This window comes from Pituophis catenifer, unplaced genomic scaffold (genome assembly GCF_029215685.1).
Source record: "Pituophis catenifer annectens isolate HBS135680 unplaced genomic scaffold, rPitCat1.0.hap2 SCAF_4, whole genome shotgun sequence".
In the NCBI taxonomy this organism is placed as follows: Eukaryota; Metazoa; Chordata; class Lepidosauria; order Squamata; family Colubridae; genus Pituophis; species Pituophis catenifer.
The window spans coordinates 36661965-37226953 of record NW_027256884.1 but is presented as its reverse complement, the minus strand read 5'-3'; the positions used below and the strand labels follow the sequence as shown (position 1 = coordinate 37226953).

The 564989-nt window shown below is 37.5% G+C and overlaps 10 protein-coding genes across 14 annotated transcripts; 3 read left to right on the top strand and 7 right to left on the bottom strand.

Annotated features, from left to right (window-relative positions):
• Positions 1–23242: 23242 nt before the first annotated feature.
• TSGA10 (testis specific 10) lies at positions 23243–69401 on the bottom strand. 2 transcript variants are annotated; one of them, XM_070943269.1, is made up of 19 exons: positions 69345–69401; positions 66003–66122; positions 63632–63847; positions 62545–62610; positions 60363–60536; positions 57640–57795; positions 54988–55161; positions 54782–54859; positions 52560–52711; positions 51984–52099; positions 47813–47967; positions 44137–44192; positions 43607–43775; positions 39636–39734; positions 35563–35748; positions 32554–32763; positions 29977–30179; positions 29438–29542; positions 23243–23381 (listed from the first exon to the last, which is right to left on the bottom strand). In XM_070943269.1, the coding sequence occupies exons 1-19, from the start codon at positions 69399–69401 to the stop codon at positions 23243–23245; spliced, it is 2631 nt and encodes an 876-aa protein (XP_070799370.1). The 2 variants fall into 2 exon arrangements, with proteins under 2 accessions (XP_070799370.1, XP_070799371.1); XM_070943270.1 differs by lacking the exons at positions 44137–44192; positions 47813–47967; positions 51984–52099; ... (3 more) ...; positions 66003–66122; positions 69345–69401 and having other exon boundaries at positions 57640–57735.
• Positions 69402–80965: 11564 nt separating this feature from the next.
• Positions 80966–84188, top strand: LIPT1 (lipoyltransferase 1). Its single transcript, XM_070943149.1, has 2 exons — positions 80966–81189; positions 82326–84188. The coding sequence occupies exon 2, from the start codon at positions 82549–82551 to the stop codon at positions 83665–83667; it is 1119 nt and encodes a 372-aa protein (XP_070799250.1). The 5' UTR covers positions 80966–81189; positions 82326–82548; the 3' UTR covers positions 83668–84188.
• Positions 84189–85627: 1439 nt separating this feature from the next.
• On the bottom strand, positions 85628–91213 carry MITD1 (microtubule interacting and trafficking domain containing 1). Its single transcript, XM_070943363.1, has 7 exons — positions 90831–91213; positions 88293–88394; positions 88076–88212; positions 87909–87995; positions 86814–86929; positions 85899–85959; positions 85628–85820 (listed from the first exon to the last, which is right to left on the bottom strand). Exons 1-7 carry the CDS (start codon positions 91078–91080, stop codon positions 85725–85727), a joined length of 849 nt encoding a protein of 282 aa, XP_070799464.1. The 5' UTR covers positions 91081–91213; the 3' UTR covers positions 85628–85724.
• On the top strand, positions 91190–95640 carry MRPL30 (mitochondrial ribosomal protein L30). Its single transcript, XM_070943364.1, has 5 exons — positions 91190–91307; positions 91781–91858; positions 92506–92652; positions 94802–94875; positions 94964–95640. The coding sequence occupies exons 1-5, from the start codon at positions 91272–91274 to the stop codon at positions 95100–95102; spliced, it is 474 nt and encodes a 157-aa protein (XP_070799465.1). The 5' UTR covers positions 91190–91271; the 3' UTR covers positions 95103–95640.
• Positions 95641–97343: 1703 nt separating this feature from the next.
• LYG2 (lysozyme g2) lies at positions 97344–106931 on the bottom strand. Its single transcript, XM_070943267.1, has 5 exons — positions 106793–106931; positions 101970–102056; positions 100318–100514; positions 99851–99989; positions 97344–97569 (listed from the first exon to the last, which is right to left on the bottom strand). The coding sequence occupies exons 1-5, from the start codon at positions 106929–106931 to the stop codon at positions 97436–97438; spliced, it is 696 nt and encodes a 231-aa protein (XP_070799368.1). The 3' UTR covers positions 97344–97435.
• Positions 106932–111903: 4972 nt separating this feature from the next.
• Positions 111904–121496, bottom strand: TXNDC9 (thioredoxin domain containing 9). The gene is made up of 5 exons (XM_070943400.1): positions 121075–121496; positions 119489–119710; positions 117833–117951; positions 116401–116655; positions 111904–114284 (listed from the first exon to the last, which is right to left on the bottom strand). The coding sequence occupies exons 2-5, from the start codon at positions 119675–119677 to the stop codon at positions 114167–114169; spliced, it is 681 nt and encodes a 226-aa protein (XP_070799501.1). The 5' UTR covers positions 119678–119710; positions 121075–121496; the 3' UTR covers positions 111904–114166.
• A 388-nt stretch (positions 121497–121884) lies between these two features.
• Positions 121885–156174, top strand: EIF5B (eukaryotic translation initiation factor 5B). 2 transcript variants are annotated; one of them, XM_070943362.1, is made up of 24 exons: positions 121885–122062; positions 127213–127338; positions 128128–128212; positions 137483–138128; positions 138766–138992; positions 139321–139471; positions 141345–141440; positions 142448–142534; positions 142761–142838; positions 143413–143702; positions 144011–144118; positions 144240–144350; positions 144888–144955; positions 145202–145343; positions 146840–146971; positions 148395–148577; positions 148672–148833; positions 149718–149849; positions 150840–150971; positions 151078–151154; positions 151239–151403; positions 152805–152943; positions 153507–153668; positions 154116–156174. In XM_070943362.1, the coding sequence occupies exons 1-24, from the start codon at positions 122028–122030 to the stop codon at positions 154221–154223; spliced, it is 3642 nt and encodes a 1213-aa protein (XP_070799463.1). In that variant the 5' UTR covers positions 121885–122027; the 3' UTR covers positions 154224–156174. The 2 variants fall into 2 exon arrangements, with proteins under 2 accessions (XP_070799463.1, XP_070799462.1); XM_070943361.1 differs by having other exon boundaries at positions 142755–142838; positions 154116–156171.
• On the bottom strand, positions 156160–203651 carry REV1 (REV1 DNA directed polymerase). Of its 3 annotated transcripts, none has more exons than XM_070943358.1 (23): positions 203520–203651; positions 196612–196678; positions 195940–196072; positions 194075–194243; positions 191664–191813; positions 185901–186586; positions 185447–185554; positions 184354–184470; positions 174008–174128; positions 173534–173662; positions 172649–172803; positions 171349–171468; positions 169719–169939; positions 167066–167238; positions 165163–165265; positions 162201–162372; positions 161805–161995; positions 160643–160876; positions 160329–160443; positions 159987–160186; positions 159676–159829; positions 158539–158641; positions 156160–156590 (listed from the first exon to the last, which is right to left on the bottom strand). In XM_070943358.1, exons 2-23 carry the CDS (start codon positions 196666–196668, stop codon positions 156479–156481), a joined length of 3723 nt encoding a protein of 1240 aa, XP_070799459.1. In that variant the 5' UTR covers positions 196669–196678; positions 203520–203651; the 3' UTR covers positions 156160–156478. The 3 variants fall into 3 exon arrangements, with proteins under 3 accessions (XP_070799459.1, XP_070799460.1, XP_070799461.1); XM_070943359.1 differs by lacking the exon at positions 203520–203651 and adding an exon at positions 198679–198763; XM_070943360.1 differs by lacking the exon at positions 191664–191813.
• Positions 203652–212336: 8685 nt separating this feature from the next.
• On the bottom strand, positions 212337–452457 carry AFF3 (ALF transcription elongation factor 3). The gene is made up of 22 exons (XM_070944314.1): positions 452398–452457; positions 412202–412322; positions 408672–409457; positions 357395–357439; positions 335560–335646; positions 322798–322834; positions 311696–311747; positions 282463–282514; positions 272735–272775; positions 254240–254408; positions 251425–252429; positions 244912–245036; positions 240702–240900; positions 239520–239647; positions 236753–236816; positions 234678–234814; positions 230193–230264; positions 221992–222085; positions 221523–221572; positions 220263–220468; positions 219400–219499; positions 212337–212361 (listed from the first exon to the last, which is right to left on the bottom strand). The coding sequence occupies exons 1-22, from the start codon at positions 452448–452450 to the stop codon at positions 212337–212339; spliced, it is 3648 nt and encodes a 1215-aa protein (XP_070800415.1). The 5' UTR covers positions 452451–452457.
• A 56079-nt stretch (positions 452458–508536) lies between these two features.
• LONRF2 (LON peptidase N-terminal domain and ring finger 2) lies at positions 508537–551616 on the bottom strand. The gene is made up of 12 exons (XM_070943352.1): positions 550802–551616; positions 525226–525344; positions 524600–524722; positions 523756–523917; positions 522789–523008; positions 521803–521902; positions 520748–520862; positions 519511–519632; positions 517515–517673; positions 516766–516928; positions 514722–514871; positions 508537–512115 (listed from the first exon to the last, which is right to left on the bottom strand). The coding sequence occupies exons 1-12, from the start codon at positions 551574–551576 to the stop codon at positions 511957–511959; spliced, it is 2367 nt and encodes a 788-aa protein (XP_070799453.1). The 5' UTR covers positions 551577–551616; the 3' UTR covers positions 508537–511956.
• Positions 551617–564989: the final 13373 nt, after the last annotated feature.

Below are 564989 nucleotides of genomic sequence, written 5' to 3'. Positions count from 1 at the left end.
CTCAGCCTAATTCATTTCACAGAGTTATTGTCAGGAAAATAGGAGGAGGAAGGTGAGTTATTTGTAAAAATAATAAAGACAGGAAACAAAACAAACAAACAAACAAAGCAAACTTGGGTTTCACCTTTTTATCTCTCTGCTAGGTATCTATTTCTAATTTTATGCCAGATTCTGGGGACCTATATATTGAGCAATACATTTCAAATGTCTAACTTGTAATTTATCTTGACAGTGCTATTAATGGGCCTTCACTTTAGCCATCCTAGCAACATGTTACATGGCCATGCCAAGAAGGAAGAAAGGAATAAAACTCTGAACTGACTTTCAAAAAAGATACACAATGTTCAGCATTCTCAGCAGACTTTAAAGATCTACAAAAAGAACCCTATCCTGCATTTATTTAGCAAGTAGAGGCTTTGGTAGAACAGCAAGAAAATAATGATTTCTTCCCGAGCTGCTGCCACAGACTTTTTGCAAATATAAGCTTTTTAATGATGCATGACAAAAAAAGATTAAACTTTCCCTTAAACTTCTGGCGGGTGATTTTTCTTGCTTCTTTCTCTTTTATTGAATATTTTTATTGTTTATTTTTCAAGGTTTTTATTATTCTTACTATTTATTACTTTAACCGAAAGTTTTTTTATTTCTTTTTCTTTTTTTTTCCTTAACGTTTTTCAGCAAAGTTGTTTTTTGAAAAAAATATTGCACATTATTTTTTATTCTTCATCTATGGAAATATTGGGGTGTGCATTGGTGTTTTTCACATTTAGGTTATCATTAATTGCCAATTGTAATTGGAATATAAGATATCCTTTGAAGAGAAGATACATTTTGACTAAATGGGGGTACTATAGCAGGCAAAATCTCCCTGTCCTCTGACTTTCAACAGCAAACATTATTAACTTCCCTGGGAGACACTATCTACGAAATGAAAACAATCTCAACTTGCTGTAATAATTCTAGGCAGCAGCCAAGCTTATTTGACTTTAACAATAACCACTATGTGATAAACACATTTCCTCATCTGACGTAATCCCCAAGGATCTAACACAAAGCTGAACAAGCTGGAGCTTATTAACATGGAACATAATGCTAAAATATTCATATAGCATTCTTATGGTGCCATAGAGCTCTCTTCTCTAACTGGAACTGCTTGAAATCCTATTCTAGATGGCATTCTATTTCCTCTGTTGTTAATCTGTAAAGCAAACTTGGCTTTATTAAGTAGGAAATTACAGTATATATATTTAAATCAAAACCACCTGGAAATTTCAACTGGCCCAGAATGCAGCACCCTGCATGGTAATGAAGTCTCCTAGGTTTGCCCATGTAACATCTTTGTTGTGCAAGCTGCACTGGCTTACTCTTTCTGGGTGCAATTCAAGGTAATGCTTCTTACCTTTAAAGCCCAATATGACATAGAGCTACATTATTTCTGGGGCCCTCTTTCCCTAAGAACACCTACCCATCCTACTAGGGCATGCCTATCATAACCATAACCCTAACCCTAATCCTAACCCTTTCCCTAAACATTGCCATAAGAAGGGGGCTAGGAAATGTGCCATTTCTGTGGCAGCCCCTGCCCTACGGAACACTCTGCCCCATGAATGTCCCAAAGGTGCTTTTCAAAAGGCAACTGAATTTCTTGGGTTTTTTTCCCTTGAAAATGTTTTGTTTCTCATCTAAGAAGCTTCTTCAGTTCTTGAAAAAGTGAGTATTGAAGAAGCTTCTTGGATGAGAAGTGAAATATTTTCAAGGAAAAAATACCCAAGCAAGTCCAGCTGCCTTTTGAAAAGCATCTTTGACCTGGATGATTGTGAATATTCTGCCCCATGAAGTTCAGGAGGTCCTAGCCTTCATAAAGCATTGAAGATCTGGCTTTTTCTCCAGGCCCTCAGCTAAGGTTAGATAGCTGTACATCTGAAGTTTGACTTAGCACCAGGTTTTTGTTGTTTTTCAGTATTTTAATATAGCTAGTTTTATAATTTTAATATGGTTTTGTATGTTGTTCTAACTATCTAATTGGTAGCTGTCCAAAGTTGGTTATAAGATGAGCAGTTTATTAGTTTAAAACTTTTAAACTAATAAATACCAATTAAATGTGATTTTTTTAAAAAAAATTCTCAGTTTTCAATTTTAAAAAATTAAAAATAATGCACAGGAAATATAGTTACTTATACCTATTGATTATTGTTAGTTTAATTCTTCAGAAAAATATTATATAATCATCTAAGATGAAAAGTGCCTTTTTTGATAAACTCTTAAAAGATACCATAGTCCATTTTGTATGAAATTTGAAAACACAGACATCTTTATTTTAAACTTACTAGTGATATTAATTTTTTTGTTCAAAAACTGATGTACTTTTAAAATTTTAGAAATACTTGCTTATTCATTGTGAATTTGAATTTTATGACATGTTAGGTTCCTTGTTTATTTATTTATTTATTTAATTTATGTATCAAATTTTAAAATGTTATTCACACCTATTTGCATTCTGCCCTTTCATTCTTTTTTCATGTCATTTATTTTTCTTGTTTACATTCATTCTGTAAAATATTTAATTAAATATTGTCTATGAAAGATATTAAATATCTGTCTATGAAAGAATAATTTAGAGAAAATTCAGGCACATCTAAGTCCATTGAATTTTCCACACATTGGGTGCCAATGAGATTTAGGATTACTTTTATTTCAAAGAGATTACAATATATCTAACTGCCTGATACTAATAAAAGTTAACCAACAAAAAGCACCATTTCAGAAAACCGAAGCAAATTACTATCAATGCATTTTTGAGTTTTATAATCAATGCTTCATAACAGACTTTATTTCCAGAGATACAGGATTGGTAGATGAGAGACAAGCATGAATAGAGCTAGCAATATTTCTTCTGTCTATGGAAGATCAATGTAACACACTAATATCTTCAAGAACTAACATACTGTCATCTGGAATCTTAGTGCCCTTTTCCAACAATCCCAAATGCTCATTCCAAATTCCAAACAATCAATTCCTCCCTTGGTGAATGGAGACAACAAAAATTAGCCTTCTACCAAGGCTATGTCACCAGATAGGTGATACTTGAATTCCACTTGGGCTTCCTGTCCATTAACAAGCATCTGACATTTTAATAGCCAAGCAAGATAAGAGATTATATGGACACACTATCAGCTGCCTCTCCATACTTTCTTGGGCTTTGCTGATATGTGGTGACAGGCTCCTGTTAACTATGGAGAAGGAAGATGAAGGGGAGGGGGATGCTTGGGAAATTGAAACTAGGTGCAGTGTCTTCTTGAGAAGCTGCTTCAAGGTCCCCAGCTGGAAGAAGGAGGTAGCGGCATATCAGAGCACACTGAACTGACCATTAGGAAAACATCTTGCAAGATTTTAATTGGTTACCTTGTGGTGGGAAATGAAAGACAGTTGAGGAGGGGAAAAGAGGGGAAAGTATAACAGGGATTTTGGCATGTGGATCTCAGTTCTGGCTGTGCATTACTGCAATACACTTGAGTTCTAATAAAAATATAGCTTTCTCAGCAAATGGAGGAAAAGGATTGTTTTCTACTTAGAGGTTTAAGTCTCTGGCAGGTCTGATACACACGTGCCATTTTTATCTTTACTTATGAGAATACAGTATGCTATTGTCCAAGTTTTATTATTTTAATAATTTACCAATATCCAACTTAAAAAATATTATCATTTTCCCCACCAGAAACTAAATACAATGCAATGGATTTCAAAAATATTATCATCAAGTTGCAATTGCCATGACAAATTACAAGGAAAAGACAATGATGCAGAGTTGTATTACAAATATATTACAGAGGACAGGGAGAATACACCAGTTGCTTTGTTTAGTGCAGTTTAAGAGAAATTGTGTGATAAAATGTGATATAGTATAAACTTTGAACTCATAAAAATTGCTTAGGGTTTGTAATCTTGTTATTTTGAGGGAATATCACGATAGAAAATTTTGCTTTGACACTAATTATTTTAATAAATTTGTTTATTACAAGTAAATAAAAAATTAATAAGCACCAATCAATTCAAATAGCATATTGAAAATGATATAACTATCACTATAATATCTTGACTGCAAAAATAGTTACTTTGGAATTTAATTGCCACCCCACTCCAGATGATGGCAGGGCTATTCATAGTATAATCAAAAGACTAAAATACAATACAATTCAGAAAAAAAACCCAGCCAGAAACAAATAAGAAAACAGGTAAAAAGTGGCAAATCAGGCCATCAACAACAGAAAAAAGAGGCTCTGAGGCAATTTAGAATGCAATCAGGGTGAAAGCTATATACTTACTGTTGTAAGTTGAGGACTACTTGTATATATAACATTTTCAAAATATTCAAATTCGTACACATGATTTATCAGTTGAATTATATAAAATATCTAATATTTTCAATATTTTTTTCACCAAGAGAACATATTATCTCAGTGCTGGCAGGTTGTGCTGTTAGAATTCTCTGAGTGAATGTTTTGGGTTGCAAACTTGTCATAATCATAGTAGATAACATCTTCAGTGCAGGAGATACTAAGAAGCAAAGCTTATTATCTGGCAACATTTTTATATCTTTATTTATAACACCTTTACTCATGAGAATTACATGCATTTCAAGGATTACTTGTAATCACAAAAACCTTAGAATTTAATTTATTTTTTATTGCATCATGATGCTGAAACAATGATAATCATTGAATTAATTTTATAAGCAAACACATGTCAGTAGAGACAGCCTAATTTCTTTCTCTTGATGCTTCCCCACTCATGCAAGTAAAACCTCTGTCTCATGGAAGCATTTACTGAAAGCAATTTGAGTTCCCACTAACACTTTTTCTCAAAATGTCAGACCTGCCTCACCTTAGGCTTCTAAGTAAAAACGATCCTTAACATTATCAGTTTGAAAAAGGTATGATTTACTAGAAGCCAAGTGAGATACAATAGTGCAAAGCCAGAACTGAAATTTGCATGCCAAAACCCCAAGTGAAACTTTTTTCCCACTTAAGCACTTCCCCTTGCCGGTTCCCCACTGTCCAATTAATTTCAAAGAAGATGTTTTGGAAACGGCCACTCTGATTGTAGGATGGCCTGCAGCTGCATTCTTCTCATCGCAGAGTGACCTTGAAATGCCCTCTTGGCAGACACCTTCACTTTCTTAACTTTCACTCTCCCCCCAAGTGCTCCTCCTCCCTCCCACCCTTCTCCCAGGGTTTATGGTAAACTGATATGGAAACAATTGTAGAATGCAGGCATGAGGTGGCAGGTCTCAAACAATAGATTGGGACCACACCACTACTTGCTTCACAGTCTTGTTCTGAAGGTTCAAAAAGGCACTGAAGTAGTCAGCTGCTCCAGAAAACCATGTCTATCTCTGTGCCTCAGTCTCAGAAACTCTGGGAATAAAGGGTGAGGACCATGTACAACTGACAGAGTCCGGTTTTTTTTCTGGAGCAGTGAGACCCAAATGCTTTTCTGAGAAGAGTCCTCAGTCTAACATTTGAGCAAGGAGATTGTGAAGAGTATGGATGCTGTTTTTGCACAGATGGCTTCTTGCCTATTTTTCCTCCAATGTCTCCACTTGAAGACCACCCATCCAAAGATAGGCATTTGCTAAAGTAGATATCCCACCCAAGTTCTTTCTAGGATATTTTTGGCTTTTCTTGTTGGAACTAGCTCATTAAATGACCTGAAATTCATACTGATCCTCTAAGCAGAAAAATATGGAACCTTTTCAGCTTTAGATTTCTAGTTATAAATCTCTGATAAATCTAATACAGAATGAGGGAGAGAATCTGGTAGGTCATAGTTAATTCATGATTAGAAATTTAGTTATTTTAGGAGAAATTATCAATAATTTTTAATTAACTAAATAGTAATGTGTGTTCTAATAACTAAATCCATTTTTATAGGAATCTACCGTGTTGTAAACTGGGTAAACATAATATCTTGTCTCATTTTATTGGCACTGGCCATATAATTGTTGAAAAGGAAAGCAAGAGAGACAGCATAGTGACTTCATACTCAAGTAATTAAGACTGCTACAACTCTGTTAATTTAGAAATATTGTGATTATTATTATTGGGAGGGATAATTTACACCGGATTCAATAGAAGTGGTAAAGATATGGCAATTATCAATCATCCATATTGGCTTATCAGAATTAAGAGAACAGAAAAAGCAATTGCCTAAACATCATACTAATATTGCAAGTAGTAGTACAAGATGATATTACTTACCTTGAGTGAACTAGCACAGTTTCTGCAGTATTATGCTATGTTTTTAGTCTTGTAAAATTCAGTATGTGAAGATTATTTATTTGTGATCAAGGAACCACACTGAATTTAAGGTCCATGAAAGCAATCCACAAGGAAAGGGAGAAGTCATGGTCATCTATTCTGTGGTATCTTTGAATTTCCTGTTGATAAGCAAATATAAAAAACTGTTTTCTCTTTGTTTGCAACAAACGTTATATTGCCTAAAGCCCTAAACGCTTTTAGGAGTAGAGGATTCTCCAATTTTCATACCAAACCTATCCCCTTATATTAATTTAAAACGCTAGCAAGATGCTATCCATTCAACAAACCCAACACCTATTCTATTTTCAGGATTCAGAATTATTATTATTTTTGTATTCTACAATAAAAATATACAAGCTTCAATCTTCCCATAGTAGCAATGATAAACGTTCTAATTTGACACAGCATATCAAAAATGCTGTGATACAATTTAACAATTCTCAGAACTATGTTGCAAAAGATTTTTTTCCCTCAGAAATTGCTTGTGAAGGCTAAAACATAGGCTGTTTTCATACAGCATGTCTATTATTTATTCAAATTCAGATTCAAATTCAAATCTTTATTGTCAGTGCACAACATATGTGCAATGAGATTGGTTGAGCTCCCTCAGTGCACCCCCCCCAACACAATACAACTCACAGTGAAGACAGAAAATCCCGAACCCAATAAATCATATTAACAAAACTCCCAGTCCTATTGCACCAGTGTGAACATGTTACACATTGCGCCAGCCCTGCAGTCCATCATACTACATAGTTATGATGTTATTTATCATTCAGGAGTCTGACAGCCTACGGTTAAAAACTGTTCTTCAGCCTATTTGTACGGCTGGCTGTACTTCTATATCTCCTTCCAGATGGTAGGAGGGTAAAGAAGCGATGACCAGGGTCAGAGTCATCCCTGAGAATTTTCCTCACTCTTCTAAGGCATCGAGCCCTAGTGATCTCATCTAGTGGTTTTAATTTTAATTATATTTTGAACAAATCATTATAGAATGGGGCTACCCAATTTGGGAAGCTAAAATCAAGACAATAGTATACATAAAACAACAGCCAGTATTTTCAACAGAAGATAAATCAATTATATAAATGATTAACAACAACTCAATTACAAGGCTATGAGCAGTTTTCAAAGAGTGGCAGGAAGAAAAAGCAATAAAGGTCAACTGACTCCTTTATGACTTCATTCTAATGTGCAATAAAGTTTTTTATTTAGCCATGTGTTTCATATCTCAAACTCTATCTAATATCCTGGAATTTCTGCTTACCTTTTTCCAGGAAATCATCAAGTTAAACCATCATCTGTAACATGCAAGCAATAAGACCTGTTTTCAATATCATGCTAAGCCAAAACTAAACAAACAAAATTACAGTATAATGTGATCTGGGCATCTAGCCAAAGTATAATTTGATTTTATTATCTGAATAAGCACTCGTTTATTTAAAGAAATTAAACAAAGATTCCAATACTTAATTCAAAAATGTTGATTATAAACGAAAGTAGTGAACACAAAGAAATTTTAGAAATTTAAATTGAAAATTCATAATCTGTTTTGTGTAATTATAAATAAAATAAGCAAAATAACATTGAAAAGCTGCAATTCTAGAGAACTCACATATTAAAACATTAAAAATTTATGCAGATCCTTTACAGATTATTTACAACATTACCATAGTCAACAATGCATAAATTTTCTTGGAGGGCACATGCATATATTATATTATCACTCCAACAAAGTATTTTTTTAATTACATCAATCCTGATTAATCACAAAAAAGTAAAGGCTGTTTCCTACACTATACAAATGGAAACAATAAGCAACATTTGGCAGTATTACTAATTAAATACAATAGAAAAAAGCTTGCCCCATTCTATTTTGTTTGCATTAGTAACCAAGAAATCTTTGGAAATCTTTGCTTCAGTTAGATCAACAGGACGTGGAAATCTTTACCTGAATACAGTTTTGATTTACCAAATTCAGTAACTAGGAAAGTACATGGTTTGAAGATAAATGCCTCACCTTGACAACCAACAATGAAGTAATAAAAGCCGAATCCTAATCCTATTCTTCACGTTAAAGGAGGCTGAAGTAATGTTGGTTCAATCTGATTCAAAAGGCAGAGCCCTCTTCTTATAAACAGGCAGGAATGTGTTATGTTACAGAGCTTCTTCCCAAGTGTATGCAAAATATTGCCTTAGGCCGTGCAAATGATCCTGGTCTCTGTTGCTGAATGATTTCATTCAAACAGAAAAAGCCCCACTATCCTAAGTTGCTAGGAAACAAGGAAGGAGTCCCTGACCTGAATTCTTAGTAGAATTTGATGTTGCCCAGGAAGCTTATGGTCTTCACAGTTCCTTGGAATTAGATATATAACTTTACATAATACATAGAAATCTCAAAAGCGAAATTGCTAAAATAGCTGGTGAAAAAAGATAAGGTTATTATTCAATTATTCAACCCCTAGAGAAAATACATTGTTTTCAAAGTCTTAGAGTGCCATTTTGATTTATGATTGTGCTTCTGATGGAAGCAAAGTACTTTCCCCACCTAAATCTGCGAAGCATGTGCATGATGCGAACCAGTGGTAACACCGGTTGAAACCCACCACTGATCTACTCAACTTTGAAATGGCATCCATGAGATATTTATCTTCTGATGCAGCACCCCCACCTTTCCATGTGCACTCTCCAGAAAATGGAGAATGATAAACTAAACTTTTGCTGCTTATTTGATAGTTTCCCTGCATTTACCAGTTTCAGCTACAAATACTAGTTAGTTTCAGCTATTCTGCTCTAAAGCACCTGTCTAACTGCACAAGTGAATTTTAGCCATCTTTTATCTGAATGGCCAACTTCCTATTATTTCTACCTGTGATTTTTGATTCACCGCAGGGTTTATTTTAAATTGTGGTACTGTATTTTTAAGACTTACTGTGGGTGTTTTAGCTTCTACACTGTGTCATGTAAATTGCTAAGAGCAGCTTGGATTGCAGCAGGATATAAATAGAACAAATAAATGAAATAAATAAATAAATGATTACTGTACATTTGCCCTTTGTATTGCTTCTGGATTGCTGACTACAAAAGGCTGAATTGGCACAGGGAGTGTTTCCTGCTTGTTCCACATCCTGTGCAACACCTTACGATGAAGCCAAGCCTATTCAGTTAGAAGCAGGCTCCATAGAAACCCGCAGAATGCATTTCCACATTAAAGAAGTACACTAGTTGTAGATGTTGCATTAGTGCTAGTCAGCTTCTAGGTAAAAAAGCAAGGTTCAGGTTATCACTTACATAGCTTGGATTTATTTATTATGTGCCATCAAGTCAGTATTGACTCTTAGTGACCATATACATTGATTTTCTTCATGACAATCTGTCTCTAACCTGGTCTTCCAATGGTGCACTCCAGTAGTGGGTTCCTCTCAGTTCGGCCTGGTTCTCCCGAGCCAGTAGCGGTGACGATATGACGTCACCGAACCGGTTCTGCCCACCCCGCCTGCCCTCCGTCCCCCTGCACCCCCAGTTATTCTTATCTTTTATTTGGCCCCACCCCCAATCTATTGCTGCCTCCTGAGTCCCAGCTGATGGCTAGAGGCAAAAAAACTGTTTAAACTCTTGCCACGGGGCTTCAAAGGGCCGCCCTACAGCTGATCAGTGTTAAAAGAAAATAAATGGGTAGACCAGTGCCTGCAAAAATACATGAGTAGATCAGTGCCTGCAAAAATACATGAGTAGACCAATGCCTGCAAAAAATAAATGGTAGATCGGTACAGCTCTGCAAGCAGTTAAAAGCCTGGTAGACCAGTACCTCTGCTAAATCCTAAAAAATTGTTACATGACCATCAAGCCATGCCCACAAAATAAGCCATGCCCACAGAACCGGTAGTAAAAAAATTTAGAACCCACCCCTGGTGCACTCCCTGCTATCATAATGCTGATCATCCATCTTGCTGCTGGTCATCTTCTTCTCTTTCTTTTCATCTTTCACCAGCATTAGAGCCTTCCCTTGAGATGTCACGCCTCCACATAATGTGTACAATAATAGTGGGTTCCACTTACCTTCGCTACCGGTTTGGTTTACTTGCTTCACTCGCACGTGGTGCTTCTGCGCATGTGCAGAACCTTCTGCGCATGCGCAGAGCATCAATGATGACATCTGGGCAAGTGGACGGAGCCTACCACTACCACCACTATCAGTTCACCCGAGCCGGGGTCAACTGGTAGAAACCCACCACTGGTGTACAAAGTAGGATAATTTAGGTTTTTAAATTATTTGACCTTTAGACTCAAGGTCATTTGAGCCTTGAGTGAGAATTCTGGGTTGTTACCTATATAAATGAGTGACTGGATATTGTCCAGACCATCTTTTCTAAGTTGAAACTGCCTCTCTTGCTCAGAGTTACAAATCTGAAGGAATGTCATCTGCAGGGACCCTTGCTTGAGCCTTCTAAATGATGGTTTCCCAATCTCTAGGACCACTCTCTCTCACACAGAGACTATTATATTATCAAAGAACTGCAAACAAGTCACTATACAAAAAGGCATTGGGACTTACAGTAAAGAGCTTTCTTGCTGCTACTGATTTTTATGTTTTAATTTTATGTTGTTATGTAAACTGCTAGAGTATTCAGAAATGGAGTGGCACATGAGCCAAATAAATAAATTCTAGCCCCATTATTACAGAGATAAAAACTGAGAGACATGAAAAATTTGTTTCTGAAATTTTTATCTACAATATTTGGAATAGTATTCTAGAAAATGGTAAATCTTTAGCATAGATTTTGAATCTTTAGCATAATGCTTTAGCAAGCATTTAGACCAGGGATGTCAAACTCCCGACATCATATTGTCATCACATGACATATCTCAACTTTTTCCCCCTTTGCTAAACTGGGGTGGGTGTGGCCAGCATGTGACACATCTGGCCCATGGGCCACAAGTTTGACACCCTTGATTTAGACTGACCTTGTTAAATGTATTTGCATCAGTTACATAAATTCAAACATTTTAAAATGAAAATTGTGTTGTTATGTAAAATATGTTCCACAAACTGCCAAAGTAATAAATTAGTCCTGAGTCTTCTGTAGAAACATGGGTCATTAGAAACTCCTTTAACATAAAATATGTTAAAAATTCATACTGAACCCATATAGATATTTACATTTTTATTTAAAAAGTAGTCATTTCAATTATTAATATGAATTAATATAAAGATTAATCAGTTATTAAGATGAATACTTGTATGATAACTAAAGTGTGACAAATATCATTTCCACCTGAGCATATATCACTAATAAATTATTAAGAAATCCCTTTGGAATCTAATGCAGACTGAGCCTTGTGAAGCATTAATTCCCAAGTGATAAAATGTAACCAGGCAACACTACCAATTTTACTCTACTCCATTGTGCTTAGAAAGAGTCTCTCCATTGCCATAGAAGAGCACTGAAAACTGACAGAGAAAAGCAGGTAAAAGTGAAATGTAACATAATGTGTTTGTCCTGCTAAAATTATAGTTATATAATCCAGTGGTGAAATCCAAATTTTTTTACTACTGGTTCTGTGGGCGTGGCTTGGTGGGCATGGTGTGGCTTGGTGGTCGTGGCAGGGGAAGAATACTGCAAAATCCCCATTCCCTCTCCACTCCTGGAGGAAGGATATTCCAAAATCTCCATTCCCACCCCACTCTGGAGCCAGCCAGAGGTGGTATTTGCTGGTTCTCTGAACTACTCAAAATTTCTGCTACCAATTCTCCAGAACCTGTCAGAACCTGCTGGATTTCACCCCTGATACAATCTATTATAGCCATAGATCTGTTTTTCCATCTTACTATTCTTTAGAGCAGGGGTGGGGAACTATGGCCCCTTTATGAGCTATGGATTTTAACTCCCAGAATTCCTGAGTGCTGGCTCAGGAATTCTGGGAGTTGAAGTTACAGTTCATAAAGCGGCCATAGACATCTACTTTAGAGAGAAAGGAACCATATTTTTTTAACACAATGAGCTCAGAACAATAAATTATTAATTGGGACACTGAGAAGAAACAGTACTTCTTGATAGCCTGAAGGCCATTGATACAAATCTCCCACAAATCCACAAGCCATATTTTACCAATCCAACTATATTACAGCTTAACATGTCATATGAACCTGCTCTGACTCCAGTTATTGAAAAAAACCCATGATTAAAACAAAACTTTGCTCAGTGAATCATGTCCAATTAAGAGAATAGGGAATGAATAAAACTACCCCTAATGTATAATCAAAAATAAGTAAGAGGAGTTTCACTTAGGCTCATTAAACCTCTTTAGGTTGACTGGGATCAATAAATTCTGATATGTGACCAGTATTGGAGTAATATAGTGCTCAGTAACAGGAACTGGGGAGCAGGCTGTAGGGAGACCCTTGGAACAGATATTGATGGAGCTGCTAGAACTTACTGAACTCACACAGCTCACTTATGTCATTAGTTTGTGGATTAATTTGTCACATAAACTTGGAGTTAACTGAATAAACTATGATTCAGTTAACTATGGATTAGTGTGCTGTACAACCACAATTATCCAAGACCAAATGACACACATTCTGAAATGGCACATGAAGCATGGTACATGAGGAAGAAAATCTGTACTTAGGTTACATTTATTAGACCAACCAACCTGAGAGAAAAGCTTTTGAATCCCCTACTACAGGTAGCCCTCAAGATGTGACCACAGTTGAGCCTAAAATTTTTGTTGCTAAGCAAGGCAATTGTTAAGTGAGATTTGCCCTATATTACAACCTTTCTTGCTACAATTGTTAAGTGAATCACTGCAATTGTTAATTAAGTTAGTAACATGATTGTTAAGTGAATCTGCTTTCGCATTGACTTTGCTTGTCAGAAGGTTGCAAAAGATGATCATATGACCTGGGACATTGCAACCGTGATAAATATGAGTCACTTGCCAAGCATCCAAATTTTGCAATGTGATGATGCAACAGGCATAGATGTGAAAAATGGTCATAAGTCACCTTTTTCAATACTGTTGTAACTTCGAACGCCCACTAAACGAATTGTTGTAAGTCAAGGACTTGTATTTCTCATCAGGAAGAGAGAGAGAACAAAAGCAACAAATGGAAATGGTAGGAAAACCCAGTAATTAAGTTACATATTATAAGATCATTAGTTTAATGTTTGTCACCTATTGATATCCAGAAAAGACTACTAATATTCTGAATAAAGAATCAATTGCTAACCATTCTGTTCTGAAAATGTAAATACTAGATCCATTTATCTACAACAACATTCTTCTCTTATCTCAATCCAATATTTATGATGCCTAACTAAGAAGCTGTAATACTGGTACATATAAAAATAATTAAAAATTATTTTAACCTTTGTAAGATGGATGTGGGTGTTTATTTTGTACTACTATTAAACTGTGGCTTTGTTGGTAACTTTTCAAGATTGCTACCTTTTAAAATAAAAAATAAAAATGCCTACTTGTTATCTTAAAAAGCTTGCAATAACTTATAACTTGTTTTCTACAAAAAGAGGGAAATGTTATTGTTAAAAGTCTTTCTAAAATATTTTCACTTATGAGTAACACATACAAGTAATCCTTACCACCACAATTGGGACTGGAATCCTGGTCATTGAGTGAAGCGGTCATTAAGCGAGACACTCACATGACTGCTTCACTCAGTGAAAGCAATCCTGACTGCCCCAGTTGCAATTGTTAGGCATAGATGGAGGCATAGACTGCATAGATGGAGCAAAAGAGCTCCCTGCCAAAAGAGGACAGGCAGCTTCCTTCTGTGCATAAAGTAGTTGGCTGCAGAAATGAAGTTTGGAACGTTGTGATCCAATGTTCTGTCTTACATATTAGCAATTACACACTCTGTCTTACACATTGGCAACAAAAACCCGAACACCAAATACAAGGTGGGAGGATACGACCTTGTAGACAACCCTCACTCTGTCAAGGACCTAGGAATACTCATTTCAAGTACTCTAAGCCCTAGAGCTCACTGTAACAACAACATTGCCAAAAAGGCTTTAAGAGTTGTTAACCTAATTTTGCAAAACTTCTTCTGCGGGAACATTGTACTACAAACCAGGGCAGACAAAACCTTTGCCAGACCAATTCTCGAATACAGGTTGTCTGCCTGGAATCCACACTGTATAATGGACATTAATACAATTGAACGAATCCAGAGGTATTTCACGAGAAGAGTACGCCACTCCTCTTCTCGCAATAGAATACTCTATGCCACCAGACTTGAAATTTTGGGCCTGGACAACCTAGAACTACGCTGCCCATGATCTGGCCTATGCTTAATACACAAAATTGTCTGCTACAATGTCCTACCTGTGAATGACTACTTCAGCTTCAACCACAATAATACACAGGCAAACAATAGATACAAACTCATAGTAAACTGCTCCAAACTCAATTGCAGAAAATATGACTTCAGCAACAGAGTGGCCAATGCCTGGAATGCACTACCTGACTCTGTTGTTACATCCTCAAACCCCCATAACTTTAACCTTAAACTTATCTACTGTGGACCTCACCCCATTCCTAAGAGGGAATGTAAGGGGACATGCATAAGCGCACCAACGTGCCTACCATCCCTGTCCTACTGTTTCCATTTATTCGTACTCATTTCTTATGTTTATACTTATACCTGTTTATACTTCTATGTTTATATGTTATGTTTATACTTATACTTATTTTCTCATACATGCTTGACAAATAAATAAAAATACAAAAAAATACAAATACAACCTTGGTTTCTGCAGACCTTTGGAAGAGTTCCCCCCAACCTCCATACACGGAAGAGAACTTGTGCAGTGGGCTGGAAAAAAGCTTGGATCTTCAGGATCCCCACATTGTTTCTCCAATCTAGAGCAGGGGCTCCTCTCCCTTCCATGCACAGAAGAGAATTTTTCACAATCCTTACTATGTTTCTCCGGGCAGCGCACTTGTTTTCTTCCACATACAGAGGGGAGGGGAACTCCTATACCGGGCTGCAGAAAGGAAGATCCAAGCTTTATTTCTGCAGCCACCTATATGTGGAAGGGAGGGGAAATCCTTTGATAGCAGTTTGCAACTTCCATGCTGGCTTCCCCACTGACTTTTTAGGGAAGCCAGAAGAGAAGATCACAAATGGTGATCACATAATTATGAGCTGCTTGAAGTTGTAACAGTTGCTAAGCACCGGGATCACAATGATGTAACTGGGGGTGGGCAATATGAACATGTTGTGATGGCTGAAAGTGCTTTATGGGCCATAAAACACCCTTTCCAAGCCATCATAACTTCAAACAGTTGTTAAACACCCAGTCATAAGTCAAGAACTATCTGTACTTTGAAATAAATAATTAAACCTGCTCCATTTCAATTTAATCTCTGAGTAAATAAATAGACTTCAATAATCAAGTATCCTACTTTGCACACATTAGGTAAAGACCTAGCTTCCTGGAGAAGGCTGTAATTCTGGGAAAAGTAGAAGGAAAGAGAAGACAACCAACAAAAGTTACAGTGCACTATTTACTTATTAATCAAATTTGTATAACTGCCCACCACACTGTTGAAAGACCAAATTAGGGATAGATCATCATTATGGAGAAAATCTACCTGTGCTAACTAAAAATCAATACTGACTCAATGGTACAAAATTATTCAAAAACTAAATCCTTTAAGGAGACTTCATTTTCTAGCTTAGGTTACTATCTTTCTTTGATCTGGTTTTGTACAGCATGCTGCAATCTGAAGTGAATAAGATCAAGGTTCATGTTAAAGAGTTTTTGTTGTTAAGGGTTGCAATTTTTAATGACCTGCTAGTCTCAAGACACTTATTTGTCCCTGGTCTCCAATGCCCAGGCTGCAGACAGATACCTGTTTGTGGCCACTTAGGAACCGGACCACACAAGTAGCAGATGAGCAAGCAAAGCTTCATCTGCGCATGCACAGCATCTAGGTTGCGCATGAACTATCCCCTCCCCCCCAGGTCCATGAAAGACAATTTTTTTTCCAAACCCTATCCCTGCTGCCACAAAAATTGGTGGTGCCTTATAGCTGTCAAAACTCCCATAAAATGCAAAACAAATACTATATACAAGTGATCCTCCACTTACAACCACAACTGGGTCCAGAATCTTGGTTGTTCAGCAAAGTAATTGTTAAACAAAATGTCACATGACTGCTTTGCAGCACAGGCCATGGATGACTTGGGTGTGTGTGGCAGTGCAGCACAGAGACTCGGTGCCCCTAGAAGCCTCAGCACGCCCAGCCTGGCTCAACAGCATGGTCGCATTCCAGGAAGCCTCAGTCACCCACCAAATCCAGGAGTGCTTATGACTTATGACCCATCCCTCAGTCTCTTCCCCCTCCAAATCTATGTCCTTTTGAATTATTTCATGGCAGCAGCAGGGCTGCTGGGGTAGAGGCCTGGGGTATTCAGCAATCTCAGATAGCTGACACTGCCCACAAGTTCAGCCCCAATGCTGCTGTTGTTGCCACCACTGATAAATGCTGCCTCAGACTCCACACTGCAGCCTGCAATACCACCAACTGCCCCTGCCACTCTGTGTTCCACTAGATCTGCTATGCCCCACTGACTTTCTCCATTTTCCTCCTGCTGCTGCCAGGCAGGCCCACAGCCTATGTGAGGCAGCTGATGGCCACACCAGGCCACTTTTCATCATTCTCCAAGCTGGCATCCCATTCACAGAATCCTTTGAAAGGTTCATCCCCCCAATCGCTCATGCCATTCCTAAAAGTTACATGATTCTGATCGCCTGACCATATGTAGCTGTAACTTCAGGCACAAATTTTAAGTTTTAAGTCTATTTTTTCAGCATCATCAAAATGTCTTTTTTTGGTGCCCTTGTAGAGAATTAAAAGACTGTTATTCCATTTGGCCCTCTTTATACCAGTTTGCATCCTAAAAATGCAACCAATCTGTATCATCTCTAGCTGACTATCAGTTAATTGATAATGTAACATGTCTTAAGAAAAATAGCTTCAAGATTTGGACTCATATTTAAATGAATGAAGACAGCCATTGTATGTCTGTAGATGTATAGCCCAAGTCACGGACTTGATTGGAAAATGGAAGGAAAACATCATGGAAAGCAGCAATGGCAAATACCTCCTATACTATAGCCGAGGAAATACACGGAACATGTCCAATAAATATTCAAGAAGTGAGGTGGATTTGAAGGAATGCAGCATTTACTTTTTATATCTCAATATGATACAGGTAGTATTCAATTTATGACTGTAATGGAGTCTGCCAATTATGGTAGTAAGTTGTGATAGTTGTAAAACAGACTGTCATGTGACCAACCTGATTTTATGACCTTTTTTTTTTTTGCAGCAATTGTCAAGCAAATGCTGCAATTGTAAATTGACCACTGCAGTCACTAAGCAAACCCATTGTTTGCTTTGAGCCATTTTTGCTGAAAACTGGTTTTCAACCAGTTTTTGGCAAAAACCTCATAAATCACAGTCATGTGACTATGGGATGCTGCAAATGATTGTACATGTGGGCCAGATGCTAATCATCCAAAATGTGACTACTACATTACTTGCAGGGGGGGGGCTGCCATCGGAACTTCAAAACTGGGCCTTAAATATTGGGGGTACATAACTTTGGGGGGGGTCTATTAGGTTACCTGTTGTAAGTCATGGACTGCCTGTTCCAGTTTCCATCACAATGGCTTTAAAATGGGTTATGACATAACGTTAAAAAGCAGAAAGTATTCTATATCAGGGGCTGCAAGAGATCTATTAGCCACTGCAAACTGGTGCAGCACACTCCTTACTGTCCTGTATGCCCATTCTGGCTCGGACAATAGAAAAATCTGGATCTTTCAAACTGGTTTCTCACTTATAAGATATCTAGGGCAATGCCTGGCCCAGAGATTTCATTTTGAAAGAAGGACCAGCCTAACTAGTGACATTCATAGGTGGTGGGGCAGTATAGCACAGTGGGATCTGCTGGTTTACTCCCTCCATTAAAACCTACCTCCTACTCAGCCCTAGTCCACCTTAAGAAAAGTAATGGGTGAATGTCTTCTCACTGGCTGGTGACATCTGGTAGAAGAGAGAGCAACAATGCCAACTTGACCCACCAATCCTTTCTCTTAGCAAATCTGCACACAATAAGAGGACTGGCTCCACATTACCCATGACAGGTTAGGGATCTGCAACAGGGGCAGTCCTCATTTTCTGCTTGTTTAAGGAGGAGCAGAGAACACTTTGAACTTTGAGGAAGGTTGGCTTCTAAAAACAAGAAAGTCTCAGTCTCAGTGCTACCACTTGACTAACTCCCACTTACACTCAGAAAACTTCCCCATCCAGTTTCCTGAAGACTGCCAGGAGCTCAAACAGTAAACCAAGTTTTCTTTTGTGTTGTGACTCTAGTCTGCTTGGTTAGGCTGAAACTTATGAATCCAAGCCTTAATCTTCTGGAAATTAAGCGGGTAAAGATGCGGGCGCTCTCAGGCAATTCATCCTTTGCTCCATGAACCAGCTTCCTGCTTATCGCTTCCAACAAGTGAGTCTGCCTGCCCCCACCAGCAGAAGCCTGGCTCTACCTCCTGGGACTTCCTTCAGGGCAAACAAGCAGCGGATTAGGCGGCGCACAAGGAAACCGAAGAGCTTTCAAGGCGCAGCCTGGTGGCGAGGCTGGCCTGCTGGCTGGGCGCGCGTTAACGGGAAGCTACATTCCCGCCAGGTGCACCCCAACCCTGAGGGCCGCTTCCACGACGCCACCCCTCACCCCGTCTCAACTTCAGCAGCCTTACCGCTCGACAGCCGGCGCGGCACTCACCTTTCCGTCGGCCTCAGGGGAGGCAAGAGATTGCCAACGCGGAGGAGAGCCCCACAAGGCACCTTGACCGAGAGCGAGAAGTAAGAGGCGGGGCGCAGCCCCGGGCGCTGCCAGGGGAGACGGGAGGAGGGAACGCAGGTCATTCACGAAGCAGCCCATTGGCATTCGCTCGGCGACTTCCCAGTTTGAGCCGAGAGGGAACTGGAGCTGGAGGCTCGCTCTAATCGACGCTCTCCTTCCTGGGACCGTTCGTGCCACCTTCCTGGCTGAAGCATTGGCAGGAAAGCGCCCGCCTGAAATTCCAATCCTGTATTGGCTTATCTAGGAAAACTCTGCTGAATTCCTCAGGGTTTGCCTCCGAAGAAACGAGGACTGGGTTGATTACGGAAAAGAATGGTAAAAATGCACCCCAGGTTTCGCTCCCTGCACCTAATGCAGGGAGTCTAATGTCGTCGGTCACAAAGCAGATTACTGTACGGCACAAGCCTTTGGATATAATAAACCACTCAAATTCAGTGGGGCTTAGTCGCAGTTAAGCCTTAAAGAATAGGATTTTTTGAAGGCTGGGAAAACCCTGGCCATAATTGACATGTTTGCAATGATATTGATGCAGGTAGAACGAGAGTGTATTCTAGATAAATGAGAACATTTAATAACAGTAGTGTTTTTAGAATCATTTTACTAACCCCTTAATCCATCTAAACTACAGGGTAAAATGGTCCAGAACACCATCTTCCCAGCTATGTTAACAAACTCAAAGGACCATTGCATTAATGCAATAAGGAACAAAATTTCCATGGAAACCCATTTCCAGAGGAAAAAGCTGCATTTCAAACCTCTCACTCCAGCTTCCCAATCAGCCAAAATAATCATATTCGACAGTCATACAAGATTGTTTTAGAAAATGGCCAGGAATGCCAATTGACAGTCAGCCAGTCCAATTGAAATCATCAGTCATATAAAACTAGAGGAAATTGGAATTGCAAACATGGGATTGTTTTATGAAAATCACACACCATTACTGATTCTAGGAAAACTGTTTTTTTTAAAAAGTAACTCCCAGGATGTCAACTTGCTAATCAGTTAAGCTAACCAAATTTCACCAGTTTTGTGAAACTAAAGACTAATGCTAGACATCTAATTTTTCCATGGCTATGAAGTTCTGCCACCCACTCCAAATAGGTTGAAAAACTGTTCTGATATCACTTCCCAAGTCAAAACAACAGAACTGACAAGAAATTGCATGAAATTTAGAGCTTTCTGATGGAGCAGGATATAAAATATTCAAAGGAGCCAAGTTCTCCTAGCCATTCTGGGCAAGGTAGATATAGATTAGGTAGGTAGGTAGGTAGAAAATGGAAAATGATTCCCATTGGTGTTTTGTGTCTTATTTTATCAAAACCTCAACAGTTTTTTTGTGACTGGTAATTAGTGTATGATTTGTCTGATTGAGAAAAATAAACACCAGGCAGTTATCCAAAGAGAAAAATCTTGTACCTTTTCTCCCAGAGGAGCATTTTCCATTGTTGAACAATGATGAGGAAATTCTTTTTGATACCCAACCATAATCTTGTAATTTAAAGTTTAAACATATTCTTTCTTGTTGTATCTCCTAGAACAGGGAACTCCAACCTGGCAACTTTAAGCCTGGTGGACTTCAACTCCCAGAATTCCCTAGCCAGAAAAGCTGGCTGAGGAATTCTGGGAGTTGAAGTCCTCCAGGCTTAAAATTGCCAAGGTTGGAGATCTCTGTCCTAGAACAAACCAGTCTTCTTCTATACGATAGCTCCCGAGATTCATAGCTGTCTTGTCTTCCCATGGATTTTTTCCCAGACTAAATATTTAATACCTCCAACCATTCTGCCTAAGTTTTATAACATTTTAGATGTGGTCTGACCAATACAGAATAAACAATTACTTTTCTTTACCTTGACATTATAATTTTGTTGATGCAGTTTAGGGCATTTTTGTAGCTCTATCATACAATGGATTCATGTTTAAGTTGTGATTTATTAAGAAAGTTCTTATTTTTTACTGATTTCAGTAAGTCGAAGTGTGAGTAAGGTAGAGCTCCCCAATGTAAATGAAACTGAAGTTTTTTATGGAATCTTGGAAAGTCTATTGCTAATGACATGAAAATGATGGCATAGTTAAGAAACACATAGTGGATAAGGCATCAGGCTAGAAAGCAGGAGATTCTGAAAAGCGGGGTATCTTTGGGCAAGCCACTCTCTCTCAGTCCAAAGTTGTTGCTGTGGGGAAAATAGGAGGAGGAAGGTATACTGGAAATGCTTTACACAAAATATATCTATGTGTTTTGCCAACTCTCTCATCCATCACTGCCTATCAAACTCTATTCCCTTGGATATCCTAAACTCCAGGAGTAGTTGAGTAAGTGTGGGTATTCTGAAATCAGCACACTCATTGTGCTTTGTTCATTCTCAGGAGGAGAAAATGGGGTAGAAACCACTAACTTTGTCATCAGCTAAAAAAAATAATAATTCAAGAATTGAATGGTTGTGTAAAACTGATTTTGTCTATCAATTTTTCAAAATATTAAATAATTTAGCAAGTGTGCAAGCAAGATACAACAAATAAATGAAGAAAAAGAAGCTGTGTAAATTTTTCATTTAATATATTTCTTTGATGGTGTGCAGTTCAATTTTCATTTCAAAACATCTTTTTGATAATAAAAATTATTTTATAAAACAATAATTGCTTTTATTGAAATGCCCCAAATAAAATATTTGTGTATGCAGGCTTCTTCAGTTAATAAGCACTCTGAACATTATGCTTTACCAATTGGATTAAAGCAACTGTTTTAATAAACCTTGAGTTTGGTTTGGCATGTATTGGTATTTTTATAATGGAAGTTAATTTTTTCCATATCTTCTTCAATTAGAAGTCCTTTGAAATAGAATCCCTGTGAAAGAAGAAAGAAATTTTATATTTTATCCAGTGGTGATTGTCCATTCCTTTCAACACACAAACACACATAACACAAATCTCTTTTTTTCATTCTTGAATTATAAAGATAAATTCTTTTTTGGATAATACTTATGGTCTCTGTGGAAAAACATGCCCCATTTTATTGATGATCTCAAAAGCATGTTTAATCCATACAGTTGTATAATCCATAGTCCCTCTCAAACCATGAAAATGAACTGTTACAAAAACAATCAATAATTTTGTGGTAAGGAAAACGGGAAGGAAGCAAAAGATCAAGAATGACATGAGGGGATCTAAATATCATTGAATGAGTTCATATGAATAGCATCTTCAGAAGCCTTTTGCTTGTAACAGAATAATGAAATCAGTATTGCAACAATAATATGTGACATCATGATGAACATACAAAAAGGTGGAGGCTTGATGCAAAACAGTGCTTTCTTTAGTCTGACACATACATCCTGCCCCAGCTTTTCCATGGATCGCAGAGGTGGTATTCAGCTGGTTCTGATTGGTTCTGGAGAACTAGTAGTGGAAATTTTGAGTAGTTCGAAGAACCGGCAAATACCACCTCTGACTGGCCCCACCCGAATCTATTCGCTGCCTCCCGAGTCCCAACTGATCAGCTGGGTCTATTTTGATTGCCCTGCACATGGAGCTGGAAAGCAGATTAGTGGGGTAGGGTGGAAATGGAGATTTTACAGCATCCTTCCCCTGCCACACCCACCAAGCCACACCACGCCCACAGAACCGGTAGTAAAACGTTTTGAATCCCACAACTGCATAGATGCCACTGATATGGTTTGCTTGGCATGAACCTCATGGCTGGTTAGGGTTTATGGCTTAGCTTAAAGAGAATCCAGCCAACTGTGGTTTATTAACTGATGATTAAGCAAACCATGATACAGAATCAATCACTGTCCTGAAACAGTTCAGAACACAAGAAAAAAAATTAAAATTAGAATTCTCTTAGCAGTTTTTAACACTTGAGATTTTATGAGCCATCTTGGGCACACTTTTGCAGAACAACAACAAAGAAATAAAATGATGGACTTCATTTCTAATTTAAGGATGTCTTTGCACCATGATAAAGAGAAGATCTATACCTGAATAATAGTGAGAGAAAGGAGAGATATTTTTAACAGACATTTTCTTACCCATCCAAAGATCTATCCAGAGACCTCTCAGGAGACCAGTGCCGGCAACGTTCAGGTGATGTTGATCTTATTGTAGAAGTTAAATGGTATGAAGCTGTACGACTCTGTCGACGAAGTTCTTGGACTGCACGTTCCCTAAAAAGTTTTCAAAAAGTGTATTTAAATAAGAGTACTTAATGCACATACTTTCCTAAATCCAGCAGCTACTGTCTCTTAAAAATCTCAGAGGAATGTTTTTAACTTTTTATTTTTAAAAGGGAGATAAATCATTTTTTTCTAATTTTGGACAGTAAGTGCCTAGATGTTGAAGTAAGGACAGACATAAAGGTCAGAGAGTAACTGATTCAATAAAAAAATGTTTTGAACAAAATACAGAAGATCAGACATTTGCATGGAATTCAGAGAGAATTGGACTGAATGGAATTCTATCAGTGCCTATTTCAAATGTTGGCCAAAGTTCCAGCTTTCCATGGAATTTCCACTAGAATTATTCTTTAAATTGTTACCTTCTATTTAATATAGTGTTAGTCTTACTGGCTACACACAAAGGTCAGGAGAAAGTAATACTATATTTTTGCCAGTCCCACAGCAGCACGTTTGTTTTTTTAAAAAAGAAAATGTAGAGGCTGCCAAAAATCTGCTTTTCTTTTTTACAACTATTGTCTCCTCAGGACTCTGGCCCATTTATTTGGTGAACACTGCCTATTTCCAAAATATCCTTTCCTCCACATTGGTCTTACCACATTGGTCTCACTTTTGACAATAATTTTAGCTCCTTTTATTTCAGCCTACTCAACATAAGGATAAATACATGAAATGGTGGGAGAAGCTAATGGGAAAAGAAGCTCAAGAGAGCTTAAGGAAGATTACATTAAAAATACAATTAGAAACAAGACTATGTTAAAAGAAAATATGGATGCAGTTTCAATAAAGAGATAAAAGATAAGAAAGAAAAAGAAGTCAATGTGACTAATCAAAAAGTTTAGCAAAGAATTGAAATTAAAAAATACATGCAAGAAATGAAAACAGAACTAGATCATAAAGGAAAGCTACAGAGTGGTAGTCCAGAAATACAAAACTGACGTCAGGAAAGTAAAAGGTCATATTTGATTGATTGATTGATTGATTGATTGATTAAATTTATATGGTTACCCATCGTAGAGGCCTGACTCTGAGCAACCCTCAATATTAAAAATAAGAACATATACAAAAATATATAAAAACCATAACATCTAGAAAAAAATTACAAAGCCACAATCCAATACAACATAACCAAGCAAGGAGCTAAAAGCTCCCAAATCCCATAGCCATGCAATCTTGCTAGGGTTATTCCGAAACCTGTTGATCCTGTCCAGGCACCCAAAGCTCCAGGAACTATAATTCCACCACATGACTCAGATGATCTCAAGGGGATATGCAACGCTGGATATTAGCAGCATACTAATAGTACCTCATCCAAAACTGCTGACCTTCCCCAATGGCTTTATGAAGATGCTAAACTGGAAATGAAAAAGCATCAAGCTCTGAACAGTGAGGCCTAGCAATAGCTTCTTGAGGATGGGGTGAATTTAGGAAACTAAAATACAAAGGGAAAAGAACGGGATAGGGAATGTCTGGTTTGCTTATAGCAATCACACAGATAGTCCTGGAATAATTCAGTTACCAACCACAAATGGGACTAACAACTCCAATGCTATACAACATGTTGTAAAATATCATATGGCCACACCAAATTATGATATCAGTTCTGCCTGCAGTCATTAAGCAAATAATTATGAATTGTTAATTTCAATGTCTTAAGATCATAGCTTGCAATTTCCTACTGGCTTCCCCAATGATTTTTCTTGTCAGAACCCACCTGTGGAAGGTTGCATATGGTAATCACTGACCGTGGGACACTGTGACCATTGTAAATGTGAGCTAGTTGCCAAATGCCTAAACTGTGACTATGTGAACATTGGGATACTGGAACAGCTGCAACTTTGCAGACCTGTCGTAAGTCTCCTTTTTCAGCACTATCATACCTTTGAAGAGTTGTTGAATGAGTATTTGGTAAGTGGGGATTATGTGTTTAATTGCAAATGAATGAAGTAACAGTAAGTTAACTGCAAAGACAGCACATGGAATTCTAGGCTTCATCAACAGATATATAATTTCCAAATTTATAGATAGTAATTGCTGTACCTGTTGTGCTCTCGTAGGTCATTACCTAAAGTATTGTATCTATCTATCTATCTATCTATCTATCTATCTATCTATGTAAAAAGTTAAAATCTCGGGTGTTTTCCCGCGTCATTATAAGTTTGTTATCTATCTATCTATCTATCTATCTATCTATCTATCTATCTATCTATCTATCTATCTTAACTATCTATTTGTTGCCCATCTCACCACAAGATGATTTCTGAACACTACATTAAAAAAAAATTTCAGAAAAATTGGATTGGGTTAGAAGGACAACAATGATCAGAGGACTAGAAACTTGGTAATACAAAAAAATATTGAAGGACTTGGGTATTTTTTGCCTTGAAAAAAGATGACTGTGTAATATGACCACATTCTTCAAATACTTGAAAGGATGTCACACAGGAGGTGAAAACGTGATCTCTCTTGTTCCAGCACAGAACGATGGGGTGGAAGAGGAATTTAATTTGGGTTTTATTCACAGCCAGAGTGAATACATTGGAAAATCTGAGTCTGAGATTTAAAATACAGGAAACTTTTATTTTAAGTCAATTATCTAGCCTAAAGTTACCTGTTCTGGAGTCAGTCAGTGATAACTTTTTTCTTCATCATTCTGTGTTTAAACCCAAGCCCAGCATTGAAATACACCTGTGTCATATAGCTATGTTTTTCTTTAACTTCTGATTTGTTTCCTATGTTGGGTAACATTCACCCCTCTGCACCATTGGAATTGTATTTAGGTGATTCTACACCTCTTTAACCACATCTAGAAATACACTTTTTTTGAGAGAGAGGGGGGCAAAATAAGGCGGTATTTAATGCTGGCTTGCAAAGTAAAAAAACTGCCATTCTCTCACTGCTAAATTTAATGCAGTAAACAGCTTCATATGCTTATTCAATATTAGCTAGGGGTGAGTAACCCATGTTCTACAGTTCATATGCAGCCCTCAGCAAAGCATCTGTTCCAACAACATGAGACTATGCCGTTCAATTCAGTGACAAAATGATCAACTCTTGACAACATAGATTTTAAAGGGTGTTCTCTTCCAACCTGAAGCAAAGAAGGAACTGCCCTATGGAATTTTTTCCTCATAAACCCTCCTCAACCTGAAATCATATCACCAGCATTCAGTTATTTATCACTGAATGTTGGCAGCATGATTTTGAATTTGGTTTGAACTATAAACATTTGAAATAGGGTCTGTTTTCCTTCCAGTGGCTTCCTGCATTACTTTCTATTCTTAAAACTCTCCAAAGTATTAAACAAATTAAATCGTGGGACTTTTACATGGGAGAAAGTGCATTTAAGGACAATTAAGTTTCATTCAAGGAAAACCTGCCTGTAAAACTTCATGATAAATCCCAATAAATTACCTAGTCCCATAAATAAATAAATTGGAAGATACTTTGTATATATCCAAACAGTGAAACTATAGGTTTCACTTAATTTACCCCTACAATTAGAGCCAGAATTTTGGTCACTGAGCAAAGTGATCATTAAACAAGATGCCCACATGGCTGTTTCACTCAAAAACTGTAATCCTAGTTCTCCCTATTGTGGCAGTTAAGTAGTTGTGAGAGTCATTAACTGGAGCGCATGGTGCCTTGGGGGGTGGAAGAGGCCCTGTACCCACTAGTGTGCAGAAATTTGCCTGGAACCTGCAGGTCCAAGCTTTCTCCCCATACCATATCCAGGAGGCCCAAATCCTTTCTCTATTGCACTATACCTAGGAACACTTAACTCTGCAGCTGCTGACAGATGTGTCCAACCAATACGAGGTCTGGCCTTCCTACTGAGGCCAACTCACGCCATCCCGCAAATAGGCCCTATTTTTGCAATGATTCATGAAGCAAACATAATTAGCCTTCAGAACAAGAAAGTTATCAAGTGTGACTAGCCTTCAGAAGGATGTTTGCTAGCTTTCTAGCCAGAAAGCTAGCAAATGTGGCTAGCCATCAGAAAGATTATGTTAGGAAGGTTAGAAAGCTAGTGAATGCAATCATTCTTCTGTAATCACATTATTCATGTGATTTGGAGAAAGCTTTCCAAAACCATCACAAAAAGGAAGCCTGCTTACAGGATGGCAGTGAGACAGCCTCATCCGCAGGATGTACCTATCAGCAGCTGCAGAATAATGCAAAGGTAAATGGACACTGGCATGGTGGGGTGGAAAGAAGTGGCCAGGTAATAGGCCAAGACCTCCAAAGCCAAGGCAGTTTTGTGCATGCTGATGGGCCAGGTTAGGGGCTGAGATGGGGGGAGACACAGGCAAGTAGGGCAATTGCAATGCCCCTGTGGTCAGTTGTAAGGGCAAGCAGATTGCCAAGTCTAACAGTCATTGAATAATGGCTGTAAGTCAAGGATTACCTGTAGGATAAAATTGTGTAATTGTGTAATTTTAATAATTAAGCATAAATTACATATACAGTATATCTATTAAAACAGCAAAACAAAACAGTAATATAACACAGCTATTTAAATTTAGAATATGTAAAATCAATAACAAGTTGATTTTGATAACTGATATCTGTAATAGATTGTAATGTCTTTTTTAAAAAACAACAACAAGATGCACATACACACACATTGTATGTACAGTCAAATAGGTCTGAGCTTTTAGTCTGCCTAAAAATGGATCTAGAGATAGAATGTGCCTGTGAAGAGATAGGGCGATGGACTCCAGTAAAGCACAGGTTCCCAGAAAGGAGGTAGCATATTCCGTGTGTGTGTGTGAGTGTGTGTGTGTGTGTTGTGTGTGTGTGTGTGTGACAGAGAGAGAGAGGGGGGGGGGAAGAGATCGTGCAATCCAGAGCTGGGTTGTGGAAAGAGATTTAGGATAGCCATTCCCAGGATACATCCATATCCATTAGATTAAGATAGATAGATTTAGTCTGGCAAGATTCTGTCTATATAGTGTTAACAACTAAAGAATTGAATTTTGACTGGATTGTTTTATGTCAGTCTTGAGCTAGTAGCAATCTGCTTAGTAGCAGTAGACATTTACTCAACTCATCCCCATACCAACAAATACAGAATAAATAATTTGTCTTCACAATTTATATGAGAAAGTGATTTGGCCAAATTATCCCTCTCTACCCTTTCTTTCAATACCTTATCCCATGTTTGTGGTTCATAATTCTGTTTTAGAAATTATACAATGGGTTAGGGAGTTAAACTATTTTAGATGATAGAGATTACATGAATAACAATAAATATACCTAAAGATGTGCCCACAGTTAGCACTTTTATACTTCCAGATCAACAATGTATGTTTGAGTTTGGACTTTTATTTGCATATACTATATTTACTTCTGAAAGTGTTTTTAGTAGATCAATTATTCAGAAATACTAATTTCCCTAAATCTGCAATTTTCAGAATATTTTCCTGGATGGTAAATTTTGAGGCAAGTTAAAGTGATCAATTTTATTGAATTTCCTTGGACTCTGGAAGTATTAGGGCAATAACTGAGGTTATAGTTAATTCTGGGCTATTCCTCTCAGCAGACTACTTATTGAAGGAAAATTAGGAATGATGCGTTTTAGTTACTTTTTTATAAATAATTGGATTTTGTAATGAAATATGAAACAGGCAATGAAATGATTCAACCATCATTCTTTGAATAAGTCTGCAAAATATATTTTTATGAAAAAATCATTAATCTACAAATCTTTTCTATTTTTCTATTAAAACAATCTATAAATACCGACAAAGGTTTAAATGTAGTACTTGCTAATTATAAAATAAAATCTGATTTAGATATGTGGAGTGCAATCAAGTGGAAGTTTATTCCCAATTAAATCATGAAAAAATAGAACTTGTAAATAATAGTACTTGTTCCCTAGCGAGCGAGCTCCAATGCTGAATTTTAGTCTTAGTTCTAGTGGATATAAATTAGTAGCATTATTTAATGACTTTAGCCCTGGGTTTTTCTAGATTAGTGCAAATGTATATTATTTAATTGGGAGAAACAGATGTAAATGATTAAAAATGTGGTCACACACTTGCCTTTCAAAGCGTTCTGTGCCCAACTGTCTTTTGGTGATATCTAACTCAGATTCCAGTTGAGTAATTGTGTTTTTGATCTGTGAAAAATCTCGACTCTGGATAGCACTATAAAGGACAAAGTTGTCACTTAAACTGAAAGGATGTAACTAGTCAAATATAATAAAATAAAGAATAGGATTAGTTTTTCAAGAACAGCTTCCAATATATTTGATATAAAAATAGTTGGATAAGCATCCAGAAAGAAAACAGAAACAATTATATATTTGTGCTGTGTCAAAAGGCATTAAATACCTGTGTTAAAATTTTCTAACTTTACTGAACAAAAACATTTTCATAGTAAGGTACAAATTGTTTTTAAAATTCTAATATATATTTTATTCCCATGAGATAGATACTGTTTTGCCTTTTAGTTTTCCTAGTTTCAAGTAACTTTTAAATAAACTATCTTCTACTTTAATAAAGGGCCTCCTAAAGAAGGTAAAAATTGGAAGCAATTTTTAATTTGTGATAATCAAGTGTTATTTGCACTGGTTACTCACATTTTGTTTTCCGCCAGAGTAAGTTGCTCTTTAAGAAGATGTATTTCAGAATCCTTCTCTTGACTTATCATCTGAGAGTGATACTCTTTTTCTCGATTGGATGTTAACAAAGTTTCCAAGTTTTTAATTGAGATTCTTTCATTGTTCAGTTGCTTTCTCAGAAGTTCTATTTCTGAGTGAGATGATTCCCATTCATTCTGAAGCTGAAAGCCAAAATAATGAACGTTCTCGTTTTCTTTAATATGCAGTATATTACATATAGTAATATATATATATATATATATATATATATATATATATATATATATATATATGTGTGTGTGTGTGTGTGTGTGTGTGTGTGTGTGTGTGTGTATGTAATATATTAGTATAGTAATTGATAGATTACACTGTAAATTGAAAATGAAATGCTCTCCCCACAACAGATATAATCTTTTCAGCTTTTCTTCCTTACTGTAAAAAACTGTAGCCCTCTCTCTGCTAAGAACTTATAGTGGTTTTCTCTAAAGACAGTAATCTTTCTTAATGTGTAAAAATAAATGGGTTTTACTTATGATGTTATCCAAAACTATTCTTGGTATTTGGTATTTGGGTTCTTGATATTCTTTGAGCTTGGCCGTTTTCCTGCAGACATCTCATCACAAAATGTAATATTGTAACATCACTGACACATGAAAGTGGAGTTTGCTGGTGGCTCATAGATAAGTAATTTGCCTTGTCAGTTTAGAAGTGCTTTCCTTTCCAACCATTGTAAACAAATGACACTGAACACTAATTATCACAAATCATGATATGGAGATATATGGTTTAAAAGTTAAGTCTTTTAAAGTTTTGATTTAAGCCTTTTCCCAAATTGATACTATTGTAAGATGTACTCTGAAGCTCCACAGAGTTCCAGTTTACATACACACTAAGTTATGCAAGCAGAATCTAATCTATAATTTCCTTTTTATATGCTGGACAATACTTTAGTCCTTAGTGAGGAAATTTATACTGTGGGACATTCTATCCCATAAAAAATTTATCAGAACCCTCTGAATAAATTTAGAGTATTTAAACCAAGGTTGATTACCTATGAACCACATGGAGCTCCGACATCCATTTTAATAGCCCCCGGATTTCAATATCAACTACTAAAGTGGATGTCAAACTCAAAAGACTGGTAATACTTTCTCAGACTAACATGAACTACGACTCACTTTGTCAGATGCACAAAGTGACAGACAGGCCAAACTTCACACAAAAGATTTAATGGTGACAGATTTGGCTTCAAGATTGCATCATTATTATGCTTGAAGTGCGCAGAGCTTCCCCTAAACCCTTTTAAAATTAATGAAAACAATTGTCTGCCTTGGCTTAATCTAAAGTTCATTTGCAGATATTTTTCTTTTTGAAATGAACCAGTCATAATTTTTATTCAGATGAAGTATTTTATAAAATCTAATATCAGGAGTTTTGAAAAAAATATGAAAAATATTAGCACAACAAACAGAAAAGATTGATAGTTTTTAAAAAATTCTCATTCATCCCCCAAATTTTGTCATCCATCTTCCCCATAGCCCAAAAGAATGAGTGATGGATTTGTATACACTAAATCTATTATGAATGACAATATTTGATTATTTTAAAGAAAAAAGACAAGTTTAAATTAAGTACCTCTCAAGAATCAGTGTAGAATGAGATAGCGTTAACAAGGTTCTAGAGTTGGGACGTCAATCATACAGTCACACATGCCTTTTTGACTTTTTTAACTATATCTGCAGAGATTTCTGTCTACAGATATGCTAAATCCATATCCAGGATTCAGTTTCTCAGATAAGCACAGATTGTATTTACCTTTTCTTAGCACCTTATATTCAGACTATATAGTATACAATGTATTCTTTGCTACACAACAATCATGGCAACAGAGTTCATGAAAAACAGTAATATTTGGCAATGTTTTCTTCTGCTATCTTTGATGTTTAAAATTCAAACAAGCTCGCAAATAGAGGCATATTAGAACAGAAGACTACATTTGTCAAGTAGATGTGTTTAGTAAGCTCACAAGCATTGACAGGAGAGCAACAGCTGTTGTTGTTTTCTAGCACTTGAAAAGTTATGCTTCCTATGATTAGGAAATAACAAATAAGACTGCAAAGTTCAGATTTAAAGACTAAAAGGTGCTTCAGAATATGCAAGAGTGGGAATGGAATACATGTGAACAAATGCATAATATCATTGTAAATTTTCCTGGAATCCTATGGCTGTGCTATACTGAATCCTTGGACCACAGAGGAAAATTGACACACACACTCACACACACACACACACACCCCTCATTTGAAGGTATGGTATTTTATAAAATTCTTGTATTACCACTTTAACTTTCTTAACAGATCCTATGAATCAAGGGATATGAGAATATACTTCCTGTGATGGACAATTTCTAGTCCAGGTGACTCTAAGAAAAATCTGACATGTAAAGAATTTTCCATGAAGAGCAAGAATATAATTCAAGCATTAGGAAAATATGTATGAGTTTTCAGCTTTAATGTTCGTTCTCTATAAATCAAGCCGAAATTATTTTATACCTACTCTTTCTACTTCCTTTGTTGTGTTCTTTAGTTGCCGGCTTAATAACTCATTGCTAGTGTCCAGTTTAATGCACAGTTCCCGAGCAGAAGTCAAATCTGAGAGTATAGAAACCTTTTCCAGGTGGACTTTCTCAAGTTTCTCCTCCATTTTCACCAGAGACTTACCTAAAGTAGAAATCTGTGACTTACAGGCTTTTTCAGATGCTAAATGCTGCCCCAAAAAAGAAAGGCCAATTAACATTTATATTATAAATAAACCAGTAAGAATATATTCAAGAAAAAAATAATTACTTAATAATAAGCATGTTTATCTAAATAAATAAGCTTCTGTTTTATGTTAGTTTTGAAATGTTCTACAGTCAATAAAAATAAAAGCAGACTCTAAAAACACATCAACAAAAACTAAACATACCAAAATTTGTTTTCATATGTCTTATATATATATATATAGAACAGAACAGAATAAAATTCTTTATTGGCCAAGTGTGATTGGACACAGAAGGAATTTGTCTTTGGTGTATATGCTCTCAGTGTACATAAGAAAAATAAAATACATTCATCAAGAATAAAAAGATACAACACTTAGTCCATTGGCATCCTTCAGTCTCAAGAGACTATGGCTGTGATGGTGAACTTGTGGCACGCGTAGCCATATCAGTGGGTAGGGTTGCCAGGTATGCTTCCAAAAAATAGCGGACAAGCGGGGGGGAGGGTGTTAAGTAGTAAAAAAATAAAAAAAAACATTTACAATTAAATTATATATTTTCTTACAAACATTTTAACACGTATTAAAATAATCACTTCAAAACTTTACTTAAAATTCAAAACATCAAATATATTATAATAATATGTAAAATATTAAATTACATTTTAATTTCATCATAAAGCTTTTGAATAAAAAAAATGTCCACTATTTTGTGAAAAAAAAAATAGTGAACATAATGTGAAAAAAGTGGACTGTCCGCTCAAATAGTGGACACCTGGCAACACTATCAGTGGGCACGCCAGCTGAGCTCTGGCGTGCATGTGCGTGCCAGCCAGCTGATTTTCGGGCCTTCTGGGCCCACCAGAAGTAGGGAAACAGGCTGTTTCCTGCCTCTGGAGGGGGGTAGTGGGGAAGGCCGTTTTTCTTTCTTACCTGGCTCCAGATCCTCTATGCATCTGCGGAGGGCGAAAACAGCCTTTCCCACTCCCTCGGAGGACCTCCAAAGGCCTGAAAGGGCCCATTTCCCAACTCCCGGTGGGACAGGAAGTGACATTTTTTGCTGTCCCCAGCCTCTAGAGACTCCTAGAGAGGCTGGGGACAGCAAAAAAGTCACTTCCTGTCCCACCGGGAGTTGGGAAATGGGCCCTTTCAGGCCTTTGGAGGGCCTCCAAGGGAGTGAGAAAGGCTGTTTTCGCCCTTCCCAGATAAATAGAGAGGATCTGGAACCAGGTAAGAAAGAAAAACGGGCCTACCAGGCCATCACGTGTCAGGAGCGGGTGGGGGAGAGGGGGGTTGCGCGCGCATGCGCAGGGCAGGGCACACAGACTTATCGGTGTGGGCAAAGGCGCGCGCAACCCTCCGCCACCCCCCCTCTCCTGGCACACGATGCCAAAAAGATTAGCCATCACTGGACTATGGTATGGTGCTCTGGAAAAAGGTCCTAAAACAGCATCTAGTGTGACTAAAAAGGCCAATTCAAGAGTGGCAATCCTACACTTAGTGATAGTCAAGGTTACTAAAAAGCTATCAAATCATACTAGGAAACAAATAAAAACAATATAAATTGAAAGATACAAGCAACATGTTTATAGTAATAAGTGGGAAGAGATATATATACTAGTAAGGAAGAGAAGAATAATAGTAATACAGTCTTAGTAAATTATTTGAGTGTGTTGTGGGAATTAGTTGTTAAGCAGAGTGATGGCATTCAGGAAAAAACTGTCCTGTTGTTCTGGTGTGCAGTGCTCTATAGCATTGTTTTGAGGGCAGAAGTTGAAACAGTTTATGTCCAGGATGTGAGGGGTCTCTAGATATTTTCACAGCCCTCTTTTTGACTCGTGCAGTATACAGATCCTCAAGGAAGACAGGTTGGTAGCAATTGTTTTTTCTGCAGTTCTAATTATCTGTTGATGTCTGTGTTTGTCTTGTTGGGTTGCAGAGCCAAACCAGACAATTATGTATATATATATATAACTATTAAGAGACTTTATAGCACTAGTAAACCAATCCAGAATTCCATGTGAAGTTCATTGCATACTGAAAGTGTCATGTGGTGTAAATTTCAGTGCAATTGTTTGTTACATCCACAAAGGGAAGTCTTGATAAAATAAGAGAACCGTGTGAATCCTGAAGAATTTGTGTCAGAATGTAGACACCAAATGGAAATGATATATGTTATTCAGAATACAGTAAAACTGTTTATTTTATAGAACACAAGAAGTTAAGAATTAATACAGAAGGAAATATTTTTAAAAATATTACTTTAGGAGTGCAAATTCTTTTTTAGAGTCAAAAGAAGATTATTCAGAGAACAAACACATGCATACTATTTCCAAAAAGCCAGACTAAGCATGGAAGGTATTTTACAATATTTCATATCTACTATCTAAAAAGATGAATTCAGGCTCAGTTGAAAGTCTATGGTTCATAATTACTAGAGACAAACACTAATGCCTTTCTACTCCTATAATCCAATCTTAAACGTTAAGAAAAACCAGAATGCTTTAAAGTCAAGTGCAGCAAATGGTCAATACCTTTCCCTTAAAATAAATATCAATTTTGAAAGTTCCTGCTGCAATCTGATCATAAATGCAGAGCATCACAAGACAAAACATTCCTTTAACTCTTTACTCATGCGGGAGGTGAAAAATAAGTGCTACAAACACCATTTTTAAAAATCTAAGAGCTGTGCTACTAACTAGCCATTGAAAGAAAATGAGGGAGGGAGGGAGGAAGGGGCAGGCAGGCAGGCAGGCAGACAGACAGAGTCTGGACAGATTATAAGAGAGAGCTTTTAAAACCTACTTGTCCAATTGCTATTTCATGTGATTCTGCTTGCTCTTTCAGTCTATGGTTCTCAGATTCTACACTGAGAAGTTCCATCTGGATGGAGTTATAATCTTTTTCCATTTGATGCAACTTTGATTCCCATCTGTCTGCCTGTTCACGGATCATATGGAAGTTTTCCATAAGGTCTTCATTATCTTTTTCCTAAAATACAAATTTTGATTTTATTTTTGAGACTTACTTAGTTTACCATTTGAAACTACTACAGGTAGTCCTTACAATAGTTTGTTTAGTGATTGTTCGAAGTTACAATGGCACTGAAAAAAAGTGACTTATGACTATTTTCATACTTATGTCCATTGTAAGCATCCCCATGGTAACACGATTTACATTTGGATGCTTGACAACTGGTTCATATTTATGATGGTTGCAGTGTCCTGGGGTCATGTGACCATCTTTTGCGACCTTCTGATTAGCAAAGTGAATGGGGAAGCCAAATTCACTTAACAACCATGTTATTAATTTAACCACTGCAGTGATTCACTTAACAAGTGTGGCAAGAAAAGTCATAAAATATAACAAAACTCACTTAAGAAATTTCTCACTTAGCAACATAAATTCTGGGCTTAATTGTGGTTGTAAGTCGAGGACTATCTGTATAACATTTAATGGTACATTTATAGGCTTGCTATTGTGTATAAAATCCTGATATCTTTTAAAACAAGGTGTCAAACTCAAGGCCCAGGGGCCGGTGCTTGGATCTGGCCCGGGGAGCCAGCCTAGAATCAGCAAAGGACCGGCCTGCGGTGCCTCTGCCAGTGGAAATGGAGTATGCAGCCCTCCTAGGCTCCGTTTTTGGCTGCAACAGCCTCCTACTGTCCTCTGCCAGTGAAAATGGAGCTCGGGGGGAGGCCACACATGCCCTCCCCAAGCTCTATTCTCACTGGCAGAGGGCAGCAGCAGACCATCACAGCTGAAAATGGAGCTCTGGAGATTGTTTTCACTGGCAGAGCGCTTGGACCACCACAGACGCCCTTGACAAGAGTGATGTCAAGCTAGCCACGCCCACCCTGGCCCCTGAGGTCAAACACAACCCTGATGCGGCCCTCAATGAAATCGAGTTTGACACCCCTGCTTTTAAAACCTCCTTTAGATTAAAGGTTCATGCAAACTAAGTGCATCACATATATAGTTACATGCTATTTACAATAAAAGTGACTGATTAAAAATGCTTTTATTTATCTTACTCCGTGGAGTTCAAGGTGGCATACAGCATTTTGTCCTCCAATTTTCTCCAGTACAAAGAAAAGAGACTAGGTTATTCTGAGAGAGTGAGTGGGCCCAAGTCACCAAGCAAGCTTCCATGGTTGGCAATAGACTTTAACCTGAATCTTCTCAGTGCTTGTTCAATACTTCGACTCTATACCATACTAGCACTCTCTTTTCCAAGGCAATTTTCCTGCACTACAGTTCACACTGCTCAGAAAGGAGGCAGGTAGGGAATCAGTCTTTGGATAAATAACATTCTCCTCACACAATACTGGATCCAATTTATCATATGCAAATGTTGATCACGAAAATATGTACTATAAATGTAAACATCTTAAGTAATCACACAATAACCAATTAGAATCAATTAAAGCATTCAGGTCAATATTTCAGAAGTGTCAAAGCTAATCCATTGTCTGAGCACAATCACAGAAATTCAATGGACAGTCTTTAAATATTTTTAAGAGCCTGACAGGATTGCTTTTTGCAGTCAGCTAGAACTTTTAATCATACAATAATAGCAATAGCACTTACTTATATACCACTTCACAGTGCTCCACAGCACTCTCTAAGCGGTGTATAAAGTCAGTATATTGTCCCCAATAATCTGGGTACCCATTTTACTGCTCTCTCAGAAGGATGGAAGGCTGAGTCAACCTTAAGCCAGTCAGGATTGAACCCCTGGCACTAATAAACACTGAATATCTAAAAAGCTATCATCTAAGTCATCATTAGGAAGCTACAAGAGTTAAGGCACTTTTTGTTGGCAAAATATAAATAATAGTTTTATATTAATTGCTAAAAAAATTATTCTAAATTAGCTGTTAATTAAGATTTTCTGAAATGGGTCAGACTCAAGTAACTGGCCTCTTTATTTTTTTATTTTATTTATTTATTTACTTTTTCTTTTGTTTTTCATTTGGCTATCTTAAATGTTGAGCCCTGCATCTACAGTATTTTGAATGGATACTATTGGTAAAATTAAATTTAATGTTAAAGGCAATATTATAGGTAATATCTCTTTGTAATGTGCATTATATTTATATTATTAATATTTTATACCATATTTTCAATTTATTTTTACAACTGGATTATATCTTTGAGACATCTCTCCCTGGTTTTTAATATAACAAATTTGATTTTATATTAAAACAAATCATTGTATTCTTTTGATATCTAAATACTGCAAATTGTATACATACATATGGTACATACATACATACATACATACATATACACATATGTATGTAAGTGTATCTTTGTTTTATGTCATAAAATAAAAGATTCTATGGGCCTTGAAAACTGCATTTAAAAATTACTGTATTGTAATCAGATCAAATCAAAATTTTTATTACAGCCCTACACAGCAAAGTAAAATTCATTGGCCTGTATTAATAAATCTTTAAAAATTGTAATAAAATTTCATAAAAAACACTATTATTGTAACTGCGGTACAAATAGCTATGACAGTCACCGACATTTGGGTCTATACTTCAAGTATAGGTAGGTCGGATACTAAAAATAATAGCAAAAATTGAGCACTTAGAAAAATATATCAGATAAAAGCAGTGACAAATAGATATTGTGCTCTCTACCAGTACTCTACCAGGGTAGATCTTTAAAATGGAATAAATATCTTCCTGTGATCAATTATTTATAAGATAAGACCTATACTTGATTATATCCATGTAAGTAACAATTTTGGAAATAATAATTTGCTTTAAAGACTTAGTGTAGACAACATTCTAAAATATTCAAAATACTATTTAGTTAATTGCACAGGTAAGTCCATAGTAGCATAGTCTGAAGTGGGAACAATTAAGCATGGTGAAGCAGAAGTTTAATTTTTTTCCCTTGGCCTCTTTAGGGTTTTTTAAAATTACTCTTCCCATTGCATATGGAGCTTTTAAGAAAAATTCCTCTTTAACAACTAAGTTTTGTTCTTTTTCAAGTTGTCCCTGCCTGGACTATTGTATATCTAGGAGGCGGTATTAGCTTTCCCTCTTTATGTGGACAGTGTTCTTAGTCCAGATTGGGCTGCTGTGTATTTACAATTAAGAAATTGGATCTGGACAACATGTAATTTGCATATCTAGTTTCCTAAAAAGAGAAAGATTTAGCCAAAGGGAGAAGGCAGTTATAACTGCCTCCTGCACTTAAGAGCTTTTCCTTTAAACTTTTTTCAGTAGCCATTTCCCAAGTAATATATTTCAAGGAAAAGTTAGAGAAAAATCACCTGCAAGTGAGAATGAAACTGAGGAAGAATAAAGCAGCTCCTTCTCATCTGACAAATCTCTCTTCAAAATTCTGTTCTCTATATTAGCATTTTAAGGGAAACATGGAAGTGGAAATCTCATATTTATCTTGTAGTATATAGTTTTGCTCGAAAGAAGGTATCTTGAAGTAACTGTGCTTTCTATAAGCAAGGGCTCTAAAGCAGAGGTGGACAACCTCTTGGTAAACAAAGACTGCACAGTGTGTAGGGCCATACAGTACATATCACATATGTGAGGAAGATCAGGTTTTTTTTGTAAAGTTTCCTTCCTTTTAATGTGCTATGGCAGTTGTTACAGGATGGCTTTCCTGTGTTCTTTCATCTCAAACTGATAGGAAATTCTTCACTCAATTATCAATAATCAGATAATTACCAGCAATTAAAGGAGTCTCTCTGAGTTTTAAAAAAGGGGATGGGGGTCAAATTGCCCATGCCCATTCTAAGCACCAACCATTCAAAGAGAGAGACATCTTGAAATTGCCTATTGTGGCAGGAAGCCTTGTACTAAGCCTTTTTATAGTGGTATCTTTTCAAAGTATATACTTACTTTAGAGTTCAGTAAAGACTTCAATCTTTGAAAATCTTCAGTTTTCAACTTCATATCTTCCAGATCATTCTGACATGTACTGAGTTTCTCAAATAAAAGCTGTCAAACAAATACAAAGCATTAATTCTTATGTTTAATTTATTCATATTTTTAATATGCCTTGATATTTAAACACATTAATAAGTTGTACTGGTACATGTAAAAAGAGAAGTAAGTTTAAAATTGGGAAAATGTATTTCAATAGTGTCATCCTTTGTTCAATAAAAGTTGAGCAGTTATAGTGGCCCTTTCCCTAGATGAGTGGGCCTGCGGAGGGCTCAATTAGCAGAAACTTTTCTAAGACATATACTGTACAAATGAACAGATAATCCAATGTGCATTTCACTACGACAATGTTGCTAAGACCTTTCTTGTCTGTCTAGAGTTCATAAACAATCACTCCGATTATTGATTTTGTTTCCTAAATGCACAAGTTTATTCTTGGCAAAATACAAAGTTCTTTGACACTATATGAAGTAATGGGTAACTCTCTAATGGTCTTATTGAAGCCAAAAGAAATACTGACAAAACAATGACCTTAATTAAAGTGAAAACTAGAAACAACCTTGGGTAGAAACGATATACCTGGGAATAATAAGCTATAATTAATGGATTAAGAGGAGACCTATTAGTTTACTTTCATGATAGACTATAGTAACTGCCAGCAAAAAGCTATTTTCAGTGTAGCTACTGCAAATTTGAGATAGCTAAAGGTTCAAATGGTCTGCTAATTATTGCTAACAGAACACTCAGATTCCATGAAGGAAGCATCACTAACCATGTAAACATAATTAAATCACTTAAAAAAATTGATGAGAAAAAAAGATAAAACACTGAATTTTGCTCAGTATGGAAATCAGAATTTCAAGGAAGAGGATAGTAAGCTTATGGAAGAAGAAGACAAAAATGTACAGAGTTCAAGGAACATGGTGATTGACAGCCTTGAAGCAAAATGAAAAACAAACCACTTTGTTATGACTCCTATATTACTGCCTTCCTAAATTTTGATAACTTTTAATTAACACAAATGGAATATGTAAAGCACACCAATGAAGTGACTTCTGAGGATCAGAAACCATAGTATTTAATCCAGCAAAAAAGTTGGTAAGCAAATGTAAGTCATGAAACTTTAATTCATGCATTCTTTTTGGTGTTCAAGAGAGATAAACCACAAGAATTTCCTCATTCTTTAGGATACATTTTTTCCACATATCCAAAATGAAAACGAAGTGAGTACAAGATTTAATTCCATCTTGCTTCAATTAAAAAGAGCATGCATAGAGTATAAATAATCCCTTGGAGAAGAAAGCTACTACTTCAGCCTACGATATTAAAGATGAATGATCTGATGAAGCAGAATTCTAAGGTTTAAGATGAACATATTATGGTAGAAACCCAATTATATATATTTATTTACAGCTTTTATTGTTTTAAATCCCACTTTTCTCCTGGAATTCAAAAACAGATACATATAGAGTATTATTAACTTCCAATTTTTCCTTACAACAAAAACCCTATGAATTTAAAAATGGCTTAAAGTCATCCATTGACCTTGTATGATTGATGATGGACTTGAATTTTGATCTTCCTTATCCTCATCTCGCACTTTAGCTATCAGAATTCATTGACCATTTTGGATAAATAAAACATTGGCAAATAATGGCTAAGGCTAGAAACCAGGAGGCTGTGAATTCTATTCCTTCTTTCTGCATGAAACTTGTGGGCCAATGCTGTATAATTCTCTTAATTGATTTTAAATTTTGTATTGGTATGTTTTTATCCTTGGCTGTGCACCGCCCTGAGTCCAACAGGAGAAGGGCGGGATATAAATTGAAATAATAATAATAATAATAATAATAATAATAATAATAATAATAATAGGGTAATTTTAGGGCAGCCATTCTCTCTCAACCCAACCCACCTCACAGAATTGCTGTTGTGGGGAAAATAGGAGGTGAGGAGCATAAATATGTATGCTGCCTTAACATAAAAAAGGCAGAATAAAATAAAAATAAAATCTTTCCATTTCTTAGTAGATGTCCAAGGCTAGTTTCATTTTCAAAAGAAGTTGAAAATGGGATTTCATCATACTTATATGGATAGCATGCAGTTTTTACCTTTATAATTATTAACTGCAATTTGAGGCAAACACAAGTGGTTGTTGCTTAACAACACAACTGGTAGCAGAATCTCAGTCATTGAATGAAATGATCAAATGAGGGACCATATGACTGTCCACTTGATTGCTGTGCTCAATGACCACAATCCTGGCATTCCCAGTTGCAGTTATTAAGCAATTGTGAAGTTAGTTAAGCAAATGAAGTCCCAGATAAGGAATGCAGAGTACATCAGTAGGGGTGGAGAAGACCCTGGGAGGCTCCACTCAAGAGCTGAAAATCCTCCCTGCTAATCCAAGCAGCATTTTCAGCCTCTGAAGGAGAGACACTTGTGTGCATCCTACACCAGGCCTCCCAGAGCCCTCTCTCGCCCTCCATATGCCTTACTGCACTGCCTTTCTGCTCAGAAGCTAAAAATCCTTTCTACAGAAATCCAAGCAGGATTTTCAGCCCTTGAGTGATGAGAACCTCACACATAGCCTCCATCAGGCCTCAGCTACCTGCTTAAGGCACCTCGGGGTCCTTGCCTTACTACTCTCTACTCTGGAGCTGAAAATCCTCTTGGATTTCTGTTCCCTCTCGGCTCTAGGGGCTGGCTGAAAGAAATAAGCAGGAGTTAAGGTCCGTCAGCTCTCCTCCATTCATGGAAAGGGAACCTTCATCAGCGTGCAGGAATAGGTCTCAGATCTTCAGATCTAAGCTCAGTTTTTCCATCTCATCAAAAGAGCTCAGTTCCTCTTAGCAGGCAGCCTCTTAAGCCAGTTCCAGAGATGGAAGGGAGTCCTTTCACTAGGCGGAAACAGCTTGCAAACTTCCCTGTGGGACTTACCACTGACGTTTTTCTGCAGGAGAAGATTGCAAATGATCAAATGATCATGAGATGTTTGACAATTGTCATAAGTGGGAACAGATTGCCAAGCATCCAGATTGGGATCACATGATTGCAGGAAGAGTTTAATACTTTACAACAACTCGAAGTACTTTACTTTCCTAGGCTGCTGTATCTTTGAATGGTCATTAAATGTATAAGAACCTAGATAGAATTCATTCACATAAATGTATATGTACAATTATGCATTTGTTTATACTTAAATAATTTAGACAGAGAAAAGAGTTTGCTAGAAAGTTCTTAATGTTCATATATCCAACTACTGATTTTCAAAACTGTAACTGTTACTTTGCTGAAAAAAATGACCCAATAAATTATAGATATCTTTGATAGAAATATCAAAGTTAAACAATTACACAAAGGTAAATGTTCAGAAATTTACTAAATAGGACTTGAATAGGGATTTAATGGAAGGATAGAGAGATGATGGCACAGAGAATATAATGGCAAACAGTAAGTATATGCTGTTACTATTTTATATAAAAGACTGAAATTTTTAAAAGCAAAATAGACTTATGGAAAGCTACAAAGAACAACACTGGATGGAACCAATGCTGGAGCTGGCACCTGGGTCTGATGAAAACTGGGAAGTATGGAAATCATTGAATAGACTGTGCATGGGTACAACAAGATCCAGAGATATTCTGAACAAATGGGGCTATCTGGTGGCCTTTGCCCTTTGCGATTGTGGTGACATGCAGACAACAACATATATGCATATCTTTCCTTTGGGTCCTGATCAGTGCTCACTTGAGGATCTCATGGCTGTGAAACAGAACACAATTAATGTTCCTAGTTTCTGGCCAAGATTTGGTTAACTTGAATATACTTTAATATTGTATTTTACATTTTACATTTTATATTGTATAATGTGCCTTATTTTCATTGTGATGCTTCTGACACAAATGAACAAACAGACCTTTTACCTGATTTTCCTGCTTAAAGGCACAAAGTTGTTCCTTTAGTTTTGAATGTTCCCTAGTTAATATATCTTTCTCTCTGCCAGTCTGATTAAGTTCACTATTAGCATCATCTAACATTTGGTGTAGTCTGCCAATATCTTGTTCATACTTGCATAATGCTTCAGTAGAATGCCTATGTAACAATTAAAAAAACACAATTTTTTCACATAAAATATTAGCAAAAAAGGAATGACATAAAATCTCTTCATAATACCAATTCTACATGGATAAGAATATAACAACTGTGAATACAATGTGACACTTCTTCCATAATAGAAAGACTAGAATTTAAAACAATTGTTTAAAACTGGCTTCTATTTACAATTTTTAAAACCATTAGACTTCAAATCCCTCTCTATACAGAGGAATCAAAAATTACTTACAGATGATAAATATAGAATAAATGAAGTTATTAAACAATATTTCTAGCATTATACATTGAGCTAATCTAAACATTTAAGTGGAAAATCTAAATTTAGAATTCTGAATCTTACTTTGATGAATGTTCCATGTCAGTAAGAATGCCTTTCAGATCTGAAATTGTCTTCTCCTTGAAAATAAATTAAAATTTCTCTTTAGTTAGTAAAAAGAGATGAATGGAACAAACAAACCCCCAGATGTTTCTTTTAATTAAAACATCTTTTCATAACATTTATAAGACTAAGAGTGCAATAACATGTACAGTCAGGTCCAGAAATATTGGGACATCGACACAATTCTAACATCTTTCGCTCTATACACCACCACAATGGAGTTGGAATGAAACAAACACAGTGTGCGTTAACTGCAGACTGTCAGCTTTAATTTGAGGGTATGTACATCCAACTCAGGTGAACGGTGTAGAATTTACAGTAGTTTGTATATGTGCCTCCCACTTGTTAAGGGACCAAAAGTAATGGGACAATTGGCTTCTTAGCTGTTCCATGGCCAGGTGTGTGATATTCCCTCATTACCCCAATTACAATGTGCAGATAAAAGGCCCAGAGTTCATTTCAAGTGTGCTATTTGCATTTGGAATCTGTTGCTGTCAACTCTCAAGATGAGATCCAAAGAGCTGTCACTATCAGTGAAGCAAGCCATCATTAGGCTGAAGAAACAAAACAAACCCATCAGAGAGATAGCAAGAACATTAGGCATGGCCAAAACAACTGTTTGAAACATTCTCAAAAAGAAGGAATGCACCGGTGAGCTCAGCAACACCAAAAGACTTGGGAGACCATGGAAAACAAGTGTGGTGGATGACCGAAGAATTCTTTCCCTGGTGAAGAAAACACCCTTCACAACAGTTGGCCAGATCAAGAACACTCTCCAGGAGGTAGGTGTATGTGTGTCAAAGTCAACAATCAAGAGAAGACTTCACCAGAGTGAATACAGAGGGTTCACCACAAGATGTAAACCATTGGTGAGCTTCAAAAACAGGAAGGCCAGATTAGAGTTTGCCAAATAACATCTAACAAAGCCTTCACAGTTCTGTAACAAGATCCTATGGACAGATGAGACCAAGATCAACTTGTACCAGAGTGATGGGAAGAGAAGAGTATGGAGAAGGAAAGGAATTGCTCATGATCCTAAGCATACCACCTCATCAGTGAAGATGGTGGTGGTAGTGTCATGGCGTGGGCATGTATGGCTGCCAATGGAACTGGTTCTCTTGTATTTATTGATGATGTGACTGTTGACAAAAGCAGCAGGATGAATTCTGAAGTGTTTTGGGCAATATTATCTGCTCACATTCAGCCAAATGCTGCAGAACTCATTGGATGGCACTTCACAGTGCAGATGGACAATGACCCAAAGCATACTGCAAAAGCAACCAAAGAGTTTTTGAAGGGACAGAAGTGGAATGTTATGCAATGGCCAAGTCAATCACCTGACCTGAATCCCATTCAGCGTGCATTTCACTTGCTGAAGACAAAACTGAAGGGAAAATGCCCCAAGAACAAGCAGGAACTGAAGACAGTTGCAGTAGAGGCCTGGCAGAGCATCACCAGGGATGAAACCCAGCGTCTGGCAATGTCTATGCGTTCCAGACTTCAGGCTGTGATTGACTGCAAAGGATTTGCAACCAAGTATTAAGAAGGGAAAGTTTGATTTATGATTATTATTCTGTCCCATTACTTTTGGTTCCTTAACAAGTGGGAGGCACATATGCAAACTGCTGTAAGTCCTACACCGTTCACCTGAGTTGGATGTACATACCCTCAAATTAAAGCTGACAGTCTGCAGTTAACGCACATTGTGTTTGTTTCATTCCAACTCCATTGTGGTGGTGTATAGAGCCAAAGATGTTAGAATTGTGTCGATGTCCCAATATTTCTGGACCTGACTGTAGATTTACACAGCACATATTTTTCCACAATTATGGACTTAATAAATTAGAATCATATGTAGCTGATTTGAAAAGAAAAGAAAAAAATTATTTCCAACAGAACCAGATTCAAGAAGTACTGTCATTTACAGCAAAACATGACATTTATCACAGTTAGCTGCCATATCCAGACTTTTAAAAAATAATGTAGAAAGGGGAAATCTGGATCAACATCTTATCACAGAGACGTTTTTAATCGTTCATCTTTTGATATGGTCCCAAACAAATCAAACCTTGGATCTCTTATTTGTCCCCCATTTATAAAAGTTCAAATTGAACAGAAAAAATCTTCAAATTCAATTCTTCTGTCCTCTAAAATTGTTTAGCATTACAGAAAGCCATCTGACATCATTCTAAGTTAGATTATTGCCAAAAAACATATTTGTTTAGCTCATGGAAAGGACTCATATAAGGACTCCCACAAGGAACAATATTTAATCTATCTAATTGGTTCAAAGAACAATTCCCAATAATTGTTGATGAGATATATGAGTATGTATTTCAAGTACCAACATTAAGATAATAAGGAAAGTTATTTGGGAGTCATTTATACAGAAACTATCAGTTATTATTTTGTAGAAATACAATATATACCAAAAATACTATTAAATAATACAAATTAATACATATTGTAAAACCTAAATGGTTTGGATATTGCTAGATTGATTTAACAGATATCAGCAATTTTAGTACTTTTTTTTAAGAAAAACACAAAGTTAGAAACAAAATCTGAAAAAGTGTTTTAGTGTCAGTCTCACATCCAGACAGAAAATACACCCACATGAACTAATTATACTTATTAGAACATTATATTAAAAGAATCTTGCAACTCTGAAAGCACATTTCTCTTCTGTCACCTTACAAACGCAAGAAATTAGGAAGGGAGCCTTCTAAGACATTTGCTGTGCCCATATTCCTTCTGCCAGCTAAGCTGCTTTTATCTGGCTATTCTCCTGGCTATAGATTTTCCCATTGTCTCCTAAAGTCATTCCATCATACCATTACACTTTGTCAATTTCATATAAGTAGGCAAACAAAAATTAAACAAAAAAAGTTTACAAAAAGGAACATTCCATAGAATGCTTCATGCCAAAAGTGAGACATATGTGTTTCAAGTTTTTTGACTCATATATAGAGTGAAATAGGGTTGCTATGTTTCAGATACAAACTGAAACACAGTTGTTCTGATAGAAGTGGTTTGGATGAATGTAAATTCAGGGGAGGCTTCCTTGTGACAACATATAAAAGTATCAGCTAACGGGATGCAGGCGATGAAGAAAAGGTTATGTATCGTGAATACTGAAGGGTCAAGTGGATCATTTACATTTACTGAGTACAAATAGTATTATACTATGTGTTGCATAAAAACTAGAAATTCCTGGCCGTAAGAATGGCTATTTTTAAAAAATGAGAAAAAAACTGTTTTAAGAAAAAGTATACCGTTTTAATACATCCTGAATAATAATGTTCTGGGATTTAAACATGTATATAATTTACATATAAACATATATTTTTTCAACAATCCTAAAAGTCAGCAATAATCAAAATGTGAATTAATAAACTTGCATCAACTCAGCAGTTTTTAAATATAATTGTTCCAATTTCTATTATCATTGTCTTAACACAATACTCATAATTTTAAAAAATGAGTTATATGTTTTATTTTGATTGATCTACTGATGATATATGCTTTGTAAAACAGTTTTTTAAAAATAAAGTCCTCTTGATAATTCACAAAACTATGAACATACAAAAAACAGTATTAATCAAAACCACAGAGGCATTCACATATTTAAACTTACTTTAATGGCCAAACTTTCTTCAAATGTAAGAATTTTTTCTCTTTTATCTTCTAGAAGATCTTGTAAAGAATCCTTTTCTGCTTCCAACTCATTTATTGTATCATTAAGAGTACAAATATGACCTTGTTGCTCCAGGCTTTCTTTTGAAAGTTGTTCTGAAAACAAAATAATAAACCAATTTATCTATCAAATTAATATACAGGCTGATCAAGCAAAGCTCAGAAGCATACATTTCACCTGGCCAGGGTGAAGTGGGGGACATCAAGATGGTTTCTGTGCACGTAATAAAAGAATTCAATCACATGGTTGCCATTTTGAATTTTTTGACATTTCCCATTCCCCTAGGAATGCTTCTGTATGAAACCAACATTTTTGTGTGGAAGCTATGGTTTGGTAGTACAGGCAGTCTCAAATTTATGACTATTCATTCAGCAACTGTTTGAAATTACAACTTGACTTATAACCTGTGCTCAAAGTTACAGGCAATACAGCACCCCCCCATCATCACACAATCAAAATTCAGGCACTTAGCAGTCCACCTGTATTTACCACTGCAAATACAAGTCCCCCTATCTATATCCTCTACCAATCTATGCATAACCCTATGCCATTTCAGCCAGCTGCCACTATCCCCAGACCTCTACTTCAGCCCTTGCAGCACCTTTGCCACTGAGAAGTGCTGCATCAAGACCCACACCCCTGGCCATTGCCACCTCACACTGTTCTCAAGCTGTGCATCCCATCAGCTGCATGTGCCATACCTTCCTTAAGATGGCTTCATGTTCTTTCTCCAAGCAATGTCACATTCCTTTTGCAAGCTGGCCTCCTGTTTCTTCTGCAAGATGGTATCCCATTCTCACAATTCTTTAGAAACCTTTTTGTTTTCCCCAGGTCTTGTAAGAATGACTTACAAGACCTGGGAATGACATTCTCAGCTTGAGAATGGCAGGAGACCCATTTTTGTGCATGATTTGGAGAATGAGGCTTCTGAAACATTGAGCTTTCCAAAACATCATTCAGTATGTTCTCTAAGCCCAATTCAAAATGCTGGTTATCATTTATATACTTCTGGTTCAGTCTTTCTAAGGAGCTGCCTACTGCTATATATTTCTGATTTTCATAAAAGTAAATTTGTTCTCAAAAGGCTTGTGAATTCTTTCCCACTAGCTAGCTTGCAGCAAATAAATATTTTGTTTACATGTTTAAATCCAGAAAGAACAACTGACAGAGAATCATCACTTCCCATTAGCATTTCATAGCATCATCTAGATTTATTTGACCATTCTTGTGCTAGATTATCTCCAATAAGTACAAACTTTGTAATATCACTGGATGATGCTATTAAGTCACTAATTGGCCATTGACTTGTTACTAAGTTAAAACAATTTGGTAGAATCATGTATCAAATATCCTTAATGCTTAAGAAGGTATAAAATACATATGATCCAGCATGGATCCCGCAGTGACCACACTTGTCTGCCAGTTTGGTGGAACCTTCTGGTAGGCCACACTAGATGAACTATACAGGCAGCAGAGCCACAGACACTGTTAGTCAGATGGGAAAACAAGATGATAAAAAGCATGCATTTTTTGCCATGGTAATGACAATACTTCCTTTTCTTCAGCAACGTAAAATATTGTTAATCTCTTCTTTACCAAAACCCACACCTTAATCAAACTACAGCTGTTTCAATCCCAGCAGTCCAAATAACAGGAGCTGGATTTTGGCAGGATCTGCTGGAAAATCTATAGGCAATTATTCATAAACTACCAGGCATCAATGAACTGATTGGAGGATTATTTCAGAGCTGTTTAATGAGAGAAGAACAGAAATCTAAACTTGAGAAAAGATGGCAATGGCTCAGAAGATTATTTAACTCTTTGCCGAAGAAAAATCAGATCAATCATGGAAACAATTAGGTTAGCAGTTTAGAACACTTGGAATATCCAACTTATAGGTGTAAATGCAAATTATTGATATTGCTATTACTGAATAGAAGGAACTATTAAAGAAATACCTTTTTATAAAAATTACATGAAAATTACTATTGAAATACACACACTTCTTAGAATCTACTGTGAGAATCATTCAGTCTAAACATACAATATATGACATCTCCAAAATCAAGAGTCAAAAGGTAAAATAACCTTCCTCAACTTGGATCCTTGAGTTGCAATAACATTACAATCCCAGAATTCCCAGCCAGCTTTCTCATGCTGAGACTTCTGACTAGGGTTTCTGTAACTGTGTTTTGAATACCATAAAACTAATCTAAATCAATTGAAATTTGCTTTTGTGATTGGAAATTTTATCATCATTAAATCAATCTGTCAGAATAGAACTGGAAGGGACATTGGAGGTCTTCTAGTTCAACCCCCTGCTCAAGCAGGACATCCTATACCATTTTAGATAGGTGGCTGTCCAGTCTTTTCTTAAAAAACTCCAGTGATGAAGCTCCTACAACTTCTGAAGGCAAGCTGTTCCACTAGTTAATTGTCCTCATTATTAGGAAGTTTCTCAATTCCAGGTTGCTTCTCTCCTTGATTAGTTTCCAACTATTGTTTCTTGTCTTGCCTTCTGGTGTTTTGGAAATAAGTTGACCCCTTCTTCTTTATGGCAGTCCTTCAAATACTGGAATAGTGCTATCATGTCACCCCCAGTCCTTCTTTTCTGTAGACTGGCCATACCCAATTCCTGCAACCATTCTTCATATGTTTTTGTTTCCAGGCCTTTTAATCATCTTAATTGCTCTTCTTTGCACTTTTTCCAAAGTCTCAACATCTTTTTTGTAATGTGGGGACCAAAATTGGCTACAGTATATATGCAGTATAAATATATCTGCATTCTACCTACCTCTTTTTCACTTTTCCTAGAAGTTCTTAAATGAATATCTAACTGTTAAGTGAAAAAAACTTATTTTATAAGGACATATTATAAATAAGTTGCTTTGGCAACCACTTTTGGCTAAAATGTGGGAACAGATAAATAAAAAAAATAATAAAAATCACAGCACTTTTACAGTAAAAAGTAGCTCTATTGAAAAGTGTCTCCTCTTACCATATGAAAATCATAAAAGAAATATGAAAAATGTATTTATTATTTAATAAAATTGTATTTATTTAGTTTTTACATCACTAATTTGGTTTTTTTAAGGAAAGTAATATGACATGAGATGACATGAGGAAAGGGCATCAGCACATGTTATTAGTTCAGTCTTCTGAATTGTATGTTTGTTAATAGCTGTTTTCATCAATAGAATCTAAGCAGCTAACAAAAATTAGTATATAACATCTGTAACAAAATAAAAAATCTCAACAAAATATATAAACATAATCCAACATTTAATAACAGTAATAACGACAACCATCATACAAGGTTGACTCAGCCTTTCATCCTTTCTAAGGTAGGTAAAATGAGGACCCAGTTTGTGGGGGCAATAAGCTGACTTTGTATAAATATACAAAAGTATGAAGGCTATTGCTTAACGCATTGTAAGCCGCCCTGAGTCTCCGGAGAAGGGTGGCATATAAATCAAATTAAAAAAAAAAAATCTCCAAGGAGAATTGGAGACTGCCTGGTAGTTGCCCAACACAGCTGAATCCAAGGCCAGCTTCTTGTGGATCTGGTACATCTACCTCCCATCAGTCTTTCACCATGGCCTGAAGCTAACTTTCTCCCTGGCCACCTACACTAGTCAGATGGGGCAAGAACCAAGCCTACCAATGACAGAGCTCACCTCACCGACGATTGTCAACTTCCTCAGGTTCAAATTTTTCCCAGGTGACAACGTAAGATAATGCCCCCATCAATTCTTTGGACTTTACCCAGATAGCTTCTTACGTCGCATGAGAATGATTAAGATGATCAACTAACATTTTTCAGTAGCAACTTAATAATTCTTTAACAATGTTTTAATAATATGCTGAATGCTTTATGATGATGATGATTAATTTACTGTGTTTAATTTGTTTGATGTCTTATTCTTTTTATTGTGAGGCATTTCTGCACCATTTTTTGGTATACAATCCATCCATACAATGAATCAATAAAAGAGTTATTTCAAGGAATTTAAAGCAAAATTCTTAGTAAAGGAATTTGCAATTCATATATAATAAAAGTGACATGTCTAAAGCTAAAAATGAGTTATTTAAAGATGTTATTTAAACATACCAATTTTTTCATCCAAACACATAATTTTCTCTTGAAAAAGTTGTAATTCATGTTTTTTCTTTGAAAGTTGTCGTTCTGCCTCTGTAAAGTTATGTTCTATCTTTTCATTCAGTATACTGAAAATTAACAATAAGGCATTTAAATTAATATTTGCACCCAAATGAGCAGTACCCATAAAAACAAATTAATGATAATAACTTCATCATTGCTTACAACAGAATAGTTTCAGAAATAAGATACTTTAGTGGTTTACAATATCATTTAGACATTGCTGTTGTAAAGTATTAGTAATAGATTCAGGATTTTTACCAGAATGGTGACTGGATGATGCTATAAATTGATAGTATATATTGCCACTAAATGTCTAAAAAAGGGAGTCATCCTTAATATTCAAGTCAAGCACCTATATATTTAGAACTACAGTATGAAATGAGCTCCTGCAATTAACATATTGTAAAATACATACATTATCACATTTTTAGATCAGAAAAAAATTTAAATGAAGAACTGCTTGCATCTAGGCCTAAATTAAATGAATAACATACATACATAATTGTTTCAATCTATTTTCTTTACCTTAGTGAAGTGTTAGTTGCTTTCTGTCTGTTAAGTTCACTTTCAGAATCTGCTGCCCTTCTTGCCAATATTTTCATCTCCCTTTCTATAGACTCAATAGCATCCTTCAACAGTGCTATTTTCGATAGTTGTTCTAATCGTTCATTATCAAGCTGATAAAGAATCATTAAGAATACAATTATTTCACTTTCAACTGATTACTTGAAATTTTGCATTCCCAATTTTCTATAGAAGGAAAAGTCATTTTCTAGAGTAACAAACTAATTTCTTTTAAAAGCAGTCTTCCCATCAAAATTGGAGTATGCTTTTATGATAAACATAGAGCACTAATATTTATTTTAGAAAAAGGCCCTCGCAATGAATTACTATAGGCCGATGATGGCTAACCTTTTTGCCATCGCGTGCCAAAACTGGGGGGAGCGCGGGGGAAGTTTTGCGTGCATGTTCCCATACCCATAATTCAATGTGCCCCGCCCCCCATACATGCATGCATGACCCCCCCGCACTCCCGCAGCTTTTGGCACATGATAGCATGGTGGGCCCAGTAGGCCCATTTTTCGCCCTCCCCAGGCTCCAGAGCCTTTCTAGGGGCCTTCCCCCTCCCCCCGGAGGCCGGAAACAGCCGGTTTTCCGACTTCCAGTCCCACCGGAGCTGAGCTAGGGCAACTCTCGCATCGATATGGCTCCATGTGCCACCTGTGGCACGCATGCAATAGGTTCGCCATCACGGCTATAGGCTACCATGGGTAGAATATTTGGCTAATTATTCTGCTGGCAGTTTCCACAACAGTGTAAGAATTGTTCTGGCATTTGTTCCACAGTTTCTCCATCAGTTGTAGATGATGATATCTAGAGAGGTGGAACTTCACATCCAAGAGTTGAAAAAGAGTATTCCAAAGATCTGTTGTGAATTGTGGATGTCTGTCAAAAATCAAATGATTATCCAAGCTATCATTCTGTAAAACTTGTTGAAATCACATACAGACAGACTCAGAAAACAAGCCATGACAAGGAATGAAATGGACTGATGGTATGCAGGCTTTTTATATATGGCAGATCACTGTAAAGTCCAAACTAACTATTCCAAGGCCCTTATGTGGAGGGAAGAGGCTTTGCATGGCAATATATAAGCCACTGAAAAGAGGATAAGGACTTTTGGGCTGGTCTCATGACAAGAGTTGCAACATTTCTTTCATCAATTGAGTCATTCCAGCATAGTTCTGTTGGCTGCCAGGAAAAGGTAATGGCAATAAATTTACTAAAATAATCTAGGCCTGCAAATAAGAATACTACTTTTGCTGAACACAGCTTCCAAAGTTTCACTAGAGTGGAGGCAAACTTTTCAGGACAGAATGGAAGCTGAGGGGGAAAAGTCCCAATTCTGAAAGGCTTCCTTGATGGTCAATAGCTCCTTGTTAAAAACACTAGTTTATCTCCAATAATAGTATCTGCTGATAAAGGATATGCAGGGAAGAAAACTATCCCAAACCTCTTGAACAGTTTTTTACAAACACAACTGCAAGGTGAAATCAAAGCTGCACACAGAAGAGAAGAGAAGTATGACAGAGAATAGAAGAAGTGCATGCCTCTTGGAAATGGAGAAAGGTTTGTTGAGCTTCAGAATTTCACTTAAAGGAATTGCCTTTCTGGTAGGATGCTCAATAGTGTAAGCTGCAGAATTAGGAATAAATATATAATCAATATACTGCCAAGACCAAGAGGTACTTTTCCAGTCTGAACTACATTATCCACAAATTCAACACACAACAATAATCAAAGGTAGCTAAATGTTTACACCTCTTTCATACAAAGTCATACAAGTTGTTGAATGTTTACATATCTGCTAAGTCTAGCCTGAGAATTGCTGTCTCTTATGTTGTTTTAATGTTAGTCTTGATTCCTGACAATTGCCTGGGTAAGTACATATATTTTCTTGGCAAAGTCTTTGGAAATCATTTGCCATTTCCAAATGTCTCAAGGCTGAAATTGAGTGGCCTAATCAGTTTCCATGTGTAAGGCAGGAGTAGAACTTGGACCCACCCTCACTCCTAGTCCAGTGCCTGAAACATTAAAACAAACTGGCTTAAAGCTCTTGGCTTTATAATTAATGAAGCTGTACAAAAAGGTATTTCAATATATCTTACCAAGTTGTTATATTCATACATTTTAGTTACTGATAAATGTCAACATTTATCAATATATTTCAAGAACATTTTTCTTACACTTTGAATATTTAATTCCAGTTCCTCAATTCTCTGTTCCAGGTGAGCCTTTTCATTCAATGCAGTGTCTTGAGCAATCTATATCAAACAAAAATCATTTTAAATTATTTTTCAGTGTCCTAAATTTTAATTTAGTAGATTAAATATTTGGGAATATGGTATAATATGCATATACTATTTAAATGAGCTTGGATAAAAAGTCAAACCTTTAACCTCTCTCTCAAGCTATCACGTTCAGCGGCCATCCTTCGAAAATCAGAAATGGCTGCATCCCTTTCTGTTTCCACACGTCTCAAGACAGCCTGAACAGTCACTGCAGTTGTAGAAGCTTTGGGGATTTTCATAAGTTCTTTTCTTTGTTGATTTACTTCTTCCTGTGCCTGGTGTTTAAAATTAATATTGAGATATGTATCAATTTGTGCTAAATATTTATTGAATATTTAACTTATTAACAAATCTGATCCTAGACATTTGGTGGTTGACATGAAAACTAAAACTCTTCTCCATAATTTGTACATAATTTGACTTAAAATTGGTTTTTTTCTTCAATTTATTTATTTATTTATTTATTTTGTCACATTTCTATGCCGCCCCACTCCCAAGGACTCTGGGTGGCTTACAACAGAGAATAAAACAATGCAACAATATACCATACAAAAGTTAAAAGAAGACATTAAAACATTAAAACGTTAAAACACATACACTCCAATTTGTGGCCAGGTCTTGCAAGATCACTATAATGAGATCAACGGCCCAGGCCTGCCGGAAGAGCCAGGTCTTCAGTGCTTTCCGGAAGGCCAATAGGGTGGGGGCGGTCCGGACTTCAGGAGATAATTGGTTCCAGAGAGCCGGGGCAGCCACAGAGAAGGCCCTCTCCCGCGGGCCCACCAGCTGACATTGTTTAGCTGACGGGACCCGGAGGAGACCGACTCTGTGGGATCTTACTGGTCGCTGGGAGCTATGTGGTAGAAGGCGGTCTCGAAGATAGCCTGGCCCTGAGCCATGTAGGGCTTTAAAGGTAATAACCAACACCTTGAATTGCGCCCAGAGACCAATAGGGAGCCAGTGCAGCTCCTGGAAAATTGGTGTAATGTGGGTGTATCTAGGTGCACCCACTATAACTCTCACGGCTGCATTCTGGACCAACTGTAGTCTCCGAACACTTTTCAAGGGTAGCCCCATGTAGAGTGCGTTGCAATAATCCAACCGTGAGGTGACAAGGGCATGAGTGACTGTGAGGAGAACCTCCTGATCCAAGTAGGGTCGCAATTGGTGCACCAGACGAACCTGTGCAAAGGTCCCCCTAGCTATAGCTGTCAGATGTTGTTCCAATCTCAACTGTGAGTCTAGAAGGACACCAAATTGCGAGCTCGTTCTGAGGGGGGCACTTTCTCTCCCCCCAGAACCAAGGATGGACACTTGAAATAGTCTTTAGGGGGCAATACCCAGAGCCATTCGGTCTTGTCTGGGTTAAGTTTGAGCCTGTTGATTCCCATCCAGATCCTCACAGTCTCCAGGCACCGGCACATCACATCTACCGCCTCACTGAACTGACGAGGGGTGAAGATATACAGCTGGGTATCATCAGCATATTGCTGATATCCCACCCCGTGTTGTTGGATGATTTCACCCAGTGGTTTCATGTAGATGTTAAATAGGATAACAGTAATAGCAGTAATAGAACAACTTCTGCCATTAACAAGGACTAGCACTAGGAGATGATACAGAGAGAGATGCACCAATAGCTCTGTTCTTCAGCATTATCTGTTCCTTTCTAGGATTTATAATCTAGGGCACCTATTGATTGTGTACAATATACATTAGGCAATTACATAAATTCAAAATATATGATCTGAATATTATCTATAATATAATAAAATGAGATAAAATGTAAGTTTAATACAAGATAACTAAATGAGCTAAAGACTGGGACTGCATGTTTTTTTGCTACAAGAAAGATATAAAATGGTTTCCCTAAAACCAGGGAAAGAAGCATTAGTCTTAACACATTTACCTATATGTACTTTAAGCTATCCCTTTATTTATTCCTCTTGGAATAGGAACTGCTTACAGCAATTTTTCTAACTGGTTTTATTCCTCATACTCAAAATCCAAAAGATAAAGGATGGTAATAACATAGGTCTATCAGTGACAATTACAATAAATAATGAAACCTGTATTCAAAGGCAGTCTACTATTGGTTGTTGATAGATACATACAAGTTGTTGTTGATAAATACAAAATCATGGAGATCTTCCCTTTCTTACTTATTAATAACAGTCTTCTCCAAAAAATAATCTAACTAGCTTCTGTGAAAAAAGTTGCTAAATAAAATAAACCCATTATCTTAAAAACATTTTATGTATTAAATTTTTATCTCATTAGGGTTTCTGCATAAGATCATAGGAAAAAGATAACTTCTATTTATTTATTATTATTCACTGTATCTTTTATTTTTCACATTTATGAATCATTTCCTTATCAGCAGTGCACAAAGTATTATACATCCTCATATAAGACAAATATGGAGGTAAAGGTCCAAAAGAAGCAATATAATTTACTTTTACTGTTTACTTTATACAAAAAAAACCCATAAAAAGATTAGAAGAGCAAAACAGTTTAACAAGTTGGTTAAAATATAAAGCTACAGAGATATCTTCAGACAGAGATTCCAAAATGTAGGGAAAGTTATTAACAATTCCAACTCATAATATTATCTATCTTAGGGAAGGCAATACCTATAAGGCTATTTGAGATTATCCTAAATACTTAGAAGACATTTTATAATATATGGGAATTTATATACCTTGTAATACATCAAAAATTGTTTTTACCAAAATGCTTTATCCAAAAATTACCTGATCATAAAGACAAACAGCTTTGTCTCTTTCTGCCATGAGGACTTTGATATTCCCCTGGAGTTCAGTTATATGACGTTGATATTTTTCCAGCATTGTCTTAAACTCATCACGTTCTACCAAAATTTGTAGATATTCTTTATCACAGTGATTTCCCTAAATGTTTAATGGAGATAAAATGCCCATTTTCAACTATATTAAATTTATTGCAAGATTCTATATTAACATTTTGAAATTATTTCTTTTTTGGAAGGGAGAATACATAAATTTAATTTGCAATATTCCAAATTTCAAACTATTTGAACATTTTTATTAGTTTCATAATGTTATTATTTGACCATAAAAAAGCATATGCTTTAAAGGGACGATTTGAAATATATATATATATATATATATATATATATATATATATATATATATATATATATATATATATATATCTTACGCATTTAAAATAAAGGAAAAATGAGCAAATGTCATGTATTTCTTCCAGTTCCCATTAACACAATAATTCTTTTGCTAAACCATCACAAATCAATCCATGCAATACAGGCAACTATGGTTAAAGAGAGTAGGTAAGTTCTTATTACTTAGGTAAGTAGGATAGCTAAACTTTGTATATATTGGGATGGAAACTGGAAACTAAGTCTGATCTGACTATGTCATCAGAGAATTCCAGTTATACAACAAATTGAAGAAGCAAATTTAAAAATTATGTCTCAGGAGGAAGCAAACCATATCAATAGTGTTGCCAAGAAAACTATATAGATATACAATATATCACAGAAGTGAGTACACCCCCTCACATTTTGTAAATATTTAAGTATATCTTTTCATGTGACAACACAGAAGAAATGACATTTGACTACAATGTAAAATAGTGAGTATACAGCTTGTATAACAGTGTAAATGTGCTGTCCCCTCAAAATAGCGCAACACAGAGCCATTAATATCTAAACTGCTGGCAACAAAACTGAGTACACCCATAAGTAATAATGTCCAAATTGGGCCCAAGTAGCTGTTTTCTCTCCCTAGTGTCATGTGACTTGTTAGTGGTACAAGGTCTCAGGTGTGAAGGGGGAGCAGGTGTGTTAAATTTGCTGTTATCCCTCTCTCTCATACTGGTCACTGGAATTTCAACATGGCACCTCACGGCAATGAAGTCTCTGAGGATTTGAAAAAAACTAATTGTTGCTCTACATAAAAATGGCATAGGCCAGTGGTGGGATTCAAGTAATTTAACAACCAGTTCTCTGCCCTAATGATTTCTTCCAACAACCAGTTTGCCAAACTGCTCAGAAAGTTAACAACCGGTTCTCCCGAAATGGTGCAAACTGGCTGAATCCCACCACTGGCCTAGGCTATAAGAAGATTGCCAAACCCATGAAACTAAGCTGCAGCACGGTGGCCAAGACCATACAGTGGTTTAATAGGACAGGTTCCACTCAGAACAGGCCTCACCATGGTTGACCAAAGAAGTTGAGTGCCCGTGCTCAGCATCATATCTAGAGGTTGATGTTGGGAAATAGATATATGAGTGCTGCGAGCATTGCTGCAGAAGTTGAATGGGTGGGGGATCAGCCTGTCAGTGCTCAGACCATATGCCGCACACTGCATCAAATTGGTCTGCAGGGCTGTCATCCCAGAAGGAAGCCTCTTCTAAAGATGATGCATAAGAAAGCCTGCAAAGAGCTTGCTGCAGACAAGCAGACTAAGGACATGGATTTCTGGAACCATGTTCTGTGGTCCGATGAGACCAAGATAAACTTATTTGGTTCAGATGGTGTCAAGTGTGTGTGGCGGCAACCAGGTGAGGAGTACAGAGACAAGTGTGTCTTGCCTACAGTCAAGCATGGTGGTGGGAATGTCATGGTCTGGGGCTGCATGAGTGCTGCAGGCACTGGGGAGTTACAATTCACTGAGGAAACTATGAATGCCAGCATGTACTGTGACACACTGAAGCAGAGCATGATCCCCTCCCTTCAGAGACTGGGTCGCAGGGCAGTATTCCAACATGATAACGACCCCAAAAACACCTCCAAAAGCACTGCCTTGCTAAAGAATCTGAGGGTAAAGATGATGGACTGACCAAGCATGTCTCCAGACATAAACCCTATTGAGCATCTGTGGGGCATCCTGAAACAGAAGGTGGAGGTACACAAGGTTTCTAACATCCACCAGCTCTGTGATGTCGTCATGGAGGAGTAGAAGAGGACTCCAGTGGCAACCTGTGGAGCTCTGGTGAACTCTATGCCCAAGAGGGTTAAGGCAGTGCTCGAAAATAATGATGGCCACACAAAATATTGACACTTTGGGCCCCATTTGGACATTATCACTTAGGGGTATACTCACTTTTGTTACCACCAATTTAGACATTAACGGCTGTGTGTTGTGTTATTTTGAGGGGACAGCACATTTACACTGTTATACAAGCTGTACACTCACTACTACTTTACATTGTAGCCAAGTGTCATTTCTTCAGTGTTGTCACATGAAAAGATATATTTAAATATTTACAAAATGTGAAGGGGGTATATCATTTCCGTGATATACTGTATCCTTCAGCTTATCAAAATTCAAGTCAGCTTAAAGACTTTATATTATTATATAAATTCATTGGCGAATAAGATCTGTTTAATTTTTAAATCTTATAACTTCAATATAATTAAGCAATAAAAATTAAATGCATACATTCTGTATTTTCAGAAAATGAAAATATATACCTGAATTGGGGAAGAAATTTTTGAAATAGAACAAGACGCGCTGCGCTTAGGACTTGTACTTCGATACATCTTCTTCAACTTTTCTGCTTCAGATTTATAATAATCTTTCTCTTCTTCTATTGTTTTTACAAAACTGTTGAGCTTTTCATCTGACTTTTCAACATCCAGGGCCGCCTTTTATGTGCATGTGAAAAAGCACGATTACTAAATCTCATGTTTAAAGTTTTATAGAAATTATCTGCATAAGAATCTAAGTATTTTATTTACTTTTAATTCAAAGTTGTCATATTATATTTTTTCTGAAAAAAAATTAGTTCTATGAATTTGTTAAATAAAGGTTGGCAAGAGAAAAAAATACCCCAAATTCCATTGAATGTTAATTAATGAATGTTATTATTTAATCTAAAAATTTAACAGAATCGATTAAATGTATCTTTTTTAATTGAAGAATGCATTTTATATGAAATTCAAATCTACTAACCCATGTACGGCTGTAGCATTTTTATTATCCTTCCTATCTTCTTTACTACTCCCTTATTGGTAGTATTATGATGATTATTACTCAATCCATGTTTGCATGTACATTGAGAGCTTCTGTACCAGAGCCAAATTCCTTGTGTGTCTAATCACATTTGGCCAAATAAAGTATTCTATTCTGTTCTGTTCTGTCATATGAATTTCCTAGGAAAATTTGCTAAAAAGCCGTGGTGGTCATAAAATAGAGAGTTTTGAAGTGACATTATTACTTGTATAAATTAGTTAAGATGTATATCATCCACTATTTTGCCCATGTTGTATTACTTTCATATTTCATTCTTTCATGTTCTTCCAGCAAGACCAGACTTGGAATCTGGAGTTCTTCTTGGACATCCAGCTCTTAAATGGATGTCTTCATTCAATTTGAGCTGATGTGTTAGCTGCAGTTTAATCTGGATGCACTGAAGCAAGTCATTTATGCCCTTCTCATTTCTCATTTGGAATACTGTATTACAATTCATTCTACACAAGGCTACCCTTAAATATCACCCAGAAACTTTAGTGATCCAGAATCAGAAATAATTTTAAATGCTTTTAACTTAATTAACATTTTGTCAAAAAAAAAAACTTGGCAATAAAATCCCTGATATACCAATGTCAAGTCTGGCATGATCCTAAACCAAAAAGATTGACTATCCTGATTTTAGGTCTTTGCCTCTATTTGTATTTTATTCAGTGCTCTAGTGTTTCTCTTGTATTTTACCTGGTCTTTTAGCATTTCTACTATTATATCATATTTATAGTTTTCATCCATAGCTCATGAGGTAATTTAATTCTCTTTAGTTGGACCATAAGAAAGGCTGAGTGCCAAAGAATTGAGGCCTTTGAACTATGGTGCTGGTGAAGACTCCATTGCAAGGCAATGCAAGGCATTGCAAGGCAATCAAACCAGTCAGTCCTAGAGGAAATCAACCCTGACTGCTCTTTAGAAGGGCAGATCCTGAAGATGAAACTCAAATTTCATGTGCTGAGCCTGGTGGCTCAGCAGACTAAAAAAAAAAGCATTGTGATTAACATCAGCTGTCTGCAATTACTGTAAGTTCAAATCTCACCAGGCTCAAGGTTGACTCAGCCTTCCATCCTTTCTAAGGTAGGTAAAATGAGGACCCAGTTTGTGGGGCAATAAGCTGACTTTGTATAAATATACAAAAGTATGAAGGCTATTGCTTAATGCATTGTAAGCCACCCTGAGTTTCCGGAGAAGGGCGGCATATAAATCAAATTTAAAAAAAAATACTTTGGCCACCTAATGAGAAGGAAAGACTCACTGGAGAAGAACCTAATACTGGGAAAGATTGAGTGCAAAAGAAGAAGGGGACGACAGAGAATGAGGTGGCTGGATGGAGTCACTGAAGTATAAGTGTGAGCTTAAATGGACTCCAGAGGATGGTAGAGGACAAGAAGTTCTGGAGGAACGTCGTCCATGGGGTTGCGATGGGTCGGACACAACTTTGCAACTAACAACAACAACAATTCTCTTTAATTAGTTATTGTGGAGATTGTGTTTATGAGTCTATTATATTCATAAGTGTACAGTATACTAACCTTTTTTTTGTGAAATAATTAAATGTCAAGTAAAATAAGTATCCATTTTAAAATACGTGAAATAATATATATTAGCAAAGGAAAAATATGAAAAACTTACAGATTTAAGAACGCTGACCGTATGTTCCAATTTTTTAATAGTATTTTGTTGGCATTTAATCTGAGACTATAAAGAAAAAAAAATTTAAGCATTTACATGACAAGATAATAATCTATTTCAATTATTCCAAAAGATAAACTGAAATAGCAATATGGGCTATGGTGAAAATGGGCTCACTTCTTTCATCCTGCAGAAATCACATATTTACATATCTTTCATTGAAAAGCAATCACTCCATGTAAATCTATGCATGCATATCTTAAATCATGGATACAATAATCTTACAATGTAATTAGAACAATACAGATACTCTCTGTTTATGAGAGCACTTAGGACCAGAATTGATATCTCTAAATGATGTGGTAATAATATACATCATGCAATCATATCACTTAGCAATGGCAATCCTAGTTGCTGTTGTAACCCAGGAAGAGGTGAGAATCAGGTAAGAGTATGGTGGGAGTAGGAGATACCACAGACATGCAATGCTGAATGGGAGTGGATTGGTGGGGTCTACAAGCAGGTTGGGGAGGAGGTTCAGGGTAGGTCAGCAGAGGTTGTGGGAGGGCCAGCAAGGAGTATAGGCAAATGTGGTGATGGCAATGAGCTGGTGAGGGGCACAGATAAGTGCCAGGGAATGCAGGCAGGGCAGTGGATAGGCAGTGATATAGAGTAAAAAATTTCTGGGATCTTGTATTCTATATAGAGCTCCTCAAGAGAAAATGTAGCAGGAACAACTTAATGGAGTGATTTGCAACCTTCCCTGCTGGCTTTCCATTGATTTTGCTTGTGGAAAGCTGGCAGGGAAGTCTGCAAATGGGGATTCTGTGATGTGGCTTGTTGCGACATTGTAATTGTGAACTGGGCAGCTGAATGCCTGGCTCGTGATCATGGGAACACAGGAGCACTTCTACAGCTAGAACCTTGAAAACCAATTATAGCATGATTTTTTCAGCACTGACATGAATGGTCACTGAATGAATGGATATAAATTGAAGATTACCTGAAATGTGTTTAAAACTAACAATGCAACATGTACTATAACTGCATTGCATATATAAAACATTTCATGTAATAAATCAAGTACCTTGGCTTCTGAAAGTTCCTGGCCAGCACTATCAAGTACAAACTCCTTTTCTTTTTCCAGTTGTTCAGCTATCTTATCTACATGAGCAAGTTCTTTACAAAGATATTCATTCTCACTGGTCAAACTGTCCACTTGGGTTGTTACTTTCTCTTTACTATTAAGTATTTTCCTAACATGCTTCTCCAAATCAAGATTTTTTGTTTTTAGATGTTCAATCTGGTGAGACAAACACATTTTTATAATTCTTTTATCACAGAAACAAATTTATTAATATATTGGATGAAGTAAGGCTTTGCATGCCATTATTTCCACTTACTAATATCTATAAAACATTTTGAGTCAGCCATTAACGATGGGATTATTTTGATTGCTTCTAAATACAAAACATTGAAAACAGGCAAGGAAAACCATGAATAAATCCATGTTCCCTCTAGCCAATCAACCACAGAGGATACAAAATACAATTCGGCTACTAACTTAACCTCTTGGTGAAACAAAACTCTCCCTAGCCCCTCCAAATACAAAGAAGAAAAAATATCTCACTATTTGGCAAACAACCAAGTTGCTGATATAAGAGAATGCTGCCTGGCCATCAACATATTATTTTTTTTCTTGCATGTACATTCTCAATTAAAGCTACACTGAGGGAATTACACTACAATTTTGCAACCCACCACTTTTTGCATCAGAAGATGGGGGAAGAACAAAGTACTTACTTAAACCAAAGCCTGGAAGATGATAAAGTAAGAAGAGTTCAGTTCATGCTGTATACATAGGCTAGAAAACCAACTCAGGCCATTTTCTACTTGTAGAAGCCTACTTGTGAAATAGCCTAGAGTAGACTAAATTCCATTCTCTAATTTTGTTTTCTGTAAAATTTACTAAGCAAGCTCTCAATGCAGGAAGTGGGAAGTGGGATGAGATAGGCTGAATAGGAAAACAGCCCATTTTCAAAATTTAGACTAAACTATCTCATATCCATAGCTTGCTCCCCACTTCGTTCTGAAAAGGATAGATGATATTATTTATAATATGAATATAATTTACATGTCTAGTGATAGAATGGTTTTAATCCTCTAGATTAAGGCCCAATATCATTGATTTTTTTCTATGGCTCTTGACTCATTCTGAACCTCTATTGGACACCTCAGAGGTCTCAGCAGTAGGCAGTTTTTATTTTGGGATAATGTGAATCATCTGTCATTTATGAAGCAGCAAAGACAGACTAAAAGTAGCAAAACTAGGTTTACTGCTAAAATTTGAATAATTTCTCTAAGTAATAAATTCTCGCCAATATTATACACTAAACTGTTTAGAAAACCTACTTTGGAGAGATACTGAAAGTTCAAGCTAGTGGATCCTGCACCTGTGGGAAAAACACTAGGATGATGATGAGTGTAGGTTTAAGCAATATTTGATCTCTATGATAAAAAGCAGGGTCATCTAAGTTAATTAGCACAAAGTAAAGGAACATGGAAATTTATCCTGAATAATGAGCAGGAAATATTTAAATTCTACCACATTTTCTCCCAGAAAACTATTTGATTTACACTGATTTTTCTCCAAGGACTTCAAAGCTGTGTTTTATTATCAGCAAGTTCAGTTACAGTATAAGATGCATAGTAACTCTAGTTATAAATGTGGAGTCTAAATGAGAATATAGTTTTTAAATTCTGTCCTACTAAATATACACCAAATTTGGTGTCTTCTTTCCAGAACTAAAACTAAAAGGGAGGAACATAGGCTACTACTCAGATGACATACTAAGCTGTCTAGTAACTTCAGGATATCTGAAAATTATCTATGGCCTTCTAGTGAGGAGAACACATTAGGAGAGTTAATTCTCTGCTACTAATACTATTAGGTTTAAGAACACTCAAAACACAATAAATGATATATCATCTAATAATAATAATAATATAAATTCCTGTTGTAGCTATTATCTATTTGCATATAGGCAATCATGTAATCAACAACCTACATCAAGTTTGACACTTACTTTCTTAGTGACAAGCACAATCTTTATCTTTTTCTAAATAAACCATTAACCTTGTTTTGCCATGAGGTCTGAATTCAGACTGACAAGAACTAAACAGTCTTGATACATCTAGGCGGTTAGCTTCTCTCTATAGTATCCATAAGTAAGTGAGCTTACTCTTCTGGAGACACACAGTAAGAGACCATTAGTATAAGAGGTACTAAGTCATAATGACAAAATGTCATCACTGATCCTAGGCCATGATCTTGTCCCTTCATCTCTATGGAGAATACATAACCATTTTCTCACATTACAGCAATCTAATTAAATTATATCAGTGGAAGTTTATTCCATATATGGTTGTTACAAAATAATAGAAATATAGGACAACACCTCTAAGAGCAGTTCCTGGATTATTTTGTCTTTGCTTTTAAAGCTGTCTTCAGATTTTGAAGTTCTGTCACTTTCAATAAATGGACCTCTTAATGCAAGCTCTTCTCTTGTTGTGATTCTCTATAAAACAATTAAAATTAACTTTATTTTAAATTTATGGGTTCAATAGAGACTATATTAAATGGATTCAGAAATTTTTGGAAAAATCATGCTTAGGTACCACTTATTCTGTACCATACTGAAGGAAGGATTCAAATGGGGAACTCTGTCAACATTTTTATTACCGGTAATAATTCAGTAACAGTGATTAGTTTTTTTCAACTTAGTTTTGTCTAAGGTAGTGGTGAATTATAGAATTGTATGAACATAGTTCAGAATATCTGGAAGGAACAATAATGTGGAAGACTGACATAGATCATGAGAAATCTTTAGGTTTGGGAACATATGTGGAATCTTGAGAAAATGTTACTGGTTTAAGCCAGACAAAATGCTACTGGTTTTCAGAAAGCATTACGTCAATGAGGCAAGTTACAAAATATGGTAATAAGAAAAAATTAATTTTGGAGAGAAGAACATTCCATAAGGTGAGCAGAGAAGGTATATCTTCTGGGACCCACCAAATATAAGTCTGAAGCTGATGGTACCCATAAGTATGTGTTTTCTGCCAGATCTAATGGGGCAGCTGATGTAAATGGAAAGAAGTGTGGTCTGGTCAGATAGTCTGGTCACATGCCATGAAGTGATTTAAAGGTTAAAACCAGCTCCTTGAATTGGACTAAAAAACAAAGTATGTTTATTTATTTAATATATATGCTGCCCATTTTTCAGAGTGAGATGGGAAGAATATAAATTTAATAAATAAGTACACTGGCAACCAATACAGCTCTAAGAACATAGCTATAACATGTGCTGTTTTAGGAGTGCACATAATGGCCCACACTGCTGCATTCTGTAACAGCTGAAGCCTCAGGATGCTTTCAAGTGCAGCCCCATGTAGAGTGCTTTGCAGTAGTCTGGAAGTAACTAGAGCATGAGTAACTGTAAGCAAGACCTGCCATTACAGGAATGGGCATAACATTTTACTGAAATAAAATAGAAAAATTTAAATAAAGATGGAGAATTTCTCAACAAATTTAAAGTTATAATAGGTATACAAATAATAATTAATTAAGAGCATGGAAACAAAGATAGTAATTATGCACTACTAAAGAATAAATCATCATACTTTTCAAGAAGTGTCAGCTAGTCAATTAACAGAAAAATGACTTGGATAATAGCCATAGGGCTGAGATCAATCAAACTAAGGCTTGGACAGTTTGTTGATATATACCCATCTGATACTTCACCAATGGATAAATAGGTGCCAATAGTCATACCCATAATGAGCAGTTGGCTATAAATTAGGTTTTGATGGGTTCAGAAAATTAGTCACTTCCACTGATCAGAGGAGCCAAGTGAAATTAGAAAAACAGTGAGTACCCAAAGTTATTCAGAATGGGTTTAGCATGAATGCAAATATGGTATATGAAAAATTTGTTTGACTGGTATTTATTCCAATACATGCACTTAATATTGTATAAGAGAACAATTATTCTGTGATACTTCTTTAAAAGCGGTCAAATAATGGAACTATTAAATGTGAATTAAAAATTCAAGACTAATATATTGGTCTAGTATAAAAAAAATAAAGTATAAACTATTCATTATCAATAATAGCAAATTTTACATTTAAAAAGAAATATCAGGATATTTGTGAGAGGGCAGGCTGCCTGAAAATTAGCTAGCAGCTGGGCTCATGGTGCCCTACCCCTTTAAAACCTGTCCCTAGCCAGTCCAGCTTCCCATCAATAAGGAGAAAAGCAGATGGGTGTTGTTGTGGTGGTGTAGTAGTTGGTGCATTGAAGTTGTTCTGGGAGTGAGTCGGGAGGTGGTTTCTGTTACTTTGTGGAAACAAAGCAACTGATAGCAGCCTATAGGGCTAATAGACAAAAATACTATTCTTTAGCAGGACTCACAAATTGTAGTAGGGTATACTAAAAGGCTATACTAGTAGTAAGAGTACTAGTAGACCTGGGGAAGTGTGTAAGAAGGAACTGTGAGTACTACCCAGTGTGTGCTTGTGTTTGTGTTGCCTAAAGGCCAAGGGTGCTTGTGTTAGTTTTGGGAGCCCACTGACTTTGGGTTTTAATAAAAAAAAAAAACAGTGTGACAGTATTTCAAATGCAACTCAAATCTTTGTGCTTATTTAAAATTAATTTCCATGGAATTAAATTATCAAACAGCAGAACAATCCAGTCAACTGCTAAAGACTAAGACACATGATATTTTGGTTATCCAGTTCCATGGGCTAACAATTCTGCCTCACAGCTCCCCTACTTTCTAAAATGTCAAATGAAACCAAGATATGGAAGTACCACAGTGACAGCGGCTTCAATGGATTGGGGACAGGTGAACTGGATACATGGGAAAACTTATCTTCCTAGGAAGTGTTTTTTTTTAACAATAATAGAAATGAACTACACAAGGAAATGTGGTTTAACTGCTTATGAGGACTCTCAGAAGAAATATTAACATACTTTTAAATGATGAATCTAACAGTGGCCCAAGTGGACTGGTCATGTATTCTACTTTTTGTTGTTGCTTGTGTTGTCAGCTGCTCAGAATCACCATAGTGAAATGAGTGACTGTATGTATCAAAAAGCTGAGATATTTTCCACATATGCCAAAGACTTTTTTAAAAAAAGATTTATCCTTTCCAAATTAATTGCAGTTTTAAAAGTGCATGTGTTCTTGGCTATATCACTAGGAATTGGAATCTATCATGGACTTATCAAACATGGAAGCAGGAAAAAGAATGATCATACCACAACAGGAGAAGTCTATACCTGAACTGTAACAATGGATTGTTGATAGCTTTTTTTTAAAAAAAACAAAAGAACAATGAAGAATTCAGGCAACATGGCCAAATTGAGAGAATTGTTTTGTTTGCAACATGAATTTCCAGCCTTTCATTTTTTTTCTTAAAAATATAACTAAGTTATGTAACATTCCCACTATGTGTTTGCATCTATACATTTTCTTCTGAGGACTAGCTTACACATACATAAACTTCTAAAGACAATAAATTTGTTTATTTGTAACTTTCCTCTTGGAAGGTTAACAGAAACTGGGAATGATGAGCACCTCTCCCATCAACCTTCATACAATTACCTGAAACCCCCATTTCAGAAGAGTTTTTCTCTCGACTCCCTCTCACCCTGTGCAATTAACCCCAAAGTTGCTAAATACCTCTGCCAGAAGGCTGCCTTCCTTATCCTTATACCTAGTACGGACTCTCTGTACCTTTGCGAGAAATTCTGGTTTTTTCCTCCTGCGCCCAGGGCATTTCCTAGAGGTCATGACGGCAGCTAAATTGTGAGCGCCAGGGAGCGTACTGCCTGCCTTTTCTCATTCCTTCTCTCCTTCCCGGGGTCCTCAACTCGCTTCTCGGTTTTACCCGCTACCTCGCCTCCTTTTCCCTCTCAAGCCAGACAGGCCAATGAGCAACCAGACCGATTCTCCGCGCCCACCCGCCCCGTAACTGTTTGGCAGGTGCAGCCAGCTGGGAGTTCCTCCTCCCCTCACCCCACCCTCCCACCCCCCACCAGACAGGCGGGCAGACAGGTAAAGCAGGCAGGCACTAAGTGCCCCGGCCCCGACGGGGCTTCTCCTACGGACGCCGCCTGCTTTCCCTGACGCGCTGCCCCCTACCGGTTTGCCACAATAATGTCTCCTCTCGGCTCCTCGGCGTCTCCTGGTAACCCCCCGCCCCTTGCGCTTCCGATACCTGTTACACTCAGCCGCCCAAGTAATGCTCCGCTTTTGACCTCACCCCGCCCTTTCATGGGCGCACGCGCGGCGCGCTTCCGCCGCTTCAACCGCCGCTCGTGCTTTAAACACCTCGCGACGTCGGGGGTGCGCGCGGGCGGGCGGTCCGAGCGGGAGATCCCCAAAATTCCATTGAGCGCCCAGTCGGATACGCATTCCTTGGTCAACTGTTAACAGCCTTGGATGGGTGGAAGGTCCTGGCGGCAGAGATCAGTTATTGTGATTGTGATTATTATCATATACATAACAATGTACAGCGCAGGTGCCAGTTCTTTAGCTAGGGTTGGCCTTCATGGGCATCGAGTTCTTCCCAAGAACCTAGGATTTATTAATTTATTTTTAACTTATGATTATTATTATTATTATGCTGAAATTATTAAGGACAGTGATGGTCATTTGAAAATATACGGAGTATTTGGCAAATAGAAAACTAAGAATGACTAATGGGAATGACTAGAATGTCATTAGAAGGCAGGCGAACCGAACCAATACTCCTATTTTTCCCACAACAACAACGTGAGGTAGGTTGATATGAGAAAGGAGGAGAGTGGCCCAAAGACAATTTGCAGAAGTTACACACAAAAAAGGTAAGGGCTAAAAATGTGAACACGCCTGCCTAAAAACCAATGGGTGTTGAAAGTACCCATTCTAGAGAAAGGAATGACTTGTTAATAATTGAGCAATTGTAACTGACATATCAACATTTGGGAATGTTCCAAATAAGACATTTACTTCCATTTGCTAAAAAATATGGAGTGCTTCTTTGAATTAGAGGACTCTCCATAGTTGGTTGAAGGAATGAATGGGAGGGAGTTAGGCTTACTTAAAAGTATGTTTTAACAGAGGGAATGTGTAACCAGGAGATTGCTTGGCAAATCACCAAGCAATAGAAATCTACCCAGAAGAAACAAGCTCATTGGGGACTGTGTTACTGGCATCAATCCCTTCAAAAATAAAATGGAAATGAAGGAGAGGCAGCATTTGCTAGCAGTTCCAGGATGCTTATCACAGGTTTGTAATGAGCACTACTTTAAGAATACTTATAGGTGAAAAGAGAAAAGCGATTAGATGCCATCTACAACAATCTGGGATTGTTTCCTCCCCACAGATATGCAAATTCAAAATAATATCCATTTAGCAATCGTAACACAGCTTCCAATCATGTTTTAATTGCAATTTCATTGCCTCAAACTGCGATATTCTGTTTATGTTTGTGTGGGTCGTTCATTAGACACTAACTTTCTATTTGTAACTTTTGCATCTATCCCTATTATATATTTCGTCTTTTAGTGTCATAGGAAATTCAAATTCAAATAATGCCTTTTGATGGTTACCAATGTGCCTTGATAAAAACACCCAGACTCTTTTAATTTGTATTCTATATTAAATAAATTATACATTGAATTTAAGTTAAAAGATTATTAAACATTTTATATTATAACTTTGTAATTATATGAAATTATACATTGTTTTACATGGTTAAATTCAGAGAGTGGAATCTCTTGAATAGCTTGCTATGTGCATTGATCAACATTTAGCAACTTCTGTTTATGTAATATAGATCATCAAATGTCTACTTTTATCCGTAATCAAGCCATGGTTTCTGAGATGATTTATACCTGTACATATGTTTAAACATAAAAGGCACCAGTAAATTTGTAATGTGTGCAAACTTATGCTTTTTCATGTTCTCCAAGTATAGATAACATGTCTAAAATGAAATTAGACATTTTAGTTTGTTGATAATGTATTAATTTATAGTTATTCTGAAGCAGAATCTTCCACTTTCTTTGTGGTTGTGCCAGGGAAGACAAGTATACAAACCCAAGACTTATTCTGATATTGGTAAACCATAATTTGGCTTGTTAGGAGAGGAACATTTTCTAGTTCACTAATCTCAGTAAACAAGTCGGAGAAAGAAGTATTGGTGTAGTGAGATCTGTTGGAAAGAAGAGAGTTTATATACCATAATGCATAAATGTTCTCAGAAAATAAATTATGCTGGGTAGAGCAGAATTAATGTAGTTTTATTTTAAAAGAAAAGAGTAATTTTTATTTTTTTTATTGCTAAAATATTAATTGGAATGAAATATTTTGGCATTCCTTTAATTATTCTGATATATACATTTTTTCCTGTATAGGATTTATATAACAGCCTTACTGAAGAACATCCTCATTGAATTTCAGGATAATTTGGATTAGTTTTAGCTGTTTCACTGTAATTACATAATGGGCAAGTGTTCCAGTAAAACTAACACTCCGGTATCTATAATAAAGAATGATGCAAGTACTGGAACTTCAAATGAACATTTATTTCAACACACAGTCAAGCTTGTGCCTATAACTGACTCTTTCCAAATTACAGGGAGAAAGCTATTAGATGGGATGCACAATAATGAAAGCATTAATTCAGAAGATTGTTGTAACAATGTTATGGGTTCTCAGACCATAGTTGAAAAAGTAATTGCTTGGCAGTAACTGATGTTTATTGATTTTTATTAAAATGGTTCTGCCAAAACATGAACTTTATAATAATCTAATTGTAAATTAGAAAAAAGCAAAATAAAGTTTAAGAGCTAATTCCAATGTAGCAATTCAATATTCATGTTATATTTAATGAGTTTGTTAAATAAATATCTTTGTTAAAATAAAATCTTTATATTTACCATTTATGAATAATTGAAACTACAGTAATGCCTTCTTCCATATGGGACAGGATTTATTCATGATGTTGCTTGGGCATATCGTTTGTGACAATATGTCACAAACACTAGAAATACTTGATTGAATATACTGTATGATTCTAGATGTGCCCATTATTTTGTAAAATTTCTCACCAATAACAGTAATTTAACAATATAATTTTCTTAATTGCTGTCTCCTCTCCTCCTTGGTGCTGAAGGGGAAGAAGTTAATAGGAATTGCAGAACTTAGATCAGATCTTGAGGGATTTTTCATATTCTATTTCTTAGCTATACCTATCTTATGCCCATTATTACGTTGAAATGAAGATTAATTGAAGATTCCTTAATCCATGCACTTACAGAATAATAGCATTGGAAGGAATCTTGGAGGTCTTCTAGTCCAATTCTAGTCCAATCACCTGCTCAAGCAAGAGATCCTACCATCTCAGACATGGCTGTCCAATCTCTTCTTAAAAACCTCCACTGATGGAGCTTCTGAGAGCAAGCCATTCCACTGGTTAATTGTTCTCACTGTCAGGAAATTACTTAATTGTAGTTTGGTTACGTCCTTAGTTTCCATCCATTGTCTTGGTTTCTGGTTCTTTGGCTTGCTGTCAGAAGCTGTGGGTGCTCCATCAGAGGAGGTTTTTAAGAAGAGACTGGACAGCCATTTGTCTGAAATGGTAGGGTCTCCTGCTTGAGCAGGCAGTTGGACTAGAAGATCTCCAATATAAATTGACTCCTCAAATATTGGAACACCGCTATCATATACCCAATTCCTGAAACTGTTCTTCATATATTTTAGTTCCCCCCCCCCAATCATAATTGTTGCTCTTTTATGCACTCATTCTAGAGTCTCAACATCTTTTTTATATTGTGGTGACCAAGGATTGTTTTGGCAGCAGCAGTAAACTGCCGGCTCATATTTAAGTAATTGACCAGGAAGACCCCAAGATCCCTCTCGCAATTACTATTATTGGGCCAGGTTTCACCTATTCTGTATCTGTATATTTGTTTTTTCTTGCCAAAGTATAAAAACTTTTTTCTCCATTGAATTTCATTTTGTGAGATAGGTCCCAATGTTCAAAACTGCAAGATCCTTCTACCCCATATCTTCTGGGGTACTGGCTATTCCTGCCACCTTGGTATCTGCAAATTTGATGAATGCCTGTTCTATTCCCCCATCTAAATCATTTATGAAGATATTGAAGAGTACTGGGCCTAAAACAGAACCTTGGAATACCCACTTCTTACTTCCCTCCATGTAGGTGTAATTCCATTAAGGACATATTGAGTGTGGTTTGTCAGGCAGTTACGAATCCATCTGAATTTTTCATATTGTTCTAACTTACCAAGAAATAGGTTGTTGTCAAATGCCTTACTGAAACCCTTACTACTTTGTCAAATGCCTTACTGAAACCCACTATACTATGCCCACAGCATTTCATTGGTCCACTAATTTAGTCACTTTTTCAAAGAATGAAATAAGATTTGTTTGGCATAATCTGTTTTGACAAACTCATATTGGCTTCTGGTTTGCTTGCTTCTAGCTGTTCGCAGATCTGTATCTTTTCCAGGATCTTCCCAAATATTGGTCTCAAGCTGATTGGTATGTAGTTTCCTGAATCTGTTTCCCCCCCTTTTTTAAAAAAAAAAAAAAGATGGGAATCACATCAGCTCTTTTCCAGTCTTTTTTTTTATTGAAAAGTTTTATAAGAAATACAATTTTCTCCCCCCCCCACCCTTTCCCCCTCCCCACATAATAGAAAGTGTACATTTTCTTATACATAATAAATGCATGTTTCCCTTAAAGAAATGCATTGTTTTCCCTTAAAATAGGACATTTTAATTACATTCGGGGTTGCTCTTCTTCTCTTTCTTCCCTCATTCCACAACAAACCTTCTTCTTCTCCTCCTTTCTTTCCCTTCCCTCCCTCCTCTTCTCTCCTACTTTCTCCTTCCTCCTCTCCTACCTCATCCTACTTCCTTTTCCTTTCCCCCACTTCTCTCTTCTTTTCCCCCTTCTCACCTTCACTCCTACTCCTGTCTCCTTCCTTTCCTCCTCTCCTTCTTCCATTCCTCTCCCTCCCTCTCCTCTTCCTAACGTCTCCTCCTTTCTTCTTTCTAACTTCTTTGCTGTGAAATATTCTCCTCCTTTAGTATCTGAGCAACTCCTGTATACTAATCGTAGATACTTTCTTCTGTTAAAACATTTCTCTATTCACCACTTTTTTTTCCCCATCCCAACCCTTATCCCACCCTCCCCACCCCACCCCTGACTTCCCAGAGCAAAAACAGGGTATAGCATCTAACAAACATATGCTAAAATAAACTAACTAATTATAAATTTCAAAACTCCCACACATTCTTTAACTCCCCTTGCTCCAATTCATCAACCTCCCTTTTATAAATCCTCAAGACCAATTACGTTAAATTCATTCATCCTAATTATAAAAAAACTTTTTCTTGATGTATAATCCAATACTTTAGCAATATTACAAACAGTAAAAGTCATAAGTAAATTTCATTTCCATACCCTCGAACATCATTCTTTTTGAACATTACTCCCTAATAAAATTCTGAATTTAACATAAATCCTCTTTCCTTCAAAAAATTGGGTATCTTGAAATCTTACACATTTTATCTCATATACCTATTAAAATAATATAATCTTATGTTAAACATTTTAAAAATCTCTTAATACCTTTAAAACACTTATTTACCAAATATAAATTTCAAAATCTACAAGAGGATATCTTTCAAGTTTTCAATTAATCTTTTTAATACCTCTAACTTTTTAGAAAGCAACTCCAAAACTAGTTATCATTTTGTAATAGAGTTCTGAATTTAACATTAGTCCTCTTTGCTTCAAAATGTTGAGCATCTTGAAAGCTTACACAATTTATCTCATATATCTTTTAAAATAATATAATCTTAATATAAACATTAAAACACATATTTGCCAAATGCAGATTTCAAAATCTACAGTAAGATATCTTTCAAATTTTCAATTCCTAAGATAGCCTTTATTACCAATGTAATTAAACTTTTCAATTTATTACTAGAATCTTCCTTCCCCAAAGAGAGAAAAAACAAAGCAAATACTTAATCTTCTATTCTTCTCTTCTTTCTATATTTTTTCCAGTCCTTTTTTTTATTAATTCTTTCAACATTCCCCCCAATTTTATTTTTGAAAATTTTAAAATGTTGATTTGAGGTTGATGTTTCTGAAATACTCGCTCTCTTCTTGAAATCACTTTTTCTAGTTTGAGATCTCCATTTCGATTCTTCTTGCTTGTATAATCCTTCAGTCCATTCCTTTGTCCATATAGCCAAAATTTGTTGCCATAAAGTTTGTCAGCTTGCAATAAAGAATCTATTTGTTGCTTTTCTATCAGTTGAATGGAAATGTGTACCCAGTTCTTTGTTTCAGCTGTGCCAGCCTGCCTTTCAGTCCTAACAGCCTCTTGATCTTCCAAGGGCAGACTCCTCTGAAAAATTTCCTGCTGCCCATCTAACAACTCCTTATAATTTTCCAAGTTGTTTTTTGAAAAAGCTCTTTCAATTATATCCAAAAACGCAGAATTAAAGGATTCTAAAAGTTCTTGAAAAGCTTTAACAGTTACAGCTTGAGAATTTGCTGATTCACCAGCCCTGCTGTCAGCCATATTTCAGCCACTTTGTATTTATCCAGCTATTAGGTCGACAATTCCAACTATTTTCCACATAGTATAAGAGCAAAATTTTAGTTAAAGTCAGTACCAAATTCTTTTCCTAGGCGCTTCCACTTTAAAACTTTCTCTTAAGGTGTAATCCAGTAGCTGTATCAATGTTGCAAACGTTAACAAGCATAACAAGCACTTTCCCTTGTAGCTTCCTCCTCCCGCCTCAGGGGCCATTTTCTGCATTTTAAAACGGAGTTAAAGTGTTACTTGCAATTTTTTTTTCTTTTTTCTCCTGGTTTGCTCTGTCTGCAATCAAAGTAAAGATGTTAAAAGTCCCCTCATTTTTTTTCCCCAGCAGATTTTGGTCGCGGCTTCTAGCTCCGCTTCTGTGGAGTCGTCCCTGGCCCGGAGCAGCTTGACAGGCTTCAATAGGGAGCCCACACCCTTCGCGCCCCAGGATTTCTCCTAGCGCACTTGGGGGGTCTACCTCCGCCTATCGGCTCTTCTCTCTCCCCTTTGCCCGGGGAGAGGGTTCCAAGCCTCCAGACAGCTGTTTTTCGGCTGTTCTGGGGCTTTTACGGAACCGGGGATCGGGCGCTCATAAAAGAGCGTCTTCAAAGCTCGCGGAGCCAAGCGGAAGTCAGCTCTTTTCCAGTCTTCTGGTAGTTCCCTGGTGGTCCAGGATCTTTGAAAGATATGGTTCAATGGCTTCGAGATCATGTCTGCCAACTCTTTCAAAACTCTAGAATGTAATCCATCTGGTCCTGGTGATTTGAATTTATCTAGAGTGGACAGGTGTTCTCTTACCATTTTCTTGCCTATTTTAATTTGTATATGCTGGTATTCTGCTTTAGTTATGTGTCCCTCTTTCCATTTTTTGTACTTATCCTTTTTGTCTTTCAGTTTATTAGAAAGTTCTTTGTGCTGTCGTGCTGTTTTCTTATTGGATTTCTTATTTTTCTTTTTTAGTCATATTGGGCTTTTATAATCATATTGTTCAGAGTTTCCCAAGCTTCTTGACTTGTTCTCCTTTTCATACATGGATTCCTTCCCAAACTCCAAGTTTATTATAAATCAGTCTAAATGTTACTATTTTTAAGTGCTGATAATCAAATTTAGTGGGTATTTATTCAGCCCTCCAACCTAACACAGATGTCATCAACTTGTTTCAGACTTCTGATGACTATATGATACTTTTAATATCTCAGAATTAATAACCATGTTGTCCATTTTTATTCATTCACAATACTCCACTCCTCTTACTCAAAATCATTGCTTTTGCCTTTCTGATCTTTGTTGTCATAGAAATATCCTTTTTATTCTGTCTTTTCTAAAATTTAAATTACTTATTTGTTTGAATTAATTTATTTTTTCAACATTCCATCCATCTGACTTATCAGACTTCTATTTTTTATTGATTCACTGCAATTTCTTTGATTGTCATGAGTTGCCCAGATTTGTTGGGAATCGAGCAGTATACAAATTTTATTTTATTGTTATTTTATTGAAATTATTTCTCTGACCAATAAAACTAAGCATTTTGATTATTACCATACCTTTGTCTCAATATTTTGCATTAATCCGAGTTTTACTTTCCATATAGCTTTGCTAATGAATTCTTCTATTTCCTTTACTTTCCATTAACAAAGTGGGGTCATTTCATATCTGCTAACAAAGTGGACTATCTCAAATAGTTTTGACTCCCTTTGTATTTATTACATTTATATCCTACTACAATCAAAGTACCAAGATATATAATTTTAAAGTTTATATTAAACATTTTTAATGTAAAAATAAAAGAATAGAAAATGCTCCAACACTGGAGGTCTTAAGAAGAGATTGGATAAGCATCTGCCTGAAATGGCAGAGGGTTTCCTGCTTAAGCAAGAGATTGAACTAGAAGACCTCCAAGATCCCTTCCAACTGTTATTGTGCATTTCCAAATCCTGTTGATGCCAATGGGACTGTAACTCTAAGCAGTTTTACCAGGAGTATGGAGAATGGAGCTTATATTCAAAATACATTTAGCCATACAGTAAAAGCATATATTAGAGAGAGCTAATTTAGTGTAGCAGTTAAATCATCAAGCTAGAAACTGGGAGACTGAAATCTAGTCCACCTTAGGCACAAACCTTAGGCTGGATATTTTCAGCCCTAGGAAAGAGGCAATGGGAAACCATTCCTGGGGAAAAAAACCTTGCCAAGAAAACTGCAAGGGCTTGTCTAGGCAGTCTCCGAGAATCGATTAAAGGAGGAGTGGGGCATAGTGAGGACCCAGTTTGTGGGGGCAATAAGCTGACTTTGTATAAATATACAAAAGTATGAAGGCTATTGCTTAACGCACTGTAAGCCGCCCTGAGTCTCCGGAGAAGGGCGGCATATAAATCAAATTAAAAAAAATATATATATATCTACATATTTAACTGAGTAAATCCTGCTACACAAGGTTGTATTTACTTATGAACGGTGTTAAGGAACAGTTGTAGTTGAGCTGGATATAGCTAAACTAACATCCTTTTTAGCTCTCTGTTGACTATCAGTATTCAGTTTCTTGCCTTTTACAGAATCTAGCTATATGACCTTTAGTCCCACAAGAGAAACACTTTCTAACAGTATAGGCCAGTGATGACTAACCTTTTTGCCATCGCATGCCAGGAGAGGGGGGGACCGGGGAGGGTCATGCGTGGGCAACCCCCTCCCCCCCGCTCCTGGCACATGATGGCCTGATAGGCCCGTTTTTCTTTCTTACCTGGTTCCAGATCCTCTCCCTCCAGCCTCCGTAGGGCCTCCAAGGGAGTGGGAAAGGCTGTTTTCGCCCTTCCCAGATACACAGAGAGGATCTGGAACCAGGTAAGAAAGAAAAACGGGCCTTCCCCATCCCGCCCCCAGAGGCAGGAAACAGCCTGTTTCCCTATTTCTGGTGGGCCCAGAAGGCCCGAAAATCAGAGCTGAGCTGGCGTGCCCACTAATATGGCTTCGCATGCCACCTGTGGCACGCGTGCCATAGGTTTGCCATCATGGGTATAGGCAGTTGAAGACAGTTTTTCTTCCTGTGATTGTCTCTTTCTCAGTTGGTCTTTATCTCGCCTTCTTCTAGACTCTTCTAACAATCTTCCGGTTATGCCAGTCAATGTCAGTTCATCTCTGGTCAGTGAAGATACATAATCATAACTTTCATCCAAAGAAGAAAGAATGATATAAACCTGATTCAGCTCTGAAAAAATCAGCTCCTTTTCATGTAGCTCTTGTAAAGTTCTTTTCATAAACTCCAAATGAGCTAACATATCTCCATTCTTCCGAAGACGAGCTCTAAACAGTTTACGTGTAAGGTATATGTGTGCACCCACACTATCACGAACATAAATCCTCTTCAGAGTGTCCCAACACTTGGCAGCAGACTCCTCACCACGAATATGGACTAGCTGCTGGTCACTCAATGTCAGTCTGATTATACAAAGAGCCCTTTCATTATCCCAGTTAAATTTGGCTATTTTCTTTGCATCTTCATCGTCTGCTGGATCCCAAGCAGTTACATCCGGTGAATCATGAATACAGCCCATAGTCCCTCCTTACGCAGAAGTAGACTGCATAGACCAGGAAACGTAGTTTGTTCCATCCAACCGGGTTATCAGAGATATGCTGGTTGACTGTTCTTGTGCCATTTTCACTTGAACAATAAACCACAAAAACAGCTGTTTGAATATGGTGCTGTGTATTCACACTAATTCTCAATATCCTGGGCCCATAACCAATCTTAAGGAATTCGCAGAGTAACCCTTGAATAGCAAGGGTGTGTACATGAAAGCGATTAAGAGTAAATACAAATAAACACAGTCAACACACAGATACACTGAGTTGTGTTTACTTTCAGGAAATAGTAAGGCACAGTCCAATAAACAGTCCAGGTCATACACATATAAAGCAGGAGATAGCAAAACTACAGTCCAGGGATAATCCAATAACAAAGTCTTCTTACCAGTCCTAGTCATTCACAATAAACAATTCTTCTGGATTTGCAAACAGTAGCATACAGAGATATCAGAGAGCAAGAACAGCAAAGAGAAACAAACCATGTTTCTAGCTCCCTCTTAAGGAGATTGGCTGCAGAGCTAACCAATCAGGACACAGTATGATGCAATACAGCAGTCTTAAAGCTATATTGATGGTTTATATATTGCCAACCCAACAAGGTAGGTAATACTCATTTCCTAACAAACGGTATCGTTTTATAAAACTAAAATGAGAATTTACTTTTAAACGTATACATTTTTCCCCAATTTGTGTTGCAATCAATTTAAAAACAGAAAGCAAGTTTCTGCAATTACAACCCCAGTTCAAACCACCTGAGCATAATACATGAGAGGGAGAAAAAGGAAACCAACGCACTTTCTAATTTTATCCCCAGGCGGAAGGGCTTTGATAAGAGTAACTCCAAGCACGGAAGTGCTTCTTAAAGCACACTATCTGAGAAAAATACAAGGAAGAGTAACACTACTCATCGACTTTCGAGTTCCTTTCAATATCCTGAAACAGCGGATTACCGATAGAAATGACAGAAATCTGCTATAGATTTTTGTAAAGTACTACGTAGCCCGTCAATATACACCCCCCCCCTTTTCGGTATGCAAAGTATAGGAATAATCGTACCCTCTTCAAGATTTGATCTTTAAAAATCTGTTTTGCTAGCTCTAAATCAGTTACTCTTCTCTCTCCGCAGAACAGCAATCCCTTTTCAGGGTTCGTTCTCCATTCCGCCGATCAAAATGGGGAGAGAGTCTTAAGCAAACGGGATGTTTCGAGTCCAAACAATGGGATGAGCGGCTCTCTATAACTTTGTCTCTACGTAAAAATGCGCGTCTCCTTTTCTGAGTTGAAGCCAGGCGTCTTTGACTCTGAATCTCGCGCGCGGTTCCAACGAGGGCAAAAAGTTCCAGCAATTGCAGTAGAGTAAAGACCCGTCTAGAGAAGCTGGTAAATATTTCGTTTGCCCTTCTGTTTTCAGAAAAACAATGGGGGTGTCTGGCGAACCTTGCAGCATGCAAGTATATCCTTTATAGCTTCATAGGTCTGCAGCCCCGCTTTCTCTGGTGCCTAAACTGCGCTCTGTCGTGCCCTGGCGCAGCAATCCTGTATATGGGGAAAAGGCGCTTTTAGATGTCTGTGTAAGATTGTTCGCCAAGAGTTTTCCGCTGAATACTGTTGCGATCAACTTATTCCTGCCTTTCGGCTTGTTTGAAGAAGCCTCCCCACCCCACCCCGTAGCTGTCCGTCAGACGTATTTGTACTAGTGCCCATTATCTTTGCTCAGTCTTTTCATACACTGTGGATTATGGGACTTTAAAAAAATGGAGCGGATTAGGGAAGCAACATTTTCTATTCGGCCTTCCCTTAAGAATGCATTAGGTTGCAGTGTATCTCAAACTATTTGTACCTACAGAATATCCTACACCTTGTTAGTACCTTTGTTTGGCAGGCATAGTTATGTCCAGATTTGAATGATGAACCGTAACTGTCAGGAAATAGGCTCATAGTTTGCTATATCATCTCCAAAGCAGTTGCATTAGTAACGTTAAATATATTAACGTGACAATATTAAGACTGCCTTTTCCAGCCTGTATGAGTCCGATATGCTAAAGAGAAACTTCTTGGGGTCTCACACTTTTGAAAGGTGAGAACTGAAGCTGGAAGGCACTGCTTCTTAGCAGTAATGTCATTGTTGGGGCATGATCTTCCTGTGTAAATCAGACTAGCCTCCTGGGTGAGTTTCAGAAAGTTCTTAAGGTTTATTGGAGGATAAATGAGGCATCAGATTCGTCTTTGTTGTTGAGCCTTTCAGATGCATGGCCATCAAAATATTATAAATAAAATAAAATAAAACCTGAGCTTTTTAGAATGTTTCAATGATGCTTACCTATTGTGTCATTTACTATTTTTTTATTGTTATACCAGATATTAGTCATTTGTGCTATGATTTAGTTTATTTTTGTTGTTCATCCTGTTGTAGATGTTTTAATATTTCAATCCTACCGAGGATGTGGGAAGATATTTGTGTATGTGCTGTTGAAAAGTGTCAGATATAACTTCAATAATTAATTTTTTTTCAATAGGTTATCAGCAATTGATTGAACAATTATCTTACAAATTCACTGATTTAAAGGTTGCAGCTACCTACCATAAAAGGATCAGTATTTTATTAAAATAATCTAAAACTGCTTTCAGTGCTTCTGAAAAGAAAAAAGCTCACCACATTGAACCGATGGTTTGAAAGATTCTGAATAGTGCCAAAACTTCCATTGCTTTTGATGCTTGATTATTTTATTTCCTTAAAACATGATAATCCAGTTCTCATGGAAGAAATGTTTCCCATTATATTGTATCCTCAAAGTTCCAGCTGCTGGCTTCAAAAGTACAAAGGAAAGAGGGCTTATCCTACAATCTGTGTCTCAGGATGTTTACCAGAATTTAGCATTAGAGGATTGGATCCATGATAACATGGATTTAGAGAAGAGACATGTTCTTCTCCTTTGGAGAAATTCTTCTGCTGTAGTGATTGGTCGGCATCAGAATCCCTGGCAGGAATGTAACCTTGGAGTCATGAGGCAGAAGGGTATAAAGCTTGCTCGAAGAAGAAGTGGAGGAGGTGCAGTTTACCATGACAAAGGCAACATTAATCTGACTTTCTTCACCGACAGAAAAAAATATGAAAGAATTGAAAATTTAAAACTGGTTGTTAAAGCTTTGAAATCCCTGCGACCCCAGCTAGATGTTCAGGCTACTGAGAGATATGATCTCTTGTTAAACAAAATCTTTAAAATTTCAGGAACTGCTGCAAAATTAGGAAGAACAGCTGCTTATCACCACTGCACTTTGTTGTGCAGTACTGATAAATTGGTTCTAACATCTGTGTTAAAGACTCCTAACAGTGGAATCCAAAGTAATGCCACACCAAGTGTGCCTGCATTAGTGAGAAATCTCTATGAAGAAGATCCCACATTAACTTGTGAAATGCTTATGGAAGCCATTGCTGGCGAATATGCTTCACATCATCACATTGAAAACCATATTCATGTCATAAATCCAGCCAATGAAACAGAATTCCCTGGAATTAACAAGAAAGCCATAGAACTAAAAACCTGGAATTGGCTATATGGAAAAACACCAAAGTTCAAAATCAGCACATCCTTTAACATAGGGCACGAGGAATCCAATGTTGAAATTTGGGTATGTATGGATATAAAGAATGGTAACATTGAAACTTGCCAAATAGATGTCCCTCAGAACTGGCTGCCACTGGATGTGTGTGTTGAACTCAGGAACAGCCTGATTGGCAACAAGTTTTGCCCAAATGAAAGCACTGCCGTGGCAACTGCTTTGCTGAGAACTTGGACAGATTCTACATTACACAGCAAATTGCATATCTTATGTGAGAAGATTATAACATTAATGTAATTTATGCGATGATCTGGATTCTTGGATATCAAATTAGTAGTTTGCTAATACAAGATTGTCATATATGATTTTAGAAGAGTTCAGTGAATGTAAATTTAATGTTACATAATAACTACTGAACAAAGTAACACTTGAATATAAAGTTTCTTTTTTAAGGGCAGTAGTTAATTGATATTCCGGTCCTTATCTATTTTCTCAAATGTGAACTCCACTGAGTTTAATGGAACTTGAAGTAACTTACTATAGAGTTGCAACCAAGAATGCAATTATAATAATAATTTACTTGGGTGAGCAAGAATGTGGAGGGAAAGCTATAACTAATAGCCATTTTCAAATTCAATATATTACTGTTCCAAACACCCAACTTATGCTGCATTTGAATTGACACTGAAACATTACTCCTGTTGTAATCAACAAAATGTAAAAGATATTTGGTCTCCCTGTCTTCTGTGCTGGATAAGAGTCAAGTCAAGATTACATAGGTGGCAAATAAATCTAATAAATAAATAACATGTTAGCAACCTTGTGAAAGATTATTTGGCTTCTTTTCCTTTAAATTACTTTTCACCAGTTCTTACTTCATCATTCTAGTAAGAACAGAAGATCTGTATTGGGGTGAAAAGTACATTTTTAAAAACAAGCCTTTATTCCAAAATTTTTATATTCTTACTTTTGATTAATCCACATTTGTTGACAAACTAAAAACTAAAAGGTATACATATTATAACTTTAATAATACAATATTATTAAAAAAACCTGTACCCAGTAACATTCAAAAGGACAAGATTTCAAGTAATGAAATTGTTTACAATTTCCATGACATACTGGATCAGATGTTTAGATTCAATCTTTTTATTTGATTCCAAAATATCAGTATCACTTAATAATTTTATTGGAGTAAAAACGGGGAGATTCTGACGAGAGACAAAAAACTAATTACGAGAATGGGCATGTTACAAAACAGGTTTTAGGAATGGCACATCAATACAAGAAAGGTACTTTAAAGAACCCATAGATGAAATATGATCTGTAAATTGCAAGCATGTACAATATTTTCAAAGTTCAGAAGATGTGGTTCACTATTAAGCTCTCAGCAAATACAAAGCTCAGCTGGCTGGCCATGGCATAATTTTCTTCCATGCTGACTGAACATATGTGTGTGGTAGTGGCATGGTTTTTGTAGGAATTTGCAAAAAAAAAAAGCAAGAAAAAAAGCAGACGGACTCCACTGTTCAAAATACATTAGCAGGCTATATGACCCAAGTGATAGCTATGTAACTGTCCAAAAATCCTCTCCATTCAGCACCCTCTAATGTTCAATGAATTTGGCAGGCAGCTTTTTTTCCTATATACAATAGCTTCATATAACTCGAAGAGATTGTAGGTAGCTCTATTTTTAGACTGCTAAATTGAAAAGTTCGTGGCTTATGACAGCAATTGACTTGAATTGCTATTGCTAAGTGATACAGTCATAAAGTGGGATGTCAGTTTTGCTGATTGCATTAAATGATCATTAAATAAGCAGCTCACATGACCACAACTTCCAGCCAGCTTTCCCACTGACTTTGTTTGTGGGAAGTTGGCAGGGAACATTGAAAATCACAATCACATGACCACAGTTCCAGAGACAACATAATCCCAAGCAGGGTATCAAGTAAGTACACAAATGGCAGTCATGACTTTGAGGACACTGCAACAGCTAAACTATGAGGAAACCATTTGTTCAGTGCTGTTGTCACTTTGAATGAACCTATATCTATACCTAGGTTTATTTCAGCTATTTGTTTGAAGTAGTGACTCCAGTCATTGCATTTTTAAAATATATTCAGTAGTTTGTTTTAATTTAATTATTCTTCCAATATTTTTATCCGATGTTAATTAAGGTAAGAATACTGATTTTCCTTTAAGCATAATTTAACTATTGAAGCCTCTTTTAAGGATATCTTGAGATAAACATATCTTTTTGCTTAAACAACAATTTATTTTATAAAACAGCACATTAAATATACATCTTGACAACGATTTTACCTAGAAAACAGGAGTGGTTTCAGAAGGAATCATGTCTTCTTTGTGTAGTTATTGTGAAAGATGTCCACAGTAGTTTCGTGACAAGGTCTTAAATCAAAATCACAATATCCAAGGCAAAAACGACCCTATAAAAAGTTTTTTTTCTTAGCAAAAAATTCAGGAACTCCGTTAAAAAAAAAGAAAACAAAAACAAAATCTCTTACCTGTGGTTTTTTAAAATAATCAAGGCCTCTTCCGATTTTAAACATCCATCCATTGTTGAATCTTTTAAATATAAGAATATAGAAACATAATATTCAAAAATATTAAAATGGCAAAAGTATGTTTGCAGATAATTCAGGAAAAATATGTTTATTTAAAAGATATCTTAATTGCTTTTAAAATTAATAAGACAGTAGATTTCAGTTTGGAAATCTGGCCTGTCCTAGGCACAGATATTTTTCACACAGGCACATAAATATATATTGAGAGTGAAAGGTATTTTTTCACATGAATATTGATTGCCAAATACTATTAAAGCAGCATCCTGATAACTGTCACTTTCAATCTCTTGTTTTGATAGATCGGAAAACCTTTAATAATCATGTATTAAACACACATCCACAACCACAAATTTGTTAATAAAGGGCAGACAAACATTTTAAATCTATAAACTTATTTGGAATTTTGTGAGCATGTCATGGGTACTCTCACAGAATTACTGCCCATGAAAAGCTTCTCCTACCTTTACAAAATAAATGGTTAGGGCCAACAGATGAGGACTGCAAAACTCTGCCCAGTCAGTAGATGGCAGCAAAAAGATACAGTACTCTATTTACAGTTCAAATCCTATTATGTACAGTTTTTTAACTGTCAATTCCCAGGATGCCCCAGTATTTCAAAATGGGTTGGGGTATTCTTGTAAGTAAAGCTGAAGTTAAGGATTCATGCTTTGTTTTTAAGCTCATTATGTTTTGTTTAGATTCTTTCAATTAACAATAAGAAATGGTGGAAATGTTTCTGAATAACCTGATACCTAGACATTTACTGTCTCTCCATATTTTAGAAAGCACAATATTAACCAAAATTTAGTACATTATATTTTTATTTACTATACAGTAATTTTACATATCACCAACCTAATCTCTCGATCATGTATTGAAGAAGAGTACGATATATCCAGTGTAATGCCGAAATCCCTTAGAGACTGTTGTATTTCTTCTAAGGAACCCATCTGTTGACTCTTTCCATGACCCTGTAAAGACATTTTATAATTTAAACTTGAATAGACAATTGAAACCTTGTCAATTAAGAGTTCTCTGAAAAACATTACTATTTTTAATTACATTAATGTGGGCCACCTTAACATTATGTTTTCAACCAAAACTTACAAATTACCGTATCTAATGAAGAGAAACCTGTAGCAATTATTTTTCTGGGTAAATGATAGATGACTTGTAAGAAAACCCTGATTCCATGACACAGAAGCCATACATAAAAACGTAGAAACTGTAGGCCTCAGGGGCTGGTGGAAAAGTCAGAGGAAGATTTCCCCTCTGTGATTCCTGACATCTCCTACAATATAATACAGATTTTCAGAATAAATTCGTAATTTGTAAAGCACTAATACAATAGAAAGGGTAGCAAAACCGTATCTCAGAGGTAGGGCATAAACTTGTATGCAAAAAGTACTTAGTAAAATTCTTGACATTTCCTCTAGATATTGGAAAGAAACTTTGAGGAACTGCTACAAGAAACATATAAAATACTGAGTCCAAAACAGTAATTTGATTCAATATCTTCCATTTTCTTCTAATTATCAATTTAAAATTGATACTATCTTACTGTAAAAAATACCTACATTTAGCTATTTTTTAAACTATTCTTCTCCCAAAGCAAAACTAACTCCATTAATACAAGAAGTATTTAATTATAATGCAAGTGATAGCAATCTTTTTCACAAAAATAGCAATCTTTTTCACTTTTTCACAAAATCACAAAATGATTTTTCGATCAATTACTTTTCTGACCCAAAATGTGATAGAAATAGATTATTCACAGAATAAAAATTCTTTTCTGTATTCTAATCATAGTGATTGCAATAATACTTCCATTCAGCAAATGTATTTACTCTTAAGAGGACATTCATGCAATCCTAAATAATTTAAGTAATTCTTATTAAATTTTGTAATATTTTGTAATTTTGTAATATGATTGCAGTCATAAATACTTACTTCTTCATGAGATGTAAGAAGGTGTATAGTTTTCATTCTGCATGGTCCTTTAACGAGCATTTCACAGAATCTTAAGAAGTTGTACAACTATAGAAAATTAAACAAGATTAATTTTACAGATGGAAAAGGGCAAAATGTCTTGATTAAATGTAGCACCGCTATCTCACCTGATGGGTTTGGCGAATGTAAGGATCCTCAACCCAAACCTCTGTAACAGTTTCATTTAGATACTCTTGGAACAATTTTTCATAGCTGAATCCTTTGCTATTCTCTTCGATTTTTATTTGTTTGTGGCATTTCCCATCTAAGCACAAGAACAAAGTTTCACTAAGCATCATTACAGTTATGGCTGAATTAAAAAGATCTTCCATTATAACTTCGTACCTTCTTTTTCCTTCATAACATATTTTTTAATTTCTTCCGCTCTGTTCATGTAACTTGATATTTTGTTTCTGTAGTAAGCCTTTTTCTTCTCATCTTTTGTAGCTGCAAACAGAAGATATGAAAGAAATGGAAAAAGGATACCTGTACTTTCAATTGCCCACCCATTTTTTCAGGGCAGTTGAAAGTACAGGTAGTCCTCGACTTACGACCACAATAGGGACCAAAATTTCCATTGTAAGTCATTGTAGTTGTAAGTTGAGTGGGATATGATTCTACAACAAATCTCAAGCAAATCTAGCTTCAATGCCTTTTGCCATTGGCAAAAAAAAGTTGCAAATTGCGATAACGTGACCAACAGGAAGCTGCAACTGCAAGCTGGTTGCCAAGTACCTGATTTGCAATATGATAGTCACCACAAGTGGAAGTACAGGTCGTAAGTCACTTTTTCTAAGGCCACTGAAACTTTACAGGGGTCGTCCACATATGACCATTCATTTAAAAGTTGTTAAATGAATGGTCATAAGTAAGAGATACAAATATGTGTTTTGAGATCTTATTAAGAAAATAATGTGATTAGTATATTTCCTAAAAATGTATAATAGAAGCTTTTTCCTTCAGTGGGATATATGTTCTCAGAAAAAATCCTTCTGACATTGAATTTTGGCTGCTCGGAGTTGTACCATACAGCCATCCACAAAGCAGCTTGCTTTGCTCCCCTAACCCAAACTCTGCAGTGTCCCACAGTGTTGTGGAACACTGCAGAGCTCATCTTAAGAAAGGACACCATCCCATTCCATTTCTGGGCTATGACGTATGACTGCAGAAGCAGTCTCTAATTTTCCAAGAGGCTGCATTAAATTGCAGCTACTCAGAAAATGGCAGCTGGTTCTGGAATTGCACCACACAGCCCAGTAATGGAACAGCTCGCTTTACTCCCCTAACTTGAGCTATGCACCTCTTTGAAAGGTAAGTACGGGATGGCTGACACTAAATGAGGAGGGTGTGGGCCCTAGTGGTATGGGAAGCAGGCTCAAGGCCTGCAGGGACTCTGAAGGTTAGAAAGTGGAGCATGGGATACCTCAGGGAGATGGGGAGGCTTTGGGAGACCCAGGGCAAGTCTTGCACTAGGCCACCCCTGTACCTCTGAAGCACCATATGCCTCATTTAACGACCACATTGGGAAGAGTAAGGATGAAAGATTCCATGGGAACGTAATGCAAATTTTCTAAGATTTTACATGAGAAGGGGGAAGGGAAATCGTAGATGAAGATAATAGCTGTAGTAGCCAAATAACACATGGCATTTTGAACGCAATACAGGTAGTCCTTTGCTTAATGTCCAATTCTTCAGCAACTGTTTGAAGTTACGATAGCATTGAATGAGGGGGATCTATGACAGGTCAATGGAATTGCAGTCATTGTAGCATCCCCATGGTCTTATGATCGCAATTCAGACACTTGGTAATCAGCTTACAATTACAATGTCACAGCATCCCACAGCCACATGATCAGCATTTGAGACCCTCACTGCTGGCTTCCAACAAGCAGTCAGTGAGGAAACAGGCATAGACTTGCAAATGGCAATTGCATGGCTTTAGGATGCTGAGACCATACGGGTTTGTCTAATGACATTAGGTGGAAGTGCTGGAATTTCTATCACAGATAAGCACAATTACATGATGGTGTTCTTTACAATGATGTTACCTAGCAACAGTTCCTGATCTCAATTACCATTGGTAGTTTTCTTCCAGGAAAGGATGCAATTGGTTTATCCTCCATGGTTGACAGAATTTTGTAGCTATTATCTCAGTCTGAGAAAACAGAAAATCAAAATCTAGAAATATAGAAAAGCTTTCCATCTCTGAAACTTGTTTCCTTAACATTCATTCAGTTTGAAACATTCCCCAATAGTTTCATGTAGTTATTAAAATTCATTGAAGCCAGAATGTGGACCTAAAGAACACCATACAGTAATTTCTGCTTAAAAATTACACCAACTGAATTTATTTGAATTAATGATTACGCTTCAGGCTATTTCCCATTATATTTTACAAAATTTACAACTATGGGAGCAGACATATCCAAGACTCGGGCATATCAAAATAACACAGAATATTTATGAAACCCAAATCAGGAAAGAGAACAATCCCAGCACAAGCATATTATAAATTTACAATCCAAATGACTTAAACAGGGTGCAGGAAGTGGACCATCTACCGAATTAAGAGGTTCTTAAACAAATACAGGGCAACAAATATTTTGATCAAGCCCAGTTCTATAGGTGGTGAAAGTACACTTTTTGCATTAAATCCTGCAAACTTTTAAATACTAAGCAAGGTGAACAGATCAAATGCAGGTCTTCTCCATTCAGTGATAAAGATCCCTTACAATTAGGATTTCCGCGTCCATATGCAATCCATCTCTGGCTATGCACAAGGCAAGCAAAATTCTTTTTTCCGATTTATTGAGATCGGCGAAATGTGGCACCGCACAAGCCAGTTCACCTCCTGGTTCAGGGGTGGGAAGACGAAACTCTCACCTTTCAGCACACTAAGGAGCAGATCGATCCCTTCCTGGTAGCAGATCAGCGACTCCTGAAAACGCGAAGCCGAATCCAGTTCCACCGCCCGCTTCAGCACGGCCACCGCCGAGTCCTCCATGTCAATTGACGCCCTGCACGAGTCGCGACACTTTCCTCTGCGGAGGGCCGGGATCTCCTCCGACGCCGTAGCCGCAAATGCAACGGCCCGTGCCCAACGCGGCAAATCTGCAAAAACAAAGGTGGCCATCCGTGCCGCCAAGCAAAATAGAAAAGGGGCGTCTTTTTCTGCTCACGTGATTTCAAAGAACCGGAAAGTGAAAGTTTAGGAAGACCCAAAGCTCAGTCGCCGGCCCTTCTGTGGCTCCGGTGGCTCCGGAGGAGGAGACTTTACACGTGATTGGTGTCTCTCATCGCGAGAAAGAGAATCGGCGGTGTAAAATGGCAGCCTGGAGGTGTTCCGTATCCGCTTGGCAGGTGAGAAGCCTGGAAGTGATTAAAATATTTCTGTAAACTTCAGATAGTTGTGTTATTAGGAAGAGAATTGCAGAAGTTGCAGAAATCCCTTTATGTTGCGGAACATCATTGCTGGAGCTGAATAAAGCATAGCCGTAGTCCTTAAATGTGTTTTTAATTAGAAACCCCGATTCTGGGGGAAATGGATGCCTTGGAGACTAGCAAGCGCTCGTGTACTTTTTACTTTGTAAACTATTTATGCTTTCCAATTTAGCTGATTTAAATGTAGGTGAATGTCTGGTTCCTTGTGAACCTCTGATGCTTTTGATTTTCCAGGAATATAAAATGATAGCTTCTTAGTACCGTAGAGTCAATATATGTGCACATGAATTTTGTCATTAATGATTTATTTGAAACATTGATATGTTTGACTGTGTTTATGTATTAAGCTCTGAAGTATTACATTGTTTTCTCCTTTGTTTCTTACGCTGCAGAAACTGACAAAAAGCGAACCAATCCTTTGGAGAATATGGATTAGGCAGAAATTTACAAGGTCTCGAATTCCAGAATCAGTAAGCGTTGGGTTAAAAAAATAAACATTACAGTTACAAATTAAAATGAAACTACATATGAAAATGGTCAAAATATGTTTTTTACCACATAAAATCTGTTGTGAAAATATGATTTCACCTTTGTGCTTTTAAAATTGAAGTATTTAGGTCTGAACTGGTCAGAGTTTAACTTGCCTTTGTTTCTGATGTACCTTCCTAGTTACAGAATCCATACTGGAGCCATTATTTTATTTCACCTAGTTTCTTGCTAATTAATACACCCTCTTTGTAGCTTTCTTGTCTGCAGGGGTAACTGGTAGAGTATTTTTTAAAAATGACTTGCTCTATCTTAATCCCAAATTTGATTCTTGTAGTCTCTTCAACCACATGTAACCCAATTTATTAGCCAGTAACCATGCCAGCAAATAATAAATTGTGATAGAAAAGGGGGAAAACTCCTAGTTTAAACATGGAAAGCTAAATACAACTTTAAAATGTGTCTTTGGTATCTGGGATAAAATGAGGGCAATAGCTAGAGGGTAAGTTGTTTAAAAATATTTATTTGGGCATCTTTGTGCCATGATTAATGTGAAGATGAACCCTGGAAATAATTAATAACTGATTTTACTTATTGGATTGGTTAATAATGAGAGTTTAACTTCTTTTAGGTATTTCAACCACGACCTGGTGATCATGAAAAATATGGTGGTAATCCAGAAGAGCCTCATAAACTACATCTTATCACCAGGATCAGAAGTGGAAGACGGCGTCCTTATTGGGAGAAAGAATTGCTTGAAGAGCTTGGATTAACAAAAGTATGTAACTAATATATAGCGTTCAGAGATTTTTTTTTCCACCTCTAATATTCATCCATAAATTTCAGTCATACGAATTTATTCAGAAGTTGTGCTTGTGGAGTTAATTTGGACAAAATGATTGTCTATGCCTAGATTTTGAGATATTTGCCCACATGCTAAAATAATTTGTAGCTAGAACAGCTCCACGTCACAAGTTATAATACTGACTTAAACATTGGAGTTCATTTTCATTGTAAGGCAGAAGGTTGGTATCAAAAGAAAAAGAGAATCTTGATTTGCAATTGCCTATTGATTCCAAATAGCCACAGTGTTTATTTGGCAATAGCATAGAAATAATCTGCTTCTAATTCTCCCCGCCCCCCCCCCCTTTTTTTTTCTTTCCAGTGTAGCCTTTAGTTCTGCTAACTTCTTGTAGCTTTGATAAAAGAGAATATTTGTAGCTCAGGAATGAACTGTGGGGTCCTTGATGTTTTCTGAGCTTGGTTGCTTTCCTGCAGATGCTTCATTACTAAACTAGGTAACATCATCAGTTCTATACAATCCTTATAGTTTCCCCTAAATCCAACCTTGCATAACTTCCAGGCCCTGATTATACATTAGCACCCACTGAACTCAACATTAGCTACTTGTAAATAAACTCTTATTTTGAGCTGTTTAAGGCAAGTTTTGTCATCAGGCTGGGTGATTTTCACCCCATGTAGCAGTTTGGAAAGAACAGTAAATTATACTAAAGTTAGATCCATCTGTAAATAGCTGGTTGGTTGGTTGGTTATTAGTTGGGGATAATTGCATCTTGCCAATCACAACATTTTGTCCTTACCAGATGGTTGCTGTGAGGTTTTCCTCCTATCTTAGGTTTTAAGATGTCCTTGCACAACCATTTCAGATCTTTACTTTTGCTTTCATGGAAGCATTTTGATGTCAGTGTTAGAATTGGCAATATCTTCAGGGTCTTACCATTTTAAAATGCAGTAATGGCGTCTCAGAAATGTATTTTTTTAAACTATGCTATGAAGGCAGTCTCCATGAGTTAAAAAGTTGCTGCTCTTATGTGTCTGCCTGGTTACTGAATTAAATGTAACATACAACTAAGTAGAATTGAAGTGCTTTTGTTCTTGAAGGATTATAACAAATGAGGAAGAGAGTGAACAAAATGTGTTCTATATAAGTGATTTCTGAAAAGAAGTTTTATATCTATGTCACAATGATTACAAATGACAGGCATAACACAGACTTTCATTCCTCCTTTATCTTTAGGAGACTGGTCACAACACAATTGAAGCAAAGAGTTGTGTGACATACAGATTTAATAATAAATAAGACCAAATCTGTGGTGGCATTCATTTTTTTGGCATTATTTTATATTAAAGAGAAGAAAAGAAAAAATTAAGTTCTTACTTACAGGCTTACTTTTCTCTTCATGGAATGTGTATTATAAATGAAAAATTCTCTAGCATATAAAATAGTTAAGGAATGGATTGTAAGAATCAGGACAGTATTTTGCTTCTGAGGACTACATGAGATTAGGAGCAGTCACCTAGGGGTTGCACAGCAGCAGACAGGTGATGAGACCTGACACAGCAGCTAATATCAGACCTCTTAACAATTCCCCTCTTTACATGTTGTTCTCCACTGCTGAATCAGTATAGAAATCAAGAATACTTAAGGAGTCTGCATCTTTAAGCAATTATATTTATGGTTAAGTCCATGAATGCTTTAACAAATGTTAGCTTTACAGGTAGTTCTTGTTTAATGACTGCCTTGTGTAATAATGATCATTCAAATTATGTTGCTGATAAAAAAGTAACTTTATAACCAGTATTTGCATTTACAACCATTGCAGGTCTGCAAAGCAAAGCTGAAGTAAGATCATAATCACAATCACAGTCTTGGTTAGCAACCACTTGCCTTAGTTGTTGATCCCAATTATGGCCTCTAAAGGAAAACTACTTTTAATAGCAAACTGTAACAAATCAATTTAAGGGATTATAAAAATTTGTTTTATTGTTACTGAATATATAGTGTCTGCAGTGATTTTATATTTATTAAAATCTAATCAAACTTTGTTACTATAGCTGTTCTCATAAATTCACTTCTGTGATGCATTGGAAACTGAATTGTCTGACCAGCTTTGTCTGACCTACAGAGATTTGATCCAGTGGTGCTTAAAAACATCCCTTCTGTGAATGCAAAACTGAAAGTCATTAAACACCTAATAAGGTTGGTAATTCTTCTCATCAGCAATATTTTGAAATTGCTTTTGTGTAAAAACACTAATAGGTTGGTTTTCCCCTCTCTTTTTGACTAGAATAAAACCATTAAAATTGCCTTATGGAATTCCAACTGAAGATGAAATACCTGATACCTATCTTAACAAGGTCACAGGTGAACTGATAGTTTGTCGCCATCTAAAAGAAGTGGAAAAGAACACATCTGATTCTTCATAATTATGTATTAATATTTTATATAATAAATGTATTATTAAGTTGAGAATTGTATTGAATTGTACAAATTGAATTTTGTAACTGACCTTCAGGAGGTAGCCTGCAACCAGATTTGCTCCTACTGGAATTTTTCAGACAGATGTATTTCTATATCTTGTTTCATTCAGCAATTGACTTGAAAGTATTTATATCTGTTTTTTCCCCCTTTCATTTGGGGAAGCTTTCCATTTTCAGACAGAAGTCTTGTGAATATGTATATGGATGATGTTCATGTACCCCGGCATGTACCAAATTTTACTTATCCCATTTTTGGTTGGTAAACATTTCAGCTGAACTGTTTTGTTTGGAAAATCTTATGTTTAAAGATATCTGATTCTTCTGACATTCATTTCACCTTTTTTATTAACTTAATTTTGTATATTTTGTTTTATGGGAAATATGAATGTGATTGCTTCCTGGACAATTTATATACTGTTTCTCTGCCAGGAAATCCATATTTAACAGCTTTTAAAGTATTAAAATTAAAGCATGATTGAAGGTCTGTTTAGAAGCTGATTGCACATATTTTCAGGTCTACACTTTCTTTTTTTTTTTACAGTACATACCCAGTGAAGTAGTCCAGAAATAGAATAGAATTCTTTTTTATTGGCCAAGTGTGATTGGACACACAAGGAATTTGTCTTTGGTGCATATGCTGTCAGTATACATAAGGAGAATAAAATACGTTAATCAAGAATAAAAAGATACAACACTTAATGATAGTCAAGGTTACTAATAAGCTATCAAATCGTACTAGTAAACAAATAAAACAATATAAATTGAAAGATACAAGGTTATAGTCATAAGTGGGAAGAGATAGATACTAGGAAGGAAGAGAAGAATAATAGTAATACAGTCTTAATAAATTGTCAGTGTTGTGGGAATTAGTTGTTAAGCAGAGTGATGGCATTCAGGAAAAAACTGTCTTTGTGTCTAGTTCTGGTGTGCAGTGCCCTATAGTGTCATTTTGAGGGCAGAGGTTGAAACAATTTATGTCCAGGATGTGAGGCATCTTTAAATATTTGTAGAAATAATGTAGCACATTTCTAATTCATTACTCAAATTTTAAGTCTCTTATCAGATCTAGTGTATTACATTGAATTAATTGTTTATCCCCTCATGCGTTAGTTCTATGAGTCAGTAATTATTGATTGATTGATTGATCACATCAGGGAAAATTGTTATGTGTTGAATATACATTTATCCAGTCTATGTAGATAATGGAAATTGCCCATTACTAAAACATTTACTTTGGATCTATGACCGATTCTTTTTTCCAACCCATGATGATCTGAGCAATTCTCTTCAACAGGCTAACAGTATGTTTGTGATGCTAACTTACTTTCAGGAACTTTCATTATATTTCCAGTGTAATGTTATGAGCTCACGGAATTCAGGCCAGTTTGTAGATGCAATTTATTTGGACTGCAAAATGGGGAGCAACATTAGATAAGTTGCAGCTAGCTTATAGCTGTCTGTGTTAAATTGATTTGAAATATTACAGATAGTGACTCCATGGAGAAGTCCATTTTGACTGTCTCCCAAAAGCAGTATTCCCCCCAGATTTCTGTTTGTTTGTTTGTTTGTTTGTTTGTTTATTTATTTATTTATTATATTTCTATACCGCCTTTCTCCCGTAGGACTCAAGGCGGTGTACAGTCAAGAAAAATATAGACACACAAACATCATAAAATTACTAATTAAAATTATTACTTAGTTTGGTCAATTGAATAAAACCCAGAATTAGATAACATTTAAAAAAAAATCATTCACATGTTAATGCCTGGACCTTTCAGATTTCCCAGTTTGGCTTGGAGCCTGTGGGAATATAAATTCCTATGCACAAGTAGGCCTCTATAGATGACATAAATGTTTTTCTTTGCAGCCTTGGCTTATTCCATTGATTGTCACATTCTTTTGCACATTCATTGTGCAGTTTTACCCTGTTCTAAGTCAGTGATTGAAAATACTTTCACATCTTTCCCCAGCTCACCACTAAGGATGACTCACATTAGATGCTGTAGTGTAGATAGCTCCTGTTGATTTTCTTCCACAGACTAAAGTTAAAAGGATATAATAGTGTGGTTGAACAAAGAGGGGGGAGAAAGGAAGTCCCATAATAGTAATACAAGCTTGCTTGCATGAAATGTGATTGTGACCATAAAATAGCAATATAGCTTTATTTTCTGCAGAAATTGGCAAAAGTTTATTTTTGTAGAATTCAGCAAATAGATCTTGCTAATGTTACATACAAAATTTGGGTAAGACTGAAATGACAGCATCTTTGTTCTAGACTTTTAATATCCATTTGTTTTGTAAAACTTGGCTCTTGCAACAACATCATTGGCATAGTCATTCTTTGTAGTGCCTATATCCATTCGCTCATAGCTTTGGACATTTTTAGGTCCTGCATTGTAGGCTGAAATTCCACCTATCATTTAAACAGTGAATGGACAAATAAAAGTTACATTAAGTACATAATGTAGCCATTCGTCAAATGCTAAAACAAATCATAAACTGAATCTAGATTGGATTAACCATGCTCCTGATACAAAATAAGTTAAATAGCTGATTAGAGGTAAAGCATGATATTCAGAACAAAATATTTTTTTTTCTTTCTTCTTAGTAGAAGTAAATAAAAGTTTTGGAATAATTTTGCCTGCAATAACCTACAAATGTGCCTTTGAAGGGTTTGTTTCAAATTATATATTCATAAAATTACCACTTTAACATTTTTTTAAATGATGCTTCTAGGAATGCATAATTTCTATTTGTATCAGAAAGTTGAGCAGAAGTTTTATTTAAATATACTACCGTAGAAGAGAAAATATATTTTGTAATTCATGTATCATGAAACATAACATTTCTAGCATTTTGCTTTTATACAGGTAGTCCTTGACTTACAACTATTCATTCAGGGACCATTCAGAATTAAGATGGTGCTAAACGAAAGAACATATAACCTGTACTTGAAGTTACAGTTGCTGTAGTGCTCCTATAGTCATGTGATGAAACTCCAGATGTTTGGCAATCCACCTGTCCTGACAACTGACTGCTGGGAAACTGCAACTGGCCCCACCTGCCTGTATTTCCCCCATCCCGCCCTGCTATATCCCTTGGACTTTCCTCCCGTTTGGATCACCATAGGCCTTGGAGTCACTTCCCACCTGGCTGAGTCCCACAGGCCTTGGTCCGCCCCACTGGGATCTCATAAGCCATGGCTTTGCTTCCTGCCCTGCTGGTTACCCCCAGACCTTGGGCTTGCTTCCCATCTTGCTGGGTCCACAGTCTTGGATCTCCTTCCCATCCTGACATGTCTTGCTCCAGTTACCTCTTCCAAATATCACTTTTCTGAAAGAGTGCTCAGTGATGTGGAGCTTTCCTAAATACGCCACCTTCCACCATTCTGGAATTAGGTGTCATTCTGGAAGCAGGCGCATTCTCATGATCTCTCAGAAGAGCAGGATTTGGAAAATCGTATCCTTCTGAGTGATTGTGCGAATGGCACTCACTTACCAAATGATGCAATATAGGTCCTCTATAGGAAGCTCTGAACCCATAAGCTGGGCACTCTTTTGGAAAGGTGATCTTCAGAATAGGTAAGTGATGCAAAATGTGAAGGAGTGGCAAGGAGGCCCAAGGATGTGGGACCCAGCAGGGCAGGAAGCGGATCCAAGTCTTGTGATACAGGTGGGCAGGAAGCAGGCCCGGGGCCTGGGCAGGAAGCCATGCAAGGTATACCTTGGGTGGGGAAGGTCTGGTGCAAACCCTGTATGAACTGGGAAGGTGCTGCAGTGCAGGCATGGGCTTGAGGCAGGCTTCTAAAGGTATCCCACCTCCTGAGACACCCAACACTCTGCTTAATGACCCATACAGTCATCTAAGGAGGAGCCAAGATTGCAGTGGTTGGGCAAGGCAATCAAACAGGCACTTTGCTTGACTGCAACAACTTACAACTAATACTGGGCTTAATTACGGTTGTAAATTGAGGATTATCTGTAACCTGGTTTCTAATCTGAATGATGTGGAAAAATATTCTTGTCTATCTTCAATATGACAACATCTGATCTGTAGTTATCTACTTTTCCAATAGACTTCCAATTACTAACTACAAATAGTCCCCAATTTACAACCATTCATTTAGTGACCGTTTGAAGTTACAGCAGCACTGAAAAAGTGAATGACCATTTTTCACACTTTTGACTGTTGAGTATTCACAATGATGTTTGGCAACTGGCATGTATTTATGACAGTTGCAGTGTCCCAGGATCTCCCTTTATGACCTGACAAGCAAAGTCAATGGGGAATCCAGATTTACTTAACAAAAATGTTTACTAACTTAACAATTGCAACGATTCATTTAACAACTGTGGCAAGAAAGGTCATAAATTGAGGCAAAACTCAATTGTCTTACTTAACAATGGAAATTTGGGCCTCAATTGTGGTTGTAGGTCAATGGCTACCTGTACTAGCTGAATAATAAAATAATAAAAAAGGATTGGTTGGCAACAAAAACTATCATAAATGAATGCTAGAGCATATATATTTCTTTTCTAAAGATCTCATCTTTGGTTCGGAATTTTCTATTTTCTTCTTCAAACCAGAGAACCATTATCACATGGTATAAATACTGAGTCACATGGAAAAATGATACGAAGGATCTGGACATAAAACAGATTCTATATAGATTTTAGTAGAATGATGTTTCATACCTTTGAGCTGCTGTTCGTTTGTCCATGATGGAAATTTTTTTTTAATCTCCTTTATCATGTTACAGAGAATGAGAGCCCCCTGAGTAATGTGTTCCTCACTATCCCAGGTGCCAACTATATTATGATATCTTTTATTCACCTGAAAAATGATGAAATGCCTTTATTATGTAATAATTATTGCTATGATTATGTTATGCTGGGATAGTTCAATTGCTTTTACAAGCTAATAATTAAAAAATACAGATCAGTTACCAAAAGAGATGTACAGTCAGAACATGGGAAAGATACTATAAAGAGGGGGCAGAGAGTGAATTTAGGGAGAAATGGGAAAACTTTCCATTATACAAGGTTGTATTTTGCTTGGGGACAATTATAATCACACCTTATAATTACTTCAGGATATCTTTGCTTTGAGTTGTTGAAGATTGGACATTGTGTGTTTCTTAATTTATAACAAAAGTTTTTACCTGCATTAATCCAAATCCATTTCCATGGTCACCCCAACCATCTTCTAGGATAGTTCCAGCATGTGATTCTCGAGATATTATACCAGCAATCACTGCTACATCAATATTTGTTTTTTCACTGACACGCTTAATCTTCATTTTATACTTCTCTAGATAGTTTAGATCTCTCCTTGCAATTATTTTTGAAGCCTCAACCCCTTGCAGAGGGAAAAAAACAAACATGAGAAATGTGCTTCTGATTTAAAATAACAGTTGGAATTAAACTAAACAGAACAGCTGTTCTTATGTTTACCCTGTTTCCCTGAAAATAAGACATCCCCTGATAATAAGCCCAATCGGGCTTTTGAGCACATACCCTAAAATAAGTCCCCCCTGAAAATAAGCTCTCCCTGAAAATGTTTAAACACATGTGCAGCCGGTCCCCACCATTTCCTCTGGTTTCCTCCATGCACCCCAAAATAAGACCTCCCCGAAAATAAGGCCAAGTGCTTATTTCAGGGTTCAAAAAAATATAAGACAGAGTCTTATTTTCTGGTAAACACGGGTAAGAATGTCATCAAATAGGAAGCTCATCTGCATAATAACGGTCAAGATGTCACTGATTGCTAATATTGATGGGTTTATCAGTAACTTTGTTAAAAATTCTAGTTTCTGGAAAACTAGAAAAGTACTTCATGAACATAGCCATTGCTTTCTTCAAAAATTTTTTTCAGTTTTTCAATCTAATCCACATTTCCAGCAATGTTCCATTCTAGCATCTGAATTAACTACAATGGAAGCTGTTCATTTTTGAAATTAAAGTAAATGCTGCCACCTAGATGAGCATCAAAGAGCCTAGAACTGATGATGTTACCTAATTGGGTAATGAAACAACCAAGCCTAGAGAGCATCAAGGACACCATGGCCAATTTAGTGTAATGGGTAAGTTAGAAACTGGAAGAGTTATAGTCCTGCCTTAATCATCAAGCCAGATGGGTGACCATGAATGAGTCACTCTTAACTTTAGAAAGAAAGCAATGGCAAACAACTTCCAAATTCTTGCCAAGAAAACTCCAGGTATTTGTGAGTTAAAAAACTTGACTTGAAGGCACACAAAAAGAGCAGCAAATATGTATTAAATTTATTGTGTAAGGTGGGGGGGGGCGGGAAACAGGAAGCAGGACATAGGAACCAAAATAATACATTTACACAAAGGACAACAGCCAACAAGTGAGTGGTTCTTATGGCAAAAGTAGGGGTGAGGGAAAAGATATTAGAGGAAAAAAGCAAACAGAAGTAATGTTCAGAAACCATAGCAAGGACTACAGAATGGACCACAATGAAGAAGTAAAATTAAATGCCAAAGAAAAGTTCTCTCAATTCTCATTCCTAAGAGGAGACAGAAACCCTTAGTTGTTTTAAGAATATGATCCTATTGCTGTAGGGATATAATTGTGCAATTGTATAGATTGTTATAAAGCAAATCTAATCGCTATGTTTAGGCTATTTGTATAGTTGCAATAAACATCTATTTTTTTTCCAAAGAAGAAAAGAAGAAACGATATTCTGTTAAGGAGCATATAGACTTAACACATTGAACAGAAAAGAGAAAGAACATTTACATTATATCAATATTAACAACAAAAATATATTCAGATATAGGTTAATCTTACCTCCAAACTCCAAGCCTTCTTGTTTTCCAGTTTCAAGAGAAGCTCCAGTGGTATCCACATCCATTATGTTACCGCAATGAGAATGAGCTGTTATAGAGGCATCAAATTACTGTTTGGTCACAAAATGTATTAGGCAATCTATTGTAAAGGAATTCTATTTTGCTTGTCCTGATCAATGTCCTGATCTAAATAAGAAGTATATATAACCATATATACTATTAAAACTCTTGTGTCTATAACCTTTAACTGGGTGAAATGAGGCAAGCTAGAACAAAACTTTTTGAATCAAGGTACCTCAATTTACAGGACTTATGACCTATGACTCCCATGGAATTGAAATTTGGCAAATTTTATAAAACATGACATAAAAGTTATAAAGTATTTTATCATATAATACAAAATGTCACAAAACATTTCCTGTGATCAATTGCTGATGTTTAACTATACAGTTCAACATGAACTATTTTCAAGGCAGAAACATCTCTGAATATCTCCCTGAATTTCTAAAAGCTTTTCAAGTACATTAGAAGCTCTGCCATTGTTGAAGGCATGAAGACATCTAGTAAAGAAATAACTGAAACAATGATCCAAAGTGTCACATGTTGCCTAAATTTCAACTCTAAGCATACACCAGTCATTTAGAAGAATGCTTCTGAAAAGATGTATTACTGTAATGCTATCTCCGTCACTAAGTTGAACAGCAAAATAGCCCACATTATACAAGTAAATAATTGTGCTTAACAATGTTTAGAAAGGAAAATTAAAATGGGCATATCTTCATTCTACTTGTTCTTCTACTATCTAGCCTAGTGGTTCCCAAACTTTTTCAATCCACTGCTCCTTTGATGCTACAAACTCATCCTCAGTGCCTCCTACCCCCTATAAATAGCATTGTTCTGAATAGCGGTTTGCACGACCCACTAAGGAAGATAGTAACAGTAAAATTCAAAACTGTAACAATTAATTGCACATTTATTCAAAATCCAATTTAAAAATCTTTCATTAATTCAACAAAATTGTTGAACATGATCCAGTGATGGCAGGTTTTCAAAGTCTGATAGTCATTTATCAAGAACCTTAGTAACTACTAACTTAGTAAACTCAGTAAAATTTAGTAACTACTTCACTGTTCAGTAAATTCTTAATGTGATGGATGGGCTTGATGAAATTATACCAGTTACCCAATGTCTGGTTTTAAGTCACTTAGCAGGAGTCTTAAATCACCACATTCAGTAATCTGGAGTCTTTCTTTGCTTGGAGAGAAGTTGGATGACCACACTGAAACCACGTTCCACCAAATATGATGTTGGAAATGCAACAAGGAGCTTCTTAACCACTGTCCATAGTGCAGGATAGCGATCAGAAATTTCCTTCTGTAACCAAAACTCTTTGTACGATTTCTTAAACTTTGGCTTCAGCTAAATGTCATTTTGCAGCTCTATTAGTTGTTCCTCCACTACCCCATCTTCCTCAGTATCTGAAAATGGATTTATCACCCAATCTGGAATTTCCATCAAAAGAAGATTCTGATATCGCTCAGATGTATCTTTATGCAGCATGTCCAAATGGTCACAAAAAACTTGCAGATCATCATCTTGTATCCCATCTTTCTCTTGTAGCTCGGACAAGCTGGGAAATTGGTATAGCTCGCGATGGCCTATATTGCCCTTGAATAGCTAACTTTGAAATAAACGTATAAATGACAGATTTGGCCTTAATAAGATTGACCTCATTTCCTTGCAACTGCAAATTCACTTCATTGAACTTTGCAAACAGTTCTGATAAATAAGCAATGTCATGCCTGATCTCTTTGAGTACATCACTAAAGTAATGACTGATGGCCACCTAATGTCTTCACCTCTGCAGGTTCTCAAAGATTTCTGAGTGTTGAATACTTAAATTTCAGTAGTCACCAATCCCAGTCTTAAAATGAGTTTAGAATCAGTGGGAGTCACTGATAACAATGAACTACTAGCTACTGATAATGAGTCCACTCCTGCCTTTCTTTTCCTTCTGTCCAAGTTTTCCAAGTACTTTTTCCAGGCATATGTTTTATTCCACAGTATACAAATCATTATTTTTACGGAAAAAGTTGCTCTTCCAAGCAATTTTAAAAGACACTGTCAGAATGACTCTGCTCTCAGCCCCCCTTGTGGCTCCTTGAAAAGCATCCTCCCCACATGCTCCAACACCTGAGGAGGCAGGGGTGGGCTGCAGTATCTAGAATTAAAAGGTGGTTCGAATCCCTAGTATAGTCCTTCTGCGTGAGAAGGGGGTTGCTAAATGACCTCCAAGGTCCCTTTCAACTCTTACTGATACTGGCCCTGGCTTTCCTGGTGGAATGGCAGTGGTGGCAACGGTGGCACCCGCCCCTCATGGCAGCCCACCTGGATCCTCAGCAGGTGGGGTGGCAGGCCTGGTTGGCTCATAGTAGCCACCCCGGGAAGGCCTCTGGTGACATTGGGGTCTGTGGCAAAGCTCCCATTTCTTTGAATGCCTTTTTCTGGGATGAGCTGCAGTCTGCAAGCTTCAAAAACTCTTGCCAATTTGGCTGCGTTTTTTCCCTTTCCAAACCAGCTCCAAGTAAGTGGTGCAGGCGGCGGCGCAAGAGCTGTTGAAGTTTGTGCACCATTTGCTTGGAGCCAGTGGTGGGATTCAATTTTTTTAACAATTTTTTTCTGTGGGCGTGGCTTATTTGGGTGGGCATGGCTTGGTGGTCATGTGACTGGGTGGGCATGGCTTGGTGGTCATGTGACTGGGTGGGTGTGGCTAGCTGATCATGTGACCGGGTATAGGGACTAATCAGAGGGCTGGAAAAAGTCATTTCTGACCGGTTCTCGCACTTTTGACTGGTCCTAACACATATGACTATCCTCACATTTATGCCCATTGCAGCATTCTTAACAACCGTATCACTCATTTCACAACTGCAGTGCTTCATGTGACTGGGTGGCCATGGCCAGGTGGTCATGTGGCATCGCTTCTTTGCCCTAATGACAGTTAGCTGCAATGGTCATAAGTGTGAAAAACGGTCATACGTCACTTTTTCCAGTGCCATTGTAACAGTTGTAAGTCAAGGATTACCTGTACAAAAATACAAAAAGCTTCTTTGCTTGCAAAAAGCTGCCCTAAATAACAATCATTAGATTAGAAATACCTGCAAACTGGAGTTACAAATCAGGGAGGGTGCCAGATACCTTGAGGAATTAAAATAGTTAAAATGCAATGATAACTATCAGCAGCCAATTCTTGCTCATAAAGTGAAACCCTTTAGCAGAGAGGTCATTTAAGCTCTCCAGAATGAAGCAAAGGAGCAAATAGAGTATCTGTTGCTTGTTAAACCAATGACCAGAACAAATACACACAGAACTAGTCAGATTTCCAAAGCTGCTTCTTTTCAGGAACAGAGATTAACATGTTTCCTTCCAAACAAAGCTGAATAGGGAAAATTATCTCATCACTAAACACAGGATTAAACATCACCAAGCACAGAATTAAACTTCATCAAAAACCAGTTTTAGACCAAAAGTCAGAAAGGGTATGTAAACTCACGTTTGAATGTCAATCTTTCTAGCTAGTCAATAAGTCTTACTGAATGTCACTCATCTTGGTTCCTTGTAATTAGAAGCTTCTGCTTCATTATTCAATTATTTCTTCAAAGTGCTGATCATTGCATCCTGGCTGGAAGAACTCCAACAGGGGAGTATTTCCTCCCCACAGTGGTGTAAAAAGCTTAAAACAACCCTTCCCCTTTAAGAAAGTCAAGCAAAAAAAAAAACCTCTGAGAATCTCCGGAATAGGAAGCGACAGTAAGTCTAGGCGTACTGCCAAGAATATAATAAGGGTTAACGGAGAGGCAGTTTCTGTAAGCAGGGTTAATAAAGATTAGGCTAGGAAACAACACCGAATGTTGTGATTCCTTACAGGATTAACCCTGTAAAGTGGCAAAAAGCAAAAGGAGATTTCTTTTAACAATTGGTTCTCCGAACTGCTTAACTACTTAACTACTTAACAACTGGTTCTACTGAACTGGTGAGAACCGGTAGAATCCCACCACTGCTTGGAGCTGATCTGGAAAGAAAAAAAACCGCAGCCTAATTAGGCGGGACAGGCCCCACCCAGATCCCTCCAAACAGGTCTTCCTTCGGTAGCCTCCCCGCTGAACTACGCGACCCAACAGTGATCGCCCACCCAAACAGAGCCCACTCTTCCAAGCGCCCACTCTTTCTTGCAGTGAATGAGCTGGGGGCACGAAAAGCACTTCCCACTTCTCTACCTGCATACTGTTACTCTGCACCCCCCGAAGACCAACAAGATACTCCCTGGGCCACTGGCCGCTACCTGGGTGCAGAGCCGGTAGCAGAATGCAGGCAGAGGAGAAGCAGGAAAGCTTTTCAGCAGGGAGGCTACCGTAGGGAGACCCGTTTGGAGGGATCTGGGTGGGGCGTGTCTCACCTAATTCGGCTGCTTTTTTTCCCTTTCCAAACCAGTTCCAAGCAAGCGATGCAGGTGGCAGCGCAACAGCTGCAGCCCGTCCCCTTACCATGGTAAGAAAGGGGCATTCAGCAAAATTGGACCCCGACCCCAATGTCACCAGAGGCCTTCCCGGGATGGCTAGTAAGCATCCAGCCAGCCAGCCAGGCCTGCTGCGCCCCACCCTTGCAGCAACCTACCTTGATCCTGAGCCCTCCCCAGGCCTCCCCACCAGCAGCCCTCCTTGATCCTGGGCAGCACAGCACTGCATCAGCAGCATCAGCCAGCCAGGCATGGCATGCCACCCCCCCCAAGCCCTCCCCCCCCACGGCAGCCCACCTGCAACTTACCCAAAGTTAGGAAGGCGACGGCAGTCAAGCAGGCAAGGAGCAGAGCAGCTGGGCCTGGGCCGGGTGGTTCGGGCAAGCAGCAACCAATAACAAGCAAGGAGAGCAATAAGAAAGCATCCAACAGTTCAGCCTCGTACATGTGGTAAGGGGAGCTGCCTAGTGGGCATGCGCGCACCGGGAAACAAACTTTCAGTTTCTGGTGCACACATGCGCACTGGCCAGCTAGTCTGATAATCTGAGCTTCGGGTTGCAAACCCGGAAGAGGAATGGCTGACGCCATGCAAGCCCACCTCCAGCACTTCTCTGCCACCCCCCTTGCCTCTTAGTGCCCCCTAAATCATCCCACTGCCCCCCAGGGGAGTGGTACTGCCCACTTTGGGAATCACTGCTATAGCCCATTAATTCAGTGGAATGGAAATTAATTATGCCAGCTCCATAGCCGGTATAGATTTTCTATTGAATTATCAGAAAACCTGGAGATAAGGTTAGATCCTGCAGATTGAACCTTGATAGGGTTCAGCATGACTCAATTTCACCCTCTTGACAGGGAGATCAGGATGTTGGAGTACTGAAAGCTTCAAAAAATATGCTTTTCCATAAATTTAACCATTTTCCAACCCAGTAAGGGAGATTTACTTTATGCTACTGCTCCCAGTTTGCTATGTTTGCTAGGAATCATAACACTGCACTCTAAATTAAGAAGAATGGTGGTGGAGTAGGACCTTTAAAGAAGGAAGCAAAAGTATTAATGCTCTACTAGGCTCAAAATTAGCCATTCATATACACAACTTTATAAATACTTTTGGCAAAATTAGACCACAACAGTTAGCACACAAATTACTAGTTCTTTTCTAACCCTCACTCTGACCACTTCCTACAACCCATTACATATTTTATAAGAAGTAAAATAAATACCTTCCATGATTCTCTGTTGTCTGCAGTCACTTTTAATACTATGTTGAACAAAGAAAAGGAGGTCACGTATTTTCACATTCAAAATTAATTTAGCTGACCAAACAGGATGTTGCAGCACTTTGGAAATAACATAATTATATTTCAGGAAAGTACCAAATCAAAGGGGATTGTCACGTACCTGATTGATTTTCTTGGGATAATAGCAATCCATGTTCATTATACATATTTTTAGTTGCACAGATTTTTTCTTAATAGGACTCATTAATATTTAATTATTTGGAAAATTACTCTGAAAATAGTATTCCATTGGAAAGTTTGTCTGGAAGTCAGACTTATGTATTTAAACCTATTATTATGTAATGATTGTTTTAAGGATTTCTCCAGACTTCAAACTGAATTTGATCTTCCAATACACAGTAGCAGAAATTTAAATTTAACTATGTTTTAATGTATGAGCCCTATGCTTTGGCCACTTCAAAGGCACATGAAATGCTCTCCTGTGGAATCTATGACAAAAGTAAAACTAATTTATATCTTTATATTTTGCAGACATCATTCTGGCAAGGCTGCCGCAGAGCATTCAAAAATATGGATCACCTTGCAGTATTTATAGTCTATGTGGAATTTTAATTGTTAGGTTGGTTGGTGACTGGAGGTTTGGGGGAACAGAACACAGATCAAATTTGAACCATGTATACGGTAACTGCACCATAGCACATTAAAACAGCTGCATAAAAACCTTCATTAATAGTATGAAAACATACCTCAGCTCATAAAAGCAAAATTCAAGTATCTGTACAACATATTTACTAAGAACAACTACCCCCATTCCTTTCATCAAAATGTATAATATATTCTGTTCTGAACCATATTGTCTCTGGTATGACATGTATGGAATATCCTGAACTTGGGTCATCATTCCAAGGTCGGGACTTAGATACAAACTAAAGAACTGAAAGAGACCGTGAGGGCCACCACAAGAACATTTGCATACATAAGAAATAGGTCAGAACTTGCCAGATTACTCCAGCCACTAGGCATGACTATAAAAGGTAAAGGAGTCCCTGCAGGTTTTACTCAGCTAGTCATAGCCAGCTTTTGGGGGGGGGCGGATCTATGACAAATCACCGTTAACAACTTGCCATGGCCGACTCACCACGGCCAACTCACGATGGAATAAAAGTTACACTAATATCAAAGGAATTGCAGAATAGAATCATTAAAAAAAGGATGCGAAAGGATGGACAGAATGAAATGTGAATGACAAAAATTAAATAATTTTTTATTTATTTTAAATAATTAAATTTAATTGTTTAATTGTCCCATGCAAGTTGACCATGGCGAGTTGGCCGTGGCAAATTGGTTGTGGCGAATTGTCCCATTCACTTCAGGTGATAGTGCCAGTTCAAAAGCAGTATCAAATCTGTTTTGTCACATCGGATAGTTCAGATTTTTTGCTCCTGTCTCAGGTACAGTTAATTGAAAGTGTGTAAAGCTGGGATTATTATTATATTTTAAGTGCTATGGCTCTGTTTCCTAATGGAAGGATATTTTTGTTTCACTCCCCAAACTCTTTAATTTTAGATACTTTTAAGAAAAAGACTAGCTTCAGATTTTGGGTTCAATAATCCAGGTCAGGGGTGTCAAACTTGATTTCATTGAGGGCCTCATCAGGGTTGTGTTTGCGGGCATGGTCATGGTGGGCATGGCTGTGGCGGCCATGGTCGTGGCGGGCGTTTGACACAGGCTCAAGATGCATTTTTTCCCCTTTTTTCTTTCCACAGTTCTTTACTATAACCATTTTCCTATCCTAGATATTACTGGCAACCATTTATTACTTATTTTTCATACACCACTAAACTTTTTATTTCTAAATTTATACCCCATTTATACCCCATTTAATTGTAAATTGCTTTTCCAGGCAGAAAAAGCTATTTATACTATTGTATTTTTGTTATTCAACTAATAATAAAAATACAATAGCTTAAATAACATGATAATACAAGATCTAACAGCAGAGGTAAATTTCCAGGATAGTAAATAAGAAATGTTTGTTAATTATAGAATGTTAATTGTAGATTAAATGGATCTACAGTATGTAAAATCTGGCCTTAAACTGTAGTATTAACATAGGATGTGGATTGTTTTCTATCCAAATCAGGCATTTACTTGAGGCCACATGATTGTAATCCAGTCCAATCCAGTCCTCTTGCAGCACTCTGCTGGCCAAAAATGAGCCACGTGGAGGTCGCACTGGGCCTCCATGAGGCCTGTTTTCGGCCTCCCCGGCTTCCAGCAGCACTCTGCAGCCTGTTTTGGCCAGCAGAGGTATTGCGGGCCGATCCTTTGATATTTCCAGTCCAGTCCCGTGAGCCAGATTTAAGCACCCTGGGGGCTGGACTCGGCCCGCGGGCCCTGAGTCTGACATCCCTGACCCAGGCCAAAAGGAAAAAAAAATCTGCACACAGCAGAAATAAATTTTTTTTTTTTATTGCAAAAGTTTTACAATTAGATTTTCACCCCTTTTTTCACCCCCCCCACCTCCCTCCCCAAACCCTCCCTAACCCTCCCCCCCCAGACTTCCCTATTATATACTCATAACTAATAACACTAGTAAACAAGCTTAAACCCATCCCTCCCCCTGTATAATTTTTCCTCTTTATCTCTTTACATTAAAATATTTCTAATACATTAAAATATTTCTAATACATTATTTTCAAATAAAAGCTATTTGATACTTTCTAGTTTGGTATTTGTTCTGAACATATTCTATCCACCTTTTCCATTCCCATTCATAAGTCTCTTGTGAACAGTCTTTTAAATATGCTGAAATCTTCGCCATCTCAGCAAAACTGGCCATCTTCAAAGTCCATTCCTCGATAGTGGGTAAAGCTTCATTCTTCCAATATTTACCTATCAACAATCTTGCTGCTGTTATCATATACAATATCAGTTTTATCTCACCCCGTGTAAAACCCTTAACTATACCCAATAAAAACAACTGTGGAGAAAATTGAATTTTTTTCCTCAAAACATTCTGCATGACCCACCAAATTTTTATCCAAAAAGCCTTAACTTTCCTACAGGTCCACCAAACATGATAATACGTAGCATCCAAACATTCGCATCTCCAACATTTTGGCTGAACATTAGGGTCAGAAATAAAATTGACAAAAATATTATATCAGTTCTAGAGGAGTCAAAATGCCAAGTTCTTGGCTTCAGTCGGCTTGTTTCCCTCCTTTTGCTTTTGTATGAAAAGTATGAGAGAACTTGTGTTTTCGCATCTTGAGGTGAACCAATCATTTTCACTCTTCCTCAGCATTTCTTAGAATTCTTCAGTTGTATTGAATATTTCCTTCCACTCGAGGCCCACTGCAGTGTCCATGCAATCTGGCAGACTGTCGAGTGCCCAAATTTTGTTCAAGTGGGGGACTGCAACATCTGTAACTTCAAAAGTGGGCTGTAAGGAGCTTTTGGGGAGGTCCACTGTAACTTTGGTGAAGGACTATCTGTATAGGATTTCACTCTTGCAACCCCAGCTTGAGCGAGGCCTGTTCCATAACAGCTTCTGCCCAAGTAGATATTGAAGTAAGATGGTTGTTTCAAGTAAGGGCTATGTCCATTAAGAAGTTTGTTGTTACCAGGAAACTACATAGACAGGCCTGGTCTAGCTTTTCTTCCTTTTCCTGGAAAGCTTGCATATAGGACTGGCAGCAAAATGACTGTAGTTTTTTTGTTTTTGAATGGGATGTTCTGATGAAATTTCTGGTATGCTTTGCACTGTTCTATTCTAGTAGTGTTATGCTGGTAGTTTTAATGCAAGACATTTAAAGACAGCAATTGGTGGATAATTCTGGCTTGTTTCCTCTACTAAAAATTACCAGCTGGCAATGAACACAAGTCATTCCTCAGCATCGGAAGGGCTGTTAACCTTTTGAGGAAGCATTAACAAAATCTTGTAAAACTAAAAGTATTTCTCCCCTTCTGAAATGTTTCCCATACCCTCCCTCTTTTGTGGACTGTGATATCTTTTATGTTGGTTGCCCAGTAAGCGGATCTCCTTCTTCTTTGCTGAAATAATATTGTTGGTTGAAATAATTATAGGGAAAAAGAACTGCACTTTATTATATAAAAAGTCTTATTTTTATTTAAACCCCTTTCAATGAATTATCAAGCAATTAAACACAAAGAAGTTGGAGGATGACAGTAAACAAAAAAAAAATGATTTTAATGTATATCATCAAAGACTTATTCATCTTAATGACTGTAAATTTTGAATTACAGACAAAATGTTTTAAATAAAAAATGGTTGCAATGACCCAGAAATTCTGTACAAAGGTTTGTAGTATATCTGAAGATAGCTCCTTCTAACTATCTCCTTGAAAATTCATTTGATTTGGTGATGAGTGGGCTTTTATGTGCACTCAGAAAATCAGAGTATCATATCAAAGAAAGATATATTTTTCTTGAACTGGTTTGGATAATCAATAATCAAAACAAATTTTAAAAAGCAGGGAAACACAGCTGCCTAAGATCCAGGAGCTTTCTTTTTAATTCTAGATAAATAAGCATGCAACGGTATCAGAAGTAGTGTACAGGGTACTTATAGAAGAAATCTAATTCTGCAAAGTTCTTGTCACAGTTGTTAAGTGAATCACTGCAGTTGTTACATTAGTAATACGGTTGTGAATCTGGCTTCCTCATTGATTTTGCTGGTCAGAAGGTTGCACAAGGGAATCACATGACCCCAGGACACCGCAACCGTCATTAATATTAATCAGTTGCCAAGTGTCTGAATTTTGATCACTGACCATGGCGATGTTGCATATCATGTCAGTCATAAGTGACTGACTGGTCATAAGTACCACTGTAACTTCAAAGTCACTAAACGAACTGTTGTAAATCAAGGACTACCTGTATTTAATCTACCAGTTTAATGTTCCATGCCATGCCTCTTTTACTCTTTTGCTGTAATATGCCTCAGCCATAACTATAAAAAGAATAAATTGAGAAAAATGAAGTAACCTCTAGGGAGATATAAAACATTTTAGGATTATAGTACTCAGAGTATTATTTTAATGTAATGTAATTGAACACTACAAAACCAAAATTATTAAAGATTAATAACTGTCTTTAAAGCCAGTTAACTATTCTGGAAACAATAGTTTATAAAATGAGGGTCAGATGCCCCGACTAAAAACTATGCCTATCCAGGTGACCCACACTTAAACCTGTCTTCCTAGTTGAAAGCCATGTTTCAATTATTTCTCTCCCATTGCCTTGTATCCCTGTCCTGTGGCTATAATCATTAACTTCTCTCATGCTTTCTTTTTGTGATTTGAGAAAGTACTGTCTCCATGGTTTCCATCCAACATTTGAAGAAAGCAAACAAAAGCTTAAATGTGATTCCAAAACTGTGGCACAATTTTACTTGTGGAATGTATATTACCTCCATTTACCCTTCAGCTATACAATGTTTATCTTTAATAGAAGAAAACATATAAAGAAATTTAAATCCCATTTTCTTTCCTCTTGGGGAAGATAGTTGCGGTAATCTCGTGCCCAGCAGCAATTGTTATTTGATTGGCTGCCAATAGAATAGAAAATTCCCGTATTTGCTTTAATCTGTGCTTTTAAGTTTCTGTGAGACTTAATTTTTCTCCTAAGACAAGATAAAATGTAACAATTTGCAGGTGGAGAACATTTAAATATGATATACTGTATAGGAAAATATTCTTTTACCTACCAGGCTGTCAAAGTTCTACAGAATTCTTAATATTTCAAAAAGCTGTGCCAGGAAATGTGTATATTAGTAAAGAACAACAGTGCAAGACATTGCATTAAACTGTATCCATATCAGTTTAAACATCTCAATTTTTCCTGTGATTTGTTTTAAAAAATATAAGTTGTCCTTTAAGCCTCAGAATTTTAGTTCAGTATAGTTGTCATGTAGTATTTATTGCTAAGTTCTAATATGCAGTGTACACAGCTGGCAGAGTTAAATTAAAGAAAAACTACAGGAATTTTATAATATTTTCTAATGAAGTTAGAGTATGCAAAGTCACAGTCATGGTATTATTAGAATGACTTTTATTAATGCACTACTTCAAGAATAGTTTAAATAACAATTCTTGCCAGAAGTCTTTCATTAATACCTTAATGGTAAATGATATAAATTTTAAGATGCAATTTAAGAGAGCTATTGTTAAATTAAGAAAATGTTGAAAGTCATATCTCATATTACACAGTTTAAAGAGAGTTCAAATTTCTTCATAGTAAAGAAATTATTTCCTAAGAGGAAGAAATATTTAAGATTTCCTTTCATGAGCTCTATAAAACTGTTAGAAAATGAGTGTCATGTGCAAATGTTCTGAAAGCAAACAGCTATATAAAACATTCCTAAAAATGTATCAAACATAAAAGAAAAATGGTTTACAAATATTTGTATCATGAATTCTAATCATCATCAGAATCTGAATCATATTTCTTTCCTCTGATTGTTTTCTTATCCAGTTTTGTGAAAGAGGTTCCAAACTTCTTTTGGTTTTGGAAAGGCGGCTCCATTAAGTTGCCACTAAAAAGGAAGAAATTAGTAATGATGTAAATATCCTTAAGGTAATAGCTGTCTGAAAAAGCAGATTAGACATAACTGGCAAAACACAAATTAGAAGTACAATTGTCTGAAGCCAACTCTCCCTGCCTCCATCCCATCATTACATAAAAAAGGGATACATTATTTTGCTTCATGAATCTCTTAGATATTATAGCAAACATTTTTAACAATTAACAGGTGTGATACAAACATAAGCAATGCCCTGCTGGATCGGATCCCTGGCCCATCTAGTTCACAATCAATTGGTCCATATCATTAATTGGCCAAACATCTTATTTTTCTTATAAAATGGCACCCAGAAACTAGTTAATTTTTGTTTGAGGACCTTTATTGCTTTTATCTTTTAGTAGATTAGGGAAGAATGTTGAAAATTTGTAGTAGTATTTAGAATGTTTGACAACTGAGACTGATTTGAAAATCAAAGTGGATGAGGAAAAGTTGAAGGTGGTTGGATTAATGGTTGAAAAGTGGAGACAGCAGGCAAAGAACAGGAGACTGAACAGAAAAAAATAAACCTGATGGGAAGTACACTGGAACTGAAAAAGGAACTTGATTGGTAGCTAACCCAGTGGCATTCAAACTCAAGATTGTTCCAAGAAAATGAACGAGAATAAGAAAGATAGCGGAAAATGTGAGTGCCTGGAAATTTATTTCAGGTTTCCATGTTTATGAGTCTGTGGTAAAAATTGATGGCCTTGGATACAGGCTGCTTGTGATAAATGTTAGTTTTCTTTTAAATAAAATATCATTCACACATCTTATGTTGATGGATAAATGGGCATGTATTACCGAAACCCTATTGGGCAGTGATGAAGCAATAGTTTTGTGAGAAATTTGCCCTCTTATATTTCAGGTTCATCAACAGCTGAAATGTTGTGGCTGGGATGATGATGGTAATGACTGTGCATGGAATGTTTGCTGTGACTAGATGTGTTGCTCTGCTGGTACTTGGACTAGAAAAGGATTATTTGAATGGGTCAGACCTATCTATGGAGCAGAAACAGTATTGATGGCTCTGGTGGTTTTGCATTGGGCTCTTGAAGGTGGGAGGGTGTCCCTCTTCATCTTAATGAAACTTACACAGCTTTTTATACCATTGCCCATGGTAGCATACTGAACTGCCTACAAGGACTTGGGGCTGGAGGAAGCATTTTATGGTGGTTCCACTCCTTTAGTAGGAAGGGATGGTCAAACATTTGACTGACTTATCCATGCTACTTTTGAATATCTACAGGAAGCCTGCAGAAGTCATCTGCTGGTCAAACGCGAAGTATATGTTTATAATAGCCAAATCTGTACTGCTATCTCAGGTTGAACTGGAGATGCAATGGAAATCCTAGACCAGTGTCTGAAAGCCTCAAGGATTTGGAAAAGGTTGATACTTAATCCAAGAAAGGTGGAGTTACTTTTTGTTCAGAACGATTCCAATTTGAGACAGTCCCAATATCTTCCTTAAAGGAGTTGGTCTGAAATTCTGGGTTATTTTAGCAGTTGCTAGTGGAATAACAGGCGGGAACATGACCTAGCCTTACCTAAAGGCTAGTGTAAAGGTTGTGACCCTACGTGGACTAGGATGCTTTGTCTAGAAACTGCTAGGCTGCCCTTGGAAACCATTTGAAAGCTACAGCCAGATTCTGAGTGGCTGTTATGAAAATATTACACATATTTTCCAGTTGTTGCATTGGTTACCAATAGACTACCAAATTCAGTTGGAATAATTGGTTTTGACTTATATATCTTGGCTCTAGGGTATCTTAGGGGCCATTTCCTCTAATGGAATCTATCTAGTACATCTATACATGCAGGGTCTTCTCCTTTGAAGTCTTTAGTGAATGTGGATCTAAATCTAGCATATCTTGTATTGGATATAGACATATGAATTAGAGATATACATAAAAATATATAAAAGGTATCAAAGTATTTGTAATACATTAGTAAAAATTGATAAATCAGGAAAGCCTAAAAATGATGATTTAATATAATATCAATTTCACTACTTTGCCAGGAAGATATTTTTTATGTTAAGAGTAGTATATAACAGTATATCAGCTACTATTGTAAGATTCATTTTATTTACCTGTACTTGATGATATCTGCGCAACCTAATCTCCATTCTAAGGTTTCTGTGGTGAATTCATCTGTGTTGCCAAGATCAGTAAATCCAACCACATAATCTTGAGTTTTTCCATCTTTTAATAGTGCTAATGTGGGAATTATCTTGATGTGAAGTCTCTCACAAAGAAATGGTGATTTTTCAGCGTTTAACTTGATAAACTTAGTCTCAATATGCTTTTTTGCAAGTATTGTTAAATGTTTGTCGAATATTACGCATCTGAGGAAAAATAAATACATTTAATACATTAAATAGTGAAATATGAAGTCAGCTCTTGCTTTCTAACTCAAGTAAAGCTGTGCAAAGCATCTGAAGTGTGCTTTCATGTTTCTGCATATATAGTTGCCTCACCAGCAGGAACAGCTGAAATATTTTCTCCACATGTATGCATATAAATGCAAAGATATCTGGAAAGCCTTTTGAATAAGCCAAGTGAATATGGTTATATTTCAATATTTTCAAGACGGGCACTTCAGGCAGGAAGGCCCCTTCAAATGCTTTACACCACCTAAAAACTGCTATTTGAAGTGTGCTTTCATGTTTTGCTATGCCAATGGTAATACTAGTCATAGAATCAAAATTAAAATGGACTTGTAAGTAATCCAATCCAACCTCCTTTTCAGTAAAGGACTCATAAACAATCCCTGAAAGTCTGTCATCTTGTCCATTTGAAAGAGTGAAACAAGGTCCATTATTGTTCTAGGCCCAATATTCGGCTATTTAAGACCTCTTACCTTCAGGAAAATATTCCTTATACAGATATCATTAAATATTAAAACCAGTGTGTGGATTAATTATCATGCATATACCCACAATTTATTTTTCAATTTCCCTTCATTTTGACTTTGGGAGTTGATACTGTGAAAAATGCAACAATTGAATCTGAAGTTATTTCAGATCATTGCCATCAGATTTTCCAATAAATCTTTCAGATAATTGTCCTCAGAGTCACTGAATTGTTTCCTATCTTCAGCAAACCAATATCAACTTCCTTGAATATGGTTTGGCATAATATGGAGATCCAATGTATTATAATTATTTAACAAACAATGGCTAAACAAATTACCATATTGTGAATGCAATTACAATAAAGGGCTCGTAAATTTAAAAATATGGCAATTTCTATGCATTAACTAGAAAGGAATTTCAACTTAATGATATTTATTTCTGAATAACCACTATAGTGTTAATCATATTTAACTGGAACAATAATAACAGAGTTGCAGTTCAGCAAACCCTAACTGATTTATGTTTTTATTGAGAAATAATGGCTCTTCCTGTGTCTAGGTTATAAGATGAACATTGATTCACTTTAAAAGGTTAAATTGCTAAACAAAATACACTGACTGTCACTATTAGGAAAATTTAGAAAAATAATGATTTTACTGAGGATTACCTGAGGGTTGAATCTCTATAAAAATGACAGACCACGTTTTTGCTCCCTTTCACTTCTTGAAAAAAATCTCGCTCACTGGGGATTTCTTGGTATTCTCCATGTCCTTTTGAAAGCCATTCCTATTAGTAAGAATACAAAGTTCTACATTTGATGCCATGAAAGAAATCATTTCAAATTCATTCCATAAGATTATAATTCTACCATTATTCTGTGAGGACAAGTTCTACTATGTCTAAGCTTCATCTGATGAATCCAAATCCTAACTTCAAAGTTATATTGGTGGTTAATTTTAGCATTTCTGATATGCTTTGAACTTGGTCAATATTATTTCCAAAATAAATCATATATTTAAATAAAAAGTACTTCAACATTTATTATAAATCATTTCCAAAACTAAAAGGACTAGAACAGAAAGTCTGCATTCCAAAAGAATAGTGACGTTTTAATGGTTAATACTCTAATATGAAGTAAATTCCCAGTAAATATGAAGTAAATTCCCAGTAAATTCCTATGCACATATTTATTCCAACCTGTCCACCAATTATGTTTAGGAATAACATAGGGCTGCAACAATTGTGTATTCCTCCAGTAATTTAATTAGTCAAAAATATCTGTATTCCAAATTTCACTTCCACACTGGAATTCTTTAAGCCATTTTAGTGATATAGGAACTGAATTTGAATTTGAGTTATACTGCAAATGTAAATTAAATCAAATTCACTTTTTTGCTTGATCTTTATTTTTGAAACTCCTGCATACTACTTAAGCTCAAGGGTAACCATTTGGCTCCCCAAAACTGTTCTTTAGCGGAAAAACCTCAATCCTGCCTTTCATAAAATGTATATTTTCCTCAGTTTTCTATATCACAATAGTTATTGATGTTGGTAATTGTAATGACTCTGGAAGTCCTGAGATATGTATAGATTGATGTATTTGGGCACAATAAGATAGTATTGTAGTAATACTAATGAAAATAGTAATTACTAATGAAGATAGTAATGAAAATTGTCCTTTCATTATTTTCCATATAGTGAATGTAAACATTCACTATATGGAAAATAATGAAAGGATAATTTTGGCTTTAGCAACACTTGAAGAATCTGTCAGCCAATGTTAAAAGAATTCAAGAAGCTGGAATATTATAGTAGCTAGTCATATGCCTGACTATATGGAATTAGATAGTCTAAGTCATACTAAGTCAACAGAGGTTTCTCCTGTAGTGGGTTTCAATTTAGTTTGCTACTGGTTCGCTCGTAATGCTTCTGCGCGGCAGGTGGATGGAGCCTCCCGATCCGGGGCGAACCAGTAGCAACCCACCACTGGGTTTCTCCCAATGTGCATAGGACTGTATCCTGAGGCAATTCATACTTGTGTATTTCACTGAAACTAGCTTAGATTAAATTTGCAAAGGTTGATTGTAAGGCTGTAATAATAAACATATGAATGACTAAAACACTCAGATTTTAATGGGATTTACTAATTCATTATTTAATTTCACTTCATCTCAAACTCCTGTGATGGGAAACAAACTAAAGTTTTGTTAATGTCACCTCTTTATATGTTAGTGGACTACAAGTGGCCTAGTTTGTAGAGATACTCCAAGATTATAAATGCAATACAGGAGAAGGGGTTTGGACCGTTATATTTGTCAGTTACCTGTTTTTGTTTCTGATCTTTCTTGAGTGCTTCAAGCCTTCTTCGTTTGAGAAGTTCCAGTTCATCTTCCTCCATCTGGTCCAATTTTTGTATTTCAGCATCAAGCTGTTCTTCTACCATCTTAGCTGTCTGAAGCATCGGAGCTTCCAGGGCTTTGGAAAATACGTTAACAGAAGTATTTGCATCCATTTTCTTTTCAAGTTAGCAGCAGACTCATTAAATCTGAAAAATGAAGTAGATTTTAAGTTAGAACCAGACAGAATAGAAAAGATATTTATTATAATATCAATTGTATACATGGTGTTGTAGAAATATCAATGGAATTTGAAAGCAGATTCAGCATAGTGATATGAATATTTAATTGAAAAGCTGACTGCGGTTGATTCTTTTGTTTTAGTTAAATAATGGTCACTTGACAGAAGGATTATTGACAGCATACATTTTGTTCTGATTATTTGGTTTAACTTTAAACCTTGTGGGTGGGGGAGAGGGGGAAGAGTTGTCATAGAGCAGGGGTGTCAAACTCAAGGCCTGGGGTCTGGATCTGGGCGGGGTGCTTAGATCTGGAGCCATCCTGGAAACAGTGAATGACCAGCCCGCGATGCCTCTGCCAGCAAAAACGAAGCTCAGGAGGGCTGTATGTAGCCCTTCTGAGCTTCGTTTTCGCTGGCAGAGGGTTGCAGGAGGCTGTTGCAGCTGAAAACAGAGCCTGCAAGGGCTGCACGCTGCCTTCCGCGTATTATTGATGCTAAATTAGGCAAAAGACTTAATCAAATTAATATGCACACAAAGATGTTTCATTTATTGCATTCAAAATATTCATAATTGAATTCAAGATAAAACTCATGTATACTACAAGAAAATAGCAATTCCTAAATGTTTCTTACTCTAGGAAAGAAATTCAGCAAAGCAACATATTATAAACCCTTTTTCAGAAATATAAGGTATTCAATCATACATTAAATTACAAATATCTCTCATAGTAGGCACAATCTTAGAAAAGGTATCTTATTCTTCATAACACAAATGTCTCTGTTGAATTGATACATTTTAGCTATAATTTTCATAACCCACTTTTAACAATGAAAAATTAGAGGGGAAAACTTTACTACATCCACCTATTTTGCTTTGCACTCAGTGTCCCATCTACAATTTAACAGCATAAGGATTTTGAGTGACTTAGTATTTTTTTTTTCAAATACGGATTTCCCCAAATAGTTGGGATGGCTGTTTTGTGAACCCTATTAAATTCTGTATTTTCATTAAGATCAACAAGCAACGAAGCAAGATCCAAAGTTAATTGATGATATCATAAGTCATATTCTGGAAATACGATTTCAATTAAGATGATCTGAAATATCGTATGTAGAAAAAGCAATTTCTGCTAGGGAGGGTAAGGAAAATATAGTTATCCATCCAGAGCTGACACCTAAATCTCAATCCAACAGAGATGCATCCAACTCACTCCTCGTCTACATCATCATCAGCAAGTCTTTCCAAAAGAAATACCAAGACATAAACACCGTTTATTTATATCGTTTCGAGACCCAGGCAACCAAACAGTAACGATTCGGCTCGATACTTACTAATTAGAAATCGAAAGGCCACAAAGCAGCGCTCCTCAGCGTAGAAGAGCCACAAAAATCTCTCTCCGAGCCTCTGTCGCCCGACCGGCCTCCCAAAGGAGCCCCCAAAGGACCCCCTACGCACCAGGAGATGGCTCAGCAAGTAAACCTGGTCACAAGTAAACCTGGTCACCTGGTCCCGCGCATGCGCCTCTATCCTCAGCGACGCATCCTGAAGACGTTTTATTGTTGACGCAGCAATTAGAGGCGGCGATCCTTTCTGCGCTTGCGTCGTGCTCATATCCTTTTCTGAATACACATGAGCGGGGTGGCTGTTCCACGGCTTTACGTTCACGTTAATTAACGACTTACGATTCAAAGTCCCGCTTGAGTGAGGGGGGTTCATAACAAAAAGCAATGCTTCCGGCAGCACATACCGTCCCGAGTCGCGCTAATTCCGTTAGCTTGTAATAAGCCACACAAAACCTTGCAAGACCCAACGCCCGGGTGCCCCCTCATCTCGGTAACGCCCGAATCCCACCTCGGGATGGCCCTCAGCGAAGGGTGGCGCATTAACGGGGCCTTTCTGCTGCTCCTGAGGAGCGAGGCGGCCAGCGCTCTCGGCCCCTCCGGTCGTTCAAGGGACGGACGCGCCCAGTCCTGCGTTCAAGTTCATCTTGAATACGGGCCCAGCTCACGCGCTTGGCTGCTGTTCATCCTCCGTCCAGAGGAGGCGGTCGCCGCAGCCGGAACCTCCTTGGATAGGCGACCTGCTTTTTCTGCGCGCTGATTGCCCGCCTGCCGCGTGCCGGGGGCCAGAGGTGAGGCGCCTGCGCGTATCGTCGGCCGCTGCCGAGTGGAGGGTTCGCGTTGGCCTCTCACCATATGTGCCCTCTCGCGTGTGGAAGCGGCTGGCTGGGCCCTGAGCAAGGAGAGCGAGCGAGAGAGCCAGCCTCGGAGAGGCGGTTGCAACCATGGGCAAAAAACAGAAAAACAAGAGCGAAGACAGGTACCCAGAGCCCTGGACGTGGCCTGGGTGGGCGGGGAGCGGGGATAGTCGGTGGCTGCCGGCCCAGAGCTAGCCCTGCGTTTCTTCTTCCTCCACGCTGAGGCAGCAGGGACGCCCCTTCCTCAGTGAGGGAAGGTGAGGCAGCTCCTCTCTCACTCGGAGGACGTGACAGTTCGGGCCAGAGGCTCGCGTGTCTCCTGTCCTCGCGTGTGAAAGACTGGGACGGGGGAGGGGGCAAGGGGCCCGTCCGAATTCGTATATCTCGACCTTTGTGGGACTTTCACGGCTGGACTGCTTACTTCTGAGGACTCGTCCGGTAGTTGTTTGCCTGTTCATTAACAGGCGCTGTTAGTCATGTTTCCTTCGCAATTATTTTAGGTGTGTGAGCTTTTCTGCTCGACTCCACCGTGGGACTTCTGGGTGCAGTCGCTTTTCCAGTTAGGAGAGCTACAGATATTTAAAGACCTTGTCAAATTCGGGGGAACCAAAGCTCTGTGCTTCCAGATATAGGCTTGGCCCTTTAGCTCAAAGCTGACGTGGGAAAGTTACTGATCAACAAGTTAAACGAGATCAAACAATTCCTCGTTAACACTACTTGTTGGAGATAATCACAATTTACTCTAGATGAAATTGTGTGAATTTTCTTATGTTGGCTATGTTAGGGAGACCTTTCTGGTCCAAATGGCCTTGGTTTCAAGTGGTATGTACAACTAAGGGGTTTTGCTGTTAGGGTTCTTGTGAAAGAGGAGGCTTTCTGCCTCACCTATCTGTACTATTGACCCCTGGCTTGCTGCATTTCTTATCAGAGTTTCCTACATGCCTAGTTTCTTGTAATTGTTGGAACCTCCAACATTTAGAGCACAGATAAATTCCGTATTTCTGCATGATCATTAGTGATAATTAACTACTAGCCTTGAATTTAACCAGGCTTGAAATTAAATAGTGAATCCTACTAGCTCCCTAAAATAACATGGTAAGAATCAGTTGGTTATTCTAAATGTGTAGAAAGTGATGTAAATGCTGATGAAATAGCCTACTGTGGTTACATATGCAAGCATTACACTTGAAACAGAAGAAGATAATACACAGGAAAATATAAGAAGAACATATAATAGGACAAAGTCCTGTGTTTTTCAAAAACTGTTGAGTAAAGTGATGATTTGTCTCAGTCATTTTAATCCTAAAAAGAAAGTAGGACAGACAGAGATGGCCACCCATACATTTAAAAAAAATCTTGGTATGTATTTAATTGTTACTGTCAGAATCAGAAATATGCAATTACTAGAGAGCTTTGGCCTTTATGGCATCAAAGAAAACTCAGCAACACTTTTGAGAAAGATGTGATATCATTCTCCTGAAGATCAGAGAAGATGTAAAGACTATTAATACTGTCAGTGTCAGTTTATATGGAAAATGTTATGCAGTTAACCATTCTAACTCTTAATTAATTTACTAAATGCTATTAAGATTTAACAGAGCAAAATAATGCCCCTGGAATCTGTTGTTAGATCATTTGACAAGAACTTCATGGAAGCCCTAATCAGATGGTTTCAGCTTTGCATGAAATGTATCAATTTGAGGGCTCATTACATTCCAGTTTATTATTTTTTTTGTTATAACTACTCAGCCTCAGTTTTCATCTAAGGAATGACTTTTTATAGAACACTTAAATTGCTCAGGTAAGACTGAGGTGAGAGCCAGTTTGGTGTAGTGGTTAAGGCACATGCTAGAAACTATGAGAACTATTCTGTCTGGAGCACCGGGGATTTTGGGTCAGTCTCAGTGACTTTAGGCCAGTCACTCTTTCAGCCTTGGAAGCAGGCAATGGCAAACCACTTTCAAAAACTTACCAAGAAAACTACAAGGACTCGTCCAGGAACTTGTCAGGAGTCAGCATTGACTTGAAGGCGCATGTATGCAGTAGACTGAGAAGATAAAGAGAATCATTATGGTTTTCTCAGATTATACCAAAGAGGTTCACCAGCACAGAGAAATACTAACTTGAACTTGAAATAGTGCTTGAGAAAAGAAATCTAAAATGATCAGATGACACTGAAAATCGTTTCATTACCATGGGGAGTCTAAAACACATCTCACCTCTAAATTCCTATTAAAAGTTGATTTTTTTGAAATTTATTGTGGATTATCTTTAATTTATATTTATTAAATTATTAAATTATATATTCATATTTATGTCCTTAACTACAGCAAAATATGGCAGCTTTTTAGCTACAGTCTTCCTTTTATTCCCTCTTCCCTCTTGTCCCTTTTTTTCCTCCTTTTTAATTTAAATCTGTCTTTATTAAGAATGGAGTTTACAGAATTTTTTTTTGAAATTTTTTTTTATTAAACAAAAACATAAGACAAAAATACTTACAAACATGTATACATAAAGACAATACAAAAAAGAGAAACTAACAACTAACATTGTTTCAGCCTATCGGCTGACTTCTAGAAAACTGTTGCATCGGTTATTATTTTCTATTTCACCTCTATTTCTCTTTTAGAGATCTATTTTATGTGCTTACTTATTTTTACTTTTTTACATATCCAAGACTTAACTTTATACTCTAGTTTTAAATTTTTCTCTTTATATAAGTGTCTATTACTTCTATACATCCTTCTAATAACCGTTCTAACTATTTATATATACAGTCATGTGGTCTACCTCCTATGTGATTGTGTTTCTTGGTTATGTTTTGTATAGGTATTATTTTATCAATCCTGTCTTTCCCTCTAGCCAGGAATACCATCTTTGCCAGACTGCATAATAATCAGATTTTATTTTTAATATCACTTTTAAAATATTTTTCTAGGCTTGAGTTTTTAATGAAGTCCATATGGGATATATCTTTTTCTTGCTCACATTTTAATATTGATAATAATCTCATTTGTAAGATACAGTGTTAAAGAACTGGGAGCTTCAATGAACTGTTGAAAAATATGAATATTGAAAGTGGTTTTATTTTTCTTAGGAGATAACATATTTTCCCTAAATATAAATCTTTTATAGGAAGATTGAGAGAAAGATATATGTAGTAATTTTTAATGCAAGAAGTGTGATTTTAATCAGATTTTCTAAACTACAGAAAGAAATGACATTTTTATTAAAGAAATATCAGGATATTTTACTGTTTATTTCAAGAAATTGTAACTATAATTGAATTTATGATGTTGGGAAAGATCTCTGGCTTTGATGAAGATGAAATTAGTACAAACACGTGTTGCTCTTTTATCTCCTGTCTTATTGGATGTATATGCTAAAGATTTTTCAGACAGACTCTTCCTAACTTTGATTTTGAAGCATTTAGGGTGGTTTTGGGGGAGTGGGGGAGGGAGAATATGTGTTGTATTTCAAAAATAGACAAGGATTTTCAGGTAGAATGGTTTATTATCTTAGAGCAAACTTCCCAGTTTATCTTCAGTCATTGTCTCATTTCACCCCATCTTACCCCCTTTTCTCTTACACTGTTGAACTTGCTTAAATATAAGGGCTTATATTAGAGTTATTCTGTGATAATTTTTAACCATGTTAGTGGAAAAAGAGTAGACGTGTAATGTGATTTTATACTTTGCAAAAACTAAAGACAATAACTAAGTGACTTTGGCTAATCTTGAGAAGCTAAGCAGTTTGGTCTTGTTAGTACTTGAAGGAAAGGTTACCTTTATTTTAACCTGCGGATATCCAATTTTACTAAGCTGAAAACTTCTTGGCTAGATTTTTCTTTGTTTGTATAAATATAAATGGTGCCCCAGAGGTAAAATTGTAATCCTGAAGTATATTGTACTAGATTTGGACCTCTTGAATAGAACTGCAACACTGAAATATAGTATATCGCAGAAGTGAGTACACCCCCTCACATTTTGTAAATATTTAAGTATATCTTTTCATGTGACAATATTGAAGAAATGACACTTGGCTACAATGCAAAGTAGGGAGTATACAGCTTGTATAACAGTGTAAATGTGCTGTGCCCTCAAAATAATGCAACACACAGCCATTAATGTCTAAATTGGTGGCAACAAAAGCGAGTACACCCCTAAGTGATAATGTCCAAATGGGGCCCAAGTAGCCGTTTTCCCTCCTGGTGTTATGTGACTCATTAGTGATACTCGTCAGGTGTGAAGAAGCAGGTGTGTTAAATTTGGTGTTATCGCTCTCATACTGGTCACTGGAAATTCAAAATGGCATTTCATGGCAATGAACTCTCAGAATCTGAAAAAATTAATTGTTGCTCTACATAAAGATGGCCTAGGCTATAAGAAGATTGTCAAGATCCTGAAACTGAGCTGCAGCACGGTGGCCAATACCATACAGCAGTTTAACAGGACAGATTCCACTCAGAATAGGCCTCGCCATGGTCGACCAAAGAAGTTGAGTGCCCATGCTCAGCGTCATATCCAGTGTCATATCCACCATATCTTGGTGGCGCAGCAGACTAAAGTGCTGTTAAGTAACACCAGCTGCCTCCAATTACTGCAAGTTCAAATCTCACCAGGCTCAAGGTTGACTCAGCCTTCCATCCTTTCGAGGTAGGTAAAATGAGGATCCGGTTTGTGGAGGCAATAAGCTGACTTTGTATAAAAAAGAACACCGCTTAGGGGGGCCAAAAGCCCTACTAAGCAGGTATATACAAAAGTATGAAGGCTATTGCTTAATGCATTGTAAGCCGCCCTGAATCTCCGGAGAAGGGCGGCATATATACATCGAACTAATAAATAAATAAATGGAGGAGTGGAAGAGGACTCCAGTGGCAACCTGTGAAGCTCTGGTGAACTATGCCCAAGAGGGTTAAGGCAGTGCTGGAAAATAATGATGGCCACACAAAATATTGACACTTTGGGCCCCATTTGGACATTATCACTTAGAGATGCACTCACTTTTGTTGCCACCAATTTTGGCTGAGTGTTGCGTTATTTTGAGGGCACAACACATTTACACTGTTATACAAGCTGTATACTCCCTACTTTGCATTGTAGCCAAGTGTCATTTCTTCAGTGTTGTCACATGAAAAGATATACTTAAATATTTACAAAATTTGGGGGGTGTACTCACTTCTGTGATATATTGTAATTATTAAAAACGTGTTTTAGACTCAAGCACAGTATCACATTTCATAAGATTTTTTTTTTTTGCGGTGCTGTTCTAGTGCCAAAGATGATATAGATCTTGATGCCCTTGCTGCTGAAATAGAGGGTGCAGGTGCTGCCAAGGAACAGGAGCCTCAAAAATCTAAAGGCAAGAAGAAAAAAGAAAAGAAAAAACAGGATTATGAGTAAGTTCAAAACGTGTCCTTCATAGTTCTGATACAAATTAGATTAGATACATGGAATCAGACTTTGTGAATATTCTTATAACATGCTTTGGAGAAGGGGGATAAAAAGCTTTATTTGGAGTCAAGGCTTATAAAAGTGCATTTAATGGTAACTGAAAGAGAATTGTGATATGGATGATAGAGTCTTTCATCCCTGTAGTGTTATTGGCGCTTTCAGCATTGGCAGCGTCTTTGCGGAAATGTTTCGGTAGCATCCTACTGAGTTGTTCAGCCAAGACAAAGTGCCTTGTCTTCTCTATTCATCTGTGTTTATTGGCTATCAAACTATCATTTTCTCTTTAGTTTCACTGCGCAACTATTATATGAGAAACAGAACTGGCGCACTACTCTAATTTTCTTCTTTAGTTTTCCAGATGAAGGAACATGAGAACCTCATAGATACATTAACTTGCTTTGTGTTTTATATGGTACATTCAAGTTTGGAAAATAAAGTATGGCAGAGTATATCCTGTAGAGTTCACCCGCTCCTATATCTCTCCTTCCCTTAAAATCTTTCGGGCAGTTTCAATAAGATGAAAGAGAAGGAATGTTATGATTTAGACTGCTGAACAGCACTACTTTAAACACCATTTGTCTGAAATGGTATAGGATCATCTGAGTAGAGGGTTGGACCAGAGGATTTCCAAGGTCCCTCTCAACTCTTTGATTCTGTTATCAGACTTACTCAATTATTGACTTCTGTTTTCTTAGTATATAAACAGATTCTAAGTAATATCATTCTCATTGCAGTGAAGATGATATCCTGAAAGAGTTGGAAGAGCTGTCTCTAGAAACACAAGGTGGGAGCGTTGAAAAAGAACCAGTTGTAGCAAAGGTAAAAATTGTGCAAAATTGGTGCTCAAAATTTTAAAACATTGTATATCTTTTGTGTCAGATTAATTCACCGGGAAACACTATAATAATTTAATACTGAAATTTAACCATCTGCCTGGAAAGTAGTGTGGAAAGTTATCTTGTGAATCAAACAGCTCCAAAGCATTTGACCAGATTGCTCAAAGGGCTTTTTTTTTGTAAAACAAAAACAAAAAATACTGTTGACAGTTCATGCATATCAGTATTCCATTATTCTAAGTTATTTGTAATTTGTCCCTTCAGTATTGCATAATTCTTTCTCACACATAATCCACATCTTGATTTTTTAAATATATTTCACATATCAGAAATATAGCAAAGTAGAATATATATATCCTTAACCAATAGCACTCAATCTAAAATAAAGCTGACAATTGCTTGGACTTAAAATGTGGCCATGGTAGTAAAAGTCAATAGCTTCATGTTCCCATGTCTAAATTGCATCATGAGAAGCCTGGTGATTGCATCCATCCTTTAAACTTTCTGTAACATATCCCATATACACAAAATGAATTTCTACATTGAATTACCACATTTTAAGTTGAGGAGAAAATCATATGATAATACAGGAAATTAAACCCAGTTTTCCCAAAAAGTAATGCAGTACACACAACGAAAATCTTAAGGTTGTATTTGTCAGAGAAAGTTAATACCTTATAGAAATGATGCAAGCAGTATGACTGAATAAGATGTTTTAAATATAAGTCCGAGATTAATTTACATTTTATTTCATTCCCATTAGTTTTAATGCTTAAGGAATGTCCATATATTTCATTTGTATCCAAACAAATTTTTAAATTCACCAGTGGGAAAGTTTGCTTGCAGTCCATATAACCAGACACAGAAAAGTATCAGAATATAACTTAAATCTCAATTCCCTTTACTTGTCAAAATCAATATTAGTGTAAACTGATATATTTATAGAGTAAACAAAGTTAGATTTTAATCTAACACTATTAGGAAAGGAAATATTCGACTATTGATCTTTGAAGCATAATGTATCATCTGCATTTACTTTGCTTCCTTGATTTCCAATGAATTAACGATGAAGGAAGTTGGATGAATTCATTTGAAGGTGCTAATGAAACTTTTTTTAGGATTACTGAATATGGCAATTATCTGTTTAGCATTAAATGGCATCCTTATTCCATTCTTTATCCCCTTTCTGCCTGCAAAATTGGAGCCTTGTCAGAATTTGGTACAGTGCCAGGTTGCCAGGGAGCACAGTAGTCCTGTATGAAGCTTTAGGTGTTCTGTTCCTGAGAAGTAGGTCTGGGTATCCATTGCCTGGCTAGTGCAAATATGGCACCCTGAAGGAGGAAGCTCAGCCGCAGCCCCTGTGTTGCAATTTAATTTTTTTCATGGTAGCTCTTGTCTATGTTCATGCTCAGCAATTGTACCTAATCTTGCCTCAGGAATGCAGGGCTTGGGGGAAAAAAAACCCTACCTAGATCCTCATCCATGACCTGCTGAGTCTCCTGAAAGACCCCCAGAGATGGGCTACAGCTGCTGAAAAGAGCAAAGAAATGCTCTGAGGAACAGGTTATTGGGTTGAGGGGCTTGAACCAGGGGAGGTGTGCCAAGCAAAAAAAAAAAAAAAAAAAAGGACCAGGAAGAAGGCTCCTGTCAAGAAAGGTGCACTAAGTTGACTGGGCAACTCTTTTCTGAGTGGGCTTGGAGCTGCACAGGTTGTGTGACTGAGAGGAGACAAGTGGGTGCTCTGCAGAGTTGTTCCCAAGGCTAGCAGTGGTGGCAGAACTCAATGCAATTAAGGTCACCTGTGAGAAGGGGAAGGGGGTGAAGCAGGAAGATGCCAAAGGATGATGTTGCAAAGCAGAGCTCTGTGCTGCCATTCACCTTATCAGGCAGCTGTTATTTCCTGCCAACCTTTGAAAGCCTATCCACATTATCACCAAGAGAAATCTGGCAGTCAGAGAAAAAGAAAGACAATGGTATAGCTGTTGGCCTATCCGGTCAGTTTGGTCCAAGTTCTTACAGCAGTCCAGCTTTGTTAGAAGACTTGCAAAAAGGGTTTTTACAAGCCTCAGGTGTCGGTGCTCTCTTCTATAATAGTTGCCTCAGACTATTGCTGACCAGCTGACCACCATCCTGTACAAAGTCTCCAGATACTATTTCCAGATCTTGCTGCTATTGGCCTAAAGGTCAGCATTGTCACGTTCTTCCCTATGTCTTTCCAGCCATGGAATCTGTGTAGCTCTCTGCTTCCCTCATAGGGCAACTATCTCAAGTGTCTTCCTGCCTTCCTTCCTGCTGTGTTCCATCCTGACTACAGGCCATCCGGCCTTCAACCCTGCTGCCATTGGCTTTAGACCCAATTCTGCAATTCTTCTACCTGCCTCTTTTCCAGAGCACTGCTCCTGCAGTCCATAGCTGGGTTCCTTCATCATCACTTCATTTTTGACTGGGTGATATTTCAAATTGATCTCTCTTCGTCCTGTGGCCACGCCTCCTACTCCCATAATGCACCAGTCTTTTCACTCAGTCACTGAAGACTGGTGTGGTTTTTCTCTCTTCGTGTCTTTAAATTAGAATATTTTTTAGAGATTTGCGCTTAGGCTTTTATTTTTCATTTGATTACCTCCTCGTTCGGTGAGAGCCTTTGGTGAAGCTGCTGGGAGTGAGCGACGGACCTGGGGCTCCAGGCCGCCCCTCCCCGGAGCGTCTGACGGCTGTCAGACAGCAGCGTGGGATCCCGACCCTTCAGGGCGGCTCCCTGTTTCCTTCTCAGCCGCCGGTGTGAGTGTGGGGTTTGCGAGCAGCCGTTTTTTCGCCCCCAACACACCCTGGATTCATTCCTTTGGCTCTCATAGGGGCGGCTCCGGAGCTTCTTGCAAGGTTCGCCCTGCAGGCTCTGAGGTTCGGGCAGCGTTGCTCCACCTTTTGGCTGACGATTCTTCCCGCCTGGATCGGCTGTCTGAGTTTCCCTTCATCGGCGGAATTGGTTTCAGCTGCTCTGCGATCTTCAGGTGGTGAGTGGTCTCGGCGTCCGTCCTTCGGGCGGCGCCTTTAATTCCCTGTGACTATTTGACTCCTGCCTTGCCGTCGGAGGTTTGCCGCCGCTGCTCATAATGCCTGGCCGGCTCTCGCAACTGTATTTGAACTTGCGGCCGCCATTTTGACAGCCCTTGGCGGCCGTTTGCCTTTCTGCTACTTCGGCGGCCATTTTGTGTATCGCTATCGGTGGCAGTTTATTTACTCCTTTGGCCCTAATCTGCTTCCCTTGCTGCCCAATTGGACTGGCCTGAGGTTTAGCCTGGCAACTTCGTGACTGGTCTTTGAGCCACATCACTGGGCAGAGTTGATCCACCTGCTACAGTTCATAGACTGCTACCTTGAATGTGGCCTGCTGTATATAGTTCTATTTACCGTTTTTTTCTACCAATAAAAAAAAAAAAGAAGAAAAAGAAAAACAACTAAAATAAAAATTATATATATATATATATATATATATATATATATATATATATATATATATATATATATATATATATATATATATATACATAAAAAAAATACTAATAATAATAATACTGTTCTTGGCAAGGGCCAGCGCCTTTTCCTGGTTATTTCTTCAAGATGGCGGACTCCTATTTGTCTTCCGACCCGGAGATGGAATCTAGTCCTCCTAGGGAGCAGACCAGGCATAAGGCGAGCTCAAAGAGACGCTCCACTTCTACCTCTGCTGATTCTCGCCAGCATAGGCCTTCTTTGGCAGCAGATAAGGACGCCCAGCGTCGCCATAGGGCCCTTGAACGGCAATATGACAAGGCCAGGCAAGCCAGATTGGCTTCTGTCTTCCCAACCGACAATCAGCTGGCGCCCAATGTTCATTCCTCATCGATTGCTGAGGCAGCACCCGCTCCGAGTGACCCTGCTTTGGACAGTGTCTCTGCCACCTCCAGGGCGCTTACTGGTACTCCTCGCGGCCTCTCCAGGGGGGCTTCCCTATCTTTACCGGATGTCTCTACAGCTGGTCTCAGCGAAAACCCTGCCCCGCAGCTGCATCGGGCGGAGGCGACCTTCACGCCGACTGCTGCTGGGCTTCGGGGACCTGATGGTCAGCTTTTGCCCGTTCAACCAGACCTCCAGGCTATGTTGTCCAATGCCCTGTCCTCCCTGCTGGCAGCAGGGATGCAACAGTCCTCTCTGCAGCAGACCCAGCCTCCTTCGTCTTTTGCTCCTCGTTCAACGGCTCACGTGCGCTCAAAATCACTGTCTCGGAGGGCCCCCGCTTCTTCGGATGAGTCCGACCATGAGGGAGAAATGATGGAGGACATGGAATTTTCGGAGGATGAGAACCTTCCACCGGACACTCCTGCCTTCTCCGGCTTATTCAGGCCCTCATTATTTAAATCATTGCTCCACAAGGCTCGCCAGACCACCAATATGGGGGTCCCATCTGCGGAGCCGTCCTCTCTGTCGACTACTCACGATGCTCTGTTCTCGTCATCGAAACCAGGAAGGGATTTTATTCCCTGTCCTCAACTTTTTTCAGATGTTCTACAGTCCCCCTGGTCTCAGCCGGGTTCCATGATGGGTCCCATTAGCCTGGACAAAAAACTATACTGTGGGGCCCCGGAGTTAGACGCCTTGCTGGCCCTGCCCTTGGTCGACCCTCCGATTGCGAATCTTTCCTCTTCTTCGCTTTTGTCCTTGGACTCCTTGGATGGTCTGAAATCTGAGGACAGGAAATCTGAGCTTTCCTTTCGTAAGGAACATCAGTCCCTTGCCTGGACTATTAAGACTGCAACGGCTACGTCATTCTTCAACAGGGCATTGTTGCTTTGGTTGCGGCAACTTCAGGAGCGGCTTCCCCCTGAAGATACGCGTCTTCACCAAGACATAAACAAAATAGTAGCCGCAACCGAATACTTGGCGAATGCCTTGTTGAACTCGGTAAAATTCGCTTCGCGGGCCTTAGCCTCTTCCGTGACTTCTCGCAGATTGTTTTGGCTCAGAAATTGGAGAGCCGACGCCAAAGCAAAATGGAAGTTGGCAGCGGCTCCATATACCGCCCCGAATCTTTTCGGTTCCGCCTTTGATCCTGTTCTCATTGAGGACAAGGACAAACGGAAGGTTATGCCGGCGTCCTCGTACCGCAGGCCAGAGCGGCGCTACACCCCCTATACCCAACGCCAGCCCTTTCGGACTTCGTCGGGGTCCGGGGGCCCCTATTCCCACCGTACCTTCTTCTCTGGAGCCGACCGTTCCTCGGATAGACAGCGTTTTCGGGACAGGTCCAAGTCCAACGGGGCCAAACATCCTTTCCGTGGTTCAGGATTCAGACAGTCCCGCAGGGGTAAATGATTGCGGGTTGCAGGATCCCATTGGCGGTCGCCTACAGCTCTTCAGCCGCCGATGGGAACAGTCAACCAAGGATGCTTGGATTCTTCGAATGGTGTCCTCCGGCCTGTTCATCGAGTTCCTAGGTCGTCCTCCATCCCGTTACATCCACTGTCCAACCCGTTTGTCCCCCAACAAGGAGCTGCTATTGCGGAAAGAGGTTCTCCACCTTCTCAACATCCATGCAATAGAACCAGTTCCACCGGATCAACGTGGCAAGGGGTTCTACTCCACCCTTTTCTTGGTCCCAAAACATTCGGGGGGTTGGAGGGCCATCCTAAATTTAAAGCAGTTGAATCTGTAGGTGCTCTACCGCAGATTCAAGATGCACTCCCTGGGATCCATCCTGGCTGGGATTCGACGTGGCGACTACCTTCAGTCGGTCGATCTCAGGGAGGCGTACTTGCGTGTTCCGGTGCTTCCCTCCAACCGTCAATATCTACGGTTCCAGATTGGAGAGGACCACTATCAGTACTGTGCGATGCCCTTCGGCTTGTCATCTGCTCCAAGGACTTTCACAAAACTGGTAGTGGTCGTGGCGGCTGCTGTCCGAATGATTCCTGTGAGAGTATTGTGCTATCTGGATGACATTCTGGTCCTGTCATCTTCCAGAAGTCAGGCATCTCGGGACCTGGCCCTTGTCATCGAGCTTTTTCAGGACCACGGGTTCTCGATCAACTTTCCAAAGAGTCACCTTCTCCCGTCCACTGCACTCCAACATTTGGGAGCGGTGATCGACTCTGTTCGGGGCCAGATCTTCCTCTCTCCGGACAGGGTCGAGAGCATCCGCAATCTGATTCGCATCATTCAATCCAGGCATTCAGTTCCCCTTCTCCAGCTGTCCCAACTGTTGGGGAAAATGGTCTCATGCTTTTCAATCGTACCGTGGGCACGCAGACACACGAGACCATTGCAGTGGTTCATGCTCCCCTTTCAACGCACGGGTCGCAGCGATTCTCTACACAAAGTATCTCTCCCCCCTCAAATCTGACGCTAAGCATCAATCTGTTGGAGTTGAGGGCGATTCGTCTTGCTCTCCATCATTTTCAGCCACTGTTGCAAGGCCGGCACATCCTCGTCCTCACGGACAATATTACCGCCAAGGCCCATATCAACAAGGAAGGGGGCACGAGATCGAGGGACCTGATGCTGGAGGCGGAGAGGTTGTTGACGTGGGCCGAGAGCCATGTTCTGTCCCTGAGGGCAGATCACATCTCGGGCGTGGACAACGTCCGAGCCGATTGGCTCAGCAGACAACTGATAGACCAGTCAGAATGGCAACTGGATCCCGATGTTTTTCGAGAAGCCGCCACCATCTTCGCCCCCCCCATTGTGGACTTGTTCGCCAGCCCGACGAATACCCAGCTCCCCAGATTTGTGATGCGTTATCCGCATCCGACAGAGGAGGCTCACAACGTGCTCCGCTGCCGTTGGCCCTCCAGTCTTTTGTATGCTTTTCCTCCGTTTCCCTTGATCCCTCAGGTGATTTGGAAGTTGTTGGAGGAACGGGCGGATCTTCTCCTTGTGGCTCCCAACTGGCCTCGTCGACCATGGTACGCAGACCTCATGGCTCTGTCTGTACTTCCTCCATGGCAGATTCCGCCGGACCGTCTCGTTCTGTGCCAAGGGGCAGTCGTCCACCCAGATCCCAGGTGGCTCCAATTGGCCGTATGGCGTTTGAGCGGGTCATCCTGCGAAGGGACCGACTACCCGACTGCGTCATAGCTACCATTCAGGCATCTCGAAGACCGTCTACTTCACGCATAAATGAGTCCTCTTGGCGGGCCTTCTGCACCTGGTGTGCTGACAACCTGGTGGACCCTACGTCAGCTCAGATCGTTGACATTCTTTGTTTCTTACAATCGGGCCTGGACAAGGGCCTGTCGCCATCCACTCTTCGTCGACAGACCGCTGCGTTGTCCACGGTCATTCGGTGCCCGCCTTACCCTTCTTTGTCTCAGCATCCGTTACTCAAGGAATTTTTGCATGGGGCTATGAACTTACGCCCACCCCCTGTTCATCGTTACCCGACCTGGGACCTTTCCCTTGTCCTTCAAGCGCTTATGCTTCCCCCCTTCGAGCCGTTGGGTTCTATTTCGCTTAAGTTCTTGTCCTTTAAGATGGCTTTCCTGTTGGCGATTACCTCCGCCAGGAGGATATCGGAACTTTCAGCTTTGTCAATAAGGAAGGACTTATGTATCTTCCACGCCAACACTGTCGTTCTTCGCCTGGATCCAGCTTTTTTGCCGAAAGTGAATTCCTATTTTCATCGTGCCCAGGAACTAATCCTGCCGGATTTTTGTCCGTCGCCCAAACACCAGCATGAAAAGGATTGGCACACCCTTGACGTATGGAGGGCTCTCCGTCGATACATTCGCAGGACTGAATCCTTCCGGAGAACAGAAGCCTAAGGTCTCTTTCCATCCGAGATCATTGGGCCAGAAAATATCTCCATCGACCGTGGGCAGGTGGATTAAGGCGTGCATCTCTACAGCTTATGAACGCCAGGCCAGGCAGGTTCCGTCTGGGATTTTGCCTCACTCTACTCGTAGTGCGGCGACGTCTGCTGCCTGGGCCACACAGGCTTCTGTTTCTGACATCTGCCGGGCCGCCACTTGGTCCTCGGTGACACCTTTTATCAGACACTACAGGGTGGATTCCTTTGCCTCCGCTGAGGCTTCCTTTGGCCGTCGAGTCCTGCAAAGCGTTCTTGTGGCGCAGGACTCCGGGGGTCTTTAGTCTCCCGCCCTTGTTTTTTTCTGAGCTTGGGTATATCCCAGCTATGGACTGCAGGAGCAGTGCTCTGGAAAACGAACATTGTCTTACCTGAATGTTCCTTTTCAGAGTACTGCGACTGCAGTCCATCCCCTCCCCTGTTTTTTCTCAAATTTGACTATTGGTGTCTGAGCCGGGACTGGACTTGTTATTGTTTTTCTCCTACTGTCGTTTCTTGGATTGATATTAGGTGGTCGCGCCTTCGTTCAAAGACTGGTGCATTATGGGAGTAGGAGGCGTGGCCACAGGACGAAGAGAGATCAATTTGAAATATCACCCAGTCAAAAATGAAGTGATGATGAAGGAACCCAGCTATGGACTGCAGTCGCAGTACTCTGAAAAGGAACATTCAGGTAAGACAATGTTCGTTTCCACCCCTACTTAACATGTTTTGCTGCTCTCTCCCACATCCTTCCTACAGATACCTTCCTTATACCAATCGTACATCCTTTTGTTGTTGTTATGATCTTGGGTCTGGCTCTACAAAGTATATGCCTGCTTGCCCTTTGGGGACCACTGCTAAGATTGTCCTGCCCCACCCCTCCTAATCTATTCCCTGGTTCTGCTGCTGATGGGTTTAATTTATCCCTCCTTCCTCCCCTCTCTCTGCAACTACGTTCCCTTCTCACAAATATGAACTTAATCAGGTGCGTTACTGAAACTGAATTTTTATCACATTGTACAAGACAACAGTACCAAGAAAAGGGAGAGCAGTCTAATAATCTTACTGATTTAAGATTTATCAAATTATATTCCAAAGAAATATCCTTTCAGGAGCAATTGAATACAGTCCAGGCAGAAAAAAAGTTCACATATGCAGTGCTGTGCTCGAAGGTTCCTTTGCCACATGAAAACAAAACTTACATATGCAAGATCTTCAGCAAAAAGCACTATACAACTTCGCTTAATGTACCATCTGAAGCATTTGTTCAGATTTCTTTTCCCATCGTTCCCAACCAAATAGAGGGAAATATATTTTTGAGAGGTGTTTTTGTTTGTTTATGATCAATAGTCAGAGAATGTAATGATCACAAATCATATGTACAGGTTTCTATTATTATTTTCAATTTATGACATTAATTTTTTTTATCAGGTAGAGAATGAAAATGAAGAATTTAGCATGTCAAAACATGATAAAAAGAAGAAAGGCAAGAATAAAAAGGCTAGCTTAGAGGAGGAAGATGGCAGTGAAGAAATGGAGGACAAAGAAAAAAAATCTAAAAAGTCCCTCAAACCCAAGAAAGAAGTACTCTCCGAGAGTGATGATGATGATTATTTTGATTTGAAAAAAAATTTGAAAGGAAAAGTTCAGAAATCAGGTAATAAACACGAATTTTCTGAAGAAGATGACGCTGGCATTGTGAAGAAGAACAAAGAGTGTGCACAACCTGTGTCCTCTGGTGGGAGTGAAGATGAATTGGATGAAGGCTCACAGGCAAAAAAAGGGCAGAAGAAAAATCAGAAGGCAAAACTAGTGGCTGAGACTGAAAGCGGTGATGACATGGATGACTCTTCATTTAAAATCAAAACTGTGGCTCAGAAAAAGGCAGAAAAAAAAGAACGAGAAAAGAAAAAACGGGAAGAGGAGAAGGCTAAATTAAGGAAACAGAAGGAAAAAGAAGACTTGGAAGCTAATAAAGAACAGTCAAAGCTGAAGAAGACTGACAAAGGGACTGCATCAGATCAGCTGTCAACATCTGCCACTGTGGAAAAGGGAGAGACTCCAGAAGCAGCAGAAGGTTAGTAACATTTGGGAAATACGTGAGAAGCAGATTAATATATATATATATATCTACTTGGTTTCTCAACAAAAGTAAGGAGTGAAAAATTGTCTCAGAGGAGACTAAGTGTTTTTCTGTTATCTTGTAATATGCCGAGAAATGTTTTATATGTACACTGAGAAATTGGGTTTGCTTGTGAAAGATGTATTTAGGAAGAAGAGGATTTATAATTAATTTTTCACTATTAAGGGTTTTGCAGGTTTCAGTATGTAATATAATGAATTGCACTGATGATAGTTTGGACCCATTCTTGACTCATCAGTGACCTTTTTTCTTTAAACCTATTCTGTGGTTAAAATTAATTGAATGCTGCCTAGTTATCATTCATGTTGCTGATTTCATAGTATATTCACGTAAAATGAGCTAAAAGCAAATGCTTTTTCTTTGCATCTAATAAAGTATCTAAGAAGGCTCTTTTCATAAAAAATGGCTCCCCTCAAGCTGCTTTTAATGCTCAACAGTTTTGAAAGCTATCATGAGTAATGTGGGAGAGAAAAAATACCAAGAGTTTAAGCGTGTCTGAATTTTGTTACTTTTTAAGTTCTTCTGATACATAATTATGTCTTGTGCTTCAATAATTAACTTTCCTTTTTAGTCAACGATAATGAAGGTGAGAAAAAGAAAAAGGATAAAGATAAAAAGAAAAAGAAAGGAGAGAAAGATGAAAAGGAAAAAGAGAAAAAAAAAGGTCCCAGTAAGGCCACAGTTAAAGCAATGCAAGAAGCCTTGGCTAAACTGAAAGAAGAGGAGGAAAGAGCAAAGAGAGAAGAGGAGGAGCGTATTAGACAACTTGAAGAGCTAGAAGCCAAACGCAAAGAAGAGGTATTACATCTTTTCCTAGATTGAGAAGACACTTTGTCTCTATATGTTTTTGGCTTTGAAAGGCAAAAATACTCAGAATCCCTTGCCATGTAATTTTTTCTTTCTGTATTGAAAATCATTAAGCTATGGGTATAACTAATTCTGATTTTTATTTGTTATTGAATTACATGTTAATATATTTGTAATAAATGCTATATACATTTAGAGGGAAATCTAAATGTGACTCCCAAATGAATGTGTGCAGCATTGCTACCTTATCATTCTTGCATGCCAAGTTCCAACCACGTGCACTGGAAGTCATAAAGTAGCTAAAAGTTGATTTTTGTAGGAACGCTTGGAACAAGAAAAAAAGGAAAGAAAAAAACAAAAAGAAAAAGAGAGAAAAGAACGTTTGAAGAAGGAAGGAAAACTTCTAACCAAATCTCAAAGGGAATCCAAAGCCAGGGCAGAGGTCACTCTTAAGTTGCTGCAAGCACAGGGTAAGGATTGCTCTTTATATTAATTTTCTAATTTTCATCCTGTTCAGGATAAAATATTTTTTTTTATATTAAAAAGTTTTTTATTTTAAACACATTAAAAACAACATTAAAATCAAACATGTACAAACAACAAGAAGTAACAACAAAAAATAAAATATCATTTTCTTTTCAGCTACATACAGCGGTCTATTCTTCCTATACATCAATATTTACAGATATTTAAGTATTAACTTATTTGACGTTCATTTTTACTTTATATCATTTCTTCTTTACTAACAAAAGATCATACACATTTTCCCCCTCCTTTCTTCATACATTTAACTTATTTCCTTACTTTTCAACCATTCATACCATCTACTCCAGACCTTATAATACTTTGATTCTTTTTTCCCCTTAATTTCTTTAGTTAATTTATCTAATTCTGCACATTCCAGGATTTTTTTAATTAAATCCTCTTCCGTTGGTACTGTTTCTTTCTTCCAATATTGCACATACACAATACGTGCTGCTGTCAATATATGCAATATAAGGTACTGTATTTCTTTGGTATAATTTTCTATCGAAATGCCTAACAGAAACTGTTCCGGTTTTCCCTCTATTGAATTCTGAATTATTTCTACTATCCAGATTTTAATTTTCTTCCAAAATTTTTTGCCATCGTGCAGGTCCACCATTGATGGTAATATGTTCCATAGCCAGTCTTGCATTTCCAACATTTCGGGGAGTTGGTAGGGAACATTTTCGCAATTCTGGCCGGTGGAAGGTGCCATCTATGAAACATTTTCATCTGATTTTCCTTGTATGCCGTCGCAATTGTCAGTTTCATGTTCGTTTTCCACATCTTCTCCCACTTCTCTAATTCTATCACATGGTTAATATTTTGTGCCCATTTGATCATCGTGTCTTTCACTGTTTCCTCTTCCATTTTATACCGTATTAGAAACTTGTATAATCTACTTATTAGTTTTCGTTCATTCCATAATATGATTTTATCTAATTCTGTTTCTTCTAGTCGAACCTGATCTTTTTTTATATCCTCTGTATATTTTGAACTTATCTGTAGATACGTCCACCATTGCACTTCTCTTCCTAAGTCCAGCTCCAATTAGTTTCTGGTTTTTAATATTCCTCTCTTGTTTATTATGTCTCTATATCTAATTAATTTTGTCCAGTCTACTAAATTTAAGATTACTACTAAAGTTGATACAGGATAAAATATTATACATGTTTTATTAGAGTATGTTTGTCAGGATAGCACAGGAACATTTTAATGGAAATGCTGTGGTTTTGCAATTCTTATTTACATTGTATAAAGTATTAACTGAAATACCACAATTCTATGTTCTTACTTCAGAATGGCCTCCAATGAATTAAGTGAATATTTATTACAGACAAAATCTGCTTAAGATCAAGTTGTACAATTGTAAACGAGTGTCTGCTGTCTTGTTTAAATAATCCTATTTTATTTTAGTAAGCCAAAGTATTATTGACTTACACTGCGCTTCTATGTGTAGCTCTTTGTTACCATTCAGGTCATCTTTTTTTTTTAGCTCTACTTCTCTTAGCATACAGATAGAAATTATTGTTATTAACTATAGTTTCCTGTATTTTTTCCACTGAATGTACGCTGTAAATATTAATAATATTTATTATTCAGTAATAGAAACAGCAGTATAAAATCAAATCACTAGCAGATTAACTGATCCATATTAAAAGTCATAAGTCTTAGTCTATATATACTATACTATATATACTAATATACTATATTTTAGTCAAGATGTTTTTCTCCAATTTTATCTTAGCTTGTTAATTTCAAATTTCAGTCACTTGTCATCAAATGTTGATATGAAGATTTATTTTGTTTAATGTGCAGGTGTGGAGGTGCCATCCAAAGATTCAATACCAAAAAAAAGACCCATATATGAAGACAAAAAGAAAAAAAAGCAACAGCAGCAAGAAAGCAAAGAAGGTGATAATTTTGTTTATGGATAACTGAAGACACAGAAACAGGTTAAAAAATCAATAAAAGATTAAATCATTTCAGTCACTACTTTCTGTGCTTCAAGTTATCTTCTTTGCTACATCTTTACAGAGCAAAGGATATTCTTTAGTGGGTTGTGCTGTCCAGTGAGAGGTCCATTGGGAGAACCTCTTTTGCCCAAAGTGTTTAAACAGAAGAGATGTTCTGATAATGAATTCCTGCACTAGGTGGGGGATTGAACTAAATAATCTCCAAGGTCTCTTCCATCCCACCCTTATCGTTCTATGATTCTATAAATTCTTGACTTGACTTTTAAAATATTAATGCAAGAATCTGAGATGTACCAAATAGATTTGTACAAAGTGATGATTCATTCCTTCGCTGCTTTCATATTAGATAAATTGAAAAGAAAATGATATGTCATGTTCAGTAAGAGTAAAACATTATTTACTATGTGCTTGTATCAGAATAAATTGGAATTTCACAGGATAATGAATGTAATTTAGCCATGCAGCAAAAGCATGGAAGAGTTCTATGCCTTTTAAAAAAGATTGATCAATTTTGTGTAGAATAATGTTTCTGATTTATAGCTTGAATTGACATAATGATTTATAATCTTAATAATTAGGATGTTATTTCTGTTATTTGGGTTATTAAAACTTTTATGAATCTGCAGATATTTATTTTCATTGTTGCATCCTGCACTGGCCATTAATGCATAAAGTAGTTGATCAAATGGATATATCATTACTGCAGAGACCATAGGAATTATAATTTACTGTGCCTATAGTGTAGGGAAATCTGCAGTAAATAGTAGGTTATCTGTCAAATGGATTTCCTTTAGAGACTGTGGTTATTGGGTCTCCTAGAAGTATGAATATTTTTTTAAGCGAATTGAAGTATGTAATGTAAGTATGGCTGTAGGAGCTTTTTTCTTGAACAATGACATCCATTTAAAATAGTTATAATTAATTATTTTAAATTGCACTTTTTAGAAATTACAGAATTGGCATCCCCAGTGGAAGAAGCTGTAGAAACAGTTGTACCTGAAAAAGAGGAGATTAATCTTCAAGCTGAACCAGGTCAGTTCTAAATTGGGCATTCACTCTTTCATTATCTATATCGTAATCAGCTCTTTGAGGAACCTTAATTTAATTTCCTTAAATTAATCTGTGTGTGAGGCTAATCTATGATCTTTGTGAAAAATGTTCAAATGTGTACATTCAGCCAGTAAGAAATTAGTTTAATGCCTGGTAAACTATGAAGTAAACTTTGTTGCATAGAAAATCTATTATTGTTTAGTTTTAGAAGAAAAAGAGGAAGAACCTGAAGAAGGAGGATTAGATGACTGGGAAGCTATGGCCAGTGATGAAGAAAGAGAAAAAGGTAAGTTCTTTTTGAAAAAGGAACAGAATATTACAAGGAACGTGAGACTTTTGTTTGTTTTCATTAAAGCCTTGGGTTTTTTTCTAGTAAGAGAAAGTAAAGCAAGCATGTAAAAAAGATTAAAAGGGTATTTCAAACTGAATATTTTAAACTGCAATGCACTTTGCTTCACTTTGTTTATGTGTTGCTTGTTTTTCTGTTAATATTTAGCTGTTTAATAATTTGTAAAAATTTTCTAGCTGTCCAACTGGGTGAGAAGGGCTAGTGATAACATTGAGAGAAGGGCCATATTTCTGTTCTCAACAAGATCTTCTATAGTGGGAATATAACAGAAAAGAGGATAAGCTGTCTCTTGACTTGTTGATGCACTGTTGCCCCTTTGCATATGTGGCAGGTCAGGCGAAATGAGTCTGCAGTGTATCTATTTATTACATACCGTATTTTATATGGTATGTAATATTTTGCAAACTTCAAAAGAATTTTCAGTGATGTGTTCCCTATAATACCTGGGCAGGGCAGAGTTGGGTGAACCAAATAAGAATCATATTAAGTAACGTTTGTATTTTTTCATCAGAAAGAAAAACTGTCCATATTGAAGTCAAAGAACAAAATGAAGATGATGAAGATGAGGATGAAGATGATGATGAGGATATGGAAGAGAGTGAAGAGTATGAAGAAGGAGAAAGTGAAGGAAGTGAAGAAGAGAAAACCTCAGATGAAAAGGAATCAGACCCACAAGCTACTGCAAAACAATCTGTAGAAAAAAAGCTAAACAAAGAAATAAGTTCAGATTCAGAGTCTGATTCGGATGATGATCGCACTAAAGAAGAACGTTCATATGACAAAGCTAAACGTCGAATTGGGGTATTTAGTTAAACATTTTCACAAACAGCATTTTTTGGCTTTCCCCCATGGATTGGAGAGGGCTCCGAATTTCAGCCAGAATTATTCCCCTTTGATACAGAATTCTAGTATGTAACTAAGTATAAATATTTGGTTATGATGTAAACTAGCCTATAAATCTTGAGGTTCATTTTAAAATGAAAGCTAATAAACATTGGGGATATTGCATTGGTCTTGAAAATATTTCAATTCTCAAATCTGACTTATTTGCATTTCACTTTGTTCTTTATTCTTAATGGGTGAGTAAAACTCTCTCTTTTTAATTTTAGAAACGTCGAATTGAAAATAATAAAAATGCAAATACTGAAAAATTACGAGCACCTGTAATCTGTGTGCTGGGGCATGTAGACACAGGAAAAACAAAAATCCTCGATAAGGTAAGCTCAGGTATAGCACTAGCTAGCAAACAAACCGTTGACTTTTACTTAAATTGAACATTTGTAGTAGTTGGGAACTGTTTCACACTATATCATAATAATTCTGGTATATTTCATATAGCTTCGTCATACTCATGTGCAAGACAGTGAGGCAGGTGGTATCACTCAGCAGATTGGGGCAACTAACGTTCCTCTTGAAGCCATTAATGAACAAGCAAAGATGGTGAAAACTGTAAGTAGGAGCCTTTCAGCCCTTTATGTGTGTTTCACATAATAGTATTAACTTGTCCTGTGATCATTATTAGTGTTGATGGTGAATACTTTTAGGTTTCTGTTTACTTGTTCCATGTTCAGAGGACTATTTCAGTTGACTGAAATATTATACATTTGCATGAATACAATAAAATATAGCTGCAATATTGGCCTTCCTGATACTTACATAGAATTGAATTACTTGCCTTATGGAGGTTTTTATGCCTATTGTGTTAATCATTTGTAATTTTGCAAATGTCAACAAAGATGGAGCTCACAATAATTTTGTTGCTGCACTTAGCAATAAAAGCACCTTAACCTATGATCTTAAAAACACTTGCATCTAATAATTGAAAGTTACTTAATTGATTGTTAACGTGTATTAATAGTTAAAATATTAATGTACTTTAAAACGGGATTGGGATTGGACATTTGCAGTAAATGTCATCAAGCATGAAACCGTTATAAAAATTTGGTTTGCCTAAATATCAAATTAATTAATAATTTGCAATGATAGTTCGACAGAGAGACAGTCAAGATTCCAGGAATGCTGATCATTGATACTCCAGGACACGAGTCTTTTAGGTAACAGCTGATTATATCATTTTGGTTACATTTTGTAATATATAATATTAAAAACAGTTGCAGAAGCAGAAATTAATTATGTATTTTAAGTGGTGTATTGTCTCGTACCTATTACATGTAGACTTAGCAATATTGTAATCTTTTTACTTAATAGAATTTGTGTTAAGAATAAGCATTATTTGTTCTTTGGTAAACTACAGATCATGCTTTTTTCTGTTATGTTGACAATATCCTTTTAATTTGCAGCAATCTTAGAAATCGTGGAAGCTCACTATGTGATATTGCAATTCTTGTAGTAGACATCATGCATGGTTTGGAACCTCAGACAATTGAATCTATAAACCTGCTGAAATCCAAAAAATGTCCCTTTATAGTTGCACTTAACAAGGTAAGGTCCCTTTTCATTGAATGGGTTTGTATTTTATGATGTATTCTATTTTGACTTTGTATGTTGCATGAACTAAGCTTTTTTGATCTGTAAAGAATTGATTATGGATGTGTGAACTCATTTATTGTGACCTTTTAATCACTGTTAAAGCATAATTTAGCACAGTGTAAGAAACCAGCTGTTTTCTTATGGATTTTTTTCTTAAGAAAAGCCCTTTTGTATTTAATATAGCTCAGTGTCTTTTTCCTATGCCAGCACAGCTTGATTTTCTTGAGAAGTCTGTAAGCAGAATATAGTAGCAATTATCTCCTTCATTGTGCTTCACACATTCATAATCAATGCTTTACATATCAAAATAGCTGCAGTGGTTGAAGTATTAGACTAGGAGGTGGACAATTTATGTTGTACTATTTCCTCATGCATAGAAGCTTAATCAAATCAAAGGTTTACTGTACTTATATTTATCTGAAAATAAAATAATTTTTAGTATTTAATAAATTAGGTGAACATAGCTATAAATATTTTGTCCTTTTTGGAAGAGTGGATGGAACTGAGTTCATACTGTAGCCTTCTGCACATGAAAGATTAATATTGGTTTGTACTAAAATGAATATCAGCTTAAGAATGCTTTTTGCAAAGGAATGGTTCGCTCTCTGTCTGAAATAGTATAGGATTTTCTGCCTAGGCAGGGGGTTGGAATAGAGGACCTCTGTGTCTGGAATAGCTCTGTGTGTTTGAGAATGAGAAGAATGGCAAATATTTATGTCGATGTAAGTGGATTTAATTCAGTGGAATTAAATCGGGGGTGTCAAACTCAAGACCTAGGGACCAGATGCGGTCCGCGGGGTACTTAGATCTGGCCCGTGGGGCCACCCTTGAAACAGTGAAGGACTGGCCCACGATGCTTCTGCCAGTGAAAACGTGTTCTCGAGCTCTGTTTTCGGCTGCCATGGTCTCCTGCAATAGAGGCCGTGGCAGCTGAAAACGGAGCTCGAGGGCCTGTTTTCGCTGGCAGAGCGCTTGGGTCACCACAGGCACCCCTGACAAGATTGATGTCGATCTGGCCAAGCCCACCCTAGCCACAAACATCCTGGCCCCCCTGAGGTCAAACACAACCCTGATACGGCTCTCAATGAAATCAACTTTGACACCTCTGCTTTAAATGATTGGTTCTTAAGGACATTTCACAAAGGGCCAATAGCTGTATTTGAAGCTCTGGCGTAGAAACAGTCTTCAAATTTCTCTCGCAAGAAGGACTTTAGCATTCAGTTGTTCCACATTAGTATTCAATTGTTTGGAAAAATCAGCTTATTTCAGTGAAGGAATAGAGGACTGTGATGTAAGAGAATATATTTAAATGAAGATTCAGAGTGTGAACATGTTGATTACCATATGGTTTATTTGCTTGTTTATTTCCATACATACAAAGAGTATTTACTACATAGATCTGCCTGAATAATGCAATATTAAATAGTGGTGAATTCTGTCTTCTTTAGATTGATAGATTGTATGACTGGAAAAAGAGTCCAGATACAGATGTAGCTGTCACTTTGAAGAAACAGAAAAAAAACACAAAGGATGAATTTGAGGAACGTGCTAAGGCCATCATAGTAGAATTTGCCCAGCAGGTGAGTATCAATTTGGTTTAAAAAAATGGTTAATCTTCGAGTATGCTTTGCACCCTGTAGTTCCTGTAGATAAAACTAGCTCAAGCGCATTAAACATCCGTGATCAAACAAGAGCCTTGATAGTACAGTGGTCTACGCACCCTGTTATTAACACAGCTGCCTGCAATTTACTGCTGGTTCGAATCTCTCCAAGGCTCAAGGTTGACTCAGCCTTCCATCCTTTCTAAGATAGGTGAAATGAGGACCCAGTTTGTGGGGGCAATAAGCTGACTTTGTATAAATATACAAAAGGATGAAGGCTATTGCTTAACGCATTGTAAGCCGCCCTGAGTCTCTGGAGAAGGGCGGCATATAAATCAAATTAAAAAAATAAAAAAATAAAAAAAAATTACAATCAAATGGTTGATAGAAAGAAGGAAAGTGAGAACAGATGATGTATACATAGGAATGGTTGGCTGAATCTAAGAAATCAGGCTTAGACAGGACAATTTACAATTATAGATTGGTACCTTCTAGTGATTTAACATATTTGATGCAGACAGTGGCACTGCTGCTCAATTATCAAGATCCGTTCCAATCCAACTTTCAGACCTGAATTTGATAGGGAGACATCCTTACTTGTCCAATGAATGATCTCTGCTGGGAAGAGACATGGTGAAGTAATACTGGATTTGTCAATACTTTTTTACTATTGACTATAGTATTTTTGAGGAGAACGAGAGAGGGAAATATTTTTGTACTGTGAGAATTATTGTTTTTATAAGGTATATATACATGTATTTCAGGTTTAAATTTAAGGCTCTAGTCTGTTATGTAATTGTATCAAGCTGTTGGGAAGAATCTTATCTAGATTTGATACTTATAGTAATCAGTACTCTGATTATAATTTTCCAGTACATTCATTAATATTGATGTCATATGCCTTGATAACTTGGACAACTACTCAAGGGGCAAACCTTGAAGATGATATAGAAATTAGAGCAGGTCTGGAATACAATATGACAGTATGAATGAATCACCCTAAGAAGCAGCACTAAGGTGTCAAATTACCTCTGTGTTGAAATATCTGTGCTGATTAATGGTAATTGTCTTAGCCAAAGTCAAGGTGCTACTTTTGCTGTGAAAGTCTTACAAGATTTAGGTTTAAATAATCTGCAAGATCATTTGGTCCTCTATAGTTTGTCCCGCTATGGGATCTTTTGCAGATCTTTTGAATCACAGAGTCATCAGTGACTATTTCAGTTACCTCTGAAATAGAAGACTGTTATTCTGATGAATGACTTGAATATGAGAGTAATAGATATTAGATAATGCATTCCATTTTTCCATCTTTAGTTTCTGTTTTGACTTGGCAGAATATAGCCATTCCTTCCCCTGCTCTCCCCACTCTTTCGCTTTAGTAATGCTCTGCTTCTTGTTTTAGGGCTTGAATGCTGCCTTGTACTATGAAAATAAGGATCCCCGCACATTTGTTTCTCTGGTTCCTACCTCTGCTCATACAGGAGATGGTATGGGAAGTTTAATTGCTCTTCTTGTTGAATTGACACAAACCATGTTAAATAAGAGACTGGCACACTGTGAAGAGCTGAGAGCACAGGTTATGGAGGTAATGTTTACCTAGAAAATCTTTTGATATGCTGCTTAGATAACAAACTGGATTGAGGCAGATCATTTAAGACATATATTCCTGTGTCTTTTAGGTCAAAGCACTTCCTGGAATGGGTACTACAATAGATGTCATTTTGATTAATGGAAGGCTGAAGGAAGGTGATACCATTATTGTCCCTGGAGTAGAAGGTCCCATAGTAACCCAAATAAGAGGCCTTTTGCTCCCACCTCCCATGAAAGAATTACGAGTGAAGGTAAGGAAGCAACATATGAAAAAATGTTTCTGAAATTAATTAATGGTGTGTAAATTGCTCAATGATGTTACTAGGTCATATATCCTTTCTTTCCCCCAGATAAATTATTTTTGCAGTAATAACACTTTGCAATAAATGTGCTATTTGTGAAAGCAGTGCTAGGGAAATATTTTTGTGTCCAATCATACTGGGTGAAAGTATTTAATTTTACCTATGCTCTTTGCCGTTGAATTTCTATTAGCAAAAAATAACAGATTCAGATTTTTAAAGGATAAAGTCTGAAAAAGGAGCTTCCAAGTAGTTTTTGTCATATTCTTTGATATTATGAAATGTTGAACCTGTTGTATGTCATTTTTATCATTTTTTCTTGATTCTGTTTTGCTATAATTTAAAAATTTGCTAGCAGGGATGTTCTAAAATTAATGTTTAATTGAACAATATTTATTGTCATAATATTTGATCAGTTTGGGAACTTTTTTGTGTAGGTGAACTAATGCTTCTATTACGTCCTGAAAGAACAACATTATACAGCTGGTGTGCAGTACAATCTAACCTAAGTGCCTTTATATTGTATTCTTTGAATTTAGATATAAGAATACTTGTGAAAATATTCAGTCTAAAAACTGGAACATTTAATGGTTATTTTTGTTCAAGAAGTACCTTCTAATTTCTGATAATGCCACTGAGCAGCTCTGTCATATTAATTCCTTCCACTTTCATTAATTGTAGGATACACATGAAATAAATGTAGTGTATCTGTCATCTCGTCAAATGAGCGAATAGAGTTAAATGACTGGAGTTCTTGATGGTTCTTAGTGTAATTAAAACAAAGATGATAAATTGGAGAACTAGAAAAATAACTATTCATCTTTCTGTTTGTGTAGAATCAATATGAAAAACACAAAGAAGTTATTGCTGCACAAGGAGTAAAGATTCTTGGCAAGGACCTGGAGAAAACATTGGCTGGGTTGCCCCTGCTTGTAGCCTATAAAGAAGATGAAATTCCAGTTCTTAAAGTAAGGCACAGATGATCCCCATCAGAATCTCAATGGAGTTTCAGCAGCCAGAAAATCCCAGTATGAACTGTGCTGAAGTAGAACAATCAGGAATAAGTTGTTTGAAATTACAAGGATGAATAAGTTTTCAGATTTTTAAAAATTGAAGCAAAGTAACAGTTCTCAATGGTTGATAGTTGACTTTTAAATTTTTAGATGTGAGATGTAATCAGAAGCAATTATTGTTCTCATATAGTTACCAAATCATTGGTAAATTAAAGTAAGGCCTTATAGATATATAGCTGTGTCATCTGGCTAATCTATTAGGTTTCAAATTACATGTTAGCTAAAAAAAAAAAGGACAATTCTGTAAAATTAGAATTGAATTAAAATAATTGCTAACGTTTTAGAATCTGGAACATTTAATGGGGAATTAAAGAAGCAGAAAAAAACTGATTACCACAGAATTGAACTTTTCATTGTGCCCTGGAGAAAGAAGAGATTTATTGAGCTTTATTATTATTTAAAAAGGTGGGATAAAATCTAATAATTTAAGTATTTGTGAATTAACTTTGTGTTTTGAGAAGATAGAAATAAACCACTAAAACGTAACATTCTTCATTTTTAAAAGCTATGGATTTGATTCTTACGCTGAAATAAAAAGTTTGGGAATTTTAACCTGTAAAATTAGCTCCTGGAAGACTTAAAACAGTTACTATTTTTTTCTTTAACATTCACTATCCTTCCACAAATGCATCACTATCATGGAATAATTTGGGGCTCCACTCTCAGGCTACAAATGGGACCTTGGTCACAAGCAATTTTTGCTCTTTTGGTAGTAGAGCTCTCTGTCAATCTAAACTGTAGTTTGAGCTTCCAGTGGCATGTTTGTAAATACGAAGCTATAACTCTGATATGTGCATTGTTCATAAGCGTGTAGTATATAATGCCACTTTCAGTGTTGGACAAGCAAAAGCAGGTTTTCTAAAATGCATCATTTTTTATTTTAAGGATGAATTGATACATGAACTGAAGCAGACACTCAATGCCATAAAGTTAGAAGAAAAAGGGGTTTATGTCCAGGCATCTACCCTGGGATCTTTAGAAGCATTACTTGAATTTCTGAAAACTTCAGAAGTGCCAGTAAGTACCCAAGATTCTGGTCATTTTCTTGGTCATTATTTTGTTAGATGTTACTTGCGGAGTTTATATTAACGGCAAGCTGTTTTTTTCCTTTGTCTCCTGACAGTATGCTGGAATTAATATAGGACCTGTGCATAAAAAGGATGTTATGAAGGCATCAGTCATGCTGGAGCATGATCCACAGTAAGTATTTCCTTCAAAATGTTTGTAGCATTTCTAAAGAGGCTTCATGTGCAGCTCCCTAATATTATCATTGTTATTTTCAAGGTACGCAGTGATCTTGGCTTTTGATGTGAGAATTGAACGAGATGCCCAGGAAATGGCTGATAGTTTAGGGGTTAGAATCTTTAGTGCAGAAATTATATATCATTTATTTGATGCCTTCACAAAATATAGGCAAGACTACAAAAAACAGAAACAAGAAGAATTCAAGTAAGTAGAATTTTCATACTGAGATATAGATGCAAATATTGTGTGTGCATGTGTATGAATTATAAAATTATTTTTTAAAACCAGTATTGTGTAATATCAGTTCTGTGTTTCATTCTCATTTCAACTGAAAAATGTCAGTGTAAAAACATACAGGACATCCTCACTTAACTACTACAATTTGGACCAGCATCTCAATCGTTGAATGAAACAGTTGTTAAAATATACATAATATACAAATAAAAACATAACAAGCGAGCATTTGAAAAACACTCATCGATAAAACCAAGAGAGAGACTCTCACCCATACTTGGGAGCCCAGGCCGCAAACTGAGATTTCAAGAGTTTTACAAAAATTCAGCATGGTCAGAGATAGTCTCTGAACGAAGTTATAAAGCAAGCCTGTCAAACTGCAACCCGAAGGCTGGATATATCATGTGCAGGCCATACGCACTCCCAGCTCTGCAAAGGCAAAAAACATTTTGATACGTCACGTGACATGGTCGAGTTTGACACCTGTGTTCTAAAGGATGGGCGCTATGGCAGAACTTTCTGCGCCCTTCCAATGGGGAAATCAGATTCACTTAAGTTAGTGTTAACAAGTGCAGTGATTCACTTAACTGTGGTGAGAAAAGGTTGTAAAATGGGACAAAACTCAACTGTCTTGGCAACAGAAATTTTGGGCTCAATTGTGGTTGAGGACTATCTGTATAGACATAGGTAGTAATCCGTTCCTCTCCAATGAATGTAAAAACAAACATTAATTCCCTTCTTATTACCGGTAGTTATCCCAACGTTGGCATCAATATTCCAAAGGGCAGGGAAATTGGAAAAAGGAAAACACATTTCCCATCCAGCGACTGCTTTGCTTAGTGATAGAGTTGGTAGTCCCAATTGTGGTTGCTAAATGAGGATTACCTGTACATAGAACCTTGCTTGTGTTTATAGATTGTTGGATTGAGGAAACTGCTAAACTAAATGTGACAAATAATGACTGTCACTACTTGTGACAGAATGATACTATAGTCGACAGTGTGATACATTGTATCATTTTTATGACTTAATATTCTTTACTACTTGATAAAAACAGGCAATTCATGACCAAACAGATTATAGTTAATAGACTTCTAGTCTCACATGAGTATAAGAGGAAAGTTTGCCATTACACGCACATTTAGCATTACAATCAGTTTATTTATTTTTATTAAATATTTACAATTCTAGGGGTTTTATGTGATTTAGGAATTGCTGAAGTAAATATGGCAGTATGGATTTAAATTATTTTCAGTCTAGGTTTATCAGTAGTAGTACTTGTGAATAAAAATAGATTTTTGTACATGTAGCTTTATTTTCAGACCACATTTAAACAGTTCTTTGCCATCTTTCTCTCCCCTCTCCACCCAGGCATATAGCAGTATTCCCTTGTAAGATGAAAATACTTCCTCAATTTATTTTTAATTCTCGTGATCCCATAGTGATGGGAGTCATTGTGGACGCAGGTCAGGTAAAGCAAGGAACTCCAATCTGTGTACCTAGTAAAAATGTGAGTATTTTGTATCTTTAAAGATATTCTATCTTTTTTAAAAGAAGGGTTATTTGGATAATAATTTTTTTAAAATAGTTTATTTTAATACATTTTGATAATAGGTGTTTTTATATATATAAAAAATCAACCATCTATGTTGCAGTTAGGTTGCATTGATTAGAAACTTGGATTTTTTGATGAAATGTCCTTTATCATGACTTCTGTGGAATATTGATTTATCTAGAATAGAATAGAGTAGAATTTTTTATATTTATGTATCTATTTTTCTAGTTTGAAATCTTAAATTTGACAAAACATCTTTTGAAATAAATAACAGCGTGCAAAGCTGCTTTCCCAAGGTTTTCTCAGATGTTTAGAGATAATTGGCCGCCTGTCCCAAATTTTCATTGTATACTCTATCACATATGTACAGTACCACCTAACAGTTTAACGAAAGACTCCCATACTCTTCTTCAGATTTTATATGGGGAAGTTATTAAAAAGTTATCTTTTGAATATTTATTTTGCTCATGCCCTTGTTCTGCAAATTTAATGTTAACAAAAAGTATGTTTTATTACAGTTCATTGATATTGGAATAATTACAAGTATTGAAATAAATCATAAACAAGTAGATGTTGCAAAAAAAGGTCAAGAAGTCTGTGTAAAAATAGAACCAATTCCTGGTGAAGCACCAAAAATGTATGGTCGACATTTTGAAGCAACTGATATACTTGTCAGCAAGGTAAACATTTTAAAATTCTGAATGTTATACTTGAATGTAAGGAAAAAAGGCCTTTTTTGAAATGGGATAGAATTTAGACTGCTATGGGGGCGGGTGGCGATGGTGGAGAGGCTGTTACAGAAATTTCTATACAAAATCATTTTTTGCTTCTATACATTAAAATTAAAAATGGTTGAGAACATCATTACAGTGCTTTGTTGTTGTTAGTTGCGAAGTTGCATGTCTGACCCATCGCAATCCCATGGACAATATTCCTCCAGGCCTTCCTGTCCTCTACCATCCTCTGGAATCCATTAACTTAAGCAGTTACAGTGCTTAAGGTGCAACTTTTCAAAAAATGTTATTTTGGTTTCTGAAATTTATGAAATGTAGATTTGTTTGCTATATATAACAAACAATCTTACAAGTAGGAGTGTCATGTTAAACATTTTGATTTTCTACTTACAGATTAGTCGACAGTCCATTGATGCCCTGAAAGACTGGTTTAGAGATGAAATGCAGAAGTCTGACTGGCAACTTATTGTGGAGCTCAAGAAAGTATTTGAAATCATCTAGGTTCTGTCAAACTTTGAGCAATGATTAGCAAAAGCCCACAGTTCCTATTATAAGAACAACAGCAGCTTATAATAAATATGCTGTTGGATTTAACAAACATCTGGGAAAAATGTGGATAAAATGTTTTCCATGAGAAACCAAATAACTTACACTGGTTTGACAGTGGTCAATTTATGTCCCTGTGGTTCCAATGTGCCTGTGCATCTTTCCCAATGCCCTTCACTTTGTACTGGCTACTTTTAAAGTTTGCCCTTTCCAGTTCACATCCCCAAATTAAAAGAAAATAATTTTTTTATTAAGTAACTCAGCTTTCACTTTTATACTAGTAAGATCAGTACCACAGTATTTGCCTAATCAAACTCTTACAGACTTTGTGATTTTTTGGACTTTTTCGATGTAAGAAATCTTTATTTATGCATACCCTCTTTTCCCCTGATTTTTTTCATCACTTCTGCTTTGTGCCTATAGAAATTTATTATAGAAAAATTAGGTAATTGGCTATCTGTATTTGGTTAGTGTGAAACAATGATGTAAAGCATAGTTGGCTGCCTTTTATTGCTTGTACAGTTTATGAAATTTGGCAAATTAATCAATGCTGAACTGCAAATAAAATAAACGAACATTACTCTGATAATTTAATTCCTAATAAAGGCAGTGCAGCATGCAAATATATCTGTCAAAATTTAGTTATGTGTGTCTGGTCTGAACGCTTCAATAGTCCTTGTGTAGGCTGTTGGTTAGAAAGATGGAATAAAATCTCTCTGCCAAATGGTTAGAAGAACAGAGTTGAGCAGTTTGATCTGGTCAGTATGGTTGAAGAATTATGTGTAGTAATCCTATTAATATGTAAATGTGGTATAATTGTACTGTATAATTGTACAAAACCATATCTGGGAAGGTGGGCTAAAATGAAATCATCTTTGGATGGTGATTTTATACACTGATAGCATCATGGTATCTACTGCTAAGGTTACATGGAAGGCAGATTATCAACAATCCTACTCTTAGTTTTTTACTTGATGTTTGCAGAATGGCCTTAACCAGTTGCAACCATAATTATCAGGATATAGCAGTAAAGTTAAAATTATAAATGAAATAAGAATACCGGTAGTTAAAATTCTACAGTTGAAAGAAGCTGATTAACTTAGATAATAAACAATCAGGTCTGCAGAAGCCTCACGATATGCTGTAACTTAAGTCTATTCTAAAGGTATAATTTTTACCAGATAAGATATAAATAAATATTCAATCCTCATTGTTTTCTATTTAATCTGATATTAAACTAATTTCATATAGCCTCATCAAGACTAGTATATTACAAATTCTGAAAAATGTTTCAATAAGAGAATTTTCTTAGGTTCTAATGAGACTTATGAATGTCAGTTGATATGTTGCTAGAATTATCAGGTGGATATGGAGATAAGAAGAAATCTCTTCACACTAGTAGTATGGGTGCAAAAAAGTCCATTTGCTACAGTGTAAGATCAGCCACTTTATCTAATCCAATAGACATTCTTCTTACCTCTTTAAATTTTTAAAGACTTTGGTAGATTGCTGTAACAGAACCTCTTTAAATAGAAGGAAAAGATTATTAATGAAAACTCAGTATTTTGTGAATAAGAAAATGTCTCTTACATGTGTTTGTCATGAAAGAAAAATGGTAGAAACAGACCAAGCTGCATTAATATTATCAGATTTAGCCAATTATGAGGCAGAGATGCAGTGCCAGGATTTTGTTATTCATGTTAGACAATTCCAAAAATAATGAATTTATTTTTTTAAAGTCCAAATGGGCACTTTTCAGAGAGCCTTCTGCCACTGTGAAATAACTGAGCTTGAAGATAAATGTTTAGCCAATAAAAATATGAAAACTAATATTGACTGTTCACATTTATAGCATTTAGGAAAGAAAATTAAAGGAGTGAAACAAAGTATGTACAAATTACATACAATTCTTTATTAAACAATTGTAAACACTTCACTGTAAAAATCCATAAAACTTTTATAAACAAACATTTTGTAAATAGATTCTATTCTACAATAAAAGAATTTAAACACAATTATTTACATGCAATACTGACAAATTTTGGCACTTTGCTGAAAGAAAATGTACAAAACACCTTCTCCTTTAAAAAAAATTCAACTTATAAAAACTTAGCTTAATGTCATGCACTTTGCAAATACCTCACAAGCACTTATGGTACAGCTACCAGAGAGCTCCAGGCTCTTACCATATCCTTTTCTACAAGATCAGTTCAGATAATTTTTAATGTGCTTCCATAAGTTTGTTGCAGAACAACCTGAACATTGTCAAGAATAAAATCAAATGCCATGTTCCATACTGATTCTATAGACTGCTGCATTAGCCTGTGGAGATAAAAGGTAATAGAATGGAAAGGAAAATTTATCATCATTTTCATAGATTGTAGACCAAGATTTAGAGCTGGAATAACCACAGCCAAATTTATAGAATATGCTTACTATATTAATTGTAGTTCGCTTTCTTGTGTGAAAATACTTAGAAACAAAAATTTGTTGGTGGAAAAATACATGCAAACATATACACATATACAGTTAGCTAAACTGTCTATGCAAGATCTTTTTAAAAATAAATGTAAGTGGCACAAGACAAACATATAAAATTATGCATTCTGTATTTAGGTATCAATCATGAGATTTAAACAATGAAATGTCAAAATATTTATCAGTTTGCAAATTTGGAAATTGAAGCAGAAGTTTTATGAAGAACAGAGTATAACTGGTATTTAGTGGGAGAGTTCAAAGTACAGGAAAACTCCAGAACTGCTTGTCTATAACTAAGATTATTCTGAGCATACACACTGATGGGTCTGCACATGTGTAGAGCATTTCAGAACAGGTTCTAGCTAACCGGTTGTCTGAAACCTTATCCAAATGTAAAGGTTTATACAGGCCTGCTAAATATCCCCTCAAAGGGACATGTGCAAGAAATAATGGCAGGTGGGTTATATGAAATCATAAAGTCATTCAACTAGTTACAGAAAAGCAAACAACTGTCTTGTTTGTAGTCTGCATTGTGCTGATTTTATATCATAAAATGTGACCCACAAAGTTACAGCTTTGTTACTATAAACAGATAAGCTACATTTCACTTGTAGCCACATAAGGAAGATTCCAAAAATCTAAAAAAACTGGAGTAGAAAAATAGCAGTAAAGTTGTCTAAGAAAGGTAGAATTTAAAGTTCTTTGGAATTAAGGTGATCATATTGAATGCAACTCCATCATTGTACTAAATCAGATAAACCAGGACTGATTCTTGATGGCTGAACACTTGTTTGACAGGCCAAAGCCACCATCATGAGGAAGATTAAAATAGATGCAAGAGGTGAATAAGTAGAAGCACCTAATACTTCCTACCAATGTTGCAATTCAATTTCCTTTCAAGCCATTTAATCCTACCATGGAGGTGGAAACACTGGTTATGGAAGAAGGGAATGGGACAGAAAAAACCTCAACAGGCATGAAAGGGAGAAAGGAGAAATAAATAAAGTTCCATAAAGATGGCAGAGAAACCTCTAATTGTTTAACAATTATTTAATTGTTTAAGTGAATGATTTCTTGAATGAGAGAGAGAAAAAAGCACTAGCAGGCTGAAGCTGAAGTGAGAAAACTTATTTGAAGCTTTTAAAAGCTTTCTCCCATAGGAAGATATGAAGACAAGAGAATTCATTCTGATTTTAATTTGGATAATGGATAGGAATTCACATAATATCCTCCTAAGCAGAAAGGTTTGTTAATGTTTGTGGATATGCAGCTGGAGCATATGTAAAATTTCAGACAAACAGTAGGCCTTGGTCATGTGGTAAAAGGACCGGGAACAAAAGGGGGGGGGGAAATTAATAGAACAAAATAGAAAAAAGGAAAACTCACCATATTCTTCATGTCTATATTCAGAGTACAGAATCACAGAGAACACTCCTAATAAAGTGGGTGATATAATATCCTAATAAATCTGGAATAATATTGCAATGCAAGAGATTTGGGGCAAATTAATGCAAAGCAGGCAGAAGAGAGGAAGGACTGCCATACAGGCTTTCTCTCAGAAACTTTGCAAGTGCAAACCCACCAGTATAATGCAGAGAAATCACATCCACAATAAATAATGGATGCAGTAGCACAAATGAACAAGTCCTAGATATTCAATTGTGTGGAAAATAATATTACAAATGCAAGATACGCAAGTATAATCACTACCTGAAATTCTTAAAAGTTTTATAACTTATTTTCAATGTCATTTGGATTTCTATAAATAAAAAATAAGTTAGCATCTAATTACCTTTTCATGTACTTTATGACTAGATCCAGCTTTTCTAAATCCTTTTCTTCTATCAGATCAGTACAATACTTCACAACTTGCAAAATATCTTCTTCCATGGGATCTACAAAATTATACATACTTTATAGAATGCCTCTTTGAAGTGGCAGAGATTAAGCAGCTTTAAATTAATGCATGTTTTGACTCATGTAAATTGATTTTACTCCTTTTAAAACAAAAAATCTTCCTCTTTCAAGTAAGTAAATTAAGCTTGTGTTTTATTATGTATACAAAATCCTGTGTATAGTCAGTATAGCTTAATGGATATCCCTATCTGTTGTCTCAATTTATAGAGCAATTTGAAAGGAGAACTTTAAAAACCTACACAGTATCTGCCACATCTTCCCATGAAATTCTGCATGGAATTCAACCTTTTTTGTTTATGCCATCATGAAGCTGCTCATTTTATTTATTAGGTTTATATGGTTGCCCACTCACTCACAGCAACTCTGGGCAGCTTATAAACAATAAAAAACCCAATCTAAAAGAATAAAAAACAATCACACTTCATGGGAGGGAGGTAAAGTACACATTCAGACCAATAGTCCTTTAAATATTCAGTAATTTTGATGGATCACGAGGAAAAAAAAAACTTCCATAGAAGAGGTAGATTAAGGTCTCCCTCCAGCTCCAGGCAAATACCATTTCATCAGCTGAAGGGTTTTTTTTTTTTTTTTTTTTTAGTTAAACTGTTACAACTGTTCTTGTGGCATCAACAGTCAGTTCTTAGAAATACAGAGAATTATAAAGCACTGCACAGAAATAGAATTCTCTTTTCTGGGATTTTGAATACTGTAATTTGAAATATGTGTACTGGAAGAGACACTTTTCTGGCATTTTAAAACAAATATCTTTGAATGCTACAGAATGCAGGCAATAGTGGAAAGCCACAGTCGCTCTTAGAGCACAGTAAATAACATTAAGAATCAATTAAAACTAGTTTCAAATATTGAATCTCTTCTGTTCAAAAATAATAGGGTTGTAGAATGCTATTATTTGATGACATCTAGTACAGACATGAAATGTAACCATGTTTCAATTAAGTTTACTTACAAGACATCAACTCTTTCATTAAAAAGTAATACACTTAGAATTTACCTGATATAGTTGTAATCCATTCCTTAAGCAAGGCCTTTACATCGTTAAACTCAATAGCTCCTGCTAGATTAGGTGCTTGAGGCCAAATTGTGGTAGATAATGGCTGTGAAATAGATGGACTGGAAGGATTTGTAAAAGCTTGTACTTCTTCCATCTATCCAGAAAGAATAAAAATCAAAAGTTCTCTATATTCTCAATAGGAAACATTTAAAAAACACAAGCACAAGAACCCCAGAAAAATAAGAAATTTATGATTTTAAATCACAATGAGTTTAAAAATACTGAAATGCTGCATTGGCTTATAAAGTTACCTGAGGATTGTCACTGACTGCTTTTTCCTGTTTCAAGAAGTTGTCTATTAATTTCTGAGGACTTCCAACAGAAACCACCATATTTTTTGCAGGGTTACCCAAACGCTTGTTTTTGAAAGGACTAAGGTTCGTTTTTACTGGGCTGACTTGGATTTTCTTTCTAGTTCTCTTCTTATTTTTTATAACTGGATTCTTTGATGCTGAGAAGAAAGAAATAAGTGAGAATTGCATTAGTATTTTATGATTAAAGAAATAACCATGACCCAGCCGTTGTAACACAAGTTTGCTGCAATAAAAAAGATTACACATAATTATTTGACAGGAATGCATTCAAAGACTTACCAGTGGCACTTGCTTGCTGTAAAATGTTCTCTACGTAATTTTGCCTTTGGTCATATGCTTGTCTAAGTTCCTCCTGCAATTCTGAAGGAAGGGCAGCAAAAACATCAGGATCCACCTACGCAATAAAGCATCCACTTGTGAGTGTATCACTGATATGAAATCACTGAAACATTACTATAATATTTAAACTTCTGAGTTTTTGGCTCTAGGGTAAGAAATACATTTATATTAATGGTGTTTCTAACTAGATATCTACAGAACGTCTCCTATAGAAATTGCTTACCACATTAAATCTACTACATATTATCATTTACCTGTGAAACTGCTGGGAGTGCTATTATATTAATCCCAGCATTACTGCTTGATTCTTTGAGATTTGGCATCTGTAATAGAACAGTTCCAGCAGGTTGGGATGGAAAGTTGGTGGTATATCCATTTATTGGTTCCTTCTTGCTATTATCATGTACATCTAATAGTTGAAGAGAATATGCATGTTCTATTTGTTCTCGAAGATCAGAAGGGAGTGCTTCCAAAACAGACTTATCAAGCTATTAAGAAAAAATGTTTTTCTTTAAGAAAGTGGAAATGAAAATCGGATGCAACTTAAACACAGAACTCTTCTCAGAAACACTATATTTTACTCTTTGCTTGGTAAGTAAACAAGAACAAAATGTATAGACTATAAAAGGAAGAAGTTGTTCTTTTCTGGTGTCTACATGTAATAGTAGCATCTAACATAAGTGAATGCATCCTAAATGCTTGGGTGTTCATATTAGCTAAATTCAGGACAAGTTAAACTAAATCCTTAAGTCTTTCATGAGTAATTGAAATATAAATAGAAATGGCTAAAACTGAAATAATTCAATCAAAAGACTAACAGAAGAGAGTGGCAATGCTCTTTCCCTATTGTTCAATATCAACTGTCCCATTTCGTCATCTTAACAACGAAAGACTCCTGGCCATTTGTTTTGCCAAGAGTATACTTTACTGAAGCTGAAATGGTTACAGGAGTAGCTGCAAGCTGAATTTGAGGGTTTCCCATGCAAACAACACAAAAGAAAGTTCCCTCTCCCCCAATGTCCAATCAGGTGCTTGTATATTGTTTAGGAAACAGGTGCTTGGTTCCCAGCTCGGCATATTGTTAATTGACCTTGGCTGGCTTTTCACAAGGCTCAGATGGGCTTCCATTCACCCCCTCCACTTCCTTACATTCCAATCTCTCTCTTTCCCTCTCCTCAAGCTGTTACCCCATGAAGCTTGTGTAGCTGAGATGTAGCCATGACATCCAGGGAGTTCAGACCAATTTCCCTTCCATTCAATTAATTATTTTTCAAACCAAACCCAGGAAAAACACATGGACTGGAGTAGTAAGAAGCATTAAGCATAAAAGCCCGTAAAATATTAATCTTACGCATTCTTTATTAAGAAACAGGCATAAAAATGATTTTATATTATCCACATAAAAGGAAATTTTACCTGGGAAGCTGATGGCACTTCAATACTTAAATTAAGCCTAGATTTTATACTGATTGGTGGATATAAGCCATTCAAACTGGTACTAGGCTCAGATTTGCTGATTACGTGATGGAGATTAGTTGCTTCTGATGGTAACTCTGTGCATGCTTTTGATGCAGAAGATATTTCAACATCCACAGCAGCCAAAAAAACTATCAATGAAAGAAAAAGACAATGTTTTCAAACAGTGCAGAACACCAAGCTAAAACTACAAATATACAGTAACTGCAAAAGGTAAAGCTAATAATGTAACATACTTTTTAAGAAACAACTCTGTTTTCTGAGAATAACAATTTATTTTAAAAGCTATCTAAAAAAAAAAACCCACACAAAGCAAAACGTTATTTATCTTCCAACCTTCCTTGCATTCTTCTTTATTCTTGGACTTCTTCACACCTTTTGGAACTTGCAAAAGTTCAATAATTGAATCAGCTCCACCAGGCAAGAACCCAGAAGGTAATGAAGTATTAGAGGAAGACATGGCAGTTGTTTTATTAATTGGAACTAGCTGATGCACTTGAATTCCAACCTAGAAAACAAGATACCAGAGTAAATTTGGGGGGATAGTTTCATTTATAGACTGTTGCAACAAAAACCATTGTCTTCTAAAAATATTTAACATTATAATTATTTCTAGGACTTCTGGTTTGGCGTCTCGGCGAGACAGTCAGGGAAATAGTGGGTTCTGATGAGTCCCGCAAAAACCCCGGCTGCTGAACTGCCGCCGATGGGTCTTCGGACCAGAACCATCCTGCAGGGACGGGGGAAAAGGAGGGGCACCTCAGATGACGAAGAGGAACAGGCAAGTTCCTCGGAGGTCAGAGGGAACCCTCTGTGAGTCGGTGGCGGGGGGAGGCAGCCATGGCGGCTGCCACGAATCTGTCACAACTGGGCTAAGAAAAGTGCTGGAGGAAAGCGGAGTGAAACAGAGCTCTTTGAAGCCAGGTGATTGACAACAAACCCAGGCTTGTAACAACGTGTGGAGCAATATTATTACTTAGAAGACCCCTAGCTTAAAATAGCGGCTGGGCAACAAAGGAGCTTAAGAAAGTTTTAAACTGCAACCTTAAAGAGACAAAGAGCTGAGAAACAACTAATTTTTGTTTAGAATAAAGGAATTAATTATTGAGATATGGTAAAAAGACTGGCTACTTTAAAATTTGAATTGGATTCTAAAAAAGAAGAAGAAGATTTGGTACTTTTAAAATTAAAAGAAGAATTGCACAAAATGGATGCTTGCATGACTAATGGAAAATGTGGATTGTAGAGAGACACCATCTGGTTTAAAAAGGAACTTTGTAACTTTTTTTTTTTGTTGTTATGGAAAATCCTGAGTTTTACAGATAAAAGCCGTGAGACTTTGTGGAGGAGTTTTTTTTCTCCTGTCTGCAGACAGCTGGATTTTGGTGAAAAGAAAAGGAACTATAATGGAACTCCTATAGTTGAAACAACAATAATTAAAAATTGGCGCAGGAACAAAAGAAGGAATAAGTGCAGGCCCAAGAGAAAGAGATTTGATACATTATATTCGAAATAAAAATAAGAAAAAGATTTAATATGATTTATGGAGGACAAAACTGAAAACTTTGAAAATGGAAGGAATATATGTTTGCAGGCGAGGAAATGAAGAAGTAAGATAAACACAACTGGAAAAAGAAAAAAAGAAGATTTAAACAATGTGATTTAAAATAAAATAATGTAAAGGTGGATTGTAATAATAAAAAGGAGGTTTTTATAGAAATTAAGAATGTTAAATGGAAATTTTTTGTAAAAGGAATTCATGAATATATTTAAAAATATGTTTGAAGCAAGAACCGTGTTTTAATGTTTAATTTTTATGAAGAAGAATAAGGATAAATATGATTAAAATGTTAAAAGGAATTTATAAATATATTTAAAGGTATGACTTAAGCAAGAACCATGTCTCAATGTTAAATTGTCATGGAAAAGGATAAATATGATTATCTGAAAATAAGTAATATATAGATGGATGGGAACAACAAAGAAAGGATTAAGAAGGGATCAATAGTTAAACCAACTATGATTATGCTGTGTTTAACAGCCAAAAAATAAAAATAGATATGCTGTGTAACAGCCAGAAAATAAAAAGTACTATGTTGTATTTAACAGCCAAACAAAAATGACAATGCTGTGTAACGGCCAAAAAATAAAAAAGAGTATGCTGTGTTTAACAGCCAAACAAAAATGGTTATGCTGTGTAACAGCCAAAACAAAAATGGATATGCTGTGTAATGGCCAAGAAACAAAAAGGAATATGCTGTGTTTAACAGCCAAAAACAAAATGGTTATGCTGTGTTTAACAGCCAAGAAATAAAAATGATTGGTTTAACAACAAAGATAAAGATGCTGGGTTGTATAGCAAAAATAAAATGCGGTGGGATAGCCAAAATAAGGAGTAGGTTGAGATTAATAGTTAAAATGAAATGAATAAGTTAGGTTTAATAATAGAAATAAAGATTATAAATGTTGAGCTCAATAGTAAGAATAAAATGATTATGTTGCAATTTAATATTTTATGAATGTTTATAATAATTGTATGATTTATACTTTAAAAATATATCCATCTAAGCAAATGAAAAAGAAAAAGGGAATGATAATTGGTTAAGATTTAAGAATTAAGTAACGGGTTTTTAGGGATAATGGCATAGTTAAATAATAGATTTGAGGGAAATAATTGAGTAAAATATTAAGTTGTATTAATTGAAAATTAAGATTTGTTAGTGATTTGTATGAATTTGTGACCGGATCAAGAGCTTTGTTTTGAAAAGATATGTTTTATGTTTATATTTTATTTTTAGAATAATTTTTCAAATCTATAGCTCACACACACACACACACACTCACAGAGAAAGTATGATCTTGAAAAAAAGCCCACTGTATGGGTATTTATGAGCACAATAAAAGGAGAGGTCATAGTGAAATTAAATGTATAAAATTCTTTCAGTAATACGACTCTATAGTTATTGGATGAAACATTATTGAACCAGTTAGCTGATTAATTAAGGGTGATTAAACATTTTACAATCTGTGTTTAATCCAAGAGTTTCCAAAGTTCCCTAACCCTAGCCAATGCTCCTTTTCTATTCTCAGATTGGTGTTTACCATTTTAAATAATGATTGGCCAGTTAGTCCAATGTAAAATCGCAATATTTCACATGTAATAGGGTATATCACATTGGAAGAAATAAATATTTATCACATATCCACACCAATTTAGAATAAAGCAATATCAGTAAATAATTTCGTAGAAGAAAAAACCAAGCATGAATGCTGAAGTTGCAGTGATTTAAAAACTTACCCCTCTCATATCAGAAATATTCAGTTTCATTGTGTGAAACATATTTAATATTTCTTTCCCAATCACTTTGGCATTATCTGTTGCATGGTTGAGAGTCACAGTCCTACAAATACATAATTTTTAAAATACATCAACAGTTTTACAATGGCTACTGATTAGATTGAGTACATGTCATCACCAGGATCAGAAGAAGAACATCTTTGAATACTCATTATTTCCCAAAGTGCCAAGGACAATTGCTCTCATATTTTGTTTCCATGTTTGCAGAACAAAACTGAGTGGCCACTATAGAAAAAAGAACTAGGTAGGTTCTTCTGATCTTAATTTTTATTGTTTTACAAATTTCAATCAGATTCTCTCTTTCCCTCCCTCCCTCCCTCCTTCTAGAAGTGTAGTACTATTTTGATCACTATATGGTATATTATTACATTACATTTCTCCACAACTTCAAATAAATTCTTAATTAATGATAAAGTTAAGTGATTCACTTAACAACCATGTTACTAATGTAACAAGTGCAGCAGGGGTGAAATGCTACCGGTTTGGGGCGGTTCTATCAAACCGGTAGTGAAAATGCTACTGGGTTCGCCTGAACCGGTAGTAAAAAAAAATGCTTTAAAAAGTAAAAAAAAAATTCCGACGATCATGCGGCACAGCTGGAGTGGGGGATCCGTTTTTGCTCCCAGGAGGCTTCCCTGAGGCCTGCTAGGCCAAAAATGGGGGGTGGGGGGTACTGAGAGAAGGAAGGAAGGAAGGAAGGAAGGAAGGAAGGAAGGAAGGAAGGAAGGAAGGAAGGAAGGAAGAAAGAAAGAAAGAAAGAAAGAAAGAAAGAAAGAAAGAAAGAAAGAAAGAAAGAAAGAAAGAAGAAAGAAAGAAAGAAAGAAAGAAAGAAAGAAAGAAAGAAAGAAAGAAAGAAAGAAAGAAAGAAAGAAAGAAAGGAGGGAAAAAGGAAAGGAAGGAAGGACCACAAACCTGGCACTAGATGCAGCTTCAGAGGATACCTTGAAAGAGCACAGCAGTCCAGGGCTGGAGGAACCTGGAAGTCATCTAGTCCAGCTCCCTGCTCCAGCAGGACATTGTTAAAGTGAGTTTCTGTCTTCTGACCCCTGTCACATGACTATATAGCCACCCCCACCTAGTCACATGACCCCCACCAACCCATGCCCACAGAACCGGTAGGAAAAAAAAATAGATTTCACCACTGAACTGCAGGGTTTCACTTAACCACTGTGGCAAAAAAGGTTGTAAAATGGATCAAAACTCACTTAATAGCTGTCTCACTTAGCAAAAAAAAACTTTGGGTTCAATTGTGGTCGTTAAGTCAAGGACTACATGTATTTTGAAAGTAATGTTTTATAGGGTTCTAATATACATGGTCATGTGAAAGAATTCGACAGACATGTTCTTATCGCTGGCATTGTTTGTAAAACAGGAACTTTTTAAAATGTATTTTCTATATCTTACAAAATGTTTGTACAATCTTATTTTAAAAACTTATGCCACCCTTGAAAACAGAGTTTTCCCATGATAGCTTATAATGCATTAAAACCACAATATAAAAATGCAATGTTACAAGGAGTTATTAAAGGACTTAAAAAGAAATCTTTTTTAAAAAATAAAGTCTAATGACTGAAATGAAGAGCCAGTGTGTAATGGTTAAAGGCACTAGGCTAGAACCTGGGAGTTCTAGTTATGCCTTAAATACCAAATGTACCGAATGATCTTAGGACAATCACTCTCTCTCTCAGCCTTAGGAAAAAGGCAGGGTCAAAAGTTAAAGCTGACTTAAAGGCAGAGAAAAAGAGAGATATTGCGTTTATTATTAGTGTGCAAATTTAAGCATATAAACAATGGCGAATTTAAGCATATAAACAATGGCAAATTTATGTACCAAACTATTTACCTGGCAACACTGTCACAAATTCCATGCCCTCCAAATTTTGCAGGTTCTACTGGGGCTCCAGCTTTCCTGATCATGACTTTGAGAGTTAATCGTCTTCCTTTCATACCGGCTGCTTCCAACCTTCGCTGGATCTCTTCTGAAAGACTCAGAAGGAAAGCTTCTGCTTCTTTTGCCTTGAAATAGGGAAAATGGATTCTACACAGGTTAAAAGATGTAATCAAATCAAAACTGATCTTTATTATTGTACTAAAAGATGCCAGCAAAAAACAAAACAAAACACCATTAAATACCATTTAACAACTGACAATGGGTATGAAAGACAATGCAAGTGTGAAATTTCACAGACAGTTCCCTAAATATGAAATCCCTTTTCTGAACTCAGAGCAAGCTCTTTTGTGCAATTTCAAAGCATTTCAATCTTGAAAACATGACTGCAATGCTACTTTGAGCTCAGAGTGGTTCCAAAATGTTCAAAACAACCCATTTTGTACTCAATACAGAGCTTTTAGTAGAGGGGAAATTTCATGTAATTTTTGTATTCAAAAAAGTTCTAATGAAATGAACTATTTATTTTGGAAATGAAACATTTTATAAACCCATTCTACAATTTTCTATAAATGTCCTACCTGAACTGAATAACCATAATAGCCATTAGCCATAGCTCATAAATATATTATTTAGCATTTATATTATTCTTTTTGTCAATGTACTTAGTATACATCACTTCAAGTATCTTTATATAAAATAAATGAACATAAACAGGATACAAGATATTTAGTTTTTTCAAACTAAAATGACAGACATACCATATTTTCTGGCGTATAAGACGACTTTTTAACACATGAAAATCTTCTCAAAAGTCGGGGGTCGTCTTATACGCTGGGTGTTGTTCTCCTGTAACCAGGCAGACCAGCCCGAAAGGCTCTGACGAGCCTTAAATGGCTCTGGCGATCCAAGCTCTGACGATCTGCTAATCAGGCAACTCAGCTGGGATCGCCAGAGCCATGGAGAAGGAAAAAAACTTTTTCCGCTCCAGCTTGCTTACCTTAGCTGCTAGTCGCAACGCTTGCCTTGCTTCGCTTGCCTGAATCCATTCCATCAGCAAGCAACTCCCTGCCTGCAATCAAGCAGGCAGGGAGTTGTGGACTTCAATTCCCAGAATTCTCAGCCAGCAAAACAAAGCTGGCTGAGGAATTCTGGGAGTTGAAGTCTACAAGTCTTAAAGTTGCCAAGGTTGGAGACCCCTGTTCTATTGGGTAAGTTTTTTTCCCTTTTGGGATCTTTAAAAAAAATAGTTAATTGGGGATTTTTTTAGTTATTCTTTTTTAGACCTAGCCATTTAAAGTTTAGGAAGTTTTAAATTTAGCTTTCATATAAAAATAAAAATAAAATAATATTTGTGCAGCTTTCTGAGATTTAGTGTGTTTTTGTAGTGTTTCACTCTAACTACACAAACACACAAAATCTTACAAAGCTGTATGTGGAATTTTGTGTGTGTAAAGTGTGAAAGTTGGGTTTTTGGGCTTTTTGTGGCTGTGTGAGGTTCATGCTTGTTGCAGGGGCCATTTTGGGTCTAGCACAGCTGCTTTTACATTGTGGGTGAGCCAGTTGTGTTGCGTTGTGTGTGTGTAAAGTGTGAAAATTGTTTTTTGGGGCTTTTTGTGGCTGTGTGACGTTCCTGCTTGTTTTAGGGGCCATTTTGGGTCTAGCACAGCTGCTTTTACATTGTGGGTGAGCCAGTTGATTTTTTTTAATTTTTATTTGGTGTGCATTGGAAGAGGGGTAGTCTTATACGGCGAGTATAGCCCAAACCCTATATTTTAACAGGAAAATTCGGGGGTCGTCTTATACGCCAAGTCGTCTTATACGCTGGAAAATATGGTACATTTTTGACTATGAGACCGATACAGGATTTATAGGATCTACATTGTTCTTATCACACATATCTAAGAAAATATCTAAGAAAACCTCACATCCTGGATATAAACTGTTTCAATTCCTACCGTTGGGATGCTGCTACAGGGAATTGCATGCCAAAACAACTAAATAATTTTTTGCTCCTCATGCCATCATTTTGCTGAACACCTAATTACCACAGCACTGTCTTATGTCTAAGGATATTTACCCATGTAGTAGGGCTGTATTACTATTATCCTTCTCATCTTTCCTATTTTTTTAATTATTGGTAATTTATGATTATATTATTTTGTTGTTTGTATGTACACTGAGAGTTTTATTGGCCAATCACACTTGGTCAATAAAGAATATTCCATTCCATTCAGGGGTGGGTTCTAAATTTTTTTACTACCGGTTCTGTGGGCTGAACAGGTTGCAGAAAAAAATGCTCTTAGAAGCCTCTGACGATCAGGCAAATCATCTGCGATTGCCAGAGGCTTTTAAAGGCATTTTTTTTCCTACAACCTCTTTGGCTGAAGAAAAAAAAATGCTTTTAAAAGCCTCTGACGATCCCAGCTGAGCAGCGCGATCATCAGAGGCTTTTTTTTTTTTTTACTTTTAAAAGCATTTTTTTGGCCGAAGAGGTTTAGTATTAATAAGGAATTAGAACAAAGAAATTACAGCCCAGTAACATGCAATCTTATAGACCATTTTGAAACGATTAATGTTTCACTTAAATTTGATTTAATTTTTTTACCTGAGAAAATCTTATGCCATAATTGATCTCAGCTGAAACAGATTTTCTTGTTTTTTCTCTCTGAATTGGCCTGTCATCCAAACCACGGCAAAATCTATATAGCATTTGTCCAGTTTTTGGTCCAAATTCTTTCTGAAGCTTTGACATTGTGATACATTGTAGATCTCCACAAGTTTTTATCCCCATAGATGACAGCTTAGATTCCATTGTTCTTCCAACTCCTAAATCCCAAAATAAAAAACGTATTTTTGTATTAGAACTCTACACCAGAGAAATTATTCATTTAACAATCATTGTTACACTATTTAAACTGAAATGTGTATTGTATAAATGCATAAAATGTTATAAAATAGCAGATGTGATGGTAATTTTATAACTCAAACACTGTTGCTTACAATTATACAAAAAAGTTACATTTCACGGAATAAACAATATTGACTAAATCATTTTTATAACTGGCCATAGGCCAGGCTCAAATTATCCAATTTTGGACATATAATGCAAAGAACCAACTCTCTGCAAAAATATCTAATGGTGAGAAAGGAGAAAGGAAAAAGAAGAGGACCACCTGCAGGAAGGTAGCCACGAATGCAACCTTGGGAAATTTAAAAGAAAAGGTTGGGGATAGATTGTCGGAGAAAAATCTATATATGTGGTTGCTAAGAGTCAAAAATGACTTGATGGCACATAATTAATCAATTAAATATGTATTTTTGTCTAGACTTCTTTTGGCTGAATACTATTATTTTGATGTTTTGAATATTTATTAAATATACAGAAGATTAACATAATCTCAGGATGCAAAAGATATGCCATGCAATTTATCAGATTGCTATTCAAAATTTGGATTGAAAACCCCTCCCCTTTTATGATGCTATAATCCCTTTATTCTGGTCAGGGCGACCGGATGAAGTTGAGGATTTACTGGTCAAATGCCCTTTCCTGATGTCATAGGGCAGGAATGTCAGACTGGCGGCCCAGATGTGTCTCACGCAGGCCAGCCCACCCCAGCTCTGCGAAGGGAAAAAACATTGCAATATGTTATGTGATGGCAACGTGACATGGCAAGTTTGACACCCGTGCCATAGGGAGTTTGCAGGAGATATTTTTTCTTTGTGCCCTAAGAGAGAAACATCTGTCGCTATTTGGATTGAACTCTCAACCTTTCATTTGAGAGGCGAATGATATTCAAAATTTGGATAATGCTATCTATATATGTTGCTTTATCTTCACTATAAAGAAAATAGCCACTTTGATTTGTTAATCACCCATTACTTTTGTAAAGTAGAGCTAAAGTAACTGTAGATAAAGATAAAGACTTCTTTTTTTTTAAATTTGATTTATATGCTGCCCTTCTCCGGAGACTCAGGGCGGCTTACAATGTGTTAAGCAATAGCCTTCATCCTTTTGTATATTTATACAAAGTCAGCTTATTGCCCCCACAAACTGGGTCCTCAATTTACCTACCTTAGAAAGGATGGAAGGCTGAGTCAACCTTGAGCCTGGCGGGATTCAATTTTACTTTAATTGCAGACAGCTGGTCTTAAATTACAGAGCTCTGTCTGTTGAGCTATCCAGGCTCCTAATTTTCTGAAGAAAATTAAGAAGGAATAAAGTAGAAAAAAGCTACCTGGAAGATGTATAATTAGCTGGCTCCTGATAAAGTCATCTACTTCTTCAGGCTTTAAATGATACTGTCCGTCAGGTTTTGCTCGGCGAGTTGCCAGTCTGGCCAGTAAAATATTTGAACCTATAAAAATTCAATATTGCTTTAAAGCCGTATTTCAACCAGTTTGAAGATTCAATATTTTTCCTACATTACACAAGAAGAAAGGCAGGATACTTTATAATGGAACTCCTAGCCATATGCCATAGGGAGCCTATGGAAGACCATTTTATTCATCAGCAAAAGTAGAATTATAGTTCAGGTCCACCATGATGATTATCATCTTAGGTAGAATTAGTTATTTCAGTTCCAATAATCATTCTTACTAATAATCATTCCAACAATCATTCCAACAATCTTACACTGATTAAAAACATTTTTATTACCTCTAAAAATATTTTAGCAGCATAGATTGAACTGTTTTCTCTTTCCTGAAATCTTCATATATACATAGGTAAAGTGATTTATCCACATCTCAGTATATTAATTAAATTTTGGCCATACTAAACCTAAACTGGTATTAATTTACAATTTGCATTAAACTGAATATCTTGTTATCGAACTCGCACTAATTGTGACCTACCTAACTGCTAGAATAATGGAACCATGACAAGTGGAACTTTCTCCTCAGATCAACAATTCAAATCTTTTGCAAGACAAATGTCCAGATAAATACACCCAGGAGTATTTATCTGAAAACATGGGAAATATTTTTGTTGCTAGTTGCCACAAGGCACTGACTGAATGACAACTTACTTATTGTTTGCTGGATTGAGCATTAATTTGCTCATGATATTCCTTGCCTATGGATAATTCTATGGATAATTCCATGGCTGATCGCAAAATGCTTTGCAAGGATTGGGAAATGGAGCAGTGCTGTTTGGAGTATGATGTGCTTAACTGAATGTGATTAAAGATCACATTTAACTGACCTTACCCATGGACATTAAGCTGAATATATGAGTGTCAGATGCAAAAAATATTACAAGTATTTCCACTGTGTCCCTTTATATGAGAAAAATACTAAAAAAGAAGGCAGTTGGTATTATATAAAAGCCTCTAAGGCAGTATGTATTTAGCTTCTATTTATTATCTTCTATAAATGAAGAAAGGAGGAAAATTTAACTAGACTAAGCACCAATTTCTAATATCTAATCATAAAATCATTTAATTCTGTGATTAATGCATATACTTTATGGAAATAAAATGTTGCTTTTACTTAATAATCTACTTATAAATAAACATTTCTAAACAATCTACTAACCAATTCCAATTGAAGCAGAACATTTGGTCTTGTTTTTTATTTCTGTACGAATAACATTTGCTAGCTCATCTGATGTCAACCCAGTCTCTGCGAGGATTTCAGTGGTATCTACCAGTGCTTCATCACAACTGACAGCTTCAATGTTATGAGTATAGCTATCAACAAAGTCAAGGAATTAAAAAGAAATAGTAGGAACAAAATTAAGTTACTCAAAATTAATCATATTTACAAATATACATTTTACAGGCAAAGCCCAATATATAGGAAATTTCCAATTTTTGAAAAAAATATTTTAAAATATAGATACCTATTTATTAAATTTATTTGCCACCCATCTCTCCATATGAGATGCTGTATTGTGAAGTGGCAGTAGCCATATTAGATACTTCATTTTAAAAATAAAATATAAAATCTGAAGCTGTTTCAACTATTTTTCACATATTTACATCTGATTGTTTAATCAGACATCAATAAAAACCAAGATTGGAAAGTAGAATAATGGAACTTGGCTTTAACTAAGCTTAAAATAAGTATGTTTATTTGATTTGTAATTAAAAGTAATATCTTTTGTAATAAAATTTCTATTTTGCTGAGATTAAAAGGTAATCTGATCTTGGAATAGCTGTTATTCAGAAATGCTTGGGTGGCTTTTGTGAGATGAGGCTATAGAAAAAAAAGTTAAATAATAGTAGAAAAATATGGGATATTTGTACATTGCTGAAGTGATTCTTAATAAATTCATAAGTACAATAATAAAATAAATAGCACATAATATTTTATCAAATTGCATTACAAAGCAATCAGCAGAATTCAATTATAAAAGCTTTTGGCAGTTATTTGTCTAAGATAAATATTTTAACAACTTATATAATATGAAACATTTACCTTGCCAATGCTTCATACATAGTTTGTGCAACTTCTTTGTATGCATGAAAGTCATAGGGAACAGCTTGAAGATTTGGACACAACTGTTTTGCTTGTCCAAAAAACATTCCATTCTTTATACCAGCTTGCCTAAGTAAAAAAAACAATTCCATAGGGGTTCAAAATCATAAATTAATGAAATTAAAATAATTATCTTACATGAAGCATATTAAGTAGTTAAGAAACTATTTCATTCTATTTTTTAAATTCAATTATTTATGTTACATAATATAGTGGCAAATATATACCTTAACTCACAAAGTATAATATTCCCACTGTAACTTGCACAGCTAAAGCTCAGGTCTTCCTACAAATGTGTCAGAATATTTAAAAAATGCTTTAATAAGCAACCAACTAAATAAATATGCTTTATCTATTTAAAGAGAAAGACTGTATTCTGCAACCTCCAACTGACAAGAAATAATTTTCTCTTACCTGGCTTCATAACTGCAAGATGCAATTTCTGCCATTGATGACACAGAAACACTAAAATCACTTTTACTCAATTCGGCAGAATCTTGATTATCATCATCTGTTAAGTCAGCATCATCAATATCTATTTGAAAATAATTTTATTAAGTCATTATTTACATTTTAAATTGAATTTGATTTTCAATAATTAAAAAGTTACCTAAGAAAAATATTTTGTATATGTAGAAATCTGCAACAGGGTATAATCTTAATGTACTTTAAAACTTGATAATTGATCCTTCCTTCCCTTCTTTCCTTCCTTCCCTTCATCTCCTTCCTTCCTTCCTCCCTCCCTCCCTCCGTCCATCCCCATTAACAAATCAAATAATTTACAGACTATATAACAAACCAATGCCCAATAAAATACACATTGCAGAATGCAGATCAATTTGATAGTTTTTGATATCAGTCTTCATATTTAATGTACTATATTTGTACAGATTAGTATGTCTCACTGTAGGAAATTCAGAAGATATGTTTGACAGCAAATGCCATTGCAAATACTATTAGACAAACCTACTTATTACTTATGAGAATTCCATGCATACGGAATCTTTTGCATGCTGCTGCTGGCTATATCCAAACAAAAATCTGTCAATTAACTCTGCAACCAGTAATAGCAATAGCAATAGCAATAGCAATAGCAATAGCAATAGCAATAGCACCTAGATCTATATACTGCTTCACAGTGTTTTACAGTCCTAAGTGGTTTACAAAGTCAGCATATTGCCTCCAACAATCTGGGTCCTCATTTTACCAACCTCAGAAGGATGGAAGGCTAAATCCACCTGGAGCCTGTGAGAATCGAACTACTGGCAGCAGAATTAGCGACAATACTGCATTCTAACCATGCAGCATTTTTAATTTCCCACAATTGTTTTTCTGTGGCAGGACTCAAATTGTTACTATCTTAGTTATTGTTAAGAAAGAAATGTTTATAAATTTACTCATTTTAAGCCTGGTTATATAAACTAATCTGCACCATTTTACAAATTAATTTGGTGTAAACTTTATAACATTTAACTAGATCTACTTCCAAACAGGCATGTAAAGGATTGTGACATTATAACAAATATTGTAGAGTTTGAAATAACAAACTTTCTTCTTGAAATGAGAAAAATTCTTTCCCCTTTTGAATGGGAAAAAAAACCCCATTCTTTAAAAAATGATATACATATTAATCCAAAGGACTTTTAAAAATCTTAATGAAAATGGAAATAAACCTAGTATGTGTTATTAAAATAGAATCACAAAAATATGCCAGTTTCATAGGTAATGCACATCCACTTAAGCATGCTAGTAAGTCAGAATGTTTCAATTATTTGCTTTGATAGTATGATTTATATCTTAGTCATTATTTCTCCCAAATATATTTTATAAAGCCCAATTTCTGCCCAAATTAGGCAGAATTATGGAGAACATTGGCTCTTGTAATGAACTGCATACCAAGTATGAATAAAAAGGAATAGTCCAGTACTATAACATGCAAAAACAAGGGAAGTTTCTATTCTTATATAGGTAAATATTGTGAGAAGCATGCACACTTATAATTACTTCTTGCTAGAAAAATGTAATAGATGCAAATATTCCTCCTCCATTTCCTGCCTCATGAAAAGTACAAAGGAAGTCCTACTCTAGCATTCTAATATTTTTTAGAAGAAAAAAATATGGTAATTTGGATTATTTTACACATAAACACACACCATGAAGAGTTGTGTTTTCTCCTCTTCAGTACTTCTGAAGGTTGCAAAAAAAATACAGAACGACTTGAATGTGAAATTTATGGTGCACTTATTTTCACAAATGGTATTCAAGATAAAGAATGTAGTGGATGAGAAAGGTGGGAGACAGAACATGGACAAGCTGCTATCTTTGATAGTTCATCACTATCATTCGGATGGCAGTGTCATTCAAGTTGTCCAACATATCTGCAAGTGCAAATTAGAGCAAATTATGCCCTGAACAACAAGAACAATGTCCTTAGTCCATCTGTTTCTCTGCCCTGGCATTAGATGATGTCATCATCTTGTCTATCTTCATGACTTCGATGGGCTCCTCCACAGTGCAGCACAGCAGATCCCCCCTTAAGTTGATGAAGTCACTTCATGTAATTCAGGGGCAATGGAAGACACATTTTTCTCACTGGAAGGCAAGGTAGAGAACCTCTCATCAAAAGTTGGGAAACTAGACAGACGCATGGTGAATGTGGAGCAACGGATGGAGAAATCAGAGGCCAGGACCAAGTCTGTGAAAAAGAAATCGCTGAGAATAAATCTGTATCTAAAGTGTGATAAAAAAAAATTGTTGCTCTCTAGAATGAGAATTGAAGATATTGGGCTTGAGAATATTGGCAGATGTGGATAAGACAATAACTCATTCTTTATGTACGTTTAATTCCTTCTGTCTTTGTGTCAGATTTTGTCAACACATTATAATTATTGTACCTGCCCTTAAAGATATACTCCAAGATAGAAGTAGAGAAGAATGCCATCAAATGTAGAATAATGCAATTGATGTATAAAAACTATTAAAGATTGAATCCTGGATCTCTTTATGAAAATCAATTTGTCCAAAAAGAGGCAATATAAGCAAGGACAATCCTCAGTGAATAAGCAGGTAGTAAAGATGGAGCTGATGTTGCAGATACCTGAATCAAGTTACACTAAGAAATTCACTGACCCTTAAAACAACTTTATCTAGTAGATTGTAGAGAAGATCACCAGAACAAAAGTATGGAGAATATGAGGTACTGATAAATGATATTTGTTCTCTATAAGAACATGATTAGTCATGTGTAATAAATTAAGGGTTAGATTTCATTCACACTTACACATGAATGAACTCTGTTGTATGTAGATGATTTATTAGAGTGGAATTCATCAGTACGCTAAACACATTTGAACATCTGCCCATCCAAAGCTTTTATTTTGTTTCAGTGCCTACCATCCTATATAACATATATTGCCAATCAAGTATTCCACAGTGCAATAAATTCTTGAATTTCTCACTTTTCTCTAACAGGTAGCAAGCTAAAATACCTGCAAGTAAATACACACTGCAAAAAAATGCAGGCATTGTGAAAAAATATGCAGTTAAAAAATTGAATTATCTACCTGCAAAAGATTAAAAAAAAACCACCACGATTCTATTTGCCTAGAAAAGAAAAAAACCTATGAGCCTAAATTATAAATAATCTTATTCTCCACTATATGAATGGGGAGAGATAATCTTAATTTTTTCTTTTCTTTCTTGGAAATGCAAACCTTATGTAAGTTTATAAAACAGCATGCATCACCATGGAAATCCTTTGGTATACAAGAATTTTTGAACAATACAGGACATTTTGTTCAATTTTATAACGTGGAGCCTGTTAACTCAGAAATGAACTATTTCTGACCCTACATTATTAAGATAAAACAAACTTTATGTCTTCTATGATAGAATTTATTCAATAAGATGAATAAAAATGGAAATCCAGGTAGAGTGGGGCTTTTGTGGCACTACAAAGATTATACTATATTAATTATGCCAGACACTAGCTCAAGGTGGTATTTGCCAAAATGAAAAGGAATCTATTCTAAGACAAGGTACAATAGAATCACAGAAATCTCTAAGGTTCAGAGAGACACAAACATATTTCACTGTTTGGTTAGTTTGCTCAAATATTAAAATTGACTCTTATCTATTTATTTATAATAGATATAGGGCTGTCCATCTTAAATAGAATAACTCTGGGCAGCTCACAGCATATAAAAGTGACAATTTTTTTTAAAAAAGCATCATGCACAAGCAAGTCACCATAACACTCCTACCCCAAATATACATGAACTGGATTCAGTTCCCATCCGAGCCCAATGCCTGGGTGAAGAGCCAGGTCTTAATGGTCTTCAGCCTTCCAGATGTCTAAGAGAATAAGGGACTTCTGGATCTCAGGGAGGCTTTTTTATAGGGCAGCATCTGCTACAGAGAAATCCAGCCTTCAAACTCCTGCCAGATGACATAACAGAGAGGGTGCTCACCCTATATTTGATCTTTGGGAGAGGAAAACACCCTCAGTGTGAGACAGTCCTGTAAGTAAACTGGATCCATGCTTTATAAGACTTCAAAGGTGGTAATATCTTGAATTGCACCTGGAAAGAAAATGTTTGGGCAGTTTGCCCATAATATGTAGTTGAAGTGCAGTAATTGAAGTGTTGCAGATCCACTATTACAGAGAGTCCATACAAGAACAGTCCATTCCAAGACTCTTAATGCATGTTCACTTCAGGCCATGACTAACGCCTCTAGAAAAGCATGTACTAGCGCTAAAGGAATATTGATGAGTTCCCCCTAAAACCCCACTGGGTCTATCAGTCTCCTGGGGTGAGATTATCAAATTAGCACTTCTTCCTTGCAATGGACAGGTTCAAGAACTTCAGGACCACAGGAAGTAATCTGTCCATGGCAAGAGACTGATGTAACATCCATCAACACCTAATCATATTCCAATGTCCCATAACAACAATAACAAAATCAAATGTGGTACTTTCTTAAGTCATTTTTGACTCTGGGAGAAGAATACAGAATGATGTCCCAAGGACTATCAATTTAGGGACATTTATTGCCATTTCAATCACAGAATCAAGAAGTTCAAGTAGGAATACTGTTACATAGAAGGGAGGGAGGGAGGCAAGCAGTCTTGGCTAACTCTTGAGACCCAAATTCACAAACAAGGCTTCATATGTCTGCTGTAGCATCTTTCAGGGCTAACAGAAACTCCCAATAACAACAGCGGTATCGCCATCCATCCTGGACTCATGGCTGATACTGCGAGACTGATACTGGTGCTAGCCTCAAGCTCACACAAGCAAATGTGAGCTTGAGGCTATGCGGGTTTGCTGTAGCAAGGTGTCAAGACTGACTCAAATTTTCAACTATATTCTGTTCTGCTTGCAGCTTGACAAAGAATATGGTGGTGGTGGATTGGAATGCAAGAGTGAGGAGAATGGCATCCAAGCATCATTGGTTCCCATGAGACATTACTCCCCCCCCCCAGGACACCCAGAGCAGATGTCACAGCATGGCTGGCTGGTTCTCACAACAAAATGAATAGAAGTGATTGGTGGACATAATGGACTATGGGTGACCTGTGGGGAAAGGGGGAATAATTATGCATGCTTTTGTGCAGGAAGCCAGAGCTGGTCTGCTTCTTCTGTGCCAATGTGGATTTATTCAGTAAAGTTTATACTCTTGGTAAAAATAATACCTCAGGAGTTTCTTTTTCTGGATTTCCCAACTGGACAGTTGACATTAAACCAGCTCTTATGGATAGCTGGCACTGCTGGTACTTGCCTCAGTGCTGGGGCTTGAGATATGCTGGCACTGCTGGGGCTTGAGGTAACCAGTGCTGCTGGGGTTTGAGGTCAGTACTGGGGTTGAAACTAGTTGGCATTGCTGAGGCTTGCTGCAGCACTGGGCTTGCTATAGCACTCTGGCTGGTGCTGGGCCTGAAATAGAGAGCTGAAGCAGTGGTAGCAGATTGAGACTGCTGAAGGCTACCACCACTGAGAAGTGCTGCCTCATGTCTTATGCTGAGGCAAGCCCAACAATTCCTAGTGCCCACCCACAGCACCTACCCCAGTTGACCCATAGATCTCACATGCTGCTCTGCTTGCCTGGAGGTTCTGCCTCTTCCCACATCATAGTCACAGAAGGTCTTAACTTAACGGTCCGCATAACAGCAACCGGGACTGCCCGAATTTCAGTCACTAAACAGTGAAGTCATTAGATATCATGCTTTAGGACTTAGTGATGGGATGGAAATCCTGGTCCCAATTGCCATTGTAACCCAAGGATTATCTGTATTTTCAATAGAATTGGCTGGAAAAAACTATGAAATGTTTATTTTATTGCTCAAAATAAAATCCTTAAAATATAAATTGTTACCAGCTTTACTAAAAGCAAAACATTTAGATCTAGTGAAGAACTATAAAAATATGAATATGACAGCTGAAATCTGGCTGCACAGTTTTCCATCATTTTCAATTTTGAACAAGGCACATTCAATGTAAATACTGTAAAACAAAGAATACCTCCAAAAGTTCCAAATGCAGAAAAAACAAAACAAAGCAAATACTGGAATATCTTTGACATGTGATGTGGCCCTGCCTGTATAATACTATCATCCCTTAACAGCCAAAAAACAAACAAACAAACAAACAAACAAAAAACAATTATTGCAGCTTTTGTTTACATAACACTTTCTACTCTTGCCTTGAAGATCTCAAGTACATATCTTGCAATAGATCATACAGTTTTGAGATTAGATAATATCAAATAAAATTGCTATCATATAATTTGTTATCATCTTGCTTCTATATTTACAACACTGAAAAAATGGAAAATTTCTGTCTTGGATGAAGCTTGACTTTGCTATTAGATATTTCTTATTTTAAAAAATATCTAAACTCACTAATTGTACAAAGAAAAAAGCTATAAGATTTATTGATAGAAAAACATAAAAAAGCAAGTGGCCATGCTAGATCATATCATCTAGCATTCAATTTTAACAAGGTTTCCAAAAAGTTAATTTGAAAATATGAAAACAGGCCTTCTGAAGTGTTTGTTCTTAACACCTGGCATTCAAAGATATATTGAATCTAGTTATGTAGGGTAATGGTAATTGATATACACATTCTGCAGAAAAGTAGTTTAATCCACAGTTGAATTCATTTAAATTAGTGCCATCTTCTGGCAGCTGTGTTCATAAATAAATCATTCTGTGATGTTGTGGTTTTATTGCCTTCTATAGCTTGGTACATGAGGGGAAAAAAGAGGCTGTGTGGATCTGGATGGGGAGGAACAGGCTCAAGCTCAACCCTTCCAAGACTGAGTGGCTGTGGCTCCCAGCATCCCGATATAGTCAGTTGACTCCATCACTGACTATTGGGGGCGAGTCTTTGGCCCCCACAGAAAGGGCTCACAATCTGGGAGTCCTCCTGGATATGCAGCTGTCCTTGGAGGAACATCTGACGGCTCTAACCTTTTATCAGGTTCGCCTGATCGCCAGTTGCGGCCCTTTCTTGATCGGAATTCCCTGTGCACAGTCACTCACGCCCTCGTCACCTCTCGCCTTGACTACTGCAACGCTCTCTACATGGGGCTCCCCTTGAAGGGCACCCGGAGGATCCAGCTGGTCCAGAACGCAGCAGCGCGGGTAGACGGGAGCAGCATGGCGCTCCCATGTAACACCGCTCCTGCGCGAGCTGTACTGGCTCCCGGTGGTGCGCTTCAAGGTGTTGGTTATCACCTTTAAAGCGCTCCATGGCATAGGGCCGTGATGGCGAACCTATGGCATGCGTGCCACAGGTGGCACGCGTAGCCATATTAGTGGGCATGCCAGCTCAGCTCTGGGGCGCCTGCGCGCGCCGGCCAGCTGATTTTAGGGCCTTCTGGGCCCACCAGAAGTAGGGAAACAGGCTGTTTCCTGCCTCTGGAGGGCCTGGGGGGGGGGGGGGGGAAGGCCCGTTTTGTTTTTCTTACCTAGCTCCAGATCATCTCTGTGTATCTGGGAATGGCAAAAACAGCCTTTCCCACTTCCTTGGAGGCCCTATGGAGGCTCAAAGGGCCCATTTCCCCACTCCCAGTGGGACAGGAAGTGATGTTTTTTCCTGTCCCCAGCCTCCAGAGACTCCTAGAGAGGCTCCTAGAGACTCCTAGAGAGGTTCTGGAGGCTGGGGACAGCAAAAAATGTCACTTCCTGTCCCACCGGGAGTTGGGAAATGGGCTTTTTCAGCCTCCGTAGGGCCTCCAAGGGAGTGGGAAAGGCTGTTTTCGCCGTTCCCAGATACACAGAAAGGATCTGGAACCAGGTAAGAAAGAAAAACGGGCCTACCAGGCCATCATGTGCCAGGAGCAGGGGGGGGAGGGGGTTGCGCACACATGCGCATGGGCATGTGCGCATGCGCCCCCCGCCCCCTCTCCTGGCACGTGATGGCAAAAAGGTTAGCCATCACTGGCATAGGGCATGGCTATCTTCGAGACCGCCTGCTGCTACCGACGACCTCCCATCGACCCATGCGCTCTCACAGAGAGGGCCTCCTCAGGGTACCATCAGCCAAACAATGTAGGCTGGTGATCCCCAGGGGGAGAGCCTTCTCTGTGGGGGCACCTACCCTCTGGAATCAGTTGCCCCCAGAGATAAGGAGAATCCAAGACCTCAGTGCCTTCCGCGGTACCCTTAAAACCCACTTTTTCCAGCAAGCCGGGCTGGCTTAAGAAGAAATTTTTAAATTTTTAAAATGTTTTAATTGGTTGTGATTTTTAAATTTTTGGGCCAAATTTATATATATTTTAATTGTTCTTAATATTTGTAGTTCATGTTCTTAATTCTGGCTGTGCACCGCCCTGAGTCCTTAGGGAGAAGGGCGGTATATAAATTGAATAAATAAATAAATAAATAAATAAATAAATAAATAGATAGATAGATAGATAGATAGATAGATAGATAGATAGATAGATAGATAGCCTTGAACCTTAATTTTTCTCTATACTATCCAAGGTTCAACAGATATTGTATAGGAAGAGGACTGATCCGCAAACCTGGATATTGTTTCTAGTTTCTACTAAAGAACAAATATGCAAATATGTTTTAAAGGCAGGTCACATTTTTCTTTTCATTTTTTTCTAGATATTTTGCTGATCTGAAAGTTCTTGGAAGCTTAAAAGCTTGTACACTATTTTGTACACTTTAGATTGATCTAATAAACATCATGATAGTAATTTATAATTTAATTTTCTTTTAACTGTCAATGTCCATTGATTTTATTATCTTCACAGAATGATCTTGTATGACCCGCTAATTTATGTCTAATTACAAATAATCAAAAAATAATAGAGATAACCACCTTTTTTGCATAGATGTAAGGTATAGATTGTACACCTGCATTCTTGCCTAATCCAATATACACAGGAACACTTATACATGTTCTAGCAATAGAATATCCCTAGTATGATGATGTTACTTCATTGAGATACTCCTCTAAGATCTGAGTGATGCTGTCATGATTTCATTCTAATGAATGGAGGCCAAGGGGGCAAGAATGGAGAAAAATGGGCTTTAGTCCTACCAAGATTGAGTGGCTATGAGTTTTGATCCTCTCTGATCCTGGATCAAAAGGTTTTCTAATATTATTTCTATAAAGAGTTACATCCCCCATTCAAAACCAGTGCATAATGTGGGGACTTTTCCTGAATTTACAGTTCTTGCTTGAGAAGCAGGTGGCGACTGGGGCCAGGAGAACCTTTGCACAATTCCAGTTTTGTGTTAATTGGGAGGCCTGGTCAGGATCTCTCATACCTTAGTTGTCTCTGGCCAGATTACTGCAATGTATTCACTGCAGATGAATGTATTCTGTATTCTGCATACTGCAATGTATTCCTTCATCCAGAAGCTGCACTGGATCAAAATGCAGTATAGGTAGTTATAAATGTGGAAACTCTTACTACTTTCAAGCTACACTATCTCCCTTAGGCAATTCAGGGTGCTAATAATCACCTATAAAGTCCTACAGGGTACATGTTTCGGTGGTTTGCAGAACCACCTATGATTATTTTCTGCCAATCCTGCATGTTTAACAAGATGGGCATACTCTAGGTCCCTTCCTTGAAGCAATGTCATCTGATGGAAGTTAGGAGTGCCTTTTCTGTTGCAGTGCTTGGTCTTTGGACAACTCCTCCAGCCATCTGAAATTCAATTGGCCCAACATTGTCAATCTTCAGGAAGGCTTTAAAACCTATTTTCTTTGGGAGATGGAATGTATACTAATGACTGTAACTGTGTGCCATTAGTATATCAATTTGTTTTGCTTTGTTTTCTTGATATTTTTGGTTTTAATTGTAATTTGTTTTTTTTTCTTTGATTTTATTGATGTACATAGTTCAGAGTCATGACATGCATGCTAAGCAGCCATATAAATGTTTTAAGCAAATAATATGGGTGACACAACAATCTATCAATCTGGAAACATCCATAGTTATCCTTCATGGACTGTGATATTTTGTCTAAAGCATGGCTATTGCTACTGGAAGTTCCCACTATGAATTTTCTTTCTTTCTAAGGGAAGCATTCTCATTGATAGTAGCATAATTGAAAATAGTTCTACACCTCTATTTTTTTCAAAATGGATGGTATATTTTCATACAGTTTTAAAAATACAACACATTTATTTAAAAGTATATTATAATATTATAGTAATTTGGGTAGTATAAATGACAAATCCACAAATTCAATAGTATTTATTTTTGCAATTTCAAAAACTACAGATTTGTACCTGTTCTGCCTTTCAACAATTTATTCTGATAATATTGCCTTTCCAGTTGTGGATTTGCACCAGGACGTAACAAAGCTTGTCCTGATCCTCGGTTACTTGTAACAGCCACTGGTTTTCCTGCAAATTACAATTAAAACGTAAGACATATCACACTTTATCCATTTTTACAAAACTGAAAATATTCCATTTGTTTCTATTTTATAGATCTCAATTATTCATTTTAGTATTATTTAGAAAATTTATATGGCTGCCAAACCTGTGAGAAATTCAAAAATTATTATAAAAACAGCAACATACACTGAAAAAAAGTAATAGGATACAAGATCCAATTCACAAGTTCCCCAAACGCATATGTCTACTAATTGTCTGTCCTTTTCCAGAGGGAAAAGTCAGATTTTCATAGCTTTCTAGAAAGCTGGCAGGTTCATAATCTCTTGGGGAGGCTGTTCAATATGGTAAGGGTAGAAGTAGAGAAGACACATCTGCTGGGTCCTGAAGGCAAATTATTTCATAGAAGAGACTGGAACATACTCACCATGTCAAATCTGGTTAAATGGATAGAAACTACAGTATTTGAAGCGAAGTGGTTCCATAAGTAATCTATTCTTGCACGTGTGTGGCTTTAAATGTGATAATTGAATTGCTACTGGAAGCTAGTGCAACTTATGCATAACGCTGTGCCATGGGTAAATCTAGATTCTCTCAGTATTGTGTGTGCCACTACACTCTGGACTAGTTAATGGTTCCATATACTTTTTAAGAGCAGCTCTATGTACAGGATGTTGTATTAATACAATCAGGAAATGTCTGTGGTTGACAGTGATCAAAATCTCCTGATCCAGCAACAAGAGTAACTGACTCACACAATGGAGAACCAAAGGTACAAGTACAGGTTAGGCAAAACCTGGCTCAAAAAACAATAACTGTGAGAAGGACCTTGGAGTCCTTAGTGGATGATCACTTAAACATGAACCAGCAGTGTGTGGCATAGATACCTATTAAGTATCTATGTAACAATAGACTTTGAACATTCATTTTTTAAAAAAATGAACATCTATTTAAATGAATATATGATTTAGATATTAATACGAACCTTTTAGGTCTGGTCTATCTCGGATACCAACTGATACAAAGAAGCAGTCCATATCCACATGCATTATGCAACATTGATGTTTGGCTGAATTCAAGAAGGATATACTATCTAGTAAAAGAATAGTAAACAGACAATTTAATTCTGGCTAAACAACTATCCATTGTTTTTAGTAAAATTAAAAATTTAACCTTAAAACTTATCTCTTGATTCTTCATTACCTTTTAGTAAAATATAAAAGAAACATCAAACTGCAGAAAACTTCAAATTGCCTAACATCTCCCACCTTATCTTCAGTTACCTTTTTATGCCATACACACCAATTCTGAAATATTTATATTTTGACCAAAACAACCATACCAAGGAGAAATATAGCTAACCAAAATATCAATTATTTCACTGAAAAACATGTGTGTGACAACTTTTTAAATATAATTTTTAATTTTTTTTTTTTTACCTAAGTCAGCTTTATTTATTGAAGATTGTCCTGCTTTCATTTTTTTCAATTTTTCTCTTCCTGGGAAGCTAGCATTATTTTGTTTCTGTAGTGTGTTGATAAACTCTGTAAATTCACATTTCCACGTAGATATATGATGCAATCTTGAACGAGAGTAAAAGTCTGAAATGAAATTGCCATTAGAAGGTTTGGACAAAGGTGAATTATCTTCCTTACTAGGAGCAGGTACTGAAGTAGTGCTTTTTGTGCTTGAAGGCCCCTTAACATTATAGTGATGAGCACCGTTTATTTTAATATTACTGTGCAAAGATGAAAAAGATGAATTATTCATAGTCCTGTGCACATTTCTTAAAAGTTCAGTATTTCTGTTGCTTTGTTGCAAATGTTGCGTAGAGCAGTCTCTAAAATCAGTGCTTTCTTTCAATTCTTCTTGCACAGGAGACAGTCTACTTATAACACTTTTGTCAAAGTGTAGCAAACCATCCTGCATCTTTAAGGCACTGTTGGAACTATGACTATGTCCATTAAAAATGGAAACGTCTTTCTGATGTATTCCATTCTGTTTGCTTCTGGAAAGAGCTTGCTCCAAGTCCAAGAATCTTGTAGTTTCAGCTTCTTTCTTTGATTTACTCACTCCATTTGTTTTCATTTCATTCTCTCCTTCATGCTTCTTTACTAGACTATTTCTAAAATCATGAACATGGATAAAACAAATACATAAGACAAAGGTTAAATGATTTCCTCTTTTTGTTGTAATCCTTTTATATGAAGTCTAATAACTGAACTCAGTAGAACTTGTGTAATATTTTCTACACTGAAGGATTTTCCAAATATTTTAATTTTCTTATACATTTGTCATGCTTTCAATATATTTATTTTATTTATTTTATTTTATTTTTATTAAATTTCTATATCACCCTTCTCCCGAAGGACTCAGGGCGGTATACAGCCAGAAATAAAACCATGACAGTATAAAAATTAAAAACAATTTAAAACAATTAAATCAATTGGCCAAAAATTCTAATAAAAAAACTCATTAAAATAGTAAAAATATTATTATTATTTAGGCCAGCCCTGCTTGTTGGAATAGTAATGTTTTTAGGGCGCGACGAAAGGTACGCAGGTCGGGAATCCTACGAATCTCTGGGGGCAGCTCATTCCAGAGGGTGGGAGCCCCCACAGAGAATGCTCTCCCCCTGGGGGGTCGTCAGCCGACATTGTCTAACTGACAGCACCTGGAAGAGCCCCTCTCTGTGGGAGGTACCGGTCGATGAGAGGCTATTGGTGGCAGAATGCAGTTTCGTAGATACACAGGGCATGTGTACATTATACTGTACACATTTTCTTTCATCACCTAGTCATAAATGGAATATTACATAAATATTAGCAGCACTGACATTAAAAATCTTACAAGCCTATATTTTATGATTCCAAGAATTCAGACTGACATACAAACTCACTGGTATAACTAGCTATTTGATACATTCAGATCTAAGTGTACCCATTCTATTGCTAAATAGGACATTTGACAGATACTGCTCTATTCCCTGAACTGTCATTTGCTATAGATTAAAGAAAGTAAGTCCAAGATTTAATTATTTGGTGCATTCTCTAAACCTCAATGTAAAATTAGAGATCTTTCCCAGTATTCTGGCATGAGTAAAGAAAATGTAAGGAAAAGCATTCAACAAAGGACGGGCTCAACTGAACATGGGTTAGAGTTACTACCGTATTAAGGTCTACATTGTGGCAGTAAGGGTAGCAAAGCAGCAATACTTCTCCATTCTTATTGCATCTGCAGATTGCTTCCCTACAGCTCTGTTTCAGGTATGGATCCTCGTAAGGGATTAACTCTAATCTTTTGCAGGTTGTGTGGAGGAATTTGCAAATTTGTGGATAAAGCTGCTCAAATTCACACCTAGTTGGACTCTGACCTTGTCACAGGTCTAGAAGAGATGTTTGAGAAAGAGTCATACCCAGTTATCTGGCAATGGTTTGAATCTGTTGGACCTGAGGAAGTGGACGGGTCCTTAGGATTGTGAGCTCAGTCTCCTTTAATTCCATGCACTTAGTTTAGAAGTGTGACATGAGAGCAAAAGAGAATTAGATGCAAAAATAATTTATCTCAATATCTATACCAATATTGTCAGGTCATGGTTTGTTGTAGCCGTAATAGGTGGATGATAATGATGATGATGATTGTCACCTCTGTTGTTTGTATTTTCAATGGCACCACTAACTAGCATTTTGAACAAGACAAACTGTGGCTATGAATTGGCTAAAAAAGGGACTGAAAATTTCCCATTTGCTCTACATGGATGATTTAAAATTGGAAAAAGAAAAGCTGAATTGAGCTCACTGCTGAAAAGCACTGAGGAGTTTAGCAGAGTCATTGAAATGCAGTTTGGCATTGACAAATGTGCAACAATTGCTGTTAAGGCAGGAAAAATTCTTGAAGAAGATGTATTTGAACGGAGAGCTGATAAAAGCAAAACACTAGAAGAAAGGTAAAAGTACTTAGGAGTTTTGGAAGCTTCTGACCTGTTGCACAACGAAGTCAAGAAAGCTACTTCAACAAAATACATAAAGACAGTCCTGAAAATCTTGAGATCAAAGGAAATATCTTGAGATCAGAGGAAATATCATAAAGGCAATTAACACATGGGCAATATGTAATACAATACTCAGCTGGAGTAATTGATTGGACTCAGCTAGAACTTGATTAGTTGGATTGAAAGACAAGAAAACTAATGACAGTGCACCATGCTCTGCACCCAAAAAGTGACATTGATTTATTGTACTTGCCTAGATCTCAGGGTGGCAGAGGACTCTTACAGGGGAAACAAACTGTGGAAGAGGAAAAACATGGCTTAAATGACTACATAAAAAAAGCAAAAGAGCCTCTGCTGAAGGAGGTGAACAAGGGAAATCTCTTGAAAATAATGAGATTGAAAGCAGAATAAGGAAACAATTGAACATCAAGTTTCTAACTGGTTAATAGAAGCATATGAACAGTCAATACATGAAGGACATTGAAGGAAGGGCAGATACAAAGCTAACACAGAGATGGTTGAGATCAGGGGAGCTGAAGAAAGAAACAGAAGGCTTCATTTTGGCTGCCCAAGAACAAGCCCTGCAGACCAATTCCATGAAAGCAAAAATTCAACATGTCAGTAACAATAGTAAATGTCGCTTATGCAACGAGAAAGATGAAACAGTTTATCACCTTATCAGTAAAGTCTCACAAACTGATTATCTACAATGGTATGATCGAGTTGTCAAAATCATATATTGGAAGCTTTGCCAGAAGTTTGGGTTCGAATGATGCAAAAATTACTGGGAAGAACAAATCGACAAAGTTCTTGAAAATGAACAGGTCAAGATCTTGTGGGACTTTTGAATTCAAACACAGACAGACAGACAGACGTCTGACATCATTTTTGTGGAAAAGAAAGGAGTCTGGTTCATTGATATTGCAATACCAGGTGATGCGCGAATCGAAGAGAAAAACTAGAAAAAATAACAAAACACAGCGATCTGCAAATTGAAGTTGAGCAATTGTGGAGGAAGAAATCAATGGTTGTACCAATAGTAATAGGAGTCCTTAGAGCAGTACCCAAAGGGTTGCCTGCATACATGAAAATTTTGAACTTATCAGATTTGACTATTCTGACTTTGCAAAAAACCACCTTGCCCGAAACTACCTATATACTCAGACGTTACCTTAACAGCTCTCAAGTCCTTGGTTTTGAATCAAATTGAAGATTAAATCTTAAATACTTCTTTATTTGTTTATTATAGTTGTTGTTGTTATTCTATCAGAATGGTTATGGCAAACCAAAATGCTGACATCTGCATGATGACATTGTAATGCATATCCTACTCCTGTGAATTTGTATCCTAACAATTGGTTTCATCATTATTCACTCATCCCTTGACTGCCTGATTCTATACAACAATAAGCCATAATGATAGCTTACAAACTAAAGTGTCTCAAATTATGCATTAAGCCCAAATCAAACATATTCTATTATGGTTTCGTGCAGCGGTCCCCTTTATGGCTTAGCAGCCTGGCTGGGGGGGGGGGGAGAGGGGAAGTGGGTCGTGTGAGTAATGGGCTGGCGCATGAGCATGTATTTCACTCACAGAAAAGTCTTTGGGATGCGGTTTCATGCTCCTTCAGGCTTCTCCACGCCAAAAATGTTTGCAAAAGAACGTAAGGCCTGAAGCAGCGCGAAATTGCTCCCCCAAAGCCTTTCATCTATTTACAAAAGCTTTTAATGCTGAGAAAAAAGCCTTTGGAGGTGTAGTCTCATGCTTCTTCAGACTCACTGGGGCTGCCCAACATCCCAAAAACAGGTTGGGTGTCCTGGGCAGGCAGCCTCGGTGAGTCAGCAAAGCTGAGCAGGGCATACTTGTCACGCTCAAGTTACTGGTATTGAATTATTCAGTAAAGCCCTTCATCATCTGATATCTGAACTTACAGAATTGCCTACTCTAATCAAAATTGAGCCAGTTCACATCTTATAGAAAGTTGCTAGTGGTCCCCCAGTTTTACTAGCTTAGGTTAGATAGCACTGTTTTTCTTTGGCAGCACCACTACTTTGGAATGGCCTTCCTTTGGAGATCAGTCTTGTTCCTTCTCTGTTGTCTTTCAGGGAGTTCCTGAAAACTGAATTATTTCTTTGTCTGTCTGTCTGTCTGTCCTTCCACCCATCCATCCACCCACCTACCGAGAGATAGATGATAGATGGACAGACAGACAGCTAGATGGCTCAAGGTTGATTCAGCATTCCATCCTTCTGAGGTCAATAAAATGAGGACCCAGATTGTTGGGGACAATAGACTGATTCTGTATGCTTAGAGAAGGCTGTTAAGTACTATGAAGCCTAAATGCTTTTGCTATCTATCTATCTTTCTTGCCATTTATGTGTTTTTATACTGGATGTTTTGTTACTGTACTGTATAACTTGGAAGTCTTTTGACTGAGATGGGGTTTAATAAATAATAAATAGCTTCTAAATAGCAGAGAAATTAGCAAGAGACATCATGACTGGGGCATGGATGACTGAACAGCTGTTGAATGGTTTGTAGAAATCAAGATATGAATAAAAAGATAAAGGTAAAGGTTTCCCAGGCAGAAATGAAGACACTAGGGGGCGGTGCTCATCTCCATTTGTTAGCCGAGGAAGCCAGCATTGTCCGAAGACATTTCTGTGGTCATATGGCCAGCATGTTTATACACTATACACCAAGATGCACTGCAACAAATCTATAATAGTGCAAAGAATCCACTTTATATATGTATCAAATTAGGTTTTTATGTATACTTATCTAAAAAAATCTTTAATATGACTGCATTTGAAAGTAGCTTAATTTAGAAAACAAAAAAGTAATTATTTTTGTCTTATTTATTAGATTGGTATCTGGCTTTTTAATCAGAGATGAAAGGAGCATATACAGCACTCCTTCCATTTCACCCCCACCAGAACAACCCTGGGATAGGAGTTGGCTGAAAAAGAATGACTCCCATGAACTTCCTCAGCTGAGGGTAGACTTGAATCTAGGTCTCTCTACTACAGGAACACTTTAACCATTACAACTGCACTGGGTTTCAGACTTAATTCCATTGTATTTCAAACTATAATGTGAGGTGCCTCTTTGAGATCTTCAAATAATTGAATATACAATATCAACATAAACTCATCAACATTTCTCAGTCTTAAACTTAATTTCAATTATTAAATCAAAATAATTACTTACACCCTGTTGAGTCCCACAGAGATATTGCTAGGACCTGGAATTGAATCTTCAGGCTTGCATATAGTATTAAACCAGAGGCCTTTCTGAATACTTGTCTGTTTTGTGTAAAGCTGATAAGGAATATATGAAAGGAGTCGTCCAGCCTTTATGCTGTAACAGAATGTCAGAATTTTAATTGCTCAAAAACTTCATGAAAAAATAGTTTTTATATACAGTAGAATATTTCCACTGAATACTAACAGGGAATATTTCCCTGTTCTGAAAGCCTTATTAACAAGTGTGCATAGGGAAAGAATATATTATAATCTAAATTCAATTCTTCTTACTTTCAAGAATATATTTAGACAGATTTTAAGTGACTAATTACTCACATTATTTCTTTCTTTCTTCAGAAATACCCAAGATTTAAGTACACTTCATCTGAATAGGAAGTATTCTCTTAACACACTTTATTGAAATAGCTTTTGAAAATATATCAAAATAGTTTCACGTGTGATTATGCTGTTGAGAAACAAAAACTTACATTCCTCTGGGTGCACATTGGAGATGCTAATTTAGCAATTTGTTTGGATTTATAAGAGTTAAAAGAAAAAAAGAGGCACCAACCTAACTAAAAATTCTTCAAGGAAACTATACAAATCAAATTGTTTCTGAGCAAAAAGATGTCTAAATTTGAATGCTGCAATTAAAAAAAATGGAAGAGGCAAGTAACCAGATTTAAGATTTCTGGCATTTAATTCTTTATATGGTGACAGCCAGATGAGGACAGAAGTGATAAGAGAACTGCTTACTTCTTCTGTTGTGTTCCTATCCCTTAGTCTTATGGTCTACCACAGGTTGAAGAGTGAGTGAAAGTGGAAACAGAGGTGCTCTACCACAGACTTTCTCTCCAACTGATGAAGGCACTGAGTCTCTTCTAACCAAGTATCTAAAAAGGTTTCAATTTATTTTTAAATAAGGGAAATAATAACACATAAGGTTTTTCTACATTGGCCTGTTATAATTTTTTCAATTTATTTACTTTTTGTGATTTATCTTGCAAGATCAACATGAAAATCATATAGAGAAGAAATATATTTCTTCTAATTGTATTTACTGTCATTATTTTAAATGTTTTGTTTATGTTGTTAATGTTTAGTGAATCAAGTACAAGTTATTACACAATTTGTATTTATAATCTCAGAATATTCTGAAGTGATAAAAACAGCAAACATTCTGTTATACAGAAAAAGAAAACAATCAGGTTGATCTAGGAAAATGAACTGGAATATTATAATAACAGTTACCCATAATTCTTTTAGATGTACTTTTCATTTAGCTTGCATTTACACTAACAAGAAATTTGGCAAAGACTCAAAAGCCAATCCACTTGCAATTAGGAAAACTACAGTAGGATCGCATTACCCAATTAAAAAAAAAAGAACTTGTTAGTGTTTGTGATTAGGTTTCTATGGGAATGGTGCAATCTTATCTGCTACATTGGGGATAGTCTCCAGTGCAGATTATTTTTTCAATAAGTACAATATACCACATTTTTTACTCCATAAGACTGGTAAACTGAGCGACAGCTGGATCCCGGCCTCCCACTGCCCCGCCAATCAGTGGGCTGGCCAACCAGAAATGGTGCTATTGCTGCCTCCTCTGGGTCTGCTGCCTCCATCGGGGAACACTGGAGTCTTTGCCAGCATTTGCCGGCTATCAGCAGTTGGATTGGCCTCTCAGAATACCGCCGATCAGCTGTTCCAGGTGGTGAGGATTGCTGCTACCGCCGCCGTGTGAATGGTAGCGGTAGCTGCCTAGAACAACTGATCAGCGGTATTCTGGGAGGCCAATCCAACCGCTGACAGGCAGCAGCGGGAATACGCCATTCACCGCTGCTGCCTGTCACCGACACTGCACCAACCCCCTCCCCCACCGCCACAGCCCAGTCTGTAATGCAATATTCACTCCATATGACGCACAGACATTTCCACCCACTTTTGGGGGACAAAAAAGTGTGTCTTATGGAGCAAAAAATACGGTAATTCAAGTTACTGCAGCAGAATTGCTTATTTTTAATTACTATATAATAATATAATAAAGTTTAATGCATATGAGTTAAAGCAAAAATAAGGAAATTATTTTTGTTTAAATACAATATGCATATTGTGTAATGCTTTCTATTTAATTGTCTGTACTTTTAATGTTTTGAAATTTCCACTGAATCTGATCAGTGCTATCACACAGCCACTAATGTTATCACAAATGAGAATAAAATCATTCAGTAATAAAAACATAAAACATTTAATATAATTTTTAAAAATAAGATCAGTTTTTTAGAATGTCTGTGAGATTTTTAAATGAAATTATGGAACTCATATTCAGAATATTCAAATGGATTATCAATCTGCTCACAATTCTCTAATATTTACCTATCTATTATCCAATCTGGTCGAACTACTTTTTCTCCCTTCAGTTCCTTTATTTTGGCATTTGGAAGATTTGTAGCAATAATGTGCGTTGTTTTGGACCTAGAATAGTATATATGATATTGTCCTCCATGCAACATCATTAGCCGCCTCAATTCATCAGCAGAAGGATCTGTAATAAAAATACAAGATTCATAGAAGTATTTTTTAAAAATCATAAACTGGAAAACCTAGCATTATGCTTTGGAATTAAGAGCAGTTATTCATCTAACAAAATATTCATAGATTTCACAATACTACTTCACTCAATAAAATACCAATTTTGAAAAGTTGCCACAACTGTTTTTCATTAGGTTGCTTTTAATGTTTGTTTTAATATTTCTTCTTCATTCCCTACTCAATAAAATAACTACACTAAAATGTTATAATGTGGCAGATTTCTGTTCAGAATTCCAATAGACTTGATAACCCTTTGTCCAGGATACCACATTTTCTTCTGTGTTCCTTGCAATTTTTTACTTGAAATTCAGATAATAATGCTGATTCCTTTCTTTCTTTCTTTCATTACTTCAGTAACATTCAGAGTAGCCATGCTCTGAAATGCTATTAGACATATTTGCTATTAGCATATACACTGAAGATTTAAAAGAGAATGCTGTATTGTATAACAATATACAATATTCTATTTTTTCTTTTTTATAATGTGACAGCTTGAAAGACATTTCTAGCCTCTCACAAAGCATTTTTGCTTTTGAAAAATTAACTAAAATATTTTTTATTGGGAGTCCCACAAGCAACAACAAACTATTACATTGGGGTTACATTTTAGACTAATTTTTCAAAGCATCTCTTTGGCCATTCCACAAGTGTAATGAGAATGTCTACTCAACTATCAAGACTACAGTGCACAAATAGGATGAAGGATGAAGGCTATTGTTGAGCACATTGTAAGCCGCCCTGAGTCTTCGGAGAAGGGCGGCATATAAATCAAATTAAAAAATAAATAAAAAAATAGCAAAAGAAGTATTTTTAAGAAGTATTTTTCGGAATATAAGACTCACCTTTCCCCCCCAAAAAAGAGGGTGAAAATCTGGGGGCGTCTTATACTCTGAATGTAACCCCGCCCAGCCTCTCAAACAGAGGTTTCAGAGGGTGAAAAAAGCCTCAAAAATGAAGCTTCAGAAAAAAAGCCTCCAAACAGAGCTTCAGAAAAAAAGCATCTGAAACAAAGTTTCAGAGGCTCTTTTTCTGAAGCTCTGTTTTGGAGGCTTTCAGAGGCAAAAAAAAAGTTTTTTCTGAAACAGCATTTCAGAAGTTTCAGAGGCTGAAAGAAAAGCAAGGCACAGAGCTCACAACCAACGAACCTGTTGCTAAAATTCACCTCTGGGAACAGCTGATTAGGGGTATTCCACCAATCAGCTTTTTTCTTATTTTCCTCCCAAAAACTAAGGTGCATCTTATACTTTGGTGCGTCTTATGCTCCGAAAAATATGGTAGATACCCATCAGACCTGCTCTTCATTTCATAATTCAGGTAAAAAGCAAAACAGGAATGTGTGAATCTGCAATTTACATTTTGGAATTATATGCAGTTTTTTGAAAAACTAAGTTAAACTGATCCAGATCAAAATGAAATAAGAATACAGTAAACACTGCTTTCTGGAACATTTCATTCAGGGAATTTAGGCAAGCAAAAATTGGCTCACTAATTCTTTCAGCAAACGAAGTTATAGAAGATTCTGGTTAGGAACAGAATAAATTTAAAGCTCTGCCTTTTACCCACATATTAATATCTTAATTAATTTTTTCTTACCCTTAACTATATTCCTAGAGGACATTTTGAACAGTTTATAAAAATAAAAGTATCACCTGTGAAGCCATTGACAAAGATGGCAACTCCACTGAAAATGCTGGATGAATTTTCATCTTTCTGATGTTGCAGAGCTGCCTCTGAATGAAACTGATTCTCCAATTTCTGGACTTTTGCAGACATATATCCTCCCTTGAATGGAAATAACATGGATCTTTAGAAATTGATTATCAACTTGATCGATTCTACAATTATATGAAAAACAATTTAATAAGGTGTGAAGTAGTCATCATGCTAATTCATAACTTATGCTTTAGAAAACATACAGTAGTAACAAAACAAACTAACAAAATCAACAGATCACATTATGACTTCTGAGTAATGAGATCCCAGCCCTCTGACATATATACATACCGGTAGCAACACTTTCATTTTTCGTATGGGAAATGTTGCATGTTTAATCTTTATATGTACTGTACATTTTATAAGTCACATGTATTCTACATTTTATAAGTCTCATGTGTCAACCTTAAGTTACTTCTGAATATCAGAAAGAACAATCTTCAGCCTCATCTGAAGTTTAAAGTATGACTTTACCACTACTTCTTTGGCACGGCAATGGTGAATATATTTTATTAATAAAATAATTACATTAAAGTAGTATAAAATATTTAATTCTGCCTCAAAATATGTTTTTTTATTTAGTTAAAAGCTTTATTGCACGTGCTTACCCATATCCCCCAGCCATCTCTGTCACTGGCTCGTTTTCTCCATCCACCTTGCTTCATAATGAACCTTCTATTTGTGGAGGGGAAAAAAAGCATTTATTTTTGGCATTGCTACTACAATGGTTGTTATTACACAGCCAGAAATAATTCATAGAAAATAAATTACAATTAAGTGTTCCAGAAGTCTTTGAATACATTGTTTCTACAAGATACTAATTTATAGTTTGCAAATTGTAAAAAACATTTGACTGAGTATTTCCTCATTTCATAATTAACTTAAGTTATATCTTAATGCTAAATTAGCAGCCAATATTGTGATATTTAGAGCTAAGTCACAATTGAACAACTAATGATATCAGGAGAAAAAAGGAGGTATAGGCAGAAATAGCACAGAATCCTATCCTTTTCAAAGTCTATATCATATCTATGTGAGCATTAACTTAAGATAGCAATGCTGTTACTTCAAATAAATATTATTTATTATTTTATTTATTTATTTTTATTTATTTATTTTTATATGCCGCCCTTCTCCGGAGACTCAGGGCGGCTTACAATGTGTTAAGCAATAGCCTTCATACTTTTGTATATTTTTATTCAAAGTCAGCTTATTGCCCCCACAAACTGGGTCCTCAATTTACCCACCTTAGAAAGGATGGAAGGCTGAGTCGACCTTGAGCCTGGTGAGAATTGAACTCGCAGTAATTGCAGGCAGCTGGATGTTAAATGCTGCCTTAGTAGGAGGCATTAGCCTTCTATGCCACTCAGACTCCTATTGAGCCTGAGTGGCATAGAATATTGCATGGATAAAAGTGAGGGACAGGCAAGGTGAATGCCTTCCCCAATATCTTCAAACTTCCATCTGCAGATGGGAGCTTGTGAACTATTGGGAGCTTGTGAACTACAGTCAGCAATTACATAACAATGGTCTGTTTCAATAAATTGTAAATATGCAGACCCAGACAAAACTATCACAAAATCTGTTCTTAAATCTGCATCTTAAAACTAATAAATATATTATTGCATAAGATTTCATGGGTTGTACTTCATCGATCTATATGCATCCTTATAAGGGAAAACAGCTCACATGTCAAGCTAAAAAGCATAATAATTTATTTTAGTGGAATACTTTGAACCCAAGTCTTCCATGTAACAAATTATATGGAAACTTTGTGTTTTTAAACTTTGGAATGTGCATGCATCGTATAGCCGTAAACAGCTAGAAAAAACGACAAAAATCAAAGGCAGGGGATTAAATATTTGCCCCTTTCTTTAGTGTCTAAACATCTTCCTAACTTTTCTGCTCTTATGAAATGGAATACAAGGCCAGATCAAGCTCAGGCTCTCTCCCAAATACTTAATATTTGGAACTCATCTCTTAGCTTTTAGGCTGATCAAACAGCCTCAGAAGGCCACTTGGATAGTCTCAGATTTTCTACACTCTGGAGATTAATAAAGAGATACAGTATTGTATTTATCTTCAAGACTGGTCAAAAAAGCCTGAGGCTATTACTATTGACTAACAGAAACAGAAGATTCACCTTAACAAAAATAAGGACAGACCTTTATTTCAGAATATATTATTGATTATATTCTCAAATGACTTAAAGAAATCCAACCACACAATCATATATATAATATGTACCAGCACTTTTGATTGCTGATAGAACACTGAAGACACAAACAAGGCAACATTCATTATAAATTAAAGTCCATGACTTTCAATACAAAGTTGGGAAATGGATCAATTATTATTGTCTCTGGGGGAATTGAAGAAGAAAATAATTATACAAGTCCTGCCAGAACTTGCCTGTTTTTAATCCCTTATGAAGTCGTACTGTACAGGTAGCATAAACATAAATTAAGAACATGGAAGAATTTCCCTCTCATTACTGTCATGTTGCTATCCTGAACTTTAAAATATCCAGAACAATTAAAGAGACTTATCAATATTTTTAAAATGTTTACAAATGAAAACCATTAATAATTTTACACCCAAAATATGCATAATTCTATAAGCTACTTGTTTAGGAGGTAGGAATGTGAAATTAGAACTTTTTCATTCTAGCCTACCTCAGATTTTCTTAATTTCTTGTGGAGAAAAAAAGTCAGGTATCTAAGATAATTAAGCAACAAATATTTTTAAGTTGGATTTATGATTTGTTTCCCATATAAACATCAACAATGTTTACCAAAATACAGACAACTTTTACTGCAAAAGAGAAGATTTTCTATACTTAAATAACTGTCCAAATACATTATGCTGTTGATTGCTGACAAGTACTGGAAGAGGTAATTGCATCCATCTGAAACTTTAAGTTCGCTTTTACTCTCACTGATGCTTCTGAAGTTTTTCTTGGGAAAGAGGGGAGGGGCGAGTCAGGCCAGGCAACAATTGGACAGGATAATTTCTAGTTTTGTTTTCAATTGGCTGGGAGGAAGTTCAGAGAGTAAGTTTCAGACAGCACTATTTATACAAATCTTAGTTGCCCAAAATAAATGTTCTCAAATTATCATATTCTTTGTTCCTTAAATCAAATTAATTTTATTAAAATAAAAATAGAAAAATTAAAAATTAAACTCATTAAATATGTTTTTAAAAATTTCTGATCTATTCTTTTATTAATTTGCTTATGCTCAATCGCAATGAACCATTAGCACAGGGGTCTGCATTCTCTGAAACACTTGCTAACCTAACTTTAACCCTTTTTAACTATGCATTAGATCTATGCAAATCCTTCAGAAGGGGTACTTCGGAATGTGGAAGAGTGCATATGAAGTGCCAATTTCTAAACAATTAAAGCAGTTTTGCCTTTTCCAGGCTCTGCATAAATACGTATGTGGAAGCAGCCAAGAGCAGCTTCTGAAGTACTATATAAACCTGGGAAATGATGCAGCTGCTTTAATCATTGCTGTGCATTCTAAAGGATTTCTTACAAAGGCTTTGCACAGCCCTACTGTATACTTTGCAAAACACCCTGAAAGTGTATATATGGTACCTTTAAGGATACAAAGCCTTATATTATATATAAATCAACACATATAGGGAGTTGCAATGATAAGCAAAACCCTCTAACAACATTTAATTTTAAAGAACTTGCCAATATCCAGTTTGGTCCAGTGGTTAAGGCACCAGACTACAAACCAGGAGCCTGTGAGTTTTAGTCCCAATTTAGGCCTGAAAATTAGCTGAGTGCCTCTGGGCCAGTCATCCTCTCTCAGCCCTAACCCTAACCCACCTCACAGCTTTGTTGTTGTGGGAAAAAAGGAGGAATATTAGATATGTTCACTATCTTGAATTATTTATAAAAATAAATATACTTTGATCAACATTAAAAATCTGTTTTCTCATTCCATAGTTTGAAATTACAAGAAATGTTTTTCTCACTTAAAATAATTAGTGAAAATTATGAAATTACTAACTTCACAAAGTCTATTATGTCAAAACTTTAAACATTACTTAAAACGTTTTTATGTAGTTTTGTTTCACCAAATTCAAAACAAAATATTGTTTCATTAAATACCTATTTTACATCTCCTTGAAGGCTCTTGGCATTGTTTATATGTTGTACATAATTTCATGTTTACAACATGGGAGATAAATTAAATCAACAGATAGTTCACATTCACAAATGAATTTGGTATGTGAATAAAGAATGCTAACCCAATAAAACTTTAAACTATTTAGTCTGTTATTTAGACTGGAATTTTCCTCACAAACAGTGGAAGAATTCACCATATTTTGAACTCAATAATTCAATAATAAAGAATATGAACTTAATTTTAGAAATTCAAGGTAAGTTTTTGGTGATATAGAGAGAAACCTTAAATGTTTTAAATATATTATTAGATCTGAAGTACATGGGATGTGGCCTAAAAGACAAGTTGTGCCCAATTCCCTCAGAGGTGCGCATGGCCTTTGCTCTGTTGAGATTTTAGAAACAAACCAAAGCAATTTGTTCCAGTAAACATTTACCACATAGTTTAATTTAAGGTTGCTTGTCGAGTTTACTTGCATCTTTTAATTATATTAAATTTGTTTTCTCACAGTTGTATTTTCACACAAACTACTAGGATTCAAACAGGTTATAAATATGGTAAAACAAATAAATAATGAACATAAATTACCACAAGCATTTACTATATATAGATAGCACTTCACAATACAATCCATTTCAAATATAGAACTCCTATTAAAAGTTATCATCTATCTCAAAACATTTAAAATAAAATTTTCTTCTTTTCACTACATCTCATGCCTATCTCATATAGATATGATATGCATCTATAAAGATGTTCATAATGCTTTTTATAAAGAAAGAACTGTTGTCCTATGCTTGAACACTTTTAAAGGTCTAGCTTTTGACTGGAACACTTCTATATTAGGGTTTTCTCTTAGCTTTTTTATGCATTCATTTTAATTGGGTAACTATGATATGGTTTTCAAATAAATACTCTTTTGTATTATTCCAATACTTTTTCACAGATTTTTTTCATTATTGCTTATTAGAAAAAAAAAGAAAAATGTAACACAATTAAGTAGATATTCTTTCATCAATATTCTTTCATTTTGATATCTGCACTGGGAAACTAAATTAATGAACATTAATTTTCAATGTGGAGCTATCCTCTTTGTCAATGGCAGTACAGTCTTTAAACTGGCCAAACTTGTGCACCTTTAACTAAAATGAGCAATATTTTTAACATTTTGATACATTATTTACTTGTTCTTTTAAAAATCATTAAAATGTTTTCCGCTAATTGGAAAACAATTAAATACTGGTTTAATAATCCTCAAGTGAAAAGTGTCTAGAGAAAAAGAGAAAAGCAATTACTCTCTTTATATGCATGTGCTAAATAACTTCTAAGAACCTTTTTTTAAACAAATTGAACAATAACTCCTACAAAAAATATGCTTATTTTCAAACTGATTTTAACAACATACACCAGTAAAGAACAAGAGTATAATCAAATAAATATACTTTCTAAAGTAAAGAAATTTAATTGCAATTTTTTAAAACAGGAAGATCAACAATTTGCATACAACAAGATTTCATTTTCAAATCTGAAAATATGCACACTGCTTGGAAATCAAAGCACAATTGAGTGAATTGAGTCTTCCTTCTTGAATTAGCACAGATTAATTTGATAATCCAAAGAATGTTACTATGAAGTTCTATATTGGCCTGCTGAATAAATGTATCCAGATTTCTCAGGAAATAATTATATGGAAAATAGAAAATATGTCCAATGTGCCTAGATAGGCTTACAAAACAAACATAAAGATACTAGGTAGTCCTCGACTTATAAGAGTTTGTTTGGTGACTGGCACTGAAAAAAGTGACATGACCATTTTTCACACTTATAACTGTTGCAGCATCTCCATGGTAACATGATTGCTTGACAACTGGTTCATATTTACATGATCAAAATTCAGATACTTCGCAACTGATTCATATTTATGATGGTTGCAATGTCCCGGGGTCATGTGACCATCTTTTGTGACAGGCAAAGTCAGTGAGCAAGTCAGATTCACTTAACAATCCTGTTACTAATTTAACAACCGCAGTGATTCACTTTAACCTTAACAAATATGGCAAGAAACGTCGTAAAATGGGACAAAACTCACTTAACAAATTTCTCACTTAGCAACATAAATTCTGGGCTCAATTGTGGTGATAAGTCAAAGACTACCCATATTTAAAAATCTTCTGCAATTATTTCAAATTGTTTAAAGTTTCCTTTAAGAAACTCTCTCAATGCTGACTTGCCCACACCAATAAAGTCACAAACTCTTCATTAAATTAGTAGAGATTACAGAATAAAGAAAAAGAACAGGAAATACGTCATGTAAATTCTCCAAAATACGATTCCTGTTCATTATCATGAGTTTCACAAAAATATTCCAAAGTCACAGAATAAAGAGATGTTCTGAGAAATTGGTTTAACCTTTCAATATTGTCATTGTCAATAATTATGTATGTCAAAGATAAAGATCTCTGACATACATAATTAGCAGGAACAAATTTTCCTTCAGTGATAGCATTAAGGTTTGGTATATTGCCAACTGGATGGATGGCTGTTATATACAAACGACATCCTGCCTGAAGAATCTGCTAATGCAACCTTTAAAGAATACACTTGATCTGGCTGACCATTTTTACAGTATTTTTTTTTTAAGCACTTAAATCCTGTGATTTAACTTACACCTTTTGGTCTAAAGTACTGTCAATTCTATCCAGTCTTTTTAATTTCTGAGCCTGGCGCTTGTTTTTGCGGCAGTCTCACAAAACCTCCCTTCTCTAAGCCAATACGAATTTCCCTCAGCCTCATTAAAAACCTAACAGCTTCACTTCCTTTCTTGGCGCCCGGCAACCAAACCGAAGTGCCCATCGCCGCTCAGCGCCTATAATTCATAATGAGGATGAATAGTAGCAGCGAAAGGCAGCCAGCTGCAGCCAGGGGAAAGCTACAGACAGCGCCGCGGGTTCCGGAACGGCTGTCTTTGCACGCACTGCCACCCGCCAAAGCTAACGACACCAGGGAGAGACACCTTCCCCCCACGGGTCCGCAGCGGCTTCTGCCGCGGCCGCCTCGAGCAACTGGGTTCATGTCCCACTGAGGGAGCGGTCGGTGTTGTGTCTGGAGCGGCCCGGGCGCAGTAGAGGCCCCCGTCATTGGCACCGAAACGATACAAAGCGCAGCGCAACCTGTGGCCGGCGGCCGCGCGAGCGACAACTGCTTGACCCGGGCTCAGTTGGTTATGTAAGCCGCTGCCCTGGCAAGAAACTGTGCGCCAGGCAGGAGAGCCGCTTCGGGCCGGGCCTCCCAGACACGAGGCGGAGAGCGACAGGCTGGAGTTACTCTGCTCGACCGCGGGAGGGAGTTGAAAGGAGTCGACGCCGCTCTCTCACCTCTCGCCGCGCTGCAGGCGGGACCGCCGTCTTGCCCTCCCCGGGCCTCGCAGGCTTTCACATCGCGTCTCCTCCGCGTCCGCCGCTCGCGCTTCTTTCTCCCGCCCGCACGCCCTTCGCTGTTCCTGATTCCTCTCTCCTTTCCCGCTCCCCCCTCCCCCCCTCCGCCCTTCCCTTTCCCTCAGAACGCCGCGTCACGCACGGCGCGCAGAAAGTGTCGCGCCGTCAACCGCTCCTGCTCGTCTCTCTCTCTCTCTCTCTCTCTCTCCCTCCTTTTTCTACGATCGACGATCGCTTGCTCGTTCGCGCCGCCAGGTTGTTCCTGCCCTCGGGCGGCGCCCCCTGGTGGCGAGAGCCACTGAGACTTCGCGGACGCAGTAGTCCTCTCCGCCGCGGGCCAGAGCTTCCGAAGGGAAAGAAAAAAAAAAAAAGCGGCCTCCGAATGTCACGTGACGTCTGGGGAAAAGGGAGAAATATTCCCGCCCCCTCCCTTTTCTTTCGGCTTTTCGCCCTCTTTCCCTGACACCCCCCCCCCCCACGTCCCCCACCTCTTTCTCTCGCGCTGCGGGCTGCGGACTCTCCATAGGCTGGAAGGGCCGAGTTTCAGCGCCCCCTAAAGGAGGAGAGCGGAAGTTTCTAAGCGGCGGCGGTGCTCTCCCAAGCTCACCAATAGAAAAGGAAGCGGGGGGGGGGGAGGGGAAAGAGAGGGATAGCCCAGCTATAGGACAGGGAGAGGAGTGCTATATATAGACGAGACGGATTCAGATACGCGCAGCCGTAGCGCGTCTCCGCCGAACTGCGGCTCAGAATAGGCCGCTGGCTCATTCATCTCCTGCCTTGGCTTCGGCCGGGGCGCTTGCGTGATTTTCTGCAGCAAAACGGAGGCGGCGTCTGCCGAGAGCTTCTTGCAATCACAAGCGAGCCTCGCCGGGTTTGTTTTCTTGCACGCGCGCCTGGCACCAAACTAGCGACTGCTGCTAATCCAACAAGTAACACGGATCAGCCTCGCGTATCTGTAGATCCGTCCATGCAATTAAATGCAAAGAAGCTGGGGGTTTCAGTCTATAACGCAGCAGACGTTAGTATGAATGCGTTCTTAAATATACTGCTCAAAAAAATAAAGGGAACACAAGCAGAAGACATCCGAGATCTGAATGAATGAAATACCCTTATTAAATACTTTGTTCTTTACGTACAGTAGTTTATACACTGCTCAAACAACTAAAGGGAACACAAAACTACTGTATATAACGAACAAAGTATTTAATTTTTTTGAGCAGTGTATATATCTCACACACATACATAATAATAACTTTACTGCCATTATAGGTGTATACACAGTATACCCATACAACGAAATTCACTTAACACCCAAAGACTAGGTCCAACACACATAACAATCCCCAAACATACCCCCGCCCACCACAAATTCCCCACCCCTAAACAAACCACCCAAACATCCATACAACACCAAGTAATGCTGTCCAACAGCTCACTGATGGTGGCCCTTTAGTTCATTGTTGAGTGCAATTATAGCTCTGGGATAAAAACTATTCAAAACATACATACATACATATATCACACCCACACTATCTATCTATCTATCTATCTATCTATCTATCTATCTATCTATCTATCTATCTATTTATAAATAAGATGGAAGACTGAGTCAAGCTGAAGCCGGTCAGGATTGAATATTGCAGGCTAACTGCCCACAGCCAGGAGTTTGATCCTGACCGGCTCAAGATTGATTCAGCCTTCCATCCTTCAGAGGTCTGTAAAATGAGGACCCAGAGTGTTGGGGGGCAATGTGCTGACATTTGTAAACCTGCTCAGAGTGCCATAAAACACTATGGGGTATATAAGTCTTAAGTTCTATTGCTGTGTTCGATTTCTATGCTTTCAGTTGATTGTTTTGTGTAAAAAAGAAACAAAAACCCCCAAAGTTTCATTTCCCACCAGACATACAGCTTTGCTTCTTATCTAGTTAGAAGTGTGTTTATTTCCATTTTTTTTTTACAGATAATTAAATTGGTTGCAAGAAACAGTGAAACAAATTTATGACGTTTCACTCATATCTGTTTTGATATAAAATTCATATTCTTTTACAACGCCCCCTCTTCCCCACTCATGCTAACTTTCACTGTCCCTTATCCTATGGCATTGTATTTTTCAGGCCATGAAGAAGTTAAGGAAATTACCAGTTGGTGAACGGAGGACATTGAATTTCAAAATGATTTACCAATCCATAAGAGATTTGCAGAGACATTCTCATTCATGCTTGTTTTAAACATCACTGGGCATTTTCCACAACCCAATTTAATGGCCTTCATTGGGTAATTTTGTCATCATCCAGAGACTATTGTAAATCTAGGCAGGTTGAACCAGCTGAATGTTTTATTCTGATTCTTGGTAAAGGTTAATTCAGCCTTTAATTTAAAAAAATCTGCCAGCCCATCTGTAATATATACAGTGGAAAAACGAGATTACTTTTTAGCAAAATACTATGTGCTTTTCTTCTGCCAACCTAGCAGTTCAAAAGCACGTAAAAAATGCAAGTAGAAAAATAGGGACCACCTTTGGGAAGTAACAGCATTCCGTGCACCTTTGGTATTTAGTCATGCTGGCCATATGACTACGGAGACATCTTCAGACAGCGCTGGCTCTTTGGCTTTGAAACGGAGATGAGCACCGCCCCCTAGAGTTGGGAACGACTAGCACATATGTGTGAGGGGAACCTTTACCTTTATGTGGTTTTAGTGAGATTGAAGTTGATATAAATTTGTGTTTAAGCATTATTTATGGTACTTTTATGGTTTATATTCCTGCCCTTATTCTGGTCTAAGACTATATTGAACGATTAACTGTTTAATTACCTTTTTCAGTGTTTTTTCTGAGTTGTTTCTCTTCCTTGTAATTTAATTTAAAGGTTTTTCAACAAATTCACATTTTAATGTTCATGTCAAATGCCACTGAGAACTTATATTATTATTTGAGTGCAATATTAAATGATGTAAGAAAATGCATGAGAAGTAATGTAGGAGAGTTTCCGCATACTTGGTTGCGTATATATATCTTCCTTACAGATCTTGTAAAAAAATCCTTCATCTCCCAATGATCTCTTTTGGACACATCAATGCAGATTTCTTGGCAGCAGTACAGAAGAAGTTTGTTTATACTGTCATGTGGATGGTTTGTAGACTTATGGGGCTATTTCCTACAGATTTGAATATAACCATCTGCTTTTATTTCACAGCTACTCAGATTTGACTATCAGTGTATGCTCAGATCATGTATTGTACCATATCTAAATCTTGTACTGTAATTAATGTTCTTGTATTCATTAGCATATTCCCAGGGATATAATCCAGCCTGTTTCATCCAAAGGTCTTGGACTTTTCCCTCAGGGATGTCGTGCTTGAATCTGGTGCTGAGTCTCCTTCCCCTCTCACCTTCCTTATTACTTGTAGCAGGATGCTTATGATGACAGGATAGTGTGCAGTGCAACTTGCAGTAACTATTCTTCATTAGATTGGAAGAGTTTTCAGCCCTCTTCCAATTTTGTGTGAGAGAATGGATGGCAAGACTGCAACAATTTCAGGAGAAGAATGGAATATTCTATGATTAGAATGCAGAATGTAATTCATCAATCATTAGAATCATAGAACGGAGATGTTGGAAAGAATCTTAGAGATCACCTCCAAGGATCTTCAGGATCATGAGGCGTCCTTGGTGCTCTCTGAGCTTGCTTCAGGGGTGAAATCCAGCAGGTTCTGACAGGTTCTGAAGAACCGGTAGTAGAAATTTTGAGAAGTTCGGAGAACTGGCAAATACCATCTCTGGCTGGCCCCAGAGTGGGGTGGGAATGGAGATTTTGCAATATTCTTCCCCCTAGGAGTGGAGAGAGAATGGGGATTTTACAGTTTCCTTTCCTTCCTCTGGAGTGGGGTGGGAATGGAGATTTTGCAGTATCCTTCCCCTGCCATGCCCACCAAGCCACACCACACCACGCCTACCAAGCCACGTCCACAGAACCGGTAGTAAAAAAAATTGGATTTCACCACTGGCTTGCTTGCTTTCTTGCAGATGTTTCATTACCCAAACTAGGTAACATCATCAGTGCTAGTCATGAAACTTCTGCAAGAAAACAAACCATCTCAGAAAGCACCAAGGACCCCTCATATCAACTCTGAACTACAAATGTTCTCCTTTATTAGTACTTTGAAAATCATCCCTACCATTCAGTTCAGGAATCCACCACTACAGCATCCCCAGGAGATGGCCATGTAATCTTTATGTAAACTGCAACACCTCCCCAAAGAATTCATTTCATTGTTAAATACTCTTACTACTAGGATACTTTTCCTGAGTCCAATCAAAATCTGTCTGAAATCTGTATGTCCTGATGTCCAGCAAAAATAATGTACAGCTATATATCATGCATGCCTCTTTATTGCATCTTTGTTTTCAGTGTTCATGTTGTAATTTTTAAAGAATATAACAACAAAGCGAGCCACATAAATTAGATCAAATGATGTTATCTAAACCCTATTATGTCCACTCTGAGAAGCAGTGGGTCTTCTGAGTGTCAGGCTTTCCCGTCCTTTGTTACTTGATATTTTTTTCCATTGGTATGCAAAACAAATGTACTCTCGTGCGCTATGCTGAAATGAACAAGATTAGATTGTCAAGGTACAAAAAGAATCTTACATGATGTTTTGATCTCTACAAGACAATTTAATGGATGAATTAAGACAGAATGTTTTGTGAGCCAGGATGTTTTGTGATCACACTTGTCCTTTGAATGGCTATTTAAGTGGGGTTGGACAGAATTTAATTTAATAGAATAGATATGATTACTTCTTATGTATTTCAAAATTCATAGTGCTATAACATCCAGGTATTCCTCCAGATTTGAACAGGTTTGGCTATTTTAAGAGAACCACTATAGCCGTGATGGCTAACCTTTTTGGTGCCGAGTGCCTAAAGCGTATGCACACGAATGCATGTGCACATGCCGAAACCCCCAAAATTCAATGTGAGCGCCCCCTACGCATGCGTCCTGTGCCCACATGCACCCCATCCCCCGCACATGTGCCCCACTCCACCTCACCTATTTTTGGCTTCCAGGTTGGTGCAGGAGGCCTTCCAGGCCCAAAACAGGGCACGTGCATGAACCCCCAAAATGTGCCATTCATGTGTGCATCACCCACATGCACCCCGTGCATGCTTGGAAAAGACCCGAAGATCAGCTGGCCGGCGGGAGGTGCACGCCAGGGGTGCAATGCTCCCGGTTTGGACCGGATCACATGATTCGGTAGCGATGGTGGCGGGTAGTTCAGAGAACCGGTAGCAAACATCCCTGCACCCCCCATGCCCAGCTGAGCCACGCAATCATCAGAGCCTTTTTTTTTAATTTTTAAAAGCATTTTTTCTACAAAATCTACCTCTTCGGCCGAAAATATGCTTTTAAAAGTTAAAAAAAAGCCTCTGATGATCGCGCGGCTCAGCTGGGATCGTCAGAGGCTTTTAAAAGCATTTTTTCTACCACCTCTTTGGCCAAAGAGGTGGTAGAAAAAATGCTTTTAAAAGCCTCTGACGATCCCAGCTGAGTTGCCTGATCGTCAGAGGCTTTTAAAAGCATTTTTTTAAAAAACCTCTTCGGCCGAAGAGGTTGTAGAAAAAATGTTTTTAAAAGGAAAAAAAAAGTTGGCCACACCCACCCAGTCACATTATCCCCCACCAAGCCATGCCCACAGAACCAGTAGTAACAAATTTTACATTTCACCACTGGTACACACAGGTGCGGTGGAGCTGGGCTGGGGCGACGGCCGGCGTGCCCGCAGAGAGGGCTCTGCGTGCCACCTGTGGCACATGTGCCACAGGTTCGCCATCACGGCACTATAGCATTCTAAGCTCTTGGTTGCAAAGCTTCAAACTTATTCATATGTAGAGTGGTCCCTGTCACCAGTATCTCTTTTGACACATTTAAAAAAATATATTATTTAATTAAAATGGGAAGCAGGCAAAGTAAATCCTGTCTTTCATATTGGTATAAACATTCTCTGCAAATCTAAATCCTAGATAAGAAACAAAGACTTATCCAAATCTTTGTTAATCTCTTTGAAGATGCTGAAAATGCTGCAGCAGAAATGTGATTTAAGCTGCTGTTAGGTGGGGCTTTTATTGTGTATCTGCGATACTTCATTTGTACAATACATAAAGACTGGGTGTGGTCCAGCTAGCATTGCTTTCACCTATTATTCTGTCATTTTTCTTTCTCTGCTGCTATTCTACTTCTAATTTCCATGCCTCCCATAATTAAAAAAAAAATCTGTTGGCAAAAGGAAAGCAGAAATTGTGCCGCATGCTTTTTGATTGATAGCACTGATGCCACTAAGAGCCATTCACATGAAAATACCTTCGTTCTGTGATTTATGAACTCATAAATTTTTTGGATCTCTTTGAAAATGAGCTTAACAACAGCAATAGCAGCCACAGCTTTGAGAAGTTTGAACTAAGGAACAGCATCTGGGAGACAATGTAAGACACATAAGCTTGTTGAAACCAGATTAACTCTGCTAGGACCACAATATAATTGGGAAAATATCAACTTATTCAAGCTGTATAATGCTAAAGCCAGTCAGCTCTTCTCTCTCATATAAGAAAGTGCTGCATTGCAGGAACATAGCCTCCTAGCCTGTTGCATCTTAGACTGCTTCCATATACTGCTATACAGTATTCCTTTATAAGTAACATTTCTTGCAGGTCATTTCTAGGCACTGTCTACTCCATAGACTCAATTGAGATGTGGGTAAATTTGGAGATTAAAATACAAGTATGAACTATATTTAACACTGTATTTATATATTTTATTTATTTGTCCAATTTATGTGATTAACCATCTCACCATTAATTAAAAATATTAAGACAATCTATAAAAACAGAACAAGAACAAAGAAATAGAAGATGAAGTGATGTTAATAATAAGGGAATAATAATTCCCTAGGGACCCCAGGCCTGTAGGCATAAACTAAAGGGACCTTCGGAAACTCAGAAGACAACAGGCCATCTTTATTCCCCCCCGGAGGTTGGGGTGGAGGAGAAGATTCTACAGTGCATGTGCCACAGCAGAAAAGACCTGTTGCCTAGGAACTGCCATAGCTTTCTAGCCAATGGTACCCATAACATGGCACTCTGCTAGACCTAATGGGACGCGAAGATGAAATCAAGGAGAGGCAGATAATCTGGTTCTATGCTATGAAAGACTTCAAAGGTCAACACCAGCTCCTTGAATTGGACCAGAAACAAACTGGTAAACCAATGCTCCTTGCAAACACCTCATGCAGTTTCATTTTGCACCAGCTAAAATTTCCAGATACTTTTTCAAGCATAGCCTCATCTAAAATGCATTTCAGTAGTCCAATCAGAAGGTAGCCAGGGTATGAGTGCCAGTGAGTAGACAAGAGTCCCTCAGTCTAGAAATGGGCACAACTGGCACACAATATAAACGTATGCAAAGGCTTCCTAGCCAGGACTGCCACCTGCTCTTCAAACAGGAGTCTTGAGTCCAGGAAAATCTCCAGATTGCACACAAGGTCTGTTTGGGGTAGTGCAACCCCATCTAACACCAAAGAAGGTATAATCCTAGAACTGGAGCACCCCAACATCCAAAATTACCTGATCTTGTCAGGATTCAGTTGAAGCCTGTTGTTCTCATCCAGGCCCTCACAGCACCAGATAAGATATTTACAGCATTGCTTAATTTACCAAGACTAGAGATATACAATTGGGTATCATTAGCATACTGATGATACTACATGGTGATGGACGAATTTGCTAGTGATCTAATGTAGATGGTTAAATAGAGAAGAGAGCACCAACCCCTGCAACATTCCACATAGTAGGGTCTTATAAAAGTCGTCTCTCCTTGCTTTCAACCCCTGCCCCTTCCAGACCCTGTTCTCTGTGGACTAAGCTAACAATTACATAGTTTATACCTCACACCCTAACCTTAACCATTAACATAATTTATAAATAAATAATGGCCAGGGTAGGCATCATGCCTAAGTATAAATGTAGAACGCAGCCATTTACACGTCCATCCAGTTCTGAGAATAAGTAGAAAGTAAGTCAATGCATATTAGGTGTGTAATGGGTATGGCATTAAATAACTCACATATTCCATGACCTCTGCTGATCTTGTTGCTAATGTGAAGATAATAATTCTGCTGTGTCGAATACTGCACAAAAGCACATTAACATAAAGCCTGTTAAATATTTCAAGACAGTTATGTAAACTTTATTACAAAAATGAAAGTTTAAGGCAGAATAACACAAAACTCAATATTAAAATACTTAATACTGTGTCAAGTCAAAGATTCGTGGAGCCTGATATAGCCTAGAAAGAGTTATAGCAATTTTATATTGCTAAAATGATGCCTTCTGCTACCAATGGGGAGAAGGAAGTAAAAAGACTGTCCAATTAAAATTTGACACATGGCTATTAAAAACAATAACATTTTCCATCTTTCTTCTATGTGCGATTTCTTCCTTTCACATAAATTTGACACATTCTTGAGCAAAGAGTCTCATATTCTAGAGTAGGAAGATAAGACACTGCCGTGGTAGCCTACAGCCCATCTACCTCAGCATCACCTAAAATCCTTGGTAGATGCTCTCGGAAGTTTCAGAATGGAGTTTTGCTCTGTTCTACCTGAGATGTGGAAGATAAGAAATTAAGCTGGGATCTTCAGCAGGCATTGAACTCTGTCCCTTTATTTGATCTTGGGTTAGCAAGCATTTTCTCGAGAGCATTCATGAAATATCTGGGGAGTAATATCTGCAAAGGAATGGGAAGAAATTTGACACTTGACCACTGTTTGGCACTCTCTTGACTCTAACATTGTTGACCAGTCACTTTTAACATTGTACAGATTAAGCATTAAGTGAAAGTTACACTGCATGCTTATTCAGGAACTGGTTGCCAGGAAACAACTTAGAATTTCTGGTAATTCTGGAACATGAATAGCCTTGCAGTGGCTCTCCTTCGTTAGATAGGATACAGATGCATCCCAGGCAGGGAGTGGGGAGTAATAAACATCTAGTTAGCAGGAAAAAAACTGCATGATTGAAGCCTCAACTCTTTGTAATGTGTGAATTCACTTTGTAATGTGAATGTAATGTAATGAAGCCTCAACTCTTTGTAATGTATGTGTGAAATGCTTTGAATGTAGGACTTTTTTAATGTGCTATTTTGACTTTTTTGACTTCTGCAGATGTGTTGTCTTGACAAATTAGTACCTTAAAGTTATAGCTTCTTTTTCAAAGCAAAACTGGGGTCCATACAGTAATTTTCAATCTGTGACTAAAATCTCCAAGAGTCCAGATCCCAGGGAACTGATAAAGTTCAAAACCATTTTTGATAAGAGTTGTCTAAACTATTCTGCAAGATGTTGTGTGAAGTGACTGAAGCACTCCTCCAAATCTGTTGGCTGAAGCATTGAGGCACCATTTCATCTCAAAGACTTGGCTCCTTCGTAGGTTCATTCACTCAGATGCAGGCCAGGAAAACAAAGCTCAGGTGTGTCATGGAACATGAAACAAGCCTATGTGCTGAATTTCAAAGGATGCTTTCAAAAAACAAAACAAAACAAAAAACCCAGAGGAAACAATATTGTCACATGTATTGAGTTAATGATTTATTTTCACATTAAAAAAGTAATCTTATTGATGAATTAATATTAACTTTTAAATATAAAAGTGCTTTTCCTTTTTTTAAAAAAAACATACACACACAAATCCTTAAGGCCCATACTGTTACATTACAGTAGGATTTTTTTCACCATTCCAGCAACTGTGCTACATGAATTTTGAATGAATGGCAGAAAAACCAAAAGTTACTAGCATCAAAACAATGTGTCAATAATTTCATCACTGCAATGTACATGAAAATTTAGCCATGGAACAGAATTTAAACATATCTTTCATATTGTTCTTGTAAAATAAGATCCAATACATTGTTTATAATAGTTCAGCAATGAAGCTAGTTTGATACAGAAAGCAGAAAAATACTGAAATGATGTGAACATTATATAATTTTCATCCAGTTTGGGGAGAACACCAAGTTCCAATATCTGTGTATAAACTATTTGCTCTGTCAGATACATGGTTGGCTCAGGCAGAACTTGAAGAAACTAGAACCTTTCCACACCAATGTAGTTCAAAGGAAATACTAGTACAAGTAATATGTGAAATGACCCATTAAGATAAAACATCTGGTTTCATTCAGATCAGTAAAGAAGCATTCGCTGATAGTGATGCAAATATTATTGCAGTCTTTGTTATATTGCTTGGGAGAACTGTAGACGTATCAGCTATGATCATAAAATACACTTAAGTTGGTCATTAAATAAACCCACTTCCTGGTTTATACAGCACATCGAGCCATAAACTAATCAACACAACTGAATTCACAAAATTTTCTAAACGATAAAAAATATACTGTGATTAACACAAACCTATTTGTTTGAATACAGTTCTAATGTACACATTTTTGACTGTGTTACATCAGTGAATTAGCATGGTTTTCTTTCATAATTGACAATGTAGTCTTTGGATGAATATTGACATTGCTACTCTAGGTATAAATAATTATTTATAAAATAATTAAAATGCTATATATATATACACATATACATACATATATACACACATATATACATACACACACATATATACACACATATACATATGTATATATGCATGTGTATGTGTGTATACATATACATTATATATATATATATATATATATATATATATATATATATATATATATATATATATATATATATATATATATATATGTTTTTCTTCTAGCCAGGTTTTCCCTACGTAGCCAAGGTTTTTTTTGTAGCTCCAGCTCAGTAGAATCTCATCTACTCGGTTCTGGGCTTTTTTCTTTTCTAACACCTAGCAAGCTCTCACTGCTAGGTGGGAGACCTAAATAGATCCATTTCTAGGTCTCCCATTTAGGTCTCCCACCTAGCAGTGAGAGCTTGCTAGGTGTTAGAAAAGAAAAAAGCCCAGAACCGAGTAGATGAGATTCTACTGAGCTGGAGCTACAAAAAAAACCTTGGCTACGTAGGGAAAACCTGGCTAGAAGAAAAACACACATAGACCCTACGAAGAAGTAAGAAAATTGATATATATATATATATATATATATATATATATATATATATATATATATATATATATATATATATATATATATATATATATATAAGGAAACTTGGAAAATAAAGCAAAAGAGTGGTCCACATCATACAAGAAATATTGCTGTTACTTTCTGGAGCACCTTTGCGGATTGGGAGGACAATGTTTTCAATGTACATACAGACACATATAGTTTACAGCATAAATTACTGTACAACATATTTTAGTTTATTACGTTGTTCAATGTAAACAATAAAAACATGCCACTGTAATGCCATACAGAAGGAATGTACTTTTAAGCTGCTTGGGTGTGAACAGAGTTGAGCAAAGCCTTAGAAGAAAACTGACATTCTGTTGCTTCTTCTGTTTTCCATAACCATGCTGTCACCAAAAGAACCATGACTGGTTTCTAATTAAGAGAAAGAGTGTGCTAAAAATGGACTAAGATCCAAAGGGTAACAATATAAAGTTATAACAGGAATTTTATCAAAGTTGTTGAGATAATGGATAGTCCTCAGAGGACTACAAATATAATTTACTAGCCTTGGCTCATACGAGGGCCTTCACATTGATAAGTCTGGATGTTCTGCCTTAGTGGTGGCTTCATCAGTATTCATTCAGTAGCATGTGTTTATCTACTCAGACTCTGCAATTGAAACAGTAGTGCAGATACTTCTGAACTGCTCTGTCTATAACCCTGGAGGCAGTGCCTTTCTCATTACAAACTATCCATTCTCATATGGCAATTGTGCATTACCTACTAAACAACCCAACTGGGAGTCTCTGGAATTGTAGCTAAGTTTTGTACTATCATAATGACAATCAGACATTTCTGGAGTTAATTGTTCTTCCAGATGTGCTTACTTGAGGCACAAATTGGCTTTCAGTGAATATCTGTGGGGGTTTTCTCTTTTTATAATTCTGTGTGTTTGGTCTATGACCATACTATTAAATAAACCAAACCAGTTGAATTTGATTTCTCTGAACAGGCTGTCCTAGGATTCTTTACTCATAATACCTTAATGGGGTATTAAGGTAACCCTTATGGGGGCTGAGGCCATAAACTATTGCTCCTCTATCATGGCACAAGGAACAGTCTCCCTCAAAAATTAGCTTAATCTCTTCTGTGACAATCTTCTGGAATTTTTTTAAAGATCAAACTATTTAGAAAGGCCTTCTGAAAATTATTGTTCATCAATTTTACTTAGATGTTACTTATCTGAGTTATTATATTGTTGGTTTCTTGTACATACTGAATTATTATAAAAATGATTGCATAGTCAACATATGCTTAGACTGAATTTGGCATTTTTATCCACCTATCAAGTTTTTCCCAAGTACCTGGGATAGGCAGATGTTATCTGATTACTATATGCATAGTAATCAGTGGTGGGATTCAGCCAGTTTGCACCACTTCGGGAGAACTGGTTGTTAATTTTCTGAGCAGTTTGGTGAACTGGTTGTTGGAAGAAATCATTAGGGCAGAGAAACAGTTGTTTAATTACCTGAATCCCACCACTGATAGTAATGTAATATCACAACTGCTAATTCTTTAGCTAGTGTTAGCCTTTATACACATTGAATTCATCCCAAGAATATAGAATGTTATAATTTATCAGCATAGTATCAGTGTGGGTCCAAGCAGTGTGCCCTTGTGCAACTGATAGAGGGAAATTCTGTCAATGCGAAAACTTGCTACGTGCCGTCCAAGATATTTTGGTATCACAGTGTGCCGATTACTACTTGGACCATCATAGTCAATTTATGCCATAATCTTTCAATTTTGATTTTCATATCTTGCTTTTGTGATCTTCTTCAGTTCTTTGTGTTCTAATCTACTATCCCCTGGTATGGCTACATCAATTATCCTCACTTTTCTTTTACCATCACAGTTAAACGTGCTGGCAATGTTTAATTGGAAGCTGGAACGTCATTGGCTTGGGATGCTATAATAATATACTCCTACATTGGACTAGATGACTTCTAAGGTCCTTTTCAATCCTTGTTATTAGTGATTCTATTGAGGAAGTAGCTCTATAAATTATTTTTTCTGTTTGCAGATCTACATCTTCCCTTCTATATGTTCTTACAGTAAATCAAGAACAGGTGAATAATGTGCAATCATTTTCTATAATTTTAAAACCTTATTTTATTTGCCTAATTATAGTCTTGAGTTTATCCTTTTTTGACATAACCTATCTATAAGATATATGATATTACACTAGTTATATAAATTAATGGCAATTCTTTCTATAGTTTCCAATAATGAGCACTTTATTTACTCAATTATTCCAGAACTTGGCCTTTTAGGAACCCAGCATAGAAATCTGCTATGAGCCTCTTTTAGCAGAGAATCCTGAAATATGTACCCTTGATCCCCTCAATCACCGAAGATGGCTTTATAATGCTAAGGTTGAAAGAAACATAAAACAGCAATAACAAAACAGTTCATAATGCTGCCTGATCATATGTCAGGGAAAATAACCAATTCTACAGGATTAAACAATCAGGAAAGACTATCAGTGAATTCTGAAAACCCGAATTTTCACAGATTACAGAAACCCAATAGGGTTCTAAGCCATTCAAACCTTAGTAGGAATGCCATTCTACTGGACTAGCACAGCTATACAGAAGTTGTATCTATGGAAAGATGACAAAATTGTACAGCTACATCATAGAGTGAGCTAACTTTGTAACATTTTACTGATTACTTAGTAGAAAACAAAAGGACAGTCCCAGAAATATGCTGAATGCCTTTCTTTCATTTAATAGAAAATTGTATAATCATTCTGCAAAAGACTGCTAAACTACATTCTGCAGATGCATTAAGTGCAGAAAAATAATTACATTTTGCCACCCTTAGTGCATGACCTAACTTCTAATATAGGCTTGTAAAAGTGTTTGATTGGACCTATTCTTTGTCTTTCTCCAGTGGGGCTCTAGGTGTCTCTTTTAATGCTTCATTTTTCAGAGCACCTCAGAAAACCAAGGAGCTCACCAGGGGTGGGTTCTACTTACCTTTACTACCGGTTCGCAACGGGGCCGTGCACATGTGCACTCTTCTGCGCAAGTGCAGAAGCATTTTGATGACATCAGGATCAGTGGGCGGAGTCTCCCGCCGGTTTTACTACCGGTTCTATAGAACCGGTGCGAACCAGGGGCAACCCACCACTGGAGCTCACCTAGATCAGTGTGTATCAAGTGGCTTTCAGGTGCAATCCTTATCTAAGGCAAGTGAAATACCCTCATTCCAGGAAAGGACCAAAGCCTTGAATGACCTGTCCACCAAAGATTCAGAGAATTCTCCCAGCACTTTCTGGAAACCAAGTGGATCCATCAGGTGCCTCAGATGAACCAGTCTAATGGAGCCTTTCTTGATGCGTCGAAGAGCATGATAGTAAAGCAGTTTTCTGCAAAAATAGAAGAACTGAATGTAATTGCTAGATACAGTAAAAGGGAAACATATTACAAGTAAGCTATTACTTTAAACTGTATATTGAAATGCTCCTTTGCTTTGAAATTGGGCAGAATCAGCTACAGCTGGCTTTGAAATGCTGTTCCACATAAAAAATAACACTTTCACAAAGTTTTGTTCTGGTGTATGTAATCACTCCACCCCTCTCTACTCTTTAAAAATACGTTTTTGCTTAATAAACTATTTGCAAAGTGTAAATCTGGCTTTATAAAAAACAAGATTTGAAGAACAAATACTGCACATTGCTGCTGTTTAGGAGCACAAAAAGGTCAGTCCTTTTCTGTGCATTTTGGATCCATCATGAGGAATTCACAAGGATGGACGGGGGGGGGGGGGACGGGCAACCGTCCAATGGTGCCACAGAATTTTAATTCAGAGGATTGATGCTTTACATACTGTTTCACTCACAATGATAATTGTTTCAAAGACAGACTTATCATTTCAATGTTGCATTTTTCTGATATCTTATGTCCAACAAATGTGTAAAAAATGCATATTTGAATACTAGAACTCCAAAACTGCTAATGCTCCCAATTTAAAGGCTGCTACTTAATAATGCAATAGGAAGAAGGTGAGCCAGTTTGCAAGCAAACTGGCATCCAAGTATTGCCTGGCAAATTCAATGGCCCAAGTTCCTTTTAAAATGTAATATGTATTTTACATTTTATTTTATTTTTACTCAGTAAAATGTATTTTACTCAGAATTTGTCACTGAAGCTGTACTTAATCATTCATTAAGTTTCTCTTTATAAAAGTGACATAGAGATCTATAAATACTGAGGAAAAATTGCTCTAAGAGATTACTAGCAACAGGTACTACATTTCATTTGAATAAATCAATCCATAAAATTAAGCTTTGGCTTTCTAAATATTGGAGGAATGTGTATCTTGTATGTGTGAGAGTTTTTCTAATGTAGCTATACTTAATTTTCTTGCTAAGGAAGTGATATTTGGAGATAATTAAAAGAACAATGGCCTGGAAAAGACAAATTTGCATAATATACCCAGACCTATTTTTGCTTTCTGAAACAATATTGTCCAATGTTAACAAAATATTCATATTGTGTTTGAAGCAATGCTGCAGTTGAGTATTTCTGTAGCACAGTGTCTAGAATAACTGAATTATCCGTATTGTGAGTTTAGTGTCCAGGCGAGGAGTACCATCATGGGGATAACTGAGCACTACACCTTATCCAGTCAAGGCCTTGCTGTGTATATTGAACCAGATGCTCCATAGAGCTGTGCAGTGTGATAGCTCCCATCAGTGCATCCAAATCATTAAAGAAATCTAGGAAAGAAAACAATAAAATAAATGAGACCCATTAATCCTTGCTGTGCAACAGGCATTTCATTGATTTGGAAATCCCAAACAGATAATATTTTATGAAAGTACTGTAAGCAAAGATTAACTGATATTCAAAGGTTTAATCAAGCACACACTGAACACTTTTACTGAGAAATAGCGAAGCTATTGTCATAATTTTGCTTAACTATAAAACAACAATAGGGAACATTTCTCTGCCCTCTTTCTTGCCCATCAATGTCCCTTTCTAGGTTTTGCTTCTATACACCAGCATGCCAAGCTCCAGCCAATATTAAGAGTGTAGAAAGGATGTGACCTAAGAGGCTGGCCAGTGCAAATGCTGGACTTTCTTTCTCAAGAACAGTGCAGCACCTTAGGACTTGTTTAGGCTTCTAGAAGCATACGAAAGAAGGACCACAAAAATTCTCTCACTGTATCTGAGATATAGAAGATGCCAGGCAATGTTTGTGTGCTGAAATCAAAATGTAACTCAGGGACTGCCCGCTTCTGCTGTAATCCTGGAAATTTTTAAGACTTGTGCTGCAAAGGGATTCCTTTCTTGTTTATGTTGCAATATTAGGGGTTAGCTCTGAAGCTTTGGGAGGACAGCCAAGGTAAGAAGCCATATCAGAATTAGGTGGGGGCCCAAGCTTGCTTTATCAGCAAAAGTGTGATTTTAGAGTGCTAGACTTAAATTTTGGTCAAAATGACATTTTAGGGTTTCAACCAACTGTTTCTTATCACACACCTTGATTTTCCTTGGCAAGATTATCAGCCATGTCCCAGTAGTCATAACTGTGTAAGATGCTGTTAGTGATACTAACATGGTTGGCTGCCATCTGGTGTATTCGCTGAGGAATGCTGATGATGGAGGAAGGGGAAGGAGCTCCGGTGCTCCCGACTGAGCTCAGCGGAGACAAACTGGGTGATATGGGAGAAGGAGTTTCTGTACACCTGGAACAGTCAATTCAACAACAGTCGATTCAACAATATTCAACAATTCATTCAACAATGAAGAGCTGTGGTGGCGCAATGGTTAGAATGCAGTACTGCAGGCTACTTCTGCTGATTCTGCTGCCTGCAATTTGGCAGATCGAATCTCACCAGGCTCAAGGTTGACTCAGCCTTCCATCCTTCTGAAGTGGGTAAACTGAGGTCCCAGTTTGTTAGGGGCAATATGCTGACTCTGTAAATCGCTTAGAGAGGGCTGTAAAGCACTGTGAAGTGGTATATAAGTCTAAGTGCTATTGCTATTGCTATTACTAGTATATACAATATCAGTAAAAAATAAATTATTTTAAGAACTCATCCAGTTTAGGATTTTACACATTTTTAGCCTATGTCCTGCTTTGAGATAAATTTGGCTCTTCCCCTGCACTTTTCAACATGTAGTTAATGTTGTTTCAGGATACAAAGCAGGACAGATGAATAGAGACTACCAGAAGACAGCTTTCAGGTTGCAGACATTAGTCTTTTAACATTTTATTTCGCTTGCGTGCATTTTTAGACAAGAGGTGAATTAAATTTGCACATTTAATTTATTACATATATAAAATATGACTATGGTAGATATTTTCAAAATTGGATCATGCCCTTTATACTTTCCAGCCTGTCGAATTAAGGATTGCCTGGCGATGATGGGAGTTGTAGTCCAACACAATTGGAGGGCTCCAGTCCAGATCGAGGAAGCCTTCTGTGGCAGATTCAGATTTCTTGCTTAGAAATGTGTAAATTAATCTTCACATTTCATTCAAGTTACCTTAGTTTAACATTTTTTTTAGCAAAATAAGCTGCAAAGTGCCTCTTTTTTTATTGTCAAGGAGTTACCATACACAAAGATTAACAGCAACAATGAAACATTATCTCAAAGTGCCCAGAGATGGAACTACTGTGAGCATTAATGGCTGAATGATTACTTAGTATTAGCTTCCCCAACAAAGTGCATCCATCTGAAATGTTTGGATCTGGAAGGCAAGGAGCATATTAGGGCAGAAAATAGTAAACTTACTTCACGCTGCTACTCCAGGTAGATGGTGCCTGAGTAACTTTAGATGAATTCTGGAGGCAGAAAAAAATACAAAAAAACTGAAATAAGCATCTATCGCAGAATACCATAGAGAGAAACAGAGCAAAAGCTTTAGAATCCATATGTAGAATGTACATCTCAAATTATGATATGGATAAAAATACTTATTTAGTATTCAGTGCTATTTCTAGTTACAATACCAAATAAAATTATAGAACAGAAAAATGAAAGAAAATGTAACAATAACATAATACATAGCAATTTGTTTATCTCTTATATTTACATCTTGCCTTTCCTCCAAGACTCAAGATGGCAGCATAGCATTCCTGTTTTCAATTTCCTCCACTACAAACGCAACTAAAGACAAGTAGGCTGGACTGAAAGAGAGGGACTGGTACAAAGTCAGTCTGTGAGCTTTCATGGCCTGGGGTTGGTCAGAGCAGACACATACCTTGAAATACTCAATGAGAGCTTTTGAATATTTTACAGCATGGTCTCTTTTGAGCCGAAACATTCTCCAGTACAAAAGTGCCAAACAGCGGTAACTAGAAGGAAAGAATAGAAAACACTTCTAAAAAAGTCTTCCATTTTAATAATCAAAATAAAATACAAATACTCTTCTGAGACTCTACTTAAATTTACATGTTAAAATTGGAAAGGAGATGAAAATACAGGAAGCATTGCTCTTAATGTATGCAGTTATTTTGTTTGTTATATTAATGTCTTTGTCCAGGACAGCTTCCCACCACTAAGAACCAAAAATGTGTAATTTTATAAAATTACAACTTTATAAAATTTAGGGAGATTATATACATAAAAATTGATACAGTCAAAGATACAGATTATATATTAATAACACTAACCCTCTTATGCCTTTACTAAGGCTTAACTGAAATGTATTTATTTACAGAGGGATCCTGGAATAACCAAGGCAAGTATTTTTTTCAGCATCATTGTTTGCAAATAAAAAGATTATTGCTCTGAAAAAAAGTTAACAAAAAGTAGGAACATTTCTTAGCTTAGAACAGTGGTTCTCAACCTTCCTAATGCTGCGACCCTTTAATACAGTTCCTCATGTTGTGGTGACCCCCAACCATAAAATTATTCCTAAAACCATTGAAAATATGTGTTTTCCGATGGTGTTAGGCAACCCCTGTGAAAGGGTCATTCGACCCCCAAAGGGGTCCCGACCCACAGGTTGAGAACCACTGGCTTAGAAGGAAGGAAGGGGTAAATCTGAGGTGGCATTTATTGCTATGTGGCTGAAATAAATGGAAACAACAAAGAAAGGTTAAAATTGTAAAATGTTTAGTAGCTATAGTATCTGTCACATTTTTAATCTTAGATAAATTGAATAATATAGTAGACTTGATTTTCCTTTTCATTCCAACAGAGGGTAGTCTCTGCTAGGAGATGAAAAAGGAACAAAACAATTTTCTAGTGATATACCTCCAAATGAGAATTATCCCCAATTTGCTTTGCATGGTACTATAATGGAATTAAAGATCTCAGGTCATAACTCACCCTATAACCTTCCCAGGTGTAGTGGATATGTAAATGAGAGCAACTTATCTGTTCTGCAGCAAGAAAGGTATTATGATAGCTAATCAGTGATGTTTAGAGGGAATCTAATGCCTTTGGATTAAATTCCACAAACTGGATGTGCTACCGCTAATTGTTACCATTATTGCCAGTTTTTCCTTCCCACAAAAGAGATGCTACAAAGCAAACAAAAGTTTTAGAACCATTTTTAAAAGTTCTACTGTGGCAGGGTAACTGAATATATAATGGTCACATTACATTACTCAAAATATTGATTTGAAAGCTTATTTTTAAAACATATATATAATTTGTGTTAACTATAAAGTAAACACACACACACACACACACACACATAGAGAGAGATTAATTTCTAGATCATTAAAATCTATGCTTCAAGGATAGTTTATAAAATTTCTGTGGCTTGATAAAGGTGATTTATTCATTGATTTTCTGTAACATATTCCTCCTAAAGAAAGACTCTGGATACTTATCTAGTTGTCTACAGTTGTTCATGCAGAAGAACTAAAAACATGTCAGGATGTATTATTAACAATAACACTATCCAGTGCAGTAAGGCAATATGAACATTGCCTTACAGTCATTAATACATAAGAAGATGGCTTTCTGTACTGCTTGCAATGCTTGTTTTTCTTGTTCACAGATCAGGAATATATGGGCATCCATATACAGGGAAGAGTGGAATGATGAAATGCGCACTACATTGTGGTACAAACCATGTGTCTTACATGTGTCTAATACAAAAGCTGTATTATCATTTTTGCCTTATAGAGTTTATTCAGAACACCTATGATTAATTTGTTCTTCAGTGATTTTAGCTTGGACTGTTCTCCAATGCTTTTGAATTTAATCAGTCACAAGGTAGAAAGCTAACTCTTTCCATTTTCTAAAGATTTGGAAAGGCATAGCTATTTGGCAGCATATAGCTGAAATTGACTGAGCTCACAAATTTAAACTGGATTAGTATTTGGATGACTGCTGTCTAGACAAGAAAAATTCCAGAACAAGACATTGGTAAACCACTGTCAAGTTTGGATGTATTCATGAGGTCACATTGAAGCTTGGTAAAGTTTAATTTTGAAAATAATATTGGAAAAACTGGTTCCTGAATAGTTAGGTGGCACTACAAGTAGTCCTTGATTTAAAATAATTTGAAATTATGATGGTGTTGAAAAAAGGGACTTATGACCAGTCTGATCACTTATGACCACTGTAGCATCCCTAGGGTCATGTGATCAAAATTTGGTTGCTTGGTAACTGGTACATATTTATGATGGTTGTAGCGTCCTGGGGTCACATGGTCCCCATTTCTGACCTTTCCAGGGGCTTCCACGAAGCAAAGTGAATGGATTTGCTTAATGACTGTGTCATTTTCTTAACCATCACAGCAAAAATGATCGTAAAGTTGGATGTGACTCACTTAACAATCGCATTGCTTAATGACAGAAGTTCTGGTTCCAATTGTGGTCATAAGTTGAGGACTATGCACGCAACTATTAGAAGGACAATGCATTGTGAAATGTAATACATACTTACTCAGATGTTTTTTTAATACTCACACATGCATGCTTAAACCTTGTTTTAAAATAGATATTGTATTTTAATCATACTTTTAATTATTGTTGTTTTTTCTGAATTTTTTATAGTAGAAAAATAAGGTGAAAAATCAAAATAAAATTCCACAATTTTCAGTAGGATTTATTCCCAGGTAAGTGTATTTAGAATTACAATTTTATATAGCTTATTAATTTGTTCTTGTTTGGAGGTTCTAGCAGCGGAGTGTAGCTATCATATACCATTGACCAAAGATCGGTACACTCCTATCTGAGATGGTTGTCCTCTTCTGCTGAGCACGCAGTTTCAGGAGGGATGCACATGGAGCAATGAGGGAGGAAGGGGACACCTGCCTAGCCAGCCAGAGCACTTGGATCAACCCTGGCGATCAGTCGGGTGACAATGTTGCAGACAGCTCCTGACAGGGACATGAAATGAGCCCCCAACTGGAGGTCCCCAAGGCAATGATGATGACACCTACCATCAGAAGTGCTTTGGTGCTTCTGATATGAGTGTGATGCAATTAATTTGATTTTAGATGTTATTTGTTTTCTGGTCGGGTGACTACTTGAAATGAAAGAAATAGAAGCCTGAATCAGGCATACAAGCTTGTTATTTGCTTGATATATAACTTTTCTTTCTTTTAAGGACTCATGATAGCAGATCTCCTCCCTGAATGTTTTCTCTCTATAATAAACCTATGGAATAGATTACACTGAGGAGGAAAGATTGACCCAAAGTTATGCAATGAATTTCCATGTCTTGGATGGGATTTAAGTCTGAGTCTCCCTCACTCTAGACCAATACATTAAGCCCTGTATAGCCCTGGCTTTCATAGCAGCTTTTTAAGGTGCCTTCTTAAAATCAGTACCAAACTGAAATGTATCACTGACAAATTTCTAGTTCCACTTGAACACAACCATTGAAGGGAAGCCCACCATAAACCTGGATAACTGGTTCCATGATTTGCTCTTAGGTTTAAAACCAAGGATTTTTTTTGGGGGGGGGGGTAAACTTTCTGCTGAATAGATATTTTTGGCAATGTAAACATATTATTCTATGTCCTGCATTCTGAAATGAAAGGAAACAGATGTTGATCACTTTCTATGTGAAATCCTTTCAGGAATTTAAATTTTGCTACCTTTGTGGGTTTATTCAGTATCTTGCGCCAATATGAAATCCAAAAGCTGGTGAACATTCTTTAATTTTCAATACAGCTATAAGCCCATTTACTTGTCAGATCATCCAGGCCACGCTGAAAAAGCTTGCTAACCAGCATTTCATGAGTTATGTTGTCAAATGCTTTACTGAAATCTAGAGACATTATGTCTATACCATTTCCACAATCCTCTAAGGAAGCTACCCTATCAAAATGAGATAAGATTAGTCTGGGAAGATCTGCTCTTGACAAATCCATGCTGGTTTTTGGTAATTACCACACTGTTCTTAAGGTGTTTTCCAATTTATCTTTTTATTATCTGCACCAGAATCATCTCACAAATTAGGAATGATTTGGGGAGTGACTGGGCTGTTGTTTCCTGGATCCTTTTCTTTCTCTTTTTTAAGAATAAAGGCCATATTTATCCTTCTCCAGTTGTCTAACAGTTCATCAATTCTCCAGGATTTATCAAAGGTAATGCAAAAAGAATTGCACAGCTGATCAGCTACTTCCCTGACTACCTAGAATGCAATTCATCTAATTCTGCAGACTTAAACTGATTCTATGTATCTGTGCATCCATTCAATTCATGTGTCTATCAAACTCAAGCATCAATCCTCCATTTACTTCTACTTATGACAATTTCTGGTCAGCAATTAAATGCACTGTTTCTTTTTATCTCCCCCTCCCCTCTTTTTGAACATTTTGAATATTTTGAACATATTGAATCTCCAACCCCTTTTTGCCAATCTCAGCTCATCCTAGGTTTTAATTCTCCTGACACCAGCAATATGGTCCAAGCTCCCAGTAATATTCTTCTGTTGTGATTTAGTCATTTGTGTATTTGTTTTCTGATTTTCCTTAAACACTTTGTGTACCTTTGCTAATTTCTTCTGCTGTTCTCAATTTTTTTTTTCCTTTTTGGAATTGTTCTCCAAGTACCCTGAACATCCTTTTATGGAACTTTTCTAGAAGAATCTTTTGCAATTAGCACTTTTTAAAAACTTACCTTTGCTCTAAATTTATTAAAATTACTTTTTTGAAGTTCAAGATTATTCTTTGACTATCTTCAACTTTAGTATTCCTTAAAATCCAGCCTTTCAACCTCGTACGTTTAGGGTACTTTCCCCCCAATATTCCTTCTATTTCTACTTCTTTAACTAAATTTCCTTATTATCAAGTCAAGTACTGTACAGCCAAGTCTCTGGCGCTGCCTTCTACTCTGAAAGAGAAAGGTGTCAGTAAGATAAGTTTGGAATTTCCTGGAATGTCTACACTGATCCAATTTTTTTCCCATGAGATGTTGGAGGAATTACTCAATGCTGCTCTGAAATATCTGCAACAAAGCTTTATCCACATCTTGTACAAATTGGTAGTAGATATGAACAAAAATACTGCTTCATTTTTCCTGTGTTTATTTTAATCCTGGAGCTTCCTATAGTATTGCCATGTTTATTCACTTAGATTTTCTGAGCGCATGTGGCTATAGTTACTTGTTTATGAAACTTCTACACTACTTAACTAATGATAGATTCTAAGTGGTATAGAGATGATGATAAAATACAGACTATGTTAAAATAATATAGTTAAAATAATACAATATAATAGATAAACTAATGCATGAGATGATGCCACAAATTACTCAGATATTAATCTTCTATCATATTCCTCTGGTTCCAGAACAACCAGTTTTTAACAAACTTCTGAAAAATTGTAATGGAAGATACTGCTTTGTTCCTGGAGGCAAATTGTTTCAAAGGAGGGGGATTTCTACAGATAATTCCTGCTTCCATGTCCTTCTACTGGACATCTTAGTAGGAAGGACTTTCAACAGACACTTTCCGCTTGCACACTATGGATGCACAGATTCTATCTGGAATCCCTTAAGAAGCTGCTCCAATTCTGAGAATTCTCCTTGACTGCTAGGGTGGTGTATCACATGCAGCTATTTCTGGAAGAGAATGTTCCAGAGACAATTATCCATGCCCTCATCACCTTAATTACACATTACAGTTGGGTTACTATATTGTTGTCTATTGGGACTGCCTCTGAATACTACTAAAAGCTGCAGTTGGTCTATACTTCAGCATCTCATCTGTTAATGGGTTGGTCCCAATGTAACATACTGTAGTTATATGATTCTATAAGAGCTGCCTAAGCCACCAGTAGTTTTCCAGGACAATTCAAAGAGCTTGTTATCACATATATATATATCTTTATGGCTGAATCTTTGATTTTTAAGGGACTACCTTCTCTAAATAGACTTTTCCCATTCTATGAGTCTGGGAAGGTAAGCTTCGGATTCTCTCTCCTAGTCTGGGGAACAGAAGTGCAGAGCCAGGCTTTTCCATTGGTGTCCTGGCTTTGTAGAATTCTCTTCCCCTAGAGTCAGAATGGAATCCTTCTTAATCTTACTCAAGTGAAGATAATCTTTTGTTTGGCCTTTGGAAGACACACTGAGAGGGATGACAAACATGGCCTTTTTAGTTGTGTTTTTTTGTGTGGTTATATGTGTCTTGCTAAAATATTTTCTATTATTTTAAGTTTATGATGCTTTTATGATGTGTTTTATTGTTATAAGCTACCCAGCAATGTGGTAGTAAAATAAATAAAATACAATTTTATGAGCCAATATTCTTTATGATATTTCACAGAGTGATTTCATTAAAATATTTCCATTTCTGCAGTGCACAAATTTTTGTCTTAGACTTTTACATACAGATTTTCATCTCCACTAAATTAAAATTAAAGCTCCCTTGATCGAATAATTCTTTAGCCAGGTAATTTAGATCCTGAAATAAAATATCTGATATCTTTTGCATAGTCAGCCGCCACATTTGCAGAATGTGGTGGGTTTTTTTAGTCTGCTTCAATGAATAGAAAAGATTTCATTCCGTACAGTGAGCCATCAAATATCTTCTCTTATTTTTATTTATTTACTTTAATTTTTATATCCCACCTTTATTATTTTTATAAACAATTCAAGTGAGGAACACACACAATACTCGTTCCTTCTCCTATTTCTCCCACAACAAGCATCCTGTGAGATGAGTTGGGCTAAGAGAAAGTGACTGGCCCAAAGTCATCCAGCCAACTTTCATGCCTAAGACTCAGTTTCCTGGCTTCTACCTGGTGTCTTAACCACTAGACCAAACCATTCATCATTCTTATTCTTCTTGTAGGGCCCAGCTGCATTCCTTCTATCCCTAGGATCTTTGTTCTATTGATTCCTTTTTTCCCTCTCCTGAAGTCTTATGGCTTGTTTCTTCTTTGAGGTACAGGCTGTCCCTGACATACAACAGTTTGTTTACAGATCATTCAAAATTACAACAGCAACAGTGACTTATGACCGTTTTTCACACTTACGACCATTACAGCACCCTCATGGCCATGTAATCAAATTTTAAATGCTTGGTAACTGACTCATATTTATGATAGTTGCCTGTCTCAGGGTCATGGGATCACCTTTTGCAACCTACTGACAAGCAAAGTCAATGGGGAAGCCAGATTCACTTAACAACCATGTCACTAACTTAACAACTGCAATGATTCACTTAACAACTGAGGCAAGAAAAGTCATAAAATGGGGCAAAACTCACTTAACAAATGTCTTGCTATAAATGTTTGTTATGTGTATGTTATTTTATGTTTTTTTTAATATTTATACTCTAATAAAAATTTATTTTAAAAAAAACAAGTGTCTTGCTTAGTAACAGAAATTTTGGACTCAATTTTGGTCATAAGTTGAGAACTAACTGTATTTAAAGGTGGTCTTTTTCTGTTGATCACTCTTGTCCACTGGCCTTACACTTTTGGTTTTTTTTTCCTTATTGAAAGTTGTGTTCTCTGTCAATACATGATGCGGCACCTCCTTCTTTTGATTTGTATGTCACATATATAATAAACTGAAAGACCCTTCTGTGCCAATAAAAGAGGCTATTGTAGCCTGTAATTTTTTTTTTAAAGGAAGACTACTGACTTGTTAAGGATGACAAATCAACTTTACTCCTAATTATAAAAAGCAACCTCAATTTTGCACTGAGATAAAACTTCTGTGTTAGACATGGGACTGTATATAAAAACACTCAGCTAGTCTAAAACATAACAGCCAATATATTAATACCAGCCAGACGGATTGCTAAAAACCATAGGTGTCTTAAATATGCTATAAAAATGCTAGATCGATGTTAATATTACAATTATCTGCATTAAATAGCAATCTGTTTCTGGAGTAAATGCAAAGGTGATGGTTGTGATCTTATATAACAATACCAGACAAAAGGCAGTGAGAAATCTGGTATTACTTGCTTAATTATTATAACATTCCATTTTGAGGATTTAATAATTGAATTTTTTGGAATACATTTTAATTTACTCACCATAATGCTGTTAGTTGTTTTTCTTCTGATGTCATACTGGGACCTGAGTGGGTTTTTAGTCTCACAGCATATCTGCAAAAGATGGAGAACCAAGTCAGGAAAGCAAACAAACAAACAAAAAATTATGAAAATTTTTATAGCTCAGTGGGACTTAAGTTTACCTAAGGGTATGTAGAATTGCAACCTTTACTTGTCACAGCTAATCAATTTCATTATCATCTCCCCCTCTTGTTCCTTTCACAGGGAACTCTTCAAAAATATTGCTCGGTCTGCCTGCCTGCCAGTTTTAACAAAGCATAGTAAAGTCTTTTCCCTCATGAAGCTTAAATGAATAACCTCTGGCACTGTTTATTCTTCTTTTCCTTGACTATGAAATTCTTAACTTCCTGCTTTTTTCCCATTAATGTCATCACATTTGATCATTTCTTTCAGTCAGCTCCAATTCTCAAAGTGACTTATCTCTGATTAATTAAAATGCTTTATAATTACCATCATTTATAGTATTTTGCATGACACTTCACTAGATTCATTCTTTCACTCACTTCAAAGATTTTCAAAGCTCATACTGTATGAGGTTCAAGTTTCCCTTCCCTATTTAACCTTTTTTACTACAGTGTTCCATCTCATTTATATCCCTTCTTGCTTTGCAAACATACTATAAATATGTATACCTGCGACTGTAGTCCAAATGTGAAATATTTTTCTGGTTAAAATTTTTGTGGCTTCTCCTTTTATATTTTTAAACACATAAACACAAATGGACAACACTTGTAAAGATCAATTTTTGCAGATTTTTGTTTTTGTTTTCATATTTTGTTAGATTTTCTATCAATTTCTATTGATTTATTTATTTAAACTATTTACATTGCCACAGGCTATCTCACAGCAGTGACTCAAGGTGAAGAACAGCGCTTTAAAATTTAAAACATAACAAAATTTATTAAACAAGTTCAAAACTATCAGCAGAATACAGACCTGAGGTCTAAAACCATTTCATCTTCACAATCAGTAATTAAATAACAATCAAATCAATTAAGAGGGATCCGGTATAAATTAGAAACCTCCACTCTTAAAATTGGATGCTTTGTTCTTGGCACCTTTGATTTTTTTTTCTTCAATAATATGGTCAGCCAGATATTCAGGCTGGATTTGGCATTTTTGTCCACCTATCGAGTCCTTCCTAAGGACTGAAGATAGATGGAAGATGTGGACCCTTGTTTTTTTTTTTTTTATTGAAAAGTTTTACAGAACCCCCCCCAATATTCCGCCCACCCTTTCCCTCCCCTCATCCCACCCTCCCCCCCAGACTTCCCAGAGCAAAATACAAGGTATTTCAGTTAACAATCATAAGCTAAATTAACCTATCTATCCTTAGACTACTAAATCCCCCCCTGAAACCTTAACTCCACTATAGATAACATAATACTTCTAATACTTAACATTCATTCATAAGCTATTTAATATTATCTTGTCTGATACTTATTTTGAATATAATCAATCCATCTTCTCCATTCTGATACGTATCTTTCTTGTGTATAGCCCTTCAAATACGCTGAGATTTTTGCCATTTGACCCTTGTTGATAAAGGTATTGTCATAGAATGTGAGCTGTTCGGAGCAAATCTGCCTTTTGCAATTGACTGATGCTGATTTTATCAATGCCAAAAGTGTTCAAGAGGTTCTCCAATTGTTTTAGAACTGCACTCAAGGAACCTACAATTATTGGCACTACCTTTGTTTTCTTTTACCCTAGTTACTCTATTTCTATTTGCAGGTCTTTGTATTTTGTTATCTTCTCCAGTTCTTTTTCTTCTGTTCTGCTGTCTCCAGGTACTGCCATGTCCACTAGCCAGACTTTTTTGTCTTTCATATTGACAAATATTAAGTCTGGGGTGTTATGGAATAGTCTGTTTGAATTCTGAAGTTCCAGAGCACTTCTTCACTTTCTATTACTTTCTCTATTTTATGGTCCCACCAGTACTTTTGCTCGCAGGCAAATGGTATTTCTTGCAGATCTTTCAATGCATTGTTGTTGCTATTTTGTCCTGCCATTGTTTGTAATCAGTGTATGGGATCTTCTTGCAGTAGCTAACCAGAGGGTCCACTGTATCTTTGCATAGGTTTCTTTGCTATCTGTTGTGGTCTTCTCGATTTTGGCTTTGTATGCATTTGTTCTTAAAGCTTGGTCTTGTGCAGTCAGAATTAGCCCTTCTGTCTGTTTCTTCAACTTTTCTGCTCTCAGCCATTGCCAGGTCTTGTTATTTGCTTTCACTGGTGCTTTTTAATGCACTGGCCATGAATTGCTTTGTATTCCCATGCTGCTTTTCTTTTCTTCATTTGCTCTTTATTGTAGACCAATTTGGTCTCTCGAGTACTCAGTAGGACTTCCTGGTATACTAGCTTCACTGCATCTTTTTCATTATCCTTCAGATATTCTTCCAATATCCTTTTTTCTTCTTCATCTGTCTGATGTACTTACAACATTCAGTAACCACCTATTTTCTTTGGCAAGTAGAGTCTGTCAACATCACTGCATAGATGAAGGGATGATACATTGTCTTTATTTTTCTGGTCTTCCTATCTAGGGCCTTTAGGTCTGTTTGAGTCCAGTCCATTATTCCAGCGTTGCATCTAATGACTGGAACTGCCCAGGTATTAATTGCCTTGATAGTATTTCTTCCATTGAGTCTGAACTTTAAGATCTTTTTCACTCACTTGATGTATTCATTTTTATCTTTTTTCTTGACTTCAGTATGGCTGATGTCATCTTGAAGGATGCCCAGGTATTTATAGTGATCACATTCATCCAGGCTCTTGATATTGCTAACATAGGGCATCTTGATTCCTTCAGTTTCCATATTATTATTATCTCTTTTATTCATTAAACATGAAACTCAGTCAACTGATCATTTAAAAATGTGTCAGAAACACCATTGACTGGTGCTAATGGTTGATATGGGTTGCTGCCAGCATCCTAGGTATCAACCAAGTATCTTCTTAAAATATATGATGTTCCGAGTAGCACAGTTTTTTGCAGTTCTGTTGGTGTTATTGCAGGAAGCTGCAATTTCTTGATGTGTTTTGTAAAATTCTTGGATATAGTACCAAGTGCCCTGCTGACAATTGGTATCACTGTTACATGTTTCATCCATAATCGCATAGTTTCGATGGCCAGGTCGCAATATTTTGTGATTTTTCCCAGTTCTTTTTCTTCGACTCTTGCATCTCCTGGTACAGCAATATCAATAAATTGTATGCTTCGGTTTTCGACAACCGTGATATCTGGTGTGTTGTGTTCTAAATGACAATCTGTCTGTATTTGAAAGTCCCACAAGATCTTCACCTTCTCATTTTCGACAACTTTTTCCACTTTATGTTCCCATGACTTTTTGGATACAGGTAAGTCGTATTTTTTACATAATGACCAGTGGATTAATTTAGCAACTCGGTCATGTCTAGCTTTGTAATCAGTTTGTGCGATTTTGCTGCACTCACATATTAAATGTGAAACTGTTTCAACCGTGTCATTGCAAAGTTGGCAGTTTGGATTGTTAGTGGATTTTTGTATCTTCGCTTTCATGGCATTAGTTTGTAGTGCTTCTTCTTGAGCAGCAAGCATTAAACTTTCCGTTTCTTTCTTGATGGTTCCAATCTTAAGTCATGCCCATGTCAAGTTGTTATCACATTTTCCTTCAATGTTTCTCAAGATGATTATTATTAGTATTATTCTGCTCAGAGTCCTGTTGGATTGGATGATACATACTGAGTAATAATATGCCATATAAGGCCCAGTAAATAAAAGTAAAATTTTGCTTTATTTCATATATTATTATGAAAATATGTTCCCAAAGTATTTTTGCCCAAAGAATACAGTACAGAAGGTTATTTTTCCTTCTGTCAATACAGACAGTATCCAATAATATCTCTGAATTATTTTATTTTTACTGTATTATGGCGATACTGGAGCAGAAGGATGGAGGTGAGTTTATCTCCCTTAATTCTGTCTACACTGTCTTTTTAAGATCACTAGTCTTCCTTCCCAGAAAAATGTAAAAGTAGATCAATGTTGAATAAACATTGTACAGTAATAAACAGGTAAGCTACAAGGTTTCTCATTATTCTCAATGAAGACGAATTTCCTCATCACGTTGCAGAAAAATTGTTAAGAAGAAATAGAGGAAGTCTCTAATTGGTTGTATTTTGGGGGATAAATGAATTCACCATGAGTGAATTCATTTGCTGAAATTTGTACAAATTACAGAATGCTGCAGATGACTGGAAAGGTGATCTGGTTGCCAAATGCTTAAAATACCACTGTGGGAGGGGGGTGCAGCCATTTAAACTTCAAAAATGGGTTCTAAGTAGCTTTTGGGTGTCTGTCATAACTTTGGATGGTTGTTAAGAAACTGGTCGTAAGTAGAGGACAACCTGTATACTGCATGAGCATGAGTGCCAGTCAATTGTTGGAATATTGTCAGAGACGCACCTGATAAGCTCCACAGTTTCTGCATACATTGTGTATGGGGACTTTGATTCCAGGGGTCCTTGCTCCATGGCATTTCCACACTCAATAAATGATAATGCAGCTTCAGCATAATTCAGTGCCTTGCCAAATTTTTCCACCTTCAAGACAAAACCAGCAGGAAAAACATGACAAAATAATGTATTTATATCTATTCTAGAGTAGTAATGAGTTCTTACTACCGTAGTGTCTTCTATACAAGAGGTAGAATATTTATATTAGCAAAAAAAAAAAGGATGTTTGGTTTAGTTTGGATTATTTTAAGATTTGTATAAGATTTTTGCCCTCAATTATCTACTTAATCTAATTTAATTTGAAGCAAGAAACTACTATTTCAGTTTCAGAACAGGATAATATTTTATGCTAACCTTCAATTATAATTTAAGATTCTGGATCTGTAGTTGGTAAATTTCTCAGTAGAGAAGATAGGAATATCTGGTGAATTACGAGTTCTGTAACATCAAGATCCAGGAGGTGGCAGCCCCTAACTAACTTTGGTGGCTAAGCAGTCAGCTGTGATAAGTACTTGGCTGTGAGACCATTTGGAAATTCTAGAGCTCTTGGATAGGCTGGGATGTCAAATGCCCTGGATGAAAGCATCAATTCTGTAATGCTGCCAAGAAAACTGCATGGATATTTGCAGGAGATGTGTTTCATTTGAGGGCATCTTTATCTTTAGCTCAGTAAGACACATCATGAAAAAAGGAAAACAAATTCAGGCCTTGATATGCTGAAATATGAAGTCTACACCAGTGCAGCCAAGCTCATCTGTAGTATTTACAAATGAAACGGGGAAATATAGATAGGAGTGGTTACAAGAAATAAATGCAAAGAGAAACAGGACTATAAAAATATGACCTTGTATTATATATGGTTTGGGCACAGAGTTCAGAGTAAATCTTTGAAGCCTAAACACCTCTAATTTAATCAGTAATCATTTTATTCTGTGTGTGTGTGTGTGTGTGTGTGTGTGAGAGAGAGAGAGAGAGGGGGGGGGGGAGAGTCAGTGTTTTGACTCCTAGCAACCATGTGGACAAATTCCTGCAGTTTTCTTGGCATGGTATTTTTCAAAAGTGGTTTGCCATTGCTTTCTTCCTAGAGCTGGAAGAAATTCTCTCACATACATTGTATAGAAGACATATATAGCATTATTAAATCAAGGCCCACTGATACCAGGAGAAGCTTGCAGATATATCCAGTGGTGATATCTAATGCTGTGGTTGCATTCACAAATGGCTAGGGAGTTTAGCAGAGGTTTTCATGAATGATGGATGATTATTGCAATTTCCCCTTCCTCTTGCAAGCTTTCCAAAAAGCAAAATATTTTTGCAACCTTTCAAGGGGAGAAGGCCAAATACACAATTGCTTAGGGCAAGATCCCCAACCCCCAGGCCATGGCCCACTAGTGGGCCTTGAGCCATTCAGAACTGGGCCACAGAAGTGGCGTGAGCAGCAGCTAAGTGCATACCTGCATACCCAATTTGCGTGAGCAGTGGGCACATGTGCCCATCATTCTTGCAAATGGACCTGTGCATGTGTGCTTGTTCACTGTTTGTGTGGAACCATCCCCTCTCCACCCTCCCCTGCCAGGATGTGAAGCTGGAAAGGTTGGGGAACTTTGGTTTATAGAACAAATTGACAGTCTACAAATAGTGTTCTATCTTCCTTTTGTTCAAAGAAATCAGTGTTGGATCAAACTGTTTTCTGAAAATCTTCGCCTGGGCCTGGCCTGTAGCATTTTAATTTACAAATGACCCTTTATGTATTTGATAATGGGGTCTGCTAAACCAATGCAGTGTTACACCCATACAATACTTTTTAAAAAAGAATTGACCTAGCTCAAATTTTAATTTACCCCATATGTATCTGATAATTGATCTTGGATAATTGTTTACATATCTGATTATATTTAAATCTGTGCTAATAAGAGAAATGCTCATGTTAGAAGGATTTAAAATTAGTATTAGTAAAGTTTTCCTAAGAAAGTTTTATTGTGTAGATAAATTGGAATAATGAATCAGAAATTCAAGCATTCTTACCATTGCATCTGCTTTATGCTTTTTTCTTTTAGCTTCCTGCATAAAATAATCTAAATTGTGCAGTCTGGAATGAAAGGCAATATAAGAAAAAATTGAGTTTGATATATTTTCCTTGTATGGTATAGCAAAACATTTTACTTAATGGTATCTCCAAAACAAATATGTGCTCAATATTTCATGGATTCCAAATAACATGAGAAAAATTAGGCAAAAATAAGGTATCAAACTATGCAGAAACACCATAGACAACATATACTTAAGATCAGAGGTGGGTTTCAGCAGGTTCTGACCAGTTCTGGAGAACTGGTAGCGGAAATTTTGAGTAGTTCGGAGAACTGGTAGTAAAAATTCTGACTGGCCCCGCTCCCATCTAATCTCTGCCTCCCAAGTCCCAGCAGATTGGGAGGAAATGGGGATTTTGTAGTAACCTTCCCCTGGATTGGGAGGGAATGGTGATTTTACAGTATCCTTCCCTGGAGTGGGGTGGGAATGGAGATTTTACAATAATCTTCCCCTGCCAAGCCCACCAAGCCTCACCCACCAAGTCATGTCACGCCCACCAAGCCACACCCACAGAACCGGTAGTAAAATTTTTTGAAACCCACCACTGATTAAGATGCAAAATATTGTCTCTTTTTCGTAAACGTTTTTTTAGAATTTAAATGAGAAATGTTCTCTAAAGTTTCTAAAAGTGAAGAGCCTAATTGATAGCATTGCTACACTGCAATTTAAGAAGTTAAATATCTGAAAATGTTTGCCTGGATTATTACAACATACTCTACACAGGGCTACGCATACCAAGAAATGGAAGTGGTGCACAATGCAGCAGCACGGTAGTTATGGTTGCATCTTGGTGTAACTATTGTAACTTTACTGGATGAATTGCCCCGGGTTTCCAGTAAGCATTCTGCATTCAACATATTGATTGCCGTCTACACAATGCATGTCTTCATAGAATAGGGTTGGGTTATCTGAGGGCTCTCTTGTTTAGAGTTATGCCTCAAGTTCCTTCATGTTATCTAATAGGAGCCAGAAAGCATGCTTCTTTGTCATTGCACCTGCCTTATGGAATAGTAAATCCACCGATGGCCCCCAGATGGCCCCAATTCTGCTAGCTGCTCTGGAAACCTCTTTTTTTCTCTTGAGCACTGGTCCAGGACATTAGGACAGTGAGCAAAGCAATTGCATTGTTTTGATAAAGAATGTTGGCAATCATTACAACCCACAGTTATTCAGAATAAAGGTAATTAACAAATTTTATGAATGAAATATAACATAAATGATCAATAAGGCATAAATATAATCAACATATAAGTCTGTTCTGCTCCAGCCACTCTGCTACGTGGAAAATTCTTACATTACTTACTAAAGCAGAGCAGTGATTATAACATCAACTTAAGTAAAAGGAGAAAGTAGACATCTTTAATAAGCTCCACATAACATCCTAAAGGATAAAAAAATAATTCAGTTGGAGATAAGCTCTGCTGGTGGGTTAGAATACCAATCAACTAAATTTAAAGAAATAATTAAGTTTACCCAAAATATATTTTAAAAAGATTATCTGTACAATGTCATAGATTTTCGTGATGTCCAAGACAACCTTTGCTGAATCATATTAGATTTGTGTATCAAGGATCTGCTAATAATTTAGTATCTGATGAATGATGTGCTTTGAAACCATCTTGAATGAACAAAGGTAGCTAAATTTGTTGTCCTTGAGCGAAAGCAGTTCACAAAATCTTAGCATTCATATTTTAAAAAGATACATTGTTCAAGATATTTACCTCGTTGTAAAATTATAGTTATAAAAAAATTACTAAGGGGAGAGGCAACAAAATTCTCTATAGACCATCTTTATAGACTTCTAACAGTGTGGGAGCAAAAAATAGAATGAAACAAAATATCCCATAGGAAACCAAGAGAGCTAAGAGCCTAATCTCAATAATTTAATTGTAGCAAAGATTTCTTATAAAGACAAAGATGCAGTTTGTAAATTGTTTGACCTGATTAATCCGTGGAAGTTTTATCAGCAAAATCACTGATACCATAAAATATGACATTGCTTAATAATAGAAACCCTATTATAAAATATAAAAACATTATGTCTATCAAATGAATTATAGGGATATCATTTCACTACTATTGTTTTAATCTGAAAAATCTAGTTTACCAGATTTCTTGTCTAACTCCCAATAGTCTTACTTAACATAATCTAAAAACTATTTAGTATCAACTGCAAAAAATGTTTAAGTGACATTTTAAAAAAATCTCCAATACTGTTTTTATAATAATTCTTTGCAATGATTGTAGTGATTCTAGAACTGATGCCATTAAAAACAATGTTAAATCTGTAAATAATGTACACACACACACACATACACACACACAGATACAGACGCAGGCACGTAGGTACAGACTCACACACACAAAGCATTAACAGTAACAGAGTTGGAAGGGACCTTGGAGGTCATCTAGTCCAAGCCCCTGCTCATGCAGGAGACCTGTACTAGGGATTCGAACCACCGAACTTTCTGATTGACAAGCTCAGTGTCTTAGCCACTGAGCTACCAAGTCAGGCATTTCTAAGAAGCATGGAAGAAAATTCTGTAAGTACATTTGAAGTCCACATATATCCACTTTTATAATGCACTGTCTTGAGCATTTTATTTTAGGCTGGAAGCAGAGAAAGAAGAAAGGAGAGGAGAGGAGAGGAGAGGAGAGGAGAGGTGGAGGGAGGGAGGAAGGACAGAAGAAACAACTTACTCACCCATCATTAACTATGAGTTTTGATTTCCTACAGGTTTTGGGCACAGTCAGTATAGATGACCATGGTTCTTTTTGGCACTGTGTCCTGTTGCAGAACAGAGTGTTTTCTGAACTGATATACATGGCTTTCTGAGTAAACAGTAAAATTAAGAATCAGGAACTAATCATGAATTCAGCCATCAACAATAATTCTAAACAAGTTTAGAAGTATTATTACATTTAGGGACTACTGCCCTGTGCAGTATTTTTTATGGATGCAAACAATTACAGTTCAGAACAAAAACAACAACCATTTCAGTATAGATATTTTTATTTATTTATAAACCTTCCAACTGTATGTTGAGAAAATAAATAACCAAATCTATTTGCAGAGATCTCTCCTGTATATATCTGTTTCTCGCTCAGAGAATTCTTTCAGTGGAATCCTATGCTACATACATCTATCAAAAAAGGATATCTGAATTCCGTAAAACTCTTTTCTAAATAATACATGCATAAGATGACAACCTGAGCATAATCTTATGAATTTTAGGATACAATTCTATGCAAGACTACAAAGAAGTTTAAGATTTATTGAACTCAGAGAAGAATAAGATTAATCATAGTGAAATATATACAGCTTTACAAAATGAGATTTCAATGTAAACATACCCGTTTGTATGTTTTCCACATTGGTTGGACTACCATTCTTCTATTTTCTAAGTTTCACTGTAGATGAAGGGAGCTGAGTTCTAGCAATTTGAGGGTACCAGTTTAGGAAGGGTTAATGGACATGCATCCATGAACAACCCTTGTAACCAAGTGACAAGGTCAGCCCTACCATTATTCAAAATAGGACAGGTTCAATATACTGTGTATTTTTCCATATTTAATCATATTTAATTATTTTCATATTTAATATTTAACATTGTCTCCGGCAAATTTTCACAAAATTAATTTTCAATGCACTCTTCTCCATTCCCCAAATAGTATACAATAATGCCAGCATACAAAATTGGGATGTCAGTAGAATCAAAGGGTTTCTCACCCAATACTCAAATTCTAAAGGGGGTGGGACCCTAAGAAAGACTTTTTCCAAACCATCTAAATCAGGAATGACCTGTGGACCACCCCTGATCTAAATGGAGATAAATAAACAAAATGGATATTTAAGTACTTTAAATACGTTGTGATCAGAACTTACACTGAAATCGCCAGGATGTAGGTATGATCTAATCTCATTCTTGTGCTTTCTACTTGAGGATGTGGAAGACGAAGGGTTGCTACCATTTGTTTTGCTAGAAGTTAAATCATCATTACAGAATTTATACTTTGATGCATCAGAGAAGGGAGAACTAGGTGACTGAAGCATTTTCTCATTTTTATTTATTGGTGTTGCCAAACTACAAATGGAAATTACAATAATTAACCGTCAAAACACTCAGAATGAGGAACACATATTTTTATACTATGATCATTATCAGCTTTCCCGTAACTTTATGCTGAACTTGGTTAATTATTCTTCTTTTCTGGAAACAGGTTTTAACATGAGTATCAAGAATTGTTGGACAAATTCGACCACATTTCTCTCTTTTCTTTTAGAGCAAGCTTCAAATTTATGGTTAACGTATACTAAAAATACTTATATAAAAATGCTTTAAAGGTTGGTTGGAAAATAAGATGTGACTTTTAAAAATAAATGTAAGCTGTGGAGCACTGTTTTATAGTTACAAGTGACTTTTTATAAAATCACATGGACTAAACAGAGAATATGTGTTTACAGGGAGCTGGAATTTCTTTGCATTTGGTAAACGTAGCACTTAAATAACTTAACAACTTGAGGAGTTGTGGTGGCACAGTGGTTAGAATGCAATATTGCAGGCTAATTCCGCTGACTGTCAGCAGTTCGATTCTTACTAGCTCAAAGTTAACTCAGGGTTCTATCCTTCTGAGGTCGGTAAAATGAGGACACAGATTATTGGGGACAATATGCTGACACTGTAAACCACTTAGAGAGGGCTGAAAAGCCCCATGAAGCAGTATATAAGTCTAAGAGCTATTGTTATTAATACAGAACCTAAGAAGACAGAAATGTATAATAACCTAGTTAACGAAGACAACAGAGAAAATAAACCAATCTTCTAATACAGGTCCGATTTGCAAAAAACTGGATGTCCATGACATAGAACCAGAGATCTTGGTGTATCTCTTTGCTAAATGTAGACTTTCTAGTCCAGATCTGATAGTCCTAGTCCTAAATATTACAAGCATCTCTGGGCAATCTGCAGCCCTTGAGCCCAAATAATCTTCTCAATACAATCCTGTTACAAATTATCTGCTTGTATCTTTTTTCTCCCCCTTAGAGGGCCTATTTCTGCAGACATCAAGCATTATAGACTCCTTTCATACATAGTCCAGAGGAACTGATGCTCTGGCTCTTGCACAAATGGTATCTTAAAGACAATATTATTATTACATTTAAAGAGCAAAATTCAATGTATAAAATAGTATATGGATAAAATGGAAAGAAGGGTGGGACTTATAAGGACACAAAAGTATAGAGAAGTCTAGGGAAGAAGATTGGTGTAAACTAAATTTAGTTGTCTTTTCTTTAGATTTGTGTCATTTATTTCTTTGCTACTTCTTAAACTTATTTTCTGTGCTTTGCTTAATGCTGTTTAGACTGAAAGGGAATATGCAAGATGGGTATGTGTAAAGTAATGACAAACACCAAGAAACATTATGGTTTATGTAAAAAGCAAATGCTAGTCTAAGATAGTGGCTAAATAGTTTGCTTTTATTTATTTTAAATGTTGGATATGGCTTTTTAATGATTTTTTCAAATTGTTTTAGACAATTTTTTCAGAGACCAAACTTCAAACTACATCACCTTCATCATTATAATATCCACTAAACATACATTATCTTTCACAAGAAAATATTTCTGCCACTATTCCATTTTATTTCTAAGCACTCAAATTACATTTTTTAACTGGGATCTCTTGCTAGTCCATCAATTGAGTTAGCTAGTGCAATTAGGACTGAGGCTATGCAGAAACACAGCTGAGCTAGCTATTCCCTGATGGCTATGATTTCACATGTAATACTAAACATAATTACTTTATCTCATGCCGATGTTATTTTGTGACCTCCCTTAATTTATACACACTGTTTAAGATGTAATACACACAGAGGCTCCTAGACACTGTCATGTGGTGTCATTATCAATAGGAGTGGGCCTTTGTTGGTCTCTGTTTGGACTGTAGTCCATGGGGAAAGATATATAAGGAAAGAGAGTGAAATCAGACACTCTGCAATGGATTCTGGTAAATCAACACCATCATTAAAATCTTAGCCTAAATTAACAGTAAAATGCATTTAAATCAAATCAGTTCATCACTCCAATCTGGACCCTCTAGCAGACACCAGCTCCTCTTACATATCATCTATTAATACTTTTAATTAATAAAGATAAGACATTCTTCATGCACTGAATTTAGTTTATTCTGATTCTTCTAAGGTTTTAGAATGAACTGTTTTCATAGAACTCCAATCTAATTAAAATTAGGAACTAACTTAATACTTAGTGAACTGAAAGAATCCACTATTCTACCCAGTCAGATAAGGTAGGTGAATTTTTGTCCCTTTCCTTAAATGTTATCATTTAATAGCACCCAAAAAGATTCTCTATAGCAGTTGCTCCCTCATGGAACGATGTTCTCTTTGTGATTTGGCAGGCGTCCTTGCTTCTAGCCTTTGAGAAGGTCTTAAAGAGCTGGATCAAGTATTGGAGTAGGGTGAGGTTGGGGTACAGTGGAATCAAATGTGGATGTATGGCAGTGTTTACATTTGGGGAGTTTTTGTTACAGTTTTATGGTTTTTATGTTTCTATTGTTTTCTGAGCTGCCCAGAATTATGGCATATAAGATGGGTGGCCCATATAAGTCATTTAAATAAACAAATAAACTGATAGGATGGAATGTTAGCAGGACCATAGCTCCTGAGGAAATCAAAAGGTAACTATCAACCTACTTCAGAAAGTGTCATTTTGAAATATAGGAAGTCCTTAAAAATACTTCAAAAGGGTGGTTTCTTTTTGCCACCTTCATTGGTGAAAATTTACTTCATTAAGAGCAAAAAGCCACTATTCTAGTTAAAAGATACCAGTACATTGGGAATGGAACAACTCGTCATAGCCAACTCACTGTGGTCAACTCGCTATAGCCAACTCACCACAGCCAACTCACTGCAACCAAATCGCCATGGGTCAACTCACTGCAGGACAATTTAAAAATTCTATTTAATTATTTAAAATAAATTAAAAAACTGTTTTAATTTTTGCATTCACATTTCATTCTGTTCCTCCTTTTGCATCCTTTCTTTAATGATTTTATTCCACCATTTCTTTTCTTTTCTTTTTTTTAAATTTGATTTATATGCCGCCCTTCTCCAGAGACTCAGGGCGGCTTACAATATGCTAAGCAATAGCCTTCATCCTTTTGTATATTTATACAAAGTCAGCTTATTGCCCCCACAACTGGGTCCTCAATTTACCTATCTTAGAAAGGATGGAAGGCTGAGTCAACCTTGAGCCTGGCGAGATTCGAACCTGCAGTAATTGCAGGCAGCTGATCTTAATAACAGGGTGCTTTAGACCACTGTACTACCAAGGCTCCTTTGATATTAGTGCAACATTTGTCCTGCAACAAGTTGTCCTGCAACAAGTTGTCCTGCAGCCAGTTGGCCTTTGCGAGTTGGCCATAATGAATTGACTGTAGCGAGTTGGTCATGGCAAATTGGTCATGGTGAACTGTCATACATTATAGTTTCATTTTAACAAATCAAAGATGATGAGAAATGAGATTATCTTGGAAATATAAGACATTTCATAAGATTATAACATTTTTAATATTTTTATTTATTAAATTTATTTTCCCCCATCAAGTTCTGACTATATTCTGTTCCATCCCAAAATTCATGTCAAAGTGGCAATTTTAATTAACCAATTTAACACAATTATTACTCAATTACATCAATATCATTATGCACAGTTATTCACAGTTTGAAAATGTTGACCAGATTGTGGTATTTCTAGCACAATGTCTCACGTAATCAATGATTCCAGGCATATTTTGGGGTACTTTACACATATACTAACTGGCAGATGAGCAAATAGATAAAATACATAAAAATGTTTTCTTAGGCCTCGATACCCATTATCTCATTGTTGACACTGTTTAGTTGGAACAAAACCATGGATAGCAAAAGTGATGAAAAATAAGTACAATCATCAAACTGAATTATTATAACTAAGTTAGCAGCAGTTGACCACGAAATTATTCTGACAGCTTTTTATTCTTTTGATATTAAGTAATGATTTTACATCAAATATTAGATAGCCAGATAATACATACCTTTTTTTAATGATTTTGTAATGATTTGGTGAAGAAATAACTTGGGCTGAAGGAAGTAAATTGGAGGAACATTCTTGCTCAGTGTGAATCTTCTTAGTCTCTCTGTTTTCTTCCTCATTTTCATACTAACAGAAAAAACACTTCATATGCATGGTATTTTGGTACAAAATTATAGAATCATTGTAGAACTTGTATTTTACAAGTTTGGTGGTTAACACTGAAATTAACTATTATTTTATGTTACTTGTGTTACCGTCTGTTAAGTTATTGATAATTTTCTGATGTATACCAAATCTTTTAGCTCAATAGTTTTAGTTTTAGCTCAACCGAGATCACAGGGTAGGGGCAGGGGGGGTGGCGGTTGTTATAAGAGAAGGTCTTGGTCCGATGGAGGCCACTGTCCCTCAGATTGCCGGATGTGAGTTCCTCCTGGTGAAGTGGGGTCATGGGGTACAGGTGGGCTTGCTGATCACGTACCTGGCTCCCTGCCACGTGGTAGCGGCCCTGTCTGAACTGCTCAACGTTATAGCCGGGGTGGCGGTTGATACCCCGAGGCTTATGGTCATGGGGGATTTTAACCTGCCATCCATCGGTGAAGCGTCTGAGGCAGCGCGGGAGTTCATGGCTTCCATGATGGATATGGACCTGACTCAGTTAGTGCATGGTCCTACTCACATGGGGGGAAACACTCTGCACTTGGTTTTTGTCTCTGGACAGTGGTTGAATGATCTCGATATTGGGGATATAGTGACTGAACCCTTGTCGTGGTCGGATCATTCCCTCCTTTGCTTTGACCTTCGAACCGCTACACCCCACCGCAGGGAGGCGGAACCGATGAGGTTGTTCCGCCCCAGGCACCTGATGGACCCGGATCGGTTCCAGACGAAGCTTGGGCCGTTTCCTGAGGCTCTGGCTCATGGCTCGACCGAAGACCTGGTGGCCGCCTGGGATAGGGCAGCCACTGGAGCTTTGGATCGGGTCGTGCCTTTGCGGCCTCTGACTTGGCGCTGATCTCGCTTTGCTCCTTGGTTTACCGAGGAGCTGAGGGAGATGAAGCTCCAAAAAGACGCCTGGAGAGCGGTTGGAGGGCCAGCCGGTCTGAATCTGACCGAACACTGGTAAGGTCTCATATTAAGACTTACCTAGTGGCGATAAAAGCGGCAAAATGTAACTATTTTTCCGCTCTTATTGCGTCATCAGATAATCGCCCGGCTGCCCTGTTTAGGGTGACCCGCTCCCTGCTCCTTCAGGAAGCATGGGAGGACCCCTTGTAGGGCAGAGCCGAGGATTTTGTACAGTATCTGTATGATAAAATCACTCAGATTCGGGAACACCTGGACTCCGACGGGGTAGATCCAGGGGGGAAGATGGAGGCAGGTCTTGAGAATATTATCTGGGAAGAGTTTGATTCTGTGACTCCTGAAGACATGGACAGGATACTGAGTAGACTGAATGCTACCACGTTTATTGGAGCTGTGTCCCTCCTGGTTGGTGCTGGCCTCTCGGGAGGTTACACGAGGCTGGCTCCAGGGGATTATACATGGTTCTTTGAGTGAGGGTGTCTTTCCCGCTGCCTTGAAAGAGGCGGTGGTGAGACCTCTCCTCAAGAAGCCTTCCCTGGACCCGGCAGTGTTGGCTAATTACCATCCAGTCTCCAACCTTTGCTTTGTTGTGAAGGTTGTTGAGAGTGTGGTGGCACGACAGCTCCCTCAGTACCTGGATGAATCGGCTTATCTGGATCCGTTCCAGTCTGGCTTCAGGCCTGGGTACAGCACGGAAACGGCATTGGTCGCATTGGTTGATGATCTCTAGAAGGCTCGGGACAGGGGTTGTTCCTCTGTCCTGGTCCTATTAGATCTCTCAGCGGCTTTTGATACCATCGACCATGGTATCATGCTGCACCGGCTGGAAGAGTTAGGGGTGGGGGGCACCGTGTTGCAGTGGTTCTCCTCCTTTCTCTCCGACCAGTCGCAGTCTGTGTTGGTGGGGGGGAAGAGGTCGACCCCGAGGCCCCTTGTATGTGGGGTGCCAGAAGGGTCGGTCCTCCCGCCCCTTCTGTTCAACATTTATGTGAAGCCACTGGGTGAGATCATCCGTGGTTTCGGGGTGAAGTACCACCAGTACGCTGATGACACCCAGCTGTACATCTCCACCCCGGACCACCCCAATGATGCCCTTGAAGTGATGTCCCAGTGCCTGGAGGCTGTACGGATCTGGATGGGGAGAAACAGACTCAGGCTCAACCCATCCAAGACCAAGTGGCTGTGGTTTCCGACATCCCGATATAGTCAGTTGGTGCCATCACTGACTATTGGGGGTGAGTCGTTGGCCCCCATGGAGAGGGCTCACAAATTGGGTGTCTACCTGGACTCACAGCTGTCTTTAAAAGGGCATCTGACGGCTGTGGCCAGGAGGGCATTTTATCAAGTTCGCCTGATTCGCCAGTTGCGTCGCTTTCTGGATCGGATTCGTTAAATACGGTCACTCATGCCGTCGTCACTTCCCGCCTGGACTACTGCAATGCTCTCTACATGGGCCTCCCCTTGAGGAGCACCCGGAGGCTGCAGCTGGTCCAGAATGTGGCCACATGGGTGGTTATGGGAGCGATGTGGCGCTCCCATGTGACCCCCCTCCTGTCGAGCTGCACTGGCTCCCGGTGGTCTTCCGGGTGCACTTCAAGGTTTTGGTTATCACCTTTAGAGCGCTCCATGGCCTAGGACCGGGGTATCTACGAGACTGCCTTCTGCCACCAGTAGCCTCTCACCGACCAGTACGATCCCACAGAGAGGGGCTTCTTAGGCTGCCGTCGGTCAAACAGTGTCGACTGGTGGCCCCCAGGGGGAGAGCCTTCTCTGTGGGAGCATCTGCCATCTGGAACGAACTCCCCCCAGAGATACGGAGGATCATTGATCTGCGCACTTTCCGCTGTGCCCTCAAAACATTCCTATTCCAGCAGGCTGGCCTGGCCTAACCTCTTTTTAAAACTGTTTTTTAAATTTTTAAATTTGTTGTAAAAAAAAAATTGGGGTTTTTAAATTCTGTTTTCTGGGCCAAATTATTTAATTGTATTTTAATGGTTTTTTAACATTTGTATTACATGTATTTTATCTTTTGGCTGTTCACCGCCCTGAGTCCTTCGGGAGTAGGGCGGTATATAAATTCAATAAACTAACTAAACTAATAGTTGAAGGTAGCAGGTGCCTCTGTAGAGGATGATTAAAAAGAGTCAAGATGGCAGTCCTATCTCTTATTAACATTCATTGCACATAAAAAAGCAGTAGAATTTCAATTGCAAAGTTGTGACTGCCCTCTTGACATTTTGATAACCCCTCTGCTCTACAGGCAAACAGTACATTGTTATGGATCTTTCAAGATACTGGTCCCAATCCAGATAATGAAGACAGCTACAAAGAAAAGGAGCTTGTAGGTTCCCTCTTCGTTTATCAAGCCATTTCTGATCTTTGCATCATGCCAAAAATTTATACTACAATGTAATGCAAATGTAGCATGTATTGCAAGATCTATTCCAGAGAAGTGATGCCTTAGTGGAAGTGGATTGTGAAAGGTTTTTTTTTTTTTACTCCATTAAGATTCTATATAAGGTCCATTCAAACTTTGTGGTCTTAGTGAGGTTTCATGTACACAAGCTTATAAACATATTATTGCAATTCTATCCCTGGCCCCACTTCCAGCAAGGAGAGACTTGCCTACATATCCCAGTGTATCACCTCACTTTTTCCTCCTGGGAACAAAGAAATAGCTGGTGTCATTATTCATATTAATATGCCCTACCATTAGCTGCTGTTGTCTGCAGCTGGGTGCAGAAAGCAAGGAGCAACAGCTGCTATCAAATGACACAGCCAGACGGCCATGCACTGGTCCTTAAGCCAGCAGCAAAGGATGCCAACATAAAAACTATTGCCAAGCTCTCTTCTGCTTTAGTATCAAGGCTGAGAAATGATGCTGTCCTTACAGTTTTAACATAGGACAAGTTAAGGATAGTGATGGATGGATTTCTTTGGCTTCATTTCTCCCGCTAGCAAGTGTCACCTGCTGGCAGGAAAAATTATCACCAATTGCTCTCCTGAACACAGGGAGCAGAAGGGGCTTGGAGAAGAAGTGACTTGTGACAGATGGCTAGATTTAGGGGCTTAACCATCTGTCAAAATCTGCTACTTTTCGTGGAGCACAGGAAAGCACTTTACTATGTTTGTCTGGCTATGCCTACAGTCATCAACATTTTTATTTTCAAGCTACTAATCATGCAGATGAAATTTTTATTTGCCTGAATGAAATTTAATCAGCAGAGCAAAACTGGGACCCCCACTTCACTAAGATATTTTCTCTTAAAGTACTGGGTCAATTTCACAAACTTTAGATGAGTCACTGTTGCTGCAAGCCTTAGCTCCTAGGATATTTTTTATTTTTATTTTATTTTATTTGTCAAGAACGTATTAGGTAATATATATAAGTATAAGCATGAATTGAATACATAAAATAGATATGAATAGAGGAAACATTAGGACAGGCATGGTACATTAGGACAGGGATGGTAGGCACGCTGGTACTCTTATTTACAACACTCTATGACTTTTATACTTTTATAGCAGTTCTCCTATGTTGGTGTTTTATAATGCTGTAGGCTCGACTTATGCCAATCTGAAATGTAACATTCATTTACTATCAATATTTCTTGTTCACTAGAATCAATAAATACTTTCATTTTATACAATCAATATTGTGCTCCCCTTTCATGATGGCTACTGCTTGGTAAGTGTTTCTTTTTTCTCTTACCAACGATCTGCTGATTTCACTGCTAAAGCTAGGTATTTGGCAGTGCTGCTCTCTGGTTTTGAATAAGATTACTTAAGAGTGACCCAAAATAACTTTTGGATTGATTGTGGATCCAGTGGGTAAGGGGGGTCTTGAAAATTCCAATTCCCTATGGAAGCAATCGAAAAGTCATTGGGCGTATCCATTTTCCTGTCAAGCTGTTTCATTTTCTAAGGATGCCAGAATTTTAACTTTCATTTTTTGACTTCATTGTTTTATTTTGCTTATTGTTTTAAAAGTTGATTAATGACTGGGTGCTGATTTATTTCAACTCGTTGCTGGACTCTTAATTGCTTTTTATCTTTTTTTGTTATATGTCATTCTGGATAACCTCTGTCTCTTCCATATGGAGAGTACGGTAACGTTCGAGGGAAGGTGGTGAGGAGTTCTCAGACTCTCATCACTGGATTCTATATTTTTTGAATTTGTAAAACACTTGAACTTTTCTTATAATCTTGGATTAAAATACAGAGGCATACATACTTTTCTTGTTCTTTGTTCCCTGGCTAAATTTCACAGATTAAGATGGCTGAACAGTTTCTGAAACCTAAGAAAAGAGGGTGGGGAGATGTGCAGCTCCTAGCTGGATTCCTCTCTTGAAAGCTTGATCAATCTTTAATGATTCTTTAAAAAATGTTAAAATCTGAATGTGGATGAAGACACACAAAAGGATTTGGTTCTTTAACCCAGGATGATTTGTTTATAACTTTTGGGATGACTTGGGATAGATAAGATGCTGTGGTAAATTTTCTACTAGTGCATTACAATAACAGTTTGTAATTTAACAGTCTCATTTAATCTCAAACTTTCTTTGAATGTTATAGATGAATAATTTATTTTATTTCCTTTACTTCTCTCACTTTTAATAAATGTGTTTTTATCTTATTTTAATTTATTGGTATATTCTTGTAGTTTAATATTTTTATGGTAAGCCATTCTGAAATGTGATATCATAGAACAAGGTATAGAAATTTATTACATAAATAAAAATACATGTTCAAAAACCAGTAATGCTAGGGTAAATAAAAATATAATCATGTTCCCAGTGATTACAATGAAGAAATGACTTATGTTTCTCAAACTGGTTGCATGCTATATTGTCAGCCCTTAAAAACCATTTATGAGACAAAAACTCTACCTCAAAGGAATAGGACAACAGCCATATTTTAAGCAGAAAAATACATATTTTATCTCAAGCATCACATCTTTTTATAAGATGTTCAAGCTTCTACTGTATAGTTGATCTTTTGGCTTTTAGGAAATGTAAACCTTAACCAATACAGATAGCTACCAGGACTGAAAAATGGATATTTAAGATTATGTAGATATAACCCAAATTTCAAACCATACCTGGTCTGGGCTCCATTCTCTTTAACTCTGGATTCAGTTGAAGTTGTGGCATCTGCAGAGGTGCCAAAAACTCAAGAAGGCAAGCATGGTGTCACAATCAAAGCCTTGTATATGCACTGTGTCATTTGCACATACATAACAAAAAAGGCAGGGCTTCAGTTGTGATGCTGCACTTCCATGTTGCAGATTTTGAACCCCTCCAAACCCCCATGAATTAAGATAATGCAAGAAAAAATTTGTATCTCTGCCCTGAAATATCTCAAGATACCCATGTATATCCATTAGATGTTATTATAAATTTCCTTTTCAAGACCAACATATAAAGCCTACCTTTCGTTTTCTTCTGGATTTCGGAACCACTTTTTCTGCTGGCAGGTCAGCAGCAAGGTTATATTGCATTTGAATGGCTTCTTTAACTCCTGTGTTCATGATCAGTGGCTCCTCAGGTAATTGCTGCGGGATTCTAGAAAGCAGAGTCAAATCAATTTTGACCCAAAGTGCTTTGACATCATCAGTATCTTTTAGAGGAGACAAAAGTTCATTCCTGCCAAAAGGAACCAGCGTGTAGAACTGTTCTTCCAGCTCTTTTGCTATATCGTTGCTAGTTCTGGTGTTGATGGAACCAAAGGCACCACAATTATTGGGTTTTTTGTAACCATTATTATTGCTTGAATTCTTTTGTTTCTGGTCACTTCCAGCTGATACTGAGGCTACGGTCTGCAGTTTGTGTGAAGGACATTCCTCTTGTTCAGACTGGGACTCTGTGTCGGATGAAGTTGAAGATGAAGATTCCGTCTCAATAAATTCCTTGGACTTGGGCGCTGTTTTCCCTGAGCCTCTTGTGCGTCTCTTTTCCACGGCAGTAACAAACTGTGGTTCTTTTTGTTGTTCAATGTTGCTGCTGCAAGGCCTAGTCTTGGGCTGATTACAAATGTTATTATTTGCCAAATGAATTTGGTTCAAATCAAGATTGTCAGCTGCATGGTTGTTTAAGTTATCATCAGCCAGGCTACTCTCTGTCCTCCTTGGCTGTTTTTTAGATACTGATTTTGAGGCAGCAGAAGGAAGTGGTTTTTGCTTTCCTCCCCTATGTCCTGGGGCTAAGTTAGCTGTCCTAGATCTCAGTTCCTCTTTACTAAGATTCTTAATATCTTTTTCCTGGAGACCGGCTTGTCCAACAGGAGGTACATTTTCATTGTCTTGCCTTTCTTCTTTTAGTTTGCTGTAATACTGAAAGACCTCCAATCCATTTTGGTTCAAAGCAGAAGCTTTATGAGGATTAACCTTATTTAACCATTTATCCAATTGCCACTTGTTAGGAGATGGCTGTTCAGGCTAGAAAATAAAGTTTAATACACAACATGTTATACTTTTCTTTGATGCCTTCAAATCAGTGTTTACTCCTGATGACTGTCTGTACAAGTCTCTGTAGTTTTCTTGGCAGAAGTGCTTTGTCATTGCCTTCTTTCTAGAACCCATTGTCATCCAGCTGGCTTTGTCTCTAAGGCAGGACTAGAACTCACAGTCTCCCTTCATGCCTTTACCACTACCACAAACAGGATCTCAATATATTATAAAACTTTACTCGTAAAAGTTTTAGGGAGCTCCTTATACTGTTAAGAACTGTAGTTTCAGTATATGGCTAGCATATTAAATTTGCCATTTTGAAAATTTGATTACTATCAGTTAAAGAATTTGTGCCTGACAAATTCACATACATTTATATAACACACACACACACACACACACACACACACACACACACAGTGTGTGTCTCTCTCTGTGTATATATACTCTCTCTCTCTCTCTCTCTCTGTGTGTGTGGGTATATATGTAAATGTATGTGAATCTGTCAGGCACTTTGAGCAGGTAAGCATTATTATGTGGCTAGCTGAAAGTTAACTGCATGCTGAATGATCATCAGCAACACAATACATACATACATACATACATACATACATACATACATACATACATACTGTACATACATACATACATAGCACTTAGCAACAGCACTTAGACTTATAAACTGCTTTACAGTGCTTTAAAGCCCTCTCTAAGCAGTTTACAGAGTCATCATATTACCCCCAACAATCTGGGTCCTCATTTTACCCACCTCGGAAGGATGAAAGGCTGAGTCAACCTTGAGCCTTATTAATTATACAATTAATAAACAGCACTTAGTTACTATGATTAATTATCCTGTCAGCTATATATCTCTATCTATTCTCTCTAAGCTATGTTATCTATGACTATTCTTCCTCAGAAGAAATATAATTATAAACCACCAGAACTGCTCTTCTAACAGACTTCCAAACTGCTCACAGTTGTCTAACGGAATATCCTAGAAGAGTTAAGACCTAAGACCTAAGACCAAATAGCTAAGACGAGTGAAGATCGAAGAGCAAAGAGTTTCTGACAAGAATCTCCTTTTATACTGCTAACTATGACAGTTAGGGTAGAACCCTGGAGATTCAAACATATTAGCTGCCCTCTGATTGGTTTATGTATCTGTCCATTCCAAAAGCCATTAATAGGCACAGCAATAGAGAAATAAATTTTCTCTAACAATACCCAACTAAGCTAGGTGAGAAGGTGCACGCGCGCGCACACACATGTGCCAAATAGCAGGCAGCTGGCAGTCAGCAGAAGTAGCCTGCAGTACTGCACTCTAACCACTGTGTCACCATGGCATGCCCCCCTCCACACAACTATGGTGCACGCACACACCATGGTGGCACGGTGGTTAGAGTGCAGTACTGCAGGCTACTTCTGCTGCCTGCAATTTGGCACACACACGTGTGTGTGTGTGTGTGTGTGTGCGTGCCTTCTCACCTAGCTTAATTGGGCGTCAATGTCAGAAATCTATCAATGTTTTAATGAACACAAAAAGTTCTCATTTACACCAAACTTTGCACAATAGCTTTTTGCTTTTTAAAAAAAAAGCTTTATGGGGGACTGGAAAGACTAATTTCAATATATATATATTTCTTGCATAAAATGTCATCCTGTACTGCGTCTAACAGTTTTTTCATATTAAAAAACAAAGTATTTCAACACAATACCATATTAAAGCTCTCTGGTCCCAGACTTATTATTGTTATAAAAGTTCCACTGGTTTAGAAATTAAATTTTAACTTATTACCTCTGGGCTGGAACAATGTGATTGCTTGTTGCAGTCGCTTTCTGTGGAACTGCTTTCAGTCTCTGAATCAGATTCAGAACTGCTCTCCGATTCACTTGAACTGCTGCTTGAACCCTTGTTAGAGACACCCAAAATTCTACAACTGGACTGCTGGTTAGCAGGGCTGCTGCTGAACCCATATTCAGAGAGAGGAGAGAGAGAGAACAGTACAAAATACAAATTAAATCATATTTTGTTTTTTTTAAATCCTTTTTTACTAACAAGCTCAAGTGCGGACTTTGGTTTGGGAGGAAAAATCTCAAATTTCATAGGAAAATAAATGGGAATTATAAGCATATTTATTTATGGAATGTACAGAGGTTCCCTTCCAATTAGACAATCTTCCCTCCATCCCAAACTTCAAAATAAACTCAGTGAAGCTGCTCAATATTCAAGGTATGTCAACTGGAAAACTGAAAGAGAAAACTTGTAATAGGTGGGAAGGGAAGGTTCTGCTTAAATAAAATGGTTGCCTGGATCTATGAACAGAAGCATTCCTAATGGAAAGATGGGCAAATACCTTGTAAAATATTGTTGCAAGCCCCAGTCCTTTTTATATAAATATTGCAACTATATATGTAAAAAGAAAAGGCACTTGAGAGAAAACATATAATTATTTACCGCAACATATACCATTGATTATTTTAACTTTATTATAATATTGTTTGCTTTAAATAGGGCTCAATTATTTTGAGTTCATAATATTTCTTGTACAAATTGTTCTATGATAGATGTTGGCAAATTATGCCAGGGACATAATTAATACTAAAGAGAAACTAGCTGCAGCACCCATGCTTAAATTAAAATGCTCACAAACTATGCAAATCCAGCAAAAGAAAAGTTCGATAGTTGGAGCAAACTCATGGCTTTGGTAGTAGCCTCCTGTCATGTGCTGGGTGAAATTATAAAAAGCCCTGATACCGATTAGATTGCATCTCATTCTCCAAATCCAGCAACTGATCAAAGTCAGAATATGAGACACAATAAACTGAAGGTTAAATAAAACACTACTCTCTGTCTTTCTGTCTGGTGTATAGTGTCCAGGAGGCCCTGTAATAATGCCTCCCCTTCAAAATACTAGGATCCAACTTAGAACTTCAGGAAAACTGACTTGGAAGGTACAGTTGCTAGTTGAATGGCCAGATTGTAAAACAAATAAAAGGGTTGAAATATTTGGGCATGGTCTTTCATAGTTCCACTCATTAAATGATGTCATTCAAAATATGTGCAAAATAGTGGATGCTACAGTATATTGTCCTTCCCCTTAACATATCCCAGTTGCATTAAAGTTTTATTGAGCAAACATGCTATGTAATTGTTTGATACTCAGCTGGGACTTTATGGTACTTTTACCCCACTGAAAAGGGCCCAATCCTGTGAAAAAATGAACTCCCAGCAACAATAAAGTGGTAAGTAAAATATCAGTATTTCCCAGAGTTGAAGTCCATCAATCTTAAAATTCACAAAGTTGAGGAATACTGATCCAGAATATTGGAAAGAATTAGCATAAATGGAAACTTTATAATCAGGTTGATTGACACAGGGATTGAAGAAACTTGGTGCACCATTGATCTAGGAGCAAATGCCCTCAATGATTTGTAAAATATTCTTGGTGCACTTATCACCAGATAGGATGGTTCTATTTCAAATGGCTTTTTGGTTTTGTTTTTTTAATGTAATGTAATGTAATGTAATGTAATGTAATGTAATGTAATGTAATGTAATGTAATGTAATGTAATGTAATGTAATGTAATGTAATGTAATATTAGGAAAGAGACAGGGTTGACTAACACTGAAACTGGTGCATGGATTTGTCTTATAGCATATTGTTCTCTTCAGAACACGGGTGTCAAACTTGCCATGTCTCGTTGCCATCATGTGACGTTTCCTGGCATTTTCCCTATTCCTGGAGCTGGGGTGGGCATGGCCTGCACATGACACATCCAGCCCAAAGGCTGCCAGTTTGATACCCGTTTCAGAAGGTCTGTGTTCTTTTCTCCCTGAAGACAATTATGAATCAATATGAACTCATAACTCAATTCGGCAAAAACTATAGTACTATTGTTTTCCTAGGAAGGCACTTTAACAATGTGTGTGATTGAGCACTCATTGTAACTGAGAATTAGAAGCCCAACTGGATCAATAGTCAGGAATGTTTTTCTGAACGTTCATGCCCACTTTCCTCAGGCTGGAAAGATAGCTACAAGACACGGAATATGATGGTTCTTGAGGGCAGAAACAAACCATTTCCATGAGAACAAAGGTTGTGTCCATGTCCTACTATACTGTGCAGGGACCTATTTTATCACTCACCAATTTATAAATAGTCAGATAGCACTGATTTATTCCATGTACTATTATTATTATCATCAGTCCAAGAAGAGTCTATTCCTATGAATGTAGCCACATTTTGTTACATTGACTACAAAGGTTAATTGCATTAAGGGAGAACTTAAGAAGTTTTCTATTTTGTTCCACCTGTGTTGATTGTTGTCTTCTGGTCAAGGACCATTACACACACACACACACACACACACACACACACACACACACACACACACAGAGTGTATTGTATGTACTGTATGTACAAAGGTATACTGAAGTGGAAATAAAAAAAACCCTATAGAACTAAATTAGATTTCAAATTTTCTCCAAATTCTAAATGGAGAGATTGATGGTATATGCTGGAATCGATCTGCATGTGCCATGGTTACTAAATTGTATGCTACTTTATTTTCTTTCAATTAGAAAGCTGATGCCAACAAGACCTATATGAAAATATTGAAAGACTAATAGTTTCTGTCCACCCCATTTTGTCCTTTTCCTAATGATCCCTAGTATGAATTATATGTGAAGTTTTCCCAATGTGCATCAGAATAACAGAGTTGAAAGGGATTTTGGCGGTCTTCTAGTTCAACTCCTGCTCAAGAAGGAGGCCCTATACTATTTCAGACAAATGGATATCCAATCTCTTCTTAAAAAGCTCCAGTGATCAAGCACCCACAACTTCTGGAGGCAAGCTATTCCACTGGCTAATTGTTCTGTCAGGAAAGTTCTCCTTAGTTCTAGACTGGTTCTCTCCTTGATTAGTTTTCAACCATTGCTTCTTGTCCTGCCTTCAGGTGCTTTGGAGGCTAGATTGACCCCCTCTTCTTTGTAGAGGTATCTGAGATATTGGAACACTGTTATCATGTTACCCCTAGTCCTTCTTTTCACTAGGTTAAACATATCCAATTCCTGCAACTATTTTTCATATGTTTTAGCCTTCAGTCCCCTAATCATCTTTGTTGCTCTTCTCTGTACTCTTCTAGAGTCCCAACATCTTTTTTTATTGTGGTGACCAAAATTGGATGTAATATTCCAGGTGTGATGTTACCAAGGCATTATAAAGTGGTACTAATATTTCATGGGGATTTGATTCTATGTCTCTGTTAGCCAAGGAATATCTTGGTTTTTTGGTGGTTGCAGGACAGTGCTGGCTCATATTTAAGTGATTGTCCACTAGGACTCCTACAGCCCTCTTGCAGTTAGTGCTATTGAGCCAAATATCACCTATTCTGTATCTGTAAATTTAGTTTTTCTTGCCTAAGTGTAACACCTTATTTTTCTCAGTATTGAATTTCATTTTGTTAGATAGGGTCCAGTGTTCAAGTCTGTCAAGATCCTTCTGGATCTTGAGCCTATGTTCTGGGCCAGGGGTCAGCAACTTGCGGCTCTGGAGCTGCATGTGGCTCTTTCACCCCTCTGCTGCAGCTCCCTGTCACTCAAAATATGCGTCACAACCACCAATGTGTGACACCCGCTGACACACGATTTATTGAGTTTTTCAACCCCTGGTAGGCCAACCATGGATAAATCCAAGAAAAGAAAAGTTTCAGAAGAAAACAGAACATTTGATTCAAATACATATGCTAGTTTTGTGGCCAATCAAGAAACAGTCAGGCACGGGAAGGGTTTTGTGGCTCCCGGTGTTTTCTTTTCTGTGGGAAACAGGTCCAAATGGCTCTTTGAATGTTTAAGGTTGCAGACCCCTGTTCTGGGCTAGTCAAGAGATTCACTTGACACTTATTTAAGCAAAGCCACATTTGCCACTTAGTTGACCATTCATCTAGTTTACAGTGATCTTTATGTAGCTCTTCGAAATCATTTTTTAAAATCTTACTACCAGGAGTAGTTTGGTATAATCTGAAACACAACCAATTCAGCTCTTACCTCCAAGACAAGACAATTATGAACAAGTTAAAAATCATCTCAAACCACAAGATGGGCAGCAACTGTTCTATAGGGAAAATTGGTCATTATTACTATTTTTTGCTTTATTTTTTATTCGGTCCTCTTAGATAGATTATTACGGGCTCTACCCAATCTAGAAATTTATCCTGCCAATTTTATATCAATATTTCTCTTGTTTTCATTTTCACACACATTTGTTATACTTGGATTCGGGAATTTAAAAATATTCAGTGTACATACAATACACCTTACAATAAACCTACAATCCTATGTTTTGTAATAATGGACAAAGTGACTATTTTCTATCAAATCTTTAATAATAGGATTTATGAGCTAAAGTAAAGCAGATTACTGTCCTAACAAATATGTTCTTGGTAAGACCAATGCTTCAGAGAATCAGCTATAAATTTATGAGTTAATTTCACCATGAAACAAATGTGCAAAGAGCCATGTTTCTTAATTGCAGAATTCTATATAAAAACACTTTCTTAGAAGAAAATACTCAGACTTCACTGTACATAAACAGCTATTTTGGGTTAGAGGTGTGAAAAGGGCTGGGGGTATTCTAGTAGGGAACAATGGAAAAATGAATGTAAAACTGCTTCAATCCTGCTTGGCTTTTCAAGCTCAGCCAAAGATAAATAAGAAATACTAGCTGGACACGCAGAAGAGAAAATCCACATGAAAGCTAAACATGAAATTATCCATCTTCAGTTCTTATACTAAATGAAGCTGCTTATTGGATCTGGATGGGGAGGAACAAACTCAGACTCAACCCATCCAAGACCGAGTGGCTGTGGTTTCCGTCGTCCCGATATAGTCAGTTGGCGCCATCTCTGACTATTGGGGGCGAGTCGTTGGCCCCCACAGATGGGGTTCGCAACTTGGGCATCCTCCTGGACTCACGGCTGTCTTTTGAAGAGCATATGACGGCCGTAGCCAGGAGGACTTTTTATCAGGTTCGCCTGATTCGCCAGTTGCATCCCTTTCTGGATCGGGACTCGTTACGCACGGTCACTCACGCCCTTGTCACCTCACGCCTGGATTATTGTAATGCTCTCTACATGGGGCTCCCCTTGAGGAGCACCTGAAGGCTCCAACTGGTCCAGAATGCGGCCACGCGGGTGGTAATGGGAGCAATGTGGCGCTCTCATGTAACCCCCCTCCTGCGCGAGCTGCACCTGCTCCCAGTGGTCTTCTGGGTGCGCTTCAAGGTTTTGGTTATTATCTTTAGAGCGCTCCATGGCTCAGGACCAGGGTACTTACGAGACCGCCTCCTGCCACCAATAGCCTCTCACCGACCAGTTCGCTCCCATAGAGAAGGACTCCTCAGGGTGCCGTCGGCCAAACAATGTCGACTGATGGCCCCCAGGGGGAGAGCCTTTTCTGTGGGGGCACCTACCATCTGGAACGGGCTTCCCCTGGAGTTACGAAACATCCAAGACTTACGCATATTCCGCCGTGCCCTGAAAACATTTCTATTCCAACAAGCTGGTCTGGCCTAACTCTCCCTTTTTAATTGGCTTTTAAACTGGCTTTTAAATTGGGTTTTAAACCTCTTTAGATAAATTTGGATGTTTTTAATCTTTGAGCCTAAATTACTTAATCTGTTTCTTAATAGTTTTTAACTTCTATATGTATTTGCATTTATTATGGCTGTTCACCGCCCTGAGTCCTTCGGGAGTAGGGCGGTATACAAATATGAAAAATAAATAAATAAATAAATAAAATTGTAGCACTTGGAATCTTTATTAAGAGTCATGAACTTACAAACATTTCCTCTCTCCCTTCCCCCCCCTCTCTATATATACCTTTTTCGTAGGTTTTATGTGTATGTCTCTTTAGCCAGGTACTACCTAGGTAAACCAAGATATTATGCAGCCCTAGTTCAGTGAAATCACAATTCAAAGAAAAAAAGCCCAGAAACTAGTGAATTGTGATTTCACTGAACTAGGGCTGCATAATATCTTGGTTTATGTAGGTAGAACCTGGCTAAAGAGACAAACACATAAAACCTACGAAAAAGAAAGAAAAACAAATATTGTACCTTTACAGGGAGGATACATGAGATGAGGGTGTGGCTAACTGATGAGGCCTTATAAGGCCGAAATAGATCTATCTTAGTCTCCCAATGGGCAGCAAAGGGTCTGCTGGCTGCCAGAAGGAGTAAAAAAAGCCCAGAAACTAGTGAATGATGATTTCACTGTACTAGGGCTGCATAATATCTTCGTTTACGTAGGTGGAACCTGGCTAGAGAGAAATACACATAAAACCTATGAAAAAGAAAGAAAAATAAATATTGTAACGGTAAATCAAGATGTTTATATAGCCATAGTTCAGTGAAATCCCAATTCACTATTTTCTATTGATTTACATAGGAAAAACCCTGGCTGAAACAATAATGCACATATAGACCTACAAAAAAAGAACAGAATAAGTATTTGACCGTTACAGGGAGGAGTCATAAGATGAGGGTGTGGCTAACTGATGAAGACAAATAAGTCAGAAATAGATCTATTTTAGTCTCCCTTAAGTCTTACAACAGACAGCAAAATGCTGGTTAATGTCTGATAAAGCCTAGAAAATAGTGAATTGGGATTTCACTGAACTATGGCTATATAAACATCTTGATTTACGTAGGAAAAACCCTGGCTGAAACAATAATGCATATATATATCAATTTTCTTACTTCTTCTATATATATATGGGTTTTCCCAGATGTGCCAGCTTACCTATTCTAGTAAATAGAACTTTGTAAAATGCTTGCTTCAGAGTTTTTACTTGGAGTTGGGGGCTTTTCTGGAACGCTGACAAGTAATCTATATAATTCCCATCCTAGTGGGATTCTAATCCAGTTGTTTTAATTGGTACTGCATTTTAGTACCAATTCAGATATATACATATACATAGTTTTAGAGAAAATCTATCTATATATTCACTAAGAATTGACGCTAACTTGAAAGTACATAATCAATCAATTTAACTAAACTTATATTTTATCTTTTCTCTAGATTCCAATGGCATTACCTGCACTGAAATAGAACTGAATGTCACCAGCATACTTTTATTTAAATCCCCCAATTACTTAAACAACCATTATGCATTTTATCTTGCTTCCTAATGGATATACAATTATTTTTTCCCACCAAACTGCATTTCAATATATTATTGTTTTATTTTTACATGTTTATATTTAACCATTACCTCCTGCCACAATTATTTTCAGGTTCATCTGAAGTATAAAATTTCTACTAGCCTTTCCTCTTGAAAAACAAAGGCTGTTATTAGATAGTAGTTGACCCCACTTCAATCCCTGAACACAGGAGTCCATTCCTGTTAATACATTATCTAAATAACAGGTTTCTCCAATTGGTTTTGTATCTATGCATCACTGTACTTTCTTACACTATGGTAGTGGTAAATTTGTTTTTTTTCTTTGTTTTATCTGCCAGAGATAAGATCAATCTCCACCAAGAGTATTTTATAAATTTAGGCTTAAACTCCAGTAAAATAAAAGGCAGCTGTAATTCTGTTCTTAAATTTATCCAGCAGCCAGCATTTTCTCAAGGCAGTAGATATACCAGTAGTAGCATCCTTCTTTTCTTCACAGAAAATGCCAAACCAAAAATGAATTGTCCCCTTATGGTAGATAAGTGTGATTCTAGCAGCAGTGCAGCTTAATTTAAGAACAACTGCCTTAATTTCCAGTTGCTTTCACTGAAAATCAGATTGTTGGAGTGCTATTTTGCTTGGAAGTACCCTGAACAATATAGCCTGTCAGGACCCTTTCAGATGAATGCTCTTGAATTTTAATAGCTAGAGGTTAAAGAGGCTGAAGCCATGGTTTCAGTAGAAAACTTTTCAATCGCACTGTAGTGTGAAAAGCTACCCATGTCAAAACTGTCATTAAAGGTAAGGAAATTCTCATCTTTATGGAACCTGGCAGTCCTATTCTAAATCTGAGAATTAAATAGTACTATCTCTTGTCAATTTTTCTGAGCAAATTCTTTTGAATTTGCAAAAAATTAAAGCAATCCTATTTTCTTTGATTGATGATACACTTCTACTGAAATCATGAAAATTCTGAAGACTGTTTTTTATACTAATTCATTAACTGTGAATTTATGTAATTCATACAATCCTGCCCTATGAAATGCCCCTGGTGAGTTGGCATATAAAAATGTAAAAAATAAAACATGAGGGATTTTCCAATGTGTAATGAAAATACTAAAAGTTAAAGATCAGTTAATGGCAGTCATTGGAGTAGCTACTAAGCAGAAGAAATGGGGAAAAGGATTCTGAACCTATGTTGTCACCAGAGAAAAGTCACAGGAAACAAGAAAGGCCATTTTAAGGATATATCAAGATTTTATGAGAAGAAGTTCTCCATTTTTGCTGAACCACAAAAAAGAAGCCCTATCTGCTAAGAATAAACTCATCTCTCTGGCCACACCTGTATCTTGACTTTGTTCTTGGGATGCTCAAGTCAGAGTTATGCTGACTGGATGCCATGTGCCATCCAGGAGTGCATTCCAAAGGAAAATCAACTGTTCTTTGTACAACCAGGTGTGTGCTATAGAGTGTGTGGTATTCAAAGGCAATATTATCTAAAACAATAAACAAAATCCCTAAACAAAGTGCTAAAAATGGGGGGGGGGGGGGAGGAACCTGTAACCCTCCCTTAATAATGAAATCAGAATGAATATTTTCCAGATCTCCCTTAGAGGAAATAACCTGAATTAGTCAAGGAAACTAATTCCCAGCAACAAACCACCACACTGTAAATATTACAGAAATGTTACAGAAAAAGAACTCATGCAAGTAGCCTGCTGCCAAAACTATAAAAAAAGTTATAATTAATTACTGCATTACCAAAACAAATAGCTCTCTCCAAGGACCGAGTGCCTGGGTATGTGAGATGAAAGAGTGTTAAAAAGCTAGAGTTGCATTAACTTCAGGAAAAAGTGATTAGTCAGCAGGCTGACAGCTGTGCTAGGAGACTGATGCCAGATTCCAGGGTATGCCTGTACTTGCTGCCAAGTGTTTGCTTGTCACACCAGATAAATGGAATATCAGCAGTGTTTTATTTGACCTACTCACAAGAAAAATAAAGTAACCCCCAGGTTCTCTGCGTGTTTGCCACTGACCTTGCATCAGCTGCGTTTGAGCAGTTAAGACTCCTGGTCCGTATGAGTTAACCCTTTTTTAGAATTAGCTTTGAACTCTATTTGCTTCCAAGTCTCCTTAAAATTGGATGTTCAAATATAATAAGAGACAGCTGGTTGCTGCTAAATTTAATCTGAAGGGGGTTTTAACTTTTAAAGGGTCAAACTACATGTTACACTACAATGCTTATTTCCTCATAAAGGGTATGAGAAGGAGGCAAGCAGTACTGTGACCATGAATCTTTGAATCTTTTATTTAATTGTTGGTGTATTTAAATCATTTCTTTTTGACTAATTGCCCAGTAATAAAAACCCACCTACAGCTTCTGTTTCCCCCTGCCAGGAAATCTGACACAGGTAAAAATGTTTCTAGTTTGTTCCTGCATGCCATGAGGTTTAGTGAGGGGCTGGAGCATAAGAGCAAGTTTATATGATGGCAGCAGCACTTAAGATTTCTTAGTCCCCCAAATTTCAAGCTTTCAGTGGAAACACCAACCCTTTGAACTGGGCTTAGAAACAAATTGCAGTTAATAAACCAGGAAGAACATTGCTCTTAACTAAGGATCTGTATATATCACAAAGGATGAAAAAAAAGATTAGACTTATAGCTGGATTTTACAAAAATGAGGGAACAATTTTTGTTATTGTGGCTTTATTCTAATACTACTGAAGTGCCTAATAAGGCCTAGTTTGCGAAAATTTTAATACAGGTATGACAATTGAGCCCAAAATGTCTGTTGCTGAGCAAGATTGTTGCTAAGTGAGTTGCACCCATTTAAACTTTTTTGCCGAAGTTGTTAAGTGAATCACTGCAGTTGTGTAAATCCTTAAATTCAGTCCTTAAACGAATCTGGCTTCCCCCATGACTTTGTTTCATCTGGGAAGGTTACAAAGGGTTATTTTACATGATCCCAGGACAGTGCAACTGTCATAAATACATGCCAGTTGTCAAGCTCCTGAATTTTAATCAGATGATCCTGCTGCATTGATCATAAGTGTGAAAAACGGTCATAAGTCACTTTATTCAGTGTTGTTGTAATTTCAAACAGTCACTAAATGAATGGCTGTAGGTTAAGGGCTGCTAGTACCAACTAAGGACATAATCTGCTAGAGACATAGGTCAAATAGCCACATGGTTTTCTGTTTTGTTTTGTTAAACTAATAGATTTAGATAATATGAGTGCTTATCACTGTTTCATAAATTGCTTTCACTGAAATTATCCTTTACATATTTGAGATAAAGAAGTTACTGTTTTATTATGCATATTTATTATTATTAAGATTGAGCATGGAAAGCATATGGCACAGGTTTCAATTGTGTTTTAGATCCAAAGGAGAAAAAAATGTTGCATTCATCCCATTTTTATTAAAGAACCTGTTTGCTATGCAATTAGCAGACTGTAAGGAACTTGTGATATAGAATTAATGGGTTTATTTGAAATTAATTCTGGATATTCGTTTTTAAGAATCTGATATAATTACTTGGCTTGGAAAATGTGGATTTACAGTACATGCATTCTTTGTGAGGTGCAATCCTTGTGGGGTCAAATGGGGTCAAAAAATTACGTAATCAATCCTTGACTGTCTCTAGGGAAACTAAAGACAGATGTTTAATTCATCTGAAATTATTTGCAGTCTCTTGAAGTCTCTTCTAAAAATGGTATTTTCTGAGTAAGCATAGTTTATTTTGGGGCCATATGCAAACACAATCACAGTATGACTTTTTCTTTTTTTTAAAGACTGAACTCTGTGTGATATTTCATCTGTATCTTGCACAGCACATAGTACCAAAAAAAATATTCCCAAAATCCACACAAAGCTAACAAATTGTGATCTTGCTGATAAAGCTTTAAATGGATTGCTTTGATTATTGAGATGTTCTAATAATGATTAATGTTGTGATAAGTTGGAATCAAAGCTACCAAAAACATGAATGTGCAGATTTTCTTTAAAAGAATAAATTATAGCCAAAGGGAATAATATAAAACATGTCATAAGACATATTTGTCCTTCTATTACAAGATATTGTTTAGAATTACAATCCACTCCTAGTCTAATATATTTAGTACTTCAGTTGCTTCATTTTTTACTTTAATCTTTACTTTTTTCATTTTTTTTTATTTTAAAGTGAATCATATCTGCTCTCTAATGTAAGAACTTCTATTATTATTTTGGGAAGATTACTAAATGTGACTTACATTACGCTTCAGAGAACATATTTACACAATTTCCTGTAAATGTGTTAAACACAAACTCATTTTAACTTCCATTTTTTTTAAAAAAAATTGATTTATATGCCGCCCTTCTCCGGAGACTCAGGGCGGCTTACAATGTGCTAAGCAATAGCCTTCATCCTTTTTGCATATTTTTATACAAAGTCAGCTTATTGCCCCCACAACTGGGTCCTCAATTTACCTACCTTAGAAAGGATGGAAGGCTGAGTCAACCTTGAGCCTGGCGAGATTCGAACCTGCAGTAATTGCAGGCAGCTGGTCTTAATAACAGGGTGCTTTAGATCACTGTACTACCAAGGCTCCTTATATACAGTACATGAGCTAGTAGGTTTGCTGCAGTTTTCAGTGTATGTTAATTTATTCAGAAAGCTCAGATTGCCCAAGGATCTGCTGATACAGTTCTATAGAGGAATTACTGAGTCTGTCATTTGTACCTCAATAACTGTCTGGTTTGACCAGCAACCAAACAGGTACAGACTTCAATGGATAGTTAGGACTGCAGAAAAAACAACTGCAATAAGCTTACCTTCCACTGACGATCTATATACTGCAGGAACTAGAAAGAGGGCTGAGAAAATATCTATAGATTGCTCACATCCTGGACATAAACTGTTTCAACTTCTCCCCCCAGGACGCCCCTTTAGGGCATTGCATGCCAAAACAACTAGACACAAAGGTAGTTTTTCCACCGTGCCATCACTCTGCTGAACACTTAATTCCCACAGCACTGTCTTGGGCCTAAAGATATCTTTTTCATATTCTCATCATTCTCATATTCTCATTTCTCATTTTTTCTCATTTTGTCATCTTTCCTACTACCTTCTCCTATCGGTATTTTATGATTATCACTTGCTGTTTGGATCTTATGATTAATGATTGTAACTGTGCTTTATGATCTATGACTTATCACTTTTGTTGTTTGTATGTACACTGAGAGCTTATGCACCAGAGACAAATTTCTTGTGTGTCCAATCACACTTGGCCAATAAAGAATAAAGCATTCAATTGTGAAGGTAAAGATTGTAAGCTTGGAGTTGGTAGTAAAGATTAACTAAAAGAAAATGAGGCTGATCTTGTCTAAATATTACCATTTCTTGTATTAGCTCAAATTGATATTTCTTAGATATTCTGGTTTATAACTTATTATATTTCTCTCTCTCCCTCCCTCCCTCCCTCCCTCCCTCCTCTGCTATTTATTATATTTATGTCCTAGCTTTTCCCCTCAGGTATTTGGATCCAAATGAGTGGAGACCCAAATTTGGTTCTTTAATTATTGCAGTTGACTGCCATTTTATATATTGTGTACTTTCTTTTTTTTTTTTTTTTAATTTGATTTATATGCCGCCCTTCTCCGGAGACTCAGGGCGGCTTACAGTGCGTTAAGCAATAGCCTTCATACTTTTGTATATTTATACAAAGTCAGCTTATTGCCCCCACAAACTGGGTCCTCATTTAACCTACCTTAGAAAGGATGGAAGGCTGAGTCAACCTTGAGCCTTGGAGAGATTCGAACCAGCAGTAAATTGCAGGCAGCTGTGTTAATAACAGGGTGCTTTAAACCACTGTAGTACCAAGGCTCTTTAATGTTATATAGTATTTTTTTTGTTGGCATTTGCTGCACAAAGTCACATTGTTTGAGTAAAGCAGTCCTTTAAATGGATCAAATAAATAAGTATTGTCTTTTATTCAGCAGCACGAAGGGGAGTACATAGAGATCTTTCTTCCTGTATTTTGCCATAAGAATGACCTTTTGTCAAAGGTTGGGCTACATGAGAGTGATTGGTTAAAAATCATTCAATAAATTTATGTGGTGAAGAATATGCTAGATGGATCTCTCCCAATTTTAGTGGAAGTGGATCCTATTAACTTCTATAATTCTGAACAAATATATGATATTCAGAATCCTTATAAATTCAGTCATACAACTAATTGTTGACTGATTAGAGATAAACAAAGATAGTTTTATTCCTGCTTGTAACAATTATCAAGAGGCATTAGAAGCCCACAGACACAAAAAATAACACTGGTTAATTATCCAGAATAATTTAAAATAATTCTGCACTACAGCAGCTATATCTCTAATGACAACAAGATATTACTGAAGTATACAATTCTTCTGATTAATTGGTTTGAATTAATAGTATAATGAAATACCATTGTTATAAGAGTGATTTTAAATGAATCATTCTTTAAATTTTTATTGACCTTTAAATCCATGTTTTAGAGAAAAGCTGAATTTCAACCAGTTTTTATTAATGCTGGATGCTGCCATGCTTTTAATCACTGGTAACTATAAAATCTTGTTGTTCATATAAAAACATTGGACATTAGAAAACATACTTTTCTTCTCTATCTTTCTTTTTATTTTTTTTTTAATTTGCTATGAAAACCATTGCCAGAAGCCATCTAACACAAGAACTGCCCTCATCACCAGATGGAGATAAGAGTACTTGGAGCTATTACGAAGGCTGGAAATAATTTGTACCTTATAGTTTTTCACTGCCCAAAGGCAATGCAATATTCAAGTGACAAAAAATAAACAATAAAACAGAAATATTTTTCTTCATTAACAAACCAGATGGCTTCTTATGCATGAGTTAGGCACTCACAGCAACCATTTAACAACCTTTTCCCAGTTTGATTGCAAGATATGTTGTGATGGATTAAAACTTGGAATGAGAATTTCAGCAACTATTGCACATACTACAATGTTCATTATAACAGGCATGCAGATCAATTCTCTCTCTTTCACACACACACTCACTCACTAAAATTCTCTTTCCTGCAACTTGAACTGAGTGAAACAGTCCATCAAAGAGCAACGATTTTCGAACCAAAGTACCACACACCTTACAAAATGTGTCCAAAAACTGGGACCCACAAATCCTGGGGAATTGAAATTTTGCACATTTTATAAAATATTTTATGACATAAAATTAGCATAAAACAGTTTGTGATGTAAAACAAAATGTCATAAAATTGTTCCTCTGCTAATATTTGACTGTGTTATATAGTTCACCATGGGCCATTTTCAAGGCAATATATTAGAAAGCAGTATATTCTACCATTGTTGAAGGCAATGAGGAATCTGGTAAGGAAATATCTCTGAAAGGATGACTCAACAGAAAGGCTAACTAAATATATTATTAACTGGATGTTAATATTTACAAAAAGCTGTTGTTACAATGATTATTGGAAAGGTAGAATATTTTACATTTCTAAGTATCACTGTCACACATCTGTTCTCCAGTTCTAAACTATTTTGTACAAGATTATTATATACACAGTTTATTTTATTACATAATCATTTAAATATTCTAGATTCCACAGTGAGATCACATTTTAGGAACTTACTTGTGTGGTACTTTATCCATATTTCAGATATATATTTCAAATTATCTTTTCATACCAAATCTGACCAGCTTTTAAAAAACTATATAGAGTTTTGACTTTTTAAAAAATTGTTAAAGATTTGTTGAATATTTTCTGATCAGTTGCACTACAACAATCCTACTAGGAAACTACTGTTTCTATCTTTTAAAAAAAGTGGGAGGACACTAGTTATGACATTGCATATTGAAAGAGTATCCATATAAACAATAGGCAAATGCATTTCTTACTTTGTGAAGACCATTAACATGGATTAAACACCTTTCTTTAGGGCAGAGGTTTCCAAACTTGGCCATTTTAAGACTTGTGGACTTCAACTCCCAGTATTCTCAACCAGCATAACTGGTCCCTGCTTTAAAGCATCAAAGCTGTCAGATTTCACCTCAACACACCTAAATTCATATCTCTCAACTGTTTCAGAATTGACTTATTTGGCTCTAAGGCATGCATTGGCTAAACTAGCTAAACATGTTACCAGAGACAAAGAAGCCCATTAGACAAAGATTGGCATGCTACAGAGTACAAAAATCAGATTATGTATGGACTCTTCCCCAAAAAGGCTGCTGAAGGTAAGGAGCTTTTTTCTTTCTTGCCAACAATCGGCTGTTTTTGCTGCCAAAGCTGATTTTCTGGCAGTGCTGTTCTCTGGATTTGTATGGGAGTACCTAGGAATGACCCAAGATGGCTTTTGGACTGCCATGGACCCACCTGGGAAAGGGAGTCTTGAAGATCCTAAGTCCCTCTGGGAGTGGTTGGAAACTCATTGGGCAAATCGATCTTCCTGTCAGCAGTTTTGTTTTCTAAGCAAGACTGGGTTTTAAGTTTAACTTTTTGAATTTGTTGTTTTACTTTGCTTATTGTCTTTAAAAGTTGACCAGCTGTTTGAATGCAGATTTATTTCAACCTTCTGCTGCACTCTAGCTATTTTGTTCTTTTTCTTTCCCTTCAATTTCTGTTGTTGATTTGAATAACCTTCATTCTCTCCATAAGAAAACATGGTGTGTTTCTGAATGGTTGCAGTCCTTCAATTTGATTTAGATTATTATTGGATTCTCACTATAGGATTTTTGTAATTATTTTGTATATGAAAAATATTTGGAATTTATTTCTTTTGAATTTTTCTTTTAATCTTGGATTGGAATATCCAGAAAATAATATTTTCTGTTTCCTTCTGCTTCAGTGTTCTTTGTTCCCTGATCAAATTTCAGAGTAGCAATCTATCAGATTACAGACAAGCAATTGTGGCTGAAATCTAAGAAAATACTTTTTGGTAGCATGCAACTTTTAGCTGAAAGGTTTTTTTAAAAAAGCTGATGAGATAATAATGGCCATAGAAAATATTCAGAGGCACATAGTTTTGGAAAAGTTAGATTCACAAAAGGACTCTGATATGAAAGTTGCAGACCAAAAAGATATGGACTCCACAGCTGGAGAACTAACTGAGCCAATGTTATGCATTTCTTTGAAGTTCAAGCCTGCATTTCTTTACAATACTAGAAGCCTGACTGAATGGGGAAGTGACAAATTTTTCTTTCCCATGAGGACTGAAGGAAATTAGAGAATCAATTTATTACACCTAACTGGAAATCACTTCTATATAGCCTTTGTTCGGAAGATAGACCCACTGTGGAGACAATTATATTTAATTGAACAACAATCCATAAGATATGGCATTAAGAAAAAAACATGGACATTTGATCCAGGACGAATTACTCTTAATTTTTGGGATGATCTGGGATAGATAAAATGCTCTGGCAAATTTTCTATGAGTGGATTATAATAACAGTTTGTTAACAGAGAGTTTTGAAACCTTAACCTTGTCTTTTTTATTATTATTGTTCTTCCTGTTAACTATTTTGTCATTAATGTACCATATAGAAGACAGATCAATAAATTGCAAATAGATTTACCAGTTTAGCAATATTCAGCAATTTCTGAAGGATTATAGGTTTCCCACTGTCCATTTAAATGTTGTTTGACAGTACATAGAGTAGGCAGCCAACTTTCTCCCAGATTAATTAAACCACTTCACAATCCCTGCTCATGCTGACTGGAATGATGAAATGTGTAGATCAGTGCATCTGACAAAGCATTGCAGCAGGCTATTCTAGACTGTAGGATCTGTTTTATGCTAGTAGATTGGACTGGAGTCCTGATGATAGAGGGAACCTTCTATGCATTCAAAACTGGAATATGGCGGCATATTTTCTTCCTGTCCTAGAAATCCCATATTTATCATATAAACTTGCAAACATCTGTTTCTCAGGACCAATCCTCCCCTTCAATACAATTCAAACCATTCAAATTTTGATCGATTTGCAAAAACAAATTTTTTTTATCCTTCCCCTTCCCATCAAGTAAACATGTCAGCAAACATTTCTCAGCAGGGATGGGATTGTTTTCATGATTTTAGGCTTAGTTCACAAAGAAATGTTATTTGTCCATGAATAATGTATAATTCATTCTAAGTGGCAACAAACTCTGTTTTGCTGCTTAGAAAGTGTACTATTTCTTATTTTCAGGGAAGCACATGAGTGTAGGCAGAAGAAATGATATTCCTGCCAAGAGGACAAAGGGAAATTTATTTTGATTCATGACACAGTGCCTTATTTCTGGATCAATATAAATCTAATAATTTTTTGTTGTTGCTCTTTTGAGTCTTTTTTCAGTAAAAGTGCAATCAAATATACTTCCACTAATAATGCCCCCCTATTTCCTAAATCTAAAACAGTATCAAAACTAAGTTACAAAAAGGACTTTTCTAAAATTCCAGCAGTTATGTAACTGAGAGTTACATAAAGTAAAGCTACTGTATCTATTGACAAACAACCATGTGTCTGAATGCCACATAGAGATAAATAATGCAGCATCTCAGACATACGAATAGAAATTTGACCTGAGAAAAAGACTGGCCAAAATTAGAAGAATCATTTAGCATCAACAATGACTGTTTTAAGAACAGTCTTAAAAAAATACAGAATAAGTCTCCAACCATATGGAAGAGAATATACCATTTTATGGACATAGAACAACACATGGATGATTTCAACCATTAAAAAAAATTCAAATAAAATGAAAACAGGAAACTCTGAAATAAATTGCATCCTTAATGCTATGAAATGAGCCCAGATATTCACCAAGCAACTGCTAGACTGATGCATTTACTACTTGATTCATGCACTTTCATCTCTTTCTAGTTTCATGCCACAACCAGGGTTTTTTTTTTTTTTGTATGAAATGCAGGAAGATTATGACTTACCTCTTTCTACAATAAATTCTATGTGTGCATGACAAATCCAAACATGCAAAATGTTTAATACCCCAGTTCAGAGATACTTCAGGGACAAAATCCAATTATGAGTTATATGCCACAATAAATAGGATTCAGCATTTTACAGAGCAATTTATAATTCATAAAAACAACAAAATGTACCTGTCAGATAGAACCCGGAGAGCAGATTTCTGTGCTGCCTGCTGGAAAGAAGGGCAGAGATGTTTATTTTATACAACTTTTAAAATATGAGCTCAATCAAAACATAAAAAATATGTCACCCACATTCTTGTCACGTATCCAAATTTTATAGGATTTATAAGTAATGCTATAACCATATGGCTATTTTCCAGCTATTGTACACCATGTAATAGCAGTTTGTTAGGTTAACGCCATTGAAATATTAAAGAACTTACACAGACATTTAAATATGAAAAATATATTTGGAAGTTTTTGTTTTTTTAAATGAGAAAAAAATTTCCTCCCTTTGCACCATTGCTTCAGCAATTATTCACTCAGCAAACTGTTCAAGGATGGCAACAAGGATCCTAAGGCACAGCTGTGATTAGTTGCCAATTTTAACTTGGCAAATTTTAACAGGGCTACCTGCAGATGAGTGAATGATCCATTGATAATTACCTTATGGCTATGTAGTACCTTATTGGCTAATGAAGGAAACACATTAGCACAGAAGTCTTTTGCAGGGGGTAAGAAACTTCCCAAAAAATAACAGAAGATTCAGATTTAATCAGATGATTAACTTTCCATTTCATTGCTGATCTTTTGTGGACCTACTTTCTAGCTTCACTTGTATGTCCTCCAAAGTACGCCAGATAGGAAATACGACCTGATGAGCTAATTCTATTTATTGTAAGGCTATGTTAACAGAATCTTAAAATTCTGAAAGTACAAATTTCTTTTTACAGCCTGATCAATTATGGTGGGTCCTTCTTAAGTTTCTTTCTCTAACTGTTAAGCAACTACAGGCTCCTCCCTCTCTTGTCTGATTATTTCCTAGGCAGCATCTCTTCACCTTGTCCCTCAAGATTATTCCAACATACTGTTATATCACTTTATTACCTGCAGATATCTATAAAGTAGGAGTTCTTAAACAATGGATCAGGATTCCAGGGAGGAAAACCAATTGGGTACCAGGTGTCACAATTTCTTATTAATCAGACATGCAAATTAAGTGGGACCAATATCAAAACTCACTGTTTTGATATGTTTCTTGTTTTGTCTGATTAAGCCTGCATCCGGCATAGCATACCAGAATTTCAGAATTCCCAATGATATGCATTTGAAAATGTAATTATGAAAATAAAGGACACTAACTGTAATGAAATCATTAATTTTATTAAGGAGGTGAGGATGGGTTTCATGCAAACTTATCATTTTAGGTGGTGACATTACCATAACATTTGAAACCCCCTGCCCTAGTGGCAATTTCCTTGGCTATAATACTGAGTCTGGTTTTGACTTCATCCATTCTGGAATGTATCATTTCAATTTATAATAAAGAGTTTTTATTAAAAAGTGTACTATCAAAAAGACATTAAGTGTCAGACTTCAAAAACCAAGAAAGACATGCTGAAGTTCTTCTAAGCAGTTTCCTTTATTGTTTCTCACCTATAGACAGAACACTTGCCAAACCAAAGCAGACTGTTTTCACCATTAAATATATATTCTGAGAACTCTTAGAAAGGAGCTGTCTTAACTCTCTTCCTTCCACACAAAGTCTCTACATTTCTCTGTCTTTTGCTCCTTTAGAATGCACTCTCTCCCTCATGGGAATCTGGATTACATTCTATCACATCATGTTACTGTACTTGACCTATTGTCAACACTTTGTAACGCATTGATTGATGTAGCTGATCTTTAATATTTTTGTTATATTTTATTGTATACAAGGAACTTGGAATGGTACATAAAGATAAAGGTTTCCCTGTCAGTCATGTCTAGGGCATGGTGCTCATCTCCATTTCTTGGCCAAGGGAGCCAACATTATCCAAAGACAATTTCCATGGTCATGTGGCCAGCAGGGTTATATGCCAAAGGTGCATAGTCCCATCTTATTTTATAGTGGCCTGTAGACTCTTTGAGAGTTTCAGAGATGAGCATCTTCATCTAACATTCACTTTTGTAACATAAATCATATACACAATGTAAATAGCTTGAGGATATAGGGTGCAGCCAGCTTCCTCAAATTCAGGTTGGATGGCAGAAATTCAAATTCTATGATTGAAGAAATTCAAGAAACTGATATATCTGAAAGAGAAGTATACTATAAGTATACCTCCTGTTAAGTAGCATTTATTTTTTCTGAGATTTAATTTCTATTCTGTTATTTTCTATCTTTCACCTGAAATAACAGACTCTCTCTAAAATATAGATAAGATATATTTTTGAAACATTCAATTCCAAAATTAGAGATAAGTCAGTCTATTTGTCTATGGAGATTTTCAAGTCATCCAGGTCATGGTTTCCATCTCTGACTGGATATGGGGAATGGAAGGATTTATATACCTTGAAGACAGCTATTCATTTGCATTCTTTTAAAGAGTCATTGAGACCATTTGGACATTTATCTGGGACCTCAGGGTCACTGGCACTACTTAGGTGACCCTGAGGACTCAAATAAACTTCCATTCCCCACCATCCAGTCAGAGCTGAAGGTGTTTCTTGGATGAGAAGTGAAATGTCTTCAAAGAATTACTGTTGTGGCCTGTTGGCCGTCGGCTTCTCCAGCAGCCAAATCAGAGGAGGAGGAGGTGGCATGGGAGTCAGGGTCAGCATCAAGGCAACCTGAGAGCTCCAAGGGTGAAGAGGGAAAGGAGCTGGCAGAGAGAGAGAGACAGAGGCAGAGCCTGGGCCGTCCGTCAGCCCTCAGATAGTCAACAGCTCCCAGGTCTGGAGGTGGCTGATGAGGTGCCTGACGTGTGGATGTCCAGAAGGCAGAGGAGAGGAGAGCAGTGGAAATCTGTGGGCAGATCCTTTGGAAGGAAGAGCCACTGATGCTAGCAAAGCCCCACCCTAGCTCTGGGGATAAAAGGCAGGGGGCAGAGATGAATAGAAGTGGCAGGCAACTATTTATCTTCCATCCGGATGGACTTGTTAGTCTGTAGTGAAAGAGAAACATTTTGCTGGGGGTGCTGGTGCTCCTAATAAAGGAATCCTTGAGTTAACTTCAGAGGGTTTGTTGTGTTTGGAGAGCTGGATCAGAATAATTACAAGAAATCCAGTTGCCTCCTGAAAAAGCACCTTTGGGATGGTCAGCCATTTTAGTTCCACATGCCTGCATAGATCTATTTTAGTTCCACAGACATTTATCTATTTTAAAAACACAAACATGAAATGCAAGTATGGAAGGCATTTAAATTTTAATTATAATGTTCACTTTTTATTTTAAACTGATGTGCACCTTTTTCAGAATGACAGTTGTGCTTGGCTTTTGAAGGGGAGGAAAGAAGAAGCACTCTAAAAATAGCACATGAAGTAAAAAAAAAACCTTTTATTTACAGATAGTCCTTGACTTATGACTACAATTGAGCCCAAAATTTCTATTGCTAAATGTGACATTTGTTAAGTGAATTTTGCCACATTTTATGACCTCTTTTTGCCAAAGATGTTAAGTGAATCACTGCAGTTGTTAAGTTAGTGACATGGTTGTTAAATTAATCTTATTTCCCATTGATTTTTCTTGTCGCAAGGTTGCAAAAAGTGATCTCATGACTCTGGGATACTGCAACAGTCATAAATATGAGTCAGTTGTCAAGCATCTAAATTCTGAAGGATAACATTACCACTGGAAAAGTGGATCAGGTTGTTTTGCTTAAAAAGGCAATTCAAACAAAGCCTCATTCATTTAAAATGAATTTTGCTATTTGCCATGCTGTTTTACCTCTTATCCTCCTGTTATAATTTTTTTTAATCCTGCTTTCTGAGAACTATTCAAAATTATATTAAGGTATAAAGTCTTTGATTTAGCTCAACTAGCATTACCTTGGAGGAAATCTTATGTTTATTTGAAAGATGATCACATATACTGTACATGATACAATGTCCATTTTATAATTGGTATCATTAATTATTCTTGACTGACACAAGAATTGATTGTCAACCTTGTTTTCTAAGCTCCTTTAAAAAGTGATCTCACTTAAGGAAAGAAAACATCCTTTCAAAAGGTGAAATAAAAGATAAGAAATATTGTTTCAGACATGACATCACAATTGCTGATAGATTATTATATGACATCATGGTAAAATTATCTGTAAATCAATGTATACCCAAGCATTACAAGTGTTAATTATTTCTTTCACAATACTAAATAATTTGACTATAATTTGTGCAATTAATTTGTATTTCCTATCATTCTGATAGCTTCACTGAAACAAATACCATATTTTTTGGAGTGTAAGACGTACTGGAGTATAAGACGCACTGGAGTATAAGACGCACTGGAATATAAGATGCACCTTAGTTTTTGGGGAGGAAAATTTTGCCTACCAGGTATTCATTTGGCTAGTCCTTAGCCTGGTCAGCTTCAGCACATTAGTTCACTCGCTGGTTTTGAGGTTGGGGCTGGTATGGGCTAAAAAACAGCTTCTAAAGCACAACTGATCGTTGGTTAGAGCAGCAATTAGAAAAGCAGGCAAAGGGGAAGATTGCTTAGCTGGCGTTGGGGCTGAAAAACAGCTTCAAAAGCACAGCTGATTGTCGGAGGGAGCTCCAGTGACTAAAGCAGGCAAAGCATGGAAGAGGTAAGAGAAGACAGCAGCTGTTCTGGGTAGCCATTTTGGGCTCTGCACGTCGTGTTTTCAGCCTCCAAATGCGTCGCATTTTTGGACTGCGATGTGCTTTGGTGATCCCCGCAGACTTGATTGGCTCTCAAACGGAGCGTTTGGAGGCTGAAAACGCGACGTGCGGAGCCCAAAAACACAAGCCACTGTCAGTGGCAATCTCTGCAGTCAGGAAGAGGATGCGCAAAGGCCGAAGGGTGGGGGCTGGTGGGTGGGTGGGATTACATTTGGAGTATAAGATGTACTCAAATTTTCAGCCTCTTTTAGGAGGGAAAAAGTGTGTCTTATACTCCGAAAAATATGGTATATTCAGTATCTGTTTTGCTTCTTTTCCTTGCTTTTCCGAGCAATGTCTCTACAGGGAGAGGCGGAATTAGAAGGAGAACATTCTGTGCAGATTGATTATCCAGTCATGGAAGAATAGGAGATCTTTCCTTGCACTGCTGTTTCTTTATTTTCTCTTTCCTACCTGCCACTTGCCTCAGGAGCCCAAACAGAATAAACTTACTAAACAAGAGCTGTTTATGTACCAGTATGGTACATAAAGAAATTCACAAGCTTGTGAAATTTACATGTTATCCTCTCCTCTTGTCTTTATATTGGCATCCCCTTCTCACTACATAAGTGCTTATTTGGCATAATTTATGATAAGCAGAGAATGCTCAATGTCATTACTGCAGAATATGCACTTGACCTTCTCTCAATTATGCACATTCAAATCAAGCCTCTTTGTGTTATACACACAGTGCTACAGAGCTTATATCTGCACTATTTCTTTGGGGCCATGCAATAGCCACAGAAGAAAGCTTTTAAAAGTAATGAGCATCTGCTGCAAAGGGCAGTGGCTGCTGAGATCATTAAATGTGATCATTAAACTTCGTCTTCTATTAAAATCTTGTTAACCAATTTTAGATGCGCTATAGCTAAGGCTCTGTTAATGAAAGCTGTCACAGCTAATCTGGCTTGCAATGTTGAGATTTTAAATGTTTCACCTTGGGAGTTTATCAGATAATTCGCCCTTAGGGTAGGCTAACCCACAGGTAAGGAGGTCACTTTTATGTGGCTTGCTAGATTTCTCCTCAACATCTATTCAAAGAGGGCATAATGATATTAGTTTAATACCCAGTGTTTCTGATGCATTTATAAAGCCTGGAAATGTTATGACTTAAAGTATGTTTAGAGTGTGATTTGACATTGAATTACTATGTTTTTATGTTATAAAAGCAGGGTGTCTGTGTATAATATGAACAGGATCAGAATGCTGGAACATGCAGAATAGGATTTAAACTATTTCCTCCAACAATTGCCTCCCCCCAAATAATTGGTTTGAAGCTGCCATATTGCAATAGCCACACTCATGTATCAAAATATTGGCATCAGGAGGAAATTTTATTTGGGCACATCATATAAAGGGAAACAAACCAGTTCCTTTACTAGAGTTATATTTCTTACCAGGAGTCCAAATCTACAGCTATTATTTAAGTTAAAAACAAAGAAGTAAATTGAAGATAATTCTGTGTATTATTTAGGCTATATTCTGAATATGTATTAAGGGAAACAGGTTTGGAAGAAGATACTTTTTAAAACTGGAGGAAGAAACATCAATTGCCCGCATTAAACTTATGATGCAAGTCTGACAGTCAAAAATGCAAAAGACCTGCAAGCTGTAGTCATAAAAGTCAAGGAGTCCAGTGAAAAAATAGAACTAAAATATAAAGAGACCAAACTAATGATAACAGGTACAAGAAGCCAGTTTAGAATGGGCAGTGAAGATACTAAAGACAGAAAGATATGGATGGATAGGTGAATGACAGTTTCCTTTTACTGATTCTAAATACCTCTTGATCAGAGTGAAGCAACTTGAACTTCTCCATGTTTTGGAACTCTCAACCTGTCTTTCATTTTGGAAAGAAACATGGATGACACAGGAATGGTCCAGATGTTCTGAAGGAAGATAACTTACCATTTACTGTATCTAAATACATTCTACTTTTACCCCAGCAATTTAATGTTATGCTTGTCCCCATCATTTTTTCCTGCTTCTACCTACAGTACTTTCTTCTTGCTTGACTGTCTGATTTCCATGTACTTTTCTATCATCGGTGTCTTCACATTGTCTTTTATGAGAACAACAGTTTATTGAAACTGTTGCTATTATCAGTTTTATGCCACATGAAATTATGCAGGAAAAGTGGTTTGTTTTATCTTGTAAATGACAGTGCAACATTAATTGCACTTAGGAATTGCATCTTTGGTAACAGCTGTGATTTACCATCTCTACTTCTTTTTAGATCTTGATATCGGTAAATGGGATAACATTTCATTTATAATGCATGCCTGATTAGTTATAGACATATATAGAGCTCTATCAGATGGCTGCCTAGTTCCTATCACAGTTACTAACCTGCTGTTTTCTGTGTATAGATGATTTGTCCTACATTTTTTTTAATGGTGAGATGAAAACAGATGAATATGTCAGGCATGAAAGACTAGGTCCACATAGGGAGGTTCAATTTCATTGATTTATTACTAAAAGCCTATGCACAAGAATCTTCTCACAGGTCAGCAAGTGGTTAATGTTAGATAAGGGTCAATGGCAGTCAAGTTCATTTGTGACTAGGTAATGATTCTAGGCTGATTATTCTTTTCATCACCACCACCCTTGGCTCTGCCAATTCTCTTACAGAATGCATAGAAAGCAAAGATTTAATTTTATTTTTTTTTAAAAAAATCCTCCAACTTATTTCTTTCCAAACACTGGCCTGTAATTCCTACCATCAACAAGTCAATATGCTGGTTGAGAAATTATGGAAGCTATATTTCATAGGCCAGGGGTATCAAACTGGCAGCCCACAGCCAGATGCGTATACATGTAAATCATGCCCATTCCAGCTCCGTGAAGAGAAAAAACGTCATGATATGTCGCGTGACAACAATGTGATAAGGTGAATTTGATACCCATGTCATAGGCATTTCAAACAAGCCACAATCATGTCAAAATAATGGCCTCTGCATCATGACTTGATAGCACAAATGACATCAAATGCAAGTACATAACTTGCATCATTTATAGTACATACTGTTTTCTTTAAATATTTTTTTTTTAAAAGACAGACAAACATTTAATACATCAATCCTCCCTTCCCTGTGATGCCTCAGTGTTATCTTCTAGGCTTCTTTTCCATCTTCCATAAGTTTCTTCTATCTTCATATTCATCCAAACCATTCTAACATTTCATTTCTAAATCAATATTATAATCATCATTTGTACACAATTATAGTATCAATCATTTATATCTCCTTTCCAACCAACTATAAAAATAATTCCATGTTTTAAAATATTCTGATTCCTCCGTATCTTTAATCATCAAAGTTAATCTATTCATTTCTGCACAGTCTAAATTTTTTTTTATTACTTCTTCTTCCAAAGGTATTTTCTCTGATTTCCAATTTTGAGCATACACAATTCTTGCAGCTGTTATTACATGTATTATCAAATATACATTTTCCTTACTATTTTTTTCTGGAAAGATACCCAGTAGGAACAACTCTGGTTTAAATTCAATACGTTGTTGTATCATTTTTTCCAGCCAGATTTTAATCTTGTACCAATAATTGTTTGCTTCGGGACAAGTCCACCACATATGGTAATAATAATGTCAAAATAATGTCTGCATCATGACTTGATAACACAAATGACATCTAACGCAAGTACATAACTTGCATCATTTATAGTACATACTGTTGTGATGATGCACATGCTCTTATTTGTTTCTTCTGCCCTTTCCCCCAATAATTGCTCATATATATTCTAATATACTGCATCGTCTTTTAAGATTTTGAATAGTTCAGCTGGAATACTGTCACTTCCACTAGCTTTGTTGTTGCTCAGACTTCCAAAGGCCCATTTGACTTCACACTCCAGGATGTCTGGCTCAAGGTCAGTGACTACCCCATCGTGGTTATCAGGGACATTAAGCTCATTCTTGTATAGTTCTTCTGTGTAATTTTGCCATCTCTTCTTAATCTCTTCTGCCTCTGTTAGGTTCCTGCCATTTTGGTCCTTTATCATTCTCATCTTTGCATGAAACATTCCCTTCATATCTCCAATTTTCTTCAAGAGATCTCTGGTCCTCCCTATTCTATTGTTTTCTTCTATTTCTTTGCATTCTTCATTTAAGAAGGCATTCTTATCTCTTCTAGCTATTCTCTGGAATTCTGCATTCAATTGGGTGTATCTTTCTCTTTCTCCCTTGCCTTTTGCTTCCCTTCTTTCCTCAGCTATTTGTAAAGCTTCCTCTAACAGCCATTTTACTTTCTTGCATTTCTTTTTCTTTTTAATTGCTACCTCTTATACAATGTTGTGAACCTCTGTCCATAGTTCTTCAGGCACTCTGTCTATCAGATCTAATTCCTTAAATCTATTTGTCCAGTGTATGTGGGATATGATTTAGTTCATACCTGAGTAGCCTAGTGCGTTTTCCTACTTTCTTCAATTTAAGCCTAAATTTTGCAACAAGAAGCTCATGATCTAAGCCCCAGTCAAGATGTTGGGGGATGTCTATGTTCAGTCTTGTCATCTCTTGTTTAACCATGTCCAGCTTGCCTTGATTCATGCATCTTACATTCCAGGTTCTTATGGAGTATAGGTCTTTATAGCATCGAACTTTACTTTCACTACCAGACACATCCACAGCTGAGTGTCCTTTCGGCTTTGACCCAGTCACTTCACTCTTTCTGGCGCTACTAGTACTAGCCCTCTGCTCTTCCCCAGTAACATATTGGACACCTTCTGACCTGAGGGGCTCATCTTCCAGTGTCATATCTTTTTGCCTTTTGGTACTGTCCATGGGGTTTTCATGGCAAAGATATTGGAGTGGGTTGCCATTTCCTTTTCCAGTGGACCACATTTTGTCAGAACTCTCTGTTATGACCTGCCCATCTTGGGTGGCCCTGCACGGCATAGCTCATAGCTTCATTGAGCTATGCAAGCTCCTTCACAATGACAAGGCAGTAATCCATGAAGGAGTGCAAACTTGTATGGTGGTATAATTAGAGGTTAAAAAATTGAACTAATTTCAAATTTCTTACCTGGTCACTCTCTTCTTCATCACTGCTCAACTTTAGGTCATCTTCTAGCATTCTAGAAAATAACAAATCCTCATTGTAATTCATTATAATTCTTTAGATGTCATTTAAACCATAGATATCTTTTCATTGTGAGTTCTAACTAAGCTTCAATTGGTTCAGGGCAAAACTTCAGCTGGTCCAAGACCCTATTTCCCATTAAGGCTGTGCATGTTTTATTTGGAAGAAGTGCTTTGGATTTCATGAGAGCACAGCACCCATATTTTACTCATTAAAGTAGCATGACTGCAAATTTGGAAAAAGATGTAATTGTTTTAAGCAATTTACAAATGCAACTTATAAGTAACATTTTAAAAAATTTTCATAGCAGCACTTTGAAGCCTGTCAATGTTGAATTAATTTAGCTAAGAGCATGAAGGCCATTTTTTTTTCTATCCTGATTTTACCATCTAATATTCAATGGTTTGCTCTAAATCTGAAATTTCCATATAGGCTTCATTACTCAAAATGGCTCTGAGAGGTGATAGTCTTGGCCAAAACCCAGTATCATGATGCAATTCTGCCACTGCAGGTAACTTACATTGTTTGCAAGCAATTAAGTGATAATTAATATCAATATCAATGGAATCTGAATTATTAACAGTAGTACATGACATTGTGAATTCTGCCTCTTAAAGAATATTAATTTCACTTAGACTAGCATGAACTAGATCTGAAATGCATGCTGGAAAAGTTCTTAATATGAACATAATAATTTACCTTTTAGTGAATATACTTATATGTCTTACATTATTTCATGCATGCTTCAAAATCTATTCTACAAAAAAAATATAGTTTTATTCTGTTTACACAATGGGATGCAGTCTCTTGTGAATATATATTATCCTGGATCTACAGAAAAAAAAAGGTAAATAAAAAATCTCTATGTGAGATCCCAAACTTGTTCATGATATTTAATCTTTTTTTGCATGTTATTTCAATTTTCACTTAAATCAGCTACCGTCAATACATATTCATAGGGAAATTTCCAGAGTTTTAATGTTGAAGTAATCATCTAATGGAAGCTCCAGAAAAAGAAAACCCTATACGCATCAAGATTGATCTTTTGAGACCATTAAAACCAAATTGCATTTTTTATCATATTAAGAGAATATATCTAAACTGTAAAACATAAATACTTCATGAATAATGGGTAGACACATGTTTCAGTCTGTGTTAATGAAGTTAAATTTATTGCTATTTTTCTTTCCCCATCATGTAACAGATGGTCAACTTTGCTTAATGAATATATATATTCAAAGCATGCATTTCATTTAGAAAAATCTGTCAACACTATATCAACAGAACTGTTATTTTAAACACGGTTATGATATCTCTATCACCAAAACAGTTTTATAGAGTAGAAAGTTGATGTGCTGAAATCACATTGCTTATTTTTATAAATTTTAAAAAATTAAGATTGCAAAAATTAAATAGGAAATCAAAAAACTAAGAAATGATCACTAAACAGGTATTGTTTCAGCAAAATAATATTAGGAAAGAAGAACCTACAACATTTTTAAAAATATGCAGGAATGCTATATTCAGCAATTCAACAATAAACCTTTTGTACCAGTCAATCCATCCCATTTCTCATACACATGAATTATTCTATATCATCTTTTCAATGTGAGATGATTTACAATTATATGCCGTAAAATCACTTAGGAACCACACATATTTTTCCCCATTACAATCTTTCCCTAACCTACCGGTAATTCTTCAGATCTTTCAATAGTTCATCCATTAACTACAACTACAACTGAATCCATCCATCTTGCTCCTGATTGTCCTCTTCTGATTACCTTCCATTGTTCTCAACATTAGAGACTTTTCCAGAGAGCAAGGCCCTCACATAATATGTGCTGGATAATATGTCCATATATAATAATATGAACCAAGTCAGTTTTGCCTTGAGTTAGAACTCTGTACAGACATATCCCACAAGGTCTTTGTGGCTGCTCCACCAAGTGCTCGTCTGCTGAGTATTTCTTGATTGCTGATTCCTTTATTGTTGATGGTTGATCCCTGAAAGTAGAAGTTATTTACCATCTCAATATCTTCACTATCAATTCTAAGCGTGGCTGTTGTTTCTGCTGTCATTAGGTTGATCTCTTTATATTTAATTTTAGACCCATTTTTTCCCAGTATTCCCTGATTTATTACTAATCTTTGCAGATCTTTTGTGTACAGTCATGTCAGCATCTCAGTAAGGGGTACTAAAGTTTCTTCCTACAATTTTAAAGCTATTCTCATCTTCTTCCAATTCAAAGAGTTAAAAATACAAAGACTAAAAAAGCAACACAGAAATTACAATAGGCATTGCCACAAAAGAACTGTTTTCATTCACCAGAAACTTATTTTTGACATCAATATAAATATTCTCTTCAGATTCATGCAAAACCTGTAATCACTTTGTCAGATGTAAATGCCTTATTCTATAATGTGTAAATAATATATGAACGGGGTATCAGGGGTTAACTTATTCTTCACTTCTTAATGTATTCATGATTCACCACTCCCACATCTAGCTCCACCCATTGTATATATAAGGAGCTGTTTGCCCCCATTTACTTGCTTCTACCTATGAATATTCAGTGAATATAGAATGCCTATTGTAAATAAAAGGAGATATATTTAAACCTTTAACTCTTACTAAATTTATTGAGTCTGATCCCGAAAAACATTGCAACAAGCTGGTAGCAGAGGATGGTTAATTGACTCAATAAAAATTAAAAATGTCTAAGAAAGATAGGCCCAACACCAGGGCATACAGCAAAGAAATAGAAACAGAACAAGAAATAATCAACGAATCCACAAATGCGATTTCGAGAGAATCTGAAGAATACACCACTGAAGACGGAGAAATAATAGATGAAAATGATGATGAGGAGGAAATCGAAATAGAGAATAACGAACTCAGGTCAGAAATATTAAAACTATTGAAAAGCCAGAAGAATGATGAAAGCCTCATCGCGAACCTCCAAGATATGCTGAAGAACAGCGGAGCAGCGAGAGAGAAGCACATCACTAATGAAAAATCAAAAGACACCAAAATAGTGAGTGATATGACTACAGAAAATATTGTTGTGAAGAAGAAAACCGGTGATCCCGCGCGAAATTTTGAATGGCAGCCATCTTGGTTTCAACAGACCTCCAGGGTGAGCGAAGCAGAGCCAATCAGAAAGCTCAATTCAAAATTTCTGGCGCGAAAAACATCAGACAACGAAAATGAAAAAGAAGACTCTAACACCTCTGAAGAATCAGAATCGGAAAGTGAAGAGGATTCAACAAACAATCAAATAAAATCAGCAATGAAAACGCTTTTTGCTGCCTTTGGACCAAAACTAAAAATAACAAAAAAACTAACGAAGAAGCGAGCGGGCAAGCCAATGCCTCAAGACCTGCCCGCTCCCATTCTGACTACGAGAGCGACGACGCCCGAACCCAGAGAGCCCTGCCGATACCGCCCCACGCCACAGACCGAAGCAAGCACCAACGCCGTCAAAGGAAGAAGAAGAGCAGCCGCCATCGTCAAGACTCCCAAAATCGAGCCAGAGACCAATTCGTCTGAGGAGGAGCAGAACGAGCGAGCCGCAACGAGGAGAACCTCTCACGACTCCGTAGAAGAAATGAACAAAGCGCATGCGCAAGACTACGCAGACGGTCCGGGAAGACATGAACTGGCGAGGAGACCGTGCAGACTCGTTGCGAGCATCCCCACGCCGTTTTGTAACTTTCTGCATTTGCGAGACCACGGACTACCTCAGGTTGTAAGTAATGGACCTAATAATGTCAGAAATTTACCCAGTGACTTCCCAAAGCTAAGGGTAGATGGCATTAATTTGCAAGAATGGTATCAGCAGCTCCAGGTTGTCTTTATGAAGGAAAACTTACTGTTTTTTATCACTAGTCCCCCAAAAAGACCTTGGACTCTAAAAATAGACTGCTTACACCATAGAGCATTTTTCTTATTAATATCTAGCGTGTCTCCTGCAATGTATCATAGCATTAAGCAAAATATGACTGTGTCAGAAATTATTCAATGCATGTTCAATTTGTTTTACAGTGACAGTGTAGCTACCACCACAAGGATGTCTAAAGATTTCTTTTCATCTAGGATAAAACCAGGGGTTTCCATAAGTGAGCATTTAATATCTTTAAACAAAATAAGAGCTGAGCTGCATTTAAGGGGGGAGGTGATTTCAGATCAAACAATGAAAAGTGTTATTATCAACTCACTTGATCCATCATGGGACAATTATATGTCACATTTAGACACAATCAATCTAGGATACTTATCCATAGAAAGTCTATCCAATAAATTAATAGCAGAAGACAATTCAAGAAGGAATCGTTCTAACAATCACATAGAACACAAAACATATAGGAAAGTAGCTTTCCAAGAAAAATATAATGAAACATTTAAATGTCATAACTGTGGATCCAGGGAACACAATAGAAGGGATTGCCCCAAAATTTCAAAAGAAAGACATAGGTCAGAATATAGAAACAAATACAATTATAGACAGTCTTCCATGGATAGACATAGATACAGAAGCCCACCAAATTACAAGGACAATAGAGGGGGCAGAGATAATTCAAAGGATAGAAAATCTGGTTCATTGAATGGATTAAATAAACAAGACAACACTAACACACAGCAGAATGAAAATAGTAATTGGCTTATTGATTCTGGAGCAACCAATCACACCACTAATAACAAAGATATATTGTCTTCATTTGTAGAAGATAAATTTGTAATAAAGGTAGCTAACCAAGAAAAGGTTCAAGTATTAGGCAGAGGGAATGTAATACTGCCAGGTCTAGGAAAAATAGAGGGGGTATTGCTAATACCTGAAATACCTCATAACATACTAAGTGCCATAAAACTAAGTAGAGATTCTGATATTAACATAGTTTTTTCTAAAGGAAAGGCGACTTTAGAGAAAAATAAAATAGATATAGGCACTGTAATAATTAAAGGAGGCCTACCTTATCTGATAACAAAGGAAAAATGGTTACACAACATTGATTCAAATATGGAAGATTGTATTGAAGTAGATGATGAAAACATTAACAACAGTGACAATGATGAATGTAAAATATCTCATGATCACAAAGATGTACACAATGAAAAAAACCAAAAATAGGTAAGCCAATTCATGATGAGTGTGCTCACATCTTACATAGGAAGTTAGGACATGCCAGTTTTCCTGTAGTACAAAAAATGACTGAACACGCAGAAGGTGTCAAAATAAAAAATTGTGAAAACTATTTGGAATGCTCAGTATGTAAATCTACAAAACTAAAGACTAGCCCCAGACCAAGAAAATCCACCAGATCAACCAACCAAATTTTTGATTTAGTACACATGGACTTAGTTGGTCCACTAACTCCATCAATCACTTATAGAAAACGTTACTTCTTAACCATAGTAGACAATTATAGCCGTTATGGATTTGTCTATACATTAAAACACAAAGACGAAACCTTCCAAAAATTTAAAGAATTTTATAAACGCATAGAAACACAACACAATATCAGAATAAAACAAATTATGACAGATAGGGGATGTGAATTCATGTCTAAAGAATTCTCCCAATGGTTAAAGGACAGAGGAATGCTACATTACACGTCTAGTCCATTTTCTGCGTTCCAGAACGGGATTGCAGAGAGGAAGAACTCAATATTACAAACCATGATTAGATGCACATTGGAAGATGCTGGCTTAAGCAAACAATTCTGGTCAGAAGCCTTACATTATTCCAATTACACACAGAATAGAACCTGGTCCAGCATTGTAAATAAGACACCATATGAAGTAATGTATAATAGAAAACCAAAATTGGCACACATGCACATATTTGGGGTCACTGCAGACGTACACATACCTAAGCAACTGAGAAGAAAGGGAGAAAACGTGTCCAGAAGACTCAGATTTATGGGATATGAGACAGGTACTAAAGGGTACAGATTCATTGATAGTAATAACAAATTTATAGTCTCCAGAACAGCTGTATTCCATGAACAGGCCAACTGGTCTAAAATACATCTTAATGAAATATTTCCAAGTGACAACAAAGATACAAAATCTCAAAAGAAAGGGACCATAGAAAAGCAAAACATCAACAAATATAAAACCAAAACCAAAACATGGACAAATAGCCAACACAAAATAAAGACAGACACACTAACTAAAAAGGAAGCAAGATATTTACATGATAACAATAGTAAACCTGAAAAAACAATTAGAAACACCAGAAATCAGATGCCAAATAAATATAAAGACTATATAATGCATATGGATGATGAGCCAAAGACACCTAATACATATGAGGAAGTGTTAAAACTCCCTCGTGAAGAAAAAGAAAAATGGGAATTAGCAATGGAAAAAGAAATGGAAAGCTTACAAGGACTAAATGTATTTACACCTGCAATCGCACCAAAGGATAAAACAATTATTGGTACCAGGTGGATATATAAAATTAAGAACTTAGAGGGAGGCAATACCCTATACAAAGCTAGACTAGTTGCACAAGGTTATGCACAGAAATATCCGGAGGATTACACTGACACGTATTCCCCCACAGTAAGAACCGAGAGTGTCAAAACAGCTCTAGTGGTAGCATCAGCACTTAATCTCGATGTATTCCAATATGACATACAGACAGCGTACCTACACGCAAAACTAGATAAGGAAATATATGTAAGAGCACCCCACAGTCAATACACAAACAGAAATGAGACTTGGTTGTTAAACAAGAGTTTATACGGGTTAAAACAATCTGGTAAACGATGGTATGATTGCTTAGTAAAAGTACTTAAAACCATGGACTTCAATGCCACCACTGCTGATAACTGTTTTTTCGTTAAAAAGGGTGATGATTACATGGAATTTGTATTGATCTATGTGGATGACATTTTATACATAGGAAAACATAAAGAGAGAAGAGAAACCTTTGTAACTAAGCTAAATGAACATTTCTCATTGAAATCTTTAGGCAAAGTAAACAAATATCTTGGTGTTCAAATTAATAAAACCAAAAGAGGATTCAAACTTACTCAGAAAGATAAGATCATAGAGCTTTTAAATAAATGCAATCTAAGTAATGCCAAACCTTGTGATACTCCTATGCAAACTGACTTTCTAAGAAATACTGATGAATCATCCCCTGAATTCAAAGATAACACATTTTATAGATCAGTCATAGGTTCACTTCTTTATATATCTAATTGGACAAGACCAGATATCGCTTTACCCCTCAATTTATTATCCAGACATGTCAGCAAGCCAACAATGTACCACTGGGAAGCTGTTAAAAGAATATTAAGATATCTGAAAAGTACACTAGACTTTTGTTTAATGTTGGAACCTAACGATAATAAAGAACCAAAGCTTACATGTTATGCAGATGCAGACTGGGCTGGAGACACATCATGTAGAAAAAGTACATCTGGTTATATATTCCTCTTAAATGACTGTCCAGTTTACTGGTACACTGGTAAACAAGAATTAGTGGCCACTTCAACGACAGAAGCAGAATATGTTTGTTTATCTAAAGCTGCAAATAACCTTGTATGGTTTAATGATTTGATTTCAGATGTTTGGAAAAAACCTGCTTTACCTTTTATTATGCATGAAGATAATAAAGCAGCTATTGAAATATCCAGATCTGACGCCATTGGACAAAGGTCCAGACACATAGATATAAAATTTAAACATGTGAGACAATTATCTCAGGATGGATTTATTAAAGCTGTGCATTGTGAAACTTCAGAACAATTAGCTGACATATTGACAAAGCCTTTACCTGCCAAGCAGCATAAATACTTAACTTCTAAATTGTATGTTTTGTACTGCCCTGAATCTGAATGTAATTGGTGTTGTGTAACGAATCGGCATTTAGAGGGGGATTTGTCAGATGTAAATGCCTTATTCTATAATGTGTAAATAATATATGAACGGGGTATCAGGGGTTAACTTATTCTTCACTTCTTAATGTATTCATGATTCACCACTCCCACATCTAGCTCCACCCATTGTATATATAAGGAGCTGTTTGCCCCCATTTACTTGCTTCTACCTATGAATATTCAGTGAATATAGAATGCCTATTGTAAATAAAAGGAGATATATTTAAACCTTTAACTCTTACTAAATTTATTGAGTCTGATCCCGAAAAATATTGCAACACACTTACCATTAGAGGAAACAGCCTTAAGCAATAAAGAGTTTTGTAGAATTATTTAATTCACCAGTTCTTATTTTACCCCCTTTAATTCCATTAATATAATTTCTTCTGGTAACAATGAACTGTTATTTTGCTAAACTTATCCATCTTTAATTTCACATGATTATTAGAATAGAATAACAGAGTTGGAAGGTACCTTGGAGGTCTTCTAGTCCAACCCCCTGCTTAGGCAGGAAATCCTACACTTCAGACAAATGGTTATCTAATCCCTTCTTTAAAAAGAGATTCTGATCATTTAAAATTATTAAATGAAAAACACTGGTAACTGATAACACTGATAACATATTGTTATCAGAATAGCTATGGGATCAGGTCTGGTAGTTGGATTAGAGAGTTTTTGATTTCTGAATCTGTGCCACTATAGTGTGTCCTGTTGCTGTTGGACAGTAACTGTTTAAAGTTGGTAGCTGACTGTATGCAATTGCAAGTCTAGCATTGAAAGGCCTATAAAAGAGAAATGCCATTTATTATTCAATTTAGACTATAGATTACTGTGACATGCTTTAATGCTTTTAATTTTGAGCTGTAGGTGACAACAAGAATGTTATGTATTTTTTTTCCTTTTGTGTCATATTGGATGATTTCAGGGAAGTAGAATAAGTGTGCTAACCTGCTTTTTAATTTAACTAGATGGATATACCAATTAAGGTGGTACTGATCTGGTCTAAACTCATGATGATGACAGGGGAGGAAAAGTTAAGATTCTAATGGACTTGCTTGATGCTGTTACTCATGAATCCAGCATTCTGTCAAAGAACAGATTTGGAGATCAAAATTTCTTATCATCCTACAGCTCTTGCCTCAGTTTATGAAAGAAGAAACGTTTGCATCACACCTAACTATTGGTCACTATCTATAAATGATTAATGTTTCCTCTTCTTTCCAATAACACATTGCTTTCCCCCTCTGTATTTATATGTGTGTACTATATATGTGCGTGCACACATACACATATGAACACAAATAGTGAGCTTGATGGCCTAGGTACACTCACAATTTTGACCTTGTCTTCATGTGAAACAGAGTTACTCTGAAAAATGCTATAGTCAAAACTTTAAAGTGTTATTACAGAGTCGTCAATTTTTATTACTCTGGTGATAATTATCCATGCTATTAAATATCAATAATGTAGATTAGGGATGAGGAACTCTTTTGGGCTGGGGAATGCATTTTAATTAAGTTTTGTTTTGGAAAACCCCTGAGGGATATATATATAGGAGTTACTGTATTTTTCGGAGTATAAGACACACTCCACCTCCCTTAAAACTGGGTGAAAATTTCAGTGCATCTTATAGACCGAATACAGGCCTGTTTTTGGCCTTCCGAACCGTCCGTGTGTCACATTTTCACCCTCCACGGCCCCCAGAAGCGCTCTGCATGTCCCATTTTCACCAAAAATGGGCCCATTTTTGCCAAAAACAGACCTGTTTTGGGGCTCCTGAACCCTCCGCAAATAGTGTTTTCACCCTCCCTAGCCCCCAGAAGCACTCTGCAGTGCTCTGCACATCCCGTTTTTGCCAAATCAGGCCCGTTTTTGGGCTCCTGAACCCTCCGCGCATAGTGTTTTCACCCTCCTCAGCCCCCAGAAGCACTCTGCAGTGTTCTGTATGTCCTGTTTTCACCCAAAACAGGCTCATTTTTGCCAAAAATGGGGCTGTTTTTGGGCTCCTGAACCCTCCGCACATCACGTTTTCACCTTCCCTGGTTCCCAAAAGCATCTGTAGGCCAAAAACAGGCCCGTTTTTGGTGAAAACGGGACATGTGGAGCACTACAAAGTGCTTCTGGAGGCCAGGGAGGATGAAAACGTGACGCGTGGAGGACAAAAACTATTTTTTGTTGTTGTTTTCCTCCTGTAAATATAGGTATGTCTTATAGTCCAGTGAGTCTTATAGTCGAAAAATATGGTAGTCTTTGCTATTGCTACATTTTCAGACTGTTTTGGAGATTTAGTTGGGAGCTGGCGTCTTCCCTCCCAAAAAGGGGAGCTGGGCTGCCATGCAGATTGCCAACATCAAGTATTTATTGTCTTATTTAATTATTTAAAAGGCTTCTTGCAAGTTTCTACAGAAGAGTTCCCATGAGATGGAAATAAACTCAACCCAAAACTTTTGGAAATCCTCAACTACTTTTAACTACAACCTTATATTTAATTTCCTGGTAGTAAGCCCTTTTTCTGAATAAACATCCAAAGGATGCACTGTTGGACTTCTTTAAGTAAACTTGCTGGTAAATTCTCTACCACAGGATCTTTTCCATCCAACTCTTGAGATAGTTTTGTAGCAGAAAAAACTAGAGATAGAAAACACATCCAAATACTGGAAAGCATATTTGGTTTTCTTTTGCTAACAACTCCTTTGAAAATGAAATGTTTCTAATCTTTTAACTATGGCTAAAAGGCTACCAGTATACAATTGTTTATCTTTCCTTATCATAATGCAGAATTTATCTTCCCCATTCACATTTGAACAGGGCATTTAATCAATTTCAAACTGTGTTGCAAATCCTGATTAAAATTTTAATCAAGTACACAAGTTTAATTTAATTTTATTAGACCATTCATTTATATGTGAGTTGGTCTTAGTGTCTGGTAACATATTTATATTGCTTTCTTTGCAAAAATGTGGAAGTGGATTGCTATTTTATTCTTTCTAGAATTTCTTTTAACCTCCCAGGCTGTCTAAAGTTTTGGCATTTGCTGATGATTTGCCATATTTTAAACCTGATCCAATACTGCTTGGCTTTTTCCAAAACAGCTACTTGGCTAGGTGCTACCATCTTGCTCAGTTCACTTAGGTACTGAATGCTAAAAAAAAAAATGTAATTGGACTTTTCCCATTATCAACTCTGAGGTCATTATGAACAAACTATTTAAGCCTCTTGCTTTTTTCTATAAACAAAAATTAATTACCTCATTTCAGAACTAATTTTATAGTTATTATGTAGAGACTGTAATGAACAAACTAATTAAATGACATTTAAGCAAGAAATAGATTCTGCAAAATACTCACATATATCGGTTGACTGTTCTACTGTAACATAATTGCCTATATTGAAAGGAGAAACTAAGATAGCAGTCTCTATGCTCATATTTGCATAAGTATATTTCCCCTCTTCTATAAATAGTTTCTTTGGAAAAGTGAGGTTCATTATAAATGTTATTAGCTGAAAAAAATATGATCAAACAAATTGCCAGTTTGCAAGTTTATTTGATTACATGTAAAAAAGTACAACATATTAACAGGAACAGTATTAACATTATCTATAGTTTGGGTGTAAATTAAAAAGGCAACAAAAAGTAAAGGAGGAAATAGCTAGCTCTTTACAACTCTAGATATGTAATTCCTAATACAGTAACAGAAAGAAGATTAAGGCAGAATGAGAGATGAACAGTCATGGATAAAAAAAGGAGAGTAGCATCTGAAGCATATTAATCAGAGTAATTGGTTGATTATGTGCCATCAAGTTGCTGTAAACTCTTAACAAACAGATAGATTTTTTTCCATGACAATTTGTCTCTAATCTGGTTTTCCAACAGTATATCCATTGCCACTGCAACTCATCCATCTGGCCACTGGTTGTCCTTCTCTTATCTTCTCACTCATTTCATCTTTCCCAGCATTAGAGCCTTTGCCAGAGAACTGTGTCTTCACATTATGTGTCCCAAGTATGATAATTTGAGCCTGGTCATTTGTGCCTTAGGTGAAAATTCTGGTTGATTTGTTTGATGATTCATTTGTGTGCTTTCTTGGCTGTCCATAATATTCTCAGTCCTCCAACATCATCAATATTCTTTCTACTCTACTTCTTCAAGTTCCATTCTCACTTCCTCAAAGCATCATAGAGAATACTGAACTATTCTGGTACCTGACATCTTTTCCAAGCCCTTCTAGCTTCTCTACCAAGTGCTAGTTTGCAGCATATTTCTTGGATCTTGATAGTTGATACTAAAAAGCATTAGTATTCACTATTTCAGTATCTTCCTTATCAGTTCCAAGGCTCCTTATTGTACCAACCTTAGTTTGGTCTTCTTTGTATTTTATTTTAGTCCTGGTTTTTTTCACTGTATTCCTTGGCTTTATTATCCTTATAAAGCATGAAGATCCTTTGCATTTTTGGCTACTAGGGTAACATCATTAGCATAATGTCATCTTCCAATTGAGCTTCCTTTAATATATTTTAATTATATATTTTAAATAATTGTTTTTTTTAAAGAAAGTTAACATAATTTAAGCACATGATTAGTAATGGGTTGTGTGAGTAAAGGAGTTTTAATTACCTTAAGACTTAACACCATCCTAAAGATGCTGATGTGTATTCTGATTATTCTATCTCTGTTCAATGACTGGTAAATGTCAATAAATGTTATACATACAAACAAAAGCTTTTGGGAGTACTACATAATGTTTAAAATTGGAAAGTGATACTGGAGAAAAGAGGAAATTTTTAGGCGTATCAGAGTTCAATATGTGTAACAAGAGCAATAGAAGGAAGGTAAGCATTCCTTGTCTTTAGTTTGAACACAGTAATTATAGCTCTTTTCAAAAGCCCCCTTCTTGGTTGATATATCCTCAACTTTGCAAGGTTTTTATTGTTGTTTTAAACCACATTTATGTCATATTTACAGTGAGGTTAGCTAATACCCTAAGCATTAGATAGTACTTGTGCTTAAAGATATGACAATTTTTATATACCAATGTTAATAATTAATAAATCATACAACTTTAAGGTGGAGTTACAAATAGATATACTTCTGAAATTTAACTCTCTAACTAGGTAAGAATTTTGTTCCTTCATTTTTCATTAAAAATATTTTTGTCAATAGTTACATTAACACATCTATCTATTCTTGTTTTTGGTTGTATTATAGCACAATGAAATGACAATTTCTTTGAGCAGTCCCATCTGAGACTGTTTTCAGTTCTATTCTGAAGATCTATCTGATGACCGTATGACTATACAGCAATGTTATTATTAATCAAGCTGACTAATGAAGAATTAATGTGCTAAAACATTTCAAATGACAAGGTAGCAATTAAAATGTAACAAATATAAAAGGAGTACTTCATTTAAGACAAATCTTTTTCTGTGTGAAATCTATAAAAGCCTGATCCTATGCATGTCTATTCAAAAAATTAATGGGGAAAGTCATTTGGGAATCCCTTACTGTGGATAAGATAGGGAATAAATAAAACCAACAATAAAAAGTATCTATTACAATATTTTGTTAATACACCATTGCCTGCATTTTAAACTAGTTAGCATAAAAATAAAAGATGTTTAGTTTGCAGTTCCATTATATATAGGTCTTGAAATATATTACCTTATCAATCCTTCAATTCTCTTCAATGTATGTCAGACCTGATATTTATTGCATAATTGATTTAATCTATCATGTAATTAATCTTTAACAGAAGAAACTGATGTCATATGAAAGTGCTCATAAAGTGGATTAAATCTCACAAATTAAATAGACATCAGAGCATATGAATTCTAACCTTCCTTCTATCTAGGCATTTCATAATAATAGAACACTATCTACACAGGTTATTTATAATTGCAATTGGAGATGTCAATGAGACGTCTACCATTATTAATAATAAAAGATTTGGTTTATGCACAATTAGTTTTTAATACATCCTTTTAAACATCTCTCCAGAATAATAGTTGAATGTTTAGATATTAATTATCTAAATATCTGGCCTGTTTACTCAGAAGATTACTAAAAAAAGAAAAAAGAAAAAGGATCATATAAGAAATGGTGAACATGATGTATTAAAATTAAGTACAATTAATTCCCAGTGATTTCAGTGAAAAAATTAACATATGCTTAGAATGCTTAGATAATATAAATTGACAAGCATAATGGCAAAATTAACCAACATCAACTAAAACCTCATGTTTAATACAAGACATACACTGTAAAAAAAAATGAAGATGTAATTATTGGAAAGATTCTTACCCTGAAGAAAAAAAACCTCTCCAGTCGTGTCCTATCAAATCAAGGCTACTATATTTGTTTCCAACTATATTTTAACTAATCTAAGTAATTGTGTTTTACCACAATAAAACAAACAGCTTTAAATTCAAGACACCCGTAATACATTATTACATATTATACATTGTGAATGTAATGTGTTGCTATAACCCACACTGTAAAATGTATTACTGCATCTTAAATGAAACATGTTTAAATATAAAAATTATTAACTGTTCATAACTGCATTTTTATAGTGGTAAAGAGATGAAAATCACTGCACTTCTGAGATATAAAAATAGAATTCTATAAAATTAATTAAATATGTTTATAAACTATCAAATATATTTATAAAAAATACATTTAAAGTCCCATGATCTGAATTATAGAAAACAACTTAAAAGTAGAGTTTACAAAAAAGAAGATCAACCAGAACAATAATTGTAAAAGGAGAAAACTTCAATATATCCTAAAATACTTTATGGCTAAACAAGCTTGAACGTAAACTGCTAATAAGATCTGCCCTAAACTAAACATATAACTGAAAAATCCTGGATCTTGTTCAATCTAAAGAGCCTGCGAAACAGATTTTTTTCTAAATTATGACTTCAGTCTTAATATTTGTTTGATTATTATCTTTTGCTTGCCATGTGCCATTTTATTTGAACTGGACAAATGCCAACCAATATTCATCTCCTTGTTATTTTGCCTTCTGTTTCATGCATTTTTATTCTTCCAAAGCTTTTAATTCATAACTGTCTCAAATTAAAGAACAGCAACAATGGCTATAGAAGGAGATGGATACTACAAAAAGTTTCTTGCTCTCAAATTCATCTTTCAAACTAATTTCATTTCAAGAATATTTGGAGATAGTCAGAAAGGCAGAACAATATGATTTTGTATTCAATTTTAATTAAAAATTACAACTGCAATCTTTTTTAATGTCATATTACAATATGGGCTAATTTCCCAAAGTGGAGAACAGTTTGAGGTATACCTTCCACAAATGTTTTTACAAATAACAGGTAGCATATAATACATGAAATAAAAATGAAAAAAAAATTCAGTTCTATCTTATGAAATATTATCAGTCATTGCTGAAATTCTAGTACAAAGAATTTAGTTTTTTAGCCCTATTCACAAATAAAAAAAACTGCTTCCATAAACATAAGCATAAACATAAGCATAAACAGGGATAGAATCAAGATCACGTGAAGTGTTAATTCTACTTTATAATGCCTTGGTAAGGCCACACTTGGAATACTGCATTCAGTTTTGGTCGCCACGATGTAAAAAAAGATGTTGAGACTCTAAAAAGAGTGCAGAGAAGAGCAACCAAGATGATTAGGGGACTGGAGGCTAAAACACACGAAGAATGGTTGCAGGAACTGGGTATATCTAGTTAAATGAAAAGAAGGACTAGGGGAGACATGATAGCAGTGTTCCAATATCTCAGGGTTGCCACAAGAAGAGGGAGTCAAATTATTCTCCAAAGCACCTGAGGGTAGGACAAGAAGCAATGGGTGGAAATTAATCAAGGAGAGAAGCAACTTAGAACTAAGGAGAAATTTCCTGACAGTTAGAACTATTAATCAATGGAACAACTTGCCTGCAGAAGTTGTGAATGCTCCAACACTGGAAATTTTTAAGAAGATGTTGGATAATCATTTGTCTGAAGTAGTGTAGGGTTTCCTGCCTAAGCAGGGGATTGGACTAGAAGACCTCCAAGGTCCCTTCCAATTCTATTCTAAAATAAATTTTGCCCTCATCCTATTTTCTATCAGATACAACAGTTACCACATTTTCATGTGGGTGTATGTGTGAAGACTTTTTTTAAGTAACAACTGCAATAATTTGGAATAATCTCCCTTTCAATATCAGGATGACCTTAAACGTAATAAACTTCAAGAAACTATTAAATGCTGAATTGTTTTAGACAGATTTGGATAGTTGATGTCATCTGGCTGGTGTTGGCTGATTTCTAATTAAGTGATTTTCTTTTATGCAATTATGTGTGCTGTACTAAGGATGTTGATTATAATTGAATTGCATTTTGATGTTATGGAGTTAGCGTTATTTATTCTTACCATGGACATTTCAATTTTGTCATGTAATTGTGGCTGATTTAGACATCGTGCATGTTTTATTATATATAGAGAGATATCCCCGTGTTATATTGAATATGATTTAATACAGTTGTAAGCTGTCATGAGTCCATAGAAATAAATATAATTTGATGAGGAATTTATAATTGTTTATTTTTAAAGTAAAATACAACTTTGTGCATAATTTTTTTAAAAAATAAAAGTCATTAATAAACTCATATCACAATTTTTTAACATTCTAGCTTTTTTAGAGCACCAAAAAGTGGAAACAATAACATTTGACAGAATTAGGTGTTTAACTTGTTTTACCTGTGTTTATATGAGTAAACATTACAATGAAGCTTGTACAGTCCAGTGCCGTATGTTTGGCTCAAGGATAAATACTTTAGACAACAAAATTTCAAGGCCCTTTTTGTCCTTCCTGTGCTGTTGATTTCCTGCCTGATCTACTTAGATGTAAGGGGTACTTCTGCCGATGAAAGAACCTACTTTCCATTAGAAGTCTACATACTTCCTGAATATTGGACCCAGAGATTTAGGGAGATAGTTTCTGAACATATGGAAAATGATTCAGGGGTTTTGGTGAAAAATCACATTTTTGTGGGGTACTTGGTGCTCTGTGAGCTTGGTTGTTTTCTGCAGACATTTTATTATCAAACTAGGTAACATAATCAATGCTACCAAGCTCAAAGAGCACCAAGAACCCACAGTTCAACCCTGAGCTACAAATATTTTCTCCCACCTGTATCACCCACTGATACCACTGACCAGAAGGTCCTGCATGAAATTCCATTATACGGCAGAGCCAGTTCTATGTATTAACTTGAACCTCTGCATTATATTTTGTAAATGTAATCTTCAATGGGTAAGCCACTTTTGTTAATGAGGTTTTGGCCATGGCAAAACTTGAACAAACATGGGTGTTGATACATAATGTACAAAAGTTAAAAGAAGGGATATAAGATATGCAGTTGGTTGTGTTTAAATAAATATTTGTAGTGTGATACCACTGGCTGTGTTCTTTTAGCACTGAAGACTAAAAGTGAGTCCAGAGACCCAGTGAACTTGGGATAAAGTTTGGCATGTAACAAATCAGCAGATGGTTCAGGACTTTAAGATTTTGTAACACTTTAGTATGGACTCTCTATTTCTTAATTTTGTTGTACAGCTTTGAGGGGAGCCTAGTTGAGTGCTTTCTTTGACCCTGAATGCAACCATGAGCCCAGACTGTAAAACTGAAAGTTCCCAGCAGACTGCAGGGATACATTATAATTCTTTGAATAAATGTTCTTCTGTTTGTTAAAAGACAATCAGAAACCAGAAACAATGAGTTTTAGTTCTCTTCTTTCCTTTTGTTTCTTTTTCCAATGTTTCCAAAGGGAACATTGGAGTAATTTGATAGGAAGAAGACGATTCCCTCGCTCTTTTCTTAAATGTAAATGTTCCACTCATGAATGGTTCCTTGCCTAATTCAGGAGCACAATAAACCTGTCCCTGAAAGTAATGTTTGAAAGAAGCAATAAAACCAGTGAAAGGATAAATTAAGTTCCACTGTTCCTGAATATAAACAAGTTGTGTGTGCAACTTGAGATATCCACAAATAATTTTAATTTGTCTCTTTGAATTTACATCAAGGACACAATTACTTCGCAGATTTTCTACATACATTTTATATACTATGGGGAGAAATAGAAATAATTGGCACCTTTTTTTTAAAAGAAGTCAGAAAATCTTTAATTTTTGTGTGGGTGGGTGTGAATGTGAAAGGAACAACTAGTTAAAAAAAAAACCTCATTTTCAGGAATGACATTAACTTTCATGTGACATGAATAAGTCCTGAACAATACTGGAAATCTGTTGTAATAGTGGAATCTTCATGTTATGTCCTTATAAGGACATCCGCCCTGATTGGCTGCCAGCCATCGGGCGGGAGATTTGAATCCCTGTCTAGGGGCGGTGCGGCTGCCGGGAGCGAATATAAGGAGAGCTCCGGCAGCGCGCCAGTAGTCTTCGTTTACTTGTTACTATGTAAATAAAGTTGTTACATGTATCGAGCTGGTCACGTCTTCTGTTCCTGCGCCTGATCTAACACTGGCGACGAAGGACTAGAGAAGAGAACCTGAGAAAGACTCACGGCACGATCGCCCAAAGAGCTGAAGTCACTTCACCACAGCGACTTCCAGAATGGCTACCCCGCAAGCCCCGATGACCGCGCTGAACCCGTTCGACCCATCCCGGGAGAAGTGGAGGTCATACATGGTCCGATTCCGGCAGTTCCTGCGAGGCAATGGATACCAGAACCTCGATGATGAGAGGAAAAGAGCCCTCTTCCTGGCTCATTGCGGATCGGACGTCCTAGAGATGGCGATGGACCTCGTGGCACCTAGGGACATCGAGGAGATGTCCTGGAACGACCTGCAGGACGTCTTACAGGAGCACTATGCACCTACAGGCACCCCCATCGCAAACAGGTTCACCTTCCAGCAAAGAAACCAGCGGGAAGGTGAATCCATCAAAGAATTCGTGGCAGCGCTCCGCCAACTCGCTGCCAACTGTGAGTTCGACAATGTGGACAACGCCATCCGGGACCGCATTGTTTTTGGAATGCGAGATGTGGGGCTGCAAAAGAAATTCCTCAGCAGGAAGAGGATTCCGCTTAAAGACGTCCTCGACGAGGCAACAGCGGCGGAGACGTCCGAACAAGCAGCCGCTGCAATGGTAAAAGCAAGAGGGATCCATAAGATCCACAAGTCGGGCCCAACCTCATCAGACGAAGCAACCACTCAATCCGAGTCTGATGAGGAAATGGCCGTCCACAAGGTGTCCCGCCCTCCCAGGCGGGAAACACCACAGCATGGCGACCGTGGAGAGCGATGCGGCAGCTGCAGAGGCGACCACCCCAGAGCCACCTGCAGATGGAGGGACGCGACCTGCCGCCGATGCCTGAAGAGGGGCCACATCGCCGAGGCCTGCAGAGCCACAGACCCAGCCCCGGAGCCGCCCAGACCGCGATTCCGGGAAAATCGCAAAGATAACCAGAGGACATCCAAACGGTCCTCAAACCAGTCCCGGCGCGGGGAGGAGGAATATCCCCGAAACAGAACGGTGCACCAGACCACCACCATTGCTCACACAAGCGACGAGGGGACCACCAAGTTCCACGTGACGCTGCTAGCAGAGGGGTCTCCGTGCAAGATGGAGGTAGACTCCGGATCCGCCTTCTCCATCATGGACTGGCAGCACCTACAACAGCTGAAACCGGCATACAAAAGAACCCAGCTGAAAGCCCCGAAAGACAAACTTGTGGACTTTAACGGAAACCCCATTGAAATCCTAGGCAGAGCAACCATCCATGTGAAGTACAACGACTTCGATGGAAAGCTACCCATCACCATTGTGCAGCACAGCCGACCGAACCTGTTGGGCGTGGAGTGGTTCAAGCCTCTAGGACTTTCACTTCAGGGCATCCACGAGATCCGCAGGGACGAACTCGACTCCATCATCGAAGAGTTCAAAGAAGTCTTCGATGGTAAGCTGGGGAAATTTGTGGGGAGGCCAATCTCCTTTAATCTGGACAAGGGAATCACCCCAATCAGGCTCAAGCCCCGCCGAGTTCCATTTGCCCTGCGGCCTAAAGTAGATGAGCAGCTGGATAAGCTGATCGCCCAGGGCGTACTGGAACCGATCGATCATGCCTCATGGGAGACCCCCATTGTGACCCCACTGAAGCATGATGGGTCTGTGCGCATCTGTGCTGACTACCGTTGTACCATCAACAAGGCGTTGGCACAGAGCGCATACCCAGTCCCAGTGGTGCAACACCTGCTGCATTCCCTGGGATCTGGATCAATTTTCGCGAAACTGGACCTGGCCCAGGCTTACCAGCAACTGCCAGTGGATGACAAAACGGCGGAGGCCCAAACGATTGTCACGCACAGAGGGGCATTTAAATGTAACCGCCTCCAATTTGGAGTCAGCGCTGCCCCTGGCATCTTCCAATCCATGATGGAACGCCTTCTCCAAGGCGTTCCAGGGGTGGTGCCTTACTTCGATGATGTGCTCATCTCCGGTGACTCGAGACCCCAACTCCTTGAAAGGCTCAGGCTTGTCCTGCAGCGGTTCAAGGACAAAGGTTTGAGGGTCAGGCGGGACAAGTGCATCATAGGAGTACAGGAAGTCGAGTTCCTGGGCTTCCTCATTGATAGCACAGGCATACACCCCACCAAATCAAAAGTGGAAGCAATCCATGAAGCTCCAAGCCCAAAAAACAAAACGGAGCTTCAGGCTTTCCTTGGGTTGCTCAACTTCTACGCCATTTTCTTAAAACAGAAAGCCACAGTTGCTGAGCCACTCCACCGCCTGCTGGGGAAATCGGCTTCCTGGAAGTGGGGCCAGGAAGAGGAAGCAGCATTCCGGGCCATCAAGGGACTATTGACGTCCAAAAGCGTCCTCATCCAATACAGCGAGACGCTCCCCATCAGACTGACCTGCGACGCGTCGCCCTACGGGGTGGGGGCAGTCCTCAGCCACGACCTGCCCAATGGCTCGGAAGCCCCAATCGCGTACTTCTCAAAGACAATGTCCGGCGCAGAACGGAACTATAGCCAGCTGGACAAAGAAGCCCTGGCCATCGTGGCTGGAGTGAAGCGCTTCCACGAATACCTCTACGGAAGACGTTTCACCATAGTCACAGACCACAAGCCTCTTCTGGGACTCCTCGCAGGTGACCAACCAACCCCGACCTTCATGTCCCCAAGAATGACGAGATGGGCCATCTTCCTAGCTGGCTACTCCTATCGGCTCGTGCACCAGCCAGGCACAGCCATAGGGAACGCTGATGCCCTCAGCAGATGCCCATCGAAGAAGCCGGTCGAAGACCCAGCCCCCACGCTCCACCTACTCCACATTGATGACGACGCCAGCTGCCCGGTGTCGTCCGCAGATGTGGCCGTCCACACCCAAAAGGACCCCACACTCCGCCAAGTGAAGTCCTGGATCCTCAGAGGGTGGCCAGCGGACAAGCCAGAGGAAAGGTTCAGCCCGTTCGCCAGGAAACAGGAGGAGCTGTCCACCATCAAAGGCTGTCTGCTATGGGGAGACAGGGTGCTGATTCCAAGCACTCTGCAACGGCGGACGCTAGAAACCTTACACAAGGGGCATCCGGGCATCGTCCGCATGAAGGCCCTGGCACGGAGTTATGTCTGGTGGCCCTCCATGGACAGAGACATTGAACAATGGGTCTCCAGATGTGACCCGTGCCAAGAAGTCCGCCCAGCGCCACCGCAATCCGAAGTCGCGAAGTGGGAGACCCCCAGCAACCCCTGGTCGAGGATCCACATTGACTTCGCGGGTCCGATGCAAGGGCGACACCTCCTCATCGTGGTAGATGCTTTCTCCAAATGGCTCGAGGTGGTGCCCATGGCATCTACCACAACAGACGCTACGATCCGAGCCCTGCGCCGCCTGTTTGCCACACATGGTCTACCGGATGTGCTGGTCTCAGACAACGGCCCCCAGCTCACATCCCTGGCCATGGAGTCCTTCCTGGCAGGACTGGGCATCCGCCACGCCCTGTCCGCCCCTTACAGGCCGGCCGGAAACGGACAAGCCGAACGCATGGTCCGACTGACCAAAGAGGCCCTCACCAAGATGGGCCCGGGGGACTGGCAAGAGCGCATAGACAATTTCCTCCTCACACAGCACATCACGCCACATGCCACCACCCACAAGAGCCCGGCCGAACTGTTGATGGGCAGAAGATTGAGGTCACCCTTGGACCGGCTGCACCCCCAATACAGCCCGGAAGTGACCGCAACCGCCAGCCGCCCGCTTCGCGCCTTCAGCAACGGAGATTCAATCTTCGCGCTAAATTTCAGCGGCTCTCCTAAATGGCTGAAAGGGAAGATTGCCAGCACAACCGGCCCCAAATCCTACATCGTCGAGTTGGAAGACGGACAGTTCACGAGACGCCACATCGACCAACTCCGAAAAAGGTGGGGGGGAGCACATGAAAACCAGCCTGACGAGGGAGGCCTACAACACCCCGACGAGGTAGGCCTCCAACACCCCGGCGAGGTAGACCTACCACACCCAGACCAGGTAGGCCTACAACACCCCAACGAGGTAGGCCTCCAACACCCCGGCGAGGTAGACCTACCACACCCAGACCAGGTAGGCCTACAACACCCCGACGAGGTAGGCCTACCACACCCCTGTGAGGCAGAGCAACACCACCCCGACAAGGTCGGCCCAGCCCACTACCAGATGCTGTCACGTCGACAGCCCAGCGAGGTAGACCGGGGCCAACCGCACGGGGGATGGCACCACCAACCCAGCCAGGTGGGCACCGGGCACAACAGGGCCAGGGACCACCAACCCAGCCCGCAAGTAGACCGGTACCTGCCCAGAGGAGGAGCGGCGCACCCCACCAGTGACAGCAGCCTACGCCAGCCCAGCCAAGGAGACCACGGTTCCAGGCGAGTAGACCGGGACCCATCCAAGACGGGCACCCCCCAACCCATGGGCAAGGGTGGCACACGACTCCCCGGCGAGAGGGACCCCCGCCCATCACAAGAGGCAGCCAGGAAACAACACCCCGACCCGGATGACCCCAGGCACCACCCGACGGTAGACCAGGGACTAGGGGGAAGGGAAAGCCGACAACAACCCGGCCAGGTAGACCTGCACCACCCCGGCAGGGGAGACCTCCGCCGCCCCGCAGAGGTAGTGCCGCAACAACAGCCCGACCAGGTCGACCACCACCGACCAGACGGGGTAGACCAACGCCAGCCCGACCTAGCAGGCCAACACCACCCCTGCGAGGTCGGACAACGCAACACAAGCCAGCACCAACCGCAGCCGGCGGGCCGGTCCAGAGGGCACCAAACAGAACCACCACCCACCCGGCACCAGGCCGAACCGCAACCGAACCGCAGCGCCCGGGAGACCAGGGAGGAGCAAACGATGGACTTACCGAGACTCAGACGCTCTTCCCGGGTCGGAACCGAGCCAACGAGACGAGGCGACAGATCCACAGGCCAGGAAGAAGACCACCAGAACCAGCCATCCAAGGTCTGCGGTCCGGCCGGAGGCGCTGGGGGTGACCCCGCTCACTCGACAGCCGAACCAAGCCCGGTTCCGGAGAAGGAGCCGGGAGACGACAGAGCCCCGTCCATCCAGGTCGGAGACGGAGAACAAGTGAGACTGCGCAGGTCAGCTAGGGTGCCGAGGCGTCCTACGTACCTGCGTGACTACGTGACTTTTGTGAACGAGATTTGACAGTTCAGACTAAGGGGGGAGGAGTGTTATGTCCTTATAAGGACATCCGCCCTGATTGGCTGCCAGCCATCGGGCGGGAGATTTGAATCCCTGTCTAGGGGCGGTGCGGCTGCCGGGAGCGAATATAAGGAGAGCTCCGGCAGCGCGCCAGTAGTCTTCGTTTACTTGTTACTATGTAAATAAAGTTGTTACATGTATCGAGCTGGTCACGTCTTCTGTTCCTGCGCCTGATCTAACACTTCAAGTATGTGTTTTTTGGTCCCACTAACTATATCATGCTCTCATGTATGTTTTCTTCCCTGTGTTCCCTGTGATTCTCCCCAAATATTAGATGGACAAGCCAAGATAGGTCCTCCCCACTTGCCAGTAATCATCAAAAAAAAACCAATCCCACAACATCTTTCCTCTGTCACATCCTCGCAACACTGGCTTCTTCTCATCCCTAGTCTATGGATTAGATTAAGCCATAATCAGGGGCCTGGTGGCTCTGCAGACTAAAAGCATTGTGATTAACACCAGCTGTCTGCAATTACTGTAAATTCTAATCTCACCAGGTTCAAGGTTGACTCAGCCTTCCATCCTTTCTAAGGTAGGTAAATTGAGGACCCAGTTTGTGGGGGCAATAAGCTGACTTTGTATAAAATATACAAAAGTATGAAGGCTATTGCTTAAGGCATTGTAAGCCGCCCTGAGTCTCTGGAGAAGGGCGGCATATAAATCAAATTTAAAAAAAAAATTAGCTGTATGTGTGCGTGTATGCCTTGGAGTCAATCCTGATCCCTACCAATTGCTTGGACTAGTCCCTGTAATTTTCTTGGCAACATTTGCAAAAATTATTTACCTGGGTCTCTTTCCTAGAGCTGAGAGAGAGTTACTGGCACAAGACACCCAGCTGGCTTTTGCCTAAGGTGGAACTAGAACTCGCAATCTCCATGTTTCTAGCTTGCATTCTTAATTACTACACCATTCTGGCTCTTCTCATCAATAGCTGCCCTGGTAAGTTGCCCAGGTTCCTCCTTATTTTAACACTATGCAACAGTAGCTGCTTCAAAATGTATACAATCTGCTATTTACCATCCTTTACACAGGACATGACATTGGTGTCCAATTGGGAATATATATACAGAGGTGTCAATTCAGCTGATCTGGCCACGTTCTGTCATCGTCATCCCTGAGCAGCCTTTTCTACTTCCGTTCTGTAGCAGTCTCTCTGTGAGCTGGAGAGAGTTTTAATATCATGAAATGATATTAAAAATACCTGGCGGGTGTTCTTGTTAGAACATGGCATAGGGGTGTCCAGAACATCGCAGGGAAGTGAATTTGAATTGCATCAAGCTGGTTTACTCTTAGAAATGAAGCAAAAGCAGTTTTGCTTTAAAAAAGAAAAAAAATCCTACCACACAAAAAAAGAAAGAACATTCTTCCTTCTTTTAAATTGTCAGCATTTGAAGGAGTTGGAAAGAACAATTTAAATCTCAAGGAGACAAGCTCTCCAGAAGCCCTTAAATAGTTTACATTTACTCTGACAGTTTAGGCATTAAGAAAAAGAGTTGTCATAGTTTTAAGTATCTGCAGGCTGCTATATTAATAATAGCTTTTGGCCACTGAAGTTCATGTAGTTTAAGAGAGCTTTACTATGGGCTGAGTTTTATCCAGGTCTTAGGCGTTTAGAATAGCTATGCCTGGGCACCTCTGTGTTATTTTCATTCCTCAATACAGCTTTTGGTGACAAATGTGACATTTATTGAGAGCTGAAAACTATCAGGAGGATGGTATGATATTCAAGTGCTCACTTTAATGAACAGTCAGAAATAATATTTAATTGGAAACCTGAGCAGAATCTGGCTATTATATTATTTATTTGACATATTGAAGAATTTAGTATTGCTTGCTTAGTGATGTTATAAACAGAGACACTTTTTAAATGAACCAAATAAAATAAATAGTCTTCAGTCAAATAAACTATACTTTTGATTGTCTGTGTGGCACAGACATTTGCTATCATAAGCTACTCACTGCTCCTGATTCACCAAGACATTTGATATTAAATTATTGTAAAATTATTGGAAGTATTTTCTTGTTTGCATCTGAGAAGGCATTGTTGTTTATATCACAGTATACGATGTTTCCCCAAAAATAAGACCCTGTCTTATATTTTTTTGAACCCTGAAATAAGCGCTTAGCTTTATTGCCATGCGCTCAAAAGCCCGATTGGGCATTTTATCAGGGGATGTCTTATTTTGGGGGAAACAGGGTAGTAATTCATCTCAATGCTGCAATTTAGGGAGATTCTTTTTAGAAACCATGTCCAACATACTCACAATAATATAAGTATGTTACATTATTTGATACTCCTTTGTAGCACTTGCTAGAATGATCGTGTGACCTAACAAATCTGCATAATCATTTAGGAAAAGCAAAGGTTCACCAAAGTAAGGTTTGGATAATAAAATAGGATTTTGAGAAGAACATTCAGTAATATTTACATCTGTGTATTCCATTTTTTTCTTCCACTTCTTGGTCTTCCTCCATGACCAATTTCAATTTTTTAAATGGTTGTGCTAAGCATCCATGGTTATTAAGCATGACATAATGTGACCAGAACTTGTAGTTTTACTGCCAGCGTCTCTATTGATTGCTTGTTGGAAGCTGGATGTGAAGCACACAAATTATGATCATGGGATGGTGCAATGCTCAAAAATATCTGCCAGATGAAAAGTGCTGTATCTTGATCACATGTTTTCAGAGACATTCTGATGGTTATAAGTGTAAGGACTATCATAACTTTGAATACTCACTAAATAGAGCATCTCTAAGTTAGGACTACCTGTACTATGTTTCCATAAATATTTTAATATAGTAATTGTACTATTTTCTTCCTTATTTTCTTCTGATTACATAAAGGCGCAGTAACTCAGTAGCTTTATGACACTGGAGATGCAGTGGTGGGTTGTCCCCAGTTCGCACCGGTTCTATAGAACCGGTAGTAAAACCGGTGGGAGGCTCCGCCCATCACCCACGATGTCATTAAAATGCTTCTGCGCTTGTGCAGAAGAGCACGCACAAGTGCGAGCGAAGTGAGCGCACCCGCATGGCCCGTTGCAAACCGATCGTAAAGGTAAGTAGAACCCACCCCTGTGGAGATGGTCTTTGCTCCAACGGTTCAAGCCCTAGCACTGCATGGCAGGGTGAGCTCCCATCATTTGCCTCAGCTTCTATCCAACTAGCAGTTTGAAAGCATGTTGTATGTGATGCAAACATGTATATAGGTATAACTTTGGTGGGTAGAGGAGTTGGTGCTCCATGCAGGCAGATTCCTGCCAGTTCTGAACCTTCCTGGTTGCGATGCTTGTTTGCAAGACAGATACAGGAGGGAGGGAGCCTTGGATGACTGCAGGAAGAGCTGCTTGTTTTTCTTTCTGGTGTGAAGCCAGCTTGCCCTCCTGTGGCTCACTGTAGGAAGCACGCAAGCGTGTTCAACAACAGAGCTGAAAAATTGGCAGCCAAACCATTACACTGCATTGGCAGTACTGGCTAATGTAACAACAACAACAACAACAATGTAATAGTAACAACAACAATAATAACAGCAGCAGCAGCAACAACAATAACAGATAGTAAGTGCTGCCTATGCAAAGAAGCTGAAGAAACAGTGGACCACCTGGTAAACTGCTGCAAGAAGATTGCACAGACTGACTACAAGCAGCGCCATGACAAAGTAGCAACAATGGTGCATGGAAGATCTGCAAGAAATATCATTTACCCGCAAGCAAGAACTGGTGGGACCATAAAATAGAGAAAGTCATAGAAAATGAAGAAGTTAAATTGCTTTGGGACTTTAGAATTCAAGCAGGATGGGAGCTCACCTCATGGGTCTCAAACATGGGCTTGCTAACCTTCAATCCAGCATCCTAACCACATGAGCCACCATGCTCTTCTAATAAATATACTAGATATATATATATTACTTCTCAACAAATTGCTGTTGTAACATAGATTCTCTCTCTTTCTCTTTTATGGAGATAAAATAGATATATACTAAATGTGTCCATGAAAGAAGAGAAAGAGAGTAAAATAGAGAGAGAGAGAGAATATCTATATTATGACAGTTCTCCAAGGCTACACACTTATGCCTAATGTCCTGTATAGATAAAATGACAAACTGATCTTGGCATATCTGATTTTTAGATTGGAACATAGTTCCTTAATGATTAAGAAGTATAATGTTCATTTTCAGCAACAATTAGTTCATATATCTATAGTTATAGCTATAGCTATATTACATTTTCTTTAATAATTTTTTAACTATTCCATATACTCCACAAATGAAATTGTAACTAACAATATATTTTTAACTTTTCTCTTATCTGACTTACATTTAAAGTTTTGAACTATGTTTCAAAGAAGCCAAGTTCAAAACCTAGTTTATGAAAATGATTTATTAGTGACTAACCCTTCCGCCTTTGAAATGGGTAGATTTGTTTCTTGTCATCCCTACCATATTTACTTTCCTTTTTTGTTTATCTTCTTTTTAATGTTTTTATTTGTAATCACTCAGAGCCAATGAACTTTAGTATATCAAGTTAATAGATAATAAATACATGTATTCAAATTTGATTTTACTAAAATGAATACAGTATAAAGCATTTTCTATTCCTAACAACAGCTGAAATAATTAAAGATCACTTTTAAAGAACAAAAATATTCTAAACCAAAGCACAATGTATTAGGGGGTGTGTGCACATACATATGTGTATAGATTAAAATATACATGACAATTATTAATCACCAATCTTTATCTATTTATTATTTCTTAATTATTAATTATTTTTGCTAATAATTTTGACAAGATTTATTTGAGAAATTATTTTATTCTAAATAGTTGTCAAGAACACCTAGTGCCAAATAAACATTATTGGACCTAACTGTTCCTGGTCATAATAAAAATGGTAGGCAGCACTTAAAAATTTTGTTTGACATGCAGACTACCACTAAAACCTACCACTGTTTCCTTAGAATCATATTTTGTGATTTATTGTGCTACTGAATTTATTAATTCGGAATCCTCAACAAATTGTGGAAATCATATTAATTCTTTCAGCTGGAGTTCAACAACTGAAAGATGAAAGTGTAATCTGTAGTCACTGAAAATTAAACAGTAAATCATAAGCAACATATGCCATATGTTTTAGTTAGAGAGAAAAACCCCTGTTGTCATATAAAATCTTTAAATTTTTTATAAAGTGCTGACTCAAAAATGCGTACATTGTTGTTTGCTACAGTCTCTTTAGAAATCAAGGGCTTTTGCTATACTAGCCAATTGCTATAACTTTCACTAAAACAGTTTTCCAAAGTATCAAAAGTAATACTTTAAATCCAAATGAGATTTGTTATGTTAAACAGAAGCGTCCTTGGACAGCAGGTCCAAAAAGCAAGATGGCAGTGGTGCATATAAATAAGGTGCAGGCAGGACTTTGATTACGCAGTTGCAGTCACCACCCTGACATTTTTGACAGACACACCTTCAGGGACCTCAAAGAAAATTACTACCATTTAACAATCTGTAAATATTAGGTTGACTTACGATGTATGCAAGGTACAGTCTTCTGGATTCTTTGGCTCAACATCATCTTTTCCTTGAAAAAAACAAAAGAATAGGAATGTTAACAAATGAGCCAAATTGTAAAGGTCATTATGTTGTGGTATAGTTGTGATAAGAAACACAGTTGAAAATGAATAGCTTTTTTTTAAAAAAATCTCCATATATTTAAGTCAGAATAAACATGAATTTTAATAAGCTAAGGATCATGAATTATGTAACACTGTGGCTCTAAGATTATAAAATACATTTCTCTACTTATATTGTACCCAAGAAGCTGCTTTATTGCATTTCTTTTAAAATATAGAACATGGAAGCAGTGTATTCTCCAAAGAACCAGTTGTTGGAGAATAGTTTTGTTTTACTAGATAGTTATCTCTCTGTCCCTTCAGTATTATAGTGAATGGATCAGTATGACTTCCTTCTAAATGCTCCTAAATTGTGAATTACATGAAACTCAAGTTACTAAAAAAGAAAACTGTCAAAGGACAATTCTGCCCTCAAAAGTATTGTTTTCAGGGGGAAATTATATAAGACAATAGAATATTGTGGCACCTTAACAACAAACTATTATTTTACACTAAGGTCAATCTTAAAATCTTTGAAGGATTAGACATGAAGTTTCCAGGCAAATGTCAAATATGATTTCTCAAAATATTTTTGCAAAAAAGTAGAGTAACAATAGGAAATATAGTTTCACTTGGCCTGATATGACAGTAGGATGTTCTTTAGGTCACTAAATGTGTGGCTTTCTATTATGTAGAACTAGAATAAATAAATCAGAATCATTGCTTTTTTTGCTTTCTTTCTTAAATTGCCTAAATACAATGCATTTTACTCTTTGGTTCATCACATAAAAGACCTCCTTAGCAAAATATTCTAAATACAATAAGTACAGTAATGTCAAAGTAACCATATTCAGAGAAATGCATGCAATGTGATTGATCAAATCAGGATTGTGCTGAAAGTTTGAAATGTTGTGTGAAGTCATGGATTTGCCCAATTCATATCATGTGAAGTCATTTCTCAAAGGTATCATTAAAAGGAATGTAGATGGTGATAAAGTCCAGAAAAGGTATATGTAATCAAAAGCTCCAATCTCTCTCAAATGATTTGCAGTTATCCAGGAGACTCATTAAAATAAATGGGATTTTTATCTAATGGATGTAGATAAAATTTCACTACCAGTATATAAGAATGGTGTGTTCAAATTTTTATCCTGTGTTTCCATTATGTGTATAACAGCCACATAGACCTCACCTATCCAATATAGACAGCATATAATTTAAAAAAATATTTTTTACAAAATATTTAGGCTTCTTCAGCTGAGGTGTATCCCTGAGAAAGTTGAAATCTGGTATGACTACAGGTTTTGAAATACCAAGGAAAATGATTATTTGAAACATTTTAATATAAGCTTGCAATTTTCTAAAAAAAAAATACAGGGTGCCTCACATGTACATTTCTCTGTAAATGTGTAAGTGCTTCTTACTATCTATTTGAAATTCAACAAATAAGCAGAAAAATGAAACAGCAAACCAGAGTCTTAAGTGGTTTTCTATAAAATGAACCATCTGTTAATGCAGAAAAAATTCCTGCTTGTCTATTCTTCCCCTAAAGAGGAACGATTATTTCCAGAGCTAGATCTATAGCATTCGTAACTGCAGAGGGTACAGAGAACAGAGTGAATGGTGTAATTTCAGGAGACAGGCAGTTAGGCTTAACCTACTGAAGAAATAATTCTTATATGAGATTTGACTCTTACATTTTTCATTTCTTATGAAATGCCCTGCATTATAAAATTACTGGCTCCTGAAATATTTACCTGGACCCAGTGCTAGCATTTCAGAAAAACCTGGAATCTCAATGCTTATTCTGGGAAATACATGGAGAATATGCATATTTACTACATCTACCCGATTCCTGCCAAAACAGGCAGAAGCAACAAAGTGTCTCTAGATACCTCCCTGGTGCAGACTGTCTACTTAAAAATATTTTTAAAAAAGAACTAAAAGGAAGCAAACCCCATTCTCATATCCATATATCTAGAATAAACAATGCCTTTGGGCACTACAAAGGTCCCAATGGAATGATAGATATCATCCTGGAGGGCTACTTTGCTCTTAGGTAAATTGATGTTTTGCAATTGCTCTGCCCACTGGGAAAAGCCACTTTGTGAATAGAAAGCAATTGTATAAGTGCATTCAACACAAGCCTGCAAAATGTTGTCTACCCATGTTCTGAACCACATTGCATTAAACATTATGAGATGCAGTTTGCATGCTCCCTTTTGTTCCTCTGGTGCCAAGTTCATAAGGAGGTGCTCACAAACAACAAAGTTAGATTGTCATTGTCTTACTAACTAGTATTATTGAAATGGAAAGATGGAATAGGTAGAAGGGAGAGTGAGAAGGCTGAATGACAGACATTTTGGCAACTAGATACATTTACTTTGGCATTCCATTTATCTCTAAGCTTTATTGGGGAAAAAGTTATTTGATCTTCTTGTTAATTGCCTGTTAATGGATAGGGAAATAAATAGCTAGCATCTTTCTAGTAAAGAATAGTATGCAAGTGTTCTAAATATTAGTACTGTACTGTGTTTTGAAAACCAGCATCTTTTTTCTGGGATTCTGTTACGTTAGGATGACTGAACCGAAATAAGAATCTCATTCCTTTAAACTAAACGTATTACATCTGAACCAAAAAGTTAGCTACAGATAGTGAAATAATAATGTATATTCTAGCTTCTTTGTATAATTAGTTGTTAAAACCGTAATTGTAATTTAAGGTTCAGATATTGTAACAAGTGTGGTCAAATGAAAACTGAAACAAATGTTTGCAATGTTTTTCACAAACAGTATCAGTTAGAACATGAGACTGTAGAAATCCAAAGGTAGCTCACTTTGCAAGGTTAAAATTAGAATTATGTTTAAATGTAGGTGTCAGGTTTCGGTGCTATCTTGAATAAACTTCATTCTCAAGCGCAGGCTGTCTAATGAAACATTTTATTTTTAAGCATAGCAGACTCCGACATTTCTGACTCAATTTGCAGCCAAACTGGCCCCTCCTTCCAACCCCCTCCTCTTCCGCTCTCCAGCCCCAACGTCCCATTGGCCATCATACAGATCCATCTCTACATCCCGGCACGTTCTTTTCACAGGAATGCCGCCCCCACCCTCGTCTCCCAGGAAACCCTATCTGTATATACAGAACTAGGTAAAAGTTCATCTCAGCAATAAATCAAGCTTCCGCTCTTTCTGCTTCAACTTGTTATGTCAGCGCTGGAAGAAAGCCTAATTTGGAACGCTGACATCCGGCCCCTCTCCCTTCACTTCTGCAACATCACCTATCCCATAGGGAAAACACAACAAGATTAGTTTCATCAGCCCCTCCCTGGCTGTGCACCCCCCCCTCCCGGCTTTCCCGGGTGGTCTGCATGGAATTTTGCTATAAGGCGATCAGCTTGGATGTTTGCGCTCTTCACCCAGGAAGCCTCTGACAATGGGTAACCCTTCCATTTAATTAAGTACTGAAGGCGCCCCCTGTGCCATCTTGAATCAAGAATCCGCTGCACTTCGTAGTGCGTTTGGCCCCCAACAACCAGGGGCCCAGGGGGTTCACGTGGCGTTGGCCTTAAAGTAGACCCCACTACAGGTTTTAGAAGGCTACTGTGAAAAACGGGGTGAATTTTCCCCAAAAGCCGTGGCAACTGCAATTGCACTGTAACGGGGTTGATTATTTTTATTATAGGAAATGGTCCTATAAATTTTGGGCCCAATTTCCTGCTCGGGAGTCTAAGTCTCAAGTACTTGGTGGAGAGGTAAACTTTCTCTCCTAGCTGAAATGGTCTTTGGGGAGTTCGGTGCTTGTCTGCTTGGTCCTTATAAGATTGAGCCGCCTTTGCCAGCGCCCTCTTAACATTTTCCCACGTTTGTCTCAACATTGCCATCCAGTCGGTCAAACTGACTGAGGAAGGGGGCTCCCTCGGGTATTCTGGCATGGGAACAAAATCCATGCCACTCACTATTTTGAACGGGGTTAGCCCCGTGCTGCTGTGGACAGCATTATTATATGCAACCTCCGCAAAAGATAGGAGGTCTGCCCAATTGGACTGCTGGTAGTCGACGTAGCATCTTAAATACTGTTCTATCATAGCGTTCAGTCTTTCTGCCCCCCCATTGGTGCTCGGGTGAAATGCTGAGCTGAGCCCTTGGGATGAACCTATGGACCGTAGAAACTCCCTCCAGAACTTTGCTGTGAACTGGACCCCTCTGTCGGAAATGATTCTCCTGGGGACTCCATGTAGGCGGTAAATGTGTTTCAGGAACAGTTTGGATAACTGACGGGCTGAAGGCAGTCCACTACAAGGAATGAAGTGTGCCTGTTTGGAGAATAAGTCTATTACAGTCCAGATCACTGTATTTCCACTGCTCCTTGGTAGGTCTACTATAAAGTCCATTGCAATCTCCTCCCATGGTCTTGTTGGCTCAGCTACTGGTTGCAACAATCCAGGCGGGCACCCTGGCCTTGTCTTCATCGTGGCACAAATGGTGCAGCTTTTTACATAACTGTCTACGTCCTTTCTCATATGTGGCCACCAGAACTGCCTCCGTACTAGGTGCAGAGTCTTTAGGAACCCGAAGTGTCCTGCTGGTTTAACATCGTGGCTCCTCTTGAGAATCAGGATGCGTAAACTCTGTGGGACATAGAGCTTTGTCCCCCTCCATGCTAGTTCATCTCTTTTTGTCAAGAGATGTTGATTGTCCCGATACCAGGGGTCTGTCAGCGTTTCATTTTTTAATTTTGCAGTTAAGTCACTTGCAAGTTGGCCTTGCTGGTCACGTCGTTGCCGTCTGGTGATCACTTGGGCCGCAGCTTGGGTGGAGGGGATGATGGCATTCACTACCTGCTCCCGCTCACTGTTGTATTGGGGCATCCGGGAGAGGGCATCAGCCAGGAAATTTCTCCCACCTGGGATGTGCTTAAGCTCGAAATTGAAACGATTGAAGTATTGTGCCCACCGCACTTGCCTGGGCGACAGTTTTCGTGGGGTTTTTAGGGCCTCTAGGTTTTTATGATCAGTCCAGACTTCAAATGGTTTCTGGCCTCCCTCTAGAAGGTGCCGCCAGGTCAACAAGGCCCACCTTACTGCAAACGCTTCCTTCTCCCACGCCGCCCATCGCCTCTCCGTATCGGTGAGTTTGCGGGAGGTGTAGGCGCAGGGTTGTAGATCCCCTTGGTTGTTCTTTTGGAGTAACACGGCTCCTACTGCCACATCACTTGCGTCTGCTTGGATGACAAAAGGCTGTTCTGGATCCGGGTGTTTTAAGACAGGTTCTTTCGCGAACAGTCCTTTTAGCGTCTCAAATGCCTGTTGGCAGGTCAGGTCCCACTGTAGGGGTTGTCCCGGGCGAGGTTTCATCGCTGGGCTTCCTGTCTTTAGGAGGTCTGTCAAAGGTTTGGCAATCTTCGCAAACGAGGGGATGAATTGTCTGTAGAAATTCGCAAAACCTAGAAAACTTTGCAGTTGTCTGCGGGTGCGAGGGGGCTGCCATTGTAGAACTGATTGGACCTTGGCTGGGTCCATCTCTATTCCGTCATTTGATACTCGGTAGCCCAGGTAGTCTAGCCGTGATTGGTGGAAATCGCATTTTGGCAGTTTGACATATAGGTTTGCCCGTAGCAGTTTTTCCAGTACTTGGCGGACGAGGGGTATATGTTCGTCTATGGTCTCCGTGTAGATAAGAATATCGTCCAGGTAGACGAGGACCCCTTTGTAAAGGTGTTCATGTAAGACTTCGTTTATTAACTGCATGAACACTGCCGGGGCTCCTTGCAATCCAAAAGGCATTACTTTAAACTGGAAACTACCCAGGGGGCAGTTGAATGCTGTTTTCCATTCATCTCCTGCCCTTATGCGTACTCGGTAATAAGCTTCTCGAAGGTCTAGTTTGGTGAAAACCTTCCCTTTAGCTAGGTGGGCTAACATGTCTTTCATGAGGGGGAGGGGGTACAAGTTGTGTACGCAAACAGCATTGATACTTCGAAAGTCGACCACCAGTCTCATGGAGCCGTCCTTTTTCTCTTTAAACATGACCGGCGCCGCTACCCTTGGTTTCACTGGCTCAATAAATCCCCTTTGTAAGTTTTTGTCTATGTAGTCCCGCATTTCCTGCATTTCTCGGGGCGTCATAGCATACATTTTTGGTTTGGGTAGTTTCGCTCCTGGGATAATCTCGATGGCACAATCGGTCTCGCGGTGGGGGGGCAGAATGTCACACTCGGCCTCGCTGAATACCCCTGCAAGGTCTTGGTACTCCCTTGGGATCTGGTTTGCGTTACAAGCAGTGGTGGGTGCGGCTGCCAATTGTTTTGCTGCACCTTCTGGGAGGGGCCCTTGTGTTGGTGGTGTTTTCTTCTGTAGTGGAGGGCTGCTTTGGGGTTTCAGCGTGGGAGGGAATTCTTCTGGTCGGGGCGGCAAGGGTTGGGGCCCCTTTGCTATTCTCAGCCTGCGGGTTCCCTCTTGCCACCAAATGATTGGGCCCCATTTGTCGAGCCATGAGAGTCCCAATATGACTGGTTCTGTCATCTTGGGGGCTATTATGAAGCGGATCGTCTCCCAGTGATCTGCGAGTTCTAGTCTCACGGGTTCAGTCAAATGTGTGGCATATGTTCCTCCCACTAAGGACCCATCAACTTGCTCGAAGCGAATTGGTTGTTTGAGCTGTTTAGCTCGGATTCCCAATTTTAGAACTGTGGGTAGGTTGATTAGGCACCGTGTGCTACCCGAGTCTATTAGGGCTTGGAAAGTCTCTTGGGCCCCTGTTTTGGGGGCGGTTAGGCGTATGGGGAAAAGAAAAGGGTGGACGGGTCCACTCACCATCGGGTCATCCTCGCCTTCGTCTTCCGTGTCATAGGGTTCGGGGAACTGATCTCTCTCATCTGGGATTCCTCTGGTTTCGGTCAGATGAGCGAAGAACTCAGGGATTTGGGGAGCTTCCTGCAGTACGTGGGTGACGCGCTTGGGCCCTCGTTCCGGCCGTGCTTTGGGTGGTGGATCGGGTCCCGGTCTAGGCGTTCCACATCTTGCTGCTATGTGGCCGCTTCCCCCACATCTGTAGCATTTCAGTGGGCTCCGTGGGGCAGTTGGTCTGTAGGAGGGCTGTGATGTTGGGGTTTCTCGTCTGTTGAGTGGCCCCTGGTCTGGTCGGCCTCTCTCCTTTCCCTCTGGTGGTTTTGACGTGTCACTCGCCCGCAGCCCTCTGTCGACTTTTATCGCTACCCGGAACCATTCAGCGAGTCGGTTTGGGATGTCACGATAGGCAGTCACTTGGGAAATTCTTTTATCTAGGCTTGTTCTAAAAAAATACACCAGCAATCGCTCTGGTAGGGGAGGCAGTGTCCCAATGACTCTCCTGAATTCACGGATATGCTCTCTGATAGGCTTCCCCCTCTGCATTAGGTTTCTGAGCTCGTCTTCCACATAGGGGTCCTCCTCCTCCTCCTCATAATGGGCTCTCAATAGTTGCAAGAACCCATCCGCATCTTGTAGCTGGGGGGCCCTGTATTTGTAGAGTGATGCTGACCACTTCTTTGCTTCTCCCTCCAGCCCTTCCCTGATAGCATTCACTAGGGCTCTGGGGAAAGGGTAGAGGTGTCCAAACCGCTCTATGTATATCTCAGCTGAATCGAGGAATTGGGCGAGGTTGTCTGGGTCACCATCGAACTTCCCTCTGAACTGGGGTGGTTCCTCCCTCTCTGCCCTCTCCTCTCTGTGCTGAGCTCTGGAGGGCCAGCCTTGGAGTTGGTAGTCCTTTGCCTCGTCTCTCATCCTGGGGTGGGGAGGTGCTGCCTTGTCTGGGCTTCGCTGCCATTCCCATCCCCAGCTCGCCCTTCCCAATTCACTTAGGGGTTTTTCTTTATCTTTTACCTTTGATTTTTCCAAGTTGGCTGGAATCACGACCGCTTCTGCTCCTCCCGTTTCTTGAAGCAGGCTTTCCTCCGAGGGCTTGGCTTCAGCCATAGTCCGTCCGACCAGATGTCTGGGAGGGAACGGGATGATTTAAACTCAGCCAGCCTGGATTTGGAGGAGAGTTTGGCTGTCTGTCAGGTTTCGGTGCTATCTTGAATAAACTTCATTCTCAAGCGCAGGCTGTCTAATGAAACATTTTATTTTTAAGCATAGCAGACTCCGACATTTCTGACTCAATTTGCAGCCAAACTGGCCCCTCCTTCCAACCCCCTCCTCTTCCGCTCTCCAGCCCCAACGTCCCATTGGCCATCATACAGATCCATCTCTACATCCCGGCACGTTCTTTTCACAGGAATGCCGCCCCCACCCTCGTCTCCCAGGAAACCCTATCTGTATATACAGAACTAGGTAAAAGTTCATCTCAGCAATAAATCAAGCTTCCGCTCTTTCTGCTTCAACTTGTTATGTCAGCGCTGGAAGAAAGCCTAATTTGGAACGCTGACAGTAGGCCATGTTGTGCTTTTATTTCTTCCCCTAATTTGTTCCAAACTAAAGGAAGTTTTTCTCTTTCTTTATATTATTTGTTTAGGTTTCATCAAAGAAAGCTCACATCCCAAAGTAATTCAGTTTGGAGGTTTTGCTCCGTTTCTAGCCAACGTATATATTGGTACCAGTACCCAACTCTCATGGCATACTGAAATTTTCCACCATGTTTATTTACGTGTGAAGAACTGAACAGCCACCTGATACTTGAAGTGCTGCATAAATGAAAGAAATTATCCCAAAATCAAGAATAGGTAATCCATGCTCAAGTTACTTGCTAGATAGCCTTGTGCATAACTTGCTGTGTCAGAAATACCTTTGCACTCATATACAAGGAGGACAATCATTTCAAAAATCATTTCATAAATTCTGGGATCTGAAGTTGATAAGTGAAGCAATTTGGAGATCAGAACCACAATTTAAAAATTGATAGAGGTTGTGAGCAATAATAGGTTGAGAAGAGAAGGGGGAAAAATACAAAATCTCTCTTGCCATTTCTCAGAATCATGTAGTTTTTTCTTGTTTTGCTTTATCATCACTGGAGATTATTAGCTAGGTAAAAATCTCTTTATATGTAAATCATTCATAAAAAGCACCATTTCCCTACTCAGAGTAACTATGCCCCCCCTTTTTTTGTAAGTTTGTGTTCTTCTTAATAATATCAAATGCTTACTGGCATTTGTACCGCACTGCATTTTCTCAAGTGTTTCTCTTTCCATGATCATTCTTCAGAAATATGCTAACCCACAGTAAAACAAATGGTTCTTAACATGTTTATTTATGCTTAGCTTGCTCAGCAGATAACCCAACCCGAATCACAAAAGAATTATTTGCAACAAAGAGCCCATATAGTTTTACAACATCTACATGGTCCTAAATTACTGCTGTTTGTCTATAAGAAAATAAGAAAGACAGAATTTATAAACCTTGTGCATTCATGTCAACACAATGAGTTAAGATTCCAATGTAAGTCAACCCCACAGAATGAAACGTATCTGTTACTTCCCCTCTTGTGCCTCCATAAAACTTCTATAAAAGTCAAAGTTATCCTAAACAATATGAAAAAAAAGCCATGACTTGGAGTATGAAGAATATACAAATTGGATCTTAGGATGGGATGGGATGGGATGGGATGGGATGGAATAGAATAGAATAGAATAGAATAGAATAGAATAGAATAGAATAGAATAGAATAGAATAGAATAGAATAGAATAGAATAGAATAGAATAGAATAGAATAGAATTTGGCCTTGGTGGCGCAGCAGACTAATGCACTGTTAAGTAATACCAGCTGCCTGCAATTACTGCAAGTTCAAATCTCACCAGGCTCAAGGTTGACTCAGCCTTCCATCCTTTCGAGGTAGGTATATTGAGGACCCAGTTTGTGGGGGCAATAAGCTGACTTTGTATAAAAAAGAACACCGCTTGGGGGGGGGCGAAAGCCCTACTAAGCAGGTATATACAAAAGTAAGAAGGCTATTGCTTAAAGCATTGTAAGCCGCCCTGAGTCTCCGGAAAAGGGCGGCATATAAATCGAACCAATAAATAAATAAATAAATAATAAATTCTTTATTGGCCAAGTGTGATTGGACACACAAGGATAGTTCAAATACAATAATCCTTCTATATTCCTATTCTCCAGAAGATCCATGATCATCTGGACAAACTGCATGTGGGACAGCATTAAGTACTTCAAGGGCAGAGAGGAAAGCTTCAGTAAACTTGCTCAAATTAATTTATCTTAGGATCCAGTTCTCTATGTTAAGAAGCAACATTGATTAAATTAAAAAAAATATAATATTATTAACATCTTTTATTACCATAATGGTGAATGTCAGCATAGCAAGGCAGATTAGACTAAGAAACTAATACCATAAGGGTCAGAATTATTTTTTAATGTAATTGCTATAGTAATAGAATTTTGCAAGTCTGAGTGTGTTTCCTCTCCTTATCTTCATATTCATGTAAACCAGGAAGGGGCTTGTTATTTTCTAAGCCTAGTGCAAGCCTCTCTTATCTGACTACTGCCTTAGTACCTGTTCTCCCTCTTGTCCTTCAAGGCCATTCCCTATGCCCCCTAGAGTGAAGCATAACAGAAATTTTGGAGATATCATTGCAGGAGAATAGAAGATATAGTGAATATAGAGAATGTGTTGTCATTGTTTCAGAAAATAATCTACAAATATCTCCTAAAAGCCAGAGTATTTATCTCAAGATGAAAGTACATTTATCTTAATTTAATTTTTGGAGACCAGAACCACAATTTAAAAGTTAGTACCATGTTTCCCCAAAAATAAGACCCTGTCTTTATTTTTTTGAACCCTGAAATAAGCGCTTGGCCTTATTGCCATGTGCTCAAAGCTCAATTGGGCTTATTATCAGGGGAATGTCTTATTTTGGGGGAAACAGGGTAGAAGTTGGATCCAAAGGATTTCCAGTTAAAAAACAGTAATGGACACGTTCAAAATATATCTAACACTATTTTTTTTCCTTGCCAATTTATCTTATGATATATTCAACCTATCATGATTGCCATCAAATGCAACTGTGAAGTGAAAATTATTCTTACTTTGATTGCTGTGTCCTGTAGAGACATGCTGGGGCTCCTAAAGAACAAAAACATGGAATTGATAATTAAACACATGGAATGGTACAGTGACAATAGTTTATCTTAACAATATTAAAGTTTGACACACATGATAGAAAGAGTAATTTTACTGTACAGAGTATTTGGACCACTCTTTTTAAACTCTAGCAACAAGAGACTATGTGCATCCCTTTCAATATTCTCAGGCAGAATGTCATCCATGCTAGAAACACATCAGGGTTTTCCTCCTCTGATTAATTGCTGAAGACAACTGGCATATGGGAAAGGTCTTCATCTAGGAAGAAAACTCCAAGAATCACTTCCAAAACAATCAAACACTCCAGCTGTCTCTTTATTGTTTCTGCAAATGATAATATGCAGAGTACCGTACATTGTATTTTCCCACAAATATGTAAGAGTGTACTAGGTCATACAAATAGTAATTACAACCATGGTGGGTTGTTATATGCCAGAGGAAATTGTTCTAACTGAGCACCATCTGTAGAAAAAACCCAGTTCTCTTATTTACGTGGCAGAATTATGGGAATGCTAAATTAGTCACAATTGTACAGGCAAGTGACTTCTGAATAGACAATAGCATTCAGCTTGGATCACAGTAGTTTTAGCTGAGAACCGAGCAACTCACATAAACTCTGCAGGCTGTTTTGTAACTTAATACATAAAGCTGTTAGTGAGTTCACATATTTTGGGAAATGTTTGGGGCACCATGAACCAAGAAAGTTTGGAAAGTCTTATGCTACTCTTTGCAAATTTATGCCTTTGTAAATGATCAATAGTCTGATGTACAATGTAATCTCCGCAATAGAAAACATTGAATTTATTCCTTCCTTATTCATTTCTTGGATTAACCTCTTAGGACGGTGATGGCTAAGCTTTTCCAGGCCGAATGCCCAAAGAGTGCGCGCGCAAATGTGCACTCAAACCAAACCCCCAAAATGCAATGTATGTGTGGTCCCTGTGCATGCACCTTGCCCCCGTGCATGCATGCATGCCCCCCTGCACGCCCCATTTCTCCTGCGCATGTGCGGCAGGGCCCCAAAGACCAGCTGGTCAGTGGGAGACGCATGCACATGTGTGGCGGAGCTGAGTTGGGGCGACGGCTTGCATGCCCACAGAGAGGGTGATCCGTGCCACCTCTGGAACGCGTGCCATCGGTTCACCATCATATTCCTAGGAGAACTTTTAAAACAAGTATGTCATTATCAATGGATACAGAAGCCACATTACTTAAAATGCATTAAATGACAGACCACACACATACACATGCAAAACTGAAATGCAGCAGTTATCAAAATTATACTAAATGAAATTAATATTTAAAATTATTATTTTAATTTCTTATAATTAAAATTAAACTAAAACTGATGACTAATAAAAGTAAAATATATTCCTAATGTAAATGTGTAATATTGTATCACCATAATTGCAGTCTCTCAGTTGTCATCTCACACCATACCACAGGCAACAATTTTGGGCACCCTCTTGGAACCAATTGTCATGGATAAATAGTAGTGTCAGCAATAGTAGTGTTAGTAGAGGAGCATTAATGTTCCTCTATATTCCTACATGGTGATCACATGTTAGTGCAGCACCTGTACATGAGACAAGGCAGGACGATGGCAAGGCAGAGAACAAAGGCTGACAGAACTATCCTAGCAGGATTTGGGGTCCAGCAGCATGGTTTTAGAGCCATTGCCAGTTGCATATCAGCACACCAGCAACAACGGCTCAAGTATACCATGTTTCCCCAAAAACACGACCTACTCAGAAAGTAAATCCTAGCTTGATTTTTACACATGCGCCCAATATAAGACCTATCCTCAAAATAAGCCCTAATTAAGACCCCGCCCACTCCAGGGTACACAGGTAAAAATTAAGCTAGGGTGGGAATGGGGGGGGGGTTGGAGCTGCCCTACTACTTAGCTTCAGACAGTTGCAGTCAGGCCTCGCACACCTTGGTCCATTTCTTCTGCAGCTGGCAAGGCTTTCCTGAAGGTCTCTGTAGCTGATAACAGATAGATCAGGAACCCTGTTATCAGCTGCAGAGGCCTTCAGGAAAGCCTTGCTGGACGAAGAAGTTCCTGAAGGCCTCTGATAGCGAAAAAGAGGCCGGGGGCAACACATGCAAATGAGGTGAGTCAGTCAGGATGACAACCCCCCCTGAAAATAAGACCTGATGCTTTTTTTGGCGGCAAAAAAAATAAGACAGGGTCTTATTTTCAGGGAAACACGGGTAGCACTGCCAGAATCTGTTCTATCCAGAGCAGGCATAGCATGCAAATCCTGATACTCTATGATGAGAAATTATGCCATATTGGATACTGTTTTGATGTTTTTATGAGACATCTTCATCATCTTGGCAGTCATTGTGCTAAGTCTTCAAAGTATGTCAGCTCAAATTTGTTTTGAATAATTCAATGCAATAATGGAACTTTTAAAGATGTACAAAGAAGCCTGTAATATTTTGTATTTGCAAATGCCTGTTCATTCTGAAAATGCATTATTGTATATTATTTATGGTTTCCTGATCTTCAGTGTCTGCCTTCAATATGTGGAAATGGCATTTTAGCTAAATATAAACACTATGAAATATCATTTTCAAAAGCCATTTTTTGTTCCACTGAAATAATTCAAACAAAGCAAACTTCAACAATAAAGCTAATTAACATAAATATGTGCAGTTTTAACAGTAAATAAGGATTAACAACTTTCTAAATGGCATATAACCAAAATTATGAGCAATTTCAAGTAAACCTGTCATTTTTGGTTGGCTGAGTAACAGAATGAAGGTGATAAATTAAAATCAACTTCCTCTTCCCTCCAAGCAAGATACATTTAACTTGTTTAGAGTTATGATCAGTGAATCTGAAAAAAGCAGTAAGAATTCTGTTTTGAATCTATCACAGTTAGTCATTGTTTACCCTAGTTTACATTTCACAGATAGGAAAATAAGGCTGAGGTATGGTGACTTACTGAGGCCACCTATTCAGTCTACATGCAAGGAGACATTTGAACCCCTTAAAAAAAAAAGTCAGTTTTCCAAAAATACACAATAGTTTGAGGGGTTTTCTTGCAAGTGAACACTGGATGTTATTGAGTTGGCAATCACTGAAACATTACTAGCTTTTTCAACTTCTGGTCATTTCAATATGGGTTAGCAGTAGCCCCATCTGTTTAGATGCTTTTCACAGACTGGCATCTAGTAAAACTCCAGCAATGTAATGTAATGCCTTACATGTAATTCTGTACTAAATTCTATGGCATTTAAACCAATTTAAGTGTTTCTATGGTTTTTTATTACCAATTATATTACTTTATGCTCAGTACAATTGTTAGGAGTCCTTTCCCATATATAGTAGTTAGTGCACTCTTGTACTCATTTTATGATTTCTGTTTTATCTGTATCAGTCTTAACTACAGATCTTTATCTAGATGTTTAAATACCTAGATCTCCCTCTAGAAGAACAGGGATTGAAATATGTTACAGGTATATATGGCTTTCAAATTTTCTCATCCAACAGAATTTACTAAGATGTATTACTTGCATGGGAGACAGTAAACTAGGTTCGTATTTAGTAATTCATTGTTCATTTCTTATATAAGAAATCATGCCCTTGACGTGATGTCCCGGTGCTTGGAGGCCGTACGGGTCTAGATGGGACGAACAGACTTAGACTCAACCCCGACAAGACCGAGTGACTGTGGTTACCGGCACCCCGTTTTGTCCACTATGTTCCATCGCTATCCCTGGGGGGGAGGTGTTGACCCCCTCAGAGAAGGTATGCAATTTGGGAGTCCTCCTAGACCCACGGCTTAGCTTGGAAGATCATTTGACTGCCGTAGCCAGGGGGACCTTTGTCCAGGTGCACCTGGTTCGCCAATTGCGCCCCTTTCTGGACCGAGATGCCTTACTCACAGTTGCTCATGCTCTCATCACCTCTTGTTTGGACTACTGCAATGCACTTTACATGGGGCTGCCCTTGAGGAGCACTCGGAGACTTCAACTGGTGCAGAATGCAGCCGCGCGGGTTGTCATGGGGGTACCTCGGTACTCCCATGTCACACCACTCCTTCGCAGTCTGCATTGACTCCCGGTTGTCTTCCGAGTGCAATTCAAGGTGCTGGTGATCACATTTAAAGCCTACATGGCCTAGGACCAGAGTACTTGCAAGACCACCTCCTGCCACCGGTAGCCTTCCATCGCCTGGTTTGCTCCAACAGATTTGGCCTCCTCAGGGTACGTTCGGCTACACAATGTCGACTGGTGACCCCTAGGGGAAGAGCCTTCTCTGTGGGAGTTCCTACCCTCTGGAATACGTTACCCCTGGAGCTCCGGATAATCCTCGACCTCCGAACCTTCCGCCGGGCCTTGAAGACCTGGCTCTTCCAATGGGCGGGCCTGGGTTAACTCTAAACTGATTTTGTAGCTTTTTAAATTCTTAAATCTTAAATTTGAATTTGTATTCCCACATTTAACCTTATTTATTGGATATTCTGCTTTAATTTGTCTTTTAACTTTTGTATTTTCTGTTTCTTATTGTTGTGAGCCGCCCTAAGTCCTTTGGGAGAAGGGTGGCATACAAATCCAATAAATAAATAAATATAAAAATAATTACATATCATTTTTAAAATGGCTTTATTTTAAGTAAAAAACAATCCGGGAAGTACTTATATTTAAAATTTCTAAGAGAAATTCAAAAAAATTAAGGAGCTATTTTTCCCAAAGATGGAATTTTTTTTCTCATTTCCTTCTAATCTCAGTTGTTCAAAATCACCTGCACAACTTCATCCACTTTATATTTTCCTGTTGCTCACTTCATTATTAAATGTAATTTCCAGCCACCACAAAAGTATCCATTCTTGCATAAAAGTGCATATTGTCTTCTGGCTGAGAATACATTCTGAAGATCAGGCAAGGAATTCCGGCTGGCAAGGTTGGGGTGAGAAGAGCCTTCTCTGCTTTGGCCCCGCCTCTTTGGAACATCTTATCCCCTGAGGTAAGATTGGGTCCCACCCTCCTGACTTTCCACAAGAGCCTGAAGGCCTGGCTCTGCCAGGTGGCTTTAGGCCCTAATGAGGGAGTTCCAAACTGGAGGTGGTTGATCAACTAACAACAGCTCCCACCTCCCTCCCAGTATATTTTTCCCCCATCTTTTATTATAGTTTTAGTTGTATTTTAATTTTATATATTGGCATGTGTTTTTGCAGGTTTGATGTTGTAGGCCATCCAGACTCACCTTAAGTGAGATGGGAAGCAAACAAATTAATTAATTAAATATACTTGAGAGAGAGAGAGGGAGAGAGGGAGGAAGGGAGAGAGAGAGAGATTTGCATTTCCTGAGATTTGTTTTTAAATACCTCTGAAAAAAGAAAGCAAAATAAAAAGCAAAATATTTGTTATCCTTTACAGTAAAGTATAAGGTAACAAATAGCTGGTAATTAAAATAGTGTGTGTGTGTGTGTGTGTGTGTTTATATGCCATCAATCTTACTGATAAGGCAATTCTGGGTGGCTTACAAACAATGAAAAGATAAATATAAAAACAATTAAAATTAAGAAGAGTTAATTACATAACTCTTATGTAACTCTAGTTACATAAGGTAAATGTTTTTCACAGTAAAAGTGACAATTTTAGGAACTCTTCTTTTCAATATTTTATTAAACAAGGTAATAGTAACAGAGTTGGAAGGGACCTTGGAGGTCATTTAGTCCAAACCCCTGCTCACGCAGGAAACCTCTACTAGGATTCGAACCGCCAACCTTTCTGATCGACAAGCTCTGTCTTAGCCACTGAGCACCACCTACTATTAGATAAAAGCTAATACAAACTAAAAGAAAAAGTGCAGGAAAAAAAGAATGTGAAGAAAAATAGAAAACAAAGAAAAATAACAATATAGTAAAGAAAAAAGAAAAAAACTATAAAGAATACCTCTCCTTCATCATAAATATAAACAATTATAGCAATTTATCAACTTCTATAATACCACAAATTATCTCTCCTTCCCATATCTCATCTCTCACCTATGGTTAAATGGAGATCACATGATTGTGGAACACTTGGCAACCCAACTGTAAGTGTGAATAGATTACCAAGCACCCAGATTGCAATCATGTGACTATAGTAGGAGAGTACAATGTTTTGTAATGGTTGGAATTACAGACTACCTGCAATCTCTTCAAATAATGTCCTAGAACTTGATTTCTTTTCCTTTGTTCTTTGTCTCTTCTCACAAAAGTTTACCAAGTCTTTTTTATAAATCCAATGTAGGAAAGTTATCCAACTTACTTTTCTGGTTTGTTATTTGGTGTCCCTTTTAATTATTAAGACATTAATTATTAGTATATAAAACAAGTTTCATTTGCACATCCAGTTTGTTATCTTTTTCCAGATGATTCCAAAAGCTTGTCATTTTTAAATCCATATTCAAATAAATTTCAGTTTTGTCTGATAGAACTTGTTCTTCTTCCATAATATTGTTTATACATAGTCTATCTCTTTAGAGTCCTGTGCTATCCACATACATTTTTTTAAATTGAGTTTTATTGAATTTTAATAATTTAACAATTCTTATTCAACTCTTGTGCATGGCTGTGACCATTTACATATCATCACACTAGAGTTCTCCTATACGCTATATAATTTTTCTAAATCTACTATCTGTTATTTTCCCTTTTTTCTATTTTCAGTCCAATTATACCATTTCTCCCATATTACGTAAAAATCTGAATCCATCAGTCCTTTCAATTCAGGTGTCATTTTGTCCATCTCAGCGCAATCCAATACTTTTCTAATTATTAAATCTTCAGAGGGTATATTTGAGCTTCTCCAACATTGCACAAATGCCAATCTTGCCGCCATTGTCATATGTAGAGTAATATATGTTTTTGTTTGAAGTAATGTCCTGGTGCCTGGAGGCCGTGCGGATCTGGATAGGAAGTAACAGGCTTCGACTCAACCCTTTCAAGACCGAGTGGCTGTGGCTTCCAGCGTCCTGATATAGGCAGCTGGTGCCATCGCTGGCGAGTTACTGGCCTCCACGGAGAGGGCTCGCAACTTGGACATCCTCCTGGATGCACGGCTGTCTTTAGAAGAGCATATGACGGCCGTGGCCAGGGGGGCTTTTCATCAGGTTCGCCTGATTCGCCAGTTGCGTCCCTTTCTGGATCGGGACTCCTTACACACAGTCACTCAGGCACTCGTCACTTCCTGCCTGGACTACTGCAATGCTCTCTACATGGGGCTCCCCTTAAGGAGCACCCGGAGGCTCCAACTGGTGCAGAATGCGGCCGCGTGGGGGATTATGGGAGCGAGGGGACGCTCCCATGTGATGCCCCTCCTGCATGAGCTGCATTGGCTTCCGGTGGTCTTCCGGGTGCGCTTCAAGGTGTTGGTTACCATCTTTAAAGCACTCCATGGCATAGGACCTGGGTATTTGCGGGACCGCCTTCTGCCGCCGATAGCCTCCCACTGGCCAGTACGCTCCCACAGAGAGGGACTACTCAGGATGCCATCAGCCAGGCAGTGTCAGCTGGCGACCTCCAGGGGGAGGGCCTTTTCTGTGGTAGCACCTGCCCTCTGGAACGATTTGCCCCCAGAGATACGCATGATACCAGATCTCCGGGCTTTTCGCCGTGCCTAAAAACTTTTCTTTTCCACCAAGCAGGGCTGGCGTAAACCCCCCCCCCTTTTGAGATGTTAGATTTTTAATTGTCTATGGGTTTTAGTTGGGCTGTTTTAAATTTTGAGCCAAGGTTGTGTAATTCTTTTAAAAAATTTAAATTTTGTATTGGAATGTTTTTTATTTTTGGCTGTGCACTGCCCTGAGTCCAGCGAGAAGGGTGGTATACAAATTTAATAAAAATAAATAAATAAATAAATAAATAAATAAATAAATAAATAAAAATTTCCTTTTCATTATTCCTAGAAGAAACAGTTCTGGTGTGTATTCTATCTGGAAGCCTGTTGCTTCCTGTATCAACTATTTTCATCCAATATTTTTTTGTTTCGGAGCATAACCCCCATGTATGAAAGAAGGTATCTTATTTTTGTCCACATTTCCAACAATTGGGGTTTAAATTTGGATATATTTTTGCCAATCTAGAAGGTACCAAATACCAATGGTAAAACATTTTATATTTATTTTCTTTGTACTTTTGCTGATCTGGCTAGTTTATAATTTTTGTTCCAAATTATTTCCCAATCCTCTAGTTCGATATTATGCCCAATATTTCTATCCCAGGCTATCATAGCTCCTTTTACTATGTCTTCAGCTCTGTCGAATTCTAATAAATAATTATAAATTTTGGTTATTAATTTTTCATCTGGGCCAATCAATATTTTATCTAATTGTATTGGTAGAATTTCATTGCCATATTCATCTTTATTTTTTATATATTGTAAGTAAGGCTCTATCTACATACATTTTTAAAGTAATTCAGCAGAACAACAAATGGAGACTGAACTAGGAGATGAAATCAGCAGTACAAATGACATATCCAGGAAACAATTAATTTGCTAGCTGGACTTTTGTTTTAAAGATATACAATATGATGAACATGAATTCTACATGTAGTTATTTAAATTTTATGTCCCTTCTTACTGTACATCAAATTAATTTGCTTACATATAGGAAAGGCTATAGTATTCTAATTGCCCACTAACATAATGTAAATTTTAAGCAGACACTGTAATAACTAAATAAAATACAGGTGCTTCAGCATGCTTGAAGGATAGATCAAGATACGTTTAAACACAAATTTAAAAAGCTAATTATCTAGATGTGATTAGTTCACATCACTAATGAACAGAGATAAATATGTTGAAATTTCTTATAAAGTGGAGCTGCCAAAGAATGAAAGCAGTATATGTGTGTGACTAGGTTGATTATAAATCTTATAGATAAGCATCTGCTTGAAAGAGCTGAGACTAGCAAGGCAGGCACCACTGTTTCTCTGCAGAGAGAATAATTTTGTAAATATATCTTATTTATCAAAGGCCATCAAGAGATCAGACATATTTTTGTCAATTCAGAAGAGCAAATACTGCCTATGTCTGGAATGGGCCAACTCGCCATGACCAACTCACTGCAGGATAACTCGCCATGGCCAGTTTCCATGGGACAACCCGCTGAGGGGCAATTTAACAATTCTATTTAATTATTTAAAATAAATAAAAAATATTTTAATTTTTGCCATTCACATTTCATTCTGTCCCTCCTTTTGCATCCTTTCTTCAATTATTCTATTCCATTATTTCTTTGATATTAGTATAACTTTGTCCTGCAGTGAGTTGTCCTGTGGCTAGTTGGCGAATTGTCCTGCAGAGAGTTGGCCGTGGCAAATTGTCATAGACCCGTCTATATTTCCCTATAGACCTACATAAAAACTCTTATCTTTGTGCTGCAGTAGATGATCAGCTGTTGTTTTTAAAACTTCATTCATGACAGTAATTTTTATCTAGATGAGTTCTATCTGAGAGCCTTCTATCAAAGAGGCCAAGTGTGGAGTAAGTATCTGAAGAGCTGTGATTTATTTCTAAACTCTAGTATGAAGTTGAGCAGTGACTGCTCTTTTTATGATCTCTCTCTCTCTCTCCCCTTCCCCCTCCCACTCCACCCCTTCTCTCCCTCTCTCCAATTCAGTAATATACCAATCAGACAAGTCCAGTGCAACAAGGATACCTCTACTTTGCTTTATGATTGCATGGTTAACAGGTATGATGGAGTAGAGCTGCATTTTTTGAACCCACAAACTAACCAAAATTTATTCAAATCTAACACTGGAGTAAAGAGAACTCCATAGAAATGTAGAATCATCAAGAAATCCCAGAGGTCGAAAAAACCGAGAATTAGATTAAAGTTATTACAAGATGCTAGAGAAAGTGGGGGGGGGTCGATTTGCCAGATTGGGGAAAATATTATCAGCAGCAGCTTTGGTATGGATAAGTGAATGGATGCATCTCAAAAATATAAGACTATTGGGGTTAGAAGGCCATGATTTACAGACAGGATGGCATGCTATTTTATGATAGGAAAAGCATAAGGTCCATCAGTACTTCCGGAGGCATTATATTAGGAGGGCTCTATTAGATATCTGTATTAAGACAAAAAGAAGTAATTATATGGAAATTCCCAACTGGGTGTCAACTTCGGAAATGTATACTCATCCAAATTTTACTAAATTAGGGAGGGTTGTCACCTATAAAGTTATTCTGAATGAGAGAAGAGAATTGAAAGTGAGAAACATTTTAAAGGAAGAAGGAATTGAATTGGAATTGTGGGCATACCTCCAAATACAATCTAAATTCAGCAAAGACAAAAAGGAATGGGGTATCAAAAATTATCACAATTAGATAAGATTTTATTAAGCAGGGATGGCAAGACCATAAGTAAATTATATTGCTATTTATTGGAACGAGATATGAACGTCCACATGAACGTTTATTGGAACTATTCTGTAAGGAAAATGTAGTATAATATACCTGAGCCTCCATGAGGGTTAGATAGTGAAATATGTTACATTGAGTATTTACTGTTATATGAGACAGATACAAAACCCAAGACTAAGAATTTAAGGTCACACTGATGTAAAATGCCTACTCTTTATATGCTGTGTACTCTAAATTCTCCATTGACTGCAATAGAATGGACCATCTCTTCAGATGACTCTGTTGGCATGGTTCATTACATTTGACAAGTGAAAAAAGGAAACATCTGCTCAAATTAAATCAATGTATAACAATAGTGGCTCAACAACATTGTTGAGAATTAAATGAACGTTGTATGACGTGTCATATATCAGACAATTCTTGAGTGAGCCAAAGCTGAAGTATTCATATTACGAGTCTAACTAAGGTTCTTTCAAATCAGATTCTGAATAAGTAGGCAGAACCTGTGGGGACAGATGACCCAGATCTTCCATTTACAGACTTTTCATTTCAAAGACCCTTCTTATTTTATCCATAAACACTGAATTCCCTTTATGGGAAATGGAAAAAGTACAGGAACTAATGCAGATATGACAAAATAGTCTTCTCTAAATTAACGTGATTTTATATTGACACACAGACAATAACTTAATCTGTACTTACATATATTTTTCTAATATGCAGTAATATTTTTCTAATATTAGTTTAACAAATATGTTTATGTACAGTGCCTCTTGCAGTTGCTTAACAGTTTCAGTTGATTCCTGATAGGATGACCCATCACCAGGTAAATTTTCAAAACATTAAGAAGGTTAAATGCTTTTCTCAAAAATGTACAGCTCTCTTAAGTGAAATAATTCAATGAACAAAAGCTAACCATAATTTGTAAAAAAAAAAATAAGAAACCATTAAATGTTCTTTTTAAACCACCTCAGTTAAAAATGATGAAGTATTTAAACTCAAAATTTAATGTTTATGTATTTAATGAATACTCTGTCGCTCTCTTTAGGGAACACAAAACAAGAGTTAAATCTTTCAGAAAGAATGAAGTCAGAATACCAAGAATACAAATAAGTAAGTCCATAGACTGTACGAGTGATGTGCAAGAGATGTCTGAACAGCAAGGAATCTCATTTGCTTTGAGTACTTCAAGATTTTTCTTAAACAGATAGAAAAATCCTTTCCTACTGAAGAACTTTAAAGAAATTGTTAAAATTTACAACTTACTAATATACACAGTTTCACAAACAATTTCTTCTAATATAAAAAGTTTTGACATACATTTCTTTTCTCTATTCTTTTATGCAGTTTCAATTATTTTTCTGAAGAGAATTATCTCCAATTTGTACTTTTTACATAAAAAACAGAGAGGTAAGATCTCTATTTTAAGAATACCTGTAATACTGTACATACTTTTAAAAAGAGAAGTATTCCTTATCTTTGTTCCTATTAATACCTTTATCTTCATCTATCTAAATATAAAAAATGCCTCATTGACCCAGCAGGTCTTGGAAGCTAAGACTGGAGAAGAAACATTAGAGATTTGAGAGCCGAGGTGGCGCAGTTGTTAGAGTGCAGTACTGCAGACTAGTTCGGCTGACTGCTAGCTGCAGTTCAGCAAATCGAATCTCACCGGCTCAAGGTTGACTCGGCCTTCCATTCTTCCAAGGTGGGTAAAATGAGGACCCAGATTGTTGGGGGCAATATGCTGACTCTGTAAACCGCTTAGAGAGGGCTGTAAAGCACTATGAAGCGGTATATAAGTCTAAGTGCTATTGCTATTGCTATTTCCAGAGCTGCCGGCTGGAAAGCAGTAACAAGCTGGTTCCAGGAAAATTTTATTAATATAATTGGGAGCAACCAAGTTCCTATTCACAATATGTAAGAATTTTCAGAAATGTGGAGTCCTTCTGGTATCTGAGCTTGGTTGCTTGCAGATGTTTCATGAGCAACATATATTCTCTTTTACTGGATTTTCAGAACTATCTATTCTTTGTGCTATAGATTTCTTATCTACAAACTCTGCAGAGTTTTACTAGAGAAAAATGGATCCTAGCAGAACTCTCACCAATGCTACCACACATATCATGGCAAAGTCCATAAAAAACTCTGATAATATATTTTATTTCCTTGATTTCACAAAGCATTTGTTTATATTCACAATAAAATGTAAAATATAGCCATTAAACAAGATGTTTTTATTTAAACACTTTTGACAAAACTGCCTGTCGAAAAATTATAGTAAAGCGCTCCTTGTCAAAATAGAGGAAAATGATGATTGGGCTAAAGCAATTTACCTTGTTTGTGAACAGAAACTTGTTTTGTTCCACTTTGCCAGGTGTGTGGATAGCAGAAAGTGGTGGAGGCCAAGTGTGGGTCATTTCCTTAGAAAAAAAAGAGAGAAATTTCAAAAATATAATATTATAAGGTATTAATATATTTTAAACTTGAAATTCTAAATTCTAAAACAAAGGATTTTGTGGCAGTTTTGTTGTCAACATATTCATTTTTTTAATAACAAAAATTCCAGCTGTACCAATATGTATGGAAAAATGATTCCACCCATTTTGCATTATCTCACCTTCTATTAGGCCTCTCCGGTAAACCAGATAAGAAACACAATTAGATGAAGTGATTTTACTTTATTGTAGCAGAATCTTGCAAGTCTCAAAGTACAAACTTCCTGGAGCCACTTTTAATTAGTTGATCCAATAGGGCAGGTCCTTCCTAAGATTCTTTCTCTCACCATTACGCCACTAGGGCAGGGGTGTCAAACTCACATCGTCACGACGGCATCATGTGACATACCAGGACTTTTCCCCCCTTCGCTAAACTGGGCGTCGGCATGGTCAGCACATGACACATCCAGCCCACAGGCTGGGAGTTTAACAGCCCTGCAGTAGGGGCTTCTGCTTCTCTTACCTATTTGCTTCCTTCTTCTTTTCCCTCTCGTTCCCTAAGATCATCCATGCATTCCATTACAACTTCCCCAAAAGCATGTTTCATAACTCCACAGCCACCAAAGCTTGCCTACTGCTAATTAATTGTGTATGTCAGTGTTTCTTAATCTTGGTAACTCTTAAGATATATGGACTTCAACTTCTAGAATTCCTCAGCCACCATGAAGTCCACACATCTTAGAGTAGCCACGATTGAAAAACAGTGATATATGTATTCAAAAGGAACATGATTCTAAATTTAATCCCTACAAAAAAGGATACAGAAATTTGGGTGTGCACATGCGTGCACATATGCATGTATGTACGCACACATACCAAAGTATGACAATGCCCAGTTTTCTTACCATATCAACCTAGAGTTCCTAGCTGTAATTGAAACCAATTTAGAAATCCATTCTTGTCTGATCCCCAATGTGTGCATATAGCAGAATGTATATACCATTCAGGGGTGAAATTCAGCAGGTTCTGACAGGTTCTGGAGAAATTTTGAGTAGTTTGGAGAACCGGCGAATACCACCTCTGGCTGGCCCCAGAGTGGGGTGGGAATGGAAATTTTGCAATATCCTTCCATCAGGAGTGGGGAGGGAATGGAGATTTTGCAGTATCCTTCCCCTGCCACGCCCACCAAGCCACACCATGCCCAACAAGCCACGCACACAGAACCGGTAGTAAAAAAAATTGAATTTCACCACTGATACAATCACTCTAAAATTGCAAAACCAAGACAAGAAAGGATCGAAATTAACTGTTCATAAAAGAAGCTGTCATGTTTAGAAAAATAACTGGTAGCTTCTTCTTGCATATACCAACCATATACCAGCCTCTCTCACACATGTAAGCATACAACCATATATACATTTTCCTGTAAGCTGTAAAAATAGAAACGGAACAGTTTGGATAGAGACGGACTAAAGGAACAGTAGCAGCACTAGAAACAGAAAGAAAGAAAAAAGGAATAATAAAACTGCATGAAAATTTCTTGGGGAAAAAAAGATAACATGGCAAGAAATTATAGAAAATATATAGATTTTCTGGATCCTTTTCAATTAACTTTTTGTCCAGAATATGATAGTGAGATTAGATTAGTTGCCTTGGTGATGCTTTATGTTGGAAAGTAGATGGGAGGAGCACTGCACTAAATCTCCTGGATCTCTCAGTGGTATTTGATACCAATGATCATTACACCCTTCTGAAATAATTGGAAGGACTGAATATGGGGGACATTGTTTTGCAGTGGCTCAGCCCAACCTGAAGGTGATGCTAAGAGATTACTCTTTGACACAAGGTTTGATTTCTTACACTCTTTAACCAGTGGTGGGATTCAAATAATTTAACAACCGGTTCTCTGCCCTAATGATTTTTTCCAACAACCAGTTCACCAAACTGCTCAGAAAGTTAACAACTGGTTCTCCCAAAGTGGTGTGAACTGGCTGAATCCTACCACTGCTTCTAACACAAACAACAGATCAGTGGGAGAGCTTTGGAGCTGGGTGATATCTGAATATATTTTGGCTCTCACTCTGCCAATATTTATAAGTTTAATGAAAGCACAAGTTTTCAGGCAACCTTTTAATTAACAATTGATCTGTTAATTGAATTGGTTTGATTCTTTAATTGTTAATTGAATTGCATTGATTTTTTGATTACTTTTGTATGTTTTTTGTATGTTCTTGTTCTGTCTTACAATTTGAACTGTTGTAAGCTATCCTGATTATCAAGTGATAGATAGGCTGGGTATAAATGTAATAAACAAATAAAGTGTCCTTTGCAGCAGCTAGTTATTTAAGCCATTGTCCATTTGTTTTTCACTAATTTCTTCTATTATTAGTGAATATAAGATAGCTGACTCAGTTCATAGGTAATGACAAAACAGTATGTTATATACCAGGTAGTCCTTGACTTACAGCAGTTCAGTCAGTGACCATTCAGAGTTACAATGGCACTGAAAAAAGTGACTTATGATCATTTTTCACACTTACAACCTTTGTAGCATCACCATGACCATATGGTCAAAATTTAGATGCTTGGCAACTGGTTCATATTTATGACTGTTGCTGTGCCCCAAGGTCATGTGATCCCCTTTTGCAACCTTTTGACAAGCAAAATCATTGGGGAAGCCAGATTCTCTTAACAACTGGGTTATTAACTCATCAACTGTGACAAGAATGGTCATAAAATGGGGCAAAACTCACTTAACAAATGTCTCACTTTACATCAGAAATTTTGGGCTCAAATGTGGTCATAAGTCAAGGACTACCTGTACATCACACTGAATCCTTCTTTCATAGTTTTATTTTCCACCAAAATGCAATCTTTTATTTTATTGGATGCTATAAAAATTACCGAATGCCTTCATAGATGATGCTTATAGAAACTGAACAATTTGCAATGAATATTAGATACAATGATGCAGTAAGGCGTATGGCTCCAAAAATTAATGCCTGAAAATCAAGGTAGTTGTATTTCATAGGGTTAATAGACAGAAAACTGCAAATTATGCATAAATGGGAAAATACCAGAGAAAGTAGACAATTTTTATATAGTGCTTTTTCCTTTAGGAACTCAAGACAGACAGAAAGTTACTGGCTCAGTTATCCAGGTTGCAGGCTCAGGTTAGATTTGAACCTGGGTCTTTCTGATCCTAATCCAATATGACAATGACATTTAGTGTATTTTTGCAGAATGTTTATTAAAGACAAGAAATTGAGACATTTTAAGACATGCAAATACTGATAGAAAGCTAGTGAGAGTATGTGATTTGGAAAGGAAAGAATCTTTGCCCCCCCCAAATATGCAAAAATAGCTGTGTATAAGAGTGTATTTCAGTTCTTTTGTTATATGGAAGTGAGAGTTGGGTATATCAGGAGATAAAAAGAAACATGATATTTAAATATTACAAGAAAAGATAGGATCAGTAATAAATGGATGCTGAATTTATGAATGAATAAATGAATGAGGATTGAGTCACAAAACAAATACATGATGGAAGAATGAATGGTGGAAAACCAAAAAAGTTATTCATGGATGGATGGAATTGATGAGAACCTCAGAAAAAGTGCAATGAGAAGTTTAAAGAACAAAAGCAATGTATGATGTAATTTATGGACATAGTGGAAGCAAGGATCATTCACAAGACCAGAAAGCCCCAGAAAGTATAGTAAATGGTGTTGCTGTAAATAGTTTTAACTATAGTTCTTTTAGTTTTCTGTTGTCATGCCTTTAATTTATTTGGCTTAGAATTTATTGCTCATTTTCTATGCTATGCATAATGTTCTTTACCCTGAAGGGAAATCATGTATGTATGTATCTAATAAAAAGAAGCTGGTATTGTGCCTCTAAATATTTTGTCAAATTGTTGAAGGTATTTGGCTAGTCATTTGTGAGATGACTAAGTTGCATCTCAGCATCAATTTAGGAGTTACAGCAGGTGCTTAAACAAAAGCAATGGACTGTGTAATAAAACAATTGTCTGAAAAGTGGCCTGGCACAGACAAGCTGAGATGATGTGATTACTGTATTCAGGGCGCAGTCTTAGTCTGCTTAACCTTCTTTTCCCCATGAATTGTAGATTCTAATTTCTGAATTGCCAATAAGATAAATGCAGTTTGTTTTAACTTGTCAGCTGACAAATACAAGAAGGAAATGAATATGAATGGCTGCCTCTTAGAATGGGATAATGTAAATAGAATATGAAAGGAAGAATTAAGATACATCAAGGTCAGGATCATTATAGTCTAAACACACAGCCTAGAGCCCGTCATGAGAAAGATGGGTGGCTTAGAAATATGACGTATAAATATAAATAACAACAGTAACTTCACCCACTGCATAGAACCGTGATGGTGAACCTATGGCATGTGTGCCAGAGGTGGCACGCAGCGCCCCCTCTGATGGCACATGAGCTATCACCCCAATTCAGCTCCGCTGTGCATGCGCGTGCATCTCCCACCGGCCAGCTGGTTTTCAAGTCTCTGCTGTGCATGCGCATGGGGCGGGGTGGGTGTGGGAGGACTGCGCATGGATGTGTGGGGCGGGGCGCTTGGGGGGGCACGCATACATGCATGAGGTGCAGGGACTTGCACACGCCTGCATGGGAGGCGGGGCACATGCAGTGGGCCACACGCACATTGCATTTTGGGGGCTCGGGCGTAATGCTTGGGGCACTCGGTCCAGAAAAGGTTAGCCATCACTGGCATAGAACATACATTTAGAAGTATTAGCACAATTGCATTATTTTTGCTACTTCTTACTAAAACAGTAGCCATAATCTGAGGATTATCTTGGTACAATTTCAAATTATGAAAATAATGGAGGATAATTAAAAAAAAATGAGTCCAGCTGATCACCACTATGTGACAGATGGCAGAATACAAGTAAGCAAAAGAAATACAGAAATAAATAAAAATCAGGGTTTTCAAATTAGCTAGCATTGCTAAGAAAATCTTTATGAATTGGCAGAGTGTTAAACATGCATAGTAATGGATAAATACCTAGCACAAGGGAGCATTTCATATGATACTGATTACATTTGTAGCACATATTTTGTTATAGAACAAGCTAGCAGTTATATTGATTAGCATTTGCTACTGATTCAACTCCTGCCAGCCTAGCAGTTTGAAAGCATGCAAATGCAAGTAGATAAATAGATACCACTTTGGTGGGAAGTTAACAGCTTTCCATGTGTCTCAGTGTATAGACATCACCACACAACCATCTTTGGACAACATTATCTCCCTTGGCTAGGAAACAGATGAATTAAACTTGGACATCATCAGACCGGGGAAATCTTTACCTTTTTTAAATTGATAATGAAGCCAAGACACAAGGTGTAATCTATGGGATGAATATAGAAAGAGCAGGGAAGAAAAACGTATAATTCAGTTGTGTGATTGGATAGTGCCTCATAAGTTATAGCATCTGCAATAGGATGGACTTACTTCTTTTATAAAATATGTCAAAGAGAGACTGAGGGGGAGGAGTCAAATGGAGAACTAACTGACACCCCCCCCTTTGAATGCTGTTGAACCTTATCTAGTCTGTTGAACCTTATCTAGTCTGATCCAGGTGCAAACCACTAGTTTGAGAAGATTCCTGTATTGTACGCTTGAGCAATAAATTAGCTAATTGAACTCTTCAGGTGTAGATCTGATTATTTGTACTTACAAATAAGACTTCTGGAAATGGCCCCAATAGTGGTAAACCCCCCCTCCAAAACAGAATAACATGATAGTATGAATATGAGAAGAGTTTTCAAAAACTGAAGCATTACACAATATATTAATTCACTAAAACCTCTAAAAACTAATAATGGTACTATAAATGATCAGACTGGATGGGAACTGAATATCATGAACATGTCTCGATGCTGAACACAGATCATGGGCATACTCTTTTTTTTAAAATAAAGTTTTTTTATTTTTTAAACACACAAACAAACATAAAATGCATCTTTTCTGAACAGAATATTGGCCCAATTTTAGATTTATACAAATTTTTGTTCATCTTTAACACAATTTTAACACAATTTTATATATACATTTTCTCATATCATTTATTCTTTCTAATTCTAAGAAACCAATATTACCCTTCATCTTAAGTTCTCATCCTAATATAGTTCATTTTTTCTTTTCCCTCCTTAAAATTTGAACCCTAAATTTAAATTCATATAACATAATACCATCCCCAATTATTACCTTATATTCTCTTTTTCCAATCACCAATGATTCTTTTATCAACTATTCCAAATAATAGATTTCAATAATTAAACATATTCAATAAAAAATCAATTAAGTATCAATCTTATTCCAATACCTCTAAATTTACATTCATGGAGCATAATACAATTCCCAATTATTTTCTTAAATTTATAATACCATTACCAATTATTTTCTTAAATTTCTTAGTTCCAATCTCAAATAGTTTTTTCTTTGTCAGCTGTTCCAACTAATAGGTTTCAACATTTTTATAACATTTTTATAATATTTTTATGTCATTTTTATAAAGACCAGTTAAATATATCTAATTAATTAATAATCCAATATTATTTCAGCCTTCTGTTTGAATGTATCCTAAATCAATTTTTTGGTCATCAAGTTTCAATTTTCCATGCAACATTGTAGTCATTTCCCTTATTTCTATTTTCAATATAGGTACATCGTTATCATCATTTCCTTCAGTTCCTGCGCCATTTTGTTCTTTCTAAAAAGTTCAGTGCTATAATGATTTTTTCCCCTCCTGAAGATGGCTCTCTACAATCCACATTTACAACTGGCGAGTTTAAAAGGCATCCATTTTGGTTGCAGTCCGTTTTAACAGTTTTTACTTACACCAAGTCAATTTAAAATTCAGTCCAGATTTATATAGTCCAAATTCTATGTTACATTCCAATTAGGTTCCAATTTAGAGTCATTAACCAGTCCTTTCTATTACAGGCTTTTCTTCATTTTTTTAAAAAAACTCCCTTTAAAGTTTCCAAATTGAAAAAGAATCTTTTCGGGTTCTTGGTTTTTTTTTTTGTTTTTTTTTAAAGTTTCCCAAGTATTTTAAATCCAAAACACCTAGCAGCAATATTCCGTTCAATTCTCCAAATTCCGTTCAATAAATCCAAAACACCTAGCAGCAATATTCCGTTCAATTCTCCGCTCCTGCACATCGGTTAATCCGGTTGCCCCAGTTTACTGGCGGTCATAATAGCCACCGACCACCGCTGCAGAATCAGACAGAATTTCCTCTGATCTCTGAGGAACTTGCCTGTTCCACTTGGTCTTCTGAGGTGCCTCACTTTCTTCTCTGTCCCTACAGGACAGATCTGGTCCAAAGACCCCTCTGCAGCGGTTCGTCAGCCCGGGATTTCACAGGGCTCATCAGAGCCCGCTAATCCCCGACTGTCTCGCCGCGATGCTTCTGGTCCAAACTCCAGGCATACTCTTGATATCCTATAAGTTTCAATCTCTTAAGTGAACGAATGTTTCCTAAAGATCAGAATTACTGAGCTGGAGGAATAGGCATACTAAATATGCATAATAAATTAACTAAGGAATATACATACTAAATTAACTAAATATAACTTTATGAAGTACTGGCATTAAATTAAATTAAGCAACAACAGCTCCCATGTTAGCTCTAAAGATATTGCAGAAATGAGGAACTTAGGACAGAATAATACAGCTCGATGGGTAAAAATTCCGCGCTGAGAAATTATATTATTAAAATATTGCCCAATGTGGATGTGACAGTAAGTAGGCTAATATGTGACAATACTAGATATCATCATAAAAAATGTAGGGCTTTTGTTAGTGCAGGCAGAGTTGACATTACAAAAAACAGTGGACAAACTAAATGAGAGGGATGTTGACATGGGGTATATTTCTTTTTCTTTATAAAATCTACCAATTTCAGATATGGGGCAGCAAGAAAGGGACAGAAGTCATATTCATCCATCCATCCATCCATTCACAATTCCTCCCCTGTAATTAAGGTTCAACGAAAAACAAAATACACTGTCTAAATTCATAAAACTTCATGTATTGCTGCTGCAATCTGCTGCACCCCTGCAGATTGAGGGATGTGGAGAGAGACTACCCTATGTGGTCTCATGAATGAGGGAATGTGGAGAGAGACTACCTTATGTGGTCTCATCAAGCAGGTACAAAGAGATTCTGATGAAGTCCTGAAAACTTTAAAGGTGACAGCTTCTTTAATAGCACCTGGAAGCCAGCCAGTAACCATGCCAGGAGTCATAACTGGCACACAGGTAGAGCTGTAAAAAGGCAAAAGCTGCCACCTGCTCTTTGAACAGGAATTGCAAGTTCAGAACTCTTAAATTACAATCCAGTTCAGTGAGGGACAGGTAGACCAGTCATCCTCTTTTGTTGAGATTAAGGTTCAAACTGTTCTTTCCCATCCAAACCTAAAAACCTACAAGCACCTCAAAAACACTTTGATGGCATCACCTTTTGATCTGTGTTGAGATTGAAAGTTGAGTATGAACAGCATACTGATGTCATCTAAACCTATGTCACTAAACAACTACCATACAATGTCTTCCTGATGAAAAGATTGAACTCTTATCTCCCATCACCAGTAAGGGAAAGGAAAAGCAGCAGTGCAAACTAGTACATTACTATATTAACAACTGCAATGACCATCTAAATTCCAGGCTTAATTGTGGTCATAAGTCAAGAACTATCTATATCCTTGAATATAACATCATTATTTGAGTAGGGCTTCTAAACCAATCATTTTCATTGTCGTTTAGGCAGTGCTCCACAATTTGTTTCCTTCTGTTTCTTTCTTCAGGAAATGATAATCAGGGATCTCCTAGCTCACACCCATGCATTTCTATTGAACTATAAAGCTTCAGGAGACTCCTTTAATATTACATAAACTTATTCATTTTCAGAAACCTAGCTAGCATGTGTTTGTCTATTCCAGTATTTTTAAACTGGTTTCAGTGAGGACTCGGATCTTCTCTTTTCCATCTAAACTTATTGCTCTCTCTTTAAAAGTAGATAGAACCATCACATTTTTCTAAACTAGAACTCACACTCAGTTCTATTTCCCATTTCATTTCCCTTTCCCACTAAGCTAACAAACATGTTGTGCCTGCAGCAAACATACTTTTGCAGCTCCTCTCCCAACCCTTATGTCAATGCATTCTCACACATCCAATCTCTTGCAAAATGTTTGCAAAAGAAACACATATGTATAGTCTGCAGTATTTAGGAAATTTCCTATGTGGAAAGTCTGTTATAATCAGGGATTATTTCAAATATGAATAAAACCAGGAGTGATATTCTATCTAAAAGAAAATCAGGGCATTAGCTGGGCTAATTCTCATGGACGCTATGATGCCACCATATAATGCCAATGTATAGTGATATGGACTAGCACAATATGCATCATCAAAAGAGCCTTCATTCTATTCCCATAAGAATATTATTCATTAGTGAGATGAAGCTTTTTGAAGATCAGTAATGTACGAAAGCAGTAACAACATGAAATTAACACAATTAGCATAATTTAAAAAAATAATGGAACTGCCAATACTGAAATCATACATTTCAGACGTATCGCATCTGGTTATAGGTGTTCTTTACTCATTACAGTAGTAAAACAGCTATGGTAGACTTTTAAATAAACAGTTCAAATGTATCCCTTACTCTTTGCTTTCAGCTTTATGTTGTGATAGCTTTGATACAGCTACATTTAAACTTCATAGAGATGTTACAATCTTTAGAGGGGGTTTTAATTTTTCCAGGGATTTAAAGTACTTACAGGGAAAACAGAATGTGTTTTGATGTATTAAGAGGTCAGCTGAACAGTTTATTGAAGCATCTGCAGAGAATTCCAAACGCTAACATGAAAAACCTAAAACTATTTTCTCCTGCTATTACAATAAAGTCCTTTGATCAATTTGGCCAGCATGAGATAAGGAAAAATATAGAGAGAATGGAATGTCAATGATGCATAAAGAAAAACAAAAACAGAATTAAAGTTCACAATCAAAAGTGGTTTCATGAATTTTTCTACTTCCCAGTGACTTGAAATTAACTATGTGAGATGACAAATTCATCCTGAGATATTAATGAGCAGAAAAACACTTTCATTCACATATTCTTTTTCAGGTTTTGCAAACAGTAACAAACTGTATTGTAGAAATTATGTGCATGCCATCTTTCTGTCAGGAAACTTAATGGCCCAATTATAAGTCACCAGGTCTTAAACTGATATTTAGAGAAATGGTTTCTGATCTTCTTTATAGAACTATTGCAGGTTTACCTCTTTCTTAAAGTCATATTGGAGCACTTAATCCTATCTAATCATCAAAAACATAGACCTTAAGTTCATTTTTTCTATTTTATGCAAGAACTCTATGAGAGGTAGATGTAAATAAATAAACAAAGATATTATTTTTTTCTTTAATCAAACAAGTCAGTTTGAGCACCTCAGCAACTACTATCATCTTTACCAACCATTAGTGTGGTTAATGTACTCATTCTAGTTCTTCAATTTTTTTTTGTATAAAATTTATCTCGCTTTCTGCCAGAATTTGTTCAAAACCTCTGCTGTTTGAAAGTAAAAATAACTTCTTCCAGTTTCTCCCATTAAAATGGATTTTGGTTGTTGTTAAAAATTATCAGATCCATTCAAAACATGGCTGCCACAATGAATGATGTGAATAAAGCACTTGCAAGGATTAAAGTAACAACCCAGACTTAACAATTGTTAAGAGGAAAGACAAATAAAGTTTGGATAGGAACACTTGGAGACAGCAGAATAGAAGAGAAAGACCTGGAGAAAATACAAAGAACAGCAAACAGAAGTACAGCAACTGTGGCAAAAGCAAGCAAAGATAGTACCAATTGTAATTGGATGCAATCCAATTGGATTGCATGCAATCCTAAAATATATGGAGCACCAGTTGAACACCATCAGCATTGAAAAAATCCCTATCAGTCAATTGCAAAAAGCAGCTTTACTTGGAACAGTTTACATCTTGCTAGTACCTTTAACACTAGTACCTTTAACAAAACTTCTACTTCTGCCTATCCCAGATTCTTGGGAAGGACTTGATAGGTGGATAAAAATGCCAAATCCAGTCTAAACTTCTGGCTGAAACCATGATGATAATGATGATGATGATGATGATGATGATGCAACCTTTTGTGATGATTACCAAATACCTTTTCTGAAATCTTATTTTAGTTAAAAAGTTAAAAAGATTAAATAATATCAAATTATGCATTTGGTCTTGGTTGTTGGTTGTTGGTTACCACCTTTAGAGCGCTCCATGGCTTAGGACCTGGGTACCTACGAGATCGCCTTCTGCCACCGATAGCCTCCCATCGACCAGTACGCTCCCACAGAGAGGCACTCCTCAGGGTGCCATCGGTCAAACAGTATCGACTGGCAACCCCCAGGGGGAGAGCCTTCTCTGTGGGGGCACCTGCCCTTTGGAACGAATTGCCCCCGGAGATACAGAGGATCCCAGACCTTCGCACCTTTCGCCAGGCCCTCAAGACGCTTTTATTCCAGCAAGCTGGGCTGGCCTAAAAAATTTGAATTTTAATTGGGAAATTTTAGTTTTTAATTATGTTCTCGACCAGATAATTTAATTTGTTTTAATTAATTTTAACTTTTATTTACTGTTGATTTTATCGTGGTTGTGCACCGCCCTGAGTCCTTCGGGAGAAGGGCGATATAAAAATTCAATAAATAAATAAATAATAATAATAATAATTGGTGGCAACCATGTGGCCTACAATATATATTCTCATTCTACCCTTCTACCCAAATATAAGAGCTATTAATGGAATTTTGCAACTTCAGTAATATTAATGCAAATCTCGAATCTTAATTGTATTTTAATAAAATTCCTTCTGGGTTAAGGTTACAGTAGTGTTTTTCTTCTCAAAAATGTTTTGAGGAACTTCCTGGTACATACATATGAGTGGTGGGTTTCAAAAATTTTTACTACTGGTTCTGTGGGTGTGGCTTGGTGGGAGTGGCATGGCTTGGTGGGCATAGCTTGGTGGGTGTGGCAGGGGAAAGATACTGCAAAATCCCTATTTCTTCCCAATCAGTTGGGACTTGGGAGGCAGATAATAGATGGGGGTGGGGCCAGTCAGAATTTTTACTACCAGTTCTCCGAACTACTCAAAATTTCCACTACCGGTTCTCCAGAACTGATCAGAACCTGCTGAAACCCACCTCTGACACACACACACACACACACACACACACACAGTATATTGTGTCTACTACACTCATATAATATATTTTTTAAAACTAGCACAGAACCTGATTTATCAATGAATGATATAACTGCACAAGAAAAATTTCCTGTGGTTCTACATACAATTTATTTGCCAATTCTTTTTAAATATCTTTACTAAATTAAAAAAAGGATAATATACAGCTCATATAATAGGAAATAAGGTTAGAGGATAAAAGGGTAAAGTTAAAAAGTGATGAAGAAATACACAAAACAAATAAATAAGAGATGATCTCCAACCTTTTCCAGTACAGAAAACAACAATACAATACAGCCTCTTTCTAGGTTTAGATGAATAATATTAATATATAACAATCTTTAAAATGCCAATAATCAACATAAAAAGTCATATATTCTTAGTTGAAGTTTAATCTAACATACCTATTAACTATTAAAAAATCATATCCATATGTTTAACAAATGTAATCCTCAAATCCCACAGTCAAAAGTTCACTTTTCTCCTTTTCCTATAGGAAATTTATCAGTAATCTCTAAACTACAAGACTTTCTGTCCTAGTGCTTGGAACCTGTGTGCATCTGGTTGGGGAACAGCAGATTTTAGTTGAACCCTAGCAAAAATGATTGGCTCCGAGGCACTCTAGATCTGGGATGTTACCATCTTCGGTATTGGATGAGATAGCACTACCCACGACAGACCTGGTGCACAATTTGGGGGTCCTTGATTGGTGTGCTTTAACTTAATTTGATTTGATTGGTTTTTTTATTTTGCTTTGTTTTTTCTGAATTGGTCCATCTGAACATCTACAATACTAGGATGTTTTGGTTTTGGTTTGGTTTGCTAATTGCACCTATGCTTCCAAAAAAAAAAAAAAAAACCTGTACACTGCAAAATAGGTTTATGCATTCAGATCTCCTCTCTGCTTAGTGACTCAGTTCTCTTAAGTTTATCCAAGATTATCAAGGTTATTCAGCTTTTCAAAGATTCTCTTTTCCTGTTGCATTTTTATCTCCCACCCTTACTTTTCTATAATTTCTGATTCATTTTAGTACTTCTTCAAATGTTCACAAAATAAAATGAATGGCTAATTTCTTCTACTCAAAGTCCCTGGGACCAAAGGCAATAGGAGCTTTGACATATTACATCATGAGATATAAAGATAAGCCTAACTTGTTATTCCAATTATCTTTATGATTGTGGACACAACTACCGTATTCAAATCCCTGTATAAAAACAACAGTGATTAACTGGCAAATAAGGAACTAACTTGAAAACACACAGGCTAAATTACAAATGCAAGATCAAATTCATAAAAATGCGATAGATCTCTTCTAAATTTAGTAGCTGAAATCTCAATCAATAAATACAAAAAGAGCCAGAAAAATATAAACAACAGCATTAATTTAACAGGATTAAAGAGCAACATGCACATTTCTAATGAGAAAGCAGACGCATTGTAATACCCACTCCATGATATGTTGCTAAGCAACAAGATATAAAAAGATGTACAATAGTGGTAATTTCTTCCACATATGAAAAGAGCACCTTACAAGGCATTTATAATGCATTCCTCCAAAACAAAAATCCGTAGAGACTACTTAAATTTCCATTTTCTATAATACAGATTGTTAAACAATTATGGGTTTTGTTTTTGTTTTAGCTAATGGAGTAAAACTCTGATCTTATTTAATCATTAAAAAAAGAATTCTGTAGAAATAGCAGCAGCAGCAGCAATAACAAATGTAGTGCCAACCACTTTTCCAATAAATCTTATAAAGAATCAAGCTTCCAAGTGAATATAACATGATTTACAAATAATTACTGGATTAATAAATCACACCAACCTAAAATTTTAAAAAACTATATTTTGGCTTAGTAACATTTATGAATCAGCTCAATATTAAAGAGTAAAATCCCATTAACTATCTCAATTTGGCTATCTTACCTGGAGATTTTTTTAAAGGTATTTTTTAAAATACTACCTGCAAATTCTTGCTTTATTAAAATATATTTGGAAAGCTTAATATTAATCTGTTTCTTTATTGTTCAGTAAATAAATACATTTTAATCAGTTTCTATACAGTTAAAACGTCAGTTTTATGTATACTATAATAATAATAATAATAATAATAATAATAATAATAATAATAATAATAATAATAATAATTTATTATTATTATTATTATTATTATTATTATTATTATTATTATTATTATTTATTTATTTATTTATTTATTTTGTATACCGCCATTCTCCTGAAGGACTCGGGCAGTGAACAGCCAGCAGATAAAATACAGAAAATACAAAAATTAAAACAATATTAAAAACCAATTAAATTAATTTGGCCCACAGTTAAAATACCCCCATATTAAAAAACCCATAATTTAGCAATTTAAAATTAAAACAACTTAAAAAATATGGTCATGCAAAAGTTCCAATGAAATGACTATTTTTTTCATCTAGAGTGTATTATTTATTTATTTATTTATTTATTTATTTATTTATTTATTTATTTATTTATTTATTAGATTTTTATACCGCCCCCTCTCCCGAAGGACTCGGGGCGGTGCACAGCCAAAGTTAAAAAACATACAATATAAACAATTAAAATACGTTTAAAACAGAATTAAATCTAAAAATGGCTCCCCAATTTAAAATGCCTTACCCATACCCCTATAAAAAGACGAATTTAAAATTTAAAAATTTAAAATTTCCACATTTAAAAAGGGGGAAGATTTAGGCCAGGCCAGCTTGATAAAATAGAAAAGTCTTAAGCGCGCGGCGGAAGGTGCGCAGATCCGGGATCCTACGTATCTCCGGGGGGAGCTCGTTCCAAATCGTAGGTGCCCCCACAGAGAAGGCTCTCCCCCTAGGGGCCGACAGCCGACATTGTTTGGCCGACGGCACCCGGAGGAGCCCCTCTCTATGGGAGCGTACTGGCCGGTGGGAGGCTATTGGTGGTAGCAGGCGGTCCCGTAAATAACCAGGTCCTAAGCCATGGAGCGCTTTAAAGGTGATAACCAGAACCTTGAAGCGCACTCGGAAGACCACCGGGAGCCAGTGCAGCTCGCGCAGGAAAGGTGTCACATGGGAACTCCATGTCGCTCCCATCACCACCCGCGCGGCCGCACTCTGCGCCAGTTGGAGCCTCCGAGTGCACCTCAAGGGGAGCCCCATGTAGAGAGCGTTGCAGTAATCCAGACGAGAAGTAACGAGGGCATGAGTGACTGTGTGTAGGGAGTCCCGATCTAGATAGGGACGCAACTGGCGGATCAGGCGAACCTGATGAAAAATCCTCCCGGACACGGCCGTCACATGCTCTTCTAACGACAGCCGTGAATCCAGGAGGACACCCAAGTTGCGAGCCCTATCCGTGGGGGCCAATGATTCGCCCCCAATAGTCAGCGATGGCATTAGCTGACTATATCGGGACGTCGGAAACCACAGCCACTCGGTCTTGGATGGGTTGAGCCTGAGCCTGTTCCTCCCCATCCAGATCCGTAGGGCCTCCAGGCACTGGGACATCACTTCAAGGGCATCGTTGGGGTGATCCGGGGTGGAGATGTACAGCTGGGTGTCGTCAGCGTACTGATGGTACTCCACCCCAAAACCACGGATGATCTCGCCCAGCGGCTTTACATAAATGTTGAACAAGAGGGGCGAGAGGACCGATCCCTGCGGCACCCCACATATGAGGGGCCTCGGGGTCGACCTCTGCCCCCCTGTCAACACAGACTGTGACCGGTCGGAGAGAAAGGAGGAGAACCACCTTAGTACGGTGCCTCCCACCCCCAACTCTTCCAACCAGTGCAGCATGATACCATGGTCGATGGTATCAAAAGCCGCTGAGAGATCTAACAGGACCAGGACAGAGGAGCAGCCCCTGTCCCGAGTCCTCCAGAGATCATCAACCAACGCGACCAATGCCGTTTCCGTGCTGTATCCAGGCCTGAAACCCGACTGGAACGGATCCAGATACGACGCTTCATCCAGGTACTGGGGAAGCTGTCCCGCAACCACACTCTCAACAACCTTCGCCACAAAACGAAGGTTGGAGACTGGACGATAATTAGCCAATATTGCCGGGTCCAGGGAAGGCTTCTTGAGGAGGGGCCTCACCACCGCCTCCTAAGGGCGGCGGGGAAGACACCCTCACCCAATGAAGCATTTATAATCCCCTGGAGCCAGCCTCGCGTCACCTCCCGGGAAGCCAGCACTAACCAGGAGGGACACGGGTCCAACAAACATGTGGTCGCGTTCAATCTACCCAGAATCCTGTCCACGTCATCTGGGGTCACAGGATCAAACTCATCCCAGATAACAGTCTCAAGACCTGCCTCCGTCACTCTCGCTGGATCTACCCAGTCAGAGTCCAGACCTTCCCGAATCTGAGTGATTTTGTCATACAGATACTGAACAAAGTCCTCGGCTCTTCCCTCCAAGGGGTCCTCCCGCGCTTCCTGGTGGAGCAGGGAGCGGGTCACCCTAAACAGGGCGGCCGGGCAATTATCTGATGACGCAATAAGAGCAGCAAAATGCGTACATTTTGCTGCTTTTATCGCCACTAGGTAAGTCCTAATATGGGATCTAACCAGTGTCCGGTCCGATCCACTTATTAAAGTGTATAATACATTCTTTAACTCAAGGTCATTGCAATATTTGTTTCTTATTCAAGAACATTACATACATACATACATACATACATACATACATACATACATGCAAAAAAGCACTAATATTGTTATTAACATTGTACTGACTTGTTAAATAATTTGCTAGAGAAACTGTGATTGGCTAAGTATGGCCAGTAACATAATATGACATATCCCATTATAAAATGTTTTTATGACCATGAAAAATATTAGGCTAATAGATAACAAAAGAACCCACAATGAACATTGCAAATGGTGACCACATGACTGTGGGATGCTGTGACATCATAACTGTGAGTCAAGCAAAAATACTACAACCTCTGTAGGAGTAGACCAGGCTGAGCCCAATGGCAGGGCCAAACACATTAACAGTAGTTGTTAAAGGAAGATCACTGTATTATTCTACAGAGGAATTATTGAGTCTGTCATCTGCACCTCTATAACTGTCTGGTTTGGTTCTGCAACCCAACAAGACAGACACAGACTTCAGAGGATAATTAGAAAAAACTATTACTACCAACCTGCCTTCCATTGAGGACCTGTATACTGCACGAGTCAAAAAGAGGGCTGTGAAAATATTTACAGACCCCTCACATCCTGGACCTAAATTGTTTCAATTCTACCCTCAAAATGACGCTATAGAACACTGCATACCAGAACAAGTAGACACAAGAACAGTTTTTGCCCAAACGCCATCACTCTGCTAAACAAATAATTTCCTCAACACTGTCAAACTATTCACTAAGTCTGCATTACTATTACTATTAATCTTCTCATCGTTCCTATCACCCATCTCCTCCCACTTATGACTGTATGACTGTAACTTGTTGCTGTATCCTTACGATTTATATTGATTGTTTCCTACTATGATTTGATTGCTTCTTTGTACCCAATGACTATCATTAAGTGTTGTACTTTATGATTCTTAACTAATGTATCTTTTCTTTTTATGTACACTGAGAGCATATGCACCAAAGACAAATTCCTTGTGTGTCCAATCACACTTGGCCAATAAAGAATTCTATTCTATTCTATTCTATTCTATTCTATTCTATTCTATTCTATTCTATTCTATTCTATTCTATTCTATTCTATTCTATTCTTCATTTCTTCATCAGTGAAAAAAAACAAAATATTTCCAAAAACCATGAAACAAAGTTCTTTTCATTCACGTTGTGATTTGTAATGGATTGTGGGAATGACCTTGGGGAAAGGAGGAAAGAGGTGCTGCCCAAGAAACAATCAGAAAAGAGAAGCAGGAGCCCCCAGTGGCTTAAAGATCAGAAAAAGAAACTTAGAAAGCATTTTTGAATGGAACAAGCAGTTAAAAGTGGCAATGGAAAGTTTTGCTTTTTCAGGATTGCAGGGTTTTGTTAATGTAGCTTTAAAATAAAATAGATTTAACTCATTTAGATGTGTTTTCTGTCTGGTTTATCCAGGAATCCTGACAGATTAACAGGTTAACAAATCTGTATATGATAGTAGAAATAACATGAAATAGGGACATTTTTAGTGTTACTACTTCTTAAAACAATTGTTTTAGATTGCCAGTATCTTATTTGTTAGACAGAATAATGAGATAACCTAGAGAGCTAGTTACACAAAGACAAATAGAAGATGAGAGACATTGTTATGTATTGAAAAATACAAAAATATGTAAATACATAAAGGCAAGTGAAATGTGATATAGCCTAATTGCTTAATTCAAATCCCAGTCTATGCATACATTTAATGTATAATAGGATTATAATTATAAAATTATAATGTATAATTTTAATAGGAATAAGAATAATAATCAGCTTACTGTCAGGTTCATATCTAAATATACTTTCTATATGATTTCATATTTTAGTTAATTAAAAAAGAACCTTTAATTACAGTGTGTATTGGTTTTCTTTCTTTTAAAAATATAAATAAATACCTGTATATTTTAACACAGTATTTAGCAAGTGAGAAAATCATATTGTTATTAATACATTCCTAGATGATTCTATATTTCAATTCTCTTACTTAGTCATTGCTAATTATGTCTTTTCACAATTAATTACTTCATTTCCGGCAGCATAGACATTTTATTCATTAAGTGTCAAAATGAAAGCCCTGGCCGCCAAAAAAGTAATAAGGGAACGAATGGTAGATATTAGATGCCTACATTTTTCTTAAGTGCTCAATATTCTATCAACCCATAACATCTTAGAAAATTAAAGTACTACTCAACATATAGCATATGTCAATTTCTATGTTTTCCATGAAAGATAAGATCAAGAGTGGTCAAGTTATTCATGCACAAAATCACAAAAGATCTGTATTGTAATCTATTCTGAAAATACTGATTTACCTAAAACAACAATAAAGCAGCTAAGAATTTTACATGCATGGCTCCATATCAGAATCCATTTTCATAGTAACATTGTTAGATTTAGATGTGTTTACTTTTGAGTTGAGATATAATTTATTATGTTTTAAAAATACTATTTACTTGCTCTAGGAGTAGGCACTTCCTAGACATTTCTTTTGAAAAGTCAGAGAACTTTTATTTGAATTTATTAATCATTTTAGACAATAGCAAGAAACTTCAGTTCATCTATATCTTCTTGTGTGGCATATATATAATTTTCTCAATCTTGTGATAGATTTCTTTATCTATATATATATAAAATGTCTACGCCTTCCACCTATGGAATTGCTTCCGAACTCAAGGCGGCAGGGGAAATATTCCCTTATGTGTTTCAATCATCGACCACCACTGAGCCAACCGATTGTGAACCGAATTTCTCCTGCATAGTGTCCCAGCCCCAACTCACTTCTTACACTGACCTCCTCAATTCAGGCGAATCTTTTCCTTCTACTTTAACACCAGTTAAAGGGAAAAGACTGTTTTTTTGCTGCCCGGAAGTACAACGGATGCTTCAAAATGACGTCTTTTGGAGAACCAGAGAGGTGAAGGAGGGAAATTTTATGCCAACATTCAAAGTGCAGGGGATGGTCTACCACAGGATAGGGAGTATCATGGCAGGGCCTCAGCAGCAGCCTTCATTTCTCCAGATATACTTTGTTGGTGATGATGACAATGAGAGTCTGTCAAGACCATGGGGATGCGACATTGGTCGTAAGTGTTAAAATTGGTCATAAGTAGTGAAGCATGGGTATCCAGTTAGTATTTTATAAGATTATAATTTTCTGAAATAAAAGTGACATATCCAAAATATTTGAATATTTATTCAATTGGAATTTTGGAAAGTAAAATAGAATAAAATAAAGGAAGCAAAATTGTATTGCTCCCTTTGAATTGTGTGAATTAAACTTTTCGAATTCTGATAAAGATTTTCAGTAGTTGTGATTAATTTATCGTTAATGAAGAACCGATCTGTCAAGTTCTATTTTTATGTTTTTCCTTTTGCTACTTTTTTTAACCATTCCATTTCTGAACTTATGTGACTTTTTAAAATATACAATGTTTTTATCTGTAGTTTTCTTCTTCACAGACTTTTTGTGTGTGTACATAAATTGTGCATTATATAAGTAGTCTTTTTTTAAGCTTAGGGATAAACTGCAGATGAATTCAGAGATAAACTGCATTAATTTTATTGAAAAATGCCTATTTAAGTACATAATGTTATCCATGTTCTGGTTCAACTGGCCACATATATCATAGTGAGAGGGAAATGTATTCATTCTAATTTGAATTTGAATATAATTTGAAAGTAGTAGACCTTCCCAAATTCTTAATGCTATAAAGCACTGTGAAGTGGTATATAAATTGAAGTTCTATTCAGTAGTGGGTTTCAAATCCCGTCACTACCGGCTTGCTTGTGGGCGTGCACAATGCTCATGGGTGCGCGCAATGCTTCTGCGCATGCACAGACACGTCCACATGGGTGGGCGGAGCTTCCCGCTGCTGCCGCTACAGGTTCACCCGATCCAGGGCAAACCAGTAGCAACCCACCACTGGTTCTACTCCTATTTAAATCAAACCTTTTTTTTAGGAACACAAAACCCCTTAGTCCATGCCCACTATTATGCTAATATTGCTAATGAAGTTGTAAACAACCCACCAGACAGGACATTAGGCAATAACTTTATTTATAGAACAAAAAAAAAATCTGCTCTGTTCAAGAGTCTACCACTTTGGATAAGTTTGAAGGTATGTAATAACAAGATTCATTATCTCTCCAATTTATAAGACATAAATTAGTATTGGAAAAGTTTTGGTAGTTCAAATGATCACTTCTTTATTTATAAATTGTATACAGTAAGTAAGATGGCTACTATGAATGAAAATTAATTATTAAATGTAACTAATTAAAGACTGAACAGGCATTAGAAATGGGTGTCTTAATTTTACATAGTTTTGCATATCTTTAATTCATTTCAAGGGCGGCATATAAATCGAACCAATAAATAAATAAATAAATAAATTTCATATTGTTTGTATATAAATTTCCAATTTTTATACAGGGCATAAAATAGTTATGCTTTATATTCACTTTGGAAACCTGATTTTTTTTTTTTTTTTTGTACAACAGATTCAGTAATTTCACTCATTGAATATTTCAGCTATACATCTGTGTATGAATTACTTGACTGGAGAACTTAATCACACAATACTACGAACAGAAAGATCTATTTTACTTCACATGTTAATTTTCAAACAGTAAATTAGGAAGAATTAGATTAAAATGCAATTTAGATTTATTTAACTAAACTAAAACATTTTTCTAAGTAGCATAAAAAAAACCCACATCCTAAACTGTGAAATAACTGAAGAATTCATTTTAGTCCTACCCGTAAAATTTCTTCAACACAGTCATCGTCACCTACTCCACTGTCCTGTAAACAAGGAGGAAATAGATATAAAGTTAGAATTAATGGCCACCATACATGAATATATGCCTTTTGGCAACATCTATGCAATGCTGGTGGATTGCTTCTGGAAATCATGCCATTTTTCTTAAATGTGCCCTACCACAGGTTGGCCATAATCCATTGGGGACTTTTTTGCTATAACAGTCATTGAAATTAAATGACTACTATGTAATTTAGTGTCATGGATATTGTACAGGAAATGTTTAAAGTTACATAACACTAACATGTACTGACACAGTCTGCCAAAACAGTACCTTAACTGATACTGGCTGCACTTAACATGAAAGCAACTATTCAACTGCAAATGAAACTAAAAAGAAGCATGAAGGTTACCATCTCCATTGTATAATTGAGCTATCAAATAATATTAGAATATCCTATCTTGAAAAAAACAATATATCCCAGTTTTTAAAAATATAAAATATACTCCTTATAATTTAAGAATGAGATTAATATAACAAAATAAAGAACCCCCAAATGTTTTTAAAAGGTTGGATATCAAGTTTTGTACTTGCATTGTAAAAGTATAACCCAAAATACACCAAAGACCCTACATTGTAAGTAAATTGAGCGATTTTTTTAAACTCATATGATTTGATTTAGTCCAACATATTTCCATTTTGATTTTAATTTACAACATGCATTAACACAATTTGACAAGTGGAAGAAAATCCTAAATTAAACACACTGGACCCTCCATATACTCTAACTAGAGCAACTACGGTCCCTTTATGACCTGTGGACTTCAACCTCCAGAATTCCTGATCCAACCAGGAATTTGGGGAGTTGAAATCCACAGGTAGTAAAGGGGCCATAATTGCTCACCCTGGCTCTAACCCAAGACTGGGGGAAAGAATCAAGTTTTCCAGAAACTTTTAAACATGGCCAAGGAGAAGAAAGCAGATTCTTTTATTTCATTCGTTGCTGGGGAAAAATTACTGTGCCACAAAGCTTACATATATATTGCTCTAGTTTTGTCCTGAATTTCAAGATAAAAATTAATTCAAAAGCTTATCATTATGAAGGTTCTGCTTCTTAGTTAAGTTCAACTGTTTGAAATCTCAAAGGAGATATTAAAGCTTCATGGAAAGGAAATGCCAGATGCACATATTTTCCTTTCCTATTATGGGATCTCTACCTACTAAAAATAAAAGCTGTCACTGTAATGTATCATGACAAGGAAGTTCCTTCAGGGGCAAAAGTTCACTTCAAGTCATTTTTTTGTTTACCAGTAGTATGCTTCTTTTTGTAAGCAAAAACATATTGAAGTTCCTTCTTCCCATTTCATGTCCCTGAACCATACAATATCAAATTATATGGAAAAATACCAGATCCAGATTCGCTCTGCTTATAACAACACATACCGTATGTGTCTCTGTATGAACTGATGCACATTTATCAACCAGGACACATACTGAATTAAATAGGCCTTACTTGTGAATAAGTATCTGGGTAGGATAATAATAATAATAATAATAATAATAATAATAATAATAATAATAATAATAATAATAATAATAATAATAATAATAATAATAATAATAGCATAACTTTTTCATGTGTTTCATTTGTTTAAAACCTTCAAACACTCATTAATGTATTTTATCTGTATAAATACGTACACCCGGATAGGATAATAGAAAAGACATAACAAATACATTGTATGGGTTGTGCAAAAAACAGCTTGTGAGCAAGTATCTTAGAGTATGGGAATTGAAATGTCAATAACTAAAGGAGACATTATGGAACAAATGTAGCAATATAATGTGAACATAAAATGCAGTGATCAAGTTATTGAAATTGCTTAGTTTGATTATCTGTGTAGACAGATTGATATGACAATTAAATAATTTTTGACATTTTGTAAAATAACAAGTGAACTTGCATAAGAATAATCCTTAATTCTATTCCTGAATCAGGGCTTTCTGTGGAGACTATTAAAATTTGCAAGATGGCAATCATCACAATTTAAGCCCCACCCCTTTTGTGTGCAGGGTAGGGCTTCAATCACAACAATGTGTTAGCCATTGTGCAGATTTTGACAAATCACTGTCAATGCACCTGCTCTGAATCTTGGGCAATTTTTTAGAATGTTATCATCATAATATATATGTGAGCTAAGGCAACTCTGTCTGAGATGCTTTCTATTCTAAAGAGAACTGAGCTAATTTGTGTACAGCTGCCAGTAATATAAACATGCTGGTTAGAATTCTTTATACAGCAGATGCCTTTGTATTTCATATTTCAAGCAAGTTAATAAGCAGGTGTCAAAACTTTGAATTAAAATTCCCAGAAGAGAGAAGAACAAAGGACAATAAAAATGATTTTTTAAATAATCATAGCGATAAATAGCATCTACTTCTGATAAATATAAGCGCTGGCATAAAATGTTATTAGGCTACAGAGATGTTCTTTTGTTTCAGAAATATGTTTTGTTCTTCAGCAGTGTCATTCATCATCCTAATAAGCCCTCCATATGTAAATTAAATAGCAAAGTTTGATTCATTCAAATACGTCTTTGTAGTGTGTTAGATCATTTTTTAACATTTATTTCATTCCCTTCACTGCTGAATAACTCCATAGTATTTGTGTAATTTAAGGATCCAGTTCATACCCTGGAAATGTTTTGTCATTAGTTCTTATTCAGTTTTGCTTTCACTATGAACATTTCAAAATCTCGTTTAGGACTATAGTGTGCAAATTAATATTGGAACCACCCAAATTACCAGATATATGTACATCTTTTGTGTTTCTTTTAAACAGAATTATGTATTTTTTTAAAAAAAACATGCATTGTCCTTTTGTACTCCCCCCCAAAATTAACTTCAGTGATTTTATAGTTAAACATGTATAATTAACTGACATGTCAAATATTTATAATTACCACTTTCATGATCTTTGTAAAACAAGATGTTATTATTTAATTTTCTGGTGGTAGAAAAACTACACAGTCATATTGTATGTTTGTATACTTTGGGATAAATACGCATTTTTTTTTAGTATTCATTAAAGCACATCATTTTTTAATTTTATTTTCAAAACTTACCTAGCCCTGCTGGTCAGAAATAAAAATAAGTTTCATATTTAATTTGAATGAAAGTAACTGCAAAGAACACATATAACATTTTTTCCAGAGAACTGGAAAAGTTATTAGCATTTAGCATGGAGATATCATTTGGTATGTCATTTTAAAAGATTTAAAGAAAAAGAAAGACAATTTACATTAAATCCCATACAATGTAAGATTCACATTTTGCTTATTTAGCCATACCTGAAAAGGACTTTAAACACTGCTTGCATTTTTTACTATGTGGAGTTTAGACAAAAAAACCCAAACTTTCTGAAACAAATGAGGTTTAATGCAATGAGTTTCTTTAGTTATCCAAACATTCTTGGATTTTATATGATATTAGTATACATGAGTAGAAATTCATGATATATAAATTGCTCCAATTCAACTGAAATAATTATGTTCAAGGAAGTTTTCAATGCAAAGAATTTGTGACATAGGCTTGATGCTTGGAACATGGCCCATAATTGTACCAAATATGTTCAAGTGACTAAACTTTCCTGTTTATTTCAATGATTTCTAGAACGCTGTCTATGAATTATGCCTACATGAAGCAGAAACTGACTTTTTATGATTACAAATAAACACAAAATCATTTGGTTTATAGGAAATGTTCTGGAATGGTTATTAAAATTCAGTATTATAGTAAAACAAGGAAATATAAAATGCATAAGCGAAACACTGACAGAATCATGTAGGATGTAGGATGTAAGGTGGGGAGAAAGAATGTTACGATATTTTCAGGATCAGACTCAATAAATAAGTTGAGAATTAGATGTTCAAATAAAGCACTGTTTATTTACAGAAGGCATTCTATATTCACTGAATAATCACAGATAGAAGCCCAGAAGGAATGCATACAGCTCCTTATATATACAATGGGTGGAGCTAGATATGGGAGTGGTGAAGTATGAATACATTAAGAAGTGAAGAATAAGTTAACCCCTGATACCCTGGTCATGTACTATTTACATAATGAAGAATAAGGCATTTACTTGTGACAAATCCCCCTCTAAATGCCGATTCGATATATTACAACAATTACATTCAGATTCAGAACAATATAAAACTTGTAACTTAGAAGTCAAGTATTTATGCTGCTTAGAAGGCAAAGGCTTTGTTAATATGTCAGCTATTTGCTCTGATGTTTCGCAATGAACTGCTTTAATAAATCCATCCTGAGATAACTGCCTCACATGTTTGAATTTTATATCTATATGTCTGGACCTTTGTCCAATAGCATCAGATCTAGATATTTCAATAGCAGCCTTGTTATCTTCATGCATGATAAATGGTAATGTAGGTTTCTTCCAAGTGTTTGATAATAAGTCATTAAACCATATAAGGTTATTTGAGGCCTTAGACAGACAAACATATTCTGCCTCAGTCGTTGAGGTGGCTACTAAATCTTGTTTACCAGTATACCAGTAAACTGGACAATCGTTAAGGAAAAATATATAGCCAGATGTGCTTTTTCTACATGTGGTATCGCCAGCCCAATCCGCATCGGTGTAACATGTGAGGATGGGCTCTTTGACATTATTAGGTTCCAATAGTAAACAGAAGTCTAAACTATTCTTTAAATATCTTAATATTCTTTTGACAGCTTCCCAATGATATAGTAATGGTTTGCTGACGTGCCTAGACAACAAGTTGAGACCAAAGCAATATCAGGTCTAGTCCAATTGGAAATATATAGAAGGGAACCTATGACTGATCTGTAAAGTGTATTATCTTTAAATTCAGGGGATGACTCGTCTGTGTTCTTCAAAAAATCAGTTTGCATGGGAGTTTCACAGGGCTTAGCATTATTTAAATTACATTTGTTCAGAAGTTCTATAATCTTGTCTCTTTGAGAAAGTTTGAATCCCCTTTTTGTTTTACTGATTTGAACTCCAAGATACTTATTTACCTTACCTAATGATTTCCAAGAGACATGTTCATTTAGTTTTGTTACAAATGTCTCTCTCCTCCCTTTATGTTTACCTATATACAAAATATCATCCACATAAATTAATACAAATTCTAGAGAATCACCCTCTTTTTTGACAAAGAAACAGTTATCAGCAGTAGTAGCATTGAAATTCATAGTTTTGAGTACTTTTACTAAACATTCATACCATCGTTTGCCAGATTGTTTCAACCCGTATAAACTTTTGTTTAGCAACCAAGTTTCATTTTTGTTTGTGTATTGACTATGAGGTGCTCTTACATATATTTCTTTATCTAATTTTGCATGTAGATATGCAGTCTGTATGTCATATTGGAATACATCAAGGTTGAGTGTTGATGCTATAACCAGAGCTGTCTTAACACTCTCAGTTCTTACTGTGGGAGAGTATGTGTCTGTATAATCCTCGGGATATTTTTGTGCATAACCTTGTGCAACTAGTCTAGCTTTGTATAAGGTGTTGCCTCCCTCTAAGTTTTTAATTTTATATATCCACCTAGTGCCAATAACAGTTTTGTCTTTAGGCGCAGGTGTAGGTGTGAATACATTTAGTTCTCGTAAACTATCCATCTCTTTAGTCATGGCTGATTCCCACTTTTTCTTTTCTTCGGGGGGAAGCTTTAACACTTCCTCATATGTGTTTGGTGTTGATGTTTCTCCATCCATATACATTACATAATCTTTGTATTGGTTTGGCACTTGATTTCTGTTACTTCTGATCGTTCTTTCTGGTTTACTATCATTGTCATGCAAATACCTTGCTTCCTTTTTAGTTAATGAGTCTGTCTTTATTTTGTGTTGACTGTTTGTCCATGTTTTGATTTTGTTTTTATGTGAGTTGTGATTGTATTCTTCTCTAGTCTTTTTTTCTTGATGTTTAGTGTCTGGATTAGTGTTTGGGAATATTTCATTAAGATGTATTTTAGACCAGTTGGCCTGTTCATGGAACACAGCCGTTCTGGAAACTATAAATTTGTTATTATTATCGATAAATCTGTATCCTTTTGTGCCTGTTTCGTATCCCATGAACCTAAGTCTTCTGGATACGTTCTCACCTTTACGTCTCAATTGCTTAGGTATGTGTACGTCTGCAGTGACTCCAAATATGTGCATATGTGCTATTTTTGGTTTCCTACTATACATTACTTCATATGGTGTCTTGTTTACAATGCTGGACCAAGTTCTATTTTGTGTATAATTGGAATATTGTAAAGCTTCTGACCAGAATTGTTTACCTAAGCCAGCATCTTCTAATGTGCATCTAATCATGGTTTGTAATGTTGAGTTCTTTCTCTCTGCCACTCCATTTTGGAATGCAGAGAAAGGGCTAGATGTGTAATGTAACATTCCTTTGTCTTTTAGCCATTGGGAGAATTCCTCTGACATGAATTCACATCCCCTATCTGTCATAATTTGTTTTATTCTAATATTATGTTGCGTTTCTACACGTTTGTAAAACTCCTTAAATTTCTGAAAGGTTTCATCTTTGTGCTTTAATGTATAGACAAACCCATAACGACTATAGTCATCCACAATGGTTAGAAAATAACGTTTTCTATATGTGATTGATGGTGTTAATGGACCAACTAGATCCATGTGTACCAAGTCAAAAATTTTGTTGGTTGATCTTGTTGACTTTCTGGGTTTGGGACTAGTTTTGAGTTTTGTAGATTTACATACTGAGCATTCCAAATAGTTTTCACAATTTTTTATTTTAACACCTTCAGCATGTTCAGTCATCTTTTGTACTACAGGAAAACTGGCATGTCCTAATTTCCTATGTAAGATATGAGCACACTCATCATTAATTGGTTTACCAATTTTAGGTTTTTTGTCATTGGGTGTGTCTTTGTGATTATGAATTACCTCATGTTCCTCATTGTCACTATTACTATTGTCTCCATTATCTATGTCATTGTTATCTTCCATGTTGGAATCAATGTTGTGTAACCATCTCTCTTTTGTCATTAAATAAGGTAGACCTCCTTTGATAACCACAGTACCTATGCTTATTGTTTTTCTCTAATGTTGCTCTTCCTTTTGAGAACACAATATTTATGTCAGAATCTCTGCTTAGTTTTATTGCACTAAGTATGTTATGAGGTATTTCAGGTATTAACAATACCCCCTCTATTTTTCCTAGGCCAGGTAAGGTTATATTCCCTCTACCTATGACTTTGACCTTTTCTTGATTAGCTACTTTAATTACAAATTTATCTTCTACAAATGAAGATAATATATTTTTATTATTTGTAGTGTGATTAGTTGCTCCAGAATCGATAAGCCAATCGTTGTTCTCTGGCTGTTGTATGTTAGTGTTGTCATGTTTGTTTAACCCATTCAGTGAACCAGACCTTCTATCCTTTGAATTATCCCTGCCCCCTCTATGTTCTCTATAGTTGGGTGGACTTCTATATCTATGTCTATCAATGGATGACTGTCTGTTGTGGTATCTATTTCTATAGTCTGATTTTTGTCTTTCTCTTAAGAGTTTAGGACAATCTCTCCTATTATGTTCCTTGGATCCACAGTTGTGGCATCCAATTGGTTCATGATATCTTTCTTGAAATGCTACCTTCTTATATTGTTTATGTTCCATGTGATTGTTACAACGACTCCTCCTTGAATTGTCTTCAGCTATTAGCTTATTAGATAGATTTTCTATGGATAAATATCCTAAATTGATTGTGTCTAAATGTGATATATAGTTATCCCACGATGGGTCTAGTGAGTTAATGATAACACTCTTCATTGTTTGATCTGAAATTATCTCCCCCCTTAAATGCAGTTCTGCTCTAATTTTGTTTAAAGATATTAAATGTTCACTTATGGTAACCCCTGGCTTTATCCTAGATGAGAAGAAATCTTTTGACATTCTTGTTGTAGTGGCTACACTTTCACTGTGAAACAATTTAAACATGCATTGAATAATTTCTGAGACAGTCAGATTTTGCTTAATACTGTGATACATGGCAGGAGATATACTGGAAATTAATAAGAAAAATGCTCTATGGTGTAGGCAGTCCAATTTTAGACTCCAAGGTCTTTTTGGGGGGTTAGTAATAAAAAACAATAAGTTTTCTTTTAGAAAGACAACCTGGAGCTGCTGACACCATTCTTGCAAATTAATACCATCTATTCTCAGTTTTGGGAAGTCATTGGGCAAATTCCCAATATTGTTGGATCCATTACTTACAACTGGGGGTAGTCCGTGATCTTGTAAATGTTGAAAGTTGCAAAATGGCATGGGAATGCTTGCAACGAGTCTGAATGGTTCTCTCCGTTCCTCATGTCCTCCGAAGCTGTCTGCGTAGTCTTGCACATGCGCGTTGTTCATTTCGTTCTTGAAGCCGTTGTGAGAGGTTCTCGCTGCTGCAGCTCCCTCGCATTGCTCTTCTTCCGAGGAATCGGTCTCCGTCTCGATCTTGGGAGTCCTGGTGATAGCGGGTGCTCGCTTTCTTTCGTTGAGGACGCTGGTCCTTGGGATCGTCTGTGGCGTGGGGTGGTATCTGCAGGGCTCTCTGGGTTCAGGCGTCGGTGCTCTCGTCGTTTGGATAGAAGCGGGTAGATTTTGAGATGTTTGCTTGCTTGCTTGTCTTTTCGTTGATTCTTTAGTGATTTTCAATTTTGGTCCAAATGCTGCAAAGAGCGTTTTCATTGCTGACTTTACTCGCATATCTATTGAAGCTTCTTCGATCTCTGTGTCTGATTCTTCTGAGGTGTAAATTTTCTCTCTTTCATTTCTTGCATCGAGTAAGGCTTCTCGCGCCAGATATTTTGAATCCTGCTTTCTGATTGGCTCTGCTTCGCTCATCTTAGGGGTATGTTGAAACCAAGATGGCTGCCATTCGAAATTTTGCGCAGGACTGTTAGTTTTCTTCTTTGCTGTATTTTTATCTGCAGGCAGATCGCTCACCGTTTTTGAATCTTTAGATTTATCCGGAACGATGTGCTTCTCTCTCGCTGCTCCGTTGTTTTTTAATATGTCTTGGAGGTTCACGATGAGGTTTTCATCGTTCTTTTGGCTTTTTAAGAGTTTTAATATCTCTGACCTGAGTTCGTTGTTTTCTATTTCGTTTTCTTCTTGGTCATCAGTTTCATCCATTATTTCTTCGTTGTCAGTAGTGCAGTCTTCAGATTCTCTCGATATTGCATTCGTGGACTCATCGATTATTTCTTGATCTGCTTCCATTTCTTTGCTGTATGCCCTGGTGTTGGGCCTTTCTCTTTTGTTTCTGGAGTTTTCTCTCTCAGACATATTTAAAATTTTATTGAGTCAATTCAACCATCCTCTGCTACCAGATTGTTACGATATTTTCAGGATCAGACTCAATAAATAAGTTGAGAATTAGATGTTCAAATAAAGCACTGTTTATTTACAGAAGGCATTCTATATTCACTGAATAATCACAGATAGAAGCCCAGAAGGAATGCATACAGCTCCTTATATATACAAGGGGTGGAGCTAGATATGGGAGTGGTGAAATATGAATATATTAAGTAGTGAAGAATAAGTTAACCCCTGATACCCTGGTCATGTACTATTTACATAATGAAGAATAAGGCATTTACTTGTGACAAAGAAGCATAATGTTTCCACTTTACACAACAATGTGAAGTTACCAACTGACATTGCAAGTCAAATGTAATGCAGCTTGCATATTAAACTTTTAATTAGATCTGAAAGTTAACCATGGATAGCATATCTTCACAACAAAATATTGTAAAGCAACTTGTTATAGTAAAAGCAGTTATAGGGATCATGCAGCAGAATTTTTTTATGTTTAGTCCTCAGAAGTTCCTGTGCTTGTATATGTCTACAAATAAAATGCCTTCTGTTCAAGAAGTAAATGTCTTGGGCAGGCACTGATGTTGTTATATTTCCTTGTTCATTTTCCCTACTTGGTTGCCACGACTGTCATAAAATATTAAGCTATAGCTGTGATGAGTGTAATATGAAGAATGCTTTAGGTTTTGTTATTTTGTCTGCTCTAATTTATCAGAGATATCTTTGCCTAAGACTTAGAACAATTATGAGGCAATCTGTATTTTAAATAAAACTGTCATTTTAAAAGCCTGGATCCCAGGTAAAAAATAGCATGGATGTAATACTGGGGTACCACTCTGCCCAAGAGGTTAATAAAATCTGGACAATGAAGCAAACAATATAGTTAATCAATACCATCAGACCACTACTTTTATCCCTTAAGATCTTCATTTTCAACTCACTGAACATCATTACAGCAGAGAACTTGGACAGTCAATCTCCATCTACCAACACAAGATAAATAAATTAATTAGATGGTCATAAAAACGACAGTACTGCATTGTGCCATTTGACCTTTTAAAAGTATTACTCTTGGTGTTAATAACCATTCTAAATAAGAAAGTGAAGCAGTATATTTTACTGCTCTTAGGTTTTTAAATACACAAAACCAAATACTATTATATTTAGGGTATGTTCAAGGATTTTCTTTTGCTTTTAAGCAAAGCAACTTAATTCATACTTCCTGCATTCATATGGTAGTCAGAGTCCTTCAAATTTTTTTGTCTTTCATTTATCACATTCTTATTTTAATGTATGTGTCTGTCTGTGTGTCTAAAGAAGAATACAGTATAAAACATTCATCACTATGTACATTTTTATTATTTTAAGAATTATATAGGATCATCCATCTTAAGAGACACAACTTGGAGTGGTTCACAGCATATTGTTTGTGAAGAATAAATTAAAAATCACTGAAATAATATTATTATTTTAGAATATATTAAAGCAGAAATGAGACTTTCTGATATTCATCAGAAATGGGTATAAATTATAAGTGCAATTACATTTAATATTGATTTAGTAATATAGATCACTATAGTTGTAGTTTTTAAGTAATATATCAGTACCGTTTCCCTGACAAATTGTTATTTTTGCAGCATGTGTCCTCCACAAAGAGATATCTTTGTGCAAGAAGTAAAAGGTATAATACAAAAGGTGCCATCTTTCTTTAAGCCATTGTATCTCACTTTTGCTTTCTTGAGTAAATGTCAGCAGTACTTTTTGCCATTAAAAGGATGACAAGGGGAGACACCCACATTTCTCCTGGTACCAAAAAATGAGGCATATTTTTTTCTACTTAGCTCAGAACACTTCCTCAATGTAATATCCCTTAACCGCATCAAACAACTTCTTACTACTTTACCCAGATCTGAATGAATACAAGTAGTCCTCAACTTACAATAGTTCATTTAGTGACTGCTTGAGGTTACAGCAGCACAGAAAAAAATGAGTTATGACCATTTTTCACATATGACCGCTGCAGCATCCCCATGGTCATGTGATCAAAATTCAGAAATTTGGCAACTGATTCATATTTATGACAGTTGTAGTGACCTGGGGTCATGTAATCCCATTTTGCAACCTTTTGACAATCAAAGTCAATGGGAAAGCCAGATTTACTTAACAACCGTATTACTAACTTAACAACTGATTCATTTAACAACCTTGGCAAGAAAGGTCAGAAAATGGGGCAAAACTCACTTAACAAATGTCTCACTTAGCAACAGAAATTTTGGTCTCAATTATGGCCATAAGTAGAGGACTGCCTGTAATAGTTTGAATTATTTTTGATGGCCTGACATACAGAGGTAGGCAACATGAGCAAAGGAACATGTATTTTTTTGGTCCCTAAGCTTTGATCTGATACTTGCAATAACAATGGCACTTAGACTTATATACCGCTTCGTAGTGCTTTTACAGACCTCTCTAAGTGGTTTACAGAGTCAGCATATTGCCCCCCAAAATCTGGGTCTTCATTTTACCCACCTCGGAAGGATAGAAGGCTGAGTCAACCTTGAGCCAGTGATCTGCCAAATTGCAGGCAGCAGAATCAGCAGAAGTAGCCTGTAATCTTCAAGGGGTTGAGGTTGAGAAACACTGCTATATACAAATAGTCCATTCATTTCCAATGTAGACTTTTATGTAGTCAAAATGAAATCACTGATAATTCCTTAGAACAAAGGCTCACGACAAAAGTAAAAAATTTAAAAAAAAGCTTCTTCCAACATGTTAAAAACAAGAAAAAAGTCAAGGAAACAATGTCCATTGCTGGGAGAAAATGGCAAGAAGGTGATAAGCAACAGGGAGAAAGCAGAACTACATAACTCATTTTTTACATCTGTCTTTACACAAAGGGAAAAAACAGTCCAAACTATCTAAAACAGCACCACAAAAAACAGATTAGGAACACAAGTTAAAATAGGGAAGAAACTGGTAAGTGAACATCTGTCTACCCTAGACAAGTTCAAATCACCAGGACCAGATGGATTACATCCCAAGGTTCTGAATGAACTGGCAAATGAGATGTCAGAACTACTGAACTATATCTTTCAAAGATCCTGGAGCACCAGGGAACTGCCAGTGGACTGGAAAAGAGCTGACGTAGTTCCCATCTTCAAAAAAGGGAAAAAAAATAGATCCAGAAAACTACAGACCTAACAGCCTGACCTCAATAACAGGAAAGATTCTGGAAAAGATAATCAAACAATGAATCACCAAACAACTAGAAGCAAACCAAGTAATAACCAAAAGCCAACATGGGTTTGTCAAAAACAGATCATGCCAGACTAATTTTATTGCATTCTTTGACAAAGTGACAAAATAAGTGGACCAGAGGAATGCTGTCGATATAATTTACTTGGACTTTAGTAAAGCATTCGATAAAGTAGACGATAACCTACTACTAGATAAAGTAGAAAAATGTGCGTTAGACAGCATCACTACCAGATGGATTTGTAACTGGCTGACCAACCGCATTTAACATGTAGTCCTCAATAGAACTGCATCTACATGGAGGGAAGTATGCAGTGGAGTACCCCAAGGCTCTATTTTAGGCCCAGTGCTCTTCAACATCTTCATCAAAGACTTGGACAAGGGGATAGATGGGGAATTCATCAAATTTGCAGATGACACCAAGATGGCAGGAATAGCCAACAGTCCAGAAGATAGGCTTAAAATACAGAAGGATCTTGACAGACTTGAACATTGGGCGCTATATAACAAAATGAAATTCAATGATGAAAAAAGTAAGCTTCTACATTTAGGCAAGAAAAACAAAATGCACAGGTACAGTATATGTGGTACCTTGCTCAATAGTAGTAACTGTGAGAGGGATCTTGGAGTCCTAGTGGACAACAATTTAAATATGAGCCTGCAGTATGCAGCAGCTGCTAAAAAGTCAACACAATTCTAGGCTGCATAAACAGAGGGATAGAATCAAGATCACGTGAAGTATTAATATCACTTTATAATGCCTTGGTAAGGCCACATTTGGAATACTGCATTCAGTTTTGGTCGCCAGATGTAAAAAGGATGTGGAGACTCTAGAAAGATTGCAGAGAAGAGCAACAAAGATGAATAGGGGACTGGAGGTTAAAACATATGAAGAATGGCTGCAGGAACTGGGTATGTCTAGTTTAATGAAAAGAAGGTCTAGGGGAGACATGATAGCAGTGTTCCAATATCTCAGCGGCTGCCACAAACAAGAGGGAGCGAAGCTGTTCTCCAAAGCACCTGAGGGCAGGACAAGAAGCAATGAATGGAAACTAATCAAGGAGAGAAGCAACTTAGAACTAAGGAGAAATTTCCTGACAGAACTATTAATCAGTAGAACTTGCCTCCAGAAGTTGTGAATGCTCCAACACTGGAAGTTTCTAAAAAGATGTTGGATAACCATTTGTCTGAAGTAGTGTAGGGTTTCCTGCCTAAGCAGGGGGTTGGACTAGAAGACCTCCAAGGTCCCTTCCAACTCTGTTATTATATTATTATATCATAACATATGAGATAGGCTTTGATGAAAGACTAAAAATGTATACAAATCATTATTTCCTTTCCCAAATCTTTGGGATGAAATCAGATGAACTGATAAAACTTAAGGAAAACAATCGAACAATCTGCCTTCAGTCAGAATCCCAGGGAAAGAGTAATCTTGTTCAGGTGGTATTAAACACTCCAAATACCAGATGTTGTAAAGTATCAAAGGCTAAAGTATCTTCCCTAGAGAGGAATAAGGTTTTCCAGCCTTCCGAGGTTGGTAAAATGAGGAGCCAGAATGTTGGAGGACAATATGCTGACTCTGTAAACTGCTTAGAGGGGGCTATAAAGCACTCTATGCTTTAGAGTGCTTTACAGCGGTATATAAATGTAAGTTCTATCGCTATTGCTAAAATCAACACTGTTCACATGTTCACTGTTTAAGAAGATAGGATTATTGTGACAGCAGTTACTGTTGATACTGAGCCATAAATCCTTCACTTTAATGGGACTAGTCAGGTATAAACATGTGGAAAATGACTAATATAGTGCTTCCCAAATATGGGTTAAATCAGGAGTGTCAAACTCGATTTCCTTGAGGGCCGCATCAGGGTTGTGTTTGACCTCAGTGGCCAGGGTGGGTGTGACCAGCTCGACGTCAGTGTCAGTGGCACCTGTGGTAGTCTGAGCTCTCTGCCAACGAAAACAGGCTCCCGAGCTCCGTTTTCGGCTGTGACAGCTTCCTGCAACCTTCTGCCAGTGAAAACGGAGCTCCCGAGCTCTGTTTTTGCTGGCAGAGGCACTGTGTGTCGGTCATTTGCTGTTCCTCGTAGGCCAGATCTAAGCACACTGTAGGCCAGATCCGGGCCCCGGGCCTTGAGTTTGACACCCCTGTGATAAATTAACCAAAATTGTGTAAAAATGTTTTTCTCTGGGTAATGACACACAAACCTGTGTTTTTCTGGGTAGTTAGTGTTTTACCTACAATGATAAAAAGGATTTTCTGATAAGTAGTTTTGTATAATGGTGAAAAAGGACTTTTTTATAAGCAGGGGAATGAATGCAAAAATTTCAGAAGCACTGGTGTAATGTTTTCAAACTTGCAAACGTGAATTACTGTATATAACACAATCAGAAAAAATAGCATTCATAACTATATCAAGAGAAATTTTCTCTATTTTCTCATGTTCCATTACTGATTTTTTATATAGATATTCCTCTATAAAACACATGTCCTTTTCTTTTGTATCTTTACTTTTATTTTCTATCTTTCTATTAAAAGATTTAATTGATGGATCCAAGACTTTGCTTTGCCATAAACATAATGCCATTATTTCTATTATGTACAATTAAGAAACATGGATGAACTTTCGGGCTATGACCCATTTATTTTAAATTGGGGCCAAATTAATATATATCTTTTTAATTGTTTTTAATGTTTGTATTGTATGTTTTTTATCTGGCTATACACCGCCCTGAGTCCTTCGGGAGAAGGTGCGGTATATAAATTTGAAACAAAATAAAAAATAAAATAAATTTCAATGTTCTGCATTTCTGTAATAACACTGTTTTGTTCATTTCATCTTTACAGCAAACTATTAGCTAACCAGATTTTTTTAAAAAAATCTGCAAGCTTTATATTGTGAATGTCAATATCTCTATTAAAAAAAAATCACACAATATTGCACACTGTTCCAAAAAAAGGGCTTAATAAAAAGCACACTCAAGCACACAATCTCTAATTTTAAAATAAACATACAATCTGACAACAGTATTCTAGAATTAGTTTTCTTTTCCTTTTATACTGACTTCAGCTATAGGGAGTATTTTCTTCATAAAAAGGTTCATACATTTTATCTACAAATAAAAATTTCACAAGTATTCAATGCAAGATCAATATAAATGCTAAATATCTATGCTTCTACTTCACTAAGCTCTCTCGTGTACTCAATTCAAGGATGTCAGCTATTTATTTGAACCACTGGAATATCAAATATTTTAGAAAGGTATTGATTTTGTTAGTGAAGTGTGACTAAAGGGATAAATAAACTGTTCTTGGTGTCAACCGATCCATTTTTCTTTATTGTTATTTTAGGAGCAGTCAAAGCAGCATAGATTCTGATAAATATTAAAATGTAAGAAACATATTTAAAACTATGCTATTGCCTGAATTTCAAAACTGAAATATTATCCCCAATAATGGATAACTCCACTGTGTGACTTATGATGCTTTGGCAAGGTTTCCCCCCCTAAATTACAAGTTCTTCAAACCAAAATATTGTATACAAAAAGAATCTGAAAACTGAAATAAAATTATATTATGTTTTGAACGCTTTTGCTCACAGTTTGACCAACAAATACCATGCATTCTGCATAGCTTTAATTTTTCTTTAATTATATTATTATTAATCATTTCCAAAAAAAGAAAAAGAGAAAAAAAATAAAATGATGTGATAAATAGGCATTTTATAATATCACAGAATTAGGTTTAACTTTTCAGTATTTCTATACTTACCAGTAGTCTTAAGTAACTAACTACATTAAATCATTTTGAAAACTATAGGCCATTGTTAAAATTCAAACAATGCAAAGCATAATATGAACATGTGTCAACATGCAGTGTAAACAGTCAAAATTTTGCATGTTACAGTAAATTCTATTAAGTCAGGTGAGAACAACCAGACCCATTAGTGTATTAAAAAAAAAACTAATACAATCCTTGGTTGTATAAACAGAGGCATAGAATCAAAACCATGTGAAGTAATAGTACCGCTTTATAAAAGCTTAGTAAGACCACACCTGAAATACTGCATCCAGTTTTGGTCATCCCATTACAAAAAAGCTGTTGAGACTTTGAGAAAGTGTAGAGAAGAACAGAGAAGATCATTACAGGTCTGGAAACACAAACATATAAAGAATGGTTGCAGGAACTGGGTCTGGCTAGCCTAGAGAAAAGAAGGGCTAGGGGTGACATGATAGCAGTATTCCAGTAATTGAGAGGCTGTCACAAAGAAGAGGGGGTCAACTTATTTTCCAAAGCACCAGAAGGCAAGACAAGAAATAATTGATGGAAAATATTCAAAGACAGAAGCAACCTGGAATTAAGGAGAAACTTCCTAACAGTGAGAACAATTAACTAGTGGAACAGCTTGCCATCAAAAGTTGTGGGTGCGTCATCACTGGAGATTTTAAAGAAGAGACTGGTATACAGTCTCCTGCTTGAGCAGGGTCTTGACTAGAAGATCTGCATGGTGCCTCGAGTTCTAGTCTGATTGATTGATTCAAACTAGCTATTTTATTGTTCTCTGCCTATAATACGGGAATCTCCCCAGACCAGCAACTTTCACCTGGGAAAGACTAGATAAGGTTCAAACACATTCAAGGGGGTGGATCAGACCTTTTTTTCCTTATGTTTATGTAAAGAGTCCAGGCTAATGTCTTGCTTAGGTCCTCCACCAACTCTTGCTTTCCAACATTTTGAGATATAACTAGGGTTGCCAGGTCTGCTTCCAAAATATAGCAGACAAGCGGGGGGGGGGGGGGGGGGGGTTAAGTAGCAAAAAAATAAAAAAAAATTACAATTAAATTATATATTTTCTTACAAACATTTTAACACGTATTAAAATAATCACTTCAAAACTACTTAAAATTCAAAACATCAAATATATTATAATAATATGTAAAATATTAAATTACATTTTACTTTGCTGTCGTGTGTATTTTTTATTTGATTGCGTAGCTTTGATCAATTCTTTGTGTTTAAGTACAACGTTGAGAAATATTAAAAAATATACAAAGTTCATTTCGAACTGATACAAACAGTCGGTTACGTTCGTCAGTCCACAAATTTCCCATGATGCTGAAAATTCGTTCAACGTTTGCATTTGATACCGGAATTGATGCACAATACTGGAACAGTTTCAGTAAACTCGGAGCTGGCTCTTTCTTGAAAAAGTATGTCCACTTATCAAGGGATGAATCGCCCTGCAGATGAACATAAACTTCTTCTAAGGCAGAAATTTCATCAAAGAGAGTGTTGGGTGGAAGTTCTTCTCGCCATGGTGATAATAACCAGATGTTCGTCATTTCTTCTAAAGTTGGAGGATTATTGCAATCAATTAGATTGAAACAACTTAGCGTCTCATATACTGAATCGGTGAAATTATACCACTTTTCTAGGTACACAATGGCTCTTTGATACACCTTGATGGCTTCTTTCTTGAACTTTTGCATGGCATTCTCAGGCAAATGTTTTTTACGTAAGGCAAATAAAACTTTCATTCCAAAAAACTGCTCATCGTATTTTTTTTGCAAAGAATCACGCAGCTTACACATGATAATGTGAAGATCACATGCAAGAATTTTCTTGCTTTCCAGTTTCAGTAGGGTGTCTTGCATTATTGACATGAAGAAGTGCGTGAAATATAAATACAATTCTGAAATTGTTGGTTCATCGTCCTTTGCGAGTTCATTTTCCTGATCCGAAATAAGGTTCCAGATAACCTTATGGCACTCATCAGATCCAAGAGAAATAAAATATAATTTTAGAAGTATCCAGTTTAAAAGAAGTCTTTCGACCGCTTTAAACAAACTTAACCAACGTGTTGGAACATGGTGCAAAACTTCATGGAATTCTGACTCGCAAAACTCAAAAAATGATTTCAACTCTTCTCGTTTCTTCGCAGAATTCGAAAATTCAGCAAAAACCTTCAGCACTACATTTTCGATATCAAAAGATAACTGCTTTAATGAATTTTTTGTGCTGTTGTGTAAAATGTGATTATTGCAATGAGCATTCGATCTTTGTCTCATTCTAACTTATGAAAAAAAAGACAAAACGTGATTCTCCTATCCTTATTCTCTTAGACAGTACAGCTTTAGATTACATACCATTTTATCATAAAGCTTTTGAATAAAAAAAATGTCCACTATTTTGTGAAAAAAAATAGTGAACTTAATGTGAAAAATGTGGACTGTCCGCTCAAATAGTGGACACCTGGCAACCCTATAACGTTATTTAAGACATCTTCAGTGAAGCTTTAAGCTATATATAAAATGTTTTCTGAGCTGAAAAACAGAAGGTAAACTTAATCATAATCATAATTATATATATATATATACACAGCAATACATATACAGAGAAATGTGTGATACAAGTGTAAAAAAAAAGACCTCTTCATGTGTCATTTTTCATAGAAAGTGTAAAAGCCATTACGATTTCTGAAGCCTCAAGCGTAAAGTATACATTACATAACATGTCCACATTAATATGCATTTCTCCCATCCTTCAGTCTGAAGCAAACTTTGCTGGCATAAATTGAAGACCCCAATAGCTTAACATATTTTCCCTCTAAAATGAGATCAGGGAATGGTTTATTTTTATTTTTATTATTCATTCATTCATTCATCCATTCAAGCATGTATAAGATACCAGTAAAAGTTATAAGTATAAATATGATTATGAATACATGAAATGGATACAAATAAATGGGGACAGGGACGGTAGGCACTTTGGTGCGCTTATGCACGTTTACGGTGCACACTTATGGTGCTATATTTCCAATTTTAATGTGGGACAAGTTAAGGGAAGAAGCTAATAGGGTCCCTGGCTTCATTTATTGTCCCAGCAAACATCATTACCTGGTTGGAAGAGCATCCACCAATTGCTGAATATTAAATTTACAGTACATAATGTTGAATTAGCATTATGTAATCTAAAGCCATCGCTATCCACAGGACCAGATGGATTATGTGCTTTTTTCCTGAAAAAGCTTGCTACCGTCCTAGCTGAACCTTTGTGTACAATTTTTGAAGTATCGTTTCGAACTAGTTCCCTGCCTGATCTATGGTCATCAGCTATAGTTATACCAATTTTTAAAAAGGGTGTTATACCAATTTTTAAAAAGGGTGTCCGTAGTTCAGTCGGAAATTATAGACCAATTTCTTTGTGTTATGTCACATACAAAGTTATTGAATCAATTTTAAATCAATCCATCGTTCACCACTTAAGAGATGAATAATTTGCTATCCGACAAACAGTTTGGCTTTAGGAAAAACTTGTCCTGTAATTTACAACTTTTGCGCTGTAAAAACATCTGGACTCCATATTCGGAAAGGCTTAGTCTCTGACTGGGTAGGTACAGGAGGGATAATGGGTGCCGGTCTTGAGACTGCCATTTGGGAGGAGTTCGACCCTGTTGCTCCCGAGGACGTGGACAGGATACTGGGGCGGCTGAACACGACCACATGTTTATTGGACCCGTGTCCCTCCTGGTTGGTGCTGGCCTCCCGGGAGGTTACCCGAGGCTGGCTCCAGGGGATTATCAATGCTTCCTTGAGTGAGGGTGCCTTGCCATCCGCCTTGAAAGAGGCAGTGGTGAGGCCCCTCCTCAAAAAGCCTGCTCTGGATCCGGCTGTTTTGGCTAACTACCGTCCGGTCTCCAACCTTCCTTCTTGGCGAAGGTTGTTGAGAGTGTGGTGGCACAACAGCTTCCTGGGTATCTGGATGAAGCTGTCTATCTGGATCCACTCCAGTCCGGCTTCAGGCCTGGGCACAGCACGGAAACGGCATTGGTCGCGTTGGTGGATGATCTCTGGAGGGCTCGGGATAGGGGTTGCTCCTCTGGTCCTGTTAGATCTCTCAGCGGCTTTTGATACCATCGACCATGGTATCCTGCTGCGCCGGTTGGAGGGGTTGGGAGTGGGGGGCACCGTTTTGCGGTGGTTCTCCTCCTATCTCTCCGACCGGTCGCAGTCGGTGTTGGCAGGGGGGCAGAGGTCGACCCCACAGGTATGAAAGCTTCCTTACAAATGGAAAAAGGCCAGGAGCAAGCAAGCGCTTCTTTTTGCACTTGCTCCTGGCATTTTTCCACTTGGAGAGGAGGAGGAAGAAGAAGATGAGGGTGACAATCCTGGGCGCCTGAAGCAAGGCGTGAAAATCCGCAACAGGAAGCTCGGGGTTAGTGAAAAGGGGGAGCAGCTGATCACTTTGTTTCTCTCTCCACCCCCCCATCATCTCCCAGACTGGGTGGCTGAGGTAGAAAGGCTTGCAATCTTTGGGGCTAGGAGACATTGGATCTGGTTTGATGAGGGGGGCCAGGCTGGTCAGGTGCTGATCATCGGAAATCTTTTTTTTTTACTTTTTAAAGCATTTTTTACTAGTTAAAAATGTTTTAAAAAGTAAAAAAAAGGGCCACGTCCACCTAGTCCCATGACCACCACCAAGCCACGCCCACCAAGCCACGCCCACAGAACCGGTGGCAAAAAAAATTAGATTTCACCCCTGCCCTACTCCATGTGTAGGCTGTTGGATACTGCTATGGCTGGTCAACATTTATCTATTTATTTGACATGTTTACTACCCATCTCACCTAGAGGCGACTCTCAGTGGCTTACAATAATTAAAAACCAATTAAACATTTAAGTAATAAATACTCATAATAGTGATAATTTACAATTAACAAAATGGGGAGGAAGGGAGCAGGACCAGGTGTCTATTTCTCTGATGGCAAGTGAAATGAGGGAAGATGGCTGTTTACTATTCAGGAAAAAGCAAGGTATGAAACAATAAAGTTAAAGGATAATTATTCTGCAAAAGAGTGCACAGAAATAGAAGGGAAAGTGTCTGCAGCACCCTATAATGGACAATGGGAGTGTACATATACATATATCAGTTCTGACTGCATTATCAATTATATCATCAAGGTATAAATTGTGTCCAGAAAAGAGGGCACTATTTCAAAGTAGTTAAATGCATTTTTGATGACTAGGAGATGAAACAAAGATACATCATTTAAGAAAATTTGTTAGCAAGATGTGGGGATAAAACCCTAAGAAACAGTGAAGAATTTATTTTAATTATGTCTTTGGATAGATTCCAATTGTTAAGGGCAGAAAGGCAATAGATATATCTTCTAGGACTGGTATCAAGACACTGAATAATGTTATGTGAAATAGGGCAAAAGCAGCAAAGGATTCTCAGCCTTTCCTCCCAGGTTCCTTTTATATGTTTGCAAAAAGAAATGGCTTGAGGGCAATAATCATCATCTTGTCACTGAAATCTGATGAGATGACAGGCTATTGTTATTCATGATTGCTTCACAATCACCCTTGCTTTTACAACTTTATCAAATTCCTAGTAGATTGCCTAAATCAAGATTGAAAACAGCTTCATGGCATCAAGTAAATATACTATTGTATTTTGTTAATAATATTTGTAATGTATTATATTTACATACAGTATAAGATATAAAACTTAAATAGGTCTTTCTTTTGAAAATATACAATTAAAATTTTATACTACCATATTTATATTTTTTTTCGGTGGGCCGTCCTGGAAATAGCGAAGGACGGCCTGTGGTGCCTCTGCCAGCAAAAACAGCCCCCCTGAGCTCCATTTTCACTGGCAAAGGGATGCAGGAGACCATCCCAGCCAAAATTGGCTCTTGGGAGCCTGTTTTTGCTGGCAGAGTACTCGGGCCACTACAGACACCCCTGACATGGGTAACCTCAAGCTGGCCACATCCACCCTGGCCATGCCCAACCTGACCCCTCGAGGTCAAACACAACCCTGAGGTGGCCCTCAATGAAATTGAGTTTGACACTCCTGATATACTGTATATTCTGCCACCTGAATATAACAGTGTAAATTGCTTAGATTCCTTATTTTCAGGAAAGACTTTTCTGAATTAGTGAAAAGTTCTTCTCTAGCTAATATTGATGCTTATTTTAATAATCACACTAGACTCTTTCTTAATCTTTTTGCAATTGTTTTTTAATTATGGGGACAAATTTATATATATCTTTTTAATAGTATTTTAATGTTTGTAGTCTATGTTTTTATTTGGCTGTACACCGCCCTGAGTCCTCAGGGAGAAGGGCGGTATATAAATTTGATATAAAATAAATAAAATAAAATAAATAAAATTACAAGTAACTTGAATCAAATTATGGCAATGAGATTAGTGACCATCAGAAGCCATAGTGCAGGGGTGTCAAACTCACGGCCTGCAGGCCGGATGCGTCACGTGCTGGCCATGCCCACACCCAGTTTAGTGAAGGGGGAAAAGTCATGATACATCACATGACACTGCCATCATGTGAGGTGAGTTTGACACTCCTGTCATAGTGCAAAATTTTGTAATGTGTATTAAAAGTCATAATTCATTCTCAATATGTCAATTATTCCACATCTCACTCAGAGTCATGCAAGAGTTCCAAAAACTGCTGCTCACTTTCTCAAGCATGCTGAAAATATGGTATGAAAATTTTTTTAATGAGTTATGCTATGTTTCAGATGTAATTCCAAAAGGATACCTCCAGTATAAAATGGCTTCCTACAACTCCTTAATGCAACTGGATCATTTTTTAGGAACAACATTTTTCTGTCCTCCACAAAGTTCTAATATAAATGTTACTGTAAAGACAAGCTTTAACAGTTTTAATGACACAACAAACAAAAGTAGGCTTTATCACAACTTACAGTGTTCTGTGGTCCTCAAACTTAGAAAAAGTCCCACCAATCTCTTTATTAAAGAAACTTGATTTCATCATGACAACATAAATAAAAGCTTACTTTTTCTAAGAAGAAAATAAATACTGTAACATTATCCTATAAATATATTAATCACTTATGGTTAATTAAAAATACTTAAATAAAACTTACATGCATTCCACCTAAATCACTTCTGAATTCTATTGGTGGATGCCATTCTATTGGTGATTAATATTTTGATAAACAATCTTGAATTTTACAAAAAAAGCTATCCTATTTATCTCTGTTATATTTTTCAAATTTGTTCTTTTGTTGTGCTAAATGTTTAATAATAAAACTTTGCTGAAGTGCTAAACATTATAGATAACAGCCCAACAATAGTATATTCAAGGCTTTTTGTGATATCTATGCTTGTGGATCCATATATACAGTTCAGTGACCATATATGCATTCACACATTTATAAAAACGTTGATCTATAATGTTTTATTTGCTAAGATTTGAGAGAAATACTGTCACTATCATGTTTAGAAAGATTTCAAAACTTAATAGAAGCGCTATTAAATAGACATTAAATAGAAGTTTAATGTCCTCTTTATAGGAAGAGACAGGAAATGTAATATTCTTTTAAAGGGGAATAAATTTTGATTACTCCAAGTGATTAGTCTATAAAATTTAAAATATCTCATTTTTCTAAACAATCTTGCATTATTGAGGATTCAGGGCAAAGCCAGTTTGACCTGTGGAAAAGTATTGGGTCATAAAAAGAGTTGATCAATATTTCTGTGCTTAATTGGAGTTTTATGTAGGATGCTAAATGCAGTTCATATATTTCACTTATTTTGCATTAGTGTAAAATTATTAACAAATGTGGTACACTATTGACATAACTAAAAATTCTGCATTACTTGTTTCTTTATGACAACTGTAACTGTCATTATCTAAAAATCTTTTTGTTAATTTAAACTTAAAATAACACCCATAATTAGCTGTTTCTTCAAAGTAAGGATTTTTCTCAACTGTGAGTTCATTATCTACAACAAATAACTTCTTGAACTTACAGTTGAGAAGATTCCTTGTTTTGAAGAAAGCAGTAGTTTACAAAATTAAAGAAAGCAATCATTTACAAAAACTATTAAACTTAAATTAGTTAAAAAAAATAATGAAGCAAAATTATAGCTATCTCATTATATGCTGGATATAATCTATACCACATTCATTAAATACATTAATACTATTAATTAGAACTACTGAGAGTTCAAAGGTACAAGTGTGTGCAAGAAAATCATTATTGCTTAGAGAATTTATGTTCTATTTCTTCTGTAATAGCTTTTAAATTGTGCTATAACTTTCTTGTTTATCAGTGGGATCTCTTGAAGTCTTATATAAAGGGACAGCTTGGCTAGCATTTTTTTTATTGGATCCTGGCAGTGGTGAAATCCAATTTTTTTTTTTACTACCGGTTCTGTGGACGTAGCTTGGTGGGCATGGTGTGGCTTGGTGGGTGTGTCAGGGGAAGGATACTGCAAAATCTCCATTCCCACCCCACTCCAGGGGAAGGATACTACAAAATCCCCATTCCCTCACCACTCTGGGGCCAGCCAGAGGTGGTATTTGCTGGTTCTCTGAACTACTCAAAATTTCCATTACAGGTTCTCCGAACTGCTCAAACTTTCCACTACTGGTTCTCCAGAACCTGCTGGATTTCACCTCTGGATCCTGGCTAGTGAAGTTCAAATAGATTCAGTAGCTCAATACTCATGAAGGACTTCAACATTTTTAATACCCACTGAAACAGGTTACCACAAATATGGGAAGGTTGACTCAGCCTTCCATCCTTCCAAGGTAGGTAAAATAAGGACTCAGGTTGTTGGGGAAAATATGCAGACTCTGTAAACCACTTAGAGAAGGCTGTAAGGCACTATGAAGCGATATATAAATCTAAGTGCTATTGTTATTATTTTTCAGTTTTTCCTGGGGTTTTCACATGGATTAGTGAAAGATAAGTGATTCTTCATAGTTGTCTGTTCATCTGATATATGTTCATTTATAAATCTATCCCCTTTCTTTATTAGATTATATTTTTAGTCAGCATAAACCTTCCTGTAGCTAGCTTTCAACCTGCATTTTATAAATAATTTAAAATATACATTTCTAAATATCTGTTATCTTAAATTTGATTAATTGATTATGTGCTATCTGGTCAATATCAATTCTGAACAACCACATGAACAGTTTTTCTCCAGCAGAATCTGTTATCAGGTCTTCCAATGGTTCATCATTGCTGTAATTGAGTTCATCTATCTTGCTACTGATCATGCATCCTCTCGATTTCTTTCTTTCTCAGCATTATAGACTATAGAATTTATAGAGAGTTCAGCCTTTGTATTGTGTGTCATAAGTATTGTAATTTGACCCTGTTCATTTGTGCCTTGAATGAGAACTCTAGATTTATTTGTTCAAGGGTATTTTTTTTCTATGCACGATATTCTAAGGAGTCTTGTCCAATGCTAAAGGTAAAAAATGTCAATATTTCTATCATGCTGTTGCTTCCATAGAGTGTCAGAGGAAGAAAAATCTGTGCATGATCTGATTTTTGTAGATGATAAGGTATAAGGCATCTAAATATATTGATCAAAGCCTTTATTTCTATTCAGACAAATGCTAGTCTGCAATGCATCTTAGCTCTCTTGAAAAATCTTCAATGCTGGGGAAGATGAAAAGGAACAGAAAAAGAGAATAACCAACTGCAAGATGGATAGATTTGACTACAATGGCAATAAGTGCATTGTTGGAAGACCTCAAAGGCCCAGGGTGGGAACAGATAATTCCAGAAAAAAAAATCTACTCATGTGGTTGCTAAGAGTTGACATCAACTTGATGGCATATAATCAATCAATCACACAAAGAAAATATTTTGTTCGTTTAATGATGCCATTGTTTACTTCATCCCAAAAAAATCATTAAAACAAACTTTTAAAAATATTTTTAATTATGTGCCAATACAGATAAAATATATGATATTATAAAATCTCGCTAAGAAATAAAAAATGCAGAACTTACTAAATCGAAGATAAAAGTACATGTCTTCATTTGTATTAAAAAAGAAATCTAGCAGTAAATCTTCTATGGATGCAAATATGTACTGTACCTATATAAATTGTTCACTGGCCAATGTGTTTCCAGATATGATCCTGCTAGATGCTCTATTTTCTGTTTTAACCAATCTGAAATCTCCAAGTGCCCTTAAACAGATTTCTCTAGTGACCTCGATTTGTATACTTTCTCTGAATACGGAGGCTCCACACTGGATCTATTCCTTTTTGCAAGTTTTTATATATTATGCATGAAGCAAAATTTCATATAGCTTATATGCATACATAGATTTATCTTCCCAGAATTCCACAACCCTTGAAAATATATATCTGTCCACCTTTGCACACGTTTGAATCATCTGCTTTTGTTTTCTTAAAAAACCTAAATATTCTGAATCTTTTGGTCTTTGTGTTATCGTTTTTGTCCTAACTGACGTTCATCAGCCATGCAATAGCTGTGGATGCTCTGCAGGAGTCATAAGACAACATTATATATATATTTCTGTATGTAATTCTTTAATAGCGAACATATTTCTCTTTGTCTGCATGCTTATTCTCAGTTGTCAAAGCTAGACTGCTAGTCTGTTGCTTAAGCAGAAAATCTCCAGAAACAAAGCTCACAATTTTGTATTCTGGTATCCAATAGGGAGAACCTGTCTGATTTAATTAGATACCTGCAGGCATGTCAGAAATAATTGAAACATTTATTACAGAGATTAACCTATTCAAAATTTTGGCAGAATAATATAACACTTGTATGGCTTGAGTGTATTTTATATTCAATTCTAAATTATTAATAATGAATTTTAATGCAAGTTACTTTTACTTGATCCACTATATTAATATTCATTATACTGTTATATTAATTTTTACTTTATTTATATTATTCATATAGACTTGCACACACTTGCACCATCTCCTCAACAAATGTGGGGATAGTTTTGAATATTGCAGACAGATGTTAAGTTCATACTCATGCAAGCTCTGAAAACCCTTTTTGGAAATCAAAATCTTTGTATAGCCCTACTATACAAGTAGTCCTCAACTTGCTACCACAACTGAGCCCCAAATTTCCATTGCTAAGCGAGACAGTTGTTAAGTCAGTTTTACCCCATTTTACAACCTTTCTTTCCATAGTTGTTAAGTGAATCACTGCAGTTGTTAAGTTCATAACACAGCTGATAAAGTAAATCTGTCTTCTCTCTTGGTCAGAAGGTCACAATAGGTGATCACATAACCTCAGGACACTGCAACCGTCATAAAGACGAGCCAGTTGCCAAGGGTCCAAATTTTGATCATGGTATTTGTGTTTATCATTTTGGTCCTCCTAATGACCATGGGGATGCTGCAATGATCGTAAGTATGAAAAAATGGTCCTAAGTCACTTTTTTCAGTATCACTGTAACTTTGAATGATCACTAAATGAATGGTTATACGTCCAGGACTGTACATACATACACAAAAATATCTTTTCACTTTATTTATTTATTTGACTCTGGGTGGCTTAAAAGCAAAATAACAAAACATCACCATATAAAAAATACCAAATGTCCATAACAACAAAAATAAAATATAAAAAACATAAAGGAATAAAACATGAAAGAGTCCTAAGATAGTGGGAGGACAACTATCATTTAACCTCAGTCAACTACTTTGAAAACTTGTCATGGGATCTCCAGGGTTGATGGAAGAACCATTTTTCAAGGTTTTCCAGAAGACTAATAGAGATGGGGGCAACTCACCTCTGGAGCACCTCAGACACAAACCCAGGAAAGGCAGGTTGAAGTCCCCTAAAACGATAAAACTAAGGAATACATCAGCAACATTAAAGAATCAAGGAGTTCAGGCAGGAAGGTTGCTATGAAAATGAAATGAAGCATAGCTACTCAAGATGGCTGCTGAATGGTAAGAGGCTATTTTCTCTCTTGCTGACAATCTGCTACTAAAGCTGGTTCTCTGACAGTGCTGTCCCCTGGATTTGAATGGGAACACTTAGGAATGACCCAATATGACTTTTGGATGGCCATGGACCCATCTGGGAAGGAGAGTCTTGAAGATTTCAGGTCCCTTTGGGAACAGTCAAAAAATAACTGGGTGAATCCATTTTCCTCTCAGCAGATCGTTTTTTAAGGATGCTTGGTTTTTAACTTCACTTTTTGATTTTTCTATTCCACTTTGCTTTTTATCTTTAAAAGCTGACTGGCAGAGATTGAATGCTGATTTATTTTAACCCACTGCTGGACTCCAGCTGTTTTTTTTTTTCTCCTTTGATTTCTGTTGTTGTTTTGAATAACTTTCCCCCATAAGGACACATGGCATGTTTTTGGATGTTAAAGTGCTTTAATTTAATTCACATTAATATTCTTACCACAGGGTTTTTGCATTTTTGTATTTGCAAAATATTTGGAGTTTTTTCCTTTTTATTTTTTTCTTTTAAACTTGGATCGAAATATCCTGAAATATCTTCCTCCTTCTTTCTGTTTCAGTGTTTTTTCCCTAGTTAAATTACACAGAACAACAATGTATCAGATTACAGACAAGCAATGATGGCTGAAATCTGAGAAAAGACTTTTTGGTAACATGCAATTTTGGTTGAAAGTTTGCTTTTTGTTTTTAAAGTTTGATAAAGACCCTGGAAACCATTCAGAGAAGTTAGATTCACAAAAGGAATCTGATTTGAAAGTTGCTCTTTCAAAAGAAATATAGACTCTACAGACAGAATTGAGTTGATTTCCTACATGTCTTTGAAGTTCAAGCCTGTATTCTTTTACACTAGAAATCTGCCTGAATGAAATTTGTCTAAGTGACAAACTGTTTTTTTCCTAGGAGGACTGAGGGAGGTTGAAGAATGGATTTATTACACTTAACTGGTAGCCACTTCTATTTGGATTTTGTTGGGAAGAAAAACTGACTTGGAGACTGAATTTATTATATTTAATTAGACAATATGATAAGGTAGACAATTGATAATAGATGTTATTAAGAAACAAACATGGATATTTGATCCAGGATGAACTACTTTTAACTTTTAGGATGATTTGGAATAGATAACATTATTCTGCCCAAATTGTCACCTTCAATGGCAAGAAGATATTTATGCAATGTTACTCAGAATAAGGAAGTAAAAACCGATTAAAAGAATATTAATTAAAACAATGCTGTAAATGCAATTTGAATTAAAAGTAGGTTCTTTATGAACTAAAGAATGTCCATTGAGCAGCTGCTAATTTATTTTAATCAATTTGTTCATTTAATGTATTTTTTAGCTGTCTCTCCAGGCCATCTTCCTAAGGCAATTTATAATTAAAAACTGTAAAAATTTAGACTGAATTATAACAGCACCTTAAATTTAAAGCACTTTAGAATCAGTGATCATTAAATTATTTTAGATAAATTAACATACATGCCAAAGAAGAAGGAACTCAGAATCACCAAGGATGTCAAATTGGGTTCATTAACCAGATGAACTTGGAACATTCAGATTTCTTCTTTCTACAGGGATAAGTTTCCTGGGAGTCATGATTCTTGGCTTCTGAATTTACAGACAAAAATTCAGCAATAGAGCCATTTATTCCTTTTAAAAAGAAGAGATGGCAATATTCTCCCTGCTAAACATCATAAGACTTTATCCACCACAGCCAGTTTTATTATTAAGTATGATAAAACACTATAATCCATCATTTTCCTCAACCATCTCCACAAATAATGGTAAATTGTTTATTTATTTATTCTATTTATATAGTCTCATTTTCATGCGACTCTAAGCAGCTTACATTAAAATACATAAAGTTAGAGACGATACAAACATCATGCACCATTACCTAAGATATAAATAAAGGGCACTTAAATCACAGAATAGAAATTCAAACTCTGATAATAATTAACATTAATATTCCAATCAATAAAAAATTTGGACAGCTTTTTTTAAAAAGCAGCCACAGCTCTCTAAAACAGGGGTCCCCAAGCTGCAGGCCAGAAACTGGGCCACTCAAGCAAGCAAAGTGTGGGATGCAGGCAGTGTGTGAAACACATCCCCTCTATCCACAAAAACTTCTCTCTACAGAACCAGTCCCTGGTGCTCAAAAGATTGGAGGGCACTGCTCTAAAAGACATACTGTAATCTGGAATGTTTCATATTTTGTATAAGGAATTCTCCTTCGTGAGTTCATCCCATCTTAAAAGTAACTCATGGAGTTTTGATTTATTTCTTCACACTGCAGATCGGAGAGGTCTTCAGAAAGAATTCAGGCTAGAAACCCAGAGATTGAATTTTAGTTCTGCCTTAGGAACAAACTCAGCTGGATGACTTTGAGCTAGTCATTTTCTCCCAGCTCTAGAAAAGAGGCAATGGTGAACCACTTCTGAAAAACCTGGGAAAAAAACTGCAGGGACTTATCCTGGCAGTCTCCAAGACATGATTGAACAGAAGGAGAAAAAAAATCTTCTCACATTCAACAAAAATTGAAGGGCCCGGTGGCTCAGCAGACTGATAGCATTGTGATTAACACCAGCTGTTTGCAATTACTGTAAGTTCGAATCTCACCAGGCTAAAGGTTGACTCAGCCTTCCATCCTTTCTAAGGTAGGTAAATTGAGGACCCAGTTTGTGGGGGCAATAAGCTGACTTTGTATAAATATACAAAAATATGAAGGCTATTGCTTAACACATTGTAAGCCGCCCTGAGTCTCCGGAGAAGGGCGGCATATAAATCAAATTTAAAAAAAAATCCCTGTAAGTATTTTTCAGGTCTTCTGACTTGTTAGTAACAAAGCTAAATGGATACACCATTATTAGTAGCCAAAATGTACATGATATATTCTCTTTGTTATAGGAGTCTGCCTTATTTACCTTTTGTGTTTTAATTTGACTGCTATTCCTTTTCAGTCCAAAAGCAACTTGAATGCAGGCCAATAATTATGTTCACTGGAGAAGGACAATTTCATCATTTCCATGATACCAGACAGGCAGAAAAGAATTATCAAGCTTATAAAGGTTGGCTGTCACTGTTCAGGATTGCATTTAACATTTTGACTCACAAGCAGTAGAGGCCAATTCTATTTTTTTCTTTCACATTTACATACTGAAAACAATGCAGTGTAGCATCAGGCAGACACAATTCTACAAGTATACAATTTTGTTGCAGATGCATATTCCACAAGCACAAAGTATTTATTACCTAAATGTGAATTGGTTTTGCTACTCACATTTATGCTTCATTTTACTTACTTTTTTCTATTTTTATTCAAAATTAAAATATAAAACTCCCAAAAATCTTAAAAAATACACAACCCCGCCCCCCCCCCCCAAAATAATCAAGACATTTAAAAAGAAATTGAAAAGAAAAAATGAAAAGAAAAATAGCATAACATAGATCAGGGGTGTCAAACTCGATTTCATTGAGGACCGCATCAGGGTTGTGTTTGACATCAGGGGGCCGGGGTGGGCATGGCCAGGGTGGGCGTGGCTAGCATGTCACTCATGTCGGGGGGCGCGCCTGTGGTGGCCTGAGCACTCTGCCAGCGAAAACAGTCCCCCGAGTTCCATTTTCGGCTGCGATGGACTCCTGCAACCCTCTGGCAATGAAAACAGTTCCGTTTTCACTGGCAGAGGCACCGCAGGCCAGTCCTATAGGCCAGATCTAAGCACCCCATGGGCTGGATTCGGCCCCTGGGCCTTGAGTTTGACACCCCTGACATAGATGGTGTGACACATAATCCTCAATGGTTGTAAGCCAGTTGGATGGCTTTGGTCCAGTCACTTTCCCTCAGCCTACCTACTTCAGGATTGTTGTGGGGAAAAAAGGAGGAGAAAAGTGTGGTGGATATGTTCACTATTATGAATATTGGTAAAAGTAATAAAGACAGGATTCAAATAAATAAATAAAAATAAACTCCATCAGTTGCTGTGTCTGGATAATTACCTGGATAATCACCTTTCTTCCCTCTCTTAAACACACATACACATATCCTAATTAGAATGTTTAAATATGCATGAATTCACTCTATAACATATGAACAAAATGAGCCTAGTAAACTATAATAAAAATTAATGACTGTTACTATGAGAAATAATTTACTTGATAAAAACATTGCACACCATAAAAAAGAATTATACAAAATTATGATATGATTAGTGGCAACATGAGAAGACGACCAGCAAAAGAACTGCAGTCATACAAATAATTGAATTTGTTATTGAGCAAAGACCTAGGCTCATTAGAAGCCTCAATGGTGTATTTTTAAATCACCATCTCTTACCCAAGTATGTTTGTACTATTCTTCCAAATACACAGTAATATTTTATCACAATTACAAAATTTTGTATTAAAAATATGAATCTAATATAAAGATAAAGAAAGAAAATAAAAAATAGAAATCTGTAGCTAGGAATAAGGCATTAGGATTTTTCAGAAAAAAATCACCAAGCATTATAAAAAGAACGAATAATTTCCGGTGTCATTTACAATCATGCTCAAAAATCAAGATTCTTCCTTACAGAAATGCTTTGAAGGTTTAAAGGATGAAATCCATTGTGTTAGGTTATCAAAGCTTCAATAAAGAAGAACACATTAATGAAACTGCTTTCCTGTTGTTAAGATTTGTTGAAGAAAAAAACATGTTATAGTATTTTCAGAGGTAATCCTGTTTAATATGAAAAGTCTGACTGGCATTTTCCCTATATCAATGGGTCCTGATATATACACCCTCTCTTTTTCTCTCTTTTTTTAAGAAGAATCACTAGTACATTGCATAGTACAAACTTGTCATACACCTATAATTTTTGCTAATATATCTCACTTTGCTGCTATGCATTCAGTTTGACTAATGTAACCATGCCCATATATTGCCAGGAAGTGGGGAAAAAGGCATGAGACTGAAATAGGCATTAGAAAGATAAATATCCTATAATGTAAAACATGAAGAACAACCTTGGTAGATTTGTTTCAAGAATTACCATTTGTGTCATTCACTTCAGTCTTTCAAAAGTAATAAATCTATTGAAATTTGCAGAAATAGCAACATTTACTTTAAGCAATATATCAGATCATTAATATTTGAAATTAGATTACATATGAGGACTAACTTTAAATTTGAACAAATTATTTTATTTGAAAACTTGAATATATATTATGAAATGTCAGCTATTATTATATTAATGTCATCTGATATAACTGATACGCAAGCAACATTCTTGACAATATGCCATGATGGTTCACAAAAGACAGCTGATTGAAAACATTAATTTGATTCTAATTCTAAAACTACTGGTCCAAAACCACATGAGATGAACTGTTCCTGTACATTTAATATTAATTAATAATTTTGTTTATAATATGTAGGGTGGAAAAGGTGAGATATGAGAAAAATCTGCTACTACCGGTAAAACGTTGACAGATGATTGCAACTCCATAGGAGTGAGGGTTTAGTTAGGACCAGCCAGCTGGAGAAGCAAGCTTGGGGGAAATTCTTCTAAAATAAAAACTGTAGGCCAGGATCTGTATTCACGTGTGCTACTTTGTTTAATAAATTCTGATATTTGAAAAAGATCTGGTTACTGTTTCAAGGAATTTCCCTCTGATTTTCTATTGCAAGTATACTATTTTAAATTCTTGGAGTTGAGATCCCACATATAACATCAGTGTTCAGTCTCTGTATATGGGCATCCTCTGAGCAACTATGATGTCACCAGTAATCCTTTCAATCTGGAAGCGTCTTGGTGCTTCCAACACGAAAGTGATAGAGTATACCTACAGCATTCTATGGGTGACTAATGTTTGAGATGCTGTTTTTATTTTCAGCAGTGTTAAATGCCTTACTTCATACAATTTTACCCAAACTAAAGCAGAGTTTTCTTTCTTCTTATTTTAAGTAAAACTCTTTCTTAGATATGATTGATGCTTTTATTTTCTTTCTTCAAAAAGCGACAGGGCTGCTGATCTCTGGTCTAGCATAGTAATAATAATATAATCGTATCTAGAGTACGGCTGTCCAATTTTGGCAACTTTTTGGCAAATTCCTCTGGCTGGGGAATTCTGGGAGTTGAAGCTAGGTAAGATGTGCAGAATAAGGAGCCTCCCCCCACTTTCTCTAGAAGAGTTTGGTCAAAGCATTTTCTTTTTCCAGGGAGATAGGAGGTAGTAGCAGAAATATGTTCCACATAACCAGAAACTATACTTAGACAGGAAGGAGGAATGTCCATCCATTGCAAACATATAATGATCAGTGAATAGTCATAAGGATAAGGATAATTGCATACTATGCTAACTTACTGAAACCAGTTGATACTACAGATATTATGCTGTCTTGCTAAAAAGCAAATAACCTTCTAAATTGTTATCTTTAAATCAGAAGTGAACTCACAGCTCTACCATTTTAAACAGCATTTTTGTGTACAATAATTCTTTCGGTGGCCACTACCTAGATCATGTATGGTTCTTTCCATTAAATTTAATGCATTTTGCATCTCTTTATTAAAGGTAAATGAGGGAGGGGGTTTCTGTGAATCTCTGTGTTCTGACCTTTGAAACAATAGTGACATCAATGTGCATTAATGTAATATTAATCGGTACAGGATGTATCTTTAGAATATAAATTATTAGAGTATGCAGGCAATTCACCTTGCTTTCTAGTTTCAGCATATTTTACACCTTATCATGTTGGCAACCTTAATGACAAGATACAATAGGAAAACACTCTTGTAGATTGTTAAGTTGGGTGAATGAGGACGCAGCAAGCCAGAGTAGTTAGTGACAACAGCTCTTTATTATATGGTGAGACTCCAGCAACTGACCCAGGGAGCCAGCTCCCTTTATATACCTTGCAGCTGTGGTGGTCAGCCAATCAGCTGATGGTCAGTTAATTCAAACTTCCCGCCAAACAAACCTATTTACATAACACTCCTCCCCTCCCAGAAGTCACTTGGGGTGTTATTTACATACAAAGTCTCTCAGGTGACTAGGGCGTGTTCGAGTCCTAGTTGACCTGCGCAGTTCAGTCGGAGGGGCGGCGTCGAGCAGGTTGGAGGGACTTTCTGTTTCTCCCTGCTCCGCCAATGAGGCCTCCGGGACCTCCTCGTGGGCGGCGACTTCTCTGGCTGTTTGGACTACCTCGATGGGGCGGCGCTGGATACCAGATTCCTCAGAAGTCCTCCGCTCCACTCGGAGTTTGTGTTTCTGGTTGGTAGTTGTGGTCAGAGATGGGGTCGTCTAATTTGTCGTCGGTGTCTGTGGTGATTCGTTTTCTTAATTGGTCAATATGTCTGCGCCAAACTCTCCCGTTCCCCATGTCTACCCTGTATGATTTGGGCCCCGTGATTTCTGTGATTGTCCCGGCCTCCCAGAGCGGGCCCTGTCCATAGTTCCTAGCATGTACCGGTGTCCCTATGGTGAACTCTCTAAGCTTCCTCTCCCCCCCCCTTGAAGACCTCTGGGGAGTAATTGGGGTTGAGCCTATCTAGTATTCCTCGGAGTTTCCGCCCCATTAATAGTTCTGCCAGACTTCGGCCTGTGGCTGTACAGGGTGTGGAGTGCTGAGCTATTAGAAACTTGTCTATCCTTTCCTGCCAGTCTCCGGGACTTAAACGTGAAAGGGCTTCCTTTGCTGACCTCACAAATCTCTCAGCCTGTCCGTTACTAGCCGGATGAAACGGGGCCGAAAGGACATGTCTGATCCCAAGCCCCGCTAAGTAACCCTCGAACTGTGTTGCGGTGAATTGTGGCCCGTTATCTGACACTAGGATGTCCAGTAACCCATGGGTGGCGAATAACTGTCTTAGCTCCCTGATGGTTGCGTCGGTGGTAGTGGCCTTCATTAGCTTGATCTCCAACCATTTGGAGAATGCATCTACTACGACCATGAAGGTCTGTCCGTGAAATGGGCCTACAAAGTCAATGTGTATCCTGGACCAGGGTCCCTGGGGCCTTTCCCACTCCCTCACGGGTGCTGTTGGTGGATCTGATCTGGACTCTTGGCAGGGTTGGCATCTCCCCACCCACTCGGTAATGTCTGTATCCATGCTGGGCCACCAGACGTAGCTCCTGGCTAGCCCCTTCATTCTTACAATTTCCGGGTGCCCCTCATGCAATAATGTTAAGACTTTTTCCCGTAAACGTAAAGGAATAACAACCCGATCGCCCCATAGCAAGCAACCCCCTTGCATTGTCAATTCGTCCCATTTTCCCGCGAACGGTTTAAATTCCCCGCTCCCAATCTTTTCTGGCCACCCCCTCATGACCCAACTTGCGACTGTCCGGATCACGTGGTCTTTGGTTGAGGCTCTTGCAACCTCGGCTGATGTTATGGGCCCAGAGTCCAAGACGTCTATCAGCAAGATGGGGATGCCGGGTGTGGGGTCTTCTAGGCTGTCGGGTAGTGGGCATCGGCTGAGTGCGTCCGTGTTGCCCATGTCCGCCCCTGGTCGATGTACCAGGCGATAGGAGTACGCTGCGAGGAAAATGGCCCAGCGTGTTATCCTGGGCGATAGTGCTGCCGGTGTTGGTCGATCTCCCGCGAGGAGACCCAGGAGCGGTCGATGGTCGGTGATTAGTTCAAAATCCCTCCCGAACAAGTACTCGTGGAATTTCTTTACTCCCGAAACGGCGGCGAGGGCCTCCTTGTCAAGCTGGCTATAATTTCACTCGGCGCTTGATAGAGTTCGGGAGTAGTATGCGATGGGTGCTTCTAGGCCATTCGGGAGTCTATGGCTCAGGATGGCTCTCACCCCGAACGGGGACGCGTCACATGCTAAAACAAGGGGAAGCGTTGCGTTGTACTGTATTAGAAAGCTTTCAGCTGATAACAGTTTTTTAATGCCGGCGAATGCCCTGTCTTCCGCCTTCCCCCATTTCCAAGTGGCTTTCTTGGTTAACAGTCTATGTAGGGATTCTGCCACCATTGCCTTGTCTTTTAGGAAAATGGCGTAAAAGTTTAATAGTCCCAGGAAGGCCTGTAACTCTGCCTTGTCTTTGGGGGTGGGTGCTTCTCTGATTGCCCTGATCTTGCTCTCTGTTGGGTGTATGCCGGTGCCATCTACCCTGTATCCTAGGAATTCGACTGAAGGGACTGCGATCATGCATTTATTTAGTTTCACCATGAGTCCTGCGTCCCTGAATTTCCTTAGGACTTCCCTCAGCCTTTCTCTTAGTTGTTGCTCATTGTCGGCGGTAATGAGCACGTCATCAAAATAGGGCACCACCCCGGGGATACCCTGTAGTAGCCGCTCCATGGTACTTTGGAAAAGTCCGGGGGCTACGCTTACTCCAAATTGCAAGCAGGTGCACTTGAAGACCCCTCTGTGGGTTACGATAGTCTGTGCCTCTGCGGTAGCGCCATCTACCGGCAGCTGCTGGTACGCCTGCGCAAGATCGAGTTTTGCGAAGATCCTGCCGGGGCCCAGGGAATGCAACAAATGGTGGACGATGGGCACTGGATAGGCGCTCTGCTGCAGGGCCTTATTAATTGTGCATTTATAATCAGCGCATATGCGCACTGATCCGTCCGGCTTTACCGGTGTCACAATTGTGGTCTCCTATTTGGCGTGGTCGACTGGAACAAGCACCCCTTGTTTGATTAATTTGTCCAGTTCAATGTCAATTTTGGGCTTCAGGGCGAACGGTACCCGCCTAGGCTTTAAACGGATGGGTGCAATATTGGGGTTGAGATTAAACAAAATTGGGGTCCCCACATACTTGCCAAGCCTTTCGTCGAACACGTCCTGGAACTCTTGCATCAGGTCCTCCTTCAGGGTGCTTCGAACGTTCCTTACTCCGGTGAACCCCATGCCTAGGGCTCTAAACCAGTCCATGCCCAGGAGGCTTGGGAGGTTGTCGCTGACGATGGTGAGGGGCAGTTTCTCGGTAAACTCCCCGTACTGTACTTGGAACTCGCCTCTTCCTTCGACGGGTATGTGGTTCCCCTGGTAGTCCTTCAAACTGCGTTGCTGTGGCTGGAGCTGTTGCTTGCGTGCGCTGGGGATGACTTTCTTTAGGTTCTCCCAAGACATGATGGATATCGGTGATCCCGTGTCGATCTCCATCTGGCACTCCCGTCCCTCGATCTCGACTGTGGTGTAGGTCTTTTCTCCAGGCGAGGTGCAGGTCTGTTCGATGCGTATGGTGTAGGCCCCAGCGTCTTCAAATTTCGCGCCCTTCCGGTTTCCGCCATCTCTGTTGGGCCTTCGGTGTGGCGCCGGCTCTGATTGGAAGGGTTGGCCACGTGGTTTGTAGCTCTGGTGTGTCTTGGATCTGCAGACCCGAGCGATGTGGCCCCTCTCCTCACAGGAACGGCAAACGGCGTCCCTGAACTTACAGTTTTGTCGTGAGTGGGACCCTCCGCAGCTGGCACATCCGTCTCTGGGCTCCCTGCGGGCTGTGCGGGACTGCTCGGTGCGGTAGACCTCTTCTTCAGACTCCCCCTCGCTCGCGGTGCTCATGGCCTCTCGGTGCACTGGCGCCATCTTTTGCATTGTTCTGGTTAGGTGGGAGCTCTTTAATCTCTCTGCAGCCTTTACTGATGACTCTTGCGCCCTGGCCTCGTCTAGCGCGATGAGTAGGGTCAGGTTTGACCTTGCAAGCAGCCTTCTCTGGAGCCGGCTATCTCTCACTCCGCAGATTAGTTGCTCTAGGAGCATCTCATCCAGGTCTCGGTACTCACATTGGGTTGCGGCCTTACGCAGGGCAGCGACGTATTCGCTGATCGATTCGCCCTCCTGCTGGAGCCGTTGCCGGAAATCATAGCGCTGGACATACTTCGATGGCGTTGGTGCATAGTGGTCTTTTAGCAGGGTCTGTAGCGTCGACCAGGAAATGTTGTGGACCGAATTCGGCTCCGACAATGCTTCGGCTGTGTCGAAGACCCTAGGCCCGCAGTGGCTCAGGAACAGGGCTTTCTTTCGAACGTCCGGTAGCCCTTGCATGTCGTTTGCCACCATGAAACACTCGAACCGAGACATGTAGGATCCCCACTTCTCTTCCTTGGGGTCGAAAGGCGCTAGGGGTATAGACAGACATCGTTTCGGGATTCTCCTGTGCTCCGCTCGCTCGCCTGGCTGGATTCAGATGTGGCCTCCGGTCCCCTTCTCCGAACGTGGCTTCAGCTCTTTTCCTCGAGTGTGGCTTCAGCTCTCCTCTGCTTCTGGCCTCAAAATCCCACCTTCGTCGCCAATGTTAAGTTGGGTGAATGAGGACGCAGCAAGCCAGAGTAGTTAGTGACAACAGCTCTTTATTATATGGTGAGACTCCAGCAACTGACCCAGGGAGCCAGCTCCCTTTATATACCTTGCAGCTGTGGTGGTCAGCCAATCAGCTGATGGTCAGTTAATTCAAACTTCCCGCCAAACAAACCTATTTACATAACATAGATTAATTAGATTAATCAAGGCAATAAATGTTAACAAGCAAACCTTCTGAAAAGAAAATGGCTTAAACATAATGTTTTTCACAATATTAAAATGTGCTGAAATCTATAGTAATTATTTAACTGGTGCCAAAATGCCTGAGAAAAACAGGAGCTTTTGCAAGTATGTTTTTAGTTCTACATTTACACTATATTTTGCTTTAAGATCATTTTCAATGCCCAATATGTTCATGATAACATCATCAAGATGAAACATTCAGCATATATAGAAATGCCTGACCTTATTCTATTTCTGGTCTGTCCCTTTCACTTTTACATTTGGGGCTCTTGAATTTGGTGTTTATCTCTAAGGCATGTGGCATTTCCTCAATATGGAAGTAATTATATTTTATTTTGAAATAAGGGTTCAAAAATGAAAATGAATACAAAGATATTTAATTTCAAATGTTTGCTGGGTATAATTTACTTGGTAATATAGACATTAGAAAACACAATATTTAATATACAAAAATAATGCCTTCTTTCTATTCACATGCTCTTTTTGTAGGCAGAAAGACTCAACTTAGAGGAGAATCTAAGAGCTAATAAATACTAAGATATGTGATCAATCACAAATTATCTCAGAATAGCTGTTAGAACACAACTGAATAACACTTTCAGAGTCTGAGTAACTCTGTGATTGCCTACAGTTAATAATATCATCAATGGAAAGTGGAGTTAATTGAAATGGGGGAAAACTAAATCTCTTCAGCTCCTCCCCTAGTAACACTAAGTATGGTATGTGAATATGATAAGTGTCATCTTATCTATGGATGATAAATATACATATATGTTTGGTTCCAACCCAGAATAGTAGTATGCTTAGAATCAAAATAGTTGTTCAATCCTAGTATTGTCCACAAAGCTCACCTGTCAGTTTCTATACATTCTATGTCAGTTTGTCTTCAAGAAGAAAAAGTTAATAACTATGCAATCTGACATATCTCTACACAGAAGTAATTCCCGATTAGTATAATAGAGCTTTGGCCCATAGCACTGTGGAAGCACATCCAACGGAACTTATTTCTGAGAAAATAAACATTTTCTAGATTGGTTTCCATAGTGTTATTCCTATACATGAATATATTATATATACAGGGGTTATATTAAAATCATATCATGGAGCCTCCCTTCTTAGTCAAGCTGATGAAGAGCTTGTACTTCACCAGAATACTGAGCAAGCCTAAAATAGTTAGTCTAATTAATAATAATTAGAATTAAAGTGCTATCACTTTATAAGGACGTACAATATTTTTAGTTGGCTTTGAAAAATGATTTTCTAGTGGTATCTATCTGAGAACAATGATACCATACTTGTGCCTCTTCAATAAGGCATGGGAAATTTATAAGAACTGCTGCCTAAAATACTTACCGCAGCACTTAATAGCTAACTCATTTGTTGTGCTGCTTTATAGGCCTCTTGGATTAGGCAGAAATAACAGTTTGCAATACTAGGGAAAGGAAAATTAAAATCTGCCATGCAGACTGAGACAATTTGCTCCCACCTTCCCAAAAACAAATTGAAGTCAGCCATAAAGCTTTCTGCCATCAGATTGGCAACCCTGACAGATGCAAATGAAAATGAGTAGATCAGGCAAGTTTTCAGAAGAAAGGGGGGGGATCCTTTCTGACAGCTGCTATTCATAATTAAGAACAGATTTTATCATTAAACACATTTTAGTTATGTCTTCAGCAAAGTAAATATACAGATGTGGTATATTTGTATATGGGAAAAACTATACTACATAGCTACATATTACATATTACATATTACACAATCAAATCAAATTAGCATTTTCAGCTCTTCGGGGTTTTTTTTTTTTTTGTGTAGCATAACATCTTGCATGCATTTCCCTAGTTGGGTTATTAAAAACCATGCTTAAATACAAAACATAAAGAAAAAAACAATCTTTTATGTTTGGGGGCTTTTTTTTTTTTTTTGGTACTTATAATGTATTTGTTTCCCATTTTTTGCATTGTGTAGTTTTTCTTTTTTTCCCTCTGTAAAACTTGCTTAGATGAAATATTTCACTGAAAAATAAACAATAATACACAAAGCACCTTAAATTATACAAAGTAATCATTCACCAGAATGTATTCTTCATCCTCAAATGCAATTTTTATTTTAGCACTACTTAATTTAATTATAAATCTCACAAATTATGGGTATTTGGATTACACAAAACTAAGATCCTATTTATGTCTAATTAGATCTCTGTATAGACAATATTGTTTTAAAAACATGTACATAAAAACAATGTGGCACTAGAAAATAGTTTAAAAGAAAGTAATTAAACAGGGAAATTGGTATTAATTGCACCTTGTAAACAAATCTAAATTCATAAGGTTGTGAAATATTGTGTATTTCAAAATGTATTTGCTAATATAAGTGTAAGTTAACTATAAATATGTATTTCATAGATAGATATTCAAGCCTTAAAATTATGCATATTAGTTGACACATTTTCAGATTAACAAGTTGTAAAACCACTTATATTTTTAAAGGAAAGAAGTTTCCTAGAGCTGGTGTAAGTAATAAATATTCATTCTCTACTTTATTCCCAATTAACCAATTAAGTTATTACTAGAGAGTGAATATGACTAATTTATCTTTATCTGTCGCCATATCATTATGCTCTTACAAGATATAACCAGTACATATCCTCAGTTACACCACCCTTACTTACAGTGAACATTCTCAGGATGAGCAATTTTACTTTTTCCTATAGATATTTCTTTTTCACAGATATATATCCTGGATACTGGCACTTTAAGGAAGGAATATTAAATCCAGTTGATTTTCTAGGTATCAGTCTGCCAAGGCTACATTTTGAAAGTATGAAAGGCTTCAAAATCATCATCTAACTTTTAAAACGTACACTTGCATTTGAATGCTCCGTCTGTTACTGAATTGAAAATCAGGAGAGTCTAAACCACCAAACGTACAATGTAATTTACTGAACCTAATGCAGTGCAAGAAACATTTACTCTCTAGTTACAAGAAGAGTGGAATTTTTTGTGGAATTGGAAGGATTAGGTAATCAAGTATCTGAATAGGCTACAAAATCTATATACCTATCTAATGCCATCTTAAATGTATGGCCACCAAGTATGCTACATGGTAGATTTCAAGAGATTCCCATCTCTCAAAGATGTCCCTTTAATGACCTTGAAACAGTGGATATATTTTATTGCAGTGTAAATTTGGCAGGAGTAAAATGGATCTGTCTGGCCAATGCCACCCTATCTAGAACTAAAGATGGTATTGTCTCAGATCCAGGTGAACCCCCAAACCCAAAGCTACATAGTCTTGCCAATGTTGAACTGAAGCCTGATGTTCATCCAACCTCCCAGAGCGTCCAGACATCAAAACAGAATATTAAAATCATCATTTACTTCACCAGGGGTGAATAATATCCATGATACCTTACCCCATGGCTACAAATGACCTCACCCACTAGTTTCATGCATATGATAAACAGGAGAGGAGAAAGCACCAAATCTTGTGGCACTCCACAATGTAAGGAGCCAAGGGCAGGATCTTTCATTCCAAATCAACACTGACTGGAACTGGTTACAAAGGAAAGAGGAGAACTAGCATTCTTGCAGCCAGTCCAGAAGGATACCATGGGCATTGGTATCAAAGGCTACAAGGAGATCAAGTAGAGTAAAGATGAATGCAGTCCCCACATTTTGCTTCCACCAGAGGTGGAAAAGAGCAATGTTATTTCAGTTCCATATCCAAGCCTGAAACCTGACTGAAAAGTGTCCATACAATCTGTTTCATTCATCTTGCCCTGAAGCTGCTGTGCCATCATCTTCCTTCAAAGGGATACTGGACAACAATTGTTTAGCGATCACTTGAGAAGAGGTGAATCAGCATTTCTTTAGGTGGTGGAGAACCATGAAATCCCAACCACACATTGTCTCACAGGAAATCTTATCCAGCCAAGAGGGGATATGGATCTAATAAGAGCCTTGGTAGTACAGTGGTCTAAAGCACCCTGTTATTAAGACCAGCTGCCTGCAATTACTGCTGGTTCGAATCTCGCCAGGCTCAAGGTTGACTCAGCCTTCCATCCTTTCTAAGGTAGGTAAATTGAGGACCCAGTTGTGGGGGCAATAAGCTGACTTTGTATAAATATACAAAAGGATGAAGGCTATTGCTTACCACATTGTAAGCCGCCCTGAGTCTCCAGAGAAGGGCGGCATATAAATCAATTTTTTTTTTAAAAAAAAAGAAGAAGGTGGCCAAGCTTACAGTCATTAAGATTCTGTCCACTTCTTCAGATCCAACAGGTTCACACTCGACCCAGATTACAGGGCTGGTCTGCCAAGCACCTCCATTGGCTCTGCACTGGCATCTAATCTAAGCTGTTTTGTCCAACAGTTGCTCTACAAAATCTTCCATATGCCTCTTTGGGTTCACCTACAAGTCTCCCATACCCAAGAGGTCTCAGGTCATACTAACAGGGGTGCCAGATGGCTATATCTGTAGCTCCATCTCCATCTATATCTATACATCTATAGCTATATATCTACATCTACATCTATCCCGTACTGATAAACACATTCAACTCTTAATGCTGAAACAAAATCATTTTAATTAGATGGCTTCAACAAAGCCTTTGGAGCACAAACTAAACAAATCTGCTATTAGGGAAATGAATTTCTTGTCACAGTTAAGAATGAGCTCTTCTTAAATCCTGCAAGTGAGTGGACTTCTCCCCATTTCCAGAGTTGATTAAGGTAAAGAACATGCCCTATCAGCAAAGATCACCTCCTGCTTGCCCACAGTCCAAAAGGCAAGCAAGTTTTATTTTATCAGCAAGTAGAATACAAGCTTTAATACAAAACTGGTAACACATCCTTCACCTTTTGGACTGTTCTTCTATTTCTAGGACAGGATAACAACCCATAGTATCCACAAATGTAGTTTCTAGCCAGCTATAGCAGCAAAAAAATTTACCAACAATATAATGAAGTATAATGAGGTTAATGAGGGCTTAAATTTGTCAGGCATCACAATATAGCTTGCAGTAAATCTTGACTTTTTAGACACATAAGCCCTTATTGAGAAACAGATTTACTTAGAAGAAATCTCTCAGATTCTCTCAGCTAGATTAGTCTCATTATTGCTGTCAAGAATGAAGCCAAGCATACAAAGATGATTTATTCTCTGTAGTGCAGGAAGTCAAAGCCCTTATCTTGTCTACGTTTCAGACTTTAAAGTCCAGCCTCTTTATCTCATATTTCCAAGATAATGGATGTTTGGTGGCCCTGGGTGGCTCAGAAAAGTTTAATAATAATGCTGCCTAGCTCAGGAACTGCTCTGATCCTAATAGGATGATTCCAAAATGATAAATCATGCATTATGATGTCATGACATAAGCTCTACCCATTGTATATGAATTGCGGCATTGAACACAACTAAATAAACAGTAGAGTTTTTGACATAATGTATGTTTTGTCACATTCCCCTGATGGTCAATTTGTGATCTGTTTATGTACTTCAGTTCTATAGTTCAGTGGCTTAGTTACTGGATAGCAGTGCTTAATTAACAGATTTACTACCTCATATTATTCTGCTACATCGTGCATAGGGTGAAATTAAACCTGTCCTTTGAAAAAGGTTTATTCAACTTTCTACTCTGTCAGTTTGAGACTCATGGGTCATTCAGAAAACTCAAACATTCAAGTCTTTATTTATTTAATAAATACTGGTACTTCATACACCCAAATCTGTTCCAGGTTTATTTCTGATGCAAGAAAATAAAGATACCAAATATATGCAATTTACTAAAAACAAAAAGTCTTTACTTGCATATGACAAAAGGTATATTAACAAAAGATGAGGAAAACAGTCACATTTTTTCTTAACAAGGTATCATGTTATTTGGATACTCCACCTTAAAGACAACTTATTAATTACCTTAAAGCCAGATATTGCATGATCATCCCAACATTCTCAAGAAGATGGAGATGAAGGATGTTATCAAGTGGAGGGAAGATGCACGAACAGTTCTGATAATGAATTCCACTACTGCAGGGGTGTCAAACTCACGACAACACATTGTCATCATGTGACATATCGCAACTTTTCCCCCTTGCTAAAATGGGGTGGGCGTGGCCAGCGCGTGACCCATCCGGCCCGCTGGCCATGAATTTGACACCCCTGCATTAGTGATTCTGAATAGTAGGCTTTCTTTCCTGCTTCAGGTCCACACTCTGTCTTAAAATCTCTTTCTCTCTGATTAGTCCAGGCTCTCATATTTTGAAGAGCATATTTGAACTTCAACTGTTCGTGATAGGATCATATAACTGTCATATCCAGCTGTATATCGATGCAAAAATTATCTCTCCTTATCTGGTCTTCTCTTTTACTTAGCACTACTGCTTTGTTGCATCTTCATCCTTGAAAATCCCAGTCTGAATTTCTGACTAAGGCAGTTTGGTTTTTGTTACACACAACTTCAATACCAAAATAGATATTCCATTATTTCTACCATCCCATATAACTACATGGGATATAGTTATATCATATCTACTACTATATCCTAATGGCTCCCCCACATACATTTTTGCCACTGACTTGCCAGATAAATCATACATGATATGGATTTCAAGAAAAAACTCATATTATTTAGATCCAACCGCAGTAGGAACAAGAAGTCAAGACTCTGCTCTGCTATAGGTAGGGTACAGCTGCCAAGGTGCCACAAAGCTCCAAGCTGTATCATTCTAATATACAATTCAAGCTGCTGATTTTAATCTTTATAGCTGGGACCTAGGAATCTTCTCCAATCAAAGATGATCTATATGAGGTATTCCTCCTGTCAGAAACTGCTAATAGTCTTCTGTTGCTATGCGGTAAAGGAACTAAAGCCAGGGAATGCTGTTTTTCAATTGTGGTACCAATTCTTTGGAACAATTGCCCTTTTGAGACTACCTCCTTCTGTGAACATTTTCCAGAAGTTTATGAAAACAAAGCTTTTCTAGAATGTTGTGTGGAATGGTATACATCAGCAATCACAGTATGTGTTTTCTGCCATATTTTGACATTGCTCCATGTGTTTTGTGTTAGCCATGGAGAGTTTGGTTACATTTGCCAGCATACCAATTTAATAAATATTTTTATAAACAAGCCTTCTTCAGACGTTTCGTACATATTATCTTGATATTCAGTTACCTGGTCTTAGATACATTTGAAGCAGAAATAGTTAAAAATAATTGTATGACATATATACTTTAGGCAGCTATGTCTGTGTAGATGGTACAATCACTAGTGATTAGAAAACCCCTCTATTTGTATGGAAAAATCTGCTTACCTCTAACTGAAGCTATAGTTATTTTTCTAACCCTGTGAGCCACCATACCAATAGTAGTAATTAAGTTACTGTTTCATTAGTGCCATCCTGTAGACAAGCAATGTGGTAAAGCATAATTACCTGCAAATGGTTAATGTCAAGATTTTAATAAGCACTGGCTGGCAAAGAATTGTACTGTTAGTTAGATGTATTTGTCCCTGGAGTTCTTCTAGAAAATCATTTGCAATATGGACTCATGATATTGATGCTGTAGTGATATTGTGGGGTATTTTGTAGGCCATAGAGGTAGCATAGAAATAAGTAATAATAATCTTGATATATGAGTAAAAGTTTAAAGGTTCATTACAATGTTAGGAATATATATCATGTCTCTATTTTTATTTTATTTTTTGCTAAACGTATCTCCTTAAAAAAAAGAGTCTGATTTCATATACTACAGTGGCAAACATTCCTATTCAAGTCTTGTTCTTGCACTGAAGTATTGTTATTGCACTTTCAGGCAACAATTTTAAATGAGAAAATATATACACAAACAAATCAAAATCAATATATAATTTTAGCAATAGAACATCCTAAACTTACATAAATCCCACATTGGTCAAAAGATACCTTTTGACACTTTTAAGTTTATTAGATATCAGCAATGAACAAATCAAGAAATATAAAATTCTATAGAAAAATTACTATTCCCTTAACTCAGGGTGTCAAACTCAATTTCATTGAGGGCCACATTAGGATTGTGTTTGACCTCGGGAGGCCAGAGTGGATGATACTGGGATGGGCATGGCCAGCTCAACATCACTTGTGTTGGGGGCATCTGTGGTGGCCCAAGCGCTCTACCAGAGAAAACAGGCTCCCAAGCTCTATTTTCCTGCAACCTTCTGCCACCAAAAACAGAGCTCGAATCCTCCTGAGCTCCGTTTTCGCTGGCAGAGACACCATGGGCCAGTCCTTCACTGTTTCCAGGGTGGCCCCGCAGGCCAAATCTAAGCACCCCGCTGACTGGATCTGGCCCACGGTCCTTGAATTTGACACTGCTGCTTTAACTGATGTGTCAGACAAAAATGAGGACAAGTAAAACAAAATCAAAGTTAAATATTAACATATTAAATAGATATAAATCACCTAAATATATTACATATATTTAATAACTGTACACCAAATTACACCTAAGGATTTGTCTTCTCTTGTAAATTATTATGAAATCTTCAGCAAAGGGAAACATTTTGTACCATTTTTGGATTAGCAGAAGTGAAGTGCATTTTTCAAAAAAAGGAAAATTACATATTTTTTTTACTCCAATTCTTGGAGTTTAGAGTAATAATACTTTTTCATTCTCTCAGCATAATTATCTTGGCTATGCCTGATGACTGATGTAACCAAAATTCCTTAAAAATGGTCAGATTCCATGATTCTGAAGTACAATTTAAAACAGAATTCACATCTCTACCTTGAAAACATTTACCCATAAATCTACTTATTCCAGAAAGTAAACAATAAAAATATTGGACCAAATCAGAGGAGTTAATGTATGTTAATGTAGCCTTGAATTCCTTATATCATGTACAAAGAAAATCTACATTCCATCTTTTTTGATGCATTCTCTGAATCATTCAATAAACTTGGAATAAAATCTTTTGATGAATTAATTTCAATCTTCAATCCAAAGGAACAATATTTTTAAAGTCCTGCATCCATTTATGTTCCTTTATGGCAGGGGATCAAACTCAAGGACTGTGGGCTGGATCCAGCCCATGGGGTGCTTCGATCTGGCCGCCCTGGAAACAGCAAAGGACTGGCCCACGGTGCCTCTGCCAGTGAAAACGGAGCTCGGGGGGGGGGGGCAGCCTGTGGCCTGAGAGTGATGGAGAGGCTTCTCTAGACTAGAGGACAAGGGTTTGGCACTCCCCCTGGTCTCACCTTCCTCACAATTGATCCGCCCCAGCTCTGCCTGGGCCACCACAGGTGCCCCAGACATGAGTGATGTTGAGCTGGCCATGCCCACCTCAGCCATGGTTGTCCTGGCCAAGTTGGGGGTTTTTTGGACTGCACTGCAACTGCAAAGAACACTCATACAATCCTGGGAAAAGATGCAACTCCTTTAGGCTATCTGAGTACCTTCCATTATCTTTTGACATATCCTGCGACAATCATATTTTTTGTCTAATTCTGATTTATTTTTTTACTCCAATCCTTGAATCTTGGCTTGTTATTGCATTTATAACATTGTATAAATAAGGTCAGAGATAAATGAGAATAAATGTGTTGATAGCAAATAATTTTAAAGAACAATACTAGATACTAGCAGATTTTCTCTGTGACCTATTTTTTTTCTATTCAGTACATCATTCTAATAATATATTTTGTAAGCTGCTTACAGTAAAATTCTACATGAGAAATAGCAACACTTGAGTTGACAGACTATAATTTATACTGAGAAGTAGGATAATTTTTGAAAGGTGGAGGATATTTGAGTATGCATTTTGATTAATACTGATGAAAATGACTCAAAAAATCACATCCTGAATGAACATTTCAAAAATTAATTTAATGAAATATACTTGTTATATTTAATGTATAAAGCTATTTCACTACATTAAACTTTAGAAATTGTTATGATTAATTTTATGTCAAGCTACCAAGAACCTTCTAAAGCTGATTAACAATATTAAATTCAGAATAGATCTGTAGAGGAAATCAACCTTTCCTGCAAATTTAAAAGTAATGTCCTGTGATTTCTATTCAAATGCTATTTCCTGTGATTCATTGTACTGAAATAAACTTCATGAACTGAAGACATATCAGGTTCCTGAGATAAAAGATATAAGAACTTAAACACTGCAGAAATAAATTTATGTTTTACTGACAAAGAAATAAAGCGACTGCCTGCGAAGGCCCCTGAATTGGGGCTGAAAGATGAAAACGGAAGCAGTATGCTCCATCCCATAATTGGGTAGACAAGGTTGCCCTGATAGACCAGTCCCACCAGAGAAAAAACACTGCAGAAATAACTGTATTTTAACAAGCCTACTATTTAAGATCAGATTTAAAACAATATTATGTCGACTCAACATGCTTAAACCTAGGAAATCGGAAACTACAGCTAATGCCTTAGCAGATGAACTTAGAATCAATAAAGGTGTTGAGTAATCACAGATTGTGTTTACCATACTAAATTGTATTTTCCCTGACAACAACACAACTTTAACTACAGAAATAAAAAATAATAGATTGTAGTTTGGAGAATACTGTTTGCAAACTGTATATGCATACATATACACACATCTGAAGGGATATATATAGACCATGAATGGAAAAGTCTTAGCTTAATACTATCCTTACTATGTAAAGTTCCTTATGACAAACCTATCTAGATATCTGGCTTCTGAAAAAGATCAGCAAATAATTTTTAACTTGCTATTTTCATCATAGTTGCCTGGCAGAGTAACCTGACTTTGTGCCTCCTTGAAAATCCTTGAGTTTTGTCATAACATTTGATGATGCATTTTGGCTGTGTGATTTCATTCAATTTAAAAGTATTCATTTGGAGAAATGGATCTTTAATCTAATTTTTCCTAGTTCCGTTCGTATTTTTCTCTTTCCTATTGCTTCTTTCAGGAGTGAACTCCCAGAAATCTATTCCAAGGCCAAGTGCCGTCCTCACATATGAAGATATTACCCATTTCTAATGTAAATCCTTGCTACCTCTGTATACAGTAGTTCCACTTTTTAAAAAATCAATTCACTAAGAGTCATTTACCAGAAACTCTTGAAAGGAGTTGTCAAATCAGAGTCATCTTTTCACAGAAATATGAATAGTTGAACAATTGCAGAGTTTATAAAATACATAAACCATTAAGAACGCACATATTGAATGAAGTCATCTCATTACTAAGCAATAACTCTATTATATCAAAATATTGATTATAGTGTATGTTTGCCACTTAGAATTTGAATCATAAAACACTGGAAATGCAATTCAAAACATTCTTCCTAAAATTAAAAAGCTACAATTAAAAAGTGATTCTTTATTGGTTTGTTATGAAAGGTGTGTCATAATTAAACTTACCTCTTCTTGCTTGGAAATACCACACTGGGTCATTTTTGACTTGGTCCTAGCTGATTCATTTTTAACAGAAGACATCTCTCTGTATGAGGTGCAGAGTATGCTGGTTTCATCTGGCACCTTTAGTCTTGGAGATTTATCAGGAGCCTGATCTTGACCATCCATTGGCCTCACATAAGCTGTTGGTTTCTGCTGAATTATATTTGGTTTTGAAGCAAGTGCAGGATGAAAATTTTGTACACAGTGTCCATTGCTATGCATAGCTGGTCTTTCTTGAGCCTGGACTCCAGTCTCTGTGGCACAGCTCAATTTTGACTGCTGTTGTGTTTGAATGTTCTCTACAAGTAAGGATGCTATAGGACCTTGAATAGCACTGGATGAAGATGATGGAGAAGGACTGTGTACGTAATGCATAATCTTTTCCAAGCTGCTCTTTTGGTTAGCTATTTTGAAATCATTACTCTGTGAATCTGACAATCCATGCCTATGTTTGCCCCCCCTCTGCTGATTCTCTAAGCAATACCCAGATTTCTGCCAACCTATTGTTGCGTTCTTGCTTAACTGTCCAGAAAGCGTCACTGGCAAAGAAGACTGAGGACTGCAAACAGAAGTCTGAGTATCAACAGAAAAGTGCTCCTCCATTTTGTTCATAGATGCCTGTGACATACAGGCTTTTGGAACACCCACAAGCTGGCTTTGATTGGAGTGATCTGTCAACAATTCTTTCATTTCATCATAGTTACCCAGTGTATTCTGGATGCGACTAGACAGTTCATCCCCCTTATTCGTCTGTAAAGGAAATAATCAAAATAAATAAAAGGTCAAGAAATAAAATCACTGAAAATCATGAATGTGCAGTAATTTTGTAGTGTAGGATTGATGATTTAAAAAATACATGTTATTGTTTGAGACTATCTAATAATTCTATTTATTCGAATGTTGGTAAGCATTAGACAGGGAACATACTGTATAGCGGAGGTTAAGTAACTCACATAGATCTATTGCCTTACAAACTCAGTATTTATGTATTTGTAAATAAATTCAAACTTTATAGAACAATAAAACAGCAGTCATATTATATCGTATTCAGATTAGTTAAAGACGTAAAATCTGTATGTCTCTAATATGCTATGTGATTTTTACTTTTTAGATGTTCTGAAAATACAGCTGCTTTGATTAATTTATGTTTTAAGATATTGTACAACCCACAATACAGTTTAATTACATATGTTGTGAAAACATAATGTAACTTTCCAGTTCAAAGGAATCCTAGCTCAGGTAAATATGTTTCTTTGTAATTCTTCATTATTCAAGAAATTAATAAATAAATATATACTTTAAATACAGATAGTCCTCGAGTTACAAATGTAACAGACCCTGCCAATTACATTTCTAACCTGAGGATTTGTTGGAATGAATCATGTAAAATGAACACGAAAACTCCCTTTCACCCATGCATTCGCTAATTGAATGTGCAGGTCGTTAAGTGCATATGGAGGGGATAGGCAGAGTAAATGTTGCAGTGCCTCTATAGTCATTCATAAGGGTACCATGGTACTGCAACATTCATAATTTCGGGACTGTGTGGTAAATACTTGGGGAGGTTCTCATATAACTTCATACAGTCACTAAATGTGTCGTAACTGGAACTGTGTTCATAGCATAAAATAGCAATGTGGGATGAGGCCAATGCATGGGAAAATACAGATTCAAAGAGGTGCAGGGACCAAGGTATGCTTGTCTTATTTGGTTAAGGAAAACATTTCATTATTCCATGCAAAAGTACATGAAAAAAAAACAGCCTATTCTGAATGGAAATTTCTGGTGGATAACATAATCCTGCAAAAAACAAGAATGATGTTGGATTCCTGAAAAACAGGTTAACATTTAAGTCTGTATTACCAGTTTGAAACTGCATAGTTTATCAATTTATCTGAAGGGTTTACTTTAAAAAGGGAGGATATTTAAAAAGGGAGGATTTAAAAAGGGAGATATTGACTAGGCACTATACAAGCGTAATCTCATTTTAAAGCATCTTTTTTTTTTCAATCTACAGGTAGTTCTCAAATTATGACCATTCATTTAATGATGGTTTGAAGATACGATGGTCTCAGAAAAAGTGATTTACAATCTGTCCTCAAAATTTCAATTGTAGCAACACCTGCATGAGCACATGATCACAATTTGAATGCTTAGTAAATAGCTCACATTTACAATGGTTGCGTGTGGTATTGTGGTTTATGACCTTTCCAGTTAGTTTCTGACAAGCAAGGTCAATTGATGAAGATTTACTTGTTTAACAATCAACAATTTAATTTGTTTAAATTCTGGTCCCAAGTATGGTCATAAGTTGACCATACTTATGTGGCTGAATCTAATGCTGCCCTAATGTTCTTCTATTCCAAATAACAAGCACCTAAACTTAACTGATCATCAACTTAAATGCATGCTTTATGAAGTCAGTTCATTATGTGAAACTATACTTATCAATAATAACCTATTTCTACAGTTCAATTAAAGTAAGAGCATAAATTACTGCAGTTGGCTTTGCTGGATCAAATTATTTAATTTGGACTTGTATTGTTCAAAACAATACAAGTTAAGAAAGCAGTCATTCTCACAAGTAGCTTTGTGGGATGGATGGCAACGTAAAACAAATTAATTAGTAATTTTTTTAAAAATTAACCATGAGATCAGTGATGTACTGTCAATCTTAATCCATTCAAGGACTGATGCAGGGGGAAAGGAAGATGATCTGGATAGAAATATTTAGGAACTTTTACCTAGGCAAAAGGAGTTGAAATGATTTTAGATTGCAGAAAACTATGTAACATTTGGAACTGATGAGGAACTGAATCAATGTAACTTGGAAGCAGTGGTGAAATGTAAAATTTGTTACTAGCGGTTCTGTGGGCGTGGCTTGGTGGTGGTGGGGGTAATATGACTGAGTAGGCATGGCCAACTTTTTTTTTTTTTACTTTTAAAACTATTTTGTCTACAACCTCTTCGGTTGAGGGCAGAGACTTTCTTTTTTTTTAAAGCCTCTGATAATCCCAATTGACTTGCCTGATCGGCAGAGGCTTTTTTTCCTTTTAAAAACATTTTTTCTATAACCTCTTCAGCCGAAGAGGTGGAAAAAATGCTTTTAAAAGCCTCTGATGATCCCAGCTGAGCCGCGCGATCATCAGAGGCTTTTTTTTTTTACTTTTAAAAGCATTTTTTTGGCCAAAGAGGTTGTAGAAAAAATGCTTTTTAAAAAAAAGCCTCTGATGATTGCGCGGCTCAGCTGGGCAATGGGGGGGCAGGGATTTTTGCTACTGGTTCTCTGAACCACCTGCCTCCATTGCTACCGGTTCGGGTGATCCGGTCCGAACCGGGAGCATTTCACCCCTGCTTGGAAGGCACAATATACAAAAATCTGCAAATGTTAAACACCTTTGCCTTATAGAAGTTATACCTAATCTATTTCACTATTCCATAAACAAGTCAATTTAATAGATGGGTAGGATATAGATAAAGTATACATTACATACCTTGTACGGTTCACTAAAAAGAGAATAACTGGTATTAAATATGCTGTCTTCATGCTGGGTCTCCTGATTTCTCCTTTCCCATTCTTTTCTTCGTAGCATATTTCTGTCAAGATCATAGACACTGCATCAAAAAAGAACAAAAACTAATCAAAACCAAGACCCCAAAAATGATAAAGTTGACAAAATGATACATCAAAAAAATGCCAGTTTGATCAAGGGATTTAATATATAATAAGGAAGGAAAGCTTATTATTGTCTTAAACTAGCTATACATACATAAAACACTCCCAATAAATTCCAAAAAGGAATGCTACAATTGTCATATGCATTAGTTCTACGTCCCAAGGTTTACATAAGGTGGCAAACTGTTAAAGCTAGAAAGCAGTATCTGATAATTGTATATCTCATCTTCAGGTTTTTGTCCACAAAAAGGTGATAAATATAAAATCATGAAGGAGGTTGGTCATCTTTATTAGTAGGGCCTGCAATAGGCTCAACTGGAGATCACTATTAATTTACCTGTTAAAAATGTGTTTTCAATTGGCCCCACCTTCCCAAATTCACAAGGGCATAACTTCTGCATAGTTGCAGTATTCGTAAATCCTTCCTCTAGAATTGTTAAATGGAGAGTACTAAAACAAGCTCTGATAAAAGCTCAGCACAGTTTAAGACAAGTTGGTGAGTTTCACTAAACATTTCTCTATTTTTTATGCATCCTGGAATTTTGACTGTGTTCCTGTTGCAATCCTTCCTCTTCAACTTTACTAAATTTTCTTCTTGATTCCATCTAAGTCAGAATTGTTCCAGAAACAATACATGTATTTGCAGCAATACTATTAGTCTATAATAGCAGCAGCTCTATCACTATCATCAAAGAAACTCTGATCCATCACAATGCTATCTGTTATACAGATTATCTTCCCTCAATGACTGTGCTGTTTAGCAACCTTTTGAAGTTATAACAACACTGAAAAAGTAACTGGTCCTTGCACTTACAACTGTCTCAGTGTCCCTGCATTTAACTGTAACTATGTAAAAAACTTTATTTTTATATAGTTTATAATAAAATACTTGTCCTTGAAGCATAACACAAAGACCTTCAAAACTCTCCTAAGGCTGACTTCTATCTGTGGAAAGACAGCTGCATAAGCCAGTTACATACCATTGTCAAAACCTTCACTCAAGTTCCTAGAAATATTTATACTGCCTAAATAATTTATGTCATATACATTCTTTTTCTTACAGAGTTTATTTTATTTACTAAAACCTACAAACATATATGACTTTGAGTGGCTTCTATGTATTCATTTTTAACTGTTTATTTTGTTATGTGTTGTCCAGAGTCACATCTCTGAGATGGCTGGCTATAGGACTACCTACACATCTATCTACACATCTATCTACCCATCCATCCATCCATCCATCCATCCATCCATCCATCCATCCATCTAGCAATAGCAATAGCAATAGCAATAGCAATAGCGCTTACACTTATATACCGATTCATAGTGCTTTACAGCCCTCTCTAAGTGGTTTACAGAGTCAGCATATTGCTCCCAACAATCTGGGTCCTCATTTTACCGACCTTGGAAGGATGGAAGGCTGAGTCAACCTTGAGCCGGTGAGGTTCGATCTGCCAAAGTACTGGCAGCAGAAGTAGCCTACAGTACTGCACTCTAACCACTGCGCCACCACGGCTCGCTCACTCACTCACTTTATCTATCTATCTATCTATCTATCTATCTATCTATCTATCTATCTATCTGATTAAAAACAGATTCAGCCTAACAAAATACCAACACAAGGTACGTATCAAAGAGCAGTCAAGGGCAAGGGTAACAGCATTGCTACAGAAAGTCCAAACTCATATTAGCCCCAGAAGTCAGGATTATTATGTAGCTAATGTAAACACTAGGACTGGTTTTTAAACTTGACCATTTCAAGATGTGTGGACTTCAACTCCCAGAGTTCCCTTAAGAGCGGGTGTTTCATAATTTTCAGATATGCCTATCTCCTTTTATAGCTAATAGTTAAATCAGTTTCTTTTTAACTAAAGAAAAACAACCTCGCCTTACAAACTTGCTGTTTTAATAGCTTATATGAATTTTTATGGGAGTGATGATTTTCTAGTCATTAATGTTAAAAAAATATTTCCAAATGAAAACATATACTGCAGTGCACATAAAAGGAATAGACCAGCTTTTCACAGAGTGGTGACATGATTAATAAAATGCTATATTGGGATGCATGTAATTTTTTAGACTTTTTACGTGGTTCAAATGAAAGTTAATTTGAAGGTTCTACGTCATTTTTTTCTTCCTTTTACAAACAGAAATGCCACAGGGTAAAGCAATTATTCTGATTTATTGTTTTTCCTTTGATTGAAAATAAAGACATATAGCTTGGTATCAAAAAACCAACAACGAAACTAAGTGTTCTTTCCCCGTAGACAAAATACCTACTATGCTATTTCAAAGACTTTACCTCTAGGCAGCTGTGCAGGGAAAACATCAATCAGTGACATGTGTCTACGATGAGACTGATGTTTACTTTCACAGCTTTTCATCTTACATCCAATAAATTACTTCTCCTTCACCAAAATACCTGGTTAAAATTTCATTTTTCATTTTGCAATGAGTTTTAAAACTTTCGCTCTAAGCAATCTTAAAGCTAGATTAATTGATTCTTCACTCCTCACTTTTTTTTCCAAGTTCTTTGTCCATTAAACCTAGAAGAAAAGTCTCTGGCTTAATTTGCATATTCATTTGAAGAATCTTCTGTATCTGAACGTTGTTCTACATTTTTACAGCAGCAAGAATGGTTTATGCATGAAAATAGAGAGATATACTAATCCCCACAATGGAAGAATGGTTGGAAAAACTGATGGAACTAGTGGAGGTGACCAAATTAACTACTTTAATCAAAACACATCTAATTTGAACCACTCTGGAAAGTGCTTCAAGATTTTTCAAGAGCTTGGTTGTTTTGTTGCAGATGTTTCATTATCCAAAACTAGTTTGGGTGATGAAACATCTGCAACAAAACAACCAACTTAAGAAAGCACCAAGAAGCCCTCATTTCAACCTTGAACTATAAATATTTTCCTTTATTGAGATTTTGTGCTTGAGTTTTTTTATTTTGGAAATGGCTAGTGTATACTGAGTATGCAAAGTAAAAAATTGAGGCTGTAATGTTATTATTTTCATTCAACTGGGCTGAAAAGAGTCTGAAGTTAATGCTTTCCCACCCCCTTCATTCTACACTTATCTCTTTCCTTTTTCCCATCTTCCCGCACTCTCTTTTTCATTTGTATTTTATATTCTAATATATAAATTAAATAATAAAATTATATTATAAAAAAGATTCTTTGCTCTTCCTGGGTTTTATGACTCACTATTTCAGTCATATAAATATCAATGCAGTCACTGTTTTCTGGTAACAATAACTTATGTACAGATGGAAGCAAAATTGGATGAGAGAAATTGTTTCAGGAAAACTTTGGAATTTTACTAAATCATCTCTGATGTATACTGACATACACGGAGACTGGATTCAGAAAGCTACCATTTACATATTATGGCTTAACACTAATGAAATTAGCTTCATTATTGCATTTTAAGCCATATTTTATAAAACACATTTTGTATAGCTTATAAATGATTAAAAAAAAAACAAATATTTTATGGTTTTGCATGTTGTATAAACTCAGCTACCTGTAGCCTATTCACTAAATGATACCTTAGTGTAATACAAATTATACCTTAATGTAACACTTCAACTAGGTTAGTATTTGTATATATATCTGATCTGTTAATTTTATAAAATAAATCTAGGCAGTTCCTTTTCTCTGTTATAGTGCCTAGGAGAATATAATATTTATTTAACGTATTTCTTTGCTGCCATGATCAAAATCACACTAAGTAATATAATATTGCCTTCTTTAACAAGTTTATAAGAAATTAACAGGTTTAACTTGATCATAAATGTTTTAATTTGGTTATCTAAACTGTTCAGAACTTTTTTTAAACATGCTCTAAAAAGTTTAAATTCAAAAATTTAGAGGCAGTCTCCTGTTACCAGTGTGACTCAATTCATTTATTTCTCAAATAAACTTTCATAAAAGAAACAAATACAGAACTAACAGTCCTATGCAAAGGATACCTAAGTAGCAGGGCATTATATTTTATTTCCAAGGGACAGGAAAATATGGCATTTCATTATCAGTGTCAAGTACTAGCAGCCATAAATCCTATGACTCACGAAAGCTGTCTATTTGGGTTACATTAACCAAGTAGCATTTCCAATTTACTGGTAATGACTTGAAGTTCATCAAATTTAATCAAGAAATGATGTATGTGCTATGTCATGTTATGTTTCACTTGGCTTAAATAGAATTGTGGCAGACATTCTGCATGATTTACTGTATTTTGGACTATGCATAAGTGCTTGAAAGCAAAACACATATTGAGTATGAGTTTGAAATGCCATTTCAATGTCATTTCCAATTAAGTGCACTTAAATTCAATAGCTACTTAGGAATTTAATTTTTCACCAGTTATAGTCTCAGATGAAGATGTACAAATATTTAGATATTAGGCTTTTTCAAATTTGTTTTGTTTGCAGAACTCATTTAGAGACAGTTCCAAAAAAATCAAAAAACTAATTTTCCTTTTAAGAGAGAGAGAGGGAGGAAGGGAGGGAGGAAGGGAGGGAGACAGAATGAGAATTTGTTCTGGGCACTTATAAATATTGCAAATGAATAAAATAAATTGTTGTGGCTCCAACCCCGAGCCCGTCTTATCGGAGGAAGAAGGCTCCGAAAGGGAAGGAAAGGAGTTGGCCGGGCCTCCCTCTCCAGGATCTTCTCTCTGGCAATGCCTCAGGTGTCTCCAGATGGAGAAGAGATTGGCCAGGAGTCAAGTATCCCCGTGTAGGCGCAGTCGGACAGTGACGGGGATGAGTCTTGGCTGGATCCACGCCAGCGTCGGAGAGATAAGCGCACGTAACAAAAGAGGAGGCGTGCCAGAGATTAGGCTGAGTCACTGGACCACACACCAAGGGTATAAAAGGGAGCGTGGTGGCCAGTCAAGCCTTGTGATGAACAAACCTGAAAGCTTCCATGCCATTCTGCATTGCCGGACTTTTGCTATAGGCTTTGCTGGATTATATTTGGATTTAAGTTACTCTGTAATTATTGAACATTTTACTTTGATGTACCAGAAGCGGAGAGAAGTTATCTCTTCCCTTCGTGAGTAATTAACTCTTGGCAGGCAGCCACTAGGTTGCTGCCAGGTTCCGTTATCCTAAGGATTTTGTCGGCTGGTTTGGTTTTTAACTCTTGAACATCTGTTGGTGTGTGTGTGTGTGGGACGGGGACAGAACATAAATATTATGAAAGACATACATAAATATATTTCATTTTCATTGATTGCCTTCTTTCGATCAGCTCCTTATATAAGTACTATAGGTAGTCCTTGACTTACAACCTTCCATTTAGTGATAGCACTGAAAAAAGTGACTTATGACCATTTCTCACACAACCGTTGCAGCATCCCAGTGTGATCAAAATCCAGACGCTTGGCAACTAGCTCATTTTTATGATGGCTGCAGTGTCCTAGGATCATATGGACACCTTTTGCAACGTTCTGACCAGCAAAGTCAATGGGGAAGCCAGATTCAATTTACAACCATTTTACTAACTTAAAAACTGCAGTGATTCACTTAACAACTGGCAAGGAAGGCTACAAAATGGAGCAAAGCTCACTTAATTGTCTCACTTAGTAAAAAAAAAAATTGGTCATAAGTGGAGGACTATGTATCCCCAGAAAGTAACCTACTCTCAAAAAACTATAACTGCCTTACAGCTTCAAGAGGATTTAGAAGTCTACTTTGCAACTGAACAAAAGTATGTACATTTCACAAAATAAGACAGAATTATGTTGGCAGTTCTAAAAAGTCTCAGCGAAATCTCCTGAGACACACTTTCTTGAGCAGGAATTGACAAAACAAAAATCTAGATTCTTAATATAACAGTAGAGGTGTTTGTAGGGCTGGTAAATGCAAAGACTTAAGGCTTAATATGGTCCAAGGGCCTCATGAGATTTAAGATTCTGCTTCAACCATGAAATCCATCATTCTTGTTTGTGAAGGCCAGATGGTTCCCACAACACACTGAACACTGGAATAACTCTCAGCTGAATTCATGAAACATGGTAAAACAAAAGAAATCACATTATGTATTAGTACAATCAATGTCTGAATTCAATCATTAAATCATCCCAAACGAAAAAGATGCTTTTTCTATCTGTTTAGCTTGGCCTTCCTCATTGTATCTATATGAAAACTAATTAAGAGGTTCATCTAGAAAATGTTCAAACCTAAAACAAGTTCTACCAAGGATCATTTCTTAATATTCAATTTGTTCATTAAATTAAACTAAGCCTATCAGAGTGAAATACTGAACCATATTTTATTCTATCTCATCTCTTCTTTGCTATCTGGCTAGTTTGAATTTTAATACAACTATAATGTGCAGCATATATCCATGGTCACATAATAAATTTAGTAAGCTCTTTCTTGTTGCTTTAGTTATATTTTCATTGCTTTGGGACCTTTATTTTCAATCTCCCATTAAGTGCTCTTATAAAAAGAAAAAACACTTCAGCAATATTTATTTTCAAATGTAAATACCAATCCAAAGAATTTAGTGAAGCTATGAAAGCTATGGATAAGGAACACTAGGGATTTCAATATTCTATTAATGTAGATAAAAGAAATAATGTGAATAAAATAGGAATCATACAGAGTCAGATATATGGGCTCTAGAGGACCCTCTCTATTCACATTATTATAAGGGGAAGAAGTGCTTAGATACATGAACTCTGAGAGAACCTTTCTATTCACATTATTATAAGATAGAAAAGTGCTTGTTGGAAATTACATTAACAAACAGTTAAATCCCATTAAGTGGTAATATATCTTCTGAGACCTAGATGTCACGAAAGGACCGCCATATGGAAAACATCTGAGTGACCTCACTGTGAATGACACAAAGACCTATATGTTACAAAGAGTTACTTAATCCAATAAATTTACCCAAGGACAGCAGTAAAACTCCGAGTACTTAAGAAAAGTTGTGTGGCTAAGATAATTTTATAAACTAAAATTAATAGTTTAAGTAATTAGATGAACATATTATCCAATGTATGTAACCATATAGGGAAAATCGGATGTATGATCTCATGTTAACCATATATGGAAAATGTATGATCTCACTGAATCCTTTGTCTTAGAAATGTATAAAAACCGTTGTATCAGAGTTCTCTCCTTGTTCAAAGCTTCAGGTACAAAACTGGCTCTGAACCTTGTGCAATAAAACTGTCTCTGGCTGACCCAGGAATGTTGTTTGGTCTCATAATTCCACAACACTATTGCACTGCAGATATGATTATCTTTGTACCTGCTATACATAAAGCATTCTTATATTACCAAATCTTTTAACAATCATGGCATACTACTTGAAAAAGTAAATGGGTTTCCTCTTCATTAATACAGAGCATGTATATTATAGCATACCATAAAGGAATAAAAGAAAGCATGGCTCATTTAATGTTTATCAAAGAATATCTTGAACCATAAATAAAGCCACTAAAATTATATTATTGTAATTTGTCAGGAGCTGAACAAATATTAATTATACAGCATTTAAACATTAAACTTGTTAATGTCATATTTAATTTAAATGTTACTCTGTAAATGTTTCCCCACCACATTAATTTACTTCTATTATTGCAATTTCCATTATTAGGTTAATAATGGCAAGAATACTGAAAATTTGTTTAAAAGAAAAACAGTGATTAATTAGAAGGCATCTTTAATTATACAGTATTTTATGCACTTGTTTTATAATCTGAAGTTGTACAGAAGCATGTTGTTTGATTCAGTTAGCAAGAAACATTTATCGCATGTAATACCAAGTGTGAATTGCTTTCAAAAAGGAACTGGATTGCTCTTGTATGCTTCTAGTGGTGTGCAAAGTGTTTAAACACTTCAACCTTGAAACAGAATATGGTTGAAGATAGAATATGTCTGAGTTTGGTACACTTCCAGAATATTTGGGACAACAACAGAACACTTCACATAAGGCCCAAACAACGTACTTTAACTCCTGTCTATATTCTTGTCCAAAAAATTGAATTTTATTTTTACTTTCAATATGATTTTGAACACATATTACAAAGAAATAAAAAGATTGCTACTAGCATTTTAAAATCTGTAGAAGCTACAATAGTATAATGATGACTTACATTTAAAATATACACTACTCTGTAAAATATACACTATTCTGACATATATTTTGTACATCTTACAACAAATGTTGATTTCATTTACCTAATTATGTATTTAAATTTAGTAGCTTGAGAAAGCATGGCTAACTGCAATGTTAGACATATCTGCTCAGAACCAAGACTGACTGAATTAAATAGATATCCGCGTCTTCAAATGATGGATGGATGGTTGGATAGATAGGATAGATGAATAGACAATGAATGCTTCAGTTTTCCTTAACTCCTGGCAGCATATAAATTAACAGATCTGAATTTATGAATTGATTTTCTGCAAGAATAAGACAATCTCATTTAATTTACATATTAATTAGCATATTGATTACCATGATCTCAGAGATTTTGATTTCCAGTTATCTGACCCTTTCTAACTAAAAATGTACAGGAACTGCCTAAAAACATGTTCCTATTTATTTAAGTTAGAATAATATTGATTGTTTCTATTTCTATAGCCACCCATCTCAATCATTGGTTCTGGGTAGCTTACGTCAGTGGTGAGTTGCTACCGATAGTGGAAATTTTGAGTAGTTCGTAGAACTGGTAAATACCACCTCTGCCTGGCCCCGCCCCCAATCTATTCGCTGCCTCCCAACTCCCAGCTGATTGGCTAGAAGGAAAAAAATCAGGGCTCACTTGACATAGAAGAGGGAAAAAAAACAAGACACTGTCACTTTAAATTGAGAAGCCAAGAAGCAGCTGCTGGAAGGAGGTTTTTGCTTGCAGAAGTGAAGTGACATTCAGCAGTTCATTTCTGGGTCAGCTGAACAACAAACTGGCTAAGTGGATGAGAAAAAATTGTCTTTTATCCTGGTTCTAATACTAATTCTGACTGATATTAGCTGTCCATGCCGTTCTGGCAGAAAGAAAGAAATAGTTAATCTACCTAGAGTAAATATCTCCACTTGATTTTGGAAAAATTAACTAGTTTTAAAAAGTCTATTTCCATGAATTGTCTTTCTGCCAATATAACAAGAGAAACTATATTATCCCAAATTTATTTTAAGATTTAATAAAGAGACATAACTGGGTCTGGCATAACTGAAATAAAAGGCAGTAATGTTCCCTAATGGAGTTTAGAGAGCTAAGTAGAAGAAGGAAAAGGATGGGATTGGGAAGCTTGCAAACCATCCTGTTGACATCTTTGAGGTGGAAAAAAATTGTTCCTTGCTCTGAGTGAACATCTGAATTACTGGTGTGCAATTACTGGCTGTTGTAGAATGGCAAGAATTCTATATGATTGTTTATTGTCAATTGCAATAAATGCCAACACCTGCTTTGCTGCAAAACACAACCAGCTTGTGGTGCTCACCTGTCAATAGTTTCTACCAGCCTAGATTTTTCAAATAATTGTGGGCAATTTCAACTGCTGTATTGTGATCTCATCTATGAAATTGCCTAGGGTGCTCAAGTTTATAAAATAGGGTGATATTTCTAAACCTGAAGTTGAACAAAGGATAACAGAGATAATAGAATACATTTGCCTGTCATTGGCTGCTGAAGCTCTTCTTGTCTGGAGGGGTTAAGATTGTGGAGAAGAGCCTACAAAATTTCTCAAAGACAACATTTTAGAATAATTCAAAAACAAGTTGGCCATGTGGCCTGCAGTTCTATAAGTGAAGCCCTTTCCAGGTGATTCACAATCTGGACTTCAGTATTGCAACTTTTGGCTAAATATCCTGGGGCTTTACAATAGAGTCAGAAATGGAGATTCTTCTCTGTGAAAACAGAGGGCTAGTGTCTGAGGAGGCCATTAGAAGCAGGTTAGGGACGAAGAAAGACTTTGAAAACTATCTCAGCCTTATTATTTCCTCAGCCAAATTATTGCCTCAATTCTTCCAACAACTCAATACTTAATTCACAATATCAGAGCAGTTTTTTCAAATTATCTGATGTGCCTTGACTCGATAAGTCATCTTTCAGTTCATTGGTAGATCCTTTTCAAAGTTGATCAAAGCCATATTGTTCCATCCCAAATTGCTGGCAAATAATTGAAAAGCTGGATATATACTTATGAACTCTAGTTTAAGCTTGCAGATTTCTAACTTTACTATTCCTCTCCTAGTCAAATTTTCAAATGTAGTTAAAATCTTTGCATAAAGTATGGTAATTATCCAGTAATGGTCATTGCTATTATTGAGAGACAAAGCTCATTTGTCTGCCATACCCTTCAGTAAATACAGAACAAAAGGCACCTTGGAAATTGTAAGAAATTCCACTGACTGGCCATTAAAAGTTCATTAAAAGCTCCTCCAATTTTAATTGGCAAAGCCCCATGAAAGCAAAGAAATATTGGTTAGGCTGAAGGTTGCTGTACTGCTTCTAACCAAATCTTTTCCCAAATGTTAAGCTAGTTGTATCATGGCATAGTACAGGATTGGTATTTATAGATCCACTTGATTTTAATGCTCTAACAATACTTTAACAATTTTTTTGTGGATAATGAGGTGCCTGGGATCTGAAGGCAAGGTTTGAGTGCCTCTCTGAAAAGAGAATAGTGATACTTTCAATGGAGACCAGGTGAAAACATAGGCCTCACGAGAGTATTTGGAACATATGTCTGCCTGTCTGTCCGTTGTTCTAGACATCTTTGTATCTCTATCTATCCATCCACCTATTTCTCTTTATCTCTCTCTGTCCATCCATATCTCTCTCTCTCTCTCTCTCTCTCTCTCTCTCTCTCTCTCTCTCTCTCTCACTCTCCATCTCTATATTCTATGGATATCTATGGATATCTATCTATCCATCTATCCATCCATCCATCCATCTCAATCATATTTATACGGCCACCCTAACAAGGCAGATTAAAAACAGAACAAAACAAAACTCACCAGCTACATAACAGATACTAATATAGCCTCATCAAAAAATAGTTCCTTTTTCCTTTTTATTGTTAGTTTAAATCTTGATACAATATGTTATTTTAGTACAATGATATTTATATAATTAAATTTTCAACATTGTATTCTTTAGGCATCTTAAGAGCATTGAATATAGAGAGCAGGAAAGAAAAAGTAGATATTCTATCAATATTAATTGTAGTTTAGGAAATAATGTTACAAGATTATGATTAGTTGGCTTTTTCATTCAGAATTAATTATAACATTGGAAATGAGATGAAGGTGAAGCATACATTAAGGTATTTTTATATTTTACTTTACTGTTATAGGTAATAGCAGAATCTTCTGACTGACTGACAGAATTTCCCCCATCCTTTACAAAAAGAGAATTAAAACAAATAAATCTTGAATTTATTTTCATCCCCTCTTGTCTTTCAGGCCTAAAATTAAAACACAAAATCACAATATCACTAAAATATTAATATTATGGGAACTACAGGGTAATAAAAAATTGGGTGATATAAATGTCAATATATAAACCCAAGAAGCAAAAGCTCAATTACTAATACAAAGATATAAAACCACTATATCACTAAAGTCTAGATGTAAAATTATAATTAACATTACAATTATATTAATTATAACACCTTGCAGTATCAAAAGCACAGTATGGCATTGCTGTATAAAGAACAATAATTAAAACAATAAGGCTACATTGCTAGAAATAAATCAACAAATCTATAGACATTTTCATCTTATTTAATAGCCTTAACAGTTACCAGCGAATGAATCACTTTATTTATTTTTATTTTTTTATTTTTATTTAATTTTGATTTATATGCCGCCCTTTTCCGGAGACTCAGGGCGGCTTACAATGTGCTCAGCAATAGCCTTCATCCTTTTGTATATTTATACAAAGTCAGCTTATTGCCCCCACAACTGGGTCCTCAATTTACCTACCTTAGAAAGGATGGAAGGCTGAGTCAACCTTGAGCCTTGGCGAGATTCGAACCTGCAGTAATTGCAGGCAGCTGGTCTTAATAACCAGCTTAATAACAGGGTGCCTTAGACCACTGTACTACCAAGGCTATTTGCAGTCTTAAATATAACATAACAAAATTACATCCAAAAGGCTACTGGTAATTATCAATTTACGACCATAATGGAGCCTGCCCATCATGGTCATAAGTTGTGATGGTCATAAATTGGGTTACCTACATGACCGAAACAATTTTACAATGTTTTTTGCAGTGGACTTTAAGCAAATACCAAGGTTGTAAAGCAATGTTCTGCTTTTGTCAAAATGATGTAACTAGTATCGCACCATTAGCTTAGCTCCTTTGGGATACGCCCAATGTAACAATACACATTCAAAAATGGAGGAATTTGTGAATCAGATCAGCTCTTTTACCTAGTTTGTGGATGTTGTGATAGTATTTGAGTCTGTAAAAGACAGAGACCCTTTGTTATTTTTACTATGTCTCTTCAAAGCTTTAAACCAATTCTGGGTGGGATGTTTAGTTTCTGAGCAGTTGAAATATACTCAGTTTTTCCTTGATAATATCTTTTATTTTTAATATTTTTAACACTTTTTCCTTCCTGAGTCATTCTATAAAGAGCTGCCTGGATATTTATTCATTTATTCAATCAATCAAGCAATCAAATTTGTTATATCGTATAAATCCTACCAATTGAGATTGTTCAACTGATACTTTCAAATTTACACAAGAGCCTAGGTTTTCCTTCTTTTATTTGTCTTCAAGTTACAAATTATATACTGCTCAAAAAAATAAAGGGAACACAAGCAGAACACATCCGAGATCTGAATGAATGAAATAGCCTTATTAAATACTTTGTTCTTTACATACAGTAGTTCAAACAACTAAAGGGAACACAAAACTACTAAATCAATGGATTCAGTCTGGAATGCAACCAAAAATCCCTGTTCTTTTCTTCTTATACAAATAGGGTCAGTGGTGGGATTCAGCCAGTTCAGGCTGGTTCGGGAGAACCGGTTGTTAAATTGCTGGCTGGCCCTGCCCTGCCCCTTCCAGGAGTCCCCATGTGCCCCATTTTGGCTCCCAGGTAAGTGCAGGAAGGCCTATTAGGCCCAAAACAGGGCACCGGGGGGATACAATGTGCCCCCACTTGGCCTGTTTTTGTTCCCAGGAGGCTGCAGGGAGGCTTACTAGGCCCAAATCAGGGCACAGGGGGTGCAGCACGGGTCCCCCATGGCCCATTTTTGCTCCCAGGGGGGTGCAGGAGGCCAAGGGATGCCTATCACACCCCCTGGCCACACCCACCATGGCCACGCCCACCCAGCCATTAGGGCAGAGAACTGGTTGTTAAACTATTTGAATCCCACCCCTGAATAGGATCCATGTCCAGTTCCAGTTTAGTAGTTTCACGAGGTAAGCAAAATAAAAAAATGAAAATATAAAACAGGAAATACTGCCAGGCAGTGAATAAACTGCCACTGTTGGGAGAACAAATCTAAAATCACACATTATCCTTACCATCACCAATCATCTAATGCAGTGGTCCCCAACCCCTGGTCCGCGGACCGGTGCCGGGCCGTGGAGTACCTGGCACCGGGCCGCGCAGCGGCCGGGGGACATGAACGCTGCAGCGCAAAGGCTCCTGGGCCGTGCACAATGGGCTGTGCGCAAAAGCTCCTGGGCCGTGCCCTCACCCCTGCGCGCGCTCAGCGGGCCGCGGCGATAAAAAGGTTGGGGACCACTGATCTAATGTAATTAGCTCAAACACAGAGTTTGTATCACTTACCAGTACAACAGGAGTCTAAGAAACAAAATGCTGATTTTATTAAGTCAGTGAGTATGAACTGTTATCATTATTAGGAAAAAATAAGATATCCTTATGGCCCTGAGAGAATTTTGAGATGAAGGTGAAGGAGTCAATTGTAGTTCAGTGGTAATGAAGACAACAACATTTTCCCCCTTTTAACTGGAATAAGTTGAGACAGCTTGACTGTGACTATTTAATCAGTTCTATCTATTTATTTGATGTCCACAATATGGAACATGAACAAATGATTACATATTTGAAAGTAGCAGTAAAATAGATGCAAATGCACTGGAATAATATTTGCGGAATCATTAAAAGCCTATATTTTATCTTGAAGCTTCAACTATCATGGCACATTAAAACAGCTGCTGCATTCTGAAATGATTAATAAGGCAATAACTATCAAAATAAAAGACATGCCAAGTTCAAAGGAAGAAGGAGAAACATATGGGAGAATAATGAACTGATAAAGAAGAATTTTAACTGAAAAGTCCATTTTGGAGCTAGAACCATGAAAAGCCAACAAGGGTGGGAGAGAACTGGACACAACTAGCAGAATAAAAATTGACTACCCATATATTTTTGTCTTTGAAAGGAAACATGAATTCTATTGTAGAAAAGTAACTGTTGCTTAATTCTTTATCTCTCATAGAAATATTCAATGGTTTATATTAAACCACAATAAAAGGGTTTACTGGAATAGGCTTTCCTGCCTCATTGTTCCAGGAGATGCAAGCGACAACAAACCTAGGTTTTTGAGACATAGAGGCCATCACTTTAAAAGCTGCATTGATAAACAGATAAACTACTTAACAATTTGACTTTAAGAGTCAAAGAAACCCAGGGTCCCGTTTAGAAACAATAGTTGAACAACAAGGAATAAACTTGGTATTTAAAGTAATCAAAATCCAGGAGCTTTAAACAGCAACCAGGTTTTCTTTATCCAACCTGGCTTATTCCATTGTTCCTGTTGAAATAGTGGTGCTGTCTTAGATGCTCACCCAATCACTTGTTTTTTTAATAGTGCAGATCTATATAATTTGTGTACTTGTCCTAGGATGCCCATTAAATATGCAAAAACCAATATCTTGCATTTGGGATGATCATGTATGTTTCCAAACAAACATACAAATATCCAAGTTTTTTGTCTTTTTAAAAAAAAATAAAGTTCAAATTATTGGACAAGTTCAGTGCAAAGCAGCATGTAACATTTTTTCCTCTGTATAAAATAATATTCTCTTACAGTCAGGTTTTGAATCTTTTTTTACCATGCTGTGCTTATTACTTTCTTGTTTCTTTCTCTTGAGAATATTTAATAATAATTCAACCCAGCAAGGATAGCCAACCCACCTCCTCAAAGAAAAATACTATCTCCAATTGCCAAATTTCATATTATGCTAACTACTCAAGTATGCTCATTCTGATCTAATTGGATGAAAAAAATAATTGGCTGAATCTAATATACTGTATGTGTACATGTGTGTTTAAAAATATTTTAAATTTCTTGACCAGAAAAATATACAGTATTTTATTTATTACAAAGTTAAGGAAACAATTTCCAGAATGCATTATATTTCCATTATACCTGGAAAACATTTTGAAACATTCATGCATTACTTTGAAAATTTCTATAGCATTTCTCCAAAACATGAAAGTGTCAGTTAAAAATGGGGGCTTCAGTTTCCCAAATTACACATGCATTTTATTTAGATTAGTTCAAAGTTTAGGCAACTTCACTTACTATAAATTCTCCTTCTGACCTCTTGGAATATTCATGTACCTTACCTTTAGATTGGGGTACAAAATAGAGTAAATCAAGTATATTTCTTACCACCAAAAATATCAGTTTGAAAATTGTTGCGTGCTATTTCTAGAAAATTGCATGTTGATCATTTTTCTTATGCCCAATTGATGCTATGGGGTAATCCAGACCTAAAGATGTCAAATGAAAGATCTGTATGGATGCTGGTATTTTTATTTCGATGAGCTATTGGACGACAATGATACATTTTTAGCATTTTCCATGTAAAAAGATGAATACTATTTTGTCTACTGCTATCCCCTTATAGTATATGACTGTGTTGGCGAACCTATGGCACGCGTGCAGGAAGTGGCACGCAGACCCATTTTTCCGGGCACACGAGCCGTCGCCAAGCTCACCTGAAACTGTGCAGGCGTGTGTGCCCCAGCTGGTGTTCAGGCCTCTAGTGCACATGCACGCAATTCAGGGGACCCAGTTGGACTTCGGAGCTCTCCTGCGCATGTGTGCGTTTGCGCATGCATGCGAGATTGTGCACACATGTACAGACAATGTTTGCACTTGTACATTGTGCACACAAAAGGTGTGTGTATGTGCATATGGTGCAGTTGCGTACGTAGCATGTGGGGAGGAGCCACGCGTTACCACAGATGGCAGGCAAGCGTGCACATGACACGAAGCACGTTCTTGTTCAGCACACGGTAAGTAAAAGGCTCGCCACCACTGGTATATGAGAACTAAATTTTTTATTGACATTGTGATTTGAACCAATGGCATTTCAATTTCAGAAATACCAAATTTATTAGAAAAGATCACTAAATTCTATCAGACAAAGCTCATAATTATAATACAATAATAAACTGTTGAGAAATCAATTCATATGGAAGTTCTGAAAGGCTTTTTGTAACTAGTAATTTTGGAGAATTTGTCTAAACAATGACAAACTATCTTAACATCTGTGTCAGACTTTTCAAAATATCTTTAAATTTATTGACCTAATTACTCAATAGATTGAAGACCTAATATTGCTTGAGATTTAGGAACAACTTTGTTGCAGACACAGATTTTGTAGTAATTATAACCATTTGTTTAGAGCCTGTTCAAAGGTATGAATAGCATTGAAAAAAAACAATGACTGGTCATACACTTATGACTGTCACATGCAGTCAATGCGGTCATGTGATTGCAATTTGGGTACTTGACAACCAACATCTATTTAGGACAGTCTCAGCATCCTGCAATCACAGGATTACCATCTGCAACTTTCTCAGCTGGCTTCTGACAAGCAAAATAACGGGAAAGCCAGCAGGAGATCATAAGTCGTGGTCATGTGATGTCTTACTTAATGACTACAGGTGATTCACTTAATGACAACAGAGACTGCTGTTACTAAGTGGGACAGTAGTGATGTTTCACTTAATGACTACTTAATGACTAATGATTATCTTAGCAATGGAGTTGCCAGTCCCAATTAGAATAATTAAGCGAAGACTATCTAGAATGGATTATGTGGGTGACCTTGAGAGAACTAGGGAAAAGAGGTACTGCCTAGGAAACAATAGATAAAAAGGAAGGACATCCCAAATAGCTTACCAGTTAGAAGAAGAAACTTAGGAAAGACCCACGCTAATTAATCAGATGATTAAAAATAATAGCAGCAAGATTTTACCCTCAGACTTACAAGATTGTTAATGTAGCCTTACAATTAATAGTATTAGCTCATTTAGTGATGTTTTCTGTCTAATTTAACCAGGAAAGCTGACACTTCCTGTAACTATGAAAGGAATGAAGTTTCATACATTGAAACAGCTATAAAAATCTATATAAATGGTTGCTTTCTTTGTTCTCTTCTATTAAATAAACACTCACTTTCTCCACCCACCTCCATATTGTTTCTCAAATTAATTTTCTGAAATTGGATTATTTTTATTGATTTTTTGTTTTATTTCATTTTTACTTATTTAGGTAACTATAAAATATACTGAGATTGTGACCATCTACGCTGATATTTTTTTATACCCTGTTTCCCCGAAAATAAGATATCCCTTGACAATAAGCCCAATTGGGCTTTTGAGCGCATGCGCTAACATAAGCCTCCCCCTAAAATAAACCCTCCCCGAAAATATTTAAATGCAGAGCTGGAAATCAGGTAAGATGGCAAGAGGAGCCCCATCTTGCTCCCAAAATTATAAGAACTCCCCAAAAATAAGGCCAAGCGCTTATTTCAGGGTTCAAAAAAATATAAGACAGGTCTTATTTTCGGGGAAATATGGGTAAGCAACTAGATTTTATTTTATTTTCTGGTCAGCTTTGTTAAGATCTTGTTGATTACATCAAATTTACAAAGTATGATTTTTTTTTCAGATACCAGCATACATGTAAAGAAAATCATATCTAATCCTTGAAATCAATGGATTCTACACCCACAACACATGTGTCTATTTTTGTGTGTATGTGTGTGTGCTTCTGTGTATGTGTGTGAGAAAGAGAGGTGATGTGGGTGTGGGTGTGTATCCCCAAGTCAGCATATGTTTCTACATACTGTACCTCTAGATAAGACAGAGATTTATTCTGTTAGTGTATAACATTATTAATTACCATCTGTTCTCTTGCAATCCCTAAATTTCTATAGCAAGATTATCATTAGGGTCTCTTTTCCTGTTTGAACCAGGCAGTGGAAAAAACAAGGTATTTAATAAGGAAGGAATTAGGAAGTATCTTCTTTCAGTATTATTTATAATAGACATGGACCATTTTGCATTTACCACAAAGCAGCCAATTAGGTCATAGACGAGTTAATCTTCTATCTCCCATTAAACATTATTCATGCTCGTTTTATACCACACAGCACTCTGATGCCCATTATCCATCATTTACAAGTGTTATTTGTCTATAAAAGTGACACCAAAAAGTTGAAAAATTATTCTATTCAGACTGAATGTGCTTTAATGAATTGTGTGAATGTGATAGGCTTTACATCCTAAGAAGTAATTAGTTGAAGCCGTAAATAAATTTTTAAAGGATGCAAATGATTGCCTGTCCAGATAGCAAAATGCTATGTAAGGCTGCAATATACTACAGCTACTACCTGCTACTAACATTTAAAACACGATACTCATAGAAATTTGCATTAGCATAAGTAGAATTAATCACAAATCACACAGGTAAGAGTTTGCCATATTTTTCTCTTAGAAGGGGTTTAACATAAAATAATACACTTGATAATTTATGGCTAATAAAGTTAATCAGATTCAGGGCTTCTTCATGCATGCATTTAAATGGGATCTTGAACACGATATGCATATTTATGAAACAAGAACTGAAAGATCACTGTCGGCAGACGGGAAAATCTAGCAAGGATAACTGTGAATAATAAAATACGTATCTCATTCTTTTTACAACATAAATTTGCTTCACCTAAAATACAAATATTTATTTTAATTCATTTTAATATAATATTTATGTAATTGCATTTCAGCAGAGCTAAACAGAGTACTTAACACTATGGATTTTTCTAGACAAAATAAATAAATTAAGGAATTAATGAAAGGAAAAATGTAGACATTTTTATATTCTTATGGTAAAAAAATAAACATTTCATAAGAGGTATACAGTACATAACTGATTTCATCAGTATTAGCTATGTTTGTAACACAAAGACATTAGAGATTTCAATGATGAATAAATACAATAATCCAAATGGGATAAGACATTATATGTGTCACCCTAAATACATTGAGTTTTCTGTATGTCTGACTATAAATCAATAAAGTTAAAACTAAGCTGCTCATTTTGGTGGGACGTGCTTAATAGAATTACATTTTTCGAAGCTGCTATGAAAAGCCAGAGAGAGGTTACAGGGAATTTTATGAATCTTACCCTAAAACTTTTAGCAGAACTCAGTAGTTAAGTTCCTAAATTCTTCCCTCAAACAATTTTGGTAATAAAAAAAACCAAAGGAGGAAGGGTTAATAATCATGGCAGCTTCTGCTAAATTACAGGTGTTTTAGACATGAGCCTACAATGTAGTAGAATGTGAATTTTGGAATCATTAACTTTAAAACATATGTTTCTAAATTGATAATGTCATTCCATTAGAAGTGGGGTATGAGTTCAATGGGATAAATTTAAATTAATAAAAACTCTAAGTCAGTGATTTTGGCTTTTACTCCATTTACTTATTCCTGTAATGGATGGATAGCTTCTTCAGGTAAGAAAGAATTTGGCAATTTTATAATGCATGACTCCAGGGCAACTTATTCTACCAGATGCCTCCCAGATGTTCTGGAGTTCAACTCCTCTTACTTCTTTGCCAGCATGGGCAGTTGACATGGCATGTTTGGAGTGCAAATATTGACAAAAACTCTTCTAGCACAATCATCTTCAGGACCACAATTGCCCTTAAGTCCAAACTAGTATTGGTTGTATGGTATTTTGTTTGCAAATGACCTGGTCCAATTGTGATCCAATCTATTAATTAAAGCTTCATCTGCTAAAAAAAATTGCTTTTGTTTTTTTAATATAAAATCAAGTAGGAACTTAGTTTAGTAACTTTCAGGACTTTCTCCTGAAAATAAAAGAGCAGATTCTTTTTAAAATTAAAAAGAATTAAAAATTAAAAATTAATTTTTAAACCAGCTAGGAGTTCTGGTTTTTCTGTAATGCAATACATATTGAATTGAACAAAATGTCATCAAACCAAGGGTGAAATGCTCCCGGTTCGGACTGGACTGGGCAATCCGGTAGCGATTGTGGCAGGTGGTTCGGAGAACCAGTAGCGATAGTAGTGCGAGGCTCCGCCCACCCGCCTGAATGTCGTTACTTCCTGGTTTTAACCAGGAAGTAATGTGTTTTTTACCCTCTGCACATGCGCAGAAGGTTTTGTGTATACGCAGAGGGTCTGAGCATGAATGTGATGCATGCGCGCACTTCCGAACCAGTAAGGAAGGTAAGTAGATTTCACCCCTGTATCAAACATTACTAATGGCTAAACTTTACTTAGGTAATTTCTACAGCAAGAAGTAATACAGTATTCAGATCTTAAATGTAGAAAAAGCCAAGTGCATAAAATGTATGAAATTGTTATTGTTTCAATTTGTTGGAAATTCTTAGGAATATTTAGTGGCAATATATGATTTTGCTGCATAGGTATGTTATGTCTTAGATTACTTACTTGTTCATAGCTATGATAAAAAGCACTTCCTTTGTTGAAGAATTATATTTCAAGATTATCAAAACTGCTGAACTAATGTCAGCCCAAAATTTAAATTGTAACATAAAGTTTTACATAATTATTAAAGCAAGTTTAATATACCATAAATAGGCAAAATGTGTATATATATATTTGTTTTCTGAGGTTTTCGCGGGTGTTTGTATGTAGGTCTTTGGTTATTCGGGTTTTCTCCCGCGTAAAATTGGAGATTTCTTGGCAACATTTTGACGAAGTCTCATTCGTCATCTTCAGGCTGGTGTTTTTGGCTTCGTGCTTCTAGGAGCAATGTGTGTGATCGCAGCTGTTTCTTCCTTTTAACAGCCTGTGGGGGCGTGAATTGATTGGGTGGGAGCTTGGCTGTGTTCTGATTGGGTGGAGGTTTGTTCTGATTGGTTGGGGGTTTGGTTGTGCTCTGATTGGATGGGGGGTTGGCTGTGCTCTGATTGGATGGGTGTGTGTTCTGTTTAGGCCCAGCGACCTACTTGTGAGCTTCGATGTCATATCCCTCTTCACCCAAGTACCAATCAAAGAAGCCTTGACAGCTATCCAAAACAAATATAACCCCCCCAAGCACATCCTAGATCTGATCAACCACTGCCTATCCAACACATACTTCATCTATAACGGACAAAAATAGAAATAAATAGAGGGATCACCCCTCTCACCTGTTATTGCTAACCTCTACATGGAACACTTTGAAATCCAAGCTCTAGAAAAATCTGATCACAAACCCAAACTCTGGCTCAGATACGTAGACGACACCTTCATAATCTGGCCACATGGGAAAGAAAAACTGGACAACTTCCTCACACACCTCAACAGCCTACACCCGAAAATACAGTTCACCATGGAAACAGAAGCGAACAACCAACTTCCCTTCCTGGATGTCTTAGTCTACAAAAAATCCAATGGCTCCCTAGGACACACCATCTACCAGAAGAAAACACACACAGATCGCTATCTGCACGCACTCTCACACCACCACCCAGCACAGATCAACTCCGTAGCCAAGACACTCATCTCCAGAACAAAACGCTTAGCTGACGAACAACACCTAAAAACCGAACTACACACTCTCACTAACGTACTAACATCCAATGGATTCCAAAGAAATAAGATTACCAACCTAATCCAAAAAGAAACCCCCACTAAAATCCAAGACAGAGAACAAGAAAACAGCAAAGCCCTCCTCCCATACATAAAAGGCACCACAGACAGAATCAGCAAGATCCTCCACAAACACAACATCAAGACAGCATTCTGCACAAACCGAAAAATATCCACCATCCTAAGAAACCCCAAAGACAAAATTGAGTTAGAAAATCAAGGAGTATATGAAATCCCATGCACCGCCTGCCCCACCACATACATCGGACAAACCAACAGAAGAATAAATGCACGCATTGAAGAACACAAGAACTCAGTCAGAAAAGAGGAAACAACTTCCTCCCTGGTCCAACACCTCAAAGCCGCAGGACATGATATTGACTTTAAAAAGACCAGAACTATCGCCAAAACTGAACACTTTAACAACAGAATAATCAGAGAAGCCATTGAGATAGAAAAACGTCCACACAGCATGAATAAACGAGATGATACCTCCCGCCTACCAGCCATTTGGAAACCTGCCCTTATTGCCAAACGAGTCCCTAACACAAAGAATGACACCAGACCCACACTCACGAGAGCCACACAGGATGTAACCACCACACATCCACGCAGAAAGCAGACCCAAACCCACACTGATGATGATGCACGACCATGGAGCAGAAGCCAGACCACAGCTGCATCATTAGCCCCTTTAAACCCCTCCAATCCATACATGAAGCAGACTGACACCCACCATGAAGAGGTGGCACGGCCACGAACACGAAGCCAAACAACAGCAACACAGCTCACCAGCTCAAATCCCCCTGCTACTCAGACTAACCTGAGCACAACCAAGCCCCCACCTAAACAGAACACACACCCAGCCAATCAGAGCACAGCCAACTCCCCATCGAATCAGAGCACAGCCAAACCTCCAACCAATCAGAACACACCTCTACCCAATCAGAACACAGCCAAACTCCCACCCAATCAGTTCACACCCCCACTGGCAGTTAAAAGAAAGAAACTGCTGCGATCTCACACATTGCTCCTAGAAGCACGAAGCCGAAATCACCAGCCTGAAGATGACGAATGAGACTTTGTTGAAACGTTGCCAAGAAACCTCCAATTTTACGCGGAGAAAACCCGAATAACCAAAGACATACATACATACATACATACATACATACATACATACATATGTATCATTTGATTTGTGTAGAAGTTACAGGCTGGCAGTTAAACCCAAGTTTTATAGAAATTCAGTAAACTATATTATCTCTGTTGCCACTGTATCTGATCAGAAAATACCAGCTGTGCCATACAGTAAAATGGATGTGTGCGTTTGTGCCCATTCTAAATCTATTATTAAATCACTCTAGAGGAGAAGCAAATCTGAATTCTTTGAGAGATGGCTTTTAACACATTTAAATAAACACAAAATATGTGGGAAAATACAAATTCCAAAGGATGCTGAAACATGTAACATAAGCCTATGAGTTTACTTTTAATGGAAAGTAGGCCCATTTTTAAATTAACAAATATAATATTGAAAAATCACTTACATTACATTGTATCATGTATTGAATAGATTCAACATTACTTTTTTCCTGAAAACATTTAGCTAACACAAAATAAAATCTAATTAAAATTTAAAAAAAATCAAAAAAACACACCATTTTTAAAAATAGATTGTAAGACACATGGGAGGAACATCATGTATAACAATGACCTGAAAAAGAGTAATAAAAAAAGATGCTTAGTAGACATTCTACAATGGAACTCACACTGAATGCCCATTTCCCAGAGTAACACTCAGAGCAGGATACAGTTGGGCCAATGGTGAATTCACAGATATAAGGTCCAAAACTGGGATTGTGAAGCTTTAATTATGGAAAGAATTCTATAAAAATTAAACACTAATATTAATTTCTAGTTGCTACAAGTTCCTGTTGCAGTAAAGGTTAACTTCTTCAAATTAAAAAGGATTTAGCATAACAATCTCAAGAATAAACAAAGTGTTATGATGTGGCTCAGTGGCTAAGATGCTGAGCTTGTCGATTTAAAGGTCGGCAGTTCAGTGGTTCGAATCCCTAGTGCCGCGTAACAGGGTGAGCTCCCATTACTTGTCCCAGCTTCTGCCAACCTAGCAGTTCAAAAGCACATAAAAAATGCAAGTAGAAAAATAGGGACCACCTTTGGTGGGAAGGTAACAGCGTTCCGTGCACCTTTGGCGTTTAGTCATGCCAGCCACATAACCAGAGACGTCTTCAGACAGTGCTGGCTCATTGGCTTTGAAACGGAGATGAGCACTGCCCCCTAGAATCGGGAACGACTAGCACATATGTGCGAAGGGAACCTCAACCTTTACCTATGATACATTAATTAATAGTGGGTGATAACAAAAGATCCAGTATTATTAACAACTGAGTGAATGTAACTACCTAATAAATTCAACAAATGAAAGAAAATATATTAAATTTAACTACTGAATTACAATTTAAATTTAACTACTAAAATTTACTGATTTCCAGTATCACTACAATTATACCAAAGTTAAACAATATAAACCTGGCTTAAATATAGTCTTTATTAAGCTACATAGCTTTAATTCTGCTGAAAAATCAGGAATTTCTTAAAATGATAACTCATCTCTTTAATACATTACAAATATAGTTAATCTTTAAGACTATGCACCATAATTTAGAGCTGATCAATAGTAGTCTAGACCTCTATATAATGAAGTATTTCAAATGTTAAACACTGCAACTTTATATCATAATACTAATAATTCTTATTGAACAATTTGTCTGAATTCTCACAATACAATCTATAATTTTACATACTACATTTGTATTCCTTCCGCTTATTTAAAATTAAAAAACTAAACATCCAACAATCTTCAATTGGATCAATTTTTTACAACTTAATACATAGTAGTCCAAAGTAGGTGCACTGTAGGTAATATAAAGGCTTTATTATAACAACAATGTTATTTTGTGAACTTTGGTTTATTAAGACAGGAAGAATCTCAAGATCTCAGCTTAGACATCAGCTAATTAAATTACAAAAGCAATTTTTCAGTTTATTGAGCTTCTCCTCCTGCTTGAACAATGCCACAACAATCTGCTTAATCATACTAAGACTAACTTCTGAAGAACTATTATCTCAATGTGATGTGTGAATACTGTGAGTAAGCTATGCCTTTCTTAGTTGCTATATATGGAGATTTTGTAGAATAAGTATCTAGTAGACCTTTACAAGTCATTCAACAGCTATTCCAACAGAAGTGTTTTCTTGATGTGAACACACATTCCCAGAAGATACTAGGAAGGCCCAGAAGTGGCTATGCCAAAATGTCAAATGGTGACTTCTTCTGCAATGCATCAAGAGAAACACAAATTATTAACACTGGCCTGCTAGCTGTAAATATAAAAGAGAATTGATGCTTTACATTATATAAATATATGATAATATATCATTTTGGTCCTGTAAAAGTACACACATGCACTATTTCTTTTGTCAAAGTATAATCAGTAAAAGAAGTTGGATGAACAATCATATGGCATAACTGAGAGGTCTATTTGAGAAAATCTCACTATTGTGGCTGAAGTCACCAACTTGCCTCACTTGTTATGTTTTAAATAAATGGCTGTAAAGAGTGACTTCTGTGAAAAGCATGGAAGAGAATACAGGAATAAAGAAGTATTTTCCCTTTCTTATGTTGCCCTGAGGTGACAATTTGTCATTGAACAAATTCACTGGGAGTCCCTACACACCAGAACAAGGTAACAAATCAACAGACTTATCATTCTAAGAGAAAAGCAATTCATCCAAAACATTTGCATTTTCTAGTATGTTGGATCTATTTGTTCTGTCTATGAGACAGCTGCAGGAATGGTATTTCCATGTTGGATCTATGCATTTTATTTATAAGACAAAGAAGAGCATGTTGATTATACATATTGACTGTGGACATGGGACCATTATTCCCAAATGGCTGGAATACAATCTGCAATAATACAAATAAATTATAGCAGGCCTCAGATAAGAAAAGAGTAGATTTATTTCATTTTGATTCTGAATTGCTATTTAAATAGTAAGATTTACAGAACTTTGGAGGTTAAGGTTGAATTTAACAGAATTAATTACTACTAGAATTTTGAAGTCTTATTTTACCCATACATACAGAAATCATAAATGTACTCCATAAGATCATATGTTCTTTAGGATGGGAAGACTAAAATTATGGGAAGATTTGTTTTACAAGCTATGATTTCACCTCACGTCAGAGGTGGGCTTCAGCCAGTTCAGACCGGTTCAGACAAACCAGTTGTTAAGATTTTGCGCTGTTCAGAGAACCAGCTAATCACATCACTGGCTGGCCCTGCCCACCTCGCCCACCTTGGCTGGTGGCTAGAGACATGCCCATGCCCAGCTACTCTCTGGTTCCTTCACTCGCTCGCCCAGACCACATGGCCCAGATGATCTCCACGCCTCGCCCGCTCTGCTCACCATGGTTGCCTGCAAAAGTAAGGCACTTGGCCAAAGGGCCACCTCGGGGTGGACACATTGAGACTTGGCTGCCTTTCGGGCTTGGCTCTCGCCATCCTTCCGCCCATATGCCGCCTACTTACCCTTCATCTCAGGTTGGAGGAGGCACTATGTCAACTTGCAAAGTTTTCAAGTTGCCATGAGCAGGAGGGAGGGAGAACTGATAGAGCTAATTGATTTCCCTAACGGAGGCTACATTCCATACATGCTTTCTTCCGCAATCAAAAAAAGGGTGTTGGATTTCACAGCTAGCCAAAGTGGGTAATTGGAGAATGTGATTTATGACATGGCCAGGGAGGGGAGAGACAGGATCATAGCGGAACGTAAATTAATTAGGGCATCTTTCGGAAACTTCACACACTAGTCCCTTGCTCTGTCCTTTCCTGGGGCCTCCACCCGCATGCCACCTGCTTGCCCTTCATCTCAAGGGATGCACCAGTTCCTGACTTTCTAAAGGGACATATCCCCCACCCACCGCCCCGTTTGCACCATGGTCTCACCCTTTGCCAAATCAGCTTACTTACCTCCACCGTTTCCCCTCCTTCAGACGGCCTTTACTCATTCCCCCACTTCTTCCCCCACAACTGCCTCTTTCTTCATCCCACGACCTTACCTTCCTCCCACGGCTGGTGGCAAAGGGGAAAGTGAGCCAGGGCTGAGCCATCATCACTTGGCTCCCCGCCAGCCCGCATCTTGCCCCCCGTCCAGATTCTCTGCAGCTGCTGGGCTTTGCCTGCCAGCAGGTGGGGGTGAGCAGGGTGCACAACGTTATGACTCCCGCATCGCCCCTCTGCCAGCCACCCCTCCCTCTCCCACCCACCGACCCAAGTGCTTTGGCCAAGTGCGGGCCACTGCTGTGAGAACGGTGCGAGCCCCATGGGCTGAAAGGTAAGGCTTTGGCCAAGTGCGGGCCACCGCTGTGAGAACGGTGCGAGCCCCATGGCCTGAAAGATAAGTCTGACTGTGGGGAAGGAAGATCCGCTCTGGGCTTGCTGTGCTCAGCCAAAGGACCACCTCAGTGGGGATGGGACACGGAAAAGCTCGGCTGCCTTTTGGGCCCAGCTTTGGCTTCCGCGGGGCCTTCCGAGTGGGAGGCCTGAGAGAAAATGCCTCCCCCAGGTCACCCGCTCACCCATCCACTGGCCAGGCTGGCCTGGAAGCGGCATGTCCCCTTCTCGTGGGCTGGATGTGGGACCTGAGGCAAGGCGGAAGTTGAGGAGGTGGCAGCACAGAGCAAGGCCTCAGTGGGGGGACACTGTGTCCCCCCCCACTGAGGTGGCCCATCGGTTGAGCACAGCAAGCCTGGAGCGGATCTTCCTTCCCCACCATCAGCTTTACCTTCCAGCCCATGGGGCTTGCACCATTCTCAAAGCAGCGTCCTATGCTCAGCTGAAGCGCGTGGGCCAGTGGGCAGGTGAGGGAAGGGTGGCTGGCTTCTGAGGGGTTGGTGGCTTCCGGACCAGAGCTGGGATCGCAACTCAAGATGAAGCTGGGCCTGGATACTGTCAGCTGCCCTCGCCTGGGCGGCTCCAAAATTAAATACTTCCTTTCTTGCAAGTATGCACAAACATCATTAAAGGGAGAAATGATGAGTGAAGGAGAAGGAAAGTTCTGTAACCAGAAAAACTGAGAATGAAAACAATGTATTCCAGTTAAATTAGAAGTGGTTCTTTGTGAAGGATCTGTGAAAGTTTTAGAATATTGCAATAAGGCCCAAGGGGAAAAAAAGCAGAAAAATTTAATTAAAAGAGAAGAGAAAGAATGGCAAGACATCTACTAACTGACTGCTTTGAAAATGCCTTTCAAATGTGTTTTCATTTACAATGGATTGGAAATATTTGCTTGACTATATGCTTTAATGTTCAAAAAGAATAATCTTTATTAGTATAAGCAGAGATGTATTCTTCAAGCTTTAGTGCATTTTGCAAAAATCATTATGAATGTCACTGTAGAACATCATTTCTCACCAAAAATGCAATTTAATGGAGAGTAAAGTAAGATTTTACACTTAGACAAGAAAAAAAAACAAAATGCACAGGTATAGAATAGGTGGTGCCTGGCTCAAATGAAAGTAACTGTGAGACGGATCTGTGAGATGGAAGCTTATCAAACAGATCCAACCTAGAAATAAGAAGAAATTTCCTGACAATGAGAACAATTAATCAGAGGAATGGGATGCCTTCAGAAGTTGTGGGTATACCATCACCAGAGGTTTTTAAGAAGAAATTTGTCCATAATAGTATAGAGTCTCATGCTTGAGCAGAGGTTAGACTAGAAAACTCCAAAGTCCCTTCCAACTCTGTTATTCTTTATAAATCTCTCCATTCAGTCTTACCAAGAGAATGGCGATAAACTATACTTGGAAATGTACGTCAGGTCTTCTGTTAGCAAAATGTCATCTTATTGGCTAGTATCAAGGAGAAAAGCTTCCTCTCTCACCATAACATATAAGAAGAGACAAGGACTGGCTAGGAGGGGACAGGTGAGGAGAAGCCAGGCAAGATGCCCTCAATATGAGTGACATTGAGTTGGCCATGCCAACCCAGCCACGCTCACCCAGCAGTCATTAGGGCAGAAAACCGGTTGTTAAATTATTTGAATCCCACCACTGCCTCACATCCTTTCTGGTTGAAGAATAGGAGAAAAAAATAAGCAGAATGCAGAGATTTCATAGATAAAATAGAATCCCATTCAAGTTTTATGAAATCTGGAAAGCTTGTCATGCTTTCTTGCAGTTCTCTTGTATGGTTGGTTGTATGTGCAAGCTTCTATCATTTGACATAATCTACTTCAGAACTTATTTCTTTCTTCTATAACCCAGTGTTTCTTCAGGGTAAAATAAGAACACTAAGCTATCTGTCTAAATGCCTGAGGCAGAGCAGAGCAGGAATCTCTTTTAATTTTATGGCGAATTGTTCAACAATTCAAATGTTCAATTAACTCGTGTGAGTACTGATCTGTCATGCTATTGTATTATTTCAAATTGCCCATATGTGAAGTTTCTTGTTGTTATGCATTTTAGTGTCATTAAAAACTCCTAGTATAACTTTGTATGTTTTATGGGCTCTTTTAGTAGAAGTTTCATGTCATCTGCAATGGGTTGTACCGTGTTTCCCCGAAAATAAGACATGTCCAGATAATAAGCCCAATCAGGCTTTTCAGCGCATGCGATAAGCCACCGCCACAAAATAAGCCCCATCAACTACTTACACGCATGCACAGCCAGTCCCGCCATTTCCTCTGGTTGCTTGCTGTGCAACCAAAATGAGTTGAGGAAGCGAGGCTGGAGGGGGGAAGAAGGGGATATGGCCTCCCGTGTTCTTTACGCTGGCCAAGCAGCCCAACACATCCCACCCCACCCCAATGGCAACAGCTGCTTCCCTTTCCCACCGTCTCTTTATCGACAGGGGTGGCAGGTGGGGCGGGGGAGAAGCAAGACCCTACCTGCCACCTCCAAATTGCATCCCTAAAGGGGGCGGGTGGCTAAGCAAGGGGCAGGAGCCCTGCCATGCCCGGCAAGGGGAGCCATGTCTCGCTCCACACGTCTCGCTTCTCCCCCACCCCATCTGCCACCCCTCTCAATAAAGAGACGGCAGGGAAGGGAAGCAGCTGTTGCCATTGGGGTGGGGTGGGACATGTTGGGCCACTCGGCCAGTATGAAGAACAGGGAGGGGAGGTGACAGCAGCGACAGGACATCCAGTCCCACACTCGCCACCTCCTGCACCCCCAAAATAACAAGACCCCTGATAATAAGGCCAAGCCCTTATTTGGGGAGGTCAAAAGAAAATAAGACCCTGTCTTATTTTCGGGAAAACACGGTAGTAAAACTAACAGTAAGCCTTGCATTGTTGCATGTAGCCTAAGAATTTGGTTTCAATGTAACTGAAATCTGAAAAAATACTAATATTGTGCTGAAGCATTGTATAAAATATACTTAGAAGCATTCTCTATAATTGAGCATATATGTGTTCTTAGATATGTATTTAATTGATTTGACATTCAGTCAAGCTATATCTATTAAATTAAATGTGCCTCCTGAATTTATGCTGCCAGGTTTATGTGACAAAATAATTTTGTATTATCAAACAAAGAAGACAGACACATATATAGAGCTAATTGAGGAAGTGTTATCTCTCCCATTTCCATATTTCAAAATTAGCAATCTTGTTAAAGAAATTAAAAATATTAAGACATATTTTTATAGCCTGTTTTCTTGATATAAGTAATATAATGACTAATTTTTAACTTTGCTTCTATTTTTTTTTACCTTCTTTTCACTCATATCAGATTCTCAGAGATTTCCTGGAGAGGACTCTGCAGTTTTCTTGGCAAAACTTTTCATAGGTGGCTTACCATTGCCTCTTTCCCAAGTCTGAGAGAAAGTGACTGGTCCAAGGTCCTCATGTCTGTCTTTTGCCTAATGTGGGACTAGAACTCATGGTTTTCCCATTTCTAGTTGATCTTTTACCCACTACACCGAACTGTCTCTCTTTTCCATGTATACAAAGAAGCAAAGAAGTTAATTTCCTAAACAATATTTATCTTAACTTTCTGTTTGTCCTTTTCCAAATTGTAGGAGAAAAGTAATTTCCTAAAGGAAATAACATTGTTGTGGCTTCATAAACAAGTTGTTCTGTTTAATCCACCAGACTCCATTTCCTCTATTACTGTTGAAGGACCACTATTTCAGGATCTTTCCATATAGCAGAGGTTCCCAACCTTTTTGGCACCAGGGACCAATTTCGTGGAAGACAATTTTTCCATAGACTGGGAGGGGAAGTGAGACTGCACAATCTAGATCCCTTGCATGTGCAGTTTACAGCATTTCTACGAGAATCTAAAGCCTGGTGATCTGAGGTGGAGCTGAGGCAGGGATATTAGTGCTGCAGAGTGGCTGCAAATGCAGATGAAGCTTCGCTTATTCACCCACCACTCACCTCCAGCTGTGCAGCCCAGTTCCTAACAGGCCACAGACCAGCACCGGTCCATGGCCCGGGGGTTGGGCACCCCTGCCATATATTACAGAAAACAGTAACAGATTCAAATAAACATATTAATTAAGCAATAATTGCAGTTTCAACTAAATTTTAAACAAAACATGTGGGAAAAGACTGGTTTCTTTTGATGGCATTAATGATCACATTTCACACATTTTTTTACTACGAAACATGTTTTAAAATTATTATGATACAACACTGCTCTACATATAATTAGAGCATCACTATATAAATTAGTGATGAGCTCCCATTACTTGTCCCAGCTTCTGCCAACCTAGCAGTTCGAAAGCACATAAAAATGCAAGTAAAAAAATAGGGACCACCTTTGGTGGGAAGGTAACAGCGTTCCATGCACCTTTGGCATTTAGTCATGCTGGCCACATGACCACGGAAACATCTTTGGACAGCGCTGGCTCTTCGGCTTTGAAATGAAGATGAGCACTGCCCCCTAGAGCCGGGAACGACTAGCACATATGTGCGAAGGGAACCTTTACCTTTTTTATCTTGAATTTTAAACATGACATGAAAGAACAAATTATTAATTGAGTAATGTGATTTTAAAAATATGACATTTTTATATATTAATAAAACAACTATTATATTCCTTTTCCTGACCTTTTCTTTCTTTATTCAGAACAGAAACTTCTACCACAGAAGACATTTCTATGTTTTTAAGCCAATATTCTATTTCCCTCTCTGACATTTTCTTTTCCCTTATTCATTTGCTTACATCCTCCAGGCCCAGCAAGATGTCAAGGGAAAAGACACATCAGGATCCAATCAGACCAGAGGTTTTGTCTTCTGAGCTTTTGGAGTCATGCAGGAGCCCATCCTTAGGGATAGTCTCTATGTGCTTTGGGCTTTGGGATACATCATCCCACACTTAATGCTGATGTCCACATACACTAGTGCTAGAAAATATCATCAGTTCATTAAGAACAAATTTATTTAAAAACATGCTTTTGTATTAAAAATGTAAAATATGTCTTCCTCTCAATATAGAAAGTATGCATGGATCTGGGGATGTTTTATTTTTTTTTAAAAAAAAAAAGTCTGAACTGCATCTCCTTTTTTGCATTCCCTAATTTCTGGATATATATACTGTAATGCAAGACCATGCATATTGAGTATGCATTTCAATATGATTTCCCTTCTTTTCTTGAAGCCATCCTTTTTGAATCCAAATCTAGTATTATTCTGACTTGGATATTTTGTTCAATACTTTCTCAGCAAGGTGAAGTAGCTATGCGTGCATATACATGGAGACAGCTGGAAGCAGCTTCTGAATCAGCCAAGCCAGCCACCCCCACAAAGCTGCACTATTTTAACAATAAAAACCTGCTTTGTGGGTGATCCTGTGTATTCAAATACACATTTTAATGGTTTTGCACAGCCCTATTCCATGCTCACTTTTCACTGCAAATTAAGCATATTGTAAAAGTTGCTTTGTGTCAAGGAAAACCATTGTATGGTAAAATATGTATCAAATATAATAATTGTTTTTAAGTTCTGGTTAATCCCCTGCTGGGAAAATTAAGAATATTGGGATGCATCAATATTATAACTGAAGTCAAATGTATATGCAGGCCTACAAAGAGCACTACCTTATTCTAGGACTGCAATCTCAGTTTCTTCTCTGTTCTAAAATGGTTTTAGAATTCATATTATTTAATTTGCTTTGTTTCTCTTGCGAGTACGAGAAACAGAAACATACCTTTTTCCCTTTCTTTTTCAGGGTCTGCAAGATATATAGCAGCTGTGGCTTTTTGTCAAAGGTCAACATACAGCATAGCTAACAAAGTGTCAATAAAATACATTCTGACAGCAGTAGTCTCTGTCTGCCAATGCTAAATTAAGAGCTGTCCAACAAATTGGAAACCTTCACAAAACCAAATCATGAATGTCCTTATTTGCACCATACTCTATTTCTGAAGAGAAATCTAAAGGTCATAAGACAACAGTAGCCTTAGCTTATTAGCTTATTATCAGCTAATAAATTTACATTTTTGACTGTTTCATAGTATTATAATAAAATATATACTTATAATAATAATTAAATCAATCTGGTGTATCATTATGTAATTTGGTATTTATGTGGCTAAGACATTGAACTTGTCGATCAGAAAGGTTGGCAGTTCAGCAGTTCGAATCCCTAGTGCCATGTAATGGGGTGAGCTCCCGTTACTTGTCCCAGCTTCTGCCAGCCTAGCAGTTCGAAAGCATGTAAAAAATGCAAGTAGAAAAATAGGGACCACCTTTGGTGGGAAGGTAAAGGGTTCTGTGCGCCTTTGGCGTTGAGTCATGCCAGCCACAAGACGACGGAGACGTCTTCGGACAGCACTGGCTCTTCGGCTTTGAAACAGAGATGAGCACTGCTCCCTACAGTTGAGAATAACTAGCACATATGTGCGAGGGGAACCTTTACCTTTACGTTTAATCCTGTTAAAGGTTTCTGTTTTTGCAACATAACATTCCTGAACTCAAGAACTCATTGTGAATGAGAGGCTAGGAATGATAGAATTATCTTGTGTGTGTGTGTGTGTGTTTGTGTGTGTGCATGCATGCACACTGAAAGTACAGACAGGATATTTTTTATAAAAATATTGCATCTGAAACTGAGAAAAGCACCGGCCTTTATAGTCAGCAAGGATTAGTGGAATAAAATTCTCAGAGCCTCCTTTACTGCATCTTTTAATTTATTCCATGTTTGTCATCTTTTTTAATTTATATAAAAATACCACCATTTATTATGAAAGGTTTACACGATGTTTTTCATACTTCAAGATAAAATAAACACTGGTTTTAAAACCTATATCCTGTATGTTCTTCTAGACCAACATTTCTCAAACCTGGCAACCCCAATCAGCCATAGAAGTTGAAATCCACCCATTTTAAAGTTGCCAAACGTGAGAAACTCTGGTTTAGACTATATGTAATGAGGAGCAATAAAGGAAAAAATTGTGGGTTGATACCAAATATTGTTATGAATACAGTAGCCTCACCAGAATCACCAAGGTATTTGAATTATTTTTCAGGACCATGACCTCAAAATCTAAGAAAATCTAACCTATTTATTTTTATAACATTTTAATCCTGGTTTTCTTATTATCTTTCAGAGCAACTCAGAAAATTAAAAAGAAAACCCAAATTAAAAAGAGATCTGAGTCTTCCACTCATCCCATATTTTGTCTTTTTATACTTAAGCTACACAAAGAACAGAGAATGGAAGATAATGAATTTAGTTCTTCAAGACTAACAAAAAGAGGTAACCAATATGCTCTCATATACAGTATATGTAGTTCACTTCCTGGAATTGTCCATAAACGGTGAACAAGTAAACAAACAAATTCCCTAAATAAATCTCCTTTAACTATTTGTATCGTTAAAGATAAATATTATTTATTCTAAAGTGGAAGATCATTGCACTGTCATAAGCATTTGCAGAAATTTCTCACATTAAAAAAAAAAAGCTATATTAATAAAAGTATTATCTTATTCTAATCTATTACTGTATTTTTTCTTCTTTTTAATGTGAGCCACCAACAAACATTGGAACTTGGGAGGTATATAAATTTCATCATCATTCTAGCCATTGTCTATTCACTGCAGAACGAAGGCCTCTTCCGCATGTTTCCAACCAATATGGTCTTGAGCTTTCCTTTGGGCTCGCAATACTTGCTGATGTCGTTGCTCCATTTTGTTTTAGGTTTCTTTTGTGGACACTTTTTGTCAAGTCGAATCCATTCTATGACTGCCTAAGTCCACCTGCTATCAGTTCTTCTTGCTATGTGACCAGCTCATTTCCATTTCAATTCTTTTACTCTTTTGATGGCATCGTATATTTTCATTTGTTCTTTAATCCACATGAAGGTCTTTCTATCTTGTCTTGTAATGCCGAGCATGTATCTTTCCATGGCTCTTTGAACCACTCGTAGCTTTTGTATCGATTGTAAGTGTCCATGTTTCACTGGCATATGTTAGAACAGGTAGCACACACTGATCGTAAACTTTTTTCTTCAGGCATAGAGGGAGATTGTTATTGAAAATTACGTTTAACTTGCCAAATGCCTGCCAACCACATTTAACACACCATTCAATTTCTTTTTTTGTATCCCTTCCATTGAAATCCGTTGGCCAAGGTGTATGTAGTGGTCTTCTATGTCTAGTTCTTCTCCAGTTATATTTTTTTCTTTTTTTGGTGAATTTATTAAACATAACCTGGTTCTTTTTCAGGTTTATTTTAAGCCAAATGGTTCTCCTGCTTTGTGTAGCTCTTGTATGTGTCTTTGTAGTTCTTCTGCGTCTTGTGAAGAAAACAACATCATCTGCAAATCTTAAGTGGTTTAAATAGGCACCATTGGTTTTAATTCCATTTTTGCCCAATCTAGTTTGCAAAATACTTATTCAAGGCAGGCTGAGAAAAAGATAGGTGATTTTGTATCACCTTGTCATACATCTCATTGTATAATATAAATTTAATAAATAAATAAACCACACTGAACTTTACTAGTTAGCTTTAATATGGGATTGTTATTTTTAGCATCCCTCCCTGTTTTTCTTACAGAGGGCTTCTGGGAAGAATATTCTAACACATGCTTAGAGTCTGAAATGATAACAACCAGCATTTCTCCCTTTCATGCACTTTGCTTTCTTGAATCTTCAAATATTATGGCAATCTGAGAAGCTGCCTTACTCCTAGTCAGATGACTGAATTGTCTAGCTCAGTACTGGACACACTGATTAGCAGCAACTTTCCAGATTTCACAGTGGAATTCCTTCAGTCTAATCTGAACTCATTCCCACAATTTTTAACCAGTGGGACAAAAGATTCAAATCTCATTTATGTTCTTCATCTTCTCAGAAAGTCTTATTATGTCTTATCTTTTCCTTTAATTGGCTATGAATAAAGCATAAAGTACTTGCAGATTTAAATGGTAACAGTCTTCATTCCAAAGTTTTATAAGCAGCCATAAAAGAATACTGAAAAAATAAATATCCAAATGGCACACATATACACACACAATACATTATGTGTGCATAATACATATGCATTTGTGAATTACCTTGCCTTTTTAAAAGGGCCCTAAGATAGTCTTCAAACAGAAATATTTTCATTAAATGTCTACAATCTGATTTACAGTAATTTTGCAAGATTCTCAGCTTGTTTTGTCTTGCATAAACACGATTGTAGATGCAGTAAAGTGCATTTAGAGTGCAGCCAAATAAAAAGCTGCTTCCCCACCAACATATTATTGCTATGTCAATGAAAAATGTAGTGAATTGATTGCAAACTAACTGCACATTATACACTTTTTTTAATGGATACAGAAAATACACAAAGTGCATTATATTGCTCTAAGTGTTTCTTGGGATTAATTATACTACTGGTCATTGATGAACTATTATTTACATTATCTCAAAGTATAAGCAACCTAAACAACAGGTTATACATGTACTACATTATACGCATTATGTGAATTCCCAAAAAACACCGCAATTTCAGCACAAATGTATTTACGAGCAATATCCTGCAGCTGGAATATTATTGAAGAAACAGGACATCAGTAAAAGGAATTATTTGCACTAACAACATCCTTACAAAATGTGTACATGTCTGTATTATGCATCAATAATAGTGATACAATCTTTATTATAAAAATATGTTACGTCTTTCTGATATGCAACAATGAGATTTCTCATGTTGCCATTCATTTCCTCATCACATAAGAACATCGTTAGGTTAATCATTTTTATTTAATCATAAAAATTGTATAAATTGCTATCAAATCTTACATTTTTAAGTAAAGAAGTCATCAAGTACTCTGGCTCACACTACTAAATGAACAATCAAATCATTGTAAATACAGTCCAAAATGCAATGATTTACTGTTGCTATCCAAGAATGTAGTTCCTTTTCATGCAATAATATTGATCTAAATGTGCATTTTTCTTATTTGCAATAACAAATAATTTTTAGAAAGAAGAAAACAGTATTATTATATCTAAAACATCATGGTCAAGTTTATTGGAGGGTGTAGGTGACAGAAATTGTGTAAATTTCAATAACCCAATTGTTCACTAAAAAAGGAAAGGATGGAGAGAGAAAAACAATGCACAATGTGGCATAAGGCCTCCAATGGCAAGAAGCTTGCAGTTTTCTGTTCCATACAGGTCATCCTGTGGTGAAGATATGATGTTATCAATATTCATGCTTCAAAGTGTCCACTTTCTCCTATGTTTGTAAAATATAACTATTCTCTCAATTAATCTTAAAATGACTGACCAAAACAGCCTCTTTTTGCAATGAAATGCTTGGCAGTAAAAAAAAAAAAAAACACCCAAAGCTAATCAGTAAAACACAGAATCTTAATACTTGCCATGCAAATCCCATCTCAAACTAATTATGCCATTCTCAAGATATAACACACCGCTTACTGCTGAGCACAATGAATCAGTGACAATATCTGCAACCATATAAATCTTATCTCCAAACATAAATAATAGATTTTTTTTGTACGGTTCTCTTAAAGTTACTCTCTAGACAAATTCACAGTATTTATTTAACTTTTTAACATTAGTGTAAATAGGTAACAGTGAAATTAATCATGATATTTAAGCTTAGGAAAAAATATTGAAAATTAAATGTACCAAATGCATCTAGTCTCCCAACATTTTTGCCAGATTTCTTTAAATACTATGCCAAAGAAATAGCTAATTTCCATAGTAAAGGAAATTAAGGGTTTGGTCCTATTATATTAATCATTTCATTTTTTTATGGAATATTCAAGACTGAATTGGCCTAAATACATTAAAAAGAAAGCAATACAATAGTTTAGTTCCAAAACAAGCATTGACCCTGGTAACATAATCTCAGTCACAGTCTACCAGTAAAGTTATAAAGACATTTATAGCGTGGTAGTAAATTATTGATTATATCTATTCATTAAAATCAAGAGTAATATGGATAGAATGTATGTATCCATTATGAGGGGCTATATTTCTAGAATCCAATACCTCTAACTCATAGTAATTGTAATGTACAACTCCATTTGTAATGTATAGTGTAGCCCATTTACATTTAAGATTTAAACTTTTCAGTAAGCCATTTCTCAATTTGCAATATTCAGTAGCGGAGCTTATATAGCACAATCACAATATCTTTTTTCCCTAGAAAATTCACTGCCAGTCTTATCTGTCCTGCAAATTTTGACAGAATGCATAATGTTCAGACAAAAAGCACATCACCTAAAGATGGATGGATAGATAGACAGACAGATAGATTTGAACATACTGTATGTATTGTCAATGAAATATTTCCACAATTCCTAAACCTGAGACAAAACTACAATTTTTCAGCAAAACAACTCCATCATTATCCCAATTACGCTAAACATAGAAATATCTACGTATCAGAATAACTGAGCAGCTTCCATGCAAAAAGAGAATAGACTGTTATAGGGCAATCAATAGTGACTTAGGACATATGTAATAGGAATTTTAAACGAATGTGTATTGTGCTTCTTTAAACTCAGAACATAAATAATCATTCATTTAACCATATGATGTACTTACTTCCTCCTAGAAGCACACACAAAAGGTTAAGCCATAAAGGCTATAATCAACAGAAAAGCTGGCACAGACTGAAGTGGCACCCAGCAGTTGCAAAAAGTACCTGAGATGCATAAACAACACCCACACACACAGATCAAGGCTAACTCACAGCAATGCATTACTGTAATTATAGGGCAAGAGGGAATGAGCTAAGGGTGCCCATATGCTAAATGCCATCAGTTGCAATTACTGTACTGGAGGCATTCGCTTGTGAAGGCTGGCCCTTTGAATGACAACAAGAGGGAAGAGATTTCCACCTGGAGTGGTTAATGGTATTTCTAGAAATGGTTTCTGACCGCTGCCAGATGTCGCTTGGAAATGCAGCAATTTCTATATTTATTGTCACCAGGAGAAATCCAGGTGAAGACGCGGGTCAGGCTGGGGAGCAGAGTCTAAGCCGCAAAAAAAGGGGGACAATGACTCCAGAAGCAGAAGGCGGAACAGGCGGGGTGGGGGTGGGGATCGGGCAGACCAAAACTAAGGTGTTTCCAAGGAAAGAAGGGAAAATGGGAAGACATAAACGCGCACTGGGGGGGGGAGGAGGGGGGGAGAGCCCTGGGGAACTTGCCCCGAAAGAAGACGGAGAAAGAGGTGAATAGTTTAGAGGGAGGCGGGAGAATAGCGGAACTGCAGAAGAGGAAAATTGCAAATGAAAAGAGTGGGAGCACAAGAGACGGAGGGGTGCAGTTGCCCAACTCAGCTTCCCAGAAAGGGAGTTTTGAAGGACAGCGTGAAGAATAGCACTGCAAACCAAAACACGACATGCAATAAGGCTCCGTCATTTTACCCTTCTTAGTACCATTCCTGCATCTTTAGTATTCGCAAGAATGCTAGAATAACGCTACCAAAACCCATTCCCAACGCGGCGCGTGACAGGATTGGAGTAGCCCATTCCCGCTACTCCCGCTATTCTTTCAGAACTCCGGCACCCGAAGTGGAAGAACGGAACAAACGCAGCGCTCTCGACGCGGAACCCCCAGCCTTACCACAGAGAGTCCAGGTCCCATTCCTGCAGAAGCGCCAAATCGAAGCTGTCCATGGTGACACCGAGGGAGGCTGGAAGATGTCAGCGGCGCTCAGCTGCAGCCGCGCGGCGGCCACGGTGCCTCTTCGCAGCGCCGCGGGTGGGCGCACAGCGGGGAGCCGGCGCTCGCGCGGCCCCTCCCTCGCCGCCCGCCTCTTCCCCGGCTAGAGAAAGACGCAGCGGCCGGAGGTGTCTCTCACCCCCCACCCCGCGCCTTCCCTCTCTCGCCCCGCGGCCGGCGCTCTTCTTCGGCGCGCTTCTCCTCCCTCGGCCGCCCGCCGCCTCTCTCGTTTCCCTTTCCCTCGAGCCCCCCTTCCCGCCCGCTCTCTCTCTCTCTCTCTCTCTCGGCCCAGCGCGGGGATGCGTGTATGCAGCGTGTGACTCGCTCAGGCTGGCGCGCTCGCTGAGGCTGCTGCAGGAGAAGCTCCCGGCGGTTCCTAGGGGGTGGCTTGAAAATAAACAAACCGAGCTGAGACGCCACGAGTATCAGCCTCTGCCCGCTTTTGTTTCGATGCCTCGACTTCGGCCCTCGTGCTGGGGTTTTTTTTTTTTGGTTTGTTTTTGTTTTTTGTTTAAATGCCACTGAAAATACGCATGTCTCAGCCGCCGACGGTGGCAGAGCCGTTTTCGTTGAGGAGAAAGGGTTGTGTTGTGTTGAGTTGAAGAGGAAGGAAAGGGAAAGGAGCGGGATTGATTAAGGTGACCTTTGCTTTCTCAGGCATCCTTCTCTATCCTGGCCCTGCTCAAATATTTCCTCAGAAGCCTCTTCTGGGACAAATAGAACATTTGACCTTTAATTTGGGAGACGGCAGGGCAAACTAAGGAATCTTACCTTATCCACCTTTCCTAAGGGCCCCCATCAAGTTGCAAAGAAGCAAATAATAACCGAAGGCATGTTTTGGACAGAGAATGTGGACATGACTGAAGGAGGGAATCATAAACTAGGCAAATTACCGTAATAAACCAGATAGTCCTCAGATGTGTGAATTGGTACTTTGGAGCAGTATTCAAGGAAGGAAGAACTCCAGGTTATTTGTTCAAGATCACACCCTACAGGCACCAATCAGACTGCAGCATCTGGAACATTGTGTCTGGTTTTGGTCACGGCAACACAAGAGTGGTGCTGAGGAATTGGAAAGAGTCCAGAGAAAAGCAACAAAAATGGAAGCTAAATCCTATGAACAACTGAGTATGTTTAGACTAAAAAAAGAGAAAGGGAAAAATAATAGTCTTCTAATATCTTACAGTCTGTCACATGGAACAGGTTTTGGACAGGGGTGAAATTCACTTACCTTCCCTACCACTTCTCAAATATGTGCGTGCCGCACGCATGCTTCATTTGCACGTGGCAGTGTCTGCACATGCACAAAGCCGCATGCGCAAAGCTGCCTGCACATGCGCAGTGGCTTAAAAGTGTCACACAAAAGCAATGTCATGACATCCGCATGGGTGGGCGGAGCCTTCCGCAGTCCTGCTACCAGTTCGCCTGAACCGGATAGAACCAGCTGAATTCCACCCCTGGTTTGGGGTTTTTTTTGCATCTGAGGGTAGGACATGAATCAAGGGGTGGAAGCTTTACAAACAGAATCAAACTCAAAATAAGGACGAATTTCCTGACAATGAGGGTTATTAAACGGGGACAGCCTGACTCCTGAAGTCATAAGTGCTCCATCATTGGACATTTTCAAACAAACACTGGACAGCTATTTCTTTGGGACAATCTGAGAATTCCTGGCCTGGCCTGCGCAAAGGATTGAATTAGAACAGGGGTGTCAAACTCAAGGCCCGTGAGCCAGATCTGGCCCTCAGGGTGCTTAGATCTGGCCCATGGGGCCACCCTGGAAACAGCAAAGGACTGTTCCGTGGTGCCTCTGCCAGCGAAAACAGAGCTTTCTGTTTTTTGGCAGTGCTAGCAAAACAAACTATTAGCAAAAGTGGCATTTGATCACACAAGTGACATCGAGCTGGCCATGCCCCTCGGCCCCCCACAAAGTCAAACATAACCCTGATGCAGCCCTCAATGAAATTGAGTTTGGCACCCCTGAATTAGAAGATCTCTGAGGGTCCTATTGTTCCTGTGACTCAAGCATCATGCGCACATAGATTTTGAGACAGCAATTTGGAAATGTCTTCAAGGACAGTGATGGTTAACCTTTTCAGCATTGAGTGCCAAAACAGGAGTATGTGTGTGTGCGCACACTAGCACGTGCACACACACACACCAAAGCACCGAAACCCAGAAGAGACCATCTGGCCGGTGTGCATACGCGCGGGGCCAGCTGCTCTTCCGGGTTCCATCACACGCATGTACGCCAGCAAGCTGGTCTTCGCGCAAGCGTGTGATGGAACTCAGAAGAGAACAGCTGGCTGACTGCACATGAGCACCATCGCCAGCTGACCTTCCAGATTCCATCACGTGCATGCAACGGCGCACAACAGAACCCAGAAGAGAGTAGCTGGCCACGTGCACATGCGCGCCAGATCAGCTGGCTGACGCACATGCACGTAATGGAACTTGGAAGTGCATCTGGCGACAGCGCGCATGCCCACAGAGAGGGCTCTGTGTGCCACCTCTGGCACGCATGCCATAGGTTCACCATCACAGTTCTAGGAGATATGTATATATATATATAGAGAGAGAGAGAGAGAAACAGAAACAGAGATAGAACACACACACATACACACACACACAAACATCCATACATACATATTCTATCTCTCTAGCTCTGTCTCTAACTCTAGCTCTAGCTCTCTCTTAAGTCTAGACCTACAGTTCTGGGATTCCCTATCCTTGTTACAGTAGTTACCTCCAGCCCTCCTTGTCTTTTCAGGATTGCTCAAGGAAGGCTAACAGCTTTTTAAAAGAGTCCAATCCCAGCATATCCCTCAATTGCATAAGTTAAGATGACACTGCTCACTTAAATAAATACTTTTGAAGCTGAGGTTAGGCTATTTTTATCAGCAGGAAAGACCCTATCAATTATCTGTTCTGCTAGATGGTTAACCATCTAATGCACCTAGTTGGCAATGAGAAGGTGAGCAAGATCCAGTGACTTTATATTTGTGTTTGAGCATATACATGTGTGCCTGCCTTTGACTATCTGATGTCCAATTAGATGCTGGATCTTGAAAAAAAATTCATCTGTCTTGATGCTAAAGTTTGACTTCATGTATCAGTGAGTAGTCTCAGGTTAGGAAAATACCATAATTATTCTAAAAATGATAGTTTCCTTAAACTATCCAAAATCCTTTTTCTTCAAGAAAAAGTACAACATGAATATTAAAAACCTTACAAGATAGAGTTACAAGATTATCTAGCTATCTAATTCCAAAATGGGACACCTCTACATTGCCTAAGCCCATTACCAATATAGACTGTAGTAAACAATTTATTATAAATGCAATCCCAGGAGAAGAAAAAATATGAACATTTCTTCTTATTTAAATTGCTTATATGTTGATTTTACAGGATAAATTTATTTAAAAATCTGTAGTTCAGTAATATAAGCTACTACAGGCACTGTAGTATAAGAATAAAGCACTGCTTTAATTGTGAAAGAATGTCTGACCCATTATCTTCAATGTATTGTAATAAAAGAAAAAGAAACTTATATTGATATGCAGTGTTTCCATTTATTATAGTGTGAACCGGTATGTTACTATTTAGTGCTGTTAACAAGCATAAATGCAAAATAATTTATCAAGCACATCTCCTGATGCATATTTTTAAATAGATAGTACCCATAACTGTCGAGCCATATCACAATGGAATCCATCAGTCATAAATAAAATGAATGCACATATGAATTCTGTATTAGCTTTAACTTGTCATATTCTTGAGGGTGCTTTAGACTGCACATCCTTAATTTATTAGTCTCTAGTGTATTCTGCCTTATAATAATTCTGATCCTCTTCTTTCTCTCCTACTTTCCAGAAATATAAAGAATCTTCCAAAGGCCATGAACAGTCAGCCCACATCAAGATTTGATTGAAAGGAGAAGGATAACTAAGTGACATTTTCCTAGAAAGATGAGGCTTGGCAAACAGCCTGCACTGTGGTATGCTATGAACCACTGATGCATAGTGCAAACCGTTGAATGTAGAAAGGAAAACCAAAATGGATAGATGACAATAGGCTTAGATGCACCCTAATAAATAGAAAGCAAATTGGTGCCTCTTAGGATTTCTGCTACCACTTTTCCCCTGCAATTAAATATAACTATATTTATATTTAAATATAAATATAGTTTATATTAACTATATAAACTATAGTTAATATACTATATAAATATAGTAACTATATTTTTATAAAAGCCCAGATAGGGAAATGAAAGCACGACTATATGAAATATACGAATTAAGGCTTTGCAGGGTGAGAAGTTAACAAAATGAATCTTTTTTTTTTGTCATGCACTTTCCATCCTTTCAGCCATCATTGAATATTTTAACTGATTTTGTCCCATCAAAATATTGTTTCTATCTATTTTTTTATAGATAAACTGGTAATAAAGTAATAAATACCTTTTGCTATATGGCAGACTCAGAAGCATATTAACCAGCAAAAGAAAAGTTACACACTTTAGAGACAAATTCAGGATGAACAGTTTAGAAGTAATAGATTTTATAGCATAGCCTTGTCTTACAGAAACATAGTTCCTTCTTAATCCTCTAGCCAGCCTCTAACAGAAGTTTTATAGAAGATGGGAAGATAATATTGTCTTCAGGACTTTCAAGGGCAGACAATATGTTTTCTTCTATACTCTTCCGTTCACAATACTGACTTAGTCAAGGCTAAAGTTCAGAATCCTACTACCCAGAAAAAATCCTAACTGTTGTTAAAGGAGGCCCCAAATGACTATCCAGGGAGCAGCAGCATCTTGGAGCGAAGATGTCTATAAATTAAGGAAATTGGAAAAAAATAGTATTACATTAAATTTACCTAGTCCAAAGAACAGATAAACCCAAATAACTAAGATACAAATTGCAAGTAGTACTCAACTTTTATTAATGGTAGCTTGAAAACTAGTACAGAAGACAATAGATACTACAATCTATGCTGGCTCATTTGCACTTCTTTTTGCAAATCATAATATATATAATTCTGTGGGGTTTTTTTAAGTTTGCAAAAGTTTTTGCCACAACCAATTAAAATTGTTAAGCTGGAGCCAGAGGAGTTAATTGCCACAGGTGCTTTTCCACTGGATGTAATTAAAGGATTTGGTCACAGAGACACTTGTTCCCTGGAGATTACTTTACTAGTTCTCCATTTCTGAGGAAATAAGGGTCCCTGCATGCCTTACAATTGTCAAATAAGCTGCTTCTGGGGTTATATCTAGGTGAATTGTTTTTCTATAGCTGAGCACCAACATGGGACCTCAGCACAATTGCTGTCAAAAATAAAAGTAGATTTTAGTATTATAGCTTGTATTTCAGATATATTCTTTTCCTATCTGGCAATATGCTGGGCTTTGCCTCAAATTAAAGTATACAGCTTAATTATTTATGCATGTGAAGTATGTGTCTATCATTTATTTTTGCATAATTTGTTTTGCTTCTAAAATTAACATTCTAAATTTTCAATCATTTAGCATTCTAGTAAGGATTTTGTATGTGAAGAGCAGAGGATTTAAAGGAAGAAGGGGAATAGGGATGAAGTGGCTCTTTGTAAAAACTGAAAATAATATTCATGGCAAAGGCAATTGTAATATTCAAACCTCGCATACCAAAGTAAAAAAAAAGCTTAATCTAATCAACATCTTCAATATTTTAGCAATTTCATGTTCTTCCCTTCTAGAATAAAAAAGAATAGGGACATGCTTTTCTCCCTGAATAGAGGTATTTTCAGCAAATTAAATTCTCTGTCAATTTATGTTAATGAAAGGGAAAATCCTGAACAATAATATCCAGATATCCCTCCATTTATTTCATGTACTAAGGTCAATTCTACAATCTTTCACAATTTCTTATGCTGTGATTATAAATCCCAACAGGGTGTCCATACAGGACCTTCAAAAAAAAGTCAAAATGGCAGTAAAAAATGGCACTGTGATCAAAGCCTTACACACAATATCCATGTATGCAAAATGTGCAGGGCTTTGATCACACTGATATCACTGTCAACTTTGTTTTTTATTTTTTTGAGCCCTACTCAGACAATGCTGAATCCCAGGATGCTTTCTTTCAAATCAGTTTGCATTCTGTCTTTTATATCTGAATTAGAAGGTCAAAAATTAGTCATTGCAAATTTGGAAAAGACAATAGGAAAAAAGGGCAAAGGGGACAGATAAAAAACCCAAAAACCCACTGTTTTGACCTAGGCTTCCTTAGAAATTAAACAGCAGAAACTTAGTCCCGGCAAACCTCTTTAATTCATACGGCTGTAATTTACTTTCATTTACAGTCCCAAGAATTGATAAACAGTCTTTCAGTGGAAGGTTATCAACCTCACGTGGAACGCTGCCAAAGAGCTAATTTCCAGATGCAGGACAAGGCCAAACTTGGCACAGAGTAACAAACAGAATTTTAAAATCTTGAATCAGCCAGATAAACTAATTGCTTCCTGCAAAAGCTCACGTCCCATTTGCTTCTCTTTTATGTCTTATTGGAGGGGCCAATCATCTCCAAGCCTTACTCCCAAGTCGACCCTGTTTCCTTAATTGTTCCTGTCTCCTGGCAGCTCTGTGCATGCGCACACTGGGAACAGGCTAATGATATTCTTCTGCCTTGCTGATGTCAGACTCCGGAGACTCCGGAGGCAGCAAAGAACAAAGATGGCCTTGGCCCCCTCTCTGCCTCCAACTCAGAGTCATCATCCAAGCCTTCCCCAGACTCCAGGACTGGCCCATGTTCCTCCCCAACCTCCTCACTGTCCAAATCTGCTGCCAGCTCTGCTGGCCGCTGGCGGGCCAAAACACCTCCATGTATATATAAAATGCATAATGTCAACCTTGCAAGGCAGTCCAAACAATCAGGACACCAAAAAATATTATCTCTAACTTTACTATAAGGATACATTAACGCAGGGGTGCTTAGATCTGGCCTGCAGAGCCACTCTGGAAACAGTGAAGGACCAGCCCATGGTCCTCAGCCCAGTCTGGGCGCTGATTTACAACCTGGTGGCAGCTGGTAGCACGCTGGAGGCCTTGGCAGCCGAAAACGGAGTTGGGAGGGGCCTGCATGGCTCTCCCGAGCTCTGTTTTCACTGGCAGCATGCTGGAGTAGACCGTGGCAGTGACCTCAGGAGGGCTACGTGTCCGGCCCCCCGAGGTCAAAAACCCCTGATGTGGCCCTCAATGAAATTTGAGTTTGACACGCCTGCATTAATAGAATCTTCATTTACTGTTATTTTAGTTCAGCTTTCCCAATCTACCAGTAATATGGGAAGCATAAATTCTCAAATTTCTTAATCATGATGAATTCTGGGAACTACAAATGTAAGAGATCTAGAACATACAGGCTGCTCTAACTGAAGGTTGTATCAGTTATCACTCTATTCCAATGTTTTTAAACTTTAGTAAATTTAAAATATGTAGATTTTAACTTGGAAGTCCACCGATCTTGAAGTTTCTAAGGTTTCTACTTCTACTTCTAAGGGTTGCCAGATGTCCACTATTTGAGCGGACAGTCCACTTTTTTCACATTATGTTCACTATTTTTTTCACAAAATAGTGGACATTTTTTTTTATTCAAAAGCTTTATGATGAAATGGTACGTAATCTAAAGCTGTACAGTCTAAGAGAATAAGGATAGGAGAATCACGTTTTGTCTTTTTTTTCATAAGTTAGAATGAGACAAAGATCAAATGCTCATTGCAATAATCACATTTTACACAACAGCGCAAAAAATGCATTAAAGCAGTTATCTTTTGATATCGAAAATGTAGTGCTGAAGGTTTTTGCCGAATTTTCGAATTCTGCGAAGAAACGAGAAGAGTTGAAACCATTTTTTGAGTTTTGTGAGTCAGAATTCCATGAAGTTTTGTGCCATGTTCCAACACGTTGGTTAAGCTTGTTTAAAGCGGTCGAAAGACTTCTTTTAAACTGGATACCTCTAAAATCATATTTTATTTCTCTTGGATCTGATGAGTGCCATAAGGTTATCTGGAACCTTATTTCGGATCAGGAAAATGAACTCGCAAAGGACGATGAACCAACAATTTCAGAATTGTATTTATATTTCACGCACTTCTTCATGTCAATAATGCAAGACACCCTACTGAAACTGGAAAGCAAGAAAATTCTTGTATGTGATCTTCACATTATCATGTGTAAGCTGCGTGATTCTTTGCAAAAAAAATACGATGAGCAGTTTTTTGGAATGAAAGTTTTATTTGCCTTACGTAAAAAACATTTGCCTGAGAATGCCATGCAAAAGTTCAAGAAAGAAGCCATCAACGTGTATCAAAGAGCCATTGCGTATCTAGAAAAGTGGTATAATTTCACCGATTCAGTATATGAGACGCTAAGTTGTTTCAATCTAATTGATCGCAATAATCCTCCAGCTTTAGAAGAAATGACGAACATCTGGTTATTATTACCATGGCGAGAAGAACTTCCACCCAACACTCTCTTTGATGAAATTTCTGCCTTAGAAGAAGTTTATGTTCATCTGCAGGGCGATTCATTCCTTGATAAGTGGACGTACTTTTTCAAGAAAGAGCCAGCTCTGAGTTTACTGAAACTGTTCCAGTATTGTGCATCAATTCCGGTATCAAATGCAAACGTTGAACGAATTTTCAGCGTCATGGGAAATTTGTGGACTGACGAACGTAACCGACTGCTTGTATCAGTTTGAAGTGAACTTTGTATATTTTTTAATATTTCTCAACGTTGTACTGAAATTAAAGAATTATTCCTTAAACACAAAGAATTGATCAAAGCTGCGCAGTCAAATAAAAAATACACACGACAGCAAAGTAAAATGTAATTTAATATTTTACATATTATTATAATATATTTGATGTTTTGAATTTTAAGTAAAGTTTTGAAGTGATTATTTTAATACGTGTTAAAATGTAAGAAAATATATAATTTAATTGTAATTTTTTTTATTTTTTTACTACTTAACACCCCCCCCCCGCTTGTCCGCTATTTTTTGGAAGCAGACCTGGCAACCCTAGTTTCTAGATGGCCTAGAAGGGAGGAGGTTTCTAGATGGCCTAGAATGGGAGGAGGAATTCAGGATGGGTGAGTGGGTAGGTGGAGTACTGAGTAACAAGTACTCCACCTACCTTCCAAGGTACTGGAAGGGACCTTGGAAGTTTTCTAGTCCAGTAGGAGACCTATACAATTTCAGACATATGGTTGTCCAGTCTCTTCTTAAAAATTTCCAATGATGGAACACCCACAACTTCTGGAGGCAAGCTGTTCCACTGTTAATTATTCTCACTGTCCAGAAATTTCTCCTTAGATCTAGGTTTGTTCTCTCCTGGATTAGTTTCCACCCATTAGCATACTTGCTGTCTTGCCTTCAGGTGCTTTGGAGAAAAGATGGATCCCCTCTTCTTTGTGGCAGCCCCTCAAATATTGGAACACTGCTAGCATATAATCTCTAATCAGGGGTGAACCTTCCCTACCGGTTCACAAATGTGCGTGCACCACACTTTTCACGCATGCGCAAAGCCTTCTGTGCATGCGCAGAGGCTGAAAATCATTGCAAAAAAGGGATGTCATGACGTTTGCATGGGTGGGTAGAGCTTTGCGCAGTCAGCCCTACTGTAACATGTGATCTGGATAGAACCGGCTGAATTTCACCCCTGCCCCTAATTCTTCTTTTCATGAACCAGACATATCCAATTCTTGCAACCTTTCTTCATATTTTAACCTAGACCCTTAATCATCTTTGCTGCTGTTCTCTGCACTCTTTCTAGAGCCTCAACATCTTTTTTATATCATTGGGACCAAAGCTGAATGCAATATTCCAAGTGTGATCTTACCAAGGCATTATAAAGTAATATTAACATTTCATGTGATCTTGATTCTATCCCTCTGTTAATGCAGCCTAAGACTGTGTTGGTTTTTTGGTGGTGTAGCACACTGCTGGCTCATATTTAAGTGATTATCCACTAAGATCCTAGATCCCTCTCACAGTTACTACTATTGAGCCAGGTACTAACGGTATCTACAGTCATGTGAAAAAGAAAACTTTTTGAGTTTTGTGGTTTTAAAAATCATCTGGTTCTTAGCAGTTCTTAAAAGTAGATAAATACAACCTCAGATTTCTATCTCACCAAGAAGTAGGTTATGGTCTACTTTGTTGAATGTCTTACTGAAGTCGAAGTATACTTATAGAAATAGAATTCTTTATTGGCCAATTGTGATTGGACACACAAGGAATTTGTCTCCGGTGCATAAGCTCTCAGTGTACATACAAGCAATATGTGATAAATCATGTTCATAGTCATCGTAAAAGTACATTGATCATAAATCATAAATCATACCAAATAAACAATCAATATAAATCATACTATGATACTAAGTAAACAATATAAATCATAAATTATAAGCAACAAAAGTTATAATCTAAAGAAGATAAGGTGATAAGTAATAGGAAAAATGAGAAGAATAATAGAATACAGCCTTACTAGATAGTTTGGCAGTGTTGTGGGAATTAGCTGCTTAGCATAGTGATGGCATGTGGGGAGGAGGGTCCTTGTGTCTATTTGTTCTGGCGTGCAATGCCCTATAGCGTCGTTTTGGGGGTAGAAGTTCAAACAGTTTATTTCCAGGATGTGAGGGGTCTGTAGATATTTTCACAGCCTTCTTTCTGGCTTGTGCAGTATCTGTTTTTGACAAACCATGTTGGTTTCTGATTATAACTTTGGGTACTGGACGCTCTTGGAACAAAAGCTCCCCCAGATTCCCTCACACATACCCCCACCCGAGCTGGCTCATAAACATGTCTTCCTAAGGTTGAGAAACTTTGCTCTGTTCATTCAATTCTAATGTGTTCCAAATTGGACGATATCACTGCATAATCATGTCCTTCTCATTCCACCTTTTGTGACCCATTATTATAACAAAAGTTCAAAAATAAATGTCTACTTTTTGTAGAAGCAGCTTCCTTTATTCTGGGAGTTCTTGTTTTGTAAAAACACTGCATACTTACCCACTTCCAGTACAAGTAAATTGCCATTTTATCTCAAATCAAATATAATCATATTATATTGTTCACACACAAATAACTTAAACTTGCCATATGCATCAGCATACCTTCTTTTTTATGTGTGAAGTATCTAGCAATTTGTTCCATTGTTACAGCAATAATACTTGCCAGATGTACTGTAATCTGTAATCAGAGGGATATTAGTATTATAATAATGAAATTATTGTTTCTGTTGTATTTCAGTTTGTGTTGAAGAAGTATTGAAGTTTATGACTGCAAAGAAAAATATCTGAAGTGTAAAGCCTTAAATGATTTTAAACTGTGGCAACTTGCCCAAATACAGCATTTTTAGATCCTCAGACAATTTGGCATGAATAATATGTAAATGAAGATCACTTCAGTAGACAATGACAGAAATGACAACAAAATGGTCAAAAATATTTTTGGTTCTTTAGTGTTAATGGTCCTGCACTTCATTTCTAAACAAAGGTTGGTGAACAGGTTGTAAAGTACCCACTAAATATTCAGTCACAAAATTACCCATGCAATAAAGACATCTGATAAAATTCACAGCAGGAAGTTCTACAAGAGACAAAATTTCCGGCAACATTTCCAGTTTGCTGTTTTTCAGCACTGTACTTAATCTTCCACATAAAATTAGCTCATCCTTTTTATTTGATCTTAGAGTTTAATTATCCTGTTTATCTCATTAGAAATTAATTGAGCTACAAGTTGCATCATGGAAGTATAGTTTCTCTATTAAGAAGTTGGAATAATCACAGTTGACAGCAAATTTATCAGCAACTATATTTATATTTATGTCTATATCTATTGCCAGAACTATTTCATTTAAATTTATATCATCTAAATTTATATCCTCTGTTCTTCAGTGGCACCCATTCACTCACTCTTTCTCCAAGTATATGGTATATTACATGTTGTAAAGATTTGCTTTAAAAACAAAAGAAAAAGAAACTCAAGATACACAATTCAAGAAATATACATATTTCAACAATTTATAAAAAATAATCTCTGAGTGATTATTTGCATTTATTTTGATTCATGAAAAATGGATCAGTTTTAGATATAATGCTAAGGCAGAATTCTGAAGAATTTTCACAACTGAGCAAGGATGCTGTGGCATATCCACTTGGTTCTTCTTGCTCATAGACAAATAAACCAGAGAGTTTACATTCAGGGTTGTTGGTTTTTAGCATTACACTCAAATGTCATTACTCAATTTATGTAAGGTGGAGCAAAATGATTTACAAAGTTTTCTTCCTCCAGAGCCTCTTTTGCTGTTCCATAGCATTTAACTAGTCTTGGGACGAGATTTTCAATAAACATAAGAAGCTGAGTGGCCTCTGTGAATGAATGAGCCTTTCCATCCTAAAAGAACACATTGTAATGATACATAAAAAAAATAACATACCTTTGACTTATTTGAATCAAAAGTTATTTATCAGACCAGTGGTGAAATTCAAAATTTTTCCTTACCGGTTCTGTCGGTGTGGCTTGGGTGTGGCTTGGTGGGGGGGGTCATGTGACCGAGTGAGCATGGCCAACTCAACATCACTCACATTGAGGGGCGCCTCACACGGCCCCTCCTCTCCCAGCCAGTCCTTGTCACGAATGGCAGGAAAATGGGTAGGGGAATTTTCCTGCCTACGATCCTTCCCTCGGTCTGTGTTGAGCTTCAGGAATAGATGACAGGCAGAAAAATCCCCTTCCCCATTTTCCTGCCTTTCACGAAAACGGCTCCATTCCAAGCCTTCAGAGTTGCAGTCGTGGGATATGCTGAAGGTGGGAATGCCTCTGCTTCAGCACAGAATGAGTTTCACCCATCTTTTTCTTGGCGTGGCTCTTCTGTCTGTTGGGCCACTTCCTGAAGCAGCACTTTGCTTTTTCTCTCTTTTTCCTCATGGGAGGCTTGCGTAGTGGCACCAGAGCTGTGGGCTTCGGGGAAATGGCCCAACAAGCAGAAGCACTGTGCCCAGAAAGAGAAGGGCAAAAGTGGTATTGGCACTGCCCCAAGGGGCCAGCAGGCTACAGGCGAAGGCGAGCTCTGGGGCAGCAGTGGCACTCCAGGAGGGGGGGCAGATGTCCCAGGGCTGCACATGAGCACCACGTGTGCAGCGCCGGGACATCCACCTGCCCTCCAGAGTGCTGCTGCCACCACCACTCTCGACCCCAGGGCAGCGGCTGTGTATCTCCAAGGGCCACCAGCCTACCCACTGGCCAGGCTGGGTGGGAAGTGGCATGTCTCCCGTGATGAGCTGGATGTGGGACTGGACCTCGGAAGGGAAGCGGACATGGGGGACCGCCGGGAAGGCTGTGTGAAAGGCAGGCAAGCATGGCAGGGCTGCGTGGAAGGGAGTATGCTGCTAGCTCCCTTCCCCACAGCCAGGTGGCCCTGACATGCTTGCATGCCTGCCTTCCACACAGCCTTCCCAGCGGTCCCCGTGGCCAGCTTGCGAAGGCCGGCATGCGCCTGGGTGAACAGGCAGGAGGAGGAGGGGCCAACCAGGGGTGGTTTTTACTGGTTCAGCGAACCATTTTAAATCGCCACTACCGGTATGAGCAATCTGGTCCAATCCGGTCAAATTCCACCCCTGCTTCAGACTCATTGACCCAGTTGTTTTATTACTGTATATCATTACCTTAAAACTGATATTTAGAATTTACAATTACAACCTTCATACAAAAGGTGTTAGTATTTTAATCAAGATTCCTGTTTCATAAACTAATCTTTAGAAATATGTCACAAATATGTTAAAGCATCATGATTCATACTCAAACCCTATTTATGAGTCTTTACATCAGACAAGCACATAAAGTGGTGTGACTTCAATAACAATACTATGACTATCTTCTTGCCTGTTTTGACTCCTGCCCAGGGATGCTACTGAGTTTTATCCAAAAGCTGGATGTCTTTGCCAGTTCTAAGTTTTAAAGTATCCGTGATTATCCAAAAAATCAGATTCTTTGCAGTTACCTACTCTGAAACCATCTCAAGTTAACTGCGGTGGTTCTGTTCTCTGTACTTTTTCCTTCTAAATCTGTCATTTCTACAACAATCCATCTTCCCTCTAGAATATTAATACCCAAACCTTACTTTCACATCTACATTTTGTTGTACATAATTTATTTTGTACACACACACAAAAATCATAGGTTCCCTTGAGTCAAACTTGGCTCCTGATGACTATATTGACATATTCATTTAGTTCTCATGGCAACAATACAGAAATGGGTTCGCCTTTGCCATTTTCCAATTATATTCATTTGGAACCTGGAACTTGGAAACGGTTTGCTAATGATGTTTTCCAAAATATCTTTCCACCCCAGAAATATTTTGGTAATCTCTCATTCAACTATTATACTTACCAAGACTGACTTTGTTTTTTGTTTATATTAGGGAAATTGCTATATGCTGCCACCTACTGTAACATGTGCATATTTACACCTTTGGAAAAGGTCCATTCATTTTTAGGAGTGTTGTGATACACACACATATACAGATAATCCTCAATTTACAGCCATTTAGTGACCATTCAAAGTTATAATGGCACTGAAAATGTGAATAACCATTTTTCACACAACCGTTGCAGCATCCCCATGGTCACATGATCAAAATTCAAACACTTGGCAATTGACTCATAACGGTTGCAATGTCTCAAAGGTCATGTGATCCCTTTTTTGCAACCTTCTAACAAACAAAGTCAATGGGGGAAGCCAGATTCACTTAACAACCATGTTAATTTAACAACTGCATTGATTCACTTAACCTGTGGCAAGAAAAGTAATAAAATGAGGAAAAATGCACTTAACTGTCTACTTAACAATAGAAATTTTGGGCTCAATTGTGGTCGTAAGTTGAGGAGTATCTGTACCTGAAAATTCATAATGTGTTAAGGAGGGATGATTGGTTCCACGTTTCCATTCATGTTTTGATCATCCTGTAATGCTCTTTATTCTTGCTACTCTTTTCTAATGTGTTAGAATTAGAGAGGCTTTCCCATAAATGGAAACCTCTGTACCACTCCTAAAGTCCCTGAACATTGGCAATATAACTGAACCAGTGGTGGGTTGCTACTGGTTCGCCCCGGTTCGGCAGCAAGAGGCTCCACCCACCTGCCCAGACGTCATCAAATACATTCTGCGCATGTGCAGACGGGGTGCACACGCGCGAGTGAACTGGTAACAAAGGTAAGTGAAACCCACCCCTGAACTGAACTGAAAAAGGAAGTGCAAGGAAAGCTAGTAGAATAATTATGAATAAGTAATCCAGAGATCTCTGGATGTTTTAAACTTTAAACTCTAATTAGTTGTAATTAGTAGAGCAAGAGATTATGACTATACTCAAAATATTTTGAAGGAATCCAAACCTAATCCTGTTGAATTTTGTAATTTAAAGAAAGATATTCTGGAAAAAAACGTGGCAGCGGGTTACATGTATTCTTGGAGGCAGTAAAAGACATAGACACAATGCATCCTCTTTCTTATCCCAAAGAGCCACTCTGGCCATATAAAATGATCAAATCCAGAACAAATATCCATGTCAAACCTGCCTCCGGTTTTGGCATAATTAAGAGGCATATTGCTTTTTTCATAAAATTAGGATAGAATTCACATTGATTCGTTTATTGGTTTTTCTGCATAACAACAACTATCTCCCAGGTATCTGGCCATTTTCAAATATTTATTTATAAATACTCTTATTGTTTCTCTTGCAAAAAGCAGACCTTAAGTTTCAAATGAGGGCCTTGTCTGTGGATGGACTGAAGCACATACCATGAAGAAAAGTTTGAGAGGCAGTTCTGTAAGTCTGCCATCACATTCAGAATACTTTCTGTCTTCTCCCTATAATCCAGCAATGACCCTTCTGAAACATTCTTAAATATTTATGCTCCTGGGGGAAATAATCTACATTAGAAGTTTGAATTGGAGTTGTAATTAACCAGTTGTCAAGTGGAAATATAAAGGTTTATTAGTAAGTTCCACTAAGGTGTACTTTCTCTGAACAAGACTTAATCTGAACAAAGACTTTATAATCAATAAATTATTAATTAATAATAAAATATTGAGACCTGGCAATTGTTTACAATTGGGACATTTAAAAAAAAACCCAAAGGCTTGATTTTTGTTGCTGAAAAGCAAGCTATTCAGAGTGATACATTCCAGGCTAGAATTGAAAAATCATCAAATGATTCAAAGTGCAGATTGTGCAAAGAGATGGAAGAAACAATAAATCACTCAGCTCATGCAAGAAGATTTCAGAAACTGATTATAAACAATGACATAACACAGTTACCAAAATGATTCACTGGGAACATCTGTAAAAATTATCATGTGAGAGTACTGAAAAATTGGTGAGTGTACATAGTTGAAAAAGTAATAAAATATTAGCAGGTTAAAATATTGTGGGATTTCTGAATACAAACTGGTAAGAGACTAGCTCATATCACACCAGATTTAACTGTGGTTTAAAAAAAAGCATAAATAATTGGTATGGCAATATCAGGAGACAGTAGAGTAGACAATAAAGAATTGGATTAAAATATGAAAATCAAAATTGAAAGATTATGCATAAACTGAATATGGTGCCCCAGTAGTTATTGGCATATTACGTGCCATTCCAGAAAATCTTGAATGGCACTTGGCAAATACACACATTGACAAAATTTCCATTTTCAATTACATGCTGTCAATCCACACTACTTGGATCCGCACATATACTACACCAATAATTATGTCATCTTAGGTTCTTGGGAAGAACTCAGTATGTATGAAGACCACACTAGCTACAGAATTAGCAGCTATGATTTCATATTCTTGTGTACATAATAAAAAATAATACGCTATAAAACACCTGCATAAACTTTTAGTGAAGTGAGTGGTAGCATTTGCCAATGAATAAATTGCATCCAAATGGATTTGGATACAAATTAGCTAATAGGACTTTGATAAGACTCTTTGCTGTGAAATTATTTCTGCGTTACCATTTTCCTACTATCCTTTTTCATTTCTTGGGATCCAAGTTCATTGAAATCTAGAAAGCAGAAACTGCAGGAAATCTCCACGGATATTTCACAGAAGTAAATAATTAACATTGATTCTCAAGCAAACAGTTAAAGATTGAAAGCTGCTAGGAATTATAGAATAAAGTAACGAACAAAAAGAGATGGAAAAGCTGTATGAGTTTTCAGCCCTGGGTTTAAAAAAGGCTAGATAATTGGGGGGGGGGGGAAATGGATGATATCCTAGATTTTGGTATAACACCAAAATAACTATGCTAATTTTTCGTTTTTGTTGCTGTTGTTTGAATTCAGAACATTTTATTTGTACCGAAATGGCAACTTGATTTAAACTATTCATTTCATCTTTAGGTAAGTGTGCAAACATTCCCAATCTGGGCCACCCTTCTGTGTGCCCTCCCTGACACGAACCTGCCTGCTGACCTTAGACTTCCAACTTCCTGCCAGCTTAGCCATTTTTTCCCAAACTTCCCACAAGCAAAGTAGTGGAGGGAGAGAGTGTAGGAGAAAGACTGGAAGAGGAGTAAAAGGGATCAGTTTAGAGTCATTAGTTAGTAGCCAACTAAGGAACAAAGTGAACCAAGTCCAGTCCTCCTTGATTGTTGTTGGAACTTATCTAACTCTAACCAGGTGCTGAGCATTAGTCATGAAGATTCCTGCCCATAGACTTTTAGCAATAAATCAATTAATTTAAATCTTCATGAGCAGACATGGTTTTCCATGCCTGACAGGAAGGGAAGGGAAGAGGAGGAGAGGAGAGGAGGGGAGGGGAGGGGAGGGGAGAGGAGAGGAGAGGAGAGGAAGGGAAGGGAAGGGAAGGGAAGGGAAGGGAAGGGAAGGAAAGGAAAGGAAAGGAAAGGAAAGGAAAGGAAAGGAAAGGAAAGGAAAGGAAAGGAAAGGAAAGGAAAGGAAAGGAAAGGAAAGGAAAGGAAAGGAAGGGAAGGGAAGGGAAGGAAGGGAAGGGAAGGGAAGGGAAGGGAAGATTTCTGATGCTTGCAAGCTTCTCATAAGAAAATGCAATGGAAGCAAGCCGAAAATTGGAAATCTGTCCTGCTTCCACTGCTTTTTTGCCCTCTCATGGTCATTCTGTTTTTCTGTTTAGGTAAAGAAATATATCTGAAATGATGACTCCATTCATTGGGTCATGGGTTGTCTAACACCAGCCAAAGTTCATTAGATTCAACTATCCAAAATCAGGAACATAAACTCACTGATTTTAGTAATTGAAATTGGAGAAGACTTTTCCAATGACATGGTTTTTAAATATGCTTGCATTATCTCATTACCAATTGTTTTTCTATGATTTAAAAAATGTTCATATTTTATTAGTTCTTGGACTCAGTAGGATATTAATATTTGTCATGACATAACATATATTCTTCCCTGGCCCACATTACTATTTTAAATTAATGCTCACCCAGAAATGTTTGCATAAGCAAGTTAGATAATGTGATATTAGCTAATATCCATTAATATTAACATTTGAAATTAATTAACAAGTTCATATCCCATAGCACAAGTACCAAGAATGATATACATGTACTCTGTTTTCAATCTGGAAAAAAAACTTAAGGAGAAATGCTTTCACTTACATTAATCCTGTAAGTAAAAGTACTTTTCTGATTTTTTTCTTGTATTATTAAAAAGTAATTAAAATGGTTCAGTATTCTATAATAACAGAAACAACGTATTTATGATCATCAGTTCATAACTGATATTAAATTCTGCCTGAAAATATAATAAACTCATAATAAAACTTGATCATTAAATGGATTTTTGTGAGAGTTTTATAATGCAGAGGCAGGGCTTTATAAAATCATATCAAAGATGTAACATAGATTCAGTCAAATGCTTTCAGTAGTCTGGAAAATAAATATTGTGTTCTGTTTTCATATTTAATATATTTACGCAATTTATTACTATAATCCTTTTTCTTTTGTGATCATATACGTACACATATGATTATACTGCTCTGTTGCCAGACGTGTATATTTTTGGTTTGTGCATTTTGTTATCTAGAAAGAGAATAACTGTTGGAATAGCTGCTTCATATACACCGCCCTCCAGCCAAACCCTAGTCTGTTACTGTAGCTGGAATAGGGTTAGCCTTAGTTCATATGTTCTACGTTCTTTTCCAACTGTTGAATCAGCAAGATTTCACACAATTTTTTTGAGGTATTTTAACTACTATACTTTCTTTGTTGGACTGGAGCCAGAATAATATAATTTAAGAGTTTGGAGATATAGTATCACTACAAGATTCAAAATAAACACTAGTCTAATCTTAAGGCTTCTTACAACATCTCATAAATTATCTGCCTCCCATAAAGAACCAGTCTGTAGGTAGACTTTACCATGGCACCATCATACATTGACAAGACACATACTTCGTACTTGATCGTCCTTTCCTGTCTCCAGCCCATGCATGAAACAACCTTAAATTATTGCTGAATCTTTGAAGTAAAAGTCATTTTTACTGTTAAAATGACACTGACCCAGCACAATCTCAGGGTATGTAAATCTGTAACACATTATTAATGATTATTCTGGAGGTGAGAACTGATGAGCAACTGTAGTGTGACCAGAAATACTGTATGTTTGAGCAGTACTGGTGACTCTTTCTCTTTATCACCAGAGCCATTTCCTTCTAGCATTTGCCTAGACCTCTAGCACCCTTTCATGAGTTCTTTTTATAGAAGTTAATTTCCTATTTTTTAAACTCTCAAAGCCTGGACACCACCTCCTTTTTTGTACTGGGAAGAAGGAGCATATTTATACAATTCTGTATTGAAATGCCATCAGTAGGCATTGATTACCTTTAGATTCTATAACTCTGTCTTTACCCATGCATGTACCTGGAATTGGGCTTTTGTTGCTTATTTTCCCATTTCTCTTTGTCCATTTCAATCAAGTAAGAAATGTGATGGTCCAGCTAGTAATAGGTTTCTGTTCTCCCAGTCTACAGGACCTTTTGGTTGCACAGTCAAGATATGGGCTCCTCCTACTGCTGCAGTAAGGTTTTCCTAAAATCACCTTATGTGCCCAAATGGGACATGGGAAGAGCTGCAGATAAAGGAATACAGGCAAAATCCTGAGTCAGATCAATCCTTTTTATATTGTACTGTCCTCCCCCCTCCCATCTACATTGATTCCCCTGCTAGGTAGTGACACAGTAAAGAAGAATGGGAACAAAACCATCAAAGTAAACCCATAATCTTGTCTGTAACAAGTAGCACATTAAGAACAGGACAACAACATTCATCAATTTCTCACAATAGCCAAAGCAAGAATGAGGATAGTAAGTTTTACCCATTATTATTTTTTTTACATTGACTCAAATAGGGAAGTTAGTAGTTCTATTCAGTAATGGAGAAAAAACAGTAATCTGGCATTTATGTGATAGTCACAATATAATCCAGAACTGCCGATGGTTTGTATTCCATACTTGATTTTCTTTGGAGGAGAAAACATTGGATAATTAGTATAATTAACAAAACAGATAAGAGAAAATTAGGAAACTGTAACAATTATATTTTAAAATGTTGGGGAAAAGATTTTAATTCCCTTGCCAGTGTGAAAAGAAAATTCACATGGCATTGTCATCTTTTGGTAATCAAGTAGTTACATAAACTTGTTGTGAACCCTGGATCATGCAAAATAAAACAAAACCCCAAAGAGGCAATATTAAATCAAACATAATGTAATCTAATCTTAATACAGTATCTGACATTTGTGTGTTTTCTTTCCGTTCAGTAATAGTAAAGGTTGCAGTGTCAAAGCTGGTGTTCCTGCAGGAAAATTGATTAGTTCAATTTCAAAGTGTCAGACTTGTACACAGTTCAGTACACAGTAAAATTCAATTTTGGTGATTAACACTCACAGTGACTATTTTTGGTGCAACAGCCAAATCCTTATCTCTAAACCAGGCACTCATTATTCTAATAGTTTCTTTTGTGATCAGCTAGTCATTAGTTCTATATAACTTCTTATAAAGAAATCTTAATGATCTATATCCAAATATTGTCTTTCACATTTATCATGACTGATAGGAAAAGTCACAAGGAAAGTAGGAGGAATTCCCTGCCCCCAAATTGTAATATAAAGAATGTAAATGTTAGGGAATATAATTGAAAATTGCACCTTTATTTAACATTTAAGCACCTCGCTTTTCTTCTTTGATGAAACTATTGTACAGAAAACTTGTATCAACAGCAAAAATAATCTGAGATCCCAGCTATGCTACGTGGAAACATTGTTGCTTCCATTATCTTGAGGTATGCATAGTAGTTGAAGAGAAAGCATGTACTACCAAGAACAAAAACCTGAATGTATAGTATCTTGATTCAGATGCACAAGCTGATATCAGTGTGATTGTTTGGATTGCATTGAAAATTTGCATGGATGAATACAATGAAATATACATTTAAATTTGTATCATATCTATCTTCTGCCGTAAGCTGACAAAAAAATATTAAATTTTTAATTTATTTATTCAAGCATGCGCCCCATTGGGACAAATCCATATAATGCCACTGAGTCCCAAATATTGCTGAATCATAACTCTTAAGCAATCTTCATCATTAAATGTATCATTAAATGAACTTACTTTTGGGTTGCAGGGTTAACAGCACAAAATCATTTTATTGGAGGTAAAAGCCTCTTGTTTTGACTAATGGCTAGTTTAGAATCTGATTTTGAACACTAAGCAACAATAATTTTTCACTTTATTACTTATTGCATGACAATTCAATTGTTTCATAGTAAGCTTTCTTATTTCATTCATGGCCATACTAAAGGAAAATGATTTGACCTCTTAATCATCAGTTTAATAGATGATCAATAAGGTTGGGTTAAGAAGAGATGTGAGTATTCATGGGACTAATTTGTGAAATGTAATAAAACCCATTGGACTATGTTTCAATATAAAAATAAAGTAAGACCCAAAATTTTGATTTTACAATTTCCTAATAAAATGTAAAAACGATAGAGTTCTTTTTATGTTGTTATATACTTTTAGTGTATATTTAAGCTCTTTGTCCCTACAGACAATATTTACAGTATATGGAAAGAGGGGGCGGGAGAAGGAGAGGGAGAGACAGAGGGGAATGGGAACAGGAATAGGGAGAGGAGGGGAGGGGGAGAAGGAAAGTGGGGAGAGAAAGGAAAAGAGAGAAAGAGAAAGGAAGAGAGGGAGAAAGGAAGAAATAGAGATAGATTCTTTTTATGAAAATTACATTTGTGAAACCCCAAAAATATAAAAAAAACAAATAAATAGAATTTTCTTGCCATGAGAGTATTAGATAAATTTGATCCAGAAAATTAGAAATAACAGATGCAAATTATTCTGCATTTGTTTACAAGTATACATATGGTATTATCGTATTATCATGATTGTGCCCCTATTTTGGCTACCTTTTGTTTCCTAGTTCTTATTTTCATATGGAGTTTAGAAAAAGATTTTCCTAAATCTGCTTATGAACTTAAATACTTTAGGAAACATCTATAGTTTATTCAATGGATGTTTGCCCCTTGCGATTTCCATACAGTTGACTTAAATTGCATACATGTGACATTGATGTCAATGGGAATTAATGAAAAATAAATACAAAATGAGAAACAGATTCAACAAGAATGTCATTCTACTGTTTTCTACTATATTCACACAGAAATATTTTCATTAGGCTCACAACCATGACTTTATCTGTAAAAGATAGTTGCTATTCATACTTACATACAAGAGCAGGGGTATCAAACTGGATTTCTTTGAGAGCTGGACCAGCATTGTAGTTCTCCTCCACAGGCTGGCCAGGGAGCGGGGAGAGATACAGGATGGACAACACCTGCAGCACCCTGCTGGCAAAAACGGGGTGCAGGGGGCTGCACAGAGCCCCATTTTGGCTGGTAGAGTGCTGACAGAGTGCCATCCGGACTGAAAATGGGGTGTGGGGACTGCACGTAGCCGCCCCCCACACCCGATTTTGGCTGCCAGAGACACCATGGGCCAGTCCTTTGCTATTTTTAGGCCAGAAAGATTCCAGGACAGATTTAAGCACCCCGTGGGCCAGATCCTGCCCACGGGCCTTGACTTTGACACCTCTGCACAAGAGGATGAACAAAGTGCAGCCATCTCAAAACTTAACAACCAAATGAATCTGATCACCATAGACTTTACATTTCAGAATGAACCTGCATCCTCCACAATCAAGCACAAGGGGGTTCACAATAGTTCAGAAATCAAATCTCACCAAACTGATCAAAATAACCAGACACAGGTTGGTCAATTGTTCAACAAGTCTTAACATTCCAAATAGCCAAAGCACAAGGGCATAAACAAAGCAAAACTGAACAAAAAGACACTCAAAAATTTTACTCAAGGAATGAGTTGACTTCCCATCAAACTTAAGTACGGATTATAACATTTAAGGCCTTGAATGTTTTAATGTATTTTTAAACATTTAGATACATAGACAGAGGAATACTAATTAAGTTCCAGATGACATAAAATTGTACGGGAATGTTGATACTGTAGAAAACGTAAATGAAATTCAAATTAAGCCTAACATGGTAGGGAAATGAAATAAAAATAATAGAATGAAATTCAAAAGAGACAATTGAGAAGCTTTACATTAAAGACATTTCCTTTTTTTTAAATCAAGTTTTTATTTTTTATTTTAATTTATACATATCATTGTGTGAATGGTACAATGTTTGAGTATCATATATTTCAATACATATAAACATATTCCTAATTATTACATTCCATTTTCCTTATTCCATATTATTTGCTCCTACCTTTTACATAAAGATTTAATTTTCATATAAATATTAACTAGTATGCAATAACATCTAAACCAATGTGCTTTAGCATCTGTATTATCTTCCATTATAATTTCAATTTCAAGGGGCTACCCTTGAAAAGTGTTCGGACACTACAGTTGGTCCAGAACACAGCCGCGCGAGCTGTCATGGGTGCACCTAGGTATACCCACATTACACCAATTCTCCGCGAGCTGCACTGACTCCCTATTGGTCTCCAGTCACAATTCAAGGTGTTGGTTATTACCTTTTAAGCCCTACATGGCTCAGGGCCAGGCTATCTTGGAGACCGCCTTCTACCGCATAGCTCCCAGCGCCTGGTAAGATCCCACAGAGTTGGTCTCCTCCAGGTCCCATCAGCTAAACAATGCCGGCTGGCGGGCCCACAGGGGAGGGCCTTCTCTGTGGCTGCCCCAGCTCTCTGGAACCAGTTACCTCCTGAGGTCTGGACCATCCCTACCCTATTGGCCTTCCAAAAAGCGGTGGAAGACCTGGCTTTTCTGGAAGGCCTGGGGCCGTTGATCTCGCTGTTGCGATCTGACAAGATCCAGCCATGAATGGTGTGAATGGGTTTTAATTGTTTTTAATGTTTTAATTTTTAACATTTTTATATATGGTTTTTAAATGCATTGTAAGCCGCCTTGAGTCTTCGGAGAAAGGCAGCATACAAGTTGAACAAATAAATAAATAAATAAATAAATAGTATAACCCTCAAAAAAAAAATGAAATTGCTGGTCTGTTTTCTTTTCTCCTGTACAATATATTTCACCCATTTTTACAACAAACCCTCTCTTTCTCCTCCCTCTCTTCTCTCTTCTCTCTTCTCTATTCTCTTTCTCTCTCCTTCCCTCCTTCCTTCTCCTCTCCTTTTCTCTCTCCTTCTCCTGTCCACTCTCTATTTCCCCTCTCTCTTCTTCTCTACTTCTATCTCCTTCCCTTTCTACTCTTCTCTTCCCGTCCACTCCCCTCTCTCCGTTCCCCTCTCTACCTTTACTCTTTCTCCCCATTGAATGTCTCCATTGAAGATATTTCATTACCCAAACTGGGTAACATCATTAGTGCTAGTAAGTAGCTCCTTACTAGTACTGATGATGTTACCCAGTTTGGGTAATGAAACGTCTAAAAGAAAAGAACTAATATCAGAGAGCACCAAGGCCCCTCATTTTAACCCTGAGCTACAAATATTCTCCTTTATTGCTTTGCATTTAAGAAACTGAAATGAAATGAACAGTATGAAGAGTTTCATGAGAGTATCTATAAAACATTCTTAAAATCCTTAAAATATTAGTTGCAAACAAAATATGTTGCAAAGTAAATATGTAGGAAATAAAAGATTGGGTAAAAAAAGATAAATTTAGGCTGCAGAAATTGAAAAAATTATTTGAAAGCATGGAAAATAATAGGTTCACTTTATTACATTTTTGGACAACTCATTTTAAGAATTCAGATAAGCTAAAAGAGATTCAGAAAAAGGTAGCAAGAATCATTCATTATAGGACTAAAAATTAAATCCTAGATAGATATTTAGCTTTCATAAGGGGACATCGTGGAAGATGGTAGTTTAAGAGATAGAGAAGTCTATATTTTACCTACTCTATGAATACTCTAATCACTCATACAAATTTGTATGGCCTATTTTGTATGCCTTACAGATTGATCTTTACTATATTTAATTTTTACTACTTTGTTTTACCACTTTTCTTTTGCTTTCTTTCAATGCTAACACATAATGCTTCATGTTAGCTAATTAAACAGGTGGTGGGAAGAAGTAATAAAAACATATTTTAAAAACTGCTTTAGCCATTTTATTTGTTTTATTCAGCCTTATTCATTTAATCTAAGAAAATACAGTAGAAACCTCAGCAATGTGGATATGTCAATTTTCAGAAACTTAATCTTTGCCATTCTATAATGCCCATGTTGTATCTGCATTCTTCTTTCATCCTCCAATTAAGTAGCTGCAAATGTGATAGTCTCACTGTCTGAACTTTCAATTTTCTCTCAACTTTTCATACCATGGGATATTCTGTGACTGCTGGTATATCACTTCTAGAGTTCAGAGTTCAGTATACACTGTCCCGTGGCCATAGAGATACATATATTCAGTTTTCTTTTCTTTTTGGAAACCTTAATAGGGCTAAGGTATGCAAGAATTAGTAGCAAATTTGTAGAAATATCCAGATATTATTTAAACTAATAGGCCTGTTTAAAAAAGTAGATTCAAGCTATAATTATACATCATTTACAGTAGTCATTGTTAACATTTAACTTCTATTAAAATAAGGTGGTAGTTTTCATCATGAGATACATTTGATGAAGGCTGGGTTACAAATAAATTTTGAAATGTTTTTCAGGACACTTGCTCTTAATCCATATCTCCTCTCCTGCTCCAGTGATTGCAGAGGACTGTTAATCCCACGTTTCAAAGACAGAAACTGAAAATATAAGTATGTTTTCAGCTTTCTCCCCCACTCCCCTTCTAATACCAGATATTATTAACATGCATATCCCATTTTTACCCAGATGAATTCTTAATGCTGGAGAAGAAGAAAAGCATTGCTTAACATGAACTGGTATATATAATAAATAATGCACAGAGTTAGCAGCTTATCATCATAAGGAAACAGATGGCACATTTTCCTCCAGAGAATGCTGCATCTAGTATTAGAAAATGAGTTTCTGGACATGCCTGGGGTGAACAGTTCAAGCCTGAATTAATATGAGGTTTAGGGCATTTTTTGTTTTTTTGTTTTTAATATATCTTTTTCTTAGAAAATGCTGCCATTACATTTATCTGTCTCACTGAAGACATAAAAAGCCAAATGCAATTGCTAGAAGACTTCAGAACAATCAAAAGGAGATCATACTCTGGGAATGCCTTAATTGAGTTTAAAAGGACTAGCAGTGCCACAATGCCATCCTATGATTAGGGAAGAGAACAGTTGATTGTAAAATGAATCTAACGCACACAGACATAAGCAGACAAAATGTACTTGATAAGTAGATTAGCCATAATTTAGCACTCTTGAACCTATTAAGCAAATATTCCTTTTGGCATAAAATGATTTTTTAAAAAGATATGGAATAAGATTGATCCTATAAAGTCATTTACAGTATAGATAGCCGGTTTAGCGTAGTGCTTAAAGTATCAGGCTAATAATCAGGATTCTGTGAGTTTTAGTTTCATGTTAGGCACAAAGTCAACCTGTTGACCTTGGGCCAGCATACTGTCTCAGCCCTAGAAAGGAGGCAATGACAAACTACTTCTGAATCCCTGCTAAGAGAACTATAAGGTCATGTCCAGGCAGTTGCCAGTAGTCTCTAAGTTATTCAAGAGGGCAAAAAGAAAAAGAAAGAAAGAAAGAATATAATGACTTTGCACCAGGTGGTAAAAATCCCTTTTCCATTCTTGAGGGCATTATTTAGCCTATGCCTAGTGTCTGCAACAACCTAAATTAGTCTAAGAAATATCTGTCTGTCTGTCTGTCTGTCTGTCTGTCTGTCTGTCCATCCGTCCATCCATGTTTCCCCGAAAATACAATCTACCCAGAAAAAAAGCCGTAGCCTGATTTTCATGCCTGCTCCTAAAATAAGCCCCTCAAAAAGCCCTAGTTAAGCCCTGCCCACCATCTGGTTGTACGAGATGGGATGAAGTGCAGGCTTAAAAAATCAAGCTAGGGCAGGGGGAAGGGGAGGAGCTGCCCCAGGCGCTCCACACCCACTTACCTTAGAACCACCGCAGCCAGGCCTCCCATGCCTGACACTTGTCACGCCACTGCCTGAGTTCTTCTGCAACCGTGGCAGGACATGAGCAGCCTCTTTTTCCTCCTTTAACTTTTCCCTCAGTTGGGTGAAAAGACTCCAGAAATGGGTCTTTGCAAGGCTTGTTGCTGCAGTGTAGCTTGTTGTGCCATTGTGTGTGCGAGCAGTGGCACCGCCACAACAAGCCTTGTGGCAGTGCTGCCACTCATGCACACAATGGCACAATGAGCCTCGCGGCGTCCTGTCACAAGCGGCTACACCACCATGACGAGCCTCGCAAAGACCCATTTCTGGAGGAGTTTGGGGGAGAGAAACAAGCCAGGTCTCTGCTGCTTCTACTTTCTTGCATGCAGCCAAAGGTTCGCAAAAGGCAGGAAGGTGAAATGCTAAGCTCGACTTTCTCAGCCTACTACCCAAGCGATCCTCCCCTCCTGTTGAGGCTTTAGGAATACTTTGCAAGCGAATTCACCACCATTTTGCCATGAACTACCCTGCTCCTGACTGAAGGCAAAGCTAAAACAGGAAGAAGCTGCAGCTGTGACTCCAACTGTGCCTGTTTGCTGGCCTCGAGCATGCTCAGTGAGCGCTAGCATTTTTGACTTCTCTGGGACGCTGAGCTGCCCTGAAGGGTAGGTGGAAAAAAAATTAAGACATCCCCTGAAAATAAGCCCTGGCACTTATTTTGGAGGTCAAAAGAAAATAAGACCGGATCTTATTTTCAGGGAAACACAGTATCTATCTATCTATCTATCTATCTATCTATCTATCTATCCATCCATCCATCCATCCATCCATCTATCTATCTATCTTACTTTTCGGAGTATAAGACGCACTTCCCCCCTCTAAAAGTTGATGAAAATTACGGTGCGTCTTATACACAGAATGTTGCTGAAGCCCCGCCCACCTGCCGGCCCCCACCCTTCAGCCATTTTTGGCCTCTATGAGTTGCGATTTCGGCCTCCATGTGCCACACTTTTGGCTGGTTCCAGGTGGCAGGGATCAACCGAAAATGCAACACAGGGAAAAAATGGGGTGTGTGAAGGCCGAAAACGCAATGTGCGGAGGTTGAAAACGCAATGTGCAGAGGCAGTGATCGGCAGCAATGTGCTCTGATGATCCCCGCAGCCTGGAACAGGTCTAAAACAGAGCGTGCCAAGGCCAAAAACATGATGTGTGGAGGCCAGAAACGTGACATGCGGAGGCGGCGATTGGCTCTGGTGATCCCCGCAGCCTGGAACAGCTGATTGGCGGTTTTCTGGGAGGCTGATCCAACTGCCAATCAGCTGTTCATGCTAAACCAGGCTGCGATAATGTACTGAAGCTAACCAGGCTGTTTACTGTTTGCTGCAAGGACGCTATTCAGATAAATACTGGTGGATGCTGGTAGGCAGAGGCAGAATTTTTTTTTCTTGTTTTCCTCCCCAAAAACTAATGCGCGTCTTATACTCTGGAGCATCTTATACTCTGAAAAATACGGTATCTATCTATCTATCTCATTTTTGAAACACCCATCTCCCTCAGAGAGGGAGTGTGGAGGGTCTGCACCAAAATATTTATTATACATATGTACATACATACATACATACACACACACACACACACACGTGCAACCCATTATTTTCTGCCCACTTGCAAATAGAAAGGCTCTATGCGTAATCTGCACACTATGGTTAGACTTATTCTGAAGAGCATTTGGTTTCAAAACTGCTACTATGCTCTCCTTCCAACATCAACCTTGTAGAGGCTTTTTAATAGATATATATTTAAAATGTTAACTTTGGACCATGGTGGCTTTCCCCATAAGGAAAAAAAAAGAAGTTATCTTTTCTTCATTCATGTTAATAATAATAATACTTGCCATACAACACCCCAGGCTTAATAATTGTTGATTAAAAAGACATTAAAAAATTGGATAGTGAATGTTGCAGTACCAAGAGAAAGTAGAAGAGAAGAGAAAGAACTGGAGAAATTCACAAAATACAAAAACCTGCAAATAGAAATAGAATAACTGTAGCAAAAGAAAGTAAAGATAGTACTAATAAGAATAAGTACCTTGGGTGCAATCCCCAAACAACTGAAGCATAACCTGGATGCTATCAAACTGACAAAATCACCATCAGTCAATTGTGAAAGGCAGGTTTAATTGGAATGGCTTATATCCTGCAATGATATATTTAACATCATCAAACAACATCTGCCCAAAAAAGATGAAGTTACGGAGAAAACGCCGAGATGTCGCACGGAAAGGATGATTGAATGTTAAATGTTTGTGTATAAAATAAAAAACTTTTTTTAAAAAACCCAACCTATCTCATGTTCTTGGGAAGGACTCAATGGGTGGATAAAATTTATCCACATCCAATTTAAACATCTGGATGACTGTGTGACAACTATAAGCCACAAATGGATTAGATTGATGCTATTTTTTTTCTTTTTCTTTTGAATGGACTAGGGGAAAAAGGATTGTTGTGACTCAAGGCACTATTGCAGTTCCAGGCAGAACACACAACAGTATTTGAATTTTGTTTTTTAAATTTCCATATTGGAGAGGAAATTGTTTAAAGCAAGGGGTTTCCTACAAATAGCTGTTTCATGGACAACGAAATGAAGATTATCAATAGTTGGCTTCAGACTGTATGGCTATATTGTCGTTTGTACTGTGAATACAGAGTGATTCCTTTAGTGGAAGTGATTTAAAAAACACTAATGTGCTAGAGAATATAAGATATTGTTTTATACAAAGGGGCTACAACAGAATGGTTCTTGGATAACACTGGGGGGAAAAGCAATGAAATAATTAAAAACAATGAAAGCAATTACTATTGGATATAAACTGCATGCATTCCAGACTGAACTAGTCTGGAATGCATGCATCAAATGTAAAAGAACATTCCCATCCTCCCTATAGGATTTGCAAAAAATTGAATCTAAACTGACACATAAAAGGTATAGCTGAGCCCTCCAGATGAACCATTCCTGGTCTTCTGCCTTGTAGATTGTTAGGACTATAACTTCTTGAATTTCCAGCCAGCCTGTTATTTGGGAATTATAGGAAATGTAAACCCTAAAAATCTGAAGGTGGCATTTAGGAAAGGCTGAAGTATAATGTGACACATACCTCAGTTTGCTGCTTATTAATCTTCAGGCTTTCCTTAGTCTCCTTTGTCCTTAATTCCTAATAAAAGGGATTTGAACCTGCATCTCAATGCAGGTCATTGAGATTAAGATAGATCAGAATCTCATGTAAACTATCTGGTTAGACATACAAGCCTTCTAAGGAAATAATGACTCATGAAATATTAATATGTTCCTTCATTTGGATACAATGGAAGTTTTTAAAAAAGCTAGATTACTTTGTTTGATTCATTTAAAAAAAAAACAAAGGGTGAACCTTCATAGGTTGAAACTCAAATTATTCTCAATTGTGATGTATAACATTGTCCTATGGCTTTTTAAAAATAACCATGTTCAGCACCCAAGATCTTTGAAAGTAATTTCCTATTAGCTTGTACCTGGCAGGCATACTAGGAATCAAGAAAAGAAGGCTGGCAGGCTCCTGGCCTACAGACTAAAGAAAATTAAAAATAGATCAAAAATGTCTAGTATCAGAAAGCGCACTGCTAAATTTGCAGAAACATGAAATTCATTAACATCCTCTTCAAGCAATTTTATTAAAACGTTCACTAAGGTATAAGTACTGCTCAGTTGAGATAATAAAAAAAATCTGAGATTATTCTCTGAGAAAGGCAACAACAATTGTTTGAGGCAATGCAACTGAAATGAAAGAAACAATAACTAATGAAAGTCGACAAAGTCTCTGGTTCTGACAGTTACGTTATGCAGTGGTGCAGGCCTGATCTGACATCTACGGAATAATTCTTGTAATAATGGCATAATGTACACACAGTGTTTGTGCACGACATCCTATGAATCTTAAATTGTAAGGAAGGGACTAAGCTAGAGCTATTAATAAAGATGTTGCTACTGCCTTCAGAATACTTGGATATTGATCATTAATATGAATACCTCAATTTTCTCATTGTGAGTGGATTTATCTCAGAGGTGGGTTGTTGCTGGTTCGGATTGGTTCAGGTGAACAGGTAGTTGCGAGCCGCGGGTGGGTGGAGCTGCGGATGGGTGGGCTCACCCTCCCGCCCCAGCGCTATCCCATCCTATATAGCAGTGTTTGTGAAGCTGCACACATTTTTGGTGCTGAGTGAACTGGTTGTTACAACTGGCGGCAGCCCATCATCGATTTATCTAATTAAAGGGCATATTAGCTCTACTCACCAGTGTATTTAGTGGGTGCTTTAAAAGAATATGCAAAACAGACACAACTTCTATATTTGAGCAGATGCATATCTGAACTTCGTATAGAAAGTTGACATATCAACCAGCTATCGTCCAACTGGGGACAGCACCTGTATAGGTTAGGGTGAAGAGCCTTTAATGTGGGCCATACAGAATCTCATAGAATTGGGGAGGGTCCAGAGGGACAGAGCAATTTGTCTACCTAAAAAGTGGGAGAGGTTTGGTTTATCCACCTGAATGTCTAAATTCAATGTCCTCTGATTAAATTCTATCAAGGGTTTTCTAGGCCTAAAGCAGGTAGGGCTGATATTGACAATCCATATTGTCTCAGATCTTGGTCTTTATTTATTTTTTTTGAAAACCTTCAACAATATCATTAATGTAAAGGTTGAACAATAGTAGTCTAAAATATATCCTTGCTTAACCACTTTATGGGTGGGAATAGACTCTGTTAGATCACTGAACTAATTGCCTTTAGCCAGCATAGTGTTATCACAGTCTAATTGAATAATCAAATTAAGAAGACAGTGATCAATTGCTGAATTAGCCAATTTCCTCAAATTTTTCTCAGAGAATAGAGTCAAAGTCAGTTAAGGCAGCAAAAAGAGTTTGATTCAAAGGTTTCTAATATTTCTCTACCAAATAATGTAATATTGGACACTGAATGCCCGTCTCTAAATCCTGCCTGTTCTGGCACTATAATGTTCTCAGAATACATCTGGACATGCAATTTGTGACAGAGAAATTTAACATGAATTTTTTAAATTACAGACGAAAGACTAATTGGACTGTAGGTGTCAGGATCTTATCTGTCTCCTTTCTTATATATTGGGAAAGTGATGAGTAATTTTTTTAGGAATTATCACAGAGGAATTTATAGAGACTGAAATTCTTGGATATGTGAATCTAAAATACTATTGTATGTACAGTGCCATAATACAGCATATTAAGACTATGCCAAATTGAATTACTATCCTATTCTTGTTGAAAAGCGGGAATGACATTTTTGTTTAATTGGTATGCCTTCTGAGATTTGTTACATAACTTTCCAGGTATATATAAATTACAGACCAATGTTAATAATTTAGACAAATGGCAAATGAATTAGTGATAACAACATTAAGGGAATACTTTGATTTTTTTTTTTTTTTTAATATGGAATGCTCTTTTCTACCTAGAGAGAGGTTAACAAAGTTCTTATCATGGAATGAATGAAACTCCAACATTGTAATTTGAATCTATGGACTGGATTTCCATTTCCAATAAAAATGGAAAATGCCGTAGTTGTGTGATAATGCTTCATTGCCACTAAAAAAATTAATGTCAAGCATATTTCACATAAATTTACAGTTGGTAATATTAATCTTTGTTCTTTTTCGCCATTACATTATATTGTAATTGTATCATTATTTTTAAAATAAGGATTACTTTAAAGTTAACCTTTGAAGAATTACCATTTAGAGTTGCTACAGATTCTCAATAAGAACTTTGGGCGAGAAACAATGAAGTTATGCAAATGAATACTGGGGTGGGTACCATTTTTACTAAACTATCTTAGAAAAATAATTATTTTTCTTCATAGGAAAATGGAAAAGGTAACAAAACATATATTGGCTTTATTTATTTATTTATTTAATTTATTTATTAGATTTATATTGCTGCCTATTTGTCCATGGAGACTCAAGGCGGCTTTAAGAAGAAATAATATGAAGAATTATAAAGAACTTGGCAGCTTGCCATTTTTAGCCCAGTAAAAGTATTGCTGAATGAATATATACATTTGAAAGCAGACTTTCCAGGATGCACATATTCAACAGTGATGTCATATATGTTCATTTCATAGATCAATGTTAAGTTAAACTGAATTTAAATTGGGAGGTGTGATTAAGCAGCCATAAATCAATAGAAAGACTCCCCATAATCCTCAATATTGCAAAAACAAAGAAAGAAACATAAACAGTTAGCATTACTCAGTGGAACAACTTGCCTCCAGAAGTTGTGAATGCTCCAACACTGGAAGTTTTTAAAAAGATGTTGGATAACCATTTGTCTGAAGTGGTATAGGGTTTCCTGCCTGGGCAGGGGGTTGGACTAGAAGATCTCCAAGGCCACTTCCAACTCTGTTATTATATTATATTATAACTATGGCTTCAAGTGAACTCTTGCAGAGCTGGAAAAATGTCAACTCCATCCAGTAAGTAAGCCAATGTCATGGAGACAGGTAGTCCCTGAGTTTTATTTTATGGCTCAGAAGCTGGGTCTGGAGGCCCTTGCTATCTCACTGAAGTAATAAGCAATAAGTTGGTTTTGGATTCCAATCACTGCTATGTTTGTTTTCAACTTCCTTTAGAATATTTTTTTCTTTCAAGGACTATGTTGTATTATTTTAGTAGTCAAAAGTCCTTAAAGTAGCTGATTGTCGAATCTCTTGCATAATTTGCTTCACAGCATCTCTCTGCATAATCAATCCCGAACAGCCAGATTAGGGTCTAAAATGAAAACACATGGACTATAGACTGATTGAGCTTCTTAAGCTATGAGATACTATTGCATTACTACTGTATCAAAATTGGATAATATGCTGTCTTCCAGATGCTATTAAACTCTGGTACAGCCAATGGTAAAACCTAATTAAAATTACAGGGTAATTCTGATTTATTTGGAAATAAATTTACCAGTGAATAATCAATGTCAATTGGATAGTGGTTTCTCCATCTCCAACCTTCAGTGAAAAATGTTCTGCTAAAATTGTAGAAGGTACTTTACATTCAACCAGAATCTAATTTAAGAGCATTATTCTAAGTTCTGCCCTGAGAAAACAAAGAACAAATTACCTTTTGTCTAACAAATACTTGAGATGGCATTCTCCCCATCACCACCCCACACCCACTGTCATATTTTTTTTAAGGCAAACTATAGTCCAGTTCCTTGATTTATCCTAATACCCTCATCATTTTTCTTTGTATCTGTTCCAGTTTCTCTGCATTTTAAAGATGCCTGGACATTTTTTATTTCAAACCATGAAAATACTATTAACTTCATTGGTTTGGAAACTATATTTCTTAAAATATGCTAACTCATATTCACTACACATGGCAGAAGAATGAAATTAATTAATATAATTTTAAAGGTACATTTTATTTTTTAGAAACTTTGAAAGAGGTAATGAAGGATACAGTAGGATATTTAAGATGCTCCTATTATGATCTTAATAATTAAGGATAATTAAGGCTTTTAAGCTTTCCAAGAACATGAAATGAAAACTCTTACACATATATGTGGCTCCCATCCTAATGATGTGTATGTCTGGTTTTACAGTCTTTGTAGATTAAGTAGTTGTGGATCCTAGTCAGTATTCTACAATATGGGATATTATTATTCAGGTGCTTTAGATACTTTTATCGTTTTTCTATTTTAAATTGTAACTACCAAGAGCCATTCTGGAGATGGGCAACCTTTAAATCTAATAAATAAATGAATATTGCTTCCCTCTCAGGTACTCCTTCTTTCTGAGATAAATATTTGGATGATAAGCTCTCTGTACTTTCAATTAATTTACAGTACTTTTCATGTCTGTCCATATAATGTATCTATTGTTTTTTCCTATTTACCACAGCTTATCATCACATATCCAAAATATTTGAGTTTCTCCTTGCTAACTTTCAACAGTTCAACAATTCAGCAATAGTTTGGTAATTTTTTCATTGCCTTGTAATTACTGTCTTTAAATTTATTTACCAATCTTTTCCTATCTTTAGGCCAGACAGTTGTATTCCATATTTATTAAGTGCCCCATCTAGAATTTTAAATTTATCCGTGAATATTTCATCTAAACCTAGTTCTTGTGTGTCAAATAGCAACTCTATTACCTGTCACACCCTCTATAGTAGTCATTCCCAAACATATTTGTTTCCTACAAGTGTTTCTATAAATCTGTAATCCTATTTGTAAAAGATTTCAGTATAGTCTTTCCTCTTTTTTATCCATATTGAAGTCTTGTAACTTCCTTTCATTCACAGACACACATACTCAGACATAGACCAGTGGTGGTATTCAGCGGGTTCTATCTGGTTCGGGCAAACCGGTAGCGGTGGACACAGGAGGCTCCGCCTATCCACCCAGATGTCATCGCGTCCTGTTTTTGATGCTCTGTGCATACGCGCAAGGCCCTGTGCATGTGCGCGCGCTCACATTTGCAAACCGGTAGTAAAGTTAAGTGAATACCATTCCTGACATAAACACAGACACACACAGACAAAGACAAAGACACACACACACACACACTGCTTCATCCGTGCAATCAAGCACCATCATCAAGCAGCAGCAATGTTAGAAATATATCTGTGAAACTGGAAATACAATAGTTTTTGGATTTTTGCTTTTCCCAGCAAATAATTAAAAATAATTAAGTTTGTCATATTTGGTGATTGCATAACCACATAATACTTTTATTTTCCATAGGCCCAAACTACCTGCATAAGTGCTGTCATAGTACCTGCAGAGTTTGACCAAATCATATTCACAGATAATCACTGGAATATATAGCTGGTTAGACACAGCTTTGACAGCCATATCTAGATCTGTGATAGAATCCTCAGAATCTGCTCTGTGCTAAATGTTAGATGTAGCATCAGGCATGTGTCATCTTTTTTCTAACGACAGCATACATAACAGCTCTCCTTTCATTACAATTACATGCTTTTAACTTTTCCGTTTAAGGCACAGTTGGGGAAGTTATACCCTTCAATATTGATGCAGATCCCACACATCTCAAAATTGTCCATGCTGACAGAAATTGAACAGAAGACCAACATTTCTCCACTGGGAATAAATTGAAATAAAGATTTGTATCTGAAAAGAGAGAAGATAGAAATATAAAATATAAATTATATAAATGTATATATTTATATTTTATAAAGTCTAAAATATTTTAGATCTCTCTTTCTCTCCTACATATATCTGATATCAGCAGCAAATGTGAATTAAGAATATAGGATCATTAATTTATTTTCCTTATTTTGCTGTAATAAATAAGAAGACATATATCAGAAGAAAATAGAAAGTTCAGTAACCACTTGTTTTTCATTATAGTAAGGAAGTCAGAGATTGGAAATTCAGTTCTATTGAACAGCACAGGGATTTAAATTGTATTTTTCCTTAGTAACCTAATTATTATGCCTTATGAGGGAAAACATCTAAATTTACTTTTCAATTTAGCAAATAGAAGTTATCATTTAGAGCCAGTTTAGTACAGTGGTTAAAGCATAAGGCTACAAACCCAGGGGCCATAAGTGTTAATCTCACTTAAAGCACAAAGCCATGTGGGTGGCCTTGGGCCAGTCACATTCTCTCTGCCCTAGGAAGGAGGCAATGGCAAACCACCTGTCTAGAGAACTACAGGGACTGGTCCAAGCAGTCTCCAAGAATAGGATATAATTAAATTATATATATGAATATTCCAAAATAAATTTACCCCAAGGAAATATGCATTCCTATGCTGTCATATTGGCTTTGCTGTAAATAACCTTCTATATTATTTTGCTTATGGCTTCCTTCTAAGGTAAGTTACTCACTGCAGATTAGTAACATAGCTAAAACGTCCCTTTCCAGCTAGATAACTTGCTAACTTGTCCTGTTTAATATGTTCTCTGTAACAAAAGCAATGGAATTTCAAAGGAACTAAGAAGTGGAGATCTTTTTCCCTTCTCATATTCTTCAGAAAACAGAACAACAAAGCAGTGTTTAGGCTTGGAACCACATAGAAATAGGTAAGGTCATTTATTTATATACACCTTGATGGAGAAAATACATAAAAATTGGCCAGTACTGAATCCTATAAGAAATTTAAAAAATCAGTTCTAACAGCAACTCTGCATTAACCTGTTGAAGAAAAAAAACTTTACAGGATATGAAGAAGGAAATACCAAAGAGAAACAATTACTGGGGAAAAATAACTGAAGATGAGAAACAGAGAGAGGGGTAGGTAGCCAGAGAAAGAGAACAGAATTGCAACCAATGCATTTGTAGTGGTCTGAATCTGAAATGTGAATTAACTGAAATGTGCATTTTAAGGGACTGAGATATGAAACTAGCTTGTGTTCTCAACAGGGTGTTATATTTCTTTACAGTGCAATTAACCATGCTCATTGCAAAAACTTCCTTCAGGTTGTCTTAAATTTGATGTACGTGTTCCCAGCAAAAGGAAGTAATAACATTATACACTGCTTCACCTTCTTTTTCTGTCAATCACATTACTGCCGCTTTAATGTTTTAAATGCTGCTGTTTTTAAAATAAAAATCTGGCATTTCATCCTCTCCTAATCTTCTAGCATGCTTACACATTTTACTCACTTTATTAAAATACAAAAAATTATAACACTTTGTGTTTTTCCTTCTTCTGTGATCGGGAAAACATAGCCCTTTCCTCTGAAAGATCTCTTTCCAGATCTGGATGTTAAATTATATAAAGCTCTTTCTGGAATCAGCTATTTCTGAAATTCTTGATGAATTCTTATGAACCAGATTGTTTAAGATCTGTATGTCTTAGTATATACAGTAGTTCCTAGTTATCACAGACACATTTATATTCTCATTCCTGCACTAAATCAGTACAGATGCAGCCTGATTGCTATTCAGATCACAACTGACTTTTAGTTTTGTCTGAGAACCAAGACATTTGTGGAGATATAAAGGACTCTTGCTGTGGGCTGAACAAGTTCCTATGGCCTCTGTTATGAAAAGATAATGGCACCTTCATTGTTATACCATAGAAACTGTGCCAAGAGCACTTTAAAAAGCACAAAACACTACCATGCAGGGGAATATATTTCCTTCACAGTTATCACTCCTAACTCCACTAGCTAGCCCTCATTTAGCACGGCATCTGTTAGGGAGGAGGAGGAGGAGGAAGAGGAGAACCTTAGCCTAGAAATACAAACAACTCAGAAGAGACATAATGAAGATTTTTAGACAATTATAATTTTACAGAGGTAATGTTAGAATGTAGAAGAAAAGACAAGAGGATAATAAGCAGCAAGGAAGATGGACTCAATTACAGTGGTGATGGGAGGACCATTGGAAGATCTGCGGGACCAGATGGGGACAAACTATGCGGGATAAAATCTATCTACCGGTAGATGGTCATAACAGTTGACACAATAATCAATCAATCAAAATAAACAAGTTTATTACTCAAAATGGCAAGTGGCATGTATTTAGTTAAAATAGTCAAATATACTAAAATATGTTATTAATGATATTCCTCTTTTTGGTGATTTACTTAATAGGATTATTACAGTACTCTCAAATTGTTAGTATTAGCTGAATTTCACATACATCTAGTGCATAAGCAAACAGACGGTATTTTTGGTCGTCTTAATTATGTTTTCTCTAAATTCCATATATTCACAATATTGAAATATATACATGAATGTTTGATGTAATATAGCCTACCCTATTTTACATTTTCCTGGAAAAGCATAAATAGTATAAAATAGCATGAAATTTGCTACAATTCTGTAAATGTTATGTGTATCTGAAATAACCATATTTTCACATTTGTTTTCCTCCAGTGGCTTATTGTTTAAAATAAATTGCTTAATTGCACTGAATTTACCTTTAAAAAAAACCAGCATATTGTTAGAGAATTATATATAACTTTCCTGTTATATTAGATATTGCTTTCGATTACAGAGCACAATATGGTTTGTTAGGAGCCTTTATACATATGCATTTTCTCAGAGATAGCCAGCTGTGCCACTGCCATGCCTTGTAAATCCTTTTAATTAAAATGTCTTCTTTCACAAAGGTCATAATTTGGGGGCTGGGGGAGGCGCAAGAGGAGAAATGGCTTCCTTGGTCATGTTTTTACATGCAAGCTTTCTCCTGGCAAGTTTAAAACACCCTAAGAGCTTTTCTAGACAAATCATTAGAAAGCAGATGAGACTCCAAATAAAAGTAATTGGTTTTTTAAAAAGGATTCTTTCTTGATTGGTCTTCAATTAAAAGAGGGGGGAAACTGATTCTGTGGTAGTTTAAATTCCAATTAAACTATTGCTAGTGATTACAGTGACCTCTTGTGGAGATTTTAAAACAACGTTCTTTTCTCCTTTTACTGGGAAGGGGGCTTCAAAATGAAAGGCAGTGTTTTTTTATTTATTTTACACCTGGGCAATCTTTACTTTAGATCTTTATACAGATTATTTTTCAATCCCTACAATTGAATTATGGATATATAAGCATTTTACTTCTAAATACCGCTAAAGTGGGTTTATCTGGACTCATACAAATTAGATTAAAACATACTGTAATATGTACATGCAATTCAAAAGCATGACTGTAACAGATCTTGGGGCAAAACAGTGAAGTCCCATTGCCACTAATATATCATGGTTTCTAAAATCCCTAAGAAAATAAAAAAACCCTATTCTTAGCATCTACTATAATATAACATTAGCCTCCTTGGTAGGCTATTATTAAAACTCATTGCTACTGAAAAAATTCTCTTCCATGTGGCTGTAAAGGAATTTGGAGTTGAAAGAATCACAACCTTGATTTTGTTTAGTATAAGATGGGACAGGAAAAAACCTGGATAGGCTTTCAACTCTAAACTAGTAACGGTATCATTTTTTTTCTCTTTCCTTCCTTCCTTCCTTCCTTCCTTCCTTCCTTCCTTCCTTCCTTCCTTCCTCCCTCTCTCTCTCTCTCTCTCTCCCTCTCTCTCTTTCTTTCAGTGTAAAGGCCACCTGCTCAGCTTCCAGTTTAAAAAGTAAGAGGAAAAACATAAAACAGAGAAAAAAGAATCATAAAATCCAGAAAAAACATACAATATGACAAAAAACTGACATGGGAAAAGTCCCCACCTTAGCCCCAAGCTTGAGAAAACAACCAGGTCTTCAAAGACTTTGAGAATTTCATCAAGGTGGGAGCCATATGGATCTCAGGGAGGGGGGGGTAGCAGGTACTATATCAGAGAAAGCATGTTTTCTAGATCCTGATAGGTGAGACTATTTAATCAAAGTGCACTGTACTCACTCTGCACAATCTTGCTGGATGATTACAAGCTATTGAAGGTAAGCAGTCTCTCAAATACCTGGATCTTATGCTATGAAGAGCTTTAAAAGTAATAACTATCATCTTGAAATGCACCCAGAAGCAAATTGGTAACAATGAAGCTTGTAGGGTGGCAGTGACACATGGGCATACCACTGCATGTACACCACTATCTCCACTGACACATTGTGGACCAGCTATAGTTTCAATAGTTCTTGAGGACAGTCCCATGCAGAGTCCATTTGTGAGGTAACTAGGACAAGAATGACTGTCTAGTCTCCCAATTGAGGAATAGGCACAACTGGTGCACCAGATGAATCTGCAGAGGCCCTCCTGGCCACAGAGGCTACCCCCTTCTCAAGCAGGAGCTGTGAATCCAAGATGATCCTCAGTGTACCTCATTCTCCAGTGCAGAACTAAGACTAATGACATCCAAAACTAAAGATGGAAAATATAGGAGGCTAAATATCCACAGCCACTTGGTCTTGTTAAGATTGAGCCTAAACTTATTCTTTCTCTTTAGATTGAAATATCCTCCAGTTAATGAGAAAGAACATTAACAACATCACCTTGGGGCCTGACATGTATGTCACCTTGGGGGTTGACATGTTGATGGCATCTGTATACTGATTATAGAAGATTCCAAACCAATCAGTGACCTCACCCATTGGTTTTATGTACCTATTGAACAGAAAATCAATGTGAATAACACCACCAGTTTCTCAGAAAACTATAACCTATAATATCCAAAGTCTAAATTCTGAATATCAATTGAAGTGAAGCTCTGTGGTAATATCCCATTGACTGAAACTCATTTCTTGTTCATAATTATAAAGTTATGTTTCATCATTATGTCAAAATACTCAATACTCTGAAGAAATTCCTTACCTTCATTCTTGTAGCATGACAAGAATAGCCAGCAATTTCAACTCTTGAAACTTTATATCTATTGTCATCAGGTGAAAAACCCATCTTGCACTAATCCCAAAGTTGAAGAGTATCAACAATATGTCCTGCATATTCCTATAAAATGACAAACTTGACAGCAATTCTCCTTCAAAGTAAAATCATGTTCTGCAGCCTACAGCAATACTTGGGTAGCCAAAACCTCTATAACTAATAGCCAGTGGCCTTACGTTCCAATTTTTCAGCTTCTAGGTCATGTTACAGAAGCTGAGCTGCCAGGTTTCAATAACACGGTATTTATTTCTTGTATTCATAAAAAGTAAATCATGTTAACACACTTGAACCGCAGCCCCATATATTTCAAAAACAAAAAGCTTGGCTGAAAATGTTAGCCCAGTTTCATCTGGTGACCTATTCATTACTTTATATTTAAGCAAACAATTTTAGCATAGTTATCAACTTCCCCTTACACATTTAACCTACCTGTTGGCTTTAGATCCAGCACAGATCTGGCATTAACCACTATAGACCTATCCAAATACAGCAGAAAACTCAACAATCTATTTCAAATAAATACAAACCCATTTTCAAAGAGACTGAGTGAGAGCCTCTCATATGGCTTCTGGAGGTCCAGAGGCAATGAGAGAACAAACTCCAACCTCATACATATCTGCAGTCTCCATGATGGGACAGGCTAATGAGAATTAGGTGTTGATAAACTCTAGCATGTCACCCAGAATGTGGCATGTCACCTTTGACATGCATAGCATAATTCACTATCACTGTTCTTAGATCAACCTTCTTCAGACATGTGCCTTCCGACCTGCAAATTCTGTATTGCTCCATTAACAGCTGGATTAAAATAACAGGATTGTATCTAGTCAGATCTGGAGGAAACAGAAAGACTCGCCTAGGCAATAATTAAAGAAAAATTGTCTGACTGTCACCTATTGAAGCTTCTTACCCAAGAAAGAAATATTTGCAGATAGCCACTAATTGCTGTTATCCTTTGTACAAAGTGTTGTACTGTGTCCCTAAGACTTAGCCAGCCAATAGTTTTGCTTAAAATTCTCAGTCACGAAGGGAAAGGTCAGTGAGAAATCTGGTTTGCTTAGAGGTAGATACCTAACATCCAGCTCAGAAGATAAATCATGACATGCTGTGCATTAAGTGGGAAGGAATGAATAAGAGCATGTCGGAACTTTTCTAACACAGTATGCCAAACCTAAGATATAAATGTGTCAATATTTAGATAAGATCCTTATTAGACAAACATTTATTAAAACACATACAAAATTTATTACGAAATATTTTATAGGCCTTGACAGAGCAGAAGAGAAATTGCCATTAAAGGCTGACAGGTAGTGTAAATCACATTTAAGTCTGATTTAATAAATATAAATCACAAAGATGGCAGGAAAAAGAGAGCAAGACAAGGCTAGTAATAGTTGAGAATGTAATTAGGATCTGAGCTTTTGTAATAGGAGCACAGAAACAAGGCTAGAGAAAGGAAGAAGAAAATAAAAGTGGTTCAGGAAATAAAATACTGAGAGAATATCATATAAAAAAGGAAGAAGTGAAAATAATTAATGGAAGAGAAGGAAGCTGTTCAAAGAGGAAGGAATGGAGTCACGTAAAGGATGCTTGTATAGAAATTTGGGAAAGAGAAGATAATATGATATTAGTATGATGCAATTAGACAAGCAAACACGCTTTAAAGAAAGAGGAATTGAGTAACCCAAGTATACTATGAAGTAGACTTTTCCTACAATTTTGCTACTAATCCAAGAAATGATTCCACAGGAAGTAAAACTGTGGCTCACCAGTATTGGTAAACTATAACTCCTAGTACCCCTAACCATTGGCTATGCTGGTTTGAAATATATTATCATGCATTGTACTAGAAACATAGACCATTTTATAATGCAAGTTTATGGAATCTCTGGATAGCAGATACCAGCTGTGTTTGGAGTTCAGGTGATTACCAACTCTTTCAGTTTCAGACAGTTTTAACTTTTACACTATTATACTGTGTTGCTGTTTTAAAGAGGGAAGATAAAACAAAGAGATTTTATTGTGTAGCTGTTTTCATCATTGTGATTTTGCAGCCCTAAGTATTTATTGCCATTTGTCCATTGGCATTTGAAAACATTTTTTGCATAAGAATATATTAAAAAACTGTTGGAAGACCTGAAAGGCCATGTTAGGGACAGACCTATATGGAGAAAATCTATCGGTGTGGTCACTAAAAGTTGATGGCATATAATTTTTCAAAAAGGGGGTAAAAAGGCCTTGGAGGATGGTGATGTGGCAATTTTGAGTCATTTGAGAGAGATGGGCAGCTCTATAAAACATAAATAAATAAAATATATTTGAAAGGAGATCCTAAATAAGCTTTTCTCCAAATTGATGATGTATTGGGGACCACAAACCCCATTACATAACCCCAATGTAGGCTGAAGATACCTGAAGCCCAATATTACTAGATAGAATTATAAAATCTCGTAAGACACCAAATTTTGTAATTTTCTGCTGCCATCTAATGGTTCTTTGAGAGAATCAGTTTGGTGTAGTGGTTAAGGCATCAGGCCAGAAATGGGAAACTATGAATTATAGTCCTGGGTTAGGTACAAATCCAGCTGGTAACCTTGGACTAGTCATTTTCTCTCAGGAAAGAGGCAATGGCAAGCCCCATCTGAAAAACCTTGCCAAGAGTACTGCAGGGATTTGTCCAGGCAGCCACTGAGAAACAGACATTATAGAACTGAAGAAAAGAAAAAGGTTCTTCAGAGTTTTGCAGTTTATATCTGCAAAAGTATGAACAATGATGCATATCAATATGAAGAACGCCAAGTGCCATCTCATGTCTCCAAGGCAAAATTTGATATCTCTGCTTAAGATCCACTCATTTTACTATGTTCCACCTTATAAACACACATTGGGATAGGTCAGGGTTTCTCAATCTCAGTAACTTTAAGATGTGAGGAATTCCTTCCAGAATTTCCCAGCCAGCAAGGCATTCTGGAATTGAACTTCACATTCCTTAAAGTTGCTGAGATTGGGAACACTGGCATAAATTCATAAGTGAACAGTAACAATCTTTTTCTTTATATTTACAAACATCCTTGTTTGTAAAGAGCCTTGGTGGCACAGCAGACTAAAGCACTGTTAAGTAACACCAGCTGCCTGCAATTACTGCAAGTTCAAATCTCACCAAGCTCAAGATTGACTCAGCCTTCCATCCTTTCAAGGTAGGTAAAATGAGGACCCAGTTTGTGGGGGCAATAAGCTTTGTATAAAAAAAGAACACTGCTTAGGGTAGGGGCCGAAAGCCCTACCAAACAGGTATATACAAAAGTATGAAGGCTATTGCTTAACGCATTGTAAGCCGCCCTGAGTCACCGGAAAAGGGCGGCATATAAATCGAACCAATAAATAAATCCTGTTTATTTACATGCCAATTTTTACAGCACTAAAACAAAAGAGCTGTAATTTATTTGCGCTCTCACCTCAAAAACCCTTCCTAGTATTTTTGAAAACTGGACAACGGCAGACATTCACAAGTACGATTGTCCCAGCATATAGAAATTCTGCTGAACTCTTGAACTGCCAGAGGTTGAACGTTTTAATTCCTCAACACGAGTGCTCCTTCAGTTTTATTCCCACTTATTTTTAAACAGATTACATATTTATGATATATTTTATCCACAGCACATCCAAAAACTACAGCTATCCATCCACCTGTGGCTTCTAGCTCCCACTTTAATTAGCCTGCTCCTTTTCTTCTGCAAAGTCTCCAACTGGATCTACTGCCTCTGTAATCTATCACCAGATGCTGAGGGCGCCCCAACTCCAGATTGTGACGATGGAATTTTAGTGGATACTAGGAAGGGTTGAAGAGAAGCATGGAGAAAGTAAATAATTAAAAAAAAAAAAAACAGAACAAAACACAAGTCTCCCTTCCCGGGACAAGAGTGAAGCAACAGAATGAGACGTCCTCAGCTAACCCCCAGAAGGAAGTCCGAGGCGCCTCCCTGCATTTTAGGGCTCCCAAGGTGTTTTTGTTGTTGCTCCTTAATGCGGGCGGCCTCGCTCGCTGCGCGTCAGACGTGAGCGGGGAGCTCGTGTTCCAGGAACCTCTCCAGCCTCCCTACGTGAGAGAAAACAGGCGGCCTCGCAAGCAGGGACAGATGACTCATGCTCCAAGTCAGCGAGGCCTCCTTAACTCTTTCCCGCCAGCAGGGACGACAGTGCCGCTCAGGCAGGAGACAAAGTGCGGAGGTCGAGGGAGGACGACGACGACGCAAGGCGGCGGTGGGTGGGAATCTCTCTCTCTGGCGTCCTTCCTGGCCTTTAAGTTTGGGTTGAAAAAAATGCTCCGGGCGGGCTGCCAACGCGGCACCTGTCGCGGTAACAAGAGCCGGCTAGATTAGAGCACAATAGCCCGCTCGCAGGTCCTGCTGTTAAGAGGCGGGAGATAACAAGGGCAACTTGCTAGTTGTGATATGTGTGTGTGTCTACTGTAGGAGCCTTTGGGACAGTTTTTGAATCCTGACGGAACTAGATCCTGCCGGGTTTTTTGGCAAGTTTTTCGAAGTGCCTTACCATTGCCTCTTGCTAAGGCTGAGAGAGAGTGACTGGCTCAAAGTTACCCAGCTGGCTTTGATCCTAAGGCAACCACAATGTCCTATTTCTAGCCTGATATCTTAATCTTCATACCAAATTGGCTCTCCTTGAGATATGTAGAAATATAAATTTCCCCAATTTAATGCAATTGGAGGTCTTGAAATTGGGAGAGGCTGCCATTAAAAAAATCATTTTTATTCCTTGCAACACATATTGGAAATAAATTCTGCGAATATCCATAGATGGGCAACACACATATAATTGCACTGATCAAACCTATTACATACACACAGGTAATACATATGCACTATCCTGATCAGACCCTCATTATTACACATAAATACACGAACATGTACATAGACATCCTTTTCCCTGGGAAGAAAGTGTAAATTCCAGAAATTGAGCATGTTTATTACACAGAAAAAAATACAGATCTCTCATTTAGCTACTGCTGATAAAAAGGATGGGAAGAATTCCAGAAGGAATGTTTTGCATGCTTTCCTTTCCTTTATAGTACCTAGTTCTACATCTAGTGTTTGATAACAATCTGGAGTTTATGGATTAAAATGTGTCAGTCTGCTGCAACATGAATATTTTCAGCTGTTGTTAAAGGAATTTATTTATTTGTACATAAGACTTTGTGAACTTCAACTTGCAGAGACTGTCAATTTTCTTTCGGGTTCATGATAACAAGTCAAACCTATTTCTACCTCCTGATTTTACAATACATGAGAACATTAAAAAAAAACCCAATTATTTAAAATTTGTGTTTAAATATAAAGATTATTTTAGATACTTGGCTGTGCAAAATATGGATGTTAAACTAGTGATACCTTTTAGCAGGGGAAACTTATGTTCTCAGCTATATAAAGGTTGGCAGAACTTTGTAGCTAATGTAGTTTGACTACCCACTATCCTGATCTAATCTTGGCTACTTGCTCTGAAAATATATAAATAGAGTATGTAACCACACTTACTGAATTGAAAGTGATTTTGATTTTAAGAAGAGCTAGTGTTCTTTTAATTTTTCAGGCCAGAGAACAAGAGGAAAACCTTCTGATCAACATCCAATGTCGTAAATCCTTCTCTTAAATTAGCATAATTTTCTGATGCCTGTGAAGAGAGGGCTGATTACCATTCCGTCATCCCAAACCTACTGAATTCCAGAACATTATTACAGAAGGTGGTTGTGCAATCATCCAGTGGCTATTTGAACATTAATTTATCTTTTGCAGATTAATGGTAGCCAAATAATTTTAATTTGATTGAAGACTTATACAAACTTCATGATATGGTGCTGAAAAACACACCATCACTATTCTGATTAGTTGGGAATGACACCTACAGTAGTAATATTATTGCCTATGGACTTACTCCATCTTCTTGGAATGTGTTGAGATTTCCCTACTCCTCTATCATAGATGTCTTCAGGAAGAAAGCGGGGCGGGGGACGACAAATGACAAAATGTGCGTTCCAATTCAATACCCTATGGCTTACATATGTCCTTGTATACAACTTCAAGATAAAACATAAAAGGCTATGATTTGCATTAATAGGTCATGACTCATGTTTTGTCCCTTTTCATCACTGTAATTTGTATTAAATGCCTATATTCAGCATAGGTATATTTTTATCATGGATATATTTTGAGTTGCTATATTCTTATGGAACAAAACTCAAAAAGATACGTGTGTTCCAAAACTAAAAATATTTTGTTCCCAACCTAGGAAACAATGCTATTGGAACAAGACTATGGTCTCTTTGTTTTCACCCCAAAGCCAAGGAGTAGTTGGATGGCAGTCCATGCTACTACTAGCCAGCTAAATTGGAAAAAAAAAAATAGGTCAAAGGATTTTTAAAATGTAATAACATTAAAACAGATCCAGATTGGAAACAATGAGAATGCAGCTCTACTCCAATTTCTGGAAAATCATTTAATAAATTATGTTGTTAGTTCCTGTCTTTTCTAATTTTAATAGGAAAGTATTTTCATTTTTTTAAAATAGAGTTGCTGATTCAATAGAGTACCAGACAAAATAATTATTCTTTGTAATAACGCTATGACTTAACATCACCACCCATGTTCTGACCATTAAAAATTCAGGCTTGAAGATAAGCAAGCCTAGGAATGCAAACTTATTTCTATGAGGTTTTCTTTATGGCTTTATATTTATTAAGAATTTCAGAAAAAGACAAATCTAAAGAAAAAGATAGACAAGAAAGAAAAGAGAAAAACTAAAGTTATAAAACATAATGACTTCCGACCTTCTCTTCAATACATAATTGCACTCTTATAATCTCCTGTGAGATGTATGGGGTATTCAGAGAGGGATATACCTCTGGTAGAAGGGTCTGCCATGGCCTTCATAGAGCTGATTATTCATCTTTGATCCCAAGTGGCACTCAGTCTCATCTGTGGCACCAAGTAACTGTAACATGCACAAAACCACATCCTGGTAAACTGTCTCAGCAGATGGGTCAAACCAGGTGATGGTAACCGATAGATCTTTAACTTGGTGAAATGAGAATTTGTGTATCCCACCGTGTGAAGTTCTGGCCCTGGCAGATTGAGTGGAATAGACTGATCAACAATCCAATAGTCAAGAAAAAATGCCCAGCATGTGTTGTAGTGTGCTAAGAACATCCTGGCCTACTGCAGCAGGAATGGTCACCTGTCATAATGATTTTCCATACCACTGGATTAAGTTCTCTTCTGCTGAGAGAATGGAACTGCACCTTTGTAATGAATGTTCCACCACACACTCCATCATGCACAGGTTTCTGTTGTGCAATTAATCTTTATCTACAATTCATCTGCAAATCATCTCTGTCCAAATCCAATTTGTTGAGTCCTGCAGTGATGGACCAGTGGAAAAGCAATGGTCACTGGCAATCGTAGACACAAACCTGCACTTCTTGGGTGGTCTTTGGACCAATAGTCATTTGTCTCGATACCCAAGGTGTCCTGCAGAATCCTGAATAACTGGGCAGCACTTCTTGAACTCCAAAATCAGAAAGACCAGTCAGGCACTAGGGTGGCTGAGTACTACAGTACTCAATAAATACAACATCTGTATCTCCACAGTGAAGTGAGTTCTGGACTCTATCAAAGGCACATCAGACAACTGGAGAAATTTTACATATGAGCTCTGCGTTTCATACTCAGCATTCTTTGGCAAGACTGTGTCTCCAACCTGGAAGTCTTGGATTGTATGGAGTCCACCAGCATTGCGTCCTTGATTATTAAGAGCTGAGATAAGATGTGTGAGATAAGTAATCAAAATGGATGACTGTCATATGTCTTGTTGGAAGAAAAATCCATCTGGTTCAGTTCCAAGTGGGGAGAAAGACACTGGAAAGATGGTTTATTGATGAACAGGACCACATGGGTTTGAAGTCCTGGGCAGCTGACCACGGAGTGGAGAGTGAGGGTTATTTATACCCTCTCTTGGCCCTTGCCCTTGAGCTTCCTGTTCCTGTGACAAGAGTATGTATTCTATTGGTTACTGTCAAGACTCCCATGGGGCTCTGCAGGGGTCATAGCTTAGGTTGACTGAGCTTCCAGGTTTGGTTGAAACTTGGAGGGTGAGGATGTAATGAAGATCAAGAGCCTTGGTGGCGCAGCAGACTAAAGTGCTGTTAAATAGCACCAGCTGCTGGCAATTACTGCAAGTTCAAATCTCACCAGGCTCAAGGTTGACTCAGCCTTCCATTCTTTCGAGGTAGGTAAAATGAGGACCCGGATTGTGAGAGAAATAAATTGACTTTGTATAAAAAAGAACACCGCTTGGGAGGGGTCGAAAGCCCTACTAAGCAGGTATATACAAAAGTATGAAGGCTATTCCTTAACGCATTGTAAGCCGCCCTGAGTCTCCGGAGAAGGGCGGCATATAAATCGAACCAATAAATAAATAAATAAATAAGAGGCTTGTGTTCTGTGGGCAATTCTTATTGTGTCTTAATTTGTCCTGGTTTGGATCTTGAATGAGAGCTAATCCCATCAGCCTGAGGCTGAAGGTCTTTTGTCTTGTAGATAGGCTGGCCCAGTCCTGCTGGGGCTATTAAGAAAGGTGGGGGCTGCTTTCCAAGAGCATGTTTCTCCTTTAGGGAAATATAATATTCTACCTTTTTAATATTTCTCAACATATGTCATTCTTCTAGGAGAGAAGTGGGTGCTAATTTTCTACAGCCTCAAAAGTTACTCCATGTACTGTAGTCTGGGTAGAGATCTTGAAGTCAACCATGCAAGTGCAACTAAGATGCAGAGAAGGAAATCCAATGCCACTGTGACATCCAACCAAGGCTGGATGTCACAGTGCAACTAGAAGCTGCAGTTGCTGGCAGAACCCACTGGTGAGCCCTGTGCTATGAGGCCTCCCCCAGCTTTGAAGAGGGATGCTCCAAAAATTGATAGAAAACCATGAAGTGTGTCACAGAGTAACACTATAGTTACTACAACAATGGATTTTCAGTTCTTCCATTGAGCTAGACTTTGTGCTTCCAGATTGGAACTGCAGAGCCACTACAAGTCTGCAGATGAACTACACCATAGTGTGTCTTCTTCATACCCGAAGGACTACTATATATAATTCTCCCTCCTCCTTAGATGTTATACAAATCCCTTCAAACCTTAATTTAGTCCACATTTCTTATCCTCAGACCCATCTTACCTATTTTTTTCTTCTTTCAGCAAAAAGGTCCATATAAAGTCTTTAGTCTTAGAGAAAAGTTTCTGTGGGTTTTTTTCTCTGATCAAATGGTGAGCCATGTAAGCAAGTTCTATCATTTTCATTATTCATTCCTCCAATGTGGGAAATTCATGAGTTTTCATTGAGCATACAATAGCCATGCTGCAATTACAATATAGAAAATAAATCTGTCTTTTCTAGTTCATTGCCCATAAGACCCAATAAACAAAGTTCTGGTTTCTTCATGGTATCTATCTTTAAATTCTAAAGGTGCCTATGAGGTTTCCTTGATGTTTTCAAAAATCCTGCCATGCTGCTTACTCAACAAAATTAAGCAACTATTCTGTTTTTTTCTGTGTTGATTTTGGTTGTAGGGTTTTGGGTTTTTTTTTTTTTGTTTATTCAGAGAGATGGCTGCTGCCTGCAAAAAAGGAAAGCATTACCCATACACAAAAGCTCAATAAACCAGTCAAACTATTGTACTGGTCTGCATTTTTAAATGAGCCTTATAAAGCTCATTAACAACAGGAAAGAAGACTATGCATTGAATGCAAATACATATCAGAACTGAAACTCAAACAAAATTGTACAAATATATTTGCATTTGTACTACTTCAACAGCATTGACAATACTAATGTGCAAAACATAGGTTACAAACACAGCTATTTGCTTTCAGAATAAAATGCACTTATCAACCTACATGAACTGATCTTGAACTGTAACCTACTTTTCCATAGCAATTCAGATTAATATTGGATACTTGACTGTATGTATATTAGATGCACGCATACCAAACAACTTTTAATGATTGAGTAGTAATTAAATTCTTGATATTTACACATTCCCATACTCTGTAGTTTTTTTATGTTGCAATCCATGTACTGTCCTCTGTCAAAAACCTGCATGAGAGCCTTTTCTGAATGACAGGTTCTGGAGAACCGGTAGCAGAAATTTTGAGCAGTTCAGAGAACCAATAGCTGAAATTTTGAATAGTTCAGAGAACCGGCAAATACCACCTCTGGCTGGCCCAGAGTGGGGTGGGAATGGAGATTTTGCAGTATCCTTCCCCTGGAGTGGGGTAGGAATGGAGATTTTGCAGTATCCTTCCCCTGCCACGCCCACCAAGCCACACCACGCCCACCAAGCCACACCCACAGAACCCGTAGTAAAAAAATTTGGATTTCACCACTGGACTAGGATTCTAGGTTGGAAAAGACTACACTGCTTTTAACTTCTCTATATTTCATAAAACACATGTACATATTCCCTCTTGCTTCAACAGTTATGTACTGTATACATGTATTTGTTTAGTAATTAAATTTATATAACCATCCATCTAACCAAAAAGCAAACATACAAGAAATAAAAGTAAAACAAATACACAAAGGCATATTAAACCTATTTATGTCTATGCATATGTCTTTGTTGTGTACATATACTGTATATACACATATAAGGTCCTTTTTTAGACACAGTATTAAAACTTTTTGTATAATTAAAGTCCTTTGTAACAAGACTATACTTTTTCTTCAATTTTGCATCATACTTTTTCCCATAAATCAAATTTATGCTGAGTTGATTGGACAGATAAATGGTTAAATTGGTGGACTCATTGAAATATCATGTTCTAGTTACATTATCAATTATAGAAAAAAGTCATCCTGCTTTTTCAGCATGATATTTTAATGCATTATAAATGGACAAAACAAGACTAGAGAGATTGAACATACAATGCACAAACCTAGTTTCTGTTTGGAAATATTTATGTATTAATGTTTGTATTATTACATATACTTCATGTAAAAGTAGTAAAACATCGAAATAACACATTTCAAAAATAATGTTGAATATATATGGAAAAACTATCTGATTTTAAAAGAGTTGATACCATATAATAATCAAATAATACTTATGTGGATAATTGTATGTGAATTATATAACATTTTTTATATTTCTTAGTTCCTTTTATGCATCTGATATGTAGTAATTAATTGAATCGTGAAAAACAAAAATCCTGAGACTGAGAGGAAAGACCTGAAAAACATTGGTCTTTTGATTAAAGAAGTGACAAAGGAATGTACTTTCTATTTCTAAGGATACTCAGGACACAGTCCATAATGTCTCTAATTTAAAACCAGAATTTTAAAAAAATTGTACTCATTTTTATAATACTGTCAAATTATACTGAGAGAAGAAAGTAATCATTTAAAATATAATGTAGCTTTTAGAAAGATTATACATGAGCAGCCTTCAGCTTTATCTCTTCAGAAAAAAAATAGATACTATTAAATATGAAAGCAGGAAAAGCTGGTTCGGATGGTTATCCTATTGAATGGCATGAGTCACATTCTGACTTTTTTAAAACTCCTGTGTTGTTTATCATTTATAATAATGTTTTTGAAAATGTTTGGCTTTATGAAAAGCCTCAAATATTGATTATTAATATTTTTATATAAAGTCAGAGAAATTGGAACAGTAGCAGCTTCATTAAATATGGGAAAGGTATTTGATACAGTTCAGTTGATATTTTTAGAGCCGTCTTTAGAAAAAAAATGATTTTTGTTCCTTTGTATAATTGGATTATACTAACATTTATTATTATTCTAACATTTGTTTATATTGTAATTCATATTTATTTATAGGTTGATCCAATGTATTACAATTCTGGGCAGCTTACAAAAATAAAAATATAGTTAATTGGTATTGTGAAAGTAGTGCCCAATAAATATAAACACAATTATAAAGTAAAACACCACACAAAAGGTCCATCATCCTTTCAAATTCAGTGCCTAGAGGATCAGCCAAGTCTTCACAAATCACTTAAATAAGGCCACAGTGAGGCCAAACAAATCTCAGGAGAAATGTTGTTCCAGAGTGCAGGTGCCATGATAGTGAAGGCCTGCTTGCAGGTGTCATTATTTAATCAATGGGACCTGGAGCATGACAACTTTGTCAGAATTTATGGGACAATAAAAAACTACAGGAGGCAGCAGTTCTTCAAATGATCAGGTCATACATGGATGAAAGGCTTTATAGATGATAACGAGAATCTTCAACTGCTCCCAAAAGCCTATGAGTAACCAGTACAACACATGAATCAGAGGTGTTACATGAGACATCACAACTCGGTCATAATTACCTATGCTACATTCAGAACCAGCAGTGTTTTCTAGGGTAACTGGGTACAGAGAATTGCAATCATCAAGATTGTATATCTCCAGGATTATTACAAATTATTTCTTATTAAAATCCTATCAAAATATCTTGTGAAACTTCACAAGATGTCCTTTTATCTTTCTAATATTGAAATCTATCCTGTCTTATCAGACAATTAAGACATTCCAGCATAAACCCCATTGAAATTTGACACAATTTAACAAATCATTGTTTGACATGTCAATGATCTGTTTATACCTAATGAAGATTATGAATGTTCTATACCAACACTGATATAGTTCTGCAGTTTGCAGGTAGTACTCGACTTACAAGAGTTTATTTATGGATTGTTCGTAGTTAGAACGGAAGAAAAAAATGACTTATGATTGTTTTTCACAGAACTGTGAAATAACTCTATTATTAATACCTGCAGTGATTCATCAGTCAAGATGACCACCAGGCAGTGAGAATCACTGGAAATTACGTTTTGATTGAATAATTTGTTCCAAATCCATTACCAACATCTAAAACTCTTAAGTGACCATCAGCATTGAAATTCAGTTTGGATTCTGTGATATATTGTATGAAAGTATATTATGGTAAAAAAGAATTCCACTAATGAAAATGAACGTGCTTTAAAGCTGCAGTATGTATATATTTATAAAATATATACATACTGTAGCTTAAAAATTAAGTTCCACTTAAGAACAATAATACCAAGATTGTGCTGTGAAATGCTACCTGATAAATTCTCCCAACGTTAAAATTATAGGTAGTCCTTGACTTATGACCAGGAGTTATGATGGACCTCCCCAAAAGTTACTTTCAGCTCAGTTCTGTAGTTCCAATGGACATTTGATCACATTTCGGGCAATTGGTAGGTGGCCGGCATTTATGGCCATTCACAGCATTCTTTGATCATGAGACTATGGTTAACAATGTGTTTGCTGAAAACTGGCATTTACTTCCAGTTTCTGGCAAAAGTACTCCATCGTGAATAATGTGTTCACTAATACCATGTTGTTTACTTAACGAATGTTGCAAATAAAGGTAATAAAATTCTGTCAATCATGTGATGACCCACTTTATAACTGCCACAATTTATGATTGTAATTGTCAGGCTCAATTACAGTCACAAATCGAGGACCACCTGTAATTTTGATTAGACTATTGTGGAGATAAAATGTGACAGGCCATTAAAATGTGTGTAACTAGTAGCAAGAAAATTCTTTAGAGATTAGACAGCAGGAAGTATTTTAAGATGAAAATACTTCTACTTTTTTTTTATGTGAAACAGGAAAAAGTAGTGAATAGAAGAGCTTGTTAACATTTTCTCCTCCTGTAAGGCAAGGAAAGAATTAGGAAGAGATAGTGCAATTCTGAAGAGAAAATGCCTGGAAATCAGATACATAAAAAGCTATTCCTGTTGTTCTTAATCTCAGATAATGCTTTGCACATTAATATCCATGTGCAAACAGTATCCAACCAATGAAGAAAATAACAGACTAATATTGGATGTAGCTAAATTTCAATGTTTTGAAAAAATAAGATTACAGTTTCTTTCAAAAGAGAATGTATACAACATTTGACTTTTGATAAAACTACTCATGCTTTATAGTTAGAAAAATTAAATATGACAATGGCAAACAGAAATTATTTATTTGAAATGTCACTTAAATACATTTTCCCATGGATATTCCAAATATACACAAAAAGAACATTGCAGCAATTTTATTTTTAAAAAAAGTTTGGTTTTATGCAACGGAGTGCCAAACATAGCTGTAACACATACCTGACTTTTGTTTTACTAAGTATAAAAAGTAAGGAATAATTTATATTTACACATATGTACAACAATCTACACTTATTCACATACACACGTCAACTAGTTTCAAAACATGAGTATATTTGTTTCAAGTTTTATCTACATTAAATATTTTTTTAAAACTGGTCATTGAGCGCCAGATTTTGTTTTTATGGTGCTTTGTTGATACAATCATTCTAGTGCTGCAAAATTAAGGCGCTACCCAACACCAGACCTTCAGTTATGCAAGGCGCTGTATGACTAATGCATACAGTTTTCTGAACAAATCTTATTCTTTTCATTGAAAATGAACTGCAGCATGAATCAAAGAGCAGAAATCTGCTGATTATCAGCTTATCAAAATCCCAAAGCACCCTTAGCAACTGAAAGGAAAAAGGATATTTGAAAACAGTAGATAAAGGCCACTGTAGCAAATATTTCATGAGTGGTGAAATTTAAAATGGCCTAAGCTTCACCTATTATTTGGAAGCAAACCTATTATGGATTTCAGGTTTTTGTGTGTTTGTTTTTTACAGGAGTGACTGGGATGCCTTTGCAGCCCTATTATACTCAATAAAATTATGTTCTGAATATTATTTCTGCAAAGCATTTTAGACGAGGACAGTGCAATCCTCAGTTCTCTGTAAATTGCCAGATTGATCAGCCTAAGAGAAAGAACATAAAAATTTTGGCTTTCATCATTTACTTATGTTAATATTCCTGCTGAGGTGACCAAGTTCTGATGGCTGAAAAGCTCATCAGCCTGGCTTTTGATTTTAAAGCGCAAAAGTACCATGCTGAAGACTCTCATAAAATTCCTCATCCAAAAGATTAGAAGGGAATCTCAGGGATAGTATATAGGATTCTGCCTCAAAAATGGGAAGTGCCAAAACAGTAACTTAGGAACAAAAAATAGAAAAGGGAAAGAGAAAACCAAGACGTGAGCCCAAATCCTGCCAGAGACAGTCCAAGAAATCACAGCTACAACTACTGTGAAAAAAATGAAGGTGGTCCAAGTTCCCTGCAAAAAACCACTGAGATTCATTTTGAAAAACCTCTTTCTTGATAAAACTTGGAAGCTTTTAGAGTCCAGTGAATGAACAGGAAGACAGCTGTGTTGAAGGAAAGTGTGATAGCACCCAGGGAATGGATAGAAAGGAGAACAGAGTGAGAACTTCCTTCTCTCTGGCTTTAATGTTGAAACAGTTAATATCACACTTGACTTCTGGTGACTACCTGGAGAAATTCATGCGATGTTCCTGGCATGATACTGAAGTGGCTTGCCATGGCCTCCTTTTTTAAAAATTTTCTGGTCTCACATACAGCTTTAGAGATGCCAGATGATTTCCCATCAAAGTAGTAATGAGAACTGACTTTGTTTAGTATTCAAGATCAATCAAGGTCAGCCAGGACCAGGTGCAAACTTATAAAAAATACTTGAAAGAGAATCTACAAACTCTAGTAAAGAAATCAGAACTTGCAGGAAGGCTATGGCAGAAATTATTAGAGCTTCATTTGCAAGTTGCACAGTTAACAATTGAAAGAGCAGTCACAGGTCAATACTTAACTACAAAAGGTGAATTCCAAGAAGAAGCAATTACAGTACATTCAGGTTGTGTTGATCAGTCTTAGGCAACTGCTATCTGGTCAAGATTTTTTAGACAAACTTCTAATACCACAAAATTTTAGCACTTACTAAAATCAGTCTTTTTGATGATTAGACTTCCTGTATATGAAATTTCTATGCCTTTGTCCAAAGAGCACATGCTGTTTCTAATTCATAAAGGAGGCACTTTTGAAATATTTTGGTATTGTCATTATTTTCTTGCCAGATTAATTTTTTTTTACAACCGGTATCTTTTACCTTGCTGTGTCTTTGCACTATGTTCTAAAACCAGAACTAATATTATTTTCATGTCCTGTTCGTTTGTTTCTGGAAATTCAGAGATCCCAGCAGTTTGAATTAGCAATACTGATTTGCTGTTTCATGTTTACAACTAAACTACTAAACTATTTCCAATAATTCGACCATTTTTAAAAAGTTAACCACATATACGAAGACATCAAAATACAGATATATTTACATCTAATTTAAACTTGCATTGAAATTTGCAGTACAGGATTCCATTTGTGTCTCCTTTCATGTCAGCAAGAACTTCAAGCACGAACAGTATTCGGTACATAACAAGTAATATTAAGGTTTTGGTTTTCAAAAGTATCTGTAACTACGTTTTCTTAGAAGAACCTATTAGGCTGGTTATGGCAGTTGTGAGTAAGGATGGTTTTTACGTAAGTGTTACTTCCAGACAAAACTAGAAGGATAAAATTGAAATGGTGATTCGATTTTTCAACAGCCTTTAGTAAGATAATTGCTGAAGAGCTTGAAATTAACAGTGTAGATATACACTAAATATGCTGGCCATGATCCAGCCACAGAGCTTCGCAATCTCAAGTATTTAATGGCAGAGAGAAGCTTTCCCTAAGACACAATTATGTCCACTATGAGAGGCTATTAGTTCCATGTCCCAACTACAAGGCTCTCCACAGGTATCTCCTTACTGTAAGTTCCTGATGTCATTCTGAAGGGAGGGGGGCTTGGGAAGGAAGAATGACTCAATCTTCTTAGATATATTATGAAACAGTTTTCTCAATACATACAGCATGCAAATTACAAACACAAGGAATTGGCTTATAACCAGCCACAAAGCTGTTCATCAGATACTCTTTTGGACAATGTTCTTTGGAAGTGGAACATTTTATCCTGGCAATCCCATTTACTTCCGATATTTCTGTCCACATGTTGCAGATAAAAAGTTGCTCTTGGTGCTTTCTTCCAGAGGAACATTTGAGAATTCCTTTTCAACTGGCTACCATAAGGACAATTCTGACAATGCATATTCTCAGTTTCTAATCCACTACTCCAAGTTTGTTTCTACAAAGAAATAAAAATGTCAACTGGGGATTTGTAGACATTTTAGTACTTCTGACTCAGTTGTCTCATTATGATTTGTAGATGGCGATTATGTACTCAGTTGATGCCTGCAACTACTGTACGCTCTGTTGTGGCATAACTTCCAAGAGGCTCAGATTATTCCAGGACAAGAGGCACAGAATACTTGATTAACTATTGGGTCCAACGAGTGCAAAGAAGAATGAATGCTTAAATGAGCAGAGGGAAGAACTGTTCAGTTGCCAACTGTTTTCTTATTAGCATTAGAAACCAGCTGTTTTCAGTGTATCTTCACAAATAAGACTGTGTCATCTAGGTCTTTTGCGGGTCACAAATATTAATACACGGCGAATGGCAATGAGACGATCTTTAAGTGAAGTCATGGCAAGTATGGCCAATTGGGCTCTGTTCTCTAGTGGTAATACTGCCAACAGCCACCAGTACCAAGCTGGACCACTGGGATTACTCTGTAAAGAAAATATTAATAAATTAACTGTTTTTAGTAACATAATTCAAGCAGATAGAACACCATCTGATAGCTGTAAGAAAATCTAAGAAGACAACATTCTGTGCCGTTCACAGAATGCAGGAACTGAAAATAGTTCTTGGTCACCCACAAAGTATTTCTGTAGTCTACAGAATGCAGAAAATTGCAGTCCAGCAAAATCTAGAGTCACCGGTTTCCTCCCTATTTTATGTAGTAAGACTGTCCCCCAACATTATTGTCATTATCTTGATATTTTGCAATTATAGAAAAAATATCAACCTAAAACAAAGACAAACCAAACACTAAACTGCTTTTTCTGGCTCCCACATAGACCAGTGGGTAATGTGCCAAAATTCAATAGCAAACCATCAAGCATTATGAATGTAATTTCCTGCAGATTTACAGTATGAAAACTTGAGGCTTCAGAAACATTAAACACACTTGAAGTGACTAAATCCCCCATGGAATTAAAAGCCCTGAAACACAATCACCCTGTTTATCTGAAAGAACATAATTGTTCTCATTGAACTCTTGGCCAACAAAAACAGGCACCCCCTAGCTCAAAAGCGAATTCTTACCCATGATTTTGGACATGACTTCATTTCAAAAGGGATTTTAAAGGCCATAGAAATACAACAAATTTACAGAAACAAATAAGGAAGGAACACAACATTAAAGTACGTTCTATATTATTATTTTCGCAGAACTGCCTTATTGGTTTTAAGGGAGTAATTTCATTATGCACTGTAACATAAATGTATGACTCATAGTCTAAGAAAAGGTAAATGCAACCAAGGAAACACAACTCAGTCTAAAATGTTAATTCACAATTTGTCCAAATGCTGCTGTAAAAACAAATATTAGTCTATGTGAGCAAAATGAAATGGAACTATGGTTTCGGTAGAGAATACAGTGCATCTTACAGTAGCCCAAAATACAATCTCAAAAACAAAAATATAATTGGATTAATGCAACTGGGATACATCTTTTTAAATTTAAAAGTAAATGAGAACAGGGCACATTTTAAATAGCCACCAATATATTTTCAGGAGTTGCGTGTGTTTGAAAGCCAAATTATGGATTCCTACCAACAGACTTTTACAATAATCACTTTTTTAATTATCACACTGTGAAAGATACCTCTCATTATTGGATTTTGCCCTATAAAGGGGTTAAACACTTGAGATTTACTCATGGTGCCCTCTTCAGGTAACACAGCAAACTGCTTGCCAGTGGCTGTGTATAATTACGTATATAATTTTATTAACAGTTTGAAAAACAAAGGTTAAATTAATACAGAAAGATATAAATCACAGCTAAAAATCGGGCTGGCCTGATTTTATATTGTTTTTTTAAATTGATACTGATTTTAATCGAAATGTTTTAAATTATGGGCCAAACTTTATTTAATTATTTTAAAACTATTTTAACTTTTGTGTACAAATGTTTTATTTTTGGCTGTTCACCGCCCTGAGTCCGAAAGGAGAAGGGTGGTATAGAAATTTAAATAATAATAATAAAAAAATAATAATAAAAATAAATAAAAGTGTAAGAAAAAAAGTAAATGAAAAATGAAAGCTGTAAAATGACCTTAGATGGTATGTATTGTTTGTTATGTTATGTTTTGTTTTTATGTATTTGTGGTTGTTTTTTATGTTGTTTTTAAAGACAAAACTTTTTAATAAAAACTATTAAAAAATAGAGGAGAAAGAAAATCTTCTTTACAGCGGTTATAAGTACAATTATAAATATATCTTTGCTTTCTCTCCCACACCCCACCCCAAAATCAGAGCAGAGCAGAGAGGAAAGAAGGGAAGGCAAGGCATTGGGAGAATGGAGGTAAATGAACAGGATGATAGAATAAGGCTTATTGGGATGTCAGGAAGAGTCTGGAGATACAGGTGGGGGCGGGGTACAGGTGAACTACTAGCTTATGCCACAATGAAATATTAACAGAAGCAGAAGTGGACAAATGGTAGGGAAGGATCTGGAAGACGGGGACAAATCAGATATTCTGCACTGGGAGCTATTGAGGGAAGAAATCTCACCAGGCTCAAGGTTGACTCAGCCTTCCATCCTTTCGAGGTAGGTAAAATGAGGACCCGGTTTGTGGGGGCAATAAGCTGACTTTGTATAAAAAAGAACATTGCTTAGGGGGCCCCCCGAAAGCCCTACTAAGCATGTATATACAAAAGTATGAAGGCTATTGCTTAACGCATTGTAAGCCGCCCTGAGTCTCCGGAAAAGGGCAGCATATAAATCCGGAAAAGGGCGGCATATAAATAAATAAAGAAAGAAGGGGGCAAGGAACTCTTCTTTTTCTCCTCTCATTTGCCACTGCCAAAGTCATTTAATTTTTAAAAAACTAGCCATAAGTGGATATACACCATATGTAAAAAAGATGAAAGAGTTGCAATTTTCAACTTCATATCCTCTGTATTTTCACACAATTTATGAATATTTTAGCTTCACAGATTTTAAATTAAGCACTAACTTTATGTGAATCGTTTGCATATATTATTCCCTGTGGTTATTTATTGTTGTACCCTGTTCATTTTTAGCATTGATATACCATTGCATATTTACCTGCGGCTCACGTTCTTTCCCTGGCATTGGTCCAAAATGGTTTAAAATTTGTGCTTTCATATTGTCTTTAAGAGACGTAAACCAGGACACAGCTTGATCGTAAACGGAATCGTGAATGCGGACCAGCTCTTCATACTCTGCCCCTTCAACCTAATTTGAGTTATGAAAATTTAAATAAATGCATGTTATATACAGCATTAACAAAAGCAAATACCATTCTAAAAAGAGTTTACTTACTTTTAAATATCCTAAACAGGGGACTTTTTAAAAATCACCTCCCTTTTGAATCAGCCCAAAATTCTAAGAAAGCAGCACAAAAGAGCCTTGATAGTACAGTGGTATACGCACCCTGTTATTAACACAGCTGCCTGCAATTTCTGCTGGTTCGAATCTCTCCAAGGCTCAAGGTTGACTCAGCCTTCCATCCTTTCTAAGGTAGGTGAAATGAGGACCCAGTTTGTGGGGGCAATAAGCTGACTTTGTATAAAATATACAAAAGTATGAAGGCTATTGCTTAACGCATTGTAAGCCGCCCTGAGTCTCCGGAGAAGGGCGGCATATAAATCAAATTAAAAAAAAAAAAAAAAAGGTAGGTGTTCAGTATTCAATCGGATAATAGTGAAAATTGGGTTACTTGCTGATTACTAGGGCTATTTGCCAATTGATCACTTAGTGCAGGGGTGTCAAACTCAAGGCCCAAGGCCGCGGGGTGCTTAAATGTGGCCCGCGAGGCCGGCCTGGAAATAGCAAAGGACCGGCCCGCAGTGCTTCTGGAAGCCAAAACAGGGTGCTTGGGGCATGTGTGGGGCCCTTGCACCCCGTTTTGGCTGGCAGGGTGCTGCAGGAGGCGTCCATCCTGTCTCTCCCCCCAACTGGAGGAGGAGAACTACAATGTTGATCCGGCCCTCGAAGAAATCCAGTTTGACACCCCTGACTTAGTGGGTTGTTTTCTATTCACAATCCATGATGAAGACTGATGTGGAAAAGAACAGAACATGGGAACTAACATTTTTCAGTACAGATATAAAAACTGTTTGCAGATTTTAATACATATGAATTATCTGAATATTTGAATTATATTTGTGAAATGACAGTAAAATACTAACTCTGGATTACACACCATTGTTCATCTAGAATGCCAGTCCATTTAATTTTAACTGGGGAGAGCCTATTCTTTCTGTATTTCTCTTTAGAGCTGCTTTACATTATACTCTTAGAAAAACCAATCATATAAATTAATAGGATTAAAAGCCACTGACCAAAGCATGCATAAGGAACATGTGATCTGATAGAGCTTGCTAATACCTTTGCATCAGTTTAAAGAAGAAAATTGGTGCTACACATTCGAAGAGCTGATATAATTTGCAAGCAGATTAGAAAATGGCATTCCTAACATTTTCTGCTCAAAATCTCCTGTCTGTGTAAAAATATATATAAACAGAAGTAATTTGGATGGAATATCTGTTTTTCATATTCCTATTTTCCTTTAGACCATGCTTCTGTAACACCATTTCCTTATTTATAACACTACTCTGGAAAAGAGGATGACTGAACAACTGCACAGTAATGCTGTAAATCTCCTCAGGAATATATTTTTAATATGGTAGGATTTAGTATTGAATTGAGTGTTTAAAACTTCAGAATATGGCATTTTGATTTTAAAAAGATGGTTTATTAAAGGAATTTGGTGCTGATCACTTTAGTAAGGGAATGGAAACAAAAGGGGAGAAATAACTTCAGCTTTGGCTTTAAAAAATTACCATGTTTCCCCGAAAATACCCTATCTTATATTTTTTTTGAACCCTGAAATAAGCGCTTGGCCTTATTGCCATGCGCTCAAAAGCCTGATTGGGCTTATTATCAGGGGATGTCTTATTTTGGGGGAAACAGGGTAATTTATGCAACAGCTAAAGAAAAAAAACCACAACAAAGGCAACCAAAAGTTAGATTATGGGCTGACCTGTAATTTAGAAGACAAAAGACGGTTCACAAAACTTTTTTCCCATAGATGAGGTAACAATAAACTACTGCACTACAAAGTTACCTTTTCGTCTTCCAAATATTCAATGTTTGCAGTATTATATCCATCTCGCTGACCATGGCTTATGACTCGAAAACGTCGAACGCCAACTGTATCAACAACTGAACGCCCATCAGGGAAAAACTTCACATCCCTGATCTCCAACATGCAGCCGTAATCTGCAAATCTGAAGGGACAAAGCCATGTTAAGGCTGTGATTCTAAATATATTTTAGGACGGATTCCCCTTATAGATTCCCTGTAGCCTGCCTAAATATATTGTAAAAGGAATTATTAGGACTAACATTGTAACAGGAGGTACAAAGGCTTGCAGGAATATTACTTGTTCCAGTTCTGTAAAAAGCTATGAAATTACTACTTGAGTTCTTTTGATGCTGCATCTAGATTACCTGTCCCAATCTAATAACCCTCAGATGAGCTGGATTGCAATTCCCATTAAATTCCCACCAGAAGACTATGGAAAGCAAAGATCTACATAAATTGGGAGTCCAGTCTAGACGGTCAGATTTTTCCTTAAACACTATGCATTTCTCCCAAATAGAAAGTTTACACTAAGATTGTTACTGATCAGCCAACTGCTAGAACTTGGTATATTCCCCAACACTGGACAAGAAACAACAAACCTCATTTTCCTGATGAGACCACTTTCCCGATGAGACCACTTTCCCATATCTGATAAGACATAAGCCCTTCTACCATTTTTGCACCCAGAAATACAGTATTTTATAAAGGAATTCTAAAACCTTAGCTTACCCTTTCAGTTCATCAGTTAAACACATGCCGAATTGTTTAGTGCCTGTTTCCATGCATCTTCTTATCATTAATCGATAACGGGGCTCAAAGACATGAAGAGGACAAGGAATGGTAGGGAAAGCCATGGTACATACAAAAATGGGAACATCTTTATTTAGACTGCAAGAGAAGGAAGATTTACTTTTATGCTTATGCAGGTCAATATCTGTTAAAACAAATAATTGAAATCCATCTTTAAAACTACTTATGAAATAAGCTTCACTGTATTCGTGTTTTCGCTCAGCTTCCCTGAATCTCTCTTCTGTTACTAACAAATACAAGAGAAGACTTAGCATAGCAAAGACCATGCTCAGCTGAAATATTTCAAGGTGTACAGTACATGCTTAAGGCAAAAGTCTATCATATATATATATATATATATGAGAAGTTGGCAAAATTTTGTGGATAGTGGGCAAATTGGAAATTGGGAACATTCTACAGTTCTCATAAAAAATTGATGTTTCATTCTGTAGTATGCCTGCTTGTTACATAATTATTATTTCAAACAACTACACAACTAAAATCAGATGTAGTAAGAAACACATCTGATTGTATACATACAGGGACAATATGGGATTTAGAATAAAATGAACAACAGTTTGGTCCTATAAGAACTCTGTTCTATCACTTTTATTCTTTTACAAAGGCTTTCTCTGTACAAGATAACCAGCAGTTTCATATATAATCTTACATATTTATCCTCCAAACCAGGAGTCCCCAATCCCCGGTTCGAAACCGGGCCATGCCAGTGATGGACAAGCGTGCACGCGAAGCTCCACTTGGCATGAGAGGGCACTTGAGTCGAGGGCGTTTGTGCTTGCACAAGAAGTTCTACTCATGTGAGTGGAGGCCGCACACGTGCGAAGCTCCATTCATGCAAATGGAACTTCACGCATCAGCACTCTCTGGTGGTGCAAGAGGAGCTTTGCATGCAAGCACAAACGCTCTCCACTCAAGCACCCTCTGCTTATGTGAGTGGAGCTTTAGCATGGTCATGCAAGCGCTCTCTGCTCGCAGGCAAAGCTCCATTTGTGCGAACGGAGGGCGTGCGTACCTGCCGCTCACACCAGAATTGTGCATGCACGCATGGGGTTGCCACTCACACACCCCACCTGCTCCAGCTTAGCCACCAAGGTGGAAAGATTGGGAACTGCTTTTCCAAACAGTTCATTCCACAGGGCAGGAGCTCCCACAGAGAAGGCCCTCCCCCTGGGTGTCGCCAGCCGACATACCTTGGCCGATGGTACTCTGAGGAGCCCCTCTCTGTGGGAGCGGACTGGCCGGTGGGAGGCTACTGGTGGCAGAAGTCGGTCTTGAAGGTACCCGGGTCCTAAGCCATGGACTGCTTTAAAGGTGGTGACCAACACCTTGAATCGTACCTGGAAGACCACTGGGAGCCAGTGCAGCTCGCGCAGGAGAGGTGTCACATGGGCACGAGTCGTGCCCATAACCACCTGCGCGGCCGCATTCTGGACCAGTTGGAGCCTCCGAGTGCCTTCAAGGGGAGCCCCATGTAGAGAGCATTACAGTAGTCCAGTTGGGAGGTGACCAGGCACGAATGACCGTGCGCAAGGTGTCCCGGTCCAGAAAGGGCCGCAACTGGCGAATCAAGCGAACCTGATAAAAAGCCCCCCTGGCCACGGCCGTCATATGCTCTTCTAAAGACAGCTGTGCGTCCAGGAGGACATCCAGATTACGAGCCGTGCATCCAGGAGGACACCCAGATTACGAGGTGCAGGTTCTCTAATCAAACTTTCTATGAAAAGTCAAGAGAAAGGAAGAACTGACACATTAATGCTAAAATGTCTTCTTTCACATATACCATACCAGTATGGTAAAATAAAATATTTTTTATCTGAAGATCGGAGAATTATAAATATTATGAAAATATAAACAAGTTATTTAATCAACTCACTTAATTTTACTAATATTCTCTTTATAAATGAAGATCACTTACTTTGATAATTCCTTCATTTCTTCTTCATAAACCTTTTTCCTTTCAGATAATTCTTCGGGAAAGTAGCGAACTATTAATTCTTCAGTAAGGATGGTCTTCTTGTAAGTTCGACTTGCCAAAAACTATAAAGGGAATTTAAGAATCCACGTTACTCAGTTCTAGCTATTCTACTAATTCGTAATTAAACTGACCGGGAGAATAGAATGGTAAAGTAAATGTTTTTATGTTTTAACACCTTAAAATGGAATCAGGAATTTGCACTGAATACTACAGTCAAGCACTTAAAACCACAAAAAGCAAATCACTACTGTATTTAGTAATATACTGTTATGGTTTTAAGTGGCTATAATAAGCACATAAGAGTTGCCATTTAATTATTCTGCACTGCTTTTTCAGAAAATAATTCTGAAATATATAGCAGTGTTTCCCATCTTTGGGCACTTGAAGATACGTAGACTTCAACTCCTGGAATTCTCCAGCCAGCTAGGGAATTCTGGGAATTGAAGTTTTGTTTTGTTTTTGTTTTTTAATTTGATTTATATGCCGCCCTTCTCCGGAGACTCAGGGTGGCTTACAATGCGTTAAGCAATAGCCTTCATTCTTTTGTATATTTTATACAAAGTCAGCTTATTGCCCACACAAACTGGGTCCTCATTTCACCTACCTTAGAAAGGATGGAAGGCTGAGTCAACCTTGAGCCTTGGAGAGATTCGAATCAGCAGAAATTGCAGGCAGCTGTGTTAATAACAGGGTGCACTAAACCACTGTACTATCAAGGCTCACTGTACTATCAAGTTCACACATCAAGTGCCCAAGGTGGAGAAATACAATATTGAGAAATATTGAAGTGATGCTAAAGAAAGCTACCTTTTTTCTTCTTGTTTGGCAAGACAAGTCAAACATCACATATATTACCTATATGTATATATAACATCACAAATATTACCTATCTGTATTAGGGCGAGTCACATTTGGTCCTTCCCTCTTCATTTCCAGGACACCAGACTCAGCAGGGTTGCAATTTTCACATGGGACTTTGATTTTCAAGTATTAAATTGGCTTATTGAGCTTTTGTTTTGTACCCTTAAAAAAAAAACACCCTGAAGCCCTTTCCAAAAATCAGATCAATTCTCCCCTTTTTTGGAGGTGGCTTAAGGGGTAAATGGGCCCTTAAAGGTTCAAGAAACACAAGCCTTTTATTTAAGCAGCTTCTGGCAATGGGATGGGGAAAACTTACATCTGAAAGTTTTTCTTTACAAAGTGGACAGTGAGGATTATGATCCAGACAACGTTCAAGGCATTTGAGGCAGAACGTATGACCACAAGGAGTAGTGACAGGTTCGTAGAATAACCTGAAAAAGACATGAAAATAGCAATTTCATATATCCATTCATCTGCATATCTTGAATGAGTGTGTAGAGTATTTTACATTGGAACTGTCTTGAATTCTAAATGCACTGGGTTTTTTTTAATTATTATTACAGGCTTCTTCTACCGTGCAACAGAAGCATTTGTTAACAATTTTTGGAATTTGGAACTTTAAGATCAACTTGATTTAAAAGCATTTTGAACAACACCACAGATTTTGCATAATATCACATGTACGTAATCTGCTCTTGAAATATACAGTATGGGGTATTATCATGCACCTACCACACAATTAGCCCATTCTTACTAAAGAAAAAGCTTATTTCTGAAGTTATGACATAGAACTCTCATTCATTTTCAAAAACTGTTTCTCAGCACAATTATGTAAGAGGAATGTTGAATTCTTACTATAAAATTAAGGTTAATGAGCTGAAAATATATTAATGTATTATTTCTTATTTAATAAATTAGCATACTGTATCTCTTCAGAACTCACAGCAGCTTTCATTACAACAGAATTATAAAATGTTCATCAAGCAAAAAATTCTAACATAATGAATCAAGAAATAATCAACAAAATCAAATATCAATAACAATATCAAAAGCAACATAAAATATGAACAGCATAGAAGCTTATTTTGCTGTAATTTCATATATATATATATATATATATATATATATATATATATATATATATGATTATAATATTAAAATTGTATGACTGTAATGTGTTATCACATGATACTGTGACTTACATACTTATGTCATGATGTCTGACTAAGAACATAAATCACAGCATTTGGTGTGATGATAAATCCGGCTTCAGTCTACTTATGCTTCTAAGTCCAGAGAAGTAAGATACACACAACTGCTGCTGAAATTTAAATCCTATAAAATAAGACATTTTGTGCAGCTTGTTAATACCTCATACAAAGGGAACACTCAAAGTCAGATGCATCCATGAGATTTGTAGGAATTTCTTTTATGGGAAGGGAAGCTGAGTTTTCACAAGTAGCATCTCCATCTTAAAAAAAAAAAAGAAGAACGTTTGAAATAAATATGATTCCTTTTATGAACAACCTCATTAGATAATTCAAAATATCAAAAAAGGAGGAGGAGGAGGATGTACCAGGTCTTTCAAAAACTAATAATTTCCAGTGAGTTGTAAAATTATCAGATGGGAGGAACAGAGGACTAAACACTGTGCATTTATGAAGAATTAAAATGAGTACAAATAATCAATTCAACTTTTGTTCTGAAAAATTAAACAAAGATTCCAGACATGCAACTGGAAAGCTTCATCTTAGACTATGGTGACAAAAAACCACAACTATTCCCTTGTATAAGAAATCTATTATTTAGAGCAAAGACGACCCAGACCGCAGCTTGTGTATTTTGTTCAATTTGATTAATATTCTTTGCGTTGCAAATTCCAGTTTTTTATATTCTAGTCCACGGTGGCAAACTCGTTGCATCACACTACCATCACATGATGTTTCACGACGTTTTTCCCCTTCACGGAGCTGGGGTAGACATGGCCTGCATGTGACGCATTTGGCTCGCGGGCTGCTAGTTTGACACCCCTGTTCTAGTCTATCCTAATCATTATAACTTGTTTTATTCTTTACAACTGCAAGAATAACGAATGTCACATTATATTCATTTTCATTTAATGTAAAGTTATAACATATTGTTATTACTGATCGTTGAAATGATTTATGTTTTTTCTTACACAAAATACTGAGTAATTTAACTTATTCAGTTTAAAATAGGAATTGCTAGATTGACTTTGGCAAAATATTCCATAACTAGCAAAAAGATTCAAAATTGTAGGGTTTTTTCCCTCTAAAATAAAAACAGCAAGCAATGAGAAAAAAAAAATTGAGAGCATGTAAGCGGCTGCAACAGACCTTTTCTATGAATTTTGCTAGGGACATCCAGATTCTGTAAGTCTCCCCCATCAGTAGAAAATTTTCTTTTCAAGTTTGCACTGGGTAGGCTGGAGAGGACTTTCCCTAATGTTTTCTTGTTCTCTTCAGAGTAGAAATCATGATGGGAAATTGAAGAATCAATACAGCGATAGACATCATTCTCTTGGGAAGGATTTCTTGTTAATCTCAACATGGCCTCCTACAATAAAAACATTTGTTTATATATAAATACATAAAGACAAAAATGTGTCTTCTATAGACATACCTTTGTTGATCATAGCCATGACTGAGAACTAACAGTTTGGCAACCTGTTACATGACTTCTGCTGGAATTGCTTCTATCAACTCTATTATTTATATATAACATAAATAATAATAAATAATATGACTAGACTATATGGATATTTCAGAAAATAAGTGAATCAGCTGCTCAGGTAAAGCTTTCTCTGCATACTTGACCTGAACACAAAAGGATGAACTGTATTTTAATACAATTTTTTCAGATTTATGGTTTCAACATAAAGCATAATTACCACGTATGTACTTTAATTAGGACTTATGATGGCCGAGGTTCTCACTTCCTTAAATTTTGTCAAACATCCATGAGAAGATAGAATAGCTTCCATGGTTGCAACTGGAATCTAGTGCCTACAGCTAATGTCTGCTTTTAAAAAGAACTCTCCAAATATGCAAATTTGAACTTATATTGAATCATAATCATTTTTATATAATACATCAATTTTGGTCATTTTAATAACCAATCACTATTTCTGGTTTCCATTCCATTCTATTCCATTATTAATCAGTTTTCTTTGGGAAGCTATGTACTTCCCAAATTAAACTAAAACTAAAGCTAAAATTAAACTAGATAACAGTACACTTCTGAATATAATACTGAATATAATAAAATGTCCTGAAATAAAGAGCAGACTCATGTGTTAAGTACCTTTGAGCTCTCTGCTGTTGGCCCATCTTCACTAGAAGATTGTGTATTTATGCTACTTAGAAATGCAGGTTTCAATCTTGTATAAGAGGTCCGATTACAAAAAGGTGTTGTTAAACTATCAGGAACATTTTCAAATGCTGGGAAAAACATCTCACACATTATCTAAATTAAAAAAAAAAAAGAAAGAAATATAATAAAATTCAGCTCATACATAAAGGGTTCTACGTTCATATGCAATTATGTGCCAAACTGTTATCCTGTCCATTATCCCACTAAGAAAAATGAAAACAAGACCACTAAATGTAGGATCATTTCAAATGTCATGCTACTTCCTAGTTGGAAGTTTATTCATGGTTGAATGATGCTTGAAGGCTGACAGAAGCAGATTAATAATTATATGAGTATCTAATTCACTGGCTACTTTATTTACTTTTTTTTAATCATGCCTTCATTATTTTTATGAATAACTCAAGGTGGCGAGCATACTTTTTCCTTCCTCCTAGTTTCCCATGAAAATAGGTGAGTTGAGAAAAAGTGACTGATTCAACGTTAGACTAAATTATATTAATTAGAATTTTCATGTTACTGTGTTAAATACTAACACAGTATTTTAAAAAATCACCCTAATATTTAGTTTACCCAATAGCTTTGATTTTCGTTTAGCTAATCACTGGCTTTCCATGAGCAAAAAGCAGAATAAAGATATTGAATAATTAAACAATTAATGCTTCACCTACAACTATTCTATAGTTTATATGGGTCAGATTACATAGCTGTAGAAACTTAAAACTAAGTACATAAAAGTGCCATACTTTGATTATGGATGAAAACTATAATATTCTACCTTTTGGGCTTCCATCTTCATTGAGTTCCATTCAGGGTTTAAGGCAACACAATAAAGAAATTCCTTCAATGCTTCTTCAATCCTTCCTAATCCAGAAAGAGCTTGTGCTTTGACATAATGACCCTGCATGCAGAGAAAGAAAGAAAGAAGGAAGAAAGGAGATAAGGAGTTAAAGCTTTGTGATTTCAAGAAATATTGGCTAGAGTGCCTTTACCTCTTAAGGGTATGACAGTATTTCAAAACAGAACAGAAAACGAAGATAAGAAACAAAGGTGCAAAGGAAAATAATGATGGGTGCAAATTTTAATCCCACATGATACATTTAAGTGTGGGAAATGCAAACAACTAGGCCGTGCATACTTTGAAAAATTACAGAAGGGAATAAGAAGTAATGCTGCAATTATTTTGAATATCATTTAATGTGTCTTACATATTTTTAGAGACGGTATGTATACCCAAAGAATGGAGGGCAGCTAGTGAAAAATCAGCTTTGTGTAATGGTTAAGGCACCAAGCTAGAAACCCTCACTGAAGAGATTTAAATTATACATGATAATTCCTGTTTCTTATATGCAAAGAGATATTTTGTTTTTTTCTTAACTTCCAACTTGCAAACAGATACTGTACCTTAGGCCAATGGGGTTTATTCTGACACAGTATTTCTGCATCATGAAGGGCTTTTTGATAATTCTTCATAGCTGTACAAATTTCGGCCCGTTGTGCTATTAACCAACATTTACAAGAAACTGGAATACAAGAAGAAAATGTGTAAATGACAAATGATGACTTTCTGAAACAGTAATTAACTAAATATTAGCTATTCATTCTTTTGTAACAAAAATGTCTACAAATGAAGTAATATGAACAAATGTTACGTTACTAAAATTGTACTTGATTGAGGAAAAACAGCCTGCAAAACTAAAACCCATAGCATGTGTATGATAATGTAAATAAATATAAATATAACCACTGCAATACAATCTGGTTATGTGGTGCTTTCGATTTAAGGCCAAAAAGGAATGTTGAAGCCCAGAACATGAATACATACTGACCTGCAATTTCTTAAACCAAACAACTTTTTTGTCGGGGTGCCATGGCGATGGTAGGCAATAGCCACATAATCTGGGAAAAGATTATATGGCTATTTTATAAATTGCACACAAATCCCACATTCAAATCCTTGTAGCCCCAAAGAGCTTTTTTTTTCTTTCAACTATAAAGCAGTTTGTCTTATAATACTACATTTAAAAAAAATAACTAGTTCATTCAAATGAGTCAGTTCATTCTTCCCAACACATTCAGGCATACAGCGGTTTCCAACATTATTCATAAGAGATGATTCAAAACTTGCAGGAAACAGCCTTTCCTTTTTTCAGGCTTTAATGTGATCATTTAATACACAACTGATCTAAAATGTTTAAAAAATAATGATCAATGAAGCTTGGAAAACAAATTTTTAAGCCATGGATGCTGTTATTGGGAATACTGAAATAATGTCCTATCCAGGAATATTAGTATGTTGTTCTTGAAATACAAGGAAAGCATGATCTATATCTAGATCATTGTATCAGACTTCCTTGCTTTCAGCCTCTCCATTTCAGCTATGTTTTAACATCTTCCAATTCAGTAATGCCCTCATTTAGGAAGGATCCACTGGGATCTTACCTAACCTACAAAACAACAATGCAAATGATGGCCTATATATTATGATCAATGACATCACAAGCCACTTAGAAATCTAAAAGAATCGGAACCTCTTAAGCTGTTAGTAATACATCCATGATAGAAGTGTTAAAAGCCTTCACCAATTAAAAATCATTTCCATTTCATTTAGTACAGAAAGTTAAGTCCAGAGTATGACAGATTTCATAAGACAATGAGTCAGATTCTTGTGTAACAAGGAGATTCTGGATTTTTCAATATAAATGTTGCTATCTTTTATCAAAAGGCAAATAAATGAGTCTATGCACTGTATGAATGATAGTTTTCAGTCTTAACAGCTGATACCATTTCTGTCTGGTTGGGCACCAAGCAAACTCATGCCTATTCATGTATCCACACTTATTCATATATCCTTACTCATTAGGTCTCCTGTTGTAGTAGCATTCCATCAATTCTAGGTTCTCTTGTATCATTCGTGTATGGTCTGTTCCAGTAGCCCAATTGTTGTTAGATTGTCTTGCTTCCCCAAAATCTGACATAAACCTGTTAATTTAAGTGATGTCCAAGTTGGCAGAAATCTGCTAGTTCATGTCATTCTTATATTTGACATAGGCAAGTGAAACATTAGGGGAGCTTTATCCAAGGACTTTTATTGGTTAGATAGGAACCAGCCAGAATTTCAACCCTTGGTTTTCCATGTCAAAGGCTGTGCTCTAACCACTACAATATATATACCACACATACACACACATACAAAATCAATCAATCTGAAAATCCTTCACTTGTAATATGTTCTTGTGGTTAAACTACATTTATTAATTTATTAATCAGACTGGATACACACACACACACACTTTTGCAACTTGAGAAAGCTCATCTACCAACCAACAGTTATGCTATGCTTCTTTCAAAGTGTATTCATTCATTCATTTTCAACATTAACTTAAATGCTTGATATTTAAACAAATATGACAAGATCATGCTCTGGCAGAGTGGTTACAATCTAAATTATGCAACACAATCAGCAGCATACAGCAAAAACAAACTGTCACATACAGGCAGTCCTTAAGATACAACCATAATTGAGACTAGAGGTTTGGTTGCTAAGCAAGGTAGTCATACCCAAGTGAGTCACACCCAATTTTACAAGCTATTTGTCGTGGTTGTTAAGTGAATCACTGAAGTTAAGTGAATCATGTGGTTGTTAAGTTATTATGGCTTCCCCCACTGATTTTGCCTGTTGGAAGTCAGCTGGAAAGATTGCAAATGGTGATCACATGATACCAGGAGGCTGCAACCATTACGTATTGAATGCCAGGAACCCAAATTTTGATCATGGGGATGCTGTGAAGGTTGTAAGTGAGAGGAACAGTTATAAGTCACTTTTTGAGTGTTGTTTAACTTCAAATGGTCACTAAATAAATGATTATAAATCAAGGCCTACCTGCAATTGTAATATTTTGTTCCACCAAATACTCCAATATGGACATTTCCCAAGACATGATTACTTCCTACTATGCCATCTGGGCAAATCATATTAAACTAATATTGAATAGAAGACCACCAGGAACCCAGATGTATGTATACCATCTGGACATACAAGGAATAATAACAATATAGAAATTATTGTGGATGAAAGCAACATCAAACAACTTCAAGAAAACTACTAGGCTCTTGCCTGAAGTGACCAGGACCTGAGGATGACATAAAGATCACGTTATCTTTACTTTCACTCTTTAATAGTTGAGGTCAATTTATATTAGTCTTCCTCAACTTGCTAGCCTCTGGTTGGCCAGATTGATGGTAATTGAACAGCATCAAATTGGAGAAAGTTGATTTAAAGCCTATGCCTAAAAAGTTTGTTTAATAATACATATTGTTAATGCTATGGAAATCAATAAAATAAGATATGTGTAGGGAGCATTAATATTAAAGTGTGTCAATAATGCAACCTCAGCTCAAGCAATATGGTTAGAAATATTTATATCCTGGATTTCTATTAATGATGACAATGCCTCAAAAAAAATTTTTTTTAAGTCTAACTGACCTAGAAGCAAAGCTATCAACCATTCTTGCTGAATATTGAAAATATGAGCTGCATACTGTTAGTTAATTGTCTAAACTCTACATGTCTCAGAAACATTTTCGAGTCAGAGTTAAGAGATCATGATTCAGTAAAGAAACCATCAAGAAAGAAGGAACTATGAAGGCACAGTTCCTATGCATATTTTTTTTAGTCTATATGAAGAACAGGACTGAATTGTACTGAGAAAATGAAATAGTGTTAGTAATACAGACAAAGTGAAGCTTGTTTTTGGTGAAAGGGGTGCCATTCTTCCTGAATGTCTATTAAATAAATTACAGTATACCATCCCCAGTGATTTATGTAATTCATGTAATGATGTTTATGTAATTCATGTACTGTAATGATGTTTATGTAATTCATGCAATGATGTTATGTAATTCATATAGTAATGATGAAAATTTAGACAATTTTTTTTCTACAAAAACGAAATTTACACAAAAGTTGCCTTCAGGTCATTCACAAAACAATATCTTGCAAATGACAGAAATTGACACAAATAAGGTACATCTAGTGTGATTATTAAATTGATTTTGAGATTTCAGATTTTAAATCTAGATTACTTTGGATCTAAAGAACATGTTCACTTTTTTGGAGGATGAATGTCCAGAGAGTAATTTGTCTGTTGCAACTGAAGCCCAATGGATAGTTTTGCTATGTTACTATTAACATAATAATCTTCACTAGCATACTCCATTGAGATTCAGATGGTTGAGTTTAGTTCTTCTCTTCACTTGGATGTCCTCCCAGCCTTGATTCTTGTAAAATAATTACTTTTTGTACCTGGTTACTGGGAATACAAATGCTGGACAGCACTTCACAATTTAAGAAGGCAATCTTATGAGGTTCTATTCAGAGGCACCACAGAATCGACTATGACTTGGAGCCATCTATCTTTCTCTGAAGTCCATACATAAGACTTTTTGTTCCTGCTTTTTTGGAGACTGGCTAGTCTATGGAATCAGGAAATTATAATCTGAGAGAATTATGATAGTGGTGGTAATGGAAGTAGAATCCTTGTAATATTGCTGCCTTCCTTCCCACTGGTTCCTTCTTTCCAGTAATGCCAATAGTAAATATTCCAATTACAGTGCACTAAAAAGGTGACTAAAGAGTCAGTGGCTCCTTTTTCCTAAAGATCTGTTGTCAGAATACTGCATCCCTGGGTGTATAGAATTTGGGGGAGACAAGTAGCGAAAGGGAATAAAAATATAACTGTTCCCCACCCCACCCCAATATTTCAGCATGTCCCCGTTAGCAATAATTCACAATGTAAGACACTAATTAGTTACCAAAGGTATATTAAGATGATTGGAAAAGGAATCATCATAACAAAAAATCAAATTGCTTCATAAAAATTTGAGCTACTGACAGTCTCTAGGTAACTAGACACCCACTGTATGATACTTTCTTCTGCGTGTCTTCTAACTATAAAAACCAATTTCAAAAAAACCAAATGTGATGCTTTTGGAAATGAAAAGGATAATTGCTTCCTTTCTAAATGATGCACCATTTCATTTCAAATATATTTCTTATGCCCCTGGTCATGGTCAGCTGGTTTAATTTTTAAACTCTATTTGAAAAGAAGAACCAATACATTCTAAACTGGCTGCTGTGGTTAATAAAACCGGCTTTCTATCAAACGGGTAAGATTTACTCAAAGTGAATTATTTGTACTAGGTGGACAAACAACAGTCTTCCACAAATTAGCACCATCCAGAAGTGTTAGGACGTGAGGCACGTTGGCTAAGAGCTGTGCACTGAATTTGCATATCTAGAAGGTACCAGGAACAGGAAGGCTGAACCAGCTTATTAAATCTAAACCTAAAGTAAGATAAGACATATTTACTAGGCCAAAGGGTGTGACCTGGAGTAATGTAAGACATATTACTAGGTCAAAGGATGCAAAAGTCCTATGTGGGGCACCATGTCAATGCCTTACTGAACACTGTTAATATAAAGTCTATAAGAGCAAACAAAAGAAGAAAAACAAAATTATATAAGTATAAACTTCCATGTTGTATTTTAAGTCAAGTCTTTAGATTAAAAAGAAGCAAAAAAAGAAGATGGAGCTGGCTTGGTCACAATTATGGAATTCAAACCACTCACTCTCTGTCACAATTTTTTTGTCCCTCTCCCAACAAAAAACATTGTTCAAACCATTCCATGGAGAAAGAGGGATTGTTGGGCTGCATTGCAAATCAATTGCCCTCCTGCTTTGCTCATGACTGTGAGGCAGAAACTGGGTCCTGGTTTGCAAGAATGAACAGTAGAGTGAGATGGGGCTTTGTCTTACCTGAAAGCCCGTTCTGAGGATGGAAGGACCAGTGGTCATGAGAGGGACAGCGGCATTCTTTCTTTTCCTCATAGCATTGGGAGGCGTCTCATCCCTGAGATATGGCTAGTCGCCAGAACAAGGCCTCCAAGCGCCTGGCTCCAGAGGACACGGGACCAGGCCCTTGTGCAGGGCCTCACAAAAAATCGAAAACATCTTCCTCCTCTAAGGAGAAGAAAGAGGCAGAGGCCCGGGCCAAGGAGGAACTTCGATTGCATTTGGCAATAGAGAAATCTATTCAAAAGGCCATCAAAGAGGCCTCTATCAGGGAAGTCTCAACTCCCGCTCCTCCTGAGGTTTCCACTCCAGGCATGGCATCTCCTGCCCCCCCTCCCCAAAAAAAGTCTCTGAGATGACTCAAGCCCCTAACCAGGATCTACCCCACCATCCCCTGATGGTGGGACTTATGTATCTCCTCTTCAAGGGGAGGAGAGGGAGGCTTTATTTGGGGCGCAATCTGACCCTTCTCCTTCAAGGGACACTGCTGAGGTGCCTCCTGCTCAGGCTCCTGGTTTGCAGGCCTCAGATGGGGGGGGGGCTGTTCAGAAGGAGGTTAATATCTCTCCAGAATTAGTTTCCTTTCTTCAATCTGCCATACAACAAGGAATTCGAGCTGAGTTACAACGCTGCACTTCAGCTTCATGTTCATATGCAGAGGGGGAAGGCTCTCAGTTAGATGAGGGCCAGGTTCCAACTGGGGTTGCGGGCCCCTCTGTTGTTTTATCTGACCATTTGTCAATTTCTGGGGAGGATGCTAGAGAGGCTGACCTCTCTGATGATGAGTATTTACCTCCTGACCAATCCTCTTTTGTGGAGCTGTTTAAACCACAATTGTTTCGTTCTCTTTTACATAAGGCTAAGCTGACCACCCGGCTGGGTGCATCACAACCGTCTTCTTCCAGAGAAGCTGATCCCTCAGTTCCCCTTTTTGAAAAACCAGTGGTAGAGACGGAGGAAATCCCAGGACCTAAATTGTTCAGGGAGGTATTAAAGAAACAGTGGGCAAGTTCAGCCTCGGGGCCTAACCCCAATCAATTGGACAGGCGTATGTATAATCTTAATAATAATAATAATAATAATAATAATAATAATAATAATAATAATAATAATAATAATAATAATAATAATTTTATTTCTATACCGCCCTTCTCCCGAAGGACTCAGGGCGGTGTACAGCCTATTTAAAAACACAAGACAAAACAGCAATTAAAATTTAAAATGATTAAATAATTTGGCTCAATTAAAACCCCAGAAATTTAAAATACCCCAATTTAAAACTATTATGTTGATAGCCCGGCCTGGCGGAACAATAGGGTCTTCAGTGCGCAGCGAAACACGCGGAGGTCGGAGATCTTACGTATTTCCGGGGGCAGTTCATTCCACAGGGCTGGGGCTCCCACAGAGAAGGCCCTCCCCCTGGGTGTCGCCAGCTGACATAACTTGGCCGATGGCACCCTGAGGAGACCCTCTCTGTGGGAGCGGACTGGTCGGTGGGAGGCTATTGGTGGCAGAAGACGGTCTCGAAGATACCCGGGTCCTATGCCATGGAGCGCTTTAAAGGTGGTAACCAACACCTTGAATCGCACCCGGAAGACCACCGGGAGCCAGTGCAGCTCGCGCAGGAGGGGTGTCACATGGGCACAACGAGTTGCACCCATAACCACCCGCGCGGCTGCATTCTGGACCAGCTGGAGCCTCAGAGTGCTCTTCAAGGGGAGCCCCATGTAGAGAGCATTACAATAGTCCAACCGGGAGGTAACAAGGGCGTGAGTGACTGTGTGCAGGGCGTCCCAGTCCAGAATGGGCTGCAACTGGCGGATCAGGCGAACCTGATAAAAGGCCCCCTTGGCCACGGCCGTCATATGCTCTTCTAAAGACAGCCGTGCATCCAGGAGGACACCCAGATTGCGAGCCCTCTCCATGGGGGGCAAAGATTCACCCCCAATAGTCAACGATGGCACCTGTTGACTATATTGGGGCTCCGGAAGCCACAGCCACTCGGTCTTGGAGGGGTTGAGTCTGAGCCTGTTACTCCCCATCCAGACCCGCACGGCCTCCAGGCAGCGAGACATCACATCAAGGGCATTGTTGGGGTGGTCCGGGGTGGAGATGTACAGCTGAGTATCATCAGCGTACAGATGACACTTCACTCCAAAACCACGGATGATCTCACCCAGCGGCTTCACATAAATGTTGAACAGGAGGGGCGAGAGGACCGACCCTTGCGGCACTCCCTATGCGAGACGCCTCGAGGTCGACCTCTGTCCCCCTGCCAACACAAACTGCGAGCGGTCAGAGAGGAAGGAGGAGAACCACCGCAGAACGGTGCCCCCTATTCCTAACCCCCTCAACCGCTGCAGCATGATACCATGGTCGATGGTATCAAAAGCCGCTGAGAGATCTAATAGGACTAGGACAGAGGAGCAGCCCCTGTCCTGAGCCCTCCAGAGATCATCCACCAACGCGACCAATGCCGTTTCTGTGCTGTATCCCTGCCTGAAGACCGACTGGTACAGGTCTAGATAGATAGCTTCATCCAGGTGCCGGGGAATTTGTCGTGCCACCGCGCTCTCAACAACCTTCCCCACGAAACGAAGGTTGGAGACTGGACGATAGTTGGCTAATTCAGCCGGGTCCAGGGAAGGCTTCTTGAGGAGGGGCCTCACTACCGCCTCTTTCAAGGCGGCAGAAAAGGCACCCTCACTCAGAGAAGCACTTACAATCCCCTGGAGCCAGCCTCGTGTCACCTCGCGGGAGGCCAGTACCAACCAGGAGGGACACGGGTCCAATAAACATGTGGCGGCACTAGTCTTACCCAGAACCCTGTCCACATCCTCGGGAGTCACAGGATCAAACTCCTCCCAGATCACATTCTCAAGACCTGCCCTCGTCTCCTCCCGTGGACTCTTCCAATCGGAGTCCAAGCCATCCCGAATCCGAGCGACTTTATCGTGCAGGAATTGCACAAAATCCTCAGCACGACCCTGCAAGGGATCTTCCCGCACTCCCCCCCGAAGAAGGGAATGGGTCACTCTAAACAGGGCGGCTGGGCGGTTCTCTGCAGATGCAATAAGAGCGGAAAAATGGTTAGATTTTGCCGCTTTTATTGCCACTAGGTAGGTCTTGATATAAGACCTCACCTGTGTCTGGTCGGAATCGGATTGACTAGTCCTCCAAATGCTCTCTAGGCGTCTTTTCCGACGCTTCATCTCTCTCAGCTCCTCAGAGAACCAAGGAGCCAATTGAGATCGGCATCGGGTCAGAGGCCGCAAAGGCACGACACGGTCCAAAGCTCCAGCGGCCGCCCTTTCCAAGGCGGCCACCAGCTCTTCAGTGAGTCGTGTGTTAGAGTCTCAGGAAACGGCCCAAGCTCCATCAGGAACCTTTCGGGTCCATCAGGCGCCTGGGACGGAACCATCTAGTCGGTTCCGTTTCCCTGCAGCGGGGGCCGGCGGTAGGAAAGTCTAATTGAAGGAGCGAATGATCTGTCCATGACAAGGGTTTGATATCTAGGTCCCCTCTACCAAGATCATTCAACCACTGACCAGAGACAAAAATCAGGTCCAGAGTGTGTCCCCCTATGTGAGTGGGGCCTTGAACTAACTGGGTCAGGTCCATGGCCGTCATGGAAGCCATGAACTCCCGAGCCACCTCTGACGCCTCACCCGCGGATGGAAGATTGAAATCCCCCATGACGATAAGTCTGGGGTTATCAACCGCCACCCCGGCAATGACGTCGAGTAGCTCGGGCAGGGTCGCTGCCACGTGGCAGGGAGCCAGGTACGCAGTCAGCAAACCCATCTGTACCCCATGGCCCCACTTCACACAAAGGGACTCGCATCCGGCTATCTGAGGAACAGTGGTCTCCCTCGGACACTTTCCCTAATAATCACCGCCACTCCCCCACCCCTCCCCTGGGCCCTTGGCTGATGAAATGCACGGAAACCTGGTGGGCACATCTCAACGAGGGGGACCCCCCCTCTTGGCCCAACCAGGTCTCCGTAATACCTGCCAGGTCCGCACCCCCCTCCAAAATAAGATCACAAATGAGGGGGGCTTTATTAACCACCGACCTGGCATTACACAACATCAGCCGCGGACCCTGGGCCTGAGGCTCTACACAACCCAGGACACGAGTCACACATTGGGGGCCAGAGTGCGCAATCGCTCGGAGACAGCGTGTGCGCACCCCCGACACTTGATATGACCCCCTGCACCCGTCATACCTGCCCCTCCCACTCATTATTTCAATTACACAGCCCTTCCTGTCGTCCCCCTGCTTCCCAGTTAAGTTTCCTTTCACGACCCGTCTGCTGCAGCTAATTGACCCATCATCCCATGCGGTCGCTATCCGGACCCCCCCAGGTCCACTTTTACAACCTCCTCCCTCCCTCCCGGGTCCCCTTAAAATTTTCCTTAAAAATTTAGCTAAAAAACCCCTCAACCCCCACTTTGCTGCATGCCATCTCTCGGGGTCCCAAAGCCCGTCATCAAGATAGGCCCTCGATAACGTGGAGGGCCAGGCCTGCGAGAGCGGGGGGTCTCACAGCACGAGAAGGTCGGCTTTTTGGAGCATCAACCGAACCAAAGATGGGAAAAGGAAGGCCAGTCCGGGAGTCTATCATAGTCCAAGGGATAACTGAGCATAAGGTCACAAAATATCCATTTATAGGGCTGGACTCCACTGTCCTCTCACGACAGGGAGAAGGTCCAATGTTCTTTTTCTCCAACGGAGGCTAATAACCAACCATCCTCTCACGACGGCCGGTCCCATTACGGAAAGTTATCGGGAGCAATGTTCTATCCTCTCCGTTGGGATGTAGGAAATCCCTCAGCTCTCTCAAATGGTGCTCAGTCTCTCCTACCAGCGAGGGCGTGAGTGGAACATGGTAAGGGGTCCAAAGTGTCTGAAGTGTAGCAGTTTATAAACCCCTCCCCCCGTAAAGAGGGGGGGAGGCGGGAGAGGGAGGGGGGAAGCAGTATCCCCAAAGGAGGGTAGCATCTCCTCCTCTGCCGATCTATAAGTCCAGGCCTCCTCACCTCAGCTTCTTCTCTTCATCCTTAGCAAACCACCATTGCAGTATTCTGCAGCAGATGCCATCACCGGCATCTTGCCCCGGAATTGGCTAACCTGCTCCAAATTCCTACTGTGGACCCTCCGGTAGTTGCTCTGTCCTCTTCTTCCAATCTAGCTGGACCTCCCGAGGATAACCTCCGGCCAGAGGATAAATGCCTTGAACAATCGTTGGTCAAGGCACATCAGGCTTTGGCCTGGGAAGCCAAATCCTCTCTGGCATCATCATTTTTTAACAGGGCTGCCATCCTGTGGGTAAAGCAATTACAGAATAGACTCCCAGTCTCAGACACTAGATCCCACCAGGATCTTAATAAAATTCTGGCAGCCCTGGAATTTTCCGCAGACACGACACTTTACTTGTCCCGTTTTGCGGCCAAGTCGATTGGTTCCTCTGTGACCTCTCGATGTTTGTTATGGCTCTGTAATTGGCAGGCGGACGCCAAGTCCAAGTGGCGTTTGGCCACTTCCAAATTTGATGGTCTTTCCCTTTTTGGGGCTCCCTTGGAACCATTGTTAGTCGAGACCAAAGACAAACGACGTATCCTTCCCTCTGTGTCTAGACGATCGGAACAGCAGAATTCCCCGTTTCGTTCCTTTCGTTCCTTCAATTCCTATTCGGGGGTTTGCTCTTCCAGGTCCTTTCCGGCCCGCTCCCGACCTCCAGACCATCAAGGCTCCCAGAATCAGAGAGGGCAACCCAGGCATTCCTTCCGGGGTGGCTGGGGGTGCCCGTATAACAGGTCCCGTTAACTGCACGTCTGACCCACCCATTGGGGGTCGCCTGGCTCTCTTCGCCAGCCAATGGAAGTCCTCCTCCTCGGACGCTTGGGTCAGGGAGACAGTCAGGTGGGACCTCTCCCTTGAATTTCTCTCCACTCCTCCCGACAGGTTTCTCCGGTGCCCTCTTTCTAGGGATCGGCAGAAATGGCTCCTGCTGGCAACAGCCATCCAACATCTTCTAGATATTCGAGCCATTGAACTTGTTCCTCAGGAGCAACACGGACAGGGTTTTTATTCTCGCCTGTTCGTCGTTCAGAAATCTTCGGGGGGCTGGAGAGCTATTCTCGACCTCAAGTCTTTGAACCGCTGGATCCCCTACCGACGGTTCAAGATGCAGTCTCTCCAATCTATCCTGGAGGGCATCAGGAAAGGGGACTTCCTCTCGTCTATCGACTTGACGGAAGCATATTTACATGTCCCTATCCATCCGGCCTACTCTAAATTTCTCAGGTTTTGTCATGCGGGTCACCACTATCAGTACCGTGCCCTTCCATTTGGCATTTCCTCGGCTCCCCGAGTTTTCACCAAATTAATGGCCGCCATTGCGGCACACCTCCGAGCTAAACCGATACATACAACCCCCTCCATGAAAAGGAGCAAAAGCTATTCCCTTTCTCATGGATACTTTTTCAGCTCTGGTGTTTCAATCATGCTATTTTTTTTTTAAATCTGAGAAGACGCCAACAGTGTGGGCAATGATCACACAGAGGGAAAAAAAAGACTTGGACTCACCCCCTATGGGATCTGACAACTCAGTGCCTGAGCAACTGCCCTGCCCTGGTGATCTTTGTAAAAAGTTCGGCTACAATTTATTGGTGAAACTACTTTCTAGAAAAACAAGGAATCTTATTGCTGGTATGATTTGAGAAGGAGCAAGATGAAAAGGTTTACTAGTTGTTGTCTTGTTGTTAGTGTTGTTTCCTGGGTTTATTATGTCACTCTGCTTTGGGGCCAAAATGCTGTCTTCTCTCTCTCTCTCTTTTTTAAGGGAATTGTTGTGCTTGTGTATTTACAGTTTATAGAAGACAAGTGTGTCTGCATTATCTGCTTTTTTTTTTTAAGGGAGAGAATAATTCCTTTTTTAAAAAATGTGGTTTTATATGCTGTACAACAACAAACAAACAAACAAATACATTTTATTGGTTGTCCATCTTATCATAAGGTAACCCTGGGTGGTTTATAGTCACACATACAATTAAAACATAAAAAGTTAAAATCAGACTTTAAAACCAAGGACACATGGGGAGGGCAGGGGCAGAGTGGGGAGGGGCTGGTGGGATCTATTATTACTTAATCAACCACCTGCACTTTATAGTTGCACTGAGTTTGTTTAGGAGAAGCATAGTTTGCATTGTGTGCATTCTTGAGAGAGTACTTTTCTTGTCCGCTTTCTTATAGATCCATGATGGCGAATGGACGCAGAGCCCTCTCTGCGGGCATGCAAGCCGCCGCCCAGCTCAGCTCCACCCCGCATGTGTGCGTGCCTCACGCCAGCCGATTTCTGGGTCTCTGCCGCACATGCAAGGGGGTTGCTTGTGCATGGGCAGGGGGAGCACAGAGGAGTGTGGTGCGCCCTCTAGCAGGCCTCCCTGCAGCCTCCTGGGACCAAAAATGGGTAGCAGTCCCCCCCACCCCGTGGCCCATTTTTGGTCCCAGGAGGCTGCAGGGAGGCCTCCTAGGCCCAAAACGGGGCAGGGGGTCGGCATGCATGGGTGGGTGGAAGAGCGTGGGGGTTGCGCACACATTCTATTATGAGTGCAGGCACAGGTGCACGCTGTCAGCATACAATGACAAAAAGGTTAACCATCACTGTTATAGATTTTAGGGGACACAGTTTTACTTTTGGAGATTCTTTTTCCCAAATCATCCCAAATTCTCTTTGTGAAATTGGCATGTTGAAGCTACATTGAAGAAAATAAGCTATTTGGAATTTGAATTCAAACTCTACTTCAGCCTTCAATAGTTTTCTTGGGAGTTACTCAGGAAGGGCACATTCTTGAGAAGGCAATTTCAGGTGTTGTTCAGAATAGTTTCTCAGAATGTGTGTAATTTTATTTTTTATTTTTATTTTTATTTTTATTTGATTTATATGCCGCCCTTCTCCGAAGACTCAGGGCGGCTTACAATGTGCTCAGCAATAGCCTTCATCCTTTTGTATATTTATACAAAGTCAGCTTATTGCCCCCACAAACTGGGTCCTCATTTCACCTACCTTAGAAAGGATGGAAGGCTGAGTCAACCTTGAGCCTTGGCGAGATTCGAACCCTGCAGTAATTGCAGGCAGCTGGTCTTAAGCAGCTTAATAACAGGGTGCCTCAAACCCTTGTACTACCAAGGCTCTTCAGAAAAACAAATATTTGTAAACAGAATTCAGAAAAACAAATATTTGTAAACAGAAGAAACTGTATTTCTTCAATCAGCATTTTTGTCCATCCAACTTAATGATACTAAGTCTATCAGCAACTCTATAAAGTCTGCTCTTATACTGACTCTAAAAGTCCTAAAAGTTTTAGGAGTTCATTTTGGAATCATTAGATTATCCCTCACCTATGAATACCTTTACCAAAGATTGCTAATGGATAATTTAAACTTACAGCTGATGGCAGGGAAAAAAACCACCAACACTGTACAAGGCACTATGATGGAGTTATTATACTTTCTTTCTTAAAAGTAGTTTGCTGAAGGACAGAAAAGTGCTTGTGTCTATGATAATGTTCTTAAATTGTAGCAAAGTATTATCTCAAGAAGCAACAGATAAAAGAGAACAAACAGTATCACGTTCCAAGGCAAACAACACAACATTATGATATTTACAAACAAGTATCTACAGCAATGTCAGGCTCGGTTGACAAGCCGGTCAGTCAATTCCTTTCACAACCAATGGATCAATGCTGGTTGATCTGGTGGTAAAAAAGTAAGTATTTACAGAGTGATTAATATTTGTCCACTTACTTGGTCAACAAAAGTCTAGGACTAGGTTATCTGTCTCTTTTTCTATAACTAAAGAAAAAATTCTCTATATTACATAATAGGTCTAGATGTCTGGTATCTTTTCTGATGTTGAATAAATGCCTGGAGTACTATTATTGGTGAGAACTGAATTAATCAAATACAATCAAACATTACATCCCATAAACATCTCAGCTTTCTACAATTAAGATCAATGTCACAACAATTAATTACAATACAAGATCTATTAAAACATCAAAATAATAATTTGCCTACCATCACTGCAAGTTCATAGACGATGACAGATATGGACGAAAAAATCCTTGCCATAATCTTATCAATAAATGTAATGGACACAGATAATTATTTCACATTTGACAACAGATCTCATTCAAAATATTAGTTAATGGATTGAAACATTCTCTTCCAAATGGCCTCACATCAAGCTTGTTCTGAACCTATGTTAATAATAATAGCAATAAATAATATTTTAACTGCACATGGTGTACAGCAACAGGCAAACATCAGGGAACACTCAAGAAGTTTATAGGTTATTGAGAGTATCAAAAGTCACAATGAAAGCTTATATTTTATTTACTGGGCAATCTTACACATGCTTCCTAAAAAATATTTCTAATAAATACAATGAGAAATATTCTCAGAGAAGTATGTAACTTCTCTTTTCTCCACTTTGGTGTGTTTCAACTGTAACAGGAATACCATTCACATAATTATTTCATTATACTGACTGGGAAAGGGTTGGTTATAAATTTCAGCATTAATGCTCTTTTCAGATTTATAAGCCATCATATTGACAAAAATTGGACACCTACTAAAAGATTCTTCAAAGACTTGTCTTGAGAGAAAAGGGTAAAGCAAGGTGATTTATACTTAAGCTAATTTAATTAAGTAACAGGAGTAGGCATCGATATCCCACTACTAAATCTCTGTGCTTTGGAGAGAAGAAAAAGCAAAAGTTAATGTAGCCTTTTCAAAAGTGCCCCATTTAGCAGCTTTTATGTCCAGTAAGTCTAGACAGGTCTGACTCAGCTGATTTCAGCAGCTTTGGGAAAAATAAAAAGGGCAACACCAAAAGAAACTGTCTCCTTAGAGCAGAGGTCTTCCAACTTGGCAGCTTTAAGCAGTTGAAGTCCACAAGTCTTAAAAGCTGCCAAGTTTGAAGACCTCTGCCTTAGAGCCATGGAAGAATCTGGCCACTGAAATGGTAAAGCCTTTCTGAATTCAGGAAAGCAGAAGGAAACATGTTAGCTTCGGAAGGAAATGGTACTGATACTATTGAAACAACATGGGATAAATATCTGGTTTATATCAGGAAATGCTAGGCTCTGGAGTAGTCAAAAATTTCCTGGAAGACAGTGGCAAGCCATTTCTCTACCAAAAAATAAAAATCTAGAAGCAAAGATACTGATTGGATTCAGAATTGAGACTTCTTTATGCTAGTATGCTAACAGAACACAGCCATATACCTATTGTCCTGTCAGGACTGAATTAGAGAGCCATTTTATGTATGGTATTGTCAATACCATACATAATTGACTATGTTAATTGACATTTATTGTTGTGTTTACCACTACAGGTAGTCCTTGGCTTACAAAGTTCATTTAGTGACCAAAGTTAAAACGGCACTGAAAAAGTTGACTCATGACCATTTTTCACACTTACGACCTTTATAGATCCCCGTGATCATGTGATCAAAATTCAGATGCTTGGCAAACTGATTCATACTTATGACTGTTGCTGTGTCCTAAGGTCATGTGATCTCCTTTTCACAAGCAAAACCAATGAAGCCAGATTCATTTATCAACTGCAGTGATTCACTTAACAACTGTGGCAAGAAAGATTGTAAAATGGGGCAAAGTTCACTTAACAAATGTATAACTTAACAACAGAAATTATGGGCTCAATTGTTGTTATAAATTGAGGACTACCTGTATATCACTAGCAAAATTATTTCCGAGTAACATCCTATGAGACAATGGCTACATACGAAGACTGCCCTGCCCCTGTTAATGGACTTGAAAAGCATTATCAGAAAGTTGTAAATGTGAAAATCTATGATCTATTTTTACCACTTACCATTTTTACCATAATTTTAAAATAATGTTATGTACCACTTGGATTGACCCTGGAAGGAAGCTTATTATCTTTTAAAAAAACACAAACTCTTACTTGTTTGTGATGATGAAATCAAAACTCATTAGCAATGCAGTTCCTAGCCAGAATTTACATACTGTATTTTATTTCAAATATTCCTCAAATATTAATTTCATAATCCTGACATATTAGCCTGACAGATGTATTACCTATACCCATGATGGCACCCTATAGCACGCGTGCCACAGATGGCACATGTAGCCATATCAGTGGGCATGCCAGCTCAGCTCTGGCATGCATGTGCGCACCAGCCAGCTGATTTTTTGGGCCTTCTGGGCCCATCAGAAATAGGGAAACAGGCTGTTTCCTGCCTCCGGAGGGCCTGGGGGGGGAGGCCCGTTTTTCTTTCTCACCTAGAGAGGCTCTGGAGGCTGGGGACAGCAAAAAACATCACTTCCTGTCCAACCGGAAGTTGGGAAATGGGCCGTTTCAGGCCTCCGGAGGGCCTCCGAGGGGGTGGGGAAGGCTGTTTTTGCCCTCCCCAGATACATAGAGAGGATCTGGAGCCAGGTGAGAAAGAAAAACGGGACTACCGGGCCATCACGTGCCAGGAGCGGGGGGGGGGGAGGGTTGTGCATGCAAGCACAAGGCGGGGTGCATAGAATTATGGGTGTAGGTCCGTGCATGCGCGAACCGCCCCCGTCCCCACCCTTCCTGGCATGCGATGGCAAAAAGGTTAGCCATCACTGATCTATACAGAAGAGGATGAAAAATGTGGTTTCTCTCGTAGGAAATATATTAGAGAAATAAAATCTGAATCAAGCACTTTCAATTCTACATGCTTAATCACTATTTTGCCACAACTCTTGCAAACAATCTCAAAAATATGAATTCTTATTCAGAAAAAAAGAGAAGCTAGTTTTGCTAACTAGTTTTTAAACTATTTGACTACATGGCCTATGTATGAACCTATTTTTAAATGTTTAAATATAGCAGTTCTCATATGGGAACTACACTTGATTTATTGAGTGTGGATTTCTCACATAGCAACCAATAAAATGTCATCCAAAATGGAAAAATATCTATATGCAAAACAGCAGACAAAACCAAGCAAGGTTTAGTTCAGTTTTCAAAATGGCGGGGAGTGGGATGAATTGAAATTAATACTGAAAATTATCTAATCTTATTTTTAAAGATCAACACAGATATTCAGACAATAAATAAAGTATAACTCATTCAAATACCTTCCCTGAAAGAATTCAAGATGAAAAGAATGCAATTTTTGTTGTCCTTTACCCATTTTGATACTCTAGTATTATTTTTAGTTCAATGCAAGTAACATAAAGGAAAGCTGTAATAAATGTCAATTCCCAAGTAGCTCAGACATTGAGTTTCTTAAAGCAAACTGGTTGAAGATGAGAAAACCTGTGAGAAGAGCGATACCAGTATTTGCAACAGGAATGCCTGCTGGGAGACACAATCAAGGTCCAAATTACACAAAGCTGTCTAGGAATTCAATAGCTAGCAGGGGTCCTATTTATAGCAATGTGGGTAGAAAAACATCCTTAAAAAGTACTCAGCAACTTCTTTAGTACTATCAGACAATCCCATCCATTCACACAATTTCTGAAAAGCATGCCAGTTACAATAGCAGGAATGTCCTAGTGGAACTGGGGTTCTCTTATTTTACAGATAACTTACACCATTCATTAAACAACCATTTGAAATTACAACCGTGCTGTAGGGACTTAGAACCCGTGCCTAAAGTTTTAATCATTGCAGCACCCCTGCTGTCATGTGATCAAAGTTTGGGTGATTAGCAATGCGCCCACCCTTACAACCACAGGAGTGTTGCAATTCCCTGTCCCCCACTTGGGCCAAGAGGACTTTGCTGACAAGTTTTTTACTGGTATATGGAAACGTGGGTCAGAAAGCGTCAGTTGGCTAAACCCAACAGCATGTGGGCTTCTGACTTCCATTTCTAAGACCCTTCTCCTCCCCACTGCAGATGGAAGACTTCAACTGACTAGGGCCAGTGGCATGCAGACCTTCTCCCTCCCTCCCCCCCCTTCCCATACTACCAAGAGGCCTGGCCTTCTTTTTGCCCCATCTTGCCAAGTCCACTTGCCTTTCCCTTTTCCTGCTGCTGCTGACAGGTGTGCCCAACTGATGCAAAGCTCAGTTAGAAAGCTAGCAAAAAATAATTTTCTTCAAGGCTAGAGAGGCCATCTTTCTCAAGGTTGTACAGGAAAGTCAATCAGTGAAGTAGCTTAGAATGTTGGGTCTTCTGGTATCAATGTTTTTTCACCTCTGGTCCTGCTTGGTGCACAATCTGAGGGTCCTCTTGGATTCATGGCTCTTGCTGGAAGAGCCCATTCTAGGACCAGCAAACTCTGCTCACTGTACTTGTTATCTTCCACTTGGACTATTGCAATATGCTCCACATGGGCTGCCCTTGAGCGTTTGGAAGCTTCTGCTGGTACAAAATGCAGCTGCCTGGCTTGTAAATGGTGTTGGCTATATAGCACTGCTTCAGGGGCTGCATTGGTTGCCAATGTTTCTGGGAGCAATTTGATGTGCTCTTTATCACTTTTTAAAGTCTTTCATGTCTTGAGTCAGGTTACTCTTTTCCAGTTATTTCTACTTGTCTAATCTGATCTGGCAAGATAGGCATTGTTCAGGTCCCATTGGACAGGAAATATTGGCTGACAGGGACCAGGATACATGCCTTCTGTCATAGCCCTTGGCTTCTGGAACAATCTCCCTCCAGAGATTAGGATGGTCCCAAACCCTAATGGCCTTTTGGAAGGACTTCAAGACTTGGTTATCTACCCAGGCCTGAGGTTCCAAGTGTGTGAAGGGCCCCATTTCCTGATTTATGTTGACACTGACAGTATATTATTTATTTGTTTGTTTGTTTGTTTGTTTGTTTTTCATATTTCTATGCCACCCACTCTTCAAGGACTCTGGGTGGCTTACACCAAAGACAGTATACTAAATAGCATATTTCCCCCAACAATCCGGGTCCTCATTTTATCCACCTCGGAAGGATGGAAGGCTGAGTCAACCTTGAGCCAGTGAGATTTGATCTGCTGATCTGCTGAACTAATAGTCAGCTGAAGTAGCTGCAGTACTGCACTCTAACCACTGCGCCACCTCGGCTCTTTAATCTCTTTAATTATAATATCTCTTGGCTGCTAATTGAATTTAATTACTCTTTTCTATTGTTTAAATTGTCTTCATGATTGTATGCTGCCCTGTGTTAGTGGTTTAAGATGGATGGCTAAACAAATTGAATGAATGAATGAATGAATGAATGAATGAATGAATGAATGAATGCTTTTTTCCTATAACAGCAAAGGCTGATCTTCAAAGGCATCCAACTTTATTTGCAGTCATCTGACCTCCATATCCTTCTTTGGTAAATACAGTACATATATAGCTATAATAATACAGCTATGCCAACATTCAGGAATCATTACTTACCCTAGGATATTGTTTAACTATAAAGCTCTGCTAACCCCTATAGTCAGAAGTAATCCTAGCTTTGCTTCTGCACAATGCATACGAAACTTTACTCCTTACACAGAGCCTGGACAAAAGGCTTTTTTAACCTTCTGAATAAAGAAAAATTTCAAGTGTAATTGTTATCTGACTTTAGCTGGCTCTTGCTTACTCTGTATATTTGTTACATAAGCCTGCAAAGGTTAGCAACTTTAGATAAAATCAGTAATAAATAAATCACTCTGGATGTTTAACCAGCAGAGGTCAAAGGTAATGGTCCTGCAATGAATCTGTCTATTTTGTTTCAAATCAGCAGTACCAACACATTTTACATATGGTTGTTTTCATCATAAACCGGAAAAGGCTTTTCTAGAAATGCTGCAGGATGAGTCATAAACTGCAAGGCAGTAAAGCATTTCACTGTTGATAACTTGATACAGAGTGATTAATTCAGGCTTTGTTTTCCATTGGATCCCATTTACTAGACCTAATGCCTTCCAATGTTAAAAGTACAGATTCCTCTAGAATGTAGATAAAACCTGTCATAAATTATGTGCATTATGTACACAAGGTAGCTCTAATCACATTTAAATAAAAGTTAGGTAATGTTGTGTGGCAAGATTTATTGACTTTCTCTGACACATTCTTTATTTTTTTTAGTTTTAAAAAACAAACTTTATTAGATTTAAAAAAAATAAAATTATATAAAACATTCACAACCTTAAAATACAATCAACAGTATCAACAAACAACAAACAAAGTATATATAATGTATATAAGTACACATATATACAAAAAACTTATTTTCCTTTTTTTTCCTTAATGATGGTGTATAATTATTACTTTTAATTTCTTACTAAATTTTGACTTTACCTTCTTTTCCATTGGTTTATCCACTCATACCAACTGTCCCATATCTTAAAATACTGTGAGTCTTCCTTATCTTTCAATTTCAACATTAGTCTATCCATTTCTGCACGTGTAAATTTTTTGAATTATTTGCTGCTCCATTGGCAATTGATCTGTTTTCCAGACTTGTGCTAGGGCTAACCTAGCTGCCGTAATTATATGTAATATTAGGTACTTTTTTTCCTTTCTAATGTTTTGGTCAAGCATTCCTAACAAAAACATTTCTGGTTCTAACTCAATATCCTCCGCAATTATTTGTTATCCAAATTTTTATTTTTATCCAATATTTCTTAATTTTTGGGCAAAGCCACCAGACATGAAAGAAGGTTCCCTGTGCTTGCTTACATTTCCAACACGTTGGATTAAGATTTGCATACATCCTTGCCAATCTTGCAGGGGCTAGATACCATCTGTACCACATCTTGTAGTGGTTCTCCTTATATCCTACAGATTTTGTTATTCTATACCCTTTCCCATTCTTCCAATTGTATGTTTTTGCCAATATTCCTTGCCCAAGCTATCATTTGTCCTTTGACTAGATTTTCTGCTAGGTCGAATTCTAATAAGTATTTGTAAATCTTTGAAATCAAATTTCCATCTTTAGCTCCTAATAATTTGTCTAGTCGGTTGGGAATTATTTCGATTCCTCCTTCCTCATTATCTTGATTGTATCTAGTTTGTATTTGTAGGTAGGGCCACCAATCTATTTCTGTACTTTGTTCCCTGAGTTTCTGCTGTGTTTTTAATCTTCCTTAGGTAATCACATTTAAATAAAAGTTAGGTAATGTTGTGTGGCAAGATTTATTGACTTTCTCTGACACATTCTTATGTATTTTTTTTAATAAAACCCAGATCTGTGGCATGTTTAAAATCAAAAATTATAAATACGGTAGGTCAAATACATTATCAGCTGAATGGCCTAAATTTTTGTGTGAGACAGTTAGGTTTGCTCTTTAAACTTAAGTTTAAATCACTTAGACATCTAACTAAAACTATATTCTTTAAACCCTGAGTAATCAAATGAGAAACTGCTGTGCAAGATCTCTTCTGTGCAAACGTTTATTTCTCGCTTATTTAGTATTTTAAAAGAAATCCCTGCCATTGACAATCAACTCCATTTGTAATTCTGAGATAAATCTACTTTTGTTCATCTAATAAGCAGCCACTTTTATCAAAGAAGATTTTGAGTTTATAGCAGATACCTGGGAGCCTAAAATTGAGACAGGGAGAATCTACAAGACACTGTTTCCCTATGAAGCAGGCAGCTGCATCTGTGCTTTTCTTTAATTCAAAATGAAGTATAGGGATCCAACTTGAAACTTTCTCTGTCCCACATATATAAGTAAAAAGAAAATTCTCACTGAAAGATCTGAACAGTCTTCATGAGTTCTCTATCTTGGAAGCACATCCTCACAAATCTAAGTATAAGGACAACTATAAGGAGGGGAAAAATCCAACCAACACATTATAATCCCAACTAAGAAAAGATGCTATGGATATATCCTAAGTAACAACAGCAACATATATCTTGGCAGCAGCAACCGGGTCAGAAAGGCCTGGTAGAAGGGGATCAGTGGCCAGCATGACATGATTGCAAGACAGGAGATTAACTGAAATATAAATTGCGCTGAAAGGCAATGACAAAGATAAATTCCTATCACCCAATTCTACAGTACTGTGGGATTGTAGACTGGGGTATCTGCAAAATATGGTTAAAAAAAATCAGATGGCAGTTACCCCAATACAATCAGTGACCAAACTGCAGCACTCTCCTGGCATAGGAAGCATATGTGTCTTCTTGAAGAATTTACAAAGTTTTCTGGGATGGCCATGTTTGGTATAAATTCCATAATCCTGTCTAGCCATTTCTGGTAATATATGTTTGGAATACTAGGATCAGAAAAACAAAGCAAAGAATGAGGACTGGCTTCACATCTGGCTGAGTACAGCTGCAACTTGGCTCTAACATTTTGGAAACAACTTTTTAACAACTTTATCTTTCTTGTATCACAAGCATCTAATCACTAAAAATTGTTCAAAATCCATATTTTTTGCAATAAGATATAAAACCACTGAAATCAAGTATCTTTCAGAATTATATTTTTGTTTACCTAACATTTCACTTTTAAAAGAGTTCATTGGTAATTGTATGCTTATCAGAGTTTTGCCAAAACAGTTTTTAAGTTTAAGAGTGACCTATTAGTCACAAAATCACCCTAACTTGAGTTTATGGTTTTCAAGATGAATATAAGAATCATTCATCAAAAAGGGGGACTCTCAGTGTGTATTTGGAAAAAAGGAAGGAGATAATTTCATAGGTTGTAGCATTTTAACTAAGGTTTCCCCCAAAACTTTATCCATATATTTCTTATCAAATTACAAAGCTGAAAAAAATCTGACATTGTTCTAAATGTTTTTCAACGTGACTGTGAAAAAGCTTTTATTAGCAATGTCAGAGGGAAAAAATAAAACAATTATACCATGTTGCCTATTAAATTTACAAAGATAATTTAGATGTTCATATTACAGAGATCTAAACTCTTCTAGGGGTGGACAATGCAAGTCATGAAACACCTTGTTTTCCAAATGCACATGTGTTCTACAATGGCACTGTTTGGAAGAACAAAACAGCAGACAGAAAAAATGAGCCTCTTTCCATATAAGACTCTTCCCTAGACTATTAAGTTAGCCAGGAAGAGCTCAGTTAGAAGAACATGTCAGGAAACTAATAGTGGTTTTCTCTGCTTGCACTTCAATGGTTAGACTGACATGTAAAATTTACAGTAGTGACTAGATGATTGTATAAGAAGCATACATAAAATCTCATAAGCAGCATTCAAGACCAAAACATTAAAAATGTTAGTATTTTGCAGTATAGACTATATTATACTTCTTCTCTTTCCTATTGTGTTGCAATGATGATGGTGCAAATTATTTGATTTTTGTCACCTGCAATTCGGTGCTTATTGTTTCAACTCTTATCTGAACTGAATTTGTAATTAAATATACTGGCCTGTTCCATATAATAAAAATGTTGACAAATACTATTGCAACCAAGTTGTAAGAAATGTTGAGGAAATTTGTAGATGTTTTGGTCTGAATTAAGAGGACTGGCAATGAAGTTATGTCTTAACAAATGGGGAAACACACTTAAAATCAGATATTTCCGACCTGCTGGTCCCCAGATATTATTGACTGTAATTCCCATGATCTTCACTAGCATGATCGTTCATCTAGGGATGAAAGTGGTTGTGTATGATGTATCTGGAGAATATCTGTTGACAGAATGCTGTTCTAGGAATTCTGCCCCAAAGGAAGGGGACTGAGCACCATCTGCAGCAAACTGCAATGGTAGTAAAATGATTAATACAGCACACTATAATGATATCATAAAGCATATGCCATTCTTACATCCTTGCACTCAATATCTAATGCATGTATGTAAGTTGTGGCACTTATGTGATGATGTCATTGTGCATGTTTCATAATTCCTCCCCTCCTTCCTCCCCCTGCCCCGACTTGTGGCATTCATTTCCAGCTATTTCTATGACTAGCGGAAACACAGATAATGAAAATCAGATTGGCTATTATTAGTTGGCAGGAAAAAGATGTTAGGTAAAAAGCTGTCCTGAGTAATATGAATACTGTTTCAGGTGTACTAAATCATTCCCAAGTTTCCAATATACTAACTTTTCCACAGTGCTGTTTCACTAAGATTCTCACAACAATCCTAAAATTATGTCTTATATAATAGACAAATATACAAATAGAATTTTTTCTTACTAACTCACATTTAATTCACACATCAGACCCAGAATATCTTGCTGCCACTTAAACCAAGAAATGTAACAACTCACACATTTCAGTTTAAATATCACACAAGTTCATGTCTGTTTTGGAGTAGTACATTCCTTACACTATATTTAACAAGGAACCATTATACAATTGCAATCGTCAGACTAAAGAGAGTTGTTTGCATAACTAGGAAAATCTTTGGCTGTTTCTACGATGTAGTATGTGGAAGAATGCAAATCAGTTTATGTTGGCTCCTATGATATTCAGCAAATGTAATTAAAAAGATCACATTTACCCCCCCCCTTTTCAAATTTTTAAAACCACTACCAATGTCATTGAATTGTGAAATGTGATGGAATGAATCAACTTCTCATGTTACATTTTCAGATCTGTGTCACAGTTCTAAGGAAGATTGCACTAGAAACATATTTATCTGATGCTTTCTCTTTCGTAATACAATTAATCATACAAGCCTGTGTTGCAGGAAAAGTGATCTAAACTAAGTTTGGCTTTTCTTTTAAGTTACAGCAGCCAACACTGAGAGAGGTGCACAGAACAGTCAACAGTGCACAGAGAGAGGCCTACAGAACAGTATAGAACAGTTCTAAGAAATGGTTATATCTGAAACACAACACCAAAATGCAGACCCTTGAAGCAGAGTAACAGAACAACTTTGTTTACACTCTGCAAGTCTGCTTTTTACCTACCCAAGGTATGGTTATTGCCCTAGGAAGATATACTACCTCACTCTGGGAGACTGATTACAGTACACAGAGTTTCCTCCCCCACTAACTTGTTTCCATACAAGTCGGCCTATTTTTCCACCACCCCCTCTTCCGTTCTTTGTGAGCCAAAAAAGTCGGCTTATGACTGTTACAGCACTGAGGTTTAAATGTCACGCTAGGCTTTTCTAAAATTGGCTTGATACCGGCGACCGAGGGAAATCAGCAAGGCGAGTAGGATGTAAATGGGGGCGAGGCGAACGGGCACTCACCGAGTTCAAGGGCCTGGTTGTACTTCTCCAAAGCGGCCGCCAGATCCTGTTTCTCCCGCAAGGCATCCCCTTCGGCGCACAGCCGGCGCGCTCTATTCTCGGCCGGGAACCATTTTTCCAGCAAGCTGCCCAGCACCACGTTGACGCGGGGGTCGGCGGGGGCTTGGCCGGCCGGGCTGGGGGCCGCGGAAGAGGCACAGGCGGAGACGGGACGCCGGACGGCGCAGCGGACACACTGCCCGCCGCCGCTCCGGGCGCAGCGCTTGCAGTGGGTGTGCCCGCAGTGCAAAGTCACCGGCTCGTGGAGGAGACGCAGGCACGAAGGGCAGCAGAGCGGCTCCGGAGGGCGGCAGCAAGCGGGGTCCCCCAGCGGGTCAGCCGCCTCCGAGGCGCCCCCGCCGCTCCCAGGGCCCTGCCAGGGAGGCAGCCGCAGCTCCTTGTCGCGGACGAGGAGGGCGAAACTCTCGGTCAGCTCGCGTAACTCCTCGGGACGCAAACGGGCCAATCTAGCGGCGACGCTGTACGAGTCCAACGCTTCGGCCATGCGCCCCGCGCGGGCCAGCGCGTCCCCTTGGCGGAGGCACAGGCCCCGCTCGGGCTGCAGCAGCTCAGCCAGCTGCGAGCTCAGGATTTCGGCCGCCAGCGCGAACTGCCCGCCTCGGAAAGCCTCCTCGGCCACTTGCAGCATCTCCGGGCAGGGACCTCCGCCCGACAGGGCCTGGGGATGGTGGGGATACTGTTGCGCCGGCTGCCCGGCGGCCGGCCCCAGCTCCATTGTCGCCGCCAAGAAGCCAAGTGGGTGTGGCGGCGGCGGCGGCGGCAGCAGCGGCAGCAGGGGGCTGCGGCTGCTATGGCTCCATGGTCGAAGTCAGGCTCCGCGAAAGCAGGCGGCGCGGGGAATCGTCCCAGCGTAGCCTTCCATCGCCTCCGCCCACGGCCCAGCCCGGCCTCGGACCCTCGCGCTAGAGGGCCGGGCCACTCAGAAGCGCCGCCAGCCCTGCTTCGGGCGGTCCCCGGCGGTGGAGACGGCAGCGGGGTCAGGGGGAGGAGAATCGGACGGCGCGCTCCTTCCCTGGAGCCACACGAGCAGGCAACCGCGACTATTTCTGGGCTCGGGCGCTTATGCAACTCCGAGCCGTTGTATAACTCATCCTCCCCGGCGGAGGGCAGCACCGCCCTACTGAGCCCGCCCAGTCTCCAGCCTGGTGAGCAGGGCGCACATGCCCTCCGCCAGCCGCAGCGCACGTGCGCGGCCGGAGAGAGGTCGGGCCGCCGTTCGGAGGCTTCCTGGAAGGGAAGCGCAGGTAACCGAATGGCTCCCTTCTGGCTGGGCTTCCTCTTCCTTTCCTCCGTAGGGAGGCTCCGTGTGATCTTTCGCCGAGTTGAGTAGGTGACATCTATTTAGAAAGAGCTCCACGGGGCGGTCTCAGTTACCCGGTGCTTTTAAGACTTCCTTTTCAACCATTGGGTGTAAATCTGGCGTATTTTGATAGACACGTTTTACGTAGCTTGCTTTTTTTTGGGGGGGGGGGGGGACGACAAAAAACAGAGGTATAAGGCTAACTTGTTCCGCCTTCCTTTGCAACGTCCGAGGGGAAGCGAAAGCAACTTTCACAGCAACGTTGTCAGGCACAGCGGAGTTCTTGCTATCCGTTTATCGGAGAGGGGCCCATTCAGTTTTCATAAAAAATGGAACCTAATGAAAGATGAGATCCTCGACGAATAATTCAACACGCTGAATTACTTCTAATCTAGTCTAGATTACTTTCTAGCAGGAAATAAACAAAAGATGGCAATTTATAAGAGTTTACACAATGTGTTAATGTGCCACAATGTGTTAACTGTGGCCTGGTTTGCTGAATCATAAATCATAGCATGCAAAATACACTGAGTTCACTGTATCTTGCACTAAAGTCAAGATAAATAGCTTACTCAAATTTATTAACCTATGCCTAATTTTTTTTTTGGCCTTTTCATAAGAATGGCTTACATTATATTCACAAAGAAAGACTACATGGGTATTCTATCATTCTTTTCTTATGCAAGAACCTATTCTCTCCCCTCAGTATCAAAACGATTATATTTGATTTATTATAAACATTAGTGTTGAATAGTAGCTTCCAAAATTAGACGTTTCCATTGATCAAGATACAAGGTTATCAATGTAAACCTCCCACTTTTTTCATGTATTTTCTTACAATTTTAATTGATTGATTAGGCTGGGATAATCAAACTTGATGCATTTGACAAGCATGGTTAATAACCTGGAATAATGAAAGTGGTAGTGTAAAATAGCCAGAGGACCTAGCATGCTTACCTCTATGCCGGACAGAAAACTTCATCAGCTTCAGGGAAATGTTTTTATGATTATGCATATCAATTCAAGTCCTTCCATAGTACTGACAGAATTTGAGCATTGTAAGCCTCTGCTTATAGTTTGCATGTATTTCTAACAATTGTCAGAAATTGTGATCCCATTGAGAAATACATTTTAACTAGGTTAGAATTCCTGGGAAACTGGAACAGGTATTTTTGACTCTCCATTTGCATGCTTTTTAAATGTTGTAATGTGAGGTTTTCCAATCTTGGAAACTTTTTAAGACACCTGAAGTTCAATTTAGAAAATTGCCCAGCCAGCATGGGAATTCTGGAAGTTAAAGCCCCCAAGTTTTAAAGTTGCCACAGTCTGGGAAACCCTGCTGTAATGGAACCACCAGAAAAGATTAAATAGTTAGGCTGAGAAATTGAAAAAAAAATCCTGATTAAAGACAAATTGCTTCTGTAATATTGGCAAAATTTCCTACATAGATGTAATAACAATTTAAGCCATCTTTGTTTTAAATACAGAGCACTTTCTTATCCAGAATGTGAATTTGCATTGAAAAGTGATCTTCAGATTTTTTTATAAATAGACAGTATATTTTATCATTTATCCACTCAAACGTTTTCACCGTCACATAAAGAATTTCATTGTGAAACTAATACAATTGAGCTTTAGATACATTTAGCAGTACAGTCCTCATGACGTGATGAAAAAATTCTCCAGACTTTCTAAGATAGACAAAAAATATATTCATGTGTTTCACATTAACAGTTAATCAATTGAAATATGCAGTCATTTCCAGCCATTTAATTACAACCTTGGACCATGAAGATACCTGGCAAAACATATCTGGGACCAGGATTTTTCATATATTATCAAATATATACAAAATCATCCTGTATGGCTTTAATTTTGTATAATTAGTTTAATAGACAACTGCCAAATTGGTTAGAAGTTACTGAAAATTCTGTTTTAATAAGAATTGTTTGTTGGGGACATCTAGTGGTGAATCCAAATAATAAATACTGTAGTTTTTAGACTAAAAGGTGGAAGCATAGATTTAATCTGGTAAACTGAGTTGGAACAAAAAGAGCATAAAATGGAATAATGAAGGTAAAGGTTCCCCTCGCGCATATGTGCTAGTCGTTTCCGACTCTAGGGGACGGTGCTCATCTCCATTTCAAAGCCGAAGAGCCAGCGATGTCCGAAGACGTCTCCGGGGTCATGTGACTAAATGCCAAAGACACATGGAACACTGTTACCTTCCCACCAAAGGTGGTCCCTATTTTTCTACTTGCATTTTTTGTGTGCTTTCAAACTGCTAGGTTGGCAGAAGCTGGGACAAGTAACAGGAGCTTGCTCCATTATGTGGCGCTAGGGATTTGAACCGCTGAAGTGCTGACCTTTCGATCGACAAGCTCAATGTCTTAGCCACATGAATACCAAATTACACAATGATACACCAGATTGATTTAATTATTATTATAAGTATATGTTTCCTTTTATTATAACATTATGAAACAGTCAAAAATGTAAATTTATTAGTTGATAATAAGGCTAAGGCTACTGTTTTCTTATGACCTTTAGATTTCTCTTCAGAAATAGAGTATGGTGCAAATAAGCCACCGCGTCCCTTTTGGAATAATGAAAGCTCTTCATATATTTTATTGCAGTAGCTATACTGCAACATCAAAATCTAGAATGGTATTAATTTTGTGTTATGGTATATATTAAAATGTAATGTTGCTTGGAGTATTTGACTTATCAAAAGCTAGGTAATAGATATTCTCGGCTAAAGTAAGCTTTGAACCAGGGACTTTGAACTGTAGTGCATGCATTTGACCATTCCAGTCCAGTGAAATTCCATTTTAGATATTCTTTCTTATATCTTCCATTCATGATTTTATTTTGAGGAGGGAAGGTTTATTTGTTTGATAATGCAATTTAATACAGCATCACAGACATCTACTCAAGACCTGCTTTTTGATATTTTAATTAAGTTGCTTTGTGGTTAATCCCACAAAGTGCATGCATTCATTCAATGTGAGGAGGCTGCAGAGGGCCATATGATGGACTAAATTTGATAATCATATGATTGACCATATAATGGACAATTTGACAACACTGATAAAGAGGCCTGTGAAGAGATAGATATTTATGCTGATTGGTGTTTCCCAAGGTCATGTATTACCTTTTGTGACATCCTGACAAGCAAAGTCAGTGGGGAAGCTAGATTCCTTAACAACTGGGTTACTAATTTATCAACTGCAGTGATTCTCTTAACTTTGGCAACAAAGGTCATAAAATGTCTCACTTAACAACATAAATTTTGGGCTCAATTGTGATCGTAAATCAAGGACAACCTATATTTTACTTCGTTGTGAGAATGGTTTCCGCTGCACCCAAGGTAACAGAATTGCACTGGTCATGATATACTGAGATTTTGTTTCTTAATGATTCTACCTTCTGTTATTGGAGTGGTTGTACATTCTCTTTATTGAAAAGGCAACTGAGAAAGTTCTAGGTGTGCAAAGAGTGCTGGTCTGGTTTCTTCAGCAACTTTTTATTTTTTCAAAACACCTCATCAAATAGTCTTCTGAACCCTATATAACCCCCACTGGCATTTAAAAAACCCCCAAAAGGTTCTACTTCTTTCAGTGGAAAACAACAAAGTAAGATATTTTGATAGAGGGTATTTCTCATAAGAAGAACAAGATGTATCCTCCTCACTAACCATTACTACGTGCGTATTTTATAATTTGAGATTTCCATTACATCAATACTTTTGAAGTAGTCCATTCATTCCCCTTATAACACATTTATCAAGTCTGATACGTATCCCTAAGCCAAAAAAAGAACAGTGAACACATGGCATTTTGAATTCAGGTCAGTAGACAGATAGTGGACTGTTGGAGTTGGGCAGGCAGTTTTGCTTCTTTGCTTGGAACTGAATTTCAATCACCCGTCATGTTTCTGCATCATGAATGCAAAACAGTGGCAACATGCATTGTTGATTTGCCTTTCCAAATGGCTTAGGCAACACCTGTCTTCCTGAAGCAGAATAGCTGTGTGGGCATCTAATTGGAGGAAGCTGCACTTATGACTACATTGCTTGTTTGTCTCTTAAGTGACTTGTTTATCTGCTCTGCAAAGATAAACACTTTGTAATTAGTCAGCAAATAATGCAGTCCCAGGACACTCCTACATGTAGCAAATCACTGTGAATCCAAAATATTCTTGGTTTTTAAATAAATGGAATGAAGTACTTTTCCATTTTTTGATTAAAATTTCAGGTTGCAACAGTAATTTTTTTATTTAATATATTTTGATTCAAAATATGAACCATGAAGTAATGACTCTTAATATTCAGCATAATTTGAAGACAAGTATCATAGCAGTATAAGTTTCATTTACCTCAAGAGAAGGCAAGGTTTTTTTTTTTAATCAACTAAGAGTTACTGGTATTTGAAATGGAGAGTTGGTGGTAAAAAAACCCACAAGGATCAAGGGTCAGTAAAGAGATATTCAATGTTCAGCCCACTATTTGTTAAATTTTGAGTTATTTTTAGCCTTAAGTGTATTCAAGACTTAACACACTTGTTATATTTAGTTTTCTGTACATAATTAATGAGCAATCATGCCATTATGGCTATTTGATGTACTTTTTGGATAACCAAGAAGTGTTATGCAACCAGGAGCTGCCCATCTCTGATATACCAGGTGATGATAGAGATGATAGCAGAGACCACTTTTAGTTGACCGTGACTAGAATATTTACTGCGCAGAAATTACTAAGAAACATATCTAGTTATGGGGAGCTATGAAGTAAATGCTTGTAAATTATAGCCAAACCTGTTTGCCTTCTGAAAGCATACATAGATCTGATATCAATGATTTTTATTGGAGAGGTCATCCTTAACAAGACCGGAGGGGCCACTGAGAAAGCAAATATTTCATTTCACTTGGAGCTTCTCTTCCCTCACAAAAATATGTGAAGGGTAGATTTGTAAAGAGAGCAGGAGTTCCTTAGATTCTGATGTAGCTGTCTTGTGAAAACAGAAAATATTTCAATATAAGCAGAGAATTAGCTTGGTTTTGTTGTTCATAGCTGCATACTAGAAATCGCTTCAAATAATTGAGATCTGTCCATTTATAATGAAATCTACCCTAATTGCCCTCTGGTTATCACTGTGGCCAAAACAACAGTATTGCCACTGTGTTGCATCCTTTTCTGAAAACAAAGAAGATACTTCCTGTAAATTACAATATAGTTAAGGATGTCTGGGCCAGCTACAGAATTGCTACAATTCTGAAGCTAACAATAATTGTAATGCATTAATGTTGTATGCCTTAAGGCTAGTCTACTTGTTGTTAAAATATAGGGTAGCTTGTCATAGGGCAAGGCTGGGCTGGTGTAACAAGATAGGCAAGTAGGTTGGGGAAATAGGGCAGAAGGCAGAATAACAAAACAAGAAGTTGTCGGGACTTTTGCTATTATGAAATCAATAATTCCATTTTGGGAAACCAAAGTCATGAAATAGATTGTACTAGATTCCACACTTTATTCCCTAAGGTAAAGATAGTACCCAAAGCCTACAATTCTATGTTTAGCTGTCTAGTCTGTATGTCATATCACTAGAAAGAGGTAATGAAAGAGGCAGCTTTGCAGAGTAAGAAAAACTCAATGACAAGCAGTCTTGGGAAATTGGATTCATTTAAATGTGACAGAAAAAGTCATGAAATCAAGTGTTAACATTTAAAATCGAGTGTTAAGTTTATTTAATAACCACAGCAACAAAAATTTTGATCCTGATTATGATCGTAAGTCGAGGATTATTTGTAATGAGGTCCAACAGTTCTTACCAAATGCGGAGTTCAGCATGGTACCGGTATTCCTGCTAGAATTTATCTTTGTTATGTTGCAATCAACTTTGCATACTTGGCTCCTGCGGTGTACTGTACGTAACTTGCTGATTCCACTTTTGATTACCCATGGCAGCAGGATTGGCATAATTAAATGACATAAGTGCCATCAAAGGCAATAGGGCCAGAACTCTGTAACTGGGATGATATTACTTGTGTTCCAGTTCCACCAATATCTGTCACAATTTAACTATCTATAAAAGGATTGACTTTTAAATATTCAGTTTACCTTGGGGTAGTCACTTCATTTTGCTTAGATCACTTTAACCTTCTGTGAGAACTAGCATAGCTTCCATTTGTGTTTACTCTGTAGAAGCATGACTCATATACTGAAGAATTTATTTTTTCTTAATGTGATGCTGTCATTTAGAATTTCTTTTCACTTCCTTAAAGCCAAAACGTGATCCCTGGCTCACACGCTGCTGTTCAGTTTGGAAGACTAATTTGGATTCGACTCATAGAGTGGAAAATAAGCAGCAATTTCACTTGTCGAAGGAATCCGTCAGATGCAGCAGTTAATTTTGGTGATTCGTCAACATATATAGCATCGGGCAATTGTCCAATGATGCATTCTAGCTGGCAGTGTGCTACAGGCAAAAACAGATTGATTTTTCCTATTCCTGCCAATTTGAAGAACACTTTTTCAGCTGCTAACTGCCTTATATCTCAATCTATGAGAAATAAACAGACAAAGGAGACTAACTAAAGTATTTTTGACTATACTCATCATTTTGCAATTCTTCAGAAATGTCAAAAATATTGTTTCTTCTTTGCCCACTAGAGTTAGATTTGATTAACATCCATATAATCTAGTGATTTTCAGTATACCAAATACTGTTTCAAAATGCTTTATTATAGTTAATTAAGAATTCAAACAAAAATATTTTGCATGATGAACTCTAGAATTTTTTTTTACTTGTAACACCATTCAGAGTCCCTCTGTATCTAAATCTGATAAGTAAACACTCTATTTTTGTAGCTTTCTAAAAATATATTAGTCCCAAACTTACCATTAGCAGGGATTAATTTTGCTACTCCCTTCAATTTGTTACAATTGATGTTTAAAGAAATATTAAATGGGTTTAAAACATATAGTTTCCTTGGGCCAGCAAGCTATGGATCTCCCTTCCTGAATTTTGCCTCGGTTGATCCTCTGTTCAGAAGAATCTCTTTACCTTTAGTGGAACATTTAAGGAAGATCATGTATATGTTATAGAGAAGGATCTCTGAGTACCTAGTTCGGTAATATTCAGTTCTAGCTGGTGGGATATCTCCTGTTTTTTTTACTTTGGGGATCTAAATTTTGTGCTATTACACATTATTCTCCTTCCTACTTTGGGCTCTTGAGATTGGTACTGTTATAATCCACATGCCATAAATTTGCAATTGGCATTTCTGAACATTCTAGGCAAAAAGTTGCATCAGGATTGGGTCTGGTATTATCAAGTGGTATTCTAATGAGTTCTACTTCTATCAAGGGATTGAAAAAATATTTATTTCATACAACAGTATGAAGTGGCATTATTAATACAAAAAGACGGTTAAGGGGAGAAAAACGATTGGAAAAGAGTCTTGAGATTGGAATCTGGTATAGGTTTCTGCTAAATGTTGTGTATTCAGGATAAACAGATATTCTGTGTTTTCTTTTGAAGAAAGAACAGATGAAACTAGTGGAATAATCCTAATTCTTTTAGGTTCAGCTTGTGCCTCCTTTAGGAAATATGTATCTAAATGTTGCTGCTCCCTCATATCTAGGAAAACAATACTTGGGCAAAATTGGAGATAATTGTTCTTTAATTTTGTGTTATGGTATATACTAAAATATACCATTTGCATATCTTCAGATTTCTCCCCCTCTTTTCTCATGTTTAGTGGACTTTCTATCAATAGCTTTCTCTTGTTTTCCATTTCTGCAGCAATCCTCTTATAGATAGTTCTACTTTTGACACTACTCAGTCTTTCTCACATTCAGAACTTACTCATCCTTGAATTGATCAGTGCTTTCCTGTTTCCTCATAACAGATCAATAAGCTTTTAGATTTATGCTAATTTTGTTAAATAAATGGATATGCTTAAAGTTCATATTTGGAACAGACCTTCAACAAACGTGATATTGTACAAAGTCATTATTCATTCTTGAGTTGCTAAATCAGGGGTGTCAAACTCGCGGTGTCACGGCAGCATCACGTAACATATCAGGACTTTTTCCCCCTTCGCTAAACCAGGCATGAGTGTGGCCAGCACATGATGCATCCAGCCTGCGGACCATGGTGACAGCCGTGCTCTAAATGATCAAGACTTTTAAAAAAATTCTTCCATTAATTCTCATCCAACCAGTCATATCATTTAACAGAATACCTCTGTTAAATGTTTTTCCTCTGAACTACGTTCATTCAGAATATGGACAGTGTTTCTCCAAATCCATCCCTAATCCTTCCATTATCACTATTCATTGGACTATTAACATGCAGAAGATAGATTCCTACTTTTGTATATGACAAGCAACTGAGATGACACATTGTTCTTTCTGACGTAAATGTTAGCCTTTTCACTTACAATTAATTTTACAATTTCATTTCCTAGCATTTACTCATTAAATCCACAAGATCAGATCACCTTCATGCAGCTATTTATTTGATGCTTTCCCTTTAGTAATACAATTCATCACACAAGCCTGTGTTTAAGGTCCCATAAATACTGTCTTCCCTTGCCCAACATGAGTTTGAGACTTTTGCACAATATTTGTGTCAGTATAAAGTCGTAAATTGAATTATCAGCTTTAGCCGTGTCTGTTCCACCTACAGTATTACCTGCCAACAGGAAAAAAATTGGTCAATCATTTTGAGCAGTATCCCATAAGCACAACTAACGTTCCATTTAACCTCAGCTAGCATGTTAGCACATGCTAATTAGAATCTCTAACGTAACACCAGTCAAACAACAAAATGTCAAATCCACCTGCAAAATGTATGTTTAAAAATGTGGCATCCTTAGATTGTTAAAATAACTTAGTAAGCAAATCCATAAAATCTAACAACAAAAAATTAGTTTTTATGAGCTGACATGCAGACTGTAGTCCTCGAGTTATGATCGTAATGAAGCCTGCCCATTATGGTTGCAAGTGGTGATGACCATTAAGCAAGATGGCTTCACTTAATGACCCCCCCACTCTCCTGTTTTCTCTGATGCAGCCATTAAATGAACGCATGAGTTTTTAAACAGAACATAGGTACTTCAGGAGTGCCTGCCGCAGGCATCCCGAGGCTTTACTTATCCCCTAAGGCATCCCATGCTCCACTTCTCGCTCCTTGGGGTCCCTGCAGTCCCTCTCAGCCAGTGAACTAGTGGAGATCAGGTTGGCTGGAGTTTAAACCATCCAGCGACCAAGAAGAGATGAGGCCATCTGCAGCTTGCAATCCTCCTGCTTGTTTCCTTCCCACCCAGAGACTTACAGGCCTTGGCCTGCTCCAGGGCCCAGCAGCATCCAACTTACATTTCTGTTTTTTGCAGCTTCTTAGAGAAGCGGCCTGCCCAATACAAAATCAGCTTTTTTACATCCTTATGGCACATCAGATATTATTCTCATGAACCTGTAGGGGACTCCCTTTTTGAAGAGGCCCCACAAACTTCACAAACTAATGGAGTCTCCTTAAAAAAATGAGCCACATCCAGAATTCTGAGAATAGCACTTATTTTAGAATAGCCTGAGTTGCAAACTCCAGCTGGCCTGATCTCCTCTTAGTCACTGGGAGGGAAGGAAGCCAGAAGCTTTCAAGATCCAGCTGATTCACATGAAGTACAGTCTGCCTGATCTTTGGATGAGAGGATGCGGGAACCCGGAGTGGGGGGCTGCAGTGTCCTTGAAGTCAGTTGTAAGGGCAGGTGACTGAGGTTGCTGCAGTGGCCATAACTTTGAAACTGGGTTGTAAGTAGCTTTTGGGGGAATGTGTCATAATTTGAAATGATTGCTAAATAATAAGCCAAGGGAACCTATATAGCATAATCCCATATAGTATTCATTCAGTTAGTTTTAATAAGACTCAAGAAAATCTGATCTGAAATTGTAATCTTAGTTATTCATCAAAGTTAGAAAGCAAGAAGTATCTTATCCAATTTACAAAAGCTTTGAAAGGTAGGTGATTTTCTTTCTTGGAACAGCCAACCATGTTTTTGATCATAACAAAGGCATGGAAAAGGAGAAACAGACTCAAAAGGACATAATGGGACCTATCCATAAAAACACATGAAGCGCACTTCACATTGTTGCATTATTGTGTGCAATTTAGACATTACCAAAACCACAAAATGCTTGAAGGGTTGAACACAGATTACATTATTATGCTAAATAGATCTCCTATCAAGTCTTACTGATCCCAATTGATCTACTCTAAGTATAATTAAAACTGATTCTATCCTACAGTTCACTAAAGTGTTGCAGCTCATCAGAAGAGTTTTTCTTGCTAATTTTTCTTTTGAGGATTTTTTGTGGTTTTGTTCACTAACAAGAAATTAATTGACCATTACTAGTAATAAAACTCAGGCAGCATCATTGGTTTAAAAAAGTAGAGAAAGCACTTGATAGCATTTTAGCCTTAAGCAAATCAGCTCTTTTAAGTGCCTGCTTTGGAAAGACAGCCTCTTCACCACAAGGCAAACTGCTACTGTGATGAGCATGGTTATAATTCTGGTTCTGGTGACAATAGGCAGAGTGCCTTAAGCAGTTACAACAGATGACAATTGGGTGAGATAATTAGACCAGCACATGTTATGGTAATTAAATTACCTAATATGGCATAAGACAGGATGAAAGCATTAAGGAAAAGGCACATCAAAAATAGATATATTCTGGTTTCATCAATACTTGGAATATTGTTCCATTGTGGACATTGATACAAAAAAATTACTCAGCATGTGAGGTTGATAATTGCCTTTATCCTTCACATTTGATTTTCCTTTGCTGATCAACTATGAATCTATAGGATGAGCAAGGTCTAGTCTTCTGAAATTTATTGAATTTAAGTTCCAGCACCTCAAAAACTTGGCATATAGTATGGGGGACTTGTTGGTGAGCTACATTTGAAGTGTCGTGTATTGCCCATTGGGATAGTAATATGTAGATTTTGAAGAAATTCACTTGCTATGAATCAAGGGGATTAGGTTGAATGAAGTCCAGGCACTTCCCACCTCATTGTCGGCCAATCTCTCTCAACATGACGAGGTGGAGATGTTGGTCCATTGCCTTCTGGTCCTTCCTCTTTTCCAGGCTGGTGACCTCTCGGGCGCGGCTTTGAGCTCCTCACTGGATAGGGGTTCTTGGGAACCTGCCGAGGCCGGTTGTTTCCGTTTTCCTGTCGAGAGTGCGGATCTCCAGCATATCTGGGACAAACGCCTTCATCTTTTTACAGGAATAAGGTGCTTCCCCTTACTTGCCTCACTATGTATATGGTTACCGTATATTTGACGGTTGGTAGTTGATACCTGATTAGCTCCCGTCGCACTGCCGATTGACAACAATCTTCCTCTTCGTTTTTTCCTCTTCACGTTGAACCTTCCCTCGTTATCTCGGTCAATCAGTAACCATTCTGGTGCCATGTGAATTGGGCAGACTGCTTTTCTTTGTCGCCATTTTGGTTGTGGCACGAGTTCGGCGGTACAGAATGTCAGTTCTTCCTGGGTACAGGCCTCGTTGGTCTCCTGCCAACATCGCTGTCGGTTCCCTTTGCCCTTGTTGGTCTGGGTGGTTTTGACTATAACGTTACTTAGGATATGACACCTGTTCCAACCCTAACTGGTCCAACTTATTAGATCATCTAGAAAAAAATTGCTCCTCTACACTGGGAACTAAAGAGAGTTGAAACGAGGTGCTGCTTTTCAGTAGTTGCAGTAATCTTCTAAAACAGTTTCCCTGTAGATATCAGATAGGTGCTATCCCAGAGTCCCTTCTTTTAAGATAGATAGAGCTGCTCCAGGGAACTTTTTAACCTGTTTGAAACCATACCTTTCTTTTTAAAAATTTTGCTTAATGTTCATTTTAAATTTAGTTTCTGTGTAAGCCATTGATGGATGAATTCATTGTAGCAGGATACAAATATAAAAATAAGATAGAACATAAATATGAAACTGGTCAAGTTGTTTAAGGCTGTTCTGAGTCTTAACAGCTGAACATTTAGGAACATATAAAATTAGTTAAATGTCATTGAATGAGGGGGGAGGGGAAAGAAGAGGCTCGGTGGAGTGAGGGTCTTCCGATCCCGATGATGGTTGGGAGGGGCAGGGGGTGTGAGAGAAGGTGATCTGGGGAGTGCCCCCGCTGCATCCAGCCGGTGGCGTGCTCCGGCCCCCTGGCCTTATCCTGCTTCCCCGGGGGTGTAGGAGTGGGGAGCCCTGGACTCTGGCTGGTGTATCTGAATACCAGGTCCGTGGTGAACAAGGCCCTCCTCGTCCGAGATTTAATTGACGAGGAGGACGCGGACCTGGCATGCAGTACGGAGACCTGGTTAGGGCTGGAGGGAGGCGTCCCTCTCATCGATTTATGTCCCCCAGGCTTCCGTGTGCTGCACCAGCTGCAACTCCAGGGTAGGGGCAGGGTGGTGGTTATTATTAGGGAAAGTCTCAGTCCTAGGGAGATCACTGTTCCTCAGATAAGCGGGTGTGAGTTCCTCCTTCTGAAATGGTACCCTGGAGTTCAGTCGGGTCTGTTGGTTATGTACCTATCTTCCAGCTGCGTAGCCTCAGCCCTGCCCGCACTGCTAGATGTCCTGGCGGAATTGGTGGTTGAACTCCCCAACCTTCTGGTTGTGGAAGATTTCAATTTACCATCGGCCGGAGAGAGATCTGAGTCAGTCCGGGAGTTCACGGCCTCCATGATGGCCATGGACCTAACTCAGGTTGTACAGGGCCCAACTCATAACGGAGGACACACACTCAATCTGGTTTTTCTCT

What these genes read in the sequence shown, in the direction of transcription:
- TSGA10 (XM_070943269.1), bottom strand. Translation starts at nt 69,401, where the DNA reads ATGACCTCTAGGAAATGCCCTGGGCGCAGGAGGAAAAAACCAGAATTT. An exon ending in AGGAACTTTCAGAAGCCAAG is followed by an intron (nt 62,611 to 63,631) that starts GTACTTGATTTA and finishes TTTTCTTTATAG; the next exon opens with TCTCAGATTAAATGCCAACA. An exon ending in CAACAAAGGAAGTAGAAAGA is followed by an intron (nt 30,180 to 32,553) that starts GTAGGTATAAAA and finishes TTTGGCTTTCAG; the next exon opens with CTTCAGAATGAATGGGAATC.
- LIPT1 (XM_070943149.1), top strand. Translation starts at nt 82,549, where the DNA reads ATGATAATCCAGTTCTCATGGAAGAAATGTTTCCCATTATATTGTATC.
- MITD1 (XM_070943363.1), bottom strand. Translation starts at nt 91,080, where the DNA reads ATGGCCACCTTTGTTTTTGCAGATTTGCCGCGTTGGGCACGGGCCGTT. An exon ending in GCTCCTTAGTGTGCTGAAAG is followed by an intron (nt 88,395 to 90,830) that starts GTGAGAGTTTCG and finishes TTCTGTTTGCAG; the next exon opens with CTACAAAAGATGAGAAGAAA. An exon ending in TTCTTACATCTCATGAAGAA is followed by an intron (nt 86,930 to 87,908) that starts GTAAGTATTTAT and finishes ATGTCTTTACAG; the next exon opens with GGTCATGGAAAGAGTCAACA.
- MRPL30 (XM_070943364.1), top strand. Translation starts at nt 91,272, where the DNA reads ATGGCAGCCTGGAGGTGTTCCGTATCCGCTTGGCAG. An exon ending in GTTCCGTATCCGCTTGGCAG is followed by an intron (nt 91,308 to 91,780) that starts GTGAGAAGCCTG and finishes CTTACGCTGCAG; the next exon opens with AAACTGACAAAAAGCGAACC. An exon ending in GGTCTCGAATTCCAGAATCA is followed by an intron (nt 91,859 to 92,505) that starts GTAAGCGTTGGG and finishes AACTTCTTTTAG; the next exon opens with GTATTTCAACCACGACCTGG.
- LYG2 (XM_070943267.1), bottom strand. Translation starts at nt 106,931, where the DNA reads ATGTACGAGGCTGAACTGTTGGATGCTTTCTTATTGCTCTCCTTGCTT. An exon ending in CGTCGCCTTCCTAACTTTGG is followed by an intron (nt 102,057 to 106,792) that starts GTAAGTTGCAGG and finishes CCTCTATAACAG; the next exon opens with CTCATTCTCATTGCGGTAAC. An exon ending in AAACGAACAGCAGCTCAAAG is followed by an intron (nt 97,570 to 99,850) that starts GTATGAAACATC and finishes TTTAAATGATAG; the next exon opens with GTGGAATTTCAGCCTACAAT.
- TXNDC9 (XM_070943400.1), bottom strand. Translation starts at nt 119,677, where the DNA reads ATGGATGCAAATACTTCTGTTAACGTATTTTCCAAAGCCCTGGAAGCT. An exon ending in AAGATCAGAAACAAAAACAG is followed by an intron (nt 117,952 to 119,488) that starts GTAACTGACAAA and finishes TCTTACTAATAG; the next exon opens with GAATGGCTTTCAAAAGGACA. An exon ending in TATAGAGATTCAACCCTCAG is followed by an intron (nt 116,656 to 117,832) that starts GTAATCCTCAGT and finishes ATTTTTCCTCAG; the next exon opens with ATGCGTAATATTCGACAAAC.
- EIF5B (XM_070943361.1), top strand. Translation starts at nt 122,028, where the DNA reads ATGGGCAAAAAACAGAAAAACAAGAGCGAAGACAG. An exon ending in AAACAAAAATCCTCGATAAG is followed by an intron (nt 144,119 to 144,239) that starts GTAAGCTCAGGT and finishes TATTTCATATAG; the next exon opens with CTTCGTCATACTCATGTGCA. An exon ending in TTATAGTTGCACTTAACAAG is followed by an intron (nt 145,344 to 146,839) that starts GTAAGGTCCCTT and finishes TGTCTTCTTTAG; the next exon opens with ATTGATAGATTGTATGACTG.
- REV1 (XM_070943358.1), bottom strand. Translation starts at nt 196,668, where the DNA reads ATGAAGCAAGGTGGATGGAGAAAACGAGCCAGTGACAGAGATGGCTGG. An exon ending in TTCTGCTTCAATTGGAATTG is followed by an intron (nt 171,469 to 172,648) that starts GTTAGTAGATTG and finishes GAATTTTTATAG; the next exon opens with GTTCAAATATTTTACTGGCC. An exon ending in CACTCCCAGCAGTTTCACAG is followed by an intron (nt 160,444 to 160,642) that starts GTAAATGATAAT and finishes TTTATTGCGTAG; the next exon opens with GTGGATCCTGATGTTTTTGC.
- AFF3 (XM_070944314.1), bottom strand. Translation starts at nt 452,450, where the DNA reads ATGGACAGCTTCGATTTGGCGCTTCTGCAGGAATGGGACCTGGACTCT. An exon ending in GTATTTCCAAGCAAGAAGAG is followed by an intron (nt 357,440 to 408,671) that starts GTAAGTTTAATT and finishes CCTTGTTTACAG; the next exon opens with GACAGTGGAGTAGGTGACGA. An exon ending in AAACAACTAACAGCATTATG is followed by an intron (nt 222,086 to 230,192) that starts GTGAGTAAATTA and finishes CTTTCCTTCTAG; the next exon opens with TTACCGCTGTTTGGCACTTT.
- LONRF2 (XM_070943352.1), bottom strand. Translation starts at nt 551,576, where the DNA reads ATGGAGCTGGGGCCGGCCGCCGGGCAGCCGGCGCAACAGTATCCCCAC. An exon ending in ATAAACCCCATTGGCCTAAG is followed by an intron (nt 524,723 to 525,225) that starts GTACAGTATCTG and finishes CTCTGCATGCAG; the next exon opens with GGTCATTATGTCAAAGCACA. An exon ending in GGAAAGAACGTGAGCCGCAG is followed by an intron (nt 512,116 to 514,721) that starts GTAAATATGCAA and finishes TTTTCTTTACAG; the next exon opens with AGTAATCCCAGTGGTCCAGC.